This window comes from Syngnathus leptorhynchus, chromosome 5, assembly GCF_054491065.1.
Source record: "Syngnathus leptorhynchus isolate UIUO chromosome 5, UIUO_Slep, whole genome shotgun sequence".
In the NCBI taxonomy this organism is placed as follows: domain Eukaryota; kingdom Metazoa; phylum Chordata; class Actinopteri; order Syngnathiformes; family Syngnathidae; genus Syngnathus; species Syngnathus leptorhynchus.
The window spans coordinates 16,094,127-16,636,576 of NC_141199.1; the positions used below are offsets into that span (position 1 = coordinate 16,094,127).

General features: G+C 44.9%; 25 protein-coding genes and 4 long non-coding RNA genes across 55 annotated transcripts; 16 read left to right on the forward strand and 13 right to left on the reverse strand.

Annotated features, from left to right (window-relative positions):
• Window positions 1–7,847: 7,847 nt before the first annotated feature.
• Window positions 7,848–32,357, reverse strand: gab1 (GRB2-associated binding protein 1). 5 transcript variants are annotated; one of them, XM_085912018.1, is made up of 15 exons: window positions 32,227–32,357; window positions 31,880–31,968; window positions 31,583–31,741; window positions 15,364–15,492; window positions 15,088–15,253; window positions 14,383–14,614; window positions 13,733–13,970; window positions 13,254–13,674; window positions 13,069–13,163; window positions 12,657–12,957; window positions 11,474–11,566; window positions 11,119–11,212; window positions 10,418–10,547; window positions 9,079–9,207; window positions 7,848–8,993 (listed from the first exon to the last, which is right to left on the reverse strand). In XM_085912018.1, exons 3-15 carry the CDS (start codon window positions 31,652–31,654, stop codon window positions 8,835–8,837), a joined length of 2,259 nt encoding a protein of 752 aa, XP_085768144.1. In that variant the 5' UTR covers window positions 31,655–31,741; window positions 31,880–31,968; window positions 32,227–32,357; the 3' UTR covers window positions 7,848–8,834. The 5 variants fall into 5 exon arrangements, with proteins under 5 accessions (XP_085768144.1, XP_085768149.1, XP_085768145.1 ...); XM_085912023.1 differs by lacking the exon at window positions 32,227–32,357 and adding an exon at window positions 14,211–14,303 and having other exon boundaries at window positions 31,880–32,214; XM_085912019.1 differs by lacking the exon at window positions 31,880–31,968 and having other exon boundaries at window positions 32,227–32,354.
• Window positions 32,358–33,927: 1,570 nt separating this feature from the next.
• usp38 (ubiquitin specific peptidase 38) lies at window positions 33,928–40,681 on the reverse strand. 3 transcript variants are annotated; one of them, XM_085912975.1, is made up of 13 exons: window positions 40,516–40,681; window positions 39,391–39,576; window positions 38,657–39,161; window positions 38,410–38,545; window positions 38,206–38,335; window positions 38,002–38,103; window positions 37,762–37,920; window positions 37,400–37,593; window positions 37,237–37,330; window positions 37,056–37,162; window positions 36,679–36,985; window positions 35,391–36,308; window positions 33,928–34,774 (listed from the first exon to the last, which is right to left on the reverse strand). In XM_085912975.1, exons 2-13 carry the CDS (start codon window positions 39,565–39,567, stop codon window positions 34,610–34,612), a joined length of 2,994 nt encoding a protein of 997 aa, XP_085769101.1. In that variant the 5' UTR covers window positions 39,568–39,576; window positions 40,516–40,681; the 3' UTR covers window positions 33,928–34,609. The 3 variants fall into 3 exon arrangements, with proteins under 3 accessions (XP_085769101.1, XP_085769102.1, XP_085769103.1); XM_085912976.1 differs by lacking the exon at window positions 40,516–40,681 and adding an exon at window positions 40,191–40,491; XM_085912977.1 differs by lacking the exon at window positions 40,516–40,681 and having other exon boundaries at window positions 39,381–39,520.
• On the forward strand, window positions 40,229–47,306 carry smarca5 (SNF2 related chromatin remodeling ATPase 5). Of its 3 annotated transcripts, none has more exons than XM_085912973.1 (24): window positions 40,229–40,335; window positions 41,202–41,390; window positions 41,928–42,041; window positions 42,128–42,294; window positions 42,475–42,575; window positions 42,655–42,755; window positions 42,838–43,017; window positions 43,216–43,371; window positions 43,435–43,566; window positions 43,640–43,708; window positions 43,799–43,908; window positions 43,996–44,222; window positions 44,305–44,426; window positions 44,507–44,792; window positions 45,030–45,178; window positions 45,257–45,379; window positions 45,455–45,562; window positions 45,656–45,769; window positions 45,848–45,970; window positions 46,056–46,188; window positions 46,266–46,384; window positions 46,471–46,683; window positions 46,747–46,857; window positions 46,944–47,306. In XM_085912973.1, exons 2-24 carry the CDS (start codon window positions 41,316–41,318, stop codon window positions 47,007–47,009), a joined length of 3,099 nt encoding a protein of 1,032 aa, XP_085769099.1. In that variant the 5' UTR covers window positions 40,229–40,335; window positions 41,202–41,315; the 3' UTR covers window positions 47,010–47,306. The 3 variants fall into 3 exon arrangements, with proteins under 3 accessions (XP_085769099.1, XP_085769098.1, XP_085769100.1); XM_085912972.1 differs by lacking the exon at window positions 40,229–40,335 and adding an exon at window positions 40,424–40,589; XM_085912974.1 differs by lacking the exon at window positions 40,229–40,335 and adding an exon at window positions 40,662–40,679.
• On the reverse strand, window positions 47,011–65,998 carry frem3 (Fras1 related extracellular matrix 3). Its single transcript, XM_085912971.1, has 24 exons — window positions 61,003–65,998; window positions 60,627–60,716; window positions 56,586–56,732; window positions 56,250–56,480; window positions 56,058–56,183; window positions 55,673–55,924; window positions 54,285–54,434; window positions 54,005–54,214; window positions 53,703–53,900; window positions 53,370–53,534; window positions 53,110–53,292; window positions 52,897–53,027; window positions 52,367–52,525; window positions 51,981–52,284; window positions 51,775–51,906; window positions 51,300–51,631; window positions 51,018–51,210; window positions 50,838–50,942; window positions 50,470–50,597; window positions 50,258–50,392; window positions 49,480–49,606; window positions 49,213–49,400; window positions 48,977–49,123; window positions 47,011–48,902 (listed from the first exon to the last, which is right to left on the reverse strand). Exons 1-24 carry the CDS (start codon window positions 65,996–65,998, stop codon window positions 48,375–48,377), a joined length of 9,357 nt encoding a protein of 3,118 aa, XP_085769097.1. The 3' UTR covers window positions 47,011–48,374.
• Window positions 49,899–116,494, forward strand: hhip (hedgehog interacting protein). 4 transcript variants are annotated; one of them, XM_085912979.1, is made up of 15 exons: window positions 49,899–49,929; window positions 53,398–53,544; window positions 73,704–73,771; window positions 97,228–97,420; window positions 100,150–100,294; window positions 100,481–100,682; window positions 104,243–104,394; window positions 105,024–105,197; window positions 105,267–105,410; window positions 105,502–105,620; window positions 106,871–106,994; window positions 108,128–108,273; window positions 109,021–109,102; window positions 114,159–114,307; window positions 114,601–116,490. In XM_085912979.1, exons 4-15 carry the CDS (start codon window positions 97,336–97,338, stop codon window positions 114,795–114,797), a joined length of 1,719 nt encoding a protein of 572 aa, XP_085769105.1. In that variant the 5' UTR covers window positions 49,899–49,929; window positions 53,398–53,544; window positions 73,704–73,771; window positions 97,228–97,335; the 3' UTR covers window positions 114,798–116,490. The 4 variants fall into 4 exon arrangements, with proteins under 4 accessions (XP_085769105.1, XP_085769104.1, XP_085769106.1 ...); XM_085912978.1 differs by lacking the exons at window positions 49,899–49,929; window positions 53,398–53,544; window positions 73,704–73,771 and adding an exon at window positions 92,625–93,820 and having other exon boundaries at window positions 114,601–116,494; XM_085912980.1 differs by lacking the exons at window positions 49,899–49,929; window positions 53,398–53,544; window positions 73,704–73,771 and adding an exon at window positions 93,975–94,075.
• LOC147057289 (uncharacterized) lies at window positions 68,122–72,053 on the reverse strand. Its single transcript, XM_085912982.1, has 10 exons — window positions 71,913–72,053; window positions 71,312–71,506; window positions 71,114–71,212; window positions 70,921–70,968; window positions 70,745–70,824; window positions 70,550–70,646; window positions 70,291–70,365; window positions 69,458–69,628; window positions 69,228–69,319; window positions 68,122–68,461 (listed from the first exon to the last, which is right to left on the reverse strand). Exons 1-9 carry the CDS (start codon window positions 71,944–71,946, stop codon window positions 69,267–69,269), a joined length of 852 nt encoding a protein of 283 aa, XP_085769108.1. The 5' UTR covers window positions 71,947–72,053; the 3' UTR covers window positions 68,122–68,461; window positions 69,228–69,266.
• A 2,628-nt stretch (window positions 116,495–119,122) lies between the features above and the next one.
• LOC147057290 (uncharacterized) lies at window positions 119,123–121,318 on the forward strand. Its single transcript, XR_015066126.1, has 3 exons — window positions 119,123–119,244; window positions 119,426–119,480; window positions 119,596–121,318. It is a non-coding gene; the product is annotated as an uncharacterized LOC147057290 (long non-coding RNA).
• Window positions 121,319–124,545: 3,227 nt separating this feature from the next.
• Window positions 124,546–132,564, forward strand: smad1 (SMAD family member 1). 2 transcript variants are annotated; one of them, XM_085912543.1, is made up of 8 exons: window positions 124,546–124,676; window positions 125,885–125,956; window positions 128,292–128,797; window positions 129,412–129,651; window positions 129,739–129,855; window positions 130,137–130,361; window positions 130,447–130,703; window positions 130,777–132,564. In XM_085912543.1, exons 3-8 carry the CDS (start codon window positions 128,398–128,400, stop codon window positions 130,918–130,920), a joined length of 1,383 nt encoding a protein of 460 aa, XP_085768669.1. In that variant the 5' UTR covers window positions 124,546–124,676; window positions 125,885–125,956; window positions 128,292–128,397; the 3' UTR covers window positions 130,921–132,564. The 2 variants fall into 2 exon arrangements, with proteins under 2 accessions (XP_085768669.1, XP_085768670.1); XM_085912544.1 differs by lacking the exon at window positions 124,546–124,676 and adding an exon at window positions 124,719–124,982.
• Window positions 132,565–133,063: 499 nt separating this feature from the next.
• On the forward strand, window positions 133,064–141,389 carry mmaa (metabolism of cobalamin associated A). Of its 4 annotated transcripts, XM_085913200.1 has the most exons (8): window positions 133,064–133,091; window positions 133,384–133,734; window positions 133,867–133,989; window positions 134,120–134,290; window positions 134,387–134,472; window positions 134,548–134,697; window positions 140,043–140,152; window positions 141,071–141,389. In XM_085913200.1, the coding sequence occupies exons 2-8, from the start codon at window positions 133,389–133,391 to the stop codon at window positions 141,078–141,080; spliced, it is 996 nt and encodes a 331-aa protein (XP_085769326.1). In that variant the 5' UTR covers window positions 133,064–133,091; window positions 133,384–133,388; the 3' UTR covers window positions 141,081–141,389. The 4 variants fall into 4 exon arrangements, with proteins under 4 accessions (XP_085769326.1, XP_085769327.1, XP_085769324.1 ...); XM_085913201.1 differs by having other exon boundaries at window positions 140,043–141,389; XM_085913198.1 differs by lacking the exons at window positions 140,043–140,152; window positions 141,071–141,389 and adding an exon at window positions 135,061–135,660.
• Window positions 141,390–145,113: 3,724 nt separating this feature from the next.
• On the reverse strand, window positions 145,114–183,512 carry znf827 (zinc finger protein 827). Of its 3 annotated transcripts, none has more exons than XM_085911182.1 (15): window positions 183,057–183,511; window positions 169,106–170,320; window positions 166,217–166,389; window positions 165,615–166,107; window positions 160,376–160,645; window positions 154,064–154,315; window positions 153,100–153,154; window positions 152,915–153,015; window positions 152,110–152,247; window positions 151,324–151,501; window positions 150,783–150,949; window positions 149,636–149,848; window positions 149,397–149,574; window positions 148,428–148,480; window positions 148,150–148,298 (listed from the first exon to the last, which is right to left on the reverse strand). In XM_085911182.1, the coding sequence occupies exons 1-14, from the start codon at window positions 183,097–183,099 to the stop codon at window positions 148,432–148,434; spliced, it is 3,525 nt and encodes a 1,174-aa protein (XP_085767308.1). In that variant the 5' UTR covers window positions 183,100–183,511; the 3' UTR covers window positions 148,150–148,298; window positions 148,428–148,431. The 3 variants fall into 3 exon arrangements, 2 of the variants coding, with proteins under 2 accessions (XP_085767309.1, XP_085767308.1); XR_015065989.1 differs by having other exon boundaries at window positions 148,202–148,298; window positions 149,388–149,574; XM_085911183.1 differs by lacking the exon at window positions 148,428–148,480 and having other exon boundaries at window positions 145,114–148,298; window positions 183,057–183,512.
• A 2,366-nt stretch (window positions 183,513–185,878) lies between these two features.
• Window positions 185,879–236,029, reverse strand: LOC147057294 (uncharacterized). Of its 4 annotated transcripts, none has more exons than XR_015065991.1 (9): window positions 235,924–236,029; window positions 235,777–235,843; window positions 226,350–226,446; window positions 225,741–225,821; window positions 221,157–221,211; window positions 216,435–216,602; window positions 201,344–201,473; window positions 188,144–190,348; window positions 185,879–186,361 (listed from the first exon to the last, which is right to left on the reverse strand). It is a non-coding gene; the product is annotated as an uncharacterized LOC147057294 (long non-coding RNA). The 4 variants fall into 4 exon arrangements; XR_015065992.1 differs by lacking the exon at window positions 185,879–186,361 and having other exon boundaries at window positions 188,042–189,457; window positions 190,178–190,348; XR_015065990.1 differs by lacking the exon at window positions 185,879–186,361 and having other exon boundaries at window positions 188,042–190,348.
• Window positions 193,247–194,515, forward strand: lsm6 (LSM6 homolog, U6 small nuclear RNA and mRNA degradation associated). Its single transcript, XM_085911185.1, has 4 exons — window positions 193,247–193,395; window positions 193,940–194,056; window positions 194,146–194,259; window positions 194,347–194,515. Exons 2-4 carry the CDS (start codon window positions 193,963–193,965, stop codon window positions 194,379–194,381), a joined length of 243 nt encoding a protein of 80 aa, XP_085767311.1. The 5' UTR covers window positions 193,247–193,395; window positions 193,940–193,962; the 3' UTR covers window positions 194,382–194,515.
• An 11,284-nt stretch (window positions 236,030–247,313) lies between the features above and the next one.
• On the reverse strand, window positions 247,314–309,097 carry LOC147057296 (uncharacterized). Its single transcript, XR_015066108.1, has 3 exons — window positions 308,890–309,097; window positions 272,516–272,610; window positions 247,314–247,835 (listed from the first exon to the last, which is right to left on the reverse strand). It is a non-coding gene; the product is annotated as an uncharacterized LOC147057296 (long non-coding RNA).
• On the forward strand, window positions 255,740–257,162 carry pou4f2 (POU class 4 homeobox 2). Its single transcript, XM_085912329.1, has 2 exons — window positions 255,740–255,994; window positions 256,176–257,162. The coding sequence occupies exons 1-2, from the start codon at window positions 255,740–255,742 to the stop codon at window positions 257,160–257,162; spliced, it is 1,242 nt and encodes a 413-aa protein (XP_085768455.1).
• ednraa (endothelin receptor type Aa) lies at window positions 298,451–307,781 on the forward strand. The gene is made up of 8 exons (XM_085912632.1): window positions 298,451–298,669; window positions 299,661–300,135; window positions 302,023–302,150; window positions 303,677–303,875; window positions 304,513–304,665; window positions 305,302–305,435; window positions 305,523–305,631; window positions 305,719–307,781. The coding sequence occupies exons 2-8, from the start codon at window positions 299,704–299,706 to the stop codon at window positions 305,854–305,856; spliced, it is 1,293 nt and encodes a 430-aa protein (XP_085768758.1). The 5' UTR covers window positions 298,451–298,669; window positions 299,661–299,703; the 3' UTR covers window positions 305,857–307,781.
• Window positions 308,538–312,021, forward strand: tmem184c (transmembrane protein 184C). Its single transcript, XM_085912663.1, has 10 exons — window positions 308,538–309,049; window positions 309,350–309,480; window positions 309,550–309,586; window positions 309,740–309,945; window positions 310,010–310,084; window positions 310,156–310,249; window positions 310,346–310,458; window positions 310,552–310,651; window positions 310,728–310,899; window positions 310,984–312,021. Exons 1-10 carry the CDS (start codon window positions 308,933–308,935, stop codon window positions 311,277–311,279), a joined length of 1,341 nt encoding a protein of 446 aa, XP_085768789.1. The 5' UTR covers window positions 308,538–308,932; the 3' UTR covers window positions 311,280–312,021.
• Window positions 311,371–317,889, reverse strand: prmt9 (protein arginine methyltransferase 9). The gene is made up of 14 exons (XM_085912662.1): window positions 317,599–317,889; window positions 316,770–316,973; window positions 316,556–316,704; window positions 316,140–316,376; window positions 315,899–316,066; window positions 315,571–315,673; window positions 315,393–315,502; window positions 315,103–315,295; window positions 314,425–314,608; window positions 313,500–313,852; window positions 313,110–313,432; window positions 312,876–313,029; window positions 312,684–312,806; window positions 311,371–312,425 (listed from the first exon to the last, which is right to left on the reverse strand). The coding sequence occupies exons 2-14, from the start codon at window positions 316,968–316,970 to the stop codon at window positions 312,204–312,206; spliced, it is 2,520 nt and encodes an 839-aa protein (XP_085768788.1). The 5' UTR covers window positions 316,971–316,973; window positions 317,599–317,889; the 3' UTR covers window positions 311,371–312,203.
• An 803-nt stretch (window positions 317,890–318,692) lies between these two features.
• arhgap10 (Rho GTPase activating protein 10) lies at window positions 318,693–342,382 on the forward strand. 2 transcript variants are annotated; one of them, XM_085912011.1, is made up of 24 exons: window positions 318,693–318,774; window positions 319,030–319,202; window positions 324,091–324,186; window positions 324,495–324,556; window positions 325,474–325,545; window positions 325,637–325,738; window positions 327,121–327,231; window positions 327,591–327,695; window positions 327,852–327,981; window positions 328,061–328,167; window positions 328,245–328,339; window positions 328,403–328,484; window positions 328,569–328,611; window positions 328,709–328,777; window positions 329,049–329,123; window positions 330,247–330,331; window positions 331,029–331,087; window positions 332,407–332,512; window positions 334,088–334,247; window positions 335,472–335,613; window positions 336,363–336,501; window positions 339,840–339,917; window positions 341,040–341,131; window positions 341,778–342,382. In XM_085912011.1, the coding sequence occupies exons 2-24, from the start codon at window positions 319,049–319,051 to the stop codon at window positions 341,864–341,866; spliced, it is 2,253 nt and encodes a 750-aa protein (XP_085768137.1). In that variant the 5' UTR covers window positions 318,693–318,774; window positions 319,030–319,048; the 3' UTR covers window positions 341,867–342,382. The 2 variants fall into 2 exon arrangements, with proteins under 2 accessions (XP_085768137.1, XP_085768138.1); XM_085912012.1 differs by having other exon boundaries at window positions 318,696–318,711.
• A 2,011-nt stretch (window positions 342,383–344,393) lies between these two features.
• nr3c2 (nuclear receptor subfamily 3, group C, member 2) lies at window positions 344,394–380,764 on the reverse strand. The gene is made up of 9 exons (XM_085912009.1): window positions 380,529–380,764; window positions 377,515–379,191; window positions 357,507–357,634; window positions 353,025–353,141; window positions 352,350–352,685; window positions 351,159–351,303; window positions 350,627–350,757; window positions 348,347–348,504; window positions 344,394–347,599 (listed from the first exon to the last, which is right to left on the reverse strand). The coding sequence occupies exons 2-9, from the start codon at window positions 379,170–379,172 to the stop codon at window positions 347,444–347,446; spliced, it is 2,829 nt and encodes a 942-aa protein (XP_085768135.1). The 5' UTR covers window positions 379,173–379,191; window positions 380,529–380,764; the 3' UTR covers window positions 344,394–347,443.
• Window positions 380,765–393,802: 13,038 nt separating this feature from the next.
• Window positions 393,803–404,697, forward strand: dclk2a (doublecortin-like kinase 2a). Of its 2 annotated transcripts, none has more exons than XM_085912690.1 (17): window positions 393,803–394,414; window positions 396,377–396,717; window positions 399,261–399,393; window positions 399,816–399,914; window positions 399,992–400,042; window positions 400,115–400,197; window positions 400,604–400,685; window positions 400,880–400,988; window positions 401,323–401,380; window positions 401,447–401,566; window positions 401,772–401,918; window positions 401,991–402,124; window positions 402,191–402,268; window positions 402,364–402,460; window positions 402,565–402,645; window positions 402,728–402,841; window positions 403,285–404,697. In XM_085912690.1, exons 1-17 carry the CDS (start codon window positions 394,009–394,011, stop codon window positions 403,561–403,563), a joined length of 2,412 nt encoding a protein of 803 aa, XP_085768816.1. In that variant the 5' UTR covers window positions 393,803–394,008; the 3' UTR covers window positions 403,564–404,697. The 2 variants fall into 2 exon arrangements, with proteins under 2 accessions (XP_085768816.1, XP_085768817.1); XM_085912691.1 differs by having other exon boundaries at window positions 399,261–399,363.
• A 3,062-nt stretch (window positions 404,698–407,759) lies between these two features.
• lrba (LPS-responsive vesicle trafficking, beach and anchor containing) lies at window positions 407,760–513,808 on the reverse strand. 3 transcript variants are annotated; one of them, XM_085912281.1, is made up of 57 exons: window positions 512,903–513,808; window positions 505,703–505,934; window positions 505,110–505,210; window positions 504,641–504,736; window positions 504,435–504,556; window positions 504,237–504,363; window positions 504,026–504,145; window positions 503,358–503,504; window positions 502,768–502,965; window positions 502,441–502,574; window positions 501,759–501,867; window positions 501,444–501,596; window positions 500,848–501,016; window positions 500,695–500,768; window positions 500,546–500,608; window positions 500,308–500,405; window positions 500,129–500,221; window positions 499,894–500,002; window positions 499,730–499,811; window positions 498,255–498,378; window positions 497,981–498,173; window positions 493,614–494,603; window positions 493,357–493,538; window positions 493,082–493,235; window positions 492,650–492,830; window positions 482,419–482,522; window positions 481,909–482,016; window positions 481,634–481,772; window positions 481,165–481,522; window positions 478,087–478,229; window positions 476,692–476,776; window positions 476,387–476,520; window positions 475,717–475,778; window positions 468,974–469,038; window positions 468,066–468,174; window positions 462,430–462,596; window positions 453,235–453,359; window positions 453,099–453,113; window positions 449,907–450,050; window positions 448,358–448,494; window positions 437,519–437,636; window positions 437,216–437,318; window positions 436,166–436,281; window positions 435,990–436,102; window positions 433,325–433,465; window positions 432,038–432,157; window positions 429,643–429,795; window positions 423,612–423,779; window positions 419,940–420,029; window positions 418,843–419,020; window positions 418,578–418,649; window positions 414,390–414,545; window positions 413,058–413,225; window positions 411,504–411,605; window positions 411,242–411,438; window positions 408,738–408,889; window positions 407,760–408,649 (listed from the first exon to the last, which is right to left on the reverse strand). In XM_085912281.1, exons 1-57 carry the CDS (start codon window positions 513,050–513,052, stop codon window positions 408,559–408,561), a joined length of 8,334 nt encoding a protein of 2,777 aa, XP_085768407.1. In that variant the 5' UTR covers window positions 513,053–513,808; the 3' UTR covers window positions 407,760–408,558. The 3 variants fall into 3 exon arrangements, with proteins under 3 accessions (XP_085768407.1, XP_085768406.1, XP_085768408.1); XM_085912280.1 differs by having other exon boundaries at window positions 481,634–481,775; XM_085912282.1 differs by lacking the exon at window positions 453,099–453,113 and having other exon boundaries at window positions 481,634–481,775.
• Window positions 414,860–417,296, forward strand: LOC147057305 (uncharacterized). Of its 2 annotated transcripts, none has more exons than XM_085912284.1 (3): window positions 414,860–415,056; window positions 415,295–415,451; window positions 415,623–417,296. In XM_085912284.1, the coding sequence occupies exons 2-3, from the start codon at window positions 415,349–415,351 to the stop codon at window positions 416,630–416,632; spliced, it is 1,113 nt and encodes a 370-aa protein (XP_085768410.1). In that variant the 5' UTR covers window positions 414,860–415,056; window positions 415,295–415,348; the 3' UTR covers window positions 416,633–417,296. The 2 variants fall into 2 exon arrangements, with proteins under 2 accessions (XP_085768410.1, XP_085768409.1); XM_085912283.1 differs by having other exon boundaries at window positions 414,861–415,056; window positions 415,324–415,451; window positions 415,623–417,295.
• On the forward strand, window positions 446,275–448,988 carry mab21l2 (mab-21-like 2). Its single transcript, XM_085912285.1, has one exon. It carries the CDS (start codon window positions 446,516–446,518, stop codon window positions 447,593–447,595), a length of 1,080 nt encoding a protein of 359 aa, XP_085768411.1. The 5' UTR covers window positions 446,275–446,515; the 3' UTR covers window positions 447,596–448,988.
• Window positions 513,809–514,378: 570 nt separating the features above from the next.
• rps3a (ribosomal protein S3A) lies at window positions 514,379–516,729 on the forward strand. Its single transcript, XM_085911162.1, has 6 exons — window positions 514,379–514,518; window positions 515,127–515,230; window positions 515,674–515,861; window positions 516,020–516,228; window positions 516,314–516,423; window positions 516,554–516,729. Exons 1-6 carry the CDS (start codon window positions 514,457–514,459, stop codon window positions 516,679–516,681), a joined length of 801 nt encoding a protein of 266 aa, XP_085767288.1. The 5' UTR covers window positions 514,379–514,456; the 3' UTR covers window positions 516,682–516,729.
• Window positions 516,730–516,799: 70 nt separating this feature from the next.
• On the reverse strand, window positions 516,800–524,987 carry sh3d19 (SH3 domain containing 19). Its single transcript, XM_085911619.1, has 19 exons — window positions 524,944–524,987; window positions 524,302–524,387; window positions 522,983–523,030; window positions 521,315–521,354; window positions 521,082–521,193; window positions 520,814–520,958; window positions 519,999–520,742; window positions 519,547–519,618; window positions 519,276–519,460; window positions 519,167–519,207; window positions 518,946–519,090; window positions 518,825–518,875; window positions 518,648–518,714; window positions 518,361–518,547; window positions 517,997–518,232; window positions 517,703–517,743; window positions 517,432–517,609; window positions 517,179–517,255; window positions 516,800–517,095 (listed from the first exon to the last, which is right to left on the reverse strand). Exons 1-19 carry the CDS (start codon window positions 524,985–524,987, stop codon window positions 516,988–516,990), a joined length of 2,607 nt encoding a protein of 868 aa, XP_085767745.1. The 3' UTR covers window positions 516,800–516,987.
• fhip1aa (FHF complex subunit HOOK interacting protein 1Aa) lies at window positions 523,765–533,189 on the forward strand. The gene is made up of 13 exons (XM_085911159.1): window positions 523,765–523,935; window positions 526,755–526,822; window positions 527,161–527,364; window positions 528,699–529,355; window positions 529,701–529,859; window positions 529,924–530,010; window positions 530,092–530,259; window positions 530,338–530,417; window positions 530,489–530,658; window positions 530,733–531,527; window positions 531,592–531,770; window positions 531,847–531,967; window positions 532,459–533,189. Exons 3-13 carry the CDS (start codon window positions 527,254–527,256, stop codon window positions 532,638–532,640), a joined length of 2,709 nt encoding a protein of 902 aa, XP_085767285.1. The 5' UTR covers window positions 523,765–523,935; window positions 526,755–526,822; window positions 527,161–527,253; the 3' UTR covers window positions 532,641–533,189.
• LOC147057310 (uncharacterized) lies at window positions 526,385–530,938 on the reverse strand. Its single transcript, XR_015065987.1, has 3 exons — window positions 530,511–530,938; window positions 530,319–530,425; window positions 526,385–529,848 (listed from the first exon to the last, which is right to left on the reverse strand). It is a non-coding gene; the product is annotated as an uncharacterized LOC147057310 (long non-coding RNA).
• Window positions 533,190–533,229: 40 nt separating the features above from the next.
• On the reverse strand, window positions 533,230–536,921 carry gatb (glutamyl-tRNA(Gln) amidotransferase, subunit B). The gene is made up of 13 exons (XM_085911161.1): window positions 536,743–536,921; window positions 536,357–536,510; window positions 536,168–536,281; window positions 535,136–535,334; window positions 534,932–535,054; window positions 534,711–534,824; window positions 534,540–534,624; window positions 534,427–534,471; window positions 534,166–534,358; window positions 533,966–534,099; window positions 533,828–533,906; window positions 533,610–533,747; window positions 533,230–533,466 (listed from the first exon to the last, which is right to left on the reverse strand). Exons 1-13 carry the CDS (start codon window positions 536,880–536,882, stop codon window positions 533,332–533,334), a joined length of 1,653 nt encoding a protein of 550 aa, XP_085767287.1. The 5' UTR covers window positions 536,883–536,921; the 3' UTR covers window positions 533,230–533,331.
• Window positions 536,922–536,964: 43 nt separating this feature from the next.
• dctpp1 (dCTP pyrophosphatase 1) lies at window positions 536,965–538,345 on the forward strand. 2 transcript variants are annotated; one of them, XM_085911163.1, is made up of 2 exons: window positions 536,965–537,490; window positions 538,059–538,345. In XM_085911163.1, exons 1-2 carry the CDS (start codon window positions 537,054–537,056, stop codon window positions 538,171–538,173), a joined length of 552 nt encoding a protein of 183 aa, XP_085767289.1. In that variant the 5' UTR covers window positions 536,965–537,053; the 3' UTR covers window positions 538,174–538,345. The 2 variants fall into 2 exon arrangements, with proteins under 2 accessions (XP_085767289.1, XP_085767290.1); XM_085911164.1 differs by lacking the exon at window positions 538,059–538,345 and having other exon boundaries at window positions 536,967–537,725.
• Window positions 538,346–542,450: the final 4,105 nt, after the last annotated feature.

Sequence of the window (542,450 nt, forward strand, 5' to 3'; positions counted from 1 at the left end):
AGTGCATAGTGAAATCTGATGCATGAGTTGCACACCACCGAATCCATCATCCCTCCTTAATAGATTGTATTTCCAATTTGCTTTCACGCCAGTCTCACTCAGAAACACCTTGCCACTTATTTTGGAAGCAGGCCATACTAAAAGGCAATTTTTTTTTCAACTATCATTTATTTTCAATCCTGTGAAATGACTATTTCTCCGAAAATACAATTTTCAATGATCAATTAGTTTTCAATTATTTTCTCACAAGATTGCGTCTGTTAGGATTATGACTTTTTTCTCTAAATATGATGACGGTCATTACAATTTTTTGGGTTAAACAGTTTTCTCTGTTGGATTATAAAGATTTGATATCATACTTGCTTGCGCTTGTGTTTATTTATACATAGCAATTTTAAATTCCAATTTAGCTTCCGCTATCCTAATGATCTAAAAAAACAAAGGGGAAGCTCATTAAAAGTACACAGGGCCTCTCTCATTAGTGGCCATTGCATAAGCAAATATTTGTCATGTGAACACACATTCACTGCTCTTAATTAATTTTACATCAAAACACTGAGCGTGTGCATGCACGTGAGTGGAGTTGATACATACCGTGAAGAATGCCATCAAAAATAAAAACAGGTATTCATTGTAATTATCTAACTTCGCTTGAGTTCAGACGAAAACGCTGATACCATTTGAACTTAGAGAAATTGCAGTTATTGACTTACTCATGAGGAGGGGGGAAGAAAAAAAAAAAAAAAAAACGCAACTGGCTGAACTTAAAGCACTTTGCCACATTTGAAATAGTGGCAAGCCACTTTGCAAACGGAAATGGGGGCGGATGTGAACTTTGATTTACACTGTCAAATGAATTTTTGGAGTGCTTTTGGTCAAAATGATTATAATCCAACTTCACCTTCTCTCCGCAAAAAAGAAAAGAAAAGTGGAGGAAAAGTCCAAAGGTTACTTGGAGCTCGCTTCCGTGTGCCGCTGAAAATCGAATATCTTTTTACTCATATTTTATTTCAACTAACAAGAATCAAACCATTCCCTTTGCTTTCCCTTTTGTTAAAAAAAAGAAGCTAAATGCTAATGCTAAAAATGCGACTTTCTGGGGTATAAGGAGAAACAGGTTGCGTCCATCCAATTTGGACATGTTAGGACCACCGGAGGAAATAAAAAGAAGAATAAAAAAGCTCGATTAGCAATGCTGCGAAACTGCAGCAGACAGTCTTGCGTCGAATTCCCCTTTTGAAAAGAGAGCGGAACATCCTAGATCAGCCCCAGGCTGCTGTGGGAGACAAGAGGCTCAGTGGCGGGACTACAAAAAAAAAAAAAAAAAAATAGGTCTGGTGAAGAATCTGGTAGGCCCGCAGTGCTCAAGTATAATTAATACTCAACGGGAAGACAAGAACAAGGAGTGGCTGAGTAAAGACTAAAGACAGGCTAAGTATGATTGCAGATTTTAGAAAAACAAAATCCAAATTTCGCTGAAAACTGGTCAATAGAGGGCAATAGAGCGCACTGATTGGATAAATTAGAAAAGTACAGTAGGCCCAATTACAGTACGCCAAGTGAGGAAGAAGAAATTATACCGGATGGCCAAATGATGTCAGCGCATCCGCCATATTGGATGTGGTCAACAAATTAACCGTAAAATCTGCAAATCATCTAAAGTTGCGTTTGAATGATGTCATACAATTAAAAGCAATGGTTTGGTATGACTCCAATGAGTTATGGTGTGACGATACATCTCCAAGGAGCAAGTAGGGCACAACAAATATGGCTGCTGCGTCATCAATGTTGATACAACTTCCAAAGGGCGTCATTCAAGACTATTGACTCGAAGCAGCAGTACGATAGCATCAAATATATGGAGCAAAGTAAATCCTGCTTGGAGGCTAGTCATAATAATTGGGTCCCCCATGCATTTCTTGTGCCAAGTCCAAACTTGCTTAATGAATTTACCTTGACTGGACTCAAAGTTACAAACGCAGTGCCTGTCAAAGAACACCTAATTTGTCCAATTTCTCTGACGGACCCTTTACCCGAGAGATCTTGGCGATCGCATACACCAGCCCCCATGGAGGCCAGAGGATACCTCCGTTCCCTTAATTGCGACTACTGCAAAAAAAACAAAGTCGGGTTTGTAAAACGTCTCAAAGCGGCATATGAGGTGTCTCGGCGTTCTGCGGGCTGTCACTTTCCAGTGTGTGTGTGTTTTTCTGAATTACCAGCGTTGCTAATAAAATAACATTTGTGATGGTGTGGTTAAATGCGGTACATCGGGAATCTTTCTCACGTTAACCTTAGGACAGTGTTGGAATTTCATCATATCTGCTGCAGCCCAGGTTGAAGGCGCCAAATATCTCACTGTAGGTACAATGTCGTTTTCCTTGAGTTAGCCCAAGATAAAGCATCAACACCCTTAGCCCGCTTCCATCCCCCCGCTATCTCCTCGGCCTTATTCCCTGGCCTGTGCTCTAAATCAAACACGGCGGCTTTTTTATTAATAGCCTGTCAGCAGAGTTAACATTTGTTTCATGTGTATTCATCTGAGCAGCTTTTACAAATAGCCCGCCGCTTGTGAACCCGCTCTTGAAATATTGGCCGGGTTTCTTTTTTTTTTTTTTTTTTCCCTCCTCTTCTCATGAATTTCAATGACAGAGGGAATATACCATATGTTTATGTATGGATGAGTGTCTGCAGAGATGCTGCTTTCTGCCTTAGGCTAGGGGGAATAAAAAAAAAAAAAAAATGACCCTTATTTAAAGAGCTCAAAAAGAAGCACAGCACAATATTGTTTGTTCAAATGAAAGGAAATCGGATTGGAATTTAATGCATTTGAGGTGCTGACTAACTGATTTTAAGAAACATAGCAGTCATACAAGTAGAAAGAGAATCTCATCAATGTTTACGTAGGACAGAGAAAGGGAGATCAAACATTAGTTTGCGAATTGTATTTTATTATATGAGATTATTTTTGAATATCATATTATTTATTACATCATAGTATATTAACAAACTAACACAAACCCTATGCAAACTAAAATAAAATAATAATAATGAAAACTAACTGTATAACTGAATTTATAAAGTAAGCCAATTTTTTTGTAAAATAAATAAATAAAAGGTCAAATAGGTCACGTATTGAAAAGCCAGTGGTTGTCCAGCTTGGGCACTTCTAGAGAGAGAGAAACCCAGAGCACTGACAAATAAGAACAGAGGACACAATCTATTTCTATCAGATAAAAAAAAGTAGCCTGATGACAAATGTGCACACTGGCAGAAACAAAAGGAAGGAGGTTGATTTTTTTTTTTTTTTAAGAGGATGGCGGAATGGGAAATAAAAGTGACAAACTTTTGCAAGTTGCCCTTTTCAAAGACAAACACGGCAATGAAATGCATTGTAGATCCAATCAGCGATAGGACTGCACTTCCAATTCTTTTATCTTACATATGATTATTAAACTTTAGACAACTGGAATTTTTATACATCAACACTCAAAGTTGATGTTGACTTATAATATGAGAATTGTCGCGCTACGATAGTTATATGATGAATATTTTTTTTTCCTGGAAGCTCATCATTTTACTAGAACAATTGTTTTAATCAGAGAAAGTTGTATTTTTTTTTCCAGGAAATTAGATTTTATTTATGCCAATAATCAAGTTGCATCTGAATCTATTTTCTTGAAACTGTATATTTAGCATGGGTCTTCATGCGCTTTTCAGGAAGTTGCAGCATAACAACAACAACTTATTCAGTCGAGTCCCGCAACAACAAACTAGTTGGAAAAATGGAAATTATATTGACTGTGCTATCCCGCAAAAACAAAACAGCAAGAAGCCGGTGAGGATGGACTCCCTAGTGTGCGTGCTATTTTTAACAACACCTGGATGTTTATGAATGAGCGTGGTTGCGGTTTGGCCTCATAAACCATGAGAACATGCGTATTCATGATTTATTTGTACATTGTCGACTCGGGGGATGTTGTAAGTGTCCCCGTTATGGTGCCATGTTTGCATTTACATTTTTTGCGGAACAGTTTGGGAAAGATTGCCGGGGACAAATGATAAAAGATAATTGTGTTGTCAGACAAATTGTCTTGCAGTACCCGTTTTCGCCGCAGTGGCGCTATTCAGCAGCCAAGACGGGAAATTATTGTGACCATACACAGAAAACAGAATCCTACAATGTGTTATCGGGATTTTAACACTTTTTGGAGTTTCCATTTGATACATTTTGTATTGTAATTTTCTTATCATTTAGTTTTAATTCTTAAAAACCGGGATTGCCAGCCTATTTCCACAGTATCTCGATCTTTTCGCACAATGATTCGAAGATTCGTTATCCATCGCGGACTTTAACACAGAACCCAGCAACGCGCAATGGAGCGTCGGAAGCCAAACTTTCAGCTACCTCGCAAAGAAACTGAAAGGCGGGGCTGAGGCGACAGCGACGGCGCGGCACATCCATCTCACGGCGAGCAGGTTTTATCTCAGCGCCAACGAGCACTTTCTCACTTTGATGGCCGCTTGGACGCGTTACGCTTGCGGGGCGACGGCCCTAAATCTGGCCCTAATAGACAAGCGCTCGCTCGCCTCCAATGGACTCGGTTGCGTGTACGACTTTCACTTTAGCGCCATAAACTTAAACGTTGTGTTTAGATATACATTTATGACCGATGGCTTATGCAATCTTTAAGATAGGAAACTCAAACTCAAGGCCCGCGGGCCAAATCTGGCACTCTACATTGGTCACATGGACACCATTTGATAATCCAGACCTCATCTTTTCGTTAAAACCTCGCAGCCCCTTGCATGTAAGACCGTTCAGTTCAGTTCCTCTTGAGGCAAGCAGCGACCGTGTTCCATTTTTTTTTAAAGATGCTTAGTCGTTGACTTTTTCCAGCGCTGGCCTGAAGCGCAGCTGGATGCACACTCTTGTAAAATAAAAGCCACAGCAGGGCACAGGGTGGTCCCGCTCGCCATAACCAGCAGTGCAGCGCTTTCGTGATGACGATTGCATTAGCGCTCTGCCACGGTAACGAGTAAGCTTGACTGAATGAGGTCATATTTAGAATTATTTTCCTGACGGGGCATTTGATTTTTATGTCGGCGTGAGAGATGCCAAACAAGAATCATGGCAGAGAATATTCATCAATAACCAATGTTGTTTAGGTCATAAAAAATAGATCTTTTTTTTTTTAAGTATTTTGAAAGATGGAAGCAAAAGTTTGCACAAATCTGCAAACAAATTCCGCTAGGGCCACGCGGTCACTCTAAAATAAGCCACAAAATATTAAAGTGCCAATTATAAAACTTAAATAGAAGTCGCGCATTAGTGACTACGGACGCTATTACCTAGCGAGAAAAATCGAAGGCTTTTCCAACAAGCTCGCTCTCTGGAAAGTTTTTTTTTTTTTTAATCAATAGGCGCTAAATGAATCTCCCAGACGTCCCATAGGTGTTTTTTCCCCTCCATTTTCAAATTTTAGAGCAGGGCAGACAAGTTTGTCTTCATTAAAGCGGTACGTTCCAAATGCCATCGCTGCAGCTGAGGAAACGCCACGGGAAGCTCATTAACAGAACACTTTGGCGAGGTTATCGCCAGGGATGTCATTTGAAAGTAAATATCACATTTGGCTGCTGATTGCATATTTGACCACAAAAAAAAAAAACAAGTGAGCTTGGGGCAGAGGGGCTAACTGCTGTTTTTGGTCTCAAACGGTTTTGGTTGAATAAACACGTATTTGGTCATTACTGTAATATTATTTTGATGTGCTTCAGTACTAGGCAAGACTCTGACTTCTAAAAAAAATATTAATTTAAAAACTTTATTCCCATAATAATTTGTGTGTCAAAAGTGTTACTTTGATTATGAATTCTTCATTAAAAAAATAATCCTGGAGGAATATCTAATTGTAAACCGGCCGCCTATTGTTTTCCACTTTGCGAAGACGACCAATGAATTGAGCACGAGCAGCCGATGCAGTACATAAACAAAAAGTCCCATTCAACCAGGCAGGTAAAGCCGAGTTCAAATCACGGGCAAACGTAAACATTGGCGGGATTAAAATAAAGAAAAGTCAAGTGATCTAGCTGGTGCCAACAGCTTAGCATCGTCAAGGGATGTGGCTCATGTTGCAAAGTCAAGTTGAAATTCTGGAAGTGGTTCTTTCCAGGAGAGCAGATGCTACGCTCCTGACAAGAGTCACTCATGGAACACGTAAAAAAAAAAAAAGTAATATAATAATAAAAAGATTATAAAATATATATATATATATATATATATATATATATATATATATATATATAATTAATCTCTTAAATATATAATTAATCTAGCAATGACCTGAATTGTAGTACAGCGTGAAAGATGATTCGATGACGAAAATAGTTGCTCTCCACCGAGCAGCTCATAAAAAGAGAAACCAGAACCATTCTTTATGACGGGTCGTTAGCTGAGCATTAATTAGTATTAGTTCTGGTCTGGTTCCAAGTGTCCTCGGCAGAGGACGCATCAATTGGCTACGGCGCAACGCAGCCCAATTAGGCCATGCAGGGCAAATGGGCCTCTGGAGGGACCTTTGTTCTCGGCGCTGACGTCGTGGTCTCCATTAAGGCGTCGTGCAAATGCATTAAAACAAGACAAGCCAATGCTGCTGACTGGTTATCGGCTCTAACGCTTTTCATCAAGCAGTAGGAGGAGTTTGTTTATTCGGATCATTTTAAAACTAATCATCAATCTGCCGGTGATATCAGTAGAGGTGTCAAAATTGATCGATTAATCGACAACAAACGCCTGGTATATGAAAAATCGAGTAATCATTCACAATCATCCCAAAGTACCAATTGTTGGATTTGCAAGATGATTAGTGTTAACGAAAACTAAATAATAACTCTGAGATAATGGCACGACTTCATGCTCATTCTGTCTTAGAGTAATTAAAAAAAAAAAAAGGTGGGAAGACAGTGCACACTTTCTAATCTCGCATTTCTTTACTTCGTATCCTTCCTGGAGCCGTCATTTTTTTTTCTTTTCTTGGCAAGGTCCCCACAAAGCAAACGTGATTAACGCAGATGTCTCCGTCACTTTAGCTACATCGAGCAGATTGGACTATGATGTCCCGCGGTTCCCCTGTGGATCACTCAAATGGAATTGCTAAACATTTGGCGTCACTTTGTTATATGAGAGCGTGACAGCTAAGCATATGGCTGCTTTTTCATCCGTTTTCTGTCTTTATTTATATTTACATGCTGTTTTCATGGGACTTAATTGTCAACGGAAGAAGCGCTGTGATTAGGTACATCGTTGGAAAAAAAACTTCCATTTAGACAAGATGGTGGACATTATCGCCGCCTGCCGGTCACAGGTGGATCTGGCATTTGGAAATGATTTCTAATTCCGTATTTTGGCATAATTATTTATTCATCTTTTGTAAGTCTAATTTTCACAGCTCTTTTGCATTTTTTTAAGGTCAACGCATCGACGCAAATGGCAATAGACTGCATTTTTATTATTGGGTGCAGTCTAGCATTAAATTATAATGAGCACGGTGGAGCCTGCAGACATGACACAGCAAAATGCAGATGTGATCTAGCTGAACCATTAAGAAAGTCAAAGTAATCGTATAGGTAAGAGTTGGGAGTCGTATTTACATTTCAGCCTGGAGGAGCAGCATTCCAAGAGCAGCAACAAAGGCGATGTTCGGTACCTCAAACTACAGCGCTATCTAGTGGCCATTTCTGGTAAGACATGTAGAGAATAACACGATATTAATAATAAATATGATGGTTTGTAGTAGCCGTCCAAACAGTGTGAGAAGAACATTTATCAACAAAAACAGCAGACACACTTGACTTTGAATTTTATTTAGTCCACTTGGAAATTTGTACATTTTTCTTGCAAGATTAAAAAAAGATGTCATCCACTTGGCATCCCATAATCACAAAGATACTGCAGGGGGGAGAACAAAAATCCAATGAAGGCGTTTTTTTTTTTTTGTTTTTTTAGTAGGCACGTTTTTTTTTTTTCTAAAAAAAGTTACATGTTAAATTTCATCAATGGCAAAAAAAAAATATGTACAGCTTAGACGGCACACTTTCGGGATATTTCACAGGTTAGTAAGGCCATTTTGTGTCCCTGACGATAGTAACCAGTCTGAAATAAACCAAAGAGGGATCAGAAATGAGGCGAATGGACCGTGGAAACATTCTACGTACAGAGAATACGACACTCAAATAAATTAGTGATGACTTTTACAGGTCATTAGTACGCGTACCTGATTTCGACGCTCGGAACTTTTTTGATACCTTTCGCATAACTTATCGAAGAAAAAAAAAAAGTGTCGGCGATGTTGTAAAAGCTCACAGTGAATGCGTCCGCTCATCGCCATGATGGACGACAGACGGTGCGTCGTCACCATACCGGCAGGATTCTACCCTGCAGAATCTGCGCACCTTCCGAGTCAAACATGCTAAATATTCTGAACAAATCAAAAGAACACGTCTTCCGATGTATATACATAACACTTTTTGTACACGTCGACGGACTCCGACCGCTTGGCGAAACTCAAACCGAAGCACCGGTTGACAAGTTCCGTCTTTTTTGACGCCGATCATTTTCCCGCCGCTGTTTACGACGAGCATCTTTCAACTAGTGGTGACAAAAAAAACCCTGCTAGTAAAAGTTGACGAACGATCGTGGCCGGTCCGCTCTCTCCCCCGACTTCCGCAAAATCCCGCCGGCAGTGCAAAAACCAGAAGATGGCGGAGTGGTTACGGAAATGCCGCGAAGGGCGAGGAGTTCGGTTGTGATAACCACACGAAAAAAAAAAAAAAGGTCACTTGGCTCCTTTGGTTGCCGTGTCCGTCTCGGTGGATTGGCGGCCGTCGTTCCAGGCCTCGCGGGTGCTTTTGAGGGCTTGCGTACGTTGCTGGTCCACGACCACGTAGTCCACGCGCTCGTCTGACGCCGCCATGCCGGAGCCGTTGCTCTTCATCTAAAATAGGAAAGAGTTCACAAATGTGTGAACAATGGTAGGTCAAAAAAAAAAATGTATATATATATATTTACACACCGCCTACCTTCCGAGGTGGAGTGGACTTGCCGGAGTCCAGGTCCAAATCCAAGTATTCCACCTGCTTGTCTCCTTTGGGCTTCACCATGGGGCTACTCCCACCGTCGACTGTCATCGGTGGGCCCAGCTTTGTGCTCTATAGCCACAATTTAAAAAAAAAGATTGTCTGATTGACAGAAGAAAGGGAAAAAGGCAACTACAGTGATGGAAAACGCACTCTGGTGCTGTCACAATAACAACAACAAATTGTTTTATTTGAGAAATGTGAGCAGACAATTGCTCTAAATTACAAAATGAAACAGATTTGGTTGTTCCATTGTAACAAAAAATAGAAAATGTGTGGAATTTGATTTGTAATATAAGGATCATTTTGATTTTTTTCTTTTAATTCAATCGTTTGGAGTCGAACAATTACAATGACATTTGCGCCATTGTGACAGCACGTGACATAATCGGACCTTGCCCTTGTATTAATTTGAAAACTAACATGTAGGGTGGAGTGATTAGAACTAAGATGGTGACTACTCCGACTAACCGACGGACGTGCAGCTAAAACCGCAGATCACAATTAAAAAAAAAAAAAAAAAAAGATCCAACAAACACCCAAATTGTGGCCGTGGCAAGTTCCAGCCTTGCAACCCTGCTCACCTCCTCTATGGTGTCAAGTTCCTCCACCTCCCTCTTTATGGGGGTGATGGGGACCGTGCAGTAGAAGGACTCCTCTCTACGCAAAAGGAAAGGAAAAAAAAAAAAGCAGGAGGAAAGGGAGGAAAGAGGAGAAGAGCAGGTAAAACAAATGAAGGCAAAGAAATGAAGAACTCGAGGGGTTACTGCGCAGCAAGGAAGGTGGTGAGTGGCTGGAAAAGGCCAATAAAAGGGTTCAAACAGGGATGAAAACAACTTCACGGCCCCTTCAAAAAAAATAAATAAAAATAAAGCAGATTTCTTCCGAGAACTGAAAACCTGAAAAGCAGAGGAACAGAAATAGAGAATGAAAAGTAAAGTAGAAAAACAGCAGGTAGGAGGGGGGGGGGAGGAGTCCGTCTGGAGCGGCTGGTCATTTTGGCTTTGGGAGATGAGCAGGGACTCGAAAAGTGGGAGACGGACGACCTCTGTGCGATAAGGAATGCCTATTACGCAATCATCTTTTAATTTGAATGTATTTAAAAAAATTTACCAAAGTCCAATGAAACGGAAATTCTTATTGGTGGATCAACGTTATGTATATGCTAAATGTCAAATGTGTATTAATTTTGGGGGTGGGGGGGGGGGCACCACTGTATGACAAGATGATGTTTTTCAACTTTTCAACTGAGAGTAACGATGCATGGTTGTGTGTTACATACTGGTTCGTCTGACTGGTTCTTCATATTAGAGAGCATGGCTACATAATTCTCATCACTGTCCTCGGAGTCAGTGCTGGAAGCGGTGCTATGCACCGACGGGGGCCGGGCGGGCATGGGGAACCTAGAGGGACTGGGGGGGAGGGGGAGGGCATTCACAATGTTTACACACAAACACACCACTGAGAAACAAAAACAGGGGCCCCGCAAGAGCCCCGGCGACATTCAACACGGAAATAGAGCTCGCCGCTCGAGTGTTACATAAGCGTGGGGGGGGGGGGGGGGGATCCCCCGGACTACATGAACGCATGGAAGGTTAGTGGCTACTTGAGCGGACTGTGGAAAAGGATGTGTTCACACTAAGCGTCCTTTCCCCTCACTCACAACCAAAATAGACGAGGAAAGTGTCCCAGAAATAAAATAATAATACGTCATTAGTGAATGCTACAACATGAGTCAAATGGGGGCTATCAAGTAAAAACAGTCGTCCCAGTGGAGCCACCTAGTGGAGACAAAATGCCGGTTGTTGTTTTTTTTTAAGGCGTCATCTCTTCAAATTGAAGAAGTTTATTTGTTCAGCAATTAATTGATGATAATTTTTTAAGAGTCTTAACTGGTTGAATTATGTGAACACACCCTTGGTTCTAGTCACCACTAAGAAGAACAAAAGAAAAAAAAAAAAGAAAAGCTTGTTGCACACTTACTCCCGAGCAAAAGAGCGAGTAACAGGCGAACGGACCGGCGTACAGGGCTCCTCCCATTCGGGCAGTGGTTTGATCTCCAGTGGAGCGGGTTTACCTGAAATGACGCACAACCGGGTCATGATGGACAACTTTCTTGTCATAGAAAAAGAAACTAAGGCAACGTTAGTGGCTGGTTCATGGTTTTAAATAAATATATTTTGTGCCTTATGGGTCATGACAGCATGGGACTCACTAATATTTCATCATTATCTTACACAATAGTAGAACCCAAACACCAGGATGACATGCAGAAAGTGTCAAGAGGAAGACAAGAAGTCAAGAGGACTTTTTGGGGTTCGGTGAGGGGGGTACCTACCCTTGCGTCGTCCCCGCGGGAACTCGCCTACAGTTTGGGAGTCGGTTCGCTCTAAACCGACCCCCTTTGATCTTATTACTTTCGGACTCTGACCTGATTGGCGAAAGAAGACGTAATCATTTTATATCACATCATATGCCAACTCCCCCGCCATGCAAAGCCGCTCGGCGCCCAGCTCGCCCCCCCGCCGTCCGATTATGATCGCCATGACAACACATAGCCCCCCCCCCCCCTCCCTCGTGAAAAACATGCACCACACCGCTTCCCACACAAAGACTGACATCACAGCTGTGCATGCATGACGAGCTGTGCAGAAGCACGGAGAGTCCTCGGAGGCGTGTTGCGACAAGAAGAAAATAAAAAAATAAAAACTGACACGCACATGGTGCGAATGCAAGATTGACAACTTGTAATGTTTTGGATAAATAACTTCTATCAAAAGAAAATTCTTCAGACAGGCTAAGATGCCCTTTTTTTTTTTTCCCGCTTGGCACAAAAATCTCAATACATGTAGCGTCACACTCTTTAAGGCTAGCCAAGTCCTGTTTCCTCGCTGTGGTTTCCATATTTGACTTTGGTTTCCATGTCCTCTCTGACCCCCCCCCCCCCCCCCCTTCCCGTTACTCAGCATTTGGCCCAGATGGTAATTCCCCCTCGCTCATCAAAGCGCTCCATTCACGCGCGCAAAACAAAGGGGACGGAAGGTGACCACTCCGACCGAATGCATCCCGCACAACCCCATCAACAGTCTGCGGGGCCTCGGGTTCAAGAGTCCTTTGATAAGGAGCTCAGTGTGTTTTGGTTTTAAGAGGATGTCACGGAGGTCCCAAATAATCCAAAATGGGCAAGTTAGTGCATTTGCTACAGTCAGGCAGGCACACAAATTGGTCAAGGCGACTAACACTGACGGCTCGTCAGCCACACGTACTGCAAAGTCGGCATTCCGCAAAGCGCCCCGGCAAACAACAGACAGTGGTGGTACCTTCAAGTTTCTGCTTAGGGGTCATATAGTGGTGAATTTACCTTTTATTGTTTGTCTAGAAATATTGTTAGCTCTCCAAAGTGACCGATAAATCTCCACTTACCTTCTAAACATTTTTTGGGAATAAAAATTTGATTTATATTTCCTTGGCGGTACCACCACAGCGACAAGACGGGGCCGGTTTATAAGTCACAAGCCTACCTTTGCGATCCGGTTTAAGGTTTCGGTCCACAGGCGGCGGCTGGCAGTCGCTGGGCATGGGCCTCCGCGGCGGCGTCTTGGGACTGGAGCGGAAGCCCATGTGGGCGGGCGGCGGCACTTGCTTGCCCAGCGAGGAGAACTCCATGGTGCTGGGCGTCATGGGCACGTAGTTGGTCTCGTGAACGGGCTCCGAAAAGCTGCCCGAATGATGGTGGGACGGGGAATTGGCGCTCATGGGGACGTAGTTCTGGTCAACCTCCTCGGAGGACTGGCTGCCCACGGGTACCATGCCTTTGTTTTTCTACGAGACAAAGATTTTCAAGCTTCGCTTGTTTATGTAAATTGTAAATATTTTTGGGGGAGCGCTTAACCTGCTTAACACCACGCAAGTCAGAGCAGCTGAACAACTCACTAAGTAGCTGTTGAAACTTTCGTTGAAGTCGAATGAGCAGCTCTTGTCTGACGGGAATGATCTGGGAATGTCGTAGCAGTCCTGGGAACCGAAATCTAAAAAAAATAAATCAATAAATAAATAAAACGACATGAATTTAACAAAATTGAACACACCCTCGCGAATAAGAAAATAACGATGCAAACCTTTGCGTAGGCGCGAACAGTCAACAGTTGCGATCGTGTTGCTGCGTAACGCTTTATTCCCGCCACTTGTTGGCACACAGTAGTTGCCGTCGGTTTCCGAGGCTGAGCGCGGCACGTAATAAGTGTCTGTTGGAGAGCGCTCGGCGGGGGGCGGCGGCGGTCCGGAAGTGGGTTTGGGTGGTCTGGGAGGGGGCAAGACGTCCCCGCCGCCCTCCGACGAAGACAAGGTGCGGGGGACTTGGTAGGTGGAGTTGGCCCCCGGCGTGGGCGGGATGTCGTAGCTGATGGACAGGTTGCGGATCTGCGACTCCACCGATGCCTTCCGCGAAGGCGTGTTGAAGACGTACAGCTCGGACCCGTCGCCGGCGAGGTCCGGGTGGGCCGTGGGGGACGAGGCCGATTTGGGGAGAAGCACGGTGTCCTGGTAGGGACCCACACACATCAAATGGGGCACTTGTATGTCAAGATATCAACCCTACCTGGGAGTAGCTGCGCGGGAGGTGGTAGAGGCCGTTGTCACTCCGGAGGGAGGCGCCCCGCGACGGGGGCGAGTCGTACAGAGACGAAGCGGAGGCGGGGCCTGGGTGTCCGGCGAAGAAGCCGTTCTGCGAGCCGTGCTTGGCCGACGAGGTGGACGACGTGGGCGTCCGGTGCGACGGGAGGTTGTCGTTCAGGTCGGTCTCGGAGGAGGTGGACTTGGAGCACTCAGCGTGGACTCTGAGAGGACGAGATAGGACAGGACGTGGACCCTTGAGTTTGTGGAGTCCTCATAAAAATGTATGAATTTTGAATTCAAGCTCCATTTTTCCACACTGAAATGCTGTTGGTTAATTCCAAAACATGCTTCAAAATGGAAGACAACCACCTTCCGGAGGTTTTTGTGAAGATGTTTTAGTTTTGTCCGGGTCAAACACGCCACACGGCAGGCACTTTCAAGCTGAATGGCCGGCCACTCACAGACTAGCCTGAGGAGGAAGAGTCCTGCTCTCGCACTCCTCCAGGAGCAAATACTCCCGGTCTCCGTCCAGAGACGAGCGAAGCGGCACCGAGCTATGCGGTGGGGGGGCATTTGGGATGAAGAAAGGTGGGCAGGGGCGAGAAGCAGTGCGGGGAAGAACATCACGCTTACCTGTTGGCGTCGGGCTTTTTGCTCTCACAGTTGACCAGCCACAAGTAATCTTGGGGCTCCTCCGTGCTGGATTGAGAGTCCAGATGCCGCACGCTGACCGGCTGGTAGGGAGGCGGCACGGCGGTCAGCGCGGCCGCCGCCGCCGGGCCCATCGCGTTGCCGAGCGCCGTGTGCGGAGGCGTGTCCAAGACCGGGCCGCCGATGGACGACTGCTGGCCAGCTTTGGCAGCCTCTTAAAGAGATGGGTGAAGGCGGCGGCCATTTCAGCATATCTCTCTCAGTTCATTGGTTGTGACCATTTCAAATCATCGATATTTGGGAGCGACGGGGAACAGGAAATTAAGTTCTGGAAACCTTTATTGGTCAAACAGTGCTCTTGATGTGTGTGAGGAAATTAAATATTTCGCTCGTGTCACACGCCTCCCGTCGTTACTTCTATCCCGCCGTCTCGTATCGGTCGGCGAGATTATGCTGCGTGGAGACAACATGTGCGAGAATCTTTGTCGCGAGCAGCTGATTTTCTTAAAGCGGACATTTTTAACCAGCGACATTGTCAAAAAAAGATGACGTCGACAAAATAGAACGATTTAAATCGATGATATCACCGGAATTGTTTTCTTGTGTATAAACCTGTCCCTTGCGTTTGTTCTCATTTCGTTTTTTTTTTTTTTTTTGGGGTGTCCCATTCTGTGCGATCTGTCGTACCGTCATCGGTGGGGTTGAAGCCGCAGATGTCGCAGATGCAGCGAACCCACGTGTTCATCTCCTTCTCCGTGTCAGCCACCAGGTAGAAGACCCGGTCGATGGTCTTGATGTCAAAGATGAAGCTGTGCTCCAAGTCCTTCTTGTTGAACGTCAGCCCGGCATCCACCTAAAGCGGGACACCGGATCGGTTTCGTCCGAGATTTACAAACGAGCGGCGCGGTGAAAAAAATTGGGGATAAAAAAAAAAAAAAAAATGCATTTGGAGAGAGAACGTACCTGCTCGCACAAGTTCAGGTCAATGACGCGTATGGGCTTCTTGGCGTGGTCATTCTTGTAGTACTCCAGCACATCTGGGTCGCCTGTCAAACGGCCACTGCGAAGCATAAACCACCGCTTCTTCCATGCCTGCAAAAAAATAAATAAAAAATAGGTGAGCAGGTTCGAAAAACCAATAATCTGGCCCCAACATGTAAAAATTTAAAAAAATTAAGAGGGGAAGTCAAAATTAAGATAGTGTAGTTGCAAAAGTGTGCACTCCCTCATGTAACCAGGTTTGAAATACTTCATCCAATAATGCGGCTGACGACTTGTACAAATCACATAAAAAACATTTTTGGAGAGGGGGAGTCAAAATGAAGATCGTACACTTGCAGAAGTGTGCACACCCTCATAGAATTTGGATGTGGCTGAAAAGAGATATCCTGTTTTTGCGGGGTTCTGTGAATAAGACACGGGCTGTTAATGGCGGGTTTTAAATTCTGCCGTTTTGCAGAATCTCAGCGTCAAAGAAGCTGTTCATCTGTAAGATGCAATTCTGCCAGTAAATAATGGTGGCAAGGGCAGGTTGTTTTGTTACAATTCAATGACAAAACAAACAAAAAAAACACAAACATGCCAAAGTCAGCCGAAGCGTTACGGAAGAAAACATCGAGATCCACCAGATAACGGAGCATACTTAGCCGTGTGTGAGGAATTTTAATAACAAGCTTTGTTGATTGTCGCGTTTGGGAACGACAAGTGCTGGGCCTTGAGGACAATGCGCGCTCTCGCTCTTCTTGGGTCTCTCTTTGTGAGCAGGCCAAGACTCGGCCACAAGCTTCCCGAACACCCTCACAACTTTACTGGCGGCCAAAGCCAAAGACTGAGGAAGCACCAAAACTTTGAATGCATCAAATTCCCCCCCCTTTCATATCACAGTTATTAGTATTGCTTAATGTGGTCACTAACAACATTTCCCGTTTGCTTTAGGATAGTATAAACAAACAAAACCTCACACAGGAACATTTGTGTTATTGTTATCTTGCGGGGAGAAAGAAGAGCGTCTCTCGCTTTGCCCTCCGGCATATGACGCGGCCATTTTAGGTCAAGTTACCCGCTTGGGGATGCAAAGGGGACATTGAGCTAAGGTTACAGCGAGGCGGCCCGGGCAATGGAGATGTCAGATCAAAACAACAAGCTTAATGCTGGGGAGTAAGAAATTCCAGTAAAAGTGACACGACAGGTTTTAGGGCTGCTATGCAAATTGTTGATAAACCCGAAATCCACACTTAAGAAAAAAAAAAGAGCCCACAGGAGGAAGTCCTCCAGTTATACAGTACACACTGGATGTTTCCAAAACATCAAGTCCTTCAGTTAGCCATAGTGCTACTCAACTCTTTATCGCTTGTCAATCAAATGATGAAGAGTATAAATCAAAAATTCTAATTGCCAAGGCTGAGTCTGCTTCAAGATGACAGACAGATCTGGATGCGAGCAAGCTGGTGATGAGCTCAAAACGCTCGTCCATCTGTGGGCTTTTACACCGTTTTTTTTTTCTTTTTTTCCCCATGCGGACTCAAACCCCTTTTAACTACAAATTAGATGTCCATCATAATGCCTGCTCGCTGTCTTGCAAGTGTTGTGAAACTGAAGTCATCAGATGGGTTTTCCCACCACTGGCGGTAAATAGCGTGACACGGTCGAACACACAACAAAGCACAATGTGGGACTGCAAAATGACAATGAAGGGCCATCTGTTTATTTCCAGAAGACGACAAGTCCTGTTGTCGCACAGAAACAGACCTTGCGTCATTTTAGTCGACGACTTTTTATTGCTTTGCTTTTCAAACTTTTCTTTGTAACTGTTTTGATTAAAGATTGTATTTTATACCAGGTTATACTTAATTATGCAATGTGCATTGAGTTAGCTTGTTTATGCCCTTCCCTCGCCTATAGGGGGCGAAAGCGCGGGACCAAGCTATACTTGATGTTACCAGTTTTGACTGACCACTAAATACAAACAATGACACCGTGCTGCTACGACAAGTGCCCCGACATACCTCAAGTGGGGAATCCTTAACCAGTGTGAAACCAGCATCAATCCTGCCTTTTTGTTCCGTGTATTCCGTAATTGGCGCTGAAGCTCAAGATCAATCCTCCTAAACGCAGTGGCAACTTCAGTTCTCGGGAGCTGGCCTTGTCTCAGAGTTGGGAATGGGACAGCATGGAACCAAGTTGGATGGGGACTGGCATACGCCCCCCCCCCCCCCCCCCCCCCAACCAACCCACCCACCACAACCAACCCACCCACCACCCCCTTTCCTGGCATCGCAGCTGTCCTTAAACTTTTCTTCTCCCTTTTCCACAGTCTCCTCTCTTGATAGGATGAGAAACAGGAAGACAACATCCACTGGTCCCACCCAGTTCCTACAGCCCGAGGGGGGGGGGGTGCAAACAGAGGAGGTATTGAAGGTCTGAGGTTAGGAAGGGTCAGGGGGAGATGCCAACTGAGTTGAGTCACATTATTAATGATGGAGGGGGGGGGTCATGATTCAACGAGGCATTTTGTGGTGGTGTGGTTCACAAGCGAACATCCTGACAATTTGACGCTAGTGAAAGTCCATCAAACTAAAGATGTGGACATCTCATCATCACACCTGAGCACTTGTGCCAATATCTTCCATTTAACGGTATTGATAAAAGGCTTGGATGTGCACTAAATGCTAATGACATCGCTCATGACGACCTCTTAAATTTGAAGCTCATCTGTCAGAGCGATAATGGTAAGAACGCTGGGTTTTTAAACGGTAAGGAATGTAGCCTGGGGAAAAAAAAAAAAAAATACAAATAAGCATTTGCTAAGCTTTGCGATAAATGATGCACGGTTAGCAACTTAGCACTAAGCAAAAAACTGAGTAACCAGACCATCTGGATTGTGGGCAAATGACCTGCATTGACTCATCCTCATTTTTGTTAGGATGAAAAAAAATATATGAGGCGAATGAGTAAAAAGGCGTCAAAAATCATCAGAGTTGGTCTTGTTAAAATCAGCCGGCAAAACCACCAGGCCAGATTTTGGCATTTTATTTCTAGCTTTGATCTGTATCTCATGCATGCAGGAAATTAAAGAGAGCATCCCCACAGTTTGTCAGTAATGGTTTCCATGCTGTGTTTGGTGGAGGAAAATGTGGACGAGTTGTTCCCGTGAGAATATATTTCTTTTTTTTTGTGCAATGCTAAATAAATGCTCTTGATTGAATACTTGATCACATATATTGGTGCAGCAACACAAGCAGACAGACAATATGTCATGACTTATCTCTGTGTTATACTTCCTACTTCTAGCCAAGTCTTGCATTCCAGAAAGAGCCACGCAAAGATCCAATCATGATGACAGTAGGTTCACCAAATACCAAAATAGGCTGGACGTGCTTTGACCGGCGTCATGGAGCAGAATGTTACGCTGTATTTGCGTTAAATGGCAGCCGCGGAGCATTTCCATGACACAGCAATCCAGTTTGACTGCAGTAAACAAGTACGCACGGTGCCTGACTATCAGGTCACTAGGTCTGCGCGGGAACAAAGAGCGCTCTGCAAAGGAGAGGAGGGGGGGTAGAGCGTCACATTTGGCGCTCGCGGCCTCTCGGCGACAAAAGCTCGTCTGTACTCGGTGCCGCCACTTGTATAAATCTGTCTTTGTTTGCGCGACATGACTGGGATTCTTGCGCGCATTGGCTATTTTTACATCTAGCTAGCGCCGCAAGGGGCAGTTAACTGGTGGGCAAAAGTGCAACGGCCATTGGGCCCCGCGTCATAACGCCCCGCCCCCACCCCGTCCTCCGTTTGCTGGAGGCCAGATGGGATTTTCACAAAGGATGTGTGCCGGAGTCGTTAATATTTCAACTTTTCAATCACTCAAATGACATGAACGTTTTGATCTGCTCAAATAAATTATATTCGTGGAAATGCAGGTCCAACCTCGACGGACCACTGCTGCGGATAGCGCAAAAATAATTGACAGGCCACCTACAAATATTTAACACTGCCTCAATTAATAGTTCAAACTGTAAAAATATCACTCGGAATATATTGTGTCTTGGTTTGGGTGTGTGTTCAACAAACAAAGTAGTGGTGCAGTATTTGTTTACACCTTCAAATCTTATCAAGCAGAGCAGAGCGGCGAGAAGGAGAACTCAGTTGATGACCCAACTTCCTGTTGGATGTCATCAGCACATCCCCCACAACCTAATAAATGTACGCCAGAAGGACATTTGATTAGATAATGAGCTTTCGTCAAATCTTCGTAACGTGTCGAATATCCCTTAATCCCTCGACTATCGGAGAGAAAACCAGTGAATCTTTGTTGAAGTGAGCAAAAAATAAAAATTAATCGCACGTCCTCGCGTCCCATCTTCCCACACGCATTGGTCAGCGAAGCACAGGGGCGAGAATCTCGCTTGTTCCACAAGACACAAAGTGAGAAGACATCTATTTTTACAAAATATAAAAAGAATAAGCAATGGAAGAATACTGGAAGAATTCTTTTTTTTGACTTTGCCTGTACATTTAATAAAAGGGACAACATGGTTTAAAAATGTGAAAGATAGTCGAATTTGATGAAAAACGACATGTTTTTTTTTGCACTCGCTGGCAGAGCAATTTAAGGCAGCAGCGAAGGCAAGTTGGCCCCGACCCAAAAACAGCACTGGCGCTATGCGGCCTGGCATATTTCTGCCGAGGTCACATTCGTGCATTCCTGCTTTTTTGCCAGAAATAAATTGGCATCTACCCGGCGTGTAACGCAAAGACGTCGCACGTGTGTGTTTGTTTACGTGCCATAAAAAAAAGGCCCGGGTTATGTGAACGCCGGCTCGGATTACGACGGTGAGACGACAACCGGGGTAGGGTTTCTCTGCATCAACAATGTATGGATCGGTAAGCCGCCGCGATCAAAACAAATGTTATCTTGCACATGAGCCCTCAAGTCAGCCGCAAAACTCCCGCCCTGCCTTTCATGTGCAGCTGTGAAATTCTCACTCGACCCACCTGACCAGAAAATAAGTGCAAACTGTTTCAAGACAAGCCAAACAAATGACCAAAGAGGTTTTTTTTTTTTTGGTATGACTGTAATTCCTGTAATTATGACTTGACTATTGAGTGAGCATAGACTAAGTTGCATCACGAAATTGAAAAGTGGTCTAGTCGCAGCAATACTGAATCAGAATTTGACAAAATCAGTATTCAAGACTACGGAGCTCAAATCAATCCAATGTCCATAAAAAGCAAATTGCCCGTATTAAAAATGCTCAAAATATTCTCAAGTTTTTTTTTATAATGATTGTTCCTAATATACAAGTGGAGCTCCAAATATTGGAACATGGTGGAAAATGTCATTTCAGTATTTCCCGTTAAAAAGTGTCAATCTCGCATCCTGGTGAATCTTTCAATGTGAATCTTGCTTACCACAATTGTCAAGAAGAAAAAAATCCAGCTCCCAAAGTAACAAAGCATGCAAGTTGGTTTGAATTGTCAATCGGGGCCGCTCCACAAAGATCTCAAGGGGGGGCGGGGCGAGGTACCTCACTATCATGTCATCATCATTCAGTAGATTGATCGCAGGAGACAGAAAGTGACGAGAAGACTGAGAGAGAACGGAAACGGAGAAGTGTGACAGTTTGGTTCGGTGCGCGGTCCTCCGGTGACTTGCCCGAAAATCCTCCAGGCGTTCAAGAAAACTTCGACGTGAGGGTAAAGTATTAACTCCGGTTTAAACATTAACGCGGGCCGACGTCGTCGCATCGAAAGCGGCCCTTAAGCGCTAACGGTGTTCGCCCCCCCCCCCCCCACGCACACACACACATCATACACACACACTCCCAACAGCCCTGCAGCAATTCCAGAAACATGCACATAGGTTGTGAAAGAGCCAAAGAGGAAAGGAAAAACACACACAAGACAAAATAACATCCCTTTGTGGAAGTTTCCACGTTGTTAGCATTTTTTTTTTTATCTTCCTGCTCATCTGTTTCTCACTCCAACACACTCCAGACTTGAAAAAAAGTTTCCTGTTTTGCCTCCTTTTGTCACCGTGGTTGTGTTAGCGAGGGACAGTCGGGTGCTATCTTTGGAACGCTTAGCTAAAATGCTATGGCTAACAAGTGACCCTCAAAGCTGATAATACACATAAATACATTCGGGAATGTATACGTTTTGCATTTCAGCAAAAAAGTTCTGTGCAAAAGGAACTTGCACTGAATCGGGGTCTAAAAATCAACCCTGCAGTTTTTCGGTTTTGGAGCTAAAGTTCTGTACCGCCACCTGCATCGAATTTGCCATTCTGGAATAAACGCCATCAAAATGGACTCAGCAAAGGTCTGACTTTGGAGTTCGGTCGCTCTGAACAGCGTGAATGAAGTCCACGCGTCAAGTCACCTGGTATCAGAGCCGGTTGGTTGTAAATGACTCATGGTGTGGTTGCGGGATGCCGTTTCCTTTGAGGCAATCTCCTGCTTTGCTGGCTTCTGTGTAAAATGCTACGTTGGATAAACGCTGAGGGCAATTTTGAAGAGGTTAAAGTTTCTGGGAAGGTATTGGTTTATATAATCATTTTGAATACCACACTAAAAGGCGCATCAATATTTGGACCGTAGTTGCCAACCGGTTTTATTGAGGCCAGACAAGTTTTGCCTCCGGTGTCAGGAAGTTCAACGGCACTCACGTGTCCGGGATCTTAGGTCCCCCGCATGAGACCGGCCACGCGCTACCGAGATAAACAAGGCGTAAAAGTCGATGGCCGGGTTGCATGACTGGGAAACGGATGATTGAATTAGATCAATTTGAGATAGAACCCGGAACGGTGCTAATTTTAAAACGGGTCAAAACATTTCTTCTGTCTGTCAATTGATTCAAGCACTCCGAGCTGGGGTTAAAGAATAACCTCACAACTTGGCAGATGAACTAGTCCAAACGAGTCGCTACACAAGACAATACACAAAATCACTTACTGGTTATCTCACAAAAACGTTGCCTGGATTTGCAGCATAATCCGAGTGAAGAAGGGCAGCGCAAACCCAGCGAGCCGCCGACCAGCCCCCTTTTCTTTTTTTTCTTCTTTTTTTTTTTGTCGAGTGTGCCCGCGCTTCCTGCCGAGCGCACTGACGTCCCTCCCCTCCTCTTCTTACTCCTGTCCAGTCTGCAACACCCTGCTCCAATAACCCCTGACCCACAGGAAGTAGACACAATGGACTGAAAATAACACACACCGCCTCCCCTGGCAACAAGCGCCCACCCTAACCCGTGCAACGCGTGCAACACAAAACCTACGCCGGCCGGCCCTCTGCGCACCCCCACCAGATAGGTGACCAAAAATATCAAGGCGCTACTCCACTACACGACACCCACGTGCCAAATACTGCACCCACCTACTTTCCATCGGAGTTGGTGGAGAAGATTCAAATGGTTTACAATGACAAGCACGCAAGGTGCTGCAGACACGAACGGAATGGAGGATGGAGTTGACCTGGAAATTTTCCAGGACCTTTCACATTGCCTGTAGAAGACCTCATTTAGAGGTCCTTGTTTAATCCATGCTGATCTTCTGTCGGAGGTTTAATTCCGATCGTTACAAGTATCTCCCGGTTTCTCTCTCAATTTGAGATCCAAAGAACAACATTCCGGATACCAGCGGCCAACACGAGTCCCTAGTGAGGTGTTCCTGGCACATCCAACTGGAAGGAGAAACCGTGTCTCCCGTCTGGCCAAGGAACAGCTTGGGATTCTCCTGGAAGTGTTGGATGGAGTATCTTAGGGAGATGGAAGTCTGAATTTCCCTACCAAGGCGACCCAACTTCAGAAAAGTGGAATAGAATGGATGGACTTGGATGGATGGATGGATGGATGGATGGATGGATGGATGGATGGATGGATGGATGGATGGATGGATGGATGGACTGATTTGTGGCTGCAAGGACAGCCATCCATTTTCTATTCTGTGCATTGTTGCCTTTATTGACCTGGTCAGTCCATCCTCTGTGTGGCAGCCTTAACTGATCTCAGATCCAAAAGTCTAATCCAATCAGTCCAATGAAAAGGAATACAAATCACATTTAGCAGTCAGTGAGAGGTTTCCCCGGAGCTGATCTAATTAGCTACTCTTTCTCTCTCTCTAGGATGCCCGTCCACTCCCACAAATGGAGCTGGAGATAGAGCGCTGCCTGGTTCCTCTGAGCCTGACGTCTGTTCACCTATAAGGACGAGACGTCACTGGGTGAACTTTCAGGAGGCGAGGCCCGGGAGCGTGCCCGGGCTTGTTTCTCTGCTAAACTTTCCACGACACACCTGCAGACAAGTCCCCTGAAACTGGGCAACACCTTCTCCGTCGCCGACGCTTTCTGTTGTGACGTCTCTGACAATACCGCTTCACTTTCAGTTGAAAGGGAACGTGCGGGGAGAATGCGAGGAATTCCTTGTATGCTAATAGTAGTAGGCAACAATGTCACGAGGCAAAACGACAAAGACGTAGCTTTCCTAGCTGACGTGTCGGAGTTGGGCCGACGCGGCGGCTTCAAAGATGGAGGTGGAAGTGTTCTGGAAGATGTTCTTGAACGAGACAATTATTGGTCTCACAATGTGTCCCCGAACATGAAATAAATAAAAGCTACTTGAGCTGGCTCATGGCAGCCGAGGGCTTACAATCAGGCCAACCGATCGATAGCTTTTACTCTGCATGGCAGAAAACGACATGAAGGGTCAAAACGTGCAGATTCACGTGTGTCCACGCTTTTCCTACTCGACACACACAGACACGCATTCTTTTGCAGAAATCCTCATCACATGGCTAAACATTTACAACTTGCTACAGAAACATTGTGTTCATTGACATGAAGTGCCAAAGTCATATTACTTTCACTCCATTGTTTAAGCAATGGGAATCACTGCTGAAAGTCATTCCCAGACTGGATGAGCTTTATTAGCATCACTCGCACAGTGAGCCCTATTCAATTGGTAGGAGGTTGTGCGTGCCTATGTGGTAGTCCCGTCGAACCACGGGACATGTTGATCATTCCCGCCCTATCTCTCGTTTGTTGTTGCGTCTTCCTGTCAGAATCCCCCCACTCCCACCATACCAGATAAGTGGCAACCTTGAAACTTTGTTTTTGGCAGTATGCACGGTCTTGTCTACTCCCTGCCTGGCTAAGTCAAATCGCCAGTCGAGTCACATGCGTATGTCAAAGCTGTGCGGTTGGGATTCCACACATTCCTTTGGCCCGGCACGATCCTGCTTTGGCTGTAACCACTGACGAAATCAAGTCTTGGGCCAAAAATGGAGTCTTGGGTCAAACGCGTATGCACGGCTATAGTAAATTGTTCGAAACAAATTCAGAAGCCAAAGTCCCGCTCGCCATTGGATTTTTAGTCAATACTAACAACGTCAAATCTAATTTCTCCCATGGGATGAATAAAGCATGTAACCACGTACTGCTATCTACCTCCACATCCTTCCATCCATCTCCAAACTGACAAGTCCAAGGTCTAGATCCAGCCTGCTGTATGTATACAAACCGCTCAGTCCAAAATACATGGCTGTTGTTGACAAAATGTCAGTAGCTCATATCCAGCGGTGAAAACAAGCCAACACGGTGAGCGTCAGCCATCTTGTACCGGCTTAAAGGTTGTCCCACATCATTTGAGAAGGAAAGGTCAAGGGGGCGTGAGCTGAACCAACAGGTGGAGATGGCGTAAAATGAGAACAAGCCAGGACCAGCGATTTAGCAAACACAAAGGATCGATTGATAAGCACAAGTCTACTTTCGACAATCAAACCGATCAAGAATTGTAAACTCATCTTCATGTTCACTAGCACAAGCTAATGAAATCAAACAACAATGCTAGGTATCTACCTCACCTGTTTCCAGCACAGCTACATCTTAAACCTGCAATGTTCACGTAGCTTTAGTGTAGCATGAGGTCAGTGGATCAATAAGAATCTTGTCCATCGACAAAAGCGTTTAAAACGACGTGTTCACGACACAAGTAACACAGCTGACCAACCTTCAGTTCAGTGCTTAGATGATGGACCTGATCAACTTGCTGTTTATCCAACTGCGCCAAAAGACCGTGAAGGTTTCTAAAGAGACACCAGTCATCCAAAACCAAGTTCCAGGGAAGATTTCGAGCCAACAAAGTCTTCTGGACGAAGCAAAGCGGGTCGACCAGCGCCTCAGCTTCTAATCAGGTTGCAAATGAATACTGCGTGGGAGGCGGAGTCTTGACTGCGTTGCTGAGTCTTTTCCCAGCGGTTGTGTGTGTGTGTGTGTGTGTGTGTGTGTGTGTGTGTGTGTGTGTGTGTGTGTGTGTGTGTGTGTGTTTATATGTGTGTGTACAGTACACATGCGTGCGGGTTGAACCGCGTCCACGGGCTGGAGGCCAGGCCAAAGATATCGTGGAGCACCATAGTAATACTAATGCAATAAGAGGGACGGTAGTCATAACAGGACCACTAGTTGAAGTCAGAGCTGTATTTCCAACCTGAAGGGGGATCCCTAAAACTAAAACGGGATTATCTACTCGCGTCACGGTTACATGTGACAGATTTTACCTGCCAAGTTCCGCAAAGGCCGATGATGATTAAATAGTTTTAGTTTACGATGCTGCATTTTGGAAGTTCTGTTCTTTTCTACCCGAAGATATCTGAAAGTTATGATAAATTGTAATAAGGGATGGGTATGCGCACAATTTTTATTTGCATTTCATAGAGGCCTAATTCAATTTTTTTTTTTTAAATATTCAGCCATATCAGAGCCATGTCAGTCGAGAGTCGAAAATTGCGCCACTTGAACGACATGACCGAATTTGCTATAACAACAACAAACGAAGACGCAATTAGCCCACACGACCATTCCTGGGCGTCTGACTTACGGCAAAGTGGGAAATTACACAAGTCGGTGGCGATATTTCACGTGGGATCTCCGCGCCGACCATCCTTCAATCTTCGACGTTGCTCTGGCTCGACAAACACGCACACATGTTGGCCGGCACACAACGGGTGTAAGTGGGTTGCGCGAGCGAGCCTGACGGCAGTGGGCTATATTAGGGGCTGCAGACACAGCGGCGAGGGTCAGATCTCACGGTGCCACATAGCTCGAGGGCCAGCTGTATTTGTGCGCAAGTGTTTGTGTAACGACAGCTGAACGCTTTTAAATGCGAGTGGTTACTATACCGGGAGGCACGGCGGGGGAGTGCGGTGCACGTCTGCCTCACGCTTCTGAGGTTTGAATCTGGGCTCCTGCTGCTTTCCCGTGTGGAGCTTTTCTATGCTATCTTCATGGATTGGGTTTTCTAATATCGAAAATTTAGCCTTAATAGGACGGGCTCAAAACTAGCATTGGGATTCCACAAAAGAAGTTGCCTGGATTGCTTCTTCTTTTGCATTTATTGTACCTGTGCGTCTGCTTTTTTTTTTTTTCTCTCTCCGAGTCTTCTGTGTGACAAAGTGAAAACACCTGCCTAGTGAAACTCTCATATTTCTCTGTGGAGGAGGCTGACCGAGCAAGCATTGTGAGGCAGTCTCCTCCTCTGCTAAAAGTTGGCAACCACTACAAAGATTAGACAAAAGAGTTTCAGGCCACACAGAAAAAGGACAACAAAAATCTGAGAAGAATGATGTTGTTGAGTTATGGTCGGCAGTTTGGGATGAATTTGGCAAAGTGACACTGTAAAAATTTTTACTGTGTTACAAATCTTTTCATTTGATGATCCGGCCAGAGAGTTTGGGATCTTTGTAGATGAGTTGATCCAGTCATTCTGTTGATGAAATCAGTTATGGACCTCATCCATAATGACATTTTACGACCCCTTAAATTTAGTGGAGGTCTGGTGACTGAGTACAAGACTCAATCCACTGATAAAATGATCACTGATTGTCCTGCATTCAGGAAACACTCATCCCTTGTGTTTGCTATTCTGCCTGACTCTTCTGCTAATTGTCCTCGATCTGGGGAAATTCATTTTCGCACGCCCACCCAAAATGGACAAAGCAGCACAACGAGTCTAAGACCCCTCCTCCTATCCCCTTGACCCGCCATCTGGTAGCCATCAGCGTCTCACACAGGAAGGGGCGGCCAAGCCTCGCCGGGGCGCCAGGGAGCGGCTCCGCTATCCCTTGCGCTGCAGAAACAACAATCACGCGTTGCATCGTATGGCAGGGCAGGCAGATCCTTACAAGTCATTTTGGTCCAAGGATAGTCCCGACAGAGTATCAGAGCCATATCAGAGACATTCAAGGGTATTCCAAAGTTTGACAATTGATGCTCTGATTTCTGCCATCCCATCACAGCAAATGTTGACAAGGCTTAATAAATACCATAAAACTGACGGGAATCTGACAGTTGCCAACTTTCGGCGACAGTGTCAAAATTCCGTAAGGGTATTCTGGGATGATTGTGATTCCATTAGTTCATCAATTTTCTGCCGCTAGTAATAGAGGTATGTAAGGGTGTTGCATAACCCCTGGCACTTCTTCATGTTACAGTAGATTGTCTTTTTTTGGGTCAATTGTCGACAAGCTTTTACTGGAGAGTTTTCTGTATTTGGAGGTCTAGCCAGAGCCATAAAATAGTTGTTAAGAGTATTATTCTGTGAAAGCGGGCACAGGGATCTGAAGTTTAACGGCAGAGACAATTGTCCCTGTTTGACAAGTACTTTCGCTGAGGTCAACCAGATACATTTCTGCCATCTGAAGTATAATCAGAGCAATGAGAGAAGGTATACAAGGATATTAATCCATGACGCCAAGGCTAGGGTGTTCAATTTATCAGCTACCACTCACTTCCCATCAAGACAGACCTTGTTAGGGTATTATTCCATGATGCCATGACAGGGATTTAAACAAGACTCAATTCTCCGGCCATGTAATCATAAATCAAACCATACGCTTGTGCCGATGTCATCTAAGAATCTCATTGTTTCGGTCAAAGTGTTACGACAAATCCTGCTTTTTGCGGTTTGGTATAAAAAAAAAACTATGATGCAGCAATTGTGCATGATCTGCGAGTAAAAGAGGCTACAGTCTTGACCGAGCAGGATGGGAGCACAGAACAGGCTCACATTCCTTGCCGCCGCCGCCTGCCAAGAGGCGCTGGGAACGGGGTATGAGAAAAGAAAAAAAAAGGAAAAAAAAGCAGGAGAAGAGAACAGAGAGCTGCTCTCTGCGGAGGCCGGCTCATGGTGTTGCTTTAGAAGGTCGTGTTGTATTTTTTCTCATCCCTTTCTCTCCATCCTCCCCGTTAGGATATTCATAGCTATTGTGGCGCGGCACATGTATCGAGCTGAAGGAGTTTCCCCTGCTTTTACAAGCAATTGGGGAATGCACGTGATGATATATTTGACTTGACTTCACTGAGACTATTTTATTTCCCCAAACCGGCCAATCAGGCAGGATATTTATTTATTCATTTTTTTTTCTAAAATGTTCTGGCCAACTTGCTGAAAAAAAAACCTTTCTTTAGCCTATCATATTTTGCTTTGAAAAATGCTGTAATTGTAAGCTGTACAGATACTCATCAGGCTTGGCAGCCTTGATAATCGACCAGCATCTCATGATCATATTTCTCTTAAGCCGTGATTTTCTTGCACCACTGTTCTTCACAAACAGAACTTGCGAGGATGGCAAGAGGTCAAAGTCAACTTGGCAAATGTCTGTCTTTGGAGGTAGTATCAGTGGCGCGTAACTGGTTTCTCCAGACCTTGCCGGGGTGTGATATTGAACACCTGACACACCACACAACCCGACACTCGGTTGTCGCGTCGTTATTGAAAGCCCCACTGTCCAGAAGTATTTTATATCATGACACCACACAATTTCCGTTTTAGGAGATTATATCAGTTCTGTAACCAAGGACCTTAAGGATATTATTTCTGTTAACATCAACTTTATGCTCTGCAGTCTGTTTTTTTTTTTTCTCTCGATATTGACGTCTACTGTCTCCGAGCCGTGGTCATTCTGTGATGCCGGGACAGGGTTTAACAGTTGTCACTTCTACCGCCCTGTCATGGCAACTGTCTCATGTATTTTGAGAAGTCATTTCTACAGAAGCAATTGTTGCTGCCCAACGAGTAGCACCTAATTCAACACTAACCCCTCCTGCCTTACTGTGGCAATTGTCGACAAGTCTTTATATGTCACACCAGTTGGCGCTGACGCCAATTTCTCTTGTCGGGAGGGGAGTGACAGAGTGATATCAGGACGGGGATTAACACTCGAGTCACTTTTTGTAACCTGCCATGGCAATTGTCTCGAGCAGGGGGTAGAAAGTCGTGCCAGATTTTGAGGTAGCAACAGTAAATGAATTGGGAAAGCACCTCTAAGGTTGATCACAAATCTAAGTATCCAGTTGCGGTTTGTTGTGTCACAGCATGAAATTGTGACATAAGTATCCCGCCTTTGCTAGGCTCTCTATAAAAAGAAAGGCTCGTTCTCCAATCTCCAACGCAAATATGGCTCAATTATACAATTACACCATGTTGTGTCTCGGTGTGGAAAGTCTTACAGCTTTTATCCCACTTTCAACGAGTTCTGTGTAGAAAGCACTGGCAAATAAAACCCTGATCCACTATTACGTGTTCTGCTTGTCATAATGTTGAAAACGCAGAGCCATGTAACTGATACCCCGATGTACATCACCACGGGCGCTAGTCCCAAAAGTGAGTGGCTAAGGATAACAATTGTAGCGGCACCGCTATGAATAATTCATAGATATTTGTTTGTAATGGACATTCAATTATTAATGACCGGCACAATCCATTTCACAGACGTCAAATGGATGTGTTGCGGTGGCGACGCGGCCTGCCTGCCAGCTTGTCATCTTTGGCTACGCTAAGAGAGAGGCTAACGTCGTTTAGCTGCATCCTGCTTTGCCAGCTTGTTTGTCTCATGAAGCACTTCGAAAGGGCGATCGGGGGGGGGGGGGGGGGGGGGGCAACAAAAAGTGCTTGTTTGTTCTATGTTCCACTTGCTAAGCTGATTTAATGAATCCCCTTCTTAATCTAGAGCTTTTTTGCTTACCTTGCAGCGCCACTTGCTACGTCACCATTTTGCGGTGGACAACTGTTACCCAAAACAACAAACTGTAACATATGTTAGGCATAGGTCTCGGTAAAGAGATTAGTTAGATTGTTCTCTATTCTAACCATACCATCAAGTAATTTATGGTGTGTTATTATGACATACTGTGAGGTAAAACACAGCTGTGGCACGAGGTTGTCAACGGACTGTGATGGTCGAAAAAAAAATGGAACGAAAAGCGAGTGAGGTTGCAGGATGTTACTAAAATTATATTGCAGAGAAAGAAAAAGGGAACAAAGTTAAAGCATCTAATGCTGCCAAAGTGCCAGATCAGACGTCAAAAACGTGTTTCAGCGGCGACGCAGCCTGCCTGCCAGCTTGTCGTCTTTGCTTGGCTCAAAGGGAGGCTAACGTTTACTAACACCAGTCATAAATTATTATTTACTAATTTATTCTTTCAGACAAAACCGGCCTGCACCTTTCATACAGGTGCTGTACTCTTGCCGCCTTCAAAATTTGACCTAAGGCTAATTTGATTTCATAAAAACTTTTCTTTTTTTCAAAACCATTATGTGCTGCTATCAGACACGCTTTGACTTTGCTCACTGATTGTCGGAGCTCAAAGGTGGAAGTATTTTAGGAATCCAGAGGCTTTTTATTATTCTTCCAGCCTTTGAGTGAGACAGTACAAACCAGTGTCGGCCATAAGTGGTGCAATACGAGGAAATGCCGGGAACTTACAAGTATACAGCAACTAAACAGCGTGAACAGAATGCACCGCGCACAACCGTGCATCTGAGATGCATGCTGCAATCACGACGTAGTTTCTTTTGACTCTTCCAATGCAGTCAAGAACCAGCAGGCAAGCAAACCACTTCCTTCCACTAAACCGTATTCTCGTTGTATCCCATTCAGTGAACACATGTAAACAACAGGTCAATGAACTTGTTTGAGGGGTGACAAAGGTAAACACCAGCAGGTAAACAACAACGTGCTACTTTCAAGTACCTGTAATCCAAAAACATTTTGCAATGCAAACACTGATAAATCAAACACGAGGAAATCAAGCCATGACACGTCGTTTAAACGCGCCACGTAAATTGTAACAAGAGTTTAACCGTAAAAAACAAAAACAAATGAGGTTGTATTTCTATATTTTTTGGACGGTGCACTTACGTAACGTCGCAACTTTTTTTCCGGCGGAGACTTTCGAAGCCACCCTGAACACACCACTTTCCCCCCGCTCATGGCTGCTGCTCGCTGGCTTACTCCCCGTCTGGGAGTTCGGCAAGAGAATGTAGCTCTCCGGATCCCTTTGGGAGTGTCCTCTTGTGCCTGGGAACAAAAAAACAACAATTCGAGCACTCAAGTTGTTTTAAAAGAAAAATTAAACGTGTATGGGGCGCATTTGATGTGAAAAGTGTCATTTTGTGTTGTTGTTGACGTGTGTCCTCGAAATGGGGCATAGTTTACCAGTTAGTCCTTCGAAAGTCGCCTGTCGGGAGTCGAAATAAACGCTGAACCAGCCTCCTCGATGACGCTTTTTTCCAAACAAACACGTCCTCCAAAAAAAAACCCCAAAAACAATAATGAATCGCGATAAGTTCTGTTTAATAGTTAAAGCTCGAAAAAGTGCTGTGATTCCCGGTTGGCGGGACGCGACGCGAAGGTCCCGTCGCGCCGCGCCGGTTCATAGTTTTCGGGGTGGTGGTACTGGAGTGGAGGAGGAGGAGAAAGGGGGGGGGGGGGCGCCGTAACCAAGAGCTATAACAACAAAAAGCCCCCGAATGAAGTGCCTACGCCGGCCGAGCTTTTCCTACCAGTTTACTCCTGCCGTGGTTTCTTAATTGTGATTGACAGGGTGGCTCCGTCTTTTCCCTGATGTCGCCCTCCTCCTTCTCTGAAACATGGCAGCGTCAAGCTTCCGCTGACACCCGTTACCAGAAGTAGGGCGAACGAGTTGTTTGCAAGTTTAAAAGTCTATTTATCGTGGTTATTTAAAGTTGTCATTTCTGACAAGTGAATTTTGATTTTTTTTATGCCACGTATTCTACGTATATTTGTATCGTCAATAAACGACGGATTTTCTGCGTGAAAGTTCGACACGTAATTTCACCTGTTCATCGGCTGACGGATTCTTATTGTGAATGTCAAAACCGGAAGTTAAAGACCTTAACGCTAGCGAACTTTGCATTGATTCAAGTGGTGATTAGCGCTGTTGTACCTAAACCTACTTTCTGCCTACCTTCCTTCCCTCCTTCCTGTGAACTCTTTTCCATCTCCTCCCCATACCCGTTTTTTTTTTCCTGGCATGACCCCTTCACCTTCTCCTGACAAGGAATTCCTTAACTTTCCTCAGACCTGCTTTTTAATTTGTGCATTCCTACACATCCTTCATTTTTGCCTACCTGCTTTTTTTTACATCAGTACCTTACCAATACTGGCTCAGAATAAACTTTCTTCCTTCTCCTCTTCATCCCATTACACCTGCTTTTTACAAATACATCCTTTGCATCTTCACTTATCAGACACTAAGAATATTTCCGATTGTTCACAGCACAAAATTGCAAGGTTAACATGAACTACAGAGGGATATGTTGCATCTCCCCGCTTTCAAGCATCTGAGGAATCTTATTGGAATGCCATTGTGATGCTAAACGCCTCCCCCCAAGAATGTGTCCTATTAGCCACCATGATTAATGACTTCTTCAGCAACAACGACAGCCGGAGGGGTATCGATGAAGAAATGAGGTCCAACTAATTACCAGTGACGCAAAAAACAGCAAGCCCAGTTGTTACAATAACTGTCTGCGTCTGAACCTGGCTGCCCACTAAAATATACCTAAAGCGACATATTGTGTACGTCTATCTTAACTGCTTAGTACTGTAAAATAGCAATGTAGCGATAAAAAATGGCTCTCAAACACCCGATGTATGTGTCATCCCATGTATGTTATTTTCAATTCAACTAAATTGAGAACCTTTTTAAGACAAATTGATTTATTGCATATATGTGATATTAAAGTTATCAAATGCCCAATATATCAATCAGCTTGGAAAAAATAAAACACGCCAATGATCAAAATGCATGCAGATGAGAAGTGGAACCTCCAAAATGGAACGTAGCTTCGTGCTAATAAGTTAGCAAACTTTTAGAACTACAAATAAAGTCCTGTGTTATTCACTGAAGTCTTGCTTTCCACTTTGAAGGTTCTGCTAGTTGTATCATAATGCATGGTTCAAACAGCCTATTTTTCTTTTGTTTGAACCTTAATTGAAAGAAAATGAATTTCACCAAAAACAAAATCTCAATAAATTAAAAATAGTTGAACAGTGTACAACACTTTCAGTCCTCAAGGAGTTTTTTCAGTGCTTGTTGCCAGGGGTGGGAAATGTTCTCAGCGCATCATACAGTGATACCTTGAGATAAGAAATCCGTTTCAGGACCACGCATGCTTGTGTCAAATCATCTTTCCCCATTGAAATGGGTGGAAATGCCAATAACGCCCCCCCCCCCCCCCCCCAAAAAAAAAATCAATAAGTGCTAGCATTCAATAACATTTCATGAAACAAAAACACAATGACATCTAAATAGTTAAGTATTGAGTTAAGAATAGTTAATTTATTAGTTTGTGCTTCAATCCAATTCAGTACACTGCTCCTTGTGCTGTCCCCACCTTGGCCACCAGGAGGCAGTACTGTATGTAATGTAGTCACGCAAACATTGAATAGACGGCTTCTTCTACAAAGCTAACGAGCCATTCTTTCGGTCACATTATTTAGTTGTTTTAAAAACTCGCGTGTTTTATGTTTAGTTTGTAAATGTCTACTAGGAGTGGCATCACGCAGTTTGAAGCACTCCGGCTGCTTTTCGAGTGAGTTGAATTCATTTAACCGCCACCACTCGATGCTTAATTTTCAAGTTGTGACAACTCGTATTTCTGGAAAAATGAAAAGTTGGGTCACTTGAATCTCAAGGTACCACTGTTCAACGGACCTGCAGAGCTGGCATCTGTAAAGCTGTCTACACCTCTTAACATTGTTATACAGCTAAATGTATCCATCTTTGTTTTTTTTTTACATGATCCACTTGCACCGTTCCACCTGTTACAGCTTCGATACCTTTTTTTTGTCCCTCTGAGGATAGTAAAAAGGTCCCCACCCCACCCCTGCTCGTTAGCATTGTGTGCTTTTTATTTAGCTTTAGAAGACCAGTCTACTAATGGTGTTAAATCCTCCTCCTCCCCCTCCCCCTCCAGACGGGCCGCAACTCCCCGGCGGGTTGTTGTCATCTGAGCCGTTGGGCCTGAAGGAGCAGGAAGAAGACGGCGCCTGCAGAGCCTGAGTCCGAGCGTTCAGCTCTTGTTCCTGTGGAGAGAAATAAACATGTGAAAGAGAGTTGAGGCGTACCGACAGCTCCCTCTAGTGGCCGTTTGCTTAGGGACGGTTCAGTGGCTCGTGAAATTGCTGCCTGGCTTCTTGCGGGATTTGGACTCAAGGCGAAGGCGAAACAAATCTTTTTACCCGGCATTGATCTTGATGATTTGTTGAGGACTTTTGTTGTATATCGCCAACGCCACAGTACGTGTGTGAAATGTGAATAAGTGCAAAGCTCGGCGTTCCATGTTCTCCTTGAGCGGCTCAATGGTCGCTCTCGTTTGGTGTAAATTTGAGAAGATGACATCATTTCACAACACGGAGAAGAAACATAAGCTTTAACTCGATAAACAGTTCATCGGTGTCTTTCACACAAAACCCAGCAAAATCAGGATATCGCTGCAGCTGTGGATGCCGTTGTTTTAACTGTCTGTTATTATTGTATGGCTGATTTTTTTTCTCCCGACTCAGCACTTTATATACAACAACGGTTGTTTTAAAGTGCTCTATAAGTTGAGAGTTGAGTCTCATTTTACATCCAGGATCAAGAATATACTACTTTGCTGTAATTTGGCTGTATTTCTGTGTGAATTGCTTTGGGTTTTACCTGTAGATACAACTTATTGTCCTTGATAATGGCATCCAGCAGTTCTTTCTGCAACGGTGGCTCGGCGCTCTGCCTTATTCCGCTGGCCGTCGGGCCTTTAATGGAGGCCTGCCGGGACACTTCCTGTTTCCTGTACATGAGCACATAGGCTGTGTCCTTGGGGAAGCGACTGGTGATGTTTTGCACCGACTGGAAGGAGGCAAACGTCACCCTGCTGTCATTGAACAGCAGCCAGTCGCTGGTGGGCACAGAGCCGCCGCCGCCGCCTTGAGCGCTCGGACCCTCCCGGACTTGCTCCCCTTGACTCAAGTCCTCCTGACAGACGGCGTCCCCTTCCGCTGTGCTGTCGCAGCCGTAGGAGTAGTAGTGTCCACTTTCGGACGACACGCCCGAATGCATCACGACGGAGCTGAGGACGTAAAGCACCGACTGGACTTCCTCATCTCGCCGGGAGGGTTTGAGTTTCTTGGCTAGGTTCTCGCTGCTCTCGGGGGGGTCCACCAGGGGCGGGGAAGAGGCGGGCTGCAGGGGCGGGGTCGGCAAAGTCGGCGAGGGACGGTGCACGGGAAGGCGCAGGCGCGACGGGATGGTGACGTTGTCCAGGATCTTGCGGCGTACGTGGCACTTGGCGTCGTAAGCGAAGCGTAACAGCGTGAGGATCAGGTACTCGGGGGCTGACATCACTTTGAGGGTCCGCTCGGCCCTTCGCAGGCTGCCACATTTGCCACAAAAGTAGGCGTTGTCCTTATCCAGAATCTCCGGAGCTAGGAAGTAGTCCACCAGGTCGGGCACGGTGAGGGGAGGATCGTTGTTCTCTGGCAGGCCGTGGACTTGTCCGGATTGGTCTTTGGTCCCCGGCATAGGGGTCTCGCTGCCACCGTTGACGGAACCAAGGCAAACCACTTTGGACTCGTCCGACTTGGGGAGACAAGACAAAATTGCTTACGTGTGGAAAAGCGGTTTAAGAGCTTACATGTGTTCATACAACCCGATCTTTATGTTGAAAAACGTTAAATCGCAAATTGGCTATTATTTAGCTGAATCTTTGTCGGAAACAGGCTAGGTTTATGGAATTTGGGCTGAGCTCCATGTGAAGGAGGCTAAATTGCTAAATGACTGTCATTAGGCTCGTAGGCCTCTGTGAAAGTGGCAAACTGGGTGCAAAACAAACTTAATTAATAGGTTTGTCATTTGTCTGGATCTTTGTGTGAAAGAGGCTAAATTACTAGAAATTTGGCAAACTTGCTGATTTGAGTGTGAATAACTTATATTAAAAAGGCAAACTTGCTTTGGACTCGTTGGATTTGGTGGCACCCCGCGAGGGGCAGAAGGCCAGCGAAAGGTCCGTGAAGGGCTCCTCCTTCTCGGAGACGCAGTCGCAGTGGGTGCATCGGATACCCGTCACGAGTTTTCCACCAAAAGTCCTCTCAATCAGGGTCCGTTTGTCGTTGTCGTCCACTTTTGGAGCGGAAGCTTCGCCTTCTTCGGGGGACGTCGGAGCGCTGACGTCTTTGCCGCATGCATCGATGGCGTCGGTGGGAAGACTTGGGTTGTTTGATTCCAACACCTGAATGGTTTTCTCCTCTTCGTGTAACCTTGGTATCATCGGGAGACAATGTCAAGAAACCTGGGAGAAGCTATTCAATTCAAATTCACGTGCCGTACCTGTCGAGGAGAAAGCGGAGGTACTCTGAGCAGTCCTGCTGAGAGCCCGCATTAAACCACGGCGGGCGGGACACCTCCAAGAAGTTCCTCGGAGCGTAGGCCGCCCTCTAGGGGGGAAACAAAGACATTACGTCACACTTTCCAGCTGCCACGATCTTTCTAGTCTTCCACTAACACAAACCTGAGTGTGCGCAAGGAAAGCAAAGAGCATCTGCAGCTTCTTCATCAGCGTGCTGGAACCGTTCAGGCGCAGCGACAACACGTGTCGCCTGAAACTGAGGCAAAACAAAGTTTATTTTACATCAAAGAAAAAATGCTTTTTGAATTATGAATTGGTGACTTACTCTGTGGCCATGAAGAGCGTCTGCAGGATGCTGTTCATGAAGCAGGTGTTCCCCAGGTTGACCAAGCCCGTCTTGCCGGTCTCCGACTTCCCGACCTGCCTCAGCGGTCCCGAGGCAAAAGAGTTGGACTGGGACGTCCAGGCACTTTGATTCAGCACCAGCTTGATCTTCTCCTCGCTTGGTTTTGGCAGATCCTGGCGGCATGAGATGCATATTTAACCTGAAAATTCTTCTCATGTTCAAACATGTTCCTGGGTCACTTTTCGCCGGGTATAGTGTTGGCTTGAACGTTTGAATATATTTTCTTAATTATGTACTAAACATTGAAATAAAGTTAAAAAAAAGCAACAACGCTCGCTTACCTTGATGGCTTCCAGAATGTGGTCGTAGAGATCAGGGAATCCAGAATACTGATACATCATGCAGTGCACGAGCTCGCTGAACTGCAGCAGGAAGGCTTTACTGGTGGGGAGCCCGTCGGCCTGCAGTGACTGCACCAGATGCACCACGTGTGGAATAACCTGCAACAGATGAGACAATAGAAAAATGTCCTTTTCACGTCTTTTTTTTTTTTTTTTTTTTTGGCAGACGAGATGCCTTACCAGATGGAAGGCCTCGGGAGAGTGCTGGAAACTGAGGAGCATGTGGGAGAGAACGGCGAGGGCCCCCGGTCGCACGATGGGGTACCACAGACGATTGAACACCTGTGCGAGAAGTTGAAAATCATTTAAAATGTCTTCGGCTGCAAGGGGATGGTCTTCGTTCAATTCCACTAAAACATAACACGAATACATCTCAAGACCTACCAGTTCAATTTTGAGCAGAGTGACATCTATGAGGATGGTGAACTTCTGAACGGCGGCCAGGCCTTTGAGCAGAGCGATGACCCAGGTGTCCACGTGCTGGGCCAGAGGCCAAGAGAGCCAGTCAATCATCCTAACAAAACACAACAAGTATATGTGGCCATCATCCAAAAGCATCACGTTGAAGCATATCATACTTCCACATACCTGCACAGTGCTTTGGTCATGTTTGCGTCTTTGACATTCTGGTCCGTGGTGAGACTCTTAATAAGCACTGTGATCATCTGGACCGGGATGTACTGAACCAGACTGGCCAAGGCGATGGACGGTTCGAACGCTGGGTCTGAAGAAAGATGGCGGGGAGGACAGTAAGTTTTTATAGTGAACATAAATCGGAAAGTTACAAAAAGTCCTTCCAGAAAGCTAGGGGGCAGTACTGAATCAATCATCTCACCTGTAGAAGAGATGATGGCAAAGACCTCCTGGAGGGAAGGCAGCAGCGTGGCCGGCTCGGCCTTCCAGATGTTCTGCAGCAATGTGCTGACCTTGGTGACTTGGGCCACGTACTCGCCTAGTTCCTGCTCCTGGTTGGCCAGGCAGTGGAAATAGCCGATGGTCCTCACCAGCTGCTGGCAGAACAGGACGCCGCCCTTGTCCCTGGGCACGCACTGCACAAAGTCCGATAGCAGGGAGGCGAGACGGGCGCACGCGGCCGGCCCGGGCCGCTCGCACACCATCCTCAGCACCTCCACCTGGACCACAGCGAAGAGCTCCAGCACGGCGGGGCAACTGATGAGCAGCCGCAAGCCACAGTGGATGTAGTCCACCACGGCGGGGTCTTTGTGATCCAGCTGCTCGTAGCCCTGCTGCAGCAGGCCCAACACAAAGTCCTTGGTGAAGAACGCCTCAAACACCGAGCGGTGGTAGCGTGCGTACGCCTCCAGGACCTGGAAGCCCACCTGAGGAGAGAGGATAGGTCACGAGGGGTCTGAGTAACAAATAAAAAAAAGTTTAAAATTGCTTTTAAATACAAGATGGCGACAGAGCACATTTTTTTCTGCAAGACAAGAATATGGCTGGACAGACCAAATGAAGCTCTCTGATGTAAGACGGCTACGAATAAAATCAACCTCAGATATCAAAAGAAAAAAAATCTAGTTGATCACTATATGACAAACCACTGCTCACTTGCTTCTGGAAGTGGTCCTCCCCCAGCAGGATGAGGCGGGTGGTGACGGCAAACAGAGCCCGGCACTCCTCCGCCGTCACGTCCTTCTCTGCCGCCTCCACCACCTTTTTCACAATAGCCTTCTTCACCGGAAGCGTGTGAGCAGAGCTGATCAGGCCCTCCAAAATTTTGTCCATGATGGCGGCCTGTGAGAGACAAAGCGAGCAGGACGCTTCATTAGTCATGTGGAATCTGACAACTGCAGCTTGACATAACTCAACAAACTCAAACAAACAATGACTGGCTCACAGATAAAACAAACAGGAAAGTTGACAGATTTCGTAATGTTACAGTGCAAATGCAGTTTACCACCAGATGAACGCAAAGAATTACTGATTTAAATCCAAATAAATGTTCACATTTAAAACATGACATATAATATTGCTTTTGGATATGTGTACAGCCTGCTTCAACTTTTTTTTTTTTTTTAATCCTTTTTTGTTTTATTTCCAAATGGACTTCATTTGTATTTAACTAATAGTGCAGAACATTCACATTTTAACTTTAACTACTGCTTGCTTTTAAACATGTATTTAAGTCCATTCTTTTATAATGATGTTTTTTATGTAGTGATATTTTTAAGGTGGCACTTGATTTGAGAATTACTGTACAGCTTTTTTATTACTTCTTGTGCGATGTTAATGGCGTTGACAAGTCAACTTGGCATAACAATCGAAGTCAATATACATGAATAACAAAACAACAGTCACAAATATCATCTATAGTTACTAAAAGTCAACTTATCACACTTGTTCTCCACCTTTTTCTTCACTACGGTAGCCCATCGGTCACGAGCGCTTTGACAGTAGCCGTATAATCATAATAGCAAAGCCACCGCTTAAAACACAAGTACATCTACACTCCACATCTGATCACCACCGGAACCACATTTAACCGCGCCGCTAGTAAGTGTTTTAAATATATACATATATATTTGTTTACGAGCGCCGCGTCGAACAAAGCAACTTGAAGGGCTTGACGTCAGCTGTGTGATGTTTCTCGGCAGCCACTGACTTAGCATAAAAGCTAATACGCCCTGAATGGGAAAGAAGGGGAGCACAGGCTCTGAATAAACACGTCCATACCCAAATGGAGCATGTCAATAGTGTCCGACTTGAAGAAGATACGCTCCGTTTTGGTGTTAAATCTCGTTTCGCAGGTAAATTCTCTTGTATTTTTTGGTCAAATCACTCAACCGGAATCAGCTGATCAACAACGGCTACGTCATTTCTCTCACGCCTGACAAGCAGTAAGGACCCCCAAAGCAAACGTCCGTTTTGGTGGTCTTTGCATTGCCTGTGATTATTATTACCTGGAAATTCAAGTTTAAACTTGAATTACCCTACAAAACAATATCCCATGTAGTTTTTGTGTTTTTAAATTTGACTAAAAATGAGTTTTTTTGTCCGTTTATGATTCATGACGTCTACATTTTAGTTTCAGTTTTACCGATTCTTTCACAGCTATGATCATAAATGATGTATTATTTTAAATACTCCGGGAAAGCATAGTAAATATATGCAATATAGTTTTATATGTTTTTTTAATTACAGTAACAAAAAAAAAAAGAATTAAATTGTACTTTCAATTTTCGTGATGCATTCACATTCATCCTCAGAGTGGGAAGGTCGCTTTCCGGTATTTCCAACTTTAATGAAGGCTACATGGACCAAGTCTCGCGATTGCGCGGCAAACTCACGCCGAGGACGCGGGTGTTCGGGAGGAGCAAAGCAACCACTCGCGCTGACCCGGTGTGTCTTTCATTCCACAGACCCAACCAAACAGTACCAGACCACGGCGAGAAAGTTGTTCCTAAAATCCACAATAGATCCATCTTACACGGGACACACTTAAGGACCAGCCCAAGAGGGAATAGCCGTAAAACATGTCGGACATTTTAAGCTGCGTGGAGCCGGAGCGGGAAGAGCAGACCGAAGTTGAAGAAGCCGGGGGAGCCGAGGTAAAACGGTTCGGAATGAGACATTGTTTTGATTTTTAATCATGGTTGTGTCTTCCAGTGTATCGATATACATGATTGTAATAATTATCAATTGACCTGAACGCTTCCCACGACCGACTTCTACTTGATTAACCGTTAGCGTCAGTTAGCTTGCGGCTAGCTAATTGTTGCTAGCGCCGCCGAAGCCATTGTTGTTCCGTTCCGTAAATGTAGGACGTTGCGACAGGCATGGCCAAATCAGACGTGCTTTTTTTTCTTCTTTGAGGAATCAAACACTCTTCATAATTGCGCGTTTGGGCCTAGCACCTCACCGAAGCTAGCCTTTGTTTCTTTCCAATGACAGCCCGAAGTGATGCCGTTACTGTATTGCCTCGGGCTTTTTGTTTTTGTGATTATATTTTTTAAATTAACAAAATTAAATGTTGGAATGCTCTAAGAAAAGAAAGAAAGATTAATGTCGTCATTGTAAGCTGGTTCAGGGAGTTGCAAATAGATGAACAAAGTGATTAAACAATCTTTCTTTTTTTTTTTAAATAGGAAAAGTCTGACTCGGATGCCGGCAAGGAGTCGTCCTCAGATGCAGGACCCGATGGACAAGATGTGTCCTCTACCAAAACCAAAGAATCTGCTCCGGGTTATGAAGAAAAAGTCGTAAGGACATGTTTTTCTACTCAAAAATTAAAATACTTTTGTTTTTGTCCAAGGAATAATCCAAATATCTTTTTTTGCGCCCATAGAAAACGGATCGTACCAACAGATTCGACTACCTGCTGAAGCAAACCGAGCTTTTTGCTCACTTCATTCAGCCGGCCGCACAGAAGACTCCCACGTCTCCGCTCAAGATGAAGCCGGGGCGTCCTCGCATCAAAAAGGACGAGAAGCAGAACTTGTTGTCTGCTGGAGAGTGAGTACCAAAAAATATCAAAATTAAAAAAAAATATGTCCAAGTAAAAAACAATAATGGAAGTTACTCAAACTGTGGCCATCGAAAATCCATCATTAACCAGTTAAGTAACATTTTAGCTTTGCGTGCATTCCACATCGCACCAAGCCCAATTTCTGCTTCCCCACGCTTTTCTCTCAGCAATCGTCATCGGCGCACCGAGCAAGAGGAAGACGAGGAGCTGTTGAGCGAGAGCACCAAGACCACGAACGTCTGCACCCGCTTTGACGACTCGCCATCTTGTAAGTGCTCGCCTCTTTAGAAACAGAAAGGAAGAAAGTTGCGTCGGTATGTCCATCAAACGTTTACCTTCCCGTGCAGACGTCAAAACGGGAAAGATGCGAGACTATCAGGTGCGCGGTCTGAACTGGCTCATCTCTCTGTACGAGAACGGAATCAACGGCATCCTCGCCGATGAAATGGTGAGCGTCTTTCTCGCAAACGGCAAATGTATCACTTCATTTTGAGACATGACTTCATTTCTACCGATTGGTGTGCCGTCAGGGTTTGGGAAAGACCCTCCAAACCATTTCCCTGCTGGGCTACATGAAGCACTACAGGAACATTCCTGGGCCGCATATGGTGCTGGTGCCCAAGTCCACATTGTACAACTGGATGAACGAGTTCAAGCGCTGGGTGCCGTCTCTGCGAGCAGTCTGCCTCATCGGAGACAGAGATGAGAGGGTCAGCCATGTTTGCCATTTTAACAATTGTGTTTGGAAAGGGTGAAGAGAAAAATCTAGTAACGAGAGTTTACTTTTTTTGTCAAATTAAATTTTTTCTTTTTATTAAAATGACACCAAAAAATATTGTTTTGCTTGTAAAACGACATTTTTTTGTCCTCGGAAAATAAAGTCTGAATCTCCACCCTCCATTTCTCAGACTGCTCTCATCCGAGACGTGTTGCTACCCGGTGAATGGGACGTGTGTGTGACTTCGTATGAGATGCTCATCATAGAAAAGGCCGTCTTCAAGAAATTCAACTGGCGCTACCTGGTCATCGACGAAGCCCACAGGATCAAGAACGAGAAATCCAAGGTATGTCCGCCGTCGTCCTTTACCTGTGAGGCTCCTTGAATAATAACACACATTTCCTTGCAGTTGTCTGAGATCGTGCGTGAATTCAAGACCACCAATCGCCTGCTGCTGACCGGTACGCCGCTCCAGAACAACCTCCACGAGCTTTGGGCCCTGCTCAACTTCCTGCTACCCGACGTCTTCAATTCGTCAGAGGTGTGCGACATATTCCCAAATCTTTGAATCGTAATGAAAACAGTCCCTAATTTTTTCCATTTGGCCCCTGAAGGACTTTGACTCTTGGTTTGACACGAACAATTGCTTGGGCGATCAGAAACTGGTGGAGCGTCTGCACACGGTATGTCGGGAATATATATATATATATATTTTTTTTCATTGCTTATTTGCAAGCATATTCTCAACATTTTTGTCGTTTTGTTACGAGTAGGTGCTCCGCCCATTTCTTCTCCGTCGCATAAAAGCTGATGTGGAGAAAACGCTACTCCCAAAGAAGGAGATCAAGATGTATGTGGGACTCAGTAAAATGCAGCGAGAATGGTAAGAACGCCTTAGATAGATTTTAGTTGGTTGCTAAGAATAGATTTAGGGGGGGAAAAAAAAATCATTGATCTATCTCTCCATAAGGTACACCAAAATTTTGATGAAGGACATCGACATCCTGAACTCTGCCGGCAAGATGGACAAGATGCGTCTGCTCAACGTGCTCATGCAGCTGCGCAAGTGCTGCAATCACCCGTACTTGTTCGACGGCGCCGAGCCCGGCCCCCCGTACACCACCGACCTCCACCTGGTGGTCAACAGCGGCAAGATGGCGGTCCTGGACAAGCTGCTGCCCAAGATGAAAGAGCAGGGTAAGTTGGAGATGCAGTTTGGTACAGCAGGACACAACACTCACAAGATGGTGGGCGTGGGCTTTTTGTTTTTTCTCCCCAGGCTCACGCGTGCTCATCTTCAGCCAGATGACCAGGGTGCTGGACATCTTGGAGGACTACTGCATGTGGAGGAACTACGGCTATTGTCGCCTGGACGGTCAGACGCCGCACGAAGAGAGACAGGTGCGGTGCTAGCGGACTGCGTTGCTTGCACGTATAAGACGTCGTGACGTTAAAAGTAAAACGTGGGATGCACTTTTCAGATCTCCATCAATGCCTACAACGAGCCCAACAGCAGCAAGTTCATCTTCATGCTGAGCACCAGAGCCGGCGGCCTCGGTATCAACCTAGCGACCGCCGACGTGGTCATCCTCTATGACTCTGACTGGAACCCTCAAGTGGACCTCCAGGCCATGGACCGAGCTCACAGGATCGGGCAGCTGAAACAAGTGCGCGTCTTCCGCTTCATCACGGAAAACACGGTGGAGGAGCGAATTGTGGAGAGGGCGGAGATGAAACTGCGCCTGGACTCCATCGTCATCCAGCAAGGTACGACACATTTTTGTTCCGTTTTTCAAGTTAGCAGGCTAGTTTGTGGCGTGGCAAAAAAATCGGAAAAAAAAAAAAAAATCTCATACACTTTAATGCAAGTAAAATTGTGCTTTGTGATTCTCAAAGTATGATAGCTCTCTTTGGTGGTACATGAATCGCCGGTTAGTGTCCTTTTGGCTAAAAACATCAGCCTGGATCCATCCAGCGATCACGGCTGTTTCTTCATCTCACCAGGGCGACTTGTGGATCCGAGCGCCAACAAGCTGGGCAAAGATGAGATGCTGTCCATCATTCGGCACGGCGCCACGCACGTCTTCGCCTCCAAGGAGAGCGAGATCACAGACGACGACATCAACGCCATCCTAGAGAGGGGCGAGAGGAAGGTGAGTCGTGGCTTCAAGCACGGCCGCCCGGCTGAGCAGCGGACTTTTTTGCCTGACGTTTGATCACCCGGCCACCAGACGATGGAGATGAAGGAGAAGCTCTCCTCCTTGGGCGAGAGCTCGTTGAGGAACTTCACCATGGACACGGAGAACACCAGTGTCTACACGTTTGAGGGAGAAGACTACAGAGAGAAGAAAAAGGTATAAAAGAACCACCGTGGGAACAACATCAAGCCTTGATGTTCGTCTCCACCTCCTCCTGCTCTTCCTCGTCAGGTCATCACCAACTGGATTGAGCCGCCCAAGAGAGAGAGGAAGGCCAATTACGCCGTGGACGCCTATTTCAGGGAAGCTCTTCGAGTCAGCGAGCCCAAAGCCCCCAAGGTGGGTAATTTTCTTCTCCCCTTGACCCGATGATGTATTAGCTACCAAAATGATGTCCTGTCCTAAACTGTTTTCACTCTGTTCGGCTTCCAGGCTCCCCGTCCGCCTAAGCAGCCCAACGTCCAAGACTTCCAATTCTTCCCCCCACGTCTCTTTGAGCTCCTTGAAAAGGAAATCCTCTTTTACCGAAAGACAATTGGCTACAAGGTACATCTTCTCACTTGCTCCTCACACCTTCTGCGATTTGACCAAAGTTCTTTTGATCACATGAACTTGTCCTCGTAGGTTCCGCGCAACCCGGAAATGCCCAACTCAGCTCAAGTCCAGAAGGAGGAGCAGGCCAAGATCGACGAGGCTGAAGCCTTGACGGAGGAGGAGCTGGAGGAGAAGGAGAATCTTCTGCAGCAGGTGAAAGGATTAGGACTCTGGGATTTTTCAATATTGGCCACAAACATCAAACTATCTTCTTTTTTTAATGATTATTCTTTTGTAGGGATTCACCATTTGGAACAAACGCGACTTCAACCAATTCATCAAAGCCAATGAGAAGTGGGGACGCGACGACATCGAGAACATCGCCAGAGAGGTGGAGGGGAAAACTCCGGAGGAAGTCATGGAATATTCCGGTAATGTGCGCTCGGACTCAAATTGGTCGCCCCTTATTCCTACGTACGTGACGTCCTCATGCGCTGTCCTCCCCCAGCTGTGTTCTGGGAGCGCTGCAACGAGCTCCAGGACATCGAGAAGATCATGGCTCAGATCGAGCGAGGCGAGGCCAGGATCCAGAGGAGGATCAGCATCAAGAAGGCACTGGACTCCAAGGTTTGTCGTCAAGCGGGCTTTGAATTAATTTCACAATGCAAAACTGCTTTCAAGCGTGGCAATCTCCAAATGTTTCTTCGAACCAGATCGGCCGCTACAAGGCCCCCTTCCACCAGCTGCGCATCTCCTACGGCACCAACAAGGGCAAGAACTACACGGAGGAGGAGGACCGCTTCCTCATCTGCATGCTGCACAAGCTGGGCTTCGACAAGGAGAGCGTGTACGACGAGCTGCGCCAGTGCATCCGCAACTCGCCCCAGTTCCGCTTCGACTGGTTCCTCAAGTCCAGGACAGCCATGGTGAGTGGACATTTCCCGCCGTCCGCTTCTTCGCCGACGTTGCTGACTCGCGCGCGCTCGCAGGAGCTGCAAAGGCGATGCAACACACTCATCACGCTCATCGAGAGGGAGAACATGGAGCTGGAGGAGCGGGAGAAGGCGGAGAAGAAGAAGAGGGGGCCGAAGACTGGATCGGTAAGTGGAAGCGTTGGCAACTGAGATGTTTCTTTCTCATAAGAAGTAGGAAGTCCTTCATCACTTATGCTTATTCTTCCGTTTAGGCCCAGAAACGGAAGCCGGAAGGAACCTCGGACAGTCGCGGGCGTCGGAAAAAGCTCAAGTTGTAAACAACGCCCCGTTTGTATGTACAGCCGCGTCATCGTTAGCCGAGCCACAACCGCAATCGTTTTTCCGTGCGTTCGCTAACGGTGTCAAACATCCTTATAGACTTTGTATCATTTGTTCCTAGTGAGATTTTTCTGCCTTGTTATCATTTTCTGAAACACTGCAGCTGTGCTGGTTTTGATTTTTTTACTAGTCCTTTATGGAAAATGTATTTATGCCTGTCAGTGGTACCACATTCCAGTGTACCTTCTCCCTGTGAAGTAGTCTCAATAAATATCCAGTTTTATAATAAAATGAAATAGTGGTGCAGTAATTTTTCAAAAACTCAATGCATATTAATCCAAAACGGATGAATTGAAAACAACAATGTAAATTCAATATGGCACATTGAGATGATTTAGCTTCTGGCTTCAACCACAATCCCAACAATTTTATTCAAAAATATGAATTTCTCCATTTTGCAAAAAGAAACTATGATATCTACAAACGTTGACTGAGTGTGTGTGTGTGGTGACAAAACAATCATCAATCACATTAAAATTCCTTTTCCAAACACATTCATTCCAAGTCAATGAAACACAAATGCCATAATAATAAACATAAAAAAAAACAGTTATGTAGGAAATTTGTCATGTCATTAAAATAATGGCTGCCTGAGCTGCTTACGTACACTTAGCGGGGGGTTTTTTTTTTTTTTTTGCTGCCTTTCATGCAATTACAAACAAGATAAAAGGGGAGGGGACTTTTTTTTTGTTTTTTTTAAGTTAATCGGCTAAAAAGGGTCAACCGCGGTCACAAATTATTCTACGACCTCGTACAGTATATCCAAGGGTGGGGAACCTTATGCCCTGTAATTTGGCCTTCACCCACGTCTACAAACAACCTCAGCAAATGGTAACCCAAAAATGCTCAACATTATGTACAGTGACCATCCTTTATTCAGTCTGCTGTTTACTATTTTGCCTATTTGTGTATTTTTGTGCTTACCCTATGAAGCCACTAGATAGTAACAAAGCCCTGGCTGATAAAAAAAAGTAAATAGAAGTGATACATCACTGACTTGAAGATCTTTGTATGTCGGTGAGGATCTCAAGTAATTTTACCTTGGGTTGCTAGCAAATGTTTTAACCGCACGTGTGCTTTAAAATGAGTTTCAAATAATGACGTTTTGGAAAGCTAGCTTACTTAACTTTTAATTAAACCAGCGTCAACACGACTCAACCTTGAGGTCTAAACCAGGGCCTCAGAAAAGTGGTTCTGTTACTGTTTTCAGATGTTAGGAAATGAAGTTGGGAAATGAAGGCACATTGGTGGAGGAGACTACTATAGTCAATGGGGGGGGGGGGTAACGTTGGATGGGGTTTCCACTAGACCTCAGAACTATCCGAGCCGCCCCACATCCTGGTGGACCCTCGGTTGTAGGCGGCGGATGACGAACTGGCGTAGGGCGGGAACTGGCTCTTTTCCTTCTTTTTGCGCCATAAAAGGAGTACCACGACGGTGGCGATCAAGCACGCCAGGAGGATCAGACCCACCAGGCCCACGATCATGGGCAGGGTAGAGCTGTCCGGAGCCTCCCCGCTGGAGCTCCCCACCGAGGGGCGTTCGAAAGCATACTCCCGCTCCAAGCTCGGGGACCAGGGTTGACGTTGGCTGACCACCACGCGGTCAGCTCGGTCCAGGGCGATGTGTTGAAGGTTGGTGCCACGGTTGTTGTCGGCGCCGATGTCCTGGGCGACTCCCGGGCTGGCGCGGCGCTGACGTCTGAGGGCGGCGCCCGGGGCGGAAGACATGCTGTGGTGGAAGGAGTCCACGCTACGTTTGCCACGGTTGGCGTTCTCCCTGGAGCGCACGGTGTAGATGGTGTGAATGTACCACTCCCGGCCTGCAGCTACCTGCATGTCACACAAACACGCTTGAATTGAACGTTCGCTCGGATATCGATTTTCTACATCAGAACCATCCGAACCTGGAACAGTGGACTTGAGGATAGGGTGAAGCCATCGGATCCTGGTTGTTTGACTAAAAACAGAGCTCCAGCCGTGTCTTCAGCCAACGTGGCCTCGAAAGCAACATCACCAAATGCTGTCGCTTGAGTCTCAGGCTGGGCCTTGTCCTGAAAAACGACATGATGAAAAAGAAACATAATCGTTTCAGTTTAACCCTGATCAAGAAAGAGAACATTTAAAGAATCCAGGTCTTTACCAGGATCTTGAATCTGTAGAGCAGAGATGGGGAATCAGCCAGGCAACCGTATTCCTTATTGGTGGGGTTATATTTGGGAACGTAGCCGTCAGCTCCGGTGCATAAGAACACTTTCTCAATGCTGCAAGAGAAAGAGTCACCCAGGTTCTGCACCGGGTCCACCATCACGCGGCCGTAGATCGACGAGCCTACAAAGACCAGAAATGTTCATTGTGGGCCTCACCAGTTGCAATGCTGGTTGGAATCCACTAGGTGGGAGTGTTGTACCTTCTGAAAAGGCAACATCGGTGCCCTCCCCGAAGCCCATCGAACCGTCAGACAACCACAGCTCCTTCTTGGACAGGAGGAACATCTGCGTGTTGAGGCTGAACTCGGCCGCTACTGGGTCGCTCACCTCAAGAGGACAATCAAAATTTATAATTTGCATAAAGGGGAAGCAAGGCTCGAAATAAATTGACTTCAATGACGTCATTTGAGGATTTAGCCAAGCTAAATTAAACACATATTGAGATCTACTGTAATGTCATGTTAAGAATATTCAATGTGAACATTTCGAAGGTCAAAATCAAAATTCACGACTGTACTGTGATAACAAATAACACTCGTGATATTATAATGATCCAATTTACACGGTACTACTTTATACAAACTCTTCCCGCCGTTGGGCGCACATGTAACGGGGCGTAACTCATTTCCGGTTTCCGGACCTGCGTAAAGGTACGTGTGTTAAATGCTTCATTATTATGCGTAGAATTTTCTATCCAGACACTTATCAAACTGTCAACTACTTTAATTATCAAATTCCCATCTTTAATGCAGTTCCAATCAGACTTTTTTACAAGTCACCCAAGCATTTAATTCCGGTGGTCACGGTGACATAGCAACCTTAGCAATTAGCATGTCTTCGCCATCTTCTGTTGATTGCTAATCCCGTTGTTAGAACGATACTTTTAGCAAGTGTACCTTACTAGCTTCCAAGCTATATATATTTTTTATTTTGACGTTTGAAATTATTGTACTAGGTTAGCAAAATTTGGAAATTTACCTGCTGGAAGCGAATGTCCATATCAAAAGTCAGAGGCTCTCTCGGATGGCACACGGGAGGGTTGCTGAACTCTCCGTTGGGAGATGCAATACAGGGGACCAGCTTCACTGTGTACGTCCCAGAGTAATCCCGTACCTGAAAGATATACAAAATTATTTGGTATTCAACATTCGTGTTTTAGACAGGAGAATTATAGTGTTTATTCAACTTACGGCAAAGTCAGAGACAAAACTCCACTGTTGCATGGGCTGGTTGTGGGTGGGCTCGGTCCTGACCAGAACCAAGGTGAACGTCAAGCCAGGGTGGTCGGCGCATATCACCATGGAAGACACGCCGGTCCCTAAAAAGCGGTCATGTAAAGCATTAAAGCGCTCATATTTATAACCTGACCTTTTATATTGTCTTGGCCTTTTGGACTATAACGCTGACTGACATTTGCTCAGATGACACCTGGTACTTTCACACCGGAAACCCCCCCTACTCTCCACAAATGTGGAACTCCAGAAATAACCCAAGAGAGGATTGTAGGGTAATCCAATAGGAGACTGCATTTACAAGTCGACCACTTTTGATGTTTTACCTGGGTGAGTCATAACAAATTGTCCCCTGAAGCGAGCCTCTGTCTTGAAGTTGACCACCAGGCGGCCCTCTTCGTTTATGCGCATGCTAGTCGGGTACATGGCTCCTGCAGATGTTTTAAATACAGTTTAAGCAAACACCGTAGCGTAAATGTCAAAGAAGGGGCGGCGTCAGAGCTTACCCTGCAGCTCCGACTCGGGTGGGCTCCCGATGCCCTCCTGCCAGAGAATGGCCGTGTCGTACACAAAGGTCAGCTTGAGCTCCGACTGGAGGTCAAAGTGCTGCCAGCCACCCACGGCCACAGGGGAGTGGAAGACGTAGGACACAAAGAGGGGCACGCGTAGGGTGACGTAGGACTGGACCAAGTTGAGGACCTTAGAAAACAGAGTTTTGTCCAGCTCAAAATGAACTGCAGCCACTAAACGATTTGAACAACATTCTGCCAATATATTTTTTTTCATACCTGTCCGTCAGTGCCTATGGAGCCACCGCAATCATTCAACAACTCTGACATGTCGTAGTAACTGGTAAATTCCCAGAGGCAGGCCTCCAAGTTGAGGTTCCGGTAGAAGCGTAGAGAGTTGGACGAGCGCATGGCGTTGCTGTACTGGTAAGGCGATGTTTCGCCGATGATCTCGGGATTTTTGGTTGCGTCTGTGATGAAGCCATGGCCTGTCGGGATTTCGTTGAAATCCAGCAAGTTGGAGCAGCGGTGGTTGCCCACGCGGGTGCCGTCGGGGCTTAGCGTGAGCTCGAAATTGGACATCGGTCTTGTGGAGATGACCGGCAACATACCTGTTGGGGGGAAAAAAAAAAAAAATGTACAGAAGAAACATACTTCTCTCTTGTTACAAAGATACCAATTTTGATAACTTAGCAACACAAAAAACACTTCTTGGGCTATACGAGTATATTTATTCATCCATGTTTTCCCTCACCATCCATATGGGGCATGCTGATAGTCAGCTTGATGAGGTTGGGGAAGTCTGGGTCATCCGGGCCCGTGTAGCGGATCTTTGCAGAAAAAGGTTCAGCTCCAACGGTGCCTTCGATCCGAGGTTGACACATCCCTGTAAAGACGTCAGGGTTGAGAGACTAGACGTCCTCCGAGCGCGTTTATGTTCTTCACATCTACAGTACTTACCTTCCTCTTTGCTGATCACAACGATGGGACTGGAAAGTTCTAAACCAGCGTCCCCGTTGGCATTGAAGGCCCTGGCGGCACACTGGATTCTGGACCCGGCTTGGAAGTAGATGGAATCCAAGGTGATGGATTTGGTGTTGGTAAAGAAGGTGTTGGTGTCCACCTCCCTCATGGGACTGGTCACGCCGTCGGACCCGGTCGGGGCGCTGACCAACCAGCGGTACTGGGTGAGAGTATCATTGATGCTCTCCGCTGAGCAGATGGATCCGGTTTTGTCAAAGTCATCATATTTGGGGTTGCAGGCCTACAAAACAGGAAAACAAGTCATGCTAACAACGTAGCAGCATAGCATCCTGGTACTGAAACAAAACTGGCGTCATACTTACTGTCACACACACGACTGGGTAGCCATTGATGGGGTTGGGGTTGTCTTTGGTCTTGGACGTATCGTCGTACATAAACAGAGAAACCACGTGCGGCACCGCCGGGAAAGTGACGTCCGCCACGCTGTCCATCTCCTCGATGTACACGATAGCTTTGTTCATCTAGCCAGAGCAGGCAAAGTTGTCAAAATAAATACTCGTAACTCTGAATTATTTTTTTATTGGATTTTTGGACTGTCTATTTACTGTGTATTATATAATTGCGTCTCCTGTGATGTGGCTCCAGATGCTTTTTTTATTTTCTTTTATAAAGACTATGCAGGCAAGAATGGAACGTGGGTCACAATTTAGTTGGGCTATTTCTCTGCAGTGGCTTACATTCTGTTTTTAGCTCCATCTAATGTTAACCCCCCCTGCCCCACCTCCTGTCTCATTCCAAAGCCTTTTTATAAGGTATAGCGGTCCAGGCGCGCTGACAGCAATGCCAGCTGTTGCCGGGTTATTTTCGTGCGTTTGTAGCTATGCGCCATCACCTGTATCTCTGCCACCATGTTGTCATCGGGCTTCATGTGGACCGTGAAGGCTTCCCTCATCTCTCGTTGGCCGTCGTAGAGAATCTCGATCTCCACAAAATGCTCCGTGTCGCCCTCTTTGAACTCCACGTCTATGGAAAATAGTGTCAGCTTTCATCACCCATTGACTCCATGTTAAAAGTTTGATAACACCAACAAGTTGGGTGCGCTCACCTTCCGACAGAGGGTTGTAGTCTTCCCCGGAGGTTGCCGATCCGTCCTTGGTGTGCACCCTCACCACGGACAACTTGGAAGTGTCTCCGGTTCGCAAGATAGGGATCTTGACAAGGGCGACGTCCCCTTTCACCTGCGGCTCTCGCACGCTGTACTTAATCTCAGAGAAGCGAATGATTGGCTCTAAAACGAGACGTAGAGAATGAAACCAGTGAGCTCACCTGTTGAAGGATGTGTTCCTAACGTTTTCGGTGACCTACTGTCTTTGTTGTCCGTGACTTTAATCAGGGCTTCCTTCTGCTCGCCGATCGAGGCTCCATACGGCGACTTGCTCTTGGGAGTTCCGAGGACCAGGCGAAACTCCTCGTCCTCCTCATGAACCGAGTCGTCTTCCAGTTTGACCACGCAAGGCTTCTCCGTCTCACCTTTGAGAAGGTAGGAAGTGGAATCATTGTCGTATATCTTGCCACTGTACTTTGAAGCAGTAGAGACAAGTATAGGCTCGACTCGTATTCTGTATGAACGGGTAGTCAAAGTAGTTGCTTGGAAATCAAGATGTGAGCTTTTGAAAATATTGTAGAATAGTTCCTCACCTGGTAGAAAGGTGATCATGGAGGCATTGGTGTTGGGTCTCTCGCTGTAGTCCATCATCACCTGGGCGGTACCCTGCCGGGTGTAGCAGCGTACGGTGGACCAGATACTGACGTCTCCACTGCGGTACACTATCGCCTTGACCTCCCCGTCGGCCTCGTCCACCTTGTAGCTACCCTGCTTGAACTGGACCTTTGGCACTGTAACGACAGTAAGGTTGTCACGACTGAGTCATACCGGGATACCGCCAGAGGTCAGAGACTCGAGTCACAAGTTGCCAAGATTAGACATATGAAAGACTTGCCGTCCGTGATGGTATCGTTGATGGTGATGGTGGTCGCGCTAGGTTCTCCCAGCACGGCATTCATCGGCATCCTTAACACCAGATCGAAGGTCTCCGGTCCTTCCAGCTCAGGCTGACCCAGGTCGTCCAGGATGGTCACCCTGAACGTCTGCATGGTCACTCCGGGGGCAAAGTCCAGGTTGCGACTGATGCCCACATAGTCCAATCCGGCTGCGTGAATTATAAATATGAGTGTTGTCATGGTAACGCGAGATCCTAAAGTGTGGCGGTAAACGTTAACCTTCCGCCGAGACGGGTTCGCTCTTCCTGGAGCGAATGGTCACTGTTGCCGTTTTGGAGAGATCTGTTCCCGTCCTCCACACCTTCACTTCCACGTAACCTGAACTCTCATCCACCATGTATTCGGGCTCGCCAAAGTACAGAGACGGTTCTGTAGGAACAGGAAATACTAGGGTAGTTTGAACCAACAATAATGAGTTTAGATTTTTTATTAGTTTTTATTTTTTTTCGACAAAGCAATTACACGAGTTGAGTTTACAAGTTTCAAGTTTTGAAAAAGGTAGTCTTTAAGGGTCAAAAAGACAATTTAGCAAATCCCCCACTTATGAAATTTGAATTTGTTAGTCAGTAGAGCATCGTTGCAGCTGTCACCTGGCTGTAAAAACAACAATAGTCATTGGTAAAGGGAAGTGGTTTTCATTCCACACAGGAAGTCAGAATTCACATACTCCTGTAAAGATTTTGCCGATACACCTGTAGCGAGTGTACTTCACACATGGCCGAACGCCATTCATCCTGCTTTGCGATGATGGAGGAGCTAATTAGCGACATGGAGCGGGGGAGGGAGCCATGGAATTCCAACTCCAGGAACATCCATTTATCTCTCAACACTTGCGTATAAAGAAAAAGTTCTTCACACTAACAATGTTCTCGAGAGATCCGCCGATAACCCTTCACCGCGACCGTGTGTCGTTGAACAGTGAAGTTGAACAGTTTCAAGAGTTCAAAGAAAAGTTTGTTGTTGTTTTTAAAATGAAATTATTCTCTTAATAAATCTCTTCTTTCTTGGGAATTTAGACAGAAAGTTCCATTGTACGGGCAAAAATGATGCCCTGTGTGTTCCCCTCAGCTCCTCTCAGTGCCGATGAGTTCACACGAGCAGGAGGCGGCGCTCGCGTTAGTTACTAAGCCGACATGAGCACGTGTCTATTCTTATCTTGTTCCTGCACACTGAACGTGCATGCGAGAAAGCGCTAGATGGGAAATAGCGTCATTAGGGAATGGAAATAATCCGGGGTTTGCGGACGCCGCCTGAACATCTTTTGGGTTCATTGATCACGTCTGGATCCCGAAATAGCAAAATGGGAGCTTTGTAGGATCACAAGTGGCCGCCATACTGAGTTATTGTCACCCTAGAGCGGCATAGTGTGAAGTCATTTGTCATATGGCTGTATCAAAAGAACGTGGATCATATTTAATCTTTATCCCATCATACAGTTTCAAAGAAAACCATGACTGAAAACCGAAATTTGAATGGTTAACTGTGTTGAGAATTAGCTTAGCTAGCATTTTTTGGCTCTTAGGGGAGGAGCTTGACACAACGCTGTTTGTTGATTGGGTGACAGAGAATTTTCATTTTATTTAAAACTTTCCGATGCCAACGCTTACCGTCGTCGCTGTCTGCCAAGATGGTGACCTTGGCGGTGGGGAAGGAGGCACCCACCCGGCCCCCCATGGGCATGCTGAGGGTGACGTTGAAGCTCTCCTCGTCCTCATATAGCGAGTCATCAATAATGATGATGCGACAGAGCTTCTCGCGCTCGTCCTTGTCAAAACGCAGCACGCTCGTGTGGTCCTCTGCACGCGTGAGGTAGTCCGAGTAGGACAGCACGGAGCTAGGGATGGTGCCCGTAGCTGAACCTGGAGGGGGAGATGAATGATCAAATATTGTTTCATTATTATTTGATATATGGCACACCTGCAGATTGGAAAATGAAGTTATGGAGTCTCCAAAAAAAGTTGTAGAATTAAAGTCAAATCTTCAGAGAATTACCTTGGTGAGTGGAGCAGATGACCATGAGTTCCTGGCTGGCGTCTCCGGACCGTCGGACCGGCACCACCAGCTCTCCGATGTCCTCCTCAATTTTGTACTCAGCTTGAGGGATGAACACGGTCGACTCTGTTTTTGCAAGAGCAAACAATTAGCAATTCCGTGGACAGGTTTAATGTAGCTCTGCTATATTACCGTCTCCCGGGTCCACGATCTCCACGGTGGCGATGTCCGGGAACTCCAGCACAGCCATGACCGGGTCGGAGAGCTGGATCTGGAAGGTTTCTGATGTTTCAAACTCCTGGTCGGTGAAGATCTTCACCTTCCAGGACGCGGTGGTCTGGCCAGGGTTAAACTGGACCTGCTTCTGGGATTTGCCCCGAAAGTCTTTGTCCTTCTCGGCCGTGTCGTCCTTGGTGGCAATACCTGCGGGGGAAGGATTTGTGAGTCATTAATTTTTTTCAGTTTACTCAATTCATTTAACAGAATTTTCCAACTACTTCAACTTGACCCTTGATTTGTGAAACTCACTGACAAACGACGTCTCTCCCAAGTATCCTCGGCGTTTGAGCGTCACCTCCAGGAACTTGGCGTCCTCGTCCACCAGATAGTACTCCCTCTCCAGGGAGATCCAGGCCCAGTTGAGGCGAAATGGCTGAGGCTTCAGTTTGTTCCCACCTGTAGAAACAAAAACACAAGAAAGCCTCTCTTAGCCAACGTGCTAGGCTACTTTGGCAACAAGTTTTAAAAGGGCATTTTGGGATGGTGAAATGATCACTAATTCATTTCCTTATATGTTCAAAGAACACATCTTCCATCATGTTACAAAAAGTTTGGGCATCATGATGCGCATTGTGGCGCTCCTTCTGGTGTGCATGCCTTGGCCACCAGGGGCAGTATAACACAAAGAAATTCTTCTCACAATAATTTCACAGTTTTATATATTTTTTCCTGACTTGTAGTTTTAGCTACAGCTACAGGGTCTAGGTTTTCAAGGGAAAACACCTGTAACTATGTCACGACTCGGGGAGGTAATCCCTTACAACCAGTGCCCGAGAGGCTGGGTGATGTTGAAGATTATTCGCCCTGCTGCATAAAAAAACCTCTGAGATAACTAACCGGGTGACTCGCTACTTTTGATGTGAAATGGGGCACGGTCAGAGGTGTCTTTGGTTCCGCGAGGTTAGGTGGGTGGGGGGGTCTCACTTTAGTTGCGCATCACTGCTCACACTGACAACGGACCTGTTGAACCAGCGAAAGACTCAGGACCAACACAGAGGCTCATTTTTGGTCATTCTACCTCACACACTTTTTGTTTTAACAAACTTTAGGAAAACTTTTGTCAATGACATTGGAACAAAATAAGCCATAGATCTACACAGTACCGTAGAAAGAATAAGGAAAAAATAGTCGTGATGTGACAACGATAAAACAAATAAAAATACAATAATAAAGCAATCATAAAGTTAGGCATCATTGTGCTAACTTGACACAGTGGGGGGGAAAGTTATCTCAAGCGTATACCCGCATCAGCTATGAAGGAGGCCACAGCCATTCTACCATGTGACGACAGAACAGAACCAAAACACTGCAATAACAGCTGTACCCAAAACCCCCTGAGCTGTGTGGGTGGGCCACGATTTGTTTAAGGGGTCGGGGGGGGGACTCTAGAGGAGGTCCCCTCTTTTTCCCGTGACTTCTTTTGTGTTGTTTCGCAACACCCCTGAGTTGGAGCTGATCATCTCTGTGACAGCATTCCCACCAGAGTATTGTGCTAATTAGTTAGCTTCCTATGTTGCTATTAGCCAGGCTAGTGTAGTGCGAATTTGTTTAAGGTTAAATTGTGATATGTTGTTGCTTTAACACTAATAAAATATGAAAGATGTCCTGGCTGGCCCACCAATATTTTCCTTAAAGCATTAGTCAGATTTTTATGTGTCTTCATTTCTCATCATTAAATGCCACTGTCGTCATATTATTTCGAGGTTATGTTACGGTTCTGTTCTTTAATTACAAGTGGCTCATGTTTCCGTATACGTGACAGTTTCCCTGCAGCCAAGCGCATTCTTAGATCTCTCGTCCGCCATCGCTAAATATTGCCACCACTGTATAGCTTGCAGGGGGACATTGAGGTCAGGGGAGAGCTGTGATGTTCAGCAACAAGTGAGGCAGGAACAAGAACGCCTCACCTGCTGCATTTTTGGGTAAAAAAATCGCATCTTCCTACTCCTGTTCGGAATGACTTTCTATCCTAGGGTACAATGCCCCTAGCCCTTACTAAGTAATCTCATCATCAATTTTTTTTCATTGGGTTATGCAGCACCCGTGATTATAACTGACAAACTCTGCCTAGCAACAAGTGAGCATTTCAGCTTGGAACAAATATTTATTGATTTACTGTACTAATTATAAGACGCCTACATATATACAGTAAATAACAGAGGATGATTATCAAGGAAATGCGACTTATGCGATTCAAGTGTGTCGTCTCAGTGACAAGTTGGCCGGGCCACGCGCCACATGAGAGCAGATAAGAATAACCCGGAGGGCATTCATCACGACGCCTCACCGTCAGTAAATCAGGCCCGCGGAGAGGAAGGATGAAAGTTGAGCGTAACGAGAGGCAAGAAAAGGTGAAGAAATTATGATGAAGTATAAGAAGAAGAATGATGGCCCCGAGGTGGTCTTAGGAGAGAGTGACTTTTGGGGAGGGGGGCAAGCTAATAGGGAGTAGGGTGGGGGGCGATAGGGTGGGTGTATGGTGAGGGTCTTTGAAAGGGGATCCCCTCACTCAACTTCCAGGCCTTGCTCTGTCTGAGGCCCCTGAGTCGCGCAGGAAGTGCATTCCTATACAGGTTTTTGGTGATCACATGACACCCATCCCCGGACCCCTCTGAACCTCCCTGAACCCTTTGCTGAACCAGACACGAGCAAGACCATAACACTAGCAACAACTGCACAGGAAAATGACATCCAATATCTCAAGAGCTGCATCGAATACTGTACATATATTTTTAAAAAGTCATAAAATTAAAAAAAAAAAAATATATAATATTTTTTTATATATATATATAAAAATATATAAAAATAATATATAAAATATATTATTGGAGACTAAGACGCATACTGTTAAATTATTACTAAAATAAAAAAATCAAACAACAATTTCAGCCTACAATAAACCAAAAATCAACTGAATTAAACTCTAACAAATCCTGGCGCTCCAATGATTTTTCTGCGGGCCATAAATCTGTGGCTTGCTTTGTTGCTATGGTGAACAATCATATATCCAGTTATGCATGTAGGTCAGGGACCCGAAGACATGATCCACTCACTCCCCAGCTTGAAAATTGCAAGTGAAAAGGGCATGGAAATGTCTCAACATGTCAGAAAGTAAGGAAGACTTTGAGCCTTTGGCGCTTTGCTCACCTCACATGGGATGGACGATGCTACACTTTGTATTTGCAACTATTTACGACTTTTGTGGTACACTTTGCTGGAGGGGATTACACCCACACACATCTCCGCCCTAATAAAAATACTTCACTTAATAGTCAGTCAGAAGGTATCGACATGATTGAAGAGGGACTGTGTTTATCAAAGTTAATGTCACACCAATTACATTTTAGCATGGCAATTCTGAATCTTTTGTTGTGCTTTGTTTGAGAATTTATCCGCCTTTCCCATCTTTGGAACTCGAAGCTGACCATTGGCGTGTTCGTTCATGTCCGAAATACCTTAGACCCTTTTTATCTTCCGTCTGCCGGATGTGTGTGTTTATTTGTGTCAAGGTGTCCAATTATCCAGGTCTTCATTATCAACTACGTGTTTTGTCACAATGGCTGCTGTAAGTGAAAATTAGCCATGGAGCTAATGGTAGACAGTATAGCAATTAGCATTAGCGCAACAGACCTTAATTCAAAAGAAAATGAATCAATAGTTGGACCCAAATCCTGCCAATTCAATTTTCCTTCCAGCACGGGTCTGAATTGTTTTGTATTGGCAAGCTGTAACTAAACTAGCGACTGCCACCTGTCACTTTTTTAATGCCCAGTCTGTGCTATATATATAGTATCTATATAATTTATGTATGGTTATTAATGCCGTCTTAAAGGCTTGAATTACAATACACAGAGAGGATACTGTGACCTGTAAAGTCGTCGTGCTTAACTTCATTTGAATCAAACGCGTAAATATGTTTGTCTGCTTAGTTATACTTTTAATCCAAAATGAGAGAATTCCCATGATAAATTCTAGAGTGCCCTAAATTTGTCGGAACGTCAAGGTGGATGGATGCAGGGCTTAAAAAGTCATTTGAGAAAACTCTTAAGACATCAGGCCCCTCTACTGTCCCTCAGTCACTGTCACTTTTTTGGCTCGTGGCCCTTTGACCCAAGTCCCAACCCGATGTCTTTTAAACCAGCCTCCAGTGGGCCTGAAAGTAAGACGGCGGTTCTATATCGGGTGTCAGTCACGGCCAACTGCCTTAAGTCTTTGTGATGCAAACACTTGGGTCAGACTGACATTTTTTTTGTAAAAAAAATATTTTGAGGTAATGATTGAAATTCTTACCATTGTCCTCAATGGTGAAGTAGAAGATGTCGCTGGTGGCGTTGGTTCCATCCAATAGGACGTAGCTGATCTTCATGTCGTTGATGTCGGCTGGTGGCGGCACCCGGAAGTTAGCGTGTCAAGAGAAATACAAAATGTCAGAGAAGAAGAATATGTAGGCCACATTCACCGGGTTTTAAGTTACAGAGCCCCAAGCAACAATTGATATTATGACGACATGTGAGCCTCAGAGCAAATGCCGTTCTCTGCTCATTTGAACAAATACGTCTAATTTGAAGATGGTTATCTTACAAGTTTTTTGGAAACACTAAGCAAGATCCGTGGTCTGTGAAGAATTACTTTCTAAGAATAAATGGATGGTGGCTTGCGCTCATACCTTGCGTGAAGGTCATGATGCTGTCGTTGCCCTTGGCGGAATTCATGATGAAGCCGTGCTGTGGTGCCTCCGACACGATGTACTTGAGGACATCTTGCTGACTGTCACGGTCCTCTGATCGCAGAGCCTTGCTGGTGATCAGGAAGCCCACGTGGCCTGAAGGAAGTAGCCTGAGTGAGCCTGCCGCCTTGTTAACCACGATCTGCGGCACGCCGTTGTCCACCGTGTTGATGTGAATGGCCATCATCTGCGGCTTGCGAGTCTCGTAAATAGTATTGGGGAACACGTAGAAGTCCGTGTGGGTGCCGTCGGTGACTGTGAAGGAAAAACTATCCTCGTTGGTCTCTGTGCCGTCGTGCTTGTAGCTGACTAGGTTCTCGTTCAGGTCCTGCTTGGTGAATGATGTGATGGGCCGGGAGTTGTTCAAAAGCAACTGGCCGTGCACCGGCACCTGAGTCACAATGAAACGCAGCAGGTGGTCTGGCGTGTCGCGATCCTCCACTGTCAGCTCAAACGGCGTGATGAGCTTGGTTTCACCTTCCTCCACAATTAGCTTGCTAATGGTCAAGACAGGCTTCTTGTTGTCCACGTCAGTAATGGACACCCGGAAAGTTCGAAAGACCGGGTTGTAGCCATCTGTCACCTCAAACTCAAAGCTGTCCATCTTGATCTCGTCGTCAGACGTGTGGATGTAGTAGATCTTGTTGCCGGCGAGCTGCATTTGGGTGAACGCGGAAATGGGAACGCCGGGATAGTCCGTACATTCCAGGTGACCTCTGCTCGGAGCTCTCGTAATGCTAAAACTGAGAAACTCGTCGGGGCTGTTGATATCGCTGGTGCTGAGGAGATCGGTGGTTAGTGTAACTTTGCCACCTTCCTTGAGGGTCACGCCTTTGTTGATTACTTCAGGGAAGACCATGTCGATGCTTCCGATGTTAATGTAGAAGTAGCGATCAATTAGGGCGTTGATGCCATCCGTGACGTCAAACTTAAGCAGGTCTCGGATTCCTTCCTGGCCAGTGTGCACGTACTGGATGAGCTGCTTGTCAACCTCATCCTGCGTGAAGTTCATGCCGAAGGTGATGTTACCAAGTACGTCGCCAAACTTGCTAATGCGCTGAAGGTAGCCTTGGCCTGGACCGTATCGCACGATGTACACCAGCGTGCTGTCTTCAGAGTCCAAATCGGTAGCCTTGAGAACCCGGTTGTTGATGACTTTAGTCTCGCCGATCTCGACCTCAAGTCCGTCATTAATCGCCATCCTGGGTGTCTCATCGTCGACCGGAATGACCATGATGAGCACTTTCTTTTCCACCGAGTGTTTCCCATCCGAGAGCCGTATGACAAAGCTGTCCTCTTTGGTCTCGGAGTCGTCATGCTCGTACAGGATATTTGAGGCCTCCTTTATCTGTTCCAAGTCAAACCTGTCCACCAGAATGGTGCCGGTGCTGAGCTGTTGAACTATGGTGCCGTGTGTGGGGTTTTTGACAATCTCAAAGTACAAGTCATCATCAGGGATGTCGGCATCGGCTGCATTCAGGATGGGCGTGTCAATGACCAAACTCATGCCCTCCATCACTATGAACTCACGAATGAAGATTTCCGGCTTCTCGTCGTTGGCTGGAATGATGATGATCGGAAAGAAGTGTCGTTCGGAGAAGTTGATGCCATCCGAGCAGCGGAAGGTGAAGCGATCCTCCACAGGTTCCACACCTTTATGAATGCTTTGGACATAGTAGATATGGCCGATGGCCACTTCTTTGATGTTAAAAGCAGTGATGGCCGTCCCCGCCCGGGATTTCTCCGAGCCGGGAGCTGGGGAGATATTCTCCACGTAACCGGATGAAGGCTGGACGATGATGGTGCAGAGGATGTCTTCGCTGTTTGTGTCGATGTCCTCTGCTTGGATTTGGTTCAGAGTGATTACGTTCTTCTCACCCTCCAGCACGACAAACTGCCCCCCAACCCTAACAATCGGTGGGATGCTGTCAACAGGCAAGATGGTGACATGCACCGTCACTCCTTGGACCTTATTGCCACCGACCACCCACTGGTCGGACAAGTCGGACAGTGTGAGGTTGAAGGAATCGTGTAGTTTCACCGGCCCGATTTCCCCTGAGGTGTGCACGTACAGTACGGCTCCGTTGATGATGTCGGCTTGTGTGAACCTCTCGGCGGGGGCGCCATTGACGAGGATTTCACCCAGCCTGGGAGGCTCCTCAACAATGAACATCAACATGAGGTCGTCCGTGTCTTCGTCACGGCCCTGAATCACGTTGCTGGTGATTTCCGTGGCGCCGTTCTCCAGCACATCGATGGACGCGGCCACCACGCCGGTGGGAAGCATGATAGTGGGGCTCTCGTCATCCACTGGGTCCACTGTGATCTTGATGTTGATTGGCACCTCATGGAAACCGTCGCTTACATCCAATTTGATGACATCATTGATGGATTCCTCGCCACTGTGGATGTAAGTCATGCGGCCGTTCGCAATGTCTTGGAGCATAAACGTTTCGCCGTTTGACATATCGATGCCTAAGTACTGCAGCCGACCGTATTTAGGAACCTGGCTCACCGTGAAAAGGATGTTTTCATCTTCTGTATCAGTGTCTGTCGCATGTAAATTGTGACTGGTGATGACGTATGAGCCGCTTTCCATGACACTGAACCCTGTGTTCGTAATGAGCGGAGGTTTGTTGTCAACCGGCTGCAGAAAAATGGTGAACAGTCCATCAGCTGTGTTTCCTGAAGTGTCCTCTACCATGAATGTAAACTGAACCACTTTGGGAGTGATGCCAAGCTCTTGGTCAGGGGGTTTGTACGCCACCTTGTGGTGGTTGACTTGGGCCTGCGTGAACTCTGTGATTACAACATCTGGGTTGTCGGTCAGAACAATCTCACCCAAGAACACCGGGTTGTTCTCATCCGTGTCAGTCGGAGGCTTAGTGACGGTGTACTTTAAGTCTCGATCATCAGAGTCTAGATCGGTGTAGCATAGAAATAATTTCTTGAAGTATGTCAGTTCATATTCTTTGACCATCATGTGAAGGTTGGCACCGGGGCAGAGCTCTGGGGCCAAGTCATCGACAGGGTGGATTTTGACAGTGAACAACTGCTCCCCGGACAGATTGGGTGGGTCATTATCATCCTGCACCCGGAACACGTACTGGTCGATGATGGTGGTGGTGCTGTGACTTCCAACATGGCGGTAGAATAGCTTCCCATCCATGATGTCCTGCTGAAACCATTCAGTCACCACCTGCTCAAACATCTCATCCGTCGGACTGAACTTCCACAGGGAGGGGTCGGAGGGGGGCTCCACTTGCCGCAGCAGGAACTCCCCCACATTAGAGTAAGGAGCCTCCAGGATGAACTTAATGGTGGAGTCTTCCGAGTCGATATCTGTGGCACTCAGGATGAATGGAGAAATCTGCATGACTTCATTCTTGAACAGCACCAGCCCAGTGTTTGCATTAATGATGGGCGGCTCATCGTCAGTCGGCACAATCGTGATGGGAAACAAAAATTCAACTTCATTCTTCCCATCCGTCATTCGGAAAATGATGTTGTCGCTGTAGGTGTCACTCCCGTCGTGCTGATACACTACAATTCCGGCATCCAAATCAGCCGGCGTGAAAAATTTCCTGCGACCCCCAAGCACGCTCAGGTCACCGTGCCTCAGGCCGTCAATTACGGTAATCCTCACATCCTCGAGGTTATCTTCGTCGCTGATCTCTAAATTCTGTGAGCTGGAAAGTGGTCTTGATTGCCCCTCAAACAAGAGCTGGCCCGTGTTTTTGGTGACCACAGGAGCCATGGTGTTCATGGGCTTCACAACAATCATAAACGCAAAGGTGTCAGACACAGCACCGTCCGTATCAACGATTTCAAACTCGAGCTGGAAGATCCGCTCGACTTCGGAGTCATCCGAAGGTGGTTTATAAGCTATTTTGAGATCTCTAATGTCCCGCTGGTAGAAGGAGGTGATGGGCATGTTCTGGTCATCTGTGCTGATGATGTAGCCCTGCTCGGGGCCCAGCGGTGACGTGACATTAAATATCAAATCGTCCGGGTCGGACTCCACATCTTCAGCGGCCAGCATGTCAGCGGTGATGGCGGTCATCACAAACTGATCTACCTCCATCATCATCATGGAAACAAAGCTGGGTTTTGGCCCCGTGTTTTCTGCGCCCTCCCTGATCCGAACCATCATTTGGAAATACTCTTGCATTATCGTGTTACCATCATTGTCCTGCAACTCGACCACCATGGGAATGTAGTCTCTGTTTGGTGAATTGGTCTTAGCTGTGTGCTTGTAACGGATGCCCAGCTTTACAAATTCATCGCAGTCGACCATCTGCCCATTCTTGGGGTTATTAATAAGCGTGCCATACCTAGGGAGGCCTCCGGCGCCGACCAGCGTGGTGATCTTGCACTGCGTGACACCATCCTCGTAGGAAAACTCCAGTGCCTTCTTGTCGATGGGCCCGCTTTCGCCATTGAGCTTGTCCACATTAATGGGCATATTCCTGGTAAGGACCTCCAGCTGCTGGAAAACAACCTCCACCTCCAACATAAAGGGGATCACCACCGTGTTGGTCTGGGAGTCATAGCGCAGCTGCAGCTTCACCCGGTCCGTACTGGGGCTCCGTGACCCAAAATGGGTGTATTTCACTTCGTCGGGCGCAAAGGAACACTGGAACTTCTTGGGGGTCAGCGTCCCCGGTCTCTGAGCTAGTGGGTCATTGTCCAAAACTGTTATGTGGCAGCGATCTCCGGGCTGAACCTCTGTCACCAAGTCATTCACGGGATCCAAAAAGACAGCTTTCCCCAATGGAACCCTGATCCCGTTGTTAGCGATGATGATGTTGTCTTCGTTAGGTCCGGCTTTGTACTGGTAGAGGTGCGCTTGGTTAAAAGGCTGAGCCGAGGCAAGACACATGCCAAGCACAAACAGGAGGCACCTCCAGTGTGAACTTTGCAGACTAGCTGCCATGTCCACTGCTTTGTTATTTCACTTAATATAGACGAAAATTCCCCTCACAAATTAAACTACAAAAAAAAAGAAAATATAAAACCTTCTGGTCCTCTCTCTTCTGCTGCCGCGTCCTCACGCAGACGCACGAGTGTGATGAGTGCTGCAGGGGCTGTGCAGGTAATAATGAAACTGTAGACAGGGACCCTCATTGGACCCTCCCCCCTGTCAGCGCAGGGGAAGGGAGGGGGGCTGTGGGAGAGTATCCTACCCCCACAGCTAAATTAAGAAAGGCCATTGGAGGAGGTTGTGAAAGTGCTCCTCCAACCAAGAGAAGGCCGCCTTCTGTCTTAAAAAAAAACAACAACAAAAAAACTTTGGAGGTGGGGGGGGGGGGGGGTTGTCAGTGCAGGAAGCAGTGTAGTGGAATGTGTGCTAACCAATTGTCTGCTGCCAACAATACCTTAAAGTAGCCTACGTCCACCCGGGTGTTAACCCTCGGTGGCGGGGTATAGTAGGGTCATGTCATTGGGACGTCCCGGCACCAGAGCGTCTGCCGCTCGTACCTTTAAAAAGTATTCATAATCGGGCATCAGTTGGAACAGGTGGGAGAAAACCAAACAACTGGTCCCAATGTTGCAAAAACATGTTGAGTTATCATAGGAAGTTGATGGCAAACAATACACGAATTAGCCTTAGCCTAGCGTTAGCTTCTGCATCCTTGTTGCGTTCATACGTGTGAACTCAATATGGAGCACAAGGTCATGTTCAGATAAAAATACCGAGCCACCTTGTACGGATAATATTTTGGTGTTGGGATGAGCGTGAGTAGTTCAAACTGTTCTTTGACTTTTAGGAGTGTTTATTATAGGACTCTTATAATCTTACAGCGCAAATTGAGATGAACGTTATAAATTTTGTAAATCTATAAAAACGATGTTATAGGCAAACCATTGGGGGCAATGCTGTGGAAAAGTCGGCCTTAAAGACGGGCCAAATAGCAGAAATGCCATACGCATTCTGTATCACGCTTTTCTAAAATAAATCTCTCAGCCTCCTGACTTGACCGGACGGAAATAAAAGCTTGCTAGGGTGGGGAGTGTAACTATAGAAACAAACACACCAAGAGTTTTATTTATACTCACTCACTCCTGGATTTTGCTTACATTCCCAACATGGCGGAAGTAAATTTGGCTGGTAACTTGTAATGTATTTGAAAGCATACTGACCAGTATGAATTTTTTACATTTTTGTCAAATTGGGGAGATTTTATTTTTTCAAGAATTGTTTAACATATTTTTGTAAATTTCAAAATTTATATTATATAATTTTTATTTTTATTATATATTTTAAATGGGTTTTAAGTGATAAAAAAAAATTAATCAGCATCATTTTGGTTGGTTCCTCTTAGCAAACATGATTACATTTAAGCTAGCATTATGCTCAAAGCTAGCTTGATTTAAAGTATACTCAAATTAAAAATGATACACGGTAAGGTTTGCTGAGGTATTAATAACTTTAATTAGCCTCAAGGTAAAACAGCACAGTGACCTTAAATCAATGGGGTGCATTCCACAGGCTAGGCTAACTGACAAAGTCTTAAAATTTATGTTTTCGCTTTATGAGTGCATCATTTCAGCCGCCATTCACTAAGTTTTAAGTGTGACTGCTCGATTTATCTCCCACGAGCATCTCTGACAAGACGCTCGGGTCCAGCTGTGTATCCCGCTTGGTAAAAGGTGTGCGCTGGTGCGGTGCGTATGTTAGCGTTAGCGCTGGGGGATAAATCACAGCACATGGCGTATAAATAGCGACGGCCACTGAGACCGGAGATGTTTGGATGGGCAGGAAGAAGAGATTTGGATTCCGCTTCGATGCGGGCCAGTCGTGACTGCGGTCGGCTACATCCGTCACGAGCGCACCTCCGAATTTTCACCCGCCCCACGACCGATTCAAGCATCCTGCGGTCGGATTGACTGAGATCCTGCCGCATGGAAACAAGCTGCTTTTAACCTTTGGATCGCAATCAAACGCGAAGAAATGTAATAGCGCTAGCGGGAAAGATAATCCCGCAGGATGGTGCGCTGAGCACCCCCGGATGGATGTTTCGCCATCAGATTAAATTAATGACACAACAACACATGCAAATTGAAATGTCCTTTTTACTAGCAACAAAAAAAACAACATGCTTGCTACTACAACATTATAGGAATACTCAAGTATATACAGATTCCTTCTCATGGCAGTATCTCACAAAAAGTATCTCTAAAATAATGAAATTTAAAAAAAAAAACAATAGAAATTTGATTTTCAATCTTTTTTTACATGTTAGAATGTTAAAGTATTACTACACTGTTTCACTTCCATTAATGGAACAACATAAAGCGCAACATTCATGTGAAGAGTCATTTTGAAAAAAAAAAAAAATCCAAAATTATTACCACAACCAAAATTCTTTGTTTCTCCAGTCGCTAGTCTCTCAACCTGGGAAAAGAAAGAAAGAATGATAGCAATGTGAAAGGGTCCTGTCCCACAGCCATCACCTGCTTTTTTCCCCATTCTGACCTTCCACTGTGGCCAAGTTTACGTGGCCTCTAGCGTGAACTTTGAACTCTACGCCGAAACAGCGGTTTGAGCAAGAAGCTAGTTGACATAATCTTGATGTGATTTAGCAAGAATAGCTTGCAAATTGGAACACTGTTGGTTAGGCATTTACCCCAATGTTCAAATAAATAAATTGTCTCGCATAATAATTTGTCACTCAAAGCCATTCAATTGCGCTAAATATTTCAGTTGATTAAATGAATGAATTGTCCCACATTTTTGATCATTTTTCAATGGGGGATTTAAGCAATTGTTGAGTAAAGCTTGTTCGCTGACAAGTCATAAATTACGGTGGCACAATTAGGGGAAGCGTAGTGTGTTATTTTCCCATCAGCACCGCAGGGCTTTCATGTCTGACAGCTTGTCTGAGTCGAAGGAAAACTATTGCTAGACTTCCACAGACAAAAAAATCTCTGAAGTGTATATAAGAGGTTTACTTAGGTCGCGTCTGTTGGGGTCGCAGACAGGTCAAGGATCCTACTGCTCACTTTACGGCAAACAAATGTTATTGTCGCGTATAAAATTGTAACGTAAGTGCGGGATAGGCAGACGAGGCTCGATAATTACGCAGCACGGCTGGGAAAGATGGTCGGGAATGAGGGAGCAGCTGTTCGTTGTCTACAAACCATGACGTTGTGTGACTTACCGTGTTTAGCGGAAGATCAGTGAGCACGCGAGTTCAACCTCACACTGGGCTGTTGAGGGAAATCTCCCAAAAATTGGTGGACGATTTGAAATCTGCTTTCGTGACAAACAAATGCGAGGTTAATCAGCGGAACAATCAGGGTGCCTGTACTTTTTCCTAGCAACCGTTCAATTGGCTAGCGAACGAACGAACGGATAATTCGACGGCTGCATTTCAGTCAGATGATCGACCTTTCCTCTGCGTCGCGCCAGAATTGTTGCTGTTGTTTTCATTCTTTGGAATCTCCTCCGCGGTCCCGTCGGACATTTGTTGGTCTGGTTCGTTGGGTTTCACCGGCTCGGCATCTTTGCCATCTTTGTCCCGCGAGTCGTCTTCAGGTAGAGATGCCGACTCGGCTTCAGCTACGGGGGGACAATAAACACAAATTGCGTCCTTATTCCAAATTTCTTTGGTCCACTTGATCCCATTCATGCTTGAATGACTTGTTTCTCGTGAGAAGAACTGTTTTTCTCATTCTTAAGTGGTCATCAACATTGTCCGTGGAGACAAAATGTTGCCTTCAGGCCGTGTGGCAAGCGCAAACATGACCCCGGTTTGAGTGTTAACTCAGTCTTGAAAAGAACAAAGGAGGAAAGATCTCATCTAAGAATGAGAGTCTGCTCGTTATATAAAATGTCTAAAATGTCTTTGGAAATCTAATATAATGTGCAACAGCATATAAAGATAAAACCTTTCCCTAAATTGTGGTCACTTCGAGAGTGAAGAGTAAGCAGCAGTTGCCACTTTTGTCAAAAGGCTCCCTCATGTGGTCAACGGGATTACTGCATAGAATGGCCTCAGCTAAAATAAACGAGAACAAAGTGGGGGATTGTGAAAATTAACTCCAAATATTCCGTGCCCCCCAAATTTTTTTTTTTTTTTCTTCTTGAAATTAAGTTGTAAGACTTAAGTTAAATTCTGTGCTTTTGTAAGAAGGTGGACTAAACTGTTGTAGCGTAACCTCACTTCCCTTTTTAATCTTAAGACAGAGGAAGTTAATTCATCACAAAAGTCACTCGCTCACCTTTTGCCTCGTCTTCCTCCACATTTGTTGTTGCTTCTTCTTTTTCTTCTTTTGACCTTTCAAATGTCTGCAAGCCTGGAAAGTACATTTGCGGTGAATAGGAAAAGTCTACACACCCCTCGGGTCAAATGCCAGGTTTTGTGGTACATAAAAAAAAAAAAAAAGAGATGAAAATGTTTTCATGCAAATGTTTTCGTGCGGCCGATAAGCTCGAGGACTCATTTGAAAAGCAACAGAAGGCAAGATAGCGCCGACCCACCATTGTGTGGCGCACCGTCGTTAAACAACATGGGTTCCACGGGGCTCAGAGGAACGCTGGCTTCGTCTACTCTTGAGGAGAAATCCACAGCGTAGTGCTGAAAGAAAAGGTTGACGTTATTCCTTGTTTTCAACAACAACAACAAAAAACGAAAAAGAAAATTCATCTTAATTAGGATATCTTCAGATAACTAACCCTCGCTCGCCTCTTCGAGATGAAGCAAGCGATCCCAAATCCGATAGCGACCGCGATGATCAAGATGAGGATGACGATGCCTTGGAGGGACAAAGATAGATAGATATTTATGACAATGCTTATAATTGACATATTTCACTTAAACATCCGCTGGAGAAAAACTCGAGTCCACTCACCAGCGGTGTCGTAGCCTTTTCCAGCATAAGGCTTTGCTGTGGTGGTACCTGTTTGGGGGGGAAAAAAAAAATAACGTGGCTGAAAATAATTATTTTTCCCAGTTAATTTTTAATATTTTACGTCTGTCGTAAAATTTATAATAACAAATTTCGGAGTTTGGTCCTTGGCTCATGTTTGAGGAAATTTTTTTACTTTTGTCATTCTGCCTTTCCGTCATTTTGGTGGTGTAGATTTTAGGAGTGGATATGGGTGGAGGCGTGGTCTCGTAGGATGTGCCTTCACTTTCGTTACCTGGGTTAACAAGGTTCCATTAGCCGTCTCAACATACAAGTGCTTAAATAATCTTGCAAAAATAAAGTCAGCATTTTTTTTTCTGGATATTTTGCAAACCTCTGAGATCTGTCCGAAGCGTGGCGTTCATGTAGCTCATGGTGCTACTCATGATGGTCTTGTTGCTGTTTTCCGTAGTTTCGGAGCTGAGACCGTTTTCTGACATTGTGCCAGCCGTGGTGAAATTAAACGGTTTCGATTCTCTCGTCGAGCCGGGAGGCGTTTGCGATGCCGCGAGCGAGGCCAAAGCAAAGCCTGCGGGAAAAAAATAGTCATTTTGAAATACACTAAAAGATAAATGGAATAATTGGAAATCTTGCAATATTTTTTTCATTCAAATAAGGCATATCTTAAATAAAAAATGCATACCTACCTGGCCCATTATAAATTAAGCACATTTTGAAAAATACCCATAAATGTATTTTTTTTTTTTCATTTGTTATAAACACACATCACACATTAATCAGATACAGACTATGAACATTACTCATCAATATTTAATATGAATTTGTGTTCTCTTAACAGTCTTAGAATGTTTATTTTTTTTTAGAAATATATATATAGAACATATGAAAAAACACACTCCAGATAAAAAGAACAAAATAATATTTACATCATTAGCCATATTGTTAACTCCAGTAGGAAAGTAAGATACACTTACCCAGCGTAACCAAGGACGGCGCAAAGGCTAACATGGCGCGGGTGATGCCAAGACAAGAATAAAGAATAAATAAATATATCTGGTCAAGTATATAGTTGCGCCTCGAGCTGCAAATGTGGAGAAGCCAAAGTGAAAAAGAGAATGAAGGCCGCAGACCGCACGCAGGGTGCAGCCCGTCTTGCATGAAAATGCTGCAAGCCACAGGAAACCATCAGCTATTACGCGACTTGACTTTTATTTCCTCACTTTCTAATGACGCCTTTGTTTTTTCAGTGGCACTTGCAGCGACAGCATTAAATCGTAAATACAGGATACATGTTGCGTCATTTTCAGTTGATTACATAAAAAGATTCAATTATATTTATTAGATATCATTTGAGCTTTTCAGAACTTTTTCTCAATGTCTTTTTTTTTTTAATACTGGACTTTTTTTGTTAGTGCTGTTTTCCACTCGCTAGGTGTCGCTGTAGCTTAGGGTTAGGAGAAGCCAGTGAAGTTTGACCCAGAGGGGCTAAGTAAGAAAAAAAAAAAAAGTGTGCTTGTCTTTTATTCTCAAAATTTGATTATGATTCTATTCAAAACCAAGAATTTCGTACTTGATTTTTTTTTTATTTGACAACCATTTACCATGTCTTTTTTTAATACTTAAACTTTTTTTATCATTTATTTATTTATTTTTAGTTGTGATGTGATTCTATAGATATATTTATAAAATATGAAATCTGATGGCAAGTTTCCAAATTTGGTTTGCTCGTGTCACCAAAGTGGGCACACGGACGGTGGGGGTCCGCTCCTCGACTATGGCCAGCCTCAGGCACCAGCAGCTCGCAGGCTGAGCTGGAGCCCAATGGATGAGCTAATTGTGGAGAGATGAGGAGGAGGAGGAGGAGAGAGTTTCTATGTGTGTGAGCGAGCCGGACCACCCACCCGGCGGATTCAGAGGCGCAGGATTCACAGCCCATTCTGTTGACCCGGCTCCGGGCGAGACCCTCCCCGATTGTTTCCGAGCAGGAGGAGGAGGAACGCTAAACAGCGGGTTGCGTTTCTCCTCTTCTGACGCACAAAAGGCGTCTGAATTGCGCCGGGAGCATTTGCGGAGTGGCCTTTCCTGCCCGTCGCATCTGTGGAGAGAAGTTCTGGTTCACCCATCAGCCGCACCGCCAACCGGTTTTCAACACACACATACACACATGCAGCGATACCACTGAGACGTTTCACTTTAATTGAAGTCGAAACAAAGAGCCTTGACATACTTCCTGGTCACTTGTTCCCTTTAATCAATTTCCTGCCTTTTGGCCTTATATCATCTCTAATGACTTTTCCTCACCCGCCCCCTTGTGGGGTCCTGGCACACACACACACATTTTCTATCCCCCCCTACTAAATGTGAAGGCAATACCTTCAGCATCAATACTTTCAGCCCCCTCGGGGTTCCGTCAACCCCGAACAATGCTAAAGGGCCCACTGGCACCAGAACCCCACCAGGCCACCTCTGACCCCTTCCCCAACTACCCTGCTGAACATCGACACAGTTTTACATTCATCGCATACTTTGGTATTTTCCAGTCGTCACTTGATTTTGACTTGGAGTTGAAATCGGATAAAGGAGATGCCACCAAATATTGATTTTATTATATTTACTGTATTTATGTATTCACGTCAATGCTTGTTAGCCGGCTGACCCGTTGGCTACTTTCTTTAATTCTCTAAACGTACAGTTGTGAAGATCCCGTCATAAAAGCGAGACAAGAGCGTCCAGCGTCCTCAAATGCTTTAATCTTTCCATTTCAGGGAGCTCTCGACCCGAAGCGTCGTCCTGTGAGTGTTTGTCGCTTTACGAGGCCAAGGGACCTTATTTGGTAAGTCCAAATGGACACTGCACACATACACACGATTGATGTGGCGCTTCTCATGTGTGGTTGAAAGAGGGGAGGGGGGGCGGGGCTTGAAGGTGAAGCAAAGGTCGAGATTTTATTTCTTCTTTTTCGCTTTTGATTATATCTGGACTCCTTTCAAGAGTCGAATGTGTAAATGATAGAGAGATGTCAAATGTGTGTGTGGTCGGCGATGCAGCTGCCCGCAAAATTTGGCCATTTACCGAAACACACATTATATGATATTATCGTGTTATCCGCGTCCTTGTCGAGCATCACGTACAGGAAGCGTGTCCGACACATTATTTGCAACGTCGGGGGTCCACCTGTGTGGAGGAACCTTTGCGTGTGTGTGTGTGTGTGTGTGTGTCATGTGCATCCACACACACACATAAAAAAAACACAAAAAAAACACAGAAGGTGCACAGATGTGTAAAGTTGGAGCTTTCATAAGGCACCACCAGCGGAATTATTCCAGACTGTACATGGGAATATTCATGAGAATATGGATATTGATTATCATTAAGGTTCGAGCGCGGCAGCGCGTGACTGATTTTGTTTGCGTTGGCTGACAAAATTCCAAAAAACGGGAAGACCACCTTCCCTTTCACGTTTTCCGACCTCCCTGCGCGTGCATAGTTTAGTCAGTGAATACCAAAACACTGTAATTTAATAGCGACCTCCTCCATCAGCACCAGGGGTCAGGGGTATTTTTATTTTTGTGGACAGCAACTCTGTTAGCATCATTCAAATTGAACCACTGAGATCTAAAGTGGGCGAACTAACCATTTGATGAACTCCGACAGCAGCTCCTCGTGATTCAACCCGAGCCCTGCTGTGGCCCTAATAACAAAGGTTTTACATCTTCTCGGAAAACCTGCGAGATAAAAAAAAAAAATCGGCAATAAAATTAAAAGCGCCAGGCGCTCAAAGAGACAAGTCACGGAGCGTAAATATCGGCAGAACAATGAAGTGAGGGAGCGTAAACGTCAAGTGAAGCTGGAGGCTGAGTAAAAGTCAAGCGTGAATGTCTGAATGGCCAACGGCCGATGTGTGGCTTTCAAGAAGCAGATGCTTGAACACTCTTAAAAAAAAACAAAAAAAAAACAAGTCTTGTCCTGTCACACTGTAAAATGTTCCGCTCTTTACTGTTCGACCCTTGACTTTTAACCTTTGGCGACATTTTGTTACTCTCTGGTAAAGCCAGGAAGGTGCGGTAATTTTCCGTAGGTGCGCCACTACGGAAAATTACTGGCCAACTTCTAAGCACTGATGCCTTTTCAAATCCAGGAGTTAAATGTAAGACAAATAAATTGATAAAGAAATCAATAACTGGTATGTGGTGAAAAAAAATATCTCCCTGGAACTAGAAGGCAAAAGAACAGGAACAGCTAAACGCCCTCCATCGTATCACTGATGGCGGGTCAAAATTGCCCCCCGACGCGGGTGAAAGCGGTGCCGTGACCCGCCGGTCTTCGTCGTCGTCGGCGGATAATCCGGCATGAGAACAGCCCGTCAGCCATGATGAGGCCTAATGGCGGAGCCCAATGAGAACCGGGCCAGTGTTTTTTTGTCATCTGTGCGCCAAATTAGCGTGAGGAAGGGGGGAGGGAGGGGGGGGAGCACAGATGGACCACACCGACTGCCTCACTTTGGACTAATGTGGACATTTTCTCTCTCCGGGGTCAGATATTTACTCCTAATTAGCCGGTGGAATGCGACGCATGAGAGCGGAACAGATACGTTACCGTTTTGGCCGGAATTTCCTCTCCCCTTTTCCACGGCATGCGCTGCTTTAACCTGATTAGGTATGGCACTTATCGGAGGGAGATGAAAGCGCTCCGGGATCAGTGACGCATTGCCGGACCACCTCCTTTTTCTCTTCGTTTTTTGCCGCCGATTCACTCGACCCCCCCCCATTTCCCTGATCTGTAAATTGTTGGCAGTGATTTAGTGTAACGTCTGACACTTTGCCCTCGGCGTGACACTCGTTGCGCGGAAAAGGGGATCAAAAGGGTCGAGATTCTTTCCATAAAAAATCATGATTACTGTGTGTGTGTGTGAATATGAGATAAACAAGTTTTATAAGGTGAGAAAAGGGCCATGCTGTCAGGAAGTGAGACCGTTCACAACATGTTTGTTTCTTTGCGGGCATCTGAACTGCTGGCAATGATTCAGGGCAGATTTTACCTGTTGCTTTTTTGCACACACTGGAAAAAAAAAAAAAAACATGAAAATCATCTTGATGATTCGGACCCTGATTGATTCTCCATATCAAGAAAGGTCTGATTATGAGGTTTTTTTTTTCTTCATCATGTCAACTCAAACCACTTTTGCCCATCTGGCTCCCACATTAAGAAGACCTGTTTTTTTTTTTTTTTTTTTTTTTTTTTTAATGTCCTCGTCAGCTGTATCTCGGGTTGTCATCGTTGCCGTTTAAGATTTTCCACCCGGCTGACAAATGAAAACGGTCTGCTGGTGATCACACTTGATCTAAGATGTCCGATCAGCTGACTCATTCATACGCACGCGAAGCGTTAGCGTTTTCAAAAATTGTTTCCAAAATACATTTGACCGTATCAAACCAACCCAAAAAAGCCAGCCAGATTCAAACACGTATATAAACGCTCGGTTACCAAAACACCGGGGTCAGTTGCTAGGTTGGAAATTATCGATTGGTGTGTGTGGCCCCTGTCCCGAGTTCCGCGGGGACCTCCCGGTTCTGGCCCCTGGTGAACACGACAAGGGTGGGCGGCCGACGTCCCCCCTCGCAAGCAACCTCAAGTCATTTGAAGACGAACTTTGTGGCTACTTTCCGCCCACAATGCCAAGCTGCCTTTGATTAGATCTCATTTAAGTGGGCCCCGAAGAAGGGGGTAGCGGAGCTTTCGAGGGTGGGCTCCCACATGAGGGTCCGCCGCTCTCTCCCGCAGAGTCCTGGGCTCGTGCATTTTGACTGTCATCATCTCCTGCGAACACCGAGTGATGCATTCGGGTGCGGTGGGCTCTGCCTCGTGCATGTTGGGGAATGTTGATGAAAAATGACAAGCCGTTATTACGCACGGTGACTACCGAGCCACCCGACCCACCCGTCGCCACACTCTTGGTACTCTTTGCTAAAAATAAAAAAGTCTAAAACTTGAAACTCAGCCAGTCGTTCTTTTTTTTTTTTTTTTGCATTTGAGGCAAATGAGATACTGCCTCAGCAGATGTATTAAACTGAGCAAAAAAATTAAAAATTACAAATTATTATTATGTAGTTCATTGTGCTTAGATCTGTCAAAATTAATCGAGATGATCAAATTAATCGACAATTATTTTGATCATCAATTAATCAATAGAATATCTGATTCTAAAAATATTTGCTAGTGACATCCCTTTTTGTGCCCCATAAATTCTGCCTAGCAACAAGTGACAGGTTATGGTTTTTGACCATGAAATGAATTGAACCGGTTTATTGAGTGGATTTTGCACGAGTTGCACATTTTGGGAATACTACATCGGTGATCATTGACTATCCCAACGCTAATGGCCCGCACGATGAAGTTCACAGTGTACATCAAACGAGCTCATGTTCCTGAGGGTACACAGCTGCAGGCGCAAGGTTTTGACGGTTTAGGTTACCTGTTCGGGACCACCTGGCTTTGCACACTCACCTTCCGCTGACCCATGGCTGCAAGTGGAAGTGTAGCGGCAACGCTGCTCCAATGTCACACGTTCCACATGACTGGCCAGGCCTCTTCACACTTCACCATATCACACACAGTTTGACACCCCAAAAAACAAAAACAAAAAAAACTTTGATGTGTATTGCCCTTTTCACACGGAAGGAAGGAAGGAAGGGTGTACATGCTGGCCAGGTCACAACATTAGGAACACCTGGATCAGGTGGACCGTTTGGTAATGATTTCACATCCGGATGATTAATTTCATGCAAAAACTCTTGACAAAAAGATTTGAGTAATTCAATCAACTTTCATTTTAAATTCGATTTTGTTTAATCGTGTTAGCCAAATGGGCACACCCAGCCACAGTCCCCAAAACAACTGTACACGCTATTTATAGCTCAACTATGTACACACCTTTAGGTCTTGATGTCAGCCTGCTGTAATTTGCACTCATTTTTTTTTCTTTTTCGAAAGGAACCCCCGAAAATATCTGGAAGCGTTTAGCGTTTTGTTTTGACTCTGCAAACACTTTACGTGCGGTTGACCATGTGGGAATAAATACAATTTGATGAACAGTGTGCTAATTACTTTCTGAGTAAAAATATTGTGAGCCACCCTGGTGTAAATGCTAGCTAGCTGCTACACGCATGGTGCGGTCTACTTGGGTGTGTTGTCATAGCCGGCCGGCGTGGTGCGCACGAGCTCGTTTTGTGGGCGCATGCGACGCTGTGGTGGCAGCCTAAGGAGATACTTTGTTTTGGGTTTTTATTGGTTGGTAGCAATTCTTTTTTGTTTTGTTTTACAGACTAATGCATTAAAACAGAAGCCAAAGACACTCCACCCCCCAAAAAAAAACCAAATAATTTTTTTACCAATTTTTCTCTCTGTTGTAAAGTTGAACAAATACAATATGTAATAATGAAGGATAAAGTATTGTCCGATGTTCTGCCTGTACTTAATATTTTGATTTTTATTGTTGTAAGCATCGAGGGATCGTTAAGTTATTTTATTCCCTATGCATTTTTTAATTAATTGGTTAACGGAATTCAATTCAAAATATTGGCATTAGCATTAGCCTAAAAAAAAATATATACGCACGAATTTTGTATTTTTGTGTTCGACCTTTTGTTCCGTCAACGTATAAAAGTGCATCAGCGATGTCAACACATTTCTCTCCAGTTGCTCGCTAAATATTTAAATGTTTTGGCTCACAACTCAAAGCAAAACAATCCAAGACAGCTCGGAACTCAAAACATTTCTGTTGGGCCACTCTTAAGTCAAGGCACCACTATAAACTGATGCTAGCCTCGCAACCTTCTAGTTATCACTAAGAAAGGAAGCATTCATTTTGGCAAAGCCACAAAAAAAGTCATCTGGTGTAATTATAGTTTGAAAGAAAACGTCCGGGCAGTCGGGCGTCATGCCGTTTTGCCACCTACACGGCTAATTCCACAGCCGATGGCTGTGTGTTTAAATCAAGGGTGAAATTGGGGACGTACAAGCCAGTCATTATGTCGCGGCGTGTAAAGTGGGATTAGAGTTGAGGTTTTTTTTTTACCCCCTTCCTTACGGGTGGATAAATAGACATTTGTTAACTCTGCCAGGGAGATTATGTGTTCTTTGTTTGGTTTGTGTTCAACTTCCTGTCCAGCGTTTTTGACATGATCTTTATTCTAAAAACATGCCTTTTTATAAATACATGATTTTTTTTTAAAATCGTTTTCATGTAGTTATATTATAAATATTACAAACTACATGATTAAAAAATTCAAATAATTTTAATTGACGAGAGAATTCCCAATAATTTGTATTTAACCTCTTATTTTAACACTTTATAATATTCTTTTTAAAATCACAATTGAAAAGAAAAATCAGCAGCGGTATTGTCATTACTTTGATTTTTTTTTCTTGTATTTTTAAAGTTCACTAGATATATTTGACAATCAAACACATAAGATTAGCTAATAATCTATATTTAAAAAAAATAAAACAAAGCATATCAGTCTCAGACACCATAAAAAAAATGGAAAAATAAATAAATAAAATTGATCAAACTTGGAGATGAGTTGTATCCACCACCCAACATCGACAATATACTTTATATACCTACCGGTTTTCTTTTGAAAAATATGATGTGACAGAAAAAAATCAGGTCGTCACACTTGAAGCGGCAGTGAATGGACTTTAACTGACTGCGCTCGTGTTCCCCTCTAAATCATTTCTCCATTCCAGGCCAATCTGGCCGTGTGCTCAGCCCAGTCATTACCCAAGTTCTTCTCATTACAGCTGTTCAAACAGTGCACGGTCAAACCATCCGTGTGCTAAGAAAACACCCGATCTACTTTGGCGACGCGCGCTAAAACAACGCCAAGGCGAGCGTAGTCCAGTTTATCGTAGCTTCCCTTGCGTAGAGACCCCGAAATAACGCCAGCTTTCATAGAGGTGAAGAAAGAGAACGTCCGTGGATCAGATGGTGACGTAAAAAATCCGAGAAGGCCCCCGTGTCTCTGCGGCGGTGACTCACGGCTAATTAGCACAAGACCCGTTCGCCAGCATGGCGGCTGGAAGTCGACGCAAAACAAAAACGGGCCAGGATAGGTCACACTTGGATCTCACGGGAATGACCCAATCCCATGACGTACGCTCGAGAGGGTTGGTTGTTCTGAATGGACTCATCAGAACCTCAAGAGCCGTCGCTCACAATTTTCTAATTATTCCCGGAATAAAATGAGATTTTCCTGGTTTTCTTTCCTTTCCACAGCCTCCACCTCTGACCCACGTCATGGCGGTGGAGGCCAAACCGGGAGCTTGGACCGCAGCCGTAACGGGGCCTCGATCAATCCCCGATGTTTTCTTTACATTGTGATTTACTGTACATATGGGGCATGCTAGTGGGAAGACGCGGTGGCTAAGGCTGACATAAAACATATGTATGTACATTTTAGCAAGGGGGTGGGGGGGCGGTGGTTGCAGGAGGGGAGGGGGGGGGGGGATTATCTGGGATCAAAAAGAAGATATGAGTTTGAGACAGATGGGGCGGAGCCGGGGTTTTTCATACCAGACAGACGTCTTCCCTTAAGCCTCTCGGTTGGAGGTTCTACCAGGTGGCATGAAGACGTGCTCCGAGAGCCCAAACATTAGTTTGATTTGTGGTCCAGGCCGAAGATCTGAATTTTTTCATGAAGGCACGGTCACTGATTGTACACGCGTGTAATGTCAGTTCACTGTACCGAAAGGTCCAAACAGCGTGCTAAAACACACTACGCGAAACGTACCGAGGGGCTGGTGGAAGATCGAAAAAGGGGGGGGGTCGGTCTTGCGCAACGCGATTAGGCCCACGCTGCGATCTTGACTCCTCGTCAAGAATGCTCGCAAATCCTCGCGAATGACATCAGCGCGGGCCCATCCAAGCCCTCAGCGCCAGAAAAACTGGACACAAGCGGGAGACAAATATGCCAAATCCCCCCCCCCCCCAACAACCCTTACTATTTCACACCCCCTGCACACCCACCCTCTTCTATTATTCCTAACCCCTCTGCTTGTTCCTAAAAGCTTGGTTACATCATCCTCTGCGTTTCAATAATGCCTCTGAAATCTCCCAGCGGCTGCGAGGACGGAGAAAGACAGGGCGAATGCAGGAATGCGTGACAAAGGACGCAAAATTTCAGGGGGGGGGACAAGAAAAATGTTTCCAAGTAGTAGTGGTGCTCCCCCCTCCCCTTCCCCAGCATTGATGGGGGGGGGTTACGCAGCCATAGCAGACATTTTTGTGGTGAAATCATTAAACCCACGTGCAGCTCTCCCTCTGTGGTCACTGGGGGTCGTGCTCCTCTGCCTTTAGCTGAATAAATCATAAAGTTGGCCGGGCGGACCACACAAGAAGAAGAAGAAGACGACGGCGGGCCGCTCACACACACGGCTCGGCCCCCGCCCCGGACCCTTGTTATAGGTTGCCCGACAGCCCCCCTCGAAAAAAAACAGCAAGAGGCAGAAAAAGGAAGAATATACAGGAGATTGTGTCACGGGGATTGACTCTGAGCTACAGAGATGTTTTTTGGTTTTTTTTTGGGATGGGGCAATGCCCACCCTGATCCAGCAGATGACGCTAACACAAGACACGGTGAAATGAAGTTCAACTCTCAGAAATATATTCCCTCTTGAAGAACACATTTTTTTTCTGTCACTGGCTGAGTCAAAATAACTCACCAGACTTCAACCCAATAGAGAACAGGATCAAACCCCAGTCCCGGGGCCCCGATACGGCCCGCCACATCATTTTATGTGGCCCGCGAAGACAAATTTTGCAGTGACTTAAATTACAAATTGTCTTCACTTTTTAAAAATCGAGATATTGCTAGCATTTTCTATTACCATTACTCATTTGAAACTATTTGAGGAGTTTGGACTAGTCTCTGATTTCAAAACTAGTTATTCATCAGTTTCATTGATCAGAAGACGTTGACGGTAATAATGGCCCTCCGAGGGAAACTATGATTACAACGCGGCCGGCGACAAAAATGAGAGCGTTTCTGTGTTTCCCGTCCAATTTGCTTGGTGCTCCATCACCTGTGACATATTTGAAAGTCGAGTACAGGTGGAGACGGTCAGGAGACGATGTTTACGGGGAGGTACGGGAAAAACAAATCCACGCAGCTGATGAAAAATAAAGCAAACATTTGCTAGTAACATCAGTTTCCTGAGCATCGTCGGGGGGCGCTTCCCGCTCCGTCTGGACCGAGCTCGCCAGACTGATCCCTCAGACGAGCAGCGACTTACGCCAAGGAGGAAGCACGCTGCCGTCTATGGATTGCGCACTGTCTGGGGAACATTTAACCAGGACCGGCTGAGAATGTGTGTGTGTGTGTGTTTGTGTATATGTTCGTGCGTGTGTGTGTTTGCAGGATCCACCAATTAATGCAAAAAATGACTCGAGCAGACAGACAGTAAAAACGTCAGTCATGTTTTTAAAAGTAGTTTGTGGGCGTTGGAGAGCAATAACGGGATAAATGTTTTGACACACGTCGGACATAATATTAGGGACACCTGCACGAGTGCTGTCTGCGTGATGTTTTGTCGTACTGTCAGGGAGTGTTAGACCTCCGCAAAAAAAAAAAAACGACAACAGAAGAGTATGCTAATTGTTAGCCCTGTGCCAATAGCGTTTCTCTTTGTATGCTGGCGTGAAGCTAGCAGCTAGCTTTAACCACACGTGTGAATATCTTTGTTTTATGCTAACCGTGAACGACGGATACTTTTCAATGGCTGGTCAGGTGTGTGACTGTAATTTTAGTTACTAAGTCTCATCTTCATTTCAGAACTCCCAATTTCTCACCACGTATCCCAAAGCAAAGGTCCCCATTCGAGCCCCCGACCCACAGTTTGAAAACAGGTCCAATAATAATACTCAGTTTACATTTGTGCTGCACTGTGCCTGGATTCCAAATTAGCCACACTGTCAGCTGCATTTGTGTCCCCGAAGCTCCATTATCAACACTCATAGGGCTCATGACGGGATTCCTAGAGCTAACTGTACATTCTTTAGCCACACAAAAGTACAGCGTGTTCTTGAATCCAAAAAGTTGAGTAGTGTATACGCAAACACAAGCACCAAGGATACCCAGAATTTTTCTTTTTTTGATGTGTTGCGGAATTGAATACCCTCAGGGCTAGTATCGATACTTTTTGTTCCAATATCGGCATCATTGTTATTATAAATTGAAATGTTCTCAATCTCATAAAGAAAAAATGCCGGGTCACAACAAAATGAATGTCCAACATCCCGTCGACTCGACGTCTATTCGAATCATCATCATCATCAAATGTCTCGCACAACTTCCCGCTCAGACGTTTGCGAGGGCCAGATCCTTCCGTTGGCCACTCGGGGAATGGCAAGCGTCAGCGACAGTTTTACAATGTGCAATGATGGCGCAGATAAAAGCCAAATGCTTCACAAAGGCAAAGGGGCCTTTCTTAGATAAGCGCTAAACGCTATTCCGTGGCCAATTTGCTGTCATCAAAGTTTAACCGGCCCTACTAATGAACGCCGCTTTCAAGACATTCTGGAACCTTAAAGACATTTTTTTTTTGTCGATCCAATCAGCTTTTCTTCCACATTAACGTTTCACAGAGAGCTCATTGGCCTCCGAATCCCCTCCAAGCTAACGACTGATACAATCTCCAGGTAATGGCAGCCCCTAGCGCCATCGGTGAGGTCACGGGGGCAGGGGGACGGAGGGGCAAAGTTCAAACGCAAATGTGTGGCCGCCCAAGGGAGTCGATAGACGCCGACGCCTCTCTTAACGGAGAGACTATCGTGTTTCCCAAAAACTTAACCAAGTAACATGACAAACTGATGAATTAGAGGACTTGGAAATGTGATTTACCAATACCACAAATTCTCATGGTAAGGGAATGGTTAGCTTTGGTTACCAGTCACGGGTCAACAACATGTTGCTCATAGTTTCTGAAGACCTTCTGTTCTAAATTTAGCTCACAAGGGATGTGACATTGGGATTGTTGCTCATTTTTCTAAATGTAAACACTGGCAGAGCATGATAGAAATAGTGTTGATTTATCAGGTTCTTGCAAATATAATTATAGTTATTATAGTATCATTATAGTAAAATTATTTTGAGTGAACGGAGGAAAACACCATTTTGTGGGTGTTTTTTGGCGAGATATTAGCATTTAACTTGGCTAAAAGCGCTAAAGCAATTAGCAAAATATGGCTACTTTAGCCATGATTTAACATGAAGCTAATATTCCCAAATGTGTAGCAACCTGGTAGTCATTGCATTAATCAGTACCCAAGAAGTAGCTCTTGGTTGAAAGCTTATTTTCAAGACAGTAAAAAGAAAAACAAAAGTCCCATTGTAGGCCCTAAAATACATCTGACTGATCGCCACCTTGTACCGAATAAGATGGTGGGGCATCGCTCCTGCAGGTGTATGCAGAACACAGCCCCGTCATTGTGTTGTTATCTTGACTTGTAACAATAAATCACTCTGTTGCCCAGGTGGAGACCCTCACACCGGACCTCAGCAGCTCCACTGGTAGGCCAGGGGATATTAGTACAGTGGGGGGGGTCACACCCATCCATTTTTTTTTTTTTTTTTTTTTGAAAAACAGATCCCTCTTTATGCTGCTGTTTATTATGAACCCCCTGGTTAGCCTTGCCCGGTGCTACGCACATGTCCACATGGTTACCGGTGGTTTCGCCGGACTCCAAACAACTGATAGGGTGCACTGAACCTTCCGTGTAAACTTTAGGAAACACACATGGAGCGAAACTGTAATTATTTACTGTAGCGGAGCGCAGGAGTGTTTTTAATGGGGGGGGGGGGGGGGCAGGGGGTGTGGTGGGGAAGGGGGCACTATGTGAAATGAAGGTGGGGCGGGGGGGGGTTATAATGTTTGTATACGTCAACATGTTTGGTGTTTAAGAGGCGGAAGGAAGCTCTGTGCCAAACTGGAGTCCACCTTTCCAGGATGAGGGAGCTTGTTACAAAGTGTGTGGTGGTGTTGGGGGGGGGGGTATTTTTGTGAGCACCCCTACAATGCTCCACCTGTGCCTCAGCCATACCCCGCAGGACCACCCACTTAGGGGGGAGAAAGAGAGAGAGAGAGAATCCCTATAACCGAGTTGGGTGGGCAATAAGGCCTCGCATTGAAGCATGAGAGACAAGTGAAAGACTCAGGAGGAACGATTCTCTGCAAACACTATCACAGCACCACCAGCGAAGAATTGGCAAGTGTTGGGAGGAATTAAAGAGACCACTGTGTGTGCTGATACTTCCTGTAGTTTATACAGTTAAATACAAGAAGCGTGGCATGAGATGCATCTTGAGGTCATGTGACCTGAATGATTCTGCCAGATAGTAATAAAAATGCTCTATGTTTGATTTGCGCTACCAGAGAGGCAGTATTGTAATTACCGGAACTGGATCTAGATCAAGAATCAGGATTCATATCATTTTGAAAACGTGGACGTTGGGGTGTCACTTAGTGTTTTGGATAAATTGATTGGATTTGGATCGAAAAACTAGATGGATGAATTTTTTTTGTTAGTTTCTTCAGTAAGATCTGGATCTGGAACAACATGTAAAACTCAAGAAATTTGATTTGAAATAGAACAGAAACTTGGATTGAGTTTTGGTAGCGGAACTGAGTCAATTTTTTTTAAATTTAATGTCACAATCTCGATCTGTCGCTAAAAATGTTATGGAAGAATAAGTTTGGTAGTTCACTGAGATTCCTGGGCCAGCAACTTTCATCCACCTGTTGATTTTGAAGCTTGGTAGCTTTTAGAGTCTTCGACCTTCAACCTCATTTCGGTTCACCTAATTACTCGTACTGTACATGTTCTGGAATGGTCTGGAAACAAATCCAGACAAAAAAATTGCTAGGGGCTTCATATGAGGCGAGCCTAGCAAGCGGTAGCTACGCTAATGTTAACTTGGAGGGATGAGGCTGTGTTTACTTGTATCCGTCTTTGCTTATGTGTACGTGAGTGATTGATGGGCCAGTGTGGGGGTGTGGTGGGGCGAGGGCCTCCTTCCCGGTGGTCCGGCTGGGCTCTTAGCCACGATTCAATGACCCGAACCGCGTCGCAGCACCGCTAAACGACGCTAAACCCGCCACCAATCTTCCGTCGAGCCCGTCGCTTGTTTTTTGCCAACGCCTGTTTGGATGGTGGCCGCCATGGAACTAAAACCCACCGTTTGTTTAGGTGTCACCATTTCGTGTGATTCACGCAGCGTGCCACTCCTCGGCGGCGTGCGTTAAGTGGCAAAAATGAGAACGAGTGGAAATAAAACCGCCTCCGAAACACTAGCCCGCGTTCAAATAAACAAAGGCGTGTGGGGTCCCGAGCGCAAACACACATTCATTAGGCGTCTCGGCACACAAACACAACTCGCGCACACGTCTGCTTTTCTTGCTATCTTCCCAATTAGACAATCAAACAGCTGCGCTGACCCCTAGCTTCTCCGGGATGGCGAGTTTACACCCCGACATGGGCCGCCTATTCCTGTTTACCCCGGCAAAGCCCGCTGATGGATTGTATTGTTTGGCCTTTGGCGGCTATAATTGCCTGGCTTGTATAGGTTAAAGCTGGGGATATATTCCGCAGACCCCAAACATGCCACACATGGCCTCTGGGTCAATAACAGCGGTATCAGGCCAGGGCCCCCTAAATGGTAAAAGGGTCACGAGTGAGCATGACAGGACGGTGGCAATGACTTCACCACCTTAGCCAGCCCCTCACCCAGAGACACCAGCATGCCGCTACACCCAATAAATATTTACCGGCCAGTCCAAACAACCCGCTAAACATTGGCATAATCTGTTTACGTTATTCAGCGGCCGCGTGTCAAGGTAGAATGTCGGCCTCGAAAACACAAAAGTCGAAAGCAGGTTCTGAATTTCATCGTTCATCGTCGCGTCTGCGCTTTGTAAAGTAATTCATCCGTGATTCAGCCAAGATTGATCTTTATTTCACGCAGCCACATGGTTTTGTTTTATAACTGCAAAGGGTATGGTGCACACGTTTGGACAGTTAAGACTGTTTTTGGCCCCAGTTGGCCCTTCCAGGTCAAGGTTGTCAGACAATCGACTATCTTCTGTCTTATACGATGATCCTGTAAGATTATCTTTTGGTCTGATGTGGATTTAATAAAAAGTGTATTTAATAATAGGGCCCAAAAATTTTATATCAGGTCATGAAATTAATTGACGTTTTTGCTGTCATTGTGGTTAGTGATCGTTAGCTTTATTAATGTAAATTGTAATTTTAGCTTGATTAGTTGTAACTATTATCGTCGAAATATCAGCACTTCGTGTCCCCGCAATCTCGCGCCAACCGACAGGTGCCTCGTATTCCTCGCGTACGTCGTTAATGCCCCACAACGGGAACACGGGGAGCGCTGGCGCAATCAAACTCGCGCCGTGACCGAGCGCAAAACCGCAGCGCCGCTCGCTGTCCGCACGACAGAGCAAATATTTGGAAATACTTCTTGCCGCGTTCATCCCGCTTAAAAAAAACGAAGCGAGGTTCTGAACGACTACAATTTTACAAGATGACCTGCCAATCATTCCATGGTTACGCCCGTCAAGTTAACCCCGCCGGTGGTCAGGACTTTATTGTAATAACACACGCCGGCTCGGCCTCTAAACTCTTGACAAGCCGCGCTAATCAAAGACACGGCGGCCTCTGAGGAACACTGATTGATTCCACTCTGCTTCCTTCTTTCGTATTTGGACTGCCAAAAGTCTGACTCAAGTGTTCGCTTTTTACAACGTATTAGCGGGCCACATGTCTAAGCTGCGTCACGCCTGTTCACTGAAGACCACCGTTGAAGTTCAGAAGCACATTCAGAAACGCTGGTTTACAGATTTAGTTTATAATGAGGTGGGTTGGCACCTTACCGCCCTCTGTTGACCAACCAACTCTAATTTTTGGAATTTATTTGATTGACGGACGTCTCTGTGTGAAAGTGCACGCAGTGTCATCAATGTCATTTTTTTGGCTGGGTTCCGTGCGAAAGGCAAACGCAGATAAGCGACATCGAGGCCTTGCTGACAGAGTAGGGAAAAACATTTTATCGGACTCTTTGTACATCCAGCACAGATGTCTTCTTCCAATCCTTGGTGGTCCCGCACTGCTATCAGCATGCGGAATGCGTCCACAGGAAGGTCCCGTCCTACGGGCTCGCAATTAGCCACAGATAAACGAGACTTTTGCACCCCTGTCCCAATGTACCCTTCTCGTTCAACGACGTGATCTTTTCCCACGAGATGTGTGTTTCCGGTCACTGACTGTTTTGTGTTATTGCGACGAGGACGACGACACTTCCTGTCCGACGTTGTCACTTGGTGCAGTGACCCCGTTTGAAGCGACTGCTTGGTCATCCAGACCCCAGTTGAAGAAATATTCTTCTTAAAAGGGGAACGATTGTGACTGAAAGTGAACTGGAGTTTGAACTGATAACCTCCTGGTAACCCACGCACATGCTCAAAAACTGACTTCGATCTCAGCTAGGGAACCACTTTCAGAATACCGCCCCCCCCCTTCCCCGGTCTTAATGAGAACCTTTCCTCCTGGAGGAGACATTAAGGCGCATTATGCATAAGCCTGTCGAGCGTCGGCGGACGCACGGTGAATAATCGTAACAATAACGACGAGAGCCGGCCATAAATCATGAAAGGTGTTGACGTCAGACTAGAGTGAAAGTAAGACGAGAAGCGGCGGTGGGGGTGAAGCCCAGCGGTAGCAAATCTGGCACGTTGTTGGGATGTCGCGTCAAAGCTTCCATCAAATCCTTTTCCGCGGTGACCCCGAAGCCGCGGTATGAAAATTCCGGGTGTAAGACGATCTCGGCGCGGGGGCGGCGTCACCTGGGCTTTTGACGTGTGACCGCAAAGTCAGAAAAATCAGAGAAGGTCCAAGGAGGAATGGGGAAACGTGCGGAGACGAGCCTTCAGATCAATCATCCCGACTAACGCCATCCCGGGACCACCTTGGAGTCGAGGAAAAGAAATCGCTTTCCGTTAGCCTCATAGAACTACGAAGAACGTCCTTTAACTGAAATCTTTTAAACCGCACACTCTCAACGTTCTGCTTTTAAGTTTGAGAATCATTCACGCTCATTTTAATGCCCTTGAAGACTCTTAGCCACACCCTCAAAAAAATCATTTTCAGCAATAGATTCGCAATTTGAGGGTGGTGGCCATGGCAATAATACTTTGGCATGGGCTTAACCTGATGGAAGCGTTTACCAGCAAGTGGCCGCAAAGTCATTGCTGAGCTGAACATTAACGTCTCATGTGCCAGAGGGGGATTGGTCTCTGGGTTTTCTATTATGAGGCTGCGGCCGGAGAGGAAGCACCCCCTCCCCTTAAAAGGCAGACCACTACAAAGGCAGTTAGCCACAAGCAACAGCGCCCAACTGGTCAACGGCGGTGGTGCTTAATCTCAATGAGGAAACAGCAATTGGAAACAGGGGAGAAATGATAGAGGCCAGAAAAGAATGATTAGTGGAATTTAATGGGATAGACTAGAGTCGTACAAACCAAAAAAGTGGACCAACAAATAGACATCATAACTAAATTTACTAACAGACTCAAAAACTGACAAAAAGACAAAGAAATAAACACATTAAGATAACGAAATAACTATCTAAAGGGCATACTAACTAACTAGCTAGCTAGCTAACTAACTAAAGATCTGTGCTAATAATCATGCTAACAAAAACAAACTCACTCACTCACTGAGCGATGTGCTAGTAATCATACTAACTAACTAACTAACTAACTAACTAACTAACTAACTAACTAACTAACTAACTAACTAACTAACTAACTAACGGCATGTGCTAATTGTTCTAACTATAAAGGTAACAAAGGAGCAAGTTAGTTAGCATACTAATTAATTTACAAACAATGTAGCCAGGGAAAAGTGTGAGTATTAAACAGTTTCACCGCAAAAATCATGGCTATTGCACCCTTTCACCAAGAAAAGTGTGGGTTTTTAATTCTTTCCTGGATAAGTAAGTGGGTGTTGAACCCTTCCACCGGGAAAAGTGCCACAGCATGGTCGGCCATCCCGCCGTAGAGTCGCAAGCCAAGCTTGGTGGAAACTTGGCCGGGTCGCCATTTCCCATGGGTCTCCGACACGCCGCCGCCCCCTTCCCACCCCCTAACCTCCGTTTTCCGCGTTTGCGCTGTACTGAGGCCCAAACATCTCGTGCCAGCGTGCCGGGCAGTCCTTGGGTGGCTGGGCTTAGTCACACCGTGTGTACGCTTCAGTCAAACACGGCCCGAGGACACTCCGGGGTGGTACGGAGGAAGGATCCAAAGGTGAAGCCGGTGTGGTCCAGCGCGTCGAGTGGCTGATTTAGTGACTGTTGACATCGGGCAGGCGGCCCGGGCTGACTCAGCGCGCATGACGCTGCGTTTAAAGGTCCTGCTGTATTGTGGACTGTTCACACAGCTGGGGGAAAAGGGGGCTACTGGATCCCGTTTTGCGTCACCGCACCCCCTCAAAGCGTTCATAAACAGATGGCCCGGGCTCATTAAAGGCTATTCGTGGCGCTGGACGCCTCCAGGCGGAGACAATTGCCAAACGTTAAGACGAAGTTGCGAGCGTAACACAATGCTGCCGTGTGCTCGGAGCCGAGCCGCGGGACGAGCGCTCGCTGATGTCATGCTGACGGGCTTCCGGAAAAGGCCGGAATGCGGTTGGTGTCAAACTCAGGACGACGTAATTAAATCTTGAGCTAAAAGTTAGACAAAGTGGAAATATAGATGATGTCATTTGGCTGGTTATCCAGATTTCAATTTGAATTGTTGAAAATTATGAATCGACCAAATTTCGCCGCATCGCACCACACTGCCTCAAGAGGCAGAGGCGCGAACAGCAATTATTTCATTTGGATTTATTTTCATTCCTGTTATTTGACTAAATTATATTTAAAGTTGAGATTTGGTAGTTTAAATATGAAATCAATGTTTGTTGTTGTCCTCCTTCACACCATCTAACAAAAAAAGGACGAGCCGACTCCGCAGAGGCTTGGCGGTTTCCGCTTGCGGTTTTTGAGAAAGCACAAATGGTTGCGCTGTCATCCTTTTGAGTTATGAGGCAAACAATGGAAGAAGGCAAGGATCACAACGGGGATATTTGCTCAGACTGGGGTAGCGCCGACTTTGTGGTGTTGGTCCTCGTGTGGCCACAAACTAAGCGGCAACTTCCGGGATGTCCTCACGGGGTCACACTGGAGAATTTCCCAACGAGCCCAGCAGACATAAAAAGGGAATTAAACTTGGCTTTGTGATGAGAAGCTTTTTGTTCAAGTAAGAAATATCCCAACATACTAAACTAATAAAAACTCAAATGAAATCTTTGGGGGAAAACTAGGAATAAATCATAACAGGTTAGAGTGCCTCGTCGTTGCTGTACAAACTAGCAGTTGATTGGATGTCTTTTGATTTTATACACATGAAATATTCATCCATTTTTTTTTATAACAACTAACAAACCCAAAAACATTAAAACAAATAAGGCCCCCCCTCGCCTACCCCAACCCTTCACTTTGGCACTTGGCAGAAATAATCGCATTTGCTATTGGCTGAAAAAGGAATGCGGAAAGGAAGCTTTGGAATTCTTTCACGTGTAGCAATTGCAATAAAACTGCAAGACAACAACCAGGAATGAGACGGCTTTGGAAATTGAGAGTTTTGCAAGACAAGAGACATTGCTCAGTGTGTGTGTGTGTGTGTGTGTGTGTGTGTGTGTGTGTGTGTGTGTGCGCGCCTGCGCGTGTGTGTGAGTGTAATGATCTATCTCTCAGCAGATGTGCTCCCCTCTGCTCCACATCTGCATCCCACATGTTTTCTCGTCGCTCACTCCCAAACTGAAGCTTCGGACTTTCTGCGCCGTCTGCAACAGGCTTTACCCAAACGGAGGTGTGCGCACCTTGGGGGTGCGCCATATGAAAAGCGCACTGGCCTGATATGGTTTAATAGAGATACATACATGATTTTTTTTATCTCCATGTTTTTTTGTTTTTTTTTGTATTTAAGGATAGTCACATTGGGGTGTCTAAAGGGGTTTTGTCGCCTCAAAAACAAAAGTAAAGGGACTGTGTGGCCCTGAAATGAGCTCGCCAATGTAAAGAATGCAGAAGGTCGAGGGACCATGGGGCGGGGGGGGGCATCTTCCTCATAGCCGGTCATTTCCATAATTGCCCACAATCAAAGCGGACCCCCTTCTTGGAAGCAGAGACCCCCAAGTAAGAACAGGTGCCAAATCTCTAAGAACAAAAAAAATTGCAGGAGTTGTTTCTCCAAATTGCCACGGTCTTCACCTCTTGGATGGTCGTGGGGTGACTAAAGGGGGGGATTCGTCCCACGTTGAGGGTGGTATCAAGATGAACAAAGACGCAAGGGCAAGCAAATGCCAAGCAATGGAGTCACTTATCCAAAGCGATTGGTCCACTTTCTTGAAGGCGCTTTGTCATTGCCACTTGCTCTGGTGAAGCTGTGCGTTTGTGAACTTGGCTCTGCCACCTCCCGCAGGTGGATGCTTGAAGCCCCCCCCCCCAGCCCCCCCCAGCCCCCCCCAGCCTCATTGGCCATGCCCTCCCCACACCCCTGCCATTCATCCTTAAATTTAAAACTGAGATTTCTTTTTCATTGTTTGAAATGTTCCAATTTGACCCTGGAAAGGATCATTTCCACTATTTCCCATGCATTTAAATAACTGTAATAGCAAATTTGTGTTCAATGGATGTTATTGTTCATTATAGGTCAGTATTGCCGTATAATCTACTGGACAAATTATAGACAGATTTGATTGAATATAAATCCCTATATCATCGTAAATGTGGACTATTATGTTGCGTGTGTCCGTGTATGCGTGCGCGCGTGCGTGTGACTGTGAATCAGTGTCTTCGAATGCGCGCACTCGCTCTTCCTTGCAGACAGGTGACCGTCGACCTCGTGTGTGCAAGCGTGTGTGTGTGTGTGTGTGTGGAGGGGCGTGTGTGCGTGTGTGTGTGTGCGCGCACGCGCTACGCGCGTCCCCGTTGAACATATACGTCACGGCGCTCTTCTCGCGCGCTGGTTAAAAAGGAGGAAAGCGCACGAGCAAAACATGTGAGCGCTCCTGAGGACTTGCACGAAAGAAGAAGGAACTTTTACTGTCGGTTTTCCCTTGTTTTTTTCCTCCATGCCTCCACACACTGCGGGATTATCATTGTTATTGTCATCTGTAAGGGACGCCCGGGCTCTGCTTTTGTGGATAAATTGCCATCTTTTTGCTGTTTTCTGGAAAACAGCTCGTATTTATTATTATTAGGAGGCAGACACCTGCAGCATGCTTGTACTGGTAAACGTAATAAACTCCCACATAAATAGTGCTGTAATATAACAAATTGCTTTTAATTTTTTGGGTGCATCCTCCTTTTTTGGAAGTATTGTGGATTTATTTGTTTGGATCTTTCTTTTTGGATTTTTTTTTTTCTAACGTTGTTGAAAAAAAAAAGAGAAAGAAACAATGAAGCACTTGCAATTTGTGCTGGTGCTGGCCATTGCTGTCAATGTTTGGGAGTGCGGGGACGCCAAATTCGGACCCGAGCGTGGCGGCGAACTGAGCGCCAGGAGGCGACGCTGCTACGACGGCAGCCTGCCCAAGCGCCTCAAGAAGCGGGAGAGGAAAGTGCTCCTGGATGGCGGTGCTGGCTCTACGACCACCTCCACGACCACTACCACCGGCGGCGGAGCCGAAGTTTGCCACCGGCTCTACCCGCGAGTGTCCTGCTGTCCCACCAGGAGAGCCGCGTATCAGATCGCGCACCGCAGGGATGCCCGGGTAAGGTTTACAAGAGCGACGTTGGGGGCTTTTTACGACCTTCGTCATTCTGTTTTATTGTGGTTTTCGAGGGGGTTTCGCCTTCCGGCTGTACCGTAAAGCGACTTTTGCGTGCGACGATATGTTTTAAAAGGTTTTGTTTACGTCACTTTGGCACCATTTTACGTTATCTGCCGTTTGGCGCGTCGGCACGGTTGTTGCCATTGGTGACGGCTCTCACGGTTTGGCTTCACTCCGGGGGTTTACCGAAGAAAGGTAAGCGACAATAAACCCGGCAGCAATTTGTGTTTAACATATTTGACCGAAGTTCGTCTGTTATTTTGTGAGTTTCGTTAAGTTTCTTTGAAACCAAATCACTTTTATCAACTGTGCCGTTCTTGAATGTCCTCACAACAACACGTTCACGTCGTAGAAAGTACGGAATGCGACCTGGGAGCTAAATGGCTTAGTAACGTCGTCAATAATGGATTTTCTGTCTATTTGCGCGCATCTTCTGTGTTATATGACATGTCCAGAGAGGTTTTACTGACCAGTGACTAAATCCGTTTCACTTGGGTGAGTCAAAAACATACGCACGCCTGTTTTAATCTTCTCTTCTTGAATGCCCCTCCAGCGTCCTCATCTCACGCTGCGATTTTCACGTAACGTCACCTGGCAACATACTTTATGTCTTTTGGACAACTTTATGGCTGTCTCATCTGTTGTTTTGGCAGTTGAGTGAAGTTTTACAAACTGTTCGGTGACGCGAAATAACCGGCGTTGCCAAAAGCCGAAGCTGTAAATGTGCCGTTCCCGAACGCACCCAACCCCGCTGCGCATTTTCACTTTCTAACAACTGACAGCATCTTATCTTGTTTTTCCGGAGTTTTTCCAGACTAGTCTGCGAAGCTCCCCCCAAAATTAGGTGAGTCAACATAACTTCAGCGATTAAAAAAATGTCGTTTTTGAACGCCCATCTTTTTTACTTAAAAGTAGGAACGTGAGCTGGCTTAAGTCACTTCAAAACCATTCACTGTAACTGCATTTCCAGACTATTATCTGCAGGTGAGTCAAAAACTTCACTAAAATATAACTATTTTCATGTAAAAACCACTTCTGGAATCATTCAAGGGCCGCTGGGTAGTGAAGGGGGGTATATTATCGCATCATTTAATTTCCTCAAGTCATGCAAATAAGCCAGGAGAGAGAGGAGGGTCTTGAGAGGGTTTGAAAGAGTCGACTTCTCCTCCCAGTTACATTGCCCACACACGGAGCCCATTCTGATTATGGCCAAAGAATAACAAGGCCATTGTGTTTGTTGGTTTCACTAATGGGAGAAGCTGGAGATCATCAACCCCCCCCCCCCCCCCCCTCCACACCTCTCCTTCTAGCCAAGTGTTAATGCCTTTGGGAGTGTCCCCCTCCTCTTTTGCCAACCAACTTACACCTATTCCCCCGAGGACAAGTGTTTTGTTGGAGCTTAGAGTCTCCTACATCACTGCCGCCACCGACTGAATGACAAGTGTTTCTTTTCAAACGAGTGGTTGTGTAGTCTAACAGAACTGCAAAGGGGATCATATTTGGTTAAATTGGGGGAAAAAATGGTATTCAAATGTTAAATTGTGCATCATAAAATCTTGTACTCAGTTGCGTTGCAGGCAAACTTCGCAGTCCGACTTTACCACAATTTATAGACTCAAATATGTAACAAGTCACAGAAATCAAAGGTCCTCATCACCATCTCTGAGTAAATGTGTCAGTTGGCCTGTAGGAAGCAAGTAACCTAGCAATTTGGGTCTTTACTTGGTGCTCCAATAGATAAATGCCCGAATGTCATGGCGATGGAAATGAGGTGTAGTGAGGTGTGTGCGTAATATGCTGACATCACACAATATAACAGGTTGGCATTCAAAATGTTTATATCCACGGCATCGTTTCCCCCAAAATATTAGTCCGGTGCCTCGTTTCTTTTCCTACACCACGTCATTGAATTTTTTGGTTTTGTTTACATTGCTGTTTGACTACCATCAAGGAAAAAAAAGGACACAAACACAAAGCCTCGCTTGTTTGGTTTTCTGCAAGGACGCAAATTTGGTGTCAGTCCCAGCAACATATGGACACGGTGTACGGCTGAGAGCACATGAATGTTACTCGCAGTGGAACCTTTGCCAGCTCACGCCACTCGGAATCACGAGGCAATTTACTAGAGCGGGAAGGCAGGCATGCCCACCACGCTGTGGGACGTACACAGGAACACGTGGGCGGGGATTGAGCTTCCCTTCTAAGGCAACAGAAACCATTTTTGGGTTTATTAACTCCACAGGCTACGTTTTCAGTTTTTACATTTTTAATGGCCATAAAAGTAAGAAAATAATAAGCACAGAAAACATATCCAACACTGTTCTAACCTTGACCACATCGATAGCTCCATGTCACGCTTGAGCTAGCAGCCTAGCCGCTATCTAGCACTAGTATATCGTTAGCTGTCATAACGTGACAACTCTGACGGGTCCGGCTACCTTTTCCCCGCTAAACACGGCTCAGTAACATTTTGTTCCGTAATCAGGCAAATATGTAAGGCATCCTTCTTCTGGCCTTGGGTCCTCGCAGCTAATTGATTTGGACAGACTGCTAATTTGTTGATAGCAGCGAGAGGGAACGATGTAGCTGTCTATCTCTCCATTTGTGTTTACACATGGACCTCACACAGCGCAAAGTACTGCCAGCCTTGCTCTGCCTCTGCCTCCGCTTGCCCAAGTGGCAACCGCTCTTGACCCAGACCAGATTACATTGTGTTTGGTTGCAGCTAATTTGCTACATAAATAATCCCGCTCATTTCTTTTCGGATTAACTCCCGGGCTACTAACGACCCCCCCCCCCCAGAAGTCGAGCTTGTAATTTTTGCTTCCTTCGTGTCGCGTGGCTGTGAGTTGTTAATAAAAAAAAAGGGATACTTGGCTCCAGACGGCCTAATTTACTGTGTAACTTTATGTGGGGTTTGGCAGTAGCAATTAGCTGAGTGACAAAACAAGAACAACGCAGTTGCTTATTGGCACCATGATTTTTCCATTTATTAGTCTTCTTCTACCTTGACTTGTCTTTCTTGATTACCTAACTTGTGTCCACTTAAAGTGTCTCGTATACTTTTTCGCAGAACCACCAATTCTCCTTTAATCAAGCTCATCTGGGAAAGTCATTATCAAAACTGACAGAAAGTGATGTAATAGAACGGACAGAAGGAAAAACAAACGAGAACTTTCCCAGCTAAACGAAAGCTCAAATGTTTATTTCACTTCAATCTTATATGCATAATTATTTGGAACAGGGTGTGGACAGCAAACAGGCCAAGCACTGCGCTGCCTTTTTCCAACGCTAAACATTAATCAGTCATTGCTCTTTGTGTGTGTGTGTGTGTGTGTGGTCTCTAGATCTTCTCCACCAACAACACAGAATGCGGCCGTCTGCTGGAGGAGATCAAGTGTGCGCGCTGCTCCCCCAACGCGCAGGTGCTGTTCAACCCATCGGAAGCAGGCAGGATGCCACACAGGGAGCCCGACCTTCCTCGGCTCTGCCAGGACTTCTGCCGCGAGTTCTACTACACCTGCCGGGGACACGTACCGGGTAAATAATTCCCGCCGAGCGTCTCCGAATCACACGCCTTTGTTTGGTTACCTTGTAAGATTCACTCGCGAGCTGGTCAGATGTTCCGTGCGGATTTATTTATCCAGCGCTTTACCTCATCTGACCTCACCTTCATTTGTTGCCGACCACCCCTCCTTTGTTTGCTAGCTTGTCCGCCCTTTTTTTTTTATTTGTGTTGCTTTTCAACGCCCTTGTATCTTTTCTGTTGCCAGTTTATTTTGATTAGCCTGACAAATACGGACATGTTGTCCTGACCTTGATTGTCGCAACCACACGCGCACACAAATTTGTGGGTTATTTATTTTATTTTTTTCTGACATCAGCGTAGAAACCAAGATGGCACAGGTGGATGTGAAAACAAACGATTATGACGAGCGCAAACAAAAATCCACACAAGCCCAAGTGAGCGAAGTCATAGGGCAAGAAACCGCTGGCAATTTTTTAAAAATATTTGCTCACAGTGATATTTAAATATAGAAATGTTCAAACATTATGGGGTGAGATTTTTGTAACCTATAGTTTTTCATTTTTTTGTACATTTCCGAGATGCTAAATGTTCCATTTTAGCCATAATTGTATTTTATGAGCAGGTACCACTTTTCCAAAGATCAACTTTTGCAAGTGAGTCTGTAAGTTCCGCGAGTTCCCAGGTTAGCGCCTTCCAAAACATGACCCAATAGCCTACGCTACAAAATATCAAACATTGCGACAGAACCCGTCCTTGTCTGCGCTGGCGGGCACACATGCTGCGACATTAGCTCATGGCGCGTAGAGGAGGCGCGGTTGGTTGCGAGTTACTGCCCGGGAGCTGACACACATGTGGGCTCAGGGAGTCAAAGCCCAAAAAAAAAGGCTGAAAAGACAAGCCCCCCCCCCTTTTTTTTTTTCTCCCACCCCGTGTTGTGCGCCTTCTCCACGGGCCACAGATCAGCATATGTGGTGACGAATGACACATTTATTTTTCTACAAAGCCAGTGTGTATGTAAAACTGCTGAAGTGCATCAAGATGTCAAGTACTTGGGCCGGGCCACCCAGGTTGCCTTTGGAAGATAACCAGATGGAAGCTTCAGCGCCGGGGAGCCACGAATATGGACAAGGCTCTGTCTCTCTCTCTCTTTCTCTCTCGCTCTCTCTGTCACGCTGCCTCTCACTCGCTCATTTGCTCTGTTCAAACTTTGTTTTTGTACTTGTGTGGGTTCTTCTTTTGTATTTATTCATCAGTTTATGTATTTTACAATTTTTCATTTTTACTTAGTTATATATCAGCGTGTTTACATTTCCTGATTATTACGTCTTCAAAATTCACTTTTCTTCTCTGGAATTCACAATGTCCCAGAAGTGCTGCCGCTTCGGCTCACTCTTGACCTGAGCTGGCCTACTTCGTCGGAGATGATTTTTAATGGACAGTTGACCCTATGTGCCAAGGGGAGTGAACCCACCTCTGCACAGATTCTGTGAAATTGCCTCAAGGCAAATTTAAAAATCAGGACAGGCTGGAAAGAAGTTGAAAATTTCCAGTCGATTTTACTCCCCATTCCGCGTCATTACCATTTGTACAGAAGGATGACCAGGAAACCTTGGCTATCATTTACGTCGCGCCAGCACTTATGTTCCCCTCCATTAGTTCTCACTCCCACCTTCCTACCGTCACCATTCCAGCTTACCCATGCACTCCCGAGCCGAGCCGAGTCGAGCTCCCACGCCAGCGTGCTTAAGATAACTGCGGACACAAGCGGGTGGGCAGTTTGTGTTCCTGGGCCACTTTGATCTCCATCTTGTGTTTAGATGTTCGGGGATGGCGGGGTGGGGTATCCTATCACCTCCACGTTTTGCTGCGGTCAGCCCTCACCGTGGCACATGAAAGGTGGGGGTCGGGGTGGGACCCTGTTTGTGTTTTTACCACGGGTGGTTTTGTCCCCCCCACCGTCCAAAGGAAACAGTATTGGCAAGATTGTTTTTTAACTCGCTAGGGGGGCTCCAGAGGTACTGCACACTAAGACTAATGTTGTGCCAGTGCTGTTTTTTTAAGCGTGTGGTTAAGATCTCAGTTTTGCGCTCAAAGAGAAATACGGATACCATGCATAAAAACTAGTGGTGTGGCAAAAATCCGAATTTTCCTCCTTACCTTGATTTTTCAGGTCACCTCTCGGATCACACCGACGGTTGTGGCTCTCCAATCGACCTCCCAGATTGATACGTGATAGTTTTGTTTTAAAGAGAATATTAATATCCCAAACACGCTCTCCGTCCTGTTTATTATATACCGAAGGCCAAACATTTTCCAATCTCCAAAAGGGTCTCGGTTTCTCGCTCGCCCGCCTTGCAGTCATGTCAAACTGACAGCTGGTGTACATTGTCAATAAATGTTTTTCGCAAAGTCGGCAATTCATTTTTCGATATGCACAAACACGCTCGCCGTTAGCCAAAATCATGTCAGTGTAAATTATAGTCTCTCCCCTCCTTGCCGTTTTAGCCAGAAAAACCTCGTCCGCGTTTGGTTTGGCCTGCTGTCTCTTTTTCTCTGCGCTTTGGTTTGACCCAACAAACACATATCGTATCTTTTTGGCGCTTTCTGTCCACCGCTTGCCTGGTCTTTCTTCTCCAGTCAACAGCAACCCCCCCCCCCCCCCCCCCGTTCGTTGCATTTTCGCTCTGCCCGCTTTATCAAACGTACCCGCCCGTATTTCAATTAGATTTCATTTCTGCAGAATTGTTCCAGGCCGACGCGGACGAGTTCTGCCAATACTACGGTCGACGAGACGCCGGCCTGTGCTTTCCAGATTTTCAACGAAAGCAAGCGCAGGGCCAAGATTCCAACTACTTGGGAGATGAGAAAATGGAAGATATCAGCAGGTTTGTGGCCACAGTTTGTTTTCATTTTAGGGTCTGACTCGGGCGTTAAATCTTGATTGCGTTCTGCCGAAGTTTGATCGGGAAGGGCCTTTCCCTCGCCAAATGCAATTGAATATCAAACCACCCCCATTTTATTTCTTTACCTTCTCCTCTGTCTGCCCTTCTTGTATCTCCGCCATTGCCCAGGAAACACAAACACAACTGCTACTGTGCCCAGGAGGTGTTGAGTGGTCTACGGCAGCCTGTGGCCGCGGTGCACTGCGGCGACGGATCCCAGCGCCTCTTTGTCTTGGAGCGGGAGGGATTCGTCCGAATACTCACCCACGACCTGCAACTGCTCAAGGAGCCCTTCCTGGACATCCACAAATTGGTGCAGAGCGGCCTGAAGGTAAGGAGGAGCCGGCCCGCCAGTAACGTCTCCCTTGTTGCCTGCTCACTATTAGCGTTGCAATTATATCGTTATGCCCAACAAGAAACCATTCATCAAACGTGACGGCGACCAATCATTGCACTATTTTCTGCTAATTAACTGTACATACAGCTCGCATTGTGCTGCTGCGCCGTCCGCTCACTCGCTCGCTCTCACAAGATGGCTTAATGGCCCGCTTAATCTATCCCACATTGTTCCTCTGAGGAGTCACGCTGAATTGCAGCTCCTCCAAAAAAGTGGTACGATTTGGGAGTTCTGGAAAAAATAGGCCTCAATAATCAAACAAGATTTTTTTTTTTTTATATATATTTTTAAAAATATTTTTTCTAAATATTTTGAAAAATAGCATTATATCGAAATAGTACGTATAAATAAACAGGTTTGTTTTAAAATCTGGTTCAAGTGAAAGCTAGCTAAGCTAGCATCCAAGAGATGAGTTCGAAGTTTCAGCCGCACAGGCAAGGAGCGATGGGAAGTGTCCTAAATTCTTCAGATTGCATGCGGAGATGGCATTGCCGGGATATTTCGGGGTTGAGGAGGAAGGGGTGCACACGCTCCCGGACAGGAAGTTTGTTCCCGCACGCATGCCAGTCACAGTTTGTTTACAGGGAGTCAAAGCAAGCAAAGCTTCTGAATATCTAAGTGGCCCCTCGCGGGTCCCGCTCGGCATGCTCCCTCTAACCCTTATCGTCGGCATCATCGCTGGGTGTGCGTGAAGCCATCGTTATGATGATCCGATCCCGCGAGTCTTGTTCTGCCGGCCTCGGCCCCCCCCTCCAGCCACACAAAATGGAGAAGGTGTTTACCGGCAGCATCAACAGGATGGAGCTGCCTACAATATAGAGCCCCCCCTCCCCCAGAGAGGAGCCAGATAACCGCTTTATCATCAGTCCCATGCACATGCTTTGATTGTAATGCCCTGTGTTTCCTTCTCCCACTCCCCCAACACTCCCGCTCGCTCCTTCTATGGACGCCCACCCTCCTCGCCGTCCCCTCCGTGTGCCAATTAAGCTGCAGCGAAACAATGGCGTGCCGCTTTAGCTGCGGGCTGCATGCTGCGCTGTGGGTGTTCCGCCTGTAATTTGATCTCTGTACGCTTGTCCCCGCCGCAAATGCGCACCATCCTCAGTCGTCCTCGCCGCAACTGCTTGATATTTTCCTCCCTCACCTCTAATGTGATTGGACAAGACTCAGCTTGAATGTATTTACTTACAGCTGCAGCTCTTTTTTTTTTTCTTCTTCAAAAATGTCACTGCCAATTCTTAGGCTCGTTATTTGTGGAAATTAGTCAACTTCTTCCTTTGGTATGTCAACATACCGCAATGAAGGCCATTGAAAAGATGGTTTCTTTTGTTCAAAGGAGAAGCAGATGATGTGCATGCGAGTCGTTTTTCCATTACAAAATGACGTCGCCAATTGCTGGCCCGGGAAACGCAATACATCGATTTTTGGTGGCCCGTCCATCTGTGCGTTCCCATTTTTATTTTTTTTTGCTAGACCTGTTATGTCGTCTTTGCTAAAACGATACAACCCCCCCTCCTCATCCTTTCCTCAAGCTTCATTTTCAAAGCCGGACCCCCTGGAGAACACAAGTGGAGGGAAGGGAGGAATGCAGCAGCAGGTGTTTGTGACAAATGAAAAGATAATACCTTGAAAGATTCATTCGGAGCCCCCCCCCCCCTCCCCTCCCCACTGCCTGACTGCAAGTGTGCTGACAGATGCTGTATTTAGTGCTTACATAAAGGACTGGCTGTCGTACAATGAAGCAATCCAAGTTATTAGCAAGGGAGCAAATCGTTCATTGGCTTGCAACACTGTTTATTCAGGGTGTCGCCCCCTTGGCCTCGGATCACGGCCTCTTTGGAATTGCGGTTACCTTTGGTTTATTTTGGGGATGTGGGTCAGTGCATCTCCACATTCAACATACGGACACGGCTATAAAACATCCTGACACAATTGGCGGGTTACGAGTCACCTTTTCTTTAAACCCGGATTTGAATTTGACTCGAGCGAGCTGCCGTCTGACTCTCACGTATCGCAACCGCTTTCACAACATCAATGAAACCCACGAGGTTCTCGGTGGGGGTCTCGGGTTCTTGCTCATCGGTACTCCCAGAACATTCCAGGGTGCCGCGTCATCCTTTTTGATTCCACATGTGGCCGGCGTAAGTGTCTGCGTACACGTTACGCCATCCAAACAAGACTGCGAGCGGTGGAGTAAACCTCACAACATCCATCTTGATTATTTAGATGTGTTGCACGACCTTTTGGCCGGAATATTAAAGGGCGCGTGTCAGCTGGAGCCGATCCCAGTCGACTCTGGGCGAGTCGCAGGATACACCCTGGACTGGTTGTGAGCCAATCGCAAATAGCCGTGTGATGGATGAGAAACAAAACAGAACTACTCATTTTTGGAGAATGTTCATTTTTGTCATATTTTTACGAGTGAACTACGATGACAGAATCTTTCTGCCTCCACCTTGATCAAATTCATCCAAATTATGTGAAAGCATCTGCGCCACAATTTAGACACATTTTTAGAGGGTCTGAAGTTTTGTCTATATTCAGCCACCAAATTGTCAATCCGCCACTCTGTCACAATGCGTCCGTTTTTACAGCCGAGTGCACTCTTTTGTGGAGATGAGTGCCACGTTATCGACCAAGCCGACCTGCTCCGGCCTAGCTTGACGCGATTGCCGATTATTACAGCAAGTGAGCGAGCGATGACGGCGAGACCACCAAGGTAGCGGCAGAGCTGCCTCTGGGGCTGAGACAAAGGTTTACATATTACACAAGCAATTTAGATGTTTTCTAAACATGTTGCCAAGACAGTGGGAATTGGCAGCCCCTTCCTTGTTTAGTATTTTACTTCACCCCCCCTCCTCCTCCTCCTTTTCCCCTGATGATATGAATTTTGCATGCGTTTTTGTGTAAACCACCAAGGAGCGCGAAGGGGCGCGTTGCGGCCGGGGTGGTACGGAGTTGAAGCACTCTGCACTTTTGTGCTCTCTATGAACTGTGAGTGAGCTAATAAATTCTTTGAGCCACTCAGCGCCGCATTCACGGATATCCCCCAAAGATTACACACACAAATCACCGCACAATAGGGGGCCACCTCGAAGGGCCCCGGGGCGTCCTGGGAGGGGCGCGGTGGGCGGCTGCGGGGACCCAGATCCCCGAGGACAAGCGCGCATAACCAAGGGGAGTGGGCGGGGTTGGAAGAGGAGCCGCAAACGGCTGCGCTCGGAGTCAAATGCTTTATAATGGCGGGTAATGGTATATTCAAGGAGCTCGGTGGAGGTGTGAAGTGAAACAGGCCATGGTTTGAAAGGGAAGAATGAAAGAATGCCAGGGGTGTCAAAGGGAATGTGATGGAGAAATAAAAAGGGGGATTAGAGAGGGGGGGCGGCTAGGGGAGTGGGGGGGGGGGGCTGATTCGGAACCCACACGACCAAGGAGAGGCCGAGGCGGGACATAATTAACTCCTGGATCTTTTGTGCTTTGCCATCTGACTGCAGGGCAGAGATGAAAGGGGCCTGCTAAGCCTGGCATTCCATCCCAATTATAAGAAGAATGGCAAGCTCTACGTCGCCTACACCACCAACCAAGAGCGCTGGGCCATCGGGCCGCACGACCACATTCTCCGCGTTGTGGAGTACACCGTGTCCAGGTAACACTCCAAAAAAACAACAACTAACGGCCTCTTTCCATATAATCTTTTTCCGTCTCAGACGTACATTATCTTTAAGTATGTGATTTTATGCGATAATAACTGACTGTAAAACTTTCCAGAAAAAGGTGTTAAGGAGCAGTTAAAAAGTCGGTGGATGTAAAGTATGCAGCTGTTCACTTGAACGATAAACGATTGGTGGAGAGAAAAAAAAGCGTCTTCTCCCAATCACACCAGTCCATTTTGCCTTAATGATCTAATCTTAATGACAGTTTTGGCACGCCGTCCCGCGGACTGACCGCGGCGCACGGGTCCGTAACTCAACTAGAGGATTTGATGGCATTTTTACAGCGTCGTTATTTTCTTTTAGAAAGCTGTTTTTCTTTCCTTTTTTTTCGGGCAAATCGCGAGACCTTTAGACACTCAAAATAAGCGAGGACGAAATGTTACTCGTCCTAGTGAAGCCAAAGACTCACTTTGCAAGAGACTGCGTGATGTCATCGCCCGCCCACTGTCTGCCTCATGTCTCAAATCATTTTTCCCCATTGAAATGAATGGAAATGACATTAATTTGTCCCAGACTTACTTTTTGACACAGGATCTTTTTTTTTTTTTTTTTAATCCCTCAGAAAGAACCCAAACCAGGTGGACATTCGGACCCTCCGGGTCCTGATGGAAGTAGCCGAGCTGCACCGGAAACATCTGGGCGGGCAACTGCTCTTCAGCCCCGAGGGTCTGCTGTACATAATCCTGGGGGACGGAATGATCACCCTGGATGACATGGAGGAGATGGATGGACTCAGGTGAGGAAAGGTCCAACGGTATCAAGACATGAAGGTCATCTAAAGCCTAAAAGGTGCGTTGGTGCGCAGTGATTTCACAGGGTCCGTGCTCAGGGTAGACGTGGACACGGATGGCTGCGCGTCCCCTTATTCCATCCCACGGGACAACCCGTACTTCAACGGCACCAACCAGCCACCGGAAATCTTTGCACAAGGTGTACACGACCCAGGCAGGTTGGTCAAACGCCCAAAAATTGTTTTTTTAAAAATTAAGCGCACTCGTGTCGTTCTGCGTTCCTTATTTTCCGCGTTCTGTGTGGCGTAGGTGCAGCGTGGACCGGATCCAAACGGAGAACGGGAGCCTCCTCATGCTCTGCACAGACGCCAGCGGCAAAAACTCCACCACGGGAAGAATTTTGGAGATTCACAAAGGGAAAGATTACGGTGAGTTCAAGTAGTATGGCGAATGACTTTACAAAGTCTCTAATGTGCAGGTTGAACTTTAAAACACTATGAAAAAAATAATTCTATTGAGAAATCTGGACAGACACAACATTCTGGGAGAGATGTGAGACATCCTTGGTACCAGTAAGACGTTTCTCTTTCATTTACCCAACAACTCATAGAAGCGTGGCGTCAAAGCACTCTTTTAAGAAACACTCCATAATATTGATCATGATGTGAATACAGAGTGCCTCCTTAGCCCAAGATTTTGGTTTTAAATTGAGAAAAAAAAAGAAAGAAATTCCCCCACCCTCATTTTGTAAGAACACAGCAGTTTGGCAACATGTTGAGAAACAATTCAGGACAGCTGCCAAGGTACAGAAGGTTACATGTAAAAATCGTTAGAAGTGCCAGAGAAATACCCCCCAACGAACACACACACACACACACACACACACACACACACACACACGCACGCACACAAATTCACTCACTTGGAACCCCTGTGTACACGGAGCACAGAAATGCCAAAAGCAAAATTGCATCCACACTGTGAATTTGGATCTGTCTACAGCAATAACCACAAGGTTGACGGCTTAGCATTGTTGAAAACGCAAATCTCAGCGGGGTTCCTCTCACAATGAGTGGAAGAAAAAAAAAAGGCAAATGGCGGTCTTGACCATTTTTAACTCACTTTCCTTCCACAGATAAATTAACGGCTGTTTGTCTTAATAATGACGACTTAGGCAACCCGAATGTCTACTTGCCCCCCTTGAGGGATGCTTCGCCACAGGGGCCAATTATCTAAACTGGAAAGTCATTGCCGTGGGGAAATCAACACGCCAGCCGCCATTCACATTTCCCATTGCCAAGACCACAGCGCTCCAAAAATAAGTCTTATTACATCAGCGTCAAACTTATGAAGCAGACAAGGGGGACAATGTGGACGTCTGCCAAAGTCCATGTGGTACTGACAAAATGCGGACCCAAAATGGCTTGTTCCACGAAAACCTTCGGAAAAAGCTCCACTGTCATATTTAATGGTCATCGCTTTATTGTTGTCGTTTGGCTTCATCTTTCTCACAAACTATACTTTATTTATAAAATTACTTCCTTCACGCCCTTTTCCGCACAAAAAGTAAAAGTTCTTTTCACATACTGTTTTTTCTTAAAATAGTTAATTTACCTTTTTCTTCTCAAAGAATGATATTGTTTTTCTAATACTTGCTCCTCTCCTTCATACTGCGCAGAGAACGAACCTTCCGTCTATGACCTGCAGTCCATCGGAGGAGCGCCCCCAGTGGGCGGTTTCATCTACAGGGGTTGCCAGTCCAGACGATTGTACGGCAGTTACGTGTTTGGAGATAAGCTCGGGTAAGGACACAAGGCACAAACTATATTCCGTCCAAATTGTGGCGTGTTCTTTTAGAGGAAGGCCTTTTTTTTTGGGTGCTGCTGTTTCGGTTGGCAACAGAGTTCAAATGGGCTTTGACGTTTGTTTTGTGTCACCAGCATTTGTGTTCCTGTAGGAGGCAACTATTATAGTTTTTGAGAATGTTACATTTGCAGACGTCACCACTCTCCATTCTCACCCTCGTCAATCTGTCCCTTGCATCATGCGGTGAATACAAAGTTCCAACGGCGTGGGGGTGGGGCCGGTGGGGGACCTCGGTATTGTGTTACTCTTGCCACAGTGGCCTGGCCAGTTGGGTGTAAATGGAGACGGGACATCCTGCCTTGCGCTGTTCACACTTTTCTTTGGTTTGTAATTCATCCTCATTTGCTGATGTCAAAGACTGACGCTCCAAGAGGCAAAGAGGAAGTAAATAACGGTGAGAAATTTCCCTTCGTCTCGGGATCTTTGGGATTGGGTTTGGAACGATGCGCGGTGGCTGAAATTCCGTTCCAATTTGCGGATGTTTTGTGAATCTTGTGATTGAACAAAGCTTTCTCGGTGACGCAACGACGGTCTCTAGTGGCATCATGCGGGTCTGTGGGAAAGGAAAATGGTTAGAGTGGTAGCCAGCGGGGTGTTTGTTTACTATATTGTGGCAAGTACATAAAGGCATGTGCAAGGATCAATTGATTGACCTCAATAATATTAATAGAGGGCATATTTCTACAAACAAACACCTTATGATTGACAATTTCCTTTTGTGTAATGATCTCAGTTCAAATAATGCTGATTTCTTCACACAAAATTGCAGTTTGAACTCAGTTGCTAACCAAAACAGCAGCACCTACTAATGCACGTAACGTAGTGTTCAAGTGGACAGACAGTCACTGTAACTTCAATCCTATGTTGCATGCACACATAGCGCCAAAGTTTTGGCTAATAGGAGAGTGCTAATTGTTTAAAGGAAGTCCAACATTTGAAGTTATTTATTCATTCAACTGGATGACATAGCCAACAAATAATTGACACGTCAGTTGGAGTGGAGGTCACGTACTCCACGGCTCCAAGACTTGACTTGTTTTTGTTCGATCCTATCTACTGTTTATCTCAGCAACCTGCGGATTCTCCAGAAGTCGTCGATAACGCCGTCGGCAGCAAGCGACCAGTGGCAGGAGAAACCGCTTTGTCTGGGCTCAGCCAGCTCCTGCGGCTCCACGCTCGTCGGACACATCCTGGGATTCGGAGAAGACGAGCTGGGTCAGTGCGGCCGTGACGAGGCGTACGGTATTTTACGAGTCAGTTGCCCTTATGCTTGACCAGTCACGGGGTGCCGTTAACTTTTTGGGAATTCCCGTGTGTGAGCAATTGGAGATAAGCAAAGTTACCATCCGAAGGAGGCGTTTATTTTGTCAGCGGATGACCCAGCCGGAGACTGGTCGGCTTTCTATTCAAGGGACGGCCACCATTTGAGGAAATAGGGTTTTGACTTTCAATCGGCCAGCAGGATATTAAATGCATACTTCCTGATGGATTAAATGACATTGCTATAAAACATATCATCCATTTTGCATGCCGGGCCACCTACGGCGCAATGTTTTGCACGGGTGTAGTGTGTTGCCGTCAATTTGGGAGCGCTCGGGTGAAGTGAGGTGAGCGGCCTAATGTGATACAGAACTTTATACCAGCTGCGGCCCACCAGTCATCGGCGGGGATTACAAACTATCGGCTGCAGTGTTTCTGATTAAGTCAAGCACTCGCTCAACAACAGCCATCGTAAATGTTTGATCGCCGCTCTCGCGCCAGCTGTCACACTCGCCCTTTTTAAGGAGGTATTTCCATTCCCGCCCGCGGGCGTGCGTCCCAAAAGGCACGGGACCCCGCGGACACATGTTTACACTTTGTCCCCTTATGGAATTTTGCTGTTCTTCATTAAACGATCCCGGCGTGCTTCCCGCTCGTGAGCGTTTTCCGTGCACCCGTAAAACATCTTCCATTTTGTTTCAGGTGAAGGCTACATACTGGCGAGCAGTAAAAGCATGGTGCAGTCGCAAAGTGGCAAACTCTACAAGTTGGTGGATCCCAAAAGGTACACGTTAACACTTCTTCTAGACTTCTATACTTGCTGCTCACCATAATCATTTTCATGACGGTTCTCCTGACGGAGTTTTGCCTTTGAAACTTTTTTAATCCAGTGCACAAGTGAGTCAAGGTAATACAGATGATGTCTAAATAAATAAATAAATAAATAAATAAATAAATAAATAAATAAATAAATAAAAAGATAAATAATATAATCAAACATTTACCACAGGGGAAAACCATAATATCAATGTGTAATTTTAATGACAGGTCAACGTTCCACTTTTAAATCACATACCACAGATTGGGAATTTGATCACTCGAGTGCAAACATATGCTGTTGGCTATCACATTTTTTTTGTAAGCTACCGGTAAGTGTAAGCTGCCGGTGCGTGCAGTAGGTTGTGTCCTTAAATATCTTCAGAGAGGCAGAATTAGACGCAGAGGAGCCATAGTGGAAGCGTACCCAATAAATTGGCCGGTGTCACACAATCCCGCGTTGATACAACCCACGAGGCCTCCATTAATCTCTCGTCTTTCAAATCCTAGCCAATGCCAACGGGTCGTCACATGACGGCCCCGCCTCGGCCCCGGCCCACGCTAATGCAGAACGGCAACCGGAGAGCGAGCGTTGCATTTCACTACGTTAGTGTCAGGTATTGCTAACGGCGTAGCTGGATGGACGCGCGCTGTAACTGGCAACGTAACCGCACGCCAGTTATTTTCAGAGCAGTCGCACAGAAGGTTTTATTTTGCTGAGAGTGGGGGAAAAACATCGGGACACCTGTTTCGTCCCACTTTGACACGTCATTTATCTCACTGCATATGCGCTAACGCGGTCTTATGCTAACCTTTTAGTAAGCACACTCTATGTGCAACTATATCGAGCAAGAGTGTTTCATTTCTTCGACATATATTTACGACGCAGTCATGAATGCTTGTGACATCAGCAACAGAATAATTGACTTTTTCAACACAAACAAATTGCCTCATCAACTATAGCGAGCATGCTAGTCTGAATAACAAGCTAGCGCAAACATACAGGCAAATAAATATGCACCGGAAATTTGCAAATGAAATGCAGATGAGAAAAATGTCAATTGCCTCAACCAAAAAACAACAAAATAACACTTTTATTAACCAGTAAACAAAAATTTTAGAGACCAAAAGTACTGTATTCAAATTTGCTGAAGAGCAAACATTCTGTACTCTATAATTGGCACTGACATGGAACGGCGGTATGAAATGGACCACGTCGATTTTCCGCCTTCTGAAATAGCACCAGAAGCCCCTCTTACGCTGCCCGTAAAAGGCGGCATTACATTACAGCCATTTCTTATAGTAGCGGATCATGTTTGACTTTGGAGGCTAAACCGTATGCGATGTGCGCGTGGATTTTGTTTCCAATGTCAGTAAACGGGTGGCGCTTAACTCGGAACAGCCGAAAGAACAGCTCGCCGATGAAATATCTCCCGTTAAATGAAGAGAGACAGATTAAGTAGAGAAAGCAGACTGGGAATCACACTTGAAATATGTTATGCGGCTGATCAGTCGCGGGTGACGACAGTGCCACCCAGGCATCGGCGCAATTAATGACACCGCAGATGTTTCAAAAAGGGGGCCCCGGTGACTTGCTCCGTATTTATGTTTTCTGGCCCCCGCCGCTGGATGCGTCGCTCCCCCCCCCCCTCGGCAGAACATTTCTTTCCACCGTGGACTGGACTTGTTTAGTCTGCAGACAGCCTTTGAGAAGGATACATTTGTTATCATAAAATAAGTTTTTGCTACTTTATGACTTTTCTCAGCATAATCACATCGAATTGTCATTTGGAGGAATCTTTTCCTTCGATGGGTATCGATCACACTTTCCCATTCACAATTTTTGAGACTTTCTGGTAACTTTTGACGACTTTGTGGTGCCATCGCGTTGTTATTCTCCCGGTGGATGTTTGGGAACACGCAGAAGCCGTTTGGTAGAGCGCGGACTAAAGGCCCTACAGGGAAACATTAGCCATAAAATCCTTCAGAAGTGTTTGTGTAAACATGTCTTGGGCAGATGACTTCATTTGGAGGTATTTGTTTGTCAGCGGAAGTGCGCCTCCGATAATAAATAGGCCAGCATGCGTTGAAAAGCGCTGAATGGGGGGCTTGTAAAACAACCAGCGATGCTTGGTGGTTTTGCGGGATGATTGAAGTCATCCAAAAAATTTTGCACTTTCTGACAAATGTGCAAAATGTCAACATCAGGTCAGTAAGTTTAATTGTGCCAATTTCTGATTTATGTCTTATTATATATTTATTGTTGTCTGCTTTTTCTTTTCTTGTGTAAGACATTCAGAAAATGGATGGTACAAATTTATTGTCCTAATTTTTGTCTCGTGTCATTAAGACTTGTTCTCATAAAAGAACATCTTCAGATTACGACTTAATTCTCTAAAAATGACCGTTTTTATTTCACGACACATCATTTTAATGATTCTGCCCACGACTCCCGAGTGGATGAAGCGCTTCAGTAAATGGATGGATGAATTATTTGACAACTTTATTCCCGCCAGTTAGATTTTTTTTTCGCGTAAATTACAATTTTATGGTCAAAAGTTAAATTCTCACATTCTGACTTTTACAACTTCAATCTCGTACACCTTACGTGTTCTTTTTTTTGTCACAACATTTCGACTATGTTCTCAGAATTTCATTTTACTTTGCTGTCTATCATTGAAAGCATTTGTGTTTTTTTTATCATCTTAACATGCTTTCAAGGCTATCCGGGGATTCCCAGTGTGGTCTCTTTTGGCCACCATTGTCGGAGGGTGGCCGTCTTTTGTATCGTTCCCTCCTTATTTTAATTGTGCAAGAATATTTACTGTGTATTGTAGCGGCCGCTATTCACACAGCGTTGTCAAAGCGCCGACCACAGCGGAGGTGGTGCAAGATTTAAGAGGCACGGGAAAAGAAAGGTTTTTTTTTTGCAACACCATGCTGGGAGTTAGCATATCGCCCGCTCGCACAAGCCCGCAGATGTGCACGTTCGCATGTACCCGCCACCCACGCAGTTTATATCTGTACACAGCAAACACAGCACACGCTCAGATAAATACATGCATATAAACAAGAAGCCGGAGACGTTTGCCGATATGTGACTTGTGTGACGTTGACTGTCAAACAGGAAAAGTTCCTTCCCAAATACTTTGCATGTTGCGCCAACTCAAGAATTTGCCGTCAACCTTGTGGGGATACGTTCCAGACCTTCCAGCAAGAGGTAAAAAAATGCACGGCCATATAAATAATAACAATAATCTGATTTAATTTTTTTTTTTTTAAAGACACAGTTTGCCAAATAAGAGACCGAGAGTGCTCGTTTCAAGCTGTCACGGTCAGTTTCCCGCACAATTAAAAAGAGGCTAACAACAGTTAGCAAAAAGAGACAAATCAGTAGCATCGCCACTTATTCCCATCATATTTCTGTCAGCATTTGAAAGATATCCTGCCTTTCAACTATCTCATGTATGAGCACTTTCTTAGCTCTCCACCCCTCCCTCCCTCCCTTCCCTCCCAAAGTTGCAACATTCCCACAGTGGCTGTTGACCCAGCTGCCTTTGTCAAGTGGCGCTACCAGCAGGTGCTGTTTTCACAGCCACCCTGGCAGTCATACGCACTGTTTAGTTGCGCCGCTGACCCCTTGCCTGCTATTAACAGTGTTCGCCACCAAAAGCCACCCCCTGTCCCCCCCCCCCCTGCAATCCTCTAGGGAGTCTTTCTCTCACTCCCTTTTTTTAAACGACTGAAGGCCGACAGGGATGGAGTCTAGATTTGGATGCTGATGGGAGCATGGGAATGTACCCTTCCTCCGCCACCATTGTTTGCCATTTAATACAGAATCATTGTATAAAAACTAGAACCAAATTGTTTTTATCATCAAGTCAGAGGCACACTGAGTGTGTTCCTTTAAGGGGCGTGGCTTTGATGTCAGAGAACTGCCTGAATTCCTTGACTGATTTCAAAGCGGTTGAAGTAAATTAAACTAAACCCTGGCGCCTATTTTTTTTTTTTTTTAATCTACACGGAGATCTCTCCGGTAGTCGCTCTTAAATCCTATCTCCGGGTTTCCATCCGACTACAGAGTGACCTTTTGCTCCGTGATTGATGACGCCTGTCCTCGTGGACAAATTTGCTGACGTCAGCGCCATGGCCTCCAGATTCTTGATACCTACAAGAAGTCCAGTTACCATTCCCTGGTCACTCGCTCACATTGTGTTGGGCTTTTCGTTTGTCTTTCATCTGTCGCGTGTGTGCCGGGCACATTTGAACTTAATTACGCACTTGGCGTATTGCTTCCAGATTTGTAGCGCGTGATATGGAATGATTATTTGACAGCCCATTCGTCGATGTGCGTGTGTGGGACTTTCTGCCTTAATACGGAACGATCACAGCATGTCCCCCCCGCTACACGCTCGCTCTTTGCCCAAGTCCTCGCTGTGATGTGGTGGGTCTGATTTTTAATTTATTTATTTTGTTTTTTATTTTTTTTTATCTCAAGATTTCATACCGCAGGGACCGTTGGTACCTTAGCAAAACATAAACGAGAGACCAATCGAAGGCAGTCGTGGTTTCGTTTTTGTTTCATAAACGATGACCCCCACACAGTACAAACTTGACTTTTTTTTGGTTCACAACACCGCATATTTCTTACGGCCCCGCTCCAAGCAAATGTGTTGAATTACAACGTAAGCCGAGGCCAACAAACAAGTTTTGGTTCTGCCCTTGCTTATTATACGTTGTCTGGCAAAGAGCGTTGTAATTCCTTCAACCTAAAAATTCAAGATGCCTTTGCACGAAAGCTTCTGGAGACAAACTGAAACAGGTTTGGCGTAAGCAGACCATCCATCAACACTAGTCAAACATTATAAGTTGGAGTTCCCTACTTTTCGGTCATCAGGTGGAATCAAGTCCTGGAGAACTTCTTGTGTGTCCTGTTATGATCGACATGTCCACCCAAGTTCATGTTCCCGCCCAAACACAAACTGACTTTGCCCCGCCCCTCTTGTCCCAACTGTTCTTTCCAGGCCCCTCATCCCCAAGGAGTGCCAACGTCAGGTGGAGCCTCCTGAGCTGCTGATGACAGCTTGCTCCAGACACTGCAAGAACGGACACTGCACTCCCACCGGCAAATGCTGCTGCAGCCCAGGTTGGGAGGGGCCCTTGTGCCGCATCGGTGAGGCTCGTTCCCTTCAAATGTCTTTAGAGCTGATTACGGCAATACTCTCAAACAACTTTGGTAGACCGAGCAAGACAGCCAAGTCAATCACTCGACCTGAATCCGATGATGCATTTCCCTTGCCTTAATATTTATGGACCTTAGTATGGTAGCCCTAAATGGTCTAACAAGCTCAATACAGAATCGGAGCTGTTAGGCATTGCAGGTAATAATTTTCCTCCGATTATTTTCATCTTCATTACGACCTAACGTGACCCCTTCCTGTCCCCCCCCCCCTATCCCCCATCCAGCCAAGTGCGTCCCGGGCTGTCGCAACGGTGGCGTGTGCATGGAGCCCAACAAGTGCCTGTGCAAGAGTGGCTACTCGGGCGACCAGTGCGAGCAGAGCGAGCAGGGCATGCCCAACGACCAGGAGAAGGACGGCCTTCTGGACCACATCATCGACATGACCTCGTACCTCCTGGACCTGACAAGCTACATCGTATAAAGAGACTGCGAGGGGTTCGTCCTCGTCAGCACCTTCATCCCCACCCTACACGAATCTACCTAGCGCCACCGGCCAACGAGGTATCTTTCTTTTTTTTTTTATTTTTTTTTTTCATTTTGCCCACGCTGACACAAGAGGATAAAAAAAAAAAAAGGATCTCCATCACAGCTGCCTTCGACATCACCGGATGTTACGGTTTCTCACTGGACGATAAGCTACTTGAGCGCCAGGCCAGGCATCCAAGTCACGGAAAACGCCCGCCAAGACATTTCTGCTCCTCTTTGGGACAAATACAAAAAAAAAAAAAATAACGCAATGGAGCGACCATTTATTTCGGCGTGATGACGTGTTCACAAGACTGCATCCACAACTGTTAGACATTTTCATCGCAGGATGAAGAAAGACGCTGGATTGCTACCCACTCCTGCTCTGCATTCATTACAAAACTTTTCAAAAGTCAAACACATTTGCACAGTTCCGGTCTAACAAAGCTAGCCTCTTTCACACGGAGACCCTGCAAAAGTAAGAGTCATTCGATTAAATCAGTGCTACACTTGACGTTTCAAAAACAAAAATCTTTTTGTGTGTGTCGCAAAATTCACGCCTTTACTCAATCTTTTTGTGTGTGTCGCAAAATTCACGCCTTCACTCGTCTTTCACGCTGAACACTTTCACACAGCATCCCGCAATCACATGGCGTGATGATATCGTTGTCTGACGCGAGAATTGCTTCCGGTAAAACAGCGTCTCACAATCAGGAAACGAGATGACATGATGTCATAATTGCTTGCAACACAACAAGGCTGGAGAAGTGAAATCCCGGCAGTTGCAGAATAACCTGCTGTCTTTTCGCGGGTGGTGTAAAAGGGGCTAGTGGACGACCAAATCACAAAGGGAAGAAGAAGAAGAGGAGGAGGTAGCGAATGGCGATGTATATTCCCCTATAGAGCTTACCCACTACTACTTAGTATTGCAACAAAAACAAAAAAATAGGGAAAAAAAAAGGCATAGCATTATTATTATGATGATGATGATAGAGGGGGGGTTTATTTTTCTAAGCGTAATAATATATGGGAGAGATTGGTGTTTATAAAAAATATGTTTTACACTAAGCTTTGTGTCCATTTTGGTAATGCTTGCAGCTTGCTTTTTAAGCGCCCTTCCCCCCAAACAATCTACTACACAAAGCGCCACTACAGTTCCACCATGTTTGTTTTTGTTCAAACGGTGTTTTTTTTGTTTTTTTGTATTTGTTCACCTCGTTGAGGTGTTGCTGACATAATACGTCTACCTGGTCAATGGAATTTATATGCTGTAAAATGAAAAAAAAGGTCTATTTTTTGTTGTTTTTCTTTTTTTTGTTAGCACTTAATGTGAACGTTGTTGCATTGTAGCTGCTGAGTCGGCATGGTGTGAATAGAATAACCATTTTCATTATTTAAGTAGTAGTTACACAAAATGAGATAATTATTTAAGTATGTCATTGTACTGTATGTGTGCGTTTTTTGTTTTTCTTTCTTTTTTTAAAATTTGTTTTGTATTCATGTATTGTAAATACAACTTAGGGATGATAACTTTCTCTTCAGAAATATCAATATGTCTATTAAAATTTATAGCATGTCTCAAATGTTGCTTTTTAGTGTTTACTTCCAACAGGATAGAAGCTCAAACTGTTGATTTTCAAAAGATGCCGATTTTTTTTTTTTTAAAGATCCCAAGAGGAAAGAAATGAGATATTTATTTGAGGTCTGGCGTTAAATTTTTCACAAGAAACCCTCCTTGAAAGCTTTTTTTTTTTTTTTTATAGCCTGAGAGCAAAAAAGCAAGGATGCTGATAAACACAAGAAAATGTGGGTGATCCTTTTCAACTTCACATTTTTTGGACATATTCGCACACACACACACACACACACACACACACACACACACACACACACACACACACACACACACACCATGTAGATATTAATTTCCTTCTGAAAATACCAATGAGGTTTTGGCTTGTTTAATGATAGCGAGCGCAGACCACCCACCTCACTGCCTCGCACACACACATCGCAATATTGCGAGAGGTAATGCAATCCTAGCCTTGTCTATTGGCATCCTTTCCAAACTCTGCGATCTATGTGAGTTTATACATCATATATCAGCTGCGTGAATCATAACTTTTCTTTTTTTTTTTTTTAAATCATTCTCCCTCACACAGGAGCCTCCGGGGTCCGGTGGTCTATCGTTTCCCAAACAGCACTGGAAATAAACATGGAGGAGGAGGACTGTATACCAAATATTTGAACCGGCTTTAATGTTGTATACAACAACATCAACGTCCTCCATTGATGTTTTCATGCACTTTTTTGGTGATGTTTTGACACAGTCAAAACACCAAAGTGAACCAACCCACCGAGGAGAAGTTATGACCCACCCACGACTGGTAAAAAGCCCCAATATCGTGAGATACAAAATGTATGTTGTTTGGCATAAAACATTGGTTCTGAAATGACCACAAATGGACTTCGGAATTATTTGGGGAGACGTTTGCACAGTATAGTTTTTCTGTAACCGCTTGATATATTTCTTAGTTACAAAAAACATCAGGTAACATCATTAAATGAGCAATCTTGGTATTGACTGTTAAATGATATGTCATATTTGATTTATTACGCTGGCTTCCCTTGTTTGTCATCACATGGCAGGTTCTGAGCTTGTTTATTTGCTCAGACCTCAGTACTGACTCTTGTCCATGAAGTGATGCAATTAAATGTCCCGCTGAGGCCCAATCTGTCAAGTGAAGACCCCCATCGCTGAGATTTGGACCACAGGTAAGACTGACAGTTTGTTGCTTTGTACGAAACCTTCTTAAATAAAAAAAATATGTATTATACCTTAAAATTTGAATTTAAAAAATAAATAAATAAACTGAAACCCAAATTTGACGATATTTAAGACAGATAGCATTTATTTCTCAATGCTAAACTGCCAAGATGTGCAAAATAGAGCCTTTGACCCCTGTAAAATATTTTTTTTATATTACGGACAGAACATACAAGTATGCTATGCTTCAAATTTGTTACGAGTTTCTGAGGATCTCAATGAAGGACAACTCAAAAGGTACGTTAAGAGAAGTTGACATGCTACATGCTAAGCTAACATCTCTCTTCCCTTCCCAATTCAAAGACAAATTTCAGCTCAGAAGGTTGCACTGTAATAGACTTTGGGCTACATGCTAACCTGCCAAGTTGGCTACGCTTTAAAAACAAAATTTCAAACCCACACACAATGACTGAAAGGCTTTCAATCAGGTTCCAAAAATGAGCGCTAAATAAATCCGTTCCAAAAGTGGAGACGCGTAAACAGCACGGAGAAAATTATTGCCTATTCACTTGTTTCTTGGCGCTGCGCTTTTCTTCGCGCCGCCTTCGCCACAGCGCTAATCCTTGTTTTGGTACACGGGGCCGCCCGCCCGCTCGCCTGCCCGCCTGCGTCGCATCCTAATCTGTGCAAAGCTCCGTGTCCAAAGGCTGCTGCCGTGGCGGGTGAGCGAGCTAGCGGCACGGAGAACACGCTGATGCAAACCACCAAAGGAAAAAAGGCAAGGAGGCGGCAAACACAAGTACGTTGTCTCCTACATCATTACAGATGTTGAAATTACCAAAAGGAGTCCGTTCTATATGAAGATTTTGAAGAAAAAAAAAATTGTGCGAAATGCAAGGCCCAGCACAGTGAATTTATTAGGATTTTAAAGAAAAATCATGCAAAAAGAATCATGATTTCAACCAAAATAATCAATTTACCCAAAAAATTCGTTGGATTTATAGAGAATATTATTAAAAAACAAAATAAATATATGGAACATTTGACAAAAATAGTGCTAATGATGAAAAAAATTACAGCAAAAATCATAATTTGGGGGGAAAAATATATGCGGCTCTCCATCTGGTGGACCTCCAACATTACAGTGTTCCCCTGGAGCTTTTGCCCCCCCCCCCCCAACCTTAACCCCAATCCTGCATGTCATTTTAAAGCATCCAGACCACTTTGGTGGGCACTTTGCTCTGCTATTTCCTCTCCTTGTCTGTACCAACTCACATTTTTCTTTTCATGTGCACCTGCTTGTCTCCAACAAGCACACGTGCAAAAACATCAGTGCAATTGTAATAATGTCCTCTGAGTGTCCGTTTTGTTTGTATGTGTGTGTGTGTGTGTGTGTGTGTGTGTGTGTGTGTGTGTGTGTGTGTGTGTGTGTGTGTTGGGGTCTCGTGTTTTATGAAACTTTTATGAGTTTTTAGCTTGTCTTTCATTTTGCAGGCTCACACCTTTTCACCTCCAGCACCCTGCAATTAGACCAGGTAACCTCCCCCAAGGCCACAACCACCACTCCTCCTCAGAGGACAACGAACGACCTAGCAGAAGAGCACTCAAATCAAAACCTGCTGGACTACTTTCATAGGTACTGTAAATTTATGATGTCATATGTGTGTGTGTGTGGGGCTCACTATCAAGTACCAGCAATCCTTTTAATCACACATTTACAAAAGGATTACATTCATAGTATCGCTTTTGTAATGTCTTACCACAAACTGAAGTTTTCATACCTCACCGTCTTCTGCCACGGGCGGGAATGTTTTCAGAAGTCAGGTGCAAGCCAGCTGGACTCAAAGAAAGACGGGGACAGAGCATAGACAGGTCAGAAACACCCGCCAACCGGAGAGCTCCGTCTGGAAGGCTCTTCCTGTGTCGGGAGAACAGCAATTATTGTTTCATGTTTGATCTCGGGTCAATTTTAGAATTTCCTTTCCAGGAGACCCTTCGAGGGAGGTGCAACAACTTGACAAAAATTAAGAAAACAAAAGCGCAGACTCCCCAGGGGAGGGAAAATATATATATATATATGGTATATTTCTGTCTTCAGTATAATAATAATAATAGTAAGTGTAATGAGAGTTGCTGTTGCTAGGGGGCGTCGCATTCTGCTTGTTGGGGGTCTCGCGGTGAGAACAAGCAGCTGCTGGAGGGCCCTGCCACTGACCCTATTCATCCCAACAGCAGGTGTCACAACGTGTCCCGCCTCACACACACACACACACACACACACACACACACACACACACACACACACACACACACACACACACACACATGCATGCACACACACACACGTACACACATGCACGCAAGCAGGCAGTAAGAAAACGTGTGTGTGTGTGTGTGTGTGAGTGTGTGAGAGTCAGGGTTGGGGGGCTGGGGGAGTCGAGGGGAGACCTGGAACTACTTACCGAGAACAAAGAGGCAAATCAGGGAAAAATGCAGCCTCCTCGAATAAATCTCACCACAATGCTGAGAAAAGTCCCCAGCGCGCCCTCGGAAAAAAGCAGGAAAAACCTGGTTTCTTTCTGCCCAAAGTGTCTCTCCAAAAGGCAGAAATAGAAAACATTTTAGATAAAAGCAAGCAGGCAGCCCCCCCACGCACACACCCCTCCCTCGCTGAAAAGGACCTCACACCAAGACAGGGTGTAATTCTGACCAGAAAACTGCTTTATTTACCCGGGAAGGAAAAAGAAAAAAAAAAAAAAAACACTTAGACAACAAGTGGTGAGTGCGAGCTGGAAACTTTTTGCTATTTTTTGCTCAGCCGTCAAAAATCTACACCAAGATAAATTAACATTCTTAAAAAATACATACATTCCAAATAAATAAAATGTACTGTAACATAAATATATTCCATTTATTTATTCCTTAATAAATATTGAATTTCATGCCGGGGCCCCTTCAAATGACTCTAAGGAGCCACTTTAGAATCAAAACTTCCTGTTATCTTGGCCGTGCCCTCTGAGTCACTTTTAAATCACATTACATGGACTCCGCACGCTCTCCTGTGTGACCCCCCCCCCCCTCCACCCCCCTGGCCTCAATCGGGCCCCCAAAAACACTCTCAAACATCAAGCTACCGTTTATCAGTGACCTTAATTCATGTTTCCAATCCGCTTGATGTCTTTGAAGTGAACACACAAGTTACCCCCCACAGCTACACCGGGGGGAAAAAAAAAAGAAAAACATGAAAGAGGGAGACTTGACCTGACCGGAATTCACCGCGAATAAATCGTTCTTCATACGAGAGCCGCGCCGCCTTGTTCAGGGATGGGATTATCCCGGATGAAGCAGGAAAGATTTCCCCCTGCTTAAGATACGGAGGAATGCCCCACTCAGGACAAGGTGAAGGGAAGTGAGAGGGACCAAAGAAGTGCACTTTATTCCTCCTTTTGTGCGCCAATTACGAGGGAAGAAATAGCTTGTGTTTCCACTTTCCTCTTGCCAGAAGATCCATCTTAGAACCCAAGAAGGAGCTGCTCGGACGGATCCTCAATAGTAATGGAATTTGTTGACACTAAACATCAATTTCAATATGGACACTTGTTGCTCGGCAGAATTGGCGGGGCACAATCATTTGTGCCCCCCCAAAGACGAGCAAACTTTTTTCATTGGCAAATTTTGACGGAAGAAAAGAAAAGGGAGAGGTGGCAGATTTACTGATGTTTTGTGAGCAATACTGAAGTCTCTCAAGTCTCATAAATTCAAGTCTCGCGAGATTTGCATATGCCCACCCACAGACTGGGCCATGCTGGCAGCCATGTCCAAACGCTGCAATCACACTCGCTAACTGCAGCCAATTCCCTTTCAGTAGTGTGTGTGTGTGTGTGTGTGTGTGGGGGGGGGGGGGGGGGGGGGTGTTCATGTGTTACGTTACCTTCGTGTGCACTTTGGCCCACCCCAATCACAGCGGCACGCTCCAAACCTCCTCGCGTGGATTGTTTTCTTTCACATCCACGGACTGACAGGGAATGTTTACACACAAACACCATTATTGTTGATATATTCTGTGATTGCTGGACCACAATGAACAACTCAAACCACTGCATTGTTGAGGTTTTGATGATAGCAGATATATGACTCTTCACTTGGCCTCCGTGCGTGCACGTCGAGCGTTTTTATTGGGATTAAAATGACAGCAGTGTTTACATCAGTTGGCAAGCTGTGTTAGATTTTCCAGTGTTTTTCGTAGGAGTCCAAACAGGTGCTTGCCAACATGACCGAGAACAGAAGGCTCCCATTTAGGGCACTTTTTCACAGGTACAATACTGACATCTTATGGTCATACGCTGGTGGTGCATATAATCACTATTGGTGAACAGTAATGAAGCGCTTTTTCCAACTTTTATAACAAGGCGATGAAATGGCGACACCCCGTGGCACCATTGAGTTACTACTTACAAGGCCATCAAGTGTTAATTATATATAGACGCACTGTCGTCGTTTCGCCACAAGAGGGCGCAATAGACAAGTCAATAATAAGAACATTGCCCAGCGTTTGTTACAATTGATATAAAATGACTTTCCAGATGCTGATTTTACACAATACAGTGAACTCGAGCTTCAGCATCCACATATTCACCTATTTGTGGATTTCTTTTCTTTTTTTTTCAGATTGTTTCATTGATGTAAATATTTTTGCATTTTTGCAAGTCAAATGAGTGTGGCTGCCACATTTCTTTATTGGTACAAGCATATTGAAGTGCCTGGTGGGATGTTCTTTGTCGAGCAACACATGACACCGCACAGCACTCATGTGTCTTGATGCTATCCCACTGTCATCCATCATCTACTCTGGTCACATGACCTCAGGCATGGTTTAAAGATGGGTGACATCATCCTCAGCTATCATTTGTGTCCCTCCCATCCCCCTGGGACTCAGTCGAAATTCAAACATTCACAATGGGATGAGTTTAGAAATAGATGGCCCACACAATTGAATAGTGTTGCTAAATATAAAACATTGAGCTAATTTGGTACGCAGTGTTACTACTAGCTATTGTATCCTAATATATATATATAAATAAAATGAATATAGACTACACATAATAACTACAGGATTCACACCTGTAGTGTGAAGGACAGCTGATAAAGAAGATACAGGTGCAGCACCGCCCTGTGACCCCAATGCTGGTTTAACCTCTGCACCCCCCCTTCACTCCCAGTAGTGTCCAGACTTCTTTGAACGGCAGCTGCACTGTGTTTGTTGTCCCTGCCGGCATATGACTTGACAGCTGCTGTCACTCGGAGGCTTCCCACCCTACACTGGGAAAGACCACCCTCTGCATGGGGGTCTAACTCGGGCGTCAATGCTCTTCTCAAGGGTGTCACATTTTACAACATGGGATTTAGATGAAGAAGCATACAGCATTGTCTGGACAGCCAGCAACGAATCTGGTGAGTTGTCTGGAAAACGAACAGTCATTTTGAAGGAAATGGCTCCCCTCAATCACAAACGTAATATAAATAAATTGTGTTTCTGATTAAAAAGACTTAAAAACTCACAAAACAATTGGATACAAAATGTTTTTATTGGATAATTTTATACTTTTATATTTTATACGTTTTGTGCAAAAACTAAGGTCAATTCTATGCTTTTTGTAGGATTTTCTTCAAGTTTTATTCTCTAGTCAACGGATCCAATAGGTTGTTCGTTGAATCGGATTTCTTACAACTTTGTAGGATGTAAGTGTAAAAAATTGTGTTTTTTTCTGTCATAGCGGAACTCTTCAAAAATAGAAAATAAAACATACATCCATTTTAAACTTAAGATTTAAAGATGATGTCCTCTTCTCATCATGTTGAGCATCGTCTTGCTCCTCTTCGTCCTTGCTCCTTTTTCTTTTTTCCTTTTTTAAATTTCACGTGCAGCGAGTTCCCGCCTCACTCAGACATGCTGTCGCCAGTGGCGTGACGTCATGTGCAGCAAGCGCCTCCGCGCCCCCGAGAGAAACTAGTTCCCCTCAACTCCCTGCAGTGAACTCCCAAGAAGTACGTTTTTCTTTTATCACCAAGCATCATTTCAAAAAATAACTTTCACTTTTTAAAAATAATTTTTATCTGCTGATGCACCCCATCCGCTGCATTTTGACCTTTCACAAAGACAATAAGATATTTTTGATGCACACAGGACAACCATTAATAATAATGTTAAGTTATATTATATTTGATTGAGGAAAACAATAACAAATAAGTTGAGAAAATGTACACGTCTGCCTTGATTTGGCTCATTTCCAAGGCAGGCGGACAAATCCAGGCTCCCCTACCCAGGCTGATTTTCTTGCATTTGCCTGCATTATTAATGAGATGCTTTGAAATGTCCTGTCTTGATAGCGAAGGATTATTATCCAGACTTGATGACAATCCAGTGAATGTGAATATGAATATGAATAAAGAAGACTGTTCTTTGCATATATTTAAACTCTCACACTTGTCAACACGTTTTTACAAATTGTGACAGACATCCTGCATCAAAACTGTGACTGGATCAATCATAATTGAAATTTCATATTCTACTCATCCAGCCCATTGAATGCCCATTGAAAGACAGTTAAGATCATAAAAAGATTATGCACATCACATATCAATTTTAGGAATGCTCTTTGCATTGTTTTTATTCCAATGTGAGCTCGAAAATGAGTGAAAACATGAGACAACCACATGCGCATCCCACATTTAAATTTATGTTTTGAAAACGGTGACTAACCGCGAAAAAGGGAGGAGTGAAAAGACTCCAAAACAGGGCCAACCACTTAAAACTTGGCCACAAGACAGAGCCACAGTTGCATAACTTGCACGATGTGAATGAATGAGACGACGACAAGCTTTCGAGTTGCGTATGGAAAAAAAGTAGGTCTTGTTATTGTCGGAGGCGGCCCGGCGGCGTGATACTGGCACCGGGGCGGAGGGTGATGAGGCCCCGCGACTGGCTGACGCCAGGCCGAATCACGCCGCCGCGAGGAGCTCCTTCGAGTGGAGGAGACGATAAGCCCGCCGCATCAACACTGGCACAAGGTAACGTCAACTTTCTTTCAAATGCTTTTGTGCTAACTTCAAATCTTCGTCTTTTTCGCTCTTCTCTTTTCCCCGTCGTTTGTGCTGCGATTGTGTACGAGAGTAGAGCGTTAACGGTTCCCACTCGAAACTTTTCCCTCTTCCCCGCCTCCATAGTTGCACGTTTATCCCCATTTTAAAGTCAATTAAAGTGACATTTTGATACAGTAACATCGATAACAGCGAGTCTTCTACTGTGTGTAAAGTCACTTGAGTACCTCCCAGCAACACTCCAATGTATCAAAAAAACTCAAGTCAGCTCACACGGTATTTACTTTTAGTTTTACACTTATAACCTTTCTAGACAGGTTGATTTAATTACCTATATAACGCACGTCTGTGGCTTATTTATGATTGGAAATCCTTATTTATGGAATCGCAAACCCTTTTAGCGTAGACAAAATGGATTCTCACGTGAAAAGTAATCAATCATTATGATTCATATACAAAATGGATGGCAACATGGATCATTGTCAAATCTATCTATCTATCTATCTATCTATCTATCTATCTATCTATCTATCTATCTATCTATCTATCTATCTATCTATCTATCTATCTATCTATCTATCTATCAAATCTGTCTATCAAATCTGTCTATCTGTCTGTCTGTGATAAAAAAGATTCAATTTTGTGCCATTTTCTGGGATGAATTGGACTTTGGCGCACATTTTTTATACACGTCCATGCTTGTGCGTGTTCATCATGTGTCAGGGAATTAGTGTGCGAGCACTGACATCATTGAAGGTGACATATCAGATTACTGAAAGAACCTACATTTTGACCTTCCATCACCGAATCGTTGTCCTTTGTGGTCGAAATCGCATTCAATTGTCTTGGAATAACTAAAACGAAATATTTGGAAATGTACTCCAATGCGAATGTAGGTTTGTGGCATTCTGGCATGGAGCGAGGCAGTCGCAACATTTGCTAGACGATATTGTACGCCGGCGGCCATGTGTCGCGTTGAGGTGTCCTTCCTAAGGATGCTAACTCCCGTGACCAGTGCCAAGCGTGGTCGGAATAGCTGGCTTGATAAACACCGACGTCGTGTCGTAGAGTTTTGTGGGTTGATCCCAACGTCGATGTTGATAATGTTCTGATCATTATTAGGATAGTTTTCCTAATGTGTGAAAAATGACTTATTTTAGTTCTACTTTTTATTTTAGAGGTGTATCTACATGCATTCGCCGCACGACGCTGCCCCCAAGAGGCCAAGGCGAACACAGCAGAAACAGCAGGTATTGATTTGAATTTATTCATCTTCATTGCTATTATTTTAATATATTCTTATTTTACTTGTAACTGATTCATTATCTGGTTTTTCTTTGTAAGTTTGGCACTGAGTTTTGAAATCAAGGAATGATTATTTTTATTAATCGTAATTTCAATATCAATCGATTATTTTCCACAATCGCCCAGCTGTAGTTCGAAGGATCTTTGTGGCCGAGATCAGTAGCGATCCCCGCTTAGCGCGTAAGATGTGTGTCATTACTGTCACTTTTGCTTAACGCCGACATAAAAGCTGTTCTGCCGCCATCGCTCTCTCTTCCTGCACTCCGGTGACCCCCTTAAGCGGGGGGCTAATGGATGCCCAGTCCAGGACCCAGCTGATAAATAATGTAGCTTCTTTATAATGCGCCTCCCCTTCCTCCTCCTTTCTTGGAGGACGGCTGGAGAGCATCATTAGTGCCTCATCGTCCCGCGCAGAGCCGGGCCTAAATTGATTAGCGGACACTGGAGCGGCGCAAAGCGATCCTCGGGGCTCGTGCGCCGCTCCGAATGCGCCGCCCGTGTTGCTGTTGCCAATGTCGGAGTGTATTTTACGAGGCTGTGGCGTAAACGTAAACTTTTATAAGGAAGGCCATGGCTGCCGTTGGCATGTGCGTAACATTTACTCACATGCCGCAGGCAAACCTGAGCGATTTAATTGACAGTATGCTAATTGTTGTGGTTGTGGTTTGGAGTCAGTTTTGGCTCCACAACCTGTATGCATTTAGTGGAACAGCTCCTGTATGAGTTTGAGGTACCAGAGGAAAGAAAAGCAAAAAGCAGTTTGTTTTTGCTCTGTTAAACGCTCTGCAGCAAATGACCAAGCGCACTTTTCTAAAAATAGAACAGGAGGAAAATGCCCTATTTACATTTCGAATGGCTCTCAGATAACACTGGCGAACACATATCAGGGCCTGCAAGAGACCGAGGGCGGGTGGAGATGTATGGGGCGGCCAGCTGCAGCGGCAACACAATAGAGGACGCGGAAGTGTGCTGCAGATGTTACACTGCGGCCCTTTGTTGGAATCTTCAAACGTGCGCAGAAACAAATGTGCTTACCTCAGCACTTTTTTTTTTTTTTGCCACCGTCCCATAGGGTTAAAAGCGCCACTTTGTAAGTCACTTGATTGTTGGACAGAGTTGCTTATTCTGTGTATTAAGAGGAATGCTGGAAATGTCTACGTTTTACTGTATCGCTTGTGAAGTTTAGCAACAACGCTAAGTCATTCTTACAAAATTACGTGGCCCCCCCACACAGGTCACCCCGCACCTGTGGGAAAAAAAGCTGCAATGCTCAGCAAAACGTTGTGATGGTGCTGACAGACACGCAGACACAACCACGGCATCTGTTTCCTGTTGCTCCACCCGCGGCGGTGCTGATAGTCTCGTCCCACACGGCCCGCGAGCAATTTCTTTCCCCGACTTTTCCCAACACGTTCGGCATCTGTTCAGAATCGGCTTGAGGCACAAAAACACCCTTGACGCACATTCTCCTTGCGAGTTTGCGCAGACAAGACAGTCATTTCGGAAGCCGAGCTAAACGTAGCTCCAACGTTCCTGTCAGGATGGTCGTTATTTTAGCAAGTGACCAACACACCCTGTAAAAAGCACCTGCTCCCGCCCTATTTAACCCCCCCACGTTTGTCATTACCGCCTCGTCTACACGCGTGCCGCCCGACAAAGATAGCAATCGGAATTTAATCCCATAATCTGACGGGACCGAGAATAACTAAGGGGGCATTCTTAATCATCCTGCCGGTGGGAAATACAATATAGCCCCGGCTTTACTGTCAGTGATGCGCTGTGAGCCGTGAGTCACTCGCTGCGCATTTATCAACACGCTTGCGGTGGCAGAAAATGTAAAAAGATGACAAAGAGCTTCACACCGTCTTCTCTTTTAAGAGCTGTGGTCTTTGCCCACCCCCCGTCCGCCCCCTCCTTCGCTAGCGAATGGCTCCTCCGAGAGTCAAACGAATGGACAGATTTAACCGCGCGCTTCCTCCTTATTGTCCTACTCGGGCCGAGTGTTTGCCGGTCGGCGGTGGGGTCGCTCATATTTTCCTCGGCGGGCCGCTCGCTGGACTTCCTTTGATAGTTCCGAAGCATTCTTTTGCTATCTCAATGAGATACAGTAGAAGCGAAAAAATTTGGCCTTCACCCAAAATAACTCGAGTCAGTCGGTTGAAAAAGAATCCACGTGGCATATTTGCAGCTGTCGCTCACAAGATTTCGACGTGGTGTCGCCATCCGTTCATAGTCGATACACCATTTTAAGATACTGATCTCCATGATGTGTTCTTGCAGAAAATCTGAGGACTATCTCCCCCAGTGATACTCTCCTGAAGGATCTCTCCCTCCCCCTGCCGCTCCACCCGGAGAAGGCGGGCGCGAGGGCCGCCCCCCGTCCATCATGAACGTCACTTCGCTCTTCTCCTTCACCAGCCCGGCCGTCAAGCGCCTGCTGGGCTGGAAGCAAGGCGACGAGGAGGAGAAGTGGGCCGAGAAGGCGGTGGACGCCCTGGTGAAGAAGCTGAAGAAGAAAAAGGGCGCCATGGAGGAGCTGGAGCGGGCGCTCAGCTGCCCCGGTCAGCCCAGCAGCTGCGTCACCATCCCCCGCTCCCTGGACGGCCGGCTGCAGGTGTCCCACAGGAAAGGGCTACCTCACGTCATCTACTGCCGCGTGTGGCGCTGGCCCGACCTGCAGTCCCACCACGAGCTCAAGGCGCTGGAGTGCTGCGAGTATCCCTTCGGCTCCAAGCAGAAGGACGTCTGCATCAACCCGTATCACTACAAACGGGTGGACAGCCCAGGTCAGTACGCTCAAACTCACTTTTGGGAACGAGTGACGCGTGCATATAGCGGGCTGGCTGCTAGCAAGCGCCAAGCGCTCAACTCTGTGTCCCAGTTTGGACACAGGGGAGAATTATGTAGATGTCAAGAAGATGGAGTTTGGTGGATTAACAAGTGGCAAAATGGCTGCTTCTCATCTTCTTCCAGTAAATCTGCCGTTTCATTCACTCTAATAGCTTTAGCGTATGTTGAGTTTCCAAACTCGCCTTGGTTAACCTTAGCCGCATTCTTTTGTTTCGATAATTGGCCTTATCTGTGTGATAAATCAAACCTTGTTTGATCCTTGAACACAAACATAGGGTTGTGTATTTTTTTTTTTTCCTTCTCCTTCTGGAGAATGCTTGGAGCGGAAAGTCCACCACCGTCGCCGGACAATTGCAGGAAAGACTTGCAGCCTACCTCGCACACTTTTTGTTTTAGCAGCAGACGCCGTTCAAACCCACAGCCACCTGTGTGTCCACATGACCCCCCCCCACACACACAATCAATTTGCACTATTCCGCATCAGCTGTTGACCAGTCAATTTTCAAGAGCTCACGTCCCGTCACAACTGCGTTGACCGTTTTGTCTGCAGTGCTGCCCCCCGTATTGGTACCGCGCAACAGCGAGTTCAACGCCAAGCACACGATGCTGCCTCGCTTCCGCAACCCACTGCAGCAGAACGAGCCGCACATGCCCCAGAACGCCACCTTCCCCGAGTCCTTCGCTCAGGCCAACCCGGTGCCCTTCCCCCACTCGCCCGGAAACAGCAGCAACGCCACTTTCCCGCATTCGCCGTCCAGCTCCGACCCCGGCAGCCCCTTTCAGATGCCGGGTGAGTCCTTCGCCGCCGCTTTGCCTCCTTTCCCTCCTTTCCCTCCACATGGCATCTAATTTTTTTTTTTTTTTGCCTCCGCCGCAGAGACACCTCCTCCTGCCTACATGCCCCCAGAGGAGCAGATGACTCAAGACTGCCCCCTGCCAATGGACACCAACCTCTTGGCGCCACCTTTGCCGATCGAGGCTAACAACCGGGGAGGTGATTGTAGCCACAACAACATCAAAAGTTGTCATTTCATTTGTTTTATTTAGTTAGGGTTGGATCGTTTTTCTTCCAAAATGCAAAAAGTACTAACTCAAGTCACTCAAAAACGTTATTTTGAAAACAATTTCAAAACAATTGACAAAAACAATCCACAGACTTTCAAGTACATTAAGTGCAGTGCATAACACTTCTTCTGACGTTAGATGAGTCACAAGTCGTCTTTGTTTTGTTCCAAAAGCGTGCCTGCGCATGACCTCTGCTCGTGTTCCCCGCAGTGGATGTGCAGCCCGTAGCCTACGAGGAGCCCAAGCACTGGTGCTCCATCGTTTACTACGAGCTCAACAACCGCGTCGGCGAGGCCTTCCAGGCCTCGTCCACCAGCGTGCTGGTCGACGGCTTCACCGATCCCTCCAACAACCGCAACCGCTTTTGCCTGGGTCTGCTCTCCAACGTCAACCGCAACTCCACCATCGAGAACACCAGGCGGCACATCGGCAAAGGTGCGGGACCCAAAATGCCGCTCCAGCGGCCGTCATGAGACCAAATCCATCAATTTAACCGCTCTGATTCCCGCGCACCGCTCAGGCGTCCACTTGTACTACGTCGGCGGCGAGGTCTACGCCGAGTGCCTGAGCGACAGCAGCATCTTCGTCCAGAGCCGCAACTGCAACTTCCACCACGGCTTCCATCCCACCACCGTCTGCAAGATCCCCAGCGGCTGCAGCCTGAAGATCTTCAACAACCAGGAGTTCGCCGAGCTGCTGGCCCAGTCGGTCAACCACGGCTTCGAGGCTGTCTACGAGCTCACCAAGATGTGCACCATCCGCATGAGCTTCGTCAAGGTCGGTACTCATGCGCAAAAATAATCATATTGCCAGGAAGTCAGTCAATGAAAGAGAATCTAATACGTTTCAGGGCTGGGGTGCCGAGTATCACCGCCAGGATGTGACCAGCACCCCCTGCTGGATCGAAATCCACCTCCACGGTCCCCTGCAGTGGTTGGACAAGGTGTTAACGCAGATGGGCTCCCCCCACAACCCCATATCGTCCGTGTCCTAGACCTTCCTCGGGGTCAGCCCGGCCGTTTTCGCCCAGGTGGCAAGACGAGCAGATCCCAGACCAGTCGACGGCCCATTGCCTCGCTTCGATAAACTGTCTGATTGAAGCGCAAGCGGCTGATCTGGGATCTGCCGAGGAGGCCGGTTGTCTCCCTGGGTTTTCTACTTGAAGGACTTGTGGGCACATAACCCAAACTGGGAGAGGAGTGAGCAGAGAGAGCATCATGCAACTGGAAGAAACTTGATCTTTGTGACCAACACTAATAATCCAAGCGTCACACTCTTTCTTGGTGAACGCAGGCGTCCTCCCCAAACTCGTCTCCTTTTTTTTCTCGTCGTTGCTTGCATGCCCCCGTACACGTATTCCCTCCTTTTCCAAGCGGTTAACGCCAAGCTCGGCTTTGCCGTTTGTCAAGTTGTGACAGTTGCGGTATGACGCCCTGACGAAATGCTGGATTCCCTCCACAGCTGCCGTTTGTTCCTGTTAAAGACAAGTTGCGCAACGTGGACAAAGGCTCCACGTGCACTATGTTGTACCGTATGATTTTTGTTAACGGCTAAGGACAAACGTGAAAACGGATGCGGGCGAGAGTGAAGACTTCAAGTTTCGCTGTTTCGTCCACAGGTACATTTGAACGCGTAAGAATAGTTAAGTAGTGTAAATTAAGCGCTAGTAGTGTGCGTAAACAGATTCTGACGCTGGCTCAATACCGAAAATGCCGTCCATACTTCTTCGTTCAACCAAAATGCTCTTTTACACGGAGGTTCCGTCAAAGCCTGGCATTCACCCTCCTTTGCCTTTCACACAGAACCCAGCCAAGCAGGTTATGGCTGACACACACCAACCGGACAAATGCAAAATTTTGGACAGCTACAATTGCTCTCTTCACAAAAAGGCCAGCTCAGGATTTACTGCTCCTAAACTGAACCGTCCTGCATGGTGGAACTGCGTTTCCATACACGCGTTGTTACAAGCATTTAATTTTGTGCGACATTCCAGGTCACTGGAATTGCAGTCGGACACTACAGTGCAAAGACATTGATGTAGAATTTCCTTCTGTCGTGTAAGGAGACTCAAAGGATAACCAGTGTGAAATTTCAAGCATTTCCTCAAGAGAATATTAGGGACATTTGGGGGGGGGGGGGGCATTGCACGAAAAAGGCATTTCCGCTATTAAGTAAATGTTGCTCATGTTTTATTCTTGTGGTTTCCCCCCATGGACTTAGGTTTAAATAGTGTTTCTAGATATCTTCATCTTTAGACAATGGTGCTGTGTTGTCTGGTTTGGCCACGCGTAGTTTGGTTAGTGTATTACTAGACGGCGCATTGACGTGGCCAAGCGTGTACTGTATTCAACAAAACTAAAGACACATCATGGATGACTGTTACATGAAAATATTCGAATTGAAATCATTTCACAAAAGGCCCACCCATATCATTTTTTTTTTTAAATAAAATATGCTGTTCTTACTTTCTTTGATAGGTGTTGTACTCCATACATTCTTGTTGTTGTTTTTGTCCGCACTTTTCACATGTTGCCTCTTCTTTTTATGTTGCTGTTTTTCCACTTTTTTGGCCTGGTCAAACTCCCAGAAAAGCAGTTTTATTCCATGAATATCAAGACTCTACTGGAGTATTAAAATAAGTGTGTTTCAGTGCTTAGTATTGTCTTTATTTATGTATCAATATATGTATATTGTACAATATACGTATATTGAGTCCAAAAGAAAAATGGGCCTCTGCTGCCATCTATTGGTGTAAAATGTCACCGTTTATCAATTTTGCTGTGAGGCGGACGTGCTAACCAGTGCCCCACCGAGTCAATTATGACAATTGAGGTCAAAGTGTCAGCGTATTCCGTGTCAATTGGTGGCATGAAAACCACGGTTAATAGTGCCCCTACTAAGATGGCTGCCAATTGCGCACGTCGCTTGGCCATGTTGATCGAACGCTGGCATTATACTCGATATACTGGATACTTGTCAAATGTACAATCTATATCATGTTTGATTCTGAATATATGTATATTTTTATTTATTTATAATTCTGAAAATTATAAAACGACCCCAAAAAATTGTCTTAGGAGGTAACTACGTCACCGGAAACAGAAAACGACACCTCCGGAACCAGGAAGCAGGTGAGCCAATCATTTCCACGGAGCTCGCCTTGAGGTCAGCATTACATTGAGTGTGGCACTTCGGTTATGTATTTTAGCTACTAAGAAATTTGACATTTTACTAACTAACCGGTAACAGTCTATGCCACATTGTTGTTGCGTTACGTGTGGCGTTTTAAAGCTTGAAAACATACCACAGCTTGCGATAGTTTGTTTATTCATATTGTGACGCCATACATTGCCCGGTAATTCCACTTCATCTTTGCGTGTCGTATGTACATTTAAAGGCTGTGTGTTGTGTTTAATGTCTGTTTTTCTAGAAACTCACTGACTTCCTTATCTTTTAGGTAAAATGAGACTTCTGCACTGCCTGCTCTTCCGCCACATTACTGCTACCCACTGTTGCCTTTGTCACCCCAAGACTGTGTCCAAGTCCTTATGCAGACCATGGCGGTCCGTGAGCACCGCCTTGAACCAACACATTCATGACCTCAGCGGGCCCGAGCAGAGGTTGCTCAATAAACTTTACACGGGCCTGATCGGCGGTCAGCGGGCTTCTCTGGCCGAGTCCATCACGTTGGTGGAGACGCAACATCCGCGGAAGAAGGAGTTGGCCCAGGTGCTGCTACAGAGGGTGCTGGCCTACAGGGGGGAGCAGGAGAGCCGTAATGGTGGCAAGCCGGTTGCCTTCAGAGTAGGTTTGTGGCTGCTTCATTTGTCTAATGTGGTATATTGGTACCTCAACTTAAGAGTGACCCAGTTTTTCAAGATGAGTGCAATTGTTGCGTGATATATTTTTATTGATTATGCATTCTTTTCAATTTTCAAAGGTCTCTCAGGTCCTCCGGGAGCCGGGAAGTCGACGTTCATCGAAGTGGTGGGCAAAATGCTGACGGGACGTGGACATAAAGTGTCAGTGCTGGCAGTTGACCCATCGTCCTGCACAACAGGAGGTAACGTCTCAGCCTCACATTTCAAAGGCAATAATAAGGCAATAATTGATGAGTTGTCGATTATCGATTGCTCTTCTGATTAAAAAGAATGATACGAGTACATTTTATGAGACCACCTTCCTACTTTCAGGTTCCCTCATGGGTGATAAGACCCGCATGACCGAGCTCTCCCGTGACATGAACGCCTTCATCCGTCCGTCGCCCACGTCGGGGACACTCGGCGGCGTCACCAGGACAACCAACGAAGCTGTGGTCCTCTGCGAGGGGGCCAGTTACGACATCGTCCTCGTGGAGACTGTGGGTACGATGTGCAGTCTACAAACAGTCGACACAATCGGCTGCTTCTCTGTTTATCTTCCCAGAGTTCACTCAAAATGTACGTTTTGTTTATTTTCAGGTGTCGGCCAATCAGAATTTGCAGTGGCGGACATGGTTGACATGTTTGTATTGCTAATTCCGCCAGCAGGGGGCGACGAACTGCAGGTATTGTCCTAACGTTACCCGGAGCTTGCACTCCTCGACAGCATTTACGGAACTAAATGATCGTTCAATATGAAGGGCATCAAGAGGGGCATCATCGAAAGGGCTGACCTGGTAGTCGTGACCAAGTCCGATGGAGACCTACTGGTACCAGCCAGGAGGATCCAAGCCGAATACACCAGCGCTATGAAGCTACTCCGGCGGCAGTCCAAGTCCTGGAACCCCAAGGTCAGTGGTACATATTTGTATTCAGAGTTCACACCCCAAACATTAGGGAAGGGACAGGATGTGGAATTGTCATACGGCCATCTTATTTGTAAACAAATACAGTGCAGCTCAGCCTCTGACTCGCGGTCATATCTTTTTGTTGAGAAACTGGTGTTTCTGTTGAAACTGACCCCTGTTATGATCTAGTCTTGCTTTTGTTCTGTGGTTGTTGGGCAAAACACAATAATCTGTGGGCCTTGAAAAATCATTCAAAATGTTCTAAAGTTGTTGTCGCTAGCGGGAATTCTCACAAGGAGTAACACTTTGGCAAAGAATTTTGGTATCAGCTTTGATTTCACGCCCAACTCCCACTCATATCGTCAGGTGGTCCGCGCGTCCTCGCACAGCATTGAGGGGATCTCGGAGGTCTGGGCCATAATGGAGTCGTACCAGCAGGCCATGTTGGCCAGCGGCGAGTTGCAGGCCCGCCGACGGGCCCAGCAAAAGGTGTGGATGTGGACCTTGATCCAGGAGAACGTCCTGGCCCACTTCAAACATCACCCCGCTGTCCGGGAGGCCCTACCTCACCTGGAGAAGACTGTCAGCCGGGGGGACATCTCGCCCGGCCTGGCATCTGACCTGCTCCTCAAGGCCTTTCTGTCATCGTCCCCATAGTTAGTGAGTGCTTCGTCCAGTAGAGGGCGCTTGTGCAATGGATGCTTTCAAGACTTGACAGCCTATCCAAATGGAGGACGTGCGTATTTGTAGACTGAAACTTGGACAATCCTACGACACGAATCACTTTAAGGATGAACCTAAACTTCTTTAGGGCTTACCTTAAATGCGCAACCTGCTCTCCAACAAGGATTTGAGCAACAAAATACAACACTAGGCATGGGTCAAGATTCAATTTTAATGGTATGATAACTGAGCACAAATCTTGCGCTCTCACAGTAATAAAATTGCAGTATCTATCGAACACAAGCTATTTTATTTTTATTCTTCTCATGAAGTCGCTGTGTGCCATCACCGCTGAGCTAATTTCAGAACGCAACCGTGGGCTACTCGTGTTGTCCTTTGGGCTAACTAGTACCTGCTGGTGGTGGTTTTTTTTATGGCCTTAATCGACATAAAAAGTCAGTTTCCCTCGCCTCGTCCTTACAACCCTCCACCCCTCTCAAAGTCTAAGTTAAACCGGTTGGGAACTCCAACTTTTGTGGGTGCACATTCTTTTGTACTGATGGCCCTCCTGTTTGGTTAGTGATTTTTTTTTATGGGTTGTATTTTATCCAGAATTTTTTTTAAAAGTCCACCTCCTTCAAATCTAAGTACACATCCCAACTGGCCAACAACACTGCATCTGGTGGTGTATGGCATTTCACTCATATCTTTTTGCCACTAGAGGTCGCCCTAGTTCCACTCTCGCCTAAATGGATCCCACGTCCTGGAGCCTCCATCACGCCCATCTTCCAGCAATCCTTCTATTTGGGTCAGTCAGAGGTGAAAACATATAATCAATCACTCTTATGCTTTATCCTTGCCTTTCTACAAGCGCTTACCTTGTCTGGAAATTCACAACCACCCCCCCCAACGTCTTGAACGGACTCCTGTGGGTTGACGCCGGCGCGTGTTGACCAAGGATGCCTGCTGAATGCAGATGGAGTCATTAGACCCGGCAACCCATCTCTGCCATTACCGTGGCACAAAGGCACCTTTTTTTTTTTAGCCACTTGTGCAGCTGTGAACCTGCATGTGCACATGCACTCTGGATGCGGAAGTGTTAAAAGGAGACCAGAACTCCAGACCAGAAATCGATTTAATGTGTAAAGCCTTTTGAAATGGAGGTACATGTTCCGATCTCTTTTGTCTCCAACAACTGCAAGTTTTGAGTTTTCCTAGAAGTGGCATGCCCCCCCCCCCCCCCCCCTTTTCCCTCATGCATTTTTCTTATGGCAGTGTGTTTGTGTACAAGTTCTGCTGACGGACCAGGCATCAGGATGCCGTGTGCACTCGCTAATTCTGTTGAGATGACGACTCTGCAGTGTAATTTAGCCGGGCTGTCCCTTCGGCAAGAAGGCGCGTACCGAGCCTCGGCGCCGGTAATTGGACTTAAGAACTGATTGGGGAGCTTGATTGACCCCCGGTAATGGATTCGAGTGTATAATTATTTGTAGTTATGGTTACGAGATGATATCGAGGTGGACGGCGGTGGCTCACCCCTGCCGCCAACGCTGCCAGCGCTCAATTAATGAAATCCAGCTGCTCGGGCGCCACGAAAGTCTGCTCGGGTTGGGCGCCATCCCAATACTTCCCTTTTGTGCCACTGGCAAGTCTGTCACAATAGTTATTAGAAAATCTTGGTTACAAGACATTAAGCTTGATGATGTGTGTCGCCATTACTTTTGAACACCCTGCGGCGTCGCTGGTGGCGGCCCGGCAGCAGTCATGTTAATAATGGTGCTCGTGGTAGCGGGGAAGCGCCTCCGCAGGACACGAAAGGCAATCACGTCTTAATCCGCAGCTTTAATTGGCGGCCAAGACCCCCGTTCCGCCGATAACCCGGGCCCGGCGAAACAAACGTTTGGTGAACATTGCGCTTTATTTCACCTCTTTTGGAAAGTCAACCCTCGAAGCCAGTTACTCCTGGCGACGTGAAATTTAGCACGAGCAGATCAGTGGGAGAGAAAAAAAACATTTCAAATTTGGAGATTTTTGACAGAGGAAACCGCTATTTAGGTTGATTTTTGTCCAATTCCAAGAATCCTTCAAAAGCTAATTTGTCCTTGAGATTTTTTCCGATTGCTCCCAAATTTGAATTTGACAGATCCGCCGCGCCAAATTGTGGAACATTTTCCTTTTTGTCACTGCTAACATGCCATCAAAAATGAATCCTTGCCAGAAAAGGGAGACTTGTAATCAGTCATCCCGCCAAGGTCAAAGCTTGAGCAAACGTCTGGGAGCTTTGTTTCTGCTACTAAGTCTTGGCAAGCCTTGCTCTCTTCCCGTCATGAGTCCCTTGGAGCCCCCCCCCCCTTCCTCCTTCGCCATCCCCACCTCCTCTTCCGCTGATGTGCGTGACCTCTCGTTGCCCTCTTGCCAGTCTCTATTATTTCTGGCTGCCCAGTGGCCCGCTTACCCTGGTGCCTGTTATGACAGGTAACACTGAGCCTTCCACTCTCCAGCTAATGTGTGGCTCTGCCTGTCAGCCCCCCTCCCAACCTCAGATTGGAGTCCAAAGCCACATTTCAATCAGACAACATCGTTGATCATGCCAAATTTTGATCTGGTTTACATTTTCTCCGCGACAAAAATTGTGTGCTATCATAACAGCGCGATTGTCTCGGCGAAGGTGCCGGCTATCGATTAGCGGTCGACTTGCTAATAACCTCGCGCAGCTCGCTGCGCTGACAGGAAATATATCACACAGGAAATGTGTTTATCCTCCGAGTCAATTTGCTTTGACCTCTTTTTAAACACGGCGAGATGCAAAGTTGAATTGATTTCAATCATCTCAACCACCTCTGCCGTGTTTGCAACTGTTACAGTTTGCTAAATGTGACCCTCAGCATAACAGGAGGGTTTAAGTTGGCGCTAGGACGGCCTACAGCAGCATCCCAGGAAAAATAAGATAAGGTTCAAGAACCATTTCTTACCAGACCTCACTGAGAGACTCAAGAACAAAAAAGTATTTTATTGATCATCAGTTTTTCTCTGGGTCATGCATGCTAAGGCATCTGTCGAGCTAATTGCTCGCTATGTTGTCCAGTCGTCCTTTTAGGCCAGAACAAGATGTATCGCCTCGGTAGTCCAACGCAGGTTGCTCGCATGCCCGGCTCTCTGTTTGATTCCGGGGAGCTGCCAGCAGCGCCGCGAGAAGGGCGCCGGGGCCAGCGTGGGTTTTGTCACAGCCGAACGACATTTCGGAGGCGCTCTGCCAGGGCGGCGCCGCACATTTCTGTCCTCGCCGGGGCAGCGGCGAACGGCAACGGGCAGATGGGCGAGTTGTCTGCGCCAGACGCTCCGAAAGCAGGCGCGCCGCTGGCCCCGCCAACTGTCGGCCAGACGTTGGCCTTGGCTGGCACGACTGCGGGGAAGCACAGGTGTCGTCTGTTGGCCGTGTGAACTCTCCTGGAGCTGTAGGATGATATCTTAAGTACGACGCTGTCGTTTTAACAACTCGGGGCTTGGGAATCACACAGCCACGCAGATCCTCTAACTGATTTTCACTTAACCAACTAGTTGTCCTAAAAGGCCACGGATGGACGGAGTTTAATTTACGTGAGCGAGCCTCTTCTTCAAATGAGGACGGATGAAGGGATTCTTGATTGGAAGATGGATGGCTGTGCGGCTTTTGCTTTAATTGATGGAAGATGGCTGATTCACTTAACGTTAATGAAATCATTAGAAGGCTCATCAGGCGCAGCAGTGCCGCGTATCCGCCGTAAAACTCAGCTCTTCTGGAGTTTTCTTGGAAGATTTAGGGGGCACGTTGATGTGTAATTTCGTTTGCTTTGCGATTGGCCACCTTGGGTTGTGAGTAGTCGCGGTGGGTGCGGGAGGGGCAGGTCAGCCGGGGGAGTCGGCATTCTACTTCATTAGTCAGCGCGGGAAAATGAGAAGCTTGATTAGTTTGGTCTTGACCTCGTAGTCTTCCCTTAATCTCTCCTGGAAGTTCTTGGGCTGGGCCCAGTCGTCTTGGGGATTTTCCTGCGTGTCATCTACTTGAAGAAATTAAATCCTCCCTCAAATAGATGCCTACGTTTTTTTCGCCATCAAGCCATAAATAGTGTATTTGTATTGTCATTGGTGGATATCCCATATGAACCCAATCAAAGAAATTGTCTTCAAGGGGAGAAAAAGTCACCCGGTGACTCATTCATTTGAACAAAAATGCCTCCATCTTGTCATCAATAAAAAAGTTACAGTGGTGACTTTAAATTGTTTCGTGAGCACGCCTCTAAGTCATAACGATTTCGTCTCAAGTCATCTATTTCTTTGGAAACGAATAAAAGTGACAGTACGCTAGCTGTAAAATGTTCCCGTCTCAAGCCTCCGTCCCAGGTAGTTGGTTTGCAGTTTGGTTTTTGCTTTTTACAGTTTAAAACTATTTCATTCTACCAGCTGTTTATTTAGGGTGTAATTCCATGTTCAACCACTAGAAGGAGCCTTTAACGCTCATGCTGTTGTGTATAAAGCTAATTGTTACTATTCATTTGTATATTTTATTCGTTTTGTATTCGCTTCAATTATTATATACAGTTATTAATATACAGTTATTAAGTCGACCTGGCAATTTTCCACGTAGGTAGTACCTCTCTTTCCTTCCGTTGTGCAATTCTCATTTTTGTTGTTTTATGTCTCAACAGATACTACAGATAGATGCAGCAATATCACACGGACTCCATCTCGGCCATTTTGCAGAATCTCTGTGTGAAAGCAGTGAAGGGAGAAAAAAAGAGGAGATAAACACGTGGAGGTAGGTGAGCGCGCAGTGGAGCAACAAAAATAAGGCGGGAGAGGGTTTGCTGGGTGCTACCGCCGACGCGAGCTCGTGTCTAAGCAGCTTTCCTCAGTCGGCTGGGTCGCGACGGGTCACAACGGGATTACACTTTTGGCAAACAAGCCGGAGCTCCTCTCTCTCTGACTCCCCCGTGACGGCACATAACCGTAATAAAGCCACGCACCTGCTAACAAAAAAAAGATAACGCGCAATCGATCCACGCCGGCCAAGATGCTGTCGAAAAGGCTCCTTTGTGCAGACCTGAGATGGGAAAACTTAGCGGAGAAATTTCTCAATTAGTTGCCACCTCTGATGGACAGGATATTGAGTTATAGCTAACCCAAAAAAACACAACCCGAATTCCATCCATCCATCCATAAATACATTTCTTTTATGAAATAATAAAAGTGTAAACAATTTTTTTTAAATAAAATTAATTATATAGCCCTTCATTTTCTTTATTTGTGTAACGTCTTACAGATAAACTAATCCAAAAATTCTTTATTGATTTATTGTCGATGATGCGATTAATTTTGACACCTCTAAATAAAATTGCACCAAAACCACGAAGGGCAACATTTCTGAGTCCGAGTCGTTGGGTGCATATGTCCTCATTAGTATTCCATTCAGTTGTAAAAAAAAAAAAAAAAAAAAAGTGGAGCTGTCTCCAGAGTCGTCCTCCGTGTTGCTAACACGCATGTTTTTAGAATATGTTGGGACAGCATAGCGCCCAAGGTAACACTCACCTAGCGTGAAAGCTAATGTGAATGAACCCGTTGCAAAGGAAGCAAGCGCTCCTGTCCAAGGTGTTCCATAGCCGCAGGGGCTAACGCTGATGAATGACTCCCTTAATGTCGCCAAACACTTTATCTCTGCTTCATCTGTTTTCATTAGGCAGTGCTGACCTTTGGCTGGCCGGGAACGTGCTAGTGTTGTGGCGTGAGTGAACGATTCGTTCAAAAGAACGAATCCTTTCAGTGAACGAGAGTGAACGAATACCTTCCTAAAGGGAAGGCTTTTTTCAGTTCATATGACTTCAACCATTAGGTGTCGCTAATGCGCATTGAAGTTGGGGCCACCCTTGCCGTAAAACTAAACAAAGAAGAAAATGACGTAACTTCTTCTTTGGGTAGTCTTTATTTTATATGCATATAGATGCCTAAATATCGTTATCCAATATATTTATTGCAAGTTCACATTAGATTGCTGGTTTTAAATGTACTATTATTAATAATATTTTAATAAACATTTATGTTAAAACTTGTCTGTTTTTTTTATTCAATGTTTTTACCAGGCAAACTGCCAACCCTCCGGTTACTAAACGACCCGCTCTACTGCCTGAGCCACAGCATTTCATTCCTTGTTTTTATATTTGCCAATTAAAACATGAAAATCTGACTTGGTTAACTGCTTTATATGACAATATGTATGTGTCTTACGTTGTTATGAGTTGGTGTCCCCCAAAATAACAAATGTCAGCATAACAGTTTTTTTTTCAACCTTTTATTCAAACATAAACACATTTGGTAGAATGACACCATCAAGTACAATCCAACAAATACAAATATGAAACATCAATGTCGACATAATGTGTGTCGGATGGCCTAGCAGCAACGCTGTCTGTCACTCGTGAATCTTTGCGAACAACCTGAAAATGGCAATCAAACAGCCAATCAGAAAGTGGGGGTGAGGGCGGGTGTGGCACTTTTCGCTTTCATTTAAACTTTGACCATGATTTTTCCCTAATGAAGTGGCCTGTGATTAGGTACACTCAAAATGGCGATGTACCTAATGGAGTGTCCAAGTGACGTCACAGATCAAACAGCCAATCAGAAAGTGGGGGTGAGGGCGGGTGTGGCACTTTTCACTTTAATTTAAACTTTGACCATGATTTTTCCCTAATGAAGTGGCCTGTGATTAGGTACACTCAAAATGGCGGCGTACCTAATGGATTGTCCGTGTGACGTCACAGATCAAACAGCCAATCAGAAAGTGGGGGTGAGGGCGGGTGTGGCACTTTTCACATTCATTTAAGCTTTGAACATGATTTTTCCCTAATGAAGTGGCCTGTGATTAGGTACACTCAAAATGGCGGCGTACCTAATGGAGTGTCCGTGTGACGTCACAGATCAACCAGCCAATCAGAAAGTGGGGGTGAGGGCGGGTGTGGCACTTTTTACTTTCACTTAAACTTTTTCCCTAATGAAGTGATTAGGTACACCTGTGTCCATTTGACGTCACAGATCAACCAGCCAATCAGAAAGTGGGGGGTTGTTTGGGTGTGGCACTTTTCGCTTTCATTTAAACTTTGACCATGATTTTTCCCTAATGAAGTGGCCTGTGATTAGGTACACTCAAAATGGCGGCGTACCTAATGGAGTGTCCGTGTGACGTCACAGATCAAACAGCCAATCAGAAAGTGGGGGTGAGGGCGGGTGTGGCACTTTTTACTTTCACTTAAACTTTTTCCCTAATGAAGTGATTAGGTACACCTGTGTCCATGTGACGTCACAGATCAACCAGCCAATCAGAAAGTGGGGGGTTGTTTGGGTGTGGCACTTTTCGCTTTCATTTAAACTTTGACCATGATTTTTCCCTAATGAAGTGGCCTGTGATTAGGTACACTCAAAATGGCGGCGTACCTAATGGAGTGTCCGTGTGACGTCACAGATCAACCAGCCAATCAGAAAGTGGGGGTGAGGGCGGGTGTGGCACTTTTTACTTTCACTTAAACTTTTTCCCTAATGAAGTGATTAGGTACACCTGTGTCCATGTGACGTCACAGATCAACCAGCCAATCAGAAAGTGGGGGGTTGTTTGGGTGTGGCACTTTTCGCTTTCATTTAAACTTTGACCATGATTTTTCCCTAATGAAGTGGCCTGTGATTAGGTACACTCAAAATGGCGGCGTACCTAATGGAGTGTCCGTGTGACGTCACAGATCAAACAGCCAATCAGAAAGTGGGGGTGAGGGCGGGTGTGGCACTTTTCACATTCATTTAAGCTTTGAACATGATTTTTCCCTAATGAAGTGATTAGGTACACCTGTGTCCATGTGACGTCACAGATCAACCAGCCAATCAGAAAGTGGGGGGTTGTTTGGGTGTGGCACTTTTCGCTTTCATTTAAACTTTGACCATGATTTTTCCCTAATGAAGTGGCCTGTGATTAGGTACACTCAAAATGGCGGCGTACCTAATGGAGTGTCCGTGTGACGTCACAGATCAAACAGCCAATCAGAAAGTGGGGGTGAGGGCGGGTGTGGCACTTTTCACATTCATTTAAGCTTTGAACATGATTTTTCCCTAATGAAGTGGCCTGTGATTAGGTACACTCAAAATGGCGGCGTACCTAATGGAGTGTCCGTGTGACGTCACAGATCAACCAGCCAATCAGAAAGTGGGGGTGAGGGCGGGTGTGGCACTTTTTACTTTCACTTAAACTTTTTCCCTAATGAAGTGATTAGGTACACCTGTGTCCATGTGACGTCACAGATCAACCAGCCAATCAGAAAGTGGGGGGTTGTTTGGGTGTGGCACTTTTCGCTTTCATTTAAACTTTGACCATGATTTTTCCCTAATGAAGTGGCCTGTGATTAGGTACACTCAAAATGGGGATGTACCTAATGGAGTGTCCAAGTGACGTCACAGATCAAACAGCCAATCAGAAAGTGGGGGTGAGGGCGGGTGTGGCACTTTTCACTTTAATTTAAACTTTGACCATGATTTTTCCCTAATGAAGTGGCCTGTGATTAGGTACACTCAAAATGGCGGCGTACCTAATGGAGTGTCCGTGTGACGTCACAGATCAAACAGCCAATCAGAAAGTGGGGGTGAGGGCGGGTGTGGCACTTTTTACTTTCACTTAAACTTTTTCCCTAATGAAGTGATTAGGTACACCTGTGTCCATGTGACGTCACAGATCAACCAGCCAATCAGAAAGTGGGGGGTTGTTTGGGTGTGGCACTTTTCGCTTTCATTTAAACTTTGACCATGATTTTTCCCTAATGAAGTGGCCTGTGATTAGGTACACTCAAAATGGCGGCGTACCTAATGGAGTGTCCATGTGACGTCACAGATCAACCAGCCAATCAGAAAGTGGGGGTGAGGGCGGATGTGGCACTTTTCGCTTTCATTTAAGCTTTGACCATGATTTTTCCCTAATGAAGTGGCCTGTGATTAGGTACACTCAAAATGGCGGCGTACCTAATGGGGTGTCCGTGTGACGTCACAGATCAACCAGCCAATCAGAAAGTGGGGGGTTGTTTGGGTGTGGCACTTTTCACTTTCATTTAAATTTTGACCATGATTTTTCCCTAATGAAGTGGCCTGTTATTAGGTACACCTGAAAATGGCAGTGTACCTAATGGAGTGTCCAAGTGACGTCACAGATCAACCAGCCAATCAGAAAGTGGGGGTGATGGCGGGTGTGGCACTTTTCAGTTTCATTTAAGATTTGGCCATGATTTTTCCCTAATGAAGTGGCCTGTGATTAGGTACACAGGTTGATTCTAAAGATTCAGTTCACTTAAAAGAAATGGAATGCACATCACTAAAATGCTCTGCAACTTTCGTTGCGTGACAAATCCGATTCCTTCCGACGACACGGGAAAATTAGAAGTGACGTCCCTGATCCCTATTCACAGGTAAAAAAAATAAATATTTTTTTTCCATTTCCTATCACTGCCTTTTTTATTTATTCATCATCCTTGAATTGATTTTAAAAAAAGTCTAAAGTGGACCATCAACAACTCTGGTAGGCCTGAGAGTGACCAACCACATTGTGTCAAACCCTGGAGCCACAACATATGGAAATGTAATTTTAATTTGACCCTTAAGACACAATTGGGCCCAACAATAAAGTTAAAAATTACTGAAAGTAATTTTAGGATGTCAAGAAAGTGTGATAAAATAAAAGACAAGACAATAAGACAATATTTGATGTAAGCTTTACTTTGAAATCCTGTTACATTTAGATCCGGCATGTTGAACATAAAAAGAATACCAAAGAAAACAAATACAAAAAAAAAAAAAAGTACAAATGATCTATTTACCAGTTATCGTCACAACCCTGTACAGCCTTAACCATGGAGTAATAATAATAATAATAATCAGGTATAAAAAAAAAAGCTTTGTACAGCATATACCAATTGTTACCAAAGCAGATGCGGTGGGTAGAGCCTTTTTTTTTTTTTTTCCTGTCTTGATCGTAAAAACGCTGCTAACCAAGAAGTGTCAAGATGCTAACTCAGGGATTGAATGTTGAGATGTCATGCTAACAGCAGGGGAGTGCAAAGTAAGCAAACCATAATTGATGAGGCAATGCTCAAAGAAATACTTATTATTATTATTACTGTGTTTTTTTTAGGGGGGAAGGGGGTTTGACTGAATTGCAACTAGCGGCTAAAAATAAATGACACTGATAGAGACTTGGCAAAACAAAACAGGACGTGACGGATTGCATCCTAACATCACGTCCTGCGGCTACGTACGTTTTGGTCGAAAACAATTCTCTCGTCCAATCTGGCATCATTTAAAGTAGAAAATAAAGCAAAACAAACGATTGAAAATGGACAAAAAAAGGAAGGAGGATTCTCTTTAAAGACAAGGGATCGAGGCTTTGAAGGCCACATGATGATGTCCAGTAAAAAACATGTAGCTCCATATTTTAATATTTTTTTTATCTCCTTTTGAATTTAGAACTTTTATCCATTAAAAAATTGCAGATAGCTTTTATCAATTTTTGAAAACATCTATTTTTTAGTGTGTAAATGATCAAATTTAGAAAAAAAAGCTAAACCAAAATTTTGTGTAATTACAAGAAAATCACAAAATGTGGAGATGCATGTTTTCACTCAGCAACGAGTAACTTAACTGCTGAAAGCTTTTAAAAAAAAATCCAATTGAATTTTTAAATCAAAAGCTCTGCCACCCTATTCTAGCTCGAGTCCCATTGTGAAATAAAAGTGCAGCGTTGTGCAAAAGAAACAAAACCAACAAATTTAACCTGGGGTCCTTTTTAGCTCCCAGGATGAGCTTTATCTGTGACTCTCTGATTCACACAATTTGTCTCCATTTCATGGGCGGAGCTTAATGGTGTCTTGATTGACTTGTTTTCCTTGCCAGCACGTTTGAAGCTTTTTAAGTGCTTTTTTTTTTCTTAGACGTGTTAACGAATGTAAGTGCAAAGTTGATGTTTTAAGGGATGGGGAGAATTTGTGACTATAAGTGATAGGCGTGATAGTCGATTACAGGGGAGGGGAGGGGGTCTTCGGGGTCAACAGTTCAGACATCCTTTCCTGATAGCCTTCACTGTGTTCAGACTTGCTGACAAATTCAGGTTTTGTCACTGCGTACCAAAACAAATTTGAGGTCCTTGGTTTACAACATAGGATGTTTGGAGGTACGCTTAATTAGTGGCGTACTTAATGTTTATCATTTGAAGGTTTTACGTTCTGATTGAGGCAGAAATAGAGTGCGCTACTTGACTGTGATGTCAGCTCATCCCTATTTAGCATTATTATGGCATTGCAACAGGAGTTCAGAACACTTAAGAAAAAAAACAAGATTGTTAAATTCTGATTGAATTTTCAAATGCCCATCCCATAGTTAGTGTGTCTGCTGGAACTGGATCTGCGGATGTTAGTAAAAATGTATTTTATGACAAAGGCTCAGTAAAAAGAAACAGAAAAAAAAACCCATCAAAAGTAAAAAAAGGCATTTTTCCATCTGTTTACCAGCCCGTCTGTCCCTGTTCACACTTTTTTTTTTTTACATCAACAAAAATACATTCATTCAAGTCATTTTGGAACTTTTTTTTTTTTTCTAGTTATTTACCTTCTTTTTTGTACATAAAAATTACAAAAGCTTCAAAAAGCACCATTTGAATCGGCTCTGCGGCGACCAACCAAACTCCAGCCGGCCGCCTCTGCTAACCCGTTAGCACGGTATAGATAATTTTAGCGTTGGGGATCGGGTAAGTGCAAAAATGATCTTCAATCGGGATGTCAAATTTTTCGTTTTCATTCTCATAGCTTAGCAGAAAAAAGAAGTGATGTCAGGCAGCAGCTAAGCACAACATGGTTTGACCATCGTACAAAAGAAAATGAAAAAAAAATTAAAAAAGATGGACCAGGGGCTACAAAACTATGTACAAGATTGATAAATAAGTGCGCGCTTTGAGGCGTCTGCTTTGGAAACGAGCCTTTGTCCGTTTCATTGGTTCCGTCTGTGTTGCGCTCGACCAAAAACTCAATGTCAGCTTCCTAAGCTAGCTTGAAACACAGAAAAAGGCATGCTATCTCGATGCAGCTTAAAAACGAGCTGGGGCTAAGCGCTCGTCCAAAATGAAATTCAATCAACTTGGGAGAAAAAAAAAAAAAGCAGCTTTTGGATATAAATGTTTTTTTTCTTTCTGTTAGCATGTACAACTCTTAGAAATGTTTGTGGTGGTCTGATTGAAAAGAAATGAAAAGGCAAGTCAAACAGTCTCAGCCCGCTCCGTGAGTCCCAGGTAGGCCATGAAGGAGTGTTTGTGGGAGGCTGGAGAGGGGGCGACGGCGGGGAGGGGCGGGGGGTGGAATGTGAAACTGTGGGTGAACAAAGTGGTGAGGGGGATCAGGTGCGCCCGCTTGCAGTTCCTGTACGGGTCCGTGTCGCCGCCCGACGGGGGCCGGGCTAGGCGAGGCCCGCCGCCGAGGGTGCGGGTCAGGGCGACGGAGCGCAGCGCCCGGGACGCGGCGAGTCGGCCCGGTGTCTCCCGGCCCGCCCCGCCGCCTCCTTCCTCCTCCGGGGGGGCGGGCGGTGCGTGCTTGAGCCTCTTGTGCAGGTTGAGGTTGTCCTTGCGCTTGCAGCGGTACGGACAGCGGTCGCAGTGGAACGGCCGCTCGCCCGTGTGCACGCGCACGTGCTCGATGAGCTTGTTGGCCGTCTTGGACAGGTAGCCGCAGCGCTCGCAGCGGTAGTGGTTGCCCAGGCGGTGGGCGCGCGCGTGGGCCTCCAGGGAGAGGCGGTCGGGCCACAGTCCCTGGCAGATGCGACAGCGGTGCTCCGTCTGGAGGTGCGTCTTCAGGTGGCACTCCATGGCCGCCGGACGACCGCTGGAGTAGATGCAGAAGGGGCACCTGCAAGAAAGGGGGGGGGGGGGGGATGCACACGAGAACAGTTGAAGGCGGCGCCACCACCGGAGACGCAGACGGGAATCGATCGTGATGGACGGGAGGGGCGTGGGTGAGGAATGTAGCGGCACTTACATTTTTAAATAGCACCTTTCATCTGCTCTGGGCCCCAAAGCGCCTCACAAACCCTGCAGAACAGAATCACAGGGTTTTTCCCGCGTATGAAATTTCGAGGCAGACGTCTTCCGCCTACTTTCAGGCCGCCTCCGATTCGAAAACAGAACATATCTTACTATTTGATCGAACTGCCGCTAAATTGGGTTGTCATTTTTAACTGCAGGTGGGAGCTGCTCCAAAGAAGACCGCCAAGAGCAAGATGACAATGATGAAAATTACAATAAAAAGAAGACAGTGAAGGCGACAGGTGAAGAAAAGGAAAAAGATCATTTCTATTAAAAAAAAAAAAAAGCCTTGCTATACATGGTCATTTAAAAAAAAAAAAAAAAGCTGGACTTTGTTTTTTTCTTCTTCTTTCAAATAAAAACCTTACCAGAGATTTTTTTGTAATAAAAATAATTGCTATACATGGAGTGTCTGTTTTTTTTTTTAAAATAATAATTAAAAAAAAAAAAAAATTCATTCCGTTATGGTAACACATTGTTCCCACTTTTCAAGGCAGCATTTTAGCACGGCTTTGATGGCGCAATGGTTATAGCAAATAGTGTATGTCCTCACACGCCGGTTCAAATCCTGCCACAGGCATGTTTCTTCCTACTTGGAAACGCAAACTCTAAGTTGAAAGTTTTAGGGTTTCCAACTAGTACTCAAGTACTTCAACTTGATGCAAATTTGCTACATTTTTTTTGACACACAGACTAACTTGGAGTTACTCGGATGAGAGTCCCTAATTAAATACTGTGTCATTATCCTGTGGGCTCCCCCTACTGGTGTAAAGCATCACTGACATGTTTGTACTGCACACGATTAGCATTGATGCTAGCTTTGTTCATGACATGAGTTCAAACGTGTGTGTGTGTGATGAGTGAGGGAGGGGGGAGGACGGGCGGAGTTTAGGAAAGGTGTGACTGTACTTGCTTTCCTTACTTGAGTCCTCCGGTGGGGACGCTGTGACACTTCTTGTGCTCCAGCAGTTGCTCGGGCGTCTTCAGGAACTTGTGGCACACGTCGCACTCGAACATGCGTGTGATGAGGTGGATCTGCAGGTGGCGCTCATACATGCTGCGCGTCTTGCACACGAACGTGCAGAACACACACTCGAAGCCTGAGCGCAGGGAGAAAAAAGTTAGCGAGTGCGATTGCCGACAAGTCAGACTTTCTTTTACCTTTATCGGATTTGTCCTCCGAGCCCGAGCGACTCCCGGAGCTGGATTGGCTGCCGGCGGAAGAGGGCGGGGCTAGCAGACTTTTGAGTTCTTCGCCGCCGCCGCCGCCGTGCGTGAGGTCGCCGCCTTCCGAGCTGTTGAGCGAGTCGCTGAGCGCCGAGAGGGAGGACGACGTGCTCTTGGTTTCGCTCAGGGGACTCCTCGAGTTCAGGCCTGGAAGAGATGACAAGGAGGACAAAGTCAGATCAGAAAACTGAGCAACAAAGACGCAGATGATTTGGAGTCGTCGGATGGTACCGAAATGAAGCCTGCAAAATATGCCACTTGGCTCAATAAAAGTTGGGAAGGCTGCAGTAGGAGAGGATAAAAAAAATAAAATAAAAAAAAAAAAACAGTCATTGTGCTGTGCGTTTTGTCGCATGCACAATGTCGTTGTCATCTGACAGCGACCCGTAGCCATAACCTCACATTTATCCGTTATGTAGACACATACACACACACACGTGTGTGTGTGTGAGTGTGATTGAGGCCCCCGCCTTGCTGGCAGACCAATCAAGAAGCAGCATGCTATTATCGATCCACATCTTTCATTCACCAGGAAGCGAAAGCGAGGGAATTAGAAGTGTGTGTGTGGGGGGGGGGGCACGGAGGAACAGAGCGGGTCACGGCCAAAGATGGCGGAGGCGCGCCTCAACAAAGGCTTTTTGCCAAAGACGTCAGCCATGGGGAAGCGGTCCGCCTTCCCCGCTGAGTCGGGTGGCGTACTCTTGAGTTTGGACTCCGCGGGGGATCGAGCTCCTTGAACTGCAGACGCGGCGCTGAGCTCGGCCAGTTTGGATCCACGCACGTAGGCGACGTGGCGCTAACGGACGGAGACTAAAAGGGGGGGCGTGAAAATCTAGATTTGCACTCTGTATTGTCTCCGTCGCTGCAGGTCCAGATGGATCGTGATTACAAAACTGGACAGATGGGGCCAAGTAGATCATTATTTATTATCCTATATAGAAGAAATAGTTAGCACTCATGTTTTATTGTCCAAAATTGTCAATTTCATATCCGTTGTCTGGATTTTGCATTGCACAGCGCCACCAAAAGAGCTGTTTTCGTCGTTTTGAAATACGGGCTACGGGATTTGAAATGGATGTACCTGCGTGGCCGGTGCTTATGTGACTCTTCATGTCGCCTTCCTCCATGCACACAAAGTCGCAGACGCTGCAGCAGAGCGAGAACATCCACTGCTCCTTGTCCACATGGAGCGACATGTGGCCCACGAACTGGGCGTTGAGCTCCGTCTGGAAGCCGCAAACGTGGCAGCTGCGAGAGAAGAGCGAGAGGGAGACGCCACGTGTCAAGCCGAGCCAGCGCGCATTTGCTAAGTGGCACAGCTTGGCTTCTTTTGAGAGCTTCCATGCAGATCAGGCCAACCGTGGACGGAAATCATTTCATTTGAAAAAAGCCAGTCACGACAACCTGTCTTTATGCTAAGCTATGCTCTTGGAAATAGATAAGCGAGCAGAACGTGTACCGATGACAAATCGAGGACTTTATTAATTGGTTAACAGCCAGATCGTGAGAATTAATTCAGGCCATATTTTGCACAGCCCCCCCCCCCCTTCGACTGAATGAAAATTTCGATAACTTATTGTTCAATAAATCCATCACGAGACCGAACGGCTGTCGATGATCACCTGTAGTAGTAGGCGCAGTTTTTGCGCTCGGCGCCATCGTTGACGGCGGCGACGGCGCTGACGATCTGCTCGGCGTCCGTGTTGACCAGCTTGACGGAGTGGATGGTCAGGTGCTGATTGAGGTTGGCCCTGCACTTGGCGGCGTAGGGGCACAGATGACACTTGTACTTCCTCTCCTCTGCCGCGACAACATACACAAAACCTTGTGTCATGTATTAACATAGCAGCACACGATTGCTTCGTTGAAGCACCAACACACTCCATTTGCCCCGAGGACACCAAGCCAGGCAACCTTTATGTCGCCGGGAGAGCAAAAAGACCACCACGGTGACATATGCCCCGACTTCTGCTCTCTGTGGTGTGGCCAAGCTGCTCGCAGCCAACACACTCAGATGGTGTGTGTGTGTGTCGGAGGGCATTTTCTACACGGGTCTCAATTTGTGCTTTCTTTGATGAGGGGCCCTAAGCTAACCCGACAGCAAGCCCTCTATTAAAGTGAAATTCGCCAAGCGCGACGAGAAGACGCAACGACTGGTGGATTTGGGAAGTGAAGAATTCTGGCCTGTGTGGATGCATCCTTAAGGGAGGTAATGAGACTAATGACAGTTGTAATCTCTTTAAAGGAAGGCTAATCTAGTCTAGTCACCCTCATTTACCGATGTTCGCACCGGTACGCGTGTGCGTATGAATAAAGCGCTTTGCCGATGGACCGTGATGCAATTTCAACGGGATAACATTATGGTTGTTTTGAACGTTTGTGACTATTTTGGTGCGTTCTCTCGTTACCTGTGTGTAGGGCAAGGTGGCGCGATAACGTCTGTTGCCTCCCAAAGACTTTGCCGCACACTGGGCACGGGTAGAGCCGCTCGTTGAGCCGCCACTTGGCGATGCCGTTGCCCGGTTCGCCGTCTTCCTTTTCGGAGTCTGCAACACATACAAAAGGACTGATGCCACCTAAAGTCGGAGGACGGCACTGCAATGATTGTGATTTTTATGACAATATTATCTTTCAGGAATTTGTTTTGCAATTTCAAAAAATATGTTTTTTTTTCTGTGTATATTTTTCCCCACTGGCGCCAAGTGTTCAGTAGCAGCCAGACACTTTTTTTTAATTATTAAAAAGTGTTGAAATGTACACGGTAAGACAAGTGGAATGAGCAGGCGCGAGTGTGTTCACACAAAGAGCTGATAACGACTTAAAAGAGGAGTGGAGTTAAGGGGAGCGAGCGGAACAAGTTCAAACGCACAAGGGAAAATTTGTGTGTGTGTGTGTGTGTGTAGGGGGGGTTGAATTAACTTTCAGGCCACTCTTTGACACCCAGGAGCCAATCAGATTTCCATTAACTGGCAGAGGGACAGGTAAAGCTGGCACAGGCTAATTAACCTCTGGACCGCCGGCAGCCACAGGAACGGAGACCGGGGGCGACGCCCCGGGCGAGGGGGGGGGGGGGGGGCACGGAGCCCAAAGGCTCGTTTGAGATCTAAGCGGCGAGCTGGAGCTTGACACAGTGTTGTTAATTGAGATGTGTGTGTGGAAATGCCTTTGTCTTTTCCCGTGTTTTGTGTGTGTAATGGTGTCTGTGTGCGGTACCGTTGAAAGGCGGCCGGGTGGACGAGCCGGCCTCTGCGGGGGAGGAGCTTTTGGAGCGCGAGTTGAAGGGTGATTGTCGAAAGCACTCGTCCAAGAACGGACTGGAAAAGACGCGGAGGAGACCAAAGCGAGGTTTTACAGCAAGCCCTTTTTTTTCGGTTTTGGTTTTCCAGTCATTGACTCACCTGTTAATTCCCACCATGTTGCCGTCTTTGTGGTTGTTGGCTTTGCTCACTTTTTCTGAAAAACCAGCACATTTAAGAAGGTTACACATGACGATGATCGGGCTAATTTGTCGAGGGAAAAGAAGCCACATGTGCCACTTTCAAGGAGACTAGGAGCGAGCTATGCGGCCCAGCGTAAACCCCCCCCCCCCCCCCTCGCCGACCTTGCCACCGACGCATCTCTGAGGTCTTACCGCTGCGGGTAATTCATATTGATTGCTCATTGTGTGACAGCCTTGCAGCAAGACCCCCTGCACCCACCCTGCACCATTTCACTTTGCAGCCAGATCCTCCTTTGTGGCGGTCGTCGCAGTTTGCCAGGCCCCAGAGATGCCCCGGCCTCCCTGGGTGGCACTACCCCCCCCCACCCACCCCCACCCAGTTTTGTCACACCGCTCGCCAAGGACAGAGGTCTCCTTTTCACGTTGCCATGGCGATGCGGCACGAGAGAAATGTAAAGGCGGCAGGGAGGGAGGGCGGGCGGGTGGCGCAGGGATGGGGAAGTGTGTGCAGCCAAGTGTGCTTGAGCCGCCATGTCTGAAAACGAGTCAAGGGAGACAGAATGAGAGGAGAAGAAGCGGAGGATCGGTGCGGACATTTGTACATGCCCGCTGGAGAGCGTGTAAAGGTGGGCGTGTATGCAAGACCATGCGCGTGAATATTGTGGAAGGAGTCCGGCCAGATGGAGAAATACAAACAAGTGCTTCCATGTCAGCTGAGGGGCCACTTGTGACTTTGGACATGATGGAAATGGAAGGAAAGGCCCATTTTAGTGACTGATGTCCAAGTTTATCAAGACTCAATGTCAGCCGTGTGGTCATACGTCGCGTCCTTGACTTTACGACGGCGCCGCCAAAGGACGGAAATGGAAGGTTTTACAGCTCACGCACGCACAGCCAGCCGTCCTTGGTTACTCAAAACACACCTGACAATTTGAAGAGGAGCTCGGAGGCCATTTTGACCGAGATGTCTTGGGAGAAGAGGTCCTTTTGGGGGCGCGCCAGATGCTCCGGAAGCTCAGTCTTCTCGCGTGGCCCTAAAGTGCCGAAAGGCAGCAGGTGAGGAGGGGGAGGAGCGTGCGGGGGAACGGGCGACGAGACTTCGGCAGGGGCCGGGTCCACCTCCATGGGCTCCGCTTTGACCTTCACCTTCTGGAAGTGGCCATCTTTGTTGTTCTCTGTGCGGAAAGAAGACATTTGCTATTCAGGCTTTGAGCACAAAACGGTATCCGTTGTTTCTAAACCAGCGATGCTATCCATTAGCATGTCAGTGGCATGGCTAGCATGAAACAGCTTGACACCGCTTTTTTTTTTTTTTTGATGAGTTCAATATTTGCCAAACTGCTTTTGATTTTGAAACTGTGGTGACTCAAACAAGACTCATCTTTGAATGCCTGTCCACCTCCTGTTTGGTAACATCTGCAACACACAGCAGCTGTCTTTAAATAGTTTCAAGTCCCTACCGACTCGCATTTAACCTCGGCGAGTCAGTCGGCGGGGACATTCCTAACAGATGCCACATCTCCCTTAACTATTTTTAGCGCGCCTGCTTCTCGTCACCTTTTCAAGTGGACTGGCGCAGCCAATCAACCGCGTTTGCGCTCAGTCAAGCTAATCGTCGACGTCACGGCTATCATAAACATTTTGGCCGCCGGGTTCACGCCGAGTGTTTTGCTATTTGGCGTCGGCGGCCCCCCGACAGCTCTGAGCCGCGCTCTTCCCGTCAGACGGCGGCGTGACCTCCCGGTGGCCTCTTGCTCCAATAAACGCACAGCGCCACGCTAAATGGCTAAGCCCGGCTATTTGGACTGCTCCTTGGATTTCCTTTTTTTTTTTTTTAAGCTCATTCATCCTCTGAAAAAATCTCCCGCAGGAGCAGGTTTGATTTACTTGTGCTGATACGTTTGACAGAGCAGAGAGAGAAGCTCGGACGTACGCAAGGAATCTGTAGGATGAATCAAATTGTTGTTACGCAGGAGCACTAATGTGTGAATATTGCGATGATCATTTGGGTCAAGGCCAAAAAAGCTTCCGCACATTTGACGGCAATTAATTTTGATGGGCTGAATTGGATTTGGTGGCAAACAGATTGCAACAGTTAAACGTGTTAATGAATACACGCCGTGCTTTTTAATTACCTTCTTTTTTTTTTGATGGTTTGAGGTTCCTATAGGAGGTCATGAAATGTTTGCCTATAGCAGGATTGTGTACAAAAATGTTTGTCATTATAGTACTTTAAGTAAAAGTTTGTACAAAAACAAGCATCTTTTTTGTTTTGTTTTAACCTGAACTTTTTTCACATTTTTCAACTGTAATTAAAAATTTTAATTTGTAATTTGTCGACATTAATACCCGGGCAATTTTTTTTTTGGTATATTTTGTCAATTTCCAATTATTTTTAAAATCATTTAAAATTGACCATCTAATGTAAAATTCAGTAAAACTGAAATGGCAATGCTCTAACCAATCTGTGCTTAGGCCATAACAAAGCTATAAACCAACCTATAAAAAAAATAAATACATTTTTATGCTGGCATCAAACAAACAAAGGCACAGAAAACCCTTGTGGGGTTCATAAAAGTCCAGGTGTCAGTTTGATTAGAGAGCAGGACAAAGAGAAGAGCCACAGACAAGCATCAAACCCCTCTAATCCCTTAATCAGGTGGTCGTGTTGGTCTAGGAGATGCGAGGGGGTGGGGGTTGCGGTGCAGGCTTTAAAGGGGGCACGAGGGGTCAACCAGGGGACGCTTGAGCATCCGTCACTGGATCGCCACCCTTAACAAGTAGGAGGGGGAAAAAAACCAAAAAGAAAACACAACGCGCTAAATGTCACGGCCGTGAACTCCCACACTTGGCCGACACAAACATGTTTAGCTGCGTTACCCGGCGATGGCACGGCGCGGGTGGGAGCTATCTGATGGGGAACACCCGTATTCCAAAGTCCACTTGTCATCACATAAAATGAAAAAATATGGCTTCACTCCTACGCCCGTGATACTTTTTCCGTTGCCATAAAAAGAAGTCCACTACAAAATACAGTCCAAAATACCAAAAATGGTACAATTTGGAAAAATAGGAACTAGAATTTGTACATGGCACTTTTTGCTTAGTTCAAGTGAGAGACTTACCTTAGCTTTTATAACACGCACAGGAGTTACAGAGTTGTAAAACATCACTTTTCTGTCCCTTTTGTTAAAGTCAAGTGTCGGAATATTTTTAGCGAGAATGCTATAAAATATTGCAAGTCTTCCGAGAGACAAGACTAATTGCAACAGCACGTTATGAAGCTTTTAAAAAGCAAGAAAAGTGCTTCCGTCGGGACTGCTAAACATGCCTCGCATAAAAATCGGTTTAATTAATGCGACATAATTTCTGCCGTTTTTTTTGTCGTCCTTGATTTTGAAGCCACTTGATGCTTTTTTTCGTCGTTTAACCTGTAAACGAGTCCAAGCATTTTCTAGTGTGAAGGTGTCTTGTCGTCGAATGAATATGGAAAAAAAGGGGGGGGGGGGACCCACAAAATTCTGATTGCAATTAATAAATGATTGATGTATATAAATTTAAAAAAAAACCTGCGGCCACTTAACGGAAGACAGAAATTAATTACAGCCGGCTAATTTTTTGTTATTATCTCTGTCTTATATGGAATATATGAATGTGTAAAAAAACAACATAAATCTTTACTAATCAATTTGGTTTGGTTGACGACAGAGTACAAAGAAGAAAAAGTTTATAGAACTGTAGGTGGAAACGCAACAACAACAAAAAAAGCCCCATTCAATATATTACACATAAATTAGAAATAAATTACCAGCCATTTCAGGTAAAACTAAGTCAGAAAGCGCCGGAGGTTATTATGTTTCGAAGCGATAAACTCTTGACTTGCCATGTCAACAACAAGAGCGCACTCACACTGACGGCTAAACAAAGTCACGGCATTAATAACCAAAAACCGTATCGGCCCAATTTGACGCCTCGGTATGAAAAACCGGGCCGCCGAGTCGGCGTAGGAGTAGATGGAAGGCTAAAGAGAGGGGAAACATTGTCAAGCGCTGCCAGAAAAAGAACACCTGGGGGTAGCGGAGGGGGAGACGGCTCGATTCAAAGTGACAACCCCCTCCCCTACTTGGTACATCCGAGTCTACCCCTGTCCTTGGTGTTATTCCGCATCCCTCGCTCCCTCCCTCCCACCCCCACAAGCACATCTCCTTCCTCCACTCTTCTCCTCTCCTCTCCAACCTGCTCCTCAGACATGGGGTGAAGAGTTCACGCTGCTTCAAAGGGCTGCAGTGTGGAGACGGCGTGTCATGTGGGAGCCTGTAGACTTCACACACATCTGCTGCAGCTAACATTGATCGCCAAGCGATGCAGCCCGCTCCGCCTTGCGCCCCACCATAAACATAAGTCACCAAATAAGGTCAAAGCGACAAAAAAAATGATAGAGAGGGGAAAAAGGGCAGGGGGGGGGGGGGCGGGACTTCAGAGATAAGGAGACAGACAGTATGGGTGGGGTCAGTGAACGGCCACACACCGAAGGGGGCACGGCGAGGACAGCCGCCCAAAGCTAAGCGCAGCTTTCGCGTGATGCCAGATTACGACATTGTTGACGATTGACATGGCTGGATGATTACATTGCGTCGCCACGTGTGAATCATTTAAAAAAAAAAAAAAAAGGAGGATAAAGTATGTATGAATGTGCAGGCAGGTCAATGGTACTCAAAGTTCCTCAATGCTCGGACTGGCTTTTAATTTGCTCGCTAACGAGCGCCAGTTAAAAATCCTCAGAAGACGACGCGCCCCGTTCCTAAGAGGCGAGCACAACGTGTGATGTCACAGCGATGGCAAGTGACGGCTGTTACCCGCATTGATGCCACTCACCTGGGGCGTACACCAGCCTTTCCTCGCAAACACCCGTACTCATCTGCTGGCACGCTTTTAGCCGTCGGCGGCGGGGACTGTTTAGCCCGGCATAATTAGCCCCCAGACACTGCCAGTCTGTTTTTTTTTTTTTTTTAAGCAGATGTGGAAGACTGCATGAACAGTGTTTGTTAAAAAAAAAGCGAGGAGCGATGGATTGTAGGAAGATGAGAGGGAAGGAGGGGGGGGGGGGGTAGAAGAAGTGACCTAGTTAAAAACGGAATGATGCAACTCACGCTTACCGCACAATGTGCAGTAATGATGACAGCATGTCTTGTGTGGATTGGAACCCCTGCTACTATATCGCCGCTGATCTTTTGTGCCAACGCTTTCCAAGCTCTTGTGAATGTCGCCGTTACAGCACAGAGATGACCAAAGCCGGAAAACCAGGTGAGCTGAACTGTGATGTCATTTTCAGTCAACAATGGTGGCAAAATGGCCGTGCTCTGAGATGGATCAAATAAAACTGGGAGGAACAGCTACGAAGGACTTGAAATGTGTTTAAAGCACAGGGGGAGGGGCCAAAACACAACGAGCGTGGATTTTTAGAACATAACTCAGCGAGAAATGTGGAAGCGCTGTAACGATGACAACGTGGGCTGCATTGATTTCCCGCACACAGCTAAGACTAACCCCGCTCTGACTCGCCTCGCCTATCTATCTCTCTCTCTCTCGATGTGATTTGCGTATGATGCATCCTTATTGCATTACGGCTGCGCTGCCGCTGACCTTTCCGCAGTGGACACAGAGAGGAGGCGATTGTGCGGACGCCCTTGAACCTCATGACTGTAATCACATGTGACTGTGAACGCGCTGACCTTTCCGTGCCCCCCCCCCTTCTCCTCATCCTCACCCCTCCCCCACCCACCCCGGGGTCACTCCAGGGTCCAGACTCTTGTCAAGGCTGTCACTCTTCCCCAATCCTCTCCGTCTACTCTCCCCTCGTCCGCCCGTTGCCGTGGCAACCCGTCGCTGCGCTCAGAGGACAGAGAGCGAAGCGTCGGATGAACGTTTCGATATCTCTCGCCTAACCCGGGTCAACCGAGCTGCGGCGCAGACAATCTGACACGAGAGGGAAAAAAAACATGAAAGCTACATAAAGGACATCATCACAAAGCAAGCCTAACTACCGCCGAAGGTGGTCAACAATGTTACTTTTGTGACCGAGGGAGAAAAGTCCGCCACCGGCGGAATAGAAAGGTTGTCCGCTTGCAACACCTTATTACCGAGTTCATTATAAACATAGCACCCGGAACGTTTGTATTTTATTCGGACGTTTTCCAAATACCAAACGGACGCTGAACTTAGCCTGTTTGGCACACAGTTGACATTTTTAAATTGCCTGAGAGTCACTTCGCAGCAGTAGACAAACAACACACTCCAACGAGAGCCGACATTCGCGGCAGCTCATTTTGGATTAAAACAAGCGGCGGCCCGAGCGATTTAGCAATGACGCATCAGTGTCCGGAGGCGAAATCACTTTGCTCCATTAGCGCCTAACCGGCGAGGGGAGGGGGAGTCTTGGTTGCGTTAAAACGAGTGTCTCATTTTCTAATTGTTGGCCTCCTTTAAGAAATGAAAGCAGTCGCAAGTAAGTTTTTGGAGGTTGCTGGCAAAACGGTACAAACAATCTGGAACAGACCAGATTTACTTACACATTACTGATATAATTCCCATTATTTTGCTCTCAAGTGGTGTTTGTCTTTCACATCAGCGTGGAGAAAAAAGCCCAAAACGTATTTTATTTGATTATTTATAGATATCTTTTTGAAGTAATCGTCCAATTACTCAATTTTCAGAATTGTCCGCATTTATCCGAAACAAAAAAAAAAATAAATAAATCTACATACCACAGAAAGAAGAAGAATGCCCTTTTTGCCAATTTGTTTTGTTGGTGTTACTCAAGGACACGGTCACCTACTCGACCACTGAGCCGTGAGCCTTACAAAATGTTTCAGCCCGGCGGAGTACAACCGAGAATCGAACTTGCTGATCGGCCAAACCCGCGGAACGCCACAGCAAAAAATATCAATGGGAGTGCGTGACCTGGAAGCGTCTCGACGAATTCTCTCGGTAAATGCCAACGTTTAAAGGGATACCTCCATCGAAGAGGTCATGTTGTTGTCAGACGATTTATACACAAACTACTGGCTGGAGGTTGACGTGTGGGTCAAGGAGGATTTTGATCGTTTAACAAAGGACTGGAGATTGAAGCGAGCGACAGACTGTAAAAGTAATTATTTAAGTCAAGTTCCAAGACCAAATGCCACATTGGTGTTCAGAGCTTAACGCATTTTTTTTTTTTTTTTTTTAAATCTTACCTGATAACTTGATCAGCAACTCGGAGGCCACTTTCATGTTGATGTCTTGGCTCAATAAGCTGTTGTTAGCCGAGGGGCTCCCTTCCCTCGGTTTGAGGGACCCCGGACGTTCCGAAGCCGCCGACCCCGTGATAGCGTCCTGGCAGAATGTCCCGTGGAAGTTCGACGGGATTTGACACTGGGAGGCCGGTCTAGGACTCGAGGCTTCCTCGGTTTTGGGTTCTTCCTTCACGTGGTAGGGCGACTTCATCGCTTCTCTCTGGTTGGCCGCTGCGGAGGATAAGAAGTCGTAAATCAGCAATCTGAATTGCGTACATCTTGAAATATTGAGTGAACTTTTTATTTTTTTTGTGTGTGTGTGTTTGAAAGTAGGAAGTCCAAGTTTTGGTTCCTTCTGAATAGTTTTTAGGGTTTTCTAGCTGAGAACATCTTCTGCGCTACTTAGGATTTAGGAAGCTAATCCCCAACTGACAATATTGAGTTTGCTGACTTTCTTCTCAACTTGCGGCCTCCTACGAGTCTGTGATCCACTCCCATAGCGCCATCCGTAAGCAACACCGATGTGAATCACGGCATCGTCGTCTTTATCTCGCAATCTTTGTAGGAGCTTCTGGAGAAAACTGTCACATCGCCACTGCCGCTTTTCAGACGTCTTCGACAAGAATCTGGGCCACATCTAATCCGCCTTTAGATGAATAATTAATAATTAGCCACGGAGCAACTTCTAATAGAAGTCCTCTTTGTATCACACGTCGCATCTCATTACACAGTGCCGTTACGACACAAGACAACTAGCTTCAAATTTAGCACACAGTGTTTTCGAATCGCTCTTCGGGGAACATCGCTCACCATCAGACGCTTGTCTGTCCACTGGAGCAGGAATCTGGACCATCTCACCTAACATCTTTAACAAGCAAAGGCCCGCCAACCCCTTCATCCCACCTCATCTATCTGCGGTGACTCGGGGCCCCTCTGATTAATGGTCCTCATGCCATCGAGGTGGAGGGGTCGGCAAAGAGGGGGGGGGGACAGGTGCTGGTGTTCCAGGCCACCCGTGAGGTGAGCGATGCCACACTGCCACACCATGGCAAGTTAGGATTGTGTGTGCGCTCCATGTGAGAGGAGCGAGCAAAAAGAGAGAGGGGAGGGGGGGGGGGGCTGGGCTTGGTGGCATGGCGACCTTCAAGTTCACGGGCAGTGGTGTGGGGGTCACAGCCTGTACCAGCTGGAAATGTCACGTCGTCGGATGTCGGCGGACAGGCTAAGTATAACCTGGTCGGCACCTGGAAGGACGTCCTCTAATTAGAAGCGTGTCGGGGCATGTTGGATCAGACCAGGGTACAGGACATTTGCACCCCCACTTTACAAAACACCTATGAAAAAAAAAAACATGAGCCCATTCACACGCTCGGAGGAAAACTGGAGACAAATTAAAGGTGCAAGCGGAAACAAAAAGGCCATTACTCCCATTCCATTTCTCACAGCCATTTTGTACAGGATAGACCACTGTTATCAAATATATGGCACGGGGGCTGTTTTCCGGCCCCATCAATGAGATTTTGTGGCCCTTGACTTGACATCAAAGTTGAATATTATTGCAGCTCCCCCACGTTTTTTGTGAGGAAAGGATATTCTGAGACTCCTTGCAGATAATAAAGACTATACGACAGTGAGTACTGTTAAATTTAATGTTTAAAAGTGTCGCTGCGCCGTTTGTATTGAAATATCAGTTGCTTAAAATTACTCAAGGAATCGATGAAGTAACCAATAGGATAATAAATTAGTTTGTGACTGCGCAAATTGTGAAATAAATATGCATTATGGGTCTTTTTTTTTTTTTTCCTTAAATTTTTAACGACACTTTCCTGAGTCAGTAACGGACTTCAAATGTTGGTCATATTGCATTTCCTTACAGCTTGTTTCAAACATTTAACACCCTTCAAACAAGCAGCAATTTCATCCCGACAAAACTGAGCTCACACTGCAGCCTTTTGTCTGTCGGAATCTCACCAACACAACACGGGGACGGGTGTCCAGTTTTTCCTCGCGTGTCATCTTGCGACTCGAGCCGAGAAGCAGAAGGAGGGCATGTTTCTTCGAGACTCGTCATCTCGATCTTTTTTTTTTTTTTTCTATGAGTTTGAATGAACAAGATGTAAAAACGATTGTATTCTTTACATTTTGCTATTTCTATTTGCCTTCTTATGTCAAGGCACCGATGTAAACCAGACGTTGATCCAAAATAACAAGACTCCAAGTCACATAAACACATCAAGGGGAAGAGCATCGAGTTTTTCCTCGCACGTCACCTTGCGAGGTGAGCCGAGAAGCATCTTTCTGGGTGACTGGCCATCTCCAGCTCCCGAGTCAGCTCTCTTTCTGCCGCGGCGGCGGCGCTATCAGTTTGTCTGCGTGTTATCACAGCCTTGTGACATCTGCCAGCGACGCTACATACATCGGCGTTCTTTTCGCCCGTGCCCCCCCCCTTCCCCCCTCCCCTCGGCCGCCTCCTGCTTTTCTCGCCTCGTGCCTCATCCGTCTAGCTGCCAGCCGCTTGTCCGCCGCGCCTCACCTCTCGCTCTGCGGCCAGGCCCGCCGTCAAATAACTTCATTAGCTTTCCACCTCTGTCACGCCGGCCTGCTCTCCCTCTGACAATTGGCTGCTGTTTTATACCGGTAGAAGAAAAAGGAGGGGGAAAAAAAAAAGAAAAAGCGCAGGGCTGCGTCGGGCGGGTTTGAGAACCCAACAGGATCTGACGGCGTGCAAGACGGCGGCGGACAGCCATGCTGATGGCTGCAGAGGAGATGTATGGACAAGAGAGGTCACGCTCAAAGGGCCTTCCTGTGCATGTGCACTCAGGTGGAAGAGGAAATGGGAAGGCTATTCAGATCTACCACGTATTATATGGACAGCAACAAAGCAGACAAGGACTCCAAATATATCAAGTACAATGTCAGCAAGGACAGACTGTTTTCATTATATCGGTCGCACGCCCACTCCGTTGCACTCGCCCACTCCATTATGAATATTTGTCCAATGCGTTTTGACCTTTTTGTCGAGTCGCGTGCGACGCTTTTTAGGTCACCCAACGGACTTGAGTGTTCCCAACCTCGTGATTAAACATGCCTTGACTTGCAAGTTTACTTTCATTGGTTCCATTAAATTTTCTGTAAAGGACTTTTCACGTGATTCAGACACTTTTGAACACTTTGTTAAATAAAATTGACTGGTTGCTCTCCTTTAAGGTTTCGAGCCGTTCTTCATGTGGATGATTAGCTAAGGAGGTCAATTAACTGAATCGTTATTAGCAATTAGGTCCAAATTGATGATGTTCAAATACAAAGCTGCTTCTGTTCTAGGTGTGCTGGACGGTGTTAGTCTTCTGCCTGCGGTGCGAGGAGAGAATAATATGCACAGTATTCTCCTGGGGGGGGGGGGGGGGGGGGGGGGGGGGGGCAACAATCATAAGAGCGACAACACCTCCCACAATGCCCCGCGTGGCAATTACTCACACCCAGCCAAGGTCGAGCTCACAGTGCCTATGTCAGAGCGGCTGGGGTGGGGAGTGGGTGATGTCTGGAGGATGCCCACATGATTAGCTCTGGTCCACTGGGCACGGGGAAGGGAGGGGGGGAGGAGCGGCGTGGCTTTCATCTCAAAATCAAAATGTGGATCACGCCGGACGGCCGACGGCTGTGTCAGCATGCCATCGTGCAAAATCAAAGCGGATCGCCGCAATGCTCAATAGAAAGTCCTCTCCAAAATATGCTGCTACTGTTTTTCAAAATGGTGTCAGAAGTAGGATCCACGACACCCCCCCCCCCTCCCAATATTATGTCATGGTTCAGGGGGAGTTCACTGGCTTGGGGGAAGTGGATGGAACTCCTCATCTTTTGGCTTGCTCAGATGTCACTTCATCTGTCTGGTCTTTATATCTTTCACCCGCCGCCTCCCTTGCTTGGCCTTGGGGGACCGAGGCGAGGCGGGGAACCGGGGGTGTAAAAAGTAGGAGGAATGAGCTACCCGTGAACATACTCAATCTGGCTTGCCAGGGAGAAGTGGAGTCCCGAGAGGAAGGCCGCCCCCACCGATATTTTAAAAAGATCTGAGCCCGCGCTTCTTCTAAGTAGCCATTTTTTTTGGACAAAAGAGATACTTTGTGATCAAAGGGGCGGTATTCATTAAAGTCCATAATCATCGGGACTTTACTTCATTTTTTATATCCGCCCACATTCACCTTGAATGAGGGCCTCAACGTAAGATGTCCGCCGCCTGACACTGCGCTGACATTGGAAGAAGTCACCGCTGGCTCCTCCCTGGAGGAGCCCGGGCTTGATTGCACAGTCTGGAAGTGAAGTGCAACTGCCATTTGGAGTCGGGGGCACAAAAGGGGCGGGGGGCAGTTAGTTAACCGAGTCGTCCTAGTCCCCCCGGCGCATACTGGCTGGGTCACAGGATGGTGAGCCAAGGGCGCTAATCATTTCAAATTATAAATTCCTTTTTAATTATGAATTATGCATACATTTTTAATTAATCTAATGTTCCTGTTTTTTTTTCTCCCGAAGATCTCAATCTAATTACGCAGCATTAAGCGCGAGATTGGCAGCCGTAGCCTCGACCCCGGCGCCGAACCTCACCTGACCTTTTTCCATCAATCTTGCTGACGTCTCTGAGTGGCTCTTTTTATGGTCTGCAACACTACAAAATGCATCTAAACACGCGCTCGGGGGATAAACATTCCCAAAGAACGACCTGTTTGTCAAGTTGGTACAAACTATCTTTGATCCTTTTAAAATTCTGTGGTAATAAAAAAAACTAAAAAAAAAACTATCTCGACATGAATGGGAGCTGGTTATGAAACGTGGAGTCTCAGATTAAACTATTTATATTTTTCACATGAGCCAGGGTTGAAAAGTTTTGGTTCTTATCTTATGCTCAGGTTGCATCTGAAACGGAGAATTCCCCGCTGGCCTCGTAACCTCCGCATGGCATGCTATGAATTTGTCTTCATGCAAAGAATGTTTCACGGTTCAGTGTGAAGGTCTTCAGAAAACAACGATAGATGCGAGTAGCATATCAACTCCATATGAAGATGGAGCGGAGCTTCAAGACGCTCAACAATCACTCAGTGATTGAAACATTTGTCCATTGATGCTAATCAATGAGTTGTATGCTAACAATGAGAGCTCAGTTGGAAGCACCTTGATCCAACTGACAATACTCGTAACGCGTACTCACCTGATAGCTTCATAAGCAGGTCAGTGGCGGTCTTGGTGGTGATGTCCGGGCTGAAGAGGGAGGCCGTGGTTGGACCACTTGGGCTGGAGTGCACCCCGCCGCCTGCGCCCGGCAGGTCCAAGGAGTTGGCGCTGCTCCTAGGTCGCTCCCTGCCCATGCTAAATGGCGACAGGACAGACAGGTCCCTCTCCAGCGGCTCCTCCTTGACGTTGACGTGATTGGACGACGCCTCGCCCGGCGGGGACGACTGCAGCCGGGCGTCCGGATGCAGAGGGGACAGCCGGTTCCCCCTGGAGTCGGCCGAGCCGCCGGCGTCGCCCATCAGGGAGCCCTCGCCTTCGGTGTCGGTGGTGAGCTCCTCTTTCACCTTGACGTCGGTGCGGGGAAAGTGCTGGTGGCAGCGCATGTGGAGCTTCAGGCTGAAGTGACGGGAGGAAGTGAACGGGCAGAGTTCGCACTGGAACGTCTCGCCCCGGTCTTGGTGCTGATGGACCTGGGAGAAGAAGCCCAGGTGTCAAATTAGAAGATTTTGTATATTCTTGACACACGAGATCCGATTCTGGAATTTTCAGGGGTTTTATCGAAAAGAGACGGCGACTCACCTTCATGTGGGACTTAAGATTGTCTTTGCGGGCGCAGCGGAAGGGACACAGCGGACATTGGTGGCTTTTCAAGCCCGTGTGGATGACCATGTGTCTCTTCCAGTAGCTCTTGCGCTTGATGACCAGACCGCACACAGGACACTGGAAGGGTTTGCCGCAGTCTTCCGGTGAGCCTTGAGGATAGAGACGCCAAGTGACATTTACAAAAGGCCAATTAAAAGCAGCCTTTTTTTTTATGTACTGTGTGATAATGCTGCAGCTTTGTTCCTGTTAAGGAAATCAAATAGAAAGCCTTTTCAGCGTGAGGCAGGTTGGCAAGAAAATTGAACAAAGACCACTGCGGGAAATGTCAGTTGGAAACACCGGCAAAAACTTGAGGTGTTTATTTTTTTATGTCTCGATTATAGTTGTTGGCTTTATATCCGGCATCCATTACGGCTTAATTGGTCTTATTAGAAGGAGACATGATGGCATTACAAATTCTACGCCGGGCTGTCAGGACGGGCTTCATGAGTATTCCGGCCGTGTTCCTCGGTAAAAAACATCTGGTAATCAGTGTTTGGCGAAATGACTGCGCTCAGCCATTCATTGACCTGAGGTGTAAAAGCTCGAGACTGCCTATTTGCAACAATAAATGGCCATCTGCAGCCAGAGCGGAGGGGTGGGGGCGGGGCGGGGGGGACATTAAGCTTCTCGGGTGAAGCAAAAAAAAAAAAAAGGTACCTCGAGACATTCGAAGATTTCGATGCTAACCTAGCGAGCTAACGTAAGATGAACAAGCAAACGGTGTCATATGCTAACACGCTTTAGCGACGACTCGCAAGATTGGCACGAAAGGCAGCGTACGAATAAAGAACCCAGAGTGACGTCATTGCACAATTACACCTTCAATCTCCAGCGCATTGTTGATTAACACAAGTGCCTTGAAGGGCTTTTGCCGACAGCGGCCCGAGAGTTCGCTGTCTACCACCCGCACTTAAATCGTGTCTTAATAGCTATGCTTCAAAGGTATACGTCTGTGTACAATACATCACGGGCTAGTGTACAACCTTTTAAAGCACTCACTGGCGCAGCGACCGCCGCAGCCTTCGGAAAATGTACAGAATTAAATCAACGCCTCCGGGCCACAGTGAAAATGAGTATTTATTGCAAGGGGGTCATTTTTGATGGTCAAGGGTTTTTTTCCGCGTGGCTCCGTTTAGCCCAGGCCATCACTTTGAATTGTGCCCTTGCGAAAATGCATATGCAAATTGTAGCACGTTTGCGTTATGGCGTTAAATCAATGAACAAACAGATGAAACACTTGCCGTAGCTTTGCGTGTGTCGTTTTCCATTTGTTGTTATACCTCAAATGTCTTCTATCCAAAATAATTAGCAGTAAGTCGATTTTTTGGTTTATGAAGGAAACAATGGAAAATATCTATAAATTAAATTTTTAAAATATATTTTCTTATAATAATGACAATGTTCCTCGTAGAATTTCTGAGCACTGAGTGTCATTAAATAGATAACTTCGGAAATTTTGAGTCGGACATGTGGAGGATGACTATTATTTTCGAGGAATAGTGAATTTTCTTCTCCTAAAATATTTTTCTCTGCCTTTCTCCTCTCGTTTGTATCAATTTCAACTTTGACATCCACTTGAACTTCTTTCTTGTTATCACTACTCAATCAACGATTCTAAAAATCCTTCGCTTTTGTCAAATCAACCTCGGAGTTAATTATCTATCTTTGCGGAAGGAAGTGCGAGCCCGGACAGCGGGATGACCGCGAGTAAAATACAGTGCAGGAAAAACAAAATGGAGTTGGGAGCGCTAAATGAAAAAAAAAAAAAAAAGGAGCAGACGAACTGAGCACTAAATGGGCTTTACGGTGCGAGTAGCGCGGGGGAAACCAATAAAAAAACAAGGCATGGCCGTCAATAATCAAGGTCACATTTTTCAGTCTGGCGACCAAACAACATACCTGCATTTTTACAGCAGCGCTCGACCTTGACGGCTCGCCGGGTTACAGCAACCCCCGCCGCCCCCCCAGCCCCTCTTTCAGCACCACCTTTTTAACATGCAGATCACACAATATTACATCGGCCGCCTCATCCGTCTCAAGTCAATTTCATCCCGCCATTTTAGATTTGCTCAGGGTTGCGACACAATCCTTCAAAAAGTGCCCATCAGTCTCTTTGAAAACATTCTGTTCTTCCCTAAAGGTTACTTCGTCTCGCCGTCTCTCCTCTTTTCCCCTGTTTGGGTTACACGTGCGCATTTTCCAGAATAAACGGCCCGCGGGCGGCGAATGTACACACATCTGTATCCAGTCAGGGGAAAGGATGACGCGCTCGGCCTTAAGGTCTGCCCTCCCGATCGGCGTGCCGACGGCTCCGGCGGACTTGGTACCGCGCGAGGGAGGGCTTCCACCCGCTGCTTATTTGGCAGCCCCCTCCCCGAGCGCCATCGAGCCCGGCGAGGTCTCGGTCGGGAGCCCCCCCCCCCCGTGGAGCTCGCCCTAGCCTTTTGTGAGACTTGCTTGGTTGGCTGGCTGACGCTTCAGTGTCTTTTTATGAAGGTAATTAAGACTGCGGCGGCTGAAACAAGTTTCAAGGAGTGTTAGGGCCACACTGTGAAGAAGGACATTCATGATACCAAAAGTCCTTGGGGATAAAGTCGTTTTTTTTTGGTATTTTATTTAACTTTTTGAAATAATTGTCTGACCCTATTACTATCTATGCTGATGACATATAATGACAGGCAGAACAATTAAATCTTTTAAATATATGATCTATATTATAAATATATTTGAATATATTTAAATACATCTATTAAATATGATTTGTATTGTGGTGAAATTATTCTAATAGGCTACAAGGTTGGGAACCACTGCAGTATCAATTACCTGCTTGGTTGTTGGGTTTCCCTCTTCCTTTGGGTGTGGAGGGCAACAACAGGTCCAGGCCCTGGTTGGGTGTTGGCGGCGTGGAGGTTTTGTGGTTCTTGTCCAGCAGGGGCTTGACATCCTCTTGGAGGATGCCGCCGCCAGCGCCCGGCAGGGGGGAGCCTTCCTTCTTCTCGGTGAGCAGGTTCCCCGCCGCCCTGGCCGCCACCTCTTTGAGCAAGGCGGCCGACGAGGTCATGGACACGAGCGACAGGAAGGACGTCGCAGAGTTCTGCTGGTCGGCGGGCGCAGCGGGCGCCGACGAACCGTGGCTCCTCTCGCTGACTTTCTTGGAAAGCGCGGCCAAAGTGGAGCTCGCCGACTGCGGGCTGAACGGAGAGTTAAAGGCATCGAAACGCACCACGTCGTCGCCCCGGGCGCCGGCCCCTCCGAGGGGCGGCACGACGGACGAAGCGTTGGTGGAGGAGGTGGTGGTGGCGGCCGACACGGCGTTCTTGTCTTGAAGCACCGCGTTAGCCGCCGCTTTTAGCTTCTGGATGGCGGAGTCCGGGGAGAGGCTGGACCCGCTGGGCGTGGAGCGGCCGGTGGGTGGCCACTTGTCGGCGACTCCGGCCCATACAAAGCTACCGCCGTTGCTCTGGGAGTTGAAGTGGTCCAGCGGCTCTTGTTTAACGTTGGAGAGCGAGGGCGCCAACGAGGCCGGCGAGGCGGAGCCGCTGTTGTTGTTGGCCAGCTTGCGAGCGAGCGCGCTGAGCTGTTGAGCGTGGTGTGAAGATGGGGAGAGGGTTAGGGGCGACGCAAGCCCTATGGGCGGGGACTCGCTTCCCCGGGACGCCCGCCCCAGGAGGTCCCCCGCGTCCAACTTCAGCGACCCGGCCTCCAGGAGGCGACGCAGGTTGCTGCTGAGGGGCTTCCCGAGGGCGCGGGACGCCGCCTCGCCGTACAGCGATGACACCACTGACGAGACGGTGTCCTGCGGCGAGAAGGCGCCGCCGGCCAGTCCCAGGAGTTCCAAGGAGGCGCGGTGGACCGGCGTGGGGCAGCCCGTCGGACTCTCGTGGTTGGCGTCCGGGGACGATCCCCTCGGCAGGAAGAGCTCGTCCTGGGTGTCGCCGTAGGACGATGACTCCGAGCGCGTGTCGGACGCATTCCCGAACCAGCCTTCGTCCTCCGCAGCGCCGCCGTCAGGCCCTCCTTCGTCATTGCTGTCCAAATCTACAGGTGGAGAAACGAAGATTAGACATACACCCTTATCCTCGCTGCTGTTTTGGTTAGCAACATGAGTGATGAATAAATTCACAGGCTTTCGTCCGTGAACTGAGGTGATCACGGTTATGGGGAGAGTCGGTGAAAAGAATTGGGCCAATGAAAATGACCGCCATTACCTTGCTTAAAATGAGCAACCATTTTGAACATTAACGACACAATTACCACCATATGTCAAAATCAAACGGCCATTTCTCATTCCATTTTTTTTGGACATAACCTGTTTTAACCATGTTTTAAGTAATTCTGAGTTCCCTGACATTATTATTTTTTTTTAAATTCTTCCCACTCTTGGTCTCAAGGAGTAACGACGTTACCATGACAACCCAATCCATCTGGGAGGCTAGACAGCAAAGATTAGGGTAATGGAGGTTATGGAACCCCATTAATATTCATGAGCCTGCAAGATACCAACAGGGAGCCAATAAGGATAGGGTTAAGTTCACCCGGGGTCATTAATATACACTTTGTGTATCAATATTCATAAGCAAAATATTACAGCCTGCCAGACAAGGGCGAACAAAGAGGAGTGAGCATTCCTGATACATATTAACAAAACAGTTTCCCGCCTTTGTATGTTACTGGACGCCCGAATTAAAAAAAAAAAAAAAATTCGATCCAACCGATTGAGAAAAAGCAATTGTTAAAACATGTCTTCACCTTTCACAGGCCCAGCGGCCGCTCTGTGTTTACAGGCTAAAGCAAAACAGTTGCCAGGAAACGCAGCGGCGGGGATCATTAGAGTTGGCTCGTGATTGGGCCCGGAACGATGCGCTGCGGTCGTCAAAAGGTGAGCACAGTCGCCGGCTCGCCTCAAAGGGCCCTTCGAAAACTGCACGTTCCGTTTTGTGACACTCGGTCCAACTTCCACAATTCCCAATCGGTAATCACGCAAAAATCCCAATCAAAGTCACACAAGGGTGGGACAATACTCAAAGCTAACTGGCTAGCTTAGCAAATCACAATTTCACAATACGGTCTTTTTTGGTTACTCTGCAATTCCCACTTCCCAGGATGTCAACAGAAAAGCTGCATCTAAAGGTTACTTTGCAACCCGAGTCGGGTTGACCAGCACTGAGAGAAAGTCGCAGAGAAAAGAGTCAGTGTGAGTCATGCGGGGCAGGACTCGACCCATTTCTACGTGACATGCGGAAAAGCGGCAAGGGCTGCTAATGGCTGTAATGTGGTTAGCGGCAAATCACTAGATTGCTGACCTGAGGTGTCTCGAGCTTTTGGGGGGGGGGGGGGGGGGGGGGTTGCGTCGCAGCTCTGGCGCCAATCCGGCTTTTTGCGGCAACCCTTTGTGCCCCCCCCCCCTCACAATTCAGTCTCATGAACAATAAACCAAACAGGCCAGAGTACCTGGCCAAAAACCGCGAGCCTGACTTGCTAGCAATTACTCGTCCGCGCTAGGCCAGTACATACATTAAAGTGAAAATCACGACACGGACAAGGTTTTCATTTGGCACGAGCTCATCCCTGAGAGCACAGCGCACGCGGCCGGAGAGATGATTTAAAGCGGATCGCACATTCGCGACAGCTAGAACTGCTTAGCCTGCGGTCCGGCGAATGGTCCCGCTGCTGACAGAGTGGCGGCGACACGGGTTGCGGCAGCTAGCATCTGCCACAGAAAAGGTTGTGGAGGGGGAGAGAGAGAGAGAGAGAGGGAGAGGGGGGTGTTTAGCGTTTGGTCGAGAAAAACGGCCTGGTCCGGGTGCGTTATCGCTCAGGATTCAGCAGCAGCAAGGCGGCCAGGAACGTTCTCGCCCGGGTCGCACGGCCGTTAGAACTGGCACATTGTAGACAAAGTGGGGAGCCTTATGGAGTCAAAGTGCAAACGCCGGCTGCGCAAATAGCGACTCGGTAATATGGGAGACGTAGCGCGGGCCGCAGAGTGCCGTGTTTGCTGTATTAACCTTTCACGAGCCAAGCAGCGGGGAGTCAAAGCCTGGAAATTCAGCTAAAAGGGCCCGCTTGCCGTATCACACTCTATTTGTGGATTTGGCAGCATCATTTCCATGATTTGAGGTCAGCGGGGTGGCATCAATCAAGGTCATGTCCACAAAAACATGTGTAGCCTTTTTTTTTTTACTATTTCTGCTCGGTATAAATTGTACAAGCTGGCAATTTCCCGCCTTTGGAGGCGCTGCATTTGGGGACCGCTAAAAGAGCAAGTGGAGGGGGAATTCCACAGAGGTGTGAAGTTTAACGCCAATCACTCAATTCTTTGGCCATGTTGAGTTGAAAGCAAGTGTAGCGCACAAATTTCGTGTACAATGCAGTTGCCGGAATAGAAAGCGCCCGCGATTCCGCCGGAACGCCCAACGAGGTCGCCAAAAGCTAGACCAAAACTAAACTTGCCCCGGAACAAAAATGAAGGTGCGCCACTTTATACGCTGAGCAAAAAATCAGAGTCCGTTATGTTAGCTCATAACAGTGAAAGTTAAAGTCAGGAGAGAAGAGGGGGGGGGAGCAAAGACTGGACTAAAAGGTAGGTCGGGTGGGGGAGTCACCCGCCATATGACTTGTGTTAGGCTGCGCACACACACACACACACACACACACACACACACACACACACACACACACACACACACACACACACACACACACACACACACACACACACACACACACACACACACACACACACATAGATACAAAGCCATTCTGTCACTTAGCCAGGCATGAAAATTGGCCTCACTGACCTCGGGCCCTGAAGAGCGCAGAGGGAGGAGACGGCAAGGCGAAAGGGACGGATGGGAGGATGAGAAAGGGGAGGGCAGGAAAGAAGAGGAGGCCATTAGCCGATTAACGGGGGGGAGAGGGGTGCGCATCAATACAGCGGCTATGTCAAAAGGAGAGAGACGTGTCCGAGAGTGAATACAGTGCGGAGGAGGTCGAGGAGGAGGGCGGCGAATGCTGACGTCAGAAGATAAGCTAACGTGCCGTTCGGCAAGCTATTCCCCATCGGCGGCCATTTCGAGAACTACAACTCGTCGAGCAAACAATAATTCATTTTTAATCAGACTTCGAACCTAAATGGGGGGAAAAACTGGCAGTATGCGTGATTAGCACCTGTTGCTAACCAAAACAGCAGCACCACCCAAAGCATTCATCTCCACAGTCACCCGGTGGAATGAAGATGATCAGAAACGATGTAATTCACCTTTAAATTGAAGTGTTTTTTTGTGGAATCTGTTTTTCAGCCTCGGGAATCAACTCTCGCAAAGAACTTGACGCACGGCAGGTTAACACTTAACGCCGGCGGTGAGTCACACTTACGCCACTGACGAATATGCCACCCATGCTGTTACTTAGATACTTCTTCTTTTTTTAGCCTGGCACCATTATACAGGACAAGTGACAATATTTGTCAAAATGAATGTCGCTCTGCATAAATAAGAGGATGAATTGCATCGGGGCAACAATGTAAATTAGGCTCTGACCCGCTTTAACAGCTATTTTCATTTAAATGTCTGCCTGGATGCACAAAATGGAGGCATTGTGCAATTTACTATTACTGTTGGCGACGCAGTGTGCATATAAACAGCCTGGATTCATATTAACAACTTTAAATTTATTTATAGACATCACCACATGTCTAACACTTGCTCTAGTGGCAAAAAGATGTGCAGGTTTTCAATTTCAATCATAAGCACCCCAGATTTTATGATAACGCGCATTCGCCCCATTGAACACATTCATGTCATTATTATTAATTATAATCCTTGTTTGTTACACCTACACCTTCAAATCACAATAAAGTCGGCGAATCCCATTTTACGCATCAGACCTCGATGGAAATGACGTGTAAGATTATGACACCAGACGGACATTCCACTTGACACTGTCAAGTTGGTGCACCCCCCGGGGGAAGTCACGTGTGATTATTATACCAGATCTTGGACTCTCAAGTTGCACCCCCAGTTTTAGAAGTCATGCGTACCCTTCCATACACTGACAGAGTTGGCGCACCTTTAAGTCCCAATTGCACCCCGGGGAAATAAAGCATCTGAGTTGCTAATTACTTTACCGGATGAATTTTGACGGGTGCTTGTACCCCTTCAGTTTTGGAGGCCTTGCCCTAACTGGATAATTTAACACCATGACTTGATCTATTGTATATTTGGTCAAATTTTCAAACGCCGCCTCCTCCTCTCCATCATTTCAGGGCCTGTTGACTCAACGACACATCTAAGGCTATACGAGTGAGTGTACGCTGTGTTTTTCCTCTCCTCGTAACGGGAGATGCCAAAAAATGTAGGAGAAAAATAAACGGCTGGGGGTAAAGTGCACTTGGTCTGCAATGAGGAATTTTGGAGGTCTGGCTGTTTTTTGGGGGGCTTTTTTTTAGGGGGGGGGGTTCTCTGTTCTCTTATTCCCTTCCAAGAACACTTCTCCTTCCTGTTTCACCTCTGGCGCAACGCCCGACGTCGCCACAGACCGCAGAGGCCAAGGCCAAAAATACACAGATGGTAATTTGCGCTACATTTCAATACAAGTCAAGAACCCGATTGGACTGTTCTATATGGACCCAACGCTTACTGTATTTGCTATCATTTCAAACGGCAAGTTTCAAGTTATCTTAAAGCCATGTTTTTATGTCCAATTGAGCTTGCCCATTTTAAAATGCAACCTACAAGAAGGGACGTAGCACTCCCAGTTGGTTTCTGCGGGAAACGGTGACATTAAAAAGAGCCAGAGAGCGAAGGATTCCTCGGCGAAGCCGTTCGGACGCACCGTGTGCCAATTAATAGAATTACCTTCCTCCTCGGGAGGACCGTTAGTCATTTGGCGAGACTCGGCGGCCGCCGGCGGAGCGTCTCTCTTACCATATTGTCCGGCGAGCGCTAATAAGGCAGTCCTGACCGCCGGGCGCGCTCATTAGCATAGCCCGCAGCCGTAGCAACCCCTGCCAGGGCCCAGCCGGACACTTAATTACCGCCACAGCTCCTTCTTCACGACATCCATACTCGCTGCCTTCCTTCCTGCGTTCTCACCCTCTTGCCCTGACCTTCTTAACCCACAAGCAAGAAAGAAGCCACTTCGGGGAAGATGTGTGCTGAAGCATTTTTTCGATGTGAGGGCTTTAGTTAAGTATCTGCTGGTGGCCAAGGGTGAGGAACCTAGGGGTCGTGGGCCGTAATGAGGTCCGCCTTGAAATTGCTTTGTTGCTAGCATCGTTTTAGATTAGCATTGCGAGTCCACAGATGGTGGATTTACTTGAAGGTAAAAAGCTTGTTTGTTACAAATTTGATCAGGTTTCGACACCATGTCATAACTACGTAAGAGAATACGAAAAAAATTGTACAGTTCGTATCCATCTCCAACTGAAACACGGATGGGCAGCAATAAGCGCAAAATGTCCCCTTTTTTTTTTTGCCACGATGGCGATTTACAAACAATACATGGACGCCTCACATACTCCCACCTTCCACCCTCCTACTCGCTCTCACTTCTCTAGCACGCACACACACATTGGGACACAAACACACACACACAAGCGCACAATCACCTCTGTGAGCTGCTTCGGCATGCCAGAAAACTACACAGCAGGGTGATGGCCTGTTCTTTTCACACTTTTCTTGCCCAAAAGAATCGCAGGCTGTCTTTTGGAGATTGCCACTTTGACACTTTCCCGTGTCTGCTGCGAATGAATTAAAACGCATTTTCATCAGCGACGGCAACAGACGGGTCTTTTTTCGGAGTCGTCGCGAGATACGATGTGCCAGTTGTGTGCCCTGTCAAGGTAAGTGTTAAAAAAAAAAAAAATCATTTGGACTTGAAACGAACAAGCTCTTGTTTTTATCCGCCGTCTCCGCATGAACGCACTCCCAACGCTTGTCTCTCAGCATCCCCCGCAATCAGCAGAGGAGCCAAGAGGATGAGCGAGGAGGGAAAAGCGGGCCGGCTATTGGTTTGACATCCGTTTGGCCGGGGCGCCGCTCAAGGACGACGAGAACACTAATCAGGATTTGTCCCGGTCCCTGCTCCTACTAGCACTCCGTAGCCTAAAAAGGCAAGCGAGAAAAAAATAAATAAGAGAAGCTAACGGCTAATTTACATGCAGGTCCAGGGAGGATGAGGCAAGTGGGTGGAGGTGTTATTCTGTTTTCAATCTCTATGTGAAACCAGGACAGCGGATGGGAATGCGAGACATTGTTACGTCCGCAACCCGCCTCGCTTTTCCAACATGGAGACGCACGGGCGACGTTGCGCTTGTTTACTCGGCTCCGCATCAGCTCGGCGTAAGCAGGTTACGACCTCAGGCTGCCGCATTCAAAGGCATCCTTCACTCGCCCGAGCGGTGGCATAATGATCGCTATGACAACCGTCACTTAGAGCCGCGGGTAGGTGGAGGAGAGGCGTCAGCTTCTTGTCTCGGCGATGATGATCTCATTTCTGCCTGTCGGATACGACAAGGTCAAAGCGCTCAAGGTGTCGATGCCCGTCACGTGCTCGGGACGCAACGGCGTTAGCAAACATTTACGCCGTTCTGGTAATCGGGTGGGAAGACGGAATGTGGTGGGCGGGAACTTTATCACGGCACTGGAAGATTTCCCAAACTTTTCAAGTCACCTCCCTAATCAAAAATGGCGCATCCCCTATCAACCCATTCCAAAAACACGCCGTCGCCGAATCTCTGCTTGGCTCTCAGAGGTGACGCCGCGTCAACGATAGTAACTTCTCTGGATTTTTGCCGGCGGCCAAACACTTTTGTCTTTTTATCCAGCATATGTATTTATAGAGGTGATATAGTGTTTCGCCAGAGAGCTACTAACGCAAGTCGATAAAATAAAATAAAATAAAAACTCCATGCCTGCTCTATGCACTGTCCCCGTTTAACTGCATCAAACGGGCAGATGTTAGCAGGCCTGGTTAAAAGACATTAGCCCCATGGCTTCCTCTTGACTGCAATGTGAAAACACACTAAGAGGAAAGAGCGAGAAGAGGGTGGCGGCGGCAGCGGCGGCGGCGTAGCCTGGCTAGTGCATTAAAGGCTAAATAGAGGCAGGCCGTGCACGAGATGCCTTCTGCACTCGTCTACCCACACAGGAAGTGAGGTCACAGCACAGTGCCGCGCCAAGCGGAATGCGTTCGTTTGGCAAGAGCGGAGAGGGGGGGTGGGCAAAGATCATCGTGTTGGCCTACAGCCATTTAGAGGAGCCTGCAAATATACGGAATAATATACATATGCTGATTAGCACTGCTTAAGACTTAGATTTTCTGCCACTTTAGTAAGCTGCTCTTGATTAAGTGCACAACCTTGGTTGCAAGTCACAAAATAACGTGGCGTAGTTGGTGTGGCATCACACACAAAAAAAAGCTCAGGGGGAAAAAAAAAACGGAGTTTGTCATTTTTTTCCTCATTGCCACTTAACTAGGTTAGGATCTGATTGGTGATATTGATTGCTGGTTTGCAACGATTTAAGCCACAAACTTTCCAGTTCCACGCGCCGCTTAGGCAATGCGGATATTCCGCATTGGCGAAATGGCTCCTCTCAGATGATATAAGCATATTTTTTTTTCTTCTCCCCCTTACAAAGTCATTTAGCGGCTTTCTAGGAGCGAAACGTGAGCACCGGGCGATAAATCAGCACACTGTTTAGAGCGGGCGTCTGGCACAGAACACCACCACCACCACCTCCTCTACTTCCTCCCCCTCCTCCTCTCATGCTCTCCATCCCTCATGCCTGTTAAAGGCTTGTCCTGCAGGGCCTGGATGCACTTGTGTGGTACAACAACAACAGAGAAACCGCCCAAAGCTCTTAGCGGCTCTTCCTCTCCACTTTGCCGCCCCCCCCCCCCCCCTCAATCTATCTATTGCGCACTCCCTCCGCCACCAGCAGCATGCTCCATCGCTCTGTCTTTCCCAGCTGCACCGGCGAGCTGTTCCGTGTGTAACGCTGCCAGCTGAAAGTCTCGCTACTCCTGCGAGATTGCCGCTACTGGCCAAAACGGAGAGCTGTGGATCTACGTGTTGCCATTTGTCAACATAGGACGGCCGTCATTGGCGGTTGTGTCCGAATGTACGCACTATTCCCTATATCGCGCACTATTAAGGGGTTACGCCATTTAGCAAGGGTGTCCGAACGTCGGACCTGTCCAAATACTCCCTACTGAGCAGAAGCTTGCTAATGGACGGCAACTACACTAGGACAAAACAGGTAGGTGACCTAAAAATAGGTAAGAGTTTGTAAAGTTGATCAAATGGTAAAAATAATACCATATAATGTGATATTAGAACTGCAACCATTTTGAAAGTGTGAATATTTAGACAGGGCCTCCAGGGAGCATAAATGTAGGGCACTCAAAATGACCCACAATGCACTTAGAAAAAAGTAGTGACCATCGATGTTGGCCCGCAAATGAATAGGTTAGATAAGTGAGGTGAATAATTTTTCCAAGCCATAAATGCTCGGTACAATTGCCATTAAAAATGAATATCTTCATTTGAACATATAAATATTGCCCAACAGGGTACAATAAAAGTTGGACGGCAACAAGATCGACAAAAGTGAAAAAATATGACATAGTTGAGAGCGTGAAGTGCACTTTCAAGTTCAGGAACAAAAAGCGGCCGACTTGTCTTGGTGCACTGTCATTTGTCTCGAGCTGCAAATAAGGTTAACATTTATGTGTCGCCATCGATCCAAACATAGGGGCCTTGCTACTTTGGTGAAACCGGGCCCATTAAACCTTACCCTGCTAACTGTTAATCCTCAGCAGCCTCAGTGATTTCAGGTACTATCAAACCAAACACACACACGCGCAGTAGCCGCCTGTGACAGCGCGTGGTGAATTCATTTCCCAGTTCAAGCTTGTGTATCATTATTCGCTTGAGCTCCGATCGACCGACACAGCCAGAGACCCCGATGACCATCTATCTGAGGAAGGGGGAAGGTGGGGGGAGTGATAGTGAGGGGGAAAGGGGGATTCTGGCCAGAAATTCCCCCTTAAATTTTATGCCAAGGGTGAAATGGAAACCTGCTCTCGTTTTCCTTTTCTCTTAATCCAACGTTTTCAACTCCGGGCCGCAGCAAGGTCATCATCATCATAGCGAGTGGAAGGCAGCCAGAGAGCCGCCCGCCGTGCCGCTGAGGTGGATAGCGAGAGCTAAGCAGAATTGGGGAGAATTCGACCCAACAACCGAGTGAAACACGACGAGCCCTTCGAAAAAGTCACCGAAGCTCCACCGTAGGTACTTCCTGCCAGACCGCCTTGGCGCGGACTCAAGACCGGTCCACTTTCCGACCGTGTGACTCGCACACGACACACTTCCGCGACGTCCTTTGAGATTCAAGACGATGAAAACAAATGATGACCCTCGTGGATGATTTATTGAAAACTAAGCATCAAAAGCGTCCGGGAAACTTTTCATTCCAGGAATGACCGGAACCAAGAACGGCAGATGTGATCGTGTGAAACTTACAGCTCCTAATTGTCACCATGCCTTATAAGGCCACAGTCTACTGCGAGGCAGTGCCCTTCCCACTTGCGCTTGGTGACAAACAATACTCGGTGGCGGCGTCCTTGTTTGATGCGTCCCTCGCCGAATTTACAGACGGCCGAGTAATAACGAAGTAAAAACGACACAGATAAAAAGAGCCCCGCAAGGTCACGGAAGAAGAGGAAGAGTGCTTTTCACGGAGGCAACAAAGGTCATGTTTACTTGTCAAGAGTGACGGCGCCATACTGTACCGTGACCTCCATAGCTGGCTTATGGACTCGCCGCGAACACACACACACACGTCTGCATGCTCATCTTTCCAGGCGGTGTGCACACACAGACACACACTTGGGTGAAAAATCTCACACAAGTTGTCTGATACAAAGAAACTGAGGAAACTTCCTTCAACTTCCATTTTCTTTGTAATAACAAATAAAGTTCTGGTTGATGTTTGTTTGTGGAATATAGTTTAAAAGAGCAAAATCCACTTGTTTTTAATCCATCACAGAGGGCGGCCATTTTGCCACTTGCTGTCGACCGATAATGACGTCACAGTTGAGTTTTCACAACCAATCACGGCTCGCCAGTTTTCTGAAGATGAGCCGTGATTGGTTGTGACCTATGACCCGGCAACTGTGATGTCATTTTCAGTCGACAGCAAGTGGCAAAATGGCAGCCACTTGAGCAGGTACTTCCACAAACGTAATAATAATCAGAACGTGTTACAAAATATTATGAAGAAGTTTTGAGGGATATCTTCCCCTTTCATAAAACAAATGACCCAAACTGAATTTGCATTCGCTCCTCCCACAACATGCAAACTCAAAACTGTGTTCCTGGTTAGCTTATCAGCTTCTACATCTGTTTGCTTGCGCAAACCTTGAGTAAATTCGGCCCTAAGTCAACAACAACAATGTAAAACAAAGACGGGGTGGGGAAATAAATAGACATAAGGGCAAACATCTGTATGACAGCAGTTTTGCACAATCATCCTGCGCATACTCCACAAGCAGCCCCTCACTCTGCACCCTAGAAGGTGACAACGAGTCTGACAAGGACAACCTCTCGTTGTCTGCCGCACGTGTGAAATGACAACACGGCTTCTTCCTTTCGCATTGTCCGCCATTCATGTGTGAAAACAGACTTTACGTGACGAGAACACGGCAGGAGTCGCAAACAGAAGGACTCAAATTCACCCTAGCAGTCACAGAAGGTCCAAATTAAAGTCCTTCCACCCACCTTCTCTGAATTAATCCGGGTTTGGGGCCCGGCAGCGGCTGGGAATCAAACCCACGTCGTGTACCACAACACTACCAGAGCACAAAACGGAGAACGCTAATTTGTGCTGGGGTGGCCGCCACATTTAGAAGCCAGCGAGTGCACAATGCAGGAGGACGGGAGGGAAGAACTGAAGGTGGGGGAAAAAAAAAAAAAAAAAAAAGTCAATTGAGGCGCCAATATTTCACATACTCCCCTCATCCTGTAAACCTACCACAAAATAATAATGAACAAGACAATGACAAGTATTATGACTAGAAAAGAAGCCATGCTAACTGCTAAACTATTGCAAAACAATCGCCAGAATAAGAGATGGGCAAAAAGCCATTCATTAAAAAAAAGGGGTCTAATTAATTCATTCTTTATTTTTACAAAGCCTACAAATTCTCATTGAAATTAAAATAGATTAAATAACACAGGTGAATTGGCTGAACAGAAGCGTGACGCAATTTTGCACCGCCGCGTGTAATTGGTTATCTGAGAAAGACGCATCACTTCATTTTTTTGGGTGGTGATTCAACCCACGCTGTCCGCAAGTATGTTGCCAGCCGATGCCAAACAACGATATGAAACAAATGTTCTGTACAATAGCAGCGTCCGGGTTTGCCGGATCCTTACTCGATTACGACACATGTATCGGCAACTTTTATCCAACCAGCGGCATTCAGACTAATCTTTAAGATTTTGCTGTGAAAGATTTGAAAAACTAATTTTGGAATTCCATCGAAATGCAACTTAAATATTCCAACACCGAACCTCACAACCGTGAGACATACATAGTAACCACCAGAACACTACGCAATCCTTTTTGTTTTTCTTTTCAAACTTAGTGCATATTACCTTACAGGTTCTGGGTTAGAATCCCCGGCACAGTGTGAGTCTCTTCAAACTTCCTTTACCCAAAAGTCGTCCGAAACCCAAAACAAACCAGCGATACACTTCACATGTAACATAACACACACAGTGCAGCATCATAACAAAACACAACAATACAAAGAACCGAAAAAGACTCTCCCAGTCATTGCTCCACCATGAACCCAAAGCGACCCGGTGTGCGACCGCAGCCTCCCCTTTCCTCCCTGCCTGTGCCGATCCAAACATATGATGGTGGGTCAAATTTGAAGAGACAAAGTAGGGAGCTCGCTAAAAGAAGAAAAGGGGTGTGGGGAAGGGTGGGGGGATGGTGTTATTATTAAAAAGAGGGCTACTGCGGCACGACATTGGCATTTGTGTCGCTTCCCCCCTCGTCTAACCGCGTTATTGATCCGAGTCTGTCTGCAATGAATGCCTGCGAAGGGGAAGAAGAAGAGGAGGAGGAAGATGAAGAGGAGGGGGGGGGGGGCATGAACTTCAGGTGACCGATCATGGCCACTCTTGACAGGCGAGAAACTAGAAAATGGTGGGTGGGGGGGAAATCTTTTCATACTTATTTTAAGGAATAAAGTGGAGGTGCTAGCTAATGCTAACCGGGCTTCGGTGTGGGGGGAGCACGTCGAGCCAGACTCGGGCTCGTCTGATCCAGTTGACCCCTTCGTTTTATTGCGGCCACACTCCCCGAGTCCTCCCGGAGAAGCCACCTAAGCAGGCGGACATGTTAGCAAAAACACCGCGGTGGCGTTCTCCCTCTCCCCCCCAGTTTGCCTTCGTCTTCTTCGTGCTCCTCTGCCTCCTCCTCTGCTCCCCGCACACATAGAACCCGCAACCTTTGGCGAGCTGTTTTTTTTTTTCTTTTTTTTTTGGAGGAGGAAGAAAAATCGATTATGAACGTCTCGCTCGCTTACGGTTCCTCCCGCTACTCTCGGGGGCTGGCTAAAGCGTCGCCAACAACATGGCTGCCTCGCTCGGACCCGCAAAAAAAAAGAAGAACCCGGGGAGGAATATAACCTAGCCTCTTTTGTCTCTTTCACCTCTTTAACCCCACCGAGAATGGCGCACACAAGCCGCGAGACTTACGTGAAGGCAGGCGCTTGGGTTGCTCCTGCTTCCTCCTTGGCATTTTCCTCCCCAAAACGCTTGTTTTTAAATCACATTCTCGTCCTGGCGCGGGGAGACGGAAGAAAAGAGGCTCGCTCCCATTTGAAGGAGACCGGAGGGGACGGACGGCGGGCGGGCAGGCAGGCAGGCAGGCAGGCAGGCAGAGAGGCAGGAGGGCGGGCGGGCAGCCGCTGCTCCTCGCTCGGTCTTGCACCTGGCTGGCTTCGCTCGCTCGCTTCAGAGCGGGACCGTCGGTCGAAGGGGGAGACGAGAGATAGAGAGAGGCGAGAGGGGGGAAAATAGGGGAGCCCGGGCCGCGGAGGAGGGGGCGCCGCCTGGGCCGCTTTGCCTTGCTCGCTCGGCTGTCTTGACTGCTGTGCGCCTCGGAGCCCCCCTAACTAACACTAATGCGGGGGATCAAAGGGCAGCAACAGCAGAGCAGACGGGCGCGCGCGCGCACGCTCGCTCACACGCGCGCACGCCGTACTGGCTTGCCCGCGCGCGCGCGCACACACGCGGAGAGTGGCTGAGGTGCTCGCCCCCGCGACAAGCAAGGTGCCCCCAAAAGCTTTTGTAGTGTACGTACTGTATTGACAACAGTAGCCTACTCCCTCACCATATTGTCATCTGCACATTGGATGAATTGTAATTCAACACTCATCATTTTATGTCACTGTCAAATAATATGATACTTTTCCACTTTGTTCAAATTGTACAAAAATTACCGAGCAATCTATGTATTGTAGTTTATTTCGTACTTATTCAACATCATCTTTCTTTCTATTGTTTTAGCACATCACCTTCACACTGGTGCATTTCATGAAGCATGTTTTATTACTGCAGTACGATGCCCTACACAGTCTCCACTTTGACGCAGGGCTGCCTGCCCTTAGTCTCCTTTTGTGTCAAATCTGTCTTTGATCGAGTAAAGCACAGGAGGAAACGGGAGGAAACATTTATTGTCCTGTGTTGTTGTTGGCTCGTGTGCCTTCTTTCAACTGGTGAGGTCAATGTAGTATTAAGCACCACAGTCTCCACTTTGCTGTGGAGCTGCCCTCAGTCTCCTTGAGGATATTCCATTCACCACTTGAGTAAAACAAAGTTAATACAGGACGCCTTTGTCGACGGTCAGTGTTGTTGTTTGTTATCACGTCTCCTCTCGACTGATGCATCCAACAAGGCGCTTTTGTCCCGCAGTTTTCCCCACGACTACTGAACCTCCCTTCTAGATAAGTTTCAACTGACCTTGCGTCTATGTGAACTAGAGACCGGCATTCATCACATCTTATTCGTACGCCCCGTTTTTTCCTCATTAGTCGTGTTTGTCTTCCAGCTGGGAAATCTGAGAGCTGTCAATGGTTACATATCCCTGGAGTGGTGATTAATGACCTTTAGGTGTGCGCCCCCAACAAGGTCGTGGCCACGTTACCATGGCGACTATCAGCGCGCCCTCAAACTGCTGACGAGCTTTGTCAGAATGGAGCGAAAACAGACTGCGACCTACACCAGAGAGACAAACTTAAGTAGATGGAAAATGAAAAGTGGTTGTGAATGCCACTCTTTATGTGTCATTTGGTGATCATAGCAATGTTTGTAAAGGATTAGATCCAGATTAATGTAAAATATAACAAATAGTGATCGAGTTCTCCCTGATGCTTGGAACAGTTTGTCCAGAGAATCGTCTGTTTTAAAAAGTGCAACAAGTACAAGGCCTTTAAAAACATATTTATCCTGACACTTTTAGTCAAATTCCCAATTTTATGTTCATGGACAAATAAAAAGAACAACAAACATTTTTGGCAGCAGTGGTTTTGAACTATGGCTGACACTACCATGTGTTGCTGTCTTTATGACACATCAAAGCAGATGTGGCATCTGCAAAGCTGAAATTGAGTTTACTTTAGTCATTTTGCTTCTGGAGTTTGAAGAGAAAGACAACTAGATAGATCCAGGATTCTCCCAAAGATATATATATATCTATATTAGGGGTGTGATAATTCATCGATTTAATCAATTTGTCTGCCCTGCAATCCAGGTACATCAATCAACAAAAGTATTAATTTACGTGGTTATCTTATTTTTACACTTAATTGCCAGGCGATTTAAGAAATAACCTGTCCCATCACATCCTGCTCAGCCCCCGTCTAATCATGTTGTTCTGTTTCCCAATTAGCAGAAAACCCAACGTGTCTTTGTCACCTACAGGCGGCCAAGAGGGTTAATTTGAGTTTTTCCCACTAATTGCCACGGTAACGAGCCTCCTGCGCCGGGCGGGGGAGGCAGGGTGTGAGGTTGAGGCATGGCGGGACGCAAGGAAGGAGGGAAAAGATGGATGGAGGGATTTACAAGAAGGCCGAGGTGTGAACACACGCGGCAGGGCGAGGAGGAGGCGGCCCAGAGGAGTCCAATGGCGACCAGCCTAGTGGGGGGGTTACAACCTGAGCTGTGAAAAAATACCCCTTTAAAAAAAAAAAACAGACCACTCTGATCAGGAAATGAGATGGGATAATTGCTGGACATCTTTGTGACACCTCTATTTGTAGCCGTGTGATTTAGGACTGCCTCCCACATTCTCTTTACCTTGTTACTTGCTCTTTAAAACGACACTTTTCAGATGGAACTCAGGAGGCAGCCGATACATTAACGGAGGAGGCCTGCCGTGTATAATGGAGACTATGTGCTGACATTGACAATGGCGACATAATGATAACGTCTTGATGTACAGTAGATGTACAGTGAAGCCTGGGATACTTTTTATAGGCAGGGCATGCAAGGACACTATACAAACGATTCATAAAAAAACTCCTATGAGAAAATTGAAAAAAAAGAACATTTTTACTGTATTTTGACGTCATTTAAAATTTTTTTTATTGATTTTAAAACTACACCTATCAAGTTTAAAATTTACATTTAATGTCCAGTTATTTAAAAAAAATAAGAAATTCCTATTCTAAAAATGAAATTACATTCAATTTTCAAAATTGAAATTGGAGAGACAGGCTTTTCGATGGACAACACCACCTTCAAAGCATTTCTCATAACCTCACCGTTAACATCTTACCGGAGATAACCTTGCTCAATCGTACAGTCAAAGTCTGTGCAAGCCACTTCCTCCCACCTCCTTACTGACACCAGCGTGACAGAGGCAGGTGGCCAACTTCCTGCCCTTTGACCTTCAATGGCTTCTCTCTTCAACACACACACACACAGAGGAGGAGCCTAGGTTGCCCCGGGTGAACTGGGCCAGAGGTCTTGTGAAAGGCCCCCGGAGGGAAGTGAAGGTCCTGTGACACGAGGATGAGTTATTTTAAAGCTTGTAAACAAGGATATATATCATACATACACTTATATAAAGTTAGCTGGTATATCATATACAATTTGGTCAGACACTTCTAAAAGCTTCTGCCGAGGCTGAACTGTATTTGTTTGTTGGCCTGTTTGTTGCTAAGCAGACTACTTCCTGGTTGATGGTGAACAACAAACAAACGGGTTGCACCATCGTGAATGATTGCAGTATCGCCATCATCGAGACTTGCATCATCTCCCTTCTTGAACAAGTGTAAGGAAAAAATTTTTTTTTTACTGTGAATCGGACAGAAACAAAAGAGAAATCCAAATGATATTTTCAAACGGCAAAATGATCAATGTAAATAACAGGAGAATCAATTCTTCAAATGATTGTTCTTGGTGGCCTTACTTTGCTGCATAACTGCTGCAAGTAATGTAGGACAACATGAAGGATGCTTTTAAGAAGGGCTTGGAAGATTATTAATTTTTATTATTATCATTATTATCAGCAGGCTGCATGAGAGCATGCAGAAGAGAGCTGTTGCCTCGATTGCTCCCCAAGCCCCGCCCCCTCCCAGGCAGCCCTCCAATGGGAGCACCTTCAGGTGCTGACCTTATCCAGAGGAGGTCAAAGCCAGGTCAGGGATCTGTTGCTAGGCAACCGTCAGATAAGCGGCGAGGCGGGCCGTTGTCATAATCTGGTTGGTTTGCGGACAGGAACACGGGCTATTGGGGTGGCTGGGTGGGTGGAGGGGGGCAATTGAAATATTAAAAGCGGCCACGCTGAGCTCCTGGCAGCGCAGCTTGGCAAAGGCGCCGGTTTGACACCCGTGCCAACTGTCACGCAGTAACATGAACCCCTTCGGCGCTTTTGCGTGGCAGCCTCTCTGTTTGTTGTCGGGTCGCTGGAGTGTTTTATTATGATCAAGCTACACTGACGTTATCTACAAAGTAGGACTCACAAAAGTATTTCATGAATTTTAGGTGCTTGGGCTTTGAGTTTTGGGTGTTAAGGAAGGTGCCAATTCTGATATATGTGTGTGTGTGTGTGTGGTGAATTGTCTTCGGTGCTCAGCTGGTTTTCAAAAGCACACGGTGGTTGATTGGGAAAAGATTTTAGTCCAACCAATGTCCGAATGAAGTTCCTCAAAGAAAAATTGTTGAGCGCCTGCAGTCCCCATGCTTTATACCCGGCGACTCTTGACCCCCATGGCTTTGCCTAACAGCTGCGGGTCGAGCCACAACTCGCTTGTTCGTCCAAGCAGCCCCTATACGGTCAGTCGCCCTCTCGTTCTTTTCTGGTCACAACCAACTGGCTGTTCTATATTCTGTCGTCGGTAACTATACATTCCTGAAACCGAACCCCAATATCCCGCACGAACAGGTCAGTGCCTGACCTGCAACATGACCCCGGCCTTATGAGGGAAACATACAAGAATAGGAGCAGAATAAAAATATACTACGTGTGTGTGTGTGTGTGTGTGTGTGTGTGTGTGCACATATATATATATATATATATATATATATATTTATATTTTTTCTAAAATAAATAATGTATATATATCTATATTTTTAGAACTGAGTCGTACCTTATCAAATTGAATAATAAAGCCAGGGAACCAAATGACTCATTCCCTGTTAGAATGTGCTGCCCTTGAATCATATCTTAGTCCATGTATCAAGATACTATCAGATTTTCATTTATTCGGAGAGTTGCACAGCCCGAGTAGCTTTGCAATACAAACGTTTGTCCACTTCAAGAAATATTTGGCACTTACATGATGTACATTAGGAATGTACAGTTGCTTTTGCATCAGTGGGGGTTTGGGGTCAGAAGGCAACTAGTTGTCTCCTAGCCTTCGACCTTTAAATACAGAACAAAGACTGTTTGACCAGAGATCGGAAGAAGAAGAAGAAGAAGAAGGGAGAAGAAGGGAGGGGGCTGCGAGAGGCAGACAGATAGAGAGAGAGAGAGTTGTTGCATCTTCACACAAACATGGTCTGTTCTCCCACTCTGCCATTCCGCCACCTGGACCCAGCTATGTGGGAGCGACACCAAACACGACCATTTTGTGTTTCACGCCGCGCTCCAAGACGATTCTGGCATGGCATCTGTGCGTCGCATCTCGGCTTACTCGTTCTTTTTTTTTTTTTTTCCCGGTACATTCTGTCAGCATGGACCTGCTCGAGAAGTGAACGTCCGAGGCCGTGTATGGACACTCGGATGACAACTTTTAGGCAAGTCCCGAGTCAGTGTGGGAAATAAAGAGGAAATGTCAAGCAGGTCAAGTTCCAGTAATTACACAGTAAAAAAAAAAAAAAAAATCGGAAATCTCAATCATCCATCCATCCATCGCTCCGGATGCCTCCCGCTATATTGGCGCATTGTGAAAAAGCGCTTCTCCGCCATCTGGATGGCAGCCAGCTGACATTCCGCAGAGACAAATTGAGAGAGAGCGGCGCTCGGGCAGATTTATCGGGCCATTGGCTCGCCTTAGGAATTCTCTTGTAACATGGCACTCCTGCGAAAAGGGATGAGGGAATTAGTGTAAAACATACCCCCCCCTACCGTCCCCGCCGCCACCACCGTGCCCAGTCCTCTCGCACCATTTTAAGATCTTCTATTACTTCCATATATCCCGCATTTGCCTTTATATCAGCGCAGATGGATACAAGACGGATGGCTCGTAAGTTTCTTCCATATCGATGAATATTCAAGAGGCGAGGAAAAGATTGCTGTACTGTACTCTGGAGTTTTATTTGGCACTCATGAAATTTGGACTCAAATGTTCTCATTTGAATATGCTGATGTAGGATTTGTCAGGCTATCACACGACTCGAAAATTGTGGACTGGTATTCCACTCGCTTAGATATCAGCGTGGATGGATGGAGGGATGAGAGACGGACGGTTCCTAGCTTATTTTGCTAGCCATGAATATTCAAGAGGGTCTGGCGAAGGAAGATTGCTGTACTGTATCCCCGGCTGTTGAGTCACAGTTCTACTTGTGGTCAAAAGATGGAGGGGAGAGATGCATGTGAGTGGGCTATGAAAGGAACTGCTCCCGGCTGTCTCTCAGTTAGTTATTCTTCTCTGGCGTGATGTTTGGACAAAAGAAAAGAAAACGGAAAGGAGATGTCTGTTGTGTCTATCAAGCAACAACAACAACAACAAAAAGAATGACTTGGTAGTGTTCCACTCAGGGTTATTATAGTTTGGGAATTTTCATTGCCGTCAGTTTTTTGTTTCAATTCAGATTTTTTTGTTTTTTTAACAATTGGTTAATTTTAATTAGTTTTAAGAAGCTGTGTTAGGTTTAATGAGTTGCATTTATTTTCAAAAATGCTTAGTTTTAGTTTGGTGTCTATTATTATTATTATAAATCTGTATATTTGCTTTATGTAAAATAAAAATAAAGATATAGAGCAATAGATAGCTAGGGCAATAGCTAGCTAGTTTGGTGTCTATTATTATTATTATTATTATACATCTGTATATTTGCTTTATGTAAAATTAAAAAAAAGATGTAGAGCAATAGATAGCTAGGGCAATAGCTAGCCAGCTAACTAGTGTGCTAGCTAGCTAGTGTCGATACACTTGCAGAGTTGAATGAGATCCAATGCAAGAGCCCTATTAAAATTCCAGCCTTTAACACAATATGGGGACAAAGAAAAATGAGGCGAGATTTTCCCCGTCTTAAATGAGAACACGGGAGGGGGGGGCATTCTTCTTCACGCGGTGGTCTATGAATATGGGAACACGCCTCCACCCCCGACCCGCCGGCGATCAATAGAGTAATGTAACGGCCTTCACCTCCAAAGTGTCTGGAGAACGCCGTCGTCTTCATCGAAGCGGACACGGCACAGCCCATTAATTACTTGTCTTAGCATCCATTTTGGGAAATAACGTGGGCCGGGGCTTTGCATGCGCGTCATCTGTCAGCGTCTAGAGGTTATCTGCCAACTTGATGAACAGAGAGATTGCCTATGAAACACAAGGTGGGACAGTATGGCAATATGTTATAGTACGCCGGCACAGCTCATCAGGAAAGAGAGGACGAGTGGCTTTGTTCCAAATGTCACCATGCATATTTATGGGCGCGCTGGAGTGGCTTCTTGTATAAGCACCATTCACCATCCATCAAGCAAGCAAAAAAAAAAAAAAAATCCCAACAGCGTCACTCTGACAACTTGCTAGCAGAGTGACAAAGTGGGGAAAAACGTGCAGGGGAGGGCGGGTTCCATTTGCCGCGCTACACAAATTTGTGGGGGGGGGGGGGGGGGGAGATCATGTAAAGTGCTTTTTGATATTTTCCAGATGAATACTTGAAATGTTATATATGATATCTCCCCGTTGAGATGTTACCATTGGCTGGTACGAAATGAGGTGATGTGAGGAAAGGTGGGGAGAAGAACCTCAAGAGTGTCACGTCTGTGCTGCTCTGTAGAGCAGGCCGGCCGGCCAGTCAGACTGTCTGCTCGCGCCGTTCCTCGGTGAGGGAACTCGGCTCCGAGCGGAGCTGCCGGGACCCCCTCGGGGGAAACCAACAGCAGACGTCACTATTCCGTCCTGAGTTGGGAGGCTACGCGTGTTAGCTAACGGTTGGTTTATTTTGATTCAACACAAAGATACTATTCCTGCTTTTACGGTGGACTACAGAAATGAGAGGTTGAAAATTCCCAGGATTTGGACCAAATTTTAATCAAACAAGGTCTGTGAGTTTGAAACGGGAATTCTGCCACATTTTCACTGTCTACTGTAGAGCAGTTGGTCTGTCTAAAAATGATCATAGGGGACTCTTGAAACAGGACTAGAGTCCAAGCCTCGGGTACTATGTGTTTTTTTTTTTTTTCATGGGACAGCGGGGGATGGATTGCTTCCACGGGGGGAGTTTAAAATAGTCCCTAGAACTGTGTGTGTGTGTGTTTCCAGCACAATTGCAGAAAAAACCCCACCTGTTGTTCCCTTTATGGGGGGGACATTTTAGACAATGATCACCAAAAACGAACCATAAGGAAAATAAGGGATAAACAGAAGTGACCCAGAATAAAATGAAGGTTGTGGGCCAGCCTTGCATGGCCCCTCAAGGCCTGTCAACAGCCAAGTTGTCAGAATCCAGTCAGTCATGGGAAAGGGGTGCCATGCGTCATTGGCATGCCAATAATCAGGAGCAAAGCCCAAGGGGGTAGGGTAGCATGTGGGCTTCCACGCAGACTGACGTTACATAACCTAAAGCCAACGTGCCTGTAAACATTGACATTGTTCTGACTTTTATGGCTTTGTTTAAATGCTACAGACTGAGAATGTTCAACCATTGTTTGCTGGTTAGATCACAGATGAATTCCCCCAATATTCAATTTTCATGATAAATATTGCTAAGGATCAAAAAAAGACATTTGGACCATCTTGGGCTATGACAATCCAGTAAAGAGATTTGATCGAAGCAAGTATTCTACTGGGTCTCTCTCAATCCACACATGTGTTTTGATATAAAAAGACCCCCAAGCTTTTCCATTATCAAGTTTCACCTCCAGAGAAAACGTGGCCTCGACGGGGTCACGGCGGTCCAGACGATCGCCTCATCTTGCGCCGACACCGAGCCCCACCTGTGGCCTGCTTATTGCTTTAGGATACACGGCGCCCCGGCCTGGCTCCGCCCCTCCCAACCAGTGCCTTCTCCTTCCTTCCCAGCCCTACACACCACTGCAATTTCTCCATTTCCAACCTACAATGGAATCTCTGGTCGGCATAATCTTTCTATTTCACAAGGCGCTTTCTTGGGGTTAAGGGGCTGAGAGATGGAGCAAGGATTTGTCGCGCAATTGATAGCGCTGCCTGGCGCTTTCTGTCCAACAAGTCTTATCCGAGGTGGCGGGCGACGGTACACAATATTTTTGTTCCCTAATTATTCCGAAGCCTGTACAATCACGTATCACGATAAAAAAAAAAAAACATTTTTGCAGGTCAGTTTTATACAAATAATAAATAATCAGGTCTCAGTTAGCATGAATTTTTCCAATGTAATGTTTTGGGAAACACAAACAGTTTTAAAGGTCATTAAGTAAATGTTCTAAAATAAAAGGTAAAGCACTGAGCGCAGTCAAGAGAGGAATAAAAAGAATATTGAATATTCATGAGCGCTACCTGTACATGGCTCTCAACCACGAGTGTTTATGACTTAAGGACTTGCTGCGGTGACCCAAGTTGAACGCAGCGACAGATAGCGAATTAACCTCTCGCCTCGGCGGCGCTAGCCTTGCCCTGCTAACAAGGAACCTGTCCGAATCCATTCTCTCGCTCTGTGTTTGAACACAAACTCGCACGTCCGCCCTATTTCCTTCCTGTGACATCGTTTTTCATGTAGCACCCAAGATGTGCGCCATTTGGGTCACGCACTCCGGTCGACCGCGCTGGCCGCTATCAGATGCGACACCATCTCTTAACCTTTGACCGACAACCTGGACGACGCAGCAATAACAATGGCAGTAAAAACAGTATATATATATAAAAAAATACAAAATAAAATGTCAACATCATGCATTTTTTCCCAATTCAAAACTATCCCCAGGTGTCTTAACCTATGCTTTTAACAGATTTTTTTTTCCATGTACCCATAGCATGGTCTGGATGAATTTTGCCTCTGATTTCTAAGTAATAATCCTATATATAATTCAAATATAATCCTTCATAGACCAAGAGGTACATTTGTCTGCAGGAACTTGTAAAATCAGTGGTAAAATAAACAGTTCATGGAACTGGTTGAAATTATCCCGAGAAAACTGTCCCCATTGTCTCACGGTCCGGAAAAGGAAAAAGAACGGCCTCTTTAAAAATATTAATTGCATCAATACACAATTATATCATCACCTGTCTGCAGTAAGAAATATAATTGAGCATGATCCTTTCTTCCTCAGACTTTGCGCTTTCGTCTTTCTTGCTCCCACTCATTTTCCGTACCATACTCGTATCTGATTGGTCAAACAGCCACTGGTCCGGTAGTACTACGTTCGCATCGTCTACACGTTTGAAAGGTAAAGTGGGATTTTATCACTAACATGTAATCAGGTGATGCTTAAAAATACAAACTACTGAATGCGCTGTGCAGTATTTAAATTCATTTACACGTATTCACCCAGTCCTCAAGTTGTCCTAAATAATTCGATTAGCTTGTTAGCGGCTAACTAGCAAGCGCTAGGCTACAGGGATTGAATCCCACCAGTCAAGCCTGTTAGCCTCGACATGCTAATGTCGTGGATACGATGCAAAATTGAGTAAACACGTTATGACTAACGATGTTGATATCAACGTCGCTGTAGCAGCCTCTTTGGTTAACCCAGCTAGCGACTAACGTGGCGAGCAGCTCGTGTGGCTAACCGAGAAAATACTCTAACGTGGAGTTTAAATATTAGACCCTTTTAGGTGAAGTCAATCAATTCGAAATTTATTTATTAGTCCTCAAATGCAATTTATTGCCAATATTTTAATTATATTATTGTAAATGGATTAAATCTAGCTTTTAAAATAGCTCTTATATGATTTGTATTTAATTCAGTGATTTTGTTTTTGTACCATAAGATCTAACCTAACGCTGAGCCAGGATGAGTCTCAGAAAGCAGACACCCAGTGACTTCCTGAAGCAGATCATCGGCAGACCCGTGGTGGTCAAGCTGAACTCGGGCGTCGATTACCGAGGTCACCTAAGCTATTCAACCTCTATCCCTGATTACCTTTTGAGAAGTCTGTGAGCTAATGACATAAATAATATTGATCCGTGTTTCTAGGTGTCCTCGCCTGCCTGGATGGTTACATGAACATCGCCATTGAGCAGACTGAGGAGTATGTCAACGGGCAGCTCAAGAACAAGTACGGTGATGCTTTTCTAAGAGGAAACAATGGTAAGAGAGGCGTTACATTCGGTAACTCGTTATTTTTCCACCTTGTGTTACCAAGATGTTGCGCAATAATGATTTATGTCTCCACAGTTCTTTATATCAGCACACAGAAGAGGAAAGTCTAGTGATGCTCTCTTTATTTTTTGGATGCCATATTGTTTTTTTTTTTGGTTTGACTGCAACAATGAATCCTGAAGAATCTTTTGTAAATGTTGAATTGTGAATAAATCTTGAGTTTTGAGTTACATCCTGAGTTTGGAGTGCGGTTTTCATTCTATATTGTGGGCTTTATGAAAATACATTCATTAACCACACAGGCGGTGTTTTAAATAACATTTAAATAGTCATCGGTGGTACTTGGCGTAATAAGTTAGAGAACCATTTCCTCTGATAAAACGCCTTAATATCTTGTTGCCGGTGGCAACATAATGAAGCAATCATTCAGTTCATCCCTGAAGCAAGCAATAAAAAGACCGAGCACTGTTTAAACCGCGTTTCTTCGGAGGAGCTAATAATATTGTGCTAATTGCTCTCAATGACAAATGCATAAAGAATGACTTTTTTTTTTTTTGGAGGGGGCAGAAAATATAAGGAGTAGGGACAAATTGGAGATGCACTAGTGGTCACGTAGTCTTGATGCCTGTTCTCGGAAATCCGTCACTTAGACGACCATTGAAAAATCCATTGCTGCTTTTGGCGCGTTAGGAGCGCGACGGACGCATGCATATAACACATCAACTTCCACAAGCACTTACGTAGCTCCCGCTTGTCGTCTCAACTGCAGAGAGGAACAAGCGTCTATTCGATTCGATACAGTGGAAGCATAGAAATCCGCAAATTGACGCATGATTGTAATTGATGTAAAAAAAACGACTGAATATTTGCTATGTATATTATACAATTTTTTATATTGTCATGTTTGATTTCCCTTGTTTGTCCCAATGTAAATACAGGCGCCTTATTTGGAGAGGTGCGCAATTTTTTTATTTTTTATTTTTGTCAAGGCCATTCTACTTTGTAAATTGAATACTGTATATCAGGTGGTTATTTTGTAACTTAGTCGCTGTTATGGCCTAATTAAACTAAGACCTCTTTCATGTGATTCATGAGGCTGCATGGTCATCGAGGGAAAAGCATTTTCTCAAGAGGGAGGTGTTTTTTTTTTTTTTACTCCTTTATGTTTTTTCCCCTCCTGTTTTACAACCTGTACATGCGTGCTCCGGCCTCTCGACAGGAGACAAAAGGCTGCCAAGGTCAGCGAGGCCCAGCTTGACAATGAAGGACACATTATTGATCAAACCGTGTGGAGCTACAGCTGTAAAGAAAAAACAAGAGTGCAGGGATGGAGGGAGGGAGGGAGAGGAGGGGGGGGAGGGTTTGGGAGGGAGGAAGATGTAGGCATTGACTAATGTGGACACACATAGAAATGCATTGCGCAGTACTGAGAGCCGTAATGGCGCCCGGTGACAGTGTGAGGCAAATATTTACCCACTGGAGCTATAGCCGAGTGTGACCCCGCGGTGAACCTTTCTAATTAAAAACATTGCACACACGTGACATGACATCATGTGCAGGGGGAAAAAAAAGAAAAAGAAAAGACAAGCAAACAGATGCTCTCCCACTCGGGTGTGCGCAATTATACTGTATATACATTATTTTATTTTTTTGGTCTTTAGCTGTATTATTTATCTTACTCTGATTTGGTGATTTTGAACGGTTATTAAGGGTTGTGGATCTCGCCGATAAATGTCAATTCCACACATACTTTGATACGATGGGTCCGATTTGAATGCGGAAACGATTCGCTTTGGTTCCATTTAGTGGGATTCCAATTGTAGAAGGTACCAAGGCTCAGTTGGAGAGGTATAATGCAATTATGAGTTTCTGGCTGAAAGCAAACCATTTTTTTCATGATGGATTAACTTGTCAGTACAGTGAATGTGGCATGTATAAAAAACGATTCTATGATTCAAATCTGTTTTCATTAAACCCGTAATGGTTATGTGTTAGCGGATTGGGGCTGAGCCGAGCAGCAAATAGAAAAAAAAAACAAAAAAACGGTGTAATTGAACTCCCCTCCTAAAAAATGTGAACACCTGCCTACCTGGCAACCTCTGGTTGAGTCAATCAAACGTGAGCATGATTATGTTTGTCCTGGAAGTCATTAGATTGGCACCCTATGTTGGTTTTTTTTGGGCCAGGATGCTACAGCACAAACATGATTTATGGAAGCGAAAGGACAAAGGCGACGGGTGCTAGGTGGCCACTTTGGAATTGTGTGAGGGGAACGCAATGCTGGGAGCACCACCATCTGTCTAAACCGCAGCACTACACCAACGGATTTGTATGCTATGTGACTCGACAGCTACTACACAGTTTGAAGTCTGTTGCTAACCAAAACAGCAGCAGCCACTAAAGTATGTAAGCTATTTCCTTCCATGTCTTCTTTCTACATTTCGGATTCAAATCATTCCAACTTCAAATTGTTATCTCATTCGAGACATTGACCATGTTACTCCTTCGCTATTGGTTAGCATGCGTACTGCCAGCCTAGCATTTTAGCTCGTCATGAGAGATCATAAACCCATCAAATGCTTGCGTTTATTCGAATTGCGTGCGAGGGCCGGAGAGGGTTCTTTATTTAGCCGGAAGGACGGTCGACCTTCAGGAAAAATGCAACCTTCGCCCTTCTTAGTTAGGCCCGCCACGCGTGCCAGCTTCCTCTGTGCCGCCTTGGCCGTGCTAGCGGAGACGGGATGCAGATGGCGAGGGTTCGGAGGGCGAGTGACCCCGCAGGCGGCCTTCGGGGGGCCCGAGAACAAACAATATCCGTACCCTCGCTGCGCCGTCATATGTTGTTGACTAGTTAGCACGAGCCGGAGCGAGACAAACAGGCAGGAGAACAACTGTTCCGTGCTCCCTGTGTGTTTCATAACAAATGGACACAAGAGAAACATACACAAAGGTTTAGTAGGATATCGTACAAAAAATTATTTCATTCGAAGAAAATAGAATAAACAGGAACGAGCTTGTCCTGATTATATTGCATAATAGGATTGTTATAATGCTACCAAATAGCACGGAATCAATGTTTAAAACAGTGCTTTTTCTTTTTTTGCTTGCTAATGGCTACTCGTGCTCTCATCCAGGTTGGCCTGCAATCTGTGTTTGAAATGCAAACCTAAGCCAGCACTCAAGCAATTAGCCTCCATTACTCTGGCACCTCAATTGCCAATTTGTCTGCGGTGCGAGGTAATCCACGGCTTGTCTGGCAAGCACCCAAAACTTTAATATGTTTGTACGGTGGGGGGAAAACGAAGAAAAAAAAAAAAAAAGATAAATGTCGCAAGCTGCTGCTGTGACATCGTGCATGAAATGTTGAGGAAGTGTTATAGTACCAACACACCCACCACACGTTAAGTGTTCCTAGTGTTCAGCTTATCCCCCTGTTTCCCCATCCCAGATCCGTCCACAAAAGTAAGTTGAAAAGACGAATGGACGATGCTACAATAACATGGGTTTTGTTACATTTGTAACATTAAAGTCGATACTGTACAAAACAGCGGATGAGTCACAAGGTCAGGACTGGGGATTTATGACTGCACCCACATGCAATCTGGATATGAGCCAGTTTCTGTGTGATTTTTTTATTTTATGAACATGTGTGTGGCAATATTATTTATTTATTTATTTATTTATTTATTTATCTGTCATTATTTCAAAAATATTTAAAAGAATTAAAAATAATTTTGAAAGAATATATTTATTTTGGGGCAAATAAATGTATTATGTGCTTGCACTTTTTTTTTGTTGAAACCTTTTTGGAGCGCTTGAATCTCTATATTTTCAGCACCGACCCTATTGCGCTATCTAGCGGCTAATATTGGCGTTGCATCAGCCGCTTACCATCCACAATTTTTTTTTCACTGAATCCTCCTGCCAATTGACCTCGATTTTCCGCCTTTTTTTTTTTTTTACACTGTCACCACCAGGAGATGCCAAATTGCTGTCAACTTCTCCCCACGGCTATTTGATGACACGAACCCCAAAAATAATAATAATATTAATAATAATAAAAAAGCTAATGACAAAAAGTGGGTCCCTTTTTCATGAGAAATCTCGTTTGAAGCCACTCGGAAATGAAAAATTTAAAAGACCTGGCTGCTTCAATGCCTCTGCCATGAATAATTAAAAAATCCGCATTCCCGGATAATGGAGAAGTGGGACTTTCAAACGCGAGGATGTAAATTCATTGGAGGCACATATTTATCTGCGTGTGTGCGCTGTGTGTGTGTGTTTGGTTGGTTGGTTGTCTGGAGACTAGACTGTAAAACAGTCAGCTCCGGTTTGTCTCAGTGATAAACTTATTAACGAGGACAAAAAACGCAAGAGCCGTTTAAAAAAAGTAAGAAATCAAAATGAGTTACTCAACTGCAGCCGTGGGCGGGCATCTAAGATGGAGGGATTCATCTGTTTATTGTTTTGGTTATTGTTTGGCATTTGCACATTTTTATGGGGGTGCACCTATACTGTTAGTCATCCAAAAAAGGCATCTGAACGCTCTTTTTTTTTATACGATTTGGTTGCTGCTGCTGTTTTGGTTAGCAACAGAGTTGAAAAAGGGGCTCCAGTAATTGGCTTTTTTGCACAGGGGTCCGATCGTAGATATAAGCTCCACATGGTTGCTCCGTAAATGATGAAGATGTAGCGCATCAGCGAGCGCCGTCCCCTCCCCCGCGCTCTAGCGGGCCGCATAAAAATCCTCTTTAAGGATGAGTTCTGGCCCGCCGCCTCGTTGGCTTTATTCGCCTCCCTGCTTTGCCCTCCCCTCGAATCACGAGTACTCCTTTAACTCGTCTCGGCTCCTCCACTGTAAAGTCGGCGGACAGCTTTACGAGCGTTGAGTGCGTCCGGGGCCGAAGAGAAGTGAAAGCTCAGGGCTGTTAAATCAGGACAATGTGCTTTTTGTGTCACTACACTGATGCTCTGACCACATTCTTCTACTTGTGTGTCCTTGTTCCCTCTCTATCTTGCCTGCTTAAGTGTCCCCTTATCTATCCCTCCTTCCCCTCCTCCTCCCTCTGTCCTTCTCACAGTCACGACCACATCCCAAAATAAACGGCAGCCTCCCAAGTGCACGGTCAAGGCCAGGCGAGTTGGCGGGCCTACTGGTAATATTTGCTCTTTAGCCCCCCCCCTGGCTCTCAATTTATTGAATTCTTTCAAGCTAGAACGAATGGAATGGAGTACAGTACAACACCACTAGGGGTCAGGCTGACACCAAATATAATCAAATACCGCAGCGCTTCACTTTCCACTGTGACAGAGAAAAGTCCCGTTAAAAATCAGGATATTGTATAATTTGATTTAAAAATAAAGAAAGTAATAATATAATATGGCTTTGAGGATTTCATAAATAATTTAATATCATTTTTTAATATTAAAAATAATGGTAAATGCATTTTTTATGCAATGCAAAACATTAAATATTTGCATTTTTTTTAAATCTATTTTTGCCTTGTTTATCTTCAATCTTTCCCTCTTGAATGCTTATAAAAATGGGTTTCCGCAAACTTAAAAAAAAAAAAATCCCATTTTATTGTTGATTTGATTTATATTGGTTATTTGTTTCCTCAAATAGTTTACTTAGAAACTCAAAATGTGACCTACTTATTCAAAACATTTATGGTGTTTAAACCGTCTAACCCGCAAGTTCTTTATCATACACTCATTGTACGGACATTTTACATGACATTTAGGTTTTAACCATATCAGGAAAACACAAATAACATCGAGACAAAAAATGCATCATTCATATATCAGTCATCTTCCTTGTGCTCTTTGAATGGCCCACGGGCCGCAGGTTGCCCTTCCCTTTGTGGTTCACACACAAGGTGGTCTCTTCCCTGCTAGTTTTCATTGGCAGCCGGCTAACGGTGTTGTTGCTTAATGGCCGTGCAGGTAGATGGGCCCGGCCCCTCTGGGCAAAAACACATTAACCTATTTGGAGGGCGTGAATTTGTGATGGTGTTATTAGCGGAACACTCGGAGCACCTCCAGCTTGTATGCTCAGCGACGCGTGTGAAGGATCTTTGCACGATCCGTCGGCCTTTTTTCGGGCAAACGGAGCCGGCGTTCAACTTCATTTTTACGAGGGTGGGGGGGGGGAAGCAATTAAGCTGATGCCATCCAATTAGCCAATTAAGGCTAATTACAGTTTGAGCGTTTGGCACTTCCCATAATGAGCCATTTATCACAAGGCTTATTCTGCAGAGGACAAGAAAAAAGGAAGCGGCAAACGTCGACGTCCTTGAAATTAGCTTGGGGCGAGCGTGGACATTGCCCCAAGAAAAGTGTAACTAAACAAGTTGAATTGTGATTGTCAAGATCTTGACAACTTGACAAAAATTTTGATTGTTTTTCTGATTTATCTTCTTGTTTTTTAAAGTTTACATTCACATTCTTAGGTTTCCTTTTTTATTTTTTTGGAACAAATATGTTGTTCGCATCAAGCGCAAATCTTTCACCTCCATAATCGTCACTTTTCAGGAGACCCCCAAAATTCCATGTTTGTTCTAAAACTGACTTTTGGACCAAAATAATATCCAAAACAATATAGGATCACAATTCAGTTGGAATTTTAACTCAAATATTCACGTGTTTGAACTTTTCAACTTTTGGATCACATTTTTTACTGAAAATTGCAGGTCAGAATTCCAAGTCGTTCACTTTTGTACCAGATATTACATCAGAGTAGCAAATTGTTCAACTTTTGGACTGTCGAAAGTCAGAGTGGCAACCGTGGGGTCACCAGCAACTCAAGTCACAGCACCCCGATTGTACTTTGGCACACAAACTACCTGGAGTCCTCCAGTTTCACTGGTGTAAGTGAATTTCCGTCACCGTGTGCATTATTCAAGGGGCGGGAATTATTTATCCGACGTTCATTATTTATATTTAGACAAGTTAGCTTGTCCGCGGGGAGCAGGTCTCATTTTCAGGCTGCTATTTTGTAAACAGGCAGTCACACGGGCGACAGTTCCTCTGATTTAAAGAGACAGGCCTACTTACGCAGAGTGATGCCTACCTTGAATTCAAATGGAAAGCCCATCAATTTTTCATCGTCCTCTTCCGTGCGACGTTTGCGTCGTCGTGCTGTGCGCGCTTCTCTTTTGCATCCCCCCCATAATCTGGACAATGGGGGACGGGGAGGTGAGCTGTAAAGGCCACAAGTGAAGAAGAGAGAGAGAGAGGGGGGGGCAAAATGGTTACATTTCTCAGAATATGAAAAGTTAAAATTAAACCTATGCAATTTTATTTGATTGAAAGCTTAGTAACACTTGATTTGAACTGAACTTCTTTTAGGAACCAGGAACTTTCGGACAACTTTTACAAGTGGAGGTTTTTAAAATGTTTATAAATATTCAACAGTCAGAATTGTAATATTTTCAAATTTTTGGCCAAGTGTCCTGTCCTAATTTGTAATTTATATCAAGAAAAATTTGTGCAAAAAACAAAACAAAAAATACACAATAATTTGGTCCCAAAGTAGAAAACTTACAACATAAAAATTGGCCTAAATGAATAAATAAATTGACAAAAGTTCCATGTAAATATATATTTTGAAAAACATACAGACTTAAGACATAAGGTTTTGATTTTGGTTTGTTACACGGACATACATTTTCTCTCCAAAATGTCACCCTCCATCCACAAAAAGTAGGAAATATAACATTAAAATTTCTTTAAAAAACGGCCCACCGCCAAGATTAACCTCAAAGGGTACTTTTAAAAAGTTCTCATGGACCAAGTGGAGGTCTGCATGTTGGTCCACATTGCAGCGAAGCGGCGGAGTAGAAAGACGGGCCGCGTGGTCGGACCAGACAAGCGTGTGCGTGTTTGCTCGCCGAACAAAATGGCTTTTCAAAGAGAATAACGTAGGACAACATCTTGTCAGCTTTGAGACGCGCTTCTATATTTCTTTTCGGGTTGGCATTAATTTTGAAAGGGGGCGTTTTTTTTTTCTCTCTTTTTTTTTTAAGAGGAGGCAAAAAAAAAAGGCACACGTCGCCAAAAAAGAAAAGCACGGAAGACACGAAGCGGCGCGAGTGTCAAAATGGCGGTGAAGAATTGATGAGGACAGAGCGCGTCTTTGGGCGTCTGAGAGGACAAGCGCCGCTCAAAAAGGAAAAAAAGAAGTTCCGCACAGATAAATTTTAATGCCCCCCTCGCCCGACTCTTGACAATTCTTTGTCACCCTTCTTCCCTCTTTTCTTTCTCTTCTTCTGCAATGACATCCAAACAGTCACATGTGGCGTGTACACACGGAGAAGAAAGATGATGGAGGAAGACTTGGGCGGGGGTCGGGGGGTCTTTATAAAAGATTCATCACAAATGTCTCTAATCCACGACTGCATTGTCAAGAAGATGTTATAAAGCACACATTGTAAATGGATTCTTCCTTCACTGACTAAAGTCGTTTCAGTGCAGACATGGGGGGGGGGGGGGGCTTTAACCGGGACAATCGGGGTGGGGGGGGGGGGGCAGAAGACGAGTGCGAGCAGATGAGCAGCACTCAGCGTCGGGACGGACCCCGCATTATATGACGTCCCGTCCCCAGGCGCATTCCTGCTAATGTACGAGCTGGCCTTGCTCCCGCTTGCCCCCCTCCCACTCCGAAAAGTAGCTTGTTAGCTAAAAATTCAAAGTTGTTTGACTTTTGGACTAAATTGTAGCTCAAATTTGTACTCGGAGTTTGAAAATTTAGGCTGGAATTTTTTGGGGGTTGGTTTTTTTTGTTCAAATTCAGAATTTTTTGGATGAAAATTCTAAAGTTGGACTTGCCTGTATCATGAAAACAAAGCAAACACTTCATGGTTTGTTCCCAGTGTGTAGCCGAGCCAAGCGGTCGTTTTGACATCTTCACGGCCCGCTTCGATAGCTGAGACCTTTTCGGCGCCGCTCGGCCATTTATTGGGCACCGCGGGCAACGGCAGGTAAAACAATATGGATGCTTGATAATGTTAGCTTTGGATGTGGGCAGCCGGCCATCAATATCACACATCCTCTGCTGGAGGACACGGAATTTGAGCAGCAAGGTCTTTCATCTCGCATCAAAATCAGGCTGTGTCGTCCCGCAGCGACGTGACACAAAGCCTCTCGTGCTTTTAGTGGCACTTTGGAAGATAAGACCTCAGCGGAGCAAAGAATAATCACGCTTTTCTACTCTCTACTCGTGCCCTCTCGATCGCATTCCATATCACGTATGATTTATTCATTACTTTGTGGGAGAGATGTGGGAAAAAGGCAAAGGAGTCACAGCAAAGGTGCTCCCCCCCCCCCCCCCCACCAATAGGTAATGTACTGGAACGATAATACAAATATGAAAACACTTGATTGACAAAAGTATTACTTCAAAATCATATTCGAAATGTAGGCAAATTTAAAACGATAATACATGAAAAAAAAAAGCTGACCTCAAAATGTTGGTCAAATCATTGATCTAAAATTTGGTCCAAAAATCAACCAACTGTGAATTCCATGAAAATTTGAACTGACTGGCCCCCAAAAAATCTCAACTAAAATATCAACTAAACTTGGGTCCTAAAGTTAAACAACTCAGAATTCAATTTGATTCAAAAGTAAAACAACTTTGGGTAACAACCTAAAATGTGACTTTCTGTAACCGTAACAAAAAGTGAAAATGCACTTTTATATCCACATCATTGTTTGACTCCTCACCAAACAGGATTTTTGATTTGAAGAACTGCCACAGATCTACAAAGTTTTACAAAAGCCTTTTTTTAATGATTATTTTTTTATCTATGACTTGTAACTCTGTTCGTGTCCACGCAAGAACCACTTAAGAGCGCTGATCTCCGCCAACCTTCCTCACATCTGTCCTCGCATCTGCGTCCCCAACTGGTGCAATTAAAAACACATGAACTCGGCGCAAGTTAGTTTACGGCGAGGATAATGCAGTTTGTGTGTCACCGTCGATCCGGGGCGCGACGCCCAAAACTTTCAAAGCGCATATAAATAATTGGAGAGGAGCTCTACAAAAAAAAAAAAGGGGACGAGAGGTTGTCGGCGGGGCTGCGTCGAAGACGAAAAGGAGAAGTGTATGTGAGAAAATGACATTGTTATTCATGCGAGTCTTTGTCACATGTCGAGAGGCGGCGATGCGTTCCCCCCAAGGCGGGCTTTGACACGCTGACGTTCAAACAAAGTCAACAACTGTTTTACTCTGATGCTCACTTTCAGTCTTGCTGGAGGTGAGGTTTGCCTGCCTTACATTTTGCCTGGAACTTCAACATCTCCTGGCAGCATAGCGACTTGGCGCTATTTACAGTACATGAAAGGAGCAGGACCTCCGGGGAGAGGGTGTTTAACATCCAACATCGGAGGCGTACATCGTTGCGGCGATAACATCGTTACACATTTAATGGTTGTCAATAACGTGGAGGATTGAGTTCACGGCGCCGATGTTCGCTGAGAAAAGTTGACCCGACAACAAGGACCATGAGGAAGAAACATGAGGGTGAAAATTTAAAATGGTCTTGAAGATTAAAAGTGATCATTTTAAGTTGTATAGTTTTGAAGGAAGTTAAATAGTTTTGAAAAAAATAAATACAAATCTGGTCCAATAGGAGCGCAAGCTACACATTAAAAAGGACACAATAAATAACACGTAGCTGTAAAATGAACCCATTTTCCTTATTTTTCACTTTCAAATGCAAATTGGCTGCTGCTTCATTATAACTAACGTGTGGCAAAATTTCATTAGACACATTGATTTTCGGGCGGCAGGCCCCGTAGGCGCAAAGGTTTGTCTCCGTGCTAACTAACGTTGGTCGCGGCTTGGGGCTAGCGCTATGCGAGCGCTATTTGGCACATCTGGAGAGGTAACATTTACATAAGCTTCTCTTTGTAAACGGGAACCTTCATTAGCATCGTGGCGCTTTGAACTGGAGAGAAGGCCGCGAGAGAGGCGCTACGGCGAATTAGCGAGCCGCGCTACCGTTTTCTCGCATCCTGTTTACGACGAGTGTTCCGGGAAGGCGGTGGAGTTTCACCAGTAAAGCAGATAAATGAACTGATTTTCAATATATTTTTTTTCAATATATATAAATATATATATTTTTTTAACAGCTTGCAAGAAACTAAAGCGATTGCGACCTAGCTTTTATGATAACAGACTAGCTAGCTCGACGGTGAGCTGAGATAAGTAGTTCACTAGATTGGTGACTAAGTTCAAGCTAGCCAGTAAGTTGGAAATTAGAAAGAGAAATATCACATTCAGTGGCAAGATAGCAATGTGGGTTTCACCTACAACCAGTAAACACATTTTACCTGAGGTCATCCCACCAGTCAAGTTTAATTATTCAACACTTTATGCATGATAGGACACAAAATCACATTTCCCTCCTTCAGTACGCTCGCTTCATTTCTGCTTTTATTTTTATCTCCATCTCACCAGTCACGTCAAAAGGTCACGACCCCAAGTGTTGGAAATTTAGGACTGAATCTCTCTCTCTCTCTGAAAAATTGACAGATTGGAAAAAGAAGTGAAAGGTTTTCTTTTGGGGATGCTTGCACTCAGTGCATATGTGTTTGTTGCTTAACGCAGTCTGCTTTACATTTTTAAAAAACAACACACACACACACAAGACACATGGTGAGTAAATTATTGAAATTTTCTTGTCTAAAACCTGTCTAGCTCTTGTAAACAAGTGTAATTCGGTGCACGGTGAGCGCAAATACCGCATGTCCGTGTGTAATTTAGACATCATTTATTTATCCGGCCGCCTCCTGATGGGCTGACAGAGGTGAGAGATGCAAGTGCGGGATTTTACGCTCTAGGTCCAACACGTGTAATTCTAATTTAGGAAGAATATATTTTCCTGAAAATCTGCGGTATAAAGTGACCAAACAATGTGTCATGTTTCTCTGTATGTCAGATTTCTTTTTTTTTCGATTGGAGCATTTGATACTGCACCAAATTCAAACATGGAACACGTTGGATAAGGGACAGGCAGAACGACTACGTCGAACCTCTTGTCAAAATGTCGACCTCGGGGCTCAGGCCCATAACGTCCGGGAAAACCCGAGCTGTTGTTTTAAAACGGATCCTACGCGACCTTTTCTTACCCGGCCCCTGGCCGAGCGGAACGATGAGGAGCAACCATCCGATTTCCTCCTTCGTCTCCCCTAAAAAACCTCCGGACTCACCCCCCCCCACCACCGGCTCCACATATGATTAAGGGTCAAGTGTGCCACCTCATCTCCAGGCACTCATTAAAAAAAAAAAGTGGGGTGGGTTGGACAGAGGGGTGTGATCGGCGACAGGGAAGAGAAAGCGAGGTCGGGACGTCTACCCTGGCACACGGGCGCTAATGAAAGCCATGAATCACCGTGTGCTCTTTTTTAAAAGAACATATTAGCGGCATCATTAACTCTGCACAAAGGCCAATAGACAGGTCGCCCCACCAGCAGGCTCCCTGCCCCACCCACTCGGAGCGTTCTTTGCCTTTCATATCCCCTGGAGCCACCCCTCATTAGGGGGACCAGTTTGACTGTGTCCCCCCGGATGGATTTGACTGAGATCTAAGGCATTAGCGCTATGCGCGACATGTTTAATTATATCGATGGAAACGTTAGCAAAAAATAAAAACAAAACAAAAAACTAAACAGACAGCTAAAGGTATTGGGAACTGTACTTAGCGAGAGAGAGAAGTAGCTAGCTAGCCAGAGAGCGCAAAATGGCTAAGTTGAAGAGCAGCGACAGACAAACATAGCAAAGAGAACTGCGTAGCTAACGAGCTAGCAACTAAAAGCTAACGCTAACTCTCCCAACACGTTTGATTATCCTGCAAGTAACTTTTGCGAGGAAACGGACAAGAGTTAGCTATTTGATTTCACAAAAGCCATTTTGGTCGACACGCTCCCGTTAACCTGCCACTTCCTGTTTGCACCAAAACAACCCCCCACCCCCCACCCCACTTCCCCCCTGCAGACGCCCTACAGCGCCTGCCTGTGGTGAGTCTTCAGGGGCAGTGACCTTTTCACACAGCCTCAGGACAAAGTGGCTTGCCCTGGAGCGACAACCACCACTTTTTACACCCACCCCCTTTCCCAAATCCAAGCCAACCTCAGCTACTCCAGGACCTGTTGTTATCGCCCCCCCCCCCCCCTTCCAAGGTACATTGGGGAACAGACCCGGGCCTCATTAGGAGCACCATGATGAAACGAGCTGAAAGTCCTGAGCGCTGACTTGAATCACAGCAGCATGAACCGGCACGGCTCATCTCATCGGCATTAAATCATAGATAACCTTTCTCCCCGCTATCTACTAACCATCGACCCCCCCCCCTCTCTTCTCCCGTCTCATTTTTCCAACCCCTTATTCCCCGCTTCCTTCTGCTGCGCCTATTACGGCTACGCCGCGCAATTGTTACTCTTACCGCTCGGCTGGCAAAGAGGCATCAAAGTTTAACGCCGACAACTCGGCGCAGTTCTCGGTCGCATTGCGTGGAGTTGGGATTGTCTGAGATTTTCATCATGCGGTGCGATTCCATTTTTTATTCTTAACTTTCCCGCCAAGTAACACACAACTTTCACGCTAATATGGCGCGTAGGAGCCATATTGTTGCTGTCCCGTGAAATTCACGTACAGGGGAGCGAAACAAAACTGAATTGAAAAAAACAACAACAAAAGTTAAAATAAAATACAAACTTACCACAATGACAAGTCCAAAACGATTTACAAACTCGTTGGTCCACAACCCTGATGCCCCCAAAAGGTTGTGTGACTGTTTCACTACCCCGCCCAGACAATCTTTATTTTATTTTGGGGGCAAATAATTAATTAGGTCCCTCAAAGAAAAATCAACATTCTGTAAATAGATTTGTCCTGCTCAGCAATATAAATAATTAGCAGAAATTTTTTTTTTTCAATATATTTATGCCATTATTATTCTGCATTTTAAGTGTCTTTTTCTTTCTTCCCTCAGTGCTCCTTTGGCTTCTTTAATGTCGCTGCACTTTTTTCTTTTTTTCTGCGGGTCGATTATCATATACCCGCTCTTCCATCTTAGGGCTTATTAACCTTTTTGTTGGAATATCTGGAGCATAAAGGGCTCATTAAACATTTACACACACACTCACCAGTATGAAAAATTAAGAAAGCCAAAGTTTTATTAACCTGTCGTCATACTACCAATAATAATAATCTGCTCTTGTGTCTTTTTTCTTTTTTTTTTGCACATTAAAGCATTTGCGCTGCATAATCAAGTATCTCGTCTTGCGCTGATTAACTCCGCTTTAATATAACATTAGGTTTTCCCCCTTAAACTGGCTTTGTCGTAGAATTATGCTTTTAATACAAGGTGCAAATTTAGCAATGCGCGTTGCCCGCGGAAATACAGATTTCTAATTATCAGCCGCAGCTGCACCAATTTTTATGAATAGATTAAAAACGGCAGCCGTCTTGACCCCTCCATAGGTGCAGTTGATCCACGACACTCTGGCATTCCAAAAGCGCCTTTCAATAATTTAAAGGTATAGTCGGTATAACCCTCGCGGTGGTTACGCCTCGCTGCTCGCTGATGACATTTTTAGACTTTTGGGCACTTAAACGTGTCGCTGCCGTCTAAAAAAAATCAACCCCCCCCCCCCCCCCTCCTACCCTGTTCCCGCTCGCTCTGATGGCATATCAAACCAGAGAGGTGTCGCTTAGATTTTTCTGGGCGGTTTGCGTGCCGAGCAGACTGGGAAGGAAGGATGGATACCTGCGTGTGCGTACACCTGCGTGCCAACGCGTGGTTGGGGGTGGGGAAGCATATGGATGGCTGGGATGGGATGGAGGACTGGGAAGGAACAGGCGTGGTTTTATTATATTTTAGGATTAGGGTTTAGTTAGAGATTGTGTTAGCATTATTCTCAGGGACTGCCATAACAAATATGTAAAGTAATGATCAGTCAAGTCAGAAAAATAAAAACTAAGCTCTATAAATATGGCAAAGTATGCAAAAATATGCTAATCTAGTGTGGATGTTAATAAAAATGTTTTTTTTGGTGCAAAAATATTATTATTCAAAATTAATTAATTAATCATAATTATTATATATTCAAAAAATTAAAAAAATTAAATCCTATATAGTCGGCAAATGGATACAAAATACAATATAAAAAAGATAACCAGAAATTCATTAAAAAAAAACTTTTATGACGTGATTTTTTTTCATTCATAAAAAATAATTTGAATTCTAACCTAATCTTATCATGTGAACAATTGAATAGCCATCCACGATGCCACAGCCAACTCAGGCATTTGCATTTTCCCAACTAAAAGCACAGCGCAAAATAAAGCCCAACAAATAGCCGTCCGGCGGGACGTGTGGGCAAAGCCGAATGTCATTCTCCTTTAAGTCATCTTCCGCCACGAGGCTGCGTTGAAAGCCCCCCAGCCGCCCCCCCACCGTCCCATGTGCGGCATACAGTATAGCTTGCTTCCTTAATTAACACTCACTCTGTGGTGTAGCGTTGCAATAGCCAATGAATATTTCAGGCCCCCCACGCCGCCGCCATTTTGAATAGGTCTTTAATCGAGACATTCCCGTCGACCGCTCGAGCATGAAAAATGCACCAGCCACTTAAAAGCAATGGCCAGTCGCAAGGAGACACTCCGACACCCCCTCAAGACCCGCCGTCACTCACTTTCAGATGATGAGGAACTGCGTTTTCATCACACGCGTCCAGCTGGCGAGATTAGCCTTAAAATGGTTTGATGGTGAAACATTAACTCCCTTTAAATCTCGCGCCCACCCGGCATTTTTCAAAACGGAACGCCGGGTTAATAATTCAAGCCGGGCACATTCGCCTCCCAAGCCGTATTAATCGTCGTGGCGACCCGACGCTCCTTTTGACGTATTTCAACTGTTATCTTGGGGATGAGCTCATTACCCACAGACAGAGACAAGACGGGCAAATGTGAGCGGGGTCTTAATGGAAAAGTGTAATACAAAAAAAAAAAAAAGAAATTAGCCTGGACACCCAAATTGCTTTAAAATTAAAGTCAAAATATTCAATGGCAGAAATCTCCATGCGGCAAATGATAGCATGTTTGTGACAAAAAAAAATTTCCTTTCAAATTTTCAAAGCTATTTTTCCTAAGTAATAACTGGAAGTGAATGAATTTGCTTCTCTTGCAAAAACTACTTTTGAAAATAAGCAGCAATAGCAGCTAGCTAGTAGGCAAAATAGCTAGTAGGAAGCTCGTGCTAGTGGCTAATGTTAGCGGTAAAGCCTCGAAATGTGTATAGGAAATATTTAAAAGTTGAAAGTGACATCCAGAAACGTCTTGATTTGTTTTAACATGGTGTTTGTTGAAATAAGGCTAAGTGACTTCTTTGTCGCTCACATTCCTTTTTTTTTAATAGCAAGTCAATGTCTCTCACGCTCAACTTCGACCTCCTAAGTCATGTTTGACTTACTGTCAGCTTTAATATTGAAGCGTCTACGCACGCAGGCCTCGTCACATGCTTTAAACATGTCATGTCGCTGTAAACATGCTTGTATGTAGCGACGCCTCCTCCTCAGCTTTCTGGACTCATCAAAGAGACGTAGATTGCTTTACTGACAGAAAGGTTGGTGAAGGTAAAAAGTCAAATGGAGGTAACATCGCAAAGCTAATGAGGATTTCATAAATGTCAGGAGAAATTGTCACTTTTATGAAGTGGCATTTTGGGGACTGACGAATTCCACATCGAAGTTAGTGAGTCTGTATTGACTTTTAGTTGGTTATTCCCATATTTTGCATGCAGCGGCGGCCTGATTTAGAAGTTATATATTTTTAAAAAGATATATTTGGATCGTAAATTTTTTATTTGTATTTTTTTAAATTACATTGACTGTCTACATGTGCTGCTGCACTGTGTGTGTTTATTCTGCATGGATTCATCTACGAATTGCGTGTTATCATGACAAAGTACCAACAAGTGTCCTTCTTTACTACCAGCAAGCTCTAAGAGGCAATAAAGCAAACCTTGTTGTTGAAATATAAATAAACCTTAGACATCCCTTAATGAGCATTTGCCTCTTCAGCCTTTTCGCAATCACATCTGGTCCGACGCGTGTTAACACGCGGCGACCCTGCATTAAGGCCTCCCCCCCAAGGTCCGCCACACACGTCCCCCCCCTTTTGTCTCTAATGGACTAGTCGACTGCGACGACGACAACAAACGGCGACGAGAGTGATAAGACGGGGAGAAGTGAAAGTGATGTGGGGGGTGAGCGGGGGGAGTCGCTGGCTGAGACAACAACTGACATCTCAGGGAATTTCACGGCGCCGGCTAATCCAATGTGATCGGCGGAAGATTTTAATATTTAAATAGGCCAGCAGAGGCACCAGAAGTTGCTAATTAAATTATAACTCATGCTTGAAAAGCAAAAGTGCATGTGTTGTGGGAGCCTGAATTATTCACGCCCGCCCTATATCTCGTCTTTCTGTTAACCTGCAGACAAATGGCACTTGCGACGGGGGCTTTTTAGATCTCTCGTTCCCTCTATTTATGTATAGGGTGTGTGTGTGTGTGTGGGGGGGGGCACTGTCAGATACAAGAGCAAGGCGGCCTTGTTAAAGGTGGGGCTCAGCCATCAGGGCCCAAATCCAAACAGACTGGCCCCACCATTGAACAAGGTAGAAATTAATGCTGTGCGCTTAATTGATTCCCTACTGCGCAGCAGTGTTATAAAAGTAATTACAGTAACTACAGTAATGTAAGTGATTACTTATTAAAATGTGCAATGTGGGTAATATTACTTCAAGATCACAAAAAAAAATATGAAAAAGGGAGAATAAAAAAGACAAATTATATACAAATAAATTGGTCACTAATTGTTATGATCCAGGCAGAGGAATTATATCTTACAAAATTGAATATGTCAATAAAACATCGTCTCTTGTGTAACTGTGATGAATTCAAAATGTTTGATTTTATTATTTTGTTACGAAAGCAAAAGGCCCAACTGACAATATTTTAAATGTCTCTTAACTTTTAATAGTTATTTTTTTAACATTTTAATCAAGTTGAATGCCTGTAAAATGTTTTTTTTTTTTTAAATCATGTCGTGTACTATTTTGTCAGTGAAAGAAAAATATCTAGATCTTTTTCCAGTGGCTATTGTGCCATTACAGCAATTTAAATAAAAAAAAAGAAATCACATAAACATTTCCTATTTACCGTATATTCATTTTGCGAATCCCTCAACCCAACATTGCCACGTTATAAATAACATGACACGAGTCCGTGTGTTAATAAGGTGCCAGTAAAAATACATTCCAGCGCACTACATCATCCTCCTCCTCCTCACCTGCTTATTAAGTCTCCAAAAAGTATCAGAAAAAAAAGTTTATTAATGATTATATGCCCTTGAAGGATGTATGAGACGCTCACAATATCTACGAGAAACGTGAAATATTAAGCGCGGCCGGCATTCATATTAATGGCAAGATTACACATACGTCGGAGGGATTCAATTAGAAGCGGGAGCTGCCATTGATGGCGTGTTCTTGTCAAGCATATAAATGTACTTATGGCTCCGGGTTACAAGATTTTCATTCATTATTTCATAGATATTTATATATATTTTGTCCTCGGCCAGGTATGTTCGCTTTGGGCTACTCGGCCCCGGCGGCGTTATTCCCGAAAAAAAAAAAGGAATTACATTTTTGATGGGAACTAATTAGACGGACCCTGAAAATCCTCCAGACTGTTGCGTCTTCCTGAGCCTATCACTTATTGAGGGGTGCTGGCTGTTCTTCCATACGCAACAGTAGTAAATAAAGAGAGAAAAAGTTTGGAATGGCTGTTTAAGTTGCAGTCTCCTGAAGCAACGAGTCGCGTACGACCTCAAACTTTTCAAAAATAAAACGGGACGCAGGAAAAGAGTCTTAAAGTCACAAGTCAGGAATTGAACAGGAAGTCGGCCATTTTGGTTTGGAGGAGGCCTGTTGAGGGCAAATTAAAAAAGAAAGGAAGGGAAGGAAGAACATTTAGGTTTACAGATGAAGCCAAAATTGTGTGGCCGGCCATGTCTATCATAAGAAAGCAAAGACCCATTTTTGAAGTTGAACAGAAAGTCGGCCATCTTGGTTTGGACTATATTATTTTGGTGGCAACTTTCACCAAAAAGGGGCTTTGAAAATTTAGAATTTTTTTATTTTGTTTTACAATTCATGGCTGTCTGGTTCGATATGGACCCGGTAGCTGACTTGAAAAAAAACATTTTATGTTCCCACCCTTCTCAATTTATTTGTCTAATTTTGATGGATCTTTTTTTTTAGAAGTTGATCGAGTCTGACTGATGTCTGGATTAAAAAGATGGCAGAGTTAAACTTGAGGATGTTTATTTGAAAACTTTTGAGGACAAGGGAACAAAAGACTTTTGGGTTCTATTGTAGTATCCGAGCAGCCTTTAGCCTCTGTCTCCTCAAATAGAAAAATAGCCCCCCCCCCTCGCCTCGGGCACGACAGAAACAAATAAACGTACTCAAATAATCGCCTTTAAGTTTGTAATTGTTGTGATCATAAAGCAACACTTCTCAAGGAGCTGGCGCCGTTCTTGATTAAAGGCGGCGAGCTACTTGGGTGACAAGGAGGCATGATTAATTGATGGCAAACAGTGGAATTTGTGCGTGTTGCTTTGAATAATGTTCAAAAAGCGGCGGGCTGTAATAAAAGCGCGGCAAGAAATTCCAGCTCATTAACATTTCATGGCTAAATTCTCTTTCATATGAAAGAGCCAATATAGGCTGTCACAATCCATCAGGTGTCCAGAGAAAGTGAGATGACACGCTGAAAGGATGGGGAATATGTCAACTGCGGCGCTCTTTCCACTTGTCACTTTGCCCGTGTTTGCCTTTAAGCCGACGCTGTTAGGAAATGTGGCAGCTTTCAAACACTTGGTGGGGCGGAGGAAAATAAAAAAAATAATAATTTAAAAAAAAAAAAGTGGTTTTGCCATCACAGAACCTTTGGCTGACAGGAGCCACGGGAAGCGCACAAAGTCGACATCGCTTGTGATTTATTTTCCCTCAGCTGCTCGTTAACATTCGCCATCGGAGAATCGTCCCGATACGAGACGATCGGCCGACGACCGTGCCTTTCCGAAAAAAAGTTACTGGAATTTGCCAAACTGCCACAAAACGATATCTTGTGGCGAGCACTATGGCTCAAAGTTTATAAAACAAACATTTGCGCATAGTGAGAAAGAAATTCAAAAAAGTACACACAATGCAACTTTTTTGAGAAGAATTTGTAATTCCCGATAAGAATCAATGCAATCACACGCCCGTTATAATTTAACGAGAGAGCTCGGTCAGCAGAGAGGCCGACGCGGAACGAGAAGGCTCCATTACAACACTAATGGCAGCGCACGTCTCTCTAATGGCGCTTGGACGGAGTGGAAAGGAGAAAATAACGTAATCTTCAAAAATGCTGACCCCGGAAATGAGTCGCTTTGTCATTTTCTACTGTTTGCACCTGCTTGGAGTTCCCAGGAAGGCTATTCCGGTGGACAGCGCTAACCTCAATGCACAACCGGTTTGGCTACGACCAGAGTGACAAAAAAAATGGCAACGCCGACCTCATGGAGTCTGTTTCTGACCGATTTGGCAGAATTTGTAGAAGCGGGGCTTTGTTGCTAATCTTGCTACCTTACTACACCCAACCCGAAACGCCTCCCTCCCCCCCCCGAAAGTTGTTGTAACCTTGTCGCTAACATGCTGTGACCCATTGCCTCCATCACACCCCTCCAGCCATTACCTCTGTCACGCTGCGGCCGCGGGGAATAGCTTGCATTAGTAGGGAGAAGAAGTGTGTAGTAGGTGTGATATGGATGGTCCTCACTTTTAGAACAGTAGGGGCCCGGTAAAGCCACACGAGGGTAATTGGAAAACGGACAATCCAAATATTGGCTTTTTATCGTGAGGTGGGTTATTTTTGCATTCACCTCATCAAAGTTATGACAATTAAACACATTTTTTTTTCCTATTAGATAACTCATTTTGAAGTGAACCTCGCGGTGGCGTCAAATCACTATTTTTACATTCGCCGTGGCTTTGATTTGACCACAAATACAGCAAAAAAAAATGAAATGAAGGACAGATCCTTCAATTGAAAACACACACGAGATGACTGGATTTGAAAATACGATATCGATATATTTGTTTGAATGTTACGAAGGAAATAAAATCAATATGCGCAACATCACGCCGGCCTCCACCACACGCAGATAGCGGCACGTTGATTAAGAGCGACTGGCGCCTCATCAAACCTCCTCTCTCCTCATTACGACAGACAACAATGATACCGTGACTCTCGTGCTAATGGAGTCGCAAAAGTTGCGTCGCCGCCTCGGACCGAGAGCTCGCGCGAGCGTGAAAGCCGGCGCGATGGCAATGCCTCGTGGGCAAGTATTATTCTGACTGTATATCATTAGCAGGAGTGCGTTTTCTAATTAGCGACGGGGCGGAATAATGAATACGGCTCCATTAATCAAAAGGTAATATATGTAAAAGTAGTGTTTCGTGGCCTCGGGGAGGAGAGTGAAAGGTAGGAAAGAGAAGAAGGGGGGGAGATGAAAACAGCAACGGTGACGAGAACATTGCTTTTAATATCCATTTACACATATTCTTTTTTTCTATTTACGCTCCTCGGGGGCCAAACGATAGAAATTTACAAGGCCTTGTGTGCTTTCTCTTCACATTGCGCCATTGTTGTGTATTGTGTTGTGAATTCCCTCGCTTGGACATCCCTTAGCGTTTGGGTTTTTAATTATCCACAGGCTATTCATAAGATGAGGTTCCCGGGCGATGTAATCATTAATTAACAGCATTGTGTTGTCTTGCTTGTGACTTCATCATTGGTGAAAAAGCACTTTGGCTCCACATTTCGGGAATTTTTCTTTTTTATTCAATGGAGAAAGAGTTTTAAATTGATAGAAAAAAAGCTCCACTTAACTAATTATCATTATTAATTATTATTATTATTAATATTATTTTATTTTTATAGAATATAATATTATCATTATTTTATATATATATATTTTTATATTATTTATTCCTTACAAAGCCATAATAATTGAATTTGGTGAGATGGAAATGAGTGATTTCTTACTTGCGGTAGCTGCAGAGGAGGCTTCACAACAACATCTAAGTGATTCCAGACTTTCCCGGCCTTGGAAGAATCCTCTTTTCAAACATTTGCACCTCGCGGCCGAAAGTGAGCCGAGCCGTCTCTTCGTGACAGTGGCGGCTTTTCGTCGCATCCTCGGATATAAATAATCTGCAAATGCATAAATCCGTAAAAGGGCAAGATGGCGAGTCAATCCCTTTTGAAATATACATTCGTTTTTCACAGAAAAAAGACAGCTGGGGGAACACAGAGGTCAAGTCTGATCACCTCAAGCGACGCTGCACGGTTTGTTAGCGTTTCCCGTATCATCACCTCCTCGACTGTAAAAATGTGACATTGTGTCATTTTATGACATCATTTCCTCCAATAGCGGCCTCCGCTCCAACAATAAAGGCCTCGCCTTGCAAGAACAACGCACAGCTGCGTGGCCATTTTTTCATTCCTAACAACCTTGCTAATTAGCTAACGTGCTAACTAGCTGCAAGACTGGAGCAGAACTCTAGCAACCTTGAAGAAGAAGAAGAAGAAACTTTTGCTGGATTATGCTGATAACTGGCAAAATTAGGCGTTGACACATCTACCAAGGAAGAAGTCAGTAATAAAACATATGCAACAAACTTCATTCTTTGTAGTTTACAGTTAATTTGTTCGGGAGTAGCAGATTAGTTCGAAACTAAATAACTAAACAACTAAATATAACGTGAAATGAAAAGGCCCCTCATTTACAACAGAGAGTTGGCAGAACTCAAAATTATGAATCACTATGTTTAATGAATCTGCAAATTAGGAGTTTCACTTTTTGAATTCAACTGCTGACATGTTCCACAAATTGTCATTTTTTGAGAGGCACCTGTAAACGCCCAAACCCTCTTTCAGCGGCACTGTAGGAACAAAAATCCCCCAAATTCAGCCCTATGCATCACCACCAGATGGCGCTTTTGGCCTTCACATGGCGCTCATGCAAAGCGGCGTTGCCATGAATGAAGTGATCAGGTATCAGGCCCATATGGGAAGATCCGGCGTGATGTTCCCGCACTCCTCGAGGTCCATTATTCATAAGGATGCCTCGCGGATGCTAATGAATTCTTTCTGCAATTATTAGCATTCTGTCAAATATTTAGCATTATAGTTTATTCATCCGACACGCTGTAGCCATTCGCTGTCGTGCGTGAATTATGCATACGTCTGCTTTAATGCAGCCTGCTCGTTGACACCGGCAAACTCTCCAGTCAAAATACATCGCATCCTTGTTAGCTGTTTGAATGTAAAGCATTTGTTTTTCTGGAGTATCGGGCGCACGCGGAGAGCAAGGCTCAATGGAAAGTTGTGTGTGCATAGGGCCCCGATTCCCAGTGGTGGTGATCTGGACACCGACTTCATTACTTGTACTCAAACAGAAGATAGGATAGAACCAGTGATGTACAAATACCGTACTTTACTATCATGCTAAGGTCAAAATTGACAGCGCTAAAAAGATTCTAAATATCCATCCATTTTTTTTGAATCACTTATCATTGCTAAGGTCGCAGATTTTCTGATTCTCTCTCCCTCTTGTGTGTACTGTATATACTCTCTCTCTTTCTCTTAAACGTTGGAGATGGAATTAATTTATGAAAAGCGATATCATAAGTATAGGTTGTGAGTACTTCTGCAATGTCTGTGCAAAATGCCAGAGTTGCTACGCAAACAAATGGAATGTCGCCAGCCCACGGCTGCAGCCCTTCACGCTCCCGCGCTCATTGCTAGGCCACCCCGAGGGAGCTGTGTCCTTCACGGGACTTCCACCTTGAGCTGCCCTGTTAGCGCCTTTTGCTACCTGCCTTGACGAGCATTAGAAACAGGAAAAAGGCAAGTCGCTAACTCAAATGACGCATGCTTGCCCTGGAGAGGAACGCAAATGTGTTTTCAGGAACATTTCAAGGGAGGGAAAATTTGGCCATTATTTTTTTTTTTCTCCAATTTTAAAATGTTTCATAAAAAAAAGGTAACCGTACAAATGAAATGCTTCTGTGCGCCCGACCTTCAAATGAGCAAACAGTTGTGTTGCTTGCAGAGGCTCAGAGCAGTCTGCCCTCACTTTACCTCCCGAGAGGTCACGGCTCACGTGGCCGACACCACGGACCACCACAGAGGAGCGCTAATTACAACAATAATGAAGCTGGATCGCGATTCCTCGTAGGCTACATCTGCGCGTGCTAGCTACAGACGCGCATTTCGCCTGTTGTTCCAGATTCGCTCGGAGCTGTACCCCGGAGTCCACCTCCGAGAGTGTCAAAAAGCAAACGGGCGCTAGCCTGGCTTGGCTAGCCCTTAATGAGCAGACGTTAGCGTAAACACACAACAACGCTGTGGGGAAACAGGGAGGGTCGGGTCAGGGAAGTGATGTTAGCGGTAGGGTAGCTAGCAGACCGGAGCTGGGGGTTCCTGATTAGTGCGCATAAATAATGCAGCGGACGACGCTGGCGGGAGGAGGTGATTGGATGTCATGATGATAGGGGAGGGGGGAGGGGGACCTGTGTGAGGTCGTAGCTTTTAAGTCAATTAAAAAAACCTGAGCATGACTACTTTGTGTTAATAAAGCAAAGGTTTGACAACCCTGGGAAATGAATCTTTGGCCTTTCAGGTACTTGCTATGCCTTCATTCTGTTTCTTAGCATTTTTAATGAAGACTAATTAACACTGTCAAACTAATCTGAATGTACGTATTTTGTGTGTATTTTGTCAAATCTGCTTCTTCTTTTGATTGATTAAGCAAAGACTCTCAAAACTGTCAAAGACATGTAGCCTCTAGCATTAGCCTCACCTGTCCACTCTGAGAGGACACGACAGCGCCTCATTGCTTATTAACCCTTGCGTGGCTGCAGGCTACCGTCACAAACGGGGATGCCGGTTTGCTTGAGAGACAGGGTTCAAAGGTCAAACCCATTACAGAGAATTGAGAGACTTCCTGTTTTGGTGGGAGGACATGTCAAATGTTGCTATGGAAACACAGACTATGAACTCTGGCCTCCGTGAACTGGAGGACTAAAGTAGAGCGAGACACTGGGATTGGTTGTGGAAGCACTCAATCAATTTGGACAACAGTAGTTGATGCTCGAAGAGGACAACACGGGCAGTCAGTTGTCACCATAATGCAGAGTTCATATTGCCTAGCCTAGCTTTCTTTCTTATGCTTTGTTTGAGGAACACCTGCTCAAGATTTTGTCCAACGAGAACCAGGGGAACTCGACAAATAAAAAAAGACTAGCAAAGCTAATTTGCCAGATTTCTGAACAAATTTCCAAACAAACCTCAATACGGAAGAAGAGCAAACTGTGACATTTGTGACCAATCCGAAATCAAATCAATTTTTAAATCCACTGCACAGGTCTGCGCCCTCAAGCTAGAGAGTGCTAGAGGGGCCCGGACCTCCGCCGAGGCCAAAATGTCACTTAAGTCTTTTTTTTTTTTTTTAAACAGACAAATAAATAAATAAAAACAGGTGAAGGCCGGTACTCTCTTGAGTGGTGTTGTCCAACTATAGTTTTGTTTACACAAGCTCCATACATGTCAATGTAACTATTCAAAAATATATGAATTTTTGTTAGATGCATTTTATCCAAGAGGAGACAAAGGGCAAACAGGAAAGAAAGTGAAACTATAACTTGGCATGGATGATCCGTTTGCGAATTTGAAGGCACGGAGTTCTGTTTATGGACAAAGCAACTAAAGATGAAACAACACCAGTAATTGCCAAGCAAAAGCCGATACAGCCTTTTCCCTGTGTGGGCACGCACAATGACAGCCGAGAGTCAAGTCCAGATGAGGGCATGCATCTGTAACCGAGAGCGAATCCATATTACATGTGTAGCGCTCTGTCTGTCTGGGTCCCAGCCATCAATTATGAATAGAAATATACAGCCTGCACAAAGCAGAGGCCCTGGTGTCAGGCCACTTGTAAAGGATTTCATAAAAGGGGCGAAAGACACGAGTTTTTTTTTGTCATTCACATGCAAGCAAGCCAGGTGACTTAAGAGACGACCGCGGAAGGTTTCTCCCCGATTCCGTACACGATCTATGCCCGGGGAAACTTTCTGTTGCTTTTATACTAACTGCTCCCCTGTTGTGTCCGGCTTGAATCGGACACTGGCCTATACTACGTGGACACGAGTGGTAGGACTATGGGAATGATCTTCTGTATTTGAATGACATTCATTTAAAGTCACAACAAACAGTGGGGAAGAATTTAGAGTGGCGTCCCTCAGGGAAGTTTCATAGAGCCATTTGTTCTCTACAGACGAGTTAGGTATTTTTGATCAATAATAGGATTTATTATTATTAATAATAATAAAGTGCAAGGCTGTTCATCTGCATAAATGAAAACAAAAAATGACTCCAACATTTTGTAGGTGTTGCCAGAAGGGGGTTGGAAAATCCACATTTTGTCCCATTTTACTTTACTTTGTCCCAAAACATTTGTCAATATAGCGTAGTAGTTTGCATACGTGATTTTGCACGATGATGGCTCAAAAATCCATCCAAAGTAACAACAAGAGAACGACAATCATTTTAGAACGGCGTTCCTCAGGGAACTGCACTAGATCCATTTATTTTCTAAAAAGATGGAGCTCCTCCTTTAAAATATAGTACGACTATCGCTTGAGGGTCTTGTCGCAGTTTCACAAATGTTCTACTGAAAAAACAAACAAAAAAACAGGTACCAACCTTGTACAAACACCACAATTTCTCCACTTTTCAGTTCGGTTCAATCAGATGGGAGCTGCAATGACAAGACAACAAAATCCAGTCTTAGTCAAATAACAAAATTCTTTACCTGGTTATTTAATTTCACACTTCAAAACACCAACTATTTGTATACAAGCCATTAAAAAGTCAACTATTCATACTACGTCCCATTTCACGCTGCCTATGGCGCGTATTGTGCCATTTTTGTTCCGACAAAACAACAACGGCGTCAAACGAGCTTTGTAAGACAAGTCATTAATCAAAAGAGTGAACCTCCCGGATGCTCGGCAAGAAAAATAAAACACCCCAAAAATTAAACAAAACACTCCACCTTTGAGAGTGTTTATATACAAAACACTCAAGTAGAGTAACATGGCGCTTGTCGCCGGTGAAAAACAAATTTGCAATTCTCCTTGTCTTATTCCCAAAGCGCCCCGGTGTACGACACCAGGGGCCCCCGCCAGAGACAGAACAAACAGCGGCTAAGATGTTTAAAAAGCCCTCTGCTGTCTTAACATACCTGTGCTGCTGAATACCAATAGACTGCTCTTACGTTAAGAGGATGAGCAAAAGGGGAGGGGGGGGGGGGTGACAAGGAGCTAGCGAATGGAACGCTAACTCCTCCGGGTTTCCTCAAGGGCAAAAATGCGCTTAAATGAAAAAGAAATGTCTTTGTGTGGCGGTGTATATATATATAGAAAAAAAAAAGTGTGTGTGTGTGTGTGTGTGTGTGTGTGTGTGTGTGTGTGTGCACTGTGATAACTGGCAAGGCCCCACAAGTGAGACGTATCCCACTGATTTCGAAAAGGTCAGTGTCATTATTGTTGCCTGGCAACCAGCCATGGGAAGCCATCGAGGTACAGTAACTTTGTGTGTGTGTGTGTGCGTTGTGTGTGAATTGTAATTAAACATTTGGGAAATTTGGGTTTAAAGGGGAGGCTAAGCCTTAACATTTTCAAAGCAGGAATTCAGAGATAATACGGACATTTGTAATCAGAAGAACAATTCCGCAGCAAGTTTGAAGACATCACTGATGGTTGATATGGTCAAATTAATTTCCATTTTTTTTGGTCCAGGTCTGTTTCATGTCTTTGTTTTTTTTAAATGATTCTGTTTAAAATCCTGGAAAGTCTTCCCCTATCCCTGATAAAGAAGTGGTACGGCCCAACCAGCACAATGTGATTTTTTTACACTCGAGACCCCCAAGAATTGAGCAAAAAATGGTACGATCCAGTCACCAGGATGTAAACACAAGGTAAAGCCAGATTTGCCAAAGCCGACACCCCCGAGAGGAGGTGCAGTGCGGCGTTAAAGCCGCACCTCGCCGTGTACACAAGCGCGTTGATGTCTGAGTCATGTCCTATTTGTGGAGGGTGATGGATTTCCCCCCCTCGCTAGCCCGCCTCAGCTCAGCGGGGAGAAGGCCGGGGCCTGATAAGGTGATTTATCTGCCGCCTTTCTGCTGGTCGTAATGGATGACACATCCACCTGAACGCTGAAACTTCATCATCTCACCCATTACACACCTGCACCCAGCCCACCTCCGCCTCGCTCCCGCAGAGAGAGAAATGAAACACACCTATAAGGAAATACGACACACACAAACCTTTTTCCCCCTTAACATAAAAAGGAATTTGAAATTATCATGAATTGAGATCAAGACCTCTGCTACGGTTTAAATCAAAGAGTGAACAAGCAAGAAACTATCATATATATATATATATATATATATATATATATATATATATATATATATATATATATATATATATACACACACACACACACACACACACACACACACACACACACACACACACACACACACACACACACACACACATATTTCCTCCTATAGGTAGATAGATAGATAGATAGATAGATAGATAGATAGATAGATAGATAGATAGATAGATAGATAGATAGATAGATAGATAGATAGATAGATAGATAGATAGAATATTTCCTCGTGAACACATCAAATGAAAACATTTTATGTTACGTTTGAAATAAATAAATAAATTGTGTATTGAATCGTATTTTTTTTATTTCATTATCGTTATTGTACTGCATTTTATTGGAATGATTAACTTATCATTCAAATCAAATCCAATACAAGTGTCTCCATAGCTGTTTATGATTTTCTTTTTCAGCACAGAGAGGGTATCAATTAACCTCACCGCTGTGCTTCAACGCCTCGGGCCGTCGCCAATGTTTTAACGGGGGAGTGATTGAAGAAGGCGGGAGGAAGGGGAGGGGGGGAGGCGATCAATATCAGATCAAAGTGCGATAGCTCACCTCGCTGCGGAGAGAGACACTCTTGTTTACTGGCCATTGTCAAGAGGAGTTATCATCCTAAATAAAGGATACAAATGATCATACATCAGAGCCGTGGCGGCCTTTCGTGGCGTCTCGGCTTTTCTTTTCTGTCTTCGAGTGGAAAAAGTTCACCATTTTTTTTGTGGGAGCGTGAAAAGTAACGACAGCGATGGTATTACGAAAATGACGTGGAAGATGAAACAAGCCCTCCACTGATGGGAGCATTAAAATAATTATTATCAATTCATTTATCTTTGATGGTCCAGGAGAAGAACATCTGGACATGCCGTGTCGGCCAAAGGAAACATCTGGCTGAGTGACATTGACCCATGACACCACGCTCTCCCACATCCTCCGAGCTGTAAAAAGCATGTCTGGAACACGGGCGAGTGGGTGGGTGGGTCGGTGGGTGCGGGAGGGGGTGGAGAGGATGAAGTGGAAGAGAGGATGGAGGAGGAAGGGTGTTATGCCGAGTGTCCGCGGAGGAAAAGCCAAAGTGCTAAGATTAGCCGATGATTCGGGACGCTTGTTTTATCCCCGCTCGTCGTCATCCCATCCTTCGTTTTATCACGTTTGCTTTCGTCGAACCCGACCGCCGGAACCGAGCGGACGGGCGGGACCGGGGCCGTGATTGAGCAAACAAGCGCCCAATCAATGATGCGCCCGAGCGTGTAACACGTGCCAGTCAAAAGCGATTACGTTCAAACGGCCCTCTTCTACTTCCACTCCACTAGCTGCCAGTGGACGGCCACACGAAACCCGCCCCCCCCCTCCCTTAGGTGCCAAGTCACCTCAAGGAGACTGACTGGGCTGTCAGAAAAGGGTCCTCTTCATAAAGACATCTTGAGCTTCAGCAAAAAGAATGGGCTGGTCATTTAGGAACTGTCAGATGCTCAAAATATTGAAATGAAACTGAAAGTCTCAAAAATAAGTCCATGGCCAGTCTGGAGTTTGGTTTCAAAGTCTCGAGAGTTTAGGACCAAATCTGAACCGCTACACTTAACAAAAATATAGCCGAGAGACTTTTGATCATATTCATGAACGGGCCATATAAACAAAAGACGTATTTCTGTCAAATATTCTATTGAAATCTCTGCAAGCGATTATTTCCTCTGCATCCGCCTCAGCACGATGATCGCACAGGTGCGCCTCAGGTGAATTTGCGAACATGCGGCACGAAAACAGCCAAGCGCCGAATGGCAAACACACAAAGACGGCGGCGTGTGCGCACGCTCAGGAGGCAGGCTGCGAGCGCGCCGGGTTTGCGTGTAGCGCGCCACATGCGAATGAGGCTAAAAGAAGTGAAAGGCGGGCTTTGAGTCAAAGACGAGCTCGGGGCGCGCCGCGGGCGCCGAGCGCGCTCGGCTTGGCAAGCAAAGGCGCCTTCTGTCCGCCGCGGCTTCCGCTCGGCATCTAATGGCGGGCCGCCTTTGCTGCCTCTCAGCGTATTTTTTCACGAGTCGAGTCACTCGTTCTGATTCAAACGAATCCATCCCTGTTCAAAAGGAGCCATTCCCATTCGCGATACTCCCAAACGAAAGAATCGGTATTTATCTCTTCCGTCCACATTTCTCGACCGATGCCAACCATATCGACTTAGGATTCATCCCCATGTGCAAAATTCCAAAACAAAATTTGGAACTAAAGAAACACTTTCCCTCCTCTTCTCCGAATGGCTTGACCGAGTCAAACCATTCCAACGATTCATTTCATATTCGGAGTGACTCTTTTTCAAAAGATTTACGCATTTTCAAAATAACCTTTACCTCGAACATTTCTTGACCGGTACTGAATGACAATTCCAACAAGTCTATCTATTCATTCCACGGCATTTCAGTTCAGCTGTCACATTCTTATCATTATTATTATATTATTATTGTTATTATTATTTTCATTATTATTATTATGGCTAACATTGTCCCTCTTTTTCCTGTCATAGTATGCGCAAGATTGTTTTTTTTCCCCGTTCCTTGCAAGGAAACTTCTTTTGTTTCTGTTCAGAGTTTGAAAACAGGGCCTGCTTCTCAGCGCCGATGCCTTGGAGACTGAGGAGTTTTTTCTTTTTTTCCTCCCCTGCCTATTTTTTCTTTTTAGAAGGAGTTTTATGTATTCTTTATGATGTGATATACAGCCCGGGAGAGAGAACATTGGGTAACAACATCGCCACGCCAGTTTTCATTCTTGGCATGATGCGAGGGATGAAAATAATGCAAGATGACGACGAGCTTGTCCGTCTGTCGGTACCTGAGGTTTTATCTTGAAGCGTGGCCAAGGTTGCGTTTTTTTCTTCTTCATTTTTTCTTACAAAAGAGTTCATGCAGATCACTGTGGAAACAAGAGGAACTCACAATACGATTCTTAAGAAGGCTACGCAGACAGACAGCTATCTTAGATAGAGTAGATAGCTTTGATACATAATAATCGTAATAAATTGAAATCTTCATAAATCTAAAATCAATTTGCAGGCACTCTTAATTGTTCATTTTTGCTACTAAACAATCTAAAATAATATTAAAAAAATAATAAAGACGATTGATTACAAACCTAGCACTATGTCGAGCATTATTATTTATTTTTTTTACCAGAATGATACGGAAACCGATTTATTCCCGATAAACCAAAAATAACCCTGAGCCACTTCAAAAATGTTCGTATGGGCACCAGTTAGAAGGCAGAAAGTAGTTGTAGCGAGCTTTCAGGCAGACCTTCTAACAAGTGATTATAGCCAACACTCTGCACTACCTCGTCTCCCGCCTTCCTTTCGCCCCCGGGGGGAAGGCGACAAGAAAGCGGCGGGCTGGCAACCTCCGTAAACGTGTGTGTGTGTGTGTGTGTGTGTGTGTGTGCATGTACCCTGCCTGCTTCAGCATATTGTGGCCCTCCAACACAAAAAGATGATTAGGGGGGATTTTCTCCGGGGCTGAACAGCATGCCTTTAAGACCCAGACAGCTGGTAAAAGATGTTCAAGAAGAAAGAGACATTATACACTTGCAGGAAATAGAATTTAAAAAAAAAAAAAAAAAAAAAGGAACTGTTTGCCAAGGCTATAGAAACAGCCTTACGCAATGAATCGATTCATCGACAACTAATCAATTATCCGAAGCCCGATCCAGGTCAAAGTGGTTTTCATTGCAAAAAATTCTTTATAAAAGGTCATTGGATGTCTTTTTTTTTTTTTTTGCCTGTTGCTAATCTCGTGATTTGGACTATTAAATGCAGGGTGAAGGTGGACCCCCGTCTTGAAACGCACATATCGACTTCAATCAAAATAAACTCCTACCCCAATATTAAAACGCCGTCTCGGAGCTCATATGAAAGCCCGCCAACAATATCTATGTATTCCTTTATGCAATCTGCCTTTAATAAACATAGTGTCAGAGGGAAACCAAATCACGGGCGGCTGAGAGCATGTAAAAAAATCAATTAAAACCAAGTCAGCGAGCTGGCTGCCCAATTGTCTGTGGCACTTATTTGATATAATATAGTTAATACCACTGGCTGGCTAAATTAACACAATTTCGTCATCGCTCGTGTGCGTGTGTGGGTGAAAGGGGGAGGGCACTTGGCTCCAAGGGGACCTCTGGGAGTGAGATTAATGCAACACTTGAAGTCAACAATAGGTCTGACCAGAGAGGAACTCGGATCTACCGATAGCGGCTTCCTTATATCACAAAAGAGAATTTCATTGATCAAAAGTGTATTCAATAAAACTGCAAATTAACGAGGATTTTAGCCAAACGGGAAATAAATCAAAACGAGGAGGAGGCGCCCTGGGAATATTTTCCTGAAAGTGGTGGCTTAGTTGCTAAATGGCTGACTTCCTGTTTGAACTTTCATGGGGGTCTTTAATGCTAATGTTATGCTAACAGTGACTATCAACAGACTGTAGAGTCTCTGGTGAACTATTTCACAGATGGCAGGAAGATCAAGACATGAGCCCTTCTCTGCCAGATATTTGTCCCAAAATGGTTCTTTGATGACCTTGACTGGTTTCAACCGGTAGGTGTGCAAAGGTGACACAATAGCCAAACTCAAGCCCAAGAATCCAACAATGCGGACTCCATAGTTTTGACATTTTAAGACCTAATTTTACAGAAAATTAGGGACCTTTGAGGAATTCCTTTACTTTACCACATGGCAAAACAGGAAACAAATTGTCCAAAGTGCCAAACAAGCCACACCAATGGTCACACTCCATCTTGACTGTGTTTTAACACTCCCCAGCCACGTGGCTGGTCATTGTTGCTGGTGCAGTGTATGTGTGTGTGTGTGTGTGTGTGTGTGTGTGTGTGTGTGTGTGTGTGTGTGTGTGTGTGTGTGTGTGTGTGTGTGTGTGTGTGTGTGTGTGCGTGCACGCAGTGATGCATGGGCTTCACCGGATCGTTTGTATGGTGTTGCAGAGCAATTGATTCCAAAGGGGGCAGGGGGGTGGGGATGAGGTGGGGAGTGTGGAGGGTCCAGCATCCAGCACCTCTACCTCTGGAGGCCTGCTGGGAGTTGGAGCTGCAGGGTGGTACTGACTGAGGGTCACAAGGCATTGTTCACCACCCCCGCCCTACTCCTCTCATGCCGTCTGGAAGCTGTCACACACTTGTAATGGATGGTGAAAGAAACACCAGGAAGGGAGGGGGGGGGAGGCGATGTGCTTTTGGGAGTTTTTCCTACTCTGCGATGTTGACGAATGGATGATCAATAGGATGGGAGAGATGCCACAGTGTCATAGCTGACCCAAAGAAAAATGGTCATTTTAGTTGAATTACACCTACGTAAGCTTAAATGAGGAATTTTCAGCTAATAATATGACACTAATGTTCTGTGGCAGTGGAATGATGGTTTGGGGCTGCTTTGTTCCTTCAGGACCTGGACGGCTTGATGAAAATGATACTGTGAAATCTGTTTTTTCATCAGAAATCAGTTTGTGACCTCCAGCTGAAGCGCAGTCTGCTTTCAGTACAAAACAACGTCATGTAAACACCCCCGCCTCATGCATACTTGGGGGGAGGAGTGTGTGTGTGGGGGGGGGGCACTGAAATCAAACAAAGCGCCAATGAGGCTTAATAAAGACGCTTAAGCGTGCGATCACAGCCGACAGATGGCTTTCTGTCGCGCGTCCAGGCGCAAGCTCGGGACACCTCGCCGAGTTGAAAGCAAGTGCCAAAGGCGGCGCTGCCGGTGGGCTTCCATCCTCGGTGAGGGTCAGCACCAGTCTGTGCCCGCAATAAAAGGAGAATCCCAAAGTCGGGGGTAGTTGTGTGAGATCTCAAATTTGAGACTTAGTAAAGCTTTCCTTGCGATAGTCACTGTAAAGAGCTCCAAGTCACATTTCCAGCAGGGCTGGCCTGGGATCAGAGGATTATGTAAACTCGGTGGCGGCTCCGAGCTACTCGGAGGTGCGATTTGACAATCCTCGTGTCAAAGCGCGGCCCGAGCTACTGTACTACGCAAGATGGGCAGACGGCGGCGTTCACATAACCAGAGGGGGCAGCGGGAGAGCAAAGCGATATTTTTCTGGTGTTTACTCGCCCTGTTTGCTCTCCTTGCCGCCGCTGCCGCTCTGTTTGCTGCTTTTGCAATCGGGCTGAAAGGGAAAGACGACGGATGGAAGGAAGGAGACGGGGAAAAGGGGATTTTGTCGTGTCGTTGTGCAACGTCAAGCGTTTTTATTATCAAAATACACGAGCGGAATTCTACGTGACTAAAACATCATTTTAATGTTGATTCTAAACAACAAAAATGTAAACAACTCCATCATAGAACTTCCTGTACTTGCAAACGACAAATAATAGAATTGCTGAGATATTTGTTCTCTGGTGCTTGAGGTCATTTGTTGCTAGGCAGAGTTTAAAAAAATATGAACTTCTTAAAACACCATTCTTCATTTACCAATTCTATTGTATTTAATTTTTTTGCTGTAGTTTTTAATAATATAGTTTGGAGTTCATTATAACAAAACACTTCAAATATTTATTGGAAATTGTTCTGTGTTGCATGTCAGCAAATAAAATATAAATATGTATGATCTTTGACCTTTCAAACACACTAGCTATTATGCTAGCTTATCTCGCACAAGTAGCGTACATGCAACAAGTGCACACACAATGACAACGGCCCGTTTGAAGTTGTGGCATGGTTGGGAGTCAAGCAGCGTCTGTTCTTTTGAAACAACAACAACAACAAAACAACGGAAAACAAAAGCTAAAAGGTACGCCGCGGTGCGGACGATTCCTGACCGCTGCGTCGCTGTCAACCCAAAACGCGTCTCTTCCTGCTGGTCATTTTTAATCCTTTGCCAACAACTGCTGATAAACTTGCTTGAAACGTCCTCTCAGCCGGAATTTGCAATGAATTGCCCAGGGGCGAAATTGTTTCGCTCCCTCCACTCTCCACCCGCCTATACGCAGAAGAAACAAACAAATCGGCAGAATCACAATAAATGAGGATTTTTTTTTTACCCTTCTTTCATCGAATTTATCCGTCTGGGGTGGTGGGTGGCGCTGGGGGTCTTTATGGCAAGGCAGCACTTGTTAGAGAGAGGTAATATCAGGGTATAAATAAATCCTGCGTATCACAGATGTGTGAGGTGGAGGGTGCGGTGGGTGGAAGCATAAAGAGAGCCATCCATCAGTCTCCCAGGGGAGCGGGACAAATTAAAGTCCATAAAAGGGCCTCATTACTGGGGGCAGCTCTCTCCTGTCTCGGCCTCCCCTCATCCTTCCACATCAGCTCGCGTTCTCGCAATCGCTCTCTCTCATTTCTTTCGTTCACACAAACACACGCACGCACTAAACGTCCTACTATCAGGAGCAAATTATCCACATAAAACAAGGAAAGAATCCAGAGATGCTGCTAATACGTCCAGATGACAATGACCACAGGCGCACACAGCATTAAGCATATATATATATTTTTATTTATTTATTTATTTATTTATTTTCTGAGAGGCGGGTCAAGGGTGAAGAATAACAAATTGTCCATGAAATTAGCCAGGAGTGTGAGTGCAAATTCCGCAATAAGCCTCCTGTAAATAAAAGCAATTCTCCGTCCATTTGGACAAAAGTATCCGCTCAATCCCGCGCAGATCCCGCACATGAATTATTGAAGCGTCGAGGGAAGCGCCGAGCAGTCGAAGCTCCAAAGCACCCGAGGGAAAGCACATTTCATATCTTTTTTTTTTTTCCTCTTTCTTTCTTATTTTCTGTGTGATGTGTAGAGCCGCCAATCAAGCTATGATTTGGTTCAAGTATCACTTTTGACATATGGCGAGGTAAGAAGCCAAACATCCGGGCCAGGCTACAATTTTACGTAAATAGTCGCGGAAGCCATTGTTGGGTGTTTCGATTTTCTATTTACAAGTTGGGTCGTCATTGTCAAATTTAGGTGCGACAAGTAGCGATTATCTTTACTTCGGTGGGAGGGGCTAAGTAGCTTTGACACATTCCGAAGGTTGAACCGAAAAAGAACGGCGGGATGTTGATGAGCTGGCGCAGACCTTGTGGGGATTTCCCGGCAGGCACGCGGGCCCCACGGAGACGCGGGAAAAGAGGCCCCGCGTAATATCTCGCTTTATTTTCCTCGACGCAACGCCGAGGCCCCTGCGCTTTCATACTTTTGTCTTAGCAGCTCCAAAAAACTCGCGCGTCAAAGCGCATAGGCGATGATTATTTGCATTAAATTATTAATATGCGCATGGTAACCCAGCTGGGCTTTGGAGTCGGCGCAAAAAAAAAAAATAAAAAATAACGGCGAGCGCATTCTTTTCATGATGAGCACGGCGAGGAGCAACTTCAGAGCCGGTAGCCCCTCATTTAAATCAAGTCAGAGAAAGACGAAGACGGTATTGATTCCACGCTCTCACCCACACACATGCCTTTCCAAAACAGTTTTTTTTTTTTCTAATTCAAGGAGGGGGTGCGTGTGGGGGGGTCCCCATAGAGCTCCAAACAAAGAGGACAGACTTGTTTGAGGGTAATACTCTTGCGCACAGAGTGAGGCGTACACTAACAAGAACGAACAGATTGAAGGAAAGGGGGGGGGGGGGGGTGCAAACTTCTTCCACTGTAGGTCTCTGCCCGACAACATTCGTGGTGGAAATGTTTGGATTTTAGGAGTCCTCAACATGAATCTTCCAAAAGTTATTCATAGGTCCCATTATTGATTTTACCAACCGACAATGAATTACCATAATAGGATGAACAAAAAAGTCTCAAGGGGCCATTGACAAAGTTCAACAGGAAGTCGGCCATTTTTCATTAACAGCTTAATATTAATACAGAATTGGGTGGACAGGGCGCACATAAAAATGTAAAGGACCAAAATACAAAATTGAGCAGCCATTTTGGGAAGATTTTACAAAACATTTCACCAGTTTCACAGATCAATATGAAATCTGGTAGACATGTTTATCATCACAGGATGCACCAAAAAGTCTCAAAAAGTCATAGACAAAGTTCAACTGGATTGAAAAGTTCTTTCTATGGTTACAATTTGCTTGTTTGTTAGCCACCAATATCAAGTGAAGTTTTTGTCAACTCGCAACACGGTGTCCACCATCGTTATGAGAGTGGCAGCCTTCCGAGGACTCGGGGCTTATTATTGATGATTTGACGCAGTTTGATGTGCACACTCAAAGCCCCGTTGCAGTGGCTTTGCGAGCGAGGCTTTGTTTATGGATCGCCTGATCAAAGTGCTCGGCGTGTTTCTTTGTTTGTTTCATGTGTACGCAAGCCACAGTTGGGCTCTTTCACCAAGCACAAGGCTGGAACAAAACAAACCAAAAAAAAAGAAAAAAAGCAATCTTCAGGTCGTTTAGAGATTGCTGAACATTTATGAGTGGACTTATGATGACTTTATAAAGTGGAGATTCAGGAGGGAAGCTCAGAGAGAGAGGTAGGAAATAAAATTAACACAAAATTAGCAACCGGAACGCTAATTGTCATTAAAGACTATTTATGTGCTCTAGTACGTTCTGCTGTTTTGGTTATCAAAAAAAAAATGATTGTAAATATGAACCTGAGAGTTCCAATGAGATCAGGAGTTAAATAATAAATCATGCAAGTCGCCTGAGTAGAATATTAATTTCTGAATTGTATTTTGGTTCTGTTTACACAGTCAAGCAAGTCAATAACAAAAGGGGTAACGAGATCGAAAGTCTACACACCCCTGAGAAAATGGCACATTTTTATGGTGTACAAAAAAAAGAGCGCAAGATAAATCGTCAAACTTTTTTCCCCCCTAAAAGAACTGATAACATGATTGCAGAAATGCACACACCCTTACGCAATCACAACTAAAGTGACTCAAACTCAACTGGAGTCGCTTCATTTTTCTTTGTGTGCTTGCTTTCTCTTTCACGTGTTTTGATTTGTGTCCCACAAGATGCAATAAAACAAATTGACCGGTCGGAATGAATGAGTGCAACCTTTTCCACAAATACGTCTGAGCTGTCGCTTTTAAAAGTCACCGGGTCACACCAGGCGTTTTGATCGTTTTAATTCCGCTCCAAGTGAGCACAAGAAGCAATTAATAACCAATTCATCCTGTCGCAGCAACACTTGTTTTTCCGACCTAATGATTGTTTCCGTACACAGCAGACTGACGACGGGGTAAATGTCACGTGTATTACCTAGAAAACTATGACATAGTCCCTTCCCATCAACATCTACAGAGCTTGAGAAATGTATTCAGTTTGAACATAAAGTATGGTTGATGCCACTGTTAAATAAATCTATAAATAAATAAGTAGATAAATAGATAAATAGAAATAAATAAACAAATAAATAAAATGACCTAAAGTTACATAAATATAATTATATTAATAAAATTACCTAAAAAATCCAGAATATTAGTTTTCCAAATCATTAAGCCCAAAAATTCATAGGATGAGCAACACATGTCGTAACTCCAGGAAAGTTGAAGCTCTTGTTTTTTTTTTTTTTCCTGGAATAAAACATAAAGAGCTCCAGTAAGTGGACACCTAAAAGATAGCAATTAGCATCCAAGGGCCAAATATCTAAACTTGCTCAATGGGCTTTTTTTGACAAGAGCTTGGGAAGATGAAATCAGCAGCGCATGCACAAAAATAATATATAGATAGAAAAAAAGTAAAAGGGGGAAAAAATCTGGCTGAAACTACACAAGAAAGCGAGTGTGTCTTTTAATGAAGCAACCGTGGTCCTCGGTCGTAATTTTCAAAGAAGCAAGCCCAAGATTAAAGTCAAAGGAGTCTCCCAATGGCTTCAACTCGGCGCTGCTTTGAAAAATACCCCCAGTGTACAAGAATCCCCCCCCCACGCCACTCCACCCCTCCCCACCCCACCACCTCTTCACCCAGCCCATCATCATCATCATCTTTTCCCTCGTCTTGCTTTCTTTTGGCGCTTGAGCCACCAATTCTCGCCCCCTGATCCCATCATTAAAAAGGCTCAGGCAGAACAAGGGGGCCTCTTTTTTTTTTTTTTTCCTGCCAGGCGAGGTGGCGCTCGCCTCTTTAAGTGCAACAGACACCTCCACCTCGGCGACGAAAAGCACAACGGCATGAATAATGGATGGGCCCGGGGCTTGACGCGTTAAGAACAGAGGAGGCGTGCCAGTAGCGTTTCACTTCAAATTTGTATTGTCTTTAGTCTCCGCCAGCCATCTACATTTCTAACACCTGCCTCAGTCAGATGTGCGCCGGTGCACTAGCCCCGGAACTACCTTTCATCTGCGGCGCACCGTTGGCGGGGAGAGAGAGCGGCAGGGGGAAAAACACACACTTTCAAGTGATCATTATCGAGTAGGGAAACCAGGACACAAGTTTGCCTCTTTTCCTTTGTAACCTTTTGTTAGATCGCTGCCGTACCTGCAACAGGAAACACGGCAAGCGCTCCACTAAGGTTGACTTTTAAAACGATACGCCGGCGCCTTGACTTGAGTTTAGCTCGGCCGCCGGTTTGGCTAATCTGGGCCTTCCCGCTGGGCAGAGTTAATGTAAAATGATATTAAAATATTCAAGTGTTATAGTTAAACAGGTGTGCTAAAGAGTGTACAACTTCCGACTAACTAGCCCCTAAAATGTGAAACCCGCCTTTAAATGTATACTGAGTAGCGAGAAGTTTTCTCCCAAAAAGTTCCTCCGAGCTCCTTGACTCGGCCGCCAAGCTTCTTCATCACTACGTAATGTCTTCATGCATTATGAAGTCTTGGCCAGGAATGAAAACGGCAGTCAAAACAACAAGTGATCAAATATCCCGACTTAACTAGCTTGACAGACGCCACGGCTTGACCATAAACACGCCCCCCCCCCCCACACACAAACTCCCCCGGTGGAACGCGCCCCACAACTTCCAGAGTGGGTAAACATTGCTGTAATATTTAACACAGGCAATGCCGAAGGCCTTCGAAAAAAAAAAAAGTTTGCTACCCGCCACTGCGGTTTTGGGATGTTTTGCCCGCGGTCGGTCGTCATCCCACCATTATGACATCACTCAGGACCCCGCGCAGGAGGACTTATCAAAGGCGTTCATCAATGGCAAAATATTCAGACCCGTCCTCGCCACCCCGAGAAGGGAAGCGTCTCCTTTTTTTGCAACGGGGGCGGTCCACTGGCAACACATGAAAAAGTTACAAAACATCAAATGAAGCGCTGAGGGAGAAAAACGGGCATAAAAAAATGATTAAAAATACAAAAACGTCGAGCTTGAAAGGAAGGAAAAGGGGGGGAAAATTTTGCGTAAAAATGAAGAAAAAAAATGGTGAAAAAGACGCGATGATTGAGCGGCACTTGATTAATCAGCTATCGCTTTCTTGGCTAACTGTTCAACATTACTTTTGATTTAACGCGGCGGTGATCAATAGAAAGAGCTGCGGGTGATGTTTTTAATTAAGGTAATTCATGGTCGCACTGATTTGGTAAATTGCGAATGGCTTTGCACATGGAGAGAGCACATTAGGTGGAACCCTAACACCTTTGAAATAAATGTAGATGTTATTTCCTATTTTTTAAGTGTCCACATGATTGCACTTAGCAAACATACGAAAAAATTTGCCTTAAGTTTGGATCAATTTGTTATTTTTGGAGTTCAGTAAATAAACACGCACTGACAAAAATGTCAACATTTGAGGTTCAAATGAATCGATTTATCAATTTCAATGAGTCATATGATAAGAAATAAAATAATAAAACATCACAATATGATTAAATGAAAAAATGAATCCCATTTTGGTGCTTGTCACATGAAAAGATAATACTTTACCTTTAAATTTTCATTTCTAGATAAAAAAAACAAGGTAAAAACTTACCTTTAAACCTTTGTTACAGATGTTTACTGTGGTCTTAATTCTTTGACATCACTGCCACACCGTCGAACTGGTGAGATAACATATCAAATAAACTTACATTTACAAACATACACATCAAATTCAAAAGTAAAAGTAAAACATACATACCACTTGTGAACAACCGGGTACTTTAATAAACTTATTCAACTCATTAACTTCCCGATGTATCGTCGTCGGTCGGCCGTTAGCTGTAGCGCTGTAGCATGACGTCGTCTTCCCGCTTCGTTCTCAGAAACCGGAAGTGCCTTTGAAGTCGGATTTACTTTTTTTTCTATTGTAATTTAATATTAATAAGACACTTCTACAATCAATATACAAACATCAACAAATAAAAATAAATTCAAATAAAATGTATTTGCGCACCATTGCAAAACTTGAATCTTCGCCAGAGCCACAACAGCGCTACCCAGCGGCGAAAGACACTACTGCTTCGACTTCGGCAGTTACAATGTGTACAAACCTATCAGTCACATTTTTGGATCAAAATTACCATTTAGAATTGAACAAATGATACACAGATTCAAACTAAAAAGCAACAAATATTTTTCTATTCCAATCTTGGAACCACATTAGCCTGGGTAGAGTTCATTCTCCAAGCTAGGCCTTTCCAGCACTGCACAAAAGGCAAATATTTATAGTGACAACCATCTTGCGATTGCCATGAGTCCATTCCATCTCTCCATTACCGAGCAGCGCGTTTGACGCTTTATTACTAGAGAGAAATGCTTTCAATATCTCCCCGCAAGCCGCCGCATCAGCCTGCGAGCGTCGCTACTAGTCGCCGTTCTCCCAAGCGACTGCAAATCACCCTGCTTAGCGCATGTGGAGGCCCGCGATCCGCGTGGAGCGTCAGGAATATGAAATGGCATGTTCTCAAAGTAACAAGGTAGGTTAAGTGGCAAAGAGCGGCGAGGGGAGTGACAGCCGAGCCGCTGCGCCTGCATGCTTATGCCAGCAGAAATGGCTTAAATACACCCGCATGAATATGCAATGACGCGAGGAAGAGTTTGACAACAAAGGAAGCCAGCGCATTGTTTTGATGAGGCCACATTGCTATGCTTGTGTGTGCCAGGTTCTACCTTTCTAACCTACTTACATGTGTCATCATGTCCAATTAAGCCAAGAGATGTATGAACTATATTGTCGGCTATTTTTACTTTTGGTATATTATTGACTGAAAAGTTTTATTGTCCGAAAATGTGTCTTGGGTGCTTTAAGTTTCTCCGTCCGTGACGTTGAAGTTCGCCAAGGTAAAGATGCTCAATTTTCGAGCGTTATTGTGGCAAAGCCAGCGTGTTGTTGGAAGCACATATTAGCAGTGTTTGCTAGAAGCTAGCTTAAGATAAGCAAGCTCTTTTTCTAAAATGTCGGTAGCATGTTGTTGAAAGCACATATTAACAGCATTTGCTAGTAGCTTGCTTAATACAAGCTAGCTCATTCCTAAAGTGTGTCTGTGAGTTTGTCCTTCTAGATTTTGCTCATTTAAATAATCCCGCCCACACAGTTTCTCAACCCAAAGGTAGGCTGGTTGAAGATTTGATATTTTCAAGAAACTGAAATTAAATTTACATTTAAATTCTATACACAAACCAGCATGACTGCCTTGTTTTGAAAACCAAAATAAAAAACAATTCGTCCCAATATTGAGTCACATCAAGTGGCCGCCCTTCCTGAGGTGAGGCGTGACAATTAGCGTGCTACAATTAGCTTGCTAGCTCCCCATCGGTTGGCTCAAACACCAACTGAACCGTCCGCACCATCAATGCCCGACCCCCCTTTCCTCCCTCTGCCGAAGATTGGCTGCCGTAATTGGTCCGCGCTCTGGAACGCTCACATTCCATCACACTTTATTAACGCACGTCATGCCGTCCCGGGCTAATCTTTTATTCTGTTTTGCAATTATTGCAAAGTGGCGAGGCTTTTAAACGACGAGGAGGAGGTGGAGGAAGAGGAGGAGGAGGAGGAGATAATGAAATTAACTTCCCTTAACTTAGAGCAATTCTCTGTGGCGCAACGATCACATATTCTCCGAGTCCGGGGAAATGTATGCTAATTTTATGCATCTATCGTCGCCTATTACCACTGCGGCAACATAAAACACTGTTTTCCGCAACAATTAGACTTAAAACGCCGCATGTTAATCAGGCCGGGGATACGCGGCTGAGATGTAATTGACAAAGTGTGAACTGTTGACAAGCGTCTGACAGGTTGTTTACACCCCCGCCGTGTTGATGTTGCCTTTCAAAAGACTAGCGCGCTAATACCTGCGAGCTACTTTGGGGAATACTCCAGGGCATTTTCTTTCGTCTGTCTATTGTTGGTATATCAGCATTGTTTTGTTCTTTTTCTGCGTGTTTGTTTCATGGGTGTTTTGTTGTTTGTTTATATTGTTTTGGGGGGGGGGGGGCTTTTACAATGGGGACGATCATGTCGACCAAAGGCCTCTATTCTGCGAACGGGCATCTTTCAAGAAAACCTGCTTTCGATTGAGGATCAATGGGTTGAAATTCCCTTCTAAGAATTCGTCAAAAATCACGTTCTGGAATGTGCTACCAAAAGTCGTCTCCAAATCAAAATGGCCGACTTTTCAGCAGGCAACAAAAAAAAAAAAGTAGCGTTCTTGGGTATGATGAGAGATTTTCCATCAAAAAAAAAATTCAGGCATGTTTTTCATTGGGCAGAAATGATTTGTGACTGTGATGAATCATGATTGATCTTTGCAAATTGGTCAGTCAATAACACAAATCAGTTGTAATCAGATGTAGGGGCGATTACGTAACATCTTCATTTTAGCAAAGCGCTACATCGCCATTTTTTGCCTTCTTTTTCGGAAAGCTTTTTATTGTTTTTGGTTCATGGGTTGCCAAAAAGCAACTGTGACTTCCGCTAGCCAGAACCTTAGCTGCACTGCATTTGTTTACACAATCGCCGTATCTTCCTCATAGAAACATTGGTGGCAAAACGGTTCTAATTAGATATTAGCCGCTCCGTTTCGCCGCAAATTAGCTGGGATTTGCTTAACTAATGACCTCGGCACTCAATAACCGACCTGTCCTCTCGGACCCCTGCGCCCGCTCGCCCCCACCCCCGGCTCATCAGTCACCTCGGGCGGTCGCTCCCTTAACATCCCCCCACACCCCCCACCGCTAATGGTTGTTTGATGACCCTCATAAAAGCAGTCAATGTATTGACGGAGCCCTTCGAGGACGCACCTAATTTGGATTAGGATCAATTCACGACAGGGGGAAGAAAAAGGGAGGGAGGCGGGCGGACCCCATTCAGGCACCTGTGACCACGCTTGAAAATATGCTTTAATGGCACTCGGTTGTGTCGCCATTAAATAATTGAATGGCCACTTTCGGATCCGATTATCACATCAGGAGGACTCGGCGTCGCTATTTGGTTCTGCAAAACGGAAAAAGAAGTTCCAGAAAGGAATGGTCAGCTTCAATCAGGCAGGCGCTGGCGTTCGGGTTCGATCCCTCCAGATATTTTTCCGGGCAAGAATAATCAACGTCTGGCCTCTTGCTTGGCTAATGAGACCCCGACGACAAAAGTGGGGGCGCCGTCCTTATCATTTGCATGAGCAGGAATCACTTACGTTGTCCGCAGAGACAGAAAGAAGCGAGGTACGAAAAAAAAAAAAAGTCGAGTTGTCTTTTTCAATTGGTGCAAAAGCAGAATGTGAGAAATAAGGCTCGCCATTGACGGTTGCCAGCGTCGGGTGAAGATACTGACAAGAAAAGGAGATAAAGATAAAGAAGGTGGTAATTTTTTGGGGAATGGGATTCAATGACTGGTCTTGATGTTTTTTTTTTTTTAACCCCCCCCCCCCCCGCCAGTGTCGGCATCTTGTCCAGAAGAGGACGTGATGAGACTGCATGACTAATGAGGCAGTGCTTCCACTCTTGACTCCACAGAGAGAGCCCCTGCCTTTTCTTATTCCCATTCATCATTTATTCAGCAACGTTGATCATTTCATTAGGACTCTTCTTTTTCTTCTTCTGTCTCATTTTTTTTTTTTTTTTTTACTTTTACGGCACGTTTTCCAAAGAACCATCATCAATAAATGATGGCTGACGGACCGCGGGCTGCCCCGACTTAGCTAAACACACACTAAACTCTTTTCAGTCAGCCTAATGTGAAAATGTGTGTGTGAACACGATGAAGCGGTTCATATAGCATGAAGCCTCTTTTTTTTCCCTTAAATTTTTACTTTTTTTTACTGTCCATTATATTTAATATTATTATATTTTGTTTTATTATTATTTGAAAATGAAATGTACATTACGGAAGATACTACGCCAGAGTCGACTCCATTGCAATAGTTGCAATTTGTGATGTCATAAGTAAATAAACCATTATCTAATACACCCACTCACACAGACACACACACACACACACACACACACACACACACACACACACACACACACACACACACACACACACACACACACACACACACACACACACACACACACACACACACACACGAGGAGGCGCAGCTCTGAGGGGCAGGATCCAGGGATTACTCTAACCACATTTATTTATTAACTCTCAATTAAATGCTGCTGTCCCAGGGCTTACTAGTGGCTTAGCGAGGAAAGCGATGACAGTCAAGCCCCTCCCAAACCCGCCTTCCTTCCTCCCTGATCTCACTTCCCTCCATTTTGCTGATTAAATAGAAGCGTTTCATGTGCGGACACAATGCTATTAATTAAATCATTAGACGAGCGCTTCGCTTATGAGCGTTGGGAGCAGCGAAGAGGCACATGAGAAGCTCGTTGCAATAACTACTGAAATATTCATTAATAATGTAAGAAAAAAAAATGCCTAAATTCATCGACAAGGACTACATGTGTAGAGACTTTCACTGGGGTCCCTTTTGGATGGCGACGTGAGGGGGATCGAACAGGCGACCCACACACACACACATAAAAGGGCACAAACCTAAAATATTAAGATTTTTGCATTTGAAATGGTTGTTTAATGAAATATGATAGTAGAGTTGTAATGCTGAATTATAAAAGCAAACATAGCAGAAACTGTAAACACTGAACTCCAGCAGAACCTCCAAAGCAAAGAAGAAGAAGACATAATGGCAAGAATGGTCCAATCAACTTCATGATATTCAGGTTAACTTATTTGGGACAAGGAAAGATAGTAGAACGCAAATGGATCTAGTACGATTCCCTGAGGAACGCCACAAAAAATGATTCAGTCTTTGTTCGCTATATGGAGAAAGCTTTTGAGACAGGTGAACATTCCACCGACAGGAAGTGAAAACAAAGTTGTGAGGGTACAATTGTCCAAAATGGCCGACTCGGGTGAAGAATTAAGATTCAGGATTCCAGTCCATAGACCGAGATGGAGTCTGTTGTTGAGCAGGTGTTGAATCACACACACCCGGAGTGCTAAAGGCCACGCAGTCAGCATGGCGGCGGCCGCAGCTGCTGCCGCCATGGCGGCGGCCGAAGCAGGAGATTCCGCAAAGCTCCGGAATCCGACAAGCGACAATAGAGTTGGCTGCCAGAGACGCCGGCGCGCCAAAGCAACAAAAGCAGATGAGACGGCTGCCTCGATAGAGACGCCGCCGCGCTTTCCAGCATCTGCCGCTTCGCCACCCATCGGGGAGCCTTGGTGGGCTCTTCAAACACCCCGTGTGGGTCCTCCTCTTTTTGATGCTCCTGGAGAGGACGAGCTAGGGTGGAATGGCGGTGCTTGGGTGGAGGGAGGGGGGGGGGGGGGGTGATTCTCCGCCATCAGCACGTATGGATGAAACAAGAAAAAAGAGGAAACTGAGAGGAAAAAGATGGGGAATAGGAACAAAAATAGGCAGCAGGAAGATTGTGCCTGAGTGAAGCTGCTGTCAAGTGACCAAAAATAAAAACAGCAGCAAAGTCTCATTTTTATTAACAGCGGCTTGATTTTAATAGTACAATAGTACTTCAATTAAATACAATTATATTCATCTAACATTATTTTTTGGATTTCTTTTTCTTTGGGTCTTACTGGATGATTTCATATATATATATATATATATATATATATATATATATATATATATATATATATATATATATATATATATATATATATATATATATATATATATATATATATATATATATATATATATTTTTCTTTTCAATATTATTTCCATGGCAATACAACCGAACGGGAGATATGAAATGAACCCGCCAGTCTTTTTGGTATCAAACGCCATAAAAGCTATGACAAAAAAAAAAAAATTCCAACAGCGATCAGTTAAACGGACGGCAAACCGTCTCCAACGGCAACCGCTCCATTGACGGCTGAGACTGAAAGGTAAACTACGGAGACCGGCCGTCAAACGGACAAAAGGAGAACATCTTACGCCGTGTGATCCTCGGAAAGACGAGACAAGCGGTTGTCGGGAGTGCTTTTCCAAAAAAGTCATTTTTGGCTAGGAGCCACGCTCAGTAGTGACAACATAACAAGTGGCGAGGGACGCCCTTTCAAGGCCTACGTGTCAATAGTCAACACTAAAAAGAAGAACTGATTACAAAACAAAAAAAGGCTTGAAATATCAAAAGGTTGATGGAGAATATTCAACCTTACTCACCATGACGGTGAGAAAAAAGAGCGGCGGGCGGGCGGGCGGGCGGGGGCCCCGTCCGGTGAGCGATGGACGCTGTGGGCGAGACATGAATCATGTGTCTGGGAATTATGTCGGCCACATTTAATATAGCCTCCGCGTATTCCTGTTGGGTCGCGCGAGGGGCCCGTGGGCGAGGCGAAAAACAAGTGCGTAATGGGCTCGCAATTGAATCAGGTGTCCGTTCCTCTTAAGGAAATTAAGTTGCGGCTGGAGCTACGCCACTTAATGAGAGGCGGCCTCGCCGACAGTGACGAATGACGACTGACACGGGCGGCCGAGGCCAGATCTGCATTTGCGGCCGGGATGATTTTTCATCCCCCCCCCGAACGTACCCCTCCTCTCACCGCATTTGTGCCCCGTGTGGTGCCGGCCATTTATTTGCACATATGTTCTCGGAGAATGATGACAGCTAATAAAGAGGGGCATCTTCTTTGCGTGTGTTTCCGCTTTTGACGGTGGCCATTATGTGATGTTGATGGATGCTAATGTGCTATTGTCACGGGAAGCCACGCAGAGCAGAGCAGAGCAGAGCAGAGCAGGGCCCCTTCCCATCGACTGATGCTATGAAGCCATATTTTAATATCAACATTATGGTGTGTTATGCTAAGCTCTGCTAACACAACAAAAGCTAATCAACTTTATGGTACGTTATGCTAAGCTAACAAACCAAAAGCTGCTTTAAATCTACATTTAATATTGCTGAGTTTAGACAAATTTGGATAGGATAGCATTGGTTAGCTTAGCTTACTGAAGAATGATTGATTCATAGATAAATGTATTTAACATAAACAGAGGGAATAAACACTCAAATCTGGCCTCTGACAAGTCTACATTTATACTTTGGATAGCATAGCATGCTTTAGGTTAGCTTAATGTAGATTTGTAGTTCACCAGGCGAGTTACATGTGCCTCTGCTGTTTTGGTTAGCAACAGATGTCAAATGGATAGGTAAGGAAATCCATGTAGCGAGGATTCTTCAAGTTACTCCTCTGCCTGGTGCAACTTTTCTCACACATGGACTTCCGCATCAAAATGTCCTCAACGTAACAGGCATGTTCCTCTAGTTGGAGCGAGTGTCTGCAAACTCCCCGCCAGTGAACTTTCCCTACTAGTCACATTTCACTCTCCCGCCTTCTTGTATTTGATAACTCCTGCCGGCCACCCAAAAAAATCGTCCAATCCACAAGAGAATCTTTAAAGAAGTCCGTCCTGGCAAGCGGACGGTTCCTGCCTACTGCCAAGCAGATCTGCCACATGAAGCGTGGACGGCTGAAGAAGCTGGATCACAGCTCAGGCCATTAAAGATGAAGGACGGGTGGAGGGAGGACACCGAGGCGGGAGAGCGGGCGCTCGTGGCCTCACAAAACCGGGTGGACGCTTCCCCCGGTAATGAGCCAGTGCCCGGAATACGGGGGTCAATTATTCATAGTCAGTCAGATACGAGCGATGAAGGGGCAGAGGGAAGACTACTGATGCCTACACAGCGCCTGCAACTACACAACTTTAAACGGCATACGTGAGTGACCAGCGAATCAAGTGGACGTCCGCCACAGAGCAAAAATGAACGCTTCCTGATTCACCGGCCACAAATTCTCCACACCGGTGCGGCCAACTCGGAGTGTTCAAGGATGTGCAAAGCAGTTAGAAAATATGAGCGAGTCATATCAACACAGTGATCATTTTAAATAGGAAACTAATTTAAATCGATTTTTTTCGACTTGATTGGAAATTCACAGCAATGCTAATTTCCAGTAGCGCGTCTATGATGTTTTTCATTTTAGAGTAGCATTAAGCTAGCGGACATCCACAAATGTGGAAAAAAAAAAAACTTGTCTAACACACTTTCCAGCATCACACGTGGAGAAACAAAAACCTTCGAGCGGCACAAAAACGAACAACAGCATCTTTTTTTTATTTTTTCTATCATGTGTGGAGGAAGACGCTTATCAGAGCTATTCCTGGTTGCTGCCGAGATTTTGTTGGGAATTTTGCCGAGCTGTCACAGTTATCTCCCCGAGACATTGTTTGAACTGGGAGTGTAAGCGCTGCTGAAAACGGCAGAGCTGGCATATTTACACCCCCGGTCGGTGCAGGAAGGAGGGGAGAAGCTGCGTGGTGGTGGTGGGGTGGGGCGGGGCTTCTGTCACCTGCTTGACAGAATCATCTCACCACATTGTTTTGCCCCACACCTCATTAGAGGGGCCGCGGTTAATTGTTTTCTCAAAAATGATGTCGGGGAGGGGACAACCTTTGTTGATTCAACATGACCCAAAAGTTGGTGAAAAAGAGTTAGGGCTGATCTGAATTTTGTTTTCATATGAAGAAGTAACAACTTTGCACGTAATTGTGTAAATATGTCAGGCAAACAGAGACGATCTCACGTTCTTCATCTCCAGTCCTCAGGAGCGTGCCGCCAGCTTTGTGTTATTCCCACACCCTCCTCCTTCCTTTCCCGCCTTCCATTCAGCAGGCCGGTTTTCTTTGGCTTTTTCATCAAGTGCAATTGCATCTCCATCAACTCACTGGTGTCTCACTTTCACGTCGAGCCAGATTAAGACGACGAGTCTTTTGTGAGGAGTCCTACCCTCTCGTGAAGGAAGCGGAGAGCCTCTCCTCGTAATTGGAGAGTAAATAGCAAACTAAACGTCAGAGTGCTGCTTTTGAGGTGAAAGCAAAGAAAGAAAGAGGACGGGTGCTAAAAGCCAAATGAAAGCCTCTTTAAACTGTGTTTACAACACTTTTTTTTTACACTGCACACAAGCTCATACTTTCAAGCTTTTCAAGAAATGTACGTTTACTTTTGAAGGGGAAAAAAAATGTCCATGCGTTTCTTATGTAAATTATTTTCCATTGAAATGAATGGTCTATGAAGATATATATGAAAAAGAATATATATATATATATATATATATATATATATATATATATATATATATATATATAATGAGAAAATATAACATATAAATTAACGAGAAAAACAAAAAAATATTTAACAGTTTTCATTCCATACTGGCAAGCCAGCTCCTCTCTCAGCTTTTCAGTACAGCAGTAATATTAGTCATTCTTTGCAGAGGATAAAGAATATATGCCTGTAAATAATAACTGAATGAATTTGTCTTGAATGTGTAGGCCCGTCATATTTATGGCTGAACCGGAACATAATGAAAGAGTAGACGCAATAAGATTACAATAAAGCCGAGTCGTAATGCTATGGGCAATTAAAGGGGGGGGGGGGCAAGAAAAGCCTTCATCCATATGCATGGGTGAAATCCATAGGAATTGCTCAGTCATGCGCCGTGTGTCTAAGGCATGGACACACAATGGCACTTTTATCATATGCTTATCGGCGGCTCTTGTGGAGCTCGATCTTTTGGCCCCCCTCAATCACGGAGCATATTACTCCTCTGTCAGAGCAAAGCACTTCCTAACGACAGCCGGGCCAGCTGGGACCGAGCAGAGGGCAGGAGGCACATGCATTAACATAATAATCCAAGCGCGCTCCCACAGGCCCCCGCGGCCAGACAGCATATTAGGTGGAGGAAGCCCTAGCGCATGCTTCTCAGCTGCCGGCCGGCCGGTCGGCCCGCCCGCACGACTCCTCGTGGAGGTCATCGGCGAGCCTGCGCGGTGAGAGTGTCAACCTGTGGGGAGGCCTTCATGATTCGGCCCTTGATGTTGACTTAAGGAAAATCATCACAAATTGTTGGGTAAAAGGAAAAACATCGAATGACTTATAATAATCACTTTTTTTTCACTTTTTTTGTTTTTTTTTTTATCACAAACAATTTAATTTTAGGTTTCATTACCTGACATTACCTATTAACTTATAATAATATTCACAAATACAATGTATGTAATAAACTCAATAAAAGACCAAGCCAAATGCTCAAATATAAAATATATAAATCAAATATGATTAAAAAAGGGACTAAAACCAGAATCAAGGGAATTCATGTGAAATCTGTAAGAATTTCACATCTCACCGCTCTTTCGTTTGGAACTTCTTCCAAACAGCTGCTGACTTGCAGCCTTGCTAGCAGTTGCTACGCTAACGTACAGAAGGATGCTGCACTGCCAGCGCGTCGCAACAACACAAGTATAGGAAGCATCTCCTCGTCTCAAAGCTCTTCGGCTTTGAGGACAAGAAAGAACAAGGGGTTCGGGGGGGGGTTGGGGGGTCCTTCTTCCCTGTGGCATTAGCTCGGGCCTGTGATCTTTTACACTACCAGTCCCATGCTGCCTCGCTCGGCCTATGAAATCTCATGAGAGCCTTGGTCTTGTTGTTATAATAAGGCAAAAATAGTTTGAAAAAAAAAGTCATACAGCTATGTCGCACTGCTCATGCCCGGAGACAAGACAACAAAAAGCACAACGCAACAGCGACAACAAAACAAGCCACAAGAAAGTATCCCCTATTGGAGAATTGTTTCATGCTAAAATGCTAACAGATTGGAGGCTAATGTAGCATCCTGAATGCAGAAAACACTTGGAAGATGGAAAAGGTTTTTCAAGAAATCTTGTTTTTTTTTTTAAAATCACAAAACCTGGCATTTGAACAAGGGTGTGTAGACTTTTTATATCAACTCTATAGGTTAGCCGAGCAGTGAACAGAAGAAGGCCTTGGAGGGTCCATCACAGAGACAGGAAGCAGTCATAATTCTAACTCCAGTAAAAATCACTATAATGCTGTTTAATTGTGTGGGCAAAAGAAGATTTTTTTTTTCCATTTCAAAAAGAGCATGGTAATTTTAACCTGTTCAATTATTCAGCAGACATTAATAAAAGTCTCGGTGCAGACTGGAGTTGAGGAAATCTCACCGAGGAAGAGAAAATACAATCTTACAAACATGACGGGATGCACAGTGTGTGGACACAAAAAAAATAGATGTTAAAAATGATCTTTTTATGTTTTTTTTTTAATAGACACACACAAAAAAAGGAGGAAAAGGTCACCCGGGGGATGCGATGAAGGGCAGCGTTAACTATGAACTTAAAGAGACGGCGCACTCAAAAAGAGCAATGCAAATGAGCATTAGCGTGAACTATGGACGAGGAAAAGGTAATATGCATAATTGGAGAATGGGGGGTGGGGGGGTCGTGAAGCAACACTTTGCCTACTTCCAAGTGCACTGGAATGTGCCACATAAGATCCTTTATGATTTTGGCCATTTTTCTTTCAACTTCCAAATCAGGTCAAAGCATAAAACGTGTCGGGAGATCCGGGGGAAAAAAGTCCCGATTAAACCAAAATGTGCTGACGCCTTGTGTGTTTGTTTGTTTACGAAGGGGCAAAGTCAGGAGATGTTTAAAGCTGATGCTGCTCCTTCAAAGCCGCCATCGCCGCCGCCGCCGCATCCGACTTCCTGTTCTCGACGTCCTACAGCGGCCGCCGAAAGAAAGAAGTTAATTAGAAATACAAATTCTCACAGATTGTTATTAATGGGAAGTGTAGAGTAAGCAAGGCAGATTTTTTTTTTTTTTTTACGCCCGAGAGTAAATTCTCAGGTAGCTTTGATGTGCGGCCCGCGGCGGGTTGGCTCGCTTCTGGGACGTTGCCAGCGTCAGACATCTGGCTACTTTGTTGTCATTGGCTGACGGAGCTCCCGGGGGAGCACTCTGGTGACACATCGGGTCCTGGCAAAGGCTGGATGCTCAGCACATTCGGGGAGTGGATTAGAGCTCAAAGTCTCAAATCTCCACGGGAGGCCGAGGGGGCGGGGCGGGAGGGGCGGGAGGAGCTCGCCTGGGAGTTCCTCAGGGCTCTGTGGCGACCCCACTGTTGATTTGCTATAATTCCGGTTGCCGTTTGGAGCACGACACCCCGGACTGGTCGCTAGTCAATCAATTTAGCGACTACACTGTCATCTATATTGTTTTTTATTTTCACCGACTGATGCGCTTTTGCCGATTGTGCCGCTCCGATTCCCATCCGTCGCACTTTAGCCTTAAGCGCTCCCCCGCACTGTCGCTCGCTTTTAAAGCGAGACTTCCATCTCAAAAAGCTCGCTTGTCATTCCTTCATCCAAAACAATTGTTTAGAGGTCATAGACAAGAACGCTGGCTAAGCAGCAGAAGCGGCGGGGAAGCAGCCGCGACATGACAACGTGAACCTTATTTATGGGATTGATTGAGGTATCCGTGTCTTTTGCCTCCCTTTTTTTTTTCCCCCTCTCTCTCCCGGCGTTTCCATTTGTGAATACAAAGCTGTGGTGACCCATAAATATTACATGGTGTGGAGATGCAAAGCAGGAATTAATGACTGGGGCGTGCGTGTGTGTGTGTGTGTGTGTGTGTGTGTGTGTGTGTGTGTGTGTGTGTGTGTGTGTGTGTGTGTGTGTGTGTGTGTGTGTGTGTGTGTGTGTGTGTGAGAGGGAAAGAGCGTGGCAGATCCCAGCGGGATTGTGCTTAGACAGGCGGGCATGGTTAAGGGTTTGGACGCACACATACACACGTGCACACACACACACACTATTGGGAGGGTGCTAACCTGCTCGTTCACTCTTTTACTTACTCATCTCTTGAGCAAGGCAGCAGTACAAACTGAATGTGAAATCACTACAACAAATATAATAACAACATTTAATTGGGTGATTAAATTCAAAATATATAAAAATGACTTTTCTGTTGTTTTTTTTCAATGCTTTTATTGATTTTAATGAACATCACTTTTCTAGTATTCATAGTTTTATGAAGTTTGTCCAAGCCCTGCCCACGCCTATAAATAGCAATGTTAGCAACAATGCTAATGCAAACGCATTAGGAGAAGCTAGCAAAATCAAACGATATAACATTGTGACATTATCCGCTCTTTATTCACGAGCACTAGCACAAATCTTTGAAGCAACGTTAGGATTGATGCTAATGCGAAAATTTGCATTTGCATCCTGGCTGGTCCAGTATGGAATTCCATTAATTTGGATATTTCTACAATGAAAAAATTATAATGACGCAACACCGAGCTAGGGTATTTACAGTGAAGATGGCATAAAAGAAATCCTCTTTAGCTTTCTACTTAGTGAGATGAATGATTTGAGGAGGGCCCACTTGACACCTGTCACCCGACCAACCATGCACCATTACCTCTTGGAGGGGAGGACACAAGAGGATCATGGAAGGGGGGGGGGGGGGGGGAGTGACTCGTTCTCAGTGAACCAGCGGAGCGTTTGAACAACATTAGCGTTACAGACCTGCGTTTTCATGGCCCTGTCCAACCTCCTGAACGACTCACTTTGATCACCGCGTGTCATCACCGCTGGCTCTATGCCACTTATGTACATCAAGATAATGTTACATTCACAGAGTCGGCCGGTAGCTAGCCTTGTCGTCATGTTAGCATGCTAAGGCTACTGGTCGCAAAGAAGGAGAGGGAAGGGAAATGAAAGAAAAGGTGGAAATGGTTTCACCGATGCAGCTATAATTGGATTTTGAAGGACAGTTTTGATCCAGTACATTTCCCTGAGGGACTCCACTCAAAATTATTTACTTGTTTTGGTGGGTCAACTTCATTCAAAACCGGATCTATTGTATCTAAGAAAGAAAAATGGTTCGGAACCTTTCATAAAAAAAATAAAAGGATCTAGTAAAGTTCCCTGAGGAACTCCAATTGAAAAATCCCCCTCGCCATAGGGGCAAGAGGGGTAAATTTTTCTAATGCCTTTGCTGTGGATTTTTACAATTTGCAGCCGATTCCTCCGCTCCCACATTTCTGGAAAGCAAAAGCTGCCATTATGCTTAAGCTATTTGAGCTGTACGTTTCCCACGGGTCGATATCTAAATCGGACGACCTCTGGGACCTCTGGATGAATGTAAACGGAGAGAAAACCAGCATGGCCTTCGATGGTGTCGGGTTAACAACGCTTCATCATCTTCGAGAGACAATAAACAAACGCAAGGTGAGAGTGACGATGAACAGCGGCGACGCACACACTCGCTTGCGGTGGAAGAAAACTGATCATTATAGCTGATGAGGCGGCCATGACAGCGTGACAGGCGAGAGCTTTTTAATTTGTCAGATCACATCGTGACACGCGCCATCACACGGCGGAGGAAATCTTTTCATTTGTGCAGAAGAAAAGGGGAAAGGAGGTCAATTAGCATCACGCCGATGACAAGCAATGTATTACCGCTCGGGACAGTCAAACTAATGAGGGATGTTCGGCTCGGTCTCAGCTCCACTCCACTCCTGCGCAGGCGGTATTAATCACTTTGCATGGCACTTGACATGCTTTATGTGTGAGAAGGTGTGACTCGAGTGTCGACGTACGAGGTCAGGTTCACTCAAAGGAACATGGAATGCCCGCGCCTTTAAATGCGCTTCACGGCATGACGTGCTCGATCGACGGTGAGCGTTTTTTACGGATTTCCCGGTGGCCAACAATGCTTTTTTTTTTTTAGCAGAGCTATCAACATACAAATCCAAACAACTTCAATGTTATAGACAGCCAGGATATAATTCCTTTTTTTCAGAAAATCCAAAAACTTAATCAAAAATTTAACTTAAATGTTATAGACAGCCAGGCTATCATTTATCTTTTTCAGAAAATCCAAAAACTTAATCAAAAATTTAACTTAAATGTTATAGACAGCCAGGCTATCATTTATTTTTTTCAGAAAATCCAAAAACTTAATCAAAAATTTTAACTGAAATGTTATAGACAGCCAGGCTATCATTTATTTTTTTCAGAAAATCCAAAAACTTAATCAAAAATTGGTTATATTTATTTTATTAATGCATTCAAAGTTGTATTTTAACTGAGCTGGCAGCGAATGCGTTAAGACTGTAACTTCATTTCAGAGGCAGAATTGATTCATCGGTTTAATTAACAAGCAGATGAAAATAATTTCGTCCAAATATGTCTCGGGCGAATATTTCATAAAAGATGTTTCTATTGGTTATTTAAATAGTGTTCATGTCATCAAGCAGACACGTGTGTGCTATCATATTGTTCAGTGACTTCCATATCTCACAAAGGCAATATGATGGCCACCAGAAGCAGGGAAAGAAAAGATTTCATTTCTTTTTTTTTTTTTTTGTCTGCCAGAGAGGTTTTTATTTGAGTGTCCGTCAGGTATTATACGCCTTCATATTGATCCATACTACCTACAGCTATGTGACACTATTATGAGACTTGACCTTCTCATCTGCTGCCCCAGCAGCCTGTAGGCACACGGCGCACCGGACGCGGGAAAATCTCAGGCCACAGAAATACCAGCAACCGACCGACACAATCCCAAAAGGTTGCTTGCTGTTATGTGGAGTTTTTCCAACACTAGACAGTCACCATCTCGGGTTATTGTTACCAACAAAACACTAGTATACAGTTAGCATGTTAATTCAGCCACCGTCAAAATGCTGGACTGCGAGAATTCGACCATAGTGACCTTTTTTTTTTTACGAAAGAACAGATAAACAAAAAATACATAAAAACAAATCACACCTAAATCGAAATTGGATAATGCTAAAAGTTCAGACGTAAATGACGCAAAAATGTGTGCTATAAAGTTAAACACAACGGAACTGGACTTAGACTGCAATTCCTTCTCATACCACTAGAGGGAGCCGGCGTGTCAAGTTTTTTGACTTACTGCATTTTTCAAGCCGTTAGTAGTGATTTGCTACATCATTATCCACTCAAGAGGGGCCCGGCGCCACTTAGGCAATCCCTTCTTTTGGCCCAATGCATTTAAACAACACATTAAAGCCTCGGAGGCATTATCGCCGTCCCAGGTACGGAACAGACGATCAAATATAAATAAAGCCTCCGTTTCCTGACCTCTCGCTTGTAAGAGTTGGGAGGAGGGAGCTCAGAAGCAGTCGGGAGACTTCATTTACTTCTCCCTCTCTCTTCCTCGGTGAACAGAGCGGAGATTCGGTAATAAAAACAGCTGTCTCGGGTGGTCTCGTGTGTAATTGGGATTGTTAACATGGAGAGCTCCTGAGGGACGATGATGATGGTGGTGGGGGCAGGGGGGGGGGGGTGGAGTAGGAGTCGGCGAATCTCTTTGTGTAACAGTGAGAGAGTAGAAGAAGCAAAAAATAATAAAAAAGCAAACAAGTCACCTGAGTTGTAGAAGCTTTGCTGCTTGCGCTGGCTGTGTTTTACTTTTATTTTCATACGCTGCACTTTTGCGCTGCCAGAAAGCCTTGAAGTCAACGCTGTGTACTTTTCTTCTTATTTCTCCGAGCGGAACTCCACCGAGGTTTGGCTTTTTAAAAAAAATATATATATATTTTTTCAAGTAAGGTAAGACTGCACCCCTCGCAGCCCCCCAAAAACGACAAAAAATTGGACTTTCAATTACTGTACGCGTATGACGGCGGCTGGAAGATGATTTGCAAGGATGTGAAGGAACAACTGCACCGCGTGTTTTTGAGCTCAGCTTTCCTGGAGGCTTTCTTGGAGTTATTTGAATTTAGCTGAAGCGATCGGACATTTTATCTTCTCTTTATTAAGCCCCAATTAATTCATTGAAATAATGTAACGATGTTACAATTTAATGACAAATAATTTGATTGAAATAAATACATGCATTGAAATAATGCATATTTTTCTTCTTTCCATTTTGTTTTTGCTGAACACAGATTCTTTTAGAGTTTGCATTCCGATCAGTTGTATGTTTACTTTTTAAATGTGAAGTTATTAGACGGAATATGATCATATAATATCAAATGGTCGAAGAATAGCACATCCATGTAAAAATGACAAAACATTCTCACATACTGAAAATTTCTTCTAGGTGTGGGCGTGGTTAGTGTTTGTCAAGGGGTGACTGTGGCCACCCCAAGCCACCACCTAGCTCCGCCCCTGATCCATCTTAAATCCTTCTAAATTTGCTGTGAAGCCGCTCAGATTTTGCAGAAAATCTGCATTTACAATCATAAAACAGTTTTGTATTCACCATTTTTTGTGTATTGGGGGGGGGCATAAAATTTTATTAAATCTGGCTAGAATATGCTATATAGTGCTCTGTATTATTGTCAACGGCCTTAAATGATATTGCCATTGATCCATTTTCTGACTCCTCACCAGGGTCAAGGTGATTTGTTTATTTTAATAAAATTCATGCTTTTTTTTTTTTTTTTTTTTTTTTACAAAATCCAGCCTCTTGGGAAAGGTCCAAGCTGATGTGCAGGCACAAGACAAATCCCGTACACGCCATATTGTTTTCATAACAGCCATTCATTACAAGATGATGTCTTTTCAAGTCTGTTTTCTACAAATCGACCCTTTTTCTGCAAAATCCTACAAAATCCTTTTGGGAATTGTTTCCATGCTGTTATGTTTTATTCAAAATAATTCCTGTGCAAGCAATATTTTTAAATTGTGACATCTATTCATTATCAGGTGTGTTTTCAAATTTGGACAATTGACTTTTCCACCCAAAAACATTGTTTGGCAAAATCCTACTAAATCCTTTTGGGAATTGACTCTATAGTTGTATTTATCATTGAGATATTTAATTTGTGGACAAGCCACATCATACATTCTAAAAATATATTCATATATTCGTAACAACTGCTGCACATTTTTCACCTCATTTGTGGTAAGAAGCTAATTGTTACCCAAAATTATAATAAAAAACAACATTCATTTGACATATAGGGATTTCCCCCCCCCCCCTTCCCGGCTCACCCGTGTATTAAAATTTCATATGGGGCGATTTAGCGTGGTGAAATATGAATGCTTTCTTGAAAATTGTATCGGGGGGCAGGCGTACATATATATATACATGCGAGCAGACACTGATTGGAAAGGTGTGACGTCACTCAGAAAAGCCTTCATTCGCCCCTTATAGTGGCGAGGGGGGGGGTGCCTGCAGCGCCCCCTGCCGCACTGGGGGAGGTAACATGGCACATAAATTAAACAAATGAGCCGCCTGTTAATTGTTTGACGTTTTAATGCAAAATGACAACCTGCTGTCACATGCATTTTAATTCATCGCTTTTTATTTTTGTTAAAAGCTCCAAGAGTTCACTTGGTTTTTGGATTTCTGATTAAGGTGATCATTCTACACCTATACTACTAAACAGTTTTATTTGTCATTTGTTTCTAAAGACATTTCAGAGGATTTTTTTTATTTTACAGTATATTCTATTTTACAATAAATCGTGCCAAATTATTACACAACCTTTGTTCTTAAATATTTACTTAATTGTTTACTTAATTGCAATATGCTTTTTGCTTGCTTATTGCATCTCTGGTGGGTAAGAGTAGCAAAGCTTTTGAAATATTAATAACATCCATTTATCACAAAGTAATACATACACACATACTTATATATGGCAACAAAGTATATATATATATATATATATATATATATATATATATATATATATATATATATACTTATATATATATGTATATATATATATATATACTTTGTTGCCATATATAAGTATGTGTGTATGTATTACATTGTGAGATATATATATATATATATATATATATATATATATATATATATATATATATATATATATATATATATATATATATATATATATATATTTATTTATTTTTTTACACGAGTTTTATTATTTAAAAAACAGAATTTCGACAATTAAATAACATTTGGACTAAATTGTAATACATTAGAAGGATATTGGAAGTTCATAGCTTTGGAGTTGAAAAAGATTGTAGCAAAACAGAGGTACGGTCAAATTGCGCGTAGTCCCCCCTGCGGCGCCAACGATGCGGCGCCTAATGAAGAATAATAAATCATGAAAAAGGGGGAGCTGGAGCAGGTGTGTGTGTTACGCGCGCGCGTGTGTGTGTGTGTGTGTGATGGCGAGAGAGAGAGAGTGTGTGAGTGTGAGGGAGGGAGAGAAAGGGGGCGGGGACCGCAGAGTCTGTCTGCCCTCCGCCTCAGAGCGTCGCCACTTGGAGTCCCAGCAGCATTCGGCATCGTGGCGGAGCCTGAGAAGCCAACCTGCGGCCACCTGGAAACTTTCTCTTCCATTAAAAAATCATCCTGGCTAACTCGATTTTTTTTTCTACGGCTATTTTTTTTGACATTCTTGACGTCAACAAGGACTCATCTAAAAAAAGCTTCATTTGATTTGTGGATTTTTTTTTTCGCGCATGGAAAAAACGAGCTGCATTCGTTTTGCAAAAAACTCGACGTGTGATAACTTTTTTCCCTTCCCTGCATTGATTGAAATCCCAAGAAAGTAGAAGACGAGGTGGAGGCGGAGTCACCCCTTTTCCTCCCCAGATTTGTTTTCTTTTTTTTTTTTGTTAAAAAGGGGAGCACGGCCCCTCGCTCGGACCCGCCGCCAACATGATGATGATGTCTCTGAGCAGCAAGCAGCCCTTCGCCATGGCGCACGCCAGCCTGGCCGAAGCCAAGTACGCATCTCTGCACTCCGGCGCCAACATCTCCACGTCGTCCACTTCGTCTTCCGCCACTTCTAACGCGGTATCATCCTCCTCGGCTTCCTCCTCGTCGGGCTCCTCGTGTGCCTCCTCCCGCCACAGCAGCATCATCAGCACCAGCTCGGAGGCGATGCGACGCGCCTGTCTCCCCACGCCGCCGGTATGTAGCCATCTTCTCGCCAATATATCGCGGTTGAGCGTTTAAACTCCCGTTTGCCCCCACCCCTCCCTATAATGAATTTTTATGACCTTTTTTTTGGGTGGAAATGTGGAAATGGAAGAAGGGGGTTGCCAATTCCCAGCTGAGAGCCGTCATGAGCGCGTTCCATTTGCAATTGCAGAGCAATATATTCGGCGGCTTGGACGAGAGTCTGCTGGCCCGGGCTGAGGCGCTGGCCGCGGTGGACATCGTGACGCAGAGCAAGAGCCACCTCCACCACCATCACCACCACCACCCGCCGCCGCACCACAGCCCCTTCAAGCCGGACGCCACCTACCACAACATGAACACGCTGCCCTGCACCTCCTCGTCGTCATCGTCCGCCTCCTCGGTGCCCATCTCGCACCCGTCGGCGCTGGGAGGAGGAGGTGGAGGAGGAGGAGGCGGCGGCGGCAACGGCCACCATCACCACCACCATCACCACCACCACCAGCCGCACCAGGCCCTGGAGGGCGACCTCCTGGAGCACATCACGCCGGGCTTGTCACTGGGGGCCATGGCGGGGCCGGACGGCTCGGTGGTGTCCACGCCGGGACACCCGGCGCACATGGCGGGCATGAACCACATGCACCAGGCGCTGAGCATGGCGCACGCGCACGGGCTCCCGCCGCACATGGGCATGAGCGACGTGGACGCGGACCCGCGAGACCTGGAGGCCTTCGCCGAGCGCTTCAAGCAGCGGCGCATCAAGCTGGGCGTGACGCAGGCGGACGTGGGCTCGGCGCTGGCCTCGCTCAAGATCCCCGGCGTGGGCTCACTGAGCCAGAGCACCATCTGCAGGTTCGAGTCGCTGACGCTGTCCCACAACAACATGATCGCGCTCAAGCCCATCCTGCAGGCGTGGCTGGAGGAGGCCGAGAAGTCGCACCGCGAGAAGCTCAGCAAGCCCGAGCTCTTCAACGGCGCCGAGAAAAAGCGCAAGCGCACGTCCATCGCCGCGCCGGAGAAGCGCTCGCTCGAGGCCTACTTCGCCATCCAGCCAAGGCCCTCGTCGGAGAAGATCGCCGCCATCGCCGAGAAGCTGGACCTCAAGAAGAACGTGGTGCGCGTGTGGTTTTGCAACCAGCGGCAGAAACAAAAACGGATGAAGTACTCGGCGTGCGTTTAACCGCCACGCGCAACCTTTTTTTTCCAACTGGACGCTTTGTATCATATAAGTTCCTATTTGAAAACAAACAAACAAAACACTCCTTTTTCATGTCTTTGTGCATAAGAAGAAGAAGAAGAAAAAAAAAAAGACAGCGCGTGGGGAGGGGGGGAGAAGGAGCCCCGCGGAGCGTGCAAGTAAGACTTGAAAATTCCACTCATCTTTTGAATTTCACACAAAAAAAAAAAAAAAGTGAACGGGGGACAGAACGCGGAACAACTGAGAGCACTTGGGAGTCACTGCAGGGTCCACGAGAAATTTAATAATAATAATGAGAACGAAGACTGCCAAATATTCATCTTTGTAAATGTATCCTTTACACCTTCGTTTTCGTGTCTAAACGTGCAATTTATTCGTATTAATTCCACTTATTGTGTGCGTGTGTGTGTGGGTTGGGGGGGGGGGTTGGCAAAATTCATCAGGGATGGGCAGATTTTATCAAATCATCTCCAGTGTTTTGTTTTTTACAGTCCAGCGTGGGCCTGCTGCTCCTTATGAACTATTTATGGAGTGAGGTCATGTTTACTTCATTACATATTTAGTGGGATTCCCCCCCCCCCCCCCCCCCCCACACCCTTCATCGCCCCCTCCCCTTCTTCTTCTTCTTGTTTTTAAACGAATTCTCACGTTTTTCAAGAACATTTAAGGTGGTACAATCGCTATAAATAGACAGTATATATATAAATAGATATTATTTCCACCCCTTCCCCGCTATTTATTTATTTGTACAAATGTATGCGTCGTTTTGCTTGTACGAATCACCTCGTTTGATGAGTTTCGATTGATCGCTTCGTGGAAGCGGGAAAGCGAAATGTAAATAATCTCATCGATTGCACATTTATTCCTATTTTTTTCCCCTGTATTTGCTGTTTTAGCTGAGGTATTTTCTGTATGGTGTATGTTGATTTATTTCAAACGAACAAAAACTCCCGGTTAAATTAGTATTAATACTCCCCCCCCTTTCCCCGCTTATAATTTATTCATGGGATTTTATTTAACAATTGCAATGTGTGTTTCATAAGAGAACAAACTTTGCCATTTGGAAGGAGGGGAAAAAATCCATCCAGACATGCTAATGTTATTTTGTATTTATGAATTCATCTGTTTATTTATTGATAAGGTAGGAGGGGAAAACGCTTGATAGCAACACAGCAGTGTGTGCATGCACAACTCCTAATATCAAATAAATAAATTGGGCTACCTATCACACGCTGCCATTTTTGTTGTTAAAATGCAACTTGGATTATGATTTTCTTTTTAAAAGGTGTCACATGACTGGCGGCAGCCCCCATGCACAGTTTACGCTTACCTGAGAGCAAATGCTAATATTCTATTAGAGTCTTAATTAGGGGCTCTACGGAGGCCTGGAAGGTTCCCTGGAGCGGTTCGGGGGGGCGGGGGGGGAGCTGGGCGGGGGCTCTTGCCAGATGTCAGCCTGCCAGAAAAACAGCTCGCCTGCCAACGAGCCCCCCCCCCCCCCCCTCCATTACCCTCTCCCCAAAAATACCTATCTGTGTTTAAATCCATCCTTTGAAGGATCTGCATGAAGATTATGGAGAGTTTCAATATGCGCGCGCGGGGAGAGCGACCCACCGAACGTGTCCTTCGAAAGCCATACCGGACACAATCTTAGGTAGACCTGATCACATGACGTCAACGCCAGAGGGTGGCAATATTCCAAACACTTCATGCCATTACATTAGGTACTCCTGCAGGAGATATACTGTGATTTGACATTTGAGAATTTTTCCATTATTTAATCAAGGACATTTTTTTTTCTATTTATAATGCAATCACATTAGGTACATTAAACGTTGTGTTTTACTTCAATAATTTCTTCAGAAATGCTGTTTTATATTGTATAGGTATTTGTGACTGTGTATATATATATATATATATATATATATATATATATATATATATATATATATATATATATATATATGCTTGTGTATACACACGCACGTAGGCACATCAGCGTCTTTTTATAATAACATTAAGACCATTTACTATACATATTGGGGTTTTATACTCTGTCTATTTATGTGAAGTGGCTGCTTCTTGGGGCAGAATTGGAAAAATGCGGTTCTCTAGTCTTGAAATATATTTTAAATGCACAGCACTCACAATCTTGAACCCAAATTCTGCCTTTGAAAACAAAATTATGGTCGTCATCCAAAAAATTGCTCAAAAATTTTAAGTGGTTTGTAAAATAGTCAAGACAACCAAAATATTTTTTTTAAGGAACAAAACAAATGCAGTGTCCCTCAACAACAAACACATGACTAAATTCATACTCATTATTATCATCTTTGCAAAGGCAAAATTAGATATTTGGTTGGCTTCCTAATAAACACATTGAGTGATGTCATCAAGAAGCTCTTTTGTTGCAGACAGCCATCAATTAAAAGATGCTCCCGGTACACCACCCACCTCCTCTCCTAAATGAGCCATTCACTTAATACGCTAATAAGGGCGGAATTATTAAATTACACATGGAATTATGAAAAGAAGATCATTATGAAGCGCCACTTAAGGAGTCATTAGCTTAATTACTGCTGGTCAGGGAGAACCGAGGAGTGTGTGCGTGTGTGTGTGTGTGTGTGTGTGTGTGTGTGTGTGTGTGTGTGTGTGAGTGAGAAAGAGGGTCTCTTCGGGACGTGAAATTAACAATGATGACAAGCTGCACGCTTGCTGCTTTGGCACCCACGTGAGGGGCGTGAATCGCACACGCACGCAATATTGTGAAAAAACAAAAACTGGAAGAAAATACGAACATCACACAAACACACACACACACACACACACACATCATGTAATATTTACAGAGACACCGCTATTTGCGGGAAAAAGACCAAGCAAAAAATCCGCCTAAATTTGACATCCTTTGAATAATATTGCAAGGAAATGTTTTTTTTAACCGGAATAATTATTTCCCAAAATGTTGCTAAACATTCAATACATGTTCTAATACCCAAAATAAGACTAGGAAACGATGAGTAAATTGAAGACAAGCTATGAAATTGCAAGACATGCAAAAGTCAGCTTGTTCTCATTTCCAGCAAGTGACAACAAACCGACTCCATACAAAACAATGCAATTCATTTCAATACAAAATGCCAGATTGATTTCGAAGGGATTTCTCTTCTATGCAAGTGCGGTGCATTGAAAAAGAAAAGAAATCAAAATTCAAACAAAGGGCAGCAGTCATCATGACAACTTTTTAGGTATATTATTATTAATATTATTATTATTATATGACAATTTTGGTCACAATATACATCCCACTCTATCGCTCCCTTTTTCTCACCCCCGCACGCACGCACGCACGCACGCACACAAACACACAGACACACACACACACAGACACACACACACACACACACACACACAGAGGGGCTAGTGATGAAATTTTAATGAAGTCAGGGACTGTCGGAGCTCCGCCTGGGGACCCACGAGTGGAATATTTTAACTGTACATTTACGCCAAGTGTCTGCCTTTCAACAAAAAAAAAAAAAAAAAAGAGAGACGTCGCACGAATTCGACGTCACTGTAATCAAACAAAACTAAAATTTGATTTGTCAACGTGAACATGTGGCCTCTGCAGTTGTTATTTTCTGTGGTGAAATATTAATAACAGAGTTAATATGAATGCATCCATTAGTGTTTTTGGTGTTTTTTTCCCCTCACACATACCAACGAATCAGCTATGATTTTTTTGTTTTTTTTGGGGGGGGGACTACAAGACAGCTTAATTTAGACAGTTGTCCATTTCGACCGCTAAATATAATAGTTATCTTATTTTAATTTTTGATTCTGAAATTATTATTAAGTAAAACATTTTTTTACATTAAATTGTAAAATCCAAGTTATATTAGTGGCACATTCCCAATGAGAAGCTAGAAGCTAAATTAGCAAATGGACTGAACAGATATTTTAAATAAATTATTAACATTTATTTCAATTCTTAAATTCCTAATACATTTAAAAAGAAAAAAAACAAACGTATATGTGACCACCTGCTCACACATGCGTAGACCAGACCTGACGCCCCTGCATTAAACATTTATGACTTCAATGCTTTTAAACACATGAAAGAAATCACACGAGGAAGGCTTTTCCAGTTTAATCTAAAAAAATTGCAGTGAGAGAGAGAAGCTAACAAGAGAGAGAGAAAGTGAAAGAAGAGCGAGAGAGAGAATGATTAGGTTTCTTAATAAATTGTTCTTAAGATAATGAGCCAAAGATTCGAGGTTACAGAAATACAGTGACGACACCGCTAACACATCTGATTTGAGCACAATATAAAAATATTTTGTTTTCCCATAAGCCTATGCAGCTCTTTGGTCCATTTTGAAACCCTTATAGGCAAATGGTTTGATTTAATGATTTAATACTCACACAAAAAAATAATTGCTAGTAATTGTCTTTTTTTTGTAAAAGAATAATAATTTTGTTATTAGCTGCAGCTAAAAAATAAAGACGAATAAAATTTTAACCTCAATAAAAAAAAGTAAATAACGGCAACGAAAAACACATAATTTTCCTGGCTAATCGCGTTAGCCTAGCATGAGCTCTGACAGCAACATGGCCGACGCGTTGGGTCAGGCAGGCTGCCATGTGACCTCGCCCACACTAAAGATGGCGTCAAAAAAGCGCCTCTCGGCTATCAAATATTTAACGGAAAAGGGGTCTCGCTCATCAGGCGCCAAACCCCCACTCGCCATGTTTGGGGTATGTGTGTGTGTTAATGGTGACCCCGGACAGGCAGGTTCTGTTGCCAATCTATTAATCATTAGCACAGTGAGTGCTGTGTTCACTCTCTTTCTCACACACATGGAGTGGGATCATTTACATAAAGTCCTTAAGGCAAATAACTGTTGGGGGCTCTAATTTATATCTGATCGAAAATTAGCCGTCATTATGCGCGCCATTAGCTGTGTCTTTAATGTGCTTCTAAGTGCCATTTGTCAAGCGGCTTGTTAATATCCTTCAAGTCTTTAAAGTTGAGAGCTCATTAAAAAGGCTGCAGTGCTCCCGTCGTCACGCCATTTCATACTAGGACGAAAAATAGATACCGCTGGGGAGAGGATGGTTGTTATGAAATTTTCTTATAGAAATGTCAGAAATACCTCGTATTGTCAAGGTCTACCTTGAGTGTAAGCAATAGAAGACAAGCGACAAATTTCATCCAGAAACGGACCAAAATTCGATTAAAGAAGATGGTGCAAAGACAAAATTGAAGCAGTGTTATATAACAGGATTGGTCCCAGAAATGGGACGACACGAAATATTTCACCCAAAAATAGACTGAAATGCATCTGAAGGAAAAGGAAGGAACCAAATATGGTTCTGGATAAAACTGTAATTAGAGCAGATATATTTGGTCAAAAAAACGGGTGAAAACAAAGAAAAATCAAGTTGCAAAATTTTGTTGAAAATAAGCAAAAGTGTAACAACAGCCAAATATTAAAAAGCCAAGTAACAGAAATATTATGTTACCAAATTTAGTAAAAACAAAAAAAACAAAAACATATTTCGTTCCAACACATATAAAACTACAATGCGGATAAATAAATAAATAAATAAATAAATAAATAAATGTGCCTAAACTCAATTGAAGCAAAACATTGACTTTATAATGGACTAAAAGGAAACGGAGGGTTCACTGGCAAGCCACGTCGTCCTTTTTATATCTTTGGTTTTGTGGCTCTGATATTGGTTACAACGCCCCCCCCCCACCCCCAGTCCATTTTACTCCCCCTCCCCTCAACTCGCCTCCCCTTGGTGTAACAGCTTCCTCCGGGGCAAAGCAATAAAGGGAGTAATTAGAATGCTAAAGACAGATGTAAATAAAGGGAATGAGACAGTGGTGAGCGATGAGGCGTTGAGGTCACACACTCGCGTGATCTCATCATCAAAAAACAGAAAAAAAAAAAAAAGCCCCACGGCTATGACGAGACACACGCGCTGCTCAAATTCAACCCGTCAATCAAATTACAAAACGGCCTATAGGCTACTCGCTCGTGTGACGTCACTTGATTTACGACACTCTTTTCGTGACTTAGAAGCTAGGCTAGCTGAAGATGCGCCACTTTCAAGCAGGACTTCACAAACTCTTGTCAAAATCAAAAGGTAAGCAGAGCTGCAGTATGGTTTCTAATAAGAGACACTTGAATGTTGACCTGAATTATCTTCATAATAATAATATGACACCTTGGAAGAGATGATTTCACCATTTTCTATGACGAAGAAAAAAAAATCTCAATCTGTAAAACATGAAGAGTATATGTGCGTCACATTAAATATCGCACTCTTGAGATTACACATGCAGCCAGAGAGGCTGTGCGGGAGCTGAGGAGGGGGTCTGGGGCTAATTAAAATATTAGCATGATTAAAAATACATCAACGACGAGCGCGCGGTCACATTTAACAAGGCGGGACGTTGGTAAACGACTCAACTTTTGCTAATGACATAAGCGGCGTACGTCGTCAACGCCGGGCTTTGAGGGATAAAGACGGCGTCAAAGTCAACAAACCGTGTTGGCACCTCAGCGACGTCATCGAGAATTTTGGGAGATTTCAAATCCTTATGTTTGATTTACTTTGATTATTCATGAGTGTCTATATAATCCAGTTTTATCAGATGATTTGTATTAGCAGAGATGCTAATAGGAGTACAATTTTCTTAACAATAGTGTTGCCATTTTTTTCTTAGCTGATTTTGGATTAGGACTAGCATAGATGCTAATAGGAGTAAAAAAAAAAAAATCAACAATAGTGTTGCCATTTCTTGTTCGCTGGCTAGATTGTCAAAACTAATTCGAAGTAAACAAAACAAGCTAATAATAATTGTCTGTTTGAATAATTGACCGTGTTCAGTTGGGAAAGGGTGCGGAGGTCTCTGGCTGTCAACTTTTGCATATGCTCATGAACAATACATACGCAAACACACAATGCTTCAGTTGAGGTCAGTGCCACTTGTATTCCTTTGGGCTGGATTGCCGAATAGCAACACACTTGATTGGAGCCCCCTCCCATCCCCCCACGGCCCCAAGTCCACGATTCATTATTCACGATGGTGAGGTGGATGTCTTTGGGCCGCAAACCACCTGCTGGCTTTTATTAGCTAATTAATGGTGATTTATCAGAGCCGCTAAATTGAGCGAAGCTGCTTTGCCTTCAGGTGTGCGTGAACCAACGGCACGTGAATTCCGATTGGGAGTGAGAAAAGAAGACGGACACTTTGCTCAGACTGAAAAAAAAATTGGAAGAAGCTTTGCAGAATGGACAAACAGGTGTGATGAGCAAATAAAGCAGCAGAAAGAAACGCAACGGAGATGACCGAGCCAGGATGGGATTAGACAGCAGGAAAGACAGATAGGACATTGACCTAGTAAGACAGGACAGGGCTGGAAATGACAGACTGGGCCAGGAAAACAAAGGACAGGACAGGGTAAAGTATAGCACGGGACCAATGACGTGATAAAACCAAGTAAGACAGGATTGGATAGGACTGAGAAGGATGGGAAAGGAAAGTAAGGACTAGGACAGCACAGGACAGACGAGGAAAGATAGGATGAAACTAGGTAGAACGGGAAGGGACAATGCGAGACATGACAGGAAAGGTTAAGACAGGACGAGGACAGGACAAGATAGGACAGGATAGATCAGGACAGGATGTGGGTTGGTTATACAGTCCTAACTAACCCCAAGTAAGACTAGGATCTGGTATAAATCTGTCAATGTGTGTAATACTGTCCCTATTTACAAGTCACCCCAAAGCAGTTATGTAAAAGCACCTGCACCACCCCAAAGCCTTTCATTATCAACACCACACCGAGTGCAAGACTGCACGAGGCATCAGAGGGCGCTGCGTTCACCCAAGGGAGTCGGAAAAAAAAAAAAAAGCAGAGCAGGTTCGTCCCGGCAGGCAAAAATGTCAGCGTGGCGTCATTAAAGCATCTCTGCAAAACCGGTGAAAAGCGGCAGCAGGTTAAAACATCTCTGCCATCTTTTCTTTCTTTCTTTTTTTTGCAGATATCTTTTCATCCCAGCTCAACTAAGAATTCAAAACGGCGGGTAAACGGCGGAATCACACGCCGCCTCCAGCGACGCGTGCCTTGAAAGGGGGAGCTTGTTGTGCGAGGTGACGTGTTTGCTCAGCGGGGATGGGATGCATTGAAGGGCAAAACGTAGCGCAGGTGGAGATACGAGCTGACGGTGGCGGGATTGCGCAAAAAGCCATGTGGCATTGCGCAATCTCAAAACAAGAATCCCTTTGAGGCTTTGAGCTAATTTAGCTACACTGATTTTTTTTTTTTAAACTGACATAATATGGTTGTCAATATATCCTAACTATTATGATAACTAAATCATTCACTTGACACGGCTTTGAGAGTCAATTAGGACGTCTGTCAAGCTGTCGCATCAAAAAGCCTCGCATGTCTGTGATTCTAACACTGACCCACAGAGGTCACAGTGTGAGTGTTTGTGTTGGGGAGGGAGGGGGGGGGGGTGAACATACTGAGGACCACCGGTGTCCCAATCCCCCCCCCACCCACCACCACCACCACCCTCGAGGGGGATGAAAAAGAATTATACACACACGTGAACTACAAACTCTGTCAAGGTGTGATGGGTAAAAAATGGAAATGAAGCGCCTCGGTGGCTGCCATTATTTCATTTGACGACCATGGGAAAATGCTCCGGGGACGTCGGGGCAATGAGTCGAGCGTCGGCTGAATTAATGTTGTAATTCTTTATCAAGACGAGCCGCGGCATTACCTTGAACCGGGGCGCCTTCGCTTTTATGCAAAACGCTTGCCGAGCCCTGCTTACTTTAATGATGGTCCTAATTTGTTGGCTCACTCTAAATTATTAATCTCTTTTTTATTCACGCCGTTATTACGTGTCATATATCTACGGGAGAGTAGGGGGATTTCATCGTAGATAGTGGACCTTAGGAAAAAAAAAAAAAAAGGGGTGGGGGGGAGGGGCAGCCGGTGCGGGAATGCTATTAAAGATTAATAATGAGCTAAATATTTGCTTCGACACCAGCTTAAGTGACTCGGGAACGGGCGGTAGTGGTCACGCCGTCGGCAAACGTTGCCAAGTGGGTTATTTACAGTGATTACAAAATTCTATTGTCAGCCTCTAGTGTGATGTAGAAAAATATCATTCCAGATGAATCATTAGATCATAAAAGTATGGAGACATAACTTGTTTGAAAGTTAGGATTGGGCAGAGAAGTGATAAGATCAGGTGTGAAATTCGTACCCACTCAGCATTGCGGGGCACAAGGACATCTCGCCCCACCTAATTCCGCATTGTTGCTATTCACCCAGAACAGCTACCTGGAAAAAAATGGCGGAAAATTTGACAGGTGGCGTATAAGGGGGGGGGGGGGGGGGGGGCTTAAGCCGCTGTCCATCAAATCACCACCACTGAACCATCTGTCAGCAATGGGTGCACCCCCTCCACCAGAAGAGGCCTGAGGTGCTAACATCAACCTTAGCGGCGCGAGGCTAACTGATGTAGCGCACTACCTCGTGTCTGGGAGGGGGTGTTAAAAAGAAAAAGATTGTGTGGCTAGTTGGTGGTTTGAGGCGTTATCAGAAAGCATATTTGTGTTTGTCCAATAAAAGGTGCGCTCTGGCGCTCCACACGCAGCACAATTCAATTAATGCTCCACTGCAATCTATTCATTGGAGGCGCCCGTTGAGGAAGCCAGTGGGAGAGTATTGATTAGGCCCGTGTCATATGTGCAGGCGAGAGAGGAGAGGGCTGCCTAATGGAGTGAAATAAAGGAGGCGGGAAAGGCCTGTAATGAGGGGCCACCGCCCTACAGGCAGAGGGAGAAAAAAAATATACAAATAAAACAGCAGCTGGAAAAGACGCCATTTTTACGGGGGTTTTTTACCGGGTCGCTGTTTGCTGTAAACTGTTTCCTCACGGGGGTTGAAACAATGGAAGGATACGACGACCCAGTCGACGTTCTCGGACTTTAATTTAACATATGCATGAGAGAAAATGGTGGTAGACGATTAATCGGCCAGAAGATTTAATCGGCAAATATTGGCTCTTTGGAAATCGGCAAAATAAAACAATAAAGCATTTTTAAAAAAAGACATTAATATATTACAACCTAAGACATAGACATCACTTTTATGCCCAAAAAATAAATATAAATAATAAAGGCCAACAAAAAAAATTGCCTGATATTTCCCGATTTTCCTCTCGATGCCGGAACTACAGGAAGCATGACATTTAAATCTGCCGTAAATCAAATCAAATCTTCTATCACAACTCTAACGTGCCAAATTAAAGCGTTAAAAGCTATTTTATACATTACGGCAGACACTCGTGATGACATCATCTCATCAGCTACTTGCGTCATGCAGTGACTGCGCGCGAAATTGCTACGAAGACGTTTCGGACTAATCTGCAGTCTCGGCGCTTCACATTTTAATGGCCTTTGCCTTATTTCTCGGTCGTCTTCAAGCACGTGTCACGTAATGATGGCGCCATCAAAGCCCAACTTAGCTGTCAATCATCCCGTCAACGGTTAAGGGGGGTGGGGGGGTGCTTGGGGCACAGGGCGCACTACTCCGGTCCGGGCTAATGACTTGTAGTCCAAACTGGCAAATTCCAGAGACTCTCAGGTGGTTTGGTCTTCCTCCTCGGCCCGTGCGGGCTCTGTCAGGATGATGAAAAGCGGGAGATAAAATAAACTGACACTTGCAACTTTTCGCGAGGAGCCGACAGCTACTCCAGCATGTGCTGAGACCCCCAAAGCTCCCCCCCCCCCCCCCCCCACACTCCTCTTCACCTCTCAACCTACAGTATTGTGCAGCATTACAGAGCTAGTTGAGTGTTCCCAAAGTTTACCGCTGCAGAAATCCGATTTTTGGACAATGGATTTTTACAGACAGTGGGAAAGATCCAGAAAAATGCTTCCATTAGTGCTAGAAGAGGAGCTATTTTGTGGCAGAGCCCAGAAATGAGGAAGACAGGAGATTGTTGTCACTAAACAGCCACTACTTGCCAGAAATTCCTGCAACGCCTTAAATCAAACTTCCAACAGGTCAGGAGATGCCCACTAGAACTCAGTTGGACTTACAACACTTTTTTTCTGGATTTGGTCTCGTGACATTCACAATGCGAGCCCGAGAGCAGTTTGATGTCAATTTTAGTTGCCAGTAGAGGGCAGTGTAAGGCCAAAATGGAAGCTACCAAAAATAGATTAAAAAGGATAAAATAATCTTAATTCTCATTTCACAAATGTAATATTAACCAGAGTACTTTGTTTAGACTAGCAAGAGCTCATAGATTGCAAAGACCATTTAGATTTTTGAGCAGTGGCTAACTGTTGTGCAAAAAAAAAAAAATGCATGTTATGGTTCACAATGTTGCTTTTCCAAACACACACTGGAGTCAAAGCAGCCATCTTTGAAGGGAGCAGAGGAAAGAGCAGCGGCGACTTCCTCCACGGTTTCGGATCACTGAGCATGTCGCTTCCACTCGAGTCGCAACATCGAGGTACCCGTACGCAATTTATGCTAGCTTACGACAACCGGGTACCATGCTAACAATATACAAAATAACAGCTTTAAGTTTATAATTCCATGATATCCATATTTTGCAAATGTCTAGTATTCCATTCAAACCGCCCAAAACCAAATTTTGCTGTTCAACTAAAATTTCTACTACACCCTGTTTATACAGCAAAGCAGCTAAGCCTGAATGATTTGCACCCTCTGCTGGTTGCTTACAAATTTCATGACTGATCGCTTCGTATCCACCAGATAGCGAAACATCAGCAATCGATAAACAAAACAAAACGATTCCATCACACCCGTTGTAGCGCCGGCTGCCGCTTTACGCTAGCGAATGGAGGCTCCCACTCTTATGCAGACTACACAATATTAAATATGAATGGTGTTTGGGTGCCGCTTCATTTGCCTCCCCCCCGTCCGTGCGTCCGTCCGTCTCCACCACGTGCCAATCCTTCTAAGTGGATCTTTCAGTCATACCCAACCTTCTCGTATCCACGTAAGACAAACAGCGGTTGTAACCTTGACCCCACTCACACAACGCCCTCAAGCCAACCATTCCCGGGGAATGGAAAGAAAAGGAAAAGCCGAAGAGGAGTAAAATGGTGTGTGTCCAACACACACGGCCGAGACGTGAGTTTGATAGAGTTATTACACGTGGCTGCTTCTAGCATTTGTGCGCCTGAATCTATTATCCGCCCGGGCTAAGCTGGGATTCTGCCGGGACGACTCATCGCCTCGGTGTCACGGGTCAGGTAATTGCAGCAGCCACTGTGTGCTTTTCATTACTAAACTAGAAACTTTAAAGGAGTCCCCCCTCATCTTTCCCGAGACAGGCTGGTGTTGACTTTAGCAGCCATTAAGGTGTTATTATTTCAAAGCGCACGTCTCAAAATGAAATCCTACAGGCTGCCGTTTGTCCTACAAACACAGACGGACAGACATACGTGTATTTACTTGGCCTCATTTTGATTTTCAGCAAAGAAATATGACGACATAAACTAATCTGCGGCAAAATTGGAAAAGAATCAGACAAAGTATGACAAATTTATCGGAGCTATACAGAGGTAACCCAATACAAGTTAAGAGAAGGTCCACAATGGTTTATCCAAACACCAATCAAGCCTCCATAATAAATAATAATAATAATAATAATAAATAAAAAAATAAAACAAAAAATAAAATAAAAAACTAAATAATTACAAAAAATATATATATTTTTCCACCATGTGTGGAGAGTGTGCGCATCCGCCAGGGAGAAAAATAAGACGCTGGTTATCAGCGAAGCGGACTCCCCTGACAACTGTCCAATTATGTATATGACGCCGAGTCGTACTGTTTGCATTGCCAGTAATCAATAAAGGATGTGGCTGAGTGCACATAGATTTGGGCAAAATCACTCGCCGGTGAACAAGCCCAGGGAGTTTGATGGCAGTCTCAAATGGAAAGGGGTGACAGGTGGAAGTGGGGATGAAAAAAGGTGGTTTCATGAATAAATGTAAACACAAAGCCATGCAATTACCGCCGCCGGTCAAGTCCTGTAAGGTGCCTTTTCTAATGAAAACACGCAGCTTACTGGGGCGTTTAATTGTATATTTATATACACACTTCACAGCCTGTTGGACGTAAAAAAAAAAAAATTACGCAGCTGGAAAATGGGATTGGATTGGAAGAGGCAGCGTTTGGGTTATCGATCTGGAAGATCATCGTACGGATTGTTGCCCAGCAGAATAACTTTCAAGATGGTTCAGATTTAGAACATGGGCAGATTTAAAAATGACACCTGTTTCCATTTTTTTAATTATTTTTTAAGTAAAGTGGCAGTCAGCAGATCTCAGAGGAGCTTGCTAAAATACCGAAACATTCAAAAGTTTCTTTATATATATTTTTTAAAATTTAAAGCATGATGACCTTAAGGTAATTGTGGGGCAGTTATCATCGCGCTTTATAAATTCTGCCTAGCAACAAGTGATCATGCACAAACAAAACAAAAACAGTTTGACATTTAAAATGTACAGGTTTGAATAGGTTTAAATTTTTTTGTGATTTCTAGGTGTTAGAGCGCTTCAGAATTATTCTAAAATTATTGTAAAACAGTTATCCTTGAGCCTTATAAATTCTGCCTAGCAACAAGTGATCATGTACCAACAAACCAAAACCTTGACTGTTAAAATTTATGTTTCAATAAGTTTTAAAATATTAAGGATTTTTAGGTGTTACAGCGCTTCAGAATTGTTCTAAAATTGTTGTGAGAAAAAAACAAAAAAAAACGTCAGTGTGCGACTTCCTCACCCGCGTGATGTCACAGCGCAAAACGGCACGCCGTCTGAATTTATAGCCCCACTTGATGTTCTCATCTGCATGCATAATATGCCCGCCTTCCCACTGATCCACTGCAGAAGAGGCAGGTCAAAAGCACGCTACAGTTATATCTTTTCTATTACCCGGGTTAATCAATAATTCATGGGTCACAATAGCAGGCGGTGCGAGCTGGGGGAGGCAAGTAAGGGGTGCGCTTTCCCAAAACAGGAAGAGGAAATCAAAGCTTCTCTCATCTGTCGCAGAATGTCGGCCATATTCGCAAACGTGACGACAACCTGCCGTTTTCCCTCCCTTGTTGCTGTTGGCGCATTAATCACACGGGGGAAGGCCTCGATGGCGGGACAGGAAGGCGGCCGTTATGGGCTCCTCGCGTTTCTCGCATAAAAAACACTTAGGCTCGGCGAGATGTTAGCGCACGGTGCATGAAGAAAGCTTTTTGATAGGGTGCTAATCTACGCCATTACTGTGTGGGGTGATTTACAATCACTTAGACGCCACGCGTGAATGCACGCGTGCACACGCACGCACGCCGGCTGGCAGGCTGGCGGGGCGGATAATAAAGATGCTGGCACATGTGGATCATTAGAGAGCTTAGAGTGTGTGTGTGTGTGTGTGTGTGGACTGGATGCGGTGGCATTTGGCTTAATTAGTAAGCGATTTTAACATGAAAGAGACAAAGAGAAGACAACCGGGCGACAGCATGTGCCTGTTCAAAAAAAAAAAAAAAAAAAGGTGATCAGTAATCGTACCTTCAATGGAAAATTGAAGGACGTATGTGGAAATACGATATATGTTCATTTGTAAAATAAATAAATAAATACATCTCTAATAATATGGATTTGTAAAAATAAATATGAAATTTACCAAATACAGGCCATCACCAACAATCGACTCGAACCGATTCAAATCCTTCCACTTTAAACGATACTGAAATACTTATTGGATCGTCTTTTATTTGGGAGCCAGATTTTTAAAGGAAACATTTACATTTCATTCATATGTGTATGTAAAAGGACAACAAGAAACTCGTCGCGTCAAACCATCTCGACCGGGACATACGACTTTGAATCGAATCATTCGAACGATTCCGCTTTCGAATCAAACCGTCTTTGAATCACGCCGTGTATCGAATCGTCTTTTCCTATACACTTCCATATACACTGTGCGATAGTACACATAGCGTAGAGTAGCGGCGCTAACGTGAAACTACATCGGGCGTCTCTCAGAGCCCACCTGAGCAGTGATTTGGTTGACGCTCCCCACGAGGGGGCATCATGGGTGCCCACCCGGTGTTACACCTCGTTTCTTTATACCGTCGCTTCCTCTACGTGTTAAGCCGAGGGAAATTGCATCAATATTTCATGGCGGGGCCGCTTGGATGCAACGGGCCAGGCGATAAACAGTCGGACATTAATAATGCAGCGCGGTGACACTGACCTTATTTTGCGCCTTTCAACCTGCCGTTGCTGATATTTGGGGATGCGCGCCGCCCTCCGGTACACACAAGAGGCGGAGCTCTTTTTGTTCAAAGTCTGCAAAGAAGAAGAAGAAGAAAAAGGGGGGGTTGGAAAAAAAAACTTGCTGTTTGACAGAGGTTCCATTGCATTAACGGAGCGCAGAAGCATATCTTCATTTCCACACGAACGACGCTCGACAAGTGCCGCTGACAGGCGAGCACATGCCTCCGAGGTAGAGCGGGTTAGAGAGGCTTTGACGGGAAACGTTAAAAAAGACAAGGTGCTATACTTCAGGGATGCTCATTCCAAAGTAGAAAATACCAGGGTTAGGCCACATGTGCACAGAAAAGCATCAAAGAATACAATTATTGAGAGAAAGATTTTTTATTTCTGCTGCCTGTCTAAAAAGCTAGCAAATCCACATAAATAACAAATAATAAAAAAAAAAACATACAACACCATTCTACTGCTGGAACAGATTCATTGCCTTTCCATTTGTTTTGATTGGAAACATTGCCCCAGTTTGTGAACAGTTTGACTCTCGGGGAACGCTCTTACCAACAGGTCACTTGAAGTTCAAAATGGCTGAAACAATCATAAACAATGGCTTCCTGTATGATAAAAATACTCTTTTGTTTCATAAATGTGAAATTTTTAGGGGGAATAAAAAGCCACTCCGGATATCAGGAACCTATTTATGGCGAAACTCCCATGAATCGGGCTAATCCCATCTAATCCGCGCCAGGATGCGAGTCCGAGCTCTTTGCAGATGTTCCCGTCCGTCCGTCTATCCATAATTGATGCAACAGGGAGGTCGCGTGTAACGGCCGCTAATAAATGCTTATTGACCAAACAAGCCAGCGTGGCGGCGAGGCCAGGCCAAGAGAGGAGGCGTCACCAGGAGAGGAGAGGAGGGAGGGGCGGGGGATAAGGAGGACTGCGAGGTGAGCGTCGGAGTGCGCCGAGTGCACTGGGCCAGCTGTCCGCTCTCCTTTCATCTGCGGGCTTCACGTCAGATACAATCTACCTCGCTGTCAAGCATCGGCAAACATCTCGTATGCCCCCCCCCCACCCTCCTGCTCCCTCCTGGTTCCCTCTAGCCCACTAGCTCCCCTCTCTCCTCACCTTGCGTACCCCGACCCCCCCCCCCCCCCCCCACCATCCATCCATCCATCTCTCTGGTGGCCTTCCTCATTCTCCTTCAGCTGCATCCTCTGACTTCAATGTCTCTCTGTTCATAGCCCAAAAAAACACCATCTTGCTATTGTATTGGATTCGATATATCATCTATAATACGTGCTTTTAACATTTCGTACATTTTTCAATGCATGTGGAACCCGATAAAAAAGCTGTAAAGCACAGAACAAAATAACAGTGCACTGTTTTTAAAATTTTTCAATTTTATATAATTCCACAAACATAAACTCTTTTTTTTGTTTTGTTTATACATTACCGAGGTGGTGTTTGTCCTGCACATCAATCCAAATCGACAAAAAAAATAAAATATTGGGCCTACTCACATTATAGTACAGGGTAAAATCCAGAAACCTCAGCCACCTAGTGGTTATTGGTGATATTACACCATAAATCGAGCTCTGTATCGTTGCAGTTCTGCACAGATTATTATGTGTATTAACAGATTTTCATTTGTCTATTTCCACATTTTGGATATTTCCATTTTTTTTTTTTATATATATTTTTTTTTTTCTCATGGAGATCGTATAATCGGCATCAGCGTTTTCAAATAAGTAAAAATAAAAAAGTAGAGCTAATACAGTAGATTTTAGAGCTAACTTTTAATGGTCAACACATGCTAATGATGTCACAAGCGTCTCATTTCTAAGAATGAGCTCAGGAAAAAGGCAAAGAGGACAACGCGTTTCTTTTCTTAGTCCTGATGAAGGAAAAAAATAAAAGAGAGAAGCAGTTTTAGACACAAAAAAACCCTTACACACAAAAAAAAAAAAAATCTGGAAGTGAGCTAGTTGATGGCGTCGCCTTCGCCGCCGCTTAATTACCGCGCGCTGTCATGAATATTTCAGGCGTATGCTTTCCCACTTTGTCATTGGAGTTCGGAACTAAGAGAAACAAGTTCATATGCATATTAATAAGGGGTGAGGAGGGAAGGAAAAGGGAGGGAGGGAGGGAGGGAGAGAGGAGGGAGGGAGGGTGACAGCAGGAGGAAATGGCACTGGTTCCCCGGCAGCTGCTCTTTTTAGATCCCCCCTCAGAGGGAAGTGCCCGAGGAGGGCCTCCACCACAAAGGGGATAAAGGAGATGAGGGCTCTTGATGGAAAAGAGGCAAACAACCACTGGGACCCCCCCCCCTACTTCACACCACCCCACGCCCGCACTTAGCCGGGCCTCGGAGGAGTCGTGGCGGGGCCCTCGTTAGCATTTCTCCGCTAACGCCGAGCTAACGGGCGGCGCTGGAATGACAGACTGGAGGCGATGAAGCGGGGGAGGCGTCGGAGACCTCTTCTGGTGGAAGCAGGGACTTGAATGCTTTTTTTTTTTTTGGCACTCAGGCCCTTGAGAAAAAAAATTATACAAGAATTAAAATACTAGCTAGGTCAAGCTGCAAAAATGAGCTATTAGCTTGCATAGCGGTGTTCAAACCTTTACAACAACTCTTCAAAATGGCTGACAGGACATTGCACCCTCAGTCATGTGCATAATGACACTTGTGGGGCGGAAGGGGGGGGACACTAAACAGTCTAATTGAATTCCCGGGCCTTTAAAAGCCGCCACTTAGCAGCCAGTGAAGCGTAATGACGCGCTTTAGTTAACATATGTAAACAAAGCGTATTAGACGCCATTGTGTCTGTTTAATGAAGCGGCGCGTGTTCTCTTTGACGACATCCTTTGACAAATAAAAGCCTCATCTCGCACTCCTTTTGTGTTTTGCAAAATAAAAGTCAAAGTATCCTCTTATGAGCTAATTATGCCGTTTTTAGCTCACTCGATTCATTTCACCTCTGTCACATCTTTTGTGCGACTTTTAGTGGCGGGTTCAAGCGGCGCGCTAATTAGTTTGACCTTAGCCGCCACGATTAGCGCACCTCCCGCCGTCTAGCGGCAAGAACAAAAGCGCTAACGCCGCTGTGGTGCCTTTTATTGAGGCCGTCGGACAACGCAAAACTGCTCACTGGCATCATCAGGAATAAAGAAATAAAAATGAGAAAAATACTATTGAAATTAAGCATTTTCCCTAAAAATAAAACCAAAACAATCCTAATTCTAAAAATTGATTAAAATTAACAGAATAAAAAACAAAAACAAAAAAACTGATGAAAATGACAATGGAAAATCTTGTCTGCAGTACGAACTTTCTACCAATAGAGGGTGCTAATGAACAAGAAAGTTCATGAAGAATGGGCGTGTATGTGGCCTGTAAATGGTCATTTCGAGTCAACTTCATTTCGTAGTTGACTTTTTTTCCCCAGCGCTCTGTTGTATGATGTTCTTAAAATGATAGACAAAGACTTTTAAAAATGTTTGAATCATCCACTAATTCAATACGCAGCGAGGGAAACTTTCCAAGCGTCGCCATCACCGATGGCCGTAATCCCGTATTCTTAACGTCAACATTCTGGTTTTGATTTTCTTCTAGGAGAACAAGACAGAGAAGAACAGCTTTTGTTTTGGTGTCTCTGTGTCTACACACACACACACACACACACACACACACACACACACACACACACACACACACACACACACACACACACACACACACACACACACACACACACACACACACACACACACACACACACACACACACACACACACACACACACACACACACACACACACACACACACACACACACACACACACACACACACACACACACACACACACACACACACACACACACACACACACACACACACACACACACACACACACACACACACACACACACACACACACACACACACACACACACGCTGGTTCCCTCTGTGGGGATCTGGTGTGATTATTACACTTTCAGTGGAGGATTTAACCACGGGCCAGTTGGGCCATCGCCTCAGGGAGGCCCCCCAATTTCAATGCGCGTGTGCTACTTTCTCCCCCACTTTATTGCTTCGCCTTTTATTCCGCCAGGCAGGCAGTCCCACTGACATCAGGGGGCTCTTAGAATAACTTGCCCGAGGCCATCGGATCCCCGCAAACCTTAAATCAGTCACCGCTACGCCTTCCACATCTGGAAACGGACGTGTCCGACTCGACGGGGAAAGCCACGTTAACGAGGACATTTTTTTTGTGTCCGAATAGAATTTTTTTTTATGCCTGATATTTCAACTTAGAATAAAATCTCTTTTTTTTTTTTTTTCTAAGTGACGTCTTCAATGGACATTTCTAATATTTTGAATTTAGTATTGACTCATTACCACATGAACATGTGGCAAGTATGGTGGCAAGACATTTAGTAAAGGTGCCAGCTGCCCCCCTTGGCCACCCTGTAAAAACGCCTATGCGCGAGGGTCAATCGCTGACTTTTTTTGTCCAGTTCAGTGGCTCAACGGTTTCGAAAGCTAACTCCAAAGTTAGTTGCTCAACCAGCAAGGCAATGGAAGAGAATTACTTGTGTTTTGACTTCTTTTGTCCCACTTTCTGTGTTGTTGGATGAATGAGACGTGTCATGGAGCTCTTCTTCATCTTCCTCTTTTTTTGTTATTTACTTAGATGAACTCATCAAACCACCACTTTGATGAAAAAGAAAAGGACTCCATCCATCTAGTGTGAACGGACGGACATGTGCTCCAAAAAAAGCAAAGTGATGCAAAAAGGTGAAATCAGCTTTTTGGTTGATTCCCAGTTTCTTTCTCACTTACTCCTCCTCCTCCTCCTCCTTTTCTTGGTCGTCCTCGTCACTCTCCATCAGCGTGTTTGCCTTCTGACATGTGATGTGAGCGCCGTATTCTCTTTCAGACTGCGGGCTTTGTGGCGCCCCTGCTGCTGCCCGCCTGCGCTAAAATGCTATTTTACACGCCGCCACTTGTATTAAAATTGCAGCCGAGGCCCCCTTTAAGTCGTTTTCATGCGATGTATGTTTTAGAGGGTGTGTCAATTCTTAAAGACGCCCTCGGCTTTTAAGAGCGAAGGCCCTATTTTGCTTGCATAAAGCGCATATAACATCTTAAAATTTTGCCACTTGAACAGAGAGAGATACGTCGTGATTGAAAAAGCTATGACGACGCCGACGGCGCCCCCTACGGTCCAATATGAGCCCCTTCCATTTCGTATCGTTTCAATAGTTGAGTCAATGTTTGTGCCGATGACTTTGAAACACTTTTCCATTCATTGTCTGGTGAGACGACGCGACTTTTGCCTTGAACTTTTTATTACTGACCATTTGAACACATTTTTTGCGTTTTGTGAACCTCGAATGGTATTTTACAAAAATGTTTTGAGTTGTTTTCGATTGTCAACATTTCCCTTTATATTGTTAAACAAGGGTCAATCAAAAGTGAGCAATAATATATTTGTCGAGGCCAGAATTTTTGCTGCGGGATCTCATTAGCTTGCACAGGTGTAGCTAGCGCTAGTGGAAAATTAATTAGGTTGATACATGGCTGCGGGTGCTCTTGGGGTAATGCAGCATGTCATGATCCCCCTAGCTAAGGGGGGGGCGAAAAACACGCTTGCTTACAGCTACACACTAATTATTTTTAACTATGGCAATTCTGCCCCCGTGTTATAAAAACACTATATTTTTTTTGGGAGTGTTCATCCGACGCGGCCCGCGGCCATCGAAGACCAGCCGATGCTTTGTTTTATTAACGTCTGTCCGTCAAGCCTCCGGACGGATCTCGCAGCTCGAAATCAAAGTTAGCCAGAAACGTATTTAAAAAAAATCCATCTTTGAATCATATGTAAAGATCCAGCGGCGGGACTTTTCATTGTTTTCAGCTTTAACTAACAAACCTTGCCCCTAGTTCGCAAGGCTGATCCGTAGAGATGGAGGTCAAAAAGTAATGTTAATAATCTGACTCATGCGAGATAATTACCGTGAATAGATTAAATTGAGATGATACGATTAGAACACATTGGAAATTTAGTTTACTATGAGGGAGGCACACTTCTAAGACCTGTTGACACCAATAACTAACTGACTCAACAAAGTCGGCCATCTTGTTTTGTCTCTATACCGCGACAATCGGACTAATATGCCCTACATCCATCCCATAATAGTCACAACTGTTTGTCTCCATTGTCTTGTCAGTCAAGCCTGAAGAACACACACTTGAGCTGTTTTTGATCACACACACACACACACATGGGGGCAAGGCTTTCCTTTTCATATTCAAATGAGAACATTAACATTAGCCATCAGGCACGGCGCGGTCCCTCTCCGTTAGCGTCTCATTTGAATATCTCATATCTCGGAGACACGACACCACTTGTGACGAGCGAGTCATCTGGGCCTTTATTTTTTTTGGGGTCCCCGACGTGGGGCGACAAACGCGAGCGCACGTGCCACCTCCAGCGTCAGTTCCCTCCGTCTGGTAATTTGTCGCAGGATGAGGATGAAGGGGCTAACGAGCTGTCAAGGTTGTAATGGTGAGCGTAAACACGGCTAATTAATTAGCGGGCGGGTGAGGAAGGGTCAGGGGCCCCACGTGCCCCCAGCACACCTCCCCTGCTGCATAATTAGCTCATATGTCACATATATAAATAAATGCATCCATATTTTGTATGAAGGGGGGAGACCACCTGTAACAATCACAAAGAAGGTGCTTCTTTCTTTCCGCATACAAAAAGGCCAGCCATCTTGCATTAGAGATGAAGAAGAGATGCGTGCTAGGTGGCATTGACGAAAGACTTTGCATTCAAGCACATCAAACTATGGGTGGGTATTTCATTTTTGAAAAGTGACAAATGGGATATGATGGATGATGTTAAAAAAAAGTATTTTCATAAAGTACAAATAATTTCATTATTTTAATTAAACTCCTGTAACGCTGGTACTTGTGGAGTTGATCATGTGCGTTTGCAAATAAAAAATTTTTGCTCTTAATTTCAAATCATGACCATACAAAATACTACAAAAAAAATACAAGTATTATTGAATTCTTTAATTAGATTTGGTCAAATAAAAATATTTTTTAAATCATACAAACAACAACAATTAATAAATATTAATCTGAGAAGACTCCTGTTATTTTCTGTTGCTATTCCTGTTATCTGTTGTAAACATTTGATATTTTTCCAATTAAAAAAAACAACAACAAAAAACTTGTCAGCATACATTTTTCCGCTTGGCCATGTCTGGCTTCTGTTCAAGCAAAACTAAGACGCTTTCCGCACCAGTCATTCAGTGTCACTCAGTGAGGGAGGAGGCCTGGTTCTTCCTGGAGGGCTTGGGGAATGAGGTCCCGAGGTGGGGAGGGGGTCTTCTGCCACCATATGGCTGACCCAGGCCCTGCGGCCTCCTCCCGGAGGGTGGGGGGGTATTGTGCCTGGATCAGGGAACGCAAACGAGGACCTACGCACGCTGATCCGCCTTACTTAACCTTATGTAGCGTCTACACACAGATGTGTTTCGTGGTAGAGCATTCGACAAGAAGCAACACCATGCAAGGAATCCTGTCGAAAAGATAATCGTTCCTGTTCCTGCTGACCCTGCCAAAGGGCACAGTGTCATCTGCCCCGAGCTTATGCTCCATAAAAAAAAGTGTATAGTAAATAAAGAGACATATTATTCATGCCATAAAATTAAAAAAAAAATCACACAGTTAACCATAAAAGGAAGTTGCAATACATTTTCCTCTAATTGTTTACCACACAACACTATAAGGAAAAGTTTCTAAGCCGTTCAAGCCAGTTAGGTAAATCATAAAAAGGCAGTTCGTTTTTCTAAGTGTGCAGCGGCACCTGTTGGTCAACCCTGAGTATTACAGCAACTTGTATGCATGTTGCAGGATGGAAATGCCCCGTCGCTTTTAATACGTTCATTAACACGAGTATAATAACAAACATGAGACTTGTCATACATAATAGATAGCAATTAGGGTGCAAGGCGCTCTTCATCTTCTTTTTTAAGACTAAAAAAAATAGAAAAATAAAAAGTCAGGGGGGTGTTTTTGGAATGTGAAGCAGTCTCACACACACACACACACACACACACACACACACACACACACACACACACACACACACACACACACACACACACACACACACACACACACACACACACACACACACACACACACACACAGCGAGCAGTCAAGTCAGCCTGTTAGGAATAAAAACAGTGCTTCCTTAGGACATACTAATGAATCATGTATTAAAGATAATCATTATTGGTTTATAAAGCGCCGCTTTTTTTTTTCTTGCCTAGCGAGTCCCTGGATGTGCAACAACGGGTAATGTTGTAATTAAAAGGGGAAACATGAGAACATTTGAAAATATATATAAATATATAAATGATTTTATTTTTATTTTACAAGTATATTTTTAGTTTTATATTTTTATGATGGTAGGACGTACACATGGTACAATTACAATTGGGAATCAGTTTTTACTCTTGTGTTAAAAATATTTGACAAAGTATCCTGTTGAAGAGAATTGAGCAGCTTCATTAAGATAAAAGTAGTCCTACGATGCCATCTGAAGGCAAACTTTTCTCGTCACTCAGTCGCAAACTTTCACTCTCTCGACAATTTCCTACTTAAGATTTCGGAATATTCGGCCAACACGTTATTGGCTCGATTGATTCTCCAGCGCATGTTTGTGTCATGACCCAGCAACAGAAACGCATTCCGTTGTGCCAAAAAGACGAACACGAGTACGTACAACGGCCTTGGCGCCTAGCGATGTAATTAGCCTCATTAACTCGCTCTACAAATGTATCAGATAAGTGAAATGACTGAAAGGAAGTCATTAACGTTCAACAGGTGGGCCTAGCTCGCCCGCCACACGCGGGTTCTTCGACGATCACCTTTTCATCCAGCAGCCACCTTTGAACGAGCGTGCGCGTATGTGTACGATAAATGGAATAATTCATGACGGCGTCATTAAAAATGAAAACTTTCTTTCCCGTGCACTTGCGACGGCGTTTTGAAATGATACATAATGGACCCGCCGACGTTGTGAAGTTCTCCCAACCTCCTCCAGCTACGGCGCCGACGAATACCGCCCCCACCTCGCGTTTCACCCGGCAGGAGACGAACCGGGGGTAACGACCGGGGCTTTAATTATGCTCGGGGATCATTAGCATGGATGGAGGTGCCGAGTCTCTCCAGTCAAGGCACTGTTCTCGCCCTGGTGTCGCTGACAGCCTTGTTCCTCAAGAGCAGGCTAATAAGCACCTGTGCAAGGCCTTGGACTTTTTGACACAAATAAATCCATGTCCCCACAATGCTGTATTACAAGAGTAGTACACACTGAAGATAGGACTGATAGGTCCACACAAAGGTCTAAAAATCGGAGTAGATATACACTGACCTGGACAAATAACTTTGGACTAGCTCCTGCGTTCATTTTGTGTATCTGCAACGCAATGACAAACGTGTGTCGACAAACTGTTGCCCCACGAGTAGGAAATACCAGTACACATCAACACACACACTCAAAATCTGACTTTCTTTTATTCTATTTTCATTGAAAGAGTTAATATCCATATCATGATTTCATAATGCCACCGTATAGAAATATTTTCCTTCCCCCTCCTCCAACCAGGAGAAAAGACAACATTTCCTGTTAAACTCCACTTTTTACAAATTCCTTTGACTCCGTCATACACAATTTATAATTCATCCCGGTCTTCTGTATTACAAATGGTCTCGCGATTAGGACAACTCGGGCTTCCTCCAAACTATCAGGAGAGAGATGTTCCTTTTTATTGCTTTTTTTTTTTTCCCTGGTATGAGACGAGTCAGCTGAGAGGCGGTGGCCCCACGGAGGGGCCCCTCCGACGACGCCCGAATGTCACGGGAGAGGGGAAAAAAAAAACTATCGCTCTGTTCCACTTGAGACAAACACAATTTCATATTAATGAATAATTGAGAAAGTTTCTCAACTAGGTTGGCGTGAACGCACGCGCACCAGCGTCACATCTATCTGTGTCAAGGCTGATTGTGAGGGTGTGTACTGTATGTGCGTGTTTGTGTGTGTGTGTGGTTGTGAGGACTTTGTGACTCTTCCTACAAGGGTCGCGACATCAAAACTCATGAAATATGATTTGACAATGGAGACGGCTTTACTTTCTGTTTTATATTCTAGATAAACCCAACAAATTTTATTCAAAGAATTTGAGGTTTTCAGAATTTATATATATTGCATGAAATTTGCTTAACTCTTATTATTGTATGGAATTTCAGACAGAATCCAGCTATTTTTTTCTCCATTTTTGTGTTAAATCTTTACACAAATAATTTAATTAAAAAAAAATGATTTAAAACAAATATTTGAAATGTCAACATTTTTATGTAAAATTCTGGGCAGAATCGGACTAAATTCCCAGAATCCATTTTACAACGTTGCTCAGAAAATCCCACTAAACTCTACGGTTTCTTTTCCTAAAAAATATAGACGATAAATCTTGTTAGACTATCACAACGGAAGCATGACACAATGAAGCAATGTTTCCCAATGACCTTCTTGTGTGTATGCTAATGCTAGCTTAGCCTGGCGCTGCCCCCTTGACCACCTGTCGGGCCGTCCCGCTAAATATTTCACAGCCCCTCTTGCGTTTCCTCGCCGTGCTTTTGATGTTTTTGTTGCTCATTCTCCGCTTCTTCTCTCTCGGTGGGGATTGCCACAAAATGATCCTACAGCTTCCCTTTCATGCGCAGAAAACTTTGCATTGCATTCGGACGTGGGGGCCGAAGAAGGCCCTTTCCTCCCCCCTCCACCCCCTATGTACGTCTTTGATAAAAGCAACGGGGCTGGCTGAGGAGGTACTGCTGGATGCCTTCTAAAGGTCTCCGGGAGGCTGATTAGCATCGGGGAGCCGGCGCGCGGCGGCTTCTTGCTAATGAGCAGAAATGCTGCTTGGCTGCCATTCGACGGCTCGGTCAAGACTTATTACAGCCGACGTTTTCATCGCGCCGCCGCCGCCACCCGTGCCAAGTAACTTGAAAGCTTCGCTCTTCTGGAGAGATCTTGGCGTACGACACTTTTGCTCGCCTTTGGGGGGCAGCTCACATGTGGCTTCACATGTGCGGGTGGATGGATGGATGGATGGATGGATGGATGGATGGATGGATGGATGGATGGATGGATGGATGGATGGATGGATGGATGGATGGATGGATGGATGGCGTCCTGATGTTTACTTGTCCTGTGACCATTCTTCTGATTCTAATTTTGTACAAAACCTTATTTGTAAAATCAGAGAAAAATGATAAATCCTATGAAATATATTCTTAGTTTTTGTTTTAGTTTTCCATTTAATAGAAATGGCCTACAAAACTTTCCTAATTAGTTTTTATTTGAAAGTTTGTATTATTGGAGAAAATGCAAAAAAAAAAAAAAAAAAAGAACATGCTAAATGCAAAATTCTTACTAAAAAAATGATACTATATTGTCTGATGAGTCCACATTTGTAATTGTTTTTGGAAATTATGGACATCCAAAGAGTGAAAGGACAATCCAAATTGTTATCAACAAAAAGTTCACAAAGTGCCATAGTATAGGGTGCAGGTTGCCAATTAAAAAAACTGCAAAAAAAAAAAAAAAAAAAAATTGAAATTATTTAAAAATATATATTTTTTTATAAAGCCCAACTTTCAATTCTATCTGCTGCTTCTTGTGAAATTTGCATAAAGTTTATTCCTTGAGGCTTTGGTGAAAGTTCATCCTAGTTTACTCATGAGTCTTTTTTTGGAGCAACAATGTACAAAAAAAAAAAAAAGCAACTTAATGAAATTCCGAGTCTTGTGCCCCGGTGTCAGGCTTGGCTCAACGACGCCGTACAACAGTACTATTTTTTCCTTTTGTGTCTTTTCCCCTGTTAGCGAATAAAAAAAAAGGCGAGAAAGATCTAAAAGCTTTTTTCTTTTCGAGTGAATTTACATCTTCCCCTCATTTCTCCCGCGTCGGAGAATTCTAATGAAGGGCAGAGTGGGATATCTACAGGGATGCGAGAGGACCTGGAGACAGGAGAGGATGCAGCCGCGGATGGATGGCGAGGAATTTCCATCAAAAGTACAATCAGCTTGGAATTTTAAAAGTGAATGTTTAAGTAGTCTATGAGACGGCCTTTGATTCGCGCTCTGATCAAACCCGAGACGTCTCATTCGGAGAATAATGATTTTCCGCCCTTAATTTTTGCGCCTTTTCCGTACAGGTAAAGGGAGAAGCAAAGCCCAGTGGTATTGTGCCCCCCCCCCTCCCTCACCCACCGAAGTACGTGAGAGAACGCCAGCCTTTCTTCTGCCACATTAGACACGGGCAAAAAGAATGGGAAATAAGAGAGCACTTCAGAGACAAAAAGAGTGAAAAATAAAATTTTAAAAATACATTTTCAATCATCATTTGTGATCATTTTTAAAAGTGCTTATTTTTAAATGTTCTTTGATTGTTTACAGTACAAGCTTTTTGGTGAATTATAATTAAAACTCTTCTTATTGTGGTTGTTTTATTTCATTTTTTCTCATTTATTCAAAATTCTAAATGTTCTTTTTAAAGTAGTGATTTTTTAACATCTATACTTGTTTTACTTTTATATTTATAAATATTCTTATGTTATACATTTTAATCTATTTTATTCCCAATGAACATTTATTGAATACACATGTACAGTATTTTAAGAAAAAAAAATAATTAGGCCGACTATATTACTGTATGTCAATGGTCAGCATTTATTTATGTGGGACTTCAGCTGCTAAAAGAAAAAAAAAAAAAAAGGTTCCATCTTGCCCGATTTGGATGGAAGAAGCTCAAGGTAATATTTTCCAAGCTTTAACTCACTCTATGATTTGTATCCTATCAATAAAGTCCTCTAATTGGACTACCTTATAATTGAGCAGCAGAGGAGGCGGGGCCAAGCCCACGCTACTTTCCTACCCCCAAAACTTTTGTCGTGTTAGTTTTCACGGAGCGTGGCATCTATACGTTCTTTGCTTTCAAAATGCGATCTGTCAGACATGCGTGTTTTGGCTGCGAGCGATTGTGCTTTCATGGCCTCCTTTAGTGTGTGTAGAAGGTTTCTGACCAATTATTTCCAGACAGATGCAGGGATGCAGAATGACTCGAAGCATCAGCTCGTTTTTTTTTTTCAACTCTCTGCCTAAGGTAAGGGGAAGATGGCCGGAGGCTACGGCGCCCTCGAGGGACACGGGCGTTTTTTTCAAATCATTTTTTTTAATAGAAACTGCGAAACTGACATCTCTAATCTATGACTTGCGCTAAGTAAAACTTTAAAAACATTGACGGCTCTTCTCCCCGAGCTCGGCGGTTGAATGTGTGTTTAGCATTTTATGAATTTCAAGTATTGACTTTTTTTACGGCAGATAATCAGCGATCCAGGGATCCTTCTTTTGATGTATTCGGCTTGGTAAAATCAATACGGGATGGAACCTATTTTATTCCGTCAATATATTTATTTTTCCTATGAAAAAGGTGCTTTTTTTTTTTAACATACGACTTGCGGGTTGCCTCCAGAAATGTTCCCTTGGTAACGCGGAGGCCTCGTCGCGAGGTCACGGCGTTTGAAGGCTGTCACCTCCGCTTAGCGTAGCCGCAAACTCACGCGCCACACACGACAGCAACATTCCCACAAGAGCAAATAGGAAATCAAATTAAATAGTATGTGATCCACAAATTGGAGGATTGACGGACAGGCTCGACACTCTTTGACGGATTTTACGCCAGCCGAATGATAACGTGAAGCGCTACGGTTGCTGGGGGTGGAAGGCACGATGTGGTTCCAACCGTGAAGAAAATGATCAATTCTTTTTAAGGTCACTTTGTGTATCTAGGACTATGTTTGTCATTAGGGCACCATGAATAATTGAATGTACCCCACGGTATTTGCAGAGTCCAAAGTAAGGCACAAAAACGGGACAATGCCATTTCCCAGTAGACCGGGACAAGGCCTCGGGTTCCAGTTGCCAGTTTTTCCAACTTGGACGACCATCAATCGCCATCCCGTATTCCTGTATTTTTTCCCCCCCACTCCAACCACTTGAAGACTTCAAATAACTTAAACACACTTCAGAAATCCAAAATGACCTCTAGAGTGACTCTCACGAGACCTAATCCATTCTGCTTCTCTCGATCCCGCCATTCAAGAAAATGCCCTGAAGGACCACTTGACATGATGATCATCCATGAAGATATGTGGCACAAAGATAAAGGCTTTGACAATATGAGAGTAAAAAAAAAAAAACATACAAAAGCAGGCTGATCTAAAGGATAAACTTCAAAACCAAGGAGTCCCTCAAGGCTCCCATTTAAGTCCCCCTTTTTTTTGTTTTGCTAATTCAATCCTAAAATCACACACATGCATGCTACTGTCGCTTCCGTCCGATGCCCAAAGTACCCCTTGTCCATCCCCCATTATTAAAATGCCAGACATACTCCAAAGCTTGGCGAATCTAAGATCGTACACATCGCGGGCGGTGCGCGCGAGACGCTAACAATTGCGGACAGCCAAGTTGAGTGCGGAAAACCAAATCAATATTGAGCTTCCGCCGATACGCGAGTAGACGTCGCCTCTTAACAACCGATGCTAATTAGTCCCCGTCTAGTATCGCGGCTAGCTCCAAGGCATCCTGATTTGATTTTCACCTGACAAAATGAATAAATGATCCTCATGAAAGAAGCATCTCGCAGTCGTTCCCGTTGTTTGCCGGAACCGTTTGTTCTAACTTTGGATACTAAACTATTCCGCGATACCTGCCAGCGTGTTCCTGGCCTGTTGCTACTTGTTAGCGCTTTGCTCTTGTACAGCCAAAGAATTTTTGAAGCACATGTTGCACCACCACAACTTTTCACTTGATCTAATCATCCATTGATACACTTATTGAAAAGAGTTTAGTGACCACTGACTAGGTACAACCTGAGGAAGAAGACGGTATTTTTTTTTTTTCCTGGCCTTTGGCTGCCTCGCCGTCGCTCGGGTCCTCAAAAGCTGACGTTATTGTCTCTGTCAGCCGAGAGGCGGTGCTTTACTCGCTCGCTCGCTGTCACCCCTCCTGTCAGGCCGTGACCGATAACGCTGGTGCCGGTGCCAATCTCCCTTCTTCAACTCTGCTGGCTGTTCCTGGACTCCATTTCGCCACTAATTAGCTCTTCAGAGATTTCTCCTCATAGAGGCAGGGGGTTGGATGAATGTAGGGGGAGAGGGGGGGGGGGGTTGTTGAGAGGGTTATCGGGGGCTTGAGGCACGGTGTGGGGTGGGGTGGGGGGGGTAAGGAGAGAAGAGGAAAGAGGGAATGTGTGTGGGGGAGCGAATATTATTGGATGTTGTGTCTGCAGTGACAACCCGTTCAAGCCATGACTGGGAGAGGTCATAAGGATGGATGAGAAACATGGAAGACAAAATAAAGAGACTGATGACGGATGGATGACAAAGGGATGGACGGATGAGACTGCTGAACAGAAAGAAGGTTCTTAGACTGACGGACGGACGGACGGATATCAGGGGTGTCAAATTCTTTTTTTTTTTTTTTTTTTCCAGGATGTGGTGGGCCGTATCTGACCTCCGGGCCTTGACTTTGACACCTAGGGTGTAGTCTTCTGTTATTTTCAGTCATCCAGGTCACGTTAATCCACAAAAGTCAAATCAATTCTTTTCCCAAAACGTTCCCGATTGACTTTTACACTTTGACGCAAACTATACGGACATACCGACGTTACTCGGCTCCCTCGGTCTTTAAGCGGCGTCCGGCCCTCATGTCAAGTGGCCCCCTACCAGGCGATTAACATGTGGACACGGGGGGGGGGGGGTACTCGGCACATGAAAAGCCGGCCCCGCTTCTTTGTCTTGCGCCGTGTAAATATCGCGCCGGCGGAATATGAAAGTAGCGCTACAAAAAAACACGGGGAAAAAAAAAAGATCAAGAGCGGGTCTCGCATCAAGGAGGACCCCGAGGATGTCTTTGTTGTCAACTTCACAAGCGGCAGATGAGGAAACTGGCAGAAGGGGGAAAGATGCCAGAGAGGAGCTCAAAGGGATCGCGGGCGCCCGGGCGAGGTGATCGGTATTCCTCGGCAGTCTGCCTCCTGGCTCAGATCAGCGGGAGTAAGCTGGCAGCCAAGCCAGAGGGCATAACAGCACAAACACACCTTCAACAGTAGAAGGTAAAGGGGGAGGAGAGAGGGGGGGAGTTGGACGAGGAACCAGGTGAAAATAAACACCCGCTAATTACCGCCTGGTGAATACGTGCCAGCGCTCGACACCGGGACCTCGGCGGTGGTCACGGGTCGGGCAGGACGCAAGTGTCTTCTGAGCCGCAGACACGGTCTCTGGATGGGCGCTAAGTGTTGTGACGGCTAGCAGATGTTCTGGCAGAGGCCGGCTGCCATCGCGGCCAATGGGCTGGCACGCGCCAGCAACACCTGCCACGCAGCAAGGTGACCAAGTGGATTGCCCAACAAGTTATTCGACGTTTACATGCGTGTGTATGCATGTTAATTGAGACTAATTCAAATGCAGGGTACCTAGGACGGAGCCCTGTGGCGAAAAGCAAAAAAAAAAAAAAAAAAAGAAGTGCTTTCGTATTTGATGTTTCGGTTCCCCCCTCGTTCCCTCAAAATTTAACACATTTTAATGCGGCCGATGGACATGCTTGCATTAAGTCAAAGTTATTATTTAATAAAAAAAAATCTACAATGTAAGTGCTGGAAAGCAGATGCAGTAAAAAATGAATAATGCAAAACTCAAACTTTCAAAAATGATATTATACACCGATAAGCGATTATAGATCTTTTGTGTTTATCAAACTTGAATTGAGTGAATCCTCTTAATGCTATTTTAGACAGAAAATGGAATAAAATGTTTTATAAAAAAGAAAAAAAAATACTTTTAAAGTTTGATAATTACATCTTAAACGATGAGGATAAAAGAATAATATATATTCATATTCATCATTGCATTTGTTTGCCAAATATTTCTCAAGTTGCACTAATAAATGTACGTTTGCCTCGAATAAAATATCAACTAGAATTGCCTATTCCAATCACAAAGTCCTTGAGTTTATGCCAAGGGCCAACTAATTGAACAGAATTTATTTTTCATGCTTTAAAAAAAAAAAAAAAAAATCCATTAAGCGTTAATGATATATGATAATATTCACGGTTATTCGGCGTAATGTAACGGATCAATAGGATGATGAGATGAACCTTTCGCGGCGGGGCCCGTGGAGACAAACTAACTCGCTTCAAGGCTGTGCTGAGGTCAAACGCTGCATGTCTGATACAATATGAAATTAATAAATTTCATAAACATACATAAGTCATGCCTACAGAGAGGAAATGCGATGATTATGTTTTATTTTTTTCCAACGGTCCTAATGAGAGTTTTCCCCTCGTGTCTTCTCTCCGGCTGGAGGTCAAAGCGCTCCGATGATAATATGGATCCGATACATAAATGCAAAGAAGAAAAACAATTAACCATGCATCAATAGCGCGATCGATAACACTGTTGGTAATTATCACTTTTGGGATCGGGGAGATGCTCTTCCCCTCATCGATGAGGCCTAATTCGCAGGTATGACCCGAGGGCTGAAGGAATAAATCAAAACACATCAAGGTAAAGCGCGCACACACACGCTCAATTCCTTTATGCCAAGTGTGAATCATTAAATATTATTGCCTGCAAACGTCAAATATGAAAAGTTTAACTTTTTCGCATGTGTGTGTGTGTGTTTCATCATTCCTGCTTTCATTAGCTCAGTTAGATATAACAGATAGTATGATAGAGGACGGAGAAATTATCAACGTATTTTAATCGATTGAAAAATAAAATCACAAAAATAAAACGTGAAATGTGTCAAATTGCGGTCAATGCAGAAACACACACACACACACACACACACACACCCGGTCTCATACTAAAATGTCACACTCAATCAAATTGTTTCGGACACGCAACATCAAACACACATTCTGACAATAAACGATCAAATGTGACTTAAACGCAGCTTGGCCGGCTGAAAAAAAATCATAACCCCACTTTGACCTTGCAAGGGATTCTTTCATATACCTGAGCACCATTCAAGCCCGCGCCTCCTGTTGTATTAGTGATGCCGATTGGAAGAGACAATTCAGAAGGTGAGTTAACTGTCTTATCTTCACGCACACACGGATGACTGAAGGCCCCCATCATCCTCACGTCTGGCGAATGACTCCATTGATTTTTCGAAAGCAGGCCCGGTTCCTTTCCTTTCCTCCCCTCCTGCTCTCTCGTCTCCTTTTGATGATTAATTCACAGAAGCAAAAGAGCAGTGGCCATTGCTTTGAAATCCTAACTGCTCACTCAAGAACCATCTGAGCATGAGAAGGAGAAGAAGATGATGACTAACAGCGGGAGGAAAAGGTGGGTGGGATGGGGGGCCGCTTAGTAACACGGAGGTCCACTCATCGGCGTGGCTTTGGGATGACTACAATACGTGTTCTGATAAACAGAATCGATACGTATCGGACTGGTCAAGTGTTTAGCGTTGCTGTCTTAAGTTTGGAAAAAAAAAAAGATGATGAAATCCAAGCGTAAGTGGACGGAAAATGTTGGCTGCCTGTCAGGAAATTGACCAACTTGAAGATGAGTTAAAAATGTAGTAAAGAGATGAAGTTAAAAAAAAAAAAAAAAAAAAGGAGTGGATTTTATGTTGAGCTCGACTCAGCTAATGATGCGGGTGTACCTAATATTATGGCCACTTAGTGTCACTTCCACATTTGGTCATTAGAGGGAGCAATTACAAAGGTCAAATGACTAAAGTCACCGTAGTGACTTTTAATATTTCTAATGTCAACAAAATTATTATACAAGATAGAGTTGATTACCTTTAGTACATTTATTAACTATTTTGGCCTTTTTTTGGCATAAAAAAAAAAAGAATAATTGTAACTTTACTGCATGATTTGCAATTGAACAAGAAGCGAGCCAATTTGGTTTGAAGCTGACATTTTGCAAAGGAATTCCATTAAAAATGCTTCCAGAAAAGAAAAAAAAAACAGCAGTAGCACCAAACTGTTGATGCTCCTCGCAGCAAACTTTGCGAGTAAATCAACTTCGGGCCTCGGTCCAATACGAGCGCGCCAGCTCGCGTTTGATCCCGCTGACTGGAGCGTGTTTGTTTGGCCCGCCGAGACAAACGTTGGGCTCATAAAAGGGTCGTCGGGAAGCTCTCGGGGTCGCTCCTCGTTCAATTTTTCAACGTTGCCATTAAACATATCGATGAATATTAACAATTAGCCGCCCGTCTTATTTAATCCGGCGCCAGATCCAGGCGCTGTTTTTACCCACAAGCTCCGCTCTCTCCCTCCCCCCCCTTCCCCTCACTTCCATCTCTTGTTTGAAAGCTCTCTCCCCCCCCACCAGCAGCAGCAGCAGCAGCATCACATTCAAAGACTTGATACAATATACATGCTCCATCTGGTCAAACTTGGTGAACTTAAAGATACCTGTCAAGAGCAACTTTAAAGTGCTAGCTGGGGCCTAATCCACCAAGGCCTTCATTAAAAGGCAAAGCCCCACTTTTCTTTTTCCACGTTTAAATGAAGGAAGGGGGGGGGGGGGTGTTTCGCATAGGCTGGCGGGCTGCGAGGCAGACGAGGAGCCGGGGGTCTTCGCTAGTGGGACCCCGGATCGTGGCTTTCATCACTCACTACGCTCCTCGGCTGTGAAGTTTCACGGAGAGGCATCTGTCTCGCTCCGAGTGGGAGCCAAAGGACATCACAGCCTGCTTTTGTTCTGACTCTTAACTCATTTATAGACTGGCAATCATTTCCACTTTGACGCTTTTTTTGGAAGTATTTTCGGGTCCAAATGGTGATTGGGAAAAACTTGTTTGTTACCTCAAGTAGTCGAGGTTAATGAGATAAAACTATAAAAGGAAGTGCGTCAATGTTTGATTGCATGCAAATACGGAAGAATGTATGGACCGGATAGATGTTTATCGCGGTGCAATTAAATGAAAGCAGAAAGAGGCAGAACTGGCCGAAAAACGGTGCAATGCTGACATCTAGTGTTGCTTTGCAGAAGTGCAAATCACGTGACAAACATTCATTTATGTTGTCGTCTATCAATGACGAGGATATTTTTGACATGAATTGCAAAAATTACGTGTACGATATATTATTTTGCGCAATACTTAAAATTTAATGAAAAGAATAAATGTTATATTCTTGTAAGTTCTAAAAAGTTTAAATATTACATTTATTACACCCTAAATTCCACCATTTTTAAATATGATCAACATCATAGCAAAATAATGATCATAAAACATAATGCATGGATTCTGTATTATTTAAAAATATTTTTAAAATACATTTTAGTGTTATTGCTTGACAGTAAACTATTTTTAGAAGTTTAATTAAGTATGTAAATATACTTAATTAAACTTCTAAAAATAGTTTGATTAATCAGCATTACTGAATATTTATGACTTTACACGTTTAGATATCCAACTGGCCAAGGAACATTTTAGCGAGTGGCTAACTGTTGTCCATCCTGCTGTTGAATCAAACAAAGGACATATTTTCGACTGCTGTCAAAACAACATGACAAGATTCACAAGAAAACAAACTTCATTGCAAGGCTAACTACGTGATGAACGCCGATGAGCGTTTGTTTACAACTACAGTTGAATAGGGGATGACTTCCTGCCACTAATTGTTTATTTTCTCTTTTTTTTTTTTTTTTTGCATTGATATTCTAGGCACTGAGCCAAGGCCTGGCTGAACTCAGCGAGCAGTCACAAATTTCCCACGCTAAATTCCAAGTCATTTATAGCCAATAAATATATAGACTAAACACTGGAAGCCCCCATTAGCGAGTAAACTGGGAAAAAAAAAGTTAGGCAATCCAACTAAATATTCCTCAGTTGTGAAAATTGCTTTTCCCACATTTCATAAAAAAGTAATAAGACCTTACACAATATTTGTACCCCAACTTAAAAATATTTTAGGGTAATTTTTGGTTTTGGGTGGCATTTAAAAAACATTCAAATAAACCTCAGCAGCTAGGGGGTGCTACAGACCTATTTGATGAACTCAAGTCCATTAGCTTAATGCTAACACACAATGCAAAACGCCATAGACAGACTACAAAAACTAGCATGATGCTAACGCTAGCATGGTTGAATGGCCTTTCCATTCCTTTCAACGGCAATGAGCAGTCACAGAACTAATTAAACCTAGGCCACCACACCGCATAGTCGTTGAAGCCCGAATTGAAACATCTTACGTGCAAGTGCCCCTTGCGCTGCGGTTTAACTCCGAAGCTCAAGCGCAAATATGCAGCAACCCAAACACAAACACACAGGGTGTGTTTTCCTAGCGTAATTAAATCATCTCTTGCTGAGTCTCCCCGGAGAGCCTGCCCAGGCCCCACGCTGACATTCCCCCCGCAGGTCAGCGGGGTCCATGTTTCCCTTGGACACGTTTCATGAGACCTCTGGCTTTACAGGACAACTCCAATTCGGGAACACGAAGCAGTTGTCCGACGGCTCGCAACATGGTGGCCTGGCGCCAGGGGTCTCATATGAGGGTCTTTTCACGCGTGCCCCGCCGATGTATTCTTTATGAGACTGGTAATGACGTCGTCACGTTTGGATCGACTAGTTAGTCGCCTATTGGGACCTGTCGTTCAGAATTTGGTATGAAGAAGAACGGAAACAGAGGAGGTGGAGTCAGAGCGCAAGGATCAATGGAATCTAATTGTCTTCACGACAACAAACATGTAACATGAGACCTGACGAGGTTTGCTTGGAAGCTTCGTCAGGCCACAAAAGGTAAACCTTCAGAGAACGACTCGATACTAAGAGTTCGAGTCATGCCGGCAAACGATACGATAAATCCCCCCCCTCCCTGGCCAGGAGTGTTTCTTCAAGCTTCCTGGATTTAGTTGTCAACACAGGTGGGCCCCTTAAGTTCCTTTGGCCCTCAGGGTGGAATAAGTTTCCCATTAAGAGGGTCAAAGGTCGTAACCAATGGGAGGGGCGTTTAGATACGCATAGGCCGCCAATCGCGGCTAATCAGCGCCATGACGTCCATCAAAGGTTTTATCTTTTGCTTTCGAGGGCGACGGATTCGGGTTAAGTGTTTCGAGACTCGAGTGGAATGGATTTGTTTGTGTGATGGCAAAAAAAGTCACCCAGAGTAGAAATTCTCAGTCCAGACGGTTACGGTCTTATCCCAGACGACATGCCACGTTTGATAAATTAGTTGCTCTTTACCAAACACTTAACCGCGGCCACATGCTTTCGTGTTTTGTTTCGGCTAACCTTTGACATCTCCCGCTTACGCACGATAAAGGAGGCCTCGTTCGTAGATCTCCGAAAGAGCCTTTGCATCCCAAAAACATTCTCGCCTTTGATAATCGCGATGAAATAAAAACCGAGCATGAAGGTCTGGCGGTACTTTGAAGAATTTTTCCAACTATGCTTTTCATCAACGCCAAAGACAAAACGAGGCGTGGAAAATTACACCAAGATGCCATTAATCGAATCAAGATATCGACAGGCTAACCACACCATGAAGCAATCAAATATCAGCTTTTCCCCAAGACTCCGGTGGGTCTGTGGCGACCAGTCAACAGACCACCAGGGGTCTCACATCGAGATTTAAGACCACCTAAAGTCAATGTATTTTCGAAAAACAGAACCAAATCATCATACACAATGTTCATCATAATTAACAGTTATTAAACCACTCAAAGTTTGCAAAAGAAAAAGGCTAGCAAGGACAACGATAAACTAAAAAATAAAAAAACAATTGCAGATTTGTAACTCAATAAATACATTAATTAATATACATTAAATGAATTAAAATATAATAATAAATATATTATAAATTAATATGTCCATAATATAAGAAATTAAAAATTGATAATAATTCTCAATTAATAAATTTAAATCCATTTGTTATTAAAAACTAAACCAAAACTATTGTGAATGTGTTTCGAGTCTGGCTTCTCGGTCTAACACGGCCCAAAGTGACGGCAATAAAAGAAGCCGCACACACGCACAGCGTGTTAAAAGGTTGCGGCTGGCTGGCACAGATGTCTCAGCCTTTAAACACAATGACTCCGAGCTAAAAGCCCAGCTGAAAAACAACTCCGACGGCAATCGAGAGGAATGAGTGGAGGGATTAAGTGATCTAAAGGGAGGCCGAGGCGGGGGACCAGTCCAGGAGCTTTGGACCAATTAAAAGAGCAACTGGCTTTGATGGAAACTTGGGAACAGGTTGCAGGGAAAGATCGTCCACCGAGTTTACTACCAAAGATAGCGTGGCAGAATTTTGAATTGGCAAGCAACCAACATGAGTTTTTTTTTTATTTTTTATTTGACTTCATTTTCTGCAGTCACAAAACACCAATTTGCTACGTGGCAATCAGTCTGTTATTGTCGGTTCTCGCAGCTGTGTGTACAAAAAACACAAATTGTCTGCAGATGGTTTTTGTTTTTTTTACCAAAACCCGACACGACCAAAGTAAAAACCTTGACCTCGATGACACTTTTTTTTCTTTGATGACAATGACAAATATGTTCTGCGTATTCCATGACGTTATGTTCAAATGATGTCTCGGATAGTCTAAATATGTCTTCACAAGCTTTCTGACAAGTGGGGGTGGGCAGGAAATCTTTTAAAGAGCCAGATTCGAAACACGAGTTATGTTAAAGACTCACTCACTATCAGCGCGTCTGTGTTTAGCCTGTGGGCACGTCAACGACACGAGACTGAAGATACGGTCAGAATGAAAATGTATGGCCGAGTGAGGACCCAACAATGGAAAGCTTTGCTTAGGATCATGTTACAGAGATTATTTGCTTGTAGTTAGACTTTGGTCATCTCAAAGTGCTAGTAACTGAGAATTAAGGATATTTCCATTGTATAGTGACATTTAAATAAATCTATATGTATACTTACAAATATATGAATGTATGTACAAATATATATGAAAATATATTAGATATAATACCATAAATATGTAATATTATATGGTTAGTTAATTTGAAAAGTTACTTTTTAGAGTCAGATGGCTATTTGAACGTTTGAGAAGAGTTTCACAAAATTTAACACAAAAAAAAAACCACACAACCAAATCTCCTCTAGCTGTTTTACGTCCGATATCTTCTCATTAAAGCAGCTTTGTTAGTATATTGATATTTATCTGGAAAAAGTCCTCCGAAGAAAAAAAAACGACAAGCCGCCGCTCGCTCTTGTGTGCGTTCAACTTTTGTTTGCGCCACTCTTATGCCCCAAATTAATGACGCCTGGCAAGATATTAAAATGTCTTCCTTCTGTCACAGGCTGTCACAGTAGAATTGGCCTCAAACCTCCTTCCCTTCTGCCTTTCTCTTGCTGTACTGTTCTTTTTTTTTTTTTCCCTTTCCCCTTCTTGCAAGTGTCCCAGTTAAGAAATTGCTTACATCCTCTCCAGTCTGGGGCCGGCTTGAAATTTCCCATCGGGCATGTACCGATATGCAGAGAAAGCGAAGGGAGCACGCTTCGACAGATGCCATCAGAGAACAAGCGTGTGAATTACCAGGCAGGCTGCCATCTTGGAGTTCACACGGAATGGCATTAATACCCGATTAGCATCCAAACAACAACAACAACATGAAAGCTGCTGCGGCGCCCTCGTCCACGGGGGACCAGGTAAAGGTTTCATCATTTATATATTAATGGCTTTACTAACAAAGGCTCCGTCGCTAAAAGTTGAAATGTCACAGCAATCGGGGGACTTTGGAGAATTTTTATTATTTTATTTTATTTATTTGTTTTATAAAAGAGGTGGTGGGCTGCAAATCGCATCCCGATGAATTAAATATTCGCCTCTGTTGACCATGACTTATTAAGCAGGCACGGCGTATTCATGAGTACAATTAAAGACGACACGATCCTGTTAATTTTGAATGTCGGTAAATATTGGCATTACCCAATTAAGTCAGAAGAGCCTGCGAGTGAACCGTGAACCAAAGGAAAAAGTTACAACCGATAAAAATAAATCAAATAATTTCGGTGATGTAATGCTTTCAACGTGGGCAAGCCACAGTCGCAAGGAGCTGCTGTAGACCACAACTCACGCCCTAACGCTCACGTGCAGATTAAGCGACCAATCGGACTCCAGCTGCTGATGTCACTAATGAGGCCACACCCCTTAAAGGTAAATATCAACACACAAAAGTTACAGCATCTAATCACACTTGATGAAATCTATTCTTGTGTCAGGGGGTACCGTTGATTTTTAACTTCAATCACAGAAACAGCATTTCAGCAGGGGTGTGTAGACTTTTTATAACTGCTATATACATTTAATCTGCATGATTTTTTTTTTTAAATGAGGGCACTGTGGGAATATTGAATCTATTCCACTTGTTTTAAATGGTGGACTTTGCCTATTGCCCTCTTTCTTCCTGCTCTCAGTACACGTCACAATAAACGGTCCATTTCTAAATCCATAATGGACCTCGAAGCACTTTTCCTCCCTTCGCTACCTTACATTAAAGTGTCTCTGCAGTTCATTCGAGTCATCCGTCACGGCTGAGATCATCATTTGTCTCGATTCTGGTTTTCGCTTATTTGTAGAATTTGGTTTTGCTTTCTCCAAATAGTAAAAAGTATTGTTTTAGGTCTAAGAGATATATATATTTTTTTAATCCAGCTGCAATTTGAGTAGACTAGAGGGTTGCTTCCAAAGGGGGGCCCTGCTGTGTTACCAGAGGGAGGTGGAGATTTACTATCCCACCCAGTCAACGTGTCTCACTGGTGCTCACACACACACACACACACACACACACACACTCCACAGGAAACAGTGAGCCATAATGCGACGGTACCTCGGAGCAGACGGCCGCCTTTGCTCAAACCAAGAGGGGATCCGGCTGCGGCTTTGATAGCACGTTAATTACTCATGTGATGTGATACAGATGTCTGGGGGCTTCAGCTGAAAGTTTGCCTGACGCTTTCCGAGGGGGCCGGGCGGCAGACAATTTGATAAGAAGCGGTAGGTGGAAAAAAAAAAAAAAAAGCAAAAACTGTATTTATTATTGATGCGCAGATCAGTTTGCGTGCTGTCACGGGTCCCGGCGGGCGGGCACGGCGCTGATGCTAAACTGTGATGCTACTTGAAGGGCTGGCTGCTAAATAGTTCTTTGTGTACTTGGTGACAGGCGGGACTTTGAAACAGGAACGACTCGGGGGCGAAGGAGACGCGACATGATGCAAAAGGGCTTTAGCAGTCAAGCTGACAGCTTTTGAAAACTTTACCTACTCTTTTCACGTGACAAATGGGAATGTCTGTCGCCTTTCCTCCCCCCCCCCATGTGGACGCTCTGAATTGATTTGAACAGGAAATAGAGTCATCAGAAAAAATGGCTTTTTAGTTTAAGCTTTAGTGTTTGTTATAGGCTGTTGACAGGGCATCAGTCCGGTATAAATTTGATATAAAATAAGAACAAGTTTACTGTTTAGAAGTTTCTGAAATATAAGTTTGTGGGGTTTTTTTTTTTCAGTGTTTGATTGTGTTCCACTATTTTACACAAAATTGCTCTTTGGAGACAACAAAGTCAAAATAATTGATCATTATTTCTGACAATCAATTAATCGTTTCGATACTTTTGCCCAAAATGGGAGAGATTTTAGATTTTCAACAGTTAATATTTGATTGTTCCAGTCTTGAATAGCTTTATGTTCAATCGAGGGATGGGCGAGTACTGATACCCCGTATCGGGCCGATACCTGGCCTTATGTTGCGGAATTGGGACCCGCAACTGCCCTCTTGTGGCTGTTTTACAATCTAAACCTAAAGTCATGTCTGACAAAGTATGTATATGTACAGAAATAAATTGTTCTTTTTTTTAAGTATCCATGCTTGGTATCGGTGTCACAGATGACTCAACCGTTCAGTACTTGTATCGGTCATCATCATCCTTAATGTTCTGGCAGCATGCGGATGCACGATTCTTCAAGTTCTAAACAAACGTGTGTTCCTTTAGTGATAACCGGGGAGCGGAATCAAAGCGCAGACGACGTTCCATAATGGGGGACGCGGCCTTGCGTGTGTTGCTGCTAATGGTCTGCGTGGCAGCCAGAGGAATGTGTCAGATAAACGGCGCCGCAGCTGAGGAGCCGGGATATCTCCAGCACTCCTCCACCCTCCGGCCCAGCCCGGGGCCCGCGACTCACCCGGAAGAGGCGCTGCTGGTGGTGGCGTCCAACGCGACGGTGGAAAAGCGCCCCGTGGTGCCGCCCATGTGCGTTATGAAGATTGCCATCAAGGACCACTTCAAGTACATCAACACGGTGTTCTCCGTACTGGTGTTTGTGGTGGGCCTGGTGGGCAACGCCACCCTACTGAGGATCATCTACCAGCACAAGTGCATGAGGAACGGACCCAACGCCCTCATCGCTAGCCTGGCCTTGGGGGACCTCATCTACATAGTCATCGACATTCCCATCAACGTATATAAGGTAGAGTCGCCATCACATTATTCCGCAACAGTGTTAGAACGGTGAAACACACAAAAAATTTTTTCTAATTATTGCTTTTTTTTTTAGCCAATCTGTAAAATTCCATGAAATGGACTGTTTTTAATCCGAAACCAATCTACTAATTGCCTCGTCCCACCCTACAAGAGTGAAATACACAAGAAAGTCAATCTAAAAAAAAAAAAGTACAGACTGGAATGGCCCGGGGTAGGTCGCAAAAAGACGGGAAAGCGTAATCAATTGTGACGTGGTTATCTTCTCCCCGCCCCCCTCGTGTGGCTACACGGGGTGATGAGAGGTGCTGGGATACGCTCGGCTAAAATAAACATGAGAATCCCAGATTTGGCCGCACATGCGTGTTGCCTCTGGCTGACCTGGGACGTTAGTCACTATCCTTATCTGGAGGCCTTGTGAAAATAACCACTCCACCAAGATAAATCACTTTTTTTTTTTTTAAAAAGAAAGACAGAGGGGGAAAAAAAGACGAATGGTTTGTTAAACCCTCAAGCCTTGTTTGATTTAACTATATGTTCTGCTAGTTAGTAAGAGTCTGTCTTTTTTTTTTTTGGTCTATTTTCCGTTATATTCACATTTGTTTCTTGGTACTTTAATGGCTTCAAGTCTTTAGCTAATATCAGTTCTTGATATTAGCATCATGTCTGTTCACTTTTTTTTCCCCAAATGTACAAGTTGTTAAAGAAACCTCCCATGAAATTGATGCTAGTTTTCTTAGCTCATCTATGATGTTTTGTATTGTGTGATAGCATTAAGCTAGTCGAGTCCATTCAAATTTCTTTCAAACGTGCTGGTTCGAAAAACAACTTCCCATGAGATTGATGCTAGTTTTGTTAGCTCATCTATGATGTTTTGTATTGTGTGTTAGCATTAAGCTAGTCAAGTCCATTCAAATGTTTTTTTTTCCTCAAATGTGCAGGTTGGAAAAGTCACTTCCCATGCGATTGATGCTAGTTTTGTTAGCTCATCTATGATGTTTTGTATTGTGTGTTAGCATTAAGCTAGACGTTGGGAATAAGACTTGAAAATATAAAAGGCACAAGTGTCACAGTGACCGTTTAGTGCGAGGCAACAAAAGGAAGCAGACAATGCTCAAACAATGGCGACGGGGACTACTTTAAAGCCTCTTTGACGTCCTCTTCCTTAGAACCGAAGCCCAAAATAATCAAGGCACTCGTGAAGACTGCCTTTCCTCTGACCTGTGGGAAAACTTAAACACCTGGCGTAAACAATAGGAGGATCCCGGAAGCCGCAACGTGGGGTTCTTGGCTTATCTCGTATCCCCTTGAAGGCAAAGTGCCAAGACGACATACAGTGCGCATCTCCGTAGCCTTCACTCGCTAACTGTGCTGGGCTTTGATTTTGGAACAGTAAAACAGGATGCGTAGGCTATCAAATGAGACATTAAAAGTGGGCTCGGTAATGGGCCAAGCCACGGGGAAGCAATTATGCTCGCAGGAAGGGCCAAGAGAGTGAAATAGGTCGCTGGGTTAAAGTGGTTTGGGAGTTGCCGTTAGTTTCGATTTCATTTTAACTCCTGTTTTCAGTTCAAGTTATTTGGGATGACTTTTTCTCTTAGTTTTTATTTTTCAAAAACAGTTCATGTCAGTTTTGTTTTTATTAGCTTTAGTATTAGGTTGTTGTTTTTTTAACGCAGTGTTTATCAATTGCAGGATGAAATAAAAGCTCACTAAATATTGCGTAATATAGTCCAATAAAAACACAATTTGCAAACGACTGACCTTCCTTTTAAGATCCAACACCGATGACAATTAATTCACATCAATTTACCGATTACAAGGTTCGTCCCAGGATTTAAAATTTGTTTTTGTGATTGGTCTTTTTCTTCTGCAGCTACTGGCAGGAAACTGGCCATTTTACGACAGCGACTTCGGCTTGTTCCTCTGCAAACTGGTTCCCTTCCTGCAGAAAGCCTCAGTGGGCATCACCGTCCTGAACCTGTGCGCCCTCAGCGTTGACAGGTCAGTTGGCGTGAAGACATCATTTAACAAAAGAAAAAAGTCATTTTTTAAAAAATAATTTCTTCGATTTATAACAGGTCAATTTCAGTCTGTGGAGTTTTAAAGAGGGAGAAATCATGTGATTTTTATTTATTTATTTGGGGGTCATCACTTTTCAGGAACCTCGCACTAATTGTGCATTATTATGTGGAGGATGATTCATGATTGTTTTGTTTTTGTTGGAAACCTTTATTACTAATTAACGGCAGACTATTTTTTTGCAACATTAAGTACATGAAAATTGCATATCGGATGTAACGTATAACGTCCAAAGCGGTCTTAAAAGCCCATACGGTGAGGTTCCACTCTGCTCGTGGTCGTTAATAGAAATAAGCCGATGGAAACAATAATGACGGCCGAGTGGGGCAGACACAACGGGCAAGATAAGAGGCTCTCTCTGAGGCTCTCCGAGGCTCTCGTTTAACGACCTTCTATTCTGGGAAACAGAAAGGATGCGTTTGAGAGCTTGTTTTTGCAAAAGTTGGTTCGATTAAAAAAAAAAAAACGATGAAGGAAGGGTTAGTTTAAGGTCACGGTTATTGGAAGTCCCCAGGAAATTAAAGATGGAGTCGATATAATTGGAACACACACACACTGTACTTGAGTCGATTTTACAGCTATCTGTACTTGAGTACTTTTAATTTTTACTCCGTGTACTTGGACTTTCAGTTTATCTTTCAAATATAAATATGTGTCGTTGTATATTTCAATATTAGAGGATGATGAGGGGGGGAAAAAAAGGGACGGATTCATTTAGCGTGTCGTAAAATATACATGGTGCCATGTTGTCGAACAGCAAGATTCAAACGCGCCATGAAAAATATATTGTTTTGTCCATGAAATCTTGATGTATGATTTTACTAAAACATTTTTGACAAGCGCGTTTCTATTAATGAAACAAACAAGCAAACAAGCCGACGGGTGTCTCCGCCAAAGATGGAGGCCGGGGTCTGTTCGGCGGCGTCACGTAAATAAATATTAGATATTTTTAAATAAACAATTGATCATCTCTCCGCATGGATTCTTGAAAGTTTGATGGGGCTTTGCTGACTCGACAGTTTATGGTGCGCTACCGTTTATGGAGACAGAGAGAACAGAGAAAGCGAGAGAAATCTATAAGGATATAGATGTAGATAGTTATAGGAATATTCTGTAGATAGATATTGATATACAGCTGATAAGGAAATAATATGGATTCAGATAGACAACACTGTAGTTAGCAAAATAGCTAAAGCAATAGCTTTTTCTTTAGCTAGCACAATAGTTATCTACTGTTGTAGCTCAAGAGATAGGTAGCTTGCGATATCGCTAGTTTCAAGGATAGCAAGCACACAAGTACGTGTTAAGCAAGATAGAGAGAGGAAAAAAAAAAAAAAAAGCTATGTCTGATTTCCACTGAAACGCCCAGACTAGCTTCAGGACATATTTGGACAGAAGTGAGTCAAGAAGCTAACATCATCAGATCTTTGTTTCTTCTCGTGTGGCAGGTACAGAGCCGTGGCGTCTTGGAGTCGAGTGCAAGGCGTCGGGATCCCACTCTTCACCGTTATGGAGATCCTCTCCATTTGGGTCCTGTCGACGGTGCTGGCCATCCCCGAAGCCGTCGGCTTTGACATAGTCCACTACGAGCACTACAATAAGACCTTGCACACCTGCATGCTGCTGCCCAAGTCGGACTTCATGGTGGTAAGACGTCATCCCGCGTTTATCTTTTGAACTGTTTGGCTTTGACTCGCGGTGAAGACGTGCTTCGTCATATAGAAAGCGTCCCAACACTTTTGTTTTGACTAGACAAAGAATTTTAAAAGAAGATAAGAGGCACACCTGCTTGTATGTATTGAGTGTTTAGATTCGGGGGAAATCCACATACTATGTTTAGTTTTTGAGTTGATTGCAGATTGTTGATTTTTCTTCCCAAGGACATAATTGATTACAGACCAAATCCTGAAACCTGAAGCCACAAAAAAACTGAGGCCAGGTGCAGATTTAATTCACATGCTGCCTAATGGAGTAATCACTCTTAGACAGTACAAACAACAAACCGGCATCAAAGTAAAAAAAAAAAATGATAAAGGAAAGGAACAAGCCTGAGAGCAGACTGCTGCAGCGCTGAAGTACAAAAACTTTCTGTACTGAAGTTGAGTTCTTAGATATCTGTCCTTTTTCTTTTTTGTCTGATGACTTTTAATATTTACTCCCTACTCTACACCGGATTCCTTTCTCTGTCAATATTAAAAAGTACACAGTGTGATTATTTGTGCATCCTTCAGCAGTACGACGATGAGTAATAGTATCATCATGGTAGTCGAATGTTTCTTTCCAGTTCTACAGGGATGCGAAAGACTGGTGGCTGTTCGGTTTCTACTTCTGCGTCCCGCTGATCTGCACGGCCATCTTTTATGCCCTGATGACCTGCGAAATGCTCAACAACAGGAACGGCAGCCTGCGGATCGCCCTGACCGAGCACCTCAAACAGGTAGGACCCATTCATTCCGGAACCTTCTTTCTGACCCTTTGACTTTTGCTAACTCCGCTCCAGTGTTTCATTTACTTCATACAAGGTGAAAATCAGATCATCTAAGCAACCCAAAATGCGTCAAGGGAGTGCAAGAATGTAAACAGGAGGAAAGTGTTGGTGTACACAGAGACAGTAGATAACCCGCAAGATGGGTGGCTCGAGAGCTCGCTTGAGAAATAGCTAGCTCGGTAGATAGTAAGTTTGATACCAAGATACGTCGGTTGAGCGACGGCTTTCAAAATAGCACGAGCACGGTAGTTCAATATGTCGAGACACGATAAATTAGTGGCAAGATAGATACGGCGGATATCTTGTGAGATAAACGGCAAGGGATAAGTTATGGGATAGCGATCTTGATAGCTAGCTACAGTACCAACATAAGATAAATAAATGTTAAGCCAAAGTAAAATAAAAAAAAAAGGTGGTTAGCTAACATTCTCTCTTAAATAAACATCTTGGTAGAGCAAAGCTTTGGATTGTCAAAGCATCGGAGTGTTTCAACGCAGAACTCTTAATGGACCATTTGCTCGTCTCTCGCTAGCTTCTTTGCTATTAAGACACCTCTCACGATATTATTTTTTCCCCTCGCTGCAGAGAAGGGAAGTGGCCAAGGCTGTCTTCTGCCTGGTCCTAATATTCGCCCTCTGCTGGTTCCCGCTCCACCTCAGCAGAATCCTGAAGATGACGGTGTACTACCAGTATGACAAAACGCGTTGCGAGCTGTTCAAGTAAGTCGGAGAAGTTCGCAATATACTTTATTTTTTATTTGACTAAGTATAGTTGCAAGTGAAACTGGTGTTTTACTGTTATTCCAGCTTCCTTTTGGTAATGGACTACCTAAGCATCAACCTCGCAACAATCAACTCCTGCATCAACCCCATCATCCTCTACTTTGTTAGCAAAAAGTTCAAAAATTGCTTTAAGGTAAACTTTTTTTTCCTCCGACGTACAGTAAACGGCAAACGTACGTGTTTTCGTTCACAACACTCAAGTTCAACATTTTTCCCGCAGTCGTGTTTGTGTTGCTGGTGCTACTCGGACAGCCAGCTGAGCAGTATCGGAGCAATGAACGGCACCAGCGTCCAGTGCAAAAGCCCCGAGCCCAACAACCTGCTCACCGACCGCAGCCTACGGAAAGACAGCGACTGAATATTTGGGCGCTCAAACAGTATTAGCCTTGCAAAATATATGCATTATTATCAAACCTTTTTCAAAAATATACCAGGACTACCGACACGGCCTTGCATGAAACTGGTAGAGGCGCCGAGGAAAGAAGGTTTCAAAGGAACGGGCAAGTTGCCTGAAGGACTTCGAGTCACCGGATGCATTTGAACTGCAAATTAGCGTCACGTTTCCAGTAAAAAAAATAAAATAAAAAATGAGCATGACGACGCGACACAATGGAAAAGAAGACAACCAGCTGTCAGAGGAAATGACGGGAGACGAGCGCTCGCGTCCATCCCGGGAGTCGGAAAACAGAAAAGCGCGTTAGTGACGATTAATTCTCCATCGAACACGCCCGTGGATGTACTCATTATTCATTTAGCCTCATTGTGTCATCAAGTTCTGAACTTAAAGTGGCTCGGCATCGTGAATATTTCAAACTCAAACGGTCGCGGAAAGTACATAGGAAAGATTTGCTCTCCAAACCCTGCGACGCTGAAAGTATAGCAACGATATTTATGATCACGTAATCCACAAAACTTGTAGATGTAGTAGGTCCACTTTTATAAAGTGGCATTATTAGTAAATATTAATCCATGACAAAGACAGATGTACGGTGGCAGTATTAGTAAATATTAATCAATGACAAAGGCAGATGACCAGTGAAAGTCGTAATAAGTTTTAGTATCTTTTTTTTTAATAAGGGCTTACTTATTCATGAATGAGCACATGATTGATTTGTTTACTTGAAGTTACAAGGTTTTACTTATTCGGTGAAGATACAGTAAACATTGTGGTAATCTAGCTAGTAGCTCTGTCCAACTATCAAATTATTGCCACAATGTAATACAAATGAAAACAATTATTTCAAAAAATAAATATAAAAAAGAAAATAAAAACAAATAATGACGCTAAATGCCCGCTAACAAGCTATTATGCTCAGGTAGCAGCTAGCTAGCTAGCTGAGCCGTACAGAAAACTAAGGTCTACTTCTTGGCATGTATATTTCCCCCATTGCATCTCCGTTCGCTACCAAAAAAGTATTCTGCCTTGTATTAAGAGTAGATATACGCTATAATTGAACTTTACTTTAGTGTCTCGAAAGATCTAAATGCACCCGTTCGACCGTTCAATGTTTGGGTCTTGTTTGCACTTTTTTGCTAAGGTCAAATTCAGTTTTCCTGTGAAAATTATTTTCTAAAACATTTTCTGTGAGCACTGTATGTATTTTTGTAAGAGTGTTTTACATGTGTATCTTAAGTTGAAGTGTTTTTTTTTTCCAGTGTTTACAGAAGGACCGTCCAAACGTGTACAGACGTTGCCATTGCTAACATCGTTAGCATCACTTTTTCTCCCAATAAAGGCAGGTCCTGCAACCGCGAGTTTATTTCCCCCAGGCTGTGCTAATATAGGTTCCTCGGGGGGGAGTCACAAGGAGGGCTCTTGTTTCCCCGTTTGGAATCTGTGAGAAAAAGACGTCTGGGAGTGATTGCCAGCACACCATGACCCGCTGTGACCGGCGAGGCCTTAAGGCTTCCTGATCTCCGTTCGCAGAGGATGTGGGAATTTGAGACTCGTAACTCAATTGTCACATGTGTTGCCAAAAGCAGGATCAATGGGGAGATTTTAAGATTTTGTCCTTTCTCAGCTCGACGTGACTGGGAATGCGTTTATGGATCTTTACGGTCCGAAAGAAAAAGCGAAATGCAACCTTGGGAAAAGCTCAAGGCTCGATCGACTCGAAGAGAAAGACAATCGTTGCCGCTATATTGACACATTGGCCAATCATCATCTGCGTTTTGTTTAAATGAAATTCAACTGTACTATAGATCTGATAAAAAATGATAACGTACAGCTCTAGAAGTATTCACGACGACACTGCGAGACACACTTTGCATGAAAAGAAAAAAAAATCTGGATGGACGCCACATCCTTTAAGCTAAAACACCTTTCGGCTGTGATTAAACGCGACATATGTTTATCCACCCTAACCCCGGTGGCTTTCCCCTGCCCGAGCGTCCCTCGGAGGCATCCATTCGCTCGAGTGACTCGTGGCAAAGATAATGTCTTATTCATAAAAAGCCAAAAGGAGAAAGTCAAACATTCATGAACAATCTGTCTGGAAACAACCGGGTGGGCGGGTGCGACGGGGAGAAAAAGTTCTGCCTCTCGTGAAGACAAACATGCTGCACGCAGTAAGAACCTTGAAAGTCGTACAATTCGTAATAGACAAATATTTGGGGGTGAGAAATGCAGGATTATCACTGGTGTTACTTTATTTTAGTTTTAATTAAACAAGACTTTTTTCTTTAATCCTGGTATGGCAGGTTAAGGGTGTCAACATTTAACCCAAACACTATCTTAATTAAATTATGACTACAAAAGCATTTTAAGATTTAGGCTCCTCCTTGGAAAGCAGATGGTTGCATTATCATCAATTTGCTCATCAAAAGGTTCAAAATCAATCTGGTAGTTATTAAGTAGACAGGAACATGAGATTTATTTATTTTTTATCTCCAAGATGTTAATTTCCAAAGCCAAAAGCAAACTCCCTTTACTGATTAGCAAATGTTAATGAACATCGCCATCTAGTGGCGAGCACGCATCACAATCAAACTATACAAACCCTCCTATTAAATTCTCATCACCAATTGGCCTACAGAAACAATACAACCAATCACACCGTAGCTTGTAAGGGAGCTAAACCCGGAAGCGGAAAAGTGGCCAACAGAAGGAAATAAGTAAACTTTGAGGCTTGCCACCAAAGAAAAGCAACAGAGTTAAGATGATTTAAATGAGCTAAATTTGAATTGTTTTAAGGATAGCGTTTCACAATGTGCTAAAAATCAAGAGGCTTTCGACCGGCTATTATTTTATACGGGCACGCACGTCATTTTGTTTACATGGCAAAACTGTTGGCGAGCTAAGACTAGCCTAGCCACTCGGCTGGGGTAAATTAAAATCACATGAGCTGACAATTAACATGTCTTCGTAACAATAACAACGACTTTTACTCACCTGGGCACAAGGAAGCTTTTTGGTAACTTGTCTTTATGTCACAATGCCTTGTTCTTGTGGGAATTGGAGAAGATGGATTCGGCCCCTGGTGGTTTTGTTGTATATTTTATTACTTCTTGTGGTCCTGCCGTTGTGCATTTGGGAACTTCAGAAGTCGGAGGTGAGTCCCTCATTACCTGAGCGATGCATTATGGGGCATTTCATAGGTGTAAAAACAAAAATACTGATTGGTTCATTTGAAAAAAAATGATTGCTATATGTCTTTGTCATAATAAATATTTGTAATTGGTCATGAAACATCATGTTTTTATTATATATGGTGTATTTTAAAGGGGTTTAAAATGAATGGCATTTTTGTCACCTGTTCTGATTGTTTTGAACATTATTTGGGGACCATATTGGTCCAGTATTGGGCTTTTTTTGGAGAAGTAATTCTTATTTTGTATTTGTATGACTGTAGGTTGGCACTCATAACAAGGCGTGGTTCATAGCTGGGATATTTGTCTTCATGACCATTCCCATATCATTATGGGGCATTCTGCAGCATCTGGTTCATTACACTCAACCTGAGCTTCAAAAACCTATCATCAGGTAAAGAAGTTGTTATCTTTGAAATACTTTTTTGTTTGTTTAATTAACTCTTCCCTGATTTGTTTCTAGAATACTGTGGATGGTGCCAATCTACAGCTTGGACAGTGTAAGTTATTAAAGTACAAGTAGTATTTAAGTAGCAGTCAAAACATTCTATTCTAATATATTTTTACATTGATAGGTGAATGAGGACTGTCTGGGTTTTTTTTTATGTTCGATAAAAGATAACGCGGCATTTTATTTTCTAAAACCTCTGCAGTGGATTGCCCTGAAATATCCCCACATCGCTATTTATGTGGACACGTGTCGCGAGTGCTATGAGGCCTACGTGATCTACAACTTCATGACCTTCCTGCTCAACTACCTGGAGAACCAGTACCCCAGCTTGGTCATGATGCTGGAGGTCCAAGAGCAGCAGAAGCATCTCCCGCCTCTCTGCTGCTGCCCACCCTGGCCCATGGGAGAGTGAGTTGACTTTATCTTAGCAGCTAACATTTCAACTCACAAATACCTTTCTTGTCCTCCAAAGAGTTTTGCTCTTAAGATGCAAGCTGGGAGTTTTGCAGTACACGGTGGTTCGACCCGTCACGACCGTTATCGCACTGTAAGCGATGCGTCTATTCATTTTTGAATGCATCATTTGTCGGTTTTAACTCTTCTTTTTATCCTCGCTAGCATCTGTCAACTATGCAAAGTATACGATGAAGGCAACTTCAGCTCCACCAACGCTTGGACCTACCTGGTTATTGTCAACAACATGTCACAGCTGGTACTTTTGATTTTATTTTTTTGGGGGGGTTTAAATCATTCCTATATTTTATATCACGAGTCATTTGTAGATGATGTCAATTTTGTGTCTGTCCAGTTTGCCATGTACTGCCTGGTGCTGTTCTACAGGGCCCTACGTGAGGAGCTGAGTCCCATCAAGCCGGTGGGCAAGTTCCTGTGTGTTAAAATGGTGGTGTTCGTCTCATTTTGGTGAATACTGTCGAGAGTTTTTCAGGCTTCATTAACATCATTTTTATTCCGGGTGTTGTCGCAACAGTGTTTTTTGAAACTAACATTTTGCAGGCAAGCTGTGCTCATCGCCCTGCTGGTGAAGGTGGGCATCATCTCAGAGAAACGCACGTGGGACTGGCAAACCGTGGAAGCCGTAGCCACCGGGCTACAGGTGAATTGTAATTTGTCAGTTAGCTTGTTTGTACCCGCGACTGTTTGGCCTAACGTTTTTTTTTTTTTTTTCTCAGGACTTTGTGATCTGTGTGGAGATGTTCCTGGCGGCCATAGCTCATCACGTAAGCTTCACGTACAAGCCTTACATCCAGGAGGCCGAGGAGGGCTCCTGCTTTGACTCCTTCATGGCCATGTGGGACGTCTCAGACGTCAGGGCCGACATCTCGGAACAAGTCCGCAACGTCGGTCAGTTAATCTAGTTAGTCTGGTCAGTTAACGTGACCGTTCAGTCAGTTTGCTTGTCTATTGCTGATTATTATTCTTCGACAGGGCGAACAGTAATGGGTCGCCCCCGGAAGCCGTACTTCGGCGAGGCGCAGAGCTCCGGCGAGCGCTCCGGCCTCCTCTCCACGTCGGCTTCCCAGGACGCCATCGGCGAGGCGGCATCCGATCCGCCGTCGCCCGGGGGGCGTTACCAAGGCATGGGGCAGACACCCCACTCCGCGTCGGCCCCCGCCGGCCTCGGCCAAGGACAGGAAGTCAGAAGTGACGCGAGCGATGACGACGCGGGCGGTGACGGCGGAGCCGAAGAGCCAGCCCAAGCGGATCTGATCGTCATCACTTAGAAGAGTAATCGCCAATGAACGGGCGGGACCCAATTACATTGCTAACTGTGGCAATCGATAACATGACAGCTCGAAGAATGTTCTGTGAGGAAATGACACTTAACGCCATCTTATGTTGGATGGCACAGTGGACTCGCATCTCATGAAGAGACTTTCTAGTCACATTCTCAAGCAATAGCGCCTTAGCCGTTTAGCCTCATTTGCAGGGATACAAATTACTGCTTGTTATGTTTGTCACGTTATGTAAGAATGTTGGAGGGCCAACCTGAAAAGGCACACTAATAATGACACTACAAGAATCAAGGCGGAATGTTATAAGAAATCTTTTTTTTTTTTTAAATATATTTTCTTGGAGTGGGGACAAGGTCAAATAATGAGAAAATAGGACTTCACAATGGACTATAATTAAATAATAATAATAAAAAAAATAGGGCTGTTCATATATGATGACATTTCTTTTAAAGTTTCCGTTTTTTTCCCTCCCTAAGAATATATACTAAAACTACATTTTACTGAAAAAAAGCAACTTTGTGCCAAACCAAGTTTCTTCAAATTAAAAACTACAATCCTGGGGGGGGGTGAAAGACAAATATCTTGACAAAAACGAAGGTCTCATAAGATTCGAACTGCTTGAAAAAATACATGTAGGTCTAAAACATTCTTGCCTTTTTGAGTGTGGCCCTTAATTCTAATGCCTTCCACAGCTTTATTTTTTTTTCCCAATAAAACCAACGATAAAGCACTAATTGTGGTTTGTTTGGAATAAGACAGTAATGTTTATACTTTTCCTTTGATATTTATTATTAAAATGTAGATTTTCGTTGCTGGTTTGAAACAAGGACGTGACGTTAAAAGGCCAAACGGCACCGTTTAAAAACAGTCAACCTACCAGTTAACACCTGTCACGGTCACACTGTTGGAACATCACTCTTCTTTTCGCACCTCTATGGAGATGCTGCTGTTGCGGAGCCTGACGGTGAGCCGGACCCTCTCCCCGGCCGCCACCACCAGAGGGCGTTGCAGGACCACGGCGGCCTGCTTCCAGTGAGAGTTAGGAGCCAGCGTGCTGACTCGAGTATCTTCGTCCAGGTGGATGTCGTACCAGAAGGGCACTGCAGTGATTCTGCCCGATGATGTTATCTGGACCTGGAGAGAGCGATTGCATTGTTAAGTTTCTGTAAATAAAAAAAAAAAAGTTTGAATTGGCTCTTATTCGTCTGGTCTTTATTTTCTGTCTTTATTTTTGTATGATTATTTTTTTCGATAAATTCAAAATCTATTTCGGGTTACGGTAATAACGTAGCTTCTCGCGCTAGCTGCCAGCTAAGTCGATACCACATTATCTTTTGTTTACACGGAGGGATTTGAAAAACACCACTTTCCAGAACCTTGTTTAGAACCCACCTGGATCTCTTTGTCCTCATAGTTAGCGTTAGCATTCATGAGGTCCAGAACAAAGAGCTCTGTGGGTTCACTGAGGTGTCGACACGCCAACGTGGAGAAATCCAGGAATACGTGGACCGGCACCTGAAAACACACAACACATGATTGATTGATTGATTGGCTTGTACAGATTTGGATTTTCTGGCTACTCACAGTGAACTGGTTGATGAACGGCGCAATGTTGAAGCCCAGCGTGGCTTCACGGCCCTGGACGGCGCTTTCTAGCAGCAGCGTGTCCGACTCCACCAACACACCAAGCACCACCATTTTGTGCGGGAAGACGCGACCGCCGCATTCCAGCAGACATCTTTGGAAATACAAATATGGAAATTCAACCAAAAATGTGCATATATGCACACCTGAGTCCGACTTTTCCTTTTGCCTCACCTGGCCAGAGACGCCTTCTCCATCAGCTTCTGTCTGACGAGTCCACACGTCTCCACGCAATCCAGGAAGATAGCGCTCCACAGTTTCTCGCGCGAGGGCCTCTGCAGCGCCCCTTGCTCGTCCTCGCCGTGGTTAAGCCAGAACTCCAAGCTCCCCTCGGGAACGTGATTGGCGCGTGCCAGGCGTTCCAGCACGTCCTGCTGCTTGCGCTTCTCCACCGAACTGTAGGCCTTCACTCCTCCGTGGCTGGCGGCGATGAGGGACAGCATGGAGAAGCCTTCCGACACGTCCAGAACGTACAGAGGGTCCGCGGAGCAGGGTTCCTACACATAACAACATTTGGACATAAATATTACTCAACCCGGGAATTCACCAAATCAAATTCCATACCTTCCGAACATCAGCGGAGTCCTCCAGGCTTTGGGATTGGGCCTTCAAGCGGCCGATGAGTTTGGACAAGGCGGCGGCAAAGCTCCGATGGTAGTCGGAATTGTTCAAGAGCGCCATTTCCGAGCATTCCAGCATGCAGACGTCTTGGTTTTGCCGCGTTTGAAGCGACGCCAGGGCACTGCACAGTTCCGCTTCCGCACTGGGGGCAAAGTCGCCGGCGTCGCCAGGGTCCGGATACATGCTCAGAGAGATCTCCTGACCGCCTCGCAGCACAGCCACGCTGCAAAGCCTCAGGTAGGCGTCCCGGCAGGATACTTCAACGATCAGCTCGTCGCCGCTTTTTAGGACAAAACCTGACAGGGGGGGGAAAAAAAAAACTCAATTGTTGACCAGGATTATAATATTACAGTTAGCGGTGCGATAAAAAGTTCGACATCGAGCTCAAGTGTTGACTGAGGTGATGATAGAATTGTAAAGGAAATGGGAGCGGAAGGAGAGCGATGAGAGTCAAAGGCACAGGGGGGGGCGGGGGGGATTCCTTCAGGAATAACATCTGTTCACGTCTTCATGTCAAGCGGAGAACAAAATGCATATTTCATGATCGCTAAAGAGTGTCAGAGCCCATCACGGCGCACAGATAACGGCGGACGGAAAGAAGCGGATGGAGCTGACGGACGTGGATGTTGACGGATTCCGGTGACAGCAGCGACGACAGTCGAGTCAGCCGCCGTCTGGAGGATGACGGCGCCCTCTAGTGATCGCATGTGGAAATGCTTGGCGAATAGAAAACCAGCAATTTATTAACGCTCATATCGATCGAACTGATGTGAGACACCCCTCGGCGTGATCCTCTGCCCCTTGGAGTTCTTCTTCCCTCACTTAGGTTATAATTAGACGCTGTGCACTGAATACTTTTTTGTTTTACCCTTGCTTGTGTGCTCGGGGTAGATGGCCTGCTCCCAGCAGGTGTCCTCGTGAGGTCCCGTTGACAAGCTGTTTTCTTCGTCCAGGTGCAGCTGGAACCACACAGCCAGCGCATCCAACTCGCCCTCCTGTACCACCGGCAGGCGCACCCGCTGCATCGGCCTGGAGCTCAGACCCTCCAGCTCCTGCCGAAACCATACGATATTCTTATTTTGGAATAAAAGTCCTCTTGTATGATATTTCATAAAATCTAATTCAATTCAAAATATTTCATAAATTGTACTGATGAAGCTACGTTTCGGTTTAGTTTTCCAAACTAAAGTTTTATGGTCCAAAAAAACAACTTCAGTCTAATTTATTCCTTCTATATCCCCTCTCAAACAAGGATCTGAATAAATTAGCTTGGCTTGTTTGCAGTCCAATTGCCCAGCGACACGGCGTCTGCGCTCGCCTGCTTGCATGATAAACTTGTTAATAATATAGTCGGGTAGGAGCTAATGAATGATGTTTGGTTTCCAGGAGACCAACGCCAGAGAATTAATTACGGTTTTGATTATTCACCGGCGGAGTCGTTAGATCCTCGGCTCCGGGAGAGAAAACAAAAGAGCACACGGGGACTTATTAAGCATCGTCACCTGTTAAATCAATGAGTGAATTTAGTGTTCAAATCTCAGCTCGCCTGCACGTGGTTGAAGTCGATGTGGAGCACGGTGAGCGGCTCGGTGAGGGCCGAGTAGCCTCCGGGCAGCCTGCTGAGTCGTTCGGTGGTGTACGGCTCCATGGAATCGTCCGGTTCGGTGCTGCAGCTCACCGGACTGCGCAGATGCTCAGCTGCCGCCAATGAAAGACCGCCGACGTCGGACACGCAAAGCCTGAACAAAAAAAAAAAAAGCTCTTTTTAGATCATTTGCAGCCTTTTTTGTCCATACATAAAAAGTCCTTGTGTTAAAAGGCGTAAAACCAACATACTTATTATGTCGACGGATCTCCAGGCACTCCACAGCCATGGCGAATACAGTCGCACTGGCGGGGATGACCCGCCCAGTCGCGGAAGGGTCTCGGGATGCAGCCTCACCCCTCTTTGCACAAAAACATGTGACTCGATGCTACATTGCAACGTGGCAGCCATGACTGTTTTTGTCGTTACCTGCGGCGGCAGCAGCAGGTGGCGCCAAGCATGGATGAGGCTCTCGATGATGCCTTCTCCAAACAAGCCGGCGTCTACCGTCTCCGTCACCACCAGCGACACCCTGGCAGGTCAACAAAGAAAATGGAGGGCAGCGATTTAGGAGGGAGCGATTTTTATTTTATTTTACTTATTTATGTATTTACTTATTTATTTAAATCTAGTTTTCCTATACTATACTATACTGAGATACGAATTCTTCTATTAGCTGGTGATGCGCAGCTAAAGTAAGCGACAAAATGGCCGCCACTGTGAGATGGCCATCCTGGCGTAATCCACCTGCTTGTACCTATGTGGGATGTCCTTTGGCACTTCCATTTCCAAAGACTTCATGTGGAGGATGCGGATGCCTCCGTCCATCCCGTTGGCGGCCACCACCTCGCAAGCCAGCTCGTACATAGTCTTGGAAAGCTCGCAAGCGTAAACTTCGGCGGCCCCAGCCTTTTTAGCGCACATGCTAAAGATGAAGAGATGTTAGCGATGAGGCAAGACGACGTCGCAATAAAGAGACAACGGCGTCCATTTCTCACCCGAGGATCCCCGTGCCGGTACCTATGTCCAGCACGGTGGTGCAACCGCCATGCACCGCCTTCTGGATGGCCTGCTGGTACTTGCGGTTGCGCCCGTGGTCGTTGAGCATCAGGAAGTGCCAACGCTCCACGAGCCAGTTTGCCACACGGTAGAAATTTTCCCTGGCCTCTGAGAAATCCGGCTTCAGCTTCAGGGCTTTGAAGAAATGGCCCGCCGCTTCATCTCGGAAGCCCATTCTGGAGGAAAAAAAAACCATTGGAAACAAGTAGTGAAAACACAGCTTTGACTGGGAGTGGCATTAAGCATTCAAAGTCACAATTTTACATCATCCATTTATTTTCCAATTCACTTTTTTTTTTAACATGCAGGTTCAAAGTGTTGTTACGTTGCATGGACATTAAAACGGAGAGCATACCTGAAGAGGTGCTCGCCCATGCTGTTTAGAATGACCTCGTCTGCAGGGAAGAGCTCCAGCGCTTGCTCGTAGCAGCCGAACAGGTCCTGAATGCGGCCTGCCGAGTCCAGCTCCTCGGCCCACTTAAAGAGTGTGAAGCGAAAGGAATCCTGCAAGAAAACCAAGAGAGAAAAAATTAAAAAATCTTTTTTTTTGGGCAGAGCGCTCACATTACCTTAGCAAAGTCCTTGAACTCTGGTGCCAGGTTGAGGACCAAGAGGTAGTGCACAAATGCAGGCCCATAGTCTTGGCTGAAGAGGCACTGCTGAGCGCTTTCCAGCGAGCTGGACACCAGTTGATTTCTTGCCGGGTCCTCTCGGCGCCGCCTTCGGGTTCTCCTGCCACCGTGCTTTGGCCTTGCGCTGGCATTAGGCATCCCCTGTAAACGAATCAGAATGATAGTTTTGATTTTCTGAAAAAAATGTTGCATCCAAAATTCCTCATATTTCTATCTGGTTAATAACACGTACAATAATTTTGTACATTTATATTTTTCTCATAATTTCCCCATTTTATTCTTGTAATACTTTGATATTATCTATTTTGATGTTGATCTTGTAAACATCACTTACATTCACAGAATGGAAAAGTATTTTTTTTAACCATATCATTTTTTGCTGTTAGTTTTGTAAAATTGTGAGAATATGTCCATAACATTAATTATTTTCTCAAGACATTTCAACTTAATTCTTGCAATTAATTGCTTATTTTTTCCCTTGATGAGGTAACTTTTTAGTCTCCATCCAGTTATATAGTATTCCTCTAATTGTTTATTCTTGCAATATTAAGAATGGGGCAGACAATACACTGCTGTTTTGTTTAAAATTATATTATTTCTTCATTTTTCTGAGTGCAAGGACCGTCACTAAGAGGGCACACTGCCATGGACAGACTGCAAAATTGAGATGCTGTAAGGAACAAGTAATGATGTGAATTATTCGTCATGCCCATTAATTAATTAAAAAAAAAAAAGATCTCGCCACGCGTCACTATTGTTGACATACCGTGAAAGGTTAGATCACAGCAAGATGATCTCAGGAACGACGGACTTGTTTGTTGTCGTTTGAAAAAAAATAATAAACCATTCAAATGACGTTTTAGGTGACGTTACAGATACACTTTATGTCAAAATGTCTTTCATAATTAGCCTCCGGAAGATTCTTCTTCTCCAAGAGGGCATCTCGCAGTTGGCTTAGAACAAGCGGAACGAAAGCATCACTACGTAAGCTTTCACCGAAATAATAATACACTGGCTACGTAAATCGGAGCGAAATGCATTATTGAGCTCTTCGGGTCCTACGATAAAACAGCTCGGGTTTGAAACACACTGGTGAATTTTGTTCCGCATCAACATGTTTTTTTTCTAATATAAAAAAAAAAACTATTGTGTGGGGTTTAATTCAATATGTTCAATGACTTTGATTTACTCTATTGGAGTGCATTAAGATCTTAAATACCCTCTTCTAAAAATCAATCAATAAAATTGTTTTCCTTGTCCAGAAATGACACAATTATGTAATCTGGTGAGCGATATATAAAACAAATTCTAGTGCTAGTCGAAACCCATTTTATCAGCTAAATGACAAGAAATGTTAAAAAATATGATAATATTTTTTATTATAATATAATAACGAATAAAAAGTATAATATTCTTGGGTTTGAGCTGTAGTTGATACGATTAAACCATACAAAATTCCACAAACCATGAAGGTTTTTATTGTTTATTCCATAAACAACCAAACAATCAAAGTGAGGGATAAATTGGGGCAAATTTGGATGCTCCAAAGCTGTTTGACCAGATCAAGAGGCTTCCCCAAAATTTTATCACTATGTCGTATTAGCGAGCTCGTGAGACAACATGGCTAGTTGGACGAGTGCGTTAGGTTAGGAGCTTCAACATTGATAACATTAGGACTCACTTTCTTTTGTAGTTTTTCAAATTGCGTCATGTCTTAATGTTTTGAACTAGTAATTTATTGATTTGCCGTGCAAAAGCGGAAGTGGCAAGCGATTATTTTTTAGCTTGTTGAGAACTCTTTGGACAAAGTCCCCCCGCCTCCCTCTCCCCTACACGCACGCAGATGTCAGCAGAGTTTCTCAATCTGTCACTTTGCTAGGTGGGGTGCGCCTATTGAGGGCAAAGCAAACATGTACGCGGCAACTTTCTGACAACCGCCCTGGTGTGGACCTTATTTTACCGTATTCACCTCGTTTCTTAACAACACAGCACCTCGCTTTTGCTAGCTCATCTTTGCCCTTGAAATTTGACAACTGAAGAGCAAGACTCGCGCGTGTCATAAAGTAGTTGAACCATGCTAACCATCGTTAGCCGCTTCTAGGCTAACTCGTTATGCTGCCCGCCGGCGATTTGACCTCAAAAGCTTAAGTTTTATCCCAGAAGTGACTTTCTTTTTTTCTTCCTTACTTCCAAAAAGTCGAGAACAATACGGAGACATGGGACTTCACCCGCTGGAATTCAGCGAATGCTATCTGGACAGCCCCAGTTTCAGGGAGAAGATTAAGGCTCACGAAGCGGAGTTGGACAAAACCAACAGGTTCATTAAGGAACTGTACAAAGATGGAAAGAACCTCATCAACGCCACCAAACGTGAGTCTACTCCGTAGGGATCAGCCTCACTCCTTGCTGGGTCGTTTTGATGAACTGTTTGCTGGTGCTTTTGGTTTTGAACGAGGCTTGCGGAACCACCACCCCCTTTTCATACCTGTGCAGTTTGTCTGCAACTTTTTTTCTTCTGTGTTTTGCATGAAAAAGAATAGACAAGAAATCGGGTGACAAAGTCAACCTGTCAATTTTGTGCCTACCTAGGTCAGTTTCTAGAGCTATGATATAATACCTATCTGGAAAGATGGGAAGGCTTGCAGGACATGTCTGGAAAGTGTCCAGGATCTCTACTTGTGAAAAGGCTGGGGATGCACATTTTTTTTAATTGGCTTTTCAATGCAGGAGGTGTAAACTCTTGAGACAGCATAAAATGTATTTGTCATGCTCCATCTGCTCTGAAAGTCTTACCAAAATTGAACAAAAGTAACAACATGATCCGAAAAAAGGACCACGGTGTTCTCGAAAAGCACTGGCTCTGGAGATTCTTTCCTGAGCCCCCTATCCAGCCAGACGGAAGCCAAACCGAAACCCTAATAAAAGAATAATCCAATTTTTAAGGAAGATTAAAATGCCACTGCCAGAAGAAGCCTGGAATGTCCATATAAAGGCAAATTAGAACCAGCAACATTTATAAAACCATAAAAAAAAAGAAGCTGACAAGGGTTCTTTTGATATCTTTATCACACAATCTTGGTAAGAATCAAAATAGTCACATGCTTTTTTTTTTTTGCCTTTTAGTGAGCCATCACTTTTGGGCATGGGTTGTTTATGACTTCACTTCTGTTGTCTGAGACCCCGGGAACTCACTAGGAGCCCCCTCTCTTGCTAAGGTTTTTGTTATTTTAAAAATCTTGCAATTTCCCAAATCTCCGTGTTGTTAAAACTTGGAAGAAACATAAAGTCGACATAAATTTGCCTTTGCGGGCCGCAAAAAAACGATGCAGTGGGTCGGCTCTGGCCCCTGTGCCTTAAGTTTGACACCGCTGGTCGACAATAAGCCTCCCATCTTTTGGACATCGTTTCTTGCTTTTATTGCAGTTTAAAAAAAAAAAAAAAAAAAAGATGCTCACGTTACGACCTCGGAACGGTCCGTTGTTGCCGTTACGTGACGTCTCTCCTTAGCAACTCCCTTCCACTCCCACAGCTGGGAGGATGTCCCGCTACGGAAAGTCCTTGGGTTCGGAGAGGAAACTTGAAGCGGGGCTGCTGAAGGCCAAAAGAGCGGTGACATGGAAGTGTCCACTAGAAGAGCAACAAGCAGATGGGCTTCTGTTCCTCGGGCTTTCCTCCTCAGGAACCGTGTCCCGTCTCTAACTGTTGTCCTTAGGAAACGCGTTGTTGGAATTACCTGGGAGTTGAAAATCCCAACGTCATTTCCGCAACCGGACTTCCTCGCGCCACTTGCCGGTCTCCCCTAGGAAAGCGTCGGCTTCGCAAGGGTCCCGGGTTTTAAGACTAGCCGGCCTCCGTGTGTTTTGGCCCGCTCTGCCGCTGGCTATAATCACATTACGACTTCTGCCAAAAAGCCACATCACAGCCTTTCATTAAACTCGCATTAGCTCCACGTTTGAGGTTTTCGTCTGAAGAAAACAACAAGACTAAAGAAATGTACTTTGGGGAAAGCCACCGTTGGCGTAAAAAAAAAAAAAAAAAAAGATTCACATCTGCGACCGGCCGCATGGTCATTGTTGCCTTCCAGCATGACCTCACTCTCCAGACTTGTTTGGACAACCAGGAAGTGTCAGATGAAGTAATGCGTCCTCGGTAGGCAAGGGGACAACGGCGGGGTCGTGACCTCTTAGCAAGGCTGCGGTGAGGGCAAACGGTGAGGGGGGGAGTGGAATGGACTGGAAAAGATAGGGGAGCGTGAAACAGGAAGGGGCTGTGGAAAAGCATGCTGCTCTTTGAACGTCCGGCGAGGGCGAAGCTGCGACCGATGGGAGCCCAGCAAGCAAAACAAACAGGCCGTGTCGGGCAGATACACGGGAGGACATCTTCAGCGCTGAAGCTTTGACACAAGGCAACAAAAGCGAACTGAAGATGGCGGAAGGAAACCAAACTCAATGGTTTTCATTTGAGGGAACAAGGAGGGCACAGTATGGATTTGGAAAAAAAACAAAAACCATTTCCATCCACACCTCTTTCTCTGAATAGGTGCACACGTGTTTACGTGACACCACCGGGCCTGTTTGTTTCCATGTTTTCAGCCCCGGTCGCAGAAAAGAAAAGCTTGCTTGTAACATCAGATGACGGCAAGGTGGAGTCAACTCATGACTCATCGCCTTGAGCCGGAGAAGCGGAGGTCTCTTACTTGCGGCGGAGAAACCAGCCGAGTTTGACACTTCCCAGGTTTGCTCCAAAAAGAAAGAAAAAAAACAACAATTCTGTCTTGTTGGTCGAAAGACAGCTTCTGGGCAAACTTGACTTTTTTTTTTTTGTATCAAGGACACAAAATCACGTTTGCTTCTCCAAATGGCGCCTGTTGTTGATTAATGCCGGCATCTCGTGTTCATTCCTTGGGTTTGATGTAATGAAGTCCGCACAGCTTGTCCTCATAACGGCCCGCCTGAACCATCCGCCCTTCGCGCTACTCGACACGCACGAGCGAGCCTTGCGTCATCGCGCCGTGTCCGTGATTGCATCCCTCGCACTTGCAAAGATGCCGCCCGTCTTCTGTCAATCTCCAATATTAGTTTTTAGAACATCTTATCTACAATTGATTTAATCATGTCTAGGGACTTGCTATCAAGGCGGATAATTTGCTAACTAGCATGGCTAACACCAATTCGCTTTAGCTTTGATTTGCTCACTAGCATAGCTAAAACCAATTAGCTTTAATATTACGTCAAAAAACAGAGAACAAAGTATTTAGATACTCGAATCGAATTTGGTCAGCAGTCAAGTCATTAAATTAACGCTGGGTGTTTCCCTTTGTGAGTTTTGCGCTTTGCTAGCTTTCCGGTCCAAAATGGCGGTGTGGTCTGCAAAGTGACACATTGACTTTGCGGTGTCACCTTGCTTCAAGTTGTGTTTCCGCTTTGTTCAGGCGTGTCAGGGTTCCTTGTCATGTTGTGAAAACACGTTTGTGGCATCGGTGCGAGCTAATGAAGTCTCCAAACAGGTTGCAAGACGTTGAACACACATATAAGACAAAATCAAGCTGAACCAAAAAAAAAAAGAACAAGTTGTCCTCCCATGAGACAGATGATGAGTTTAACATGTTTTTTTTGTGTGTGTGTTTGTGTTCATACTTTCTTAGGGTCTCCACCTTGTCGTATGTAATGTTTGACAAGGTGCTAATAAAAACACGAGCAGTTGTGCAACATTTCAATGGAGTAGTTAAATCAAGTAGAAAAAAAAAATCATCACGTTTCAAACTAGTTGGGGTGCAAGATGGCAGATTTGGCTGACGGTTACCATTGGCAACCAAACTGCAGTCATTCCAAGTAGTGCAAAAATAAGAGTGTGGCGAGCTCCATGACAAGAGTCACCTTTTATGGACTTGCACACCCTGCTCTGGATTCCAGCCCGGTGTGCGCTTCACATTTGGTGTCCAGATGAACAATCAGTCCGTTCAAAGTCAATCTCCCTGATCTGTATACGCGACGGTATCTTACGCTGCCAAAACATTTTGCTGACCTGTCGTGGTTACCGTTGGACTGATAGCTGCTTCCGATCACTTCACAACAAATCGTTTCTTCTTTTTTTTGACGTGAACTTCAAGCCTATGAATTCCAGAGTAGTTAAACACGGCACAAAGTGCATCGACCGTTTTGTCACTTTGGGTTTAAAGCCTTGTAAACAATGCCCGGCGTAAGCGCTCACGTTAACAGTTAGCCTAGCGTAGAAAATTCTGTTGACCGTTTGGTCGCCAAAATGTTTTAAAGTCAACCCAAAAATGTTTTTTCTCAAATTTATTTTGCGCTGTGTTCTCATTAATGTCTTTTTTTTGTGTAATATGGATTCTCTTTTTTTTATTTTTTTTATTTAAAGCAATGCCACCGTGTCGCCGTGCGGAAACCTCACTAGGTCATGACTGCACCACAATTTTCTTGTATGTCTCGTTCCATTTCCTCCGACTTGCATTTATGTCAACCGCATATGTTTCTACTACTTAGATCTGAAGATGATTCCAAAAGTTATTCATTGGCGGCGTTGACCCCCCCCCCCCCCCCCTTCCCTTTGTGCTCACGTGTTCCCAAAAGGCAGATTTGAATGCTAATCCACAGCATGTGTTTGCAAATTATCCAGAGAACCTTAAGACTGAAAAATGACCGCAACATTTTGTTTGATACTCGGACAGAAAGACACTTTGTATGTTGCCATTGGATTGTTTTCATCGGAGACACGCCAATGTTTCCTTACACTGAGCAGCTCCAGTCTTAAAATACCCTCTTCGGATGCTTCCCAAGGGGGAGGGGGCGAGCACTGGCGTGGTATACATGCCAAGTCAGGGGAATCTCTGGAAATAGGCTAGCTTTGCCCTCCTTGCGTGTGAATGCTATTTGCAGAGTGATTTTTTTTTCTTTTTTTGCGTTAGGAGCGTGAGCCCACCACTTGACGCGAGTTTTGACTTGCAGCCGAGTGCCCGAGGCCTGCAAGACAAACAGGATGTTTGCATAGACCGCAAAAGCACAGGCGGCTGATTTATGTTGTGCCACTCGAGAGAAATGACGTGGCGTTTTTTGCTAAACGTACCCAAGGCGGGGGAGAAAAGCGATGATGTCATCAGAACCGTAAGACAGTTTGCTGTGAAGTCATCTGGCACATATTGTGGAGAATGATGTCATGGCAATGATTCCAATTTTAGTTTTACCACCCAAAAAAATAAATAAAAATAACATGCTGATATGTTGTCTGATATATTTTTCAGAGTTGGGGATGGCCCAGCGAAAGTTCGCCCAGTGCCTGGGAGAGTTTCAGTTTGAATACATCGGCGACGCCAAGACGGACGACGAGCGCTGCATCGGTAAGTGCGGCACTCAAAATAAAAACATTTGTCTTCCCTGGTTCTTCTCCGGCTACTCATTTCACGTCGAGTTTAAATCGAATCACGCTCGAGCGAGTCGACAGCAAAGCACGGCGATTTAATGTCAACCCAAATGTTTTGAATGTTTCTCCCGTGTCAAATTGGAAAAAAACATGTCCAAATGATGCCTCATATCTTGAAAAAACTGGCCTCCTCACAAAATATCTGCTTTTATGGACTTTCTTCCCCCATTCTTTTCCTTTTTTTTTTGCATCGTTATCAGAAATCATTAAACTCATGTTTTCCAGATGAGTCACTGCAGGAGTTCTCCTCGTTCCTCAGGAACCTGGAAGACCAAAGAGAGCTGATGGTGAGTGTGACCCGTTTGAGCCTGCTTGAAAATGTCTGGGAAATACCTGCAAGTGCCTGCCGCCGCGTATTAATGTCCATATTTGGTACTCGTCCTGCAAGAGGTCCCGGGAGGCAAATTTCATTTTCTCCAGCAGCAGAAAAATGGGGAGGGGGGGGGGGCTGCTTGGTTTGGGACACGAATGCTGGATAGTGTGGCGAGTCCTACCTGCCTGCCTGTCCTAGGGTCACTGGCGCTGCACCTTGATGGGAGCGGCTCTTTGTGTGCTTTTAAACACAATCCTGCTCGCTACGAGGTCATCCTCATCGGTATGTAATTAGAAGACGGGCACAAGCTCGTGACTCGGAGATGACAGCTGACTTGTGGCCACCGTTGCTCAAGCACCCTTGTGTGGAATTGGGGAAAATATGTTGATTGGTTGGCCCTCCAAAGGTCATGCTGGTTGACCCCCCCCCATACACACAATGTAGAGTAATTCATAAAAGCCTTCATTGGATTGGCTTTAGAGTGTCAGTGCTACATCAAAATAAAATAAAACACTATGAGATACTTCACTTTTTAATTTGAGCATCTATAATTTTGCCTGTAATAAATTTGATAACTAAATTGAAAAAGACATTTTGTCAGCAGAAAATAAAATGTAAATAAAAATAAAATAGAGTGCTAGTGCTACACTAAAATAAAAAATAAAATACTGAGAGATACTTCACTTTTTTAAAATTTTGAGCAGCTATAATTTTGTCCAATAAATTTGACAACTAAATTGAAAAACACATTTTGTGGACGGAAAATAACATGGGCTCGGGTAACAACCAATTAGAAATTCTTATGAGCCGATTGTGGTCATTCAATGAACAATAACATGTTATTAAAGGCGTTATTGAGTTTTGTATTTTTGTCTGGGCCTCCTTGTCTAGATGAGAAACATCACAGAAACCCTCATGAAACCCCTGGAGAAGTTCAGGAAAGAGCAACTCGGCACAGTCAGGGTACGCTATAACGGCTAATTGCCTTTTTTTTTTCTCAACATTTGCTTCATTTCGCCTTCCGCTGACATTTACACGGCTCTTCTTGGTGCAGGCGGAGAGGAAAAAGTATGAGAAAGAGACGGAGAAATACTACAGTTCGCTGGAGAAGCTTCTCAACATGTCTGCCAAAAAAAAGGAGCCCCAGCTACAAGAGGTATTTGGAAAAGCACATTCAATTCATGTTCCCAAAATATTGTGGTGGCAACTGGTGCTATTCATAAAACAAACGAGAGGTAAATAAATCAATTATGTTGGACCATATCTCGTGGAAAAAAGGTGTGATTTTGAAAATGTCATTTGTTTTAAATCACACACAGTAATTCTTTTACGTGGTCACTTGTTGCTATGCAGAATTCTAAGGTGGGAAAAATAACCCCACTCCTAAAAACAAATAGAATTAATTGATTCTAACTTAATTGTAAAAGCTTAATTTTATTTTCATTTTTATCTCGCAGCCTCTGTAGTCGTCGAGCGCTTCAGCTTCCGAGCGTTTTTTTTTTTTTTTGTCAGTCCTTGTTTGGGTTGCGGCGTTCCGCCGCCAAGCCCCGGCCGGACCACTCGAGCCTCCCGGTGACGCACCTCCCAGCGACAATTTTTTTTCCTGGCTGCTTGGCAGAGGAAACGTGCACTCTATGTGACCGTAACACCGAGGTCAACTGCGGCCGCCGCGATCCATAGCACCATCTGAACGGAGACCCCCGGCCACCTCTCGCTAGCTTGTTTTTGTCGTCCCGTGTGTCCATGTAAGGTGATAAGAGAAGACACTTGAAACTGTTGACATTGTCTAAACCTTGTGGCAAACGGGTACGGGTCTGTACAACGGCGTATTAAAAAAAAAAAAATGACTTAAAGCTTTGCCGTTATAAATATGCAAATGAGCTCCGTGTTATGTCACAGCGGGACAGCATTCGGGCTTGACACATTTTGGCAGTTAACAAAAGATTTCCTCGGTTGTTTGATTGCAAACTCGACGGTTGGGCTGGTTCTTTGTTCTTTGAAGGCAATTAAAAAGTCATTTTGACATGTCATATCCTTTTTTTTTTTTTTTTCTATTGAAGCAAAGCCCAGAAAATGAGGAAATCCTCCCAAAAGCTTTTTATTATTGTTGATTCATTGACGTGGAATTTTATAGCTGATGATAGTCTTCTGCTGTTAGGATCATAACACATAATTATGGTGATTATCTTATTGGGATTTCCTTCAGTTGCAGGAACATACACAATGGTTACCCAGAGAGGAGAGTCCTTCGGTTTTTCTCTGCTCGTATTTTTGTCCACTAATGACACTGGTTGAGTTTATCGTCCTTAGTCAGACCGAATGATTCAGACTCTCCTTGGATCATCGTTTTGTTCCCTTCAAGCGTTCCCCTCAGCTCCTTCCAGCTCGTTCTTTGCGGTTATTTAAGCCCAGTGCTCAAATTTCGAACGTTTTGATCGAGCGACGACAAGAAGACGTGTTAAGTCGTAACGCCCGCCGCAACATATTCCAGTCTGCGTCTTGATCACGTGATCTTTGCCACGTGTGTGTTCCCTCCAGGCAGACGTCCAGGTGGAAACCATGAGGCAGCACTTCCAGGAGGAGTCGCTGGACTACGTGTGCAAGTTGCAGGAGATCCAGGAGAGGAAGAAATTTGAGTGCGTGGAGCCGGTGAGTGACGTGCCCAGTCGCGAATGGAAATATTTCTATGTTTTATAAAAAAAAAAAAAAGGTGCAAGTAGAAATTACAAGCTCTCTCAAATTTTAGGTGCAAAATGCCAATGTTGAGGAGCAAAAAAAAAAAAAACCTTAACTCATTCACTACCATTGACGGATATATACGTCAAAGATCAATTTTAAGATCCATTTTAATCCACTTTAGCATTTGTCAACTTGGCAAACAATAAAAATCGACCTAAACGCAACATTAAAAGAAATCAAATGCAAGAAAAACGAAAATTCCAAAACAATTCTAAACCCGTAAACGTGTCTCATGATGTCCTCATATAGGTGTCGTCCTCTTTTTGCAGATGCTGGCCTTCTTTCAGACCGTCTTCACTTTTTACCACCAAGGTTTCGAGCTTGCCAAGGACTTCGACCATTACAAACGCGCGCTACAGATCAACATTCAGAATGTAAGTCACGTAGGCTTCCCCCCCCCCCCCAAAAAAAAAACATTTTCACTATGAACTCAACTTGAAATTAGATTTTAGAATCGGGGCCATCTGTGCCCATCTGTTTAATTTTTTTTTTCCCTAATCATTGCAAATATCACGCTTCCCCTCTGCCAGACGAGGAGTCGATTCGAGGGCACACGTTCGGAGGTCAACGAGCTCATGAAAAGGATCCGAGAGGCGCCTCAAGAGTACCGACAGACCAGCCCCATCAGCTGCGAGGGTTACCTTTACGTCCAGGAAAAACGTAATTTGTGTTCCACTTCAATATGTAAATAATTCTAATCCACTTACATTATCAGCATCACCTTCTGTGGCTTTTTCAGGACCCCCACCTTTTGGATCCAGTTGGGTAAAACGCTACTGCACGTTTGTCAAAGAGCAGAAGATCCTACATATGGTGACTTTTGACCACCGATCCGGCGGAAGGAGCGTGAGTCCGCATTTGTACAAACCAAACACGTTCAACTTTCAGAACCTATTGGTAATAGTCTCATTTTCACCCTCCAGGGTGAGACGGAGTCGATCACGCTCAAGTCCTGCCTCCGCAAAACGACAGATGTGCTGGACAGGAGGTTCTGCCTGGAGCTCGACATTACCGATCGGTAAGCTTCTGTTTGGTTGTCTTTGGCTTTTTCGTGCTTGATGAAACGCACCGTCTTCATCAGACCCGGCACGGCCCTCACAGTGCAGGCTCTCTCGGAGGGTGACCACAAATTCTGGATGCTGGCCATGGGTGGGAAGGACCAGGTGAGTCAAACGGCTTTGCAGCTCACACCAAAGTGACTCCTGTGGCGACGCTTTGCCACAATAACTAAATATGTCTCATTGCAGATCGGACGATATCTTGGGAGAACGTATTCTAAAGAAAGAGGCAGTAAGTGTCAGATTATTATTATATATATTTTTTATCAGCAAAAAAAAGTAGTGGGACAATTTTATTTAATTTTTTGGAATACATTGTTCTCCTGCAGTCGACGCTCAGCTGGATGATGTGGGTCTAACTTTTGTGAAGAACTCCATCAGCGCCATCGAGACACGAGGTGAGCATAATCATGCAGAAAGTGTTGCAACTTTATTCACCATTAAGCCTGAAACCTGAAAATGATGAGAAAAACCAAGGTGGAGCTACTTTGTTGCAGTGTGCGTGTTAGTCCACCAGGGGACAGGCGTGAGCCACTTTTGAAAACGGGTCCCGTTAATGTATTTTCTTGCAACTTGTCTTTCCACTTATTTGATGTTTTTTTTGCTCGTTCTCGTGCCACCAAAGCCTTTGCAATGCCACCCTAGCAACATTTTATGATTATTGCACAGGTATAAACGACCAAGGCTTGTACCGAGTCGTGGGAGTCAGCTCCAAGGTTCAGAAGCTCCTCTCGTTAATGATTGGTAAGCTTTTTTTTTTTCTTTTTTTTCTGTGTGTGTGTGTTACACAATTCATAACAGTTCCCAGGTGTCCTAAAGTGGTGTGTGACATGGTTTCTTCAAAGTAGGCCAAGGTTAGAGTTTGGCTGTCACTCAGAGTACACGCACACATTCGTTCGTCTTTGGCCCTCCGTTTGCCTCGTCGCTTCCCTCCTTCCTCGCCCGCTCTCTCTCTCATTTGCCACCTCCTCTGGCAGACGCGACACTCACTTTTCCAGCGCTGCATTGAGCATGACAACAAACCCAGGCAGTGGGAGCGGCCCGGCCTGTCTCGTCTTCCCTAAAGCTGCACGCTCACGCTCTCCGCGCTCCCATTAGCTGATCCTCTACCCAGATTCAATCCAAGAAATGTGCCCTTAGAAAGAGAATGATGCTCAGATCAGCAGATAGTATTAGCTTTAAATGCTAATTTGTGGCATTTTTGAAAATTATTAAAAAAAAAAAAAAAAGATGAGAATAGCTTTCACCGAAAAAAAAACACCCCGCCCCAAACTTGATTAAATGGCCAACATTTGTCCAAAATAATCAAATTCCGTATCGAAAGGTGTCTGGAGTCTGCCCAGCGAAAGACTTGCCCCTGAGGCAAAGAAGAAATAAGCGGGATAAAGCATCCAGGAAACGGTGTCGGGCAAAAATAGATGAGGAACGTTCCCCGCGTCTGACGTGGCACGCTCGTGCGACTTCCCATTCCCAGCCCGACAAGTCTCCAGAGTCCCGGCACAGCCTCTGAAGTAGTGAGGGATTAATTAATCTTGTAATGAGTGCAGAAGTGCTAACTTCCTTTCACATCCGCCGGGACCGAAAGGCCTCCCAGATGCAGCGTTTTTATCGCCTGGTGCGTCTCGTTACAATTTTCACTCTATATATTTATTTTCGCCTCGCTAAGAAAAAGTCCCAATGTGTTCTTAGTACTGATTCAAATCCTTTACCTAAACACAATCCTCCCTTTTTAAAAAAAAAAAAAAAAAAGAGAGTTTTGTGTTTTGTTTTTTTAAGTTTATGCTCTCGTTATTAAAAAAATTATACTATTTACTATTGTAAGTATTCTTATTTTCTTCACAATTTCATGTTTCTAAATTTGTTCTAGATGAGAAGAGCAACGACGTGGACCTGTCCACCTCCGAGGAGTGGGATGTGAAAACCTTAACCAGTGCGCTCAAGTTGTACCTCAGGTAAGTTTTTTTTTTTTTGGGTTGTTTTTTTGAGCTTACACACCTCTACCATAGTTCATGTTCCCTTTGGATGCCTTTTTTTCCTTGTTGGAAATGAAATGTGTTCTGTAGTCAAAATGCCTCGTAAAACCTTTATGAGTGAAAACTTGCGAAATCTTGCAGATTATTATTATTTTTTAGCTATTTTCTATTGTCAGCTAAAAATTCCCACTCTTGGCTCTTTGTGCTCAGGTCAACGCAATACAATTGTTACTTTGGAATCTTGGCTTTGTGTTTGGTTATTCAACTTAAATCCTCCATTATGTAATACCGTAAATCGAAACGTGTGTGATATATTTGCCCCTTTTTTTTTTTTTTTAAAAGAACTCTCCAGTTCATTTCTTTTCTAAAGTCAATTACTTGGAAGTCTTGCGCTTGACTTGTCTACTTTCTGTTCGGCTTGCTGGGATAAGACCAATGTCCTCAGTTTCCTCCAAGTCTTAAAGTGCGGCTGGATCGCGTCCAACTCACCAGTGAAAGTACCTTCAGATGAACTTGGTTATCTCAACACGTGCGCCATCTAATTCCCCCGGCCCGGCCTGCATTAATCATGACTGTGCACACACCCCATAAAACAGTTAGAGCTGCTATTTCTGTGTCCCCCCCCCCCTCCTCTACCCCTCCCTCACTTATTTTGACTCTCCTGCTGCCCGTGCAGGAGCCTTCCCGAGCCACTGATGACCTACGGACTTTACAAAGAATTCATCAGCCCGGCGAGTAAGTTCCACCGACACCGCTACCCATCGTGTTTCACATGTTATGCTAGCATTCGAGAAATCTTTCATTAGATTTCATTAGAATTGAATAAAATGGATCATTTTGAATTCTCATTTGTCATATGTGTCAGTTTTATAGTAAACTGGGCGTGACAGACGGCTTGACGCAAGCACACTGTGCTTCTAATTTTAAAATTGGCAGTGAGAGTGAAATCTCACTTAATATATATATTTTTTAAAAATCTGAAATTATTTTGTCTATTTTATATATTTTTTTTATATACAATTTTAATATTTTTTTATTATTTATTCTATTAAAAAAATGTGTATAAAATTTGGGATTTGTTGCATAAAATAGCCGCCCTTCCTACAGAGTACTTGCGCTTGCTTCACCTGAAACTGGATTGGTTGACTTCAAGTCCTTTGCAGCGCTCATCAACACCTCCCCTGACTCAGCTGAGCTTTTCTTAACTTTTTCCTCACTCACTTTCCTTTCAGAGTTTTTATTTTTTTATTTTATTTTTTATTTATTTTTTTCCTCTTCTTGACACTTGTGAGAGTTGCGCGTCAATGTAGAGTGGCATTCATGAGCCACTCAGCTCTGGAACACTCGTGCCTGCCTGTGTGTGTGACTTTACATTTAATCTCACTTTAATTTTATTTTTTTTAGCCTGCTGTTTCATTTACCTCCAAATGTTCCCTCTGACCTTGAATGGCAACCATCCTCACAATGTTGTTTTTAATTAGATCTGATTGAAAACCAGCGCTATAATTGGATGAGGTTTGACATTTTTATCAGGCGCTCGCAATGAGAGGAGAAGCAGGGTTGAAAAGTGGATTAGAGCTGATTTGTATTTATTTCTTTGACAGATGACGCCATCTTTTTTTCCCTCCCCACATCGTCGTTCCCATAGTAATGCTACCCGGCGTGGGCGCTCAGATGCCCATGTGTGAGAAGATATTTAAACCATTCCTTTTTTTTTTTTTTTTAATGTAAATCTGTCTCCTCTGCCAGCCCCCCCCCCCCTCCCCATTTTTTCTCCACTGCCAAATTCCAGCAAGCCGTATATTACCATTACACCTCGTAAATGGAAAAGCATCATCCCCTTGCCCTTAACCCCCCCCCCTCTTTCTCCGTCCTGGTAGTTTATTGCCCTCCGATGATTGCGTCCTTAAAGATCTGCTAACTTTTTATTTTTCGTAATGTGTCCTATTAGGCGCTTCGGGCCCATAAATGGAATTGATAGGATGATTGCAATCTCTGCTCTTGGCCTTTTGCCATTTGCTTATTCGATTTTTTTTTTTGTGTGTGTGTTACAGAGGGCGGCAGTCCAGAGTCTCGCATCCAGGCCGTCCATTGCCTTGTCCATAAGCTACCGGAGAAGAATCGACAAGTCCTCGGGCTGTTTATGAAGCATCTGGCCAAGTGAGTGATGGCCGTCCCCATAGTGGTCATAGTTCATGCAATCTGCAGCCTCCCCAGCTCGGAACTGGCTTGGTCCCGCCCGCCTGTCCGTCTCCTCATTCTCACTCCACATGCTTCTTCTTCTTCTCCTTCTCCCTCACTCCCACTCTTCAGTTTTCACTCCCCCTTCCCTGCTGTCACTCCATCTCTTTCCTCGCCACCGATGCCGCCAGCAGCCTCGCTTGTGTTAGCGCGTTTCTTTCGCCTTTTCGTGTATTTTAACAAATAACCGCCAAGGGCTTGTCAATTTGCTCAACTGCAAATGGGCGAGGGGAGGGGGGGGGGAGCATCTGTTAAAGGAACTGAATATTAGGCAGAAGTTGTAAGAAATATTTTGGAAGATCAGTCAAGCAATAGTATTTGTAAATTGGATTCCACTGCTTTGTGAGATGATGCGCCTTATATAAAGACCTTTCCAAAAAAAATGACCTATTTTGAAGAAAAATGCCTTATAGTCCAAAAAATACGGCAGTGCAAAGAACATATTATCGTAAAGAAAATATTTGACTTGACTTCCCCTTTGAAGCCAAAAGCATATGCTAATTACTGTGACATCATCACAAACAGGCAAATCTTTTCTATACTAGCAATTAAAAAAATTACTTTTCCATAAAATGCCCTTTTTAATAATTATTTCTGAATATATTTGTTGAATAATGTGAAGTAAGCACGTCTTTCCCTATATTCGGACTCCTGACTTGCACGACTGCGGGTGATCAACAGTTGCGCGTCACTTTTTATCAGCGAGATTAGATCAGCAAGAAATAACGTTACCCAACATTACAAGGTTTTACCTCTGCTAGCTTTTTATAAACTTAATATGAGCAAATTGAGGATAAGTAAATAATCCCACTCCTCCCCGCGGCGGCGAAAGTCTGCCGGTTCTTATTTCATAGAATCCCACTGCGAGATCGGGCTCTTGTTGGAGAGGGAAGAAAAAGAAGAAAAAAAAAAAGAAAAAGCCAGCGCTATTGAAATTGAATTTGGATTATCCGCCGTGAAATTCTCCAGACTGGAGAGACTCTGAATATGTATATATATATATATATATATATATATATATATATTTTTTTTTTTTTCCCTCTCTTTCCTGAAGTTGGCGCGTGTGCATGTCCTGCAGGGGAAAGGAAGCAGAGCCAGAATTTCACACTCCTATCTGAAATGGTTTCAGAGATGTTATAAATGCGAGTTGTCACCGGCGTTTTTGTCTTCAAAGGAATCATCGGGAGCTATTTAAGAAGCAGTTTTTCCCCTGCAGATGCGCCGCATCGCACTGCAGAATTTCACTGTGAAATCCCTTCACCTGTCTTTAAAATAAAAATAAAAAAAGTCTTCAATACGCAGCTCTTCCTTCAGTTTTCCACCTCCTAACTCTTAAAATGCTCCAATTTTACATAAAACTATCTCACATCTTTATTATATGCTTTGTAAAAGCGATATAAAAAATGAATGGATTTATCTCTGGACCACCTGTTACGAAGTGATCCGATTTGCTTGTTTTCCATTTCTTGACGTTTTTCGGCCGTGCTTTTACAGCGTGGCTGCCCACAGCAAGCAGAATCTGATGACAGTGGCCAACCTGGGCGTTGTCTTCGGTCCAACGCTGATGAGGCCGCAAGAGGACACGGTGGCCGCCATCATGGACCTAAAGTTCCAAAACATCGTGGTGGAGATCCTCATTGAGCACCAAGAGAAGGTAGCAACTCTCAAAGGGACCAAACTCGGAAGCGTGTTGGATTTATTTATTTGTTCATCTAGTTTGTCCGTTTATTTATTGAGTCATTTCATCTATTTATTTATTCTTTTATTTATGTTATTTTGTCATTTATTCATATATTCTTTTATTTATTTGGCTGTACTTTCCAAAAAATGGCTACATTGAATACGTAGGTGTTTATGATCTGTCTTTTTCGGAGGGGCTTTCAGTAAAAAAATAGTGATATCGATGCTTGGTATCGGTATCATCGACAACTCAAGACATGAGCGATCGTAGTGGTATCGGTCTGAAAAACAAAAAGTGTTTTCGAACGTCGCTAGTTGAAATGATTGTGCTGAAATCCATTCATCTTGTGCAAAAGTCTTAACGATCCACAATCAATAACACTGCATTTCAGCCACGCCGGTTAAGAATGCGGCGAGGGCCTTTTTTGGAAGCCCGAGCGCGGCAGCATTTTTTGGGACCTTCGTAGCTACGACTGCCAGACAGAAACTTTCCGCACAGCCAGCCAGAGTCCAACTGGAGACTGTCAATCCCCTTCCGATAGCAGAGCAGCCGCGTTTTACATTCACCTCCATCTGCCCACAGAGAGGCAGCCCAAAGTCTCAGCCATATCAGATTTCTCACTTTCTCTCTTTCCTTGTCTGCCTTGCTCCAACAAACTTTCTCTCTCATGCCATCCTCCCGTGCGTCTGCCTCGCTTGTTCACACTCGCGTTTTCTCTGCCATTTTCTCTCGACTCCCCCCCCCCCCCCCCTCCCCCTTCATATTCCTCGCACCACCACCACCACCATCATCCTCCTCATCTCTGTGATCCTCTCTCAGTGCTCTTCCGTTCTCCTCGGCACACCTATTCTCTTTAAACTCCGCTTCTGAAGTCTGTATGTAAACACAAAGTTTGTTTTATTCTATCACAGACCGGGGCTAGTTTCCCCCATAAGACGATAACGTACTTTAGTTACGTTTTTGGCTTGGGGAGGAGAGTGCTTTTATTTTTCCAACTATGGTGTCTCTCGACATCATCAAATTGTGCTTCACTTTAGATATGCACCTCCCTGCATATTCCGGAAGTTTCATGCATTATTCAAACACCAAGCCAGCGATGTTGGCAAAAGTTTGAAAAAAAATTAGGAAGTGTGAACACAACAAGTAGACGCATGCCGGCCAGTTGTTTTTCAGCTCATCTTGGCATCGTGTATTCAGATCTTCACCGATGCTCCCGAGTCGTGCCTTCTCTCACCCGCCGCCCCGACCGTCTCCGCCCCCACGAGGCAGTCCAAGAAGATGAATCGACAAAGCCGTCCGCTGGCCGTCTACAACCCGCAAGTCATGGACATACCGACCGGTAAGAGACGGACGGCGTCCATCTTTCCTTCCGCAGATGGTCGAGTGGCTCGTTTGGAGGACATCACGTCGATTCATAGCGTCACGTCAATGGCACATTCGTTTGAATTCAAATCGAACAAAAACCAGAGGTTAGAATTTGCTAGGCCAGTCGAACACTGATTCTAAACCCAAGAATTGCGCTCTTGGATTCGCTGCAGTGTGGAGACACGGACTTGATCCCATCCATTATTGACACCACAACCTTCCGGTATACTGCGGGAGATGTGGGCCGCCACGTTTTGCTGACAGGTGGCTATTTTTAAAACGGCATTAATGACCAAACTGTCGAGGCTCTCTCGTCTCTAGTTAATGAAAACGTTTTTATGGATGCTAACACACCATCTCGTTTTGAGGGTTCTTGCTTTCTGTGCAATCATGAAAAGGGACCGGACCAGTTTAAATCTTCACATTGGCAGATTTTAATATCTGGGCTGGCCGTGGTAATCCCCTTTTAAGCTTTTTAAGCAGCCGCCGATAATGGATTTAGTCTAGGTTGTCTCATTCGTTCGTTGGCCGGTTGAGGGAATTTTAAGGCGGGAAAAAAAAAAAAGTACGATGCTACATTTGTCTGATATCACCGACTTTAAAAAAAAAAAAAAAAAAGGAGAGAAAAAATCTCCTCGATGTTATTTCTAATTGATCCGCTTTAATATGCGAGATTGTTGATCAAGAAAAAAAACATTTTTAACCAATCCGTGTCATCACCAGCCTGCAACTCCTCCAACCTCGCCACGGACGAAACGTCAATGGGCAGCAACGAGTCGGTGTCGTCACAGTCCTCGTCCGCCTCGGCTTCCGAGGCGGCCACGCCGGAGAGAAGCGAGCGTTTGCCTCTCAGCATCTCCAGGTGAGTCAGGCACACACACACACAGACACACACACAGCAGCACGGGCCCGTGAATGTCGTCCTGAATGTCGATGCGGCGGATGAATTGTGGCTTCACGCTTCACATCCTTCTTGTGCTGCTGTGTCATGTCTATGAATTCACCTTGAAATCTTTCCCTCGCTCGCCCTTTGCCGACTCCCATCAGCGGCTGACAGAGGGGAAGATTATGCCGCTTCCTTTTTCATTCCGACCCTTCCGCGAGTCCTTCCTCAAGTTATTATGCGATCCATGCCCCCCCCCCCCCCCACCCTCAACCCCCTCTCTCATTTTGCATAGTAGACACTATGGATGCCAAAAAAGGACTTTCATTTCAATTGTGAATCAAGTCTGGAATTACAGTCCACAAAACATTTTCATACGTAGAAGGCCACAAGCAAGCCGGGACGAGATCATAAATCTTCTGGCTTATTTGCTCGGCGGACAGGTGGCCGCGCTTTGGCCGTGTAAATCGTATTGACGTCGGCCAGATATTCATCTTGTTTACCCCCTCGTCGCAGCCCGGCCCCTGTCCCTTCATGAAGACTTCCGCCATATGTCACCGGGTGTCATCCCGACTTTGTTCGCTAATAAATTGAGATGGCGGGCACCCCGGAGCTCCAGCTTCGGCCCGATCCCAAAAAGAAGTGGAATCTTTTGCGTTGCCCTCATGAATGTCATAAAGGTGACTTTGCAAAGGCACAGTCTGACTCATACATTAACTTTTTTTTTTTTTTTTGACATGATAGAGTATTACTCAATTATTCACCCTCAGTTGTCATTTGAGTGAAAAAAAATCAGATTTAAAAATAAATAATATATATATTATTATGCATTATTAAGCATTCAATGAGTTTCATTGTCAGAACTCCACCAATCTTTTTTTTTTCAAATTAGAAATGATTAATATCCTCGGCAAGATCATGATCTTAACAATAGCAATCTTAATTAATTTTTTTTTTTAATTAAACCCTCCAAAATCTTAAATATCTTCCATCACATGTTCAACTGAGCTTTTATATCTCCCATCTCTTAATTCTAATACGTTATGCGATCCGAGATACTTGAAGTGTCCGGGTTCAAAGTGTAACATTGCGCGAGTTTTCCACACTGCTAATCAGCTTTTAGCTTCACAGTTTTGCTCGCGGCGTTTCACAGTGGCATCGTTATTCTTCTTCCTCTTCTACTCCCAACACCAGTCGTCCGCTGGCGGGCAAACTGGTGCGAATCACAACACGGTGGCTCGCAACTTATATTCCCCGCCCACCCAAAACGCATCGCGCATGGCATGACGAGCTCAACTTCTCGGCTTTAGCCCCTTTCTACCAGAAATCCAAATTTTTTTTTCCTCCCCGTTAGCGGAATGACACTCGATCGCCCTCCTCATCCTGTTACTTGGAGCTGCGTGCCGGGATGAAAAAGCGGCGGCTGCTGCGGGGCAGGTTTCCCGTCGTCTTAACGAGAAGCGGCGGTTCACGTCTGCCGATGAATTTTCTCGACTGCCGCTAATCCGACAACTACGGGGACCGTACCGCGAACCAGATCCAAAATCTCGTATTCGGTTTGATATTCAAACCTACCGCAGACATTGACGCAGAAGACAGGCTTGTAATGACCACGTCTCACTTGAGAGACTAAAATCGTTTTTATATAAGGGAGGAGCTCATTTTAGCTTGGGTTGTTAGTGGAAGATACAAAAACTGTTGACGGCTGTACCCGCCGCTCAGTGTTCCGGTTCTCATTGATGTCATCTCACGTTTGCTCAAAGAGTTAAATTAGTATTAAATATTTTTTTTAAATGTCAATTTTCTCCTTCTCTTCTAAGTGATATCTGTCTATACTTTTAAATATTCCCCTCAAGGCCCAAATTGCAAAGTCCCCATTTACATCATTTAATCATGTTTACCGAAAAGGCTTAGCTCTCTCGCTGATGGAGGAAAACAACAGATGAGCCTCCTGGAGGGAAAAAAAAAAAAAAATGCTATTTTTTGCCACCACAGCAACGGGAATGAACGATTTCCCTCGCTTTGGCTTAGCCGTAATTGTGACCGCAATTTTATTTTCCGGATGAATCCATTTGACTCGGGCCGCATCGAAGGCCTTTCTAGGACGTCTACGTGTCCGCTAGTTTGTAATCGCCTAAGCGTCGATTTATTTCAATGCTTTTAATCGTCGTAGATAAACGGCGGTGACTTTCCCCCCCCTCATCTGATCCTCTCGACTGCGACGAGGGCAAACAGCGGTTGCGCCGAGGTCCGGGTTAATGAGTGGATTTGCTGCGCGGCGGCGCTCCGTCCCCCCCCCCCCCCCCCCCCCACCCCCGTGGCGATGTGATGCAGCTGAGCCCCGCAGTGGGCCGGCGCCGCTGCGGACCTATAAATCACCCTCAAGCGGGGTCCCAACAGAGCATCCACCGCTGGGTACGGACAAGTTGGGGGAAAGGCTTGCAGTATCTCTCTCTCATCCTCGTGACCTCTAGCATCCCCCCTCCCCCTCCCCGGCCATTCTCTCTAATTCCCTTGATTAGCGTCACTATGGGAGCGGCAGCTAGGCAGCAATTTGCCCATTTTGTGATGTATTAGCGCTGGCCCTAGGGCAGGCATGCAACGCAGAGGGACGTCTGGCTTCCACTCCCGCTCTCCTCTGCATTCACCCGGACCCCCCGCCCCGACCTGGACTTTCACGCCTAAGAAATCGGCACTTCTGACAGCGGGTGACGTAAAGCACAGCCGTAGCCGCTGATGCCCCGGATTAGCCGTGAAGCGGTTTACCGATAAACCGTCGATATGATTTGGGACGCTTAGCATTAGCCTTTCAAATTGTAACTATGGTTACAGATGTCATTTTCAGAAAGTTGCGGTGGGCATTTTTAAGAACAAGACGCGTTAGGTGGAAAATGTCAGAGCGACTCCGCTTCACAAATCACGATGGAGGATTTGTTCATTCTAGCGACCAGACCGGAGTCCAGCACCGCGTGACTACATGTGCTCATTGATTCCGAGGAAGCGGTTGGTCAAATCGATGGAGTCCACGAGATCCGTTTGCTGGCGGCCTTCATGCTGTTTGAACGTGCAACACGCTTGCATATAGTCAAGTCTAGTGAGGCTCAGTGGAAGGAAGGTTCATGCGTGTCGCCATGACAACGGGGCGTCTGCCGTTCTTTGCAATTGCTACCGCTGGCTCATGAAATCCCTCATGTCACTTTTTCACAAAAAGACAAACTCTGTAGCCAAAGTATGTTTTTTTTTATATATATTTTTACATGTATATATTATTTTTACTTACATATTTTGAGGTGAAGCTGTCATGTTTTGTTCTGCAGAGCGTCCATGGCAGCAGCCACCTGGTTAGGAGAATGCCAGCATGCCTGCACACCTGACAAAGAAAAGTCACTTGAGAGGTAAAAAAAACAAACCACCCAAAAAAAACTTTCCCCTTCCACTCTTGCTTCTGAACACGATCCTTAATTTGTCATTCCGCGTCAACTGCATTGAAATCGGGAGCTCATTTGACTTAAATGCTTCGACAATTTTTCTGGCCAGACTGTTAATGTAGAAACAACACAATTGCAGAAAATGTGATCGCAAGCCTGTTGCTTCTTTTTCTTTTTTTCCCTCTCAAACATCTTATCCACCTTCATTGCGTGTTGTTGTTGCAGCTCTGCAAGAAAAGAATATGAAATATTTATCGATCGCGCCGCGCGCGCTGGAAGCGCTCGGCGCCTACCTGGCAATGCTGCCGGCTCGGAGATAACGCTTTGCGATGGCAGGCAAAACAGTCGAATGTTGTTTTTTTTTTTTAATCATTTTACAAGAATGAACAGCTTTCCTGTATCTCTGTTTTTGCACAAACCAAAATCTGGGCCCCTTTATTTTAATTATTTCCACTCAAAGCGTGTGATGTTGAATGTACTGAAGGATTGAAATGACGCAGTTGTTTACGGGAAAAACGAAATAAACAAGGAATCGGAAATCCTCAAACGCAAAACCGAGATTAAAATGAAACTATAGAATTTCCTCTAACAACCCAGGCTAAACTAAGCCCAACATTCAAATCATCTTTCTCAGTGGTCGCTCCAACTTACTTCTTTGACACCAATGTACTACTTTCCGACTTGGCAGGGCTTTGATGGCATCATGTGGCAATCTTAGGGCTTTTCAAGAGCACAAAAAACAGGAATAGGTGAGTTTTTCAGCCAGGATAGGTTCCACAGGGAGAAAACAAAAAACCTGAAAGAATAGCTAAATTTGCAGGTCACTATTGTAATCGTGAAACCAAAGTGATGCTTATTGCCATCGTGGAATTTTTTTTTTCTTTTTTTGTCAGTTTGTAAACCATAAAATAGTCAAGTGTCCATCGTGGCTAGTGAGGTAATATGAAAGGTTGGGTACAGGCTCCCCGTTAACTAAGTCCTAAATTACATTCAGAGTCAGGAGGGATCACATATTAGGTCTCAATGGAAGCCCTGGCTAATCCCCCAAGCGCATGGCAGCCCCGCTCACTGATTGCCTCCATTTTTCAGCGTCATAGGCAGGAAAGCCAAGGCGGTGTTCCCGTGCGAGGCCGAGCACGACTCGGAGCTCTCCTTCCAGATCGGCGCAATTTTCAACGCCGGTAAGTGCATATTGGATCGGGAGGAAAAACGAACTCCCGATCTGATCTTATGTCCAACACAGAGATAAGACCAAAGAGGGGGGGTGGGGGGGGAAGCACTCGGATTTCCGACGGAGCCTTAATCACTCCCTCAGGAAATGAGAATCTGGGTGTCGTACTCTTGCTCGAGTCTTAATTGTGACAAATCCCACAACGCCAATCACCTGTCATGTTTGCGTACCACAATGAAATAACTGAAAGAATGAAATGGCCATTCCATATTGTTCATAAAGTTTGACATCCTTACATCTGCAAATATCAAAATAATTGTCATAATATCCCCCGCATCATATTAAAGTGGCTTTAAGAAATAGTCTTAAAATAGAAATCGTAACGCCCGACTCACTCGGTCATATTTACTGGATCATCAAATGTATTCGAAATGATGTTCTTAAATAATGATGGTCATATTTATTGCATTTGAAGCCTTTATTCAAAATGTCCTTACAAAATTAGTTCCAGTTGAACTTTTTTGCTGAGATCCCCAAAAAAAACAAAAAACGTAGCAGTGCAGTCGCTCACACTCACTTGATTCCCCTCTGCTGTCTTACTCCCATCCCCCCCCTGAACACCTTACCCCTAAACGCCCTACCACCTCCTTCTGCAGTGACCCAGTCCAGAGAGCCGGGCTGGCTGGAGGGGGAACTGGAGGGCAAGCGGGGCCTCATTCCTGAGAACTATGTGGAGATGCTGTAGCCTCCAAAAACGGACACAATGATGGAATTATTATTATCTTACGCTTTCTCCTCACCTGTTGTGTTCTCTCAAGCCATGGACTTTTTATTTTTATTTTTTTTTCTTCCGCCCATTTATACATGGTATCCATGAGACACCCGTTCTCCCCTCAACCTTTGCCCCTCCCACCGACATGCCTTGTCGAGCCCTGAATGTAAACGGGTATGTATGGCCATAAATCATGGACAGGGCTTTGCTTGCATATTGTGCACGTTCCAAACGTGGCTTTTAAAAAAAAAAAAAAAAAACGCGTTTTATACAATCGATGCACTCTTTGGCTTTCTTTCAGCAGACATCCAAATATCACGACCCTCTGCCAATTGTGCCTTTTTAATGCTGGATGACTTTTTTTTTTTTTTTTGTCAGCATGAGGACCTAACTATCTATTGAGATTATTTTTTATTATTATCGGAACCAAGTTTTTTTATCCTTAGTATTTTTTGGGGGGGTTGGTGTTTTTTTTTTTTTTTTTTTAAAGCAGACACTCCTAAACAATGTCTTGATTTATTATGATTTTATTTCAAAACCAAAAAAAAAAACGAATTTTATGGTAAATATCCTAAAGTGCAGTATTTTAATTAGTGCATTTTGTGTCTTGGTGAATGCTGAGGTTGTTTCACAAGGTTTGATGGTGGAAGCACGTCACTTGGGTTTATGCCACCAGAGGTTGCAATATTTTCAAATGCTGATTTGTGGTGTTATGGTTGTTTGTAAAAGGGTCCTGGATTCGTTTTTATACACATTAGATGGGAGCACACTCTCAAACAATGTTCAATAAGTGTTATTGCAGTGAAATAAATTTTCAAATTGATAACTTTTCAAAGGACTTGTACTAAAATGGTTATTTCTCGGTCCGGTTACTTCATCAAATACAGTATAAACGGTGATCATTTTTTAATCATAAAACAATCGAGACACGGCATTCTTGCTTTATGGAATATGAGTTAAGTCGCAAACTCAGGCGGCGGCCATTTTGCCACTTACTGGCGACTGAAATTGACATCACAGTTGTCATCTCAGGTTTCAACCAATCACGGCTCAGCTTCAGAAAACTTGTGAGCCGTGTCAAAATGTAAAAATTATTTCTTTTCAAAAAAAAATCCTAGCGTTAAGCAAGACTTTGGCATTGGAACGATTCTATCCACTGGAGTGTGTTTACACTGTGTACTGTAGCTGTGCTGTGTCATTACGTAACAAAGCAAGCTAACGCTAATGAGGTGGGTGACATTATTCCCCCCCCCCCCCCCTCCATCACTGTCACCATCCACCCTCTGGGCCCTTCATCTCCTAACCCTCAGAAATAGTGCTGAATCATAACAGCGACACCAGCCAGCCAGACTGTCTGTCAACTCTGCGCCTCCTCCTCCTTGTCCTCACCAACACTATCTGACTCATGAATACATTCCGACTTTCGACTTCAGTCTCCTCGCTGATTTTCTTTTTGGGCTTATTATCCAATACTTGTGCTTGGAAATGAAATACCAAATTATTTTTCAGCTACGACAAATAAAGTGTCAAGTGTAGGGTCGGCAATGACCGAAAGGTCCGGATGGCTGGCTCAGAAAGTTAAAACCGGATATTTTGGTTTCCTCCTTCCTCAACGCTTCCTGGCGGTATTCCAGCCACACTTTGATGCAGTGTCCTTCATCCTTCCTCGGCAACCATCGTCGCCTCCTCCCATCTATTTTCCCCACTCCGTGACTCAGCGTCAATGTGCCAGATTCATGGTCCGTACAGCTACTTGAGTAAAAATACTGATAAGTCTCAACAAACATCCGAATTTTATTGGAAAGACTGGAGAAAATGAAGGGAGGTGGATTGGTGGCAGGGAAAGTGAGCCAAAGACGCTGCCGCCATGTGCGCAGCCGTGAAATCGGCCCGATCTAATAGATTCTGTTTATCTGGCACGGCAACAAGTGAAAGCCATTGAAAATCTGGGGGAGATTTGGAGAGGGCCTGCGCATTTCAATGAGAAAATACATCGAAAAAGTAAAGCAAAACAGTCTGATGCCTTTACAGATTGGGAGGTCAACGGTGAACTCGTTCTACCTTTTTTGTCTTGTTGGCTTCCGAGTCGGCCGACGTGGCGCCGCTGCAGCTGGTTTGAATTCAGACAAAGCTGAATTGAGTTTGGGATCGTGCGCGTCGATTCTGCCCAGCAAAAAGTGCTCAATGAATGTCACGTGACCCCTCCCTAAAAAAAAAAAAAAAAAAAAAGAGCAATTCTACTGGTTTTTAAAATTGGGTATTATGATTTTTAAAAATTGGAAAAAATGCTGAGGCATATAGTTTTATTATGAAAAAGTATGTGTTTTTATTTCTAGATTTTTTACAAAAAAGAAAATATATATATATTTTTAAAAATCAGTAAATGGGTGAATCAAATCATGAGGATGTGGGGGGTCCACAGAAAATGTAACTCACCAAATAAATATGTTTGAAATATCTAATTAAATAAATAAACACAAGACCAACAAGGTGTGGTGACTTGTTGATTTTTATTGTGGTGCTGGTCACCAATCGCGCCTTGGATTAGGAAATCATCTCAACAGCAACAATTCGTAAAAACAAAAAAAAATGCTATCCATCACTTAACACATTTTGTTACAAAATAAGAAATATTTGTTTGTTGTTTTAATTACACGAACAATGATGAGAGAAAAAAAAAAAGTAACAAAAAATTGGAGGGAAAAAAGATTCTAGATGTCTTCTGTCTCACATTCAGGTCGTAAGTCTGTCACAATGCAAATCATACATTCATTTCTCCTTCCAACACAGAAAAGTGGGGGTTAAACATATCATTTTGTAAAAATCCTTTACACTCAACAGAACAAGAAGCATTTTTTGTCCTATGTACAATAGTGTTAAACTGTAAATTGAGTGCGATTTCAAAAAAGGCACAGGTTTCCCTTTTTTTCCTTCTTTCTTTTGTTTCTTAAATACAATGTAAACATCTTGCCGTCGTCATCTTCAAAACGCATGCATTTATTTATCAACATCTTACAAAAAAAAGAACTGCGTTTTTGTTGTCTTTTTTTTTTTTTACACAAAAGTACTTAAATATTATTTTCCACCAAAATATAATTCTCTCAAAAATACTTTCATTCATCCATATTTAGACGTTAGCGTGGGTTCCTTACAAAGGACAAACAAATAGGCGGGATTTGGGTTAGCTTGGGGATGCTCCCTTCCTTTTTTTTTTTTTTTTTTTTTAATACAGTGGAACCTTTTCTTTGGCTTTTTATTCTCAATTTGTTATTCAGATTTCAAACATTTACAGTTATAGTACCTAGCCATTCAAGCTAACGTCAACTTGTTTACAATTCATCGAGGTGGCTTGGTTTTGTGATGCGAGGCTACGATCCAATCTTGCTAGCATTTTTAAAACCGCAACTGTTTCTAATAATCCTAAAATGCCACAAGGTAACAGTTTGACTGTCTTCCTGTTTCCTCACATTGGATGACTTCAAAATTTGATTAGTTTCACATTTCACAATATTCCTAAATAGGGCATAGCTAATTCTGCCCTATCCTAGCAACAAGCAAGACCAACTTATTTATTTCCTACGAGGCCAAAAAAGCCAGATGAAATTTCGGCAGGATGTAGGTTCCACTGTATTCAAAACGACCGCCGTCAAGGAGGGATATCCCGATTCCGTAATAGGCGATATCGAAATTGCCCGAGGACAGCGCCCGCTAGCTGTTTCTCAACCATACCTCCTTTGTGCAAAAAAAATGAAGCAAATAGGATATGGCTAATCCAGCAACCAACACTCACATACAGTTTTCACACTGTCAAATTTAGGAAAGTAGTAGTTGGGGTGTGGATGGGGGCGGGGGTCGTGGGGGGGGTTGCGCTGTTCACGCTTCTCAGTAGCATCACGTTTTTGGGGAAATATACGTAAAGTCCACAAGTGTACAAAATCATACCATGAAGGGTAGCGCCCAACTTTACAATAGCTCTCGCTAGTTAGTAGCTGTACATTAAGCACTGCAGATTAAGTCTCCTTGTAAATCAACTGTACAGTGTGTTTTGCGTGCGTGTGTGTGTGTTCTCGCTATTCAATGAAAAGCATCAATGTCCAAATTTTGTGAGTTTTAACACCAAGTACAAATAAAAACAGTAGGGTTTTCTTTTGACAAGTTTTTTTGTGGGAGGAATCAAAAATAAAAATACAAAATTATGGATTCATTTGTTTGAATTAAATTGAAGGTGTTCATATTAGTACTAATATGTAATGTGCTTATAATTCTAAAAATCTAAATTGCATACAGTTGTTTTTGCTACAATTCTTTTGAAAAATTTGGTGGGGCTCACAAAATTGGGACATCATTATAGTTGGAGGGTGATTGTGTGCGTTTTGCATTGTTCATTTAAGGTCACTATACAAATCTTTCGCCCGGCATCGGTAACAAATGAAGCACCTTAATGTCAAATGAGCGCTTTGTTCGGGAAAAAAATAAAATAAAATAGACAACTCTTATAAAAATGCTTTATTAATTGTGGGAAGAGTCGGGTCACAAAGGGCTGGCTTTGCTTGTGAGTAAAAACAGACGGCAACCGGACTGCTGCTCTGGATAGAACACAAACGAGCGACTCCCATTACCTCCCAACCGGCCAATCCATTAGTGGCATTTTATAGTTTTTTTTTTTTTTTTAACAAACTGAATCACTCCAAATTCTCATCTTGATTGTACACCCTCCGTAGCGACTCAGTTTACCTTTTGCATATTTACTTTGCATTATTTCACTGCACATCTGAACTGCAAAAAAAAATGAACCCCAAACAGCATTCTCAAAATCTTCAACTTGATTCATGTGATTGGATATTTTTTCCCAAAACATTGATGTTTTCCCTTTCTCTCCCTCCTGCTTATTCAAACACATCAAAATTCATGAATCATTTTGGAATTTTATAACACCAATTGAATTGGAGAGTGAGCCCACGGTGAAGCATGTAAATATGTTATACTTGTACTGTAGCCCTTGGAATATATTCAACTAGACCTTTGGCCGTATAGTCAAGCGTGATTTTTTTTTTTTTTTTTTTTTGTATTTTCCTGCCCCGTTGTCCTGCTGTAGATGTGCTGCAAAGCAATTTCTATTAGCATAGTATATACTGTATATTGATTTACGGATGTGAAAGACTGCATAAGCCACACTTAATTTGAGTGATTATTATTATTTTTTTTTTTAGAGGGCGGGGGGGGGGGGGATTTTTAGTGCATCTGTGTCGTGTGATGTGTTAGTGTGAATGTAGCACTAGCACATCCCTAGGAAAGGTATGGCTTTATCTCCATTGAAAAGATAGTGTCTTTGGGGTTATGGGAGGGAGGGGGCAGCATGGCAGAGCGGGTAGATTCCCGACTCCGACCCGACAATTCCGGTCCTTTATTTTCTTCCAGCGCATTCCGGTGCAGCGCTACGGGTACTCGCTCGCTCGCGGCGCTTTCCCCACCTTGCCGTTGCTCCGAGTTCTCTCGGTCAAGCGTTTTTGAAGGGTTGAGTTTTTTTTGTAATTTTCTTGCCCCCCCTCGTCACTTCTTGTGGAAGTAGATGGTGTGGGTGAGGCCCGACTCCACCTTTGGTATCTGGTCGCTGATGATCTCCACCAGCATTTCGGGGAACGCCACTTTCAGGGCTTGCGATTCGCGGAAGGTGTAGAAGCAGAAGTCCAGCAAGTTGGCCACCAGCTGCCGAAAAAATGAAACAAAAAGGGGGGGGGGGGGGGGGGACGTATTAATTCCATACAGAGGAATTTCAGTCAATTCCAGCAGTGCATGGCTGCCTTTTTTTTTTTTTTATATTACATTTATGTATATATTTAATTGTTTTTTTTAGGCACAGATGATTCATCAAATTGAATGTTGCATTGTAACAAATTGCAATCCTCTAAAATGGCCATTTTTCATGTGAAAAAAAAAAATACTTCAAAATCCAAAACTGAGCTTTTATGCATAGTGCCCAAAACTGACTGTACTCTTGTTCATGCAGCAAAATGGACTTTGACCCATTTCCAGTTCGATTTACCTCACCACAAGGGGGCACTTTGGATTTCAGCATCTATGATCCATTAACCCCTTTTCATCCACTCATTAATGTTGGTGAATTTTGGCAAGCGTGGCGCATTACAATGACCACAAGCTCATTGTGATCCAGAAAACTGTCAGTTGGCATCGATCACCCTTCTGTTCTAGTCGGCCGAAATAACCGTAACCCCTCGAGGGGAGGGGGGGCGGATTGGGATGCAGTAATCCCTATTTGGAGCCTACTGCATCAGCCAACCGCTAAGTATGATCCAAATCCGCTCTGCTGCTATTCCAGAAAGAAAAAAAAAAAAAAAGTCAGATGATAATCAGTGGGCCAAAGTTGCCAGCTAACACCTCCCTGCATGCTGCCAAAGGAGGCGGCGAGAGGAGGGGGGGGGGGGGGATACTTACACCATGCATGGCGTCCAGTAGCTTGGTGAGCTGGAAGAAACGCTGCCAGGTCTGGCCGGAGTTGTTGGTGGCCTTGCCCACGGAGCGGCGGAGCTCCTTGATGTAATTAACTCTCATCTCCTCAAACACCGCCTGGCTCTTCAGACCCTCTTTGGGAACTGCGAAAAAGCCAGCAGACAACCGGGATGATTTGAAGTCTTTAATAGAATCGCAAATAGTATTTGGGAGGAAAAACAGTTTGCAACGGTTTGAAGAGAAACCAGTCTCGATGCAACGGCCGGCCCGTCGGCCACTTTCTGTCGGTTAGCATCGCGTCTGTTTCGAGAAATGTCCGAGGTCAATATCTCGCGCTTGCTTATTCGTACCATCGTTTTCGCCTCTTTCTGCATAAATGAGCAAATACCTCGAGGCACGGCACGGCGCACACCAAGAAGATCCAAAACCAGATTGGTGCAGGGAGCCTGCGAGTCGAGCAGGACTAATTTCATGGCTGACATGATGAGAATTTGCTAATACCCAAAAGATGTGTTTGGAGCTTTTGTTGTTTTTTTTCCTTTCTCTCTCTCTCTTCCTGCTGACCTACATATGCCCTGAATAGAAACTGACCTGGCATTTCGGAGCAGTACAGAGGATACCCCCCCCCCTCCCCCTCCAAACTGATCATATCGCCATAATTGTTTTCAGAGACTTTTTTTTTTTTTGCTGCAGGTAAAGCAGCCTGTTCAAAAAGCTTAAAACTTTATTTAAAAGTCACTCAGTTGTGACCCCCCCCCCCCTCCCAAGAAAAATTTGAAGATATCACGAGAATCCTTACAAAATGCTCCGAGTCCGAAATGTTGACTCATTTGCGATATCATATCTGTGCAGAGGTGAGGCGAAAGCGTTCGCCTCGCCGATATCCCAACGAGGGTCATCGGACACCGCGGGCTGGCTTGAAACCTAAGCCCAAGGTCAGAGAGCATTAGCAGCTCCTCTCTCGTCCTCTTTATCCCCTCGCGCTTCGGTCGCTTCCAGGCCAGAGGCGCTCGTCGTACGCCGACGAGCTCTGACAAGCACTACGTAAACACTCGCCTCCCTTTCGGCCAGCTCGCTCTCTGAATGGCTGCGACCGACGCAAAAGTCGCCTAGGAGATGGCGGGCTGGCTTGTGAAAATGACTCACCCCCCCCCCCAAATGCTACAGTCGCACTTTCAATTGAACCTTACCCTGACCACTTCATTCTTGAATATGACACGTCAAAGTCGATTCGGATCACACGGAAACTCACCTAAGCCTGACTCGAAAGCTCGCTCCGACTTGAATCCTATCAGGGTACCCTGCTCCATACCTAACTTTAAAGTCACATTCCAAAATAGTGCTGTGCATTGCGGATCTTTTGTGCAGCCTTCCTTTTCTAAATGACCAAGTCGAGAAAGAGGAAAAATTGCAGGTCTTGGCAGTGCGCGGTGGCAAAGGTCCAGGCAAGCAGCGAGCACCGGAGAGAAAGGCCACGGCAACAGAAGGCCCGGCGCTGACCCCCCTTTGACTCTCCTTTTGTCTTTGTTTTTCCCAAGATGGCTTCCCTTTTTTTGTCCTTAAATGTCCCCTCGGCTCAGATCGGAAGAGTAAATTGAACAGATTTTCTTTTTTCTTTCTTTTTTTTTTTAAATACACTCATCCTACTTCTTGGTCGAGTGAGATTCGCCATGGGCGACCGGGCCTTCTGCCATGCAGCCCCCACACTGTGGAACTCCCTCCCCGACCACCTTAGAGCACCCCAATCCACTGACTCTTTCAAAACCGGACTTAAAACTCACTTCTTTAATTTGGCATTTCTGTGATTCCTGTTTTTATATCCTGGTTGTCGTCCAGTTGTTTTATACTTGTCCTTGCTTTTTATTCTTGTTTTTACTTGCCATGTAGCACTTTGAGATTCCTCCGAATATAAAGTGCGTTATAAATATAATTTATTATTATTATTATTATTATTGGTCCAAACTCATTGGTGTTCTCTCAAAGTGCATTTTTGTCTGGAAAAATCGGTGTCATCGAACTTTTTCGGCGCATGCCGCCATCTCCATAAATATTTCCACTGATTGGCATCGGTCTTGGTGGTTGAAAGACATCTAGCCAGCCTGCAGACTTCTCCAACTTTGCCACCGCGCCGCTTAATCTCGTTCCACCACGGCCAGCATGTAAAATGCATGAAGAGCACATCCCCAGTTGGCTTTTTGAGTTATTTCGCAGTGTTTAATAGCCACCAAGGGCTGCTGAGGAATTGACTCTCTCTGTCTGTCTTACTTGTGCTAAGAAGCAGCAGGACCTTCATGGAGAGGAACTCGTCGTAGGTGAGCTGCAGCCGAACAAACTCCTGGCTCACTTGCCTCATGCCCAGACAAAGGCTGTACATGGCCGACTGTTGCATCCGGTCCCTGGAAATGGGCGAGGAAGGGACGGTCATGGGTTAGGAAATTCTCATCATAGGTGTCAAACTCGAGGCCCGGGGGCCGGATACGGCCCGTTACGTCATTTGATGTGGCCCGTGAAGACCAATTTTGCATTTGTGTCATTACTAAAAATTAAAAATGAGATATTGCTAGCAACTTTTTAATGACCATTTATCTTTTTAAACTATTTGAACCGTTTTTACTAGTCTATGATTTCAAAACTAGTGATTCATCAGTTTGTGTCATGTAGCCTATAGTGTAAATAATATAAAGCATTGACAATCATAATGGACCTCGGAGGGAAACTATGACTACAATGACAAAAATGAGCTCGACAACCCCCCCCCCCCCTGTATCCGCCAAAAATGAGCTTCCATATCACCTACTCGTTGAAGATGAGGTCCGGGGCGAAGTAGAGCAGCTGTCCGTTGGTGTGTTTATAGGAGCGCCAACCCAGACAAAAAGAGGACAGACACATCCACGAGTACTGGATCAACGTAATTTGGTCCTCGATGGGCAGGCCCCGAAAACCTATCGCCAAAAAAAAAACAAAAAAAACAGCATCAGTTCTGTTATCACCACTGCTCATTTATAATCGGCACGTCAGAGCGCATCTTCCGGTAACATGAAAAAAAAAAAATTAAAAATCCCGACGAGGATTCCAGTTATGATGCCGCGCGAGGGCCCTCCCGAAATAGAAGCAGGAATGGGAACGGTGCCAAACTCTCAATCAATGCCTGGCGAGGGAGCTCCGCTCCGCATGCGCCACATAACAACACAAAAAAAAAAAAGCCAAGTGAGGACAGACAAGCGACTTATCCGCCAAGCGCTGGGACTATTTGCGTCTGCGGGGATGTCGCCTTGTTCCTTTTCAAACGCGACGTTGGCATTCTGTAATACAATACGCCCGTGCCTCAACTTGAGAGCTCCATCGGCATACTTGTAACTCAAAACACTTGGAAAGCATTTTTTGAAATGAACGCAAATGCTAAATCTTTTTTCCTCCTTATCTTCGATTTGACCGGACTGGCTTGAATACGCCTCAGACTTTCAAGCTAATTGTTTGATATCACCCCACGGAACATCTTTATCTCATCTAACTGCACTTTAATGAGACACATCAGAGGCAACATCTGGCCAGAGCAGTGATGTAAATGCCTTCACTCTTATAAATCCCCGTTTCTATTTAATGCTCAAATAGGATTTCATTGGTAATCTTCTGGACGATTTGCTCAATGGTTTCCAGGGGGCCCGAAAGGAAAAAAAAAAAAAAGTGAGAGCCCCGTCAAACAACACGAGCCGAGCGAGCGAGGATGAATATCGTCTTCGTTAAAATATGGAATAGCATTCATTACGAGAGGCTTTTCATTAGCATTTTATCGGACTCGCATTTCGTAGAAAGTGGAAAGTTCAACTGATGGAGGGAATTGCTTGAGGCACAAGTATCCAAAGATGCCTTATGACTCCGAAAAAATAAAACTACTTACTCGAGTGTGTATCTGTATGCTCTAAATCCATTTTAAATGAAAAATAAAAAAAACACGCCAACCCCAAAATAGCCTCGAGGCCGCACCAACCTGGAAGTACTTTGGCCCACTTGACCAGGCGCACCATCTGCTTGCCGGCCAGGCAGTTGAGGCTGGACAGCAGGTGGTCGGTGGTGTCGGGCTGCGTGTTGTCGAATCCCGAGTACACTTCTTCGGGCTCGATGAGCTCAAGCACGCTGGAGATGGACGGCGGCAGGAAAGGTGTGACCACGCTGGCCCCTCGGGGCACCAGGGCGGTTTTGGTGGCGTTCAGCTCCTTCTCCGACGACAGGAAGTCCACGCCGGCCGCCGCCGCCTGGCTTTCCTTAGCTGCTTGCGAGTCATCGCCGATACTCTTTAACTTGCCCAACTTCTTGGATTTACGAGCTGTTGGGAGGAGTGCATTCTTAGTCATAGCGGAGTAGGAAAACTCAAAAGATGTCCGTCCCTGAGGCGAGAAAGTTTTTTTTTTTTTTTGTTGCAATGATCAAACCTGGAGAAAATTAGAGCAATTTTTCAGTCAGGTCTCATATTTTTTATTTTGACTGTCGATTTTTTTGTGCTCCATTTTTTTGGGGCCAAAAAGCAAGACATAAAGAGAAAATATAATGGGGCTCAACATTGAACCCTGCGGTGTGCCACAGGCAAGTGTAGAAGCGGGTGAGCGGTAGTTCCCGATGGTGACGCAAACATTTGCAAATCTCATTGCATCCGGCAACTCCTCACCTCCGAGGTTCATCCCGGCCTGGAGGCACTTGCGTACGCGGCACGCCGGGCAGTTTTTCCGTCGGATCTTGTCGATGATGCAGTCGTTCCTTCCGGCGCAAAGGTAGTTGTGCTGACCTATCGGAAGAAATTCCGAAATTGTCATTCGGGGCCAAAAAAGTGCTGTGCCCCACCTGAACCAGCAGAGGGCAGAATTTCAGCTGTTGTGACTGTACATGGCTGAATCTATGACCCAAACAATGATGACCTTAGTCGGTGATAAAAGTGTCATCGATAAAATGATTTGACGCAAAATCAAAAACACAATTTCTATAAAAACTCACGATGACGTAACCGTTGCCGTATCAATCACCGAGATATAAATCCCTTAGACTTTATTGCGGCCGTAAAACTTGCTATCACTCCTGCAAAATGAAAACAACAGAGTTAACCCACTCTAGTTGCTAGTCTCCATCTTCAAACGCACTCGGAAATAGGAAAAGCGGACGTCGCCACCTTCCAAAATAAAGCCAAAGCCTCCAAGGAGTGTCTGGTAGGAGAAGCAGGCCGGCGTAACCGTGATGCCTCACGTCTGGCCCTCAGCTACAACCAGTCCGCTCGTTTTTTCCTCTTCTATTTATCCATCCATCCATCCATCCCTCGCTCCTTCTTGAGACTCGGAGGGCCATACGCCTACACATGTATACACGCACACACACTTACGTAGTCCATGCCGCTCCACTTGACGATTTGACAAGAAGAAGAAAAAAAAAAAAAAACACAATCTTGTATTTTGCCTGCCCAACACACACACACACACACACACACATGTAGTTTTTAGTTTTTCACATGCACTGTTATGTACGTCCTGGCGTCTAGCGCATTTGGCCGTGTGTGCACATTAGCCAAAAGCCAAGGAGGCGAGCTGCAGGAGGAGAGGCAGCAGCTGTAGCCCCGCTTCACTATTTCTGGCAAAGTCACATGACCGTTACATAAGCTCATTTTTCCCGCTCTAAAAAGCTGTAAACTGCGACACAGGAAACACATAGCAGGCAGGAGCGGCCAGTGGGCCCAAGACAAAAACAAAAAAACACACACACACACACAGCATTGCAACTCTTGACCGTTGGGCTCGTTCCCCTGAGTCGGGTTAATGATTGTGAAGTTGTCACATGGGCAGAAGTCGGTATATGCGCATGTTACTATCAGACCAATGCAAGAATGGCTAAACTGTCACTTAGCATCAATTATGTAACAATTAGGTGGAACCAATTTTTTTTTTAGCTCAATGCCATTTGTGATATTTTGCGGAATCGCCAGTTAATCACCAAATTAAATTTTAGTAGTAGTATTTATTATTATTATCATTATTATTATTTAAAAAGAATATTTAACTAATATTTTTGGAGTATTTTGTTACCTTCAGTACAAGAAAGTCTTCAGTCTTTGATACTTTGTCAGGTATTTAACTTAAGAGAGAAAAATTGGCAAGCGATGGACTCTAACATAAATTAAAAAAAATGTAAAACCACATTTAGCAAAAAATACACTTGTAGTGGAAAAAGATGACTTGTAAAATGTAGAAATATTTTTTTCATTATTTGTAAATGGCTGTAATATTTATATATTTTTTGTGCTGAATTATTTCTCTATTTTCATATACCCAAAATGTATTGCCAATTATGTAATGTTGCTCTTAGTAATCACCCACTCTTGTGTATCGCTGCATCCTGTTACATCACTGTAAGGGAAACACACACTTCAAAAAAAATATAATAATAATACACCACGCGCACAGACTTTTTTTTGAAGTAAAGCCAAGCTGACATTTTATTTTTGAAGACACAGCAACGTTTGAAGCCTCGAGGAAACAAGGGGCTGCCCCCGACTCTATAGTACAAGAGACGCCATTCACCCCATGTGCTCAAATCATCGACAACCTGATGATGCATTTATCGATTTACATAAAAAGTGTCAATTGCACGAGGCGGATGACCAACCTCTTTGAAAAGAAATGACTTCAGTCATGAGTTGTCCTTTTCACTTTGAACACATGTGTTCAGGCCTTCCTCATAAAATCTAGCATGTTAGCTTAGCTTCTTTAATGTAAAAACTGTAGGGGGCGCCCTGGAGCTGAACCCATACATGCTTACTGTCTATTTTCCAAGCTGCATTGAACAGAGCCTGCTGCCTCTAACCCAAATACCTTCCAACAATGTGGGTCACACACACACACACACACACACACACACACACACACACACACACACACATACGCTTACAGTATCGTTACTCTTGCAACACACACTTGCCTGAACACGAATGTGTGCGAGCGTCTGGATCCTTCGCGATTACGACTTGTATGTTGCTAGACGTGTTGGCGAGGTGGCTGCGCTCCAGCTGTTGTTACATAACCACCACACACACACACACACACACACACACACACACACAACCTGAGCCATTCAGTTCTGTGAGAGGCCCCGTCCCGAGCTGGGAAAAAAGGAGCGATTGGACGCCCCGACAGCGCAAGCCAGCGTCCTCGCCTGACCTCTCTTTTTTTTTTGCCAGTGGGAGACGTAAGCGGACTGGCAAGCGCCGTCTTTTTAGCTGTTGCCATTAGTAAATCTTTGCGCTTCAATAAGAGTGACTGGCAAAAACAAGCCAGCCAGGCGGGCTAAAAGGGGAATATTATTAGCCACGCGCCAAGCCGCTGATGACATGTGAATAATGCGCTGGCGTCCCGACGCCGATGCGAAGCGCCGCATGGAGCTGTTTATTGGCCGCAGCTGTTCTTTATTAAAATAAAGAGAGAGAAAAACTCAACAGGAGAAGCGTTTGGCCGTTTCCGTAGTTCATTGACAACAACAATGTCACGCTGTGAAAGAAATGCCAGATGATGGGCAAAAGTTAAAATGGAAAGGCCTCTTTCAATTAGAAATGGAGAACGCCATGTTTGATTTGGTTTCTTGAGACTCTTCCGTACCTCCTCTATCGATAAACACGTTCAGCAAATTTCGTCTTAATTGGCGAGACGGGTAAGAAGGACTTTGACTTTCTTTTCCTGGCGCCTTTTCATGGAGTTGGCTCCAAAATGCCTGCCCCAACCCCAATGACCAATTTCCTGTTTAATTTCGGGCATGGGTCCTAGAGACTTTGATGGACATGACCACCAAATTTTGTGTGGATCGGTGAAACTGGTGATGGAAGCAAAAAAAAATTTCCTGCGTCCTTTTTTGTGTTATTCACCACAAAAATGCCTGCTTAAAAAAAAAATAATAATAAATTTAGGCCCCATTTTTATAGCTTCATTCTAAAATTGCTACTTCAAAACAAAATGGCCGACAACCGCAGAATTAGGCTTCTTTGGTAATGACCCGCATTTGCTGTTGAAGTTTCGAGGACTCATTATGGGGGGGAAAAAAAAAATTTGGTCCAGCTTTGGGAGTTTACCCTCCGCAGTTAGACCAGTGCAACCATTGAATGCTAATTACTTTTGCACTTATGAGCCGGCGAGTCGTCACACCCCCTCCGGGCAGGAAGTGGCGAAAGAAATCAAACCTCAGTTCAGAGTCTTCTCTGTTCCCCTTGTACACATGCCCGCTCTCTGCTGTTCATCTCCATTGGCCACTCAAATAGTGCAATAAAAAAGGGGTGGGCGGGGCGGGATGTCACGGTGCTGACGCATGGCTTCCCATCCCTCTCAATTCCCCCCGCCTCGTTATCTGTCTGACTTTTCCTTCGTCCTTCCTCAACGCTGCGTGGCTGTCCTCTGTTTCTCCTCGCTTGGCCGCATCGCTTCCTCTCTCTATACACTTTTGGGCTGGAGAGCGAGTTGCGATGGCCGGTAACCTTCGAGAAACAGCCATCCTTTTTTTGCCGTTGTTATTTTCGGACGGTTTCCCTGGCGACGGTGTGTAAACATCATCAGGCTTAAATGGGCATTTGATTTGGAAAGGGCGCAATTGCTCTTGTTGAAATTGTCAGGAAAACACCCAGAGGCGGCCCGATGGCCACAGCGCCTCTGCTTTTTATTCATCAAATGAAAAAAAATAACCACTTAAATGTTAAGAGAACAAATTTAACCTGACCGCGCCCTTTTTCACAGTGATTTTTTTTTTTTTTTTGGTGTAAGCAAAACTACAGCAAAGAAAAGCTTTCTAGGACAGTAACCACAACTCAAGGGATATTTAAAAAAAAAAAAAAACCTGAACAAGCTTCACGTAAGGAAATCAGTCTGGGTTTCATCGTTTTTCCTACCTAACCTTTTTTCTTTTAAAGAGAATTAGGTCCCAAAATGGTTCTTTCCAAACAAAAACTTTCTGTTCAATCCACACGTGACCTTGTGACCTTTCCATGCTTCCTTTCATGATAGACATGTACACTCAGCTACAAATTGATCTGTCATTTTTTTTTTTCTCATCTCCAAAGACCCACCAAAAAATGAAAACAGCCACTGCCATATACCGGACCAAGACGCAACCGTTTTTTTTAGCATCCTACCTTCCACGGCTCTTTTGAAGAAGACTTTGCAGCTGCCGCACGTCACCACGCCGTAATGGCAGCCCGACGCTTCGTCCCCGCACACTAGGCACACCTTGGCTGTCGAGGAAGGTTGCCTGAGCGGCGAGCTGCAAGGACATAACACACATATATCAGATGAGTCACCAGCATGTTAAAAATCCCCCAAATCAACACCGGCCGCAACCCGACCGAGCAGTTTGCGGCGAGCCTGCTAGTTCCTCTTCGCCACCGCTACCCAACCAGGCAACTTCTAGTTTTTTCATTGTGCGTTTTGCACTCCAAAAAATCGAATTTTCCTGGATGGCTGGATCTTCAAGCATTTCGCCCAGTGCCTTTTAAATGGGATACTGGAATAACCCGCACGAACGTTACGTGCAGATGGGTACACACGGATGAGAACACCTTGTATCAAAACATCCAAAGTGGCCTTAGCTTCCCTCTTCTTTGCTGTACTAATTGGCCCTCTAGCATCTAAATCAATGAGATGCAAGGTGATTGTCTGGTTAACATTCTCCTTCCATCCTTCATCAAGGCAGCTGCCAACCTCTCTCTCCTCTCTCTCTCTCTCTCTCTCTCTCTCTCGCTCGCCTCCAAGCCGGGAAGGGCTCCGGCGTCGGCGACGCACTCGCTTGCAATCAGGAGCGCTGATCTAATTCCCTCTCGTCCATCTACACACACATTCAATTTGTTAGGACGCTTAGAGGAGTCTCTGGTGACGTGTTTGTCTGACTCCCTGGCACGGGGCCGTGTCATTCCCCCCATAATGTGTGTGTGCAAATCCAATCCGTGTCCAGCCATGTTTTTTCCAGCATGTTAATCGACAGAACACACATGCAAGGATACGCCGGCCGGGCCTTATCACACAGTCGCGGGCGTTGACATCACAATCAATCGCTCTGCACTGTGACGAAAGGCAAACACACGACACGTGCGTCCAGTCCCGTCCCGACTCGTATAAAGAGCCAGCCGGCCGGTCTGCCTGCCCGTCCAGCAGCAAGGTGACTTTCCCTCCCTCCCCCCCCCCCAGAGGAGTATATAGGTCAGTCACCGCTCGCTTACAAAAGCAGAGCTGACAGAACAGGCTGCGGTGATTGTGCACAAACAAACCAAAAAAATAAAAAAAGCTAACTAAACACCAGCCGCTACCTGACTAAGCAGCTGGTGTGAATGTTGCTCGACTCGAAATCGATCCAAAAGATACAAACAAGCAAGATAAGGATTGGTTGTTTGAGTAGATGTCATTTTCAGTCGACGGAATAATCGGTGGTATCGTTTACTGCTGAAAATGGAGACAAGTTGGCGCAAAAAAAAAAAAAAAAAAATAATCCACATTTCACACAGCATTTGTTTTCTTCTGCTGCACGTCTCGCACATGCTCGAAAGGGCCCGGGTTCGAATCCTGGAAAATTTCCTTTTCATCACGTCGTGCGACCATGCCACCCTAACTGGGATCTTTCCACCCAGACTCTCGTCTTGTCTCTATTTCCAACAACGTGTTTCACTCAATGGGACCAACTGCACGGATCAAAAGGTCTCATTCTTCGCTCCGCCGCTTGCTTTTTTTTTTTTTTTTCTCCTTTCCCTCTTGTTTTCCTTTTATTTTCTTCCTTCCCCGCAGAAAGCCCAGGGCGGCCGCTTCATTGTTTTCTGCGTCCTTTCATCTCTTAAAGATAACACACAAAGAGAGCTAACTGGTGTTGCTGATGTTTATTTCCCCCGACCGGCGCGGGTACACAAGGCCCCCGGTTCTTCTCAGACAGGCGAGGAGGGGGCTGCTTACACGAAGGATAAGAATAGAGACTAAGGCCCTCTGTAACACACGACGACGATGTTTGGGCCGAGACTTATCCTCTAGCAGCTTTTCCTCAAGTAATCTGGGAGAAAAAAAAAAAAAAAAAGGCCTTGCAGCAGGGAAGTCCCAAAAGTGATTCATCACAGCTTCCACTCAAAGCCACTCCATCATGGACGTTACAGTAATTTACAGACTGGCAACATGGCTGCAGAAGCTGCCTTGCGGATGCTAGTGGCTTCTTTTTTTTTTATGTCATTGCGGACTTGCCTGTTCTACACTGTCCGATATAAATAATAATAGAAGCTGCCTGGACGGGTAGCGGTGGTGGCTAACGCTAGTACTGAAATCGGGTGTACAGGTCAAGCTTCGTAATTGGATGGACGCGAAAGGAAAATGTTTAGTTGGAAGAAGTCTTTTTGGGAGCCATTTCCATAAAAATACACAAATAAATAAATACATACATAAATTAAATAATAAATACATAAATAAATAACCCTTGTCACCAGTTTCATCCATCAGTCTGAAATTTGATCTATCAAAAAAAAAAAAGACTAAAAAAATCAGAGGGCCCCATGAGAGAAATTGAGCAGGAAGGCGGCCATTTTGGAAATGAAATCCACTTTACTTGTAAATTAATACAAATATTAATAAGAAATTAGAATTGAGAAATTGGCTTTTATGTAGCCTCTCTGCAAACGGCTGGCGTACGTGCGCAACGAATTCACTGTTGTTCTGCACGACTTCTTCTGTACATTAGTGTGTGTGAGTGCGCTTGTGTGTGTGTTTGTGCACTTTAGCTGTTTGTTTACAGATGCGGCGGACTCGCTAATGTGCTTATATGGGTCAGCGGGGTTCATCGGAACCACGTGAGCTCGGCCGACCTCCGCCGCCACCTCACGGCTCATTATTGGGCCCTAACAATGTTATCTCGCTGCCGCCGTCGCCGTGACTTTGACTTGCGGCGCATCTGTTTGCTGAGATTAGTCCGGCTCGTCCTTGCTCGGCCTTTTTTAGCGCTTTCATTCGTCATTCGGACATTGGGAATAGTACGACACATACGATTGGAAGCAAGGACGATAAAGGGATAGATAAATAAACAGATAGATAAATAAACAGATAGCTAGCTAGCCAGCCAGCTAGCTAGCTAGCTAACTACAGAGAGAGAGAGAGAGACTTGACTATATTTCCGCATGAAATATGCAGACTTTGAAATATCAGATGTGTCAACTGTACATGCTTAGTCACTCATCCTTGACTTTACACACCCAAGCACACCTCAAAATCTATTTATACCGCCCTCGACTTTGCATATTGGCAAAGTGAACATAGCAAAACTAAAGGGGGGGAGGGGGGAGTGACGGAGAGGAAGGGAGGGAGGGAGGGAGGGAGGGAGGGAGGGAGCGAGAGAGCGAGGGAGCGAGCTTACATAAGACCGTCTAAACATTCAGGTTGACCCCCATTCGGCAGAGGAGAACTGAGACAGAGAGAGAGAGAGAGAGAGAGAGAGAGAGAGAGAGAGGGCACAGGAGGAGAGCCTTGGGGGATTGGGTTACCTGCGCCAAGGTGACCCTGGCATCGCGCTGGCCCGCCAGCCCGTCCGACTGGCACCCGGTTCGACCGAAAGGCGAGACTTCCCCTTTGTGACTTTGCTACTTCATTGCGCTTTCAAGGTGGATGCCAACTTTACTCATTTGCATATTTTCTTTCGATATGGACCTCGGAATTATTTTGATGGCATGCTATGTCTCCTGATTTTGGTGGGATGTGACACGTAATGTCATTATTGCAAGCTACCAGCCTCCCCGCCACGTTTATGCACGCAAACTTCAAGTGACCTTTCCCCAAAACACAAAATCATGATTATCACTCTCATGAACAAAGACAAGACTGTTTGGAGTGTAAACAAAAGCAATCACACACTCACGCACAGTCGGAGCCTCCCCTGGTTCAGGCCGCGGGCAGCGAGACGCTCAAGAGCCACGACAAACTAAAAGTGACCATTATTTTACATTTAAAATCTGTCTCGAACTTAAGTGCCAACTCCACGCATGCTTTTCAGGCCAGAGGGGGCGCCAGAGGGCATCAGAAGCCATTTTTAATGTCTTCCGCATTTGGTGTTCCCTCCAAAAAATAAACTGAACTCATTACTTGATTTTAAAAGTAACTTAGTTGTATCGTATTAGTTACTTTGGCATATTGTAGTCCAATGCCTTTTTTCTACTTCCTCAGTAACCCAGGCAAAAGGAAATAATTACTGAAAAAGATGAATTACGCTCTATTAAAACAATCGCGCTATTCATCCGCGCAATTCTTTCGCCGCCTCATTGAGCCATCCCCAATGGCACAGATTATTTTCATTTTTTGAAATATCTTTAGCAAGCGCCAAGGGGTCGGTGCTTCACGTGCGCCTCACGTGCGCTCATCTGCTATTGATCCCTGGCCACGGCTGTTTTTAGCTGCCCGTTTAAAACGGAAGCAAACAGCCGCACGGAGGGTGGCGCGGTCTCCTCGGAAACAATGGAAACTGGCAAAATGATTAACACGTGTTGGAATGTCCACGATAAGAAGACAAAGATCCCTGCTTGTCGGCCAAAATCTCCTAAAATAGGCACGTAGCATAAACACCTCGCTTCAAAGCTGCACTGGGTCGGCGTGGATCAACTTCAGACTTTGATTTTCAAGCCAGCCGCACACCTCGCTTACCGAGAAGGAACCGGACGATTGCAAACAAATTACAGTCGGCCCCCGAGCCGCTCTTGCATTTTTGAGTGTTAGCGTTAGCATGCCACAAATTCTGATTGCAACGCCATTCAAATCTCACAGGCGGTCGGCAAGTGGTGAAAACTAGCCGGTGTGCGTCCGGCTTTAATGCTTACGTCGCTTTCTCCCGCACGGCGCATGACTGATTGGGTCCGGGCAACAGGTGACCTCCGAGAGCTTAGAGGTCCCCGGCGGGACAAATCCCTGGAGAGGAAGATTATGTTGAAAGGGATCAGCCTTGACCTGAGCCACCTCGACACCGCGCATGCACGCGCACACAAAAGCACACTCCTCGTGCACTGCTCTCCAAATTGAGCATTAGAATGCAAAGGTTTGCCCTGTAACAACTAAATGCATTTTTTTCCCCCACAATTCAAAACAGTTTCCAGGTCATAATTAAGTCCGTGACATTCATTTGCTCAAATAAAATAAAGAATGACAGTATGACTTTACACAACCTATTTATTGTGTTGTTGAAATTAGCTTGTTTTGAGCTACCTTGTGTTTACCTATCTTTTTGAAATGAAAGGGCTTTTAGAAGGACTAGCACCACAGAAAATGGACTGATGTGATAACAACCACTTCAGGGCGTGCTTTTCTTTTATTGCTAAAAGTCAGCTGGAATAGGCACAAGCTCACCAGCGACCCTAACAAAATCAGGCGGTACTGAAAATGGATGGTTGGATGATAGCTATCGAAAAGCAAGTGGGCAAAGTCAAAGTGAACATGCCAAAAAGCATCCCTTTCAAACGGCGGGCGACCTTTCCATCTCACATGTGACAAGGAGGAAAAAAAGGCCTGACGCCAAATGTGGGTTAACGTCGGCTGACACATGTTACCAGCGAGCCTGTGCAGTCACTGTCACATGTCATCATTCTCTACCGCCACCGGTCATTTAGCATCCCGACGTGGTTTGAGCAGACCTTAGACGTGGTGGCTTTGGACCGACTAAATGACGGCTAAATTTAGCCACGTTGGGGGTGTTTATTGTTTGTCCACTTAACAGCCGAGCGGCCGGCTGAAGTCGGACGGCTGCAAAAACCTCCAAGACTAAAAAGAAGTGGGCTGTGAGCAGCTGGCTCCCGTCCAGGCGGTTAGCACCGCCATTGCACATTCTGCACGTCGGCTCGAGAAATGCTCGCTCGTCAGCGCCTGGGAAGTAACTGACGGCACGCAGTCAGCAAAGAAATATTCGTGGAGACAGAGATGGACGGGATTGACTTGCATCGTTTTAGCCGTGCGTCCATGTGACTTTGTGTGACGGCCATTTTGATTCATCAGCAGATTGTGTCATGCTGTTTATCCCACTCACAAACAAAATCACTAAAGGTTGTAGGGATGCCTGATTTCTGTCCATTTAGTTTGTCAATACTAACGCTAAGCTAACGCTAACTGAGTCACACTTTACAGCCACATTTTGATCAAATTCAAAAATGGAATGATGACATTTTGATACGGAGAGAGTATGAAACGGAATGACAGGATTTCAGGAAGTAGACATCACTTTAATAAAAGGTCAACATTACGCTAAGATTATGACCTGGTAGGCTAGCACAACATACGCTAGGAAAAGAAAGTTGTAGGGTAAAAAACACGCACACACGCTGGGACACACGGGAGTGGTGTGGTTAAGCTAAAAGTGTCTGTGCAGTGACCTTTTTCAAATTCAGTTTGTTCACCTCCGAAGGATTACGGGCCCAGATGGCCGACGGATGAACAATGCAGCACCTGCTGAGGGACATAACGCTATTAGCTTTGACTGAAAAAATACCGCAAAAAGCAAAAACCGCTGTCCGCGCATATGGACAGAATGTCCTCACGAGAGTTTACTTGGAAATGGTACAAAAGGATGAGCACTAATTGCATTCAGAACCTTTTACCGCAATATGAGCGGCACCGGGCTAACCAAAGGCTAAATAAAAGCTAGGATTTGCCACAAAAAAAAAACCACCATAATTTTTAGCACCATAGTTATTTTCATAGCATTCAGAAGTTGTATTTCTACATTTAGCCAGTTAGTTACGTTTCGCCAGAAATGAGGAAAAACGCCTGTTAAATACAAACAACCAAATATTTCTACAAAAACGAACCCATCCAAAACGACAAAGTTTCAAACACCAAATTAGCTCAAAGTATCCGTGACAAGTCAGCAAATGAGAATGTAAAGTCGGCTAGCTTTTAATTGGCTGATCGTTAGCTGCTCTGCATGTTCAGTGACGGAATCACATGTGACCATCAGAATGTGCTTGGATTTATTCTTTTTTTTTTTAATCATTTGTGCAATCAAGTACACAAGCAGCTTTGTTTATTTTCCTCTAAGACTAACAAACCACTTGCGGAAAGAATTGCAATTCATTCGGCCTAGCAGTGCTAGGCTATATGCTATTAGCTAACAATTTATTATTTTATTTATTTATGTCCGAAACATTAATGATTAGTTGACTACAAGCTTTAAACGCCGACGTAAAGTCGACTCGACGATGAGTCAATGACTCGCTCTTCAAAGCAAATACGTAGAAAGCCAACACGGGTCATGTCGGGGTGACCTTGACTCAGGTGAAAGCTGCCTCACACTTTTGTGATGTATATTTAATAAGGCGCGGCATTTGCAGTGGTGCATGTGGATGCCCTTTTCCACAGTCTCCCTGCAGGTCTGCAGGGGATTTCGGGATTGAAGGACATGTCGGGCAAGACTGAAAAAGTTCCATTTGAAATAACATTACATTGCATTGGGCGGACGCTGCAATTCCAAAGTGAACGAAGACTTAGCATTTGTGCTAACATAGCATGTAAGGCTATTCGCATACGTTTGGATGGAAGGCGAGCGTGTTGGAAATGCAACCTTACGCGCTCGCTGTCATCTGACCCGAGCGTCCTTGGCCTCTCGCCCGAAGCTGCACCAGTCATGTGTTAAGCTCGTGTTTCGCCAGCACAGACGTGCATGTATGAACTTCTCTCCACAAACTTGTCATTTATTCCTCCGGCCCCGCCCCTTTTAATTAATCATCAAATCTGGCTTTGGCACAAAGACGCCGTTCAAACGCAGTTATCGCCCAAGCTAACACTCCTCTGGCTGGGAATTTCGCCACGTTTCCACGGAAGAGAAAAACTGTTGAGTCATTCACTGCTTCTTTGCAACTTTGCTCTTTTGCATTTTTACTTCTTGATGTGAGACGTGTGAAAATGTTTATGTTTGAATTTGCACAAAAACTGCAATGCCGAAACCACAAAGTTTGGCCCTAAACTGCAAAATCTGTCTTTAAAGTCACAAAAAAAAAAAAAGGACCAAGATCAAGTGGGCGTGCTAACCTCATCATATGAGCGTGTACATTTTCTGTATTTCCTTTCATTGCATTTGCTATTTTTAAAACAAAGTCATTCCACTGTCACAAGGGTCTCATAGTGAGCGTAATAGGATTACGGCGCTATGCATAAACAACTGTGAGACGCAAAAAAAAATTAGGTTAAGTAAGAAGAGAAGAACCATCAAGACATGCAAATACATTTTGGAAGATACGTGCGCCGCCGTTTGCACACTGAATCCCACGCAAATGAATAACAAGTCTTACTCTGTGAGCGGCAAAATGGCTATTGGCTCTTCATTGTGTATTAATGTCCAGATGGTTGGCCGTAATCTGCCCGACTTCCTGTTTACAGACAGGTAGGGTTATAAAGTGTCTAAATATAACGAGGGCTTTATTGAAAAGGCTGCAGACGCTGATAAACTGAGGCTAACAAGGATGGCTGGAACCAATGCTAGCTTTATTTGCTGATTTATCACTGATTCATTTTTATGACTTGGTCAGTTCAAACGTTTCAATGCCAAGAGAATTATAAGACTGATTTATCATAATTGTAATCTTACTTCCATCGATAATGAATTTGTTTAGGTCTTAGGAGATACTTTCAAGTTAGCAAAAAAGCTAACCACCATGTTGGCTAATCGGTTAGTTAGCATGGTTTGAAAATAGCATACGTAATGTTTCTCAGAAGCAAACAGTGCATGCGGGGAATTAGAATATGTACAGTATATTATTCATACAGGGGGATGTTCCAGGTCTCAAAAGCTAAATTGGGCCAAAATATTTGGGAAAACACGCTTTGAAGTCGCACAAAACCTAAAGTAGTGTTTCAGAAAAACACAAAACAAAAGCTTATGTTTCAAAACCAGGCAAATATGCTTCCAGAGCTACATAAAACCTTTTATTTTTTTTATTAGTACTTGGCAATTTTTCCTTACTATTCACATTTGCCAGAGTTATGCTAGCCAGGGATAAATAACACTGTGGCGTGTCAAATTTAGAAGACATTATTTTCATTTTACAGAGACTTTAATAACACTTATTTGCTGAACTATAAGTATCACTCATCTAATACTTTGAATCTCTGGATCTTGTCAAATGGCGCAGTAAGTAGCTCCCACAACTACTACACTGTATGCAGTCCCATTATGAAAATCAGACTTGCACTGTGAGTGCAGCTGCACAGGCAGCGTTTTCTAGGTCAAGCGCGTACACATCGCCAGTCGTGCATATTTCCAAGCAGCAGAGTGCAATTTGCCAAGAGAACCTGCTTGCCTCCAATATTCCTTCAAACTTTTTGTCAGGTTAGCAATGAGGGGGGGGGGTCGGAGGCTGTCGATAGAAACGTCTCACGGGGATCGACATGCTACGTCGGTCCCGCGCTCTCCATGTCACTCCATTTTAGCATCACGGAGATTATGTCAGCGCCAAACCGCCCGCCCCCGCTCCCCTTTTCCCTTCTACCCCACCTCTGAAAGTCTTCGAACATCCTTTTGGATTCTGAGGCTTACATGTCATTCCGGTGCTATCGCTGCCTTTCACATTAAGCGCCTTAAACGCGGTGTCAATGCATAAATGTGGGCCAATGAGTGGGCCCCCGCTCAATCCAATTAGCCGTAATGAAGGCGGGGGATCTCTGAAGCGACACTTTCTAATCGTTTTCCGCCACATGACTCTTAGAAAAATACTCCGTCTTTAAATAGCGGCTTTTTAGTCAAGCATTGGACCGTTGCCATTACAGTCAAACCCCGCATGTAGTTACAACTTCACTCATTCACAGTTTTTTTTATTTCCTGGACCGAGTAATGGCGCTTTTGGAAACAAGATGGCGACGAAGTGGTCCTAATAGGAAACTAGTCATTGTGTCAAGAATATTTTACTCAAATAATACAGCTTTGTATGTTGCCAAGGAGATAAGTTAAGGCTGGATGCTTAAAAAAAAAAAACTTCCAAAGATTTACATAGACAGCAATGTTAACCCAATTTGCTTTGTCGATCGCCAAGCTACGCTAATACAAAAACAAGCGGTTGCTTGTTTGTTTGTAGATATATTTTCTAGAATACATAGTTCAAATTCCAAAAAGTCCCAAAGATTCCTAGAAATACTGTCGCCGATTCGACCTTAAAGTGGCACCTTCAAACCAAAATGTCTCTTATGTTTTTGGGCATGACTCCATGTGACTGTTTTTGTGGGTCAACTAATGATGGACAAATTTCATGTTGCTAAATTAAAAGGGCTTCGGGGGCTGATTTTTATTTTATTTTTTTCTTGCTCCTACTCCAAAGTATTCTCACAAAACTGTAAACTACAAGAAATGGTGAAAAAAGCAACCCAAAAAAAAATTCACAATTTTTAACAGCCTGCTTGCATCGAGGCTAACTGGGGATAGTGACCCATGGCGGGGTTCATTCTCATATTTAATAAAGTGACTCATTTCCAAGAAGTCTACATTTTTGCGGTTTCATAGAATCCTCATCTTTATTCATGACAAAGCAGTATTCATAAAAACGTAATAATATCAGTTCTGGTCATGCGTTTATTTCCTGGTACTTTCAGCACTGAAATGTGTCCCTGTTTTTTATTTTCTATAAATGTCAATTTTCATGGCGAAATCGCTGAAATGAATATCAAATCGGTGGAAAATGTTTAGCGACACTCGTAAACTTAGTTTTCATCCCAGCCGTCAATTATTTTCCTCCCGCCGATGAATTAGGCTCGCATTTCATCAATAAATCATCCGAAGTCCACTTTTGGAATGGAATCTTGTAAAACGGGAAGAAGTCCCGCACATTGGCATCGACACAGCTGTTGTTTACAAAATGTCACCAAGCTCACGTAAGCCCGTGTGGATCCACAAGTCCCAGGCAAATCTGAGACCTCCATCTGGGAAGCAAAGCCCACTTTTGCTGCCCTTACTTATCATCTGCTGGCTTAATAAGAGAGAAAGACAGGAAGAAACTGAGAGATGTAAAATGATCCCAAACTATTTATCACGCATTATTTTCATTGGTTTCCAATCACTGCAAAATGCTACAATATACAAATCTACAATCTGCAACATATTTGTTTCAAACATCCACAAATGGCCATCATCCCCTAGATTTCATCATAAAAGGTGCGAGAGGTTTTTGTGGACCGGACTTCAAACGATCTGACCTGTGATGAGACATTCAGTACATTGTCCAGATTCTCCTTAGGACACCTCAACCGCGAGCAAAGACGTTCATAATGAACTGTTGACAAGTCAGAATGTTCCTGGGTGTCCACGGTGTCTGGCGTCACGACCCCCGTGGCCTTGAAATAGAAGGCAGGCCTTCTAAAAAAAGAAGCCGCATGCATTTTGTGCTTGGACGCTTCTCGTGTTTGTAGGCACGCTCCTTCGTCCAAGTTCTCAAAATGTCATTGTGACATTGCAACGCCGAGCAGTCATTAAGTCGTTCCAGAAAGTCAACAAAGACGGTAGAAGTGTGGGGAGTCATCAAATGTCAACAAAGAAGCTAGAAGTGTGGGGAGTTTTCAAAATGTCATTTTCATGTTGATAATGGTTTTTTAAATATTCAAGGAAGCAATTGCCAGGAAAGGTGTGATGCTAACCATAGAACAAAATGCAGTTCACATTGTCCTATTTGATTATCATAACGCAATTTGTTTTTTTAGATTGCATGCTTTAAATGTCATATTGACATCAATGTTTGATATTTTTGTGATGACTGGAAAAGTATCCAACATGTAGAAACGTCGCATTTAACTGTTGCATTGTAGTTTAAAAAAAAAAAGTGAGTTAATGAATTGAATTATGATTCAAATGTTCATATCTTTTCATCTTAATTCCAAATTTCAATACCATATTTTCAGAAAAAGAAAATGGATTGAACTGCTCTAATAGCATGTGGCTAATAGCTAACATCAGGCCTTAAAAATTACAGTCGACATTGACATTTGTCAAACATGAGCAAGCAAAGCGAAAAAAAAGAAAAAAAAAGAGTAACGTTCCTTTAAAGTCGAACTGCATCCTATCGCTGGATGGTAAATTAAGATTATAAAATGATATTATGGCAAATGAGAAGCCGCATCGGAATGCCAGCGTGCCCACATCGCAGCTGGGTTTGTTTACAAGTATGTGTGTGTGTGTGTGTGTGTGTGTGTGTGTGTGTGTGTGTGTGTGTGTGTGTGTGTGTGTGTGTGTGTGTGTGTGTGTGTGTGTGTGTGTGTGTGTGTGCTGGCCACATGGGGACCCAAAGCAAAGGGAGCCCTCTAAGGGGAATCACTCAACCACTCATCCATATCGCAGATGTCCAATAAATTCCATCATGGCAAAAGTATCGGAAACATTCCGGCATTTTCTTTTTAAATAGAGACGCATCCTGTTGTGTTATTGTTACCTGGGCGACCCTTACGAGACTTAAATCCCCCTCTTAGTAGAACACAAAAACATCCACAGGAATAAATTAGCATCTCATGAAATGAAACAAAAAAAAAAAAACTCGGTAGAGGAGCGCTTGCTAGCGCTGATGAACCACCGCGGCAAAAACCCGCCGCTGCCAATGTGACCTCGTTTTGAACCTGATAATCTCTGAGGATAAAAAAAAAAAACGTGCAAACTTTTCCATACAATCAACATGAGAAGGAACGCGGGGAAAACATTGAACAAACGAAAAACAATCCAAACTACATCGACAAAAATCCATCATGACATCATTAAGTGGTTTCACTACTCATAAAAGGCACTGGTCGGCCTTCGGGTGACATTTTTGGAAGAATAAAACGCACTATGACCTTTATGTCCTGCAATTTTGTCCACCGGCTACCACATTTAAACTCCATGTACCAGATGGATGCATTATTCATACATTTATGTATTTTTATTATTTTATTCCACCCCGGAGGAACAACTCGATTCATACTTGACCGTTCGCTGCAGCCGTGGTCGTCCGGGCATATTTTAAAATAAAATTCAGATTTGACATGCAACGTGGACCTTTTATAGCCATGTCTATCATGATTCTTAAAGTCTGGAATTTAGCTTTTGACCTCACTCATAGCTCATGAAAGACAAACTATTATAATAAAGTACCGGGAGTGATTCACTCCTTGTCATTACTGATTCAAGTCAATTGTGAAAGGTAAAAAAAAAAAAGACACATCATTTTCAAACCACTTATCATGTCCATCGCCCTCATTGCGGGTTGTGCAATTCCTGTTGCATGACGTACAACATACTCCAACAAGTAGTTTTATGCAAATCTATAAGGTGAACCTGTTGACCACTGCAGCGTGAGAGGGAAAAAAAAAATGCTACACTAACACAATATTTGCATCTCTTGCTAGGTGCTAGCCAAACGCAGAGCGACTGTTAGCATCACTGAGTAATATTTAGTTGACATGTTTTATAGTTCTCCATTTCAATGTCGGTATTAATATTCTTGAGGAATTAAAATTGATTTTTTTTCTGAAAAATAATGTACATTAAATATGTCAGTGGCATAAAACAAATGATACATTCCTCATAGCATTTATCGTGAAAGTTTCTGGGAGAATATATCGTCCTAAAAAAAAAAACAACCATACATTTTTCACTTTTTGAAACACTAACTAGAAAAATCAATAGATCAGCAGATTGGGAATTGAACTGTAGAACTACAGAAGTTAGAAAGACGGCCCTGAAATGTTTAGCCGCTCACCATTTTTGGCCGCCTTCCAACATAAACATTGTGTTGATAAGCTTATCCACCTGGGCAAGAATCTAGTTCAACTCGGGAAAACCGGTTCTCCCGTGACGGAGCGCCCTGAAGCCACAAGATTTGCATGTGGTGCAACGCTCGGCTCGTAACTGAAGTGCCTGATGCTTGCTTGTCTCTGTGATCACACCAAACGTGAGCTTTAATTTTTCCCCTGAGACAAGAAAAAGGGCAAGGCGGGCGAAGCAAGATGATGCCATGATTAAATATTTAGGCCGAGGGGGATTATGTAACATTGAACTTTAGTGAGACATTCCTTTCAAAGCTTGGCGAGCTGAAAAATCCCATTTAGGATTTCTTTGCTCGCCCTCCTGTCAGATTCTTCGAAGCGTCAAATGTTTATTATTCATAAATAATCTTGTTTGGGGGGAACTTAAGAGTGGATTCAAAGTTAGCATCAAAGTTAGCATTTTGTAGCCATGGCTAAAATTTTACATTTGAAGTATTCTTTATGAAAATTTCAGTTTTATCGAGCAACATAAACAGACATTTCTATTGCAAGCATTTCTAGACAGCTAGCTACATCCTTAGCATACTCGTCTGCTTCAGACACATGCTAAGCTAGTGTTTATAAGAACTCCATTGTAAATATTTGTACGAGTATTTTAAGCAGCGGGAGATCCTGAACCATCTTTTTTCAGTTGCCAACTGATATGACGTGAGTTCACCTCCAAGGCATCAGTGGTACAGGTGGACCAGAAACCTCCCCATCTAATTTGTTAGCTAAAATACGCCCGCGGGCCGAGTACACGTAACATTAGCGGGCGTGAGTACGATTACTCCCATAATTAATCTCATCAAAGGGTGTTTGGTTTCTCATAAAAAATATTGACTGTGCTGCGTTCAAGACCAAAAACCTCGATAGCGAAATAGCCAGCAGGCATTTGGAAGTTTGTGTGAAGTGGTGAAAACAAAAAACAGGAACTGGGCAGTGTTGCTAATTACCTTGAAAAAGTAACCTCATTACTTTGCTGATTCATTGAATGTGTTTTTGGATGACGTATCGAATCCTGGTATCAGAGCAGCCTTGGATACTCCACAACTTGAAAATGGGCCTTTTATTTGCCTCATACTTGGTATTAAAACTCGCTAATTCCTTGTTCCCCACTAAGACATTCCAAAACTCCCTCAAAGTCTCACTGAAGCTCAATCAAATCCAATTTTGGCTGGTGATTCAAAGAAAGGCCGCCTGCTGCAAGCTTGGGTGTGTTGGGGAGAGTCCGGACTACCTTTTGATTTGCCCTTAATTGCAACGGTTTCTTGAAGATTGCAATGGCACGTTGAGTCATTTTGTGATCTCATGCTTAGCCGCTGTGTCAGTAAAGCAAAACCTGGAGCTGCCATCTGATCCTCAGAAGCCTCTTTTTTTTTTTTTTAACCTGCTGGGTCAGTGTGTCATGCCGGCTGCCTTCATAGTCGCTCTCTGGAAAACCATGTTTAGCAGGTCGCTAGCTACGTATAAATAAATGATATCTAATGTGCGGTTTTTGCAATTTTTCTTTCAATGATTTGCCTCAAACAAACAAACAAAAAATGATTAGCTGCTCTGTAAGAAACGATCACGCTTTATTCTAATAAGACTTTAAAAAAAAAATCAATGTGAGCATGTGCAACCAATAAAATTATAATAATGTTGGGTTTGTTGTGTGCTCCATTTCCACGAGTCACAACATGACGTGACACAAAATACTGAAAACTTTGAAAAAGACAATGACTTCATTTGTCTGTGTGACTCAAGTCAACTTTTAAAAAAACAAAAACAAAACCACAGCTGTAAGTGGTGTGATGTACATAATAAATCAACTCATAAAACCAGCAATGCAATCAAATAACTAATAAATCCAGTAAAATAAAAAAGACAACATTGTATTAGATCACCATTTCCTTTTTGTAATTGCTTCTTCAAAGATCTGTTACTTTGTAGTATTGAACCGCCAAATAATTCTTCCAAAAATGTTTTTTCCAAGAATTGACGCTAACATTAGCTAGCTTACTCGCTTAGCCCGTTAAAAAAACGTTAAAAACGCACATTGCCAAAAGGCCAATCTAGGTCGCTGCCATTAAGGACGCCTTTCATTATTAATTCACACCTACTTCCCATTTATTTTATTTTTACCACCACAAATGACTACCTGTTGTTTATTCAGGTATTTTAATGGCGCTAATTGAATGGCATCATGGGCTAATGATACTTTGAATGGCCGTGACATTTCCGTGAAACGCTTTTACCCAAAGTGACGTCCCAAGGCGCAAACAGCGACGGGACGACGCCGAGTCAAGAATGAAACGCTAAACAATGATGGAAGGTGTGGTCAATCACACAGGACTTTTGTCTTTATGTCAAAGGCAGATTGAATGATGGACTCATTTTCTCTAAAACAATATCCGAAAGGAGCCAAGCTGCTGCAATCACAAAAACATTAACTGTAATTATATGGGCTTCTCACACAAGTGTGAGCAATAAATTGTCGGAATCATTTGTGATTGAATGGGTTAAAAACGATCAACCGTTCTTTGCAAACTTGTGGCATTGTTTTCCACACTTGAATGAGTCTTTGTATAAAGTTTCTGCCATTGTTTTGTCGAAACATACCGAAGATATTCGACACCGCACAAGAATATGACATTATTTAGTTTAGATTTCAACACAAATAATAAATAAATAAATGAATACAAAAAAATTGATGCACTCACGTATTTGATAAAAACTGATTTTTAATTTGAACTGTTTTTCATTCGTGTCACTGAAAACATTGATCATATATTATTATTGTTTATAATTATTGAGTATACGTAACCTTGTTTTTATAAAAACAAACATCAACGGCAAAGATTCTAACGTGAAAACAACAAAAGAGAGCAAAAGCAACACCAGCCTGTCAACAATCATTGTTATCCATTTGGAAAAAGAGTGACTTGAAAGTCAATAAACGCATTTCACCTCACCAAAGTGGGCCGAGGGGGTTAAAAGTGCAACTCTGGCTCAGAACTGGCATGAAAAGCCGGTCCTCTTGTCACTGGGCCGTATTTTTAGGGAGAGGTTCAAGGGAGGACAAGCATTCACACATGCTGGGAGAAGCCCACACGCCCCCCGCCCCTTTCCAGCACACCCCAGCCAACAGCGTCACACTTTTATTGGGGTCCGGCTTGCGTTGTGTGAATCTTAACGTGACTTCTTCTTTTAGCTTTCAGTATGTGCACAATGGCGGCTATAGTAACACTCACTCCCAAAAAAAAAAAAAAATAATAATTTATCTTGTGTGTGTTACAAACTGCATTTGGGTGACCTCGTAAAAAAAACCAACGTATTTTACTGTATACATATTTTTGTATGAATGACAATTAGTACCTGATGAACGAAATCCCAACTCCTTTTTTTTTTTTTTTGTAGCCTACAACAACAAAGACAGGCCTGCAGTTCATTGCATTGAGACATCAATGACAATAGCGGCGTACGTCTCCCAACACGTGAACGATGGTGAATATTGCCAGAAGGCCAATGATTCATTTGTTCAGTAGTTTGCTTAGCCAGTGGGAAATGCGTCACGGCTGTTGGCGGGGAAGGGGAGGAAAAAAAAAAAAAAAAAAACATCTTTTCATTCCAAAAAAGAGTCTTCAATGCGACAAGCGTCGGGCTTTCGTTGAGCCTGACCGGACCGGCTCGCTAACTATTCATGAGCTCGAGGTGAACGCTTCCATGGAAGGAGGACCGGAGGCGGGACGGGGTGAGGCGTGGTGGGTCGGCGGGGAATAACTTCATTCTTGCTTGCAGCCAGAGTGATTTATTCATGTGCTCGCCCCAACGCGGAACAAGACATCTTCGGAATATTTTTGCTCACTCGGGGAAAAGATACTGAAAAAGTCTACCATTGTCATTCTTATGAATGGTAGCGACTTGTGTAAAACAGAGTCTTGGGGAATAAATAGTAATTTGGCGCGCAACAGATGAATGGCAAAAAAAAAAAAAGATGCTTTTCATCCATCGTTTTAATTCACGTGATTGGATTTATCACGTCCGGTGTTCCTCAAGGCTCTATCTTTAGCCCACCAAAATATTAGGTGTTCCTCAAGGCTCTGTCTTTAGCCCACCAAAGTATTATTCTACAATAAAATGAAAATAATTCAAAACCTCACGTTTCAGTATTTCAAAATAACGCACGCCAAGTTTCAGCCAAACCTTAAGTGTCTGTGCCAAATGACTATGATTTGCTATGTTTCGTTTTACCGCCTTACACATGAATAATCAGCAATTTAATTGACTTGCGTTTTACTTTAATGATGAAAAAAAACGACAATTAAAAACAAAATAAATAAAAAGAAAACTTAATTCTATTACAATTGTCATAAATATAACCCGGTGAGAATAAACTAGTTGCAAATAACAAGCACTACAGAAATATTACGCCATAAAAACAACGGGCAGGAGGCCACAATGCATCGGGAGTCCGCTTGTGCACGCTCAAGCTTTAATTGGCAATTTAGTATCCAGCTGTGTCTGGATTCATCAAATCATTTGCATCCATTGATTTAGCCGAGGAACATACAATTAAAGGCTCATTAAGACGTTCTCTGGAGTACGCCTTTTCGGCCGCTTCGTAGAACATTGAGGGTTGGACGGCGTCCAGTGCGAGTCGTTCCATTCTTCCATCTTAATACAAAGTGGCCGTGTTTGAAATACGCGCCATTCAAGTCGTGTAAAGTTGATTTTACAGCGTGTGATATTAGCGTCAAACAAGAGAAAAATCTTCCTCTCCTGGGGATGGCGAGTTAAAACGCAAAGAATGCTCAGATGAAAAGCCATCTTTAATTAAAACCACTTTGAGCGGAAACCAATAGTGAAAGAGAAGGAACAAGGGGAGCCAGGGGATTTTTTGCTGTTATCCAAAGCTCTCTGCGGATCAAAGTTTGTAGGGATGTTGAATGGTTATGTAATTGTTTTGTTTTTTTCATTCCTAGGAAATATAAGGCCTTGAATACAGTAGCGAAAATGTCTGTGTCTGTCTGCTCGGAGCATGTAGGCCAACTCGTTTACTGACGTCCTGTCTGCCAGCAAGGCTAAGCTGGATGTCATTAGGACTTAATGTGGCAGTGATCCTGTCAGCGTGGATACAAGCCAAAGTACGAACCTTGGAATTTGCGCCTCAAATGGCTACTTCAAACCAAAATGGCTAACCTCCGTTTCAATATTGACCATGGCAACCGGAAAGATTTTGAGAAATAAGTCCGCTCAGTTTTATATTATCAGCGAAACTGGGGTCAGGGGTTAAAAGTTTCTACGTTTTTTTTTCTGATTATGCTTCATTTTGTTGAGTTCCAAAGAAGGAGTTTGTCAAAGAATTCACCAAATGCCTCGAATCAAAATGGCCGCCTTCCTGTTCAGTTTCGAGCTCCAGACTTTTTTGTGAATGACAGACATGCCAGCCCAGTTTCATGTTCATCGGTGACACTTTAGTGAACCAAAACTATAGTCCGAGTATTCCACAAAAAAAATCCAATTCATCAAAATGTTGGAAACACAGCTTTGCCGTAGCGCTTGTTGCTATTGAGTTGTTTCGAGAGGTTTCCTTTGGCCTGTTTGCCCAGTTCCACAATACACTCCAACCCCCGAGCACTCGTAATTGTTTATTTCGTCAGTCTGGCAATAAAAGCTCGTCATCAATCATTCATAATTCATGACGCTGCTGACACGCTGGCCCATTAAACGGCATTTTTTGCTCCCAGTGAGCGCCGCTGTGCTAACGCTGCCGTACAGTAGAACAACACACAGTACAGTCAAGTGCGCGTCATTGCTTTCATTTCATTTTTAGCCTGCTATTCTCTAAAGTGCCTGGTGTAATGACACTGCATGACTAAAACAAAGCACCCTGCCTTCTGCAAATACAGTCCAATGATTCTCCATATGAGGCCAGGGAACTTAATGCATAGCAAAAGTAATGGGAAAAAAAAACAAGTATCAGAATGCACTCAACTAACGGCTGCCATGAGAATAAATTTAGACGTTTATGTGGATAAAATGAACATGAGGAAAAAAAAGTCATCATGTAAGAATAAATTGATATAATTAGTTTATATAACTTTATTCTTGTAACAATATGTAAAGTTATGTTTAGACAATCAAGTTAAATTTTTTGGGAAAATACCCAAAAAACTAATGTCATGAGAATAAAGTTGTAATTAAAATTTGTTATCTGAACAAAACGTTTTTAACATGTGGAAAAAGTCATTTTAGGAGTATTAAGTCAAAATATGACAAAAACAGTTGGAATTTTTGATTGAAAAACTCTTACAAGATTACATTGTGCATGAGAATCATCATGCAACACGACTGCGGTGCCCAAGAGTACGACTACCCAAAATTTGTCAGTTCAACCAAAAGCTTCAATCCATCGCTTACCTCGCCATGCCGTCACCGATGCAGTTCTGACCCGGGTATCCGTCACCCCGGGCCGACAGCGAGCCCTGCGGCATGCCCGGCCGCGACTTCCACGACTCCATTAACGCCGCCACGGGCGAAATGAGATTCAACAAAGGGTTGGACTGGTCCCGGGCGTCGTGCCGCCCGAACGACATTGTTCCCTGCGTGCCGATCTGGTAATGGAATGAGTGTCCGCTGGAATTAACTCCAACAATGGCCGAGGTGGGCACGCCGTTGCTCTCATGGTAGTAGTCGCTCTCGTTGGACTCTTGCTTGACCCCTTTGGACAGGACGTCGTTGGCGGCGAACACGTCGGGGTCGTAGTTCCCGTTGAGAGACACCGGGGGTCCTAAGATTCCAGAGAGGCTGTATTCGTCAATGTTATTCCGCAGGGACAAGTAGGTGGTCTCGGCCGCGGGGAAGAGGCCGAGCGGCGGCGACTGTCGGCCGTAGGACTGCGGGTTCATGCACCCGGCGTTTTTGTCGGGTTCGTTTTTGATTTGCGTGATAAACGGCACGCCGGAGGTGTTGCATTTGGAGCCCCCCGAGCACATGCTCCGAAAATCAGTCCCTGGTTCGTTCTTGATGAACTTCACCATGCCCATCTGGTCCAAACCCACGTTGAACACCTCGCCGTCCACCATCTCCACTTTGGGGAACTCAAAAGGCTTGAAGTCCGGCTCGTCGGTCAGACCCGCCCCTTCGGGGCTACGGGTGTCTCCGCGCGCCAAACCCAATTCACCGGTTGGACTAGACGCCAGGAAGCCTCCCGAAGAAGGGTTCTGAGGGCTTCCTATGGCCATGGCCGGACTACAGGCGGGGGGGCGGACCGCGTTGGGGCTTGAGACGGATGATCTGACGCTGCAAGATGGCGGGGACCTCACGCTAGTCATACTCCGTGGGCTGGACATGGGGGACTTCATGAGAGGCGGCGAGCACACCGTGCTGGACTCTACGGGGCTGCACGCCGACAAATTCCGCCGCCTGACTCCGGCCAGGGCCGGATGGCTTACGGGCGAGCACGCTGGGCCGAAGCCCACCGGGGGACTGGTGGTGGTGGACGACACCATGTTGTTGCCGCCCCCCGGGCTGGGAGTTTGGGGACTGCCGGACAGCGACGAGGCCAGCAAGGAAGCGGAGCTCGCCGGGATGCCGGCGGTGCCGTCCCCGCCGGTCGGTTGCGGGAACGCAAACCCTTTCAGCTTGGGGCTCTTGGCGGTGATGCACTGGCTTTCCTCGAGAGTCCGCCCGCACACCGAGTACGGCATTTTCCCGGGGCTGGCCGAGCCCCCGTGCTGGCCAAAGGCAAAGTCCGCCTCCCTGGCAGCGTTCATGTAAAGCCCCATGGACTCTGCCACGGTTTTGGAAAGCTCCTTGGAGTCCATTTCCGTCTTGGGACCGTGAAGGGAGCTGTTGCCGATGTGCGGTAGGCCCAAGTGCTGGTTCGGCCCGGGACGAAGCAGCGGCTGCTCCGGCTTCTTGCCAACGCCCTCTTTGGGGTCGTTCATCAGAACATCGCCTGCACCCAGGCTGGAGTCCTCGGGGGCACAGCAGAACTCCATGGTACCGGGGATCTGAGACCACCTGTTCTCCGCGTTGCTTCCCTCAAAGAGACTTTGGTATCGTTTGGTCTCCATCGCTGTCTCATGGAGTCACCTTGCAAAAAAAAAGTGTAAGAATCCATCCATTTTCTGAACCGCTTAGTCCCCACGGGGGTCACGGGCGTGCTGGAGCCTATCCCAGCCGTCATTGGGCAGTAGGCGGGGGACACCCTGAACTGGTTGCCAACCAATCGCAGGGCACACAGAAACGAACAACCATTCGCACTCACACCTAGGGACAATTTGGAGTGCTCAATTGGCCTATCAAGCATGTTTTTGGGATGTGTGAGTGCCCGGAGAAAACCCACGCGGGCACGGGGAGAACATGCAAACTCCACACAGGGAGGGCCGGAGGTGGAATCGAACCCGCACCCTCCTAATTGTGAGGCGGACGTGCTACCCACTGCCCCACCGAGCCGCCAAATGTAAGAATCACTGACGGGAAATTTCGAGAGTGTCAAAACTTACATCATGATACTACGTGAATACAGGAATGCTTTTTGCAGACATCATATGAGATAAATTTGGTCGTTCATGAATGTTCTCCTGTTTGCACTTATCGGTCAAAGAAACGTATTCAACTGCGCCCCTGGAAGTCACAGCAGTATTGCACTCTCCATTCAAAAAGCAATTAATCATTGGGGATGAATTGTCATGCCTACAATGGCACGCCTCCAGTCATCCTTGACTTTTTTCAAATGTATATTAATACAAATATTTGTTTGCTTTTTGTACTTTGCTGCCTAATAAACTGCTTGACAGGTGCTAGGTGCCTCGCAAGAGTTAACGAGTCGACGTGACGTCTCCTGGGCTACAGTAAAAAGCCAGTCCCAGGCCGCGCTCCTATTGGACGAGCGCACCGAAAGGTCACGCGTTGATTGGCTCGCAGCGCCTGTCCATCAAAAAGTTGCAAGCCTCGGCGGCCACAACAGTGCTGCGACACAAAGTTGGAACGCTTTGTTTTGGTTCCAAAAACAAGACATACACGCGCGTTACGTGTAGAAACAGCTCAAAATAACAGTCAAAAGTGTGATTTTATCCTTTTATCTTAAAAACCGTCGCGGCACGTGCACGACGAGTACACACCCCCTTTTTAAAAATAAATTCGAGCTGCGTGTTTTTGCATAAATACTATAAATGCCATTTTTTATGACACATCCGTCATTGTGAACGCGGTCGTTTGGGTTTTACGAGCTGACAAACAGGCGCGGGTGCACGAAAATAAATAAATAGCAATAAGACATGAAACTTGCAGCACACTGGTGTTTTTTGTTTTTTTTATAAAATGCCGGGCGTCTTTTAAAAAAGTTATTCAACACCTTTGAAGCTGCTCCACGCATGCACTAATCGTTAAAAATGATTGCCTTCTTATTTTTGGGCTGTTTTGCTCACCTTAAAGACGACATTCGGTGGGTGCTTGTCAGGTGTTTGCATCCAGAAGAGCGTCAAGAAAAGCAAATAGAAAAACTAAATGATGAGAATCATCATCAAAAGGAGTCACGACAGAGAGCGTGGTGCATAGTTGCGCCAGTTTTTCTTTCTGCACAGCTCGCCTTGCCTTAATAAGAACTGGAGGGGGAAAAAATCCTCAGCGAGCTTTGCAGCAAAAGCGCAAGCGGGGTAGGACAGTGTACCGCTCCGCGTACTGCTCTGCTCGCTCGCTCGCTCGCTCGCTCGCTGGAGTGGAAGTGGAAGGAGGAGGAGGAGAGGTGCGGGCTGGGAGGGAGGGAGGGAGAGAGAGAGAGAGAGGGAGAGAGAGAGAGCTGAGAAACGGAGGGTGTGGGTGCAGTCGTCTCACATGGTGTCCCGAGCCAATTGCTGGATTGTCCGTCTCCATCTAATAATGAAAGGTAGAGTGATCAAAATCGGTTGCGCGCGCGCGTGCGTGGGTGCGTGCGTGCGTGCGTGCGCGCGCACCGTAGCTGTTTCGGTAGTCAGGCAGTATTGAGGTTATCATCAGTGCTAGTCACCTTGGCTTTATTTCTTCTCGTCGCGAGTGCGTCACGTAACCATGCCCTTACTTTGTGGAAACTCCTTCGGCGAGCCATGTGCTGCACGAGCCTCCACCAGGTGGCGCGCTATTGCTTTTGCCAATTTCCCCCAAACCCGAATTAGTACAGATTCTTGCCTCACCATGACCAGATTTACAAATATAATACTAATAATGTGCATTTTAGCCAAAAAAAAAAGCGTCAAACAAGATAACGATGCTTCATTCAGGATGAATGATTCCACTTTTTGTCTGAGAGCTCAGCTGCTGGGAGGCCTCATGGGGGGCGGGGGGGGGGGGGGGGGGGGGGGATACAGGTGAACTGGAGCGTGCTAACTCTTAGACAAGCGCGCTCCCTCATCGACCCCACATTGCAAGATGTCTGCAGGAGGCAGTCATGAATTTGCAACGTGACGAGGACCGAGGAGCAGAGTGGATGACTTGGCATGTACCTTAAAGTACACTTGCACTAACTGGAACTTAATTACTAATCTTTTTTTCTTTTCATGAATGGAGAAGTCCAGTCATTCCTTTTGTATCCTGATTAGGGTTGGTCAAATACTTGCTGTATTTTTTGTAGGCCTGTTTCCGAACCTGGTGGGGCACTGCCCCTAAATCCAAAGCAATCGGTCGTAAACAGATGCAAGCAAGTATAAAACAAAGTTTTGCGTTGACACAGTCACCTTAAGATGCCCCATTCGAGGACGTCACTCAATGAAATGTGTTGACTGGCTTCCACCATACTACGCAACCCGCCACCTGGGGTTTGTACACACACCCCGCCACACGAGTTACGGGCTGCTTAATGGAATAACATGTTTACCCCGCCGGAGACATACATACATATTCAGTGGGAACACTGGCTTTATAGCTTGCCGCCAGACTCTGGATCAGACCATTAACATGCGGGGAATTATCACTAAATAATAACGTTCGACATAACTGTGTCAAGTCGATTAGAAATTGATATTTTGGCTTGTAAACATGATTTTTGTGGCGCACATTTAGATGGTAACGTGCTGAAAAAAAAAAAAAAACATGAATGTTGCCAAATACAAATCAAATTAGAGATACAGACATGCCATGTTAATTTCTGATAGGGAATTAACATAACAACTTGAGCGAATGCTAACTTTAATATACAGAAACTACAGTTTCCCAAATGGGAAATGTATCTTTTTTTTAAATCTATGGGGCAATTTCGAGTCCCGACTTCCACAATTAAGCTCATCTAGGGTTCTAATTTGGTAGCAAGTAGTTTGGGAGGAATTTGCTAAGGTGTTGGTTCCCAACCACTGGTATGCGGCCCACTACTGGACCACAGGCCATTTGATACAGGGCCACACGCAGATACAAAATAATCATTTTTTCTTTTTTCAATTATCTTCCAGAGAAGCTATTATGTGGGTTTTGGTGTTACATCCGAGTCATCCTACCGTATAACGTAATTGTTTGAGTAATTTTATTTTTCCGTCTTAGTCCACCAATATATCAGCAATTTCATTACGAGCATCCCTCCTGACCAAGTTACATTTGTCACATCAATTATGCCACACTCAGCCGCACTTTGTCGCCGTGGTTTCACCTCATCTATTCATAATCGTGAACCAACATTACTCGTACAGCTGGGTTGACTGCGAGCGCTTTCCAGTACAGCGCCGGCCGGGTGTTATAAATAGACCGTAAGACCCACAAGACACTTTCTACAGACGTTAAAGCCTCGTTACACATGAAATAGTTCATTATTTCCCATCCGGCTCCCTGGAGTCCAAACAGATAACAAACAGCGTCCTGTCCTGCTAATTATCAAGCAACCCCCCCCCCCCCCCCCCCCCCGCTTTCTCATGTGCGCCACCTTGTGTCCGTTATTAAGCTGACAAATGGGTATTTTTGTGCACTTCTTAGTTTCGTCGGCTGCTGAACACCCAAGGGGGGGGGGGGGACCTGAAATGTGACGCCTGTGTCATGATTAATTTCGCAAGTGAACAGGCTCTGCGATGTCAGTGGTAATTAGGCATCACCCATTGCATAACACACCATGTGTCCGTGTGTGTGTGCGCGCGCGTGTGCGTGTGCGCGCGTGTGAGAGAGCGGCATCATGTGGATGAAGGTTCATGAAAACCAACAAGAGTTTGGATTTTCCGCTCACAAACTCAAGATTAGCTCTTGCGGAGTAAAAATGTCACCAATTGTTTTATTTTACTACAATTGTACCCTTTAAATTCTGCCTGGCAACAAGTGACCCAGAGGGGGAAAAAATGTATATATTGTATATACAAATTATTCTAGACAATCTTTTGTTATCAAGTACGTTGCTGTTGAAAGAAAAAAATCAAACATTAGAACAAATGCGTATTAAACCATGACTATTGGGCAACTTCCTGAATAGTTGATCGTGTTTTTGAACGAGTTCCACGCTTAGCGGATCCACAAATCCCCTCAAAGGCAAAGTCTCGATTGTCTTGCCGTTATATAAAAGCTTGATTTCCCCGGCTTAGATGCATCTAATTTTCAGCAGTGACCCGCAGCGCACCTGGCAAGCTGCGATACTCTACAAAAAAAAAAAAAAATCAAACTTGAAACCCAGCGATTTAACCACAAGAGCATTTATTAATCCGCCTAAAATAAACAATGGCCCTCATATCAGTCAAATTAACGCAGATTGGGATTTGATGCGCGCCGCAGACAGATGGCCTAGCTCGCTTGCCCGTCTCGCTCGCTTGCACGGTCGTGGTGGCAGCTGACGACGAGAACTCTTCCAGAGTGGATTTCAGGGAATCTAGGCCAGCGAGAGTGGCCCGCCAGTGCTGTCATGTTGTAGCGCACACTTCCTGTTTGAGGAGGACGCTGCAACTTGTCTTGTGTGTGTGTGTGTGTGTGAGGAGTGTTGCAAACAAGCTTGTGGGAAAGATCAATTGCAGCTTTCCGTTGTTTTTTTTCTTCCTATAATCACATTTGGTGAGACTCAATGTGGAGAGTTTAAGTAGGAAAGCGTACCAAAAAAAAGTCCGGGGCATGCTTTTTTTTTTTTTTTTTTTTTCACCCGCAACTGAATTTTCCAGCAGCATCTGTTCCTTCACAAGATTTTAGTGGGCACAAAACTCGCTTGCACCCCCACAAAAAAATAAAATCAATTAGAAAGTACAGCAGCACTTGATACAGTTAGTTTTTGAAGATGAAATATACCTAAATTGATTTCTTTAGGGGGGGAAGGGGGTGCGAGCCACTGTTGTCATTTATTTGCAGTGTGGAATCGAAGAAGTGAAAGTTACCTTATTTCTTGCTAGTTTCTTTCAGTTGGAAAAGTTTCTCCACCACTGGTTGCCATGGCAACAAAATGTCCACCGCATTTGCATAAAACACAACCTCCCCAAAAACCAAACTATTTCACAGACGTTAAGTGTGCCACAATATTTTTATTTTTGACTGAATATGGGGGAGTTTTTATTCAGACGCAAACTTCTTTTTTTTTTAAATAGCGTCTAAAAAAAAAACAGTTCAAAATGTCAAATCAGCATCCTTGCTAGTAGTGATTCAGTATAACTGGAAGCGGCAAGATAAATCGCAGAGTGTAAAGTCAGTAAAACGTAAGCGCAGGTGAGATTCAAAATTGCTCGCTTTGCAAACGCCGCCTAGACATTCCCATGCAACTTTCTTTCCTCCCCACTTAGTGACTCATTATTCAGATGCCGAGCATCCATCTGGAAAGCGGCGAGGTTTGGCCGCCGTGGTGGCGTCGCCGCCGTTGAGGGAAAAGTGTGCGAAATTGCGAGGACTGGCGACACTTCGGCAAAAAGGTGTCAATTTGTCTGGCTTTGATGACCATTTTCTTCGCCGCCGCCACCGCCATCCTTTTTTTTTTTTTACACCAAGGAGGAAAGGGTACAGAAAACTTTTAGCAGGTCGGGAACACTTTAGGGAGTGTTTTTTTTCTCGAAATGGTGAGAGCAGGGGTAGAAGATGGGACTAAAAATATGAAAATACTCCTTTTAGCTGTCCGTCATCTTCAAATATGACAGTCACATATTTGCTCAATATTCCGTCTAAGGCTTTGACAGATTTTAGTTTTTTTGAGGCCCATACTTGACAGGACAAAATTCCGAAAACTAAAACTTGAAAAACGTTTGGTGTTACAGTTACAAAAAACTCATGCTACCAAAAGTAGCAGCCATATGCTAATGCTAGGTTAATATCACCAGCATTGTCGCAATTGGGCCCCTTAGCATGCTTGTGTTTGTCTTCTTTCTTTGTACTTTTCATTTCTGCCGGAAAGGCCTGGAAAATAGTTTGTCGAGCAAATTCTGAAACACAAAAAAAAAAAAACGCGTGTGCACGGCCTCCAACAACACATTCATATAATTTACAAACTGGCAAAGTTGTCGATGGAAGTGCGTGCTGAACGCCAGCAGTGTGTGTCTAAGTGTGTGTGTGTGAATGGCCCGGAGTGCCAGACAGCACCTTCTGTTTGGATCGATGGCCATCAGCATGCTCCCCCCCCCCTCTCCCTCCCCCGCCATCTTTACACCAGTTCTGCTGTAGCCCACAAGGCTGGAGGAGGAGGAAGCCGTTCTTGCAAAACAACTTTTTCTTTCTTTACGCTACTCATTATCTTCGCATTCGGATGCTGGCGGCACGACACGTCGTAAGGGTTGCAGATTAAAACTAAGTGGGAAAAAAAAAATAACACCAGCAAGCAAATAGCACAATATGGCCTTTGTAGCAGAACAAGTAAAAGAGTATTTGTGTCTTAATTAGTCAGATGGAGTAAACACGAGTGTTTACTTTCTTATAGCGCACTTTATTTAAATATCATCCCACGCTACGTGACATTTTCTTGGATTTTTATTGATCAAGGTGCAAGGTTGTGAGCGGAATTTCTGACAATCATTCCTTCATGTAGTACCAGTGAAACAGTAGAAATAATATAAGAGATAAATCTCACTTTTGAGTGAAGAACTGAAAGCATAATAAGCATTTGTAAAGCATTAAGTGTCTTAAAGAAGTTGGCAGCAAAAAACAATGAAGGCAAATTTAGTTGAGAAAGATATCCAAAGTAAATATATTCGGGTGGGCTTTAGATTGCCAATTTATGAAGATGAAATCAACACCATCCCTGCTAGTAGCAGCAAAAGCAGTGCCCACCATTTGGCCTCAATCCATTCACACAAAAGTAACAATGAATTTTTCAGAATCAACCAAATTGTCTAGCTTCAAAAAAGAGACTTTGTCATAATATAATTTTCATGCACAAAGAGCACTGGGAACATTTGTTGTAATTAAAAACTAAATAGTGATTTTAAAAAATGAGTATCAAATAATTATTTGAACCTCCTAAAACCAAATGAAGACGTCCTCATCATGTACAACGCTTGTTTGTTTTCAAAACGTCTCTACTGTTATTGACCGTCTCGTCTGCTACGTAATCTTGATGGAAAACGTGTGTAACTGTTAGCCGGCCCCTGGAGTCGTATTGATCGGCAAGGTTTCCTGGCAACCCGCAGACACATTTCAGAACTTGCTGTTTTTACACTCTGGATGCTGAAAGAAACAATAACAACAACAACAACCAGATTATGCCCTAACCCTAAACACTAAGCTAACCTACTTTATGCTAAGCTAAATATGCGCAATCAAGGTCCATTTTGCCTTTTTTCATTCCAGTTGATTTTCTTGTCTGTGTGAATGGTTAGGTGTGGTTAAACTTCTCTGGCTGGCTGAATGGAAATTCTGGAGAATTCTTTGGCACCGTGAATGATTTGTGGAAAACGTTGACCAGATTTCTAAAACCGTGCCCCCGCAGATGATTTGATGTTGTTGAAGAACTTTCACTGCATGAGAATGTTTGATGTTTTGGACAAGTGGCTACTCTTTGGTTGGTTTGTTTTCATTTTTGTCTTTTTTTTTTTGTTTCCACTGTATAAAAGTGATTCCAGCTCACTCGGCTCTATCTCGGTACTTCGGGCCAATTGTTTGTGTTCCAAGTTGCGCTATAGCAACAACAGAGACAACTTTGTCTTAATTGAACTGGTTACGGTCACCATGACTTGGAGTCAAACTATACAATATTGTTGCTTTTAAGTCTTGTCTGATTCAGAAGTGCACGGGAAATGTTAGCATATTTATCTTCATGCAGCACAGACATTTTGAAGGTTGTAGATTTACACTGGCACATCCAATCTTCCTCGTGAGCTTGTGTAGGAGGACGTTTACGGTAAAGCCGATCGCAGACGATGACATGACGCCGAAAGTCGTAAATCGCCTACGACATCCGACGCTTGTCATTTGTTCTGCCACCGAGGTCGCTTTTCATCAGCTCGATTTCATTCCGGCTGTCAGTTTGATGCTGTTCTACTCCAGCGCTGTAGGGGGCGGTAAAGCGCACTGGCCCATTTCAGACTACCAGAACAGTCCAGTTGTAATGTATTTGTTGTCCTGGGAACAAAATGTGTTAAAAATTGTAAATGTACAAATGTTTCGTGTAGGACGAATAAAAGTAGGACGTGCGGAATCGTTCACCCCCTTTTCCCTCAGTGCAGCCGACTGCTGTTTAAAGCAGGATTCGGATTTGGCAAGCTTTAAACATCTCGCGGCAAATCAACACCTAACGCCGTTTAACAAACATTAAACCATTTCTCTCGGGATGTAATGACAAAAGAGTCCACTTTGCTTTAGGGCGGGGGAAGCAGCACTCAGCAATACCCGGGAACTTATATCAGCGATTAAAGCCATTTCCAAAGCTCTCCCAAAATTCATAGCCGGGTTTAGCAAAGCGCCGCCGCCGCCGCCGCTCTCGCTGCTGCTCCTGCCCGCGCTAACCTTTTGATAAGGCCCACAGACAGTGTAAATTAAAGGCATTAAATCATGATTTGCCGGCCGCGCCGAGACATCCCCTTCACACTCGGCTGCTCGCCCCGCGCTGGTCAGAGCAGACAGGTCATCCGGCCGCGGTGACGAATGGCTTTCATCAAGGGGCCGGCGGGCTCCCGCGCCAGGGAAGCTAATATTTATCTAACAGCAGCCGACCACGGTGGCGGGACGGGCGGCGGGCGATAGAGTTCAGGGGTGCGGGTCACAGATGAAAAGATGCCATTGAACGCTTTGCACCGGTTGAGCGCAGAAAGTTGACTGCGCTAGTTTCGCTGACGTGACGGCTAATTTCTTCTTTATCTTGAAATGTCACTTTGGGAAAAGTTAGGACAAATCACAGAAGATAAACAACCGCAGATGCGGTGGCAAGTTTTCACCAGGACTTTGCTAATGTTCGTTACAGCCCAGTTGTTAAAAGAATAAAAGGGGAAGACAGGTTGTTGGTATTTGGTGCGGTGGCCATCGAGAACTTCAGGAGTCTCCCAAATGGCCGGTCTATTTTTGGGGCAGTCATATTAAGGATCCCGGTTACAGAATAGTCATTCAAATAAATAAATGAATAAATAAATAAATAAATAAATAAATGGAGAGGATACGAAATAAATACATTGATAGATACAAAATAAATCAATACCTAAATACCTAAATAAATACCCAAATAAATAAATAAATAAATAAATAAATAAATAAATAAATAAATAAATAAATAAATAAATAAACTAGATAACTTTTTAAGCATTTATTTTTTGCGCCTCATTTTACTTCAATACTGTCAATGCAGTATATCCCATAATTACATGCAACGTCTCTGGCTGCTAAATATAGCCCCCTAATTAGTAACAAATAAAGAAGTAATTAATGTTCCCGTGCCGGCCGTGAAATTGTCACCGTGGAGGAAATGTGGCAAGTCCAAAGCAGATGAATAATGGAACGTTAATGAATGGCACCTAGGTTAATGAGACATTTACAGCTGCACGACCAATGCCAGTTTTTTTTTTTTAAAGAGTAACACGTGTATGCCTAGCCTCCCATTAGATTAGCTGTTATCTGTTAGCTTCATTCTTCAAAACTTTTGTAATTACAAAGTTTCGTAAGAGTGGAAACTTCCTGAAAGTCGCTGGAGGTTTGGGAATTTGTCTTCTAAGTCGCAGTGAAATATCTATCAAATGTAAAGTAAAATTCCCAACTGTTGCTTTTAATGGTTTGAACTAATTGTGTGTTATTTTACAGCACTTACATCCTGTAAATGTTCGGAGAGTAAATCTTCACAGGATTTGGGTAAAAATCAAACTCTAAAAATGCAATTATGACGACACCGTAAAGCACAATACACATCCGGGCCTGTGATGCATGTGACACTTTATGGCCGGGGAAGACATTAAAACCATCTTTCTGCGTAATGGCGGGCAATCTGCATAATTACCAGTCAACCTGCTTTACATCAAAGCCGAATGACTGCGTTGACTCGGATCCAAAAGACCCAATTGGAGCGACCGGAGGAGGATGAGAAGTGAGCCGGCTGCCGGCCATTGTTAATTTGCACGTCTCGGGTCATCCCGGTCGGGATTGGATTTGCGGCGTTAAATCACCAGTCTGACTTTAAGTCTTGACAGCAGGCAACTCAGAATTAAGAATGATGCATTTCCGGTGTAGTACCGCTTTGTGCCACGATAGGCAGCACTGAGCACACATGAACGCTACAGCTAGCAAAGACTTTTGGAGTTTTAATAACACAACTTGTTTGATAAGGAAGGATTCTAGGGCTTAGCCAGGACTAAGCAGTGTGTCACGACGCCACCACTGTGCAGACGGGCCCAATCGGGCCATAGAATTCATCTAGCACTTAGTCTGTACAATCACCTCCACACTGGAGCAGGCTGCTCGTCGCTCACTTCACACACTCTATTACTTGAATTATTCAAATCACGCCAGGCTAAGACGCGCTTCTTGGAACGGCGGCGCGGGAATTTGTTCCGAAGGTTGTTATGGGAAAAGTGCCTGGAGACAAATAAAAGTGATTTGAGGAGTCAAATGTAATTGGACATGTTGGGTTGTGTTTCTATCGTGGATCTATCGCGTTTCCTCAAAGAATACTCTTGATTTGAATCGAAAACTCAAAGCACTGATGACAATTGCGTCAGCCAATGAAAAGGCCACAACATTATGAGGCTCCCTCAACGCTACTTCAGCATTAAACTCAAGTGCAGAGGGTCAGAACGTGAAAAAGTACTTCACTCTGTGACGCTAGCGTGGCCGTCGCCTTACGGGAGCCTGCGTCGTAGCGTTAATGCATCACAGCGAGGAATGTAGCCGGAGCCGCTCCGATTTGAAATATTCAAGCCGCTGCTCTCCGCTGTCTATTAATATTTACTTGTACAGGCTCCGCACACATTCTGCACAAACTTGGCTCGACAGCTTGCCGTTTCGTTTTGCAGACAAGATGGCCGCTAAAATAGTCACTTTTAAGGTCGTGATGCTAAAAGATGCATCGGCATCTGTCGTTGCCCCGGTGAGCCTCGTCTAGACTGTCGGTCGACCAGCTCGGACACTTTTTATGCCAAAGCTAATCTTGTTATTTGAAATATTAGCAGTCACTAATGACTTTCATGCTCTTAGCCTTAGCGCTAACAAGATTGTTTCTGTGCATCTTCGCCTCACACCACAAAATATTTGGAAATTTTAAAATGGAGGTGTGTTAGCAATTAGCTCCTTGATTCATTAATGAATCAAACTTTGTTTGAAATGGAATATAATTAGATTGAAGGTGAATTTTCGTCATCTATAAATTGCAAAACTATCCACAGAAACAATTGTACAGCAACATGAACAAGCCTTAATATTTAAAATGCGCTACCGACGGTACCTTTTATTCAATTCTTATTTCAAATGCGTTGGCATCACAATGTCGACAAAAACCTCATTTAGAAGGAATCAAATGAACAAATTCTTGCATGCCGAAAGCTTCACAAGATGCGAGGCTTCGCCCGGGCCAACGTGAAACGGGAACCAAATGGAAAAATGAGCAACAGATGGCATCGAGCGCGTTGAGGAGACGAAAACCACACCGCCGACTCGAGCCCGGAGAGGCTTTTGGAGCCACATTTTGCCTAAAACATTGAATTTGTATGCGAGCGAGGCGGCGTCTGCTAATGATTTGTTATTCTCATTTGTATCTACTATCTAAACTTGCATATCCTTAAGTAAAGTTACACTCATCATTACTTTTGGCCATTTCCCTTAACATTCTCATTTGTATTTTCCCGAGCAGTCCTTGGCGTCAATTTTTTTTTTTATCCTTTTGTAGCATTCCTACATAAAGTAAATACTAGTGTAAATTGTTACATGCTCAGTCCACGACCAAGTGTGCGATTCACAGAGAGCAGCAGCAAAGCATCACTTCCTGTCGTCTCCACGCCACGGACCACAACGGGGGAGAGCTGTTGCCAGGCAACAGATGCGAGATGTAACATCCACAAACAGGACGGGCCCGTGTCACCTACCAATCAATCGCTGTGTGTATACAATTGGTACACACGCACACAATACGCACAGACGTGACTCCTGAACCAAATTTTTTTGCCTAAAGTCAATACCTGTCAGTCTTACAGTCATTCAATTCTCCAAAGCATCCAGTTCCCATTTCCATTTGGACACGGTGAGTGTTGCACTGTTGAGTCCCTGAAGGGTTGAGACTGACATGGCTCCAGGTGCTCTCGGCCAGAAAGTCTGAAGAAGTTGGGGAAAACTTCCTCACAAGGAAAGGAGGATGTCGGTACTGTACAGTAAGAGGCCTGTTAAACAGCGCCATCTACTGACCAATCGAAACCAGACAGCTTTGTTCGGTTAGTTGAGTTGTCTGAAAAATCACAATGACACAAGGTTAACATTGCTTTAAAAATACAATAAAAATTAAGCGCAAATTCAATTAAAATATAACAAATAAATTCATTTTACACCTGAAGGCACTTCTGCGCAGTATACCATATTTAATATATTTTACTTTTTACTCATTTAACCTAATTGTTTCAGTTTAGAGCCTTGTTGCTCAATACACAGCCTTATATGATAACATTTTGAATTCCACGGGCATCGTCATCACCCGTGGCGCTATCAGGCGCTTCTGCACGTTCTCTTGAGCTCAGCCAATGAGAGCGCCCAGCGCCTCTGACGTCAGGCAAGTTAACCTGCCAGCTGGTTTTGTTGGTATGCACCGTGAAAGACAACCGTCAGCTCTCCAACTGCTGTTTTGACACATTTCATGTGAATGATGATCTATGCATCATAGTTCCTTTTTGCTAATCGTGGAGGTGCAAAATCACACGCTTAATACTGACGTCAATCATGAGTGCGCGAATGCTACAGAATCAATGATTCATTTTGGATATAACAGCAAAATGAGCACCGATGAGAGAGCTGTTATTGGCTTCAAAAAAGAACTCGGTTTTCACTGTTTTTGCGCTTTTTGAAACATTCTAAGACGCCACAAGATGACGCCAAATACCCGCTTAAACCAAAATTATTCCTTGTGCTAGACTTTGTCCGTTTTAAAATGTTAATTGACAATCTCCGCTGAAGTTTCCTGGAAAACTACCCATAAAATGAATTAAATCACATAACTTTGCTGAAACCTTTCGAACATAAGTTATCAAAATAATATTTTTTTTATGTTATATATTTTACATGTTTCATATTATTAGAATAAAACCATTTCCCCCAGAGTAGTTTTTTCTTGAAAAATAAATGTATGAGTTCTATATTCACGTTTGACTTTGTATCGCCTTTCATTCTGGTAATGTCTTAAAATAGACACTAGAGGGCGCTAGAGGATTTGCTTTGGGGGTCACAGTTTCTGCTCAAACGGATAAACGATAAGCATGAGTCTCTCGGGGAAATTGTCAATGTGAATGGGCGGAATGAGAACAGCAGTCTTTAAATATATATAAAAAAAACGGCGACGTAATACCAGCAACAGGCAAAGCAACCAATATATTACTGATGTTAATCAAGTGACAAACTTAGCACTAAATTTGCGTTTGACCAAAATGTTTTTCCTGATTGCCAAATATGAACACAATCCAGCGTTTCATGTAGCATGTGCTTGTTGTTTATAGAGGAGACTGGGACGCTTGTCATCCTGCAGTACAGGATATCCTGTTGCCTGGCTGCAGGAAAAGTGCGCCAATTTGCGCGCTGCGCACTCTGCGCTCACTTCCTTCCGACACAGCTGCTTTCGGACGGGAAGAATTCCGGCTGCGTCCTTGGAAGTACATGGGTGGTATGTATAGTAGTTTCATTCACTGAAAAGTCAAATCATTTGTATTATGTAAGTATATTTGACTATAAATATACAACTTTACAAGCATACCATTTCTGGATTCAAAGCAATATTATTAGGAATATAAAGGTATAAATTATAATTAGGCCTATTTTGAGGAATAAAAGTTGCACTTCCTAAGAAAGAAATATCCCCATGCATACTTCCAATGTGATGATGTAATTTTGTTTTTGTTTTATTTTGTTTGTTTAAAAGCCCAATTTGGAAAGGCGCTTTTTAGAAATTAGCCTAAATTATCAGTGTTGTGATGCTGTAAAATAGCAATCTGAATATTTGTCCTTTTGATCAAATAAACGTGACAAAAAATGAAATTAATTTTTTTACTTGGAGGAAAGCGCGTACACACGCGCGCACACACACTACGGAAGGTAAAAGGACGGGCTTTAGGGCCCTGCGTCGTGTGAGCTTCCGGGCTTCCCTCCCTCACGCTTGCGCCCTCCATCCATTCATTTGACACATTTGGGCGCTCGCTGTCCGCAGAGGTACCAAAGCAAGCGGATGGAGTTCTTCCCGAGCTTCGTTCAGGTTTTCTTTGACCAACTTTGTGATCTTCAGGACTAAGATGTTGAAACAATTCATTTTGCCCGCATTTGGACTCGTTTTATAAGGAAGTTTTGGATCTCCTCCCGTTCAAGTAAAGTTGGTTTTGCTTGAGAAACACTGGACGCCAAGAAGACAACATGTCGCTGAGCAGGAGCTTGGAATTGGAGCATTTCGAGGAGCGCGACAGTAAGCCTCATCGGACGCCGAAGGCTCCGGGCTCCCACGCCGGCGGGGGAAGCTCCTTCCGGCTCCTAACAGCCAGCCCGGCGCACAGCGCGCACTGCAGCTTCTACCGGACTCGAACCTTGCAGTCGCTCACGTCTGAGAAGAAGGCCAGGAAAGTGCGCTTCTACAGAAATGGAGACAAGTACTTCAAGGGTCTGGTGTACGCGGTGTCCTCCGACCGTTTCCGTTCCATGGACGCGCTCCTCATGGAGCTGACGCGCTCGCTGTCGGACAACGTCAACCTGCCGCAGGGTGTCCGGACTCTGTACGCCCTGGACGGGGGCAGGAAGATCAGCAGCTTAGACGAGCTTGTGGAGGGTAAGGTGGGGGAGAACCCCAGAAAGAATAAGGAATGACGTCACGAGGCTAACATATTTTTGGGCGTCTGACTGGCCCTGGTCAGTTGTTTGCATCTGTAGAAAAAAAACCAACCATCACGGACATGTGGCAAAACTTTTCAAACTTTTCATGTTTCTGGTTGTGTGAGTTTCGTGTCGTCTGTCATCTGTTGTTTTTTTTCTCCAAAATCAAACAACTGAATGAATAGACTGGTCCATATTTTTTTTTGCCAGGAGTGAGTTGAGTCTGTCATTTTTTTTTTTTAAACTTGAGTGTTTTTTTTCCTGATGCATTTCACCATGTCAAATTTTCATGGATTTTCACAATTCCTTTCAGCCAAGAATTGCAGGGCTCTTATGTATATGTATCGCTATTTTTTGATTCTCAACATTTGCTGGTGGCTCGCCATGGCCCAGTCATTGGCGCTTCGAGCCGTAATCAGCCGTAATTCTGTTTGGCAAGTAATTTGTTTGGCTATAAAATGTTATTTCCCAAGCGCATTTCAACATCCATCAGCTTAGTGCTTCCTCCATAGCAAAAGTTTTTATCCCCCTTTACAGGCTCAACTCACTTTTATGATCAGGATTAAAGTACTCTGTAGACCTCTGGACTGCAATAAAAATAAATAAAAGAGCTTTCCAGATATCCAAAGGAGTTCAAATAAGCCGAGCACCGAGCTCTTGTCATCTTTCAGGCCGCGTGAGTCGGCATTTTTTGCACCGCTTGGCATTTTGCTGATCTGGATTGAGGCCCGTCAACATCCCTTATGTGTGCAAACCAGCGAGTGGGTGGGATTACCGAGCTGTGCTAAAAAAAAAAAAAAAAAAAAAAAAGGTGGCACAGGGGTATTGTGCTAACGGTTGTTATGGTAACCAAAGCCCTACTCAGCATTCTCATTTATGCCAATGGGATCCAGTGTGAGGAACACCTTTAGCTTCTATGAATGCTTGGAACCATTCCTGGTCTGACCGCATCTGTCATCCACATCTATTTCCCGAATTGGCGGGGCTTCCCTTTTGCCGCACCTGAGATCCCCCCCCCCTCAGGGGACTGGACTTGTCACCAGTCGTTACAGCGGCTTCGTCACAACATTGCGGGATGATCCAAAAGACCCCCGACAGTTAAATGACAGCTGCGTAATAGTCGGCGGCCTCCTTCTGTGGCCTCGCTATATAATTAGCAAGCTGAATAAAGCCAAGTATCAAGGGAGCCAGGCGTTGTCACCCAGAAGTTCTTTTCCTTCCTCTTGACACACATTAGTGTGGATTTGATGTTCTCGCCGGCATTTAGGTTTGAAGGGCTTGTTTTGTGTGCTGCTTTCCTCCCACATGCACGTCACCTGATCACTCCTGGATCAATGTGCTGCACTTTAGGCAATCAGATCAAGCGTGTCATCAGAGCCATGCGGCGTCACATTTTTTCCTGGCTCCGAGGGGGAAATATTTGTGCGTCCACTCCCCAACTGGAATGCTAGTGGTTACATTTTGACTGCGGCTCAGCAGGCTAATGTTGAAAAGTCCGATTTGACCTTTTGTTGACTTGGGCTTTGCATGAGGAACATGTTAGCGAATCCTGATTTGAGCATCTCTTCTTTATTAGCAAGTTTAGTACTTGTTTATTTGGTCAAGCTAAGTGTTAGTATCAAATCTTTTAAAATTAGATTATGAATGGATTCCATCAATTAAATCAATAATCTGGTACAATTTCATTGGCATCAAAGTGTCTTAAAAACATTTTCCCAGATCACAGTTCATTATTTTTGCTTCTTTGGTATGATTCAGTGAACAATGACTCGATTATACAAATGCACGGCGATCAATCGGAGAGTCGATTAATCGATTTATTTCAACACCTCACGTAAAGCACCAAACAGCACTTTGAAACAATAATTCAACAACCGCAATTGCTTTTTTTTAATTTTATTATTATTCTCCCCTGCAGGGGAAAGCTACGTGTGCGCCTCCAACGAGCCTTTCCGCCGCGTGGACTACACTAAGAACGTCAACCCCAACTGGGCCGTGGGCTGCAAGACGGGCACGTCGCGCTCGCTGTCGTCGCTGGTCTCGCCGCGGGGCGAGCACCAACGCCAGCAACCCAAAGACTTCATCAAGCCCAAACTGGTGACGGTGGTCCGTAGCGGCGTCAAACCGCGCAAGGCCGTGCGCGTCCTGCTCAACAGGAAGACGGCGCACTCCTTCGAGCAGGTCCTCACTGACATCACGGACGCCATCAAGCTGGACTCGGGCGCCGTCAAGAGGCTGTACACGCTGCAAGGCAAGCAGGTACTTTGAATCCATCAACTTTGAACTCCTCTTTCCATACCAGTGTAGAGCAGAACTGTGTCCACCAATCGATAAGTTGCACTCATTGAATGTAGGTCAGCCGCCTACATCGTCCTTCATCAAACTCGAGTGACGCATCAGCGCTTCTGTTAGTCGCAGCCGAGTATGGCGGACTCCATTTTGTGCACTTTAGTAGCAGATGGCTATACTTTTTAGCTCGCAAAAAAAAAAAAAAATCCTCAGTGATTTATTGGCTTGAGTGGTGTCGGCACTCCCGGTAATTATAAGGCATTTAATAAGGCGCACACGCCACGATGACGTCAACAAGGCTTAAATAAATGCACAATTGACGCCCTCTGTCGTGCGTAAAATCAATTCACGCCCGCCCACCTCGTTCCACTCGGCCCCTCTCGTTATTGTGAGCCATTTATCTTGTCTGGTGCGGTGAGCACATGGGACCACCCCACCCACCAAGTCCACCCACCAACTACAAAAAAACTTACAACATAGTCATTTATTTTTACCAAAAAAGAAAAAAGCCTAAATGTTGTCATATATTTTTTTCTCAGAAAAGCCTAAATGGTATTGAGTGAGTAAAGTGAGGCATGCATACAAACACACCCTCTGAGGGCCGACGCCCCCCAGCTGCAACCCGCCATCTGCTCCCACATGAACACTCAGAGGGTGTCACACGTGCCAATGTGACCCCCCCACACACCCACTCACTATTTACAGGGGATCCATGCCACCACCGGATAATTAGACCAATCGGCTGGAAGAGCGCACCCCAAGCTCAGCTGTCAGGTGGCGTGTGTGTGTGTGTGTGTGTGTGCGCGCACAATGCTGCTCTGTCTTAACTAGAACGTTGATTCGGCCCCTTAGTCATTTATCTTCAGCCTCTGCTTTCAAGAGCTCTTTTTTTTCCCAATTGATGAACTTCAATTTAGCCCATCAATTGAATGTTAATGACTCCATTTTGATCCAAGTTCTATTTGGGTGTCATTCCACTTTTTCATGCTTAACTGTCCCCCCCCCCCCCCTCCCATAAAGTCCATTCCCTTCTGTAAGTTCTCACTATCTCCTACTGAGAATGTAAACAAGTCGGCAAACTGAGGAACGGCAGAGGAAATGAGCCCGAGCAGAGATAATTGCAACATCTGCGTCTCTCTCTCCTTTGAGATACGGTCAGTCTCTTGTAGTTGGTTGTCTTTGTTTTTCGTCCTTCTGACGGTTCCTCACGCTCGACGCTGGCGGCCTCGGACAGATTAGCCAGGCCAGCGTGGCACGAGGCTGCCATCTGATAGTTTTCAGGGCCAAGTGTGGATTAAAGCGCCAGCATTTAGGTCAGCGGCCTAGAAATCTGCAATGTCTTAGTTATTGATCGAAACAAAAAACATCGCTAAATGTTTGGTAGGCTAAAGTATTGACGGCACAAAATAGACACAGGCAGGCGACAAAGAGACGGTTTTGTTTTGGCGGGTAAGGTTAAGGGAGGAGTGGGGGGGGGGTTGCAAAGGGAGGGGGCCGAGAACTGGGGACGGCGTCTATTGTGTGCCTTTGTGTGATGTCGACAAGCTCTCCGGCGTTTCTTTTCAGGCCCGGTTGGCATCATGCTGGTGTAGCGGAACGGCCGCCACGCAACTGTATTCAGCAGCTTTCAAAGACAAAAAAGTGCACATTTGTATTTGCACGCTGCGGTTAATTCCCGCTGACAAAGATGGCCTCCTTTTGATCCGCTTCCAACCTCCAACTGTCTTGTCCATCCAGCTCGCGCGGTGATGCGCTGGTCTCCCGCACCGTCGCTGACGCTAACGACCCGAGACGTCGGGTCTCGCCGCCTCTCAGCCGTTTGTTTGCCCGCCGCGTACAATCGATGGGTCGTGTCCTCAATTTTTTTTAGCGTTTAGGCGCACGTTGCGTTTAATTTGACATCATTGTCCACATCAGTCGCCCTTCAGGGATTGTTGCCCTACATCCTAGCCGCAACTCGCTTGAAACGCGAGCTAGCGCAAGATAGCTCAAGTAGCCAAAGTCACTTTGTTAGAGGTGCTAAAGTCAGGATTGGCATTTCAGAAATTTTTATCTCAAGCCTTCTTGGCCATTTTGATGACCCAATAGTTTGGTTGCCACGGAAACTGTAACATTTGTCGCCTGGGCTGGCGCATTCCGACACGAATTCGAGAATGTCAAAGGTGTCATTGTTTGCTGTGCCTACATGCTCAAGATTAAACGACAAGATTTTTGGCCTGTTTTGTAGCATGGATGGACGCCTCAGCTCTTGCCGCTGCTGCCCACACGAGCTATTTCAGTCCTCTCAGTCCCGAGTGGAATTTCCTTTTTCAGGACACCCACACCGACATCCTCCCACTAAGACGACGTGCCAGGGTGGATCAGCAAACGCGTCTTGCAGAACAATCTGCAATCACCTTCCAAAAAAATGGCACTTATTCACTCAGCAGGGTGTTAATTGCCCCCCAAAAAATGACATTGCACCAAAAAAATAATCCGAAAAATGCTCACACATTGCCACCATTTCGTTCCAGATCACGTGCCTGCAGGACTTCTTCGGCGATGACGACGTATTCATCGCCTGCGGGACGGAGAAGTTCCGCTACGCTCATGACGACTTTGCGTTGGATCACAGCGGTAAGGCGTCCGCAGCAGCCTTTATGAGCGGTAGGCCCTCGACCACTTACTACAAAAGCGTCTTGTTGTGGTGTGTGGCCCACAAAGCATGCCGTGGCTGTGTGTGTGTGTGTGTGTGTGTGTGTGTGTGTGTGTGTGTGTGTGTGTTTCCCGTCTTTGTTTTGGTGCTGGACTTTTGTTTTCACGCAGCACAGATGTGATGAAGGTAAAGAGGCAGGCAATGATTGAAGGCTAGCAACGGAAGACGCACAACCTGTTGCTGCAGTCCCAGACAATGCAGCATTCACTTATGGAAACAAACATCCAAGAAAAAGTGAAGCCAGGAAGTCATCAATGAGATGACCAAATTTGGACAAATTCTTCTTCCGCTGTTATGTCCAAGCATCTGAACATGTCTTATTATTTGTGAAACGTGCTCTGAAAATCAGATTTCAATTGTCTCGCATGGGCAGAGTGCAAAGTGCTGAAGTCGTCCTCCGCTCGTTCCGTCACTCCCAATCGGAGGAGTAAGAGTCCGGCAGTTTCACGACGCAGCAAGTCTCCCGCTGCAGGTAAAAAAAAAAAAAAAAAAACCACACGGCGAGATCTTGTTCTCTTCTCCAGATCAACGTTTTTTTTTTGCTTTCAGCGAGGCGTGCAACGCGCTACTCCACCACTCAGTCTCCTGCCAAATTTCCAGGTGAGTTGAGGACATTTGCTGATGTTAGCTTTTTTTCTTTTCCTTCAAATGTCCTCTACTTTTGTCACACAGTAAACGGTCACGTGACCGGGCCGAGGTCCGGCAAGTCGTCGGCGCCGTCGCCCGGCAGCTCCCAAAGTCTCCCTGCTCTCAAGGTAGAAGCTGCGTCAAACCAGTATTGCTCTTGACCTACTTCATAGTTTAAAAAAAATCAACATTGAATATTTTCTGGCGCTAATGCTAAATGCTAATCTGGTTTATCGGCGGATTATTACCGATTGCGGTGGACTCAGAGTCTGGATTGAGACATGGAAGAGGCGATGCAGCCAATTGGCAAAGCCGGCGGTGCCCTTCGTAGGCCAAGTCAAGAATTACCGACGGATTTTAGGATTTTGTGACACGGGAGAGGCCGACTTGATATGAGCTCAAGTCACTACACGTGCCAGTAAAAGCGTACAAGTGAAAGGGATGAGCAGATTACTGTCGTCATGGTGACCGTAGCACTGATTTGATTGGAATACAAACATGATGATGATATCTGTTCCTTTCGGGCTCCCGTAGTTGGTTCCGTCACATCACAGTTCAAATTCGAACGTCAGCGGCTCGCTCAACAGCCACCAGGGGGAGACAACCGGTCCAGAGGGTATGTCCAAGTTGTCGTCGCCTTCCTTCTCTCTCTCTCTCTCTCTCTCTCTCTCTCTCTCTCTCTCTCTCTCTCTCTCTCTCTCTCTCTCTCTCTCTCTCTCTCTCTCTCTCTCTCTCTCTCTCTCTCTCTCTCTCTCTCTCTCTCCCAACAAGCTGCTGTTGTTGACACTGTGCTTCAATTTAATTTAACAGTTAACGGTAACCATAGCGACCAGACCTCCCCCGCTATCCTGGAGAAATACATCATCGGGAAAGTCATCGGAGACGGCAACTTTGCTGTGGTGAAAGAGTGCGTGGAGAGGTACGTTCACACACACAAAAAGTCGTTTTTTGTTTTTGTTTAACGGTAAACCTCAAGTGGGAGTTGCACGAAGCCTCGTTTCTGATGACGTTCTCTGTTTGCCAAACTGCTGCCGTTTGTGGAGTGAGCCAGACTTTAGCGATAGCGCAATGCCGTGAATTTCCCCTTAAGGCACAATTTAGATTCTCCGAGCTCTTTGCTGAGTCTCTACATTAAGTCGGCGAATTCTTCTATCGCTCTATTAACTTCCACTTTGCTCCCCGGTGAGCTCTTTACGTGCTTTTCTTTTTACGGTTATGGCCGCCATTTCAATTGCGGCGGCGTTTCTGCTCAGGTCCACGGGAAGAGAGTTTGCCCTCAAGATCATCGACAAGGCCAAGTGCCGCGGCAAGGTAGTCACTCATTTTCATTTCGGTTCCTTCCAGCGCCTGTCATTAATCCAAATTCCGGTCCGACAGGAGCACCTGATCGAGAACGAGGTGTCTGTGCTCAGGCGGGTCAAGCACCCCAACATCATCATGTTGGTGGAGGAGGTGGACACGCCTTCGCAGCTGTGTCTCGTCATGGAGTTGGTCAAGGTACACGTTTGACGCTCACGTCTACAGGACTATCCTCTGTTTTAGGTGTGTGTCGCCATCTTGTGGTATACATGTGCAATTACATGTCATTTATAATTGTTGGCGTGGGCCATGCTAATTTTTTCCACCTTCTCGGACTCTCTAAATGTCATCGTGGGGAAGTCGCTTCGTTTGAGCTCCTTGGAGTAACTGGCGTGTTTCGCAGGGTGGCGACTTATTCGACGCCATCACGTCCTCGGCCAAGTACACAGAGAGGAGCGCCAGCGTCATGGTGTACAACCTGGCGGCCGCCTTGCAGTACCTTCATGACATGAACATAGTGCACAGAGACATCAAGCCGGAAAACTTACTGGTCAGTCTGATTTCGTCCCCCGACCCGGCCCCACGCCAGCTCGTAACCTATGTGGCGGACCCACCCAATCAGGTGTTTGAGAAACCAGACGGCACCAAGTCGCTCAAGCTCGGGGACTTCGGCCTGGCGACCATGGTGGAAGGACCTTTGTACACCGTGTGCGGAACGCCCACGTACGTGGCGCCGGAGATCATTGCGGAGTCTGGGTAAGATGCTTCGTCTTGCAAAGCAGAGGAAAATGGAACATTGAAAACTTTGTGGTTTGTTTGCAGTTACGGCGTCAAGGTGGACATCTGGGCGGCGGGCGTGATCACGTACATCCTGCTGTGCGGCTTCCCTCCTTTTCGAAGGTGCGTCCTGATAGGATGAGGGAAGCTTCTCAATTGAGCCACTTCCACAAGGAAGAGAATTTGCAACCATCACTTGGGTTGCTGCTGTGTTATAGTGAGAGCAACCAGCAGGAAGAGCTGTTTGAGCAAATCCTACTGGGCCGACTGGACTATCCCAGCCCATACTGGGACAACATCAGCGATGCAGCCAAGGTTAGGCTAAGCTAACAATACATTTTTTAATTTATTTATGATTTTCTTGTTATTATTCACGTATTATTGTTTTAGCTATTAATGTTTGAGTTGCACTTGTGCAGGAGCTCATCGGCAAGATGCTGCTGGTAGACGCGGAAGCTCGCTACTCGGCGTGGGACGTCCAGGCGCACCCTTGGGTGACGGTAACGCACTCGCTCGCACTTTCTTTTGTGCACGAGGTGCCGCTGGCTCACGCGATGCCGACGAAACGTCCTTTTTTTTCAGGAGGACGTCAACGCTGAGAACAACATGAAGGCCGAGGTGACGGGGAAGCTGAGGACGCACTTCAGCTCGTCGGCCAAGCAAGGGAACGCCACCGCCGCCGTCTCTCTCATTATGGTAAGCAAACATTACAAAACATTCTTCCTCATACTTGCAAAAGTCTGACTGTGAATAGGAATTTGCGGCTCATCGTAAGCGTCCTAGTCATCTTTCTGCTAAAATCCCCAAAACATGTCTGCTGAGATTTTCAGAGGACGACTTGACTTCCTGCCATCGTCTCTTGTTCATCATCATCATCATCATCACACTCTCAAATGCCTTTCAAATGTTGGTCGTCTTGCTGTGCAGGAATTGGAAAGGTTTTTAAGCATAGAGTCAAGAAATAAAAGCTGGCCTTATCTAGTGGGAAAAGGATTAGAGCTAGGGTTTAGTGCCATCTAGTGGAGAAAAAGAGAAGATGTTTTTTAAACTGCTTCTAAAACCAGTAGTACAGTGTCAAACACAAGCTCCAAATTGACAATGTAAAACTTCCTGGGACTTTCTCTCGTGTCTTTTACCAGAAGACAGCCCTCGATAAGGAGACCCTCCAGCTCGCCGCCGACCCTCCGCCGTCACCGGACCCTCCCAAATCCCAGGATGCTTCTCCAAGTGCCCCGATCTCGTCGTTGTCGTCCTCGTCATCCCCCGAATGTCCCGTCAAGCACGTCGTCTTCCTACCGCTGGCGTTCCCCTCGCCTCCGTCGACACCGCCCTTATCCTCCGCCTCGCCCCCTTCGCCGCCCAACTTTGCCGCCATTGAGGGGACAGGAGTCACCCACGAGCTTGTGGAGGGGGTTTGAAAAAAAACTAAACACGACAAGGTCGTGCATTGCGCTAATCAAGACTTGTTTCTATTTATTGAGGATTACTGACTGAATGTTGCGGTCTTCACAGTCTTGCAAAGCAGGAATCATTCCCATACATGACACTTTTCGGATTTTGCTTGGGAATCGTGACACTCTATGTGTTTATACTGACTATATAATGCCTTGCTTCAATTCAGTCATATTCACAAATGGATAATGTGGAAGGATTTAATTCTACCTTTAAAATTCTGCTATAAAAAAGTAGAATGTTTTTTTCTTAATAAATTAGCAGTAATTTATATGAAAAAAATATGTTCCCTTTTCTATGCAGTCCAGCTATTTCTGTGCTTATTTTTTTTCTGTTGACTGCATATTCATCTTAGTTGTGTCGTGTTGATGGCAGGCAGTATGAAGAAGCTAGCAATAAGTCATTACAATGTTTAGAGTTAGCTAGTGTCGCCCTTATATTCCGCCCAGCAGTATTTAGGGACGCTATTGTAATGCTGCTATTGGCCACAAGAGGGCAGCAAGCGCATGTCTCAACGAACAGATTTCAGTATACTGTTGTGTTGGCTCGTGAGTGAACGATTCGTTCAAAAGAACGAGTTCGTTCTTTTTTCAGTTCATATGACTTCAACCAGTAGGTGTCGGTAATGTGCATTGAAGCTGGTGTCGCCGTAAAACAAAACGAAGAAGAAAATGGCGTAACTTGCGGTCGCGAACGAGTCAATGACTGATTTGCATTTCCAGTTCATCGCGAGAACGGATCAGTCAGGGAACGAGTCAATGGGTGAACTGCCTTCCTTCCCGTGCGTGGATCAACGGATCAGTCAGTGAACGTGTTGAGTCTCCCTGCTGGCGTGAACTATGTAAACCAGAATGTAGATTTACGATTTGCCAAGGAAAGAAAAAAAAAAAGAAACACTCACTGAAACACCACTTCTTTCATGCACGTTTTCTCCAAGCTAACGGCTAACTTTATTGCATGAAGGGATGCGCCGTTATGCAAAAACGGGGAAATGATGCTTCTCTTTGTGTAATCTTTATTTTATAAGTTATAGTAGGTTTTAGATAACGTGTATACGCAAAAATATTGTTGTCCAATACATCTACTGCAATTTCACATTAGATTGCTGGTTTGAAATTTAGTTTTATTATTATTATTATTATTATTATTATCATCATTTTAATAAACATTTATGTTAAAACTTGTTTGGTGTTTTATTCCTTGTTTTTATATTCGCCAATTAAAACAAAAATCAGACATTTGGTCAACTGGTTTATATGACATGTGTTTTACGTTCTTATGAGTTGGTGTCCCCCAAAATAACATGTCAGCAGAACGGATTTTTTTTTCAACCTTTTATTCAAACACAAACATTCGGTATAATGACACTATCAACTACAATCCAACAAATACAAAACTGAAACATCAGTGTCGACATAACTTGTGTCGGATGGCATAGCAGCAAGCAACGCTGTCTGTCACTCGTGAATCTTCGCGAGCGAACCTGAAAATGACGGCGTACCTAATGGAGTGTCCGAGTGACGTCACAGATCAACCAGCCAATCAGAAAGTGGGGGTGAGGGCGGGTGTGGCACTTTTCACTTTCACTTAAATTTTTTCCCTAATGAATTGATTAGGTACACCTGTGTCCGTGTGACGTCACAGATCAACCAGCCAATCAGAAAGTGGGGGGTTGTTTGGGTGTGGCACGTTTAACTTTTTTTAACTTTTGACCATGATTTTTCCCTAATAAAGTGACCTGTGATTAGGTACACCTAAAAATGGCGGTGTACCTAATGGAGTGTCCGAGTGACGTCACACATCCAACAGCCAATCAGAAAGTGGGGGTGAGGGCGGGTGTGGCACTTTTCACGTTCACTTAAATTTTTTCCCTAATGAATTGATTAGGTACACCTGTGTCCGTGTGACGTCACAGATCAACCAGCCAATCAGAAAGTGGGGGGTTGTTTGGGTGTGGCACTTTTCACTTTCATTTAAATTTTGACCATAATTTTTCCCTAATGAAGTGGCCTGTGATTAGGTACACCTAAAAATGGCGGTGTACCTAATGGAGTGTCCGAGTGACGTCACACATCCAACAGCCAATCAGAAAGTGGGGGTGAGGGCGGGTGTGGCACTTTTCACGTTCACTTAAATTTTTTCCCTAATGAATTGATTAGGTACACCTGTGTCCGTGTGACGTCACAGATCAACCAGCCAATCAGAAAGTGGGGGGTTGTTTGGGTGTGGCACTTTTCACTTTCATTTAAATTTTGACCATAATTTTTCCCTAATGAAGTGGCCTGTGATTAGGTACACCTAAAAATGGCGGTGTACCTAATGGAGTGTCCGAGTGACGTCACACATCCAACAGCCAATCAGAAAGTGGGGGTGAGGGCGGGTGTGGCACTTTTCACGTTCACTTAAATTTTTTCCCTAATGAATTGATTAGGTACACCTGTGTCCGTGTGACGTCACAGATCAACCAGCCAATCAGAAAGTGGGGGGTTGTTTGGGTGTGGCACTTTTCACTTTCATTTAAATTTTGACCATAATTTTTCCCTAATGAAGTGGCCTGTGATTAGGTACACCTAAAAATGGCGGTGTACCTAATGGAGTGTCCGAGTGACGTCACACATCCAACAGCCAATCAGAAAGTGGGGGTGAGGGCGGGTGTGGCACTTTTCACGTTCACTTAAATTTTTTCCCTAATGAATTGATTAGGTACACCTGTGTCCGTGTGACGTCACAGATCAACCAGCCAATCAGAAAGTGGGGGGTTGTTTGGGTGTGGCACTTTTCACTTTCATTTAAATTTTGACCATAATTTTTCCCTAATGAAGTGGCCTGTGATTAGGTACACCTAAAAATGGCGGTGTACCTAATGGAGTGTCCGAGTGACGTCACACATCCAACAGCCAATCAGAAAGTGGGGGTGAGGGCGGGTGTGGCACTTTTCACGTTCACTTAAATTTTTTCCCTAATGAATTGATTAGGTACACCTGTGTCCGTGTGACGTCACAGATCAACCAGCCAATCAGAAAGTGGGGGGTTGTTTGGGTGTGGCACTTTTCACTTTCATTTAAATTTTGACCATAATTTTTCCCTAATGAAGTGGCCTGTGATTAGGTACACCTAAAAATGGCGGTGTACCTAATGGAGTGTCCGAGTGACGTCACACATCCAACAGCCAATCAGAAAGTGGGGGTGAGGGCGGGTGTGGCACTTTTCACGTTCACTTAAATTTTTTCCCTAATGAATTGATTAGTTACACCTGTGTCCGTGTGACGTCACAGATCAACCAGCCAATCAGAAAGTGGGGGGTTGTTTGGGTGTGGCACTTTTCACTTTCATTTAAATTTTGACCATAATGTTTCCCTAATGAAGTGGCCTGTGATTAGGTACACCTAAAAATGGCGGTGTACCTAATGGAGTGTCCGAGTGACGTCACACATCCAACAGCCAATCAGAAAGTGGGGGTGAGGGCGGGTGTGGCACTTTTCACGTTCACTTAAATTTTTTCCCTAATGAATTGATTAGGTACACCTGTGTCCGTGTGACGTCACAGATCAACCAGCCAATCAGAAAGTGGGGGGTTGTTTGGGTGTGGCACTTTTCACTTTCATTTAAATTTTGACCATAATTTTTCCCTAATGAAGTGGCCTGTGATTAGGTACACCTAAAAATGGCGGTGTACCTAATGGAGTGTCCGAGTGACGTCACAGATCAACCAGCCAATCAGAAAGTGGGGTTGAGGGCGGGTGTGGCACTTTTCACTTTCCGTGAAGCTTTGACCATGACTTTTGATTATTTGATTTATAAAAACCATGATTTTGATTATTTGATCTATATATATATTTTTTTAAAAAGGTGTGTGGGAGGAACGATTCGTTTGAACGAATCTTTTGAGTGAAATGATTCTAAAGATTCAGTTCACTTAAAAGAACTGTAATACACATCACGAGTATACTACTCTCGGCTACTTGGCAAATCTTACGAGTGCTATTCGGCCACATTCTGACAATCGCTTAACTTGCTAAACCATATATATGTATATATATATATTTATATAATTATATATATATATATGCTCTGCTACACACCTGTGTTTAATTTTAAAATAAAAAGTTGGGATGCATTTTCCGAATTTGTGTGTTTAGTAAATAACCATTCAGTTCATAAGTTGATGTTAGAAAATTCCATTTATTTGTCAAGATTCTTCACGCACACACAGCAGAAAAAAAATTGTGTTTAGTAAATAACCAGTCAGTTCATAATTCCATTTATTTGTCAGGATTCTTCACGCACACACACACAAAAAAAAACATGTAAGAAAACAGTCAGATGGATGTCAGTTTAATAAAGTCACCTTCGTGATGATTGGTTGGACGTAATCATGTGACAGAAAAGCGGAAAATATTCCTGTTGTGCCTAACGTTATCTGTCGAGCTTTTTTTTGTTTCTTGTCTGCTCAGTCATTTACGAAAAAAAAAAAAATAGTACGAAGATGATGATGCTCAGATGGATATTTTTAAATATGGAAGATAACCGCAAAACTATATCTATACATATAGATATTTACATATTTGTATAAATCCCCTTCAATGATCAATTAGCAGAAATTTTGCAACTTCATAATTAAACCCGAAACACACGCACGCAAAGTACAACATTCACCCTAAAGCACGCAGAAAATATTTGCAGACAAAAAGGAAAATAGACTTAAAAAATAGATTTTTTTTTTCAACCACAAGACACTCGTTCCACCCTCAACCAACAAAGCTGATATGAAAAGTTTCTTCATTGTTGTCTACAAAATATATAATATATATATATATATATATCTCCGTTCCTTCTGCGGTGGTTTTGAAAAATAACTTCTCATTGCCAGTATACATTCAGCGTGGACTCAACACAGCGCCGTCAAGTGGACATTATGTGCATCACATGCGGTTTTGGTTGGTTGCTTAGTCGGTTGTTGGTCAGTATCTGGTCTGGTACTCGTGGTGCCACCTGTTGAAGTCATTGTAGAAGAGCACGATGCTGCCCGACGCCATGCCCGTGATGATGCACCTGTGTGTGTCGCACAAACCACACAGTTCAGACATTTTGGGTGATGAAGAACATAAAGAATCCAATTCTAAACACAGATGAAGTGAACCTTTGGTCATGTGACATGGCCATGGAGCGGATGCCGGCATCGCAGCCCGGGTAGGTGAACAACACCTTGAGGTCGTGAACCTGAAGGATGGAGATGACGCCGCCGTCGCCGCCCGTCAGCAGATACTGACCGTCGCGGCTCAGCAGCATCGCCTAAATAAATAGAGGAAAAAAAAAGAAAAAAAGAAATTGCAGTTAAAAACCTTTAGCATAATATTGATATAAGTTTCCAACGTTACGACTCCTTAGCGTGTACTTCTTAAGTGATTTTGACTTTTTTGGAGCACAATTTGCTTTTAATTTTTTTATTTTAGAGCGCCAAACAAAAATCACAGCCTCTGTGCTTGCGATTGCAAAGACACTCGTAAAGTAGGTCTAAAATATGGACGCAACATGGTCCTCCCGCCAGCGTGTCGCCGCAACGACGGGTTCCCCGCTGCGAGGCTGACATTTACTCGTCTTTTCCCGCTCGCCAAGGCCGGCCGGGAAGGACACAAATCACCGGTCGGCCGCCGCCGGCTTACGAACGACGCCTTTCTTTCCTCGCAGGTGGCTTGGCCATGACTCAGCAGAAAAAGAAAAAAAAGGCCAACACGTGTGTTGAATCAAAATCGCATTAAAGTCAAAAGTGAAACTTAAACCGTCGGTTTTGAAGAATTTGTGCGAGTCACAAATGACGGCAGCCTAAATCAGAGCGGTGTTGTGTTTGTGTGTCATTTCCCGAACGCGGAATCCGGAGTTCTGGTTTCCATCACGCGCGGGCGGGCGGGCTTAATTGCCGCCGTTCAACATGGCCGCCGATCACCAGGCAACGATTCATATTTCCTCATGGTTCTGTTTTTCGCCCACTACTGTTTTAGAAAACATACCGAATGTGGTCCAAACTTATTTATTTGACATTTCTTATTTCTGAAGTCTTTTTTTCCACACATTCACTTCCCATGCAAAAAACACATGTAAAAGGACTTGATGTCCTAGAAGGTGTAGAAAATGTGGAAGTCATCCGCCTCCTGCCCCGAGCCGCCCGCTGTTCCAGACTGGCTACAAAGATGCCCGCCCCCCGCTGTGAGGCTGACATTTACTCTGCTTTGCAACGCAGCACGGCTGGAAGTACACAAATCAACGACGCCGCTCGACCTGGCGCATTTCGTTCCTCGCAGGTGGCTTGAGCAGATAAAAATGTTCGCGGTCGAATCCAACGACACCGCAGCTCTGCTTCATGTTATGGCTCTTTGGGTTTTTTGTTTTTTTCACGTGGAAAAGCAGCAAATTAGTGTTTCAATTTTCCATCTTTTGGATTCAAAATGACTTTGCGAGGTCAAAGGTCAGCATTCTGACACGACTAATCTTCTAGGAGTTACTACACAGCGTTTCTGGTTTTATTATGAATGTATTTTGGAGTCCGCGACCTCGCCGGCGCCCAGCAGGAGGCGCCGCGCCAGCAATAGAGGCCGACGCTCGCTCGTAAATCTGCGAGCGCTCAAGGCAAACGTCCCGTCGCCCGGCGGGAAGTAAGATGGCCTCGCTGGCTCGTATGACTCCGCGAGAAACCGACGCTCAAATTTTTTCAACTTCTGGCAGGTAACGAGCGGGAGCGAAAAAAAAGTTGAGATTTACGGCGCCGTTAAGGTCCCCCCCCCGTTGAAACGAGGGCTTCTCAAACTTTCTGGTTTGGAGGGACCCCTCACTGGGGAGACGTTTTTCCAAGGACCGCCTCTTGATCCCAATGCCAATTAAACCATGTGAAAATGCAACAGGAATTAAAAAGTAAAGCCGACTTTGGCGGTTTAAAAAAAAAAAAAAAAAAAAAGTCTTTGGACGTTCGCAATGACATATGTCAGCCGCCATGTTTGCCGCGCCGAACACGTTTAAGGGCCGACAATCAGCAGAGGCTCCTAATGGGAAACAGACGTACATTTACATTTCCCAGGCTAGACCGGAAACAACGGGTCGGGCCGGGCCAAGGCGGTAGCTGCCATCTCCTGTCATTTTAGCCCAGAAGGGAGGAAGTCTGAGAACCCACTTAATGGCGTAGGTGTCCGAGCCCGACGGCAAGTGTGGAATGTTGCCCCGTGCCCGATGCGACTTGAAAACCAGCGGCGCCCATCAAAAGTGTGAAAGAGCCCCGAGGCCTTTCCTTTAATCAGGGAGACTTCCAGCTAAAGCCCCCCTTACACGGACCCCCCCCCACACACACACACACACACACACACTCCTGTTGGCCTCAGGAAGTGACATAATACAAATCGTATGGCACGTACACGGAGCGATGAAAAGGAAGTGACCTCACTACTGTAATGTCATGATTGTAATGATTGGCATGTGGGCTGATCAATAGAAAGGCGGCAAATTGCCACCTTTACGCTTACTTGTGTTTTTTTATTGATAAACTGCACTTATCAGAGTAGTTTTAATCGGGACCAATTCATCAGTGTAATTGGCGGTAATAGCTCGTTTAAAAACAATTCAACATGGCGATCTTTGTCTTATGAGGCGCCGACGAACCTTAATGCTGTCGTCCACCCGCAAGTGCGTCAGCAGCTTCCCGTTGACGCTGAACACTCCGAATTGTCCTTTGTCGTAATAGATGACGCAGTGGCCCTCGGCCGAGGCTTGGATGAGGCGCGGCCGCGAGCAGCCTTCCGGGGCCTCCAGGGTGCGCAGTAGGTCCCCGTTCATGGAATGGATCAGGCACGGACCCTCTACGTGAAGAGAGGGGGGGTATTTAAAAGGAGTTTGGCTAAAGAGATTGCGCAACGTGGCTGACCTTTGCATCCGCTGATGACCAGGCCCAACTCGGCGCAGACGCACGAGCACGTCACTTCGCAGTCGTGACCCGTCAGGATGGCTCGAGGTGTGGTGATGCCCGCTGAGGAGAGAATCAAATTTCTTCCGTTTCTCAAGTGAACGATGTAAAAACAAATCATATTGTTGCTTTTTAGTGCGGTAATTGAAAACCGGTGTCATTGGCGGCCATTTTTAAACGCTGTCATCTCTTTGATGCCTCCCCAATTGCTGGCTGCAGATGTATCTGCCGGAGAGCACATGTTGCACGCAGACGATAAAGAGGAGGAAAAGGACACAGCGTTTATTTTGGCTCCAGCTGAAAGGAGCCCTACCGAAAAAAAAAAAAAACTCAAACAAAGAAAGCCTCATTTCCTCGGAGCTAAATTTGGACTTGACTGACATTTGTAATGATTCACGTCGTATATTTACATTGAGGACATCCAGTCATCAAGTGCAATATATGACTTTTCCTCTGCCAATACTGGAATGCACATTTGAATTTGAGCCTTTGCCACATTTGAGCTTTTTCTTTTTTTTTTGGAAGACACAAAAACGCAACAGTGTCATTTCCGTATGTGACCAGTCGATGGCGACGTTGTCTGACGAATCGCTGCGGGCCGCATTTCAGCCAATCGGAAGCCTCGGTGTCAACATCATCAAGTGTTCACGATGCACCGCGAGAGACGTTTGTGTACATTTGTACAAGGGGTTCAGCTTCTTGGAAGAGACATGACGCCAAAGTGAGGCATTATGAGCCATTATGAGGCAATGCGTGTTTCATTGTGGTCAGTTGGAATGTGGCACATATATATGAAAATAATGGAACCTGTCAAAAAAATGCCAACTAAACAATACAAACAAAACCTTCAGAGATATTTCAATCAATGTGATGTCATCCATATTCAACGAGTGCATTTGCAACTTGTGACTGACGTGCGCGCTATGCTTTCATGTTCTGCAGAGAAGCCGCTCAAGTGACATTTTTCACTTTTATCGACCGTGTGACCCCCCTCCACCTCTTCTCGGGCGGTGCTGAACTTTCATGTGCCAAACGGCGACCCCCCCCCCCCCTGTCTTCCAGAACGTCACGTTTTGAACGGCTCTAAGTGGCCCTCACTTTCACTCCGTGCACACACACATGGCGGAAACTCAATCTGTGTGCACCCACCCCTCCCCTCCCCTCCCCTCCCCTCTCCCAGTCACATGAAACTAGTTGTTACTTCACAGAGAGAAAAACCGCAAATCACAACATCAGTTGGGACTCAGTGGCAGGGGCAGTGCCCCACAAGATGGCGCTATTCTTTCCATAGAGTAGATGTTTGATTGCCGTAATAGTAATAGAAATTGCCAGCAATATCTGTCGTTTTTAAAAGTGACGTCAATTTGCAATTTTAGTATTGACACATGAAGTCCATCCACAATTTGTTGAAATGATGTGATGGGCCGTATCTGGCCCCCGGGCCTTGAGTTTGACACCTATGAACTTGATGAATTCACACACGTGTGTGTGTGTGTGTGTGTGTTGTCCACTTACTGGCGGGGCTCTCGCCGATGCTGCTGAGCTTGCCGTTCCAGTACCACAGCAGCAGGGTGGCGTCGCGCGAGCCCGACAGCACGTAGCAGTCGCCGCCGATGTATGACTCGGAACGGGCCAGACACGTCACCACGTCGCGGTGACCGAACACGATCTGAGTCAGTTTGCCTGGGCACAAAAACAAAGAAAAGAGTTTGTCTCGACGGGGGTCCGAAAGTGAGGTGTCCCCTAATGTTATGGCACGTGATGAGATAATAGCGGGACGTCACGGCGGCGATGTTTGCACTTTGTCACGGTCTGTCTGCTCGCTGCGCAACATCAACACGAGCCCTCCGAATTGCGCGAGAATAAATATTTGTCCCGCGTCTGCGCGGGGGCGCGTGCGAGCGAGAGGCTAATTGCTGTCAGATTTCAGACCCCTCCATCGACCGCGGCTTCGCCGTCTAATCCTCATTACGGGCGACCTCGGCCCGTCAAACTCCCGCTTGACATTTGTGCCGGGCCTAAAAAAAATAATAAAAAAAAACAAGTCGGCCTAATTGAGTTGTATCAGCGTGAAAAGACGAGTGTTATTAAAGAGGGCGGCCTTGAAAGCGAGCAGATAAAATGTTTGACATCTTGATAAACACCAAGGTGACGCTATTGAACGCACACGCACACACTTGCTCTCTCACTCATACTTCACTCACTCACTCTCACTGACACACAAACACGCGCAGACACACACACACATCCGAGATTGAATGCAGGAGCCTCCATGTAGCAATCAGCTCTGTGTAATTGTTAACCCTCCTGTTGTGGAACACGTGGTGGTGCCCCCCCCCCCCCCCCTTTTGGCGGCAGCTGTTGAGCGTGTGCGATTAAACTGTGTTCCACTTGTACACCCCCGTGGCAGTCGCACAATAGAGCCATCCTCACGCGCACGCCACGTCTATTAAACACGCGAGGAGGGGGAGCACGGCCTGCTGAAATTGATTCCGAGGATCGCGAGTGCAAACAAGTAGAAGAAGAGATGAAGCCCGGCCGGGACACTTTCATTTAGGACCCCCTGACCTCATTCCTGATGGCTGTATAGGCCGGAACCAACGCTAGGTAGGCAAAAGATTAGGAACAGCGCTCGATGGAATGCATTACAAAGAATGAAAAATGATCTCGCTCACGGAAAATGAGGTCAGCAAAACATTAATAAAATAGAAAATCAAAAGGCGCACGTCTTGTGCTTGATCATTCCGTGCTGTTGGGTGTGACCTGAGGATGGCGCCAGAGAGCACATTTGCCTTTTCGGGTTGTTCCGTTTTGCGCCATTTTGCCGCCGCGTTTGAGTCAGCCTACCTGTGTCGGTGGAGTAGACGCGGAAGCTCTTATCCCAGAAGCCGCAGAGCAGGATGAAGCGATTGTCGGCCGTCACGATGAAACACTGCGAGCTGATCTGGATGCTCTGGTCCAGGAGGTCCGAGATCTGCCGCCGGTGGCTGCCCATGTTGCTGGCTGAGGAGGACGCAAAAACCCGTCAACACAACAACGTTCATAGTTCCACATCTCATCACTTTTCTGTACATATTGTATCTTTAACGCATTCGCATCCTTGCTAGCCCCGCAGCTCGCCTCACTTAGCGATTTAGCGCTTTAGCTAAATTTGCTATCGAGCGCAATACACAAAGATAAAAACGTGATCATTACAGCAATAAAAGTATACACGAATGAGGGTCACATTCCGAGGCGGTGGGATTCTATTTTGTTGTCATGGCGACTTAAGAAAAAAACAAAAAAACAAAACACAAACCACGCCGACGGTGGTGTCTACGGCCGCTAGGGGGCATCCGGGACCTCACACAAATGACATCATCATACGTCGCCGGAAGCAAATCGTCGACGCGAGAACTGCACATGGTTTAAGCACCCAAACAGAAGCCCATCGACTTGTATTCGGCCGCATCAGATAAACACGCAATTTATGTGGGGAATCGTCAACATTAGCTACACTACAACAACGAAAGAGGTAAGTTACGACTATGGACCTAAGTTATCGTGTTAGCACCGTTATTTGTAGCACTGCTTGGTTACAATACAGAAGTGCGACCCTCTGCTTTTAGCATGGTAGCTACCACAGTGTTAAGTTGATGATATTTAGCTCGATTATCCTCGACGAATGTTCCATCTCAAATGAGCCATCATCACATGCTGTACATTCCTCGTGAGCAAAACAAATACTGGTTGTCTTCTCCTCTTTGTTTCAGTGTGTGAATTAATGTCTGTTGCTACTTAGACCTGAAAGTGATTGCAGCGAGAAAATGTTTACGAGGGCCACAGCAAAATACGTGGAGGAAAAGGACCGGAGTCGTCAACGACTGATAGCTCTTTGGCTGCAGCCTTATGTTGTGCTACGCAGAGCAGGTTAGTAAAAACTATTCTCTATCATGAATCCTCTTCCGGTGGAATTCTATCAAAATCATGTGTGATAGGCAGATTGAAGAAGTCCTTGTATAGGTTTGACTAGTTTCTCTTCAACTGTAACTTCCATTGTTCATCTACATTGATATGATGTGTGTTTGTCTTGTTTTGCAGACATCCGTGAAGCTTTTCATCCGAAGCAGCAGGAGCCGGAGCGACCTCACAGTAAAGAGAAAGATGTGGGCAAAGAAGTCCATCAGTTCAATGAACAATTGGAGCAGAGGTTTCTTTGCACCATAAAAGAGGAGAAAGAGCTGGAGCAGCCTTGTAAGAACGAGGAGGGAGAAGACGCCTATGACATTAAAAAGGAGGATGCCTGCAAGATGCCATTCAAGAGTTTAGATGAGGGTCAACAGGAGGTGAGCAAAGGGACGGAGCCTCCTAGCAGCAGCTCAAGTCAACAAATGACCAGAGAAGGTGATGGAGACCAATGTGGAGGATCACAAGCAGCTCCAGCATCAGAGAGTCACGACGTGTCGTCGCATGCTCCCGCTGCTCAAAACAAACGCTGGCAATGTTCTCGGTGTGGATCGTCTTATGCTTATAGCAGAGGTTTGAAAGCCCACGCAAAGAATACCTTTTCCTGCTCAGTTTGTGGCCAAATATTCTGTCAGAAGAGGACCTTAACAAAGCACTCAAGAACTCACTCTGGTGAGAAACCTTTCTCATGCTCACTTTGTGGGCAAAGATTTTCAAAAACAAAATACTTAACAGCTCATACAAAAATCCATACCGGTGATAAACCTTTTTCCTGCTCAGTTTGCGATCGAACATTTTATGCAAATTCACACTTAAAAATCCACACAAGAACCCACACTGGTGAGAAACCTTTTTCATGCTCCATTTGCGACCGAAAATTCAGTCAGAAGCAACACGCGAAATATCATACAAGAGTCCACACTGGTGAGAAACCTTTTCCATGCTCAGTTTGTGGGCGAAGGTTCTCAGCGAAGAAATCCTTAACGAGTCATACAAGAATCCACACTGGTGAGAAACCGTTTTCATGCTCCGTTTGCGACAGAAAATTCAGTCTGAGGCGAAACGCAAAACTTCATACAAGAACCCACACTGGGGAGAAATCTTTCTCATATTCCGTTTCTGACCAAAAATCCATACTTCAATAATGCACACAGCAATCCACACTAGTGAGAAACTTTTTTTCATGCTCACTTTGTGGCAAAAGATTTTCAGTGAAGGGAAACTCGACAATTCATACAAGAATCCACACTAGTGAGAAACCTTTTTCATGCTCACTTTGTGGTCAAGCATAATCAAGCACACAGGTACCCACCCACCACACGTAGTCAGTTGCCAAAAAGTCGAGTGTTTTGGGGAGATGAGCAATGATCCATAAAGTTCTCACCTTCTATTTGAGCAGACTTTATGCATCAATGATAATTCTATTGTATGTACCTTTTGATTGAGAGGCTGAAGTCCTTTTCTTTTACTACAGTGAGAAGTTCATATTTTGACTTTAGAAATGAATTTGGAAAATATAGTTCACCAGCCTCGGCACGATCATAGTTTTGTATTTTTCATTATACCTGATGTTTATCTTGTTTTTAGTTTGAATTCATATTCAGGTCAAGTTGCTTCGTTTCTATTCGTGTTAAGGGTTTTGTTTTGGTTAGCTTTTCATGTTCATGTGGATCAATAAAATGAAAGTGTAGGATATCCCCCAATTTTCTTCAACTGTTTTTTTTTTCACTTTGCCTTGCTAATAATTGAGATGTATTAAGAGCAATACTTATAATTAAAGAGTTGTTTAATTCACACATTGAAGTCTCAAGCTTATATGCTGCTTCTTGTTAATATGAATTCTATTTATATTCAATTCTTTTTAAATATGATCCTATTTTAAGACATTTGTCGTTTCTGATGTCCAGAGCTCTGAGCCGCTTGAGGAAACCGCAACGGCGTTGTTTCACAGCTCCTCTCGATGGAAAAACAATGAAGTTTAACATTTGCTGGATGACGAGTGCGCATTGTTGTTACGTTGCTGACGCGTCCTCGAGAGGAATCTTTGGGTTTATTTTAGGTGACGGATGAGTCCGTTTGGAATGTGGGGGTGTCAAAAAAGGCGAGAGAGCAGGTGTCAGGAGGAGCGCCTCCAAAAAAAACGTGAGAAAGGCCAGCGGCACCTGTAGCGAAGGCTTGACGGTTGTGAGGATTCGCAGGGCCGTTTTTCGGAATGCGCCGTGTGGAAATGCTGATAAGCGCGAGTAGACTTGAACCATTTCGCTAATGCCGCACATTTAGCGTGACTTTTTGTTGGCACATTGCCCTTCTCGATAAAGTTCACATGATTTTTTTGGGATGCATTTCATTTTAGCATTTACATTTTTTCAAAAATTTGATTAAAATGCATGTGGGGAGATCAAAAGCGATTTTATTTTATTTTTTTCTGACTGCGTGTGGGTCTGTAACTTATTCCATGCAATAAACCCAGGTTCACTAGGTTATTAAACGAAGAGCCTTTCAGATGCCGTCAATCAAAAATGAAGACATGGATTTAAATACAGCTCTCTCGAGAGAGAGAGATGGCGAAGGTGTCCCTAATAAAGTGACTGATGCGTGTCCGCAATGTGAAGAGAGTCTCCCGCACATGATTGCGGCCCATCTCTACCAGCCCCTCCTCCCCCTGCGCATCCTCCTCCTCCTCATCATCAACAAGTCGTGAAGGATGAGAGGCGGCCATATTTGTCCTGACAGCCCGTGGCGGGCTCGTTCTCAATCACGCATTATTACCGCATTCGTATTCATTGCGGCTGACACGCGTCCTTTTCCCGGCGCCCAAATTAAAGCAAAGAGGATGCATTGGAAGGGGGAGGGAGGGAGGGAGGGAGGGGTTATGGGAAAAGGAGAAAGGACGGTGGCGGTGCTTGATGATGAAATGCCAGGCCGAGGCCACAGCTCATTGCATTCCAATTTGCATGCAAATGGCGGCGCGAGAAGCGGGGCCTATATCACGCAAAGACCGGCGTCTGCGCTCGTGAAGATCATTTCATGCACGTATGAGCTCGTGCGGCGTCGGCGCTTTCGAAAAATATAAAAAAAAGGGAAGCATACCGACGAGAGGGTCGATTTCCACTGGAAGTTGGTACTGCTGCTCCGGCTGCTGCGCCGTCGAACTGGGATGACCTGAGGAGACATAATTAGTTAGATTTGATGTCAAATGGGTTGCTTGACTCCATCCGATTAGCTTTCACTTTGGCAAATTTAGGAAATATCAAATTTGTATCAAATAAATAAAATTAAAATAAATCAAAATATAAAAATGAAAATTCAAAAAATAATAAATGAATAAAATAATGCTCTCATCTGGGCGTCTGACCTGTCAGGCCGTGCCACTTGTTGACGGCGAAGACGCGGCTGGCGGTGACGGTGATAACGGCGGGCGCCGCCTGGCCCGGCTGCGTGTTGGCGGCCACGTGGCTCACGGGCGAGTTGGACGGGAACTTGAGCACCATGATGACGTCCTGCTGCATCTGCTCCGTGAACATCATGGGCGTCTGCAGGAGAAGATACTATTCAGGTGGCCCCCCCCCCCCCCCCCGACAAAACAGAGGGATGGTGGCGACATGCGGATATGATGACAATGGAAAATGTCGTTTTTGTGGAGAAAAAGAGAAAAAGAAAAAGCGTTAGGATAGAAGGAGAGAAACAGTCACTTGTCAATTCCAGCGAGAAACACAAAACTTTGAATCGGGTCAAAGGACCGACAACCAAAATCACACAGGGAGTCGGTCGGCCATTTTGGTTTGAAGCAGCATCGAGTTCCCTCGCCAGGAGAGGAATGAGATCCGTGTTGAACATGAAAGAAAATCCACTTGATGCGCCATTAGCCAGCGCTCTTTACAACACACTCAAAGAGGCCGGGCCGGGCCGGGTTAAAAGACTCGAGAAAGGGAAACAATCTTGACTTTGCAAACATCTCCTTTGAATTAGCTCTTGTGTGAAGCGCTGAGTGTGACGTGACGTGTGTGTGTGTGTTTGTGGTGGTCGGCGGGCAGCTGTCAGCACCGCAGGGACACCGCGCTAATAAGGACTCAAGGGGCTTCGGGGTCCATCACAGGCAGCCGGCCCCCATTTTTGGCCCTTAAAAGGCGGCGGCCGCACTTGACGCTTTGCTGTGTTGCAACTCGGGCGGTGGGGGAAATTGGCAAGGTGGGAAAAGACCATTAAAAGGCCAGTTAGATCCACTTCATCATCCTTTTGACATACCGTGACTACTTTCCCACGTTTGAAATTTGATTCCACCGTCCTTACGTACAAGGAGACCGACCGCATCTTAATAGTGCGATGAAAAACATGATCACCTAATTGAATGTGAAACTTTTTCTTTGTGAAACTTTCTTTTGGGAACATTTTGAAGCATCATAAAGATGGCAAAAGAAGTCAAATCCAAAGAAGTGGTACAAACACACTTACCACTTGCATAGCCGAGCTTCGGGGCGTGTGCGGCTCGATGAGCAGCTGGCAGGGGGTCTGCCCGAAACTTTGGATCTGAGACTCGACGGCCTGGAAAGACACGGCGAGCGTTCAGCATTTTGCCGACATCATCCTACACGCGTGGGAAAGCAGAAGGGCGGCGGCGTGGAGGCTTGCTTAGGTGGCGCTAATGAAGAGGTATAGGACCATAAATGTCAGAGTCGACGCCGGCCGGCCCAGCGGCCTCTGGACATCATCATGGCGCTCCGTTTCAAATTCAAAAGCAGAATCACCGCAAGGAGTCAGCTAATACGCGGAAGCCGCTCTCCGTTGCGGTGACGTTTACGAGGTCTCCGCCGCAGGTCAGCGCCTTCCCGTCTCACGCGCAGGTGATTATGCGGTAGGGACTCGGGGGCCCCGTCGCCGAGGCCAATCTCTTTTGAGGGCGCTGGCCCGTGTCTGATGAGGCTTTTCTATATTCTATACATTTAAATGGCGGCGGCGGCGACGCCCTTTGACGACGCCGACGTCGTCGCTTGATTTACGCTGCCACTCGACAAGACGGATCGGCGTGTCAGACATGACAAATTTATGCTAATCTGGGCCAACAACACAAAGGGGGAATAAAAAAGATGGGGGATTTCAAAGTGAGAAATAAATAAATATAGATTCAGACCAAATTTCTTTTTTTATTAAAGCTGATTTGAATATTTACGTGTAGACGGAGGAAGTCGCCAGCCACTATTTTGTCTATTGGGAATGCAATTTATTAGACTGTCTCTTTTGCATGATGTCACAAGTATGATTTTATTTTATTCTTCTACATTACTGTACTCTTCATGTATTTTAATTTATTATATTTTTAATTTGTTTTTAAAAGGAATTTAAAAAAATAGTCATTCAATCAAGAAATGTCATCTTGAGTTTTATTTTTCATCATAAATACATTTGTGATTTCACTATTATTTTATTTCATTTTTATTGTACTCATTAAATAAACACGAACATTTGACAAATACTTCAAGATAAGATTAAAGTTTGATAATTAATAAATGACAATAACAAACACAAGAACCTTAAAATCCCACAGTGCTTATTTGTTGAACTGACTTTGCCATTATCATTACATAATATAAAAAATTGGAAAATTATTTCAACTCAGCCCAAGTACGTTTTTTGAATTAAAAAAGGCAAATTACTCAAAGCTAACTAAAAATACTTTTTATATCTAAATACTTTTTTTATAACCAAGATCAAATATACGACTGCCTTTCATTGTGTTGTCGGCTCACATTGTTTGCCGCTAAATATGACTTCATCAAACATTTACTGTAAACTACCCAAAGACTAAATAAACAACCCGTGGTATATATTTTTTCATTTCCCTGCAACCCTGCCGAATTGCGCCGAGTTTGCGCAATTGCGACGAGGCTGCGCTTGGTGAGAAGTTGCAGGATTTTCCCGTAATCACCAGCGCAAGAAGGGGGAAGCCCTGCGCGGCCGTGAGAAGTCGCGACATCATCGACTGCGTGCTTCTCTTTATTTGGTCAGAGGCAACACAGATGTGCATTACTCCGAGCAGAGGCACGACAGGAAGTAATCATGCTTCTGCAGCGCTCTCGGCAACATTCCCTAAACTGTGCTGAGATATTCCATGACAGATGGAAAACACACACAATCCTGTCCGTTTATGTCCTGTGTGTGTGTCTCGAGAAGGACCAATGTGACTTTGAAAACATTTCTGTCTCACTGAGGAAAATTTTTGCATCTTTGACTAGCTTACGCAATAAAGGCATCACCGAACGTCCTTGTCGGCGTGTTTGAATTGGGCCAGATGGGACCTGGCAGCAGCCAAAAAAACCCCGTAGCTAAACTAAACGGAGCCACCGGGATCACGCCAGCCACTTCCTCGGTCAACTACTTCTTCCTAGCAAACTCGTCGCCGTGACAAAGACCAGCCTCCGAGAGAAACCGCAAACTAGCTCGACGTCGGTCGGGTAACGGCCGACCCGCCCTTTGTCGCCTCTCGGGGGTGTTTGACGAGGCGCAGGCCCCCGCGACGCCACTTCCGCCCGCAAGGTCGAGCTTAAGAGCGCAAGGTTGGGCCGGCCGGCCGGACGGCATGACAAGGCGTGCGTTTATTTGACTAATTAAGGCGCTCGGGCTAAGGACGAAAAAGTGACACGTGAAGGCTCGCAGACACGTGCTAGACCAAGACTGGGCTAACTTTTATCATGGATTGTAAAAAAAAATATCTTAACATAAAGAAAAAAAATAAAAGAAAATGATTGAAAAATGAAATCAATTTTTGACAAAATGTTTGACCAAAATTTATGAAGTAAAAACTACATTAGAAGACAAAAAAACCCAACAGAGGGCTATCTGAAAGTATGCTAACACCAGCATCTGACGCCCAAGCTCTTTTTTGGACTAAATAACACGCACCAGCCACTTGACGGTACCTTAAACGTGTGTGCATGTATTTATGATCCGCAAAAATAATGAAGAAGCACTCATCCATTACCGCGGACTGTGTGTAAACCAAAAGTGTGTGTAATGGGCTTGGACCGTGCACGTGTGTGTGTGTGCAAATGACCGCCACGGCACGGTCATGAATCTGCATGCCTGTGTGTGTGTGTGTGTGTGTGTGTGTGTGTGTGTGGGGTGCTATAAGGCAGGCCAAAGCACATCTGGATGGGAATTAGGGTGAATGAGGTGATAAATCAAAGATGCACCCCTGGTGCCCGTGAAGCTCGCTCACTGAGCATGAAGGGCATCTGAAGACGCGCGCCATCTCCTTGGAAAGCCGCAAACACATCCACGTCTCGCTCAGAAGAATTATTAGTAGTGTTGCTTTCGTGCAATTACAAAAGCATGAGTGTTTTTTGTAATTGTGCTAAATATATCATAAATAATAAATAAATATATAAATAAAATAAATCAAAATTTGCCTAGCTTTGCCTGATAAGCATAATCGGTTCACGTTTACAATTTTGGGAACGTTAAACACGATGTTAGTGTAAGTTGTTACGGCATCAATAAGCCATTTAAATGTATTTTTATCTATTTATTTAAATATATATTCGTTCACGCTGGGGCTCGGTCCATATTTTAATTTTGTAAATATGTTTACATACAAAGACTCTCCATCCCACCAAAAAGAGCTAACGATGCTCGCTAGATGATTTACCGACTGCCGGCACGCCGCCTTTTTTTTTTTTTATCTCGCATCGGATTGGTGAACTTGTCAGGAAGTTGTCGGCGGGACCGCCATTTTTTTTTCTTCTTCTTTGCAACATTTGGACTTGGAACGCAGTCCATGAATAATAAATGAGCGCCACGGCGGAGGCTGGAAGGAAGACTCGGTGGCAGAGTGCTCGGCTCAGCCATTTGTGAATCTCGCATTGTTCATGCTTGCAAGCCATTTAGCGTCGCAGCTAATGGCATCTCCGTGAAGTTCGGACGCAGCGGAAGGGACACATGCTTTTATAATAATCACATTGTGCATCCAATTTGCTCCTAATGCGACTGACTTCTTGTACAGATTGTAACGCAAGACTTTATCAAGGAAGGAACCGTGTCGCTCGGTTGCCGTACGTTCTGACACGATCATTTTTTCTTTTCATCCAAAACGTGAATATTTGAATTCACAAAAGCAAATAAGAGTCTCACCTCTCTCAGCACGGGGTCGGTGATGGAGCCGAGGTTGACGGCGCCTTCGTAGGTGAGATAGTAGAAGACGTTGAGGGCTCGGGCGGCCTCGGGCCCCTGCTGCTTGTAGCCGAAGATCAGGTCGATCCACTGGTGCAGCTGGCATGACACAAACTCGCTCTCCAGAGCCTGCGAGGCAACATTGGCAGATCTCAAAACAGCTTAGCATTACGCTAGGTTAGCAGACGAGCATCAGATGAAATGATTTGGTTTGATTTGATGTTTAAATATACAATCATTATTCCCCTTCTGTTTTGAGTGTCGGTTTTGGAGTTTACGTTGACTAATAGTGACCGTTAGCTTGAAGCAAGCACTCTCGGCCTCTTCTTTGGAGAATTGTGCCATTGGAAGCTGACTTTTCGTTTCCTCAAAGTGATTTGTGTGAAAAGAAAGGGGACATGACATTCAAAAGTGTTTTTTTAAAATCAGTTTGTGTTTGCTTTCTCTGTATTTCACCGAAATCAAAATGGTTTCACCGCACACGTCTTGATGGGATTGCGATGATGACGCGCCAGATGCGCGCCATCGTCCCTAAACACGTTGATCATGTCATTAGCGAATAGCGGTAATTCCTTAAATGTCGTCAAGTCCTCGGAGAGCATCGGTGAACCGTTCCTGCCGCGCAACCTGCCAATAATTTCTCTAACGAGCAAAAAGCACCACGCGTCCATATCTGATCATAAGGGGGGCGGGGGGGGGGGGGGGGGCATTGTCCCATTAAAGGAACTCTTGTCGTTCATTAGGGAGGCATTGCGAGGCGGCCGTCTTTGTTCTCGCCTCTACCGAGCACGCCGCAAAACAGCCAGCCGTTTGCCGCTTTGCCTCCTCATTAGCCAGCCAAGGAGGGGGAAAAAAACATTTATGGCGGTCCTCGTAAAAAGAAGGCAATTGTGTTAATTTGTGTAAAACTGTCGGCGCCACAAAAGCCCCTCTAAGCACGACCAAATTAGAATGAGACAGCCCTTGATTGTCATTGCTGCCTTGTGTCACATTAATTTGCGGCAAAACATTAGCCGGCGTTGCACTTAAACGGCAATTTATATCATTTAAATTTTTACGGCCAAGCCGCAGCGCATCCCTCACTTAAATGTGACTTTGTGACAGCTCATTCCGTCGCTAATTCGTCCCCAATCTCTTAATTACTAGCTCGCAATCACATAAGAAACCGCGGGGAGAAAACGGGAGAGCAACTCTGGCGCAGACCACTTTTTTTTTCTTTTTTCTTAAAGTGTGTGCGCTATTTTGTTTTGAAATCACTTTCATGAACTAGTTTAAAAGAAATTCCTGAAAGTAATTCCAAACACGGGAATGCTCAGAAAAATCTTTTTTTTTAACGATAGTTTAATCGATTTATGCTTCTGATAGTTAGAAACGAAGAGAAAAAAAGAGGAATTGTTTCGTCCAAAGTATTGCGCGGCAAATGAAGATAAGGTTCCGGTGTGTGTTGCGTTGAAGGAGCAGAAGGTCTGGGCCAGATAGCGGATTCCTGAGGTGGGATGGAGTAGCCCCTTCACCAGAAAGCAAGCGGGATTATTGATAGGCCAATTAGCATCCAGTTTGTGTGCCACCCTCATCCGCAGGGGCTGCTGAGATAATTAATGAATGATTTAGCAGCCTTTATGTAAATGATGAAAGGGGCCGAGGGGGCGTCGGAAGTCGCCGTGATCCCACTTTACTATTGTTTCTTATTTGACAAAGTGCACGAATGGGAATCGCATTCGTCATCGGCCGGGGCGATTACCTTCACAAACAAACATCAAAATACGGCGTATGCATGATGAGCTCATTAATTGCAAAACATTTGGTCATATGTTGGAACAAACTGCCAAATAAAAGAAAGAAATATGTGACTGACATCTGTGGGTTTTTTTTTTTTTTTGGAGGGCTGAATTTGTTTGAAAATCCCACGGGATGCTAAAGAAACAAAATGGCAACTTGAAACCAAAATGGCCAGCTTCCTGTGTCTTTTCGGGTGTGAGTTTTGAAACCGCTTTTTTGTGGGTCTCCACAAAAAAAAGACAAGCCAATAAAATTCCATGTTGCTACATGAAACAGACTTTTCCGGGCTAATTTGTTTTTTTTTTAGTATTATGTTGAATGGCCTTCAAAATGGCGCTTTATTTGGCCCATGAAAAACGATGACAAACAATTTCGAGAGTTCAGTTTCAAGCGTTTGATACCGTTTGTAAAAAGCTCCGGGTCCACACGGGTCCGGGCTCCACGTATTGAGGACCTCTGCTCTTTAGATCAGTCCTATCTTTTTTCAAAATCTCAAGTGTTTTTTCCTTCCAGTCGCGGAACAGGGACGGCCGTCTCCCAAATGCCAATGAAAATACACCCCAAAAAACCAACATGCCCAGACTGTGTCAGATTACTCGAATTATTTTCCCCTTTGAAACATAAAGCATGTCGCCGGACCCAAAAAACCCAAAAAAAGAAAACCCCCGAGAGACGTCTGCAGACGGACACTTTGACTGAGTCGCTGTCAAAGGCCGACACTTTACAGACACCATATTTTCATTTTTTTTTCTCAAGACACGAGATCCTTCCCATAGATGCCAAGATACTAAGTGATCAGTTAAGCAGCTGGTTGACACTTAGTTTTTCTTGATCGTGATCTCAAAAACGTCACCTTAGAAGGTTTTTTTTTCCTGTTATGAGAGACCGTGATCCTTATTTTCCTTCTCGAAAACTCTGAAAGGCCACCAAAGGATCTTTGTGTGATGTTTCTGAGCCTCGTTGTGGTTTGTGGCTTTGCCCAATGGGATTTATCTTTAGAAGGTGAGTCATTAAGTCAGGCCGTAGGCTTGTCAAATAGAAAAAAGAGCAAATAGAAGCAATTATAAACCAATGACACATTCCGTAAATAACAAAAGATGAGTTTACCAAAGTCCACTGTACTTAAATTCAAATCATTTCTCACTATGAAGTGTAACCGGCCCCTTTGAACTTTTCCTTCCAGGTCAGCCTCCATATTTCCTCAACCTTTCTGCTATTTCTTCCAGAAATCCGATCTTCGGGATCAACTCCGTGGACTCGCCCCGGCCCCGAAGGTTGACAAGCGCTCTGATTAAAGGCCTTATTAAGTCGCTGTAAACGAGAAGCCGACTGTCAACCGAGAAGCCTGGACCGAGGGGCCCGCCTCGACACGGGACGGAAGGAGGGAGGAACCACCAAGCGGTTGTTTCCGTTATTCGCATGCGAGGACCGCAGATTGGGTCTTCGGGTCACCTTCCAACCCGCTTAGCTAATTAGACGGGTCACAACTGCAAGAGTTGCGGCGGTGGGTCAACGGCGGCAAACTGAAACCCGAAACCTTTCCAGTTGGAGAGAAGCCTCACGAGGAAAAGAATCCCAATGAGCGCTGATTGGGCCAGTATCTCGTCAAAACAAAGACCAGGGTGAGCTAAGTGGTCCAATTAACGGCAAAGGCCAAGAACGTAAACATCCCTGATTGGGAAGTAAATGGGCCAAACCGACGGCAGTGACTCAAGTTTGGAGGTAACCAACACCGATTTTATACTTCTCCGGCAAACTATATCAAAAGAGTGTGTGGCGGCATAACCAAAATTGCAACTCCTTTTCCAAACTTCATTCTGTTATCTGTCGCTAAACCGTGCTAACACTGCTTAGCTTTCACCTGTGACGTTCTTGACGGACTTGAAAAGTTCAACAGGAGCCACGAACACAACTTGTCCGTTGAACAGACGTCCAGATAAGGACAAAGACGTAAGAGAAGAAGAAGAAAGGAGTTTATCCGGGAGGATTGACGAGAAGGACAACATTAGCGAGCCGGCATGTCAGCGGCAGTAGATCAGCGCATTTCTCAGGCTCTCCCTCCGTGATGTCACCGCAGAAGACGAGTGAAATATCGGGGAAGGGGGAGGCGGCTCGTAAAAGGCGGTAAACATGTCCTCCCCTGCCGTCGGACGATCCTCCTCCGGCGAGCGCCGTCTGACATTAGCCAGAGCACGGCCAGCGCCTCGCCACGCCGGCCCGTTCCCATCGCGCTGTGGTGAAGCGCAGATTAGCGTGAAGCTAACGGGGAGGGCTACTGACACTCACTCACTCCGTCAGCGCGTAAGTAGGTCTTGCGGTGGTTTACCTCAGCGCACACGTGGGGGACTGCTGGGAATGACATTTATGCGCAAGCTGGGATAAAAGAGCAACGTAAACAGATGTCACACGACGCTTCATTATAGATGGCCGCCGCTGTGAGGGAAGTGTGGGAAGAAATGAGGGAGCTACTTTCACTTTCTGTGGAAAAAAAAAAAAAGTAGGCCCACTTACACGGTGTCATCTTTTTTTTTTTTTCTTCCCCTTCATAGTTAAAGAGAGTTGACAGTAAATGTACATCAAACTCCGACCTGGATTGGTTTCCAGTGAATCACCGATGACATAAAGAGACAGACGACCTTTCACACTCCACCGTGGGACGGGGCTGCCATTTAAAAGTATGGGAAATTCATGCGTCCAGTGACGCGTCTTTGCGGTGCACCCAAACGTCATTCCCAGCATGGATAGGAAATATCCATCGGTTCAAATGGTTTCGATATTCAGGTAGCGAAGCGCACGTACAGAAGAAGGAAAGCTCCTCGGCGTCAGAGCCATCACTCACTTGTCTTGACACAAGGCTGGCCTTCTGAAGGCGCAAGGCCATGATTTACAAAGCGTGCAATCCCCTGGCGTATTTGGACCCCGTGTGCGGTTTGTTGGTCTGTCAGCGCCACGACGAGAGCACAATGCGCCTTCGAGAAGTCAAATATGAACGAAGGGAACAGCAAATTTGGGGATGTGTGTAGAGTTTGACTATTTTTGACAGGAAATGGTAAGACTTCTTTTACCCCGGGAACATGTTTTGAATTATTGTGAATCGGTGTCTGCTTTAAATGACCCGGAAAGAGATTACAAATACATACTTAAATCATCTTTCTCCACTTTAACTTGATCAAACACGGAGTAATAACAAAACAGAACGTAAACAAACAGTTTGTGGTGGCTTAAAGGTTAAAGTTCAAATCTCGACGCTAGCCGTTAGCCTTCCCTTTAGCGTGCTAGCGTAGGGGCTCCCGTTAAGGCAACAATGGCTGCTTTGCTGCTGCTGTGTTTCCAAACAGAAGAATAACAAGAGACATGCGCAGCGTATCCGTTCCAGCAGTCATAACTTACGTTGGATTACTTTTATTACCCGGCGAGAAGCGCTCGCGGCTACAAAAACAAGCTGCCGTTTGGCATGCCCGCGACGGCGGCGACGACGACACTACGCGCAATCCTTTACTCTGAGAGCCTTTTAATGGCCTCTCCAGATTGGACCTTAATTAGCTGTTAATCATCTCGGGCTCATAACCGCGAGTGGAGACGGCGAACTGGAGTGTGTGTATATGCGCTCGCTCGCCTGTGTGTGACTAAATCCTTGTTGCGGCGAGGCCATTAGCGCGCCTGGCAGCCAAAGTGAACCAAAGAGCCCATTAAGTCCTTCACTCTTGCGTCTCTCCTCAGTGCCACGCTCATCCCTCTCGCGACTGTGCCAGCTGACACCCTCAAATGCCAGCGATCTGTCACCGCGGCGAGGCTGTCCACCCACGCGGCCGTACCGCCACCTCATCCTCTGCCATCGTTTGGCCTTTCATTCAAGTATTAAAAACCCGGGCCATCATCATGGAGGGTCACTCTCACAATGCTACGAGGGTCCAAGTTTTAGCACCGTGCAAGCGCTTTGGCGCATGAAAAAATACAACACAACAAAAAAGCAGATGGACCCCCCAGCCCCCCGCCCTCGAGAAAAAAAAAAAAAAAAAAAAGACATTGCATGATTAATGATTGGGGTCTGGTCATATTAACCGGCTGGTTAGCAGGTCCCAGTGGCCGCAGACACTGAGAAGGCTGAAGTACCCACCGTCAGGAAATAACAATGTCGTTTTGAGTTACCATTGAATTCATTCTAATTATGTTCCTGGGCCGAGAGGGAACTTCACGTCGGAAGCAGGCTTACCTGCCGATTGAGGCGCACAAACTCCTCGGGGGTCTTGGCCCAGGGGGGCAGCTCCACGTCCGACACCGCCGTGCCGTCTTCCATCACTCCCAGGTTGTACGAGTTGGTGTTGACGAACATCTCGGGGAGGTAGTAGAACTCTGGAATTAGCTCCTGGGTCGGGAATCCCAAAAAAAGATTGTTTTATTCGCCCTGTCTCAAACAACACAACATATTCCCCACATGTACGACGGCGAGACGCAATGGGGTTATGACAGCAATACGCGAGCCCTAACAAAGCGGAACTTGTAGCATAATGAGCGTAAACAAGCGCAGACAAAGCCGCCCTCGGGGGTTCCGAGCTGGTGTTATTGTTAGAGCCCATGCGTCTTCAATTAAGACGCCGCGACGTACCCCGAACGTGTAAACAAGTGGATGATGAAGGTGGAACTTATACACAACTATGCAGTGAACTGTGAACGTTAAAATAGTTGACATTTTGATTTTATTGCGTTGGAATAGCTAAGCTAGTTTTAAGGCGACAGACATAGCGGTCACTTCAGAACAAAAAAAAAAATGGACACGATAAAAAAAATTCATTTTAATTTTGGGAGAAAAAAAAAAGTGTTTAGATAACTACACATTTGTGTGTTAGAATTTTTTTTTTTAGAAAAATCACTGGAGATAAAATGAGGAAACGTGAGACCATGCCTGCCAAACAGGAAATAGAACTCTCGCTCATAATTTGGGCTTCCAAAAAGCGTCAGCGAGACTTCCAAGCAACACAAACAAATGTCCATGTAGTGCAAAGAGCTCATCAAACGAGCAAGCAAACACAAGGGCTCTAAAAACAACACCACGGCTTCCTCTCACTTGTGAAATGACTTCACTGCGCAAGAAGACAACCTCCGACTAACCCCCCCCCCCCTCCTCCCTTAACGAGCCCGAGGGGCTGCTGTAAAAAGTCCTACACACACACGTAGAGCAGCAAAGGCCGGAGGGCTGCCTCGCACGCAGCGTAATGTGCAGTGGCCCCTGGTCAGAGGCCAGCCCCTCTGATCCCCAATCCTGTCCTGTCATGGGTCACTGCCCCAAATACCCCCCCCCCCCCTCCTGCTACCACTGCTGCAGGTTTCTCTGATGCCTCTAGGCTGAGGCGAGGGGTCAAGGGATTGTGGGGGTCATGCTAGCGTCACCCAGGCTAGAGACACATTCAATCGGGGTGTTGTAGCCTATTATCGCCCCCTTCTCTTTCTCTTTCTCTCTTTTTTTTAAGAGAAGAAATAACACACTGGAGCTTTTTGGTCTCTGGGAGGGACGTCGGGCTTCCATGAATGGCTCTAATGCTAAAGCTAAAAGGTATACTTGGCAAGCTAAATTGAAACGTCTCTTTGCTAATTCCTCTTTTGCGTCGGGAGTGAATGGGTGTGTCCGAGTGGAAAAAGACGGCGGACGTGTATTGAAAACGTATGCAAAGAAAATGAAAACAACACAAAAAACGTTTGGTCGTCGTGGTTCCATCCAGTTTAAATTGAAGACGTTTAATGGATGTTGGTTACGGGATTATTTAAAGAAAAAAAAACCGCAAAGCTTTTTTTATTGGAGAGCGACGATCTCGCATTTTTTTGTTGTCATTCAAAAAACTGCAAAAAATAAAACTGTTTGGGTTTCATATAAAAAGAAAAATATATCGGATTTTGATGGGCCAATCGTCTTATGTTGTGATGCGGTCCAGATTGGCTTGTTGTTTTGATGTGACTTTGAGCCCTGTCGCTCTGATCCGCTTTGACGGGCCTGGACGGCGGGAGCAAAAACGGCCGCTTTCGCAATCAAGCGCCGGCCAACTACGCTGTAACGCGATCCACATGTTTTATCGCCGGGGTGGAGGAGGAGTGTGTGTGTGGGGGGGTGGGGGGTACTCGAGCGCAATCAAGCGTCAAAACCCCTCGACGCTCCACCGGCCCCCCCGATTCGGTGACCCGATGCCAAGAGACCCTGAGCTTGCTTTGACATGCAATGTCGGACTGTAAATGTTTTAGGGGAGCAGTTAAAAGTGTGCAAAGTCGACCCGGGCTGTTTTGGGGGGCAAATCCAACGGCGCAGCAGAGATTTGGAGAGAGGGGGGAGATTGAAGTCCAGGTTATAGCCCGGCTGAATGGGAGACAGATGAGGATTAGTCTTTGGGCTTTGATCGCAGGACCGGGAAGCTTTCATTGCCACGGGACAGTAATTGCAAGTGACTGGCCATCGCGATTCTTTTTTTTGCACTGCCGCTCTTCCGTGTCTATCGGAATATTGTTCACAGGGTGCGGCGGAACCTTCCTCGGCTCCATTTGGGATTCTATCGCGCTGCAATTTCGCCTTTGGAATTTTTTTTTTCTCCATCACTGCATGGCTCGCTGGTTTGTTGGTGTACCTTGACATCCGACGTGTCTCTCTGGCAGTTCCTCCAGGCGCGGGACACCGATGAGAAGGTGCGATCGGCGTGGTCGAACTTGCCTCCTTGGAAGTTGAGGAAGAACGTGGTAAAGGGCTCCTGAGGATTACACACACAAAAAAAAAATCATAATATTTGAATAACCTCTGCAGCCCTCTTCCATTCAATATTACAATTTTTGCAGATATATTGAGTCATATTGTGGTTTCTAACAAACATTGCGTTGAGGGGTGGGAGGGGCTGAGTAAACCCAGTGAGCCTCCGAAGCCAATAAAGCCATGCCACTGATGCATTTCTAATCATGTATAATCTTGTTAGGGCAGATCAATCGTGCTCTCACTGGCCCGAGACCCCCGAGTGAAACGCCCGCCATATACCTGAAGACCGCCGCCGCCGCCAAACGCTATGCTAACAAATAATTTGGACAATATATGAGAGGGTCACGTGGGGGACATTAATAGGCATTGGAGAGTTTTAACACCAGGCTCAAGCGGTAAAGCGGCCTAAGCATAAGCCGGCTAATGATGCTCGTGGATCAATGCTGCGGCTCTTCTGGGACTCGCTGACAATGGTGAGCTAGTGGCGCAATAACATACAAAGGGGGGAGAGGAGGCAACAACAAAAAAAAAAAAAACTTAGTAACCTCCCGATCCCCGGAGGGCAGTATGGCCAGATTGATGGCATCCACTCAACAGAGACAATATTGCAGTGTGCACTGAGTCTCTTAAAAAATAATCTCAACCAGAAGCCTTGTTTGATTGCAGTGCGGAGGCGGGGGTCTTTGAAAACAGTGCGATTCAGCGACAACCTATTAAATGAGCAACAATAAATGAGAATAAACTAGTTTTTGTATATTAGATTTTCATGATATATTGAAGTTTTTCTTGGTGGTTTGGAATAATAATGCTTGCATTGTACAACTTGGTATTTTTGTTGTTTGTTTTGCTTCCATCCAAAAAGGATAAAGAATATATGCAGAGTTTAGTTCATATGTTGCTGCTGTTTGTGTTTGTTCAAATCAACGCTTTCAAGGTCCAGAATGACCGAAACATGGATGCTAGTTTGGCTAACCCGTCTCGTGTGCTTTGCATTGTGTGTTAGCATTAAGCTAGCAGACAAATTGATGTGGTTCTAATCTGTAATACACAGCCTTGTGTTTATTTTTTTTTCAAAAGTAAACATGAACTGGGATAGCAATAAACGGGAAGCATTTAGCTAACACACATAGCATTTTTTTAGCTGCTTGTTGCCGTCACGTCCACTTACCATGCGCAGGAGCCACATGAGGGTGAAGCTGGAGGTGGAGTAATGCGTGCCGTAGTGGAACTTTGGTACCTGGTCGTCGTCCCACGAATCGTAGCGGTCGGAAAAGAAGGCGGCCCGCTTGGGGTTCAGAGCACCGATGGGCTGCGGAGGGATTTCAATATTAAATAATAGCACCCTGATAGTGTGGAAAAAAACATGATGAAGTCATATTAAGTTGACATCCGTCTGAGAATAAGCAGCAGCCCTTTTGTCTGGAGGCTGTTATTTAAATCTCCATTTATAGAAATCACTTTCAGGACGCTTCGATTTTTATTAGTCCTCTGCCGCTCGGTCGCGCCTCATTTTCCCGGCCGCCGCCTTAATCCATCACATGCACACAAACATAGCCGATCGATGCTAATGGAATGATGGCCTTTTGAGGATGAGGGTCTGGGCGAGGTGTGGATCAATGGCATCTCTTTCATATCATAGGCCGCCTGTCACTGGGAGACTCGCGCCGGACCGGGAGTATTGATTTGCGCTTGGGCTACTGCTGTGTGCGGATGTGATGGGGCGTGTGCGGTGGTGTTGTTGGTGCGATGTTTGGTCAAAATCTATCCCTTGTTTTTTTTTTTTCTGCCAGCGTTTGCGGTAAAACGACAAGCTGAATTGTTCTCCTTCTATCTGGAATTATATATTTAGTTTTTCTTATAGCCAGAGTGGCAATAAGGCAACAATACAGGACAATATGAAATGTGCCCGAATGTGCGTTTGCGTGGATTTACGCAGTGCCGTGCAGCACCGAGTTGACAGTGATACACTGCGGCTTCCTCGGGGGGTGGGGGTCCGCCGGGGTAAGGGGTGAGTACACATGGTGAATTATACATCACAGCCATTGCTCTGATTTATAACCCTAATAACAGCCGACTCATTAAAAAAAGAAAAGGCTTGAAGGAGGCATATAAAAGAAGAAATAGTGAAAGCGCCGCGGCGACATCGCGCAAATGCACGTGCGCGGGTCGGCCTGACGTCGTTAATGCTGTAAATTATAGCGTTGCGTTTACAGTACGTACAGCGACGAGGTGCTCGGCGAGCGGCGGACAGCAGATTCTGCGGGCTACAAATTGGCCCAATATGTCACCGGGACCGAGACGAGAGGTTCAGATAAACGAGCCAATAGCAGAGTTCTAATTAGACCGGAGAGTTAGCCAACGCATGCTAACGCACTGCAGCCGTAATGAGACAAACATCTGCGGATTTATCTCGGATTAAGAATTAGTTGGGGTAATTAAAAGAAAGAAAGGATTCCCGGGAGTGTCCACAATGCGGCACAGTGGCTATTTTGTAGTCCGCAAATGACTTTTTACTTGAAAAATATGGCACGCAAATGACATCAGATCGTACTAACGAGGATTAGCGGGGTATTTGATCATTTTTACATTTTTCAAGGCCATATTAATCAAATTTAAGACTGATGATTATGAACGAATGAAGCGGAAAGCACAACATACGTTACAGGTCCAAAATATGTGACCTCGTGACATCACTTCAAACAAAACGGCCGACGTTATTCAGGGTGGGGGTTCTTCAGAATCTTTTGAACGTGTTTCTGTATATTGCATTTTTTTGCAACGGTGAAAATGGTTGTAGGGGAGACACCTGGGGGATAAACATATGGGCCACGCATGGCTCAAAAATCAATACGCCATTAGCCTACACGGCTACGAGAAGTCCGCTGCGCTCGATAATGCTTCGCTACTTCTGTTACAATGCCATCACAAAAAAAAATAATATATATATATATATATATATACACACATGAAGTCAGTTCCAGCGCGTGCTTATCGAGACTACAACGTTATCTCGAGGGGGGGGGGGGGTCAGCGTTTGATGTCAGCTGGAGGTTAGAGTTTATGATAAGAAAGACCCCCGGGGTCACGGCAGGCGAGGGGGGGCATAAATTGCGTGTGGCCTCTTTTACGGCGGCGGACGATGACATGGCGTGACGTGTGGAGGAGCGCGTTCACGCCACTTTTGGCTTCTCAATGTCACGGCGGGCGGGAGCGCCTGTCACATCATTCGTTTTCGAAACAAAACCGCTGTACGGTACAGTAGCGTAATAGGCCTAAGTGTTAAATCCCCAACTTTTATTCCTAAAACGTGTATCAAACTTTAATGTAATGTAATCTGAGTTGACGATGATGGATGGATAGATTTCTTCTATTTTCATGTGTGAGTTTCAGTAAAAAAAAAAAAAAAACCCCGCTAGCAGACATTGCAATAAAGAAGAAACGACGGAATGTAACAACGATAAAAAGGTAACACGGAGGAGCACATGACAGCCAGAGCAAAAGTGTGTGTGTGTGTGGGGGGGGGAGGCTTGATTGCGGGGAGGGGAGGGGGGGGGCTGAGTTGGCCTTTTGCACACATGGCAGTCTGCTACGCTCCGGCGATCCTACACTGATACCACATGTATGTCAACAGCATGAATAAAACACAAGTCATACACGTCTATTACCACTCGGCTCGAGTGCCGTTGTTTTGTCATATTTCAGCCTCTGCCGGGTAATGTGCAAAGGCTGGAGTCCAAGATGAAGAGAGGGGAGGGGCGGATTGAAAAGCGAGGAATGTGGCGAGGAGACACAGGCCGGACACGATTGTCATGACAATGAATTCCTCCAAATACCTTGGACAGATCTCGAAAGTTGCTGGGCAGAGTCAGGTCCAGTTGGTCCGCTTCGTAGTTGGTGATGACCCAGGGGAAGACGGGGTACTGGTTCAGATCGTTGTAGGTCCGTCCTGGTGGAAGACGGGAAGATGAGGACGGGGGGGACAAAAAGGCAAACTGGGACACGCTCTTACCGGAGATGGTGTTGAGGAAGATGAGGTACTCGAAATTGGAGATCTCGCGACGCTGCCAACGTTGAGTCATGTTGGAGGCCTTGAAAAGCTGCTTTGGTGTGGCCAGGGAGATGCGCCTGAAAAAGAAAAATGGAAATCTAATTTGTGCTACACTGCTGAGGAATAGCTAACATGCCAAGCAATGCTAACACATAGCAAGCTCTTATTTGCCATCATGTGAGAAATATGCACAACTTCACTAGTTCAAGACAAATATGCAATAAATTGGGCCGAAGGTGCGCACACACACAAATCTGCAGTGTGTGCTACATGTGGCAGGACAAAAACAAATGAGTCCCAATCCAATTAAAACAAAGGGGAATGATGGAATTAATCACTGTCAACACGGTGATTACTGTCATTAGGCCTTCTTAAAAGTGAAAATATGGACTCGTTTGGAGCAGAGCTTTTTTTTTTTTTTTCTTCGTTTTATAATCAAGGAATCGTGGAGATTCCAGCTTACTTTTTTACATTTCGTTCAGCATACGGTGAAGGTTGCATAAAGCAATGCAATGGAAGCAATATTGTGCATCGCTGGCCTAGAGAGCGGCTGTCGAAGGTCAATGAGGCAAAGTGACCCGGCTCGGTCTGCAAACTAACCTGATTAATGGACTTGAACACACACACACACAATTGCTACGACTACCACGACCACACTCAATCATCACTCGATGCACTCTTGTTCATTGAATAATTACACAGTGTGAATGTATTAATAACTTTTTTTTCTTTCTTTCCTGCACCATATGTTGTGGTTTATAAAAGGCATAGCAAGATGCAAAAAAAAAAAAAAAAGCAAGCGTTGAATGTTTTTTTTGTGTAATTTTTGGGGGTTTTAGTCAACATTGTGATCTTTCTAAAAATAAAAAGTAATTAAATAAAAAATAATTAAATAAACAAGACATAATAACGATTATTTTTTTACTAGAATATATTGTGTAAATATTCGTCATGTTATGAGATTTACAAATAAAACAAACTTCAAAAACATGGAATTGATGGAGGTCTAACCTGGTTTGCGGGAGGCCAAAGTTGGTGCCGAGGCCCACGCGGGGAAGACTGTGGACCACCTTCTTGGCGGTGGCCGCGTCGGGAAAGTTGAACATGACGGCGGCTGTGGTGAGATTTGATCAGATATTGCTTGAGTCAATGTTTCCCCATGTTTAAATGAATGCGGTGCGGTGGCACCTCCACTTGAGAACGTTGTTGTTCATTTCAATGCGTACACATCATTTGAGTTACATGCCATTAGAATAATTGCACATTGTCAGGGAAGTCGAAATACCACTCTAGCACGTTTGACTGCCGCCTTACTTCTGTTGGCCATGAAGATCTCCAGGGCCGTGTTCTGCAAGAGGTAACGCCTGGAGAAGATGGCCCGGATCTCCGTGAACAGCCATTTGCCATGAAGACCTTCTGTGTACGCCAAAATCTGCAACACAATAAAAGAAGACAGCTTTACAATTGTATCTCAAAGTCAAAATAAATATTCTTGGGCAACCCGAAGCTAGCAGACGGGGGGTCACGCCAGTTCATTTTTCACCTTCCAGCCCGAGGAGCAGGATTAATGTCTTTTATTGATCAGCCTCCATGAAAAAGGGATTCCTTTAGCGCTAAAATGGCAGCTATTTAGCACGCTGAGAGGTGACTTATGGCGGCTGAAGAACAAGGAACACCCGCGTGGTCGAAGGAAAGACGACGATACGCTAACCGAAACTTGTACGTCGGGTCGCTCGTATCTCAAAGCGCCTCTTGACAGTGTTTCAATTTATGTCCTATTGATATTTTCCGGATAAGGGCAGAGAGAGAGAAGCTGGCGTGTTCTGCTTGCGTTGTCTCGGGCAGCTTGTCCCGGCCACTAATCCACATTTAATTGAACTCCAGAGACTTTGAAGTGAGTCTCTGGTATTCCTCGGAGAGAAAGGCCCAAGCGGTGGCTGTCCTCAGCTGGTCCCCTCCGCCTCGGCCAGCCTTCTAATGAGCTCCTCTCGACTCAACAGCCAGCTCGCATTTAAATATGTGCGATGAATAATAACGCTCGAGGAGAAGAAGCGTTTTTTTTTTTTTTTACTATTGCAGAAACCTTTGAAGCAAAAAGATCTTGTTAACAAAGCAGCGCTAAGTAGAGGAGTAGCACGTGTAAATGCTGGAATTAGCAACAGCGAGGAGGGGGTCGAGTCAGCCGCGCTGACAGCACATCACAAATTGTTACGCTCACGCCCGTCGCGCTTTGACCTGAACCTAAAAGAGCTAAAATTATTTCCGAGGGAAGAGTCAATCAATCTAGACACAGAAATAAATTTGATTTTTTTTTTTTTTTTGGGTGGATTGTCCGTGTCAAGAAGATGCCTACAACTGATGGAGTCCGACAAATATATTTTACTAGCATGTGACACTCACACAATCTCAATGTCCCCTTAAATCGTCCCCCCCCCCCCAACTCCCCACCTCCGGGGTCTTCATCTTTTTACTTTGCAGATGAAAAAGCGGAGCAAGTGACAAACAGCCTGACAAACTATCGGCGCCGTAATGTGACCACGTCCGGGATAAATGGACACGGCGTGGAGGTTACTGTCCGTGTGGGAATTATTACACATCCAGTGATAAATAGTTAGGCTAGAAGCGGATCACTCATTTTTAACTCATTCGCCGCCGTGGACGGCTATAGACGTCCAAGATCCATTTTTTACTTGGATGGCAGTGGAGGTCTTAAATAAATCATTTGATCAGAAGCACAATACAAAACACACACCAGATGATTTTCCTCATACAATACAAAATATTCCGAAATGACCTGCTTCCTATTTGACCTGTAAGTTCACAAAATAAAATGTCATGCTTCAAAACAGAGTTTGGATTAAGAACCGCCAAAAAAAAGAGCATTCGTAAAGAAGAACATGAAATGAAGGTCAAAACCAAATCAAGTCTCGGCGGGCGCGCTTCTATCGACGTTTCATTCCGAGCATTCGGGTCGGCTGCGCCGGCAGATCAATTTGAGAGAAAACAAAGGAACGCCGCTGATTGCCAAGGTCTGCGCGCCTATTTCAACCTGTTTGGCGAGGCGAGGCTGCTGCTCATTTCTGCGCCGCTGTCGTTTGTCACTGTCAAACGCCCAAAAGGCTGGAGAATGAAGAGGGACACATGAAGGAAGGGGGCTGTGGAAAATGGAAAGCACTCCACGCTAGAACCTTACCATGCCTTTTTTTCCAAGCCACCATCTTGCTTTTGGACTTTTGGAAATGACAAAGTGCTTGTAGCCTGGCCTCCACCGGCGTGTTTTTAGCCTGATATGACCACGCCGGCGCTAATTAGCGCAACAATCTGTTTTAGTGGCGGCGTTGTGTTGCAAATATGTCAAAAGTGCCGAATAACTCGGATGGGGGCAATGAGGTGATTGAAGTTCAATTTGTTGCCTGTTATTAAGTGTTTCCGCGCGGCTGCCTCGGTTAAAGGATAATGGATGAGGGATTTATCATTACCTTTTTTTGGGGTGGAATCAAGTGCTGTGTGGGAGATAAGGTGATGAAATTAATGAGCGGGAGGAAGAGAGGTGATCCATCAACATCAAAACAGCAAAGCGGGGAGAGAAGACCGAGCGCAGAGAAAATTCATAAAAGAATGGAGGGAAGAAAAAAAAAAAAGAAAAAATGTAATGAGCGTTGAGGGTGGCAAATTGCTTTTTAATCAGATGCTTTAAATTCATACACATAGTAAGAAAAGCAAAAGTTTGCTTTGGTACCATGACAAAATATTGCTGATTTGAACTTTTATTGCAAAGTTTGGACTGTGTATTTGCTTAGCATCTCGTGTAGCTACCCAAAAGATTAGCGCACTGTAAATCGCAATAGTGTTGGGGGGGGGGGCGCCAGCAATTAGATTCGTTTTAAAATCGTTCAGGTCTCGTCGTATCCCCGCACGCAGGCAAGCCAGGCCTTGTCAGCCGGCTCGTCAGCCAATGAGTTCATCGTACTAACGAGCGAGCAAAAGCCCCTCGCCGACCCGACTCTCTAACAAGGGGGTCTGTTGGCTGTCTGAGCCCGCCGACCAATCGGGACCCTCGTCAGCGTTGACACAAAAGCCTCCTCCGGCCCTCTGGAGCCAATTAAGACGGATTTTGATTTTGAGATTTGAGTGATAGGCAAGAGGAGGCGGAACAAAAAAAAAAAAAAAGAGTGGAGGTTGGATTGCATAAGCACAAGAGAAGGAAGGTTCGAGGAGGTGCCGAGGCAAAAACAATGGCGGCTAATGAGGAAAAACCCGCAGCCACATGATCGGACTTTCACACTTGGCTGCTTATCCAGCAGCCATCGTGTCTCCGTGGCTTGAAGCGGTGGAGCGAGACGCAATCATCTGCTCATTTTCTCAACTGTTTACGATTTAGAAAACAAATGTCGGAATTTATTTTACAGGTGAAGTCAAATCGAAAAGGCCTAAAATGTTTTGTGTTCCCCGACGAGTTCAAACGGGCTCTACTGTGTTTGATTTCAATAAAAAATTCACTTATTATCCAGCTCGAGGCGGCCATTTTGTCTCGCATGCTAGCCGCTAGAAATGGCATCACGATGCCCTTTTTTTGTTTTACACAATTCTGAATTGTACAAAATTCAAATTTGCAAAGCGTATCACCTTAATTTCTCTCTTGTATGTTTCCACCAAATCAAATCAGCGCCCCATTCTCCAAACGCTTTGACTTTTTGATGACGCCAATTACAAGACAAGCGTCAAAAAAGACGGCTGCTGTTTACCGACGACTGACGGACACAATTGTTCCGGCGACGCGGCTAATTCAGGATGTAATCACCACTCGCGCATACAAAAAAAAAAAAAAGAAGAAAAGTTCCTTTCCCCCTCAAGGGAAGTCAAACAAACTAGCAGCGGGCAAGAAAAAATAAACTGGAGTAAAAAGGCTGCGGTGGTGTGCGATTTAAGAGGAGAATGAAAGGAAAATAAACAAGCCCAGCGTGCAGTCAGCGTCATTCTGGAGCACCCCCCCCCCCACAAAAAAAAAGGCCTCAAAGCATTCAAGTCCCCAAACGGCGAGTCTGAAAAGTCCCTTTTGAAAGAGTCTTAGGGGCCACTTAGTCTGAATTTAGCCTATTAAGGATTAAAGCTTCTTTTCACTGTTTGCTAACTGGTTAGCCTTTTCTGCTGCCCTTTCTCTTCCTCGGCTGCTTAGGCTTTTTGAAGTGACCCAAAAAAAAAAAGTGGATTTAGGAAAACGCTGCAGCGCTCTTAGGGGTTAATTGATAGGAGTGTGAATTCAAAATTATTCAGCCGCGAGGCAAAAAGGTCAGTGAGATGATCCAGACATGAGATTTTCAAAATAGACTCATTCAATTTGGAATAAAATCATCAAGAATAATCATTCTTATATTTTTATGGTTTGCATAATTTCCTTTGTATTCTTTTCTGAATTAATTTTATAATATACATCATGTATTTATTTATTTTTTTAAAGATTTTTTTTTTCATAAAATGAGAGCTTTATTGACAACTATAATTTCTTTGTTGCAAAGCCTTTTTTTGTGTAATAAAGCTTTTATTTTTTTAAATGTATCAAATGGATCCAACACATCTATTTGCTTTGCGCTGATATCTTTAAAAAAATCGAAGAGCGCTTCAGAATGCACGGAAGCAAACGGCGGCCGTCAATTTGACATTTTTGTGGCCATTTGGTGACAGCTTGGCGTCAAAAGCCGCCTGTGCTGGAGTAAATTCTTTCCTAATCCCACTATTGTGGTTGGCTTAAATTGGTGCGGGGTGAAAAGGAGACCCCTCTCAGGGAATTTCAGGCTGGGGCTTTTGAAAGACCAGGCAAAGAGTAGGACTTCAATTTATATACTATAATGGACATCTAAAATTCAATTGCCCTGTGGTTGTCATGCCGAATAGAGCATGCATTTCACAAAACCTTTCGAAAAATATTCTGTGGACTGAAGAGAAAAGTTGAAGTTTTTGCAGCTCGCTACATATGGGGTTAAAAAAAACAAAAAAAAACAGCATTTGATAAAAGGTACGTCATATTAACAGTCAAACAGTGATAATGGTCCGGGGCTGCTACGCCGCTTCAGGACCTGGACGACTTGCTGTAATGAATGAAATTTTTGAAACGAAATTTGTGAAATATTAAACTGCATGAACAAATTGTTATTGGTGTTGTTGGCGTCTCGGGGTGGCTGTGTAATGTGCCGTAACAACCTAACGGCTGCCCCATTTCAAGCAGACGGCGTGGATCATTAACCCTGATGGCAACTGAGGAGTGACAATTTGGCGCCATGTTCCTTTTGCCGCAAATCTTAAACCAGCAAACGTGGCCAAAAAGTCAAACTTCTATGCAGATGCTTGCCCGTCTCAAGTCCATTAACAATTCCACGCCGGCGTACGCCTCGGCCCGGACAATGGATCTTTGGATTCCCGCTGACCCGGATCCGATAGTGAGCGAACAGCAGGTACACAGGTGCTGATTGTAATATCAGCGGCTTACCAGGCGCGCTGGCATCCGCCAGCCGTCCCATCCATCAGGCGGCGGTGTCGCCTTTGACACGGGGTGTCGACGCCAGCCGAGGGGAATAAATGATGGAGCGAGGGGATCAATCAAAAAAGGGGGGTGGAGGGGGGGGGCACCGTCCCAGTCAAGCCCAGAGACAAGGCATGATGGAGGGGCTTGGCTCAGGTGCGAGCAAAGAGTGGGCGGGGGGGGGGGGAGCGAGAGGGCTTGGTGGTTAGAATTTGAACGTGCGCTCGCAAACCGAGTCGAGTCAAAGCTGTTTACGAGTGAAGCACTCGAAGGGAGACATTAGTTATCATTAGGTGGCAAGATGGCCACGAAGAGAAGAAGGCCTTCGTGCAAAATGGTCTTCACGTGGACTGTCCTGCCTGCTTACTGCTCGGTCAAGTGATTATTATTAGCCTGCTTTTGGAGTTAAATCTGGAGAAGAAGAGAAAAAAAAACACTGCCTCCACTAAAGTGCTGAAGAATGAATTGAATTCTAATCGACAGCAATGTGGTCAATGCAACTTTTGAATTGCACAGCCTGCAACTTGGGAAAGGGGGGGGGGGGGCAAAAAACAAGCAATGCTTCATTTCAGTTGAGAGAGCGAGCGAGAGAGAGAGAGAGGGCGAGTTTCCTCAGGCTCATTGATAATGACGTACCTGCGCGGCCTGTCCGTTAGCCTGATAGCACAAACTACTTAGGCGCTAACTGGAAAATCAATAGGGCTGCTCGCTCAGAGCCCATGCCTCTTTGTGATTGGCAGCCGGCGGGGCGGGTGGGGGAGGGGTCACCGAGGGGAAGAGCGCTCCCGCTTTCGGGTAACGATCGGCTCGCTCCTTTTTCCGAAACACTCGGCTGATTTTCTCCGAGCGAGCGAGCATCAATCCAGACGGCGCGGCGCGGCTTACCCCGGGTAGCCGTCACCGCCCCGCTAATTAGGCTTAGCAATGTCTTCTCAATGGGGGGGGGCGCTTCTCACTGGATGCTGACCTTCAAAGAAATGTACAACAACACTGGCAGGGTTGTAGAAAGGAAAAAAAAAAATAATCCACTGTTTGTCGTGTTTTGCATGAAACACTTTTTGGATTGTCTCTGTAGTTTTTTATTCCTCGCAAATAAAAAAAAAAAAAGTGGGTTTAAAATTGAATTACACCATTTTTAAGTTGCAAGTGAATAAACTCCATTAAGTATTGAATCTAGTATTGCTATTTGTAAATTTCACGACCCAATTTGGTGACAGAATGCTTCACAATATCCCCCCGCCCCCCCAACTTCAATCAGCGTTTACATCATACAGAATATCTTGACAAAACGCTGGGCCGCCCGTCCTCACTTCCTCATTCAGTCGGTATTAGAAAGCTCAAAGCGCGGCTCTGCAACAACACATGCAATATTGATGGCTGGCGTTGAAACGCCGAGAGTGCTGCCGCTGCTGAACACACACACACACACACACACTCAAGCATCTCTCTGCCTAGCAGATGCTTCGCCGCCGTCCGCCAATTAGTCGCCTGCGATGATTTTTCTTTTTGGGAGCGAGCAGCTGCCACGAGAGAAGGAACATCGCTAACACTTGGCGGCGAGGATGTCTGTTTACATATCTGATGCGTTTGTATTCGTTGCTCATGGGAGCGACCCCCCCCCCACACACACACACATAATTGTAGTCATAACACTAACACAATGTTCTCTAGATGATATCTTGTGTATGTTTTGGGAACAAATCTGGCCTTGGAGGAGGTTCTAGTCATCGCAAATGTATACACGGTAGCTTGATGACCACCTGGGGGGGGGGGGGGGGGGGGGGAATGAAGTGCAAAATGGAGACAAAAATACTTAAAACAATTCAAAAATGATTTTAACCAATCCTTTTTTTTTCTCCCTATTATTTCTTTCCTTGTTTTTCCAATGCAGACAGATCTCACACGTAGCATATTCGGGACGAGCGGCAAAAGCCAACGGGGCCCAGAACAGATCCGTTATGTCTTTATAGAAGCCCCCCAGCTTTGTGTCATCATATATTACGCTAAGCTACAGTTAGCGTGTCCTTCATAATATTTGGACACTTCCTCTCCAACCTACGCCGATTTATTCCTCCGGAGCTCCGTGCGAGATAATAAACAGTCGCACACCCACGCGATCCCCCCCCCCCCCCCCCATCCCAGAGTATTCATAATCCTCCATTTTACTGTCCAACACCACATTAGGACACCGAGTCGCTACTCTGAACAAGAATGAATTTTAAATTATCGCCGAGAGACACCATCTTATGTGGTCTCAGAAATGGCAGAAAAAAAAAAGCAAATTGTGACGATAGCCATAGAAAAGAAGGTTTGGCTGCCCGACGTAAATGTAAATGCTCTTCCACGGCATTATTTGAATAAAAAAACCTGATGAAGTCCAGAGTGTGTGTAGCAAAAGAGAGCTAATTAATCTTTGGCTTTTTTCTGACATCTACGCGGCTTTAAGTGGAGAAAGCGCTCTCACAGCTGGCCGCTCGCTCGCGATGCTTTGCTTCATGTTGCCGCTATTCTTAGATCTGGTCAGCAAACGCAGTCATGCGTTGTCAAAAAAATAAGCGCGTGAAAATAAAGAAAGCATAACATTACGGTATATTTTTTTCCCCTCAAACCGCCATCGTCAGCGTTGTAGGCTGCGAAAGCTCATAAGGACATTTTCCACACGGCAAAAACAGAAGGGCAGCTGCTGGCTCTTGACCTATATTGAATAGTTCAATCGGAATAATTGCGTGGTTTTCGTCAAATTGTTGGAGGGAAGGTAGCGCCGCTACTTTCTTCTTCAAGCGTCATCGCAAATCACATTTGAAAGGCAAATAGTAATAATCAATTTCGGGTTTTTGTTCATGTTTAATGGGTTCTCACAGTACCAGAGGTAAGTGGGGGGGAATCAAAATTAAATCATAATACAATTTTAAAGATACAAGCAAAGATATTAGAATTAAGTTTGTAGTCGATATAAAACATGTTCAATTCAGGACAGTATATTTTTTTACGTTTTAACATTTCCATGGCAATTTTGTTTATTATTTTTTTTTTTAATTAAACCTAAGCCTCGTTTTTTGATGAACACTTGGGCCTTCTATGCTACTGTATTTCAGTGTTCATTATGAGGGTGCTTGGATGGACAGGCTAAATATTTTTTGGGCGAAATCACATTACATTTAAATTGCTAATACGTGACTAAAAGTCAGACAAACGATTTTGCTTTTAGATCAAGCCACAGCATCTCTTTTTGCTGTCCCCCGCCAGTGATTTTATTAATATAGGGTATTAAAAAAAAGATCGCAAACCTACTTTTTTTTTTTTTTTTTGGGAGGTGGGACACCAATGCGTAAAGGTGCATGCGTGGATCACTCGCGTTTATGTCGTGTGTTTGCGTGTGCGTGTATCAATCGGGCTCTCTCTCGCTTGCTCTCTCTCTCTCTTTCTGTCTGTGGCGCGCCCCCCTCCAGCCGCCTCGGCAGCCGCTGATTGGCTGCGCGGGGGCCGGGCAGCCTTCACTCCTGCCGGAGGAGCAAGCCGGACCTCCTTCACTCTCGCTCCGGTGCGCCATTCATAAAAGTGCGCCGAGGCGGACGGGCAGGACCATGAGCGAGCCGCAGCTTCCTGGTCGGACTTTGTAGAGCCGAGAAGCAGGAGTAAGAACTTTTTGGGGGGTTTGGGCTATATATCTATTTTTTTTTGTTTTTTGGAGCTGCGTTTTGTGTTCCCCCCGCCCCCAGCCACCCCACCGGTAAGCGTTGGATCCGTCAGCCTATTGCGACTCCCCGGCGTACGGCCCGGACCTGTGCCCCAACATGATCGCCACGCAGGCCAAGCTGGTGTACCAGCTCAACAAGTACCACGGCGAGCGGTGCCAGGCGCGCAAGGCCGCCATCGCCAAGACCATCCGCGAGGTGTGCAAGGTGGTCTCGGACGTGCTGAAGGAGGTGGAGGTGCAGGAGCCGCGCTTCATCAGCTCGCTGAGCGAGATCGACGCGCGCTACGAGGGCATGGAGGTCACGTCGCCCAACGAGTTCGAGGTGGTGCTCTACCTCAACCAGATGGGCGTGTTCAACTTCGTGGACGACGGCTCGCTGCCCGGCTGCGCCGTGCTCAAGCTGAGCGACGGCCGCAAGCGCAGCATGTCGCTGTGGGTGGAGTTCATCACCGCCTCGGGCTACCTGTCGGCGCGCAAAATCCGCTCGCGCTTCCAAACGCTGGTGGCGCAGGCGGTGGACAAGTGCAGCTACCGCGACGTGGTCAAGATGGTGGCGGACACCAGCGAGGTGCGGCTGCGCATCCGCGAGCGCTACGTGGTGCAGATCACGCCGGCCTTCAAGTGCACGGGCATCTGGCCGCGCAGCGCGGCGCAGTGGCCGGCGGCGCACATCCCCTGGCCGGGCCCCAACCGCGTGGCCGAAGTCAAAGCGGAGGGCTTCAACCTGCTCTCCAAGGAGTGCTACTCGCTCACCGGCAAGCAGAGCTCGGCCGAGAGCGACGCCTGGGTGCTACAGTTCAGCGAGGCCGAGAACCGGCTGCTGATGGCCGGCTGCCGCAAGAAGTGCCTGTCGGTGCTCAAGACCCTGCGCGACCGCCACTTGGAGCTTCCCGGCCAGCCGCTCAACAGCTACCACATGAAGACGCTGCTGCTGTACGAGTGCGAGAAGCACCCGCGTGAGGCCGACTGGGACGAGGCTTGCCTGGGAGACCGGCTCAACGGAATCCTGCTGCAGCTCATCTCCTGCCTGCAATGCCGACGCTGCCCGCACTACTTCCTGCCTAACCTGGACCTCTTTCAGGGCAAGCCGCACTCGGCCCTGGAGGCGGCCGCCAAGCAAACGTGGAGGCTGGCCAGGGAGATCCTCACCAACGCCAAGAGCTTGGACAAATTATAAAAGAAAAGAAAAAAAAAAAAAGAGAAAAGAACTCCCGGCTCGTATTTTTTGGTTTGGTTTTTCTTTTGCGACTTGACTGTGATGTTAAAAAAAAAAAAAAAAAAAGACAGTTTGGGGGTTTTGGAGCTGAAGAAGGAAAAAGACGAGAAGGTATTTGTTTTCCTTTTTAAATGTTCTCACCAAGTGAAGGAACTTTTATTTAAAAATGCAATGAAAAGCATCGTGCCAAGGTGGTTATCTTTTGGTGGGGGGCGAGAAATGTGAATAAAATGTTGCAAGTGTACAATTTAGGCCTCGTGGCGTGACTTAAATTATTATTATTTTTTTTGATGGCAGAAAAACACAAAGAATGCATTTGAATGCAATCACTCATTTCTGGCGCAGTCCAAAAAAATGAAATGTGCACGGTCCAATGTGCAGACGTAAAATCGTCCCACTGCCTTATTTCGAACGTTACTACGCCACGTGTGAACAACGCCGAGATGAATCCATGACTATTTTAAGTTCGGCATTGTTAATGTACAAGTCATATATTTAAAAGCAGGCGACTGCACAGAGGAACAAAAAGGAAGCCCACCTGTAGCTCCACAAAAGTGCCATTTCAAATTCAAGTCATGCCATCTTTTTTAAAATTACGATTTTTGCTTTCTATTTTGGGTTTTAATGATTAAAACGATGTTGTCATTAAATTATTGTCATTTGCGCGCCTGCAACTTTGTTTCGTTTCAAAAGAAAAAAAAAAGATTCCGTGACTTGGTTTACCTTTGGCTCGATGGTCTTGAAGGCCGGCTCGTCCTCGTCCACCTCGAAGTAGAGCTCGGAGGAGGTGATGGACAGGGTGCCTCGCACCACCGCGGCCGGAGCCACCAGCTGAGCCGCCGTGCTCACGCTGACCGGGCCTGCCGGTGCAGCGGGGGGAGATGCGCGTGCACGCGCACATAAGGAGAGTCAGAAAGGGAGCATTTCAAAAAAAGGACAAAATATCTCTTGTTAATTAAAAGACGGCGAAATCGTACGAATGAATAGATTTAAGGCAATTATGAAATAGAAGGAGGAATGATTAATACATGAAAATAGACCGATAGAAATGATTTTTAAAAATGCATCAGATCCCCTGCAAAAAAAATTTCTAGATTGTCCACATGCAAAGGAAGCTCTTTTGCGGATTTTCAAAAATTGCAGTGACTCAATGTAACAATTGTTAAAACACACACGCACACTATAACTTGACATAAATACGTCATAGTGGAATTCTTAAAAATGCTCATGCAATCTCACTGTACGTTATTTTAACAGAGCCAGTATAAAGAGATTACCCTATACAATCGGATTACCAGACTATAATATTTAATTAACACTATTTTGACTCCAATGGGCGGCAAAGTAGATTGGATTTGGTGCATCATAATAATTCCTAATTTAATACAGTGCAAATGTTATCTAAAAGTTCTGTGCATGTAGAAATGTATCCCAAAAATGTGCATTTATATTTGTCCCCTCTTTTTTTGTATCAATTTAATGTAATTAATTTTCTGCATAAATGATTACAAATAGCTATTTTCATGATAGGGTCAATATATTAGGAACAGCTCTGGATACAACCCTGATACGAAACTAAAGATTGAAGTAGATACGCTTATGTTAAGAGACCAATGGAGTCATACTGGGAAACCTCCACTTTCTGTTATGGCACTGTGAGGCGAGGCTTTTGAATATTTTGTGGAGTGACATTAGGAACAGCTCTCCAATGAACTCAAACGTATGACGACAGAAAACCACCACATAATGACACCCTCCATTTCTACATGGATGATATTCTGTGTGAGCTTGTCAGAATATTAGGAACACTTGTCAGAATAAAAACACTAAAACTTGAAATCCATGCATAGGGGATAGACAGACAGAATTTAACCCTGGTAAGAAAAACAACTTGTATTTGTTTTGGGCTAAAATGATCATTTATAGAGCTTTAAAATTCAAATTATTGACATTTATGGCAACAATGTTTTTTTTAGATCAACAAAAGAAGCAAGTTGCTTGCTCCAAAAGAATTTGCTGACTTTCTACTTTTAAATTGGAGGATCAGACAAGGGACATGTAGTGTTGTAAACTTCTTTGATGACAATTTTAACATGAGCAAAACATCATATTTTGCGGAATTACCCAATTGAAAATGTTACAAACGTTTTTTTGCACTTTTTCGGCTGTCCCAACTATGATTTAATTTTTTTACACATTTTATTTCATGTGAAAAGAACCACCACATAACCCCACCAGGCCGCCACCAATTGTTTTGTTTTTCTTTTCGTACCGGTAAAGTTTTCGAGATCTTTCTCCTCCAGAGACGACAGTGTGTCGTCGTCGACGTCCAGCGAGGCGTCGCTCTCAGAGTTCTGGTGAGCCACAGCCTGACTCTTGATGGAGCGCTTGCCTTTCAGCACGTCATCTTCTGACACTGTATGACAACACAAGAGGACATCCAGGAATGCGGCATGCTTCAATACCCTCCAACTTTGGACACCGCCTTAAAAATATTCATTTCATATATATTTCAAATTCGGATCTCTTTTTGGAATACACGCGGCACAACATCCGAAGCACCTCGTGGTTTGTAGCTTAAAATGCGAGCATGCGCTCCAAGTCGCTAATCTCTGCTTAGAAAAAAAAACAAAACTCATCAGTTGTAAACATGTCCCCGGTGACGCAAACATTTCGAAGCCCAAAACGTTGCCAATAGTTCACAACGAGCTGGCGCATGGCATGATGGAGGTGAAATGACAAGGTGGAAAATGACAAACTAATGAGAGAATTAGCAGAGCTGTTGTGACAGGCTGCCAACTCGAACACACCGACTCTTTGCTCGTAGCATATGACGGGACTGTTAACTTCACATATTTGGCATCAAAAGGTAAACATTGTTGGAGGACTTAGGGAAATAGTTCACGTGCCTCACCGTTGAACAATTCGAGTATGTCCAAAAATAAACACAATTTGGGGAATAAAACAATTCAAACTAAGAAAACCAAAATGGAATTCAGTTGGTGTTTGACATGCGACAACTGTAAAACTGAAATTAAAAATGAATTCTAAAACATATGACAAATACAAAATGTTATAGAGAGTGAATGCAAAAGAATAAACTCAATATTAACACAAATCAAGATTGATGACAAAATAAATCAAAACAAAATGTAAGGACTAACACCGGTGAAGTACATATAAGAAAAAAAAATACATTTAGCAAAACATAGACTATAACAAATACCAAATTATTTAAGTAAAAAAAATTACAATTTAAATTTTGAACAATAAAACGCAAACAAAATGACAACCAAACAGTTTTGCAAATTTAAGTAAAGAAAAGTTGATATACGTGTCTCAACACGGTTTATGGCAAACAAAAATAACAAAATAAATACATAAATAAATAAATACGATTTGGCTCACGTGCAAAAAAATTGTCAAGAAAAGCTCACCAGAACATCTGAACTTTCCTTGGGCTTCATCAGAAGCACTTTAAATGGCAGCAGGTGTGTGCTGATTTCCATTTCCAATATCACTTTCAAAACTTAAATCCCCCACTTGTAAGTGAGGGTGTGTACACTTGTGCAACCACGTTATTCAGGTTATCGGTGACAATGTGGGAAATACGGAAATGACAATTTGGTCTTATTTTGCAAATCACAAAAACCCGGCATTTGAACAAGAGTACATGAGTGAGTGTGTGTGTGTGTGTGTGTGTGTGTGTGTGTGTGTGTGTGTGTGTGTGTGTGAGTGTGTGTATACACGTGTAATCCCTTTTAATCCAGTCAGTCAGCAAACATTGTTGTGTTGCCTTCTATCAACACCCCAAGGTAGATCAAGTCAGGGCAAAAGGAAAAACAAAACACGCACAGCTGCGACGTGCGTCTTTGAAGAGTTGGGGGCTCGTGAAAAAAAAAAAAAAAAAAAAAAAAAGTCTTGTCATGGAAAATATGCAGCCGGCTGATATTTAGAATGCTCTTCCTGTAATTAGGCCTCCCTGGTGAATTAGTTAGCTGTGCTGAAATTACTACCAGTACCCCCCCCCCCCCCCGTCTTAATACGTACCACATGACTGTGTGTTCACACCAGGCCAGTGGGCATGAAAGATTTGGGGGGGGGGGGGGCGCTCAAAAAAACAGAGATGGATTTCAAATTTGACACTTTTCACTTGGAAACGCAGCCCTGCGCTAAACAACTGCACGCTACCATGTTCATACAAAAGTGCTGGATGGTGACAAATATTCACATGATGTCATTTCCTAGATTGCGAGGCTTGTTCCGTCAACATTTTAAGATGCCCATTTACAGTATTATTCCATGATCTTAATGAATATATCGATTCAAATTGCCCGTATTGAAATCTACCGAGCTGTTTTCGTGTTAAGAGTTTCAATAAAAACAAAAGCATATAACAGTGAATCAAAACATTTGAAATGAAATGAATAAATCTCACAATAAAAAAAAAAAAAAAAAGTAATCAGTGTCAAAAAAAAGAGTCCTTCGATGACTAAACAGAGACATTACTCTTCAGGACCCCCCCCCCCCCTCTCCCCGGCCGTGGCGAGGTGGTAATTTCCAGACGTAAACAGTCGACCCCGATTTACCGGCAGTCTTGCGACCGTCTTGGCATGCCATGAATGACGACAGTTGTTCGTAATGCGGATATCCCGCAAAAAAAAAAAAATCCGAATCGAGGGCCATCCCTGTCCCCTGATGGGAAGCGAGAGGGTGCGTTTCTTTTGGCCACCCCCTCCCCTTCCCCTTCGTCCTCTGCGTGTGATGAACATAATTACAGCCAGATATGACCTTTGCGCTCTGCGCTCGGCAAGCAGGGCCCGACGTTCTCATCTCCAGTTGCGCTTCCGCAACAAATGTCGGGTCGGCGAAAACAAGACGAAAGGTTACAAAGGAGAGAAAAAAAAAAAAAAAAAAGTCAAGAGTTATTTTAATGATATATTCCCAGGATGGGAGGGAGGCGGCGTACTTTGACTCCTGCCATGTTGTGCTATGAGGAAAAGGTGATAATAAAAGAAGCTAGCCATGTTTTGCCATCTTGACAGGAATCGTATGGGGGAGCTAACACCTGCCGTGAGTGAGTCCTCGATGCCATCTTTTTTTTTTTTTTTTTCCCCCCAAACAGGAAGTGTGTGGAGCCTTAAATGCAAGAAATTAAATTTGTTGCATGTCGGATTACGTTCCTGCCGCCTTCTGCCTTTTGACAACCCATTTTACAAATTTGTTTTATTCTACAGAAAGGCAATTGCTGCATGTACCAAATTGCCAATGTGTAATTTGGCATTTTGGTGTTGACGTTCTTCTTCCATTTGCCCTGGCTCACCAGTTTACATTTAAAAAATCAAATGAAAAAGCACAATGTCTCCTTCAACACAATTGGACTCAAAACCGGTGTATACCTTTGAGCCACACTATTCCCATATGAATATTCAGAAAGTAAAAAGGGAATAGAAATGTTACTTACCATTGATACCGGCCACTGTTGTGCAGCAAAGAAACAGAAAAATAAACAATGTGAAACCAGTCGCGGCTCAGATCACAAGTGAATCCAATCGGGCACCTGCCGCTAACAGCTAGCAGCTAACATGGAGGTGACTCACCGTGCTCGGCGGCGGCCTTGAGCGTGGCCTCCGAGTGGGTGGATCCAAAGGGGTTCCTGACAAAGCGGCGTCGCCGTCTTAAGTCGTCCTCCCAGTAGTCCAGGCGCCAGAACTCCCTGGGCCGGCTGCAGCGAGACAGCGAGAGGTACGAGCACACGTGTTAGCAATTACCTAGCCAGCGTGCTACGGCCGGGCCCGAGCGCTAATGCCGGCCCGGGCCTCATAAAGCTGCCATTGTGTGTCATTTTTGGTGAAAAACTTCGGAACAGTGGTCGCCCATCCGGCTGAGAACCGGTACCCATCTGTGGGACATTTGGTACTGGCTCGGAGAACTTTTGATAAGAATCTGGAAAAGGTTTTATTTTGATAATCAGGTGCATCTGCTGCGGTAGTAAAAAAAAAATAAAAAATACGTCTATAAATTTGCAGAGTTCTACAAGAACTACTTTCAAATAAAATATATTTCATCTTTAAGAATTGTTTATTTTCAGACATTTAGAAAAATACCGAACATGTATGTGGAGTATTCATAATGTTTAAACCACATAAAATAATATTATTGATATTAAATCAACTTTTGTATTCCAACAAATGTTCATCTAATATCAAAGGTTGCTTCATTTTGGATGAGTTAAATAAACGACAGGAACAAGACGTTTGAATTAAAACTTTTTTGTTTTTCCCAGTAGCATGAACTTGAATAATGCTAAAAAATAGACTACAATTTCTAGCTACGATGAATTGAATTTTTATTTTTTTTTGCAAATCACGTCACGTGTGTATTGTGTGCTATCGGTTTGCAGGGGGGACACGGTTTATAGTTTTAGCGGCGCGGCGGCTGAGGGAAGAATCCCGGCGTGCTTTATGCTCCAGCTGGGGGCGCCTCACAAATCTTCCTCTCTAATGGCAACGATCACACTGCGGCCTTTAAAAGAGCTTTGCGGGAGAAAATGACGACAATTCCTCCAAAACGGGCCTCTTAAAGCCTTGATGTCTGTTTGGGAGGGAAAAAACGAAAAAAAAGAGAAACTTGAAAAGGCATCACCCTTAAGATTAAGGATAAAACTATTAAGACCTCTGCCAAGGGCAGACTGGTAACTATAATTACTAGTATTGAATCCAAGTAGCTTTCTAGGAGATTAGACCCGTTCCTTCATTCTTTCTGTGAGCATCCTTGTACAGTATTTCAAATAAAGGCTGGGGCAAAAAAAAAAAAATGGAGGCGATTCTTTGCGCAAAGTGCTAAGATGCTAATGGTGTCTCGCATTGTTTGTTAGCATGAAGCTATGCGGAATCTCCATCAGGCAAAGCTAGGCTGTTTAAAAAAAAGATACCACATGTCTTAGTTTTATGTTAAGTTTGATAGTCAAATTGAACTGGAAGTGGCAGGAATCAGCTTAAAGCCTCTTTTTTTGGGAAAAACGGTTTGCTAAGATGCCGCCATTTTGTTCACTGCCACCGTGCAGTTTGCGGACGTTGTAAAAAGTATGTCTGCTCGTATCTCGAGGTGACAAAGTAACTAGCAAACCAGTCCGGGTTGTCTCTCGTCGCTGACTATTTTGTGTCTCGAACCTTTCATGTCCCCCGCAGTGTGTTTGTCTGCGATAGTGCGCGTACTTCATCATTCTGCTCGCCATGGGATTCATGTAAGGAAAATAATTATTGAGCTCCGGATCGGGACACAACATGTCTCTCATCTCCCCCGAAAGAAGGTCGGGGGTGGGGGGGTGTCCTATTTGCGCCTCACACAATGCACATGAATCCATCAGGAGCGGTGAGCCGGAGTAATTAGTCATAGGACGGATGGTAACGTACGGTGGGGGTGGGCACGGGACAACCTCTGCCAGTGTCGGGAGGGAAGGGGGTGACAATGGGGGTCCTAATGACGACAGAGGGTGAAAGATACCTCGACCGCTTGCGCTTCCGCAAAGGCCATAAATTATTCAGCGCTCGTTCATCCCGCTCGGGCGTGTCCTTGGCACGATTTACTGCCGCGCCGGCGCTGCCGCCGTGCTTCAAAATAACAACAATTAAAATAACAAAAGGGGGGGGGGGCGACGTGAGCTGGATTGCGCCGACCACTTTTGTGTAATTACTAATTAGTGGCCTCGTAAAAAAGGCATCTGGACATCCTTCTCGTTAAGTCACTCAAGAAATACAGCGGAGAGGCGGGTTTATACACTTTTAGCAATGATGTTAACAGGACAGATCATTAAAAAGTTGAGGTTCACGAAGTGTTACCACAGAAGAGAACGAGCGATAATGGCTCTTGTCCCTATCCCTGTTCAGATTTAATCAATAATGCAAAGAGATAAGAATTACAACCGGATAGGACATTGTGGCAAAGCCGCCCCAGAACATAACCTTTGTGATTACAATACAAATCTGTATTAAAAAAAAGAAAAAAGCTAATTGCCCGTACAGATTCAATTAGGTTAGCTGTTAAAATTTAAAAAAAAAAGAAAAAAAAACTTCCTGGTTAACCGTTATGATGAGACAATGACAATTTGTTGCCAAAATGGCTGCTTCAAAACAAAATGGCCGACACCCGTCCTCCCAATATAAAAGCAACAGTGGTGTCCGTTATTTTCTTTTCTTTTCCTCTTTACTCGCAACTGAAGTTTTAATGGCACCATTGCTCTTTATTTTCTTTTTTTTTTTTTGGTCAATGAAAAATCGCTGGCCTTAAACACAAAGGCGTTACGCTTCTTCAACGTCCTCCCTTGGCCTTTGCTGTGCGGCGTTTAAGACAAATTATTTGCCATCTACCATCGGCCCTTTTAAACGCAATGGAATATTTTTCCTCCCGTCGCTGAACGTTTGAGCGAGTACGGCAAATGTCGTGGCTATGTAAATGATACGAGATGACCTTTCTGGCAGCGAACGAGCGAGCGAGCGAAGCCGCTTTCATATATCACCACAAGTGACTGCACTTGGGCACAAACAGTCATACATAACCTTTTCCACTAAATTAATTTGGGTGTACGGTCAACGAGAGGCGCCGATTCCCCGGCCCTCGCTTATTTGACATTAATGCCGCTCGCTATTGGCGCCCCCCCCCCCCTTTCTCAAATTGCTCAAATGCGGGGGGATCATTTTTTTTCTTTTTGCCGCCATTTGCATATAGTGCGTGTTGGGCAGAAATGGTGAGATTGAGGATTTGTCATGCAGGGCGATCACTGCCAGGCTTTTTTTTTTGACAAAGAGCCGGCGCTCCGGCGAGTCTGTCGCCAAGAGTCAAATTAAAAAAAAATAGAGGGGCAAACACCTTCCCGCCCGAGATTGTTTGCTGTGATTAAGTCCCAGTCGGGTGATTTCCCTTCCCGGATCTTTAAAGAGAGCATCTACATGTGTGTATGTTAATTCACCTTGCCTAATGTTTTTTGGGGGGGGGGGGGGGATGAGGTAATGTCGGGGTCACGGAATACGATAGCGGCTAGCCAACGACACCATTTGCTGCAAATGAGGAAAGGGCTCTTACTTTGTTTGAATAAACGTTTTATTGCCGTTTCTGCTACCGGCGCGTCGAATCGCAGTGGTTAGCCGAGTATTTGTAAGCGCCCTTATTCCTTTTATTTTGAAATTAAGATTTGCTTTTCAGACGCTAGACTTTTAAACTGTCCTTCAAAACTCATTTATGTGCTAAAACTAAAGAAGAAGAAAACCCAATCGGCCCTTATTTTGTTTTCATTTAAACCTTTACTGTTGTTTCTGGTAATGAAGGTGTCCAAGAAAAGTAGTTGTGGTGTGTTTTTAGCGACGACATACTTTTGATTTGTTGGGAATGTTTACTTGCATTTTTCGGGTTGCGTAATGTCAGTGGTTTGTGGCGCGTTTTGATGAAATACGCCAGTGTAAAATAAAAGTGTCCATCAAAGTGTGCGCTTAAGCAGAGACGTTAGCCAAAACAGCTGACTTGTGTTTTTACAAACTGAAATTTCAGCATGTACTTAGGAAAAGATGTTAACTCATTCACTGCCAACCCGGTTCATATCTTTGACGTCTATAACCGTCAATGGCACTGAATGAGTTAAAGTGCGAGACAATCGCACGTACTTTTTTTTGTATGTACATTTTATACAAAATGTTCCAATTTTTCCACCTAAAATAAAATAAGGAAGGCTTACAAATGATTTGACATGGCAATTAGCACCAATTGAATTCAAGAGCTTTGAAAAAGCACTCTGGGCTAAAAGAAGACGCGGAGATGTTGCATGCGAGCGATCAAAGGGCTCCCCGGGGTGGGTGGGAAGCTTCCCGGTACCCCGCCACTAAATGAAAGCATGCAAATTGAGCCTTAATTATCAGCGGCTTCATGCAATTAGCAGCAATTACCCTCGTAAAAATCCAGCGTAAAAAAAAAAGGGGTGGACAATTACGCAATAATTACGACTATTTTCTCAAGAACCTCAAACTACGACGTTTAAGATATGAAGTCGTAAATAATAATCAAAGGTGATAGTGTGAAGAAAGGCGACAGTTTGTAAATCCACGGCGAAGCCGAAGTGGCCCCATCTGTATTTTTGATGAAGCGTCACATTTTTTCCTTGGTGTTTTTGACAACAGGCCGTTATGGCCATTTATCAGCGGCGCTGGCGGGTAATGAGGGGCATCCGTCGGACCCGGGTTGTATAATTCCGCCATTACTGGCCCATTTTAATAATCCCCTGACCTCCAGCTTTCAGAGATGCTCTTGAACGGAGGTGACAAATCGGACGGCTCAGCCCCGCGTGTCCGTCACACCCCGAAAAGTAAGACAAAAAAAAAAAAAAATGGCGGAGGAGCTCAAGGTTAGATGGGGATAAATAACTGAGGGGGATAAAAAAAAATAAAAAACTAGAAATATACAACCATCATTTAGAGTAAGTAAAAGTAGTCTTTGAGGGGCAACAAAAATGTTTGATCCAAGCCAGACATCATTAAAAAATAATGATTTTTTTTTTTTTTTTTTTTTAAATCTTGGCAGGGTGAACTTCTTGAGGAGCTTGTTTTTGTGACAACACAGTTTAGCGATGCCTGCTATTTGGATCATATCAAAAACAGCCGAATAAAAACACAGAGGCTCATCCTTCATTTGTTCCTCAGCGCTGCTAGCAGGAAGTGCTGGATTTCCAAGATAAAGGCCATATTTGGGAAGGGGGGGGGGCAAAAGTGGCAAAATAAATGGCCTGCTGGCGCCTGGGCGTAATTACAGTTGCGGTTTGAGTGTACCTATCTATCAGGAGCAAGAGGAGGTGCTGAAGGTGTTAGTCAAAGGAGATAGCCTTTGACTAACTACTGGCCCCTGACAATCGATACGCGCCACATATTGCACCTGGCGAGAAAGTGCTAGGGGAAGGGGAGTGTGGGCTGCTGGGGGGGGGGGTCGACGACGCCTCAATGGTTTTTCATTCAGATATTGATCAGCCTAGCTTTTATCGTGACCTTGGCTATATACTTTCTTAAGGGTATATGAAACTCATAAATCTGGGAGTTGCAACAAAAGTGCAGCCGAGAGCGGCCATCTTTTATCGCCCGGTGCTGTTAAGCGGACCGTGCCGAGATTCGACTTACGTCCGCCCGTTCTTCTAAATTCCTTTGAGAAATATTTTGTTTGAGTGCAACTCGGTAGATTTAATTTGATTTGACTTTTATGACAAACATCTGCTTTGAGTGTTTTTTTTCCTCATAAACATGTAAAATAATTGAAAATGGATGGTGCCGCTGCGCAACATTTAAAAGCGAGCTAAACTTGGGAATATTTACTCGGCTCGCAGCCGTTCCGGAGGCGGGCCGGCAAACACCGTCAACCTTTTTTTCTTTTTACATGCGGAGCTGCAAGCAGGCAAAAGGATGTTGTCTTTATCTGTGCTAGATAAATGTAAGCGAAACGCTGATGATCTCCATTGACGTGCACAAGTCCTATTTCCTTTTCCAGCCCTCCGCCGGTAGCAGAAAAAAATAAATAAAAAAATTTGCACGCGAAGGGGGCGACGTAGACGCAGTGCAGGCCTGGACTTGAACGCGTGCGATACATTGACAATTATGTATCATAATTGTGATTTAGGTCTGGAAAGGAGAAGCGTCCCGGGAGAGATTCATCAAGCTGCCTCGGCTTCTCATGCTCGCATTTGTCTTGTGGTGTGTCCTCGCCGTGGTGTTTGCGCCGTCTATAGGAAGCTCGCCAGAAGCGGGGTGAAGCTCTTGTTCGGAGTTAATTTCATGGTCCTTTCTCAAAAACAAGTAGCGACCTTGATGCCGTGCTCCACCCACATGAGAGGGCAGAGGTCATTTTGAGTGAGTTGATTTTTGTGAAAAAAAAAATCAAAAATTAAAAATAAGTTCTTGCACTTGACGTTGCTTTGTTGCAATTAAAAATAATAATAATAATAATATATATTTTTTCTAATATTTTACTTGCTTTATTTTTTTGGGGTGCATATCTAATATTTGTGTTCAAGGTAAAAGAACAAATGCGTTGAAAAAATACATCCAAACGGCTCTGAATCCACTTTGTTGTATGTTTGAGCGTGTTCTGCTACTTTCTCGAGGTGGCCAAAAATAATGACACAGCACAGTATGATCCAGTAATGCCAATATCAATAGTTTGTCCATTACAGGTCAGCTAACTGTCCGGCCAAGCGGTTACAAAGCCGTCCGTTTCCCATCTCGCGATCAATACGGCCCATACTGTTTAAATTTTGCCCGTATTGATTTCCTCGGCGGCGCACCGACCTCGCCGAGCATTCGTCTTTTTTTTTTTCTGAAGCGGCGGAAGATTTGATTTAGTGGGGAAAAATTGGAGTGCATATCACAAAGATTTTTCGCCGGGGCGGGCGGGCGAGAGTGTGACAAGCCAAAAAGATGGATGTCCCTCGGCTGGGAAGCCTCTAGCCTAAGGGTGTCCATTAGAGCGCCTCTGCTGCAGAAAATGAGCTGCTCGTATGAGGGAGAAGAAAAGAAGTGGGGGGGGGGGGGGGGGGAGGGGATGAGAAGCCCCAGAATAAAGGCGGAATAAAAAGGGATGCTGATGCAGCCATAAAAAAAAAAAAAAAGAAGGCCTAAAAACACCAGCGATGTGGGTTGTATCCCTACGGGCACCTTCTCAAATGGTTCCGGACATAATGTGGATCATAAAAAGAAAATTGCTCATTAAAAACAATCGAGTTTTATTTGTGTGTCCTCGATTGCTGCAATCTGCACCGCTCTGGCTCCGATTGGTTGACGTCACGCTACCGACCCCTGCTGAGTAGGGACTAAAAATAGTACCCGCAAGTCTGGTTCTGTATTGCAATTTTTGGTCAGCTTCCATTATATCGTCCGACAGATCCTGACCCGAATAAACACGGCGTGTGTCGACCGCGTCAAAGCGTGCGATGTTCGGAAATGGAACGGGCGGACGCGAAGGGATGAACGGGTGCGCTTTCCGGGGGGTGACAGACGAGAGTGTGAAAACGACGGATTCTGCCTTTTGTCTGGCGGGCGGCAATCCTCGGCGGACGCCGAGCGCACAAACATGAAGACGGTAGAGGGGGGGAAATTACAGCTCACATAACGCCTGTTTCCTCGAGAGGCCGCGGCTGCCAGGAAGCTGGATATTAAGACACAAATTGCGTTCAGGCGGGTCACGATGATATTAGACGGCGGCGACAATTCCCAGAAGCCGGCCGGGAGATAATATTTTCATTGCCCGACTCTTTATTGAAGGGAAACTTTGGGGAATACGCCTTTTTTCTTTTTTAAATGGTGTGTGCGTGTAACAAAACTGTTGTAACGGTGCCTTTGTTTGATTCGAAAAACGTCTTCCTCGAGAGTGCTCGTGTTCAATTAAATTTTTTCGCAGAGCACATTTGTCAATTGCTTCCATTGGTATATATATATATATATATATTATTTTTTTTTAGCTAATATTGTACTTTTTATTTCTATGTTTTTTAATTGTGCAGTTTTTTCTATCCATTCTATTTTGTCTATCAGTCAAAATAAATGTCATATTTTTCATTTAATTTTTATACTTTACACAAGTATATAATTACAGGTGTTTATTTTTTGATTAAATGTGCATTTTGTTTCACGTGCTCCTTTTTTGTTGTTTTTTATTTCTGTTTTTAAAGTATTAGCGTATTTTTCGCAACTATCTTTGTATATTTTATTTGTAAAAAAAATAAACGACAACATCAATCCACAATAAATGAGTAATATTTATGACACTGTGCATTTTTTTTTCTCATAATCTATTTCCGTCGAAAGAGCGTATTTTTTGTTTTTGAACTGTCTGATTTGGGCATATTTTTCAAAACAATTTTCTCATACTGTTTTCTTTTTTCATTCTTTAGTATATGAAAACATTTCTCACGTGGGGCTGCAGGTGTTGTATTTTTTTTTTACGATTTCTCCGCGCCAGATGTTCCCGCAATGAGAGCCCTCGGCCGCTGTGGTGCGAAAGTCGCGCCGCCTGACCTTCGCAGTAATTGACCGAAAATATTGACGTAACGGCACCGGACTGATTGTGATTTATGAAAAGAGAGCCGGCTCTGCGAGGCCCCACGCCAATGACTCGGCGCGCCCATCGGCGGCCATTAGGAAAAGCATCAATAGCGGCCATGTCGGTAATGGGAGACTTTGTGGAGAACGCCGGCTTCCATTTGAATCGGAGCGCCCTTTGTGCGAGTACACTACAAGAAGAAAAGGAGAACAGGAAAGAGAGAGACGTGGACATGGAAGTACATGACGATAAAATGGATGGGGAGACAAAAGGGGACTCAAATGGCGGCGTCTGTCTGGAGATTGCCTAACAAGCGTCATCCCATGAGCGTGATGGATTAGAATAAAATCTGTCATAATCTGGGATTTCTAAATCTGTTCATCTGCATTTCTTTGTCGTATTAAATTGTATTTGCATATGTGTGTATTATTTAAGTCTTTTTTTTTTTTTTAAATTGTGTCTTCTATTTTGAAATGATGTCCAATACTTTTGTCTTTGTGTATTTTTATGTAATAGTTTTGCTTAATTTTTATTTTTAGCACTTCTTTTTTTTCTAATGTTTCTGATATTTTATAAATATCTTTGAAGATGAAAAAAGAATTACACCGGCAAAAAAAGGAAAATGACATTCATAAGAAAATACCTTAACTGATTTAAAAATAAAAGAATGGTGTGGCCATGTGACCCTCCCAGCCAATCAGCAGAGGAAGAAGAAGTCAATGACCACCTACCTGCCAGAGGAAGCTCCCCAGGCTCCGTGTTTGTCGGTGAGGATGTTGACGATCTTCTGGATGAGCTGCGTGGCCATCACGTGGTCTCGGTACTTAGCGGCCCGGATCAGGTGGTCGCACATTTTCTCCTCGTCGCGCTTCTCAGCTGAGTACTGGGCGCAGTGGGACTGCGGGAAAGAAACATACCTTGTGAAACAACTAAAACAATCAAACGGTGATATTATCAAAAAAAAATTCTGTGCAATTTCTCAATAAAAATGCACAAAGTTGCGGTGAGTGAGTGAGTGAAGGAGGCAAAAAAAAGAAAAAGAGTAGTGTTGGTAATTTCAGTGCTGGTGTCAAGTTGATTAATAACAGTGGACACATGGCTACTTGTGCCCCGCGGCACAGCCAATCACACGATAGCCGGGACATTTTTCTCTGTCGGAATATGTTATCGGGATCGAGTCTTTCCTGTTTGGAACCGATTCGCGACTCCGGTGTCGACTTTGCTGTAAGAAAATTAGTCTTATGAGACAATGATGCATGGCAGCTGGTTAAAAACGCATTCCCCCCAAAAGTTCACTTCATAAATTGCTTCCTTTTCATATCTGACAGAAGATCCATAGATATAAATCACATTAGAGGAGGCTTTTTCTGCCGGCGTAAGCGCCTTAATTATCAATCTATGTCTCTTTGTGCGCCACGGCGGCGGGTCTTGACCCCCCCGGGGGCAAGCGTGATTAAGAACGAGAGGAGTAAACGGCCACAAAATGGTGGCTGCCGCTGTCATGTGACCAGCATGATGATGCGAGCGCGTCTACCGGCGATGGTAACATTTCCATTCCGCTTGTCTGGGATTTGCCAAAGGTGCAGCGGGAGCATAAACACTCCATTGAGCAAAAGTCGAGGTAGGAATGGTTCCGATTCCAAAAATCCCCCGCTCCGCCCCTCCCCCCATCCAAAACACATGGCAAGCACCGTGAAACCACACCGTTAGGCTTGTTTATAAGCGAGGAGAAGAAATAGCAGTTAACTACCCGGGGTCACTCCCCATAAAGTGGACTTGAAAATGTTAATGAAGGTGGGTCAACGTGACGGAAAGGACAAACGCGCCAGTCTTTTCGGGGGGGGGGGGATGTTGAAGCCAGCACGCAAACTCAATTAAATGTTCCGGGTGGCTTGGCAAACTTGCCGACTGATTTTTTTTTTTTGTTGATCTGTCAAATTGGTGTTGGGAGCATTTTTTATTTTTTTTTTCGAACCGAGTGAAGACTCCCAAATTTGTCAGGTTAGGCTTGTCGAGGCCTCCCCCGGACGAATTGCTGGACAGAATGATAATAAACAGCATGTGGGCCTATCCTGACATTTAGCAAAAGCGAATACGATTTAGCCGTGACACCTGGCGACACTTTAATAGAGGCCGGCACCTTCCTCGGCCCGGCCCGGCCCGGCCCGGCCCGGCAGAAGTCGTCTCGGCCGAGACCAAAGCAAAAACAGTTGGCGTTAATCGAGTCAATTACGCAGATGCGCGTCTCCCGCAATTCCTTCAGCGCTCAAATAAATAACAGTGGATGTATTTTGGAAAGGAGGGGGGGAGGGAGGGTGGTAGGGGGTGGGGGCTCCGGGAAGTGACTGTGAGGTGGAAAGAACAGGGAGCACCTCCAAAAAAACACCTCAGTGGCCACATGGAGTGTGCTGAAGCGGACAGTCCAAGGTTACTTTTGGACAAAGATGGCGGCAAATGCAGAGTGATGGAGTTGCGGGGAGGAGATGAAGAAGCTGCTGACCGTTCCATTAAAGACCAGGCGAGACGAAGAAGAGGAGGAGGAGGAAGATACTTTGTGCTGTGTTAACCTTGATGGCCGCTAGCCGGAATCTCTTTCGACTGGATTAGATTTTTTTTTTTTTTTAAGCCCCCGAGAGAGGGAGGGAGGGGAAAAAAAATCAATAGTGGGTAGCGGCGGGATGACAGCAGCATCATTCCAGAATTGAAGCGGCTGTCAGCCATTGTCATTTGCTGACTTTTGTTCGCCATTGTTCTTTTAAACCCTCATTTTTCTCCGAGCCCATTGTCGGAATTCCCCGGTGATGTTTTATGTTGCAATTTGGAAACTCCGGGGGCGAGGGGGGAGGGGGAATCAAGTGCGAGAGGGTCGTCTTCTTTTCTTTTCCCGAAAATAAAATAACGATTGCCTGACCTAAACCACCACCACCACCCCCTCCCTTTTTGTGTTTTGTCCATGTATTTTGCATTCTGGGCAATCAGAAAAAGGCAAGCTTTCCCCGCCACGGTCCGGACCGACCGCGTTTGTTGTAAAGCGAAACCCCGCGGGAGGACTTGTCAACGCACGTGAGAAATTGGAGACCCTCGCGGAGCGACGGCCCGGCGGATGTGCCGCCGAGCGTCAAGAGATTGCAAATCAAGCGCGCTCGTGTCTTCAAACACGGCCTTAAAGCTGATCTGGGCTGTTTTTGTCTGCGGCAACCTTCCTCTGTCACTCTAATTGATAAACAGAGGACTGATAGGGCGTAATGAGCCTGTGTTCTCCTGCCAATTATGCCGGTTAACCCTCCCAACCCAGCGAGAGGCATCATGTGACAAGTGCAGCATTTCGATAATGATGAGAGGGAGAACTGGCGCTCCCCTCTTCATTCGCACGCTGCGTGTGACGCTTATGGCGACAAGGTGACCTGGAAAGTTAGAAAATAGAAACAAGAACGGTTTTCATTCCTGACACGCAAGCGGGTGGGACCTGTCTATCATGGCGCCCCAAAAAAAAAAAAAAAAAAAAAGATGCTGTCAATGAAACTGCTTGAAGGCGAGCAGTTGGGTTGTCAGGCAGATGAATACAATTGGCTCATATTTGAGAATCGTCCTCTTCCAAATTGAATTTGGATGTGTTGGCAAAAGCGCCGTTTGATCTTTCGGTCGGACTCGCCCGATGAAAGAAGGGGCAGAGGAGGTACCGGGAGACTTCATTACGCTGACAAGACAGCGGGACGGAGACAGTTGCGCTCCCTCGACGGTCTTCGGCTGCTGCAGTCTGCCGGGAAATGCTCGCTCAGCGCAAAAGAGACGACTAAAAACGCCATTTTGGAAAAGAAATGGACTATAAAGTTGCCGTTTAGTGTTAAGAACGATATTGCGCTTAAATGGCCACTGCTAAACTAGCTTTGTGGTGTCTGGACATGAGATTTTATTTTATTTTTTTAACGGCGTCACAGTTTGGACGAGACAGCTTGCGCTCGGACGGTGGCATCTTACTTTCCTATTTTTTTTTTCACATTTGGTATTTTTACTTGCATATGTATTTATTGATCTATTATTTTTACTTTCACGTTTAATCTGTCGCTAATATTTGCAGATAGAAATCTTAATTGAGTTGGTGAAATCTCTCATTGAGTTTTCCAATCAAATAAATTCATTTTGGGGAATTTTCTCTGAACCTCCAGCGCCACCTTATAACACGCCGCAAGAATCATCAGCTCAATGTTAATGTCGTTAATTTGTGGCTCATTTTACAAGCTCAGCGGAGGGCGGACAATGACGGCAAACATTAATTAGCGTGCTATCGTCTGGCTCTCGTTGGATCTCTCCGAGCGCCGATTCAATTACTCCATCTCACAGCGGGGGGATAAATCCAGGGAGTGTATAAGAAGAAGAAAAAAAAAAAGTGAAGGGGAAGAAAAAAAAAAAAAAAAGGATGAGAAAGAATCGAAATGACACGGGTCTTGCTCACGCTTCCCTATCTGGACCTTCTTATCTGCCCTTGTGGCCTTGAGAGCGCCACATTTCATCCCTAATGAACAGCCCCATAAAAAGAGAGACTTCGATTCCCCCCCCTCCCCCCTCGTTCTGTTTTCCTATCTCTCCAACAAGCCCTTCCTCCCTCTTTTCCGGCTCCCCGGCGAGATATCGCCGTCTATCATTTGTTGTGTTGCGATCTGCAGATTCCCTTCACATTAAGGATCCTATTAGATAAAGAACCTTAAAAGGTAATTGGATTTCCCCACCTCACCGGCCCCCGTGTCAAGTTATCTTCATCGCTAGTTTGCTTTGAGAGCTCGGTAATAACTCAAGTCCCTGACTCGGTTCTGTCCCGCCGAGTTCCACGCGACGTGTCACAGAGTGTGGAGAACAACCAAGATGTGTTTTGTCTTAGAAGCACAAGAAAAGGGAGTAAGAAAATAGAAAATAAAAAAAATTCCAAACACCTAAGCTTGGGCAGGGAGGTGCGCTGGGGGTGGGGGGCGGTATGTTTCATTGCTGTGTTATTTTTATTATAGCGTGAACTCCATCAGGCTGAAACAGAGCTTGCAAAAAAATCAATAGCGTAATATCAGAGCGCGACTTATCAGGGGCTCTCACTTCTTCTCAGGGGTCACTGAGGAGCAACCCGTATTTAAGGGGGGTGGGGGGGTTCAATTGTAAAAAAAAAAAAAAAAAAAATTGTTTTAGGGATGAACAACAGGCGCTGTCAATTAAAGCCAAGTTACGGCTTTCTATTACTCGTCATTATGATGGGACCGGTGCGTACGGCTGATAGCGCCGCTTGGCTGGAAATCATAACCAACCCTGGAGGACGGAAACAAACAATGGCTAGCAAGTCTTTGTCTATCATGCTAGCTGCACAAACCATTGAGTTCCGTATGGACTGCCTGCCTGTTTTTTGTCTTAGCTCAAAAAGCAGTCAACTATTGACCTACTTTTAATACCTGAACACGTGTGGACTACAACCGGTCGCCAGGTCATTAAGTAGAATTTAGAACTATTGACCTACTTTTAATACCTGAACACGTGTGGACTACAACCGGTCGCCAGGTCATTAAGTAGAATTTAGAAAAGTGCCAATAACAGCATTTTGTAAAAAAAAAAAAAAAAAAACGATTAAATGAGGAAAGTATGAGGGAAAAAATGACCATGGAGCGAGAAATAACCTTCAGATTTGACAGTGTTGGGTGGTGCCAAGGCCTGCAGTCAACCCTCCAGGCTAGAACCTCTCAGGTCTGTCTGCAGCTTTTAATGGCGGGCCGGGTCCAGAGGAAAGGCGAGGACGCCGTATTCCTGTCGCGGGGCTAAAATACACCGCCGGCGGGAGGATAATGGACAGTACAGGAAATGATTGCGAGCAGATCTAGAAAGCAGAGGGCGGGGATGGAAGAAAGGTGGAGCGGGTTGGGAAAGAGTTCCCGGTGAATGGCCACGTTTGTGCTTTAGCCGACGGGAAGGGGGTGTGGCGGCTACGCCACATTAGCGCAATGTTTGCTTAGCAACGTGCGCCCCGTCCGCCACGAGCTTGTTTGGGACGGACTCGACTTGACGGGCCACTTCTGGAGGAGATGCCGAGTTGTTCTTGCTTTTCACGGCTGGTGTTTTCTCACACAGTGGAAAGATATGAAGTGTCGGGCCCCATTCCGCCACTGGACATTCGAGTCGTGGTTTCCTTGTTTGAACTTTGATGAAGTGTTTCATAAGATTTCAAAGCCCCCCCGAAAAATGCGACGTCAACACTTGTGCTAAGTCAAAAAAAAACGTGACTTAATGCTAAGGCAGCACTTATGCTAAGCTAAAAATGCTAAGTCAAAATAAACAAACTAGATACTGTCCGTGTCTAAATCACAGCGGGTTGGTATTTCGTAATCTGCGGTCTTACCTCGAAATCGGCGTGTTTGTGGATGTCCTCGGCCCTCTGCCTGCTGAGGATGAACTCGGCTTCGTTGGCCACGCGGACCAGGTGGTCCTTCATGGTGTGACTCAGCAGCCTGCAGCGAGAGGAAGGTTTAGAAGATTCGAGAAACGGCCGTGCAACAGCCGTAAAACTAGGGGTGAAAATAAGCGCAGAGAATGGGCAGAAAATCGAATTTGCACGTGAGAGTGAGACGCCGGCATCCCGGGGTGCGGGCGATAATTGATTTGTTAACGAGATGCGTCCGACAGTGTCCCGCCCTTTCGGCGCTTATCTCTACTAATCAAACACGCATGTTGGAAAAAAAAAACTGGCCGCGTGGACCCGAGAGGTCAGCGGTGTGCAAAGTGGAACAATAACAGACGAAGGGCCGGAGAGGAGGGACGGCACGGGGGTTGGAGGGAAGCGGGCGGGGGTCCGACTGTAACCCAAGCCTGCTGTTTCAGCGCAGGGCAGCAGGGGAGCGGAGGCGCTGGGGCCACAGCAGCCTCTTTGGCCCTGACCCAGCCCGCTATCAATAACCATCGTGATGCCAGCACACGCAACTCAGGGAAGAAATCAACTTTTTAACAGTGTTTAAGTTTTTTTTTTTTTTTTCCAATACTAGATCGACTCAAAGAGTCTCAGTTCAGCAAGCATGAGTTTTCCTTATTATAATTAGATATTATATATCGAATAATAATTACATTTAATAATTATATAAATTATACATATATATATAATTAATAATCATATATGGTCTATAATAATACAAATAATGATTATAATATATAATAATTATAAATATATTACATTTTGACCCTAGAAGATATTTCTTCGTATAATAATCATACATTTTGACCTTGGAAGATATTCCTTTGTTTCTGATTGCTTACCTGCCTTCGTTGACCAGCTCGATAAAGGCCAGTCCGGCGTTCTTCTGGATGGAGTTCTGCCATTCCTGCAAGCACAGCGTAAAAAAAAGTCAACATTATCCCTTTGGATGGTATTCAGTCAAGCCAAAATATATGAAAGAGGTTCTGCTGAAATCATCCACTGCTGAAACACTGGATGGGTGATGGAAACGCTAACATGTTACATTGGCGTGAGAATGAATGGGCAGGATTGAAAGAGCCGAGCTCAAAGTGCATCCATCATTCAAAACAACATACAAATTCCCTCGTCTCTTTGACCGGCGTTTTGCTTTGGAGGTGTCAGTCCAAACAACCCTAGACCCGCCATCGGGGGACGGCGAGACGAGGAATGGGGGCGGGGGGGCGAGGCGGTCGGTCTGACTCTCATGTTCTGTTCCAACATTTCAACACCTTTCGACGCGAGCGTCAAAAGAATAATAAAGCAACAAGGTTACGGGGGGCCGGTCTGAAGCCGGCCTGGCTTTTTTTTTTTTTTTTTTTTGCCCTCCCCTTTTCCCTCACTTCCTCTCCAGGGAGTTGGAGAAGTATGCATGAAAAACCTCATGTGAAAGAGTTAACGACTCAACTACTTTTGAAGAAAAACAAGACGTGCCCCTCCAAGCGGCTGCGCTACATATTCCACATCACTTAATACAAATGAGCCGTGTTTTGACGGGACGTTTTATTGGACTCTGAAGGTCATTCTGTTAACTGTATAGACTCGTTTCTGAAGTCTTTCAACTGTGGAGACATAAAGACGGGACCTTCTGAGGATCCAGTGATCAGAAAGCAGTTTTTGGAACTCCTGGCAAAATTCCCGCAAAATGTCTACGTCAAAACAAAATGGCGGACTTCCAATGTGGGCATAGCAATTTTTTTTTTTAGACTAAATTTTAATCATAACAATTCAATTTAGCTTAAATTTAGCTTCAGTCAGCTATCTTGTACATGTGGTTAAAATCTCACCGCAATCAGACCCCAAAAACAAAAATGTCCGCCTTAAACCAAATTGGCAGACATCTTGCATTCTTGCATCAACTCTGCTGTCATCATGTCGCTAGCTAACAGAGGAAACCGTTTCTTCGGACCGAGCGGCCCTTCGGTAAACCTAAGAAGTCCGCGGGGACGAGGTGGAGGGGTCGGAAGGAAAGATCCATTTACAAAACCTCCCCCGTATAAACCCCGACGCCTTTCGTGCTGATTTGTGAAGAAACGCGTGCGAGCCGAAGCCATCACGGCCAATCAATCGGGGAGGGGGGGGGGGGCAAAACGGCCTGCGCGCCGTCACTCGTGCGGCCGACAACACCCGCCGCGCTTAACCTCAAACTCAGAGCTGCTTTTTGTCCTGAAGGATCCGATTGGCATTGACCGTGTTTACCGTGCGATCCAAACAAAACGGGTGCATCGGGGGAATAAGAGGCCCGGCGAGAAAAGAAGTCTCGGCGACCTCAAAGGTTGAAGGGCGTTTAAACTAGGTTGCCTGCGGCCGTGGGGATATTCCAGACCGGATTTCAAATAAACACCACAGGAAGTCGGGCCATAAATAGAGTCTCTGGAGGAGCGAACGTTACATTTCCTTTTCTGAGATTTCTTGTAAATACTCGGCAGACGTTTGGTACAAAAATTGCGGCTGGCTTGGGGCCGGGCCGAGTGATGTCATTGCGTCAACGGAATTTGGCGACGGATGAAGTGCACGCGCGCGTCTACCCTAAACAATGCGCCCACCTTAATAAAAAACACCCGCGCTGGATCACGACGACTGCCAAAGCGGAATGGCGTCCTCGATTAAATGTTAAACAGGTCCGGCTCGGGGAAAATGCTTTCGACTCAATCCTAATGTAGAACACGGAGACGTATTATGGAAAAAGTCGCTCGGAATTTTCAAACTTATGATTGGCCAAATGCGCTTGAGAGCTGACAAATGTGAATTTTTTTTTTTGGGTCACGTTTTGTTCAAAAAAATAATAATAATTCAATGTAATTTGAACATTTATGGCAAATTCACTCACTTGCTGCAAACGGGACGAGTTAACTGCACAACGGAGCGTCCGCCGGCGAGGCTCGAAAACGAGCTTTGACCAACGCCATCGGCATTTGGGGGACACAAGACTAATGGTGTCATTACTGGCTACGAGGTGGCTACTCTGGTGGAATTAAAAAAGCGATGACCCCGATCTGAGGAGCCAGCTCGCTGATGGAATATTGGATTTTTGTCTGTCCAGCGGCTTTTATGGCTTCAATTGGTGGTGGTGGGGGGGGGGGGGGCGTATGACCACCAGCGCCCCTGATGAGAGGATACAAGCATCCATTTGTGAACTCTCACCTTTAACCCGACCCGCCGACAGACGATAGGGTCGGGAGCGTGGGCCGCCCCCTTGATCCCGATTGGACGCCGCGGGGAAAATTTGCCGTCACGGCCGAAAAAATTGAACGGCGCTCGGCTTGTTGTGTGTTCCGCGGCCACGACGTTGAGTCTAAGCACACATGCCGCGCACTTCCGTCATTACAGCTGATTATCCATAATCAACATCCAAATATACCGCCACCGAGGCTGAGGAAAAGCAGGCCTCCGGAGGAGAGCGAGCGCGGCTTTCAAAATCAAGAAAAACTAACAAAAAAACAATCATGTCTTTGCTGCCCCCGAAACAACAACTCATTTGTGCTGTTTGATGGCATTGCTCATAATCACAAGTATTTGTGTATTTGCAAGGCCGAGGAAGCAATGAAGAGAGGAAGGAAGGAAACAAGGAAGGGGGGAAGCAAGCAAGGAAGGAAGGAGGGAAACAGGGAAGGAAGGCATTAACTAATAAAACAATCTTCATATTTTGTATGTTTGATTTCTACACAGGGTAAAGATTGGACTGCGTTTTAATGACGATAAAACACAAGCCGGTGTTGCAGCTCAACGTCGACGTTAGCTACGTATGCGAGCTAAACTGTAAATGTCCTAATAAAGCGGTGACGAAAGGTGCGAGGCAAAGTTCAAGGGTGAAACATTTGCTTGGCGGTAATTGTTTCCTCATGTTTGGTCCAGAAGTCGTTCAAAGGAGGGGACCCGACGCTCACTAAAAAGGCGTAATAGCCGTCCAGGGTGCGACAACTTTTTGAGGCCCCGGCCGGCGCTGGGGAGTGACAAGAGTGAACTCTCCTTTTTGAACTATCAATCACGGCCGAGATGTTAACGAGCCTTTGCGTCTCCGTCTTATCCGAAGGCTCCCGAACACGTTTTTTACCAGCGGGGTGCTCGGCCCAGCAGCGGGGGAGGAACATAAGAAAAGATTCCAAGGTCTTTGGGCGCAGGCCACCCGCCAGGTAAGAAAACATCACTCTGAGGCGGACGGGCGGGCGGGTCGAGAAACGTCGATCGACCGAAACGCAATTTCACAGCGCGTTTGTCGGAACAACAAAGCCGAATCGAATTGAAATCTTTCAAGGAAATGTGCTTTTTCAAAACGGTTTGCAGGTGTTTCCAGCATGGGAGACTAAGAATGAACTTTGAAAAAAAAAAAAAAGGCTTGCGACTATTTCGCAAAAACTGTTAGCAAACCAATTAGCGACAACGAAAAAGTGCGTCGTCGCGCAGGCTTTGATGAAGTTGCATTTTCCATCACGCGTCCGTCCCCTTGAAGGACTCTCTCATCTGATTCTCGACTTGCCTTCCTGCCAGGAAGCCCCCCCCCCCTCCCATTCCTTCCCCCGCCGCCCGCATATCTGGCAAAATTAAGTGCCAGTTGGTGTTAGCGTGTTTTCTCTGCATCTCGCTTTTCCACGACGTGACCCTCTGAAGTGGAGAATGACGGCAGGGGGGGGGTACGCAGCGCCGCGTGGCACGACCGTGAGGGAAGGGGGGAGGAAAGGGGGTGGGGGGGCAAGAATAACACTTTGACTCGCACCGGGCTTGAACTTTTCGCTCGGCCGCTTGAGCGCGCGGCGGGGTGCGCCTTCTGACAGACGGAGGGGAAAATGATGGGCCGAAAAGTATTTTTGTCCCCCCGTATTCAGCGCATTCCTCGCCACTTCTCTCACCTCTCCGCCCGGACTCCCCGAGCGGTCGGCGCAACGTGGTCTGCGACTGATCCATCAAAGCCCCGCTCGGAGGAAATATGAGCGCCGAATTTGATTTATTGCTATTCGGAGGCCGCGTTCCACTTGAAACAACTTAGACTTGCAAGTAAGACGTCATAAAATTTCTTTACAAGAATCTTTTTTTTTTTTGCCTTTTTTTATAGGCAAGTTTTGTCAATTCTCTAATAATTCATACGATTCACATTTGCTACATTTCGCGAAGGAACGCTTCACGTCGACTAGGCTGCTTTTCGCCGACTCGGGACTTCCTTGCCCTCAAAGTTGGCAAGCGCTTCCTGGTTTTGGGACGACCGAGTGGACTGAGGCCGTGAACTTCTTTCTGGCCGTTAACCTGGGGGTCAACGGGTGAAAGGGTCAGGAGGAGCCAAGTGTTTGGGGAAGTCGACGTCTGTCTCCCCGCAGGCGGACCCGAGCGCTGCCCATCTGTTAAACGAGTTAACGCTGACCGGAGCCACTGGGAACAAATGATCATGTGCCCTAAGTGGATTACTGGAGAATTACGGTCACCGCTAATTGTTGGTTATTTATAGTTCTTTCGGTCCTTTTTTTAGATTTAGGCCGAGTCGAGTGGCCCTGCGCTACGTTTCCTTCCTTCCTTCCTTCCTTGCCACTCATGTTCCCGAACGCATTTTTGATAAATGGTGGAAGGATGGATGAGCTGACAGAGGTCCGGACAATAACGGCTGATCTACAGGACACAAACGCAGCTACTGGGGAGATTGATGGGCCTCGGCGCACACACTGCTCGACCGGTACGGTAACCCGTGAGATGTTTTCCTCATATCGGCGCCGGACCGAGGGGGAAGAGCGCCATCCTTGGCGCCTGAGATGTTATTTATTCATTTGAGGCTTTAAAGAAAAAAGAGTGAGTCGGATTTAAATCTGACAAAGATCGGGAAGAAGTCAAGTCGTCCATTTTGGACGGAGGCCCATTGTAGGTGAGGGGAATCAATATCAACAGTTAATGTCCGCTCAAAATGGGCCTTTAATTGGAAAGGCCGTTGTTGCTGCTCAGAAAAGAGCCGGCCATCAAAGAGCGGTTTACCATCGCCTCCTCAATAGTGCCGTGATGGGGCGGCCTCTCGGGGGTCCCTGATTAAAAACTGCTCTGGAGTCCCTCGCCTCCCGACCCTTCACCCCGGCTCCACTCCATCTCGACGCGCGGGAAATTAATTAAAATTTCACACAGAAAGAGTGCGATCGCATCGACGATGAGGTGGGCTTGGGAATCAATCATAAACATCACCCCCCCCCCTTTCCGTTCGCTCAAGATGGCCGCCCGGGCGCTTCCTGTGGGAGGAGCGGGCACTTCCTGCGCTCTGGCGGGGAGGGGCCGGCTAAATGACATCATCAATCACACACAAGAGAACAAACACGCGCAAATGATTACATGCAGTAATTTAGCCCGGAGGAAAGTCTGTCCCTGCGTTCGCCTTTTTCTTGCTCACAATAAAATTACATTTGCATTAGCTGTGAAAGAATTTGGCCCAGATGATTTATGGAAGCAATCAACACTGTGCGAGCCAATCCCAGTGATTCCCTGGAAAAGTGTGTGTGTGTGTGTGTGTGTGTGCCTGGGTGTGTGTGTGTGGAGATTAGGTGGGAATGGCTTGGCGCAAAAGGAGCATAGCCAGACTCGGGGACCAAAAAAAAAGGGAGGGGGGGGTGGTGTTGGAAGCAGTCGGGCCTGGCTGGAACAATCACAGAGATTCGGCCTTTGATTAGATTAGCATTAAACAACACTCTGACAGATATGACAAATAGCGGCATTAGAGCCTGTCATTCTCGCCTCTATCTCGCCGTACTCTCTGCCGTTAAGACGTACTCCGACGGCACGGGAAGGGGTTAAAAAGCGGGAGACGGCATACGGCCAGATGGCAGCTACTATTTATTTGCCAAATTAAAGCTGATAAAATAAAAAAAGGAAAGCGTGGTTTCAAGTGATGTGCCATTAATCAGATGTGGGATTTTGGTAGCACTGTGCAGTAAATTGAGAAAAACTATCGGGTTTTTATCAGCGATCCTTGTGGCTCGAATATAAATACACTATTTCCTTAAATAAATAAATGTAACGAGGTTTTTTTTTCCAGTTAAGATGGTTTTATATTCCAAGTATTGTAGCAAATGGTCACAACGGCCATACTGGATTCAGATTGACGGCGGTAAAGGAGCGGCGTGATGCTAATCGGCTATTCCGCGATGACGCTATCGACAGCGGCCGTCATCGATCCGCCCGTGGCTGCTTATGATCCCGGAATTAGTATTCATGAATGTGGCGGCAGGCTAAATAAACTTGGCAACGCCAGCGCCCGGGAGACAAAAGGGCCAATCAATGCAAAGCACTATCAAAATCGACATCATCCCGCCTGGGCGCTTCGGGGCCGAGGTCAAAGGGGAGTCGGGCGGGTCGCCCACCCTTGACCCGTGCGGCCGATATCAACGATCAGAGGTGCCTTCGATCCGGTTTCTCGAGCCTCGCTTGGGAGGGGGACCGGATCGGGAATGGAGAGATAAGTGAGCGGATGTGCCCGTAGTCCCGACTCTTGTTGTTGTTGAGGATTTAGTGGACTCAAGGTGAGGCTGATAAATCAAAACTACGGCAAAGGGCATCTGAGAGAGAAGATAAAGATGAGACTTGCCTGTGAACACAGCAGCATGACGAGCTCCACCACTGAACTGCTGGACTTTATGCACACCAGGCCTGAGAAAGGGGGAGGGGGGGGGTCACAATGAAACAGAGTTGTTGTTATCTGGCAAAAAAAATAAATAAATACGGGCGTGGTTCCGGCGAGCATCGACGTGACTAATGAGCTGACATGCTGCGAATGTAAACTAATACATATTTGAGCTTTGTATTACAGGTCCGACTAGGGCCGGCATATGTCGGCTATTGATCCCTAATGGCCGAGCGTGGGGACATTTGAAGAGATCAAGGAGTGTCCGGCCGCCCCAGACCAAAAAATGGGACATGGATATGTACAAACACACACCTCCTCCCCCCAGCTACATAGTGACCCCCCCCCCCTTCCCCCACTGCAACTATCAATCAACTTTCCATTTTGTTTGGTGGCAGCAGACATCCCAAACACCGCTATTAGGGGCCTGGCCTCTGACCCGGGCCCCTGGAAACCTTCAAGCGCTGCTACCGGCTCATCACGAGATCGAAAGTGTCTTTAGCGAAACCTCAATGGTTGGGGAAAAAATAAAGAATGGAACTATTTTTCAACGAATAAAACAAAATCCCACAAGCCCCTATTTTGGGGGTTCCCATTTGACCCAAATGCCTTAAAAGTCCGATAAGCTACTCACTGGTGCCCTCGATGAGGAGCTCCTGTCCGTGACTGCCCAACAGGGTCCGGGAGAGGAACGGTGCAAAGTCCACAAAGATCTCTCTGAGGAGCGGGGCGGCCTTCTCCAGGGCATGTTCCAGACGCTCAGAGATGCTGGAATATAATCATGAAGAAGACACCGTGGGCAAGAAGTCAGGCAACTCCAGGTCAAGGTCATGTTTTTTTTTTTTTTTTTAATGGGGGACCACTTGAATCAATACAAAATGGTATGTACATGAATGTGCGAGTGTAAAGGCTGGTTTAAAAAAAAAAAAGATGAATCACCTCATATTGGGGGCTGTGTGCTGGGTCACAGGGGAGAGCGGGGGGACAGATGGCAAGCTAGCGCTAGCTGGAAGCTGGCCGCCTGCTGCAGGGGGAAACCACACAACTCTGTTATTAGTCTGGACTCGCACTCAGAAACGCACACACACACACACACACACACACACACACACACACACACACACACTGGAGGCAATACATTATAGCGGCCAGCGAAGCGCCATAACCGGGGCCTGGAAACATGCCTCTTATGAAATCATACAATGGCTTCCATTCAAATGTTGGGAGGGAGCGATTTATGGTGGACTAGGGCAAGTGGGGGTACAAGTATCATTTTTATGGTTAAGATAGCGGATGATGTACTCCGGGCACAATACGTCTTCCTTATCAATTTACAATTCAGAGCTTTTCATGACGGAGGCCTCTAAATGACATACTTAGGGCTCGGTAATGTTTCACTGTCACTCGCTTAGCACGCCCCTCCCCCCTCCCGCATCCCCCTGCGCCGAGAAATAGGCTTGCACAATTTGGAAAGTGATCTCAATGAAAAGTATCGGGATTTGATTGATTTTTAAGTGGCACATTGGCTACTATGGGGTTATTTATTGGAAAAAGAAAATAGGATAGGCATAAATCACAGAAATGGAATTTAAAGCCGGGTTTGCGGTAGCAAAGTGAAGCTGTCGGGGTCGTACCGATCGCGTGCTGTGATTGTAGCGGCGGCGCAGCGACGTCGGCGCTAAAAGGGAATCTGTTCTAGCGGCTAGCGGAAAAATTGCGCCGACTCGTAAATCACGGAAACTGAACTTCTCGCGACGAAACTAAACTAGCCTCGTTGCTCTCAAAGGTGCTTTATGACGTCATTGCGCATGGAGGTCGGAAGGCAGGAGGTTGCGCTACGCCGGCTACATTTGATTGATCAGCCAGTAAATGGGCCTCTTCGCGCCTCGTAAATAAGATTATGCACCAGGAGGATTAAACTCCTTGCTTGTTTTTCCAGTCTCCGAGAAGGGAGAAATTCTCGGGAGTGATGTGCGTGTGTGATGAAGTATCGCTGATTGAAAACAAAAATGAATGTGCCCGTCAGTGTCCTCTGTCACTACATTGAATTGGACGTTTTTATTTTATGCACTCAAGCAATATATTTGAGAGAATATATTTTGCAGATATTTTCTAAATTTAATTTGAAATAAATAAATAAAATAAAAAATCACTGAGCTGGAGTTTTATATGATTAAATGTCTCACTGGCGAGTGTAGTGAGGCTTTTACGTAAGCAAGTTATGTTGCACAAGGCACAGGGAAGAGTAGCATTGTTGAATCAATATTGATTTCTTGCAGAGCCAAGTAATTCAGTTTGAGTCGTGCATGTGTGTGTGTGTTTGTTTCTGCTGACCGTCTGCAGAGCTGCTGGTCTGTGATGCATCTCCAGAAGAAACCACAGCCACCCCATCAGCGGGCGACATGGCGGGGGACACGGCGGGGGCGGTCGGCACCGGAGATGTCGCGCCGGCTTTCTTGGGAGCAAGGACGACACTCCTGCGCCGCAAAAAGTTTGGAATTCAAAACGATGCATTTACAAGGAACACGCAAAATCTTAATCAATTCTCCATGATTGATGCTCTTCTATATTTTGGGGGAAAAATACATTTCAAGGCATGAACTGGTTCATCTTTTTCTTTCAATGTGTTTTTTTTGTTTTTGTTTTTCCGGGTATCCCAAATGTGTCCCCTCCAGATGAGAGTGAAGTAATGTGGTTTGAGCCAGCGCGGTGGAAACAGGCAGCCGGCCGGGGAGGGCGAGCGTTACGCTGCGCTGCAGATAAGCCGTCAGGTCTGGAGCACGGCGCTCTGACAGAGCGCTGGCCGTATCAAAGCGAGGCCGGCCCTGCTTATCCGTGCTGACACAGGGGAAGCAGAGCCTAATCGCTGACTGCTGTTGCTGCTGCTGACACGCGCTTGCGAGACGTACCGTCAAACACGCAACGTGCATGTTTAAGTACAGTAAAAGCAGAAAGAGACCAAAGGCGAACAAAGTTGATGTGCCAGCCAGATGAGCACAGTAGGTAGAAAGTATAGAAGATCACGAGCGCAGTCCTTCGGTGTGACTTGATTCCATTCTTCGCCAAATTCAATTTTGCGCCATTTGCGGAGCTTTAAATTGCACAGTTGAAATCAATGGGTTTCGCGGACTGGAAGCAGGGCCGGAGAAACTTTATCAGCTAATTTTAGCTTCTGTTTAGATAACCACAACGCAGGACGTGCCTATCAGGGATCTGAAGAAGAGCGCCGCCGCAAACGTACGCACAAACTCACGAGTGCGTAAATAGTGTGTTTGCGTGGAGCCTTCCATCTGCTTGTAAAGGAACGGCTAAATTATTCAGCAGGTCATTAGCCACACTTATCATGAGTGGGTCACCCCGGACGATTAATCAGACATCAGCAACGGCGACTAACCACAACAATGTGTGTGTGTGTGTGTGTGTGTGTGTGTGTGTGTGTGTGTGTGTGTGTGTGTGTGTGTGTGTGTGTGTGTGTGTGTGTGTGTGTGTGTGTGTGTGTGTGTGTGTGTGTGTGTGTGTGTGTGTGTGTGTGTGTGTGAGAGAGAGAGAGAGACAGAGAAAGTTTAAGATTTGCTACTGAAAGTTTTCATGATTATCCTCGTTTTTGCACCGTGTCAATCATATCCAGTCGTCCATTTTGTGACGTTTGTCATTTACGGTCGGCCATTTTGAAGGCCGTTTTTGAGAACTTCTCCTGGCCGCTGTTTGTTTCTGACACGGCGAGAGCGAGCTTCCTCCCGGGGCGCTCCATTAACAACACTTCAGCGCCGACACGAGTCTTCTGTACACGCACGTCAGGAATGCAAACAAGCGCGCTACGTTGTATATCCCCGCCGTCCGACGCTCGCACATTCTGCTGATCTAAATCAGCGGCTTGTACAATGACACTGTTTGGTTCTGGTTTGTGTCAGCAAATATTTGCAGACTGCCTGTCATAACAGGGGCACGGCTGAGAAATGGATGGGAGAAATCCACCAGGTCTGTGCTAGTAAATAAATCAACCGAGGAGGAGGGGGGGGGGGATACTTCACCCTCTGACCCACATTCAGTTTTTATCAGGATTTTTTTGCCCCCCCCTCCCTTATGTCACTCTCGTAAATCCAAGCGTCTGGACTGGACGAGAGGTGTCGTGTTTTGGCAAACGCGTCCGTGTAGAATGTCAACTGGTCTCGTTGTCGTGGTTTGCTTGTAGATGCCTGAAGTGATGGACGCGGGAGGTGATTAACTACTTCTACAAATCTACAACTTTCAGATTCTCATTACCCGTACCACAAATTTAAAAAAACTTATGAGTGCCCTCATTTTGGAATTAGTTACAGATTAATAATACTTCAACGATTGGGGCGGGGGAAAAAAAAAAATCATACTAGTTACGTTAGCCTGGTACCACTATTCATTTTCATTTTATCAAGTGGCGAGCTTCATCTGCCCCATGGTGAGTGTTTACGTTAAAGCCTCTTGCAGGCAGGCCCTGGTGGAAAAAAGGTGTCTGGCTGTGAACTGGGGCCTTTGCGTGCCTTGCGGGAGGAGACTCCCCGAGCTGTTGCTCTATGATTTCCAGCGCTCCTTCCCCGTAAAAGCGGCCGGCGTGCTCAGCGGGCAGGAGCCAGTCTAATCCCCCTGATATGAGAAGCACCCGCAGACCTGACAAAGCATTCCTCAGATAAAGACACACGCCGTCATCGCCGAGATGCTGCGGAATTCCCATCGTCGGGGGGTTGGACTCGCTGACCGACGGGGAGGAGGTGTTTTCTTCAAATTGTGAGAACCTCGACTTTGTTGATCCCCCCCCCCCCCCCCTGCCGTCTCTTAAAGTCCAAATGTAAAACAGACTTGAGAAAGCATCCTTCTCACCTGGGCCTGTCTGCGGATTCACCACATGAGCGTACCGAGCATTTATAGCGGACGGAGTCACGATCCCTCGGTTCAAAGGGGATTGTGTTACAAAACGTTCCTCTGGATCCTCCGGAGGTACGGCGCTGAGATGTTTTCAAGGTCAGCAGCTTTTGTCAGATATGAAACTGTCAAGTTTGAAAAGGAATCACCATATGGAGTCACCGGGGGGAAACCAGCGTTTGTTCGCCCACCAACACGCAGGAGAAAAGTGAAAAAGCAGTATTTGACATATATCACCGCCCACGGGTAAAATCTCGGTACGTCCATTTTATGACCACTTTGGCATGGGATTTTAACATTCAAAACCACTGACAGCTCCATCAAACACACAAGAACAAAAGCTGACGAGTGTTAATTTGTTTGAAAAAATATATAAGTCTCATTGAGTTCCATTGACGAATATAAATGTCAAACATCCATTTTATCTTTGAATGAGTTAAAGGGGCTGGAAATGTGTTTTATAAATTAGAACGCTGTCAAATGTATTTATATGTTCGTGTCAAGAGTTGCGCTCACCTGTCAAAAGATCGAATCTGCAGGGAATCCCTGGGAACGTCGCCCACGCCCGCCACGCTTCCCAGAAAAGCGGGTGGCAGCAGTCCGGCGTCCACCATGATGTCATCGGCCGGGGCGCTGACCAGGCTGCGCAGGATGTCCTTCACGTTCTTGCCCTTGGCATCGACGGGTCTGACCTCGGAGGACAGCGTGGACAGGGCCTCCGAGACGGCGTCGGGGCCGTGAGCCGTGCTGCCGGAGGACGCGTCGGCCTCGCCGGCTGCGGCGACGGAGGCGTGATCGTCGCCGATGCCGGAGTCGTAGCGGCGGAGGGATACGCCGTTTTCCGACTCGGGCCCGGCGGACAGCGCGCTGCTGTCTATACAGAAGGTGAACGTGCTGATTAAAAATTCCAGTAATTAAAAAAAATAATAATCTTTCAAGGTTTCAAGTGAGGGTCAGTCATCATTTCAAACGGGACCTTCTATACCTGTGCTGCGGGCCGACTGCGTTCGCTGGGGATGCTTGTTGTCCTTATGAGGCTCCAAAATGTCTCGGTACTTGGACACCATGAGCACGGAGATGAAGTAGACCACGGCCAGAGCCAAGAACTGAGCTTGCTTACTGTCCTCCTGGAACAAAACCAAACATACTAAACGACATCTGCGTTGACTTGTATTCATTTCAACCCTATCAAGGACACATTTTTTTTTTTCATCGAATGGTTTAACCCGACCATGCGTGTGCGTGCTTTTCACAACTCACGATATCACGGAAGACGACGGCCCTGAGGCGGTTGATGTCCATGTCCTGCAGTAGCCTCTCAAAATCCCGTACGGGAGACATCCCGCCTGACACGGCATCCACGGGACTCTGTGCCAATCAAAGAGACATTTGATTTGTTCGACAAGACGTAAAAGAGTCAGGGGGGGGCTCGGGTTTCCCCCGGCGGGACGGCGGCGTCCTTAACGTAATGGCTTTTGTATAGAGCGGGCTGCATTATAGATGAGGTTTAACACACACACGGCGGCGGCGGTTCAGGGAAAGAGTGGCGTGACTTTTACTGGAAGTCGCCCGATCAGATCAACAAAACAACAATGACGAAGTTGGGGGGGGGGGGGATAATACAATAAGCCGCAAGCTAATGCAATAACGCCTGGCGGTCGGTCGGTCAGTGGGTGGTCAGTCGGGAGGGAAGGGCAGAGCTTTAATCTGGTCTGGAAGTTACCACAAGGGTGAAAAAAAAAAAAAAAGGACACCCTAGGTTGGACTTGCCTGTGCGGACGCAGATTTGCCGGGAATGGCGGCGTTTGCTTCTTTGCTGAATTTCGATTGCGCCTGCTGACACTCCAGGCAGTTTCTCACCGCCATTGCGCAAACTGCAAAGAGGAGAAAGAGGGATGCTATTAAAAACTAGAATTTGCAATTTCTGGAGAAATTGCGTGTGAAGGCGAAAAGCTGAATTTTTTTTTTGGGGAATACTGTGGAATGATTTTGGAATGAGTTGAATTTCTCGAGAAACGTAGAATTTTGAGGTGAAAAACGGAATTTTGGGGAATTTGGTGGAATTTAGTGGAATTTGGTGGAATTTCAAATTTGAAAACGCGGAATTTTTGGGAAGTGGGAATTTGGGGAATAGCGTGGAAGAATATGAAGAGTTGAAAGCTGGAATGGGTTGAATCGGTTGAATAATGTGGAAACTAGAGGTGAAAAACGGAATTTTGGGGAATTTGGTGGAATTTGGTGGAATTTCAAATTTGAAAATGCGGAATTTTTGGGAAGTGGGAATTTGGGGAATAGCGTGGAAGAATATGAAGAGTTGAAAACTGGAATGGGTTGAATCGGTTGAAAAACGTGGAATTTAAAGGTGAATAACGGAATTTTGGGGAATTTAGTGGAATTTGGTGGAATTTGGTGGAATTTCAAATTTGAAAATGCGGAATTTTTGGGAAGTGGGAATTTGGGGAATAGCGTGGAAGAATATGAAGAGTTGAAAACTGGAATGGGTTGAATCGGTTGAAAAACGTGGAATTTAGAGGTGAATAACGGAATTTTGGGGAATTTAGTGGAATTTGGTGGAATTTCAAATTTGAAAATGCGGAATTTTTGGGAAGTGGGAATTTGGGGAATAGCGTGGAAGAATATGAAGAGTTGAAAACTGGAATGGGTTGAATCGGTTGAAAAACGTGGAATTTAGAGGTGAAAAACTGAATTTTGGGGAATTTGGTGGAATTTTGCGGAATTTTTGGGAAGTGGGAATTTGGGGAATGTTGAGAATCTTTCCCAATGTGATGTGAATGTGCTGAATGACGTGAATTTGAAACTGGAATGACGTGAATTTGAAACTGGAATGACGTGAATGTGAAACGTTGAATGTGCCATTGAGAATGAATGGGGAAAAATTTGTCGGGAATTTGGGAATTTTGCGGAATCGGAGAATTTTCGGAATACCAAAAATGGAAGCGCTCATCTCGGGAATAGTTGGAATGAGTGAAAAGTGGAATGGAGTGAATGGGTTGAATTGTGTGGAAGAAGTAGAAGGACAGAAATCGCGGAGAATAAAATAGAATAATAATAATAATAACTAGAATTTGCAATTTCTGGAGAAATTGCGTGTGAAGGCGAAGAAGCTGAATATTTTTTGGGTCACTTCTGGTTTTATTTTGGTCATTTCCGGTTTATTTGGGTCACTTCCGGTTTACCTGAGGTCACTTCCTGTTTATTTGGGTCACTTCCGGTTTACCTGGGGTCACTTCCGGTTTGCCTGAGGTCACTTCCGGTTTATTTAGGGTCACTTCCGGTTTGCCTGAGGTCACTTCCGGTTTGCCTGAGGTCACTTCCGGTTCATTGGGGGTCACTTCCGGTCTATTTGGGGTCACTTCCGGGGTCCCTGGGGTCACTTCCGGTCCAATCAGGGCTCATTGGGGTCACTAGGGTCAATCCAAGATGGCCGCCACATAGTGGAAGTGGGGGTCAAGGGGGTGAATATGGGAAGCATGAGGTGAATAAAGTTGGAATGGGTTGAATCCGTTGAAAAACGTGGAATTTAGAGGTGAAAAACGGAATTTGGGTGAATTTGGTGGAATTTAGTGGAATTTGGTGGAATTTGGTGGAATTTGGTGGAATTTGGTGGAATTTCAAATTTGAAAATGCGGAATTTTTGGGAAGTGGGAATTTGGGGAATAGCGTGGAAGAATATGAAGAGTTGAAAGCTGGAATGGGTTGAATGGGTTGAAAAACGTGGAATTTAGAGGTGAAAAACGGAATTTTGGGGAATTTGGTGGAATTTGGTGGAATTTCAAATTTGAAAATGCGGAATTTTTGGGAAGTGGGAATTTGGGGAATAGCGTGGAAGAATATGAAGAGTTGAAAACTGGAATGGGTTGAATCGGTTGAAAAACGTGGAATTAAGAGGTGAATAACGGAATTTTGGGGAATTTAGTGGAATTTGGTCGAATTTGGTGGAATTTCAAATTTGAAAATGCGGAATTTTTGGGAAGTGGGAATTTGGGGAATAGCGTGGAAGAATATGAAGAGTTGAAAACTGGAATGGGTTGAATCGGTTGAAAAACGTGGAATTTAGAGGTGAAAAACGGAATTTTGGGGAATTTTGGGGAATTTGGCGGAATTTTTGGGAAGTGGGAATTTGGGGAATGTTGAGAATCTTTCCCAATGTGATGTGAATGTGCTGAATGACGTGAATTTGAAACTGGAATGACGTGAATGTGAAACTGGAATGACGTGAATGTGAAACGTTGAATGTGCCATTGAGAATGAATGGGGAAAAATTTGTCGGGAATTTGGGAATTTTGCGGAATCGGAGAATTTTCGGAATACCAAAAATGGAAGCGCTCATCTCGGGAATAGTTGGAATGAGTGAAAAGTGGAATGGAGTGAATGGGTTGAATTGTGTGGAAGAAGAAGAAGGACAGAAATCGCGGAGAATAAAATAGAATAATAATAATAACTAGAATTTGCAATTTCTGGAGAAATTGCGTGTGAAGGCGAAGAAGCTGAATATTTTTTGGGTCACTTCTGGTTTTATTTTGGTCATTTCCGGTTTATTTGGGTCACTTCCGGTTTACCTGAGGTCACTTCCTGTTTATTTGGGTCACTTCCGGTTTACCTGGGGTCACTTCCGGTTTGCCTGAGGTCACTTCCGGTTTATTTAGGGTCACTTCCGGTTTGCCTGAGGTCACTTCCGGTTTGCCTGAGGTCACTTCCGGTTCATTGGGGGTCACTTCCGGTCTATTTGGGGTCACTTACGGGGTCCCTGGGGTCACTTCCGGTCCAATCAGGGCTCATTGGGGTCACTTTAGGGTCAATCCAAGATGGCCGCCACATAGTGGAAGTGGGGGTCAAGGGGGTGAATATGGGAAGCATAAGGTGAATAAAGTTGGAATGGGTTGAATCCGTTGAAAAACGTGGAATTTAGAGGTGAAAAACGGAATTTGGGTGAATTTGGTGGAATTTGGTGGAATTTCAAATTTGAAAATGCGGAATTTTTGGGAAGTGGGAATTTGGGGAATAGCGTGGAAGAATATGAAGAGTTGAAAGCTGGAATGGGTTGAATGGGTTGAAAAACGTGGAATTTAGAGGTGAATAACGGAATTTTGGGGAATTTAGTGGAATTTGGTGGAATTTGGTGGAATTTCAAATTTGAAAATGCGGAATTTTTGGGAAGTGGGAATTTGGGGAATAGCGTGGAAGAATATGAAGAGTTGAAAACTGGAATGGGTTGAATCGGTTGAAAAACGTGGAATTTAGAGGTGAATAACGGAATTTTGGGGAATTTAGTGGAATTTGGTGGAATTTCAAATTTGAAAATACGGAATTTTTGGGAAGTGGGAATTTGGGGAATAGCGTGGAAGAATATGAAGAGTTGAAAACTGGAATGGGTTGAATCGGTTGAAAAACGTGGAATTTAGAGGTGAAAAACTGAATTTTGGGGAATTTGGTGGAATTTTGCGGAATTTTTGGGAAGTGGGAATTTGGGGAATGTTGAGAATCTTTCCCAATGTGATGTGAATGTGCTGAATGACGTGAATTTGAAACTGGAATGACGTGAATTTGAAACTGGAATGACGTGAATGTGAAACGTTGAATGTGCCATTGAGAATGAATGGGGAAAAATTTGTCGGGAATTTGGGAATTTTGCGGAATCGGAGAATTTTCGGAATACCAAAAATGGAAGCGCTCATCTCGGGAATAGTTGGAATGAGTGAAAAGTGGAATGGAGTGAATGGGTTGAATTGTGTGGAAGAAGTAGAAGGACAGAAATCGCGGAGAATAAAATAGAAGAAGAAGAATAATAACTAGAATTTGCAATTTCTGGAGAAATTGCGTGTGAAGGCGAAAAGCTGAATTTTTTTTTTGGGGAATACTGTGGAATGATTTTGGAATGAGTTGAATTTCTCGAGAAACGTAGAATTTTGAGGTGAAAAACGGAATTTTGGGGAATTTGGTGGAATTTGGTGGAATTTGGTGGAATTTCAAATTTGAAAACGCGGAATTTTTGGGAAGTGGGAATTTGGGGAATAGCGTGGAAGAATATGAAGAGTTGAAAGCTGGAATGGGTTGAATCGGTTGAATAATGTGGAAACTAGAGGTGAAAAACGGAATTTTGGGGAATTTGGTGGAATTTGGTGGAATTTCAAATTTGAAAATGCAGAATTTTTGGGAAGTGGGAATTTGGGGAATTGCGTGGAAGAATATGAAGAGTTGAAAACTGGAATGGGTTGAATGGGTTGAAAAACGTGGAATTTAGAGGTGAAAAACGGAATTTTGGGGAATTTTTTGGGAATTTGGCGGAATTTTGGGGAAGTGGGAATTTGGGGAATGTTGAGAATCTTTCCCAATGTGATGTGAATGTGCTGAATGACGTGAATTTGAAACTGGAATGACGTGAATGTGAAACGTTGAATGTGCCATTGAGAATGAATGGGGAAAAATTTGTCGGGAATTTGGGAATTTTGCGGAATCTGAGAATTTTCGGAATACCAAAAATGGAAGCGCTCATCTCGGGAATAGTTGGAATGAGTGAAAAGTGGAATGGAGTGAATGGGTTGAATTGTGTGGAAGAAGTAGAAGGACAGAAATCGCGGAGAATAAAATAGAAGAAGAAGAATAATAATAATAATAATAATAAAGTGAATGGAGTAGAATAACATATGTGTGAAGGCCTTCGCCTTCACACAATAATAATAATAACTAGAATTTGCAATTTCTGGAGAAATTGCGTGTGAAGGCGAAGAAGCTGAATATTTTTTGGGTCACTTCTGGTTTTATTTTGGTCATTTCCGGTTTATTTGGGTCACTTCCGGTTTACCTGAGGTCACTTCCTGTTTATTTGGGTCACTTCCGGTTTACCTGGGGTCACTTCCGGTTTGCCTGAGGTCACTTCCGGTTTATTTAGGGTCACTTCCGGTTTGCCTGAGGTCACTTCCGGTTTGCCTGAGGTCACTTCCGGTTCATTGGGGGTCACTTCCGGTCTATTTGGGGTCACTTACGGGGTCCCTGGGGTCACTTCCGTTCCAATCAGGGCTCATTGGGGTCACTTTAGGGTCAATCCAAGATGGCCGCCACATAGTGGAAGTGGGGGTCAAGGGGGTGAATATGGGAAGCATGAGGTGAATAAAGTTGGAATGGGTTGAATCCGTTGAAAAATGTGGAATTTAGAGGTGAAAAACGGAATTTGGGTGAATTTGGTGGAATTTAGTGGAATTTGGTGGAATTTGGTGGAATTTCAAATTTGAAAATGCGGAATTTTTGGGAAGTGGGAATTTGGGGAATAGCGTGGAAGAATATGAAGAGTTGAAAACTGGAATGGGTTGAATCGGTTGAAAAACGTGGAATTTAGAGGTGAATAACGGAATTTTGGGGAATTTAGTGGAATTTGGTGGAATTTCAAATTTGAAAATGCGGAATTTTTGGGAAGTGGGAATTTGGGGAATAGCGTGGAAGAATATGAAGAGTTGAAAGCTGGAATGGGTTGAATCGGTTGAATAATGTGGAAACTAGAGGTGAAAAACGGAATTTTGGGGAATTTGGTGGAATTTCAAATTTGAAAATGTGGAATTTTTGGGAAGTGGGAATTTGGGGAATAGCGTGGAAGAATATGAAGAGTTGAAAACTGGAATGGGTTGAATCGGTTGAAAAACGTGGAATTTAGAGGTGAATAATGGAATTTTGGGGAATTTGGTGGAATTTGGTGGAATTTGGTGGAATTTGGTGGAATTTCAAATTTGAAAACGCGGAATTTTTGGGAAGTGGGAATTTGGGGAATAGCGTGGAAGAATATGAAGAGTTGAAAGCTGGAATGGGTTGAATCGGTTGAATAATGTGGAAACTAGAGGTGAAAAACGGAATTTTGGGGAATTTGGTGGAATTTGGTGGAATTTCAAATTTGAAAATGCAGAATTTTTGGGAAGTGGGAATTTGGGGAATTGCGTGGAAGAATATGAAGAGTTGAAAACTGGAATGGGTTGAATGGGTTGAAAAACGTGGAATTTAGAGGTGAAAAACGGAATTTTGGGGAATTTTTTGGGAATTTGGCGGAATTTTGGGGAAGTGGGAATTTGGGGAATGTTGAGAATCTTTCCCAATGTGATGTGAATGTGCTGAATGACGTGAATTTGAAACTGGAATGACGTGAATGTGAAACGTTGAATGTGCCATTGAGAATGAATGGGGAAAAATTTGTCGGGAATTTGGGAATTTTGCGGAATCGGAGAATTTTCGGAATACCAAAAATGGAAGCGCTCATCTCGGGAATAGTTGGAATGAGTGAAAAGTGGAATGGAGTGAATGGGTTGAATTGTGTGGAAGAAGTAGAAGGACAGAAATCGCGGAGAATAAAATAGAATAATAATAATAATAACTAGAATTTGCAATTTCTGGAGAAATTGCGTGTGAAGGCGAAGAAGCTGAATATTTTTTGGGTCACTTCTGGTTTTATTTTGGTCATTTCCGGTTTATTTGGGTCACTTCCGGTTTACCTGAGGTCACTTCCTGTTTATTTGGGTCACTTCCGGTTTACCTGGGGTCACTTCCGGTTTGCCTGAGGTCACTTCCGGTCTATTTAGGGTCACTTCCGGTTTGCCTGAGGTCACTTCCGGTTCATTGGGGGTCACTTCCGGTCTATTTGGGGTCACTTACGGGGTCCCTGGGGTCACTTCCGGTCCAATCAGGGCTCATTGGGGTCACTTTAGGGTCAATCCAAGATGGCCGCCACATAGTGGAAGTGGGGGTCAAGGGGGTGAATATGGGAAGCATGAGGTGAATAAAGTTGGAATGGGTTGAATCCGTTGAAAAACGTGGAATTTAGAGGTGAAAAACGGAATTTGGGTGAATTTGGTGGAATTTAGTGGAATTTGGTGGAATTTGGTGGAATTTCAAATTTGAAAATGCGGAATTTTTGGGAAGTGGGAATTTGGGGAATAGCGTGGAAGAATATGAAGAGTTGAAAACTGGAATGGGTTGAATGGGTTGAAAAACGTGGAATTTAGAGGTGAAAAACGGAATTTTGGGGAATTTGGTGGAATTTGGTGGAATTTCAAATTTGAAAATGCGGAATTTTTGGGAAGTGGGAATTTGGGGAATAGCGTGGAAGAATATGAAGAGTTGAAAACTGGAATGGGTTGAATCGGTTGAAAAACGTGGAATTTAAAGGTGAATAACGGAATTTTGGGGAATTTAGTGGAATTTGGTGGAATTTGGTGGAATTTCAAATTTGAAAATGCGGAATTTTTGGGAAGTGGGAATTTGGGGAATAGCGTGGAAGAATATGAAGAGTTGAAAACTGGAATGGGTTGAATCGGTTGAAAAACGTGGAATTTAGAGGTGAATAACGGAATTTTGGGGAATTTAGTGGAATTTGGTGGAATTTCAAATTTGAAAATGCGGAATTTTTGGGAAGTGGGAATTTGGGGAATAGCGTGGAAGAATATGAAGAGTTGAAAACTGGAATGGGTTGAATCGGTTGAAAAACGTGGAATTTAGAGGTGAAAAACTGAATTTTGGGGAATTTGGTGGAATTTTGCGGAATTTTTGGGAAGTGGGAATTTGGGGAATGTTGAGAATCTTTCCCAATGTGATGTGAATGTGCTGAATGACGTGAATTTGAAACTGGAATGACGTGAATTTCAAACTGGAATGACGTGAATGTGAAACGTTGAATGTGCCATTGAGAATGAATGGGGAAAAATTTGTCGGGAATTTGGGAATTTTGCGGAATCGGAGAATTTTCGGAATACCAAAAATGGAAGCGCTCATCTCGGGAATAGTTGGAATGAGTGAAAAGTGGAATGGAGTGAATGGGTTGAATTGTGTGGAAGAAGTAGAAGGACAGAAATCGCGGAGAATAAAATAGAATAATAATAATAATAACTAGAATTTGCAATTTCTGGAGAAATTGCGTGTGAAGGCGAAAAGCTGAATTTTTTTTGGGGGGAATACTGTGGAATGATTTTGGAATGAGTTGAATTTCTCGAGAAACGTAGAATTTTGAGGTGAAAAACGGAATTTTGGGGAATTTGGTGGAATTTGGTGGAATTTGGTGGAATTTCAAATTTGAAAACGCGGAATTTTTGGGAAGTGGGAATTTGGGGAATAGCGTGGAAGAATATGAAGAGTTGAAAGCTGGAATGGGTTGAATCGGTTGAATAATGTGGAAACTAGAGGTGAAAAACGGAATTTTGGGGAATTTGGTGGAATTTGGTGGAATTTCAAATTTGAAAATGCAGAATTTTTGGGAAGTGGGAATTTGGGGAATTGCGTGGAAGAATATGAAGAGTTGAAAACTGGAATGGGTTGAATGGGTTGAAAAACGTGGAATTTAGAGGTGAAAAACGGAATTTTGGGGAATTTTTTGGGAATTTGGCGGAATTTTGGGGAAGTGGGAATTTGGGGAATGTTGAGAATCTTTCCCAATGTGATGTGAATGTGCTGAATGACGTGAATTTGAAACTGGAATGACGTGAATGTGAAACGTTGAATGTGCCATTGAGAATGAATGGGGAAAAATTTGTCGGGAATTTGGGAATTTTGCGGAATCGGAGAATTTTCGGAATACCAAAAATGGAAGCGCTCATCTCGGGAATAGTTGGAATGAGTGAAAAGTGGAATGGAGTGAATGGGTTGAATTGTGTGGAAGAAGTAGAAGGACAGAAATCGCGGAGAATAAAATAGAAGAAGAAGAATAATAATAATAATAATAATAAAGTGAATGGAGTAGAATAACATATGTGTGAAGGCCTTCGCCTTCACACAATAATAATAATAATAAAGTGAATGGAGTAGAATAACATATGTGTGAAGGCCTTCGCCTTCACACAATAATAATAAAGTGAATGGAGTAGAATAACATATGTGTGAAGGCCATCGCCTTCACACAATAAAGTGAATGGAGTAGAATAACATATGTGTGAAGGCCTTCGCCTTCACACAATAATAATAATAATAAAGTGAATGGAGTAGAATAACATATGTGTGAAGGCCATCGCCTTCACACAATAATAATAATGTATTGTATACAAAATGAGACTCAGGACGACAGGAAAATGAACATGTGTGTGTGTGTGTGTGTGACAAGGTGGTGGCAGCGATGTCAGCCCGGTTCAGCGTGTCTGCTCCAAGGTCACGCGGTGCAAGGTGCGCTCTTGAATCACCAAAGTAATCACGCTCACACGCTTCCCGACTTGCGCGCCGAGTCGGCAGCGAGAAACGCTTTCCCCTCCTTTGCGGCAAATAACGTCTTGCTACTTCGCTTGGCGCACTTGTAATCTCGTGTCATCTCGTGTCATCTATTGTAATCCGCAACCCCCCATTCACCGCCGCTGCTTGACAACTGACAAATCTCGGCCATTTGGAAAGCCAAGGAGGGAATTATTCCGTCTGGAAATGGCCTGGCTTTTTCCATTAGGACCACTCTCTCATACGGCCATTTGTAAAAAAAAAAAAAAAAAAAAAAAAAAAAAAAAAAAGGGAGACGTAGGGGAGGCGGGGGAGGAGGACCGCTAGACGCTAAAACCTTGTTACGCTCTGCCCAAATCGGATTAGGCGCCTTCAATGGGAAGCGCATACCTCATCAAATTTTCATTTTATAACAAATGCGACCGTGTGCGTCTTGTTGCTTTTGTCGGGAGACGCTTTGATTGCAATTTGGGTTTTCAATTGGAGTTACGGTTTCAACTGAGGGTGTGGACCTAACGTTTGGTAAGGAAGGGTTTTCAAATTCGGGTTCAAGACGAGGTTAGGGTTCGATATTTAACAGCCCGGAATATAAAAAGTATGAAAATGGCCCGAGGGCGGTTTGGCTTTTTCACTCTACGCAGCGGCACAGGCGAGGCCATTACGGCCAAATCACTACATCACGATAGCGACCATTTTACGACCATTGCCATGCGGTGGGGGGGGGGTTATAATAACAAGATAAGGGATGGCGAGCGGAGAGAAGACACACAAAGCCAATGCTTCAAAGGAGAAAAAAATGAGAAAGTGACACTACCGAGGCGGAGGCACTGTCGCAGGATGCCGCCCGACGACATGTTCTTCTCCGACTCGATCTCGGCGAAATTGAGCGAGCTGGCGAAGACCAGAATGTCCATGAGGTTGACGAGGCGCTGCAGGAAGGCCACCGAGGAGTCCAGCGTCAGGCCTTGAGAAGGCTCGATGTTCTCCAGCTCGTGCTGGAAGAGCGACAGACATCGCAGACGTGAAGGCGGGAGATGGAGACTCCAATGTGTTTGCAAAAAAATGCCGACATTGTTGTAAATGTAGTTAGAAACGATAAATCTGAATGCCCGAGACACGGAAGCACGGCAAGCCGTAAAAGGGAGGTCGGACGAGACAAGCTAACGACGTTAGGGAAGCGGCTAACGGCGGGCTAACGCGACTGGCAAAAGGTCAATGCAGATGGATGACGGTTCTCGTGACTTGCCGAAGAGGAGGTGGCGGCGGACAGGAGAGGTAGGATGCCGCCGCACGCCATGACCAGGTTGTCCACCACCTGCGAGATGAGGTGCACGCTGTTGTGCACAAACACCACGTTGTCGCTGCTGTTCACAAAGTCCAGGACCGTCTTGGTGGAGTGGCTGAACGGACGGAAAAAGACACCGCGTTCCAGTTTTAGACAAGTTACGACTTCAGGTTTTCAAATTAGGGTTCACTCCTGGAGTAGAGTTTCAAGTTCCTATCAAGAGAAAGCTGGCTTACCTCCTCCAGGTTTGCACGTCTGTCTCAATGGCGAAGAGCAGGTCTGTGAGGAGGCGCTGGTGCATGTGGGACCAGCGGAACTCCGGGATGCGGAACATGGGGGAACGCGGCACCGAGTTTTCGCTTTCTTTCGGCTGGGACGAGGAGGAACCGCCGGCCGTTGTCGCCGTTTGGCTCGTCTCCTGTAGATACAAGTGTGAAATTAAACCGGGCGATCGCACCGGAACATTTATTCCCCAAAAATCTATAATCCATACTGTTGAGTGTGCCTCCCTCAGTTCCAGTCTCTCGGTGTCTAACGCTACATTAGCCACATCCAAACGAGCTATTTTGATTTCTTTGATCTTCTGGCCGGCAGTGCTTGCGACTGTGCCACTCGAAGGGGATTGCTCCTCGGAAGCGCTTCTATCTTGACCGGTGGCTGACTCTGACTCCTGCCCTGTAGAGGGCGCTGTGGCCTGCTGCTCCACAGAAGTGGTTTCCACCTCTGATGGCTTTGTCGCATCCTTATCGTGTGCTTCGAGGCTCTCGGGTGCTTGCGAAGTCTCTGAGCTCTCCGGTACCACGTCAAGTCGGATTTCTTCATTGTTTTCTTCTAAAGCGGCTTCCTGCATTTCACCAACTTCCGGCTTCGCGTCACGGCCGTCGTACGACGACTCCTGGCTGTCATCGATGGGATCGCTGACCGAAGAAACGTCCACTGAGTCTTCGTTGGGGACCGAGGTACCACCCGACGAGCTGTTGTCCAGAGGGGGCGAAGGTTCCGGAGATGCCTGCTCATTCTCGGGATCATCTTTGACAGTTCCTTCACCCTTCGAGTCTTCATCTTTAGCAACTTGTCCCTCAACCGCGACAGAATCTTCACCCTGAGGTGCTTCTGGGAGATGATCTGCCTTCTCGAGCTCAATTGCTGGTTCCTGTTGGTCTGCTTTCCCATCCTGTTCTTCTAAGTTATTGGTTGGAGTCCCAGCATCTTCTTTGGAAGCCTCTTGAGACAGCGTCTGTTCATCCTCCGCCACTTCGGACGCGATAACAGACGCCTCCGGTGGGTCGGATGAGTCAACCGAGGGTTGGTCCACTGTGAGCTCGATGACAGTAGAGGGGGGGCCGTTGGTAGAGTCGGCGCTCTCTGCCATCTGGCTGACTCCGGAGACGGTTCGGATTGTGCCGAGAGACCCGGCGGATTCCTGACGCTTGTACTGGCGGAACATGCGGGACAGGTGCTCCTTGTGCTGTTCGTAGGTCACCTGTAAAGACACATTTGATTTGATTCACATTATTTTGTTATATTTTCCTTCTTTTCTTTGGGATTGACACTAAGAATGGTGACCAAATGAATTTCAGGAAGCATCACTCCACCGAGTAGCATTCCAGTATTGATTAGATAGCATTTGAGGCTAACTGCGCCATGTTCAAAAGCCTCCTGTCTCTTGTACGCGCAGCTACTTAAGAGCGATTAACCCCGATCAGTCTGGCTAGCATCAGATAGCCCTGGATGGAGCAGACTGCTCGTCCATAACCGCAACGCTCGGTGCTGAGGCCGTACTTGTAAGCGCTCATAGATTAGCGGCAGATGCCGAGCGCGTGTCCGGCATTGGCAAATCCCCCCACGCCTAATACAAGACCTCGCATTAATCACTGGGGCGGCAGGACAGAAAGTCAAAGATGGTGGAAATGGGTTGGGGGGGGGGGGGGGGGGGCTTGAGTGAAATTAGACCCACTTTCCAGCTTTTTTTTTTTTTTTTTTTTTTTTACCTGGGGCTATTTGAACAGCAGGGAAGGCGAGAGGGTCGGGGGGGGGGCTAAAAAACAAAAAAATTACTAAAAGCGGAAACAGAGGGGAGAGAAGGAAGGTGAGTAATTGGAATGAGAAGAAAGTGAAGCTGGGAAGAAAGCGAGGCTGATTGTTTGTAATTAATTAGGCGTTATTGTTCTAAATTAGCCCGCTACAAGCTTGCTCATTAATCTTCTGGAGTGGGAAGCAGTGACTGCTAATCCATAGCTGCCTCCAGAGTGCAGCAGCAGTTGTTGTTGTTGTTGCTGCTGCTCCACCCCCCCCCGTCATTTTCTCCCGGACTTCAGAGCCGCCACGCCATTAGTTTGGCCTTAATTGGATGTTAGGCAGGTCTGGCAATTAATAGGCTGCATTCCAGTTGCCGTGGAAATGGTGCGGTCGGGCCGAGTGGGACATCACATCAGTACACAAATATGCTGTCGGGGTGGTTGCTTTTCAAAATTGTAACCAGACAAAGGAGGCGGGGCCAAACCGGGGAAACGCGGTCCAATACGATCACGAAAAAGTCCGAACCCGAACCTGCTAGTGACGACTCGAGTGTGCTTGGTCAATAAACGTAACAAAAGCACAAAGCGACTTTCCTCCAGCGTGGCTGTGATCCAATTAACCAGATGCAACTCCTCCACCAAAATCAATCCCTTCAAGTACCGCAGCGGTAATTTGACAGATGCCGGCTGGTTTTGTGATACATCGTCCAAAAAAAAAAAAAAAAAACACCAAAAAATGAACTTCTACAGTCAACGGGAGGTTGTCAGGGTGATTTGGGAGATGGACGAGGGGTAACCAAATGAAAATGGCCCAAAAGTCATATTAAAATCATACAAAGCATCTGACTCGTTTCAACACGTCTGATAATCGGGTCTCTGATGTCGAGTGATATAAAAATCGAGACAAATATGCGGCAGACAAACAAAAGAGGCTCGTGGTAAACACACCTCGGGACGGGGTTGCCTCCAATTTGTAGCGCTTTTGACGCTAAAGAAACGAAATCATGAAGTGGGAACATATTTGCCAAGGCGCGTACGCTCTCGGGAGGATGGCTCGTATTTATGAGCTCTCGTTCCTCCGGCGGGCGCCGCGCCGCGCCACTCGGATGAATATTCAATGGGCTTGGAGAGGAGAAGGGCTTCTTCGAGAGGGAAAAGGCGAGGACGTGCGCCTAGCGACTCGTTTTCAAAGACACACACACACACACACGCAGACGCAGCCCTGCAGCAGTGGGAGGAGAGAGCAACAGTGACAAACAGCTCAGGCGCTACAAAGGTGGCAGGAAATCTATCAAACGGGACAATAAAATTGCAATTGAGTTTCTTTAGCTTTTTTTATAGCGCATGCATGTATCTTTTGTGGCGAATCACAGCACTTGGAAGTGTGTGTTTGTGGGGCTGGAATCTCACAAAAGCTATAGATAGGGCGACACAAAAAAAAAACCAACACATAGCATTAAGCTTTGTGGAAAAAGAAAAGGAAGGGTTAAGGGAAATTCTCTTAGCCAATAAGGTATATGATAATGTTGTGACAATATTTAATACAGCTAAATAGGATTGAAAGTGTTTGCTATATTAGAACTATATCTTTACAACTATAAAAAAATACTGAAAAAATGTATTTTAAAAATACCAAATTTCCAAAACTATATATTGTTATGTACAATAATTTTCTATCAATTTATTAAGTGGAATTAGATCAAATAGAATAGAATTTCTTGAAAGATAATATAGTCCTGACCTGACCTAAAGTAAAATATATATTGGGGGGGAAAAAAAAGAATCACTGAATTTTGGGGAAGAAACATAATAAATACATTATTGTAAAAAGTACAAGACTATTTTAATCATTATATTGTATCTAAAATGTATCAAGTAAAAAGGCATACTACATTTAATTCCTAATATCTGAATTAAATTAATACATACTTTAAATATAATGTAGCCAAGATGGTGTATATCTGAAAAAATATACATTTTAAGAGGATATATATTTGAAAAAAAATAAAAGTCACCGTGACTATCTTTTTACAGTCGCTGAATCAAATAATTCAAATCTTAGCTATATTATAAGTTACATTGATGTAAGACACCAGTCCCTTGTGCATGCATTCCATCATACACACATTTTATTTTGATTCCAAGGCCCTTTGAAAGCTCACACACACACACACACGCACATAGCCTACTTGCGCCCCCTTCAGACAACCAACAATCCCTGCACCCACACTGTGTCAAGTGGGTGCCTCTCACATCACAAGCACATCTTTAACTCACCCTTCACTCTGCTGAGGCTTTTAACCCCCCGCCCCCCCCTATCCACCCAGACCACAACTCCACACCGTCCCACGGTTACTTTGCCGTTTTGGAACAGACGGACGTAACGCGATAGCCACAATGACTTTCTTCAAGCGCTAAACGGCGCTTTTTGCAAATGAGAAGTGCCAGCGGTTGATTTTCATCTGTGAAGGAAAGCCGGTCTATATGGAAATAAAAGAGGCCGGATTGACTGGTCGCACTGCCTTTTTGGCTTTGGTGCTACTTTAACGGGACGGCTTCGCTTAGGACAGAATGTGTGCTAATTTTGGGGGCCCGCCTGATGCTAATGTTGCCGCCAACAGTGAATGGGCGTGTCTTGAAAACTGTGGACAGGAAAACAAACCCTCGTCGGTGTAGGAAATAATGACAAAGATAATTAAAGAGGAGTGTGACCTGCAGTGGTGTGTGTGTGTGTGTGTGTGTGTGTGTGTGTGTGTGTGTGTGTGTGTGTGTGTGTGTGTGTGTGTGTGTGTGTGTGTGTGTGTGTGTGTGTGCGTGCGTGTGCCATAATGAGCTCTCTGACCTTGGCGTGGGTGATGGACAGGGTGTCCACCCAAACGCGCCATCCACCCCATTCGTACTTGATGGCGTGGTAGAGCAGAATGCGGAAGACGGCGTACACCATCTCGGTGACTTTCTGCTCCTCGCTGTTTTGCGGGCTGATGAAGCAGAGCGACAGCATCCACTCTTGCCACACCGAGCACTGCAGCAGGCTCCTGGGGGGGGGGGGGGGGCACACGACGGCGTCAGGATCGTGTGAGCGTGTGTGAGCGTGTGTGCGCATGTGTGTGCGTTACCTGCGGTTGTCTCGGCTGTTGTTGAACAGCTTGATCATGTCCGACAAGAAAACCTTGCGCACCTCCATGCTCTCTGGTGACAGTGTAGAGGTCTTCAGTAAGGCTGCTATGACCTTCAGAATTTCTGGAAGTAAAAAATATATATTAGTGTTTTTAGAATATTGTTAAAGATTTTAGAAAGGGGGGGGGCATGAGTATTTTTCTAGACAAAAAAAGAAATGTACTGAAATAAAATTGTATATTTTTTTAAAATTATTATTTTTAATGTATATTTTTCATCACGGAAAACATCAGGAATACAACATTGAATTTCATTTTTCTGTTGAGAAAAATTCATGTTCAAATTCATGAGCATAAAGTCACATTTTCTCATTAAAAGTATATTATATCATATTACAATATTAAATCTCAATATAACAGAAATAAATTAAAAAAAATGTTTTGTTTCAGAGAAAATATTGAATTATTCACAGAAAAAGTCCTAACTTTATACATCTTAAATTAGGGTAGTTTATTTGTTCTATTTAAGATATCACAATGTCGGCAAAAGCTTTGAAAATGTTGGCCTTATTTTTTTTATATAACGGAAAAAAAAAAGGCTCGTCGTTACTAGATTGGACATGACTTGTAAATCTTTCTGTCACAATGCCAACTCTGGAAAATGGCGGGGAGAAGAGAAAATTGCACGTGTAGATGGCTATCTTACAGTAATGCTTAAGGTATTGCCGGGGCCCCCGTGGAAGTTTTGGTTCCAGTTAGTAGATGAATTACAGAGACAACGTCAGCGCTCCTTGGGGTTTGGGTTACACTCGTCTCTTCAGACTTCGGCGCTAACCGTCCCCCACCCCCCTTTTAGCTACGTCGTAGTTCCTACGACTAAAGTCGGGCAAATTACGAGTTGCTGCTGAACCTTCACTGCCAGAAAATTACCCCGGCAAGAAGACGGAGGCATGGCGTAACGCTCCCGGTCTTGTTTGTCCAAGTTAATTTGAGGGAAACGGCATTTCCTCTGTGCAGTTTGATTGGCTCTGGCGTTCCTAAAGATGGCAATCAGAACGCCGTTTTGAGACTTTGTCACAGATTAAAATCAAGAAGAGGTGAGGGAGGGGCTGGGGGAGGGGAGGGGGGGGGGCAGACCGCCACTCGTACAAAGTGATCTGGCCGGCCGTGGCTGCACATAATCAGCGTGGGACTGCAGCCGGACCTTGTCACGTTAGAGAAGTTCGCTTGAGCTGGTGCCAGAGTCTTTTTGAAAACAAAAAAATGGACTGACTGACTGACTTGCATGTGTTCCAGTGTAGGAAGAGAAACGGAGGAAGGATCCCGCAAAACAAAGGCGCATCTGAGCCACAGCAGAACACAGGGGGTGGGGTCCTTTATTTAAGATGGCGTGTATTTTTTATTTTAAAGAAAAACACCCTCAGGTGTGTTTGAAGGGGGGGGGGGGGGGTGATGATTTAAGGACAGGGACTTACGTGGGTTGACGATCTTAACAGTAGAGTCGGGGTCCGGATGCTGTTTATGGATCACTTGTGTGCAGATCTGCTCGGCGAGGATCTGAAGAGGGATTGGAGGGAAAAAAAATTCATCGACAATACATTCGCATCTCATTCTATGTTATCATTGAAGGTAAGCCGACCTCGAAGAGCACATTGTAGGTGGTCATGGAAAACTGGGCCGGGTGGAGCATCAGCCGCTCCGTGAGCAAGGAAAAGAGACTGTGACTCAGCATGATCTCCGATTTCCTCCTGATATAAAAAAAAAAAAAAAAAATGAATCAAAAGAAAAATAGATGCCTGGCAGTTTTCATTTGAGTGGGGGCCTGTACAAATGGTGTATATTGACATCTTAAATATCTTTTGCATTGTGCTTACTTGGGTGGCAAATGTTTGAGGAAGTACCCCAAGACTTTGAGCGTCTGCACTCTGATGCCTTCGCTTTTGGATGCTAGAAGCTTGTAAATCACACTGCGATAGAGAACAAAAACGAAACCAAATTTCACACAAAGCCATCTAGGTGCAATATTAACACAACGGCATGTGCTCGATGATACCGAATGCCGTTGCGCTGGTCAAAGGCTTGCACCATGGAGCCGGGATGTTCGGACATCAGCGCTACCAGCAACTGCAGCACGTCCATGAGGTTGTCATCCTGACAAAGACCAGTCATACGTCACATATTTTAAGATTGTTGTCAAATATTTTCAAAGATCCATTTAGGATTTTGTTAGCAGCAGCAAGAAACAAAGTGTTGAACGTTGGTGCCATCTAGTGGTGATTTTGTACACTCACCTCATGCATGGTGAGAAGATAGTTGAGGATGCTCTGGAGCTCATCTTCCTTCACGCCGTTATCCTGAAATAATCGTCACATTATGTCACATTATTAGCATTGTTATGTCAAATGCTCAACATTGAAAATGTGTCCCCCACCTAGCTTACCTTCATTATGAGTTGCTTGACAAACAAAAGCAGAAAGGCTCGCAACGTTAGCATTTCCTTTGGCCTGGGACCATCTGGGGAAACAAGCAGGTCGTTAGTCCATTGTGTGGCGCGAACGGCGGGCACTCGATCACGTAGCGGCCGGTCTCTTACCGAGGCCTTTGGGTACGACGCCGCTTCGGTCCTGCGGGTTGACCACCCAGTAGTAGTACTTGAGCGTGTGCATGACCTGAAGCACGGTGCCCACCCGGCGGATGGCGTTGTAGATGGTGACGGTGCTGATGAACTCGGTGGACAGGTACGTGTACAGAGTCACTTGCACCTGCGAGAGACCATCCGAGTCAATGGAGACAATCTTGGAGCACTTTGCAGTTCAAGTAATATGAAGCCTTTGCCAAAATACAAATATTCAATGAATATTTCACAATTGCTTATTTTGATTGCAGTATTTTACACCACTTGTATAGTATGCCAATATTTTGCTAGTATTTTTAAATGTATGTAATTATTTTTAATGAATCCAAATTTTAGTCAAACAATTACAATAGTTACAATAAAAAAAATATATTTTTAGCATAGTTGCATATTATTGTCATGCTGTAGTGATTTCTAATTCAATATCTGAACTGATACGAGTCATATTTTTCTAAATGAACAGTACTTGAGTAGAAAGTTTTGCGACTCTAGCCAGCTAAGGTCCCGTTCGAGTCCTTAGCAAGCATATTGCATTTGCCATATGTCATCGTTACCTTGGTCGGGGCGTGGATCCAGATGGCGGGGTTGAACAGAATGTGGTCGCACAGCTGCTTGAGCAGCAGGATGCCGTTCTGCAAGTTGCTCAGGTACCTGGAGAAGGCCAGCACGATGTCCAGGACGGGCCGGGTCACGTGCACCTTGGACGACTGCAAACAGAAGATACACAAAAGAGGAAGGGGTTGGTCATGACGCGTGTGCAGAATTGGCCAAGCACAGCTGTGACCTTCAGGTGGGAAAAATGCAGAATCGTACAAAGTCGGCTGGATTGGGAATCAAAGCCGAGTTAACAATGAGTTTATTGGACCAACCTTCTCCAAAGTGTATCCAATGACCAGGAAGCCTTTGCAGGCCAGGACCTGCTCTTGCATGGCCACCGAATTCTTCAGCAGCTCCATCACAAAAGACAGCAGCGTGCAACTAGGAGGCAAACGCACAAAGAGACAAAAAGAGTCACAACAGTGACAGACAGAAACAATAATCTGCGTGAGCTGCTGCTGACAAAGCCTGCAGTGCGAAGGCGGCATGTGATGTGATTGAATGAGGGTGTCGCGTCCTCGTCGGAGCACACGGTGTCGCCTCGAGAAGGACGGAAGGGAGACGAGAGCGAAAAGGCACGCAGGTAATTGGGGGGGGGGGGGGATTAGTGGTGAAACTCAGCAGTGCCTTCTGGAAAGTTAGGGAAGAAAAATAGCACCATTGACACTAAATTGTGTGGACATGTCCGTCGTAAGAGAATTCACACAAAAAAAAAGTCTAAGGGAGAAAAAAAATAAGTTGGCCATTTTGGTTTGAAGTTTTCATTTGAAAGGGAACAGGAAGTTGTTTGTTTTGGGTTAAAGCATCCATTTTGCAGTGAATTCAATGAAAAAGGGGCAAATCATAAAACAATGTCTTAAATGTGTCAGGCTGGCACATAGTTTTTGTTGACACACTGTGTTACTGTACTCATCGTCTTCTATATGTGAAGAGTATGAGCGTTTCCATAGTTACCAGACAGAGGTGTCCAGTTCTTGGCTGGAGGGCTGGCAGAAGTCCAGCTGTGAAAAGAGGGGGAAGAGGACCTGCACGCCACCGATGGAGTGAATGCCGCTCTGAACCGAGTGAGTCACCACCGCTTTCACGTCCTGCAAAAACAAACAAAGGCACAATTAAGTTACACGAGTTGACGAAGATCTCCTACCAGATTAAGAAAAAGTAGTTGACTACAATATTCCTTAAAAAAATATATATATGTATTGGCGAGCAAAAAGATATGAGAGCAATTTACAACAAGCAACGCTTGGGCCGATATAAAATGGACGGGGGGGGGATTCTTACCTGCAGCATGAGCGCGTGCGGGGAATGCACGAAAATGGAGGCGTTGTCCTTGGGGGAGGACTCGAGGCAGAGTTGGGCATCGGTGGCGCGGGGATTGTACGCAAAAGCGATGGCGGCAGACAGCTTGCCGTCGTACAGCAGCATCTTGTGGTGTTCGGCAAACAGCAAGTCGCTTTCGGCCTTATACTTGAACGTGCCCTGAGGAGCAACCGGGAGAGGCAAGATGAGGAAAAAGTAAAAGAAAGGAGGGAGGGAGGCCTCAGAACAAATTGACAGCTGTCTGTCATTTCGTTGTGGGCCTCGGGTGCCTGAATAAATAGCACTGCTGAATATAAAACATCCAGCTGCAACCCAAAGTGATCTTCATTGCGTCGATATTTTGTGTGCTATACTCAATCATGTTTTGACAAACTACTATTACTATCGAGTGCTATTTTTTGTCATTAAAAACATGATACAATATTTTTTGTAGGGGATTTAGGGGAAAGCTGTAACGGATTAATTGTATTTCCATTCATTTCAATGGGGAAAGATGATTTGGGTGTGTATGTTGAGTAAGACCATTTTGTTTTGCGGATTTGCCCTGTTACCTGGTAGCCTGGCCCCAGCTGGTAGATGGCCAGGATCTGCGCAGCATTGAGCCCTTCTCCGAATAAGTAAACGGCGCCCATCTGGCCACAGAAGACCCGGTTGATGTCGGCTGTTTCGGAGGATCCGAGGAAGCACTTGTCGAACGTCTGCGGGACAAAAGCATCCGTTGTTGTTTTTTTTAGCACTCCAACAAGCCCAAGAAATATTTTAAAGATAGAACGAAAAGATAGTAAGATATGATGGATAAAAAGAGACAAAAATAGCAGCAAAGATATGAGGACAATGTGCTATAAATATCCTCAATGCCAGCCTTGCTTAGCGTTCGCCGCCAGTTCTTTTGTGAACGTGATTGTAATCCTTCATGCTGTGACACCGGTGCATGCGTTGATTTGTGAGTGATCGGCAGAAGGGAGGGAAGGAGGGAGGGGGGAATGTTTCGCGCCATTTCACACACCAAAAAAAATAATTCTAGATTGTTTTCAAGTCGTGGCACAGCCTTTCGTCGACTTTTAAAGCCACGGCCCTTCCCCAACACGATGCTGCAGTTGAGTCACCCTCGTCTCCAACCCCATAATGGCCCCCAGGGGTGCGGGCACACTTTGAGCACACCTGCTATAGACCAATTAGCGAGGCTCGAGCAAAGTTTTTTTTTTTTTTTTTTACTCACGTCGCTGGTGTTGACGAACCAGGCGATCTCTCCGAAGGACGCCAGCTCGCCGTTGACGTAGCAGCTAATTTCGCTGTTTTTCCAGCGGTTGTAGACGTGCACCAGAGTCACCATGTACCACTGAAGTGGAAGAAATGTCACGTTTTGTAAACACATTCGCAAGAAAAAAAGTGATTATCTAAGAACTCGGAGTTCTCGGTTGCCATCTTACCTTCTGAGGTTTGAAGTCGTACTTGACACAGTGCTGGAATCCTTTGCCCTTGGTTTTCAGCGAGGTCACTATCAAACAACCGCCCACAAAATGTGCCGAGTAGCCGAGGCCTTTACTGGTGCGGAAACTGAATGAAAAACAGAGAGGATGTCGGGTAAGAACATTTCAAGGGACGATGATGTGCCATGGAGAACTGACCAGTAGAGGTAAGGCTTGTCTTTATCCACATTGATGTTATTGAGAGGGTCCATGCGAAGCCACGTATGGAACGTGAAGCCATTCTGGTACGGCCATTTTGCTATGGGTGGAAGCGCTATCGCCTGTTGGTCAGCAACATTAAATTATTAGTATTATTTATTTATTTTTTGGGAGTGGGGCATGCTACGATATCGATGTGAACTCACGGCAGCGTTTTTGCCAGGAAAGCTGAAGAAGGAATCTGGGCCGTTCCTGTGAGCCATGTACTTCAACACCGACAGAAGCTTCACGGCGTGTCGAGGCTGAAAGATTTAAAAAAAAAATAATAATAACAATCAAGTTCTTGCATAACCTAGCCTAGCCTACGGAATGGGCAAATTTTGGTCATTCTCAAATTCACACTGGCACTTAATTGACCAATGCGGGTATGTCGATTTTATTAGCAAGATAGCTAGGATAGCTAAGTGAGCTAGTCGGTTTGAAAACTTGTTCTATTAGCAGCGTCCACACTTAACAGCATCACCGACGACAAAAGGAATGCTCTGGACCAACATCAAGAGTCATCACATCTGTGTGACAAGGACATTGATGCAGTGGGGCGGGGGAGGTCTCTCTGAGCGCTTCCAAGTACATTCTTCACATGTATGGCCGAGACAACAACCACCTCTGACTCACCCACTGGCCTTTCTCTCCTTGCAGCTTACTGAAGAACAGCTTCAGCTCTTTGACTGTGATGCTGTAGCTGGCTAGCACGCCGAGCATGTCCACAAGCAAGTCTGAAAGGACCACCAAACGAAAAAAAAAAAAGTCACAGTGGTTCAACATGATAATCAAATGCTTTTTGTTTTTTAAATTAATCCATGAACTTTAGATGACTGCATATCAGAGGAATCCTGTCAAAAGATGGAACATTTCCACTCGAGTTAACATCTACTTCCCTCTCACTTGACTGCACGGTTGCTGGAGGCCTGCGCTGTTTTGGCTGGCGAGAAGGGCACTGATGCAAACCCCGTCAGAAGACATCCCAGTAATCTTAGCAATTTGCTAACACGGTACAACAGAGTCGTTGCAAAGCCTTGTTCCCGGCACCACAAGCCCACCAAAAGTATCCAAAAACGAGAATTGCGGCTGTCAACAAATAAAGCCTTTTTGCTTACAATAAAAATGAGTTTCCTCCTATCTTGTAGCAAAGCTTTTATTTGTTCAAGGTGGCCCACAACTTTGATTATCAATTAAGGTATGGAAAGTTTCATATCGGCCTCGTGTACCTGCGATCATGCTGTCCGTGTTGGAGACGCGCTGCAGCACCAGCTGAATGAGGCCCACGTCGGTGCACGCTTGTAGGTTGCGCACGCTCTTCTTCAGGATGGCGGTGAAGATGCTCCACACCTCCGCCTGGCAGGTGGGCTCGCACTTGTCCAGGAGCTCCACCATGCACACGATGCTCTCGGGCTCTTGGATGATGAAGTTCATCTCCAGGTCAAACTGGCCGCCCACCAGCTGGGAGAAGAAGAGAAAGAACATTTTTTTTTCTTGACTCCCTCTTTAAAGTTAAAAAAAAAAAAAAACATCCATCTGCTGGCCTTGTTTTTATTCATGAGACTTAATTTTGAGTTTTCAGACCCACGACAGCAAAGAATCTCAGCAGAGCCACATTAAACCGTTCTTGGCGCACTGGCAAATAAATGTTGTCGGCAGCCATAAAAGTCACAATCTCTCATTTCCAAATAGCAGCCGTGACGTTTTTATTATCGAAGCCGGCCTCATCGAAAGGAGATAAGGAAAGTAACAAGATAGACGTCAAATTCATTTCGGCGGTGAGGCTCGTCATATTCCCGATCAACGGCGTGAAATGAACACATGATGTACGAGGCGGCCATTACGCGGATCGCGGCGAGGACCGGAGGCTGTCCAATTAAAGCGAGGTGAGATTACGTGCTTGTGTTTGCGTGTTCTGTGAGAGATAAAGATGACGTGAAACAACATTTGGCCCAACATTTAACCTCGCGCCAGGATACGAATAATGACATCATCCATCTCGTCCAAAAAAAATATCGTGGAATTACTGTTTTGCTCCAAATAATGTCCAAAGAAAATTATAGCTACATCCATACGTGATCGGGTTCCGTGATGGAATGTGCCTGGCTTTGAAACGATGCCGAGCATTTTTTAACTAGCACATTAAAAGGGAAGAAATAATGAATTTCCAGGTCACGGTGCCCTTGGCAGCATCAAAAAAAAAAAAAAAAACACTTTAATGCAAAAAATTCAATTATTTTCCACATGTTTCTATCAAGACCAGGTTGGCCAAATATGTTAAGCTGAAAATTTCACAAGTTGAAGATGGAAAACGTCTTTATTTTTAACAAGCTCGCCAGTAAAAAAAAAAAAAAAAAAAAAAAAAAAAAAAAGACATTTTGTCTTTTACAACTGTAAGAATGAAATTAATAGTGATTGTACAGGGAATATGAAAATGCCAGGTTTTATACAAAAATGAGATTAAGAGAAACAATTTATAACTTTTTCTACCATTAATGTGTAATGTACCTTTACTACTACTACGCTACTGTGCCACCAATAGACGTCAACCCGTCTTCTGTTAAGTGTGGGGAAGAAAAAAATAAATTCTTTAAAGAGGCAACTCTGCAAGAAGTCTATAGTTTGGGCCCTGCTTGGACGTTCCCACAAAAAAAAAAGAACTCAATAGCGGTGAGAGCCAGTTTTGAAATTTAGGTTGTTGTTTTTTTTAAAACCACTGTAAACCGTCAAACCGGTAAGCCCGAGTCTAACTCCATGAAAGAGCGGTAAATCTTCCCCTCCCTACTTTTCAATAGGGTGAATTCTTTTTCGAGCAATGACATGGGGCGCAGGTACGAATTGAGTGCAGCTGGGTCCAGATGCGCCATTAGCCTCTCCCGGGCGCCATTTTCTCCTCAGAAAGTTCTGATTTATGAGTCTGCCACTCGGGGCGACTCATCCATCCATCATTGGTGACGGATGCTGAAGAGAAACGACCAAGACACTAACGCGGACACACTCGGCGTTAATTACGGGGCGAAATGAGTCCCCGCTTTCATTCCGTGATGGAGCCAATCATGATCTCATCGTGTTATGTCACGCTGAGATCCTAAATTAATGTGATCTTCAGCAAGATTTGTGGATTTGTTTTACTTCAGCTGTGTGACAGCAAGCTTCACGTTCGGATTGCGGCTGAACGGATGAATTTACAGTGACACACACAACACACACACACACAGCGTTTGGCCTGTTCCATCATTAGCATACAGTCGCTATATCAGGAGCAAGCGCTGCGGTTGCCAGCTGCAGCTCGGGCCCGAGTGTCTCTGTGCACCTAAACACTGTCGCCTTGTGGCAACCAGATCCCCCCCCCCCCCCCCGGCTTGGTAACCCAGCCCGGGCTCTTCTCCACCATGCTCGCCATCCCTCCAAGGCCTACCTGAATTAATCATGGCCGAGCAGCCACCGAGGCGCAAGACAAAGTACGTTCTCGATGGTCACCATGGAGAAGAACACGTGAGCGCGGCAGGGAAAAGGTAGACCGAGTATGGTTATTGTTTTGGGTCTCGCCGGAGCGGAGGAATCGGCACATTTTTTTCATCGAATTGAAAAATAACCACGGCCGTGTCTTCGGCCACCTGTGTCACGCCAGTCTGCCATTTTTTGTCGTAATCAATCATTTGCCCGGTTCAGTCTCCTCGCCTGACTGCCGCTCACAATTTCAAATAGCCACTCAGCCCAAAAACATTCCACTCACAAAAAAACGCATCACTGCTCGAGATTCTTGATCAAGGGCAAACACAAACAAAACACCGGCTGTCAAGTTCCGCGTGACAACATCCGATCAACGAGTAGCGATATCAACCTTTCCGACAAGAGCGAGGCCGAAAAACACTCAAACGAGCTGTCAGTGACGAGGCGCCGGTGGCCTACTTTTTTTTTTTTTTTTTTTTTTTCTCCCCCGAACAGCCCTTTAAACGCATCCTCTTTTTAACGAGCCATCTCATCAAACCAAAGGCGCTTGGATGAGCACATCGGTCCATGAGAGTGACGTTGGTCACGGACAAATCACACGTGAGCCATTTTGGCGCCGGCGGGAGGTCAGGCAAATAATCTGATCTGAGCGATGCTTAAAGAGGAAGCCGGAGGGAGGTGTGTGTGGGGGGGTTCCTGTTTGCGGGACCTAACATCAACAAAAAAAAAACGATAGAAAAGCATTCTTGCAATAGTAACAACTTTAGCAGAAGTAATTAAGAAAGTGTTGAGTGGAATTCCACACTTAACACCTTTCGTTGGTATCCAATTTAGGATTTCACCAAAGCGCCATCAAAGATGTGATCTGCCTTCGAATACCAAATTTGATTTCGAGAATTGCGTGCAGCCACACACACACGTGCTAACGGCAACTCTCAGGACTAATTTATACCACACTGACCTTATTATGCTCCGTCACTCTCGTTATAGTTCCCAACAGAGGAAGGCACTCGAACGCGCCGCTTCATTTTCTCCCATCGGCTAGTCAAAACAAACCACGCGGCCACTTGATGAACGTTATCCGGGAGTGGCAGAAAACAATCAACTTGAATTGAGTGCGCACACAAAGTGGAATAAATCCACGACAAAGTTCAAATCGTTGGGCATCAGAAGCAATTGGATATTCAGATGGGGGGATTTGACACCCATATAATAGAATGTGTCGATGAATGGCGGAGGGGGAAAAAAAAGCAAAGACAAATGGTCTGTTTAAAAAATATATATATCTTTCGGGATTTTTCTAAGAATATATCTTCAATGGCAGCTTGGGATGGTTCCACCACTTGAGGATCTATTCTGCATCAGAGAAGCTAGAAGGGAAATGGCTTTTCAGGAAGTGAGTCTTAATACATCAACATCTTTGCGGATAAGATGCTCAAACTTCAAAGTTGTGCAACGCATGAAAACTCGAAAACGCTTGGCATTCGGCGGGGTCATGCCGAAGAATGCGAGAGTGGTTAAGAGGCGTGGACGGAAAGGAGGCGATTGGATCTGAAAGCAAACAAAGAATTTCCTTGTTTGGTACACGCCGTGAGTTGACCGCCACGTTTGGTGGAGTGGCATTTGCAAAATTGGAGAACCAGGCATGGATGAGACGCACGTGCCACTCAGTCAGTCAGTCCGACTCAACCAGACTCTCTTTTTTTCTGTTTGCTCTGAAACCAGTATTGCAGGTATTTTGTAATCGACGCCCTCGTTATGACTTGGGATGGCAGTTAGAAATCTTAACCGATCAACACGTTTTGCCTTGGCCTAGAAAAAGTGCTCCATTAAAAAGAAAAAAAGTTTTTCTTCTTGTCTGACGATTATTTACGAACGTGATGGATGATTTCCTCGGGGGCGGGAAATCCTGGAGGGGGAATCTGGAGCATGATCGGAACGTGACTGCCGCGTACGAGCGTTACTACATTTTTTAAATCGTTTTAGGGCAGAATACAATTTGTCCTAAGTAATAACTGACCCCAGAATATATCTCTTGGATCAGTCAAGTTAATGGAGAGCGAATGAAAATTCAGAGGGCGGAAAACTAATTTCACATCACCAATTATTTGCCAGTGACGACGTACAGTAAAACAACCTTGGGAAAATGACTTGGCTGAAAATGACCGATACTAGCTTAGAACGTCAGAAAAATTTCTAGATTGGTTATTATCAAATCACTGTGCTTGTCCAGTACAAAGTAGCACCTTAAGCTAAATAGCATGCTAGCACAAAGTGATGTGACACCATACCCTTTTGCCATAGACGCTTTAATGTCTGTTTGGAGTACATCAAATTTACTTTATAGTTCCTGAGCACCCAGACGACCATAAAGTAATACTGGAGCAGCGACTAGGTGAGTTTTTCAGGGAGGGGGGGGGCGATAAGTGAAACGCAGTCTATTGAATGGTGCAAAGGGAAGCAAGAGTCAAGATGTTTGCAGAGTGACCTTGCCTTCAGGTAAAACCACATTCCAGACCAATAACTCGTCAAACTCCAGCGTAGCCCCGCAGATTAGCCGGGAGTCCGGCTGTCAGGCCAGCTGTCTGTTCTTCACTTGAACCAAACTGACTCGCCGTTGCCTCAAAGTCACATTGGCTGCCGATGCTAAAGACTAAACTAACAACAACTTTTTTTTCTTTTCATTACAATAATCTGCACCTCGTCCATTTCTTGACCATTGCGGCCAGAAACTGTCCGAGACCAACTGAGTTCCCATCATCATCCCATCCTTACCTGCAGTACATCATAAGAGTCAGAAAGACACACAAGCTATGACCTTTCTAAAATTTAAAACAACTTCCCGATTGAAAAAGAGAGTCAAACATTTACAAGCCATTTTCCCAGGAGGTGTCGAGACAAAGTTGACCTTTGGACAGCTAACAAAGAGTCAAAAGGTTCTGCTTCATTTGAGTTGGTCAAAGCCAGTTCCCAAGGTGCCTATGTAAACACGCGGCTGAAATTTTATTCATATCATACAAATTTGAAGTTTTAGTTATCGTCTTCTCATTAGCGATAAAATGCTAACATCATGCCGATGAGTGTTTTCTAAAAATAGCTTAGCGGTGATTGGACATTCTGATTTCATTGTAATGCTGTTAAAGTGACCAATTTTGATATTGATCTATCACCTTATAAGATCTTTCTCTGCATGTACTACGTACGACATGTTTTTTAACATACGGTATGTACGGAATAGTCAGTTTTTTTTATGGGATAGTACAGTATGTTTTATTGGCACTTGTTTGTTTTTAATCTGCCAGCGTGTCTAATCTATCGACCGCAGACTAGTAATAATGAGCTTAGGTGAATGAGAAAGCGACGGTACAAACCACAAAACGGGTTGACGGTGATCGAAAGCCGCGTGGCTCGGAAGTAGGCCAGTGACTCACACCGGGCCCGAGACTCTTCCTTCTTGTCTCCATTGGTCTTTTGTGTTCACTTTAACCGTGAACACGGGAAGACATAAACGTGTGGGCAATTAACATTTTATGTATGACAGGTCACAATTTCTTGGCTATATTTACAGTATGCAAAAAAATGATGTGTTTTGTAAGCTTTACAACCCGCAGATAACTGCACACACAAACAATTTCTTTTGATTAGTACTTCGAAAAGCATGAAACGAGCGATTATGTTTTGATGACAGTTTCACCGTAGGTCACACAAGGACTACATGAGCCATTTAATAAAAAGGCTATTTTTGGAATCTTGCTCCAAAATGTGACAACATGGCATCAACGACCTGAATAATAGGAAAGTAGTAATTAGTGTCAAGGAAATATTGTGCTTCGGGGAGGAGAAAAGCAGACGCGGACTTTCAGTTTCATATTTTACTCTACGTGAGGTGCATTTAAAAAAAAAAAAAAAACAGCAACAACAGAACACTAATCGATGAATTAAAATTATGATACCAACATCAGCAAATATTTGCATTCAGAAAAAAACAAATGCTCAACGCTCGATTGACATCCCAGAATCGATTACAAACTACTAAGACTCCAATATTTTGAATTCCTATAAGCTTCTTTTCAGGCGTGACACACTACAAGGGATTGTACCGTACCATACGATAAACTATTGCCACTGTGACAAAGCAGTTTTGCAGGTTCTCCCTTCACCACCGCCACCCCATCCCCCGTCCTGCCACCAAACCGGCCCAGCTCCAGTTGCATGTCGCCCTTCACCCTTTTCCGGTTTTGTCGCCCTCTCCCGGGAAAAAAAACTTCCAATTTGAGAATCCTGTCAGGACGCCGCCAGACAAAGTAAGATAAGGACAGATAGAGGTGGACAACAGGTTGTACGCAAAACAAACACACCATCACTGACCTGGATATGTCACAAGCCAATGTGCTCCCGGCAATGAGGATCCTGACACCAGTCATCACGTCGCATTCGATTTACCACTTGCACATTTTAGTTTCTGTGCGCGTCAACGCTAATAATTACTCACCGTGCCTTAATACAACTGACACGGAGCACAACGGCAGCTTATTTAATAGAGAGAGTGATTCCCAGCGTCGTGACGGATCAGCACAAAAGTCAGAGAACGGTCAATGAAATGCAACAATACAAAAGACTCATGAAAAATATCAACATGATTAATTACTGGACATTTTAAAATTCATTATTAGCTTTCACGGGCTGTATAGAAGGTTGTGGTGGCCCAGATCCGGCCCCCAGGTCTTGAGTTAAACACCTGTGTTCTAGAATTTACCCAAAGATGAAATGCAAATTCATCAACTCAAGGTTGGCGAGCAGCTGATGGGCTTTGACAGTGAAAAGCAGCATGACAGAAGTGTGTATTATTGAGTGTGTGTGTGTGTGTGTACAGTGTTAACAAGACATATCACTCTCTCCCCCAACATGTCACGATGATCCATCCCAGCCTGAAGGTGCTACCAGGGGCCTATTCTGAGCGCGCATAATCAGCTTACCAGGTTGAACACTGTCTCCACGACGTCTCGGTTGGAAACTTCCCCAACTTCCATGAGGCCAGCCAGCACGGCGAATTTCATCCGGATACCTCGGATGGGTACAGCGGGGTTGAGCGACAAATTGCCCGGCGTGACCTCCTCGCTCGCCATTGCTCAAGGTGGGGGAGAACCGGAGGGCAGGTGGCGTCCACAGGTAAAGCCACCTGTTCGCCTCCAATGGCGGAGGTGCTCAGTCAAAAAGGCGGAAAGGGAGCGGAAAGGCTCGTTTTAATGGTCCCTCCGGAGTTGTTGGTAGCAGTCTAAAGGCACATAAGCAATAGTAGCTTCCTCGCCATTCACTATAAATAAAGTCAAAGTACAAAGAGTGCCGCTCCGTTGTTAGAAATGCCTCCACGAACTATTCCTCTTCGAGTCCGTAACTTGATAGCCCACAGGCGGATTAATGCCGTCCAAAGAAGAAGCAAGGGGTGAGGTAATGGTCCGGGGTGGCAGGTAGAACCACGGCTTGCCTTTCCCCGACGCTCGCTTCCCTGGAAAGCCTCCCAAAAAAAAAAAAAAGAGCCACTGTACAACCGGCGGAAGTTGCTATTGTCACTGAGTCCCGTACACTTGACAGGTAGCGGCGCCAAACTCTCAAAGCTCGCTTATACGCCGAATGAACCACCGCATACGTGGGGAGGGTGATGTCCGGGGGTCTCGTCGAGCCGGGAAAGTCCACTCAAGCCCGGCTGAAGAGAGTGAAGCGTTCAAGCCAGCTGCTCGCTGCGTCCGCCCTTCGCTTCCTGATATGCTCTCCCCGGTAGCTTTCAGACCGTCACCGCCATGACAGTAGAAGCCCGCGAGTGAGGAAGTATGCGCATGCGCGCCGAGGTCAGTCGGAGCGGGCTGGTTCCGCTCAAGAGGTGGAGAGCGCGGCAGGTGTGCGGCTCAGGTGTCGCCAGAATTTAACGTCAAAGTTTTTTTTTCGGATTTATGGAGTCCTCCATGAAAGCACAATCCCATTTTAGTATCTAATCAAAACATTTGCAAAGCATCTGCTTTTACTTTGTAAATCGAGAGAAAATATTTTACTGGTTTTACTCACAAACCAGCAACTGAATCATCATCATTTTGTTAGCGCATTTCCTGCGGTGTTAATTTGTATTCATTTCCTCTTTTTTAATAAATTACTTGACAAAAATTTGATGGATTAATCCATTATTAAATAAAAGGTGGTGAAAGGTGTTTTTTTAGGGGGGCGGTTCTATCAAGTTAAATTGCAGGTTGCCACTTTATTTCATGTTCTGTATTAATAGGACGTACTTTGACGTTAACCAAAAAGTAAATCTCACAAAAACTGGTTGCGAAATGAGCAAATTGTGATTTATCTTCAAACTACATACATTCATTACCTTAAAACATTGCCCCCACCAATGTGGCCGTCGTAGGCACGTCGCTGGGCCAGCACAGCGCTCTCGAGTAGGCATCGCGAGAGGACAAATAAGCCTCGATCTCGTTCTCTTGAATTCTCGCGCGATTTCTTCTTCTCCTCCTCTTTCACTCCCTGTAGCCAACATGGCAGTCGGCAAGAATAAGAGGCTGACTAAAGGCGGCAAAAAGGGTGCCAAAAAGAAGATGTAAGTACGAAATTCACCCAGCGGAGTATCAGTGAATCTGCACACTTCAGATTATTACACAAAACGTAATAAAAGAAGGGCGGATGAACGGGATATTTAACGGATAACTCAGGCTACGGTCGTCGACGTAGGCCTGCGTCGGTCGAGCGTTGGCCTAAGCCATTACAATGTCATGCTCGTTGATATATTTGATTTAATTGTAGGTTTATACCGTAAATAACTTTAATAACAACCGCCTAGTGATAACCAGAAGTCAATTCAATCGTCTTGGAGGTTTGACAAGCGTTTCCCGGAGCTAATGCATGTTAGCACGGTGTTTGTCGGCGTCACGTTTACTACCGTATTAACTCTTCGAATGCGGTGATAGTGTTATGAAGTAAAACTGCATATGCTGTTCAATTTATTTAGCGACTTGTAGTTTGAATTAGTTGTGAGCAAAGGAGTCGCAAGTTGTGTTTAGCTTGATTTTTGTTAACAAAGATGCACTCCCAACTAGTTCACACCGTGTTAGGAATTGTGAATGTGTTATATGCTTTGTTGAGCTCATGGTTTTTTTTTCCCCCCTGGCATCCTTTAAATGTTAATCCTAAATGTGTTCTTTCTTCCAGTGTGGATCCCTTCTCCAAAAAAGACTGGTATGATGTCAAGGCGCCGGCCATGTTCATCATCCGCAATCTTGGCAAGACGTTGGTCACCAGGACTCAGGGAACCAGTAAGTCAGTCTTTTCATATATTATTATTGCGCTTTTGCCACATATGACCTGTTGCTTGGATGTAAATTGTATAAACCCACCTGTCATGTCACTTGAGCTTAATCATAGTCACTTTCCCTTTTGAGTTTGGGAGATTTCCAGCGCCAATGAAGCGTTAATCTCGCAGGAGATTGTTGTCTCGTGTACTTGCTCGGAACGGCTGCATCTCCACAAACGTTGCTGTCGGCCTGTTGAGCCTCCTCGACTGGTTTCGTCCGCATAAATTTCCAATTTTGGGTGATAAGTCTTCCCAAGATAAGAAAATATAACGTCAAGCCTTCTAGAACAGCTTAACTTTATTTGGGGTTCATCCGATGCGCTGTGTAACTAAATGGCGATTTTCCCGACTGTGCTCGTCGGCACCTAAATGGCCTCAAACATTTTGTACCTCCTTTGCTCCCAGGAATCGCCTCAGACGGTCTGAAGGGTCGCGTGTTCGAAGTGAGCCTCGCTGACCTGCAGAACGACGAGGTAGCCTTCCGCAAGTTCAAGCTGATCACGGAGGATGTTCAGGGCAAGAACTGCCTCACCAACTTCCACGGCATGGACCTAACCCGTGACAAGATGTGCTCAATGGTCAAGAAGTGGCAGGTAACACCAACTGCGGACAGCATCTCTCTGCGCATTCTTTCGATGTTTTATCCGACGAGTGGATGGTAGAAAAATCGATTCGCCGATCAAAATACTGGATCGTTGCGGCCCTGTTACAGTCCCTAAACCCGTGGTGGTTCCCGATGTTTTCCCCCCAGACCATGATCGAGGCCCATGTGGACGTAAAGACCACGGACGCTTACCTGCTGCGTCTCTTCTGCGTGGGCTTCACCAAGAAGCGCACCAACCAGATCCGCAAGACCTCGTACGCCCAGCACCAGCAGGTGCGCCAGATCCGCAAGAAGATGGTCGAGATCATGACCCGCGAGGTGCAGACCAACGACCTGAAGGAGGTCGTTAACAAGCTGTGAGTGGCGCGTCGTCAAGAGGTTTCGGCCGATCGGTGTGCTTTCTGATTATATTGACGTTTTGCTATTGGGGTTTTCTTTCAGGATCCCTGACAGCATTGGCAAGGACATCGAGAAGGCCTGCCAGTCCATCTACCCTCTGCACGATGTCTACGTCCGCAAAGTCAAAATGTTGAAGAAGCCCAAGTTTGAACGTAAGCCGCAATTGATCAAACTCAGCCTTTAGTTTTAATTGTAAAAAAAAAAAAAAAAGAATAATTATATGAATTGATATTTACATCCGAGCGCCGCTAATGAGTTGTTTTGCCTATGTTCCTTCCGCAGTGGGTAAATTGATGGAGCTCCATGGCGAGGGCAGTTCAGGCGGCGCTGCCAAAGCAGCCGGCGACGAAACCGGAGCCAAGGTGGAGAGGGCAGACGGTTACGAGCCCCCCATCCAGGAGTCTGTCTAGAAATAAAAGCCCTGACAGATTTAATAATAAAAAAATGTAAATGACCAATTTTGGACTTGTCTTTTTGTCATTGCTGTTCAATTAAAAAGCACAAGCCCCTGCAATGCTTGTGAAATTGTAAATTGTCTTATTATTTTTTAAATACAATAGTTGCAATGTGGAGATAAACCTCTAGATGGTGCTAGTGCACAGCTATTTTATTTACAGAATTAGTCATCAAAGAACACAAATGTAATGCAGCAGAAAATATTCGCTAATGTCAAATACTGCATTGTACAACAATTGTCTGAGGTGTGGGTCAATATATCAGAGCACTTGAACGTAATTTTTAGGCACTAGGGCCCGTTTGCCCCTCAAGTCACCCAGGAACCATTGGTCATCCATGGACTCCAGGTCAGTGATGATGTCACCGACCTGCAAAGCAATTAAATGCAAAATGTCAGAAGGCTGCTAATGCTTTAACACATATTTGAAAAATATCCTTGAAAAATAATGACCTGCAGCGATAGCTCCTCGTCGCAGTCTGAAGTGAAGTCGTACATGGCCCTTCCCTTCATTCCGTCAGGGGGACCAGCTCATGAAATAAATTAAAAAAAGAAAAAACAACCTTAACACACTGTCAGTGAGCACGACACTGCCACCTACTGTAGTGGATGTGCAATTACACTTTATTTTAGCAGTCCAGCCTAGAGTCATTCACTAACAGGAAAAACTGGAATCTCTAACAACCGTCGTGCGTGGACGTCATACCTGTGCGACTTTCCACAAAAGCCTTGGGAAAGATTCCTTCTTTGCCGTTGAGTCTTCCGCAGCTCCACTCGTCATCGATGTGCTTGGTCACGAGAATGCAGTCGCCTCGCTTGAAGGACAGCTCGTCCTCCGCCTGGCCTTCAAAGTCGTGTCGAGCCTGCGCCCATTCCACCGACGACTGAGGGGGGGGGGGGAACACGACAAATCGTTTCACAGCTCCGATCTCGAAAAACCCAGAAATTGGGTCACGATAATTAGAAATGTGGGTTACCTGAGCCGGCTTGACACCTTCTGGCTGATGACTGACCATGCCTGTGAATAAAGAGGCGCACAATTTCATACCAGATATGCTCACAAAGGACAACGATGGATAATAATAATAATAATAATACAATATTTTAAATCAACATGAACAATAAGTTAGACTTAGGAAATTACTCAAAATGTTACTTTTTTTTTTAGTTCAGCTGAATGTTGGGGAAATGTTGAAATTAATTTTAAAAATTGAGGAAAGAAAGGTAGAAACAGTACCAGATGGTGTATTTAGTGGTGTATGTCATCTTACCTGGCAATGCGACCTTGTTGACAGTAGTCCGACTTTGCTGCCAAGCGGGCGCTGGCGGCAGATCTTCCACAACTTCTACAAAGTTGAGAGGGAAAATTCCAGAAGCGGCGCCCAATTGGCCGCGGGCCCACTCGTTGCCCTCGTAGGCCTGCAGCTGAATTACGTCGCCCTCGGCGAACGACAACTCCTCGCCGCTCTCACCGGGAAAATCAAAGCGGGCCACGCATCTTGGACCACTTCATACATCAATATCGCAGAAAAGACATGCAAGAAAAAAAAAAAGAAAAAAAATGTATTTAAAAAGAAAAAAAATGTTGAAAAAAAAAATAGGGCACAAGAATATTTTAAAGAAAAGAAAACTGACCTGACTTTAACAGAGAGTGATTTTGGTTTCTTCTGCAGAACACGTTTGGATGGTTGGATCACTTTGACAAAGTTAACTGGGAAGTAACCAGTGGATCCTTTACATGTCCCCTTGCACCATTCACCATTCACACGCTCCACCATGGTGATGATGTCACCCGCCTTCAAGCCCAGCTCTCCTGGACCCTCTAACATAAACACATTTAAAAAAAAAAAAAAAAAAAAACTCTTCCAGCAGTTGAAGCTAAATTTGCAATCCCATCCAACAAAACCCCAAAATGAGGTCACCTGGAGTGAAGTCATGTAAGGCTTGAACGATCTGTCCATTTTCTTTCTTGCCGGTGGGACCTGCGTCCTGCACAAACAAGCGTAAGGTCTCAGAGGAACTTCAGGGACACTACGAATCCCGCCTAGCAACGTGCGACTTGATCGTTTGACTCCTATTCAATAAAAAGCCCATCTGACCTGGAATGAAGGTTCTCCGGTGGAATCTGGAGCAGCGGATCCGTGTGGAAGCTTTGGGAAGGACACACAAATTCAAAATGCAGTCATGGGAACAGGGACGTGCTTTCGGGGATCTCCTCACTGTGCATTTGTCATAGAGACGATGACCCTGGACAGGTCTGGGAGGGAGAGAGAAGCCTTTGGAGGGCTTGGCGGCTTGCACGTTTGGCGGCGGCGGTCGTCCCGGACCGGGTTTTGCTGGAGGTGTTTTTTTTATGCTCTGTTGCCTGAAGAATGACAAAATGGCGTCATTTCAATTGTGAAATCGGTTTTTTTTTTTTTTTTTTTTTTACTTCTACTCACCGATTTGGCAACGACGGAGCCCGCTTGACCTTTAAAGGTCCCTGGTGAGAAACACGACAAGTATTCATTCTCTGTTTAGCTTTTGTGCTCGTAAAAAAAAAATCCATACCTGGGTTGAGATGCTTGGTAAAGACTTTTGCCTGAGCACGGCTGCCGTGTTTTGGGGGCTGACAGGTGCCCGAGCTGGAAGTGGAGGAGGATTGCCCACAGGTACTCGAGCTGGAAGAGGAGGAGGATCTCCCACAGGTGTCCGAATTGGAAGTGGAGGAGGATTGCCCTGAAGACTCTCTGTGGCTAATGGGACACAGAATCTGTTATTTTTCATAGCGCTTTGCTAGCATGCTTTGGTTTTTTTTTTTTTTTAGCTAAGCGAGGCTCACAGATTTGTCTGGGGACTCGAATAGTGGTGGGCCTTCTTGTTATAGTCGGTCTCGCTTTGACAGGAGCGGGATCTGAGGTCACAAAGAAAGAAATCCTAATTGTAAAATAGCTAATTGTCGTTAGCATCTTAATCTAGTTTTGATGGCAATGGCTATGCTGGTTGTGCTAACCTTTAGCACTTTAAGGTTTCTTTGAAATGTAAAGTGCATTATAAATAAAATGTATTATTATTATTATTATTATCATTATTATTATTATTATTATTATTATTATTATTATTATTATTATTATTATTATGCAAGAAGTGGTTTGTGGTTGGTGGTTGGTAATAGCAGCCAAATTAGCTACTGTTGGAGCCGATGGCAACGTTAGATTGAATTATTTTGTGATGAAAGTGGCCTTTCAAACTTTCACCAATTCCAAAACGATTCAAAACCATAATTTGACTTACTTGCCGGAGTGACGGTGGAGTTGTGGTTGTTGATGTTGAGGTTGGCCTTCAGCGGTTCCTTGGGCGGCTCCGCCGGCCGTCTCGGCGGCAAAGGTGGCTCCTCCTCGTGGATGCTGCAGTCCCTCGTCAATGATGGCGGGCGCGAGCCAAACCCGGGTCCGCCCTTTGTGAGCAGGGTCTCCAATTCTTCTCGCACGGGATTTCCGGCGGGTTTCTGAGCTGCCAGGGGAGGTTTAGCGGACACCGGTGGCCCCACAGCCTTTCTGGGTGGAGGCTGCGGTCTGATGGGTTCTGAGGCACTCGCATGCTCAGGGGCGAGCTGGCTCTCGAAGGCCTGGATCTTAGACTGGATGTTTCGATGACTGTTCATCTCGCCATGAACTTGTTCCTCCTGATTTGCTTGATCTCCGTTGGGACTAAAGACCTCCAGCAGCTGCTTCAGATACCTATTTGAGTCTCCGGCATCTGTCAGGAGAGCATCATCTTCAAGTTTCAACAATGTCTGAAAGTTATCTTCTGTCTGTTTTCTGGATTTGATGCGAGGAAGCGGGACAGGTCTTGGCTCTAAGCTAGGAACAGAAAAAGTCGTTGGGTCCGGTTGCACGGTGGTCTCCCAGTGGACGGTGACCGATCTGTTGCATTGATCGTTCGAGTCCCGTCTTTCTTGCGACTCGTGTGGACCACTTTCCCGAGAACTTTCAGGTCTGGGCAAGGATGGTTTTGGTGTTTTTTGCGGCTTTTTACCTGAAGAAGAATAACACTCATTGGGGAACGAACGAGATTTAAGAAAAACAAACATCATCCAATAGTTTTACCGTCTGGTTTCTCCTTGACGGGGTCAGTCTGTGTGTAGCAGGTTGTGGCGGTACTTTGAGAAACACGTCGGGGGGCCGCAGTGGGCCGAACAACGTGCTCCTCTCTGGTCTTTTCTTGAATCACCTGGTCATAGGACGGTGGGGGCTGAGTCGTGGAAAACAGAAACTTTAGCGAGATGATTTCTAAAGTGTGAATCCCAGAGAATCAACAGGTCCAAATTTTGGGCATCTTCCTCACATGAATTTGAGAAACCAAGCTCGAGCAAACCTGGATGCTTGAGGACCAGATGGATTGAGGGGGGGAAGAAAAGAAGTCCGAAAATGAGCTCGAGAACCAGTTGTCGTCATTCAGAGGTTCCGCTGAGATGATCTCTGCTCGCCTTTGAAAACGCAACACCGTTCAGAATTTCACAATCCACAAAGCGTCATTGAAATAAAAAGTAGCGACTGCTTTTGTCAAATAACTTTGAAGATAAGACTCATCACATAATTACAACTTACCTGCGTTGGAAAAGGTCTGCTTTGTTTCTGTCAAGATGATCTGTGAAAATGAACAAAGGGTTGCCATTTTAATAAATGGTGTGTTGCCGGGTAAGAATCCTGTGACTAACACCAGCAATGCAAGTGAACGTGAAAGTCTGGATCTCATGATGTGAAAAGTAGAAATTTAAAGTATTCACTTTAATGATAAGGTGCAAAGTACAAGCCTTGGATTTTGTTCAAATATCTACTTCAAACAAAATGGCTTCCTTCCTCTTTCATTTCATCTCCAAGAATGTTTCTTGATTTTGAAAACCGTTGGCATTTTTTATTTGTAAATATCTTTCTTGTGTTGTGTCTTTTGACAGATTGTTGAATAAGTATTTTGAAAAACAGACAAGTCATTGAGATTAAAAATTAACCCACCTAATTACCATCTAGAAAGATGAATGGAGAAAATACAAAGGGCAAAAATCAAAGCACTCATTTGATTTCAAGCGAATTCAACCATTTTGGTTAAAGGAATCTCCGTAAGAAGCACCTCTGTTACTTGTTTGCTATTTTAAAAAAATATATATCATTTATCGCTCACCTTCCTTAACAGTGTCCTTTTGATTTTAGCTTTCAAAAACTACCGCCACTTCCTTGTTTTAAACAAGAGAGCTCTTTTGACACGCTCCTTACCTTCTGAGGAGCTTCCTGCAGTACGTCAAGTCCACTATTAACACTTGGTTTCAATTTGAATTCTCTCCGACGGATGAACTAGTAAAACTGAATGTCTTTATACCGGTGTGTGACCCAAAAAAAAAAAAAAACATGAAAGGCACACACCCACAATCACCATGTTCAAATCAGGTGGAATGCTGTCAGTCGAGAAGTGAAGCCCGAGCCACACGACAATGCTCAGGTGGAATAACAAAAAAAAACCATCAAAAGCTGTGGAAGTACACCACAGACATCATCATAAAAAATAAAATGATCATAATCATAATCATAATCATAATCATAATAAATAAATAAATAAATAAATAAATAAAGAAAGAAAGAAAGAAAGAAAGAAAGAAAGAAAGAAAGAAAGAAAGAAAGAAAGAAAGAAAGAAATAATCACTGGTAAGTCATTCAAGTAAAAGTATACAAACGTAATTCGGGAGGGAAAAAAAACACCAGACAAAAATGAAATAACTAAATAAATAAATACATATTCAACAATTGCACAATTGGTTAAAGTGAATGACATTGTATACTGTATTGTGTGGTGATGTTTATGTGCGAGTGGACACGAGTGAAACTGCTGAGTTCAGCCAAATAGTTTTCCCCATCACAGTTGTGTCTGTGCCACTCCAACACATGCTGACAACAGCCGCACAGCACAGCAGCTGCCAAATCAGATTATTAAAGGGTACCTTGAGATGCCAAAGAATTTATTCCATGACCACCACACTCGGAACCTCAAACGCTTGTATCGCAAATCATCTTTCCTCATTGGAATGAATGGAAAAGCCATTAATCCGTACCAGAATGGTTTGATAAGGAACATAATATTTTACAGCCATCACACAACGCTTGTGTTTTAAGTTTGATCTACCCTTGCCAAGTCAAAGCATAAAAAGTTAAATCATCGGAATTCTGGTTTAACTTTCACATACCAACACAATTTGACTTTTTATTTTGCAATACAAACTAATCTACCTGTTGCATGGTGAATTTCAGTCTGGTCCTCTTCTTCCCCGCGCCTCACTTCAGCCATTATCAAAACAATAAATTGATTAATATGTGTTGTCCTGAGAATGTGTGTGCATATAATGATGTGTCCACGGCTGTCACTGGTCCTGCCAACTGCGGCGCTTTGTGTGGGTGGGACCCCTGCAACAGGGTGGACCCCACCTTCCCCACTAAAATGATGGATGACTACGGGATTAATACGGGAATAATTTTGGTTCATATCATTTCAACCCAAATATAATCAAATACCTACTGTTACTGTAATATGACACAGTACATTAAATGATAATACTTTTATCACGCCATATCACAGCATTACATAGAATTGTTTTCGAATTTTTGACACTAGAGGGAACCAGAGTACAATTAATAGTGCATGGGCATAACAATTACAGGGCTTATCGAAATTCTTTTCAAAATTGTTCACGTGAATTGAAGGCAGTTCCTTTACAGCGTTAACTAAGTAGAGAACTTGTAGTAGCCAGCGGTATTTATTACAGTATTTATTTTATCACGCAGTATTTTTTCTGTCCAGCAGAGGGAGACAAATTACAACTACTCTACTGTATTACGTTCCATCTCTTTGGCGAGCTATTCACTTTATGGTTCATAGTGATGCCATAAACGCTCTAGACAGTGACACATTTCGGAAAAACAGTATCAAAACTAAAAGAAGCGAATTTATTTAACTTTGTGTCTTTTTAAAGGCAAAGTTACGAGACGCTTTGACGCGACAGTACGTCAATCATCCGAGTGGGCGGGGCTAAACGGTTCGGCTCTTTCCTCCCTTCCTCCCTTCACCTTTGCAGTCAAATCGCCTCCTTGGCTTTCCTCCACACCTCCAGACCTCGTTAAAGCTCGGGATTTAAAGGATTTAAACTGCGTTGTGGAAGTGGCTTAGTGTCTTCGGGAAGCACACGGTAAGAAAAGTATGCCGTATGGCTTGTGGTGTTTTTTCCCCCCCCCCCTCTCTCTTTCTAAATGTTGACACTCGATGCGACTTTTCCAGTTTGGCTTCACCGTATGTGTTGCGTGTGTGAGCTTGTGCGCATGCGTGGCTCTGATTGACACACGCATGTGTGGGCGCTCGTTACCTATGTTTACCATGAACAACATCACTATCGTTACCAAAGTAACACTCGATGTTAACACACACATACACACACGCCGTTAAGACAAATTGTCGTTGTTTTAAAATATTTTGGATAGTCTTCTATGATGACAAAATTCGTGGGACACTCCCTAAAATTCTTACAATGACCCAAATAAACTTCATTTTTCCTTACCTGTTGATGTTTTACTGTTGTTTTGTGTAACGCTTTCTAAGCCACACGCCAAAAGAACATCGATCCTATGTAGAGTGATTTGAAGGCTCAAATATCAGGTGTGATCCAGGTGTTGCGTTACCTGCTGACGTCACATTGGTTGACATTCCATTACACTCGAGACTATGCTAGAAATGTGATTGGGTTTCGTATTACAACATCGATATAATGTTCTACCATGTTATTTCCTACTTGGGAATCACAAAAAGCCACATTTCTACATCCCAGTCTATGACGTCATCAGCATTTATGACTTGGTCATCGTGAATGAGTATAATGATAAATCACATGATGCATCGCATTGACTTCATTGGATGAATAGCTCAGGTCACACTAATGTGATTTACATGTCACAAGTGTTTCATAAAAACCAACAGTGAAATAAACTCGCCAGGGGGAAAAAAAAAGCTATTTACAATGATGTCTTCACATGCTAAAGTATGTTTACAAAGTGGCATCAAGCAAGTGCAAATAAGAAAAGTGCAAAAACAATGCAGATTTTGTTCAATTGTGAAAGGTTTCAAAACAAAGTGCAGATTCATAATTGGATTATGTTTGAAAATTAAAACTATCACGCAACATTGTTGAGCAGATGTCACCGACCGGCTCAGCTGTTTCCCGAGTTTGGGATTAGCCTCCAACTCCATCTCTTCTTATGACCGCCAATGCTTTTTGACGGCTTGCATAATCTTACCATTTTTTTTTTATATTTCCTATGACATGTCATTTTTAACCCTTTGAATGATCAATATTATTTTCAAAAGACATTAAAAATTACAGAAAGAAAAAAGTAGGGAAAGGTTTGCATTTATGACGATATAAACCAAAAGAGGCCATTTTACAAGCACCTTTATGTCTAAAATCAAAATCAGCTTGAACCACCAGCGATATCCCACATATATTCGATATTACACACAAAGGTTGCATAATCAATTAGCACACAAACCTCCACCAAGGCCAAACAATCAACCGGTTCTTCACAGTTTCATGAAAACAAGTTAAATACAGTAAAATTGAATCAACAGAGATATCTGGTTCTTTTTTTCAACAAAGTAAAGCAAATATTTGACACCGTTGAATCAACATTTCACTCACTTCCACCATCCCAGTTTCATGGCCATTTATTTATTTATTTTTTTAAATCTGTGAGTAAGACGTCACGCAAACAAGCCTGCAATGAGATTCCCGAGGGAGACAGAAGCCTATTGTACACCCGGCCGGCCTCATAGAAAGATAAAAGTCTGGGTGATGTCATCACATGCCCGCCCGCATTGTGCTCATACAATATGTCAATTTAGCAAGCTCACAGTTTCAATGGGCTTATCTGTTATAATCCTTGAAATAAGATCGGAATCTTCTCGACCTAGGACATGACTGTATGCCAAACAGACGCCATCTTGAAATATTATGGCCATTAATATGATAGTATATCGGATTTTCCTTCCCGCTGTGTTGCTGACTGGTTGCCCTGCCTGCAGCAACTTCACGTGTGGCTTTAAATATTTTATTAGCCGCTATTGACTAGCGTGTGTCACCATGGCAACTGCCTGGAAACTCCTTCAATGCTTCTTCTGATTAGAGATAAATGACGATAAAGTCAACAAAGATAGTTTAGCAAGAATATTCTGGGTGTGTCCTGTCCTGCCTTGCCTTGCCCTGCCCTGCCGGGAACTTTTTTGAGCACAGCACACCTGTGCAAGTGAAAGCTTGTAGAAGTGCTGACAAGGCCTTTTGTTTGTTTAGAGCTGCTCTGCATTTTTTTTTTTTTTTGGGCTTTGACTCTGCAAACAAACTTGGATACTGGGATGGTGGCAAGTGACTCAACTCACTTTTAATTGAGCCTTTTTTTAATTAAGCAAACTAGCAAAACAAATATAATTCATGCACATTCAATATAAAAATATTTGGAAAAAAAAAGACACAGCCGTCCGGTCGCCGCTGACCCAATTGTCCTCTGTATTTATTTTACAACTCATTTGACATGAAAGCGAACGACACATGACACAATTCCCACGATGACCCCCACGACCCCCCCCCCCTCCTTAGTAACAACTTAGTACGTTGGCGTCAACAGTCCAGGACAATGCTCTTATTGTCTTCCCGGCCTGGAATGTTGAGGACTTCCTTGAAGGAATGCGGTGATGAGAAAGTGCTGACGTTGCCATTTCTGTTTTTTTTTTTTTTTTCTTTTCTTCAAATTTTTACTGTCTAGACGCTCCGCCCTCTGCACATGTGGAAGTCGTCATCTTTCACTGTAGACTTTCTCTCACCCTTTTTCTGTGGAGTCTCCTCCCCATAGCGTCCACGTGCTTCTCGGAGCATCTTACTCACGTCCAGTCATTTCCCAGCACGCTTCGCCTCCCACACTCCTCACGCAAAACCATTCCCAAGCTCTCTCTCTGTTTTTGTTGAAGCCGGCGTGGCACGAGGACGTCTCGTTCGACCGAGCTCAGCGTTTCTACTCGAAGATGCTCCGACCGAGGTAAGACCACGACGACATTCCTTTGGTGGAATTCCAACCAGATGGGAAAGATTTGAACGCCCTTGGTGGGAATTCAAAACGGGACGCTGTGATTGGACAGGAGGGGCATTTAGAACTTTGGCAATGGCCATGTCAAAAAGAGGCCGGGGCTACTCCAAAAAAAAAAACAATTTTGACAGCTCGGCCACCAAACGGGCTCCTCGGCCCAGTCATGTGACTTTGCGTGTTATTGTTCCCGCATGCCTAGCATAACTTGCATAGCGGCAGCGTGGCGAGCGGGAGGACAACACATGGCGTTGTTCTTTGAGCTCCGCTGAGACTTTTTTTTGTTTTTGCAGGTCCTCAGCGGTTTGTCAGTCTCGCGTGATGACAGCATTCGGGGATGCTCTTCTATGACATGGTGAAAAAGTCATAAAAGAGCGGTCGCCGCCATGACCTCAATGGTCGCCAACGGAAACCAAGATGGGCCGTCGTCGTCGGTGGAGCTCCGAGGGGCAGATCCGGAGACGTGCATGATTGTGTTCAAGAACCACTGGGCTCAGGTAAAAGAAATGTCAGCAACATCCACTGTCAAAAAGTTCAGTTCAAGATAGTTTTGATCAACTTTTTTTCCGAATTTCATTTTCTTTCCACCAAACTTGAGTGTTTCCAATTTTAGCTCTATTTTCCTCTCTTTCTACTTCACAGCATTTGATTTTCAAAGAACCACAACAAGTCCAACAACTTGGCTTTTGACAATGAAGATAAAAAAAAAAGTATTCCGTCCTCAACTCCCACAGTCTCCAGTGTGCATTGACATCATGAGAATAATTGTTGCTTTTGAATCTTTTTTTGGGGAGGTTCAAGTCTCGCTGCCTAGTCATTAAGGCGAGGCCCGGTGAAAAGTATTTGTCGCTCCGGTGACGGCACAAAGTGCTCCGGCCGTGTCCCGGCAACACATACGTGCTGTGGGATTCTCCTGCCAGTAGAATTTTGGCAGTGCGGCCATGTTTGTCTCAGCTCGCCCTACCGCCCCTGTGGGACACGCTAACGGCGCTACGCCCACATCAACGTATTGACATGTTACTTTGAATCTAAAAAAAAAAATTCTGGTGTTCTTCCTGCATGTAACTTGTATCTTTTCCAAGGATCTTGGAAATTTACAAGGGGGAAACGCCCGCAATTTTGACTTTGAATTTTCATTCCAGATGTGGAAGTTGAACGCTGCTCAATGTTGATGCCGGGCGCTACTAAAAATATTTTTTTTTATATTTTAAAGTCAAGAAAAACACATTTCTTAGTCTCCCTACTGGATGTAAACATTTGGTAGATTCCCCAGAGCTCAGTTCCCAGCAGGCTCCCGTTTCCATCCACCCACTTGCGTTTGTTGCCACAGCAAAAGGTAGACCAGGAAGAAGGCGGAGTCTATTGTCACCGCAGTGACACGCAAGGGAAGGAAACGGTGCGGGCATTTGTTCAATTGCTAGCTTACAGTTAGCAAATCATGTTTGATTATTAACCTGTCAGCACGACAAGCGATTTACAGCTTCACCTTTGATGAAGAGATAAAAGGTCATTGTTGTTGACACAAAGCTGGTTTCTTTTTCTTTTGGAGTTACTCGACATTGGAAAACGGGACTTTTTCAAATGTGTCATTGCGACTTTAGGGAGGGTTTTAGTGGATTTGAGAGTTTATACAGTGCTTAACTTAAATATTAAAGTACATTCACAAATTGTTAGGTCATATTGTACATGAACACTTGGGCCTACTACGCAACTGTATTTGAAGCTTGGTCATTTGAATTGAAGTATTTCTTTGAGGTTTCAAAAGTACACGGTACACCAGACATAAGATTTGAAGTTTCATACCTCAACTCTGGTTTCTTCTTCTTCGCAGGTGGTGAAGATCCTGGAAAAACACGACCCGTTGCACAGCGGCGCCTCCGCGGCCTCGCTGGGCGGCGGACCGCGCTTCGGCCCCGTGCCGGTGGACGAGGCCAGCGCGGTGCAGAACTACGTGGAGCACATGCTCTTCTTGCTGATGGAGGAGGATTGCGGGAAATCGGGCGCCATGGGCCCCATCCTGGAGTTCGTGGTGATGGAGAACGTCATGGAGCGCCTGTTCGTCTGGAGCCTGCGCCGCGAGTTCACCGACACCATGAAGCTGGAGCAGCTGAAGATGTACGAAATGCTGGTGTGCCAGTCCCGCCAGCCCCTCCTTCACCACAAGCCGGTGCTGCGCCCGCTCATGATGCTCCTGTCGGCGTGCTCGGGCCCCGGGGGTACGCCCGGCGTGGAGGCCCAGCTTGTGCTCCTCCTGCACCAGCTCTGCTGCATCCTAGCCAAGGACCCGTCCGTGCTGGAGCTGTTCTTCCACACCAGCGAGGACCAGGGCGCGGCTAACTTCCTCATCTTCTCGCTGCTCATCCCCTTCATCCACCGCGAGGGGGCCGTCGGGCAGCAGGCGCGAGACGCGCTGCTGCTCGTCATGTCCTTATCGGCGGAGAACCGGCGGGTGGCCGAACACGTGGCGGAGAACACTTTCTTCTGTCCGGTCAGTGAGACGATTCATTTTACTCGTGTTTGTTTAACGATGCTAATCCCGCATCCACAATGCTAAGCCTCAGTCGTGGCTAAGCAGCTTTTAAACAATGGCTTATCGCACTGAGGATAAACTGATGGCGTTGTTTCTGTTCTCTTAATAACACTCAATTAATTCACCAGAGAGCGCAAAGAAATCCAATTCATGCCGGTCGAGGTCACGTAAACACCGCAACTGCCGACGACTCACTTTAGCATTAGCCGTTAGCGTCACTTGATCGCATTTGCTCTTTGTGTTACTATTCTAATCGCTCAAGTCATGAGAAACATGAAATCATCATCTTACCTTTGACCTCAGGTTCTTGCCACGGGCCTCAGCGGTCTGTATTCGTCTCTTCCCACCAAGCTGGAGGCCTCCGGCGACGAATGGCACTGCTTGCAAAGAGACGACTGGCTCCGCATGCCCTCGTTGGTCCAATTCCTCAACTCCCTGGAATTCTGCAATGCTGTCATCCAGGTAAAAAAAAAAAAAGTGAAACATTAAAAGATAAATATGGCTAACAGCTCTTTCAACTTTCCAGGTGGCCCACCCCGATATCAGAGACCAGTTGTTGGGCTACATCTACAACGGTTTCCTCGTGCCTGTACTTGCACCCGCTCTGCACAAGGTTCATACCAAATTGTTTTTATTGTTGCATTTTTTTTTTTTTGAGTGTTAATGTCATATTTTGGGGTGTTTGGTGGCACAGCTGACCCTGGAGGAGGTGATGACCACCACGGCGTACCTGGACCTGTTCCTGAGAAGCATCAGTGAGCCAGCCCTGCTGCAGACCTTTCTGTCCTTTATCTTGCTGCACCGCCACGAGAACGTCCACATTTTGGACACTCTGGTCAGCCGTATCAACACACCCTTCCAGGTACGCCAGCCATGCAACATTAGATCCAAAAATATTGATTTTGGACACTTACCACACACCTAAAATGTTTTCCTCCAGTTGGGCATCGTGTCACTGGCGCTTTTCCGCACACTCATCGGTTTGCACTGTGAAGATGTCATGCTGCAACTCATCCTCAGGTGAACATCTGGCTCACCAAAAAAAAAAAAGAAAAAAAAGCTCAGTGTTGTTGACATCATACCATAAACAGGTACTTGATCCCGTGCAATCACATGATGCTAAGTCAGCGGCGCGTGGTGCGGGAGCGCGACTTCTACTCGGCGTCGGCGGCCAAGATCCTGGCCTTGACGCCGTCCTGCTGCTCGCCCGAGCGCAGCCCTCCGCCACTCCGACAGTTGGAGTCCATACTCTTCTCCAAAGGTTAGTCCTTCGAGACGAATTCAAAATGTAAAAGACATTTCCCTTCAACATGTCCCCATCCGTCTTTCCCAAAGTGGAGAAAGACGGCGTCTCGGTTGAGAGCGACCCCGCCGGCAACTCCTCCTGCACAATCGGCTCCGAGATCTACTTGGACGTCAGCTACCTCCACTACCTGGACGACGCCCACGAGCGCATCGCCGCCTGCATGCGGGCGTGCCGGGTGTGGTCGGCGGCGTACGACGGCGAAGACCCTCCTCCGGAGAAATACCAGCCGGGCGTCCTGGAGGAGCCGGCGGCGTCTGGGATGAGAGTTCTACGGACGGCGCAGCAGCATCCTAGGACCGGGTTACCGACCAACCAGTTGGAGCTGGAGTGGGACGACAGTTACGATGCCTGCTCGCCAGGAACTGCCGAATCCAAAGATGCGCCTATGTCGCCGCCGCCGCCTTCCGCCGAGCACCCCAGACACATCGAGGAGATGAGAAAGTCGGCCATTTTGCTGGTGAAGGGCTCCTACATCGAGGAGAACGAGTTCCAGGATGACGTCAAGGTCTACGATCTGGTAGCCAAGAAAGACACGGCGGTCGCTGAAGACCCCGAGCCCCGGAAGAAGGGACTCACCCGGAATGGCAAAAGTCCCACCGACTCGGGCGTGGATCTCCTGGCTCAGTACGAGGAGCTCATCCGGACGTTTGATGGGGACACGGGCTCTAAAGCTGCGAAAGAGGCAAAGAGTGCCCACGTGGCAGAAGACGAGGAAATGGACTTCACTTCCTTCTCCGCAGAGACGCCGGAGCCAGAGAAGCTGCAGGCGCCGTTTGGGTCGGGGTTCCGCGGCTCCGCCAAGAGTCACTCGGCACCTTTTACAGGTTAGTTGCTTGACGGCCGATCTCCATCGTTTGCCAGTCTCGATCATTACCGTAATGTCGGCAGGTCCGTTTGTCAGCGTCCTGTTGTCACGCCTGGAGAATATGCTGTCCAACCCGGTGCACGTCAACCTGTTGCTGACGGGTATCCTGGCTCAGCTGGCAGCGTACCCTCAGCCTCTGCTCCGCTCCTTCCTCCTCAACACCAATCTGGTCTTCCAGCCCACCGTCCGCTCGCTCTACCAGGTAACGCAGATCCCAGCCACACCCGAGATTCGGTTTGATTTGGTACGCTTTAGTCCAGGATTGATTTTCCCGTCAGGTCCTGGCCACGGTGAAGAACCAGATTGAACAGCTGGCCACGAGCAGTAAGGATTTTCCCGAGATGATTGTCGCCGCCCAACATTGGCTCCTGACCAGGGACACTCTGTACGGAGAAGCAGGTGAAGGAGGTTTTTGTGTGTCACAGATAAAAAAACAAAGATGGCAGAAATGTAGAGATGTAAATATTTGGAAGATATTTCTAAATAGATGTTGTACATGTTCATCACAGGCACAGACCTATATTTATCTTCTACAAAAAGTCATATTTCAGCATCCTAGTGAGCAGCTGTACAACTAATCCTTATACAATACTGCCTCCTAGTGGTCACGGTGGGCACAGCACAAACTGTTCAATTCCATTTCAAATTTCATTGATATTTATTTCTCTAAATTGTATGTCATCTTATATTTACACTCTTTTTAAGCTACAATATTATTATATAGAAAATTCTTTATTTACTTTATTTTTAATTGCTTTCATTCACAATAGGGTTAAAAACTGAATTCATACAAGTGTAGAAAAAATATTTTACCTGTCCAAAATAAATATTTTGTTCTGTAGCGCTCGGGCGTACACGGTCCTTTAGCATACTCTTTTCGTCCCGCTCAGACAAAAACAATCGAGTGCGAAGCGGCGGGATCCTGAAGAGCTCGCCACCGCCGCAGCCCAGGAGCATCCCTGCCGAGCGGACCGACGTGTTCGCCACCGTCCTCTTCAGCGAGTTCCTGAAAGAAATGGCCGCCCTGGCCCAGGAGCACTCCATCTTGTCTTACATTCCCATGGAAGAGTAATTCAACTCCTTATGTGAAATCTTTATTTTTCTATCATCTTTTTAGGCCACCAACCAAAGATAGAAAAGATATTAATTGTCTCAGGGTGGGCGGCCATTTTGGACTCCGGCCAGACCTAGCGTTAGCGACATTAGCATCAGCAAGCACAATCCAGCTGTACTGTGGACTGTATTCTTTCGAGCAATGGCGTGGTGATTTTTAAAACCTCCTTTCTATGAATATGATTGAAGCCATGTTTCCTCCGCTTTGGGTCACTCCGGCCTATTTGATGATTTGTACATATTGTAAGGATTTCACTATGCAAAATAATACGAATGTTAAGCAATATTGTCGCGTAAGGTGGTTGGGTAATTGAAATGTTCCTGTTTTGTGGGCTGGGGGTTTATTGTCTTTTATTTATCATGACACCAGTTGGCACTGTCTGTTACAAAGCCGTCTTTTCGCCTTTTAAAAGAGACTTTCGGTATTTGTTTCCGATTTGAAAATCTTGATACCGTCTCGCAAAGATGTCTTTTTGTAGCGGCAAGCAATAAAAGATGCAACACAGTTTTCAATGTTGATTGTTTTCAATGGTCATTTTGATGCTCAGTTTTGACGATAGAATATAAATCAATACTTTATTAATGATGGACAAATAAATAATTTGTTCCTTATTTACATCAATTCAATGGATATGGATGAACCAATCCCCTCACGCCCTTTTTGAAATCTTGTCCAGCAGAATCTTACGCACCGTAATGGGGTCGGCTCGGCCTTTGGTCTCCTTCTGAACGGACCCCATCAGCTTGTTCAGAACTTTTTTGTTGCCTGCTTGGAAGGCCTGCACCTAAATGCAACAAGGAATACAAATATATTTTTTTTTAAAATACATTTTGGGTGTTGGGGAGGGGCATAAATATACCCCATAGAAAATAACAGTGATTATTTCTTGATCATTAAAATGGACAAGGTGCGTCGGCGGCTCCCGACCTCGTGCGGATGCGAGTCCACGACCTTGGCGCAGACCTCGTGCAGCTGCTCCACATCGTTAACGAGACTCAAGTCCAGCTCGCTGACGATCTCAGCCGCCGTCTTTGCACCCGAGTGCCTCCACATCTCCTGGAACACCTGACACATGCGCGCACACACTCAATGAGGAATCCGAAGCCTTGTGTGTCTATGCTGTGTCTAAGTTACTGTGTACTGACCAGCTTGGCCACTGAAGAGGAGATGTGCCTCGATTCCAGGAGTTCCAGCAACTGGGCCATGGAGGATGGAGACACGGGACTGAAATCACAACCAGGGCAATTGTCGCATCGCCACACATCTTCACTGGAAGTTGTCACCTTTGGCTGACGTTCAAGTCTCGCTGTTTGAGGAGGGCCAGCAGCTCGTTGGTCACCCAGCCAATCACGTTCCTGGGCTCCCGGCTGGTGGCCTTCAGCACGAGCTCAAAGTAGTCCACCAGGCCGTCCTCGTTCTGCGACACGAGTTTTCCGCTTCCGATAAAGCCGTTTTATGTCGACGAAGTTTGAGCGTGACTGACCAAGAGGGTGAGGCTGTGCTCGGGCAGGATGCCGTAGGTCTTCACCAGCCTCTCTCTCCTCACGGCGGGCAGCTCGGGAAGCTCGGCCCTCAGACTCTGCACCACCACCGCCTGTTGGACGTCGGCGCCCGACGGAACGGAGGCGGGGTCTTCGTACACCACCAACGGCGGAAGGTTGGGCTCGGGCATGAACCTGAGGAGGAGCGGACGCGCGTCACATGACGGAGACGACCTGACCTGATTAACTGACTAGAGTTTCACCTGTAGTCCTGGAGACCCTCTTTGTCCCTCATGGGCACGGTGGTCCTAAAAACAAACAAATACTATTATTACAAAGAATATTTATCAAAGTGTCTCATTTTCAAGAGGCGCACCCGGTTTTGGAATCGTAGGAGCGGGTCTCGTTGTGTACGCTGCCTCCTCGCCGAAGGACGTCCATTTGTCTCTGGATCTCGTAGTCTGGCCGTGACAGAAAAGAAAATGCAGGTGACATTTTGGGAATTTTTGGGAATTGGCGAGCCCGTGGCCCGATGCGACGGACCTACCGATAGCCTTGGCTAGGTAGCGGACGCTGTTGATGTTCTTCACCTCCGTCCTGACTCCGAGCGGCTCGCCGGGTCCGTGCACCGACACGTTGGCGTCCACCCTCAGCTGGCCCTCTGTGGAGATGTTTTCAAACGTAGCCCCAGTAGGGGTCAGCAAAATCCCAATTTATCCGGCATCTGTTGTGATTTCTAATAGCGAGTGACAACGAGCAGCGTCCTACCCGACATGTTTCCTTGACAGGTGCCGAGGGCCTGCAAGATGAGCTGAAGCTCCCTGACGGCCGCCGCCGCCTCCTCGCCGCACGTCATGTCGGGCTCCATCACCAGCTCCATTAGGCCCACGCCTGAACGTGACATCGCAAGGCTTCAATGTCACTTTGCTCGGGGAGGTGGCGGGGCCACCAAGGGGGCGGGGGGGCTCTCACCCGCTCGGTTGAGGTCGATGAGCGTCTGTGCGCGGGCGTCATCGTGCAAGCTCTTGCCGCTGTCTTGCTCCAGCTGGATCTGCTTAATGCGGACATTCTTCCGGACCACCTGGTTTTTTTTCTTCCCGCCCAGGAGGCTGTAGTTGAGCACGCCGTCCACCGCCACGGGACGCCGCTGCTGCGTGATCTGGTAGCCCGCCTGACGGGAAATAGATAATATATCATTAATGACCAGGTATCGGGCCGGTATCGGCCTTAATTTCAGGTATCGGGCTACTTTTCAGAAAATGCACACTTTCTGCCACTAGGGGGCATTCAAACCAAACTGGAAAGACTCGTGCTGACACGCAGCATTAGGAAGACAAGGTTGGTGAACTCAATTGAAACTGGCAGAAGTAAGTGATTCTTATTTCTCTCCTTCATGGAATAAATTGAACACCCACTCCCATTCGTGCTCTTCTACATGGGAAGTTGGAAGACGTTTGCCGCAGAATAATGAGCACCGGTTTAACGTCAGCCTTAAAACCACCCCGTTTTAATATGCGAGAAGGGCAAAAAAAAAAAAAAGTAAGATAGCAATTGTGAATTCTGAAGAAATCAACTATTATAGGCTAGCTGCACCCGTTCATTAAAATGCAGCGCCCGTCTTGTTGCTTTTTCACTCTCAAGGTTTCTTCTTTTTTTTCTTCCTGAAAAGCACGAGAATAATAAATATTTCATCCGCTTTCCGTATTTCAAGCGCTGCCCCCTCGGTGCGTACGAGCTGCCCGCGTTGCCGTGGCAACTGTATCGTATAACGTGACTCATACGTGAAGCGCAGTGGTGGGATTTCACAACCACAACGGCCTCAGCAGAAAATGAAAAAATGAAAAAGGAAATGTGAATGCGGAGACTGAAAGGGAAAAAACCAAAAAGAAAACACCGGTCAACAGGAAATTGGAATCAGAGATGGCTTCATGATGCTGACCGAAGGTTCTGAAGTGGTCTACCAAACATGAAGTAAGGAAATGACGTTTTGGACCGAAAACTTACAGGAAGATCGGCGTAGAAATAGTGCTTCCTGTCAAAAAGCGACTTCCTGTTGATGCGGCAGTTGAGAGCCAAACCCGTCATCACGGCTGCCTCCACACATCGTTTGTTCAGGACCTGGCGGGACCAAAACGCCGCTAATGATTAATGATGGACAAGAAATGAGTTTGTGATGCTTAGGACTGTTCTTACAGGTAACGTGCCAGGTAAGGAGGCGTCGAAGAAGGACACGAGAGAATTTGGAGGCGATTGGAAGTGGACTGCTGAGCCGGAGAACATTTTAGTCTTTGAATGAATCTGGGCGTGAATCTCCAAGCCGACCACGCCTTCCAGCTGCATGGGAACTCTGCAAAGTCAACACAACAATCATAATATTACTAGAAATTTCGAACTCAGCACACTTCAATCAGTGCATCATTAAAAATCTCAATTACCACGTGATTTACGCCAAAAGATTAAAACGCGAGTTGCCAATCACGGCAAACTAGTAAAAGTAAAAGTCCAGATAGCTTCTAAAGTAGTTAGCACGTTAGCCACCACTCGAGCGCAATTTACTCCATTGTATCATCTTCACAAACCTTTTAGTCCTGCTCTGCACCTGACATTCATATTGCAAAGATTCTACGTTTAATCTCCGGACTGTAAAGGACGTACTGGGACCCCAGAACAATCTTTTCAGCATTTTGTAGCGAACTCTTGACGTAGAGGAAGCTGCCATGTTGATTTGTCAAGCGCGGTGACAGATGGGAATTGTAGTTTTTTAACGCGCGTCACCCGCGTAAAAGACTACAAATTCCAGGTCTTTAAAAATGATGTATTTCCGGTTGGTCGTTTGGCGGGAGTCGGACGAAGAAGACGAGTTCATACCGTTGAACCACGTTGCTTCAACATGATGGCCACAAACGGAAAGACATTTGACAATGGTCCAGTGAATGGAACCGCGCCGCACGCCAGTACCTTGGCGGCGGACCACTTCACTTTCAGCCCGGGACCGAGCGTGGAGGACATCCGTCGCATGCAAGCAGAGTTCACCGACGAGCGCGACTGGAACAAGTTCCATCAGCCTCGCAATCTCCTCCTGGCCATGGTGGGCGAGGTCGGGGAGGTCTCGGAGCTCTTCCAGTGGAAAGGCGAGGTGGCAGAAGGCCTGCCCGACTGGAGCGACTCGGAAAGGGAGCAGCTCGCCCATGAGCTCAGCGACGTATTCATCTATCTGGTGGAGCTGGCCGAGAAGTGCCGCGTGGACCTGCCTCAAGCCGTCCTCCGCAAAATGGCCTTGAACAGACTGAAGTATCCCGCAAGCAAAGTGCACGGCTCGGCGAAAAAGTACACGGAATACAAGGACTGACTTTTTTTTATTTATTATTATTTTATTAATATTATGTGGGACTTTGGTAGCGTCTTGTTTAGTTACTTTCAGCCAGTTGTCTTCAATCATCTTTTGAAAATAGTACACATTATGTAATATATAAGATCAGATTGGGAGACGCTCATTTTGATTTGACGTGTGCCTCAGCCAAAGCAAAGTGTTCTTTAACTTTGAATTAAAGAATTCACTTTTCATTTTTGCAAGAGTCATTCATCCATCCATCCCATTTCTAGCAACCCTGAGCTACCAGACAGTGAACCCATTTCCAATTCATAAGTCATTATGTATATAAAATGGATAATACAGTAAAATATAAATATTCAGATAAAAAATGCCATTCTGTAGCTGTCTGTATGAAAATATTAAGACACCACATTCCATTCTAAAATTTACTTTTGATTGACAGTGAGGTTGCCTCAACACTGATCAGTGTCTAATACGTGAACTTGGCATGGCTCAGCTCCAAATGAGAAAAGAAAAAAAAATGGGAATAATGAAAAGCTTTTTCCTCCCCTCCACCACCAGGACGGCGGAAAACAACGGACAGCCGGCGGTGACGTCCCGACGCAGCTCGCTATTGACTGATCAAAGCGGCGTAGCTCAAGAAAAGAAGCTGCTCACATTTTGCACGCACAACTGATGAGGGGAAAAGTTCAAATAAGGAGTGTCAAATTCTTTCTCTTCATTAAAAAGAAAAATCTAGTTGGACACGTTTTGCTCTCAGACACCTTATTAGGGACACCTGGACTTACCTAATGCTTATATTATATTTGGAGAAACAAACACATTTTCTAATTGCAATATTTTTTCATTGCATACTTTTTACTGGATATGAAAACAATATGAATGACAAAAAAAAGTCCTAGCAAATTAACTGGGAGATAAATTGTGAGCGTTTTGGTCCTTGAGATGGTGAATGGTGATAGTGGCGCGCATTGTACTTCAAATCTACTCTGTGAATGGCATCCAAGGCTGTCCTCCATCAAAGAGACTGTTGCTATGAAGCACTGTTGCTATGGAGGAGGCGGCGACGGATGCCCGGACGCACAAACACCAACAAACCAAAGGGGGGAGCCCTTCACTGCCAACCCCCAAAAGTCTTCACCCCCCCTCCTGTGTTTCATTCCAGTACGCTGATGGGCACTGCCAGAAAGTCTAACCTTGCCTGAGTGATCAAGTGTGCAGCAGAAGCCAACCTGCCCTGGGCGCCTTTGTCCACGAGGCCGTTTGTCTCGCAGCAGTTCTGCTCCTTTTTTTTTTTTTTTTTAACTTCCCGGGTCATCACACGGTCGCCACTTCCCACTTCTTTCTTCTTCTCCATTTCTTCCCAGCCAAGGAATAGTGGCGCCTCGCTTTGCATCGCAACACTGTTGAGAGAAAAAGAGAAAATGTCACAAATAAAAATGGATAAATCAATAACAACTATGATAACTTTAATTGTAAAATGCTCCCTATTATAAGTCAACAAAAGGTATTTACATTTATGTGCCATAGGATCAAACTGGGAATCATTTGTTTAAAAAAATATGAAAAAATGACATACAAGTCTTACATTTTGTGCTTTGAATATTGCTGATATATAGATTATATCAATAGATAATATGAATGTAATAAGTTTCCTTGTACAGAAAATTGGAGATAAATTAGAAAAAAAATACAATTTATTTGTATAAATTTATAAAAAATACCGACATGAATTTTTTCACATAAATGTACAATCTACTGTAACTTGCATCAAAACAATATGGAAATAAAGTGGTTCCTAATTAAAATGAATTCAACAATATTTTTTTTCAATCAATGTGTGTGTCAGGTTACATTGTCCATTAACGGGTTCCGCCTCTCATCCACTTGAGAGCCCCCCCCCCCCTTCCACACACAATAACACCAAGGGGAGGTTTGTATGGCGGCGTGACAAAGGGGGGCCCCCACACGACTATTGGTGGAGATAAATCAGCCCCTCATCAGGGACGTGTGTTTGTGGCTGTTTTGCTCCAGTGGCTGTTAAAGGGAGGGGTTGGGTGGGCAACATCCCACCATCTACAGGGAGGCCTGTTTAATTATTGTACACACCACTCGTCTCATATTACCTAATAATTGCTTTTCTCTGGCGCCGCACAACGAGGAAATTGAGTTAGGGATCGATGCTTTCGCCGCATATTTCATCAGTGGCGGGAAGAAAAACAAAACATCCACAAAGGTGAAACATTTTCACGCTGCTTCTTAAAAGGATTTTAACACTATCAGAGAACAAAATCAGCGTCTCGTTCGGGGATGTGTGCTATTCATTTTTTTTCGTTGGGAGTGTGAAAATGGGCAATTTGGGGATTCTTTGGCATAATAGCAACAAGTGGCAGCTGCTCCATAGATGGCGCTGTCTCATTGTGCACGTGAAGAAGAAGAAGAAAATTCAATCAATCAATAAAAAGGAAAATAAAATATGAAAAGTGTAATATAGCTATTTTACATGAGCAGGATAAACAGTACACAAATTTATTTATTTATTTATTTATTTAAACAGTACACAGATTTATTTATTTATTTATTTATTTATTTAAGCTGCAATCCCCTCCCCAAAGTAATCAGATTTCCTCATTAGAACTTAAATGAATGTATGTTTTTCCGTTATGCGAGCGTTTAACTTCCAAGTTACGAGGGGGACGGGGGGGGGGGGTTGGCACTCTTGCCAAGAGACGCACCCCCCCTCTATTCAGTACGTGCCACTGAAGCGGTCCGTTCCCACCGCCAAACACTGGCCAGATGGGACGGGAGAGGCCCAAAGTGCTTCTATTGTCCTTCAGGGTGTTTTTTGTTGTTGTTTCTGTTTTTTTCCAAACTACTTCAACCCTTTTTACAAGCTCCCCTGAATAATCCCATTAACCTTAAGTTATTTTTTTCTTCCCCCCCCCCATAAGAAATCAAGGAAAATGTGAATTGGAAGGATTGAGCGACAAGATTGGAATTTACCTCAAAATGGCAGGCTCCAACCAAAATGACTAACTAATGCCATTTCAATGCAAATAAAATGACCGCAAGTAAAGGCGATGATGTGAAAAGTCACGGGGAAAAAAAACAAACGCAATCTTGCCGCGTAATAAGGTGACAAAATATCCCGACGACACACTCGGATGGGAAAGTGGTGAAATTAGACTAACAGTCCCGGCGCGTTGGTGCTTTTAGCATAATTTTTGCATTTTTTTGCACATTTTAAGGAAAATTGGGTCGCAGCCACTCTGCGTAAAATGTTTGGATGAACAGGCGATTAGCAGCCTTTTTTGGGGCCGCTCCCTAAAGACCCCGCATGCATTTATTTCACACACGGCCTAGAAAATGAATACAGAGCGTTTATGCTAACTAGCAAAGCGTGACGTAAATCTCAACTCCAACATACTTCCTTTGCTGCACGAAAAAGTCGACAATAGCTCCATCCTGAAATTACGTTCAAGGTTGTGACCCAACAATGAACTTGTCATCACGCATAGCGGATGAATGAGCGGCAAGGACCCCCCCCCCCCCTGCCCCTCCCTCGTTAATGGCGGCCATTTTCTCTGGACCGGCTCCATTAATTCAGGATGGAGGAGGGTGACATTGTATCCGTAATGGCCGCTTTTATGTACGACAATAAAAGACTAAATGCACCTCCTTTTTTTTTTTAGGGATGTTGTTTTTAGTCCTCCAACATGTGACATGCTTCTATTTGTCAAAATGGTGAGAACCAAGCACTCCCATTTTCTCCGTGGGAAATTAGCATTCCGTACACAGCACACAGCGAGAATTCATTTATATTTCTTTTTGTGTTGGATTACTGAGAACCTGAAAGTGTAAAAAAAAAATAATAATAATAATAATTCATCAAAAACATGCAAAACATCGGATTCCTCCATTGCGATTTTTGCTGTGTTTGGATGGGTTAACCAGAGTTGTAGTTTTGAATTTCCTTTTCCATTTGGGCCTCCTGGAATTTTCAAGCGAATTTCAATTTTCAGTTATCTGCCCCGGCGCCGCTTTCAATAACGGCACCCGGGCTCCGGGACGTCATTAGGATGCACCTCAATCATGCGAGCCGAGCACCGACGAAGAGGCGGAGGGACCAATCAATTCAGGAGCAGATGGAACGATGCGACTTTGGGCGCCATATAACGTCTTTTCAATGGCGGGTGGGGGCAGGGCGAGCTGGGGGGGGGGTGGAGATTAAGCATTCTGGGAAGGACGTTTATTGTGCGCTCACCTATTTGGGAAACCCGAAAGACTGAAATTGAAGTCATGTAGCACTTGCACACATACACAATCAGGCAGAGACACAAAAACGGACACGCACACAGACAAACGACGAGAATTACGTATAAAAACAAGGTCACAAAAAAGCAGTCACACACACACACAGACACACACACACGGTGTAGCAGTGGGCATAATTAAAACATGAGGCAGTGACATTTTCTTGTCTAGTGGGCGAATAAATTACAGCAAGTGTTAAAGCTGACCTCATGTGAAATTTATTGGGAACGCTCCTAGCGATGATTTGTAACGTTTACATAAGTCCACAGTTTGTCTTGGCCAAACTTTTATTTTGAATGATCACTTCCTGTCTTATTTTTTTCGGTTAGCCACTCACTTCCTGTCGCCCACTGCGAAAGGGACTCATCGGAATGTCATATTTTGTCTCAAAACACGATGACACATCAAATGATTGACTTCTAACATGATGATTTTCATCTTAGTTTTTATTGCATTTTTGTTTTCTTGCCAAAACAACACCAAATGTAGAATGCGGCATTTGCATCAAGTTGTTGTTCAAGCTTTTTTTCGGACACTTTAACGACGTGTTTCAAAAGAAGAAGAAACTCATCGTGAAGCAGCCAGCATATTCTTTAAAAAATAAAATCAATTATTACCGGCTCGCGCCTGAGTTTGACA

Coding starts and splice junctions, on each gene's coding strand:
- gab1 (XM_085912023.1), bottom strand. CDS start 31,654: ATGAGCGGGGGGAAAGTGGTGTGTTCAGGGTGGCTTCGAAAGTCTCCG. Junction 14,304..14,382: donor AAAAAGCCCGACGCCAACAG/GTAAGCGTGATG, acceptor CCCACCGCATAG/CTCGGTGCCGCTTCGCTCGT. Junction 10,548..11,118: donor ACTCGCTCTTTTGCTCGGGA/GTAAGTGTGCAA, acceptor CCTCCCCCCCAG/TCCCTCTAGGTTCCCCATGC.
- usp38 (XM_085912975.1), bottom strand. CDS start 39,567: ATGGACAAAATTTTGGAGGGCCTGATCAGCTCTGCTCACACGCTTCCG. Junction 38,546..38,656: donor TGCCATCATCTCTTCTACAG/GTGAGATGATTG, acceptor ATCTTTCTTCAG/ACCCAGCGTTCGAACCGTCC. Junction 37,594..37,761: donor ACATTCTGGAAGCCATCAAG/GTAAGCGAGCGT, acceptor TCATGCCGCCAG/GATCTGCCAAAACCAAGCGA.
- smarca5 (XM_085912973.1), top strand. CDS start 41,316: ATGTCGGACATTTTAAGCTGCGTGGAGCCGGAGCGGGAAGAGCAGACC. Junction 43,909..43,995: donor AGTAAAATGCAGCGAGAATG/GTAAGAACGCCT, acceptor TCTCTCCATAAG/GTACACCAAAATTTTGATGA. Junction 46,684..46,746: donor TCAAGTCCAGGACAGCCATG/GTGAGTGGACAT, acceptor GCGCGCTCGCAG/GAGCTGCAAAGGCGATGCAA.
- frem3 (XM_085912971.1), bottom strand. CDS start 65,998: ATGGCAGCTAGTCTGCAAAGTTCACACTGGAGGTGCCTCCTGTTTGTG. Junction 53,535..53,702: donor CATGATCACCTTTCTACCAG/GTGAGGAACTAT, acceptor ACCTTCTCAAAG/GTGAGACGGAGAAGCCTTGC. Junction 48,903..48,976: donor CCTCAAGTCCACTGTTCCAG/GTTCGGATGGTT, acceptor TGTGACATGCAG/GTAGCTGCAGGCCGGGAGTG.
- LOC147057289 (XM_085912982.1), bottom strand. CDS start 71,946: ATGTTAGCCTTTGCGCCGTCCTTGGTTACGCTGG. Junction 70,969..71,113: donor GGAAAGGCAGAATGACAAAA/GTAAAAAAATTT, acceptor CCCCCCAAACAG/GTACCACCACAGCAAAGCCT. Junction 70,366..70,549: donor CGACGGTGCGCCACACAATG/GTGGGTCGGCGC, acceptor TGTACTTTCCAG/GCTTGCAGACATTTGAAAGG.
- hhip (XM_085912978.1), top strand. CDS start 93,506: ATGAAGCACTTGCAATTTGTGCTGGTGCTGGCCATTGCTGTCAATGTT. Junction 108,274..109,020: donor ATTCGGAGAAGACGAGCTGG/GTCAGTGCGGCC, acceptor ATTTTGTTTCAG/GTGAAGGCTACATACTGGCG. Junction 109,103..114,158: donor AAGTTGGTGGATCCCAAAAG/GTACACGTTAAC, acceptor TGTTCTTTCCAG/GCCCCTCATCCCCAAGGAGT.
- smad1 (XM_085912543.1), top strand. CDS start 128,398: ATGAACGTCACTTCGCTCTTCTCCTTCACCAGCCCGGCCGTCAAGCGC. Junction 130,362..130,446: donor CAGGCGGCACATCGGCAAAG/GTGCGGGACCCA, acceptor CGCACCGCTCAG/GCGTCCACTTGTACTACGTC. Junction 130,704..130,776: donor TCCGCATGAGCTTCGTCAAG/GTCGGTACTCAT, acceptor AATACGTTTCAG/GGCTGGGGTGCCGAGTATCA.
- mmaa (XM_085913198.1), top strand. CDS start 133,389: ATGAGACTTCTGCACTGCCTGCTCTTCCGCCACATTACTGCTACCCAC. Junction 133,735..133,866: donor GCCGGTTGCCTTCAGAGTAG/GTTTGTGGCTGC, acceptor CAATTTTCAAAG/GTCTCTCAGGTCCTCCGGGA. Junction 134,473..134,547: donor CAGGGGGCGACGAACTGCAG/GTATTGTCCTAA, acceptor TTCAATATGAAG/GGCATCAAGAGGGGCATCAT.
- znf827 (XM_085911183.1), bottom strand. CDS start 183,099: ATGCCAAGGAGGAAGCAGGAGCAACCCAAGCGCCTGCCTTCAC. Junction 166,390..169,105: donor GAAACCCAACAACCAAGCAG/GTAATTGATACT, acceptor TCTATCCTCAAG/GCTCACCGGAAGACTGCGGC. Junction 153,155..154,063: donor GCTCCTCTTCAAATTGTCAG/GTGTGTTTTGAG, acceptor CTGGTTTTTCAG/AAAAAGTGAGCAAAGCCAAC.
- lsm6 (XM_085911185.1), top strand. CDS start 193,963: ATGAGTCTCAGAAAGCAGACACCCAGTGACTTCCTGAAGCAGATCATC. Junction 194,057..194,145: donor CTCGGGCGTCGATTACCGAG/GTCACCTAAGCT, acceptor CCGTGTTTCTAG/GTGTCCTCGCCTGCCTGGAT. Junction 194,260..194,346: donor TTTTCTAAGAGGAAACAATG/GTAAGAGAGGCG, acceptor ATGTCTCCACAG/TTCTTTATATCAGCACACAG.
- pou4f2 (XM_085912329.1), top strand. CDS start 255,740: ATGATGATGATGTCTCTGAGCAGCAAGCAGCCCTTCGCCATGGCGCAC. Junction 255,995..256,175: donor CCTGTCTCCCCACGCCGCCG/GTATGTAGCCAT, acceptor TTGCAATTGCAG/AGCAATATATTCGGCGGCTT.
- ednraa (XM_085912632.1), top strand. CDS start 299,704: ATGGGGGACGCGGCCTTGCGTGTGTTGCTGCTAATGGTCTGCGTGGCA. Junction 302,151..303,676: donor TGCGCCCTCAGCGTTGACAG/GTCAGTTGGCGT, acceptor CTCGTGTGGCAG/GTACAGAGCCGTGGCGTCTT. Junction 303,876..304,512: donor CCAAGTCGGACTTCATGGTG/GTAAGACGTCAT, acceptor GTTTCTTTCCAG/TTCTACAGGGATGCGAAAGA.
- tmem184c (XM_085912663.1), top strand. CDS start 308,933: ATGCCTTGTTCTTGTGGGAATTGGAGAAGATGGATTCGGCCCCTGGTG. Junction 309,050..309,349: donor GGGAACTTCAGAAGTCGGAG/GTGAGTCCCTCA, acceptor GTATGACTGTAG/GTTGGCACTCATAACAAGGC. Junction 309,481..309,549: donor CTTCAAAAACCTATCATCAG/GTAAAGAAGTTG, acceptor ATTTGTTTCTAG/AATACTGTGGATGGTGCCAA.
- prmt9 (XM_085912662.1), bottom strand. CDS start 316,970: ATGCCTAATGCCAGCGCAAGGCCAAAGCACGGTGGCAGGAGAACCCGA. Junction 313,433..313,499: donor ACTCCGCTGATGTTCGGAAG/GTATGGAATTTG, acceptor TGTTATGTGTAG/GAACCCTGCTCCGCGGACCC. Junction 313,030..313,109: donor GAGAAGGCGTCTCTGGCCAG/GTGAGGCAAAAG, acceptor GTATTTCCAAAG/ATGTCTGCTGGAATGCGGCG.
- arhgap10 (XM_085912011.1), top strand. CDS start 319,049: ATGGGACTTCACCCGCTGGAATTCAGCGAATGCTATCTGGACAGCCCC. Junction 328,612..328,708: donor GTATTCTAAAGAAAGAGGCA/GTAAGTGTCAGA, acceptor GTTCTCCTGCAG/TCGACGCTCAGCTGGATGAT. Junction 329,124..330,246: donor GCTCCTCTCGTTAATGATTG/GTAAGCTTTTTT, acceptor AATTTGTTCTAG/ATGAGAAGAGCAACGACGTG.
- nr3c2 (XM_085912009.1), bottom strand. CDS start 379,172: ATGGAGACCAAACGATACCAAAGTCTCTTTGAGGGAAGCAACGCGGAG. Junction 348,505..350,626: donor CCTGCTGCTTCTTAGCACAA/GTAAGACAGACA, acceptor GCTTTTTCGCAG/TTCCCAAAGAGGGTCTGAAG. Junction 347,600..348,346: donor TACTGGACGCCATGCATGGT/GTAAGTATCCCC, acceptor TTTTTTCGGCAG/CTGGTGGCCAACTTGCTGGA.
- dclk2a (XM_085912690.1), top strand. CDS start 394,009: ATGTCGCTGAGCAGGAGCTTGGAATTGGAGCATTTCGAGGAGCGCGAC. Junction 401,919..401,990: donor TCAAGCCGGAAAACTTACTG/GTCAGTCTGATT, acceptor CCACCCAATCAG/GTGTTTGAGAAACCAGACGG. Junction 402,269..402,363: donor GGCTTCCCTCCTTTTCGAAG/GTGCGTCCTGAT, acceptor GCTGTGTTATAG/TGAGAGCAACCAGCAGGAAG.
- LOC147057305 (XM_085912284.1), top strand. CDS start 415,349: ATGTTTACGAGGGCCACAGCAAAATACGTGGAGGAAAAGGACCGGAGT. Junction 415,452..415,622: donor TGTTGTGCTACGCAGAGCAG/GTTAGTAAAAAC, acceptor CTTGTTTTGCAG/ACATCCGTGAAGCTTTTCAT.
- mab21l2 (XM_085912285.1), top strand. CDS start 446,516: ATGATCGCCACGCAGGCCAAGCTGGTGTACCAGCTCAACAAGTACCAC.
- lrba (XM_085912280.1), bottom strand. CDS start 513,052: ATGGCGAGCGAGGAGGTCACGCCGGGCAATTTGTCGCTCAACCCCGCT. Junction 482,017..482,418: donor GCAAATCTGCGTCCGCACAG/GCAAGTCCAACC, acceptor TGATTGGCACAG/AGTCCCGTGGATGCCGTGTC. Junction 413,226..414,389: donor CGTCTACTCCACCGACACAG/GTAGGCTGACTC, acceptor TTTTGTGCCCAG/GCAAACTGACTCAGATCGTG.
- rps3a (XM_085911162.1), top strand. CDS start 514,457: ATGGCAGTCGGCAAGAATAAGAGGCTGACTAAAGGCGGCAAAAAGGGT. Junction 515,231..515,673: donor CACCAGGACTCAGGGAACCA/GTAAGTCAGTCT, acceptor CTTTGCTCCCAG/GAATCGCCTCAGACGGTCTG. Junction 515,862..516,019: donor CAATGGTCAAGAAGTGGCAG/GTAACACCAACT, acceptor TTTTCCCCCCAG/ACCATGATCGAGGCCCATGT.
- sh3d19 (XM_085911619.1), bottom strand. CDS start 524,987: ATGGAGTTGGAGGCTAATCCCAAACTCGGGAAACAGCTGAGCCG. Junction 519,208..519,275: donor TACCAAGCATCTCAACCCAG/GTATGGATTTTT, acceptor GTTTCTCACCAG/GGACCTTTAAAGGTCAAGCG. Junction 517,744..517,996: donor CAACAAGGTCGCATTGCCAG/GTAAGATGACAT, acceptor CTTTATTCACAG/GCATGGTCAGTCATCAGCCA.
- fhip1aa (XM_085911159.1), top strand. CDS start 527,254: ATGACCTCAATGGTCGCCAACGGAAACCAAGATGGGCCGTCGTCGTCG. Junction 530,260..530,337: donor GTATCAACACACCCTTCCAG/GTACGCCAGCCA, acceptor GTTTTCCTCCAG/TTGGGCATCGTGTCACTGGC. Junction 531,968..532,458: donor CACTCTGTACGGAGAAGCAG/GTGAAGGAGGTT, acceptor CGTCCCGCTCAG/ACAAAAACAATCGAGTGCGA.
- gatb (XM_085911161.1), bottom strand. CDS start 536,882: ATGGCAGCTTCCTCTACGTCAAGAGTTCGCTACAAAATGCTGAAAAGA. Junction 535,055..535,135: donor CATCGACCTCAACCGAGCGG/GTGAGAGCCCCC, acceptor TGTCACGTTCAG/GCGTGGGCCTAATGGAGCTG. Junction 533,907..533,965: donor GACTTGAACGTCAGCCAAAG/GTGACAACTTCC, acceptor TTGTGATTTCAG/TCCCGTGTCTCCATCCTCCA.
- dctpp1 (XM_085911163.1), top strand. CDS start 537,054: ATGATGGCCACAAACGGAAAGACATTTGACAATGGTCCAGTGAATGGA. Junction 537,491..538,058: donor GTGCACGGCTCGGCGAAAAA/GTACACGGAATA, acceptor CTCCACCACCAG/GACGGCGGAAAACAACGGAC.